This window comes from Melospiza georgiana, chromosome 8 (assembly GCF_028018845.1).
Source record: "Melospiza georgiana isolate bMelGeo1 chromosome 8, bMelGeo1.pri, whole genome shotgun sequence".
Taxonomy (NCBI): domain Eukaryota; kingdom Metazoa; phylum Chordata; class Aves; order Passeriformes; family Passerellidae; genus Melospiza; species Melospiza georgiana.
Window position 1 is genome coordinate 12,719,806 of NC_080437.1, and position 576,716 is coordinate 13,296,521.

Consider the following 576,716-nt stretch of genomic DNA (forward strand, 5'->3'; position numbering starts at 1 on the left):
AGCCTCCAAACACCCTGAGGAAGGGCAGGGACTACCAGCAGTAACAGCTGCATGAGCTGATGGTGCCACAGAGAGAAACCCAAACGCGCCCGATCTATCCCAGCATCAGTGATCCTACCCAAATGTGCCTGATGTATCCCAGCATCAGTGCTCCAAACCCAAAATGTGCCTGATGTATCCCAACACCAGTGTTCCAGCCCAAAATGTGCCTGATGTATCCCAACACCAGTGCTCCAAACCCAAAATGTGCCTGATGTATCCCAACACCAGGGTTCCAGCCCAAAATGCGCCTGATGTATCCCAGCATCAGTGTTCCAGCCCAAAATGTGCGCCTGATGTATCCCAGCATCAGTGATCCTACCCAAATGTGCCTGATGCATCTCAGCATCAGCCTTCCAAACCCATAATGTGCCTGATGTATCCCAGCCCCAGTGATCCTACCCAAACGTTCCTGGATGTATCCCGGAATCGACATTCCAAACCCAAACGTTCCTGATGTACCCAGCGCCGGGAGCGGGGCCGGCGGGGCCGCGAGGGGGAGCGGCAGCGCCGCGGTTCCGCAGCCCCGGGGAGCTCCGCATCGCTCAGCCCGCACCGCGATCCCCCCCGGAGCTGCAGCCCTGCCGGTCCCGCAATCCCTCCGGAGCTGCAGCCCTGCCGGTCCCGCGATCCCTCCGGAGCTGCAGCCCTGGGGCTGTCCCGCGATCCCTGCCGGAGCTGCAGCCCTGCCGGTCCCCAGGTTTGGGAGGCCGGGCCGTGCCGCTGCCCTGCGGTGCCAGGGCCGCTCCCGGCTGGAAGAGCCGCCGTGCTGACAGCGGGAGAATCCAGCGGGGCACACGGGGCTGGCAAGGGATTAATTATTTGTCTGTGTGCACCTGCTTCCCCTGCCATGAGTGGGTATATGTGTGTTATATTTAATGCCATTACTACCAGGTTTAGTGACAGTCAGAAAAACTGTGATTTTCCCTCGCTTGCTAATACTTTGATTTCTTGGCTCCAAATCACGCTGCGCTTTCTAGCCTCAACAATACAGACTAAAGGCATGAAACACCCACACTGCTGTCCTGCCCTCACCGGTGTTCCCTCAGACACAGTCATGCTGCTGCAAAGAAATCTATTCCAGACCCACTTGTGACAGCTGAGTGTCAGAGTTAAAGCACATTGCTGGGGACAGGGCAAAGCTTGTCTCCATTAGCACATCCCTGCTCTGGGGCTCCAGCACTGCTGCTTTGATTAAATGTACCCCTGGTACACTTCAAATAGATTTTCACACAGAACATTGTGGTCTCTCTGAAGGACTGTTTGACATCTGAGTTGCTCATCTGAATGTGGCACACATTCTGTCATTCCCATTTCATTTTGGAAACCAAATTTCACTGGGTTCCATACAAGTATTGCGCACTGTGAATTTTCAGCTCGAGCAGTGCAGAGTCATGAAACTGTAACTAAAGATGGTTTTCCTTATGGCAACAAAGTGTGAGGCTATCAGATGACTCAGAGCCTTTCCTTCTCTTATGCTGTCTTTATGTCATATTTAGTTGTTAATTAATTAGAAGATATGAATTGAAATGTCTTCCCTCTCTTAGCAATACTTCTGTATGAATTTTAAACATAATGCAGCACAGAGCTCCAAACTGTGCCTGACATACAGCTGAACAAGGGTTATGTTGTTACATTTAAGTCCTAATCCCTTTTCTTCTTAAGTACAGACAGATGTGTTTAATCTATTTAAATTTGCCTTAATTGTTTGAGTCTATAGAAAGCTGACTGTACTTTCTGCTTTAATTTGAGTGATTCCAAGAAATTAATATGCACTAAGCTGTTTCCCTAGATATTGCAGAGTTCTGTCAGCAGTTACAGTGACTAAGCAGACACAAAGTACATTCCCTGGTGATGTAAAGAGGCCCCCCGGTGTTTGCCACTGCCTGTTTTTACCTTGATATCCAGAGACAGATGAGGCTCTCTCATGGTTTTAGGATGCAAGCAGCCATCTAACTCCTCTATTCCCCCGTGCCACTTGTTCCCACAGACATCAGTCCCTTCCCAAGTGTGGGATTGATGCCAAGCTCCCTGTACCTGATTTTCAGCCTGGACACCACATGAGGAAAACTGGCTGCCCTTCCTTACACAGTTGCAGTGAATCAAGTAATGACATTTGTCATCTGTCACCTGGACATTTACCCCTTCACATGCAACACTAAGCTCAGTGAAAGAACTTTATTCTGTGTTAAAAATAAAGGCAATGAAAATAAATGAAAGAAAATGTTAAATTGCCTACAAGGTAGCCAGATGGGCAGCCTACTTTAATGTTCTTATTTGATCCTGCACAAAAGAGAATTTTTATTTATGTCCTCTTGCATTTCCTTTAAACTAGAACTTAAACAATTATTTTTGGCCCTATTCTGTATGACAAATAATTCCCAAGATAATTCTTTTTCCATCAAAGCATTAATTTTTCACTGTGACATTACCCAGATTAAAATTTAAACACCAAAGTCTGATATTGTTTCTGTTACCTAATTAAGTGTGAAATATTTTAAATGGAACATTAATGGAATAACATCCTTAAGTGTTTTCTGCAAATCTTCTGGGATTCAAACTCTTCACTACTAAAAACCTCTACTAAAACCTCTACTAAAAACCTCTCATATATTAAGAGCTCAAGACAAACCACTGTGAACTGACGTATCACTTCTGCCATATTTGCAAAAAAATTTCCTTATATTTATATGTTTTATTCAAGTAATATTGTTCCTGGAACTGTAGCCAGTTTTGGAAGTGGACACAAATTTTAAAGCCAAAGGCTACTGAATACATAAAAAGTTCTGAGTCCATAGCTCTGCTCCTCTCACCTCATGAAATCAACTTCTTTTGTTCTCCAGTGCCAGAGAACTGTCGTGTTGAAATAAACAGATGAGAAGATACTATTTTTCACTCTTGCTGGCTACTGCACTTGTATTCAGTATCCTGCATTTCAGTGCATTCTTTAGCCTGGAACCCAGTGAACATTTCCCAGCCTGATTGCCATGTCCTTACCTGCAGGACAATGTCAGACTCCTGGGAAATGGAACAGAATGCACAACTTCCTCCTCCATCCTTGGTCACTAGGATAAAAAGAACAGATTTGGGTCTTTCTTAGCAATCGATCATGTTTCCTGAACCTTTTTTTTACATTATTTTTATTGCCACAAGCATTTTCTCTCCGCTTTTGACTGTCTCCCTGGTTCAGGGAGTTCTGTTTTCAGGAGGAAAATGTAGAATTGAGGGAAGAGCGAAAATCTTAAGTTCTATATAAAATCCAGGTTTGATCCTATTTTCCTGATCTGTCAAACTGTCTCTTCTGTTTTGTCAGGCCTTCATGTGCATGATCCTGGTCTCAGTGCCATGAAATAAATCTTTAACAATGTAACTTAATGAAAATATCCAAGTATGTACAAAGGTGCAAATAAAGTCAGAATCTGCCCTGGAGCTCATACTTTACCAGGTGTTTGTATCTATCTCATTTGAGTTCCAGACTTGGGTTTTTTTTCCTTCCCTACAACACTCCAAATAGAAATTTTTGGAATAGAAACTTCTCCAGTTTCAATGAATGGGTTTTTTTAAGTGAGAAAAATCCATTTGGCTGTATTCCAACTTTATAAATAAAATCTTTACTGACTTTGATTTGTTTCTACGTATGTATTTCCTTTCACAGGTGTCACAGAGATTTTATTCATGAAATTTATCATGCAAAGAATATATGCTTAAACTCAAATATTGTGACACAATTAAAAATTTTTGTATGCAAAAAATAGCTTTGCTTACATGCACTTAGATAAGAATATATTTCAAATTGAGGAAAAAGAATAGCCATCTCAAGAAGTAAAAAAAGCAAAACCATATTTTCATTTTAAGATCCCTCCACCACACCCTATATTTGGGGATACATATGGAGATGGGGAAAAATTGTTGGTTTTTTCTCAGATGTTTTTTAAAGGAGTCTTTCTAGTATTGAGTGGTTTTTTAATTCATTTTATTTGGAATAGGACCAGGTCTAAATGGTGTTTTGCTTCATTGATGTCTGATGTGTATAAATATTCATGAGTCAACACCTGGGGTTGGCTATTTTCTAAAATTTCTATAACTGTTATTGCAGTTTTATCTGTGGACTGTGATGTCGCATTTGAATTCATGAGACCTATTATAAATTTTAAATATATATGAATGGAAATTAAAGTCTAATGAAGAACAAGAGTCCCACCTGCTACCTGCAATTTAGTTCTACCTGCATGGGAGGGAAATAGGAATCTAAGCAGTGAAGATGGAAACTTGATTGTTTATTAAAACTTCAGATTTGTTTTGATCATTCCTTCTAATCCCTGTTGATAAAAATCATGTTCCAAAATGGCTCCTTTCCAGGTTTCTGCAGAGATCTTGGAGCTTTAAGCCACTAAAAGTTTGGCAGAGCATCTAACTGCCATATTTTTGTTAAAGAGGAAAACTACTTAAATTCCCTGAGAGGAGTCTATTTTACAGGCAACTCTGCTCACATATCAGACTCTCTTTTAAGCTTTTTTATTTCTGAGATCTGCAAAACAAATTTTATTTACAGTTTTCAGCTTAGTTTTGTGTCATGAGAATTGCAAACTAATTTACTTGCACATTCATACCACCTAAAAGATGAAAGGTATTTGTCATGGTACCAAGCAATATATTTATTCTCACTTTTAAATACTTTTCAGAACGGCTTTTTCCACCAAATTCCACGAAGAATTATTTCTGAGCTCACACAGAGAGGAAGATTCAGCTCTCCAAAGTGACCACGGAGAGGCTGTGAGTATCAGGAGCTTTAGAACATGATGGTATCCTTGGTAGGATCCTGGTGTCCCCTGCCTAGGGATAAGAGCACATCACAAGATACTTTTATAGTGCATTTTTAATTGCTCTTTAAGATTTTGGTGAAGGGAGGGAAGTTCAACCCTGATTGCAGCAAGGCTGGTGTTTCACAGAGTGGCATCTGAAATCTGCTATCAGCTCTCTGCATGAGAACAAACTCAATGGGCTGGGACTGCAACAGTTCATAATCATCACCATGTTCCCTGCAAAGGCATGAAAACACAGGGCTGAAGTCTGGTCCTTGGCTATTATCAATGTTCTCACACAGCCATTTTCCATGTTTTTAACCAAAGGAGAAAGTACTTGAATTCATTCATTCTTTCTTTCTTTCTTTCTTTCTTGAAAACAAGCAGAAATCTGTAGTAAGACTATAGAGTACTACAGAAAAGCTGGGGTAACAGGGAGTCAGACACAGAAGATTTTTTTTTTTTTAATTCAGATTGAAAGCAGAATATGATAATGAGCCAAAACTGTTCAATTTTCCCTAGGTGCATCAATCTCCTTTACTAAAGACAGTTGTAAACTGTCAATATTGGCCCCTTGTTCCAGCCTCCATCATGCACCAGAATTAAAGAACTACAGTCTCCATATCACCAAAAAAAATCTGGAATCAGCTGGAGTATTTCCCTTGGCAGACACATTAAAGTGATTTCTCCCTGCAGCAGCAGGAAGGATGCACCTCTCCAGAGGTGGGAAGAAGAGGCAGCAGCAAAGCTGACTTGTTACAGCTCCTGCCACTTGCACAGAAGAAAAACTTTTGCTGTGCTAATAGAGATCTGAGTGTTTTACAAATGGCACAGCAGATGCTGTGCACTGATGAGAACAATACAGACAGTGATGCTGCAGAAACTCTTCAGGCAGAAACGTCATGTACTGAACATCTCACATGTGAATGGCCACAGCAATGATTTTGGGAAGGTTTGGCCGTGCCCTAAGCTAAGCTCCTGCTCTGTCTGAAATATTCCTTGGGGTTTTCATTTCCAGATGGAGAAACAATAGCTCTGAGTTCATCATGTCATGTTCAGGATGACATCTTCCTCAGTGAAACACCCCCTGTCACCAAAAGACAGTGCCAAGCATTGGGTGTGAGCCCAGTACATGAGGTGGAAATGGAAACCACAGCCTTCTGCTGCTGAGGCAGCAGCCAAGAGTTGACTCATCCCAAGACCTTCCCACAAATCCTTGTACACTGCTTTTTACATTAGAAAACTGATACTGATACAAATATGTGCTGCCAGGACGAGGGTGGCAAGATGGGAGTAAGGAGAACAACCACAGAAATAAGCATCCAGATAATTTTCTGCATTATGAGTGCTCTTTGAGCATTCCTGGAAGTTTACAAGACAATAACAAATCTTAATTAAAACTGAATTCAAAATAATATTTAGAACTAGAAGTAAAGATCAATACTACCTGAAAGATAAATCAGGACCCTTTGGCAAATGGGTTGCCAGAGGAATGACTGGCCAAGAATTCATTCAGAGCTAATCTGTGCTAGACATACCGTTTAGCTGCATTATCTGATACTACCTCTTCTTCTGATTCAAGGTCTGCCTCATTTGTCAGGTCCTGTCCTTTAATCTCCAAACACAATGGCAAAGTGATTGCCAGTGATTTTATGCTTTTCTGTGCCCAGGACAATGGGACTGTTCAGCTGTCTGAAAGAGCTAATACATACTTTATGATGAGAAAGGAACAGCCAGAGCCACCAAGGAAAGGTGGGATTCTTTTCATCATTCTATCTTCAGCAGCATCTTCAGCAGCAAACAGCATTTTTAATACCACAGCTTTAAAGTGCCTGTGGTTTTCTTGAAGTAGAAAAGCGTGGCACATTGAGACAAAAAGATTCTCGGACATTTAACCCAGGTAAAATATTCAAGATTCATTCTGAATTGTATTAGTCCACTGTGATTCAAAATGTTAAATGCTTCATCAAACACTATCAGACAGAATGATTTCAGTAGCCATCTGTGACAATCAAAGTGAAGTAATTGCACAGTGGGCTTCTATAACAGCATATAATCTCCTCAAGTTTTAGAGGGACCAGTTCAACACTTGTCTGGCCTTTTGCAGGCAGCCTCTGATATGTTGATGCCTTTCAGACTCATTAGAAACTATATCATAGACTTCAATTAAAGGAAATCCTTATTGCAACAAGCTTCGAAAAGAAAAGAGGATCTTTGCAGAAAAAGAAATTAACTTGGAAAAAATTAAAATGGAACCACTATTGTCAGGGAGCACTAAAGACTGAGGCACAAACCTCATCCACCATCCTTCCAAGAGATGGCTGCTGGTCAATCATGTCTGAGGGACAGCTTTAGTAAAAACTAAGTAAAATTTTTAGTCTCTGTCGTTTATTTTGATTTCAAAAGCTGTAGAATGTAAGGGGTGAAATACACTGCATTAAAGCCAAAAGAATACCTCCTGCTTATTTCTAAGTAAGCTTATAATTTCAACCAACCTTGCATTTTCATGGCAGGAAAGCAAATCCCTTCTGCTCTGGGAGGAGCTCACACAGTTTGCTGATGCTATTGAAGATCATGCTCAGAGGCTGCAACACTCCATGGACGTGGTCAGCATTTGACTCTGGTAGTGAATGGCCAGCACAGTCCTTGAACTGAAACCCTGCAAAAGGCAGAAATGAAATTACTGAGTGCCCCCTGCAAGGGCAGCAGGCCAGGCCAAGATCAGCATCCACAGAACATTGCTACACCTTCTGTGAGCACAGAAAATCATCACCTACCTGCAGGAGAAACTCTAAAAAAAAGAGTTAAACCACTGTAGGAAAAACTTAGAAAAATGTGTTAATGGCACAAAGACACGTAGCTATAGGCTCTATTTATAATTTATGGTTTACAGATTTATAGTGTGAAACTGCGGTATTATGCAGTATCATTTACAGTGTGAAACTGCTGTTCATACTGTCAAGTATGAAAAAAACCAAGTTTCTAGGTCTTTTTTTTTCCTATTAAACAATAAAGTTACATAAGTGTGAACAGCATCTTCTACAGTGAAACTAACATTTTCACTTTGAATATGGGAATATTTTAAAAGAGATAAATATACTCACTGTAGTTAATGAGCGGTTCAGTCATATTCTGCTCCTAAAATACCAGCTTGAACTCCAGCTCTACTGGGATCAAATCCCACTTAGGAAAAAATAAAATAGGGAGAAAAGTGAAGCAAAGAGCATCCAGATTTTAAAAAACCTTAAAAAATTGAGAGAATAAAGAGTGAAGAAAAAAAAAGAGGATGGAGATACAGCATTTTACTGGAAAATACAATGTTTTCTCAAGCTGAAATCTGTTAGAGCTGATGCAAAGTCTCTTTTGTTGTACACAGGATTTGCAGTGAGCCCTGTAAAAATGTAGAGTGAATTTAAATCCTAGTATTTTAGGATCCATCTTCCCCAGTATATGTCTGGAAAATGTGACTTTAAAATGTACTTTGCATTGGCAGGGGAACAAAAAAGTAAAAAAAGAGAAGAGAAAGAGGGAAGAAGAATAATCACGACAGAAAATAAGAAAAGAGAGTCAAGAGCTTCAGAGAGGTTTGCAAGTAATTCACAAAAACTCAGTTACCACAGTAGAAATTACATCTGAGCATCTCTAGAATGGTTTAAGAATTTCTAGGATCACAGTGTGATAGGTGTTCTTCCTTTTGTAGAACAGAGAAATCTGCAGTTAAAACACACAGTTCCAATCACAGTTATCTCAATGTTTGTGCCAAGGCAAAAGGAAGTCAACTGAGACTCCAATATGCTTGGCTTCAAAATTCTGGTAAATTACTTGAAGGTGCACTGGTCCTCCTGAGTGTCTGGACACAGCCCCAATTCACAAAAGAGAAAGTGACATTTAAAAAACGCTTACAATTAAAACTTACAATTAAAGAAATGTTTCATGTGATCACTTTTGTTGTGATCCTGCTGTTCCAATAGCACAACTGAGAGCCCACAGAAAGGCCTTCCATATTAACAACTATTATTTTCACTTGCAAATAGCATTGAAAGCACATGGATTTTAAACCATAAATCACTATAAATCAAATAACTCATGTTCAAAGAGGGCATCATTCACTTCTCTTTCAATGAACTGTTTTCCTGAGTATCTGCTTTTCCTGCTGTTCCTTCTACTGCTCTGTGATTGTAGGTATAGGTTTAATCAGACTTGATGCAATGCCAAATTTTAGGCAAACAGATCCAATGATGCTCGTTAAGAGAGTCTGGCCCTGTAAGTGCACAATGGGGGTGAACTCACATGGCTCACGTGGCTCAGATGATGGTGACATTTAGAATGGTGTCTAGAGGCTGTAAACACAGGGATAGATATTTTTCCTCATAAATAACAAAAGAAACAAAACTACTTGGAAGTCTAGAGTATCTGGAAGAAAGAGAGTAAATGATTCACGGGGAGACATCACATTTTCAAGATCATGCTGTGGACAAACTCACTTCCAACCACATTCACGGAAATGTTGTTCTTGGCTTAACCTTAATCTGCACAGTGTGTTCATCTTTCTGCTCAGCCTAACACCAGACTCACAGCCAAGACACACCAATTATCTCACACAGCAGATGCTGAGATCAGATTGTCTACAGTATTCTGAGGCTCAGATCACAAATACTGTCACCTCAGCGTGGCCCTGGATTTACAGATTCTAAGCATTTGAGCCAACACATCCAGTTTGGATAACTTGGAGCTCATGAAGAAAGGGGCCGGATCAAGGAGCTCTTAGCAAAGAGCAATTGCAGCTGGGGAAGAGGGGAGGGAGCCAGGCTCCTGCTTCCAGCAGCCCACCACACCCTGACCACAGACCCTTTGCTGGCTTTACTGGGTGCTAGTTCCTCAATTAGGGCTTCACGTTTCTCACATTAGAGCTGGGTGAGGAATGCAGTGCAGCCACATAGGAATTTTGACATCCCGACTTTGACTTTCTGAGCAGCTGCCTGTTTTCTGCTTAGTCATTCCCCACTGCCAACTCTTGGTCTGCTTGCACGGCCCATTCCCAAGGCAGGAATAAAATGAAGGGCGAGGCTCTCAGCTGTTGGTATCCTGGATCTCAAGATATCTGATATCTTCCTCCCCCAGGCAGACTTTCCATGGTCTGGCTAAGTCAAGTTTGTTTAAGCTTCAGAAGCAGGCTAAAAAGAGCAGGGAAAACTCTCTGTATCCCAGGTATAATGTGTTTTGCAGGCCATAAACAGTCTCTGCCTTCCTAAGCAACTCACAGAGCGGGTCTTTGTTTAGCCATCCCTGATGGGAAGGCACTCTGCACAAGCCCTTGCAAAATCACTCCCCTGGGTCCAAGCCCCAGCTGCAGGGTGGAGGAGGAGCTGCTGCTGCTGCAGGTGAGGCTCAGCATCTTCAGGTTGTGAAAGCAGCCAGGCCAGGGCCAGAAGCAGCAATGATCCTCCCCTGCCTACTCCAGTCTCCCAGTCACTAATGGCAGCACTGAATGGAACAGATTTTTTTTTATCCACTGAAAAATAAAACCACTGCACCTACCAATCCCTGTGTACTGCTTATGAGAGAATGATAAAATGCAGCTATGATCTGTGTTCTACAAATAAAGCTCCATGAGAACTATTTACTTCCCCCCCTTTCAAAATCTACCGAGCAATCGGCATTTCACACGTGTTTCCAACTATTGTGTTGATCAGCTAACACAAAGATCTGAAGGAGGAGATGGATTGGAACAATATAATAAACAGTTCACAGGAATGGATGCAAACATCAGCTTTGTAGCTCTCCTGTGAATTGAATGGATTCCTGTAAGCTTTTATTTAACAAACAAGTAGCATGAGTGGAGAGAAAAACTATACAGGCCTTAAATGATTTAACATACTTCTGAAATACCAACGCTACTCCAAATGCTTCTTTTTCCCAACTGTTTTTCCTTAGTGAGCAGATTTCGATCGGGTGGATTACCTGGTTTAGCTGTGATTATATTTCAAGCTGTTGTCAGCAGGAAAAGCAGAAAACGCCCAGGATGACATTGCTGCACCAAAGAGGTGCCGGGGCTGTAATGCCCTCCCATTGTAATGGCCCATTAGTGCTGAAACCTTACCCACTTCTGATGGCAATCAGCCTCTACCTGCTAATTACTGCACATATGGGTGTCATGCTGGCTTTTGCTACTTGATTTAGTTAGACCTATATGTAGGGCTATGGAAGGATCCTTAGAGGAACACAGCAAAGGAGTAAATAAGATAGTTTGTAAATATTATTGTTCTTTTCTATTATAGCTCATTGGCATAACACAATTCTTGTATGTGAGATACATATTGGAGGTGTAAAAATGGGAGAGGGACAAAATTAAAAGCCAAGAAAGGTTTAATGCATTAAAAAGGAGGAAAAAATAACAAGAGTGAGAAATAGCTTTAGTTTCATTGTATTATGTCAATTGTGCCAGCTTTCTTCCCCTCACAGGGCATCATTCATAGCTGGAAAAGTCTTTGGTGAGTAGTCCTATATTTACATCACAGAGAACCTGTAAGACACAGCACCCCTGCCTCAATTTCACACGTTTCCTGAATCATCAGATGAAAAGAACAAAACATTAAAAAAATGTGTGAATCCTACCACAATAAGAAAATATCACAGGACCTCTGGCACTAGAATTATTACAGCTGCAACACTTGCTGCTGTCTGTTTACATTGGCAACAAAAAAGGACAGTAAAAAGGAAGTTTTATGTGGTTTAGGTGCTGTTTAGATTTAGGCATGAAGGCTTTTCAGTTGTCATCTCTTTAGAAATGGCATGTCCTAGAGACTGACACATTTCACGGAATACAAGGCAGGCCAAGACTATTTATGCTTCCAAGGTGCCACAATAGCACACTGAAAGTAAAGCCATGCAGAAATGGTAATGTTAAATACAGCTTACTGCAAATGCAGGAAATATTTTTGGGTTTTATTATCATCTATACCTCTGAGGATTTCTACCAGAAACCTACTGCTAGGAAAAGAGAAAAAACTTGCTGATATATCACAGCATTAGAATTGTGTTAGTTTGTGAAATGTGTTTGGTAACCATGGGTACTAAACAATTTCATAAGGATTTCACATAATCTAGGAACTATAAATAGACTTGGAAACAAAGTAGGAGCTTAATGCAATATCCACAGGTTGGGAGGCAAAATGTTCTTTGTAACATAATTTATTTCTCTGTGCTCCAAGGAGCATTTTTAAGGCATTTCTGGCAATACCATAATTTCTTTTTTTGTGCATATCTTCTTTTCTAGCTTATCCTGCCCATCACTTGTGCCTTGATCAAGCTGAGCCTGGGTGATAATGAACCAGGGAGTAATAATAAAGCCCCACTCAATTTATTTAAATTTTAGAGGAAAGTGTGCAGAGTAATGTGTATCAGCCAATGCTAAGGAAATTTAACCAGGTGAAAGATCCATGGAATAGAGTATTTGTTCCATGTTATGAGGGTTTTTAACTCTTTGCACACTTACATAAAAAAGAACTGAATTTCTCATGAAGACAAACCAACAAACATAGTAGGCAGTTCACTACCCAAATTTTGGATGACTCAATATGAAGACAACTCAGTTAATCAAATAATTATCTAAAGCATTTTACTATTTATTATTTACTATTTACTATTACATTTATCTATCATTATCTAAAGCATTTTACAACAAAGCTAACAATAAATTAGTCTTAGTGTTTCAGCTCCTAAAGAGAGCTTAGAAATCCATGGTAATACAGAGAACACTGTTTAACAGAATAGTGGCTGCTATAATTAAAATCTCTATTAATATTTTAGCATTCTCCTTCATCACCTTCACCTCTCCTTTCAGTGTGTGTGCTTTAAGAAGAAAAAGAACTTTTAGATTTTTGGGGAGATTTTCCTAGTGCCAACAAAAAAAAGTAAAGCAGCACCTGGTTTCAGGGTTACTCTGACACCCCATAATGAAAGAGCTTCAGCCTCAAGTCAATCTGTTTCAGCTCTGTGAACATTTTTCATGAGCTGCTTACTCACATATTTATTCAGCTTTCCTTCACTGCAGTATAGCAAAAGCTGCACACATCTATATTTTCTGTGAATAAACTCCTATCCAATCACAGATGCCTCAGACTTAATTTTCATACAGGCTTCCAGCCCAGCCAAGCCAAGCTAATGGGGTCTGTGGCATGATGTTCAGACTCAGCTGAGAACCAAAGCACAAATGCAGGGGGACTTCAACCACAAGCCACAGCTCAAGTTCTCATAATTCATCAGCTGTTAATCAAATCACTCAGGGCTCCAGGGCTGTGGCCAGGCTGGGTGAAATAGCTGGCAGCAACACTTGCAGTGAAGACAAAGGCTGGGAACACACAGAGCCAAATCCAAGCAAATGCTCCAGCAGTTCTTCCCTGTCAAGCTAATTCATGTGTGCTCAGTTTTTAATGAGAAATTCTTGATGAATTTAACACAAATGGCTATTTTCTAAAGGCTAACTAGCACATGGATTTATACTTGTAAAGCTGGAGCTAATTATAGATTTTTTTCATGTTTTTTGGCTAAACTTGTTAAAGTGGAAAAATATGCACAATACAACATTAAGGCAAAGAAGTGTTTTTCTCATCCTAGCAAGAAGTTTCAGTTATTAGATTTCTTATATTAAAATAAAAGTCACCAGCAATATTTTTTAGCGCTGGCTGGACACCATCTTCTGTGTAGCATTTTAATTGTCTAAAGAGGATTTTCATTACTAACTTGTTAGTATATTAAAAGTTTATCTTTTTTGAGGGTTTACTTGGCCAGAGCCAGCCCAGTGGATGCCCCAGGGGTTCCAAGGTGCACACTGGGGCTCTCCAGCCTCGGCGTGTCAGCAGCCAGCCCAGCTGCAGGGACCCTGCCAACCTGCCCCAAGAAATCCACTCAGCCTCTGAGAGGGACAGTGGGACTTTGCCAGGAGAGACACAGAGTGAAACCTGAGCTCCAGGGACAGGCCAGGAGCACCAGGGCCATCCCACTCCAGAGGTGAGCAGGCCATTCCCCAGCTGCCTTAGTGCTTCCCCAGATGTGCCTGGCAATGCAATTTGGATCAGCAGCCAGAAATTACTTTTTCATGCAACAACATCTTTGTGACCATAAAGAAAACTCCTGAGAACCAAGGTGTTTAAGCAAAACTTAAAATGTCCTTATTTTATCCTAAAATTGTGCTTGGCTTTGTCTTTATTAGTAAGCATCCTCAGCAAGGATCAAGCTTGTTTTTCAAGGTATTATTATAGTCTAGTTCCAGGACTGAAGTCTATTGCATAGAGGGTTAAAAAGAATTTTTCATAAATTTTCTCTCCCTCCACCACTCTGATACTGCACACAGGAATTCTTGCAAAGGACAGGAGAGAGAGAAGAGTATTCTCTCATTGTGGATCTTGCCTTGACAGCCTCTTGGGTTTGACAGGCTATGCCACGACTCCACACCTCAGAAAACCATTCCTTATACATCAACAGAAGTGCAGATTTTAAGGCTGACTTCAAGATGTGAATTACTATGAAATCCAAACATTGTTTAGAAGGAAGTACATAAACAGCACAGCTTCCAGTACCATGAAAATCTGCATTTCACAGAGCTAAGGCAACAAACTACAAAATGGAAGGAAAGAGATTCTTCTCTCAGTTCTTCCTTGGGAAGCCATTTCATTTACATACAAGACACTGACTGTGGGGAAAGTTAGGATTCTCTATTAAAACTTGGGTTTCTATTAAAATTCAAAATCAGAGTTTTCTCTTGCCCATTATCATCCTTGGGGTCTGTTTTTTCTTTTCCAAAGGACAAGAAAAAATTTCACCACTGCTCTACTGAATTCCTGTTGCAAGGATGAATAACTCACAAGGCTGGATCTGCCTACTGTTACTGTGGTTACCAAAGTTTCCTTCCCACTGAATCTGGATATCAGTTCTGCTCCAGTTTGCATATTTCAAGCTTCTGCTACTGAGAAGTGTTTTTTTCTTTTCTCTCTGCTGTAATGCAAACAACAAAGTAGTGTTTACCTGTGAAGCAGTCTTTGGCTTCCATCCTGTGTGCAGTGTCCCAGGCTGGGCCCACTTCTCTGCAGTTATTAATTCTGGGTGTTTCCATTGATTCCATCTGACTCCAAACCCTACAGGAAAAAACCCAACATTTCTTGCAGTGGAAGGAAGGTAATTACACCAAGCAGAGGACATGGAACAATTTACAACCACACATTTCCAAGGATGTAAACTGTGTACCCTTGCAGGAATGCCATAGCAGAGAAGCCTGATATACTGAGCATGTACATATTAACTGTGCAAAACTTGTAGGGCTCGTGCTTTAAAGAAGCACCAGATATTGTAAGCACAGATGATAATTAACTCTGGAATGGGCACACTTTTTCTTCCACCTTCTAAAAATCTTTTTGGTGGACACCAATACCAGCAGAGGATGGCACTGCTCTTCTGCACTGTTTTGGTAACAAAACTGGACATTGTTCTATAGAATTCAAATTGGCAGCTTTACTCCAGGGTGAATGTGGGCTTGGACCAAGGTACAAAGAAGTTATGGATGCAAAACCATACCACAAGGTCATTCCTAGGTTCCATTTCTCCACAGATGATAGCAAAACCAGTACAGCAAGATTTTGATGATATCAAATAGCATCTTTGAGTCTGTATATGCTTTACAATTCCTGACTTTTGAAAAATGCACTGCCAGCCCCACTGGGAAGCACACACAAATTTTCATCTAATATAAAAGTGCAACAGCTTGAAGACATACAATGTTTGAACAGCAGTTCCTTGCCTGCATTTCCCCTTGTATTTTTTTCTCTGTAGGGCATATACACTATCTGAATCACTTTCTATGGTTCCTTTAAGATTAGCAACAATGGTCCAGAGCCTTTAAAGTGAAGCAAACTCTTGAATCTTGTCAGGGTTTAATCAAAAGTCATCTTACTTAATTTTAAAATACTGGTTTTTAATTTTCCTTTTAAATTTAAGGTTTTAAACCCACAGGATTTTGTTTAAATATTTTGAATATATTAATTCAAAGGGAAATTGGTTGACCTTGGGTTTTTTAATTTGGCAGAGATGAAATAATTTAACTGTCTTAGTGTAAAACCCATGTAGATTAACTTTGGTACCATATGCAGAGGTCAGCAAAATGCATTTCTGAATTTGGAACACAGATATGCAAGATATAAAGATATCCCCCCTGCCCACAAAAAACACAAACCCAAACAAAACTACCCCAAAAAGAAGCCCCCAAATAAGGAATATATTTTCACCACAAAATTAGAGGTTATTAAAACACAGAACAGAAGCAAGCCAAAGAATTGCTGAAGGCCTCGGTTTCCAGCACAGCTGCTACAATAGAGAATGAACCCAGCTGATAAACTCCCAGGAAACTTTAATGGATGAATTAGAGCCCTTAAGGTTGACACTGTGTATAAATTAATGATAAAATATAAATTAATGATGTATAGATTAATGATAAAATATAAATTAATGATATTTGACTATATATAAATTAATGGGGTCTATATATTGTGATGAAGGATTGGCCTCTGTTTGCCTTCTGTTGACTGACAGTGCTGAGTGTTTTCAGAAGCCTCTGAGAAACAGCACATCCATGTTTTTAGGAACACACCACAGGACATCCTGGAGCTTCAGGGTCCCTGCCAGGACATCAGAGGAAGACATTCTCAAGCAAAGGGGAATGTGAGACCCCTCAGTGACAGTGCTGCTGCCCATGTGCCCCCTGACAATCAGATCTATTTATTACATCATGGTGAAGGCTGGGGCTTCTGCAAAGCTTGGCCTGGTGGATTCCTGTGAGCCTGCCCTTTCACATGATGCACTGCCAGATTATTGGTATAAAGCTGGAACAACATTGTAATTTCCCTACTGAATAACTGATGCTCTGAATAGCAAAGTGATGGGCAAAAGACACAAGGACTGGTCCCAGGCAGTGAAAGCAGCTGAGTGGGGCAATCACAGAGAGCTACTGAATAGCAATGGTGCAACACAAAAGGATTTCTAAATTTTTGAGGCTTTCTACACTGCAAAGGCAATGAAACACAAGATGAAAGAGGTCTGGTTTGGAAAATTATGCTGCTGTCATTATGCTACAAGTCCACAAGATGCTCCTTCCACCTACTTCCCAGCCCTGTGGAATATATAAACCTCTATAAATGTTAAAAAATATGCAGAAGAATTAGCAAGGGTCAGTAGTTATACAAAGAACAGAAGAGACCAAGTCCAGCTTTCCCAAATTTTCCTAATTATGCCTGGATTAGATGTTCACTGTATTCAAAGAACAACGCTCTACTGAAAATTAATGATTTTTAATGTCATATCTGCCACTGTATGTTATTTCACTGTTGATAAACCAATGCATTTAAGGTGGCATTAGCAGAAGATTTATTTTTAATTTCTGTTTCAAAGAAAAATATGCAATTTTAATTCCATTTATTTTTGCAGTGCCTTTTTAGCTCAGCTCTGACAGAAAGGAAATCAGACATTTGGAAAAATGAGCTAGGTTGATTGAATATTGATAGGCCAATTTTTAATTTATCAAGGTTATCTAGAGGAGCTAACACGACGGTGCATACTAACAAGAAATATCAACACACTAAGTGGTGTGTACAGTGAAATATTTCTTTGGGGAAAGAGCTCTGGAAGGACTGGGATTATTAAAATTAGAACCATACAATGGGGATAAGAAGGGACTTCCTAGGAGGAAATTAAAAGCAGGTGACAAATGTGACAAAGAGGCTGAGATGAATAAATGGCAAATTTTGTATTTTGCACTGGCTGCAACACAAAACCCACACCAAATGAGTCTGGATAAGAGAGACATCCTCTGAGGTGACATCTTTGAGGTAAAATGGCACAAGTAATGCTAATGTTTAACTCCTCCAAAATTTCACAGCAAGTCAGGTAATGGTTACAGACCTTACAATACACAGCCCACACTGTCAAAAACCTGCTAGGCTTGGCAGCCCTCTATCAAAGGCAGTGCCCAAACAGCTGAGAAGAAGCAAGTGAGCATTAGTTTTTATTTGGGAGATGCAAAAATGAGCAAAATGTACTGCAACAAGAATAATGCCAGAGCAATATGTAAGATTTTGGAAAAAGTGCACTGATTCCTCTCTTGACTCATAGCAGCAATTTAATAAAATTACATTTTATAGCAGTACTGGGCCAATAGCAGATGTCTGCCCTTGTTCATTGGTGACAAACCATTAGAATCCTTCATTTCATAGATTTATCAATAATTTTAAAGCTGTGTGAGACTCCATTGAACATCAGTGTGGTCAGAAAATGCTAGAAATAAAGCTTTTTACAGGATTCCTCCCTCTCACGGAGCTAAAATTACTGAAGCCTTACTTAAGATCTGTGTGTTTTATCTTCTGCTCTGTCCCTGTGTCAGCAGCAGCAGAGGAGCTGTGGCACCTGACCCTGACCCAGCCAGGACAGGCCCAGCCCAGGTGTCTCCACCCTGGCTGCTGCAGCACCAGCGGGGAATTCTCACCACAGCTGCATCGAGAGCTGATTTCACAGATAGCTTCCCTTACTGCTGTCCTGCAGAAAAGAAGAGTCTCTGATGTAAATTGCCTTTGTTAATACTAATTTTTACATCTTTCCAGCCCTGCAAGACCTTAATTTCCACAACTTTTCATCTACAGCCATAAACACACATGGCAGTTGGATACAGATAGCATCCTCCAGGTATGAACCTTGCAATTTACTCTTTTCAAAAATTCCTATGAAACTCCCAGTTCCATAGTTTGCAGCAGATTAATGCTGTAGCTGATTTGTATTTCAGAGATAGGTGCAAAAAACATTCTTAGAATTTTCCCCCACATGGGAACACCATAAGGCAGGCTCCAGAGAATCTCTGGACCTCCCAATTCCAGTCATGTGCTGTTCATGTTTTCACTTTCCCATGTGCTCCTGTCAGAGCTACTCCCCAGCCTGATGTACATGCTTCATTCACTGTTTGTTTGATTCTTCACTGATCTAAAGCAATGTCTCCATCCCTGTTCACTTGGTTTATCTCTCGTTAGGGATATCCCATTCACCTTCCAGGAGCAAATTATTTTACACTTTGTCATTTGTTCTTGGCAAGTTTGGAATGGAATTCTTTCATCCACAACTGGTCACAATTCAGCACAAGTGATACTTATCTACGCGTACTCTGTCCTCCTTTTAGGAGGACTTATCACCACCATCATTTGTAGTAACTGCTCTTTAACTCCTCTCTCCCTTTCATTTAGGGAACCCTTCCAGTAGGAGGGCACCCAGCCACTATTTCCAAAACAAGTGACAATAGACTTACAAATCTGCTACTATTTTTAAAAACCTACCTTTATATTTGCATAAAGAAAAATTTCTTATTTTTTCTGAAAGCACTGATATTTCAGAGGGTTACAAAGAAACAATCTGGTATGTTTAGCCCAAAAAGCCTCAGTCCACCCCAAAACTCCAAACCAAATATTCGTAATCAAATTCTCACCTTTCAGCAAATAATTATCAAACAGGTTATTAATGTAGAGGGTCTAAAGCTACAAATTTGAGACAGATTATAATTTGTTGCATTCAATGCATTATGAATATACCTAAAGTAGAGATAAAGGAAAAAGAAACTATTGTAATTTAATAATAAAAAAGGCCAAAAAACTGTTAAATTTTTTTTTTAGATTCTGTAAACGATTTTATATTGCCATAATTTTGTGCTTGCATAGGATATATCTTTTTAACTTTTCAGCTGTGAGACTTCATTGGTATAAGATCGCATTGTCTCATACCTTTCAGAGGGAAAGCAGTGAGCATAATGAAGGTGGAACTGACAGAGGAATAATCTGCATTTGATCTCTTCTGAATGACCCATAGTTCGGCTGTGGTTCAATTCCTCCTATCTCTTAGGCCATATTAATTGGAAACAGAAATCTGAAATATTAAATTGATAACGGACGGCTTTTAATTTCCTTCAGACCTTATCATGCTGCATCAATGTGCACAGCTCTGAGGATCTGAGAATCTCTGTGAGAATTAATGATGCATCTCCATATCTGCATGATAAAGATGGACTGCTCTGACAACATTTACATCTGATACTATTAGAGCCTCTCCAATGATAGCCATTAACAAGTCCATTAATGAGAGCATATTTCCCTGAGGCCCTATGGCCATTCGACATTGTAATCTAAATCTATACTCTCCAGAAACTCCATTAGAAAGCAATGAAGTAAGTCCCTGAACTGTTCAAAGGTTATCAGCCACATTATCTCACTGAGCAAAAAACATGAGGGAGGCTTCTTTCAGTACTGGCAGTATAGAAGATTAAAATGTACAATGGTATTTTCTCTTAACAAGGAACTATATTACAAATACATTGGCTGAAAGCCATATTGCTGTGGCTTCAAGCAACTCATACTCAAACACTTAACTTTCAGAAGATTGTATTCAAGTGGAATAACACAGTCCAGAAATTCATCATACAGATAAATATAATAAACTAATAATGATGTTAAAACCCCAGTCCTGTTGGCTTGAAGTCTGTATGCCAATTTACACAGATTTGATTGAAATAAGAGTTACTGCAATATGCAATTCCTTATTTGCCAGTAGATAAAATTGTAGTTCAAGAAACAGAAGAATTACTTTCATTTCAAGATGATTCTATTATAAAAATACACTCATCAATCTGTTTTCTGAGAAACTGGTTTCACCTCAATCTTAACAGTGATAATCATTCACCATACAACAGGCATCTGAGGTGGCAGCTTCAGAACAGCAAGTATTGCTGACAAAAATAGACAGTTGTTCTCAAGTCCTAATTCTTACAACAAGAATTAAATGAGAGGCCATCACTGCTCCAATCTCTTCCTGATCTAATCTGGGAGTAAGGACAATTTCAGACTCCTGGACCATGTACTTGGTATCCTTCATCCATGTTAAATCAGAAGTTTGCTGGAATCAACAAAATAGGAAGTCCTAATATAAATGTGCTTTTGAGGAGGGATATTTTATTTCTTAAACTATGGGCAAAAGCCCATAGTTAACTATTCATTGTTATCATTTAAAGGTTCTTCATCAAGGCAAAATTTCCCAGAATGTCTGCGTTAAGTAAAGCAAAATAAATTATGCCCAAAATAAAAAGGAGAAATATTGATCAGTGTATTGAAGCCATGGGTAGACACTGATGAGAAACATCCCTATAGCTTTCAAGTTCATTACTAAACTGGCCTCATTTTACCACAAATCTTCCCTGGCCATGATGGATTTTGGTTTTGCAGAAAAGCCTGCATTTGTCTTAAGGCATTACAGAAGCTGAAAAACATCTCTCTGTAAATTACTTGATTATGTTGCAATGCAAATATAAATACCCCAAGAGTCATCATTGATCAGTCAATGTTTTTAGGATTATGGCCTTTTTGGTCCCTGCAATAAAAATCTATTGATATTTAGGAGCTATTTATGTTGTTCACTTTATGTACCATGAGAAAATCTGACAGGAGATTGTTAGCACAGGTATTGAACACTAATACCTCTTCATATTGGTGTCATACTCATAACAAGCTCTGTGCTTTCTTAGCAAATTGAGATGAGAAAGACAATTATGTAAAATTCTTTGATCTTTTTTTTCTATGTAGCCTCTGTTAGAAATAGAAGAGTGAACTAGGTGAACTTTCAGTTCAACACCATATAGGAATTTCTATCTCTATAAACAGTATTTAATTTAGAAGATCTTTAAAGAGTTTCTGCCTCCTCTTAAGTCTCTCTCAGATGACCTGGGAGATGACACACAATACCTGTGTCTCTACTTAGTTTCCTTAGCCATGTTAAAATTTCAAGACTTCTTAGAGGGGGAAAATATACTTTAAAAATACACTCATGAAATACTGCCCTAAGCTGGGAAAAAAAAAAACCCAACATTTTGTCAACAGTCATGTTTAGAGTATCTTAACTTCTGAGCTATTATTACTTTTTTAGAATTTAACATTTAGGAACAAAACTTGAAATTTCACATAATATGTTATAATTTACTCAGCAATCATCAAGGTCACTCTTGAGCAACTGCTCAAGAAATATTATATACAGAAAAGTAAAGCAAGTTCTGTGTTATAAAATACAATGAAGCATTTTAAAATCCAAATCCCTTCCCTCCCTCCAAAGGAACAAATTATTTTTTCCTGGAAACCAGCATGCTGCTAGATTCAGCCTCTGTCTGCCAAATCTGAGTCTGAGTGAATGTTTCACAGTGAAGACATAATACCTTGGAAAGGGAAAACACACATAACGAACCTGACAAGAACAGCAGTGCACACAGGGCTCAGCCATGGGAACAAGTGCTGTGCCAGAATTAATCCCATCCAGAAAAGTACAACTCCTTCATGTTCATCTCTAGTGCTTGCCAAGGGTGCTGACAACTTCTAACATGCAGCAGTATATTAAGAACTTTTCTGAAAACCTGCAAGAAGATAAAAGGATGGTGATAAATCTCCTCAGACTCAGCTCAAGCAATAAATGGCGATGAATTTTTGGGAACTCAGTGAAAACCCAGAATCAGCACACTAAGGTACTTGGTCCATGTTTGTGATGGTTCACATGAAAGCCTGAATTCCAGGTTCTCAGTGAAATGTATATTTCCTGCTATACTCAACCACCTGCAGAGTTCTGACAGTGCCAGCTCATCCTTCATTGCACTGCCTGAGCAAAACGTCAGGCAGAGCTCTGCACCAACACTCCTGCAAACCCAGCTGAATGCAAAGTCTTAACAAAAGCATTTAAAAAGACACAGCAAAAACAACCTATAAAAAATAAACCCCAACTTACTCCATTTTTACTATGCATAGCATATAATTTTTTCTCATAGACTGAGTGGTATTTACTTCTTTTGGAAAATCAACTTTTTTTTTTAGTGGCTTAGAGGAGCCTCTGCAAACTGCCTGAAGCAAGTTTTTCCTATGTATAAACATCAGTTTAGGATCTTGAAATCTAAAGAGATTTATTGAATAATCATTGCAAGATCATTTCTCTAGTATTTTACACGCACAAAGAATCACTGCCTTCCAGTTCTATTTCAAGACAGGCATTACCTATTGTCTGTTTTCAGGATCCATTACATTCTGCTCAGCAGTCTACTAATGCATGACTTGTACTACTGAACCTTGAGACTTGGCATCTCTTTAACAAGACAGTCCTTGGCAGGAACTTGGCTTTCATAGTAATAAAATAACACAGAGGTTTTTAATTACCTCAGGACACTTAACCTTCATTGATTGTTCCATGACTCCATCACGTCACTGGTTCTGGAAATCACTCATCACAGACAACCTCTCCAAACAGTCTGACTCTGCAAGACAGGAAAGGAGCCCTTTTTAGTGACTTAGCAGTAATAATGAGAATTATACAAGTGCTGAAATGAAAAAGAAGAAAGAAAATAACATATAATTTTGTAAGGGTTTGAAAAATAGGAGTGAACAGAGAAAGTTAAAACAGAAAGGCAAAACCAGGTAGAAAACAGCAGAATGGGAAGAAAGCTCAAGGGCAAATGTAGGAATAACTGTTCCTCTTGCTTCTCCATAAGCAGAACAGTAGCCTGCCAAATGTCTAAAAGCAGGTACATAGACAAGTGCTGTACAATATCCTGTTCTCCAGTCTTTGGGGTCACTTCAGCACTCAGGATCAGGCTTTTCCAGACTGTAAACTGGATATAGGAAACTAGTTTCCATAGACAATTGTTCCCTTAAGTATGCAGATTTTACCAGAAAGGAAAAAAAACCAAACCCAAAAGACTTAGATGCAAGTCTCTAGATTGGTCTTTCTGGAGCTTCACACACACTTTGTGCAAATCACTTGGGAATCTGTTTTGGCTAGAGGAGTTAGCTGCTTTTGGCAGCTCACAGTCTCAAAAAAGCTTTCAGTAACTTTTGTTGACTTCCTTGTATGTGGTTATAAATGAACCTTTTCTCCTCTTCCAAAGTCCCATCAGTATGGGGGGCACACAGAGCTTCAGACAGGATTATATTTATCAGGGCTGTGGCTGCAAATACTACATTTACAGTCTCAAATGTCATCTCAAAATCTAAACACCTGCAAGTCTCTGATATGGTTACATCAATTGCAATTCGTTCAGACAGTGATAAACTGTCAAATCTGTTTGGTTTGTGCCGTTTTCCCCTTATCTTCTGCTTTTTCAGAATCTGTGACAGCTTTATGGGAATGCATTATTCCTTGGGAAATGTAAGATCTGCACAGCCTTTTCAGTGAAAGACAGTATTCCTGAGTTCTGTAAGCAGTAAAAAGGAGCTGTAAATGGACTGAGCAATTTTGTTCCTGGTTTCAGTGTAAATAACAGGTAACAGGGGATGTGCAGAACTCGCTGCAGATCCCCTCGTGGTTTTACTTCTGGCACACACTTGCTGCTTTGTGCTGGGGAAATGAAAGTTGCATCATCTTGAGTGCCTGATGAAATCACTGGGCAAGAGTGATTTCCTCTTTCATGCTGGTTTATTGTGATATCTTCCATCTTAGTGGTGGTCTGAAGCCACAGTTTCTGATAACCCCCTGGCCACCAGGGTACAGATACACTTTTAAATCTCAGAGTTGCTGCTATGCTTAGGGAAGTATTCCAGTTAAAATATTTGCCTTCACAATTCTTTTCACAGTAATTGTCCAGGGAATTTCAGACACTGATAAGTGTGCATCTTTACAAGTGTGACAAAGAGAGATGTCAGACAGCAGAAACCCCTTCTCCAGATATTGAGGCATGAAAACTTGCAACAATCATGACTTCTGAACCAAGAACTAAGCTGAGGTTCAACTTTTGTCCAAAATTCAACCTTTGTGAAACTCTAGAACTAAATCAAGTACAACGCCGATGTCTCCTGAGATTATCCTGCAATTCTGAAATCTGTAATGCAAGAGAACTCCAGAAAGAGATTAGAGTACTAATCTGGATCTCAGAAATGCACTCCAAACACAAAGTAAATTATTTCCCTGCAGGCAGATGGCCAATTTTTCCATTCTCTTCCCATTTTTAATTATGCAACTGACGCAAGAACTGATTCTCAAACAGGACATAAATGTAGTCCCTACAGAAAAATTTATTTTCTAAAACCACTTCTACCTTTTTTTGATGGAATTGGATTTCAGAGGACTTCTAAATGAGAACTACTTTTTAAAATTAGTTAAAGGGGTTTTTTTATTCAACATATGTCTAGAATTACTTGAAAATTAATCTTTACCCTAGCAACCAATTGCATCCCAAAAATAACTTCCTAGAAAGGTAGCTTCTAATATTTCAGAAGAACAACTACAATGTGGCTTAATTGCAAGGGATAGTTTGATAGTATACAGAATATAATTACATGGTATTTCATATCTGAGTCATCCTAAGAATAGAAATGGAAGGAAGCAATAAAAATTACTCAATCACAAGCTTAAAATATTCTAGGCAATAAATTTAAACAGCCAACAACCCTCTTAACATATACATGGCATAGGCAACTCCCAGTAAGTTATGAAGCACCTGGCAAATACTGTTAATTCCCTTGCACCTAAGTTAATTGCAGATTCCAGCAAGCAATCAGATATGATTAAATTACATTTTTGGAAATTACCACATGGTTCAGAGGCTGAAGGAAGACAGCTTAAAATAGACCTTTGAAAGGTAGCACTAATTAGGCAAAATCTTAATTCTACTCCTCTCAGCTTCAAAATGCAGGGACAAATTCTCCTTTCAGAACACTGTGTGAAAAGCAGCTGTAATCACCAGACTGTGCAGGTATATTGAACACAGGATTTTAACCTCCCATGGAAAATTTTTTTTGACCTCATTTATTCTCCAGAAAGAAGTATTCCATAAACAAGAAATCAAGATTTTTTTTTTTTTACTGGGTTTTCCCAGTGCCTGAGTGCATCAATCCTAATTAATACAAAAAGCACTAACAGAGTTAGGGAATGCTGGAATATCCTGAAAGAAAGAGGTCTAAGAAATCAGCTAAGCAAGCAGCACTACTTGAGAAGAGATAACAAGAAGGGAGAGTAAGAAGATGAGAGGTCAGGAATCATTTGGGAAGCTGTATTCAATAACTCAAAATGCATGATGCTCTATATAACTCATATCATAAATTACCTCATCTCTCTCTCTGGCATCTCCTAACCCAGGCCCATTTTCCATTTTCATTGAAATAACCTGTTCCTCACTGAATTCCTTAACACCGATCTCATTCTCACATAGTCGTGGGGCTGGCATACTTTGAATTTTTCATTGTACCAAAACCTGCCTCCCTCGGTCACCTCAGACCTCCATTCTATTTCCATTTCTATTTCTAATCCCATTAGAGACTCCAGTAAACCATTAAGCTCAAAAAAGCTCAGTTTTCACCACTGGAACCCAACACACAGCAAAGCCTATCCTGAACTTGAAGGACTCTTCCTTCTCCTGCCATAAAAACCCTCAAGCTTCAGCACATGCAGCACCAGGAAACTGACTGGAAAATGTTCATAGAACAGAAAAACTGGTTTTTATGTCACTGAAAATTACAGAAGACAGCTTTGCAGACCCAAGCTAGACAGCATAACCATGCTATGAATAACAACATTATTGCTATTATTGCAATAATAACAATAATTGCTATTATTGCTATTAATAACAACAACCACATTTTATCCTGCTTGGTGCTCTAGGTCACTGCATCCTACCTACAGACTGATGGCATGCACCTGAGGCACAGAGAAATCTCAGTTCACACCCAGAGCCTATCTAATGCCATGGGGTCTTTCAGGCTTTTTAATTGCCAGGAAATTAAGTATATTTTAAGCCTTCAAAAAATGTACAAACCTTTGTCATGATTAGCAGTACTGTGTGCATGGTGAACATTGAAAAATCCAGGTGTGTTTGTATTTTTAATAATATACTGGTAATACTTTTCCCATATTTCTTCTTTAGTGGAATAAAAGAGCTTTACCACTCCAATGTTTTGAGTTCATAGTTTAACATAAAGAGCTGGGAAACATTAAAAGAAAACTGAAAATCTCTGGTTTGTGAGTTGTTCTAAGAGCTCAGGCACTTGGAACGCAGCAGCAACCAACTCATTTACTTCATATTGTATTTTCCCTCTTGCAGCGTATCATTTGTTCATCAAATTTGCATTACTGAGCCCCAGAGTGGAATATTTCAGATGAAGACAGAAAGGACAAAGTGTGGGTGGATAGACACCGAGTGCTTGTACATGCCAGACTGCCTGATCAGTAAAAAGGAATTACTCATAAATGGGACTTCTGAGACAAATATTAGGCACAGCTGTGCTTCCAAGTCCTGTAAAAAGGGAGACAGCTTCCACTCCATTCCAGGTAGAACTAACCTAAGTAGCACATGCATTTTTTTCTGATTTCCATGACTCATCCAGCACTAGTAGAGGGCCTGATCTTGCAAGATATATCTTTAGCAGCTGTGAACTTCATCCTGACAGGTCACGTGAAAAAGCACTGATACTCCTACATTAAGCAAGATCAGTTACTTAATGTAATTGATAAGCTGGAGGGGGATCTAGAGGAACTCCCACAGGTCCTTCATGAAAATTTATCTATCAGACCCAGAGAAGAATGGATGGTGTCCTTGACTTTGGGTAAATCAATTTCCTTTGGACACTCCTGAATCTTTTCAGTACAAAGAACTTGTAAGTCCCATGGGCAAAAAAGTATGTGTGAAGACCTTACTATTTGGGGTTTTTAATGGACTGATTATCATTAAATGCCAGTATTTAGAAGCCAGTTGCCAGGAAAGAAATATCTAGAATCCCACAGGAAAACATTTCACCCTACACCTGCCTTATCTGCTAGAGGTTTAAGTTCTGATTAGATCACATTTTGGTACTAATAAGGAGCTTCCCTACACAAATGTATGTATTAATACAAATATATATTGATAGTGTCAATATACATTGACATATGCTAGCTGCCCCTCTCTAAAGGATATATAAGGATATATATAAAGGACATACAGACACCAAGAAATGGTTACGCATGTGCAAATAAATAGAAGTAAATAGAGAGTCTCCTACAGTGACATCATCTCTCTTCCACTCTCTGAACCATTCTCACTTAACTCTGACTAAACACTGAGGAAGTATTTTGAGATTTGAGAGGTGTCTTGATCAAAACAGCAACAGCAGTAGATGTGCAGTGGCATGAACACCAACGAGAAATTATTTAACTTAAAATTATGTGTCCAAGTAAGGGAATTCTCTTTAATGAACAAACCAGACCAAACCAGCATAGTTACAACACTGTCTCCAATAAAGACATGCCATAAGACACACAACTGCAATAGCAGCTTTGCAGATTCCAGAGGTACACCAGAAACAGATTTTTAAAAACATACATACATGTATATATAAATTATTCATCTTGTCATTCTATACCATGGGCTTAGTATTTGCTCTGCTGCAACTTCCTACATTTTCCGTAACAATCTAATGTCACTTAGAGTAAAACTTTCCCAGGAACTGAGTTTTTGAGTGGTTAGTGCTTACTCTAGTTAAGCAAGAGTTTCTTCAAGGGACTAAAGAGACTCCTGGAAAGTTTTACAGCTGAACCATCAGTACAAATCCAGGTGACACTGACTAATGGAATTTGGTTACCAGGACATTAAGGAAGCTGTGAGTTGGATCAATCACACACACATACCCCCTGTAGACTGGAAGTATTTGTACCTGAAACCAGTGTGTTTGCATTGCCAGAAAGGCCAAAAATTGGATAGGAATGAGAAACACCTATTCTCATACTTGAGCCTTTCCTTCAACTTTATTTACAAAGAGCACAGGCACAACAAAGAGGAGAAACTTGAAAGGCTGGCTCCTATTTTAAACCAGGTTGTGCAACAAAGCCTGTAGAATTGCTATTCCAGTGACTTTCCTGAACACTGAATCCTTGCTTTGAAAGTTAAGATCATATCTGTAGCTTGTAGCTTTTTTTGCAATTTGTATTCAATAGAGCTACCAGAAACCACTCATTTGAACAATACCTGGTCTTAAAAAAGAGGATAATTCATTTTACACTGGGCTATTCTTCAACAATTTTTCAGTCAATCACAGGGTTAGTCCACTTTATTTATAGGACACTGTACATGAATGACAAATTAGGTTACACTAATTAGAAAAAAATCTATTTAGAAAAAAATCTATTTAAAATGTCTAAAACGAAAATGTGACAGAAAGTTGGACTTTAATCATACATGCATTATCTAGTCAAATAAACCTTGTCTCAACAATTATTTTATTTACATTGGCTTAATACCATTAATTATGGACAAAATAGCAAATATCACAAAACTGAAAGCAATCATTTGATTATAATCATGGCAAAGAGAGTTCTAAACTCTCCTTGCATGGTTTCATTTAGAAGCACTTTATCCCTATAGTACAGGGGAATATTATCAGTAGAGCTCTTTGCCTAGGTAAATACAATTAGTTTCCTTGAAGGTCACTCAGGAACACCCCTGAATGCAGGTACATAGGGTTACAGAAAGGCTTTTAAGTAAACTCTGGAGAGTTTTCTAAAGTTTTTTTAAAATTCACTTTAAAAAAACCCACTCCAAGCACACCCCCCTTAGAAAGCTGCAACCAGCAACTTCTTTATCTGAGCATGGCAAGAGACAAATAAAAGCATTAATCACTGTCAGACTGACTTATTTATGCAGTATCATACAAAAAAGTAATGAAAACCCTAATATACACAGGGTATATATTTCTGCTGCTTTCTGAATTCCTCCTTATTAGTACTAGCAAAGACCCGATAAAACCTGCTGTTTGAATTTATGCCATGGCATTGGGAACTTGGTTTAGATCTCTGTTTTCTTTCTAAAATATGTGCATTTTTGTCCCAGAGTCTTTCTATATGCTATCCAATTAATCAACAACAGAATCCAGCCACCAGAAACTGATGCTGAGAAAAAGAACTTCATATTTAGAATAGGCCTTTAAGTTAAAACATTTGCTAGCTAGAGAGTACAATGGCTTGACAACCCCCACCATCGTTGTCATTTATCAGAAAGGAAAAATTTGAGGTACACTATAGTATATTAATGGCAGCTGCACTGTGTATTAATTCACTTATAATGGGGTTCTTCAGAGATGAAAGCTAAATGCATAAATTAACATAAGAAAAAATTTATAGTGAACACTATCAAAAAGATATCTTGTGCTCTATTAAAAAGATGACACATATCCTCTAAATTTAATGTATTAATTTTAAATGCTGGTGATTGTATAAGACTTATTGCACAGCTCAACAGTTGGAACACACTGCTAACATGGGAAAATTCCATTAAGAAAGTAAATCAGAATCTTCAATAATAGATATGTATGATACCACTTTTTTCCATTCCTTTACTTTTACATTAGCATCTTCCCAATTGCTTCACCTCACAAGCCAGACACCAGGTCAGATATTGTACAAGTGACAGCAATCTAATTCCAAAAGTGTCTGCTATTCCCTTAAGATTTGTAATTTCTCTTTTGGTCTTCTGGGCAGATAATTAGAACAGCTTCATGCAAAAAAATTGGCAGTCACCATGCACAACCAAAGATAAATCACCTTTTTTATATGTTAACATGTTATAAAGCCATGACTAGTATGGAATTATACCAAAGCCACGGCGCAGAAACAGCAGGCTGGCTGAAATCTACCCAGTTCTTCAGCTGATTTTTTTATCCAAGAATACACTTTACATTTATAAGCTAGTCCTGAAGGGTTGGTTTACCCCCAAAATATTTATCTGGCCTGAAATTAAAGCTAAACAGAAGATTTCTTGCCATATCCCACCATCCAGAATTTGCTTCCTCCACTCGACACTCCTATTCCTTTCTTTAGAGGCTCAATGCTTGTTCTTAAGCAGCCTCACATGGAATGAGTTCCATAAAATAACACTGGTCTTGACTTTTCATTAACTTCGGTTCACAACCCCTGCTTTCTAGGACTGATAAATTAAATTTGTACTGCAGAGGTTGTTTCAGCCCAACCTCTGTATTAGCTCTATTTTTTTTTTCCACAATAAGTTTGTATTTTTTGTTCTACTTCTGGAAGAGCACATGTTTTTCTTAAAATAACTTGTTAAAAGTTATCAAACAAGAAATCATTTAAATTTGATGATTTCTGCTTTGCAAGCCAAACACAGAAAAGAACTAGCTGTTATAACTGGTTGTATCTAAATTGTTTAAAAAAATACTAAAATGGCGAAATCCTAATGAAAAATGCAACATATCAAGTGGAAAAGGAATGTGCCAAAGAAACACTTGCATTGACTTACTAATAACATGTAAAGATTTTTGTCTTTTCCCACTCCACACCTCTTCAAGCACATTGCTGTCCTTCCCAGCTTTGTTCTCTCCTTAAATGATTTCCTCCTTCATTGTGGCCATTATGGACTGCTAGAGGGGAGTTGTTTCATTTCTTCACTGAGATCAGCAGGCTACAGAGGAAGATGAAGAGGAGCCCTCTCTCCAAAACGGTAAGGAATAATTTCTCTCTGGCAGCAAGTCAAGGAAATGAAGCAGGCAGATTTAGGAGGTACTTCCAGCAAGGTCCCAGCTGCCAACATCAGACAATAAAGGTAGGACCACTGAGGGAGATGTGACCACCCCAAATTATGGGAGTGGAGAAGGAAGGGGCAAGAATGTCACAGGCAGTACAGAAAATGGTTTCCCAGGAAGAAGAAGAAACATTCATAACATGTTGACCTCTCCTTCTCAGCCCACGGAAGATGTTTGCCCAGTTAAATGCCAACAGCCCAGGACTCCCTTGCTTGGTGATTCAGTGAAGCACTGGTGTCAATAGCTGGATTCCAAGTGAGAGAGAAATGTGTGCTCCTTAACAAGCCTGACTTTTTACAGCTGACCGGCTGCAAGGTCCCAGAGTGCTGTGCCCATTAGGCTGCAGACAACACGTCCAAAACACCTCTGCTGCCAGCAGAGAGCTCACCAATTTCCATCCAGTAATTTCAAAAGCAAAACATTTATCCCTTGAAGCCAGCTGACAACACCTAATGCTTTGACCTCCAGAAAGCATGCAGCAAAAATTACCCCAAAAACATGGTATAACTAGAAAGATGTAGCTAGAAAACTGATGTCTCTACTGCAGGGACAGAATGACCCCTGTCCCTCATGAAGCTGCCTATGCTGTCCCTCTGCTCTTGGATGGCAAAGTGACAGCTACGTGTCTGCTTGTTCAAAATTGCAGTTCCTGTGGCAACCACTGCTCCCTGTTGTATCACAGAAAAATAAAAAAAAAATATGGTAAGTAGGAAAGGCAAGCAGTTAAAAAGGTCACAATGTTTTCAATAACACAGCTTCATACTGTAGCATAAATACATACACTAGAGTGTAAATAACACAATGAATAATGGAAGATTTACTGCAGGGCAGCAGCAAGGAAAAGGCTGTTGGACACTTAGGCATGACTAAGATACCTCATGGTTTATTCATGCTTTTTGCCCCAGTGTCAAATGGGCAGGTATCCACATCCCCAAATTTTTAACAACTGTTACTCAAATGCCTCCTCCTGGGCAGAATTAGGAGTACAGCCAGGAACTGGATGAGCAGGAGGGAAAAAGCTGCATTTCTGGTGCCAGAGGGGATGCACAGGAGCACAAGGGTGACCTGGGCACTCGGGCGAGCCAAGCAGGTGCTGCTCTGCTCTCCAGCTGCCAGCCACCCCCCAGGCCCTCTGCCTGGCACCCCCACAAACACCAGGGTCCCCTGCTCAGGAATAATGATCACTGGGCCATGGGGCCTGCCAGCATGCTGGAGCCCTTGTCCAGGGCAGCCATTCCCAGTGAGGGCAGCTGGGACTGCCGCAGGCTCCCAGCCTGGCTGAGTTGGCAGCCCTGGATCCCCTGCCTGCCTCCTTCACATAAAGGCTTTTGAGAAATACTGAATGTATTTCAGTACTTTCAGAAATACTGAATGTATTTTCTAGGAATGCCAAGAGAAGTTTGATGGACATCTACCATATTAGCCTTTTGTTGTATACATCAAGTGTGGGAAAAAGAAGGAAATACAAAGTTCCAAAGACTTTTTCTACACAAATCTCATTTTTTTTTATAACTTTAAATGAGTTTTAAATAAACCTGTTATCAACAGGCATATTATACCTGAATTAATGCAGAGCATTAGAATGAAATGCAAAATGTGTTTGGAAAGATTAAACAGGGCAGCACTATTGGCTGTCACTTGTTTCACTGAAGTACTGCACTCCTGCAATACCATCAAAGCTCATCTTCTCATTACCTTTTATTTGCTTTACTTCCCTATAATACATTTACATAAAGAATAAAATGTCATCACTTCACACATTGTGAAGGGGATCTGGATAACAAGGCAGGGAGAGTACCTTTGCACTTCATAAAGGAGAACTCAAAAAGATTTCTCTGAAGAGGGAAGTTAATTGTTGCATAAATTCATCAAATATAGTGAAAACAGTATCACACCTCATAGGAAAAAAAGCGGGCAGTTCTGGAACATTTGGTGGGCTCTGGGCCAGATTTTATCTTGTTCACTCTGATGAAATCCACAGCAAATCTATTCAACTAATTTTGTGTCACCTTACCCACAATCAAAATTTTGTTCAGATGTGCAAGTTCCCCATCAAAATATATTGATTTCTTTTCCCTGAGATGTGACATACCAAAGCTGACCCTAGATACAGCTGACAAGTCCAGTATAACGCTTAGGTATGTCACCAAACTGGCATCCAATTCAAATTCTTTCACAAATTAAGATGCTCTCTTTCTCTTCTAAAAAATTTACTGATATACCAGAATGATGTGGAATACACTAAGTACACAGAAATTGAAAACTTACTTATCAACAGTTTTAAATAGCACTGTAGAGCATCCCTCATATCTTCATTTGCAATTGTACAAGACTGAGAATTACAGTGCCAACACTATCAATTCAAGACTGGGTTTTCAAAGTGAACTGGCCAACCCTCAGGTACCAATCAGTATCTTGGTTTGACACTGCACATGAAATGCAGTGGTACAAATGGTTATAAGCTGGTTTATGGATCTGTAATTCAGTTATTCATTGAAAAAAAAAAAAGTATATCCACCTGAATTATTCAGCTTCCCTCCTGCAGGACAAGGATGTCCATTCTGGAAAGATGGGAAGCCAAATGCTTCTTTACAGTCTCAGCCACAAGGAAATAAACACTGGTAAGTTTTATTTCACAACAGCATAAATCCTTAAAAACTGCACTGCCTCCAGCTGTAGAAAAGCAACTTGATAACAGAATCGTTTTGGCTTTTTACAGAGCATCAACGACAGAGGTGTTCAAAGATTAAAAGGGTTGAATTTTGTCACTACTTAACTTGCACCATTTCTGTGCGCAGCACTGCCCTCTGCATCAGAAGGGATCTTGAGAAAAGCCTCCTTGCTTTGAAGAGTTGTGTGTAGTAGATGAATTACACACTAATTAACATGGTGACAGATGAGACACACGTGAGGTTTGTTTGGTTTTTTCCACTTGTTCTTAAAAGCCACAATTAGCCACATGTCAAAACAGAGCAGCACTAGACTGTGCACTGCAATCGATGCACAGATATCAGCTCTCACCTGTTTCTAGATCTGACATTTCAGGCATAGCTGTTTGGATTCCTTCTTTTTCCCCGAGGAGAGATCAAAATAGGAAACCATTTTCAGTTTGGATCAGTAGCTATTGACTTACAAAATCATATCCATACTTGCTATATATGATAGAAGATCATTTTCATTCATATGCTTTGAGGATGAAATATTCTTTTTCTACCTGTGAAACGAAGCATTTCCTGAGCTGAGCTGCACACAGGAAAAATATCCCAGAACCTGCAACTTTCCTCTTTTTTGCTTCTTCTTCCTTTGGATGGCCAAGCTGCCTTGTCAGACAATGAGCAATGGCTGTAATTCTGAAGAGAACAATTATTTTGAACCAAGTTCACAGAAGTCAGCAGCCTAGGCTGCCAATACAGAAAAATGAAGTGAATACTCTCATAAATGTGGTGGGCTTCAAAACTTTCCCCATTCACAAGATACAGTGTGGGCTGGCAAATATACATACACCTACTTCATATGTCAACTTTTGCGTTTTAATTGATTTGTGGCCACAAATCTGTAGACTCATTTGGTAAAAGAAATTAAAAACAAATGCTCATTTAGATAAAATTACGTTATGCAAACCCTAAGTACAATTTTGTTTCTATCATAGCATAGAGGTAAATATCAGAAGACTAAAGAACAGAACTGTCTTCTGGCCAATATACTTGTCTATGCCACCAAATTTAAGAGGAGGAGATGAGATTAAAACAGTTCTAACCTCGATTATCCAAACTGCAGGAAAAAGAGTTGGTATGACTGGTGTCTTAAGCACTTCATTAAAAATATCTTCCTGAACAAACACATTTGTAATTTTCAAGGCCACATTCTCAGAAGCTTTGCTCATTTTCTTCTGCTCTTCCTCCTTTAATTTCTGGCTAGCTACAAAATAGACATTTTGTACCTACCACAATGCCAAGGTTCAATTCACTAATGAGAACTCAGCTTTAATGCATTACCCTTTGTGCTCCATTGCTAAATCCCAGCTGGATGTTCATATTCATTATGAGACTGCAATTTCTGGATCTCTGCTGCCCTAACATGACAACTTCACTTTTAGCAATAAGCAAAGAGGTTGCAAATTCTCCCTATGAGCATCTGAGAGAGTAAGGCTGCAAAGGAATTGAAAATGCTTGTCATCCCTATGATCAAAAGCTCTGCATTCAATTCTTAAATATGTATTTCAAGAATGTACACAGGATTTCTCAGGGCTTTTATAATTAATGGAGCTATTCAGGTGAAGAACATTTCTATATACAACTCATTGTATGCAATACTTTGCACGAGTATTTTTTTCCAGTGAAATTTCTACCAAAGATGCTCTGAAAGTCCTGGTAAATCCTACAGATTTAAATCTTATAGATTTTCCATAAAGAGAGATGATATGCTACAGTTACCCTGGCTGATGGCTTTTAAGTTACTAATGTATCAAAGCTGAGTTTTGATTTCATTTTCAGGCCTCTCCAATTAGAAATAAATAAATTATAATCGGTAAATATTGAAATTTGGATGATTTGTTAGATTCTTGGGCTGAAAAACTGAGCTTAGAGCTCTGTGTCTAAATTATGTCAGTGCTATGCCCTTTCTTCTTGAGAAAGCTAAAGAAGACTAAAATTAATCATTATGTGAACAAACTTCTCAAATACCAAGTATTTGTAATCATCTTGTATAAACTGAAGTCTGTAAAGAATCTGCCTTAATTATGCATCCAGCAGTCACTGGTAAGTAGCTTTTAATCAGAGATCTGATTGCCATTTTTTTGTACCTGGTCCCTAATGAGATACCCTGTTATATGTCATTCCCCTACCCACTTAATACATCAAATTTACATTTTCATTTTGAGGATATAACACACTTTATACCAAGTATCTTTATGCCTCATTTTACAGAGAGAATCACAGACTGGATATGTTCCATGTGATGAAAAATTGTGACATTTGTGTTTCATTATAATATCCTTGCCAGAAAAGCAGATCTGGGAGCAGAAGTAGCCCAGCTATAAAAACACAGAGTAAATTCAGAGAGGGCAGCAGCAATTACTATGCATAACATAAGAGCCAGTATCTTGTCAGAGCCATGGATGTAGGTGATAAATTACATTAGCAAAGGGTTGAAAAATTGCCTTTTTAAAATACAGTAGTAGTTAAAAAGGGAACTGATCCTAACTAGATTAGATTCAAGCACAACACTCTTCCTCAAATTAATGATTATGGCACAACACAACATTATGCCGACCATGTGGACCTCACTAGAATTTAAAGTTTTCTATCTTCTTGCTCTTTAAAAATCAACAGCTACAAAATATATTTGATTTTCTCTGCCTAATATTTGCCTGGGTGACAAACTCTTCAGTATACTAGGGAGCTGAAAGGTTGCATCTGAGCTTGTTTCATCTTCCTCTTCCAAAACCTGCAGTTACAGAGCACCCCGTTTTTCTCCTTCTTTTCTCGTACATACTCAAGATGCCACTGGAGCCTGCTGGGTTTGATAGATTGGTTTCCCCTCTTGTCAGAGAACCACCTGCCCTTCTGTCCTGACTTTTTTGGGGTTTTTTTGCAGAACTGTGATTTGCACTTGGGCTGGTTACCAGCGTGATTCAGCAGAACGTTTCTGCAGCATGTCCCCAGGTCTGTTATATGAACTGATGTAATTTCCCATATATCCTCCTGGCAGCTCCAGGATGGGAAATGCTGCTCAGTCATCATTGCAGAGTCACGTCCAGAGACAGACAGGTCCAAGCCAGAGCCCCGAAGTGCCTGGTGGGAAACACGGCAGAGCTGCAGTGTGTGACCATTCTGAGCTCAAACACGACTTCAGCAAGTGCATCATTTTCTGACCAAGGAGATCTGCAACTGATTTCCAAAAAGCTGCTTGCAGCCTTTCAGGAATAGTTGTTCAGTACCACTATCACTCCATAAATAATAGGAAAATTATAACACTGATTTTTTAAAAATTATTTTTACCACTGCAGGCTTAGAGCAAAGCCTGAATTTTCTTGGCAAATATAGAGTATTAGCATTACAGGGAAACGTTACTGTTAAATGATCAAAGAGAAAAAATTCTCTCAAATTCTGCTAACTCATCAAATTCCATCCACTAGGTATCTAAACAAACAAAGGGCTAAACAATAGCATGTTCACGTGTCCACATGGCTGCAGAGCCTCCTTTCCTCCTCTGCCATCCACAGCTAACATAAATCTACCTGATGATGTGAAATTTCCTTATCATTTCATTCACTGAAAATAAGCAAATCAAAAAACAATTTCCTTTATGATGTGTGTGTGGGTAGGGAGGTTCCTTTTGACACTGAAATATAGTCTATTAGAATAAACTTCTAAACTACTGTATTTTTTTTTTCTGGTCTTTTGGAGTTCTGTTTCTGTATTCTGCACACTGACTCAACTTTCAACTCTCAAAGCCTTAGCAAAGCAGCTGAATATATAGACTATTAAAAGGACATTCCCCAGCTTAAAATACTTACACAGTGCAAAATGTCCTGAAAATATCAATGGTCATAACTTCTTTTCTTCTTAATTTTCATTAGGAAAGTCAACTGTTCCTAAAGAAAACTCTCCCAAGCACTGCTGTCTGAAATGAAGGGTGTAGAGCATTGTGACCCCAATACAGTGAACAAAGTTCACAGAGACAGTTGTGATAAATTATGTGGATTATAGCAGACATAGGAAGCAATGAATCATTCAGTATCTTGGATCTTAGTTTCACTGTAGTCCTCTTTGCTGCACACTTGTGAGATCCCAGTCCAGAGAATAATGTGGGCAGTCCTAATGCTCCACTAAAACCTTTTTTTCAGTAACCAACACTTCCTCTTCCTGCTGCTTACTCAATTAGACTGAAAAAACTGTATTAAAACAGAGAGCATTGACAATCTTGATAAGATGTGGTTTAGCTACAGCATGGTTAGAGCAGCAAAACCCAAACTATTTTAGAGCCACACTAAAACATGCAAAATAGTTTTAAAGAGAACAGTCTTAATTACCTACTAAACCAATGAAATCAGTGCTTAAACAGCACAGAGAGTAAACAAATCAGACTCCAATGTAAGATGAAGCATATTCCAACAAATCCATAGTGCAGAAAATAAATAAGGTCACATAAATCACTCTGACACCCCCTCCCTACCACATGGGGTAAAGGAGACCCAAAAAAAGAGTTGCAATAATTCTTTAAACTCTGGTCATCCTAAAAATATCAGGAAGCTGAGACAGAGCTTGGCAAAAAAGGGCATATTTGGTACTTGCAGGCCCCCATGAGTGCAGAGCAAGACAAGAGGGTTTGGGAAACAAAACAGCAGCTGCCAAGTCCCATGGTCCATGAGCTGATGGCCTACTTGTGCCTGGGGTGCACTGTTAGTTCAGCTTCTTCCCAAAGAAATACTGGGTTTGGGTTTGTGACTTCTCTGTGGCATGACTTAAAGTATGGGGAGAGGAAATTCACCATCAGATTCATCTCAATATTCATCTCAACTACTAATGCTGGCACAGCCATTGTGATATAAAGAGGAAAATCCTTGGCAGTTATGGTGGAATCAAACAACAGCAAATTCTCCTGCCACAGAGCTTCCTTCTCCCATTTCAGTTTGGCAATAAATGTGCCCAGATAAATTCTACCCAAAGATGTCATTTTCTCAAAGAACAGGAGACACCTGCCTGATTTCCTTTCACATGGGACAGCTATTTAGAACTGGCTAACAAGGAAGTGCAAAGAATTAAAATACAACAACTTATTATTAAAAGAAATTATTATAACTTATTATTACTAACATATAAAAACTATATAAGAACTACTAATAAAGCAACTATGCAAAAGAAATCCTAATAAAAATTGGAACAATAACAAGGAGGCCATGCACAAATATTATAGATATTTTGGCTGTGAACAAATATATGCAAAGAGAGGAAAAAGACAAATCTTCCAATGCAGATAACCTCAAATAACTTTGCATTTCCTTAATATTTTTGAGTTTGAGAGGGGGGTAAACTGAATGCCTCCAATTTTGTCATGAATATTTCACACGTTTCTAAGGCTAACAACACTTACATACATCAGAGGGGTGCTGTGAAACTTAATGTTTGCAAATCACTGAGAGACATGGATGAAAGGTGCTACAAAACAGCAATATCTGGTTGGTAAAACTTTCAAGCACAAATCTTCAGCTGGTGTTAATTGTCTGTTCCACTCTAAAGTCACTGAAGCTATCTAATTTATAAGCACCTACTTCCCAAATCAAATGAGCTTTGTAAGAGGACAAATACCATTCTGATTAGAAAGTTACCTGCCGAATAAAGGGCCAGTTTATCAATATTAATGTAGTACTGACTCTGAATTTTACAATACACTTTACTTCTGAGAAGTGACTTCCTTAAACTGCAGTCAAGGTCTTCATGTTTGCTTTTTTAACAAGTGCCTGACACCCTTAAAGACGCAATCCTGTGGGCACTGACAGGCTGGTTTGTTTTCCTGTATAGCAAGTACAGACAGAGTGATCAGTGCAGTGCAGGAGATGGAGCCCAGGTGTGGCAGGGGCACCCTGCAGTGGGACACGCACAAGGGGAGCAGGTGCCCCTGGTCAGCTGAGGTGACAGAACAAAGCTCTTCTCTGTTCTCTGTGGATGAGGGATTTCTGCTGCTCAGAACCACAAAAATCCCCCTCCAATGGCTCATGACTCACTCCTGCAGGTGCAAGCGGTTTCCAGGGTGACACAGGCTCAGGCTCAGAATCCTGTGTGATTTCTTACCACTTCTTGTGACAAGCTGCTGCACCAGAATCCAGGATTCCTTCTGTGAGAGCTCAAGCAATTAACCCAGGAGACATGCACTGAGAGAGCTTGGAATGGGAGTAAAGCATCAAAACCATGTTGGTTCCCTGCCTGTGTGTTTAATACCATCTGTCACTGTTGGCTATTATGGCTGCTTTCTGAGGCCAGAGTGCTTGCAAAAAGTTGCAATTTTCTGAACAACAGGGAGCACTTCTTGCTAAGCTAATATGAGGATTTCTGTAATGGCCAGCTTTGTAGCATCTCACGAGTACTTCTTGAAAACAGATTTCATGTTCAGCCTCCCTCTCTCACCTGCCCCTCCGCAAGCCAACAAAACCACAAGCTTTCTTTCAAGTAGTTACTTTTCAAGCTTAAAAATCAAATATAACCCAAAGTGCATTTAAGACTAAAATGCCAATCCTTGCACATTAAAAGATCAAAGAACAAATGTAAGAAACCAGGTGAACAAAGCAGACCAGCTTGCCATATTCATTCCTAAAGCTCTTTGAAGACCCTGTGCATCTCTCCTTGGGGACTGTATTTGAAATTCTGTCACAGATATTCTGTGATAGCTATCACTACACCTGTAACCCTAATTTTTTCCCAATTCCCTTAGAACTGCAGATTCAAAATATCATTAATACTGCTACTTAGACAAATTGTACCTGTAATTTTACTACATCTAAATGCTTCTAAACTGACAGAATTTAGCAACACTCATTCACTTCAAAAGATTAAAGTGATGGAAAAATAAATAATCACATTTATACACACCCTTCCTTAACAGATCCCCAAGCACTTAGGGAAAGTATGATTTAACCATTGTTCTTCTCTGCAGTCACATTATTCTTATTTTATCAAAAAGGAAAATGTGTAAGAAGAACAGGGCATTCCCTAAGGTCGCTCAATTGTCAGCTGCAGCACAGGGAGTTTAATCTGAATTTATATCTCAGTTCTAGTCAACAGTTCTGCTCCCTGAAATAACTAAACTCCCCAAGTTCCACAGCACTGTATGTTCCAACACCGCCTTGTACTCTTCACTTCTGTGCCATTTGGGAAAATACCATATATACATTTTGACTCATTGCAGCACTGTTCTCAACTTCAAAGAATTTTGAGCATAATTAAGAGGCTTTCTTATAATGGAGGTGATTGCAATAAAATTCAATGCAGCTATGAGCCACGGGACAGAATTCTGATACCATTCAGTGGAGATTCTGCAGGTTAAGAGACACACACAAAATCATCATCATAAATGCAACTCATTGGTTATTTGTCTCAAAAGACCATTATGCTAGGGACTGTCCTCGTGTGGAAGCCATGTTATCACCTGATTCCTTTTCTCTTAAGACACAAATGATAAAAACCTCACTCATTTCATGGATTATAAGATGCACAAGATGTAAAACACATAATCAATAATCCCACTTATCTCCAAAATAAATGCCTCCCCACTCTCTAATTTACTAGCAGGAAACATGCTGTAAAAGCCTAGGACAAAAAAAAAAAAAAAAAAAAAAAAAAAAAAAAAAAAAAAAGGCCAGGATAAGATAGCTGCATTTTAATTTAGACTTTGACAAGTCTTAGCACAGATTGCTTGAATAGATTCCTTCTGCTGAACAGGGACATATGCTGGCCAAGAGTCAGAGTGCCAAAATACCACCCTAAGAGGAGCAGACTTGGACATTCTTCTCTGCCTCATTCAAACCTGCAGTCTGTTTCTTTTCCTTGCAGTCTTAAGTTCCTGTTTGCAATCCTGGTTTCTTACAAGAAGTGAAAAATCAGAGCTGTTGTTGTGACACACTCGGCTGAGGGGAATGGGAAGGCTTCAGAAAACCCATTCTACTCTGCCATATGAAAGGTTTGGACACACCTAACGTCACAAGAAATATCCATTGGGAGAGGGGAATCCAATAAACCTTACTTAATGAATTCCAGATCAGCAAGGCTCCTTGAATTCGCCTTTCTTCACAAAAAGATGGAAGTCAAGACAGCAAGATGAACATGGGAGCACCTTTCAGGAAATCTGGGGGCAGATTTCCTAAAAAGCTTTTTTTTTTTTGAGCTTGGAACAAATCTTAGCCAAATTTTGAGCATCCTGGGGCCAGCCTGCAGCCTGGGATTGGAAATGCACAGTACTAAAGAATCAGGTAAACTTCTTCTAGTAAAGTTTTCTCTGAGGAAACAAAAGCATCATCAGAATGCATTTTTTTTCCTGTACAGCTCCCATACAGTTGATTCTTTTTATAAGAAGCCACAATAACAAGGTCAGAGCTTCGGGCAAACAGATGTCAACTTCTTTTGACTTATAAATTCCTTAGCATGTTCCAGGAATGCTGGACTCCTGCATGATAATCTTCCAACCTACAGACAGTCAGACTTACATTTTCCTTTTGGCTTCATTACCCTCTTAAAAATAGCCTGCAGATATGGAAGGAAGCTGCATGTTAAGATCAAAAATGCCACCAAGGAAATTTAACAAACTCTTGTCTCCTCAAGAGACAAGAGCAAAAGCAGCGCAAAACAAAAACGTGAAGGATTTGGTCTCAGAATTAAAAAGAAGACTCAGCTGTGGTACTTTCTAGTGTGATTCAACTGGGCAGAGATTTCATCTCTTGCACACAAAATTTTGCAAAACACTAACAAGTAAGGAACTTCATTAACCGGTGCCAATGTCCTAAACAGGGCAGCATTGATGAATCCTGTACACAACACAACACACATACAGGACATAAGCCATCCCCCCCACAGAACAGAAGTTAAATCCCTGATAACAAATGAGTTCAGATAACATCACTAATATGGCCTTGACTTTGCAAATCACATGGTGCACATACCTAATTTTAAATCCTGAGATTAAAAAATTAATTTAATATATTAAAACCAATGTGATCCTGACTTGCTGATGCACTTAGGGCTAGACTTAGGGCTTTATTGTGATTTACAGGGGCCTATTCAATTTTGTTTTTCATAAATACATTTAGTATCAATGTTAGGGAAAAAGCCCCAAAACCCACATCCAAAAACGAGAAGAAATTTGCGAAAGAAATCCAGTGAGATCTACCACATAGTTTGTAGACAAATGTACTAACAGAATACATTCTGCATTTCTTGTCAAAATATGAAGCCAAGTTTTTCCACAGTAAATATTTTATCTATAAACAAATAGTTTGACATGTTTTGGAAAGAAACTCAATTTTTTCAAGTTCTGGTTGGGTAAAAAAAAAAATTACTGTTGAAATTATGCAAGATTTGCTTCCAACATCTGCTATTACTGATAACTTTTGAAGGGCTTGTTTAACATCCTTGTTGCCAATGTAGCATGACCTCCTTGTTTGTTCTGTGTTCAGATGGCTGTTTACTGGAACCAAAAGCTGAAAGTTAGAACTGAATATTCTAAAAGCATCAAGGAAAACTGGGGTTCCTTCACAGATCCTGGAGCTTTATTTCTTTTCAAATGAAAAGGGAATAAAGACTGTCCTTTTTAAACAGCATGACCTCCCACTACTTTGACTTTACACATCTTGTTTTCTATATGATGGCAGTAGTGTGCCAGGCACTCTTTACACAAATGAGAAAAAAAGGATTTTTGTTATTCTGATTGCATCTTTCAGGTTTGGTTTTCCTTGTTGCTGTAGCAGTCATTTGAGTTATTTTTACAAGTGCAGGGACAAAGCAGGGGCTTTCCAGGTGTACTTTGAGCACTGTGGGGACACCAAGTTCTCCCGTTTATCCACCACAACACTGCAGTTCAGGCACTATCGACTCACACAGCCAAGTTCAATTGGATGCCCACCCTAAACTACATCTTCCCCTCCATTAATTCCTCATTTCCATCTCCTAATCAGCACTCTCTGAGTTTATATTTATACATTTGATTAACTGCTCCCAAAGGGATCACTATGGCATTTAGTCTTTTCCAGCCTCACTCTTCTGATTTGCCTACTGCTCTCTACTTTTTCTTTGCCTGCCTCAAAATTAAATATGCCTCCCATTATTTGTGTCACCAGTATATTTCAGCAGATTTCCCTGGAAAACTGCATGACACATGAATAAGAACCATCAAGTTGGAGCTAGAATTTTGCTCATCACAAACTTTCATATTTGAAGGTTTTTATTCAAGGTTTTCATTTTTGCTCTCAACCAAAGAGAATTCCTCTGTCAGAGGAAGACAGGCGTCAAAATTTGGCTAACTTCTTTTATGTGCAAAAAGATTTGCACAATCTCTTCCTTCTTCCCAGAGAAGAGGAAGCTTCTTTTTCCACTATGAAACCACAACTTATGAGAAATGATGCCCCATGAATAATACAGGACTATTAAAAACATCAAATGGCCACTTAGGAGGGCAGTATTTTTCCCAGAAGGATCATTTTCCATAAGAGAAAACTGTTTATTTCCTTGCTACTGAAAGTGCTGTTTCTGTATATATTGTCCTAAATTTTCAACAATTCAGGATATACTGCAAATGTAAATGAGCTTATGAAGGGATCTTTGGTTTGTCAGTGATATTTGCACCAATTAGACATTGCTTTTCATCTTTCAATAGCAAAGCTACCAGAATTTTCAATTAAAATTGATCCATCTCCTTCTGCCTACCTCCTGCTATTGCTTTTTTTCTCCTGCCTACAGACAGGAAATGGATACAGTTACAGTAAATCATAATATCTTGCCCCATTAGACAGATTACAGAGCATGCCAATTTAGTCAGTTTTACCACTCCCCTGTGGGTTACCCACTTCTATCATCCACAGCTAGCTGTACCTGAATTTTTCATGGCAGAAGTTTGAAATTCAGTAGCAAGCTGGATGGAACAGATCTGTTTCTGACAGCATGTACTCTTCCCAGAACCAAGATTAAAGATGTTTTGATGCCTAAAATGTGCCTTGGAATGTTCTCAACATAAAGATACCAGCTAAGAGAATATGCAAACTGTATAAAACCCTACTGCCTGGCTCTGCCTGGGAAGGAAAGCAGAATTTTGAGATTATTTGTCCATTTGATGTATAACCTCTCAAAGAAGGAGCAACAGTAATCACAGAGGTGAAGCACATCCTACCACCTTCCTCCCAGTGCTCCCCCTTCCTTCCTAAAGAGGACATGAACTTCCTCATCAAACCTTAATGGTGCAGAAATTTCCCCAACTCCAGCAGTCCAGAGCACTTTGGATTTATTGCGTTCAGGACTATAAACCCGTGTTTTACTGCTGAAATTAATTGCGCCTGACACTTCCATCACATTAACACACATTAGGCACCATGACCTTTGGATGATCAAGGAAGACCTAATTTAATAATTTAGAAACAGCATGATGTCTGAGCAGGCCCCAGAGGGGAAAGAAAAGTGCTATGAAAAATGATCCTATTTCACTAGTGTGGATATTTGCTTACTAAACCCCCCAGATGAACTTTGGCTGCTGCTTTACCATTTTCTCTATGGGTCACACACAGCACTCTACATTCTCACAGGGTTCCTTCTGATGCTGGTCACGTAATCCTCCATCCAATATCCTCTGAATTCTTAGAGGAACAATGCACTTTTGCCTGCAAGACTGCAAACTCACACCAGAAGTTTGTTAAACAGCAGCTGGAATAGCAAACAGGGTAACAACCGCAATTAAACACAGGCAGCTATAATTCACTGCAGGCTTACAATACAAATTTGGCATCTTTAAAGAAATAATATTGTCATAAACAGCTAAATCAAACATGGTCATATAGATGATTGTTATAGATGATTGATTCTAATCAGTGTGACTCAATCTTCATGTGGAGGCAGACATAATTCAGTATGAATAGACAAGTTGACAGAAAGCACGAAGGACTAGGAGATGAGCAGAAAAGACAGACAATGTGTCCAATCCCATTCAAAATCTTGAGGCCCCAGAAAAGCATTTCCCTACAGCAAATACTCATTTTCCACAGGGGACAGGGAGATAAAGGGTCAGAACCTAAAATGGAGTTTTACACACAACATTTGAAGCAAAATGCTCTGCAGTATTAGAGCTTGAGTGACCTGCAAAAACAGATTATCAGTGCCTTGCAAGGGAAACTGGAAATCTACCTGCCTTCATTCCTACCTTCCACATTTCCTTTTTAACAATTTCATTATTATTTCTTTGTTATACCGGCTTTTAAAAGTCTATATTCAAGTTTGATTTATTTTAAATGTAGTATGACAATTACAGTATGGAAAACTCTTAGCAGGTTTTTTACTGAAGATTTGACAAGCATCTAATAGAGTGCAGAATTTCATCTGTATGACCTAGGAAAAGAAAAACAGCCAAAAAATAATTTGCTGCAATAAAATGTAATACTTGAAAACATGTGTCAGATTTAACAGAAAATGAGGTCTTATTTATAAACCTGAGATCTGAGGCCACACAACTGTCATCAGATTGCATTTGCAAAATAGTTCTTCCTTGTTTCTTAATTCTGTTTAGCTTTTCTTTTTCATACCTGGGCAATACTTTTAAAAATCACAGCACAGATGTGAAGTGTCACTCGCACTCAGCTGTCACCCCTGGGGTCTGAGGGCTGCAGCCCTTCCTTACCTGTGGCCCCAGAGCGAAGAGCTGCCCTTGCCAAAGGGCAGCTGGGTCACTCTGCTCCTGCTCCTGCCCTGCCTGCTGAGACCCGAATTTCAAACAGTGCCAATTGGTGCCTCAGCTCCTCCTACCTCGAGCTGATTTTCACAGCTGCTAATTGCCAAGCAGACACCAAAGAGGAATCTTAGATCTGCAAGTGTGAGAGTAGTTCCCCTTTGTCTGAAATCAGTTCCTCAGTCTTTTGCTATGAGGATTTTAAATGTGAACTGAGTAAAGTCCTGAGCAAAATCATTTTCATGGTGTATAACAAAGAGCTGTTTTAGTGATTTATATGAAAGCTGGTACAGGGGACCAACATTACAAACACAGTCTATTTTCTCCCTTTGCAGTGAAGTCAACACCTGTGGGCTGCAATAAGGAAAACATGCTTCAAAAAAATCTGTCTATCTAAAAAGGTAAGATTGCACCTCTCAGCTGGCATAGTCTCTTATTTATCCACTTCATCTGGGTTGGGACAAGAGGATGAAAATGCACAAGCAGGTAAAACACAAGGCTAATTGAGCTTCTGACTACCTTCATGGAGTTAATGAACCACAAACATCTTGATAAATATATATAGCCTGCCAACAGTAACTTGTTGATAGAAGATATAATTTACCATATAAAACCAACAGCAAACACAGACAGATTAATTTTCTTTCTTTCTGAAAGAATAAAGTTTCATTCTCAGGTACTAACAGCCACGTATTTACTTTCTGCCACAGCTGCAACATCAAGGCTCCTCTAAGCAATTAGCAAAGTGACAAGAAAGCATTTATGTTCACTTTACAAGTAGTGGCTGGCATTTGTACTTATGTCATTTTCACACCTTTGAGCAGAGTATCCCAGTTTTCCAATTTTCCTGCCTCTCCATACTATTTACAATTGTGTCACACTTCTCCCTCTTCAATGCAAGCAAATTTGGTTTTGACACAGATTTGCAGCCCTCAGCATTTAGAATTCTTTCATGAACAATTTCTGTGGTGGTTAGACTCAAATTCCCCACAATTTCCTTGTAAACAAGTCATCTTTGCTCGTGGCGTTTACTAGAACGGAGCTGGTAAGAAATGCTCATTCCTAAGCAGCAGAGTGCAGCACTGTGAGGTGCCCCAGGACACTCTGCTGTCACCCTGAGCCCACCCAGGCCTGGAGAAGGCACAGGGCACCCACAGAGGGTTTATTTCTTACACATCATCATGGACATGCTCCTCCCATTTCCCTTCCCTAATTCTGCCTTTTCCCAACTGGGTAGGCACTACCTGACTATTTTTGCACATACTTTGTAGAAAGAAAACAACTCTAAATTAAGATTTCTATCCTGTGAAATTCTATTTTCTATCATGCTATGTCCACTACCCCCCTGTTGTGAGACCCTGCAATGCACAAAGGCTGCTGGGGAAGCAGCATGGATGTGAGCATCCCTCCTCTGCACAGCATTTCCCATTTCATAGTAACTACTCCTGTTCTGACACATCAGAGGACAAGGGAAAGAGCTGCTGCACTTAGAAAGTGAGTTCATTCTACAACTGCAGATGCTGCAGCAGTTGATTTTTGTACATCCACACCCTTGCATGGTGAAACATGATTGCTGTGGAATGATAAAAATACAGACAAAATAGCAATTTACCTCTGTCATAAAAGTTTAGTAAAGGATATTATTTAGAAACCCATTCTTTTGTCCTTCTTCCCCTGCTGTTCTGCTGGGAATTATTTCATCAATTAAAATGAACAGTTTTTCTGCCATATAAATTTCTACTTGGAATGCAAACATTTATCAAAGTGAAGCATAAGGTTCCTCTGTGATATAAACTTCTCCTGTAGGCATCTTTTGTGGTGCCTCTTCTCAGTTTTTTTCTTAGGGATACCTAACAGGAAAGGTGACAAAAGCCTTATTCTCATCTTTATTCATCCCACTAGAGGTTCTTCTACTAATTTTTGCATCTAAGAACTCATCTTTACTGATCAAAAATTCATAATTCAATCAGCTGTAGTGAATTATGAGCTGTATCCCAGCCCACCTTGTGATGAGTTTAAGAAGCACATTAACATGCTAAAACTGAAGTCAAAGGGGCTGCTCCCTTTCCAGATGATTAACCTGCTTGTTTTCAATGCAACAATACAACATTTACATCCTTTCAAAAACATGTAGCAAAATTCCAAAAGCATCTGGTGTGGTTTAACATGAAGCACTTGCTGTTATATCACTGGTGTTGATTAGTGAAAGCACAGCAGCTGTCCCAGTGTCTGCTCCACTGTTTGTTTCTCTTTTGGGTTTAGATCTTCCCAATGTGGGGCCTTTGCTTTATCAGAGGGGCAATGATAAGACAGGGTGCACAGTTTGAACCTGTGCAAAGTGCTCTTTGCTGCACAAGCACTCCCCTCCCCTGGATACCAGGTGATTAAAAAACAAGTTGCTAAAATTATGGGGCTTGCCAACACCAAAACAAAATTTTTTCACATATTTCAGTGAAAAGCTTGTTTGTCTTAGGCAGAAATTATCAATATATATGCATTACTGTTGGAGAAAAAAGAGAAAATAAATTATAGCCTAAAATTTCAAGACCTGCCTCTGTCTCTTGAACGGAAAATTTAATCTGTAATTTAGAAAAACCACTGAACAGAACAGAATCCTTCCTTGAAATTATTTTCATGTGCTCTGGTGCCTCACCTGCTTTTGATGTGATAACTCATCTGAGAAGTGCTGACTATCCATCTAGAAAGCAATGAAAGAAACTTTGATTCTGCATAAGTTATGGAGAACAATTTGGAGAGGAGAGCAAAACTGAGTGTGACATTTGGGACCATTTTGTATATTTGCAATAGCAGACAAAAATATCTCAAGGAAATTCTTCATATAAAATTGTGCAACATGAATTCTGAGTACATTCACCAAACACTAATTAACTGGGCTCTAAAAATGCTGATATCAAGCACTTGGGGGAGGAATCAGGGAGAGGGAGAAAAGAGTAGGGGAAACAGAAAGAAACTTTGGAAGCAAAACTGTTTCCATAAATTCATCATTTTAGACTATTCCTTAAGATTTAATACAGCTAAAAACAGACCAGAAAGCAATTCTGTCCTGCAGTACTACACAGCTCTTAGAACACAAAGGCATCCTGTCTTGAAAAGATGCCAGCATAAATCCCTGAAAAGCCACGTAAAACCAAATGTGAGCTGCACTGTGCCTTTCATCCATCCCTCTCATCAACACTTTTGTCTTCTAGGAGTACTGGCAAGGCAGTTTCTGCAGGGCATTGCACCTTGACTACATCAAATGTTTTCAGAAATTCCTTACCATTGGTAAATACAAATTTGAATTTATTTCACATTGCAATCTTGTGATACGGATAATAATGAGAGTTCTACACAGAGCATTAAGACTTGACTCTGGAGATTTGTAAACACAAAAATGCTGTTTCATTTTCCAATCTCACTCTTTCAGACTTTACTTTTCATAAGGCAAAAATTTATACACAGCGGTCTTGGAACAAAGAAATGTTGCAAATTTAAATTTCATTTATTGTAAAAATATAGAAAACCAGAAAAAGTGGCATTTATGCAGATATTTTCATTTTCCTCCCAACTCTGAAAAGCATCACCAGAACAGAAAAACATGATGCTTGTCCTTCTTGGGAAACAGGAATAAAGAAGGGTCAGTCATGAAACAAGAATAAGCCCTTATGGTTTCCCTGATTTCAGGATGCAGGAGCAGGGCTGTCAGGTGTCTCTACACAGGAGAGATTCCTCCCACCTTGGGACAAATTTCTTTATCAAATAAAACCTGAGGCTGAAGAAATGATCTTATCCGTAATAGAAATCCCATGGAGTTTCCTGCTCTGGATTCCTTGGTGTGTTACTTACACACAACATCAGTATGGAATCACTAAATTGTGAGGTTTTTACTGAGTGAACTGGAAAATCAGAAAGTTCAGCAGCTTGAGGCAGAGCCAAGGCTTGCCACCATTGGAAAAGGTTGCCTAAGAAACCATCATGATCAGTTTTATGGTCATGATGAAGCAGTTCCTGTGTCAAACAGTTTTGCATTGGAGGTTTCTGGGCCTCCCAGACTGTTTATATCAGATATGGTCACACAGAAAACACCTGAATTTCACTGAAGAGACAACACTCTGTGTAAGCATACAAATCACTTTGAAGACGAGAAAACCCCTTTCCAGAATGACTAAGCAATGCAGGTGCATGAAATATGTTGTCAAGGAATTACTGAATGCCACAAATCACCAGAGCTGCACTGTGTATACTGGAAGACAAAAAGAGTACATGATAAAATTTAGATTCCAGTGTGAAATTCTTGAATCTAAGTCAGATGTACACCTAGCTCCTCTCCCTTTCTTACCACCCTTACAGATCTCCTGCCTCGCTTTTTTTCTTTGATTATTTTAATATACTTGATTCAATTTGCAGAAGAACTCCAAAGACCCATTTTAAAAAATTACACTTCCTCCTTCAATGCTACTCGTTTTTTTGGTAGCTTTCCAAGATGTTGTTTCCAAGCATTCTAGTCTTGTATCGGGGAGAAATGAAAGGAAAACAAAACAGAGGAGGAAAGTTTTCTTTTAGATGTTTGGAGAGACAGACAAATGCAGGTGAAGACAAAGCAAGGCTGAAGAGGGAGAGGGAAGAGCAGGGAGAGGGAATTCTCTTCCTGGGAAATATCTGGGAGTGATGAAGAGGTGAGGGCCACACCAAAGCCTGCCCAGCATGAACAAGGAAATTTTTTCTCCAGTTAAGTATTTTAAGGTAATGCTTTGCTGCAGAAGTGCTCTTTTACAAACATACCCATGTAATCCTGTTTATCTTGTGTCCCCTCAGGAGCCTGAGGCTCACAATAATTTTTTGACAGTTTCTGAAGTTTCTCAAGTGGCTTTTATCACACAACACATGCCTGAACTATTGTCCCTTCAGACTGAAGAGCCCAACTGTTTTTGAGCTGGATCTGCTGCACTTCAGTCCCTGCACCCTGGACCAGCCCTAAGGAACCTCCCTGTGCAGAGATTTTGGAACTCATCAGGGCTCTCTGTCAACTCACACCGCTCTGCTCTCACAAGCTGCTTCCTTGGACTAAGCCATGGGCTGGAACTGTAACTATTTCCATTGAAACAGATCTGTCTAAAGTCCTGCAAATTAAAGGAAAGTTTGGAACTCATATCAAATCAACTTCATTGCCTTCCAAGCCCTTCAGCAACTGAAAGATAAGGAGCCAGAGAGTGACATCTGCATCCACCAGAAACACAGAAAGTACACCAAAATAAGAACTAGCTAGGAGACTTTCAGCTTTACCTCTTGCCTTTTGTTTTGGGGGGGAGGTGGGGGGAGAGGGTTGTTCGTTTCTTTTTAAATTTTAACAGAAACTGTCAATCTGTTGAAATCTTAAACTTCAAATAAATCATGAATTCAGAGAAAGTCTTTCACAGGAGAAATATCTCAGGACTCAGCTCCTGGGAGTTTGCACTGCAGTTGGCTGAACTGCTTTCACGTTCCAAGTATTTCTCAAGCTGGAACTCCTAGATTTCAGCAAGAAACTTACGGGCTTTATTCTGGGAAAATTTGATACTCTGAAGACATCTGGAAATACAAAATCTTCTCTGACTCAGAAATGTTGGTCCATTTATGATACCCCAGAATATTTTCTTCATGTGAGCTCTCATACCATTTGAAAAGTTTCATTTCTGCCACAGAATGTATTTGTTCAATAAAACTAATCAAAAGTCTAAAATGAAAAAAACCAAAGGCCTTAGCAATCTTAAAATCCATTATATGAATTTATACTGAATCAAACAAAGCATATAAGCTCTTCAAAATTTGGCTAGTTATTACTCTTATGGAAGACTTGCAAAACAAATGTGTAGGAACAATTCTAAAACGTTATTCCATGTTCTACCACCAAGAAAACAAGAACACCACAAGACTACAATCTTGAAAAGACTGAAAAGGCTGAAAAAGTTAATAAACACCCCATTTAGAAATGAGTACCTACCAAAGATACATAATTACATAATTAATCACATAATTACCATGTTTAAAAGGATGTGATTAACCTTGTTCAGTACTAAAAGCTTTGCAAAACCAGACTCCAAAGATGTTTCTGATCTGGGGAAGGTCAGCAGCGTTTATTAAGTCTGCTACAGTTTGTTATTGGCATAAAATGCATTGTTGGGCTTGAAGTTTTTTTAAGGGGAATTCAGCTCATGGCACAGAGTTCAGGCTTAAAGTATTACTAATAGTCATGGGAAGGTCTTTTATCAGATAAACAGCCATTGGAATTTTATTTTTTTGACTTTTTTTTTTTTTTTTTTGGCTGGAATACACACCCTCTGGTTTCCTTTGCTTTCCATTTCACATACGTGGCTTTGTTTGCTTTGGTGCTACAAATAATGTCAATTTCCCAGTTTGCTTGCTAATGTAGGCAGCAGCATCAGCAGCCCAAGTGACAGAGAAGACAGCTCACACATGATCTACCACACTCTCAAAACTATGCAAGGAAAAAACAACCAACAAGTTGTGTGGGACGACTTAACTTTGTTTTTAAGATACCCTGAACTGCTCCTGACACTTTAATGGAAAATTGTGGCAATCTGGTCTGACTATAATCTGCTGTTCAGCTTTTACCTGACAATCTGTGAACCGGGGGTGCGAGCATCATGCCCAGGAGAGGACCCTGCCCATCAGACCCACAGCAGAGGGCAGGTCCCTGTGTGCCCTTACAGAGCTGTCAGCCCTGCCTGTGAGCATCCATCCTGTGCTTCCCTAGGAGGATCAAGCTGACTTCTGGGCTCCTTTGGCAAGCCCTGAGAAAGACTTGCTGTGTTTTACAGAACCGCGTCTTTTCACGCGCTGCATTAAGAAAGAAAATCTAGAAAGTTTAGCTCTAACCACGGAGCTTTAAGGATGTTTAGAAGCTGCCAGTTCATTGCATCAACTCCCTGCCATGCCTGGAGCAGGGCAGAGCTCTCTCCTGCTCAGTGCCCCAGCAGCCTGTCCCACCACAGTGGGAGAAGGGAGCCTGATGCCCATGGGGCTGCAGGAGCAGCGTGAGCACACACCAGGCTGCACACACGAGTTTGTGCCCACGAGGAAAACATGAGCAAAAGCACACACAGCTGTGGCTTTTAAATCAGTTTATTTGCTATGAAGAAACCTGAAGGAACAAAGAACGGCAAGCTCTGTTTTTAAACAGGAAAAAAGAATGTCAAGACATAAATTAAAATCTGTATTACTGTCAATTACCCACCAAGAGAAAAATCCCTGAGGCTTCCCTTTGGTGTTAATGTAACTATTAAAATATTCATTGTTCTTTTCATATACAGCGTGTTTTCTTTTGTACTTTTCTTCAAGAGAGTCACTGAGATAATTACTTAATTACATAAGCAAGAACTTTAAATTCATAAGGGCTTTATTCTTGCAATGCTAATGCGAGAGATAATCTCTATTCTTTTGTCATAATATGTCAGTATTTACTTACAAGCAGTTATTTTTTAATCAATTAATTAATTGTATTTTAATCTGATACATCATTGGCTTACACTGGTTAATAAAATTCCCCATCACAGATCAACTAGTCACAGAGCTCAAATGAGGAATCACAGCAACAAAACTTAATCCATCTGTAAATTCAGCAAAGCTAGAAATGTTATTAATGTAATCATAAGCAAAAAGTAAAATATCTAGAAAGAACTGCATTATAGTCACTCACTTGAAGAAATTCCATTTATTCAAACAGACTCAAAAAAAAAGGGTTATAATCTTCCATGGGAAAAAAATTATATTTTCACCAGTAAAGCAGTTTGAAAAAAAAAATTAAATTTTAACATTGCTAAAATTTTGAACATTTAAAGGACTTCACCTAATACTTATTCATGTAAGACCAATCCAATTAAATTTTTAAATAAAATCCAATTGCTGCAATGTGATTGATTTGGGCTATGAAGTACTTCAAAAGATGCACAGCAGGATGGCAGAGAAAATGTGCACCATCTTTACTGCAACATTTAGCACAACGAAAACAAGTCTGCTTTCCCCTCCATATCTACCCCAAGTAATGGTTGTCTCAATCCAAACACCACAAACACCTCTGTCTCCCAGTGAGGTTCATCAGTATGCACCAGGTTATTACCCTATAAATCCAGCAAGCTCAGAATGCACCACCAAACTGCAGCACACTGCAAGCCCAGTAATTGAATGTCTCCTTAGAGGAGATTTGCTTTGTCCTAATATATCCTGGTAATGGGGCAGAGAAGTGTCCAATAAAGGCAGGTTAGAACAGAATTATCTCTGAATCCAGTAACAAGGTCCCTGGATTTTACATGCACGCTCCAGAAGCTTTAGTTCACTGACAGACAATGTGGCTGGATGGCGAAGATGGTACAATGACCAGCTGCAAATCATCTCACCTGAAAAGAGGGCTCTCTCCAGTTTGTGAGTAATCACCAACAACTTCTACAACCACACAGAGTGATGCTGGCTACCAGCACAGCCAGGTCACACCCGATGGGCCCTTCCATCTCACACCCCTCTGACAAGCTGTTCTGAGCATGAGTGTTGCTTCTTTATTGCAGTTTGATTGCTACAGCACCAAGCTCTTGTTCCTGCTCTTGAAATACTAACTGATGAGATGCAGACATTTGACTAACTTCAGTAGCGCTGTTAGATATCCTATATTTTATATATCTTGCTTGATTAAAGTTGTACAACCAAGATAAAAGTAGCTGCAAGGCAATGTCAGCTTCATTTAAAAGTGGGAGTGGTGATAAGGAAAAGCATGTCCCAAGGCAAAACTAGAGAAGGCCCAGAGCAAAGCTAACAGGTGCTAAGAAGGAATGACAAGAAAACCCTCAAGTTTCATAATTCTAGATTATTTTCAAGATGTCTAGTGATGCCCGAGATGTTTTTCATCATACTCTCTGATAAAAAATATCTTTTTTAAGGCTGAACATTCCCTTTATCCTGAGGTAAAGGAAACACTTGGAGAGAAGAAAGGGGGAAGGGGAAAAAAACAAACCCTGAAGTGTTGCAGCACTGGCAAACATTCCACTAACAAAAAAAAAAAAATACACACCTAATTTGTTGTCAACAACAAGAGCACTATCTTCCCAAACCTTTCTCTTTTTTTTTTTTTTTAGGGTGAGGTATTTATGAGGCAATAAGAAACCAGACAGGCATAGAATGACATAAGAGCATCTAGATAAATGGGGTAGGTTGAGAAGAGGAGATTTAGTGATGGAACTCATGGGCAGCAAAAGACTGCAAAAAAAAAAAAAAAAAAAAACAAACCCAAAAACCCAAAAAAAAAAAAAAAAAAAAAAAACAGAAGCAAACCAATCAGGGGGAAATATTTCTTTGAAATGTGTTGTGTAAAAACTACCCTTTTCACTTCTTCCACCCTTATTTCCAGAGGTGGCAGTGCACACAGCATTTCCCTGTGACACTACTGACCTGGCTGCAATGTCATGCAAGCAAATGCAAGGTCACCAAATTACTTCCCTGTACAGAGAAGAAGTGAAGAAAGATAAAATATAGATTTGGACAGGCTTAAAAAATTGGGAAGTGAGGATGAATGCATTAGGCAATAACAGAATATGTTCTCTGCTCCATTAAAGCACACCAATCCACAGATGATTATTTCAAGCTGAAATATTCAAATAGCAGTTGGAAGCCATGGTAATATCTTGATTTTAGTATCAGCTACTGATTAAATTTCAGGAATATTGCCCTATTTAGAAAGACTGCAAGATCTAACAATCAAAAGAGACAATGCTTCAATTCTTCTCACCCTAGCAGTCCAAGGGCAACTGATTTTATCACAGGAGAGAGGAATGTGACTATGTGCCCTGGGGGGATGGTCCAAGATAGAACAGAATATTTCTTTCAGAATCACATGAGCTAAAGAGGAACAGAAGATAGGATATTTTAGCTTAAACAGATAACTACAAATTAGTGAACTGAATTTAGTGTAGCTTAAAGTGCTGTTAGAGTTCCAAAGATAAAGCCACCATAGGCTGATGCAGCTTTGTACGTAGTCTGTATTTGTGATCTCCCCAGGAGAGAAGTCAGACACAAGCATACATATATGTTGATTTTTCTTATTTAAACACTGGCTCAATATTGGAGCAGAATGCCAAATTGGATTATAATTTCTTTCAGTATCAATAGCAGCTTCAGAAAACCAAATTATTGTTCTAACTCTCCAGCAGAGCTGCCCTTAGTGTGCTCCTTGCTGTTGCAATGGTATATTCTGCTGGCAGCAAGCTGCCACAGCATTACCAAGCATGTAATTTGGAGCCATTGCAGTTCATCAAGCATTGTATTGAAACATTATTAACACCTGAACAGGCAAATCATTATCACCAAGGCCTCTGTAGCTCACCCAGCTCAGGGTCTGCTTCTGCAGGGCTGGCAGGCATACATTTCATTTTAATGACCATTAGGGTAGATAATGATAATAGACTGAGGGGACAAGCACACCAGCTGAACTCACAGGGATTCAGGAGAATTCTCCTCTTTCCAAGATTCATCTTTTCTCTCACAATGCTTGTGCCTAAGGATAAGGAAAACATTCCACCTTTCATCAGGCCATAGAGAAAATCCTACTTTGAATACTGATGGTAAACCTTAAAAATGCTGTTCTCCTTTTAAGAGTAAGGCTTCTGCTGTGTGGACTATTTTAGAACACTGCACTCTTGAAAATAAGTTTGCTTCTTGTTGCAATATTCCATATTTAGTGAGCTACCAGGCCTCATCCTTTTATACCATAATGGCTTGTAACTGCTCAGGAGACATAAAGCAGTGAAAATCTGGTACATAAAGTGTTCTATTTGTATCTGATAGGATGTTATTTAATTACTAGAAATATAAGAGAATTATGATTAAATTAGAATATTCTTCAGGGTGGTAATATCATATCATAGGGGAGATCATGTTTTACATCACAGCAAATCAGGATGTATTCTGTCATTTTGAATTAAAATTGATAGTCTTTTTTATTAACTTCAATATCTCTCATACCTCCAAGAGTTATTGCTGGTTATCAATCTAGAAGTTTTATTAAAGGTGAAAGTGTGCAAATGTTATAAATCTGTTTTTTATTTCCAAAACATAATTAACTCGTTCACCTGCTAAAAAATTTATCAGGGAACTTCATGTAGAGAAAAGAGATTATACTGAGGAAAAACAGATTCTTCTTTTGTGTCATATCAATGTACAAAACAGTTTTGTTTCAATGCATTTCAGTCAGCAACAAACTCCTCTCTAAATTTTTATTAAGTTCCTTCCAATTTTTTTAGTATTTTAGGGATTGGCGGAGAGAGGAAGACCTCCACAGATGAGGCACAACTTCTTCCTTGCAAAATTGTGCAAAGAAAGGTAAACCACTATTATTCCATGTCTGACTTCCCTATTCCAATCCTTTTCTGTCTCCTAAGTGATCACAGTCCTGGTCTACTGATCAGGAAAGGGTTTATTGCACATTTGTTTGCTTTGGCCTACATCCTTGGGCACAATGTCTCCATTATCACATTAATGTATGTTGAGATTTCATTGCAGAAGAAATAATGCAAAAAACATAGAGCAATCTAGGTGGTTAATGACTGCTCCTTAATATGCAGGCTGTGTGTATTCAGTGACAAACACTGATAATTCACTTGGGAGAAACGTGACAAGATGTAGGGTGATTTAAGTCCAGTACAACAACACAAATTGTCCTTGCTGTTAATCATCCAGCATCTTAATGCCTTACCCACTTTCACACCGGTGTTTCAGTAGCTCAGGGAGGTTGGCTGCGGGCAGCCAACATTTGCAGTCAATCCCAATATATTCCCACTGCTACAAATCTGCCTGAACACCCTCAACAAGAGAGGTGCCTCCTTTTATTAAAATATTTCAGTGTTTCATTGATCTGATGTGTTAGATCCTGAAGAACAAAACCATGACAGACCAGAATATCACTAAAGCAAACTCCACAACAGCTTTTTCTGCTAGTGTTTCAAGGAAAATGCTCACAAAAAAACTAGCTTTCAACACCACTGACCAGCTTTCATTCTGAAGTGTTAACTGAACAGACTTTTTAAAAATGAACACAGATTATCGCTAATATCAAAAGACCCTCCACAGTATAATTACAACAGCTAGAGGTGTAAAACCAGCCTGTCTCTCTAAATTCAGACCAGACTTCCTCCCTTTTCACAGGAACTTCATTTAGTACAAAAAATAACCAGACACATCTATTTTGAAAAACCAGTTTGAGTCTCTGCAAGGAGCAAAGAAAATGCAGCGTTTTCTGAAAACTTAGTTTTTTAAAACATTCTTTTCTTTTCTATGGCACATGAGATGAAAGCAATCACATTCAAACACCTTTTAAATTCTTGCCCTAGAACCTACTCAGTACCATGAAAATTCTTCTGCAGCCACAATCCCAAATAAAATTCTGGTAGTACAAGGAGTGTTTAGGGGCTGCTGGAATTCTGTAGTGAGATGATGAAGGTACTGCCTTTGTCAGATTGCTCTGGTCAAGTTTGGCCAATTCCTACTGAAGGCCATTGCCTGTTGGCAGGACTTCCCTCAGCAATACACATGGGACTGCCCAAGATGGGCACAGCATCCTGCTGAAAGCTGCAAAGCCTAGTCCTGCTGGGTTGACATCTTCCATCTCAAAGCCTAGTCCTGCTGGGTTGACATCTTCCATCTCAAAACTTAGTCCTGCTGGGTTGACATCTTCCATCTCAAAGCCTAGTCCTGCTGGATTGAGGTCTTCCATCTCAAAGCTCAGCAATATAAACAAGACCATGTAGGAACACCTTGCAATTTAATATTGTTCTTGAATAAATACACATTATTTCATTTCTAGTACCACAAACCTTATATTTTTTATAAGGTAGAATGTTAAAAAAAGAGGCCTCTGTCCTGTCTGAGCAAAGAGGAATTACTCAAAGAGATTGGCATAGTATATTGATAGGATTATTTTCTCCTGAGACTTTTTTAATTCATCTGGCCTACAGCATAGTGCCTTCAAAGTTCTCTACTTCTTTTTAGAACATCATCCATTCTAAAGCATATTTGCCCTGTAACCTGATATGTGCCCTCAAGCTAAGGAGTCAGAAAGTATTTCATCTAAAAGATTCTTCTCAGCCATTTTTTCCTGCCAAATTGCACAATGTCTGGCTTTAGCATGACTCACATAGCCAGCACTCTGCAGTCTGGGTTGTGCTGTTGCTGCTAAGACAATTACAGAGCTGCAATATTTTGGCTGGGACCATGCTAAAGTCAGAAAAGCAAACTTCTCTAGTGTTACACACTAGGACACTCCAGCCAATGGCCCAAAGATTCCCATACCAAAAAGCAAAAACATATTTTTGTTGTTGTTGTTTTTCTAACAAAGTAGATGAGAAATGAAAGCAGTTTTGTGTTGAAGGATTATTGTCTTCAGTGTGAAAAGATATTGATTGACTGCATCTCTTTACTTTATGACTGCATAACCTTTACATCTCTCTTGCTCAGATTATTTGATTTGGGGCATTTCCTGCTCCAAGCATCACCTCTCAGTATTGCAAAACAATTTGCTTTTTCTCAGACTTCACTGTAGTATAGGAAATTGAACAGATCTGGGAGATTATGACATTAAAAATCTGAATAGAAAGATTTGTGTAATGTTAAGTACTGATTTAAATGGCATAATTTAAACAGCCTAGTCAAAAGGAAGCTAAAAGAGATCAATCACCAGCTGGATGGCAAAAATTTATTAATCAGCTACTGTTATGAAACTAAAGGTGGATCACAAAAGGCATTGGCACCTATGGTTGTTTTTGTGTTCCTCCCCCATCCCACAGTAGGAAAACAACTTATCCCACTAACATGAAATTAATTCCTCTGTTTCAATTGAGGCTTCGCTACATCTGTCCAAACGCTGGTTCTGCAGCACCTTTTGAATGGTTTTCAAATTCCCCACTGGTTTAACAGAATTCATTATCAGAAACCATAGAAACTCTTCTGATAACAGCTGTGCTGAGAAAAATGGGACAAGTTTTGAAGTTAGAGGGAAATGGTGGAAGAGGAACTGAAGGCGGCCATTGGTTTGGTCTTGTAACGTGTGGCCAACACATTTATGGAGCAATTAGCAGTAACCACTCATGGCAGCATGAGTGTGGGTTTTTGAGCTATGTGGAGAGTTAAAGGGTTTTTTTCCAAAACATTCCCTCATGTCCCCATGAAAGAAAATTTAATTCAATACTGAAGGACTAACAATATCACCTAGTTAGTTTTAAACCCTTCCACTTCCCTCAACTACTATCTTATGCATTTACAAGTAATAAAGAGATTAATAGCTTGCTAATTTGAAGAATTTAGGATGGAGAAGGTCTAATCTTTGTACATAGAAATAAGAGAAAGAGTTTGGACATGTGTCATCTGAGGACCAAAACATCTCTGAAAATTCTCAAGCTGAGGTACTGCTACCCTCAGATTCCACACATAAAACCAGGGAGACACAGCTGGCTTACATAAACATGATCAAGGCCATAACCATTAATAAATAAAAGACAACGTACAATCTAGCAATTTGATCTACCAAATGTGAAAGCTTAGACTTGCAGGTTCTGTTTGAAAAGTAGGGATATCTAAGAAATACTTCAGAGCTAAATTGCAAAGTCATTACTCACGAGAAAGGAAACAGATTCTCCTTTTCCATCCAGTGCCTAAAGCCAAGAAACCCCCCACACTCTAGGGCTTATCCTCAGCTGCAGAAAGTTAAAATAGCTAGGGGGGCACAGACACAGATTTAACATGATGTTAATTTTCCCCATTGAGAATTTTGAATTCTCAAAACTCATCCCTCTATACCCATTACTAAGAGGCTTCCCACCAGTGCTCTCTGGAGCATGCAGAGCAGGAAATATGTATCTAACATTTAATTCCTCAAGTTATTTCAGCCCATAGGTGGCTTCTGCAAAGAAAGCAGGAGTGTGCAGTGTTTCTAGAGTTTTAGTCACCCGAGAAAGCAAAACAGGTCTAAGTTAATGCCAATAGGACCCTGATGGGATAGAACATAAAGGATCCTTCCTTATAGATGATGTCCTGATAGAACATAAAGGATCCTTCCCTGACTGGGAAAGAAGAACATCTGCACAAAGAGTGTCTAAACCCATACAAACATGACTTAACTTTTTGAGAGACCAAAGCACTGAGCTCTGCAGACAGCAAAGTGAAGCTCCTGAGAGCCTCTCTTTTCTGAGAGAAAGCAGAAATTCATGCACATGGAAGTCTCCCCTGCCTCTGGACCCAATGACACCACTTCTAAATGAGCAACCACCCTTCCTCTTTTTAATTGCTGACATTTGTTAGCAAGGATATGAGAGATATATTTGACCACACGGTTTTAAATCACTACGATTTTTCATTTGAAAAATAGCACTGTAATGTTTCCCAAGAGCTGCAAAAAATAGAGCTCAAATTTTAAAGGAAAGCCGACTTCATGGATTTCTTCAGTATTTCCCTCACAAAACAATTAAAGCCAAGCAGAAAGTTGCTTGCGTCTTTAAGCAAACTGCTGCGGGGGAGGAAGGGAAGAGGAAATCATGTAAACACTCTTTAAATGTTAATTCCAGAGTTTAATTGTAGCTCACTGCAAGCCTATTAAACCCTGACTAAGTGCACCTGACAGACTGACAACAGCATAATGCTAATGCACGCCAGTGAAGAGCAGTAATTAGCTTCTTTAAAAGGGTGAGATTTGGGGGAAACTGCTCACAGAACAAAAGAAAACGGGGGGAGGGAGAAGGAAAGGAACCATAAGTTTTTTCCCTGTTATACCTTTCTACATCTTATATAAATCTCTGCAGAACTCAGGCAACTCTCAGAACTGCACTCATGAAATCGCAAAAAGACCTCCAAACTACTGGGCACAAGACAAGGGCTGCTTAGTTTTTATACCATGATTTTTTTCATGGACTGTGTGAACAAACTAAGTTAACAGTGAAAGTGATGTATAAAAAAGACACAGAAAGAGGGTGACTGGCCAGTCTGATATTCTGCCAACTTCAGAGCACTGGAAACTTACTTATAATCTACAGTGTAGTCTTTCTTTCTTGCTATCTGCCCTGCATAAATATCAACAGACAGAACTCCTTCAGCAGAATGATAGGGAAGCAGAACTGGTTCATGTCCATTAATTCATGTAAATTAATATCTCATAGCAGGTCATCTCCTTTCTCTGAGTAGTTACATTACATTTAATTGGACATCCAACTGAAGAGCCAGTAACTGTGCTTTACAGCACAAGCTGATTTGTTTAATTCTAACCAAAGATCAGATCCCTTCTCCAAGAAGAGGCTCCAGAGGATTAGAGTACCAAAAAATTCAGAGTTTATGTGTAGCTTTTTAAAACTGTACAGAAGTATCTCTTGTTACCTGTACATTGCATCCTGCCTACTGTAACAGTGAAAACATGGGAAATTCTAGAAGGAGTCTGAGCTAATATTGTTAAATCATACATTTTATTAAAACTTTTCACTCCATGTTGCTATTTCAAAATTTGAATGGAGAATTTCACATTATATGTATGTTTCTTTCAGACCGGCCATTACAGCCTCCTTCCTATTGGGTACACTCTCAGGATGTTTAACAATAATAAAAAATAATCCTATAAAAATCTTCACCACTTCCAAGATTCCAAATTCAAGTATTTTTGGTCCTGAGACTGTTTAAGGCTACAACAATTCTTTCTCAACGAAGTACATGAGTGGTCTAACAAAGGCATCATCCTATTTTGTCAAAAAGCTGTGACAGAAATCTGTGGCAGTGAAGAAACTCCAAAAAGTCAACAAGCTGAGACCAATGAGAATATAACTTATCTGCCATTTACAGCAAACATTTCCTTAAGACCCAGGAGCACATTTATGAAAAGGAGTTCCAATATCTTAAACCACAGCAGACTGATTTCCCACTGCAGGAACATTTTTGTGCATTTGCTGCCTTATTTAGCTACCTTAGTGGAATATACTTAAACCACATTTAAACTAAACAAATTAGACTTCAGGAACATTTCTACTTTTATTAATCTTGCTCTGAATTCTTTCACATATCAAACTGCCAAGGAAACTTCAGTATCTCAAGTTATGGCTCCTCTAGACCACGGTCTTTTCCCTGGCTCTGAGGTTCAGAAGCAGAATGAAAGCAATTAGCTTGCATTTCCTTGGAAGAGTATTTTGTGCACCTGGTGGGAGACCTGTCTCTTAAATGGCTGCCCCAGGAAAGGGGGCAAGGCCAAGAATTAAAGTGCCTCAGTAGCAATAACTGCACAAGCTGTTCCACTGGCCCTGTGCTCGCTCTTTGTTAGACAGCACCTTGCAAGAGAACAGAAGGCAGGAGAACCCTAGGAGATCAAAAATAGTAAGGAAATAAAGACCTAGATTGTGTTCTACAAGAGGGGATACTGAAAGCTCATGAACAGGGTTTTCTGGGTGTTTTTTCCAATATCCCACTCCACCTGTTTCAATTTTTTCAATTCACAGTAGGATACAAATTCCACATTGGAACACCAGTTTCTTAACTTGAGAATTCTTGTACAAGTGGATAATACATTTGTAGTTTTCTATGAGATGTACTGCACACTGAAAGGCACTGAGATTTTGTGGATCCATATGCCTCTTTCTCTGGTTGGTGGCAAAGCTCATCTGTAAGCAGGAATCAGAGGACTTATCCTGCCTTCAGCTATTGTAGGAAATTTCCTCTAAAATTGATCCTTGTACTGTTGGACTCATTTTGTACCTTTAATGATGCACTAAAAATTGGAAGCTTTTGTTCACAGCTGCCTCTGTCCCTGACTCTGGACCTCTTCCACCACCTCAGATACCTTGCAGGGGGCTGTGGTAATTCATTTGATCATGCCAACTTCCTCACTGTGCCACCATGTGTCCATGGCAGAGCAGCCACTTTGCAGGCTGAGATTTCTCTCTGGCAAACTGGCAGAAAGGGGAGACATTTGGCCTTAGGAAAATCTCAGCGTCGGGTGCTCTTTGGCATTGGTCACCTTCCAACTGAGAGGCTCCCTAGAAACAGGTAGAGAAATTTCAAGTGGGATGCCAAGGCTGCTATCCCACTTTGAAATTGCCCACTGCTCCTTTTGTCCCTTGGAATAATAATTTTTGTCTTTTTTCTCCCAGGAATGATTGCCACAATCCTCTCCAGATAGCAGCATTCAGTGCCCCATCCCAAGAGCCAGGAACCAGCTTCTATTTGTCACAGCTAGAGGGGTCTGAGCAGCAGGGGCACCCAATACATCCAAATAGGATCTCTGCAGTCAATTACAGATCACCACAGCAGACACAGCCATCCTGCCAGATTTGTGAGCAGAACTCCTGATCAAGTCAGCTGACTTTCACCCACCATGTGCTGTACTCTCACTCAAAGCACCAAGCTGAGAAGTCTCACAATCTCTCATTTTCTATTTTATTTTCCCATGACACCTGGGAGGACAGCCAGAGAAATCTAGCCAGATTACTAGAACTGTACAAGAATAGCACTGAGGAGTACTGCAGTTTTCCAAAACACGTCTAAGGACAGCATGTTACAGTTTTCGGAGCATGAAGTACTTAGGAAGCTTTGTCTTCTCTCTTCCTCATGAAGACTTCCCCCATTTACTTTTAAATAAGATCACCCCTTTAAAGAAGCTGTGACTTCTAGCCTTAGTCTTGTAATGAGAGAAATCTCTTGCCAGGTTTTCCTACATACACCACATAGTTATTCAACTTTGTGCTTTAGAGACCAAGGAAGAATACCATTAAGAAGAAAAAAAAGTACCAATCTGAAAATGAAGGCTATTATCTTTTTTAAGCATGAGATTTGATTTCTGATATCACAAAGTATGATATCCTCTGGGGACAACAGACAAGGTGGTTGATGAGAACATAGTAAGTTTGGGGAAAAACGTCTTCTAGAATTTTTTTAATGAGCTCTGCCTTTTTAAAAAGTACCTTTGTAATGCTCTGGTGCAATTTGCAGACAACAGTAAATCAGAAAGAGTTGTGAATATCAGTCAGAGCTGAGAAACGTTAGTGACAGAGCCAGAGGCACTAGTGGGCAGAAAATGACAGCACGAGTTTCAGTTTAGAAAAATGCACATAAAAAACACCTAGGGACATAAAATCAACGTTTGGCTGGCTATTCACTGAGTGGAAGAAATCTAGAAAAGACAACAAAAGAGAAGTGTGGATGATAGAAACTCCCACATTGCAGAAATACCAAGAAACAATGCAGAATGAGTGCACTAAAATCCACGAAGACAATGCATTGCAGAAATAATAATTGCCTGACCTTTGGCCCATTTTTGGCATGAACACACTACAAAGAATTAATTCAGTGCAGGAAATAATGTTAGCTGTAAGACTGACAAATTGCAGTGTGTTAAGAAAAGACCAGCAGAACAGATTAAAACATGGAAGTAATGATTTATGACAAAAAATTTATATAATTAAATATTTATCAACCTGGGTAGCTGAAAATGGAGACAGGATGGGAAGACATAACAGTCTGAAAGGGTATTAACAATGAAAAGAGAAGATGAATTACACACTCTCATGTCTGCAGTGTGCTGGCATGCAGGACTGGGTTCCAGCCTAAGTTTTAAATACTGAGCCCTGGGGCTGTTGCTTAGGGAGGTAAAGAATCCCTCATTCCTTGAACTCCCACCATTTTTTTCCCATCTCATTCCTCAAACATCATCTAACACACTGAGCCCTGTTCTAACTCATTTTACTCTCCCTCAACTCCTTTGCTCCCGAATTCCCACAGCTTGACACCACCTCCATGGTCTGGGATGGGGTGGCCACTCTAACTTTGTTCTGTGGGAACGGCAGAGCAAACTTCTGTGAGGAACTTCAGTCCTGTCCAGGTGGGATGAGTCTCTCCATGATCAAATGCAGGCAGGACACAAACATTGCCCTGTCTCCCAAGGATGACCCATGAGAGCAGAGGCTCTGATGGCACACCTGTAGATGAGAGAGGGCAGCTGTGCCCAGTGCCACGGGAAGCCCCTGTCACAGGATGACTTACAGCAGAATACTCAGTGCTGTGCTAACACAGCACAACTAAATACTTCTACTCCTCTGTTAAACCTTTAACCAACTGATAGAAAAACTAAGAAAGTTAACCAAGTTCAGCCTTCACCAGACATGTCATTAAATGCACCAAGGCTGCTTGGCTTGAATGTTTCTGATATTACACTCCAATATTTCAAATTTTCAATTATTCTCACACTTAGTACTTTTCTGTGATAATTCAGATGTACAACCTCAAGGTATGAGATATATGACACTAACTTTCTAGGCCTCAGCTGAGAATCCCCTGCATTTACACATATATGTCCTGGAGATGTCCTAAAAGAATTAGGTTTATTGAAGAATCTATCTGGAGCTGATAATATTTGCTCAAGATTTACAAAAATTTCTGGGAGACTTATACTCAATATCTGAGAAAAATGATGAGTGATGATGCTGTCTTCAGATGGAGAAGAGATTTCTTTTTCACATAAGAATTACAAAAATCCTTGCATTACTCCAAGAATTCTCATAATGTTCACAATTGCAAGTAACAAGTCCTCTAATGACAAATAAAAGTACTTGTGGTTATCTTGCTCACCATATATGGGATAAATAATGCCCCAGATTGTCATTTCCATTTTTTAAGGCTCCCCACAGACATATTCCTTGGCCATCTGTTCTCTGGACCTGCTGTAAATGGATATCTGCACCACGCCCAACCTGCTGAGACAGACAGCTACCCCTGGCTCCATGGCACTGCACTTGCCTCCCAAGGAGGGCATTTCTCAAGGAATTAATGACTGGGAACTGTCACAGACAGCCATACAATTATGAATAATACCACAAAAGCAAGCAGGAAATTAATATTTACTATTTCCCATCATACAAGGCCAGGAAAAATCAGTGTTATTGTGAGGCAGCTCACTAAGAAAAGCTAAAGAATGTACAAAACAAGAACATTTTGACGCTCCTTATTCAGCTAGCACCAAGACCCTAAATACACAACACATTGACCTAAAACAGAAGGAGAATAACTAATGGAAAACACATCCAACAACATCCACAAAAAATTATTCATGTGCAGCTTCTGATGTGAGATATCCCAAAAGTACTTCCCAGAAACAAGGAAAATATCCCAAAGACAGGTTTTATATATGTGTAATGTTTCTTACCTTCACAGGTTACTGGCATAAGATGGATGCTGAGCAAGGAGAACTTTTAATCAAACTCAGGATCCCAGCAATTATATTTTGTTTGTTTTCAAAATTATAAATTTCAAAGTGAAATACATTGACTATCACTCCATCACCTCTCAAAAAACCCCTCCTCTTTCCTAGGAGTTAAAGTGCTTTACTGGACAATTATGAAAGTATCAATCATTGAACAGAACCATTGTATTTAGCCTTTTGAACAATTTTTCTGATAGCATTTGACTGATTTCCTCCCTTTTTAAGCATAACACCAAGGAGCTCTTTCTTAGTCACACAGGCCACATGGATTGCAATGTCCACACCTGAATCCACAGCTGAATCCAATTCAGAACTACATTACTATTTCAGACCTTCTCTACCTCTTGTTGTTTCTTAGATTTTGAGAGTATCTCTTGATGCACCACTTCTCTCTTTTCTTTAGCATCTGAACCCTTTCCACATTTAAGAATTTGTCTTTTGTTTAAATTGAACACTTTGAAATTACCCATTTCCAAGTTCAATCATCTCCCTTACGCTTTCAGCCTAATGTTGCTTTGCTTTAAAGAAATTTGGCTACCAGACAAATCTGACTACTGAGGCCAAGAAGGGAAAAGAATATGAATTCAGCAGAAAATATCATCCTATAAATCTAGTTCTCACTTGATAGAAATCATCTAGAGAAAAAAAGCTGAAAACACCTTACTTTTTTCTAACAATACAAAGATTAATCCAAAGGATAATACCTACTGCCATTTATGAATTAGTATTATGTCAATTTACAGTCAGAAATTATTTTAGAAGAATACAATTTTTATTAATTATCTTTAAAAAATACTGTACATGTGCTAATTATTAATTACTGTGCATTACCAAGTTATATTAAAATGACAACACAATCTCTTTAAAACGAAGGTCAAATTCAGTTCCTTGCCTACTACTAAAATTATATTTTGCTTCACATACGGAGCTGTAAGAAAAAAATCTAAATTATATGTTCCCATTAGCTGCAGATGCTGATAGATTAGCACTATCAAAACAAGAAATAAAGATGTCAGTGTTGCTAGACAACCACTTCTCTTTTTAACCCTACCAGTGACGCAAGCTGTAACAGCAGAGAGAAAAATTTGCTGTCATGCTTTAGGAACCTCTGCAGTTGTATTTGTGATGAGACTATTTTTTCTATCATGTTTTAAATATAAAAACAAACATTCATGGTCAGCTTAAGTGACACCTCAGATTTGGCACTTACTGATGAAAATGCTATACGTAAGGTTTCTGTGCTATAACAATTTCATTATGGCATTAAATTGATGCAATACCAATTAAAAATTATGGGGCTTAAAATCAGTTTAAATCTATTTTTATTAAAACACATGTATGGGACTTGAAAACATGTATTCTGTACCTACCTGTATTATTACCTGTATTATTTCTGATTATCTAGCTGATAGTAAACTACTGATTTGGCTAGCAGCCTCTCTTAGCAGATAAGGAAGCATGATGAATTCATAGGCAAACAGAAATCCTGATGCTCTCCAAGGTCATTATATCTATTCAAATCCCCATTTATTGCAGATTCTCTTGCTGGTTGGAACAATCCAGTTAGAAGGAGGCCCAAAAGCAAAAGGATGATGGGATCAGTTTCAGAGGAGGTTCTGATGTCTCAGATGAGCAGCTGAAGAGCCCAGCACCCAGCCATGCCCAGGTTAGTCCTGCAGCATCAAGTTTGGCTTTTTCAGCTGCATTATGTCCCAATACAGAGGGACTCAGTAGCACCAAAAAGATGAAATAAGAAAACTCTTAAAGGGTTCTTCTTTTCCTCCAACCCAACCTGTTGAGTTTTTGACGGTTTCCAGGACAAGGTGAGATATGAGTGAATTTGACTATATTTTTAGAAGGCTAATTTATTATTTTATGATATTATATTATATTAAAGAATGTGAAATTAAAGCCACACTAAAAAAAAATATACAGACAAAAAACTGAACAAAAATGAAAATAAAAACTTGTGACTGACTCTTCAGAGTCCTACACAGCTGGACATGATTGGTCATTAAATTAAAACAATTCACATGTTAGATAAAACAATTTTTAGACTACATTCTAAAGCAACAAAACATGGAGAAGCTGAGGCTTTGGTGACAACCTTTGGTGGCAGTGCAGGCCACATTCTAGAATAACATGCAAAAGGGAAGATGAAAGACAGCGTTACATGGAGCCTATGAAAAGTTTTAGACTCTTGTGCTTGTGTTTTGTCTTGCACATATTTTTTTCCCCAGCCTCATTTTTGCGTTGAGATTGGATTAGTTTGGTGCAAGCCAAGCCATTCAAGCAAGATTTTATCATCTTGCTGCTCATCTATCTCATGAAAACACGGAATATTTACCTCTCCTGCTTCAGTATGTGAAATGACCTCAATAAACACTTTAGAAAAATAGATAAAAGTGCATTTTCATCTTGAAACTGGCCAAGAAAAATCAATTCTGCATAGATCAGGTTTATTAGACACAGGGAAACTGATAGCCTGTGGGTTTAATCTATGAAATTATACACACTCAAACATGCATCTCAGACAGTAAAGCAACTCAACCAGGGGTCACAGGGAGATTTGCAAGTGCAGATTTTAAAGTTCTGTGTTAGTATCTTTTTCCATAATATCAATGAAAAAAAAGTTTTCAAATTATAATCCAAAAATCTGTAAATTTTATTGCAGTTTCCAGCCCATATTCCAAAGCTGTGGAAGCTTTATCACAAGATGAGCTAGTTGGGTTTCAGCTTTCCCTTTGTGCAGAGCTACATGCTTGGTACTAATGAGTTCATAAAGATTCAAAAATTTCATCCAGCTGAGACAGGCATACTGCAAAGAGAGGTAAGCAGAATTTTGTAATAAAACAATTCATCTATTGAACTTCCATGGTTATTTTTCCTTGTGGAAACAGAAGTGAAGTTTTTATTTCTCAGCACATAATTCTGAGGTGTTTGTTCTACTCCCATATTCTGGTTCTGTGAGTCACCTGAAGCATTGCCAACATCTTTAATAAAAGCAGGTTGTCACCTGTCATGTTTAAACTGATGTAACAGTGAGAGCTACTAAGGGTCACTTATTGAACTGCATGACTGGGAAAATGAACATTAGAGCCTGTAGAAGGCTTAATCTCCTAAACATCAGATACAATTTTCTCACATATAAACTGCCCTTTCAGCTTGAAGAAAGGATTTAGGTGTTGATTACTTACCTCAATATTTTTCATAAATCACAAAAATCATTACTAAAACAAAATCCCAAATAACCCGATGATTTATTGCAGTATATATATGTATATATATGTATATATGTATATGTATGTATATATATATATATATATATATATATAAAACATCAAATGTGAAAAAAGCATATTTCCTCTAAGACTCTTTGACAGTTTTTAAAACCCATATTCGGATGTTTTATGCTGTTTTGCTGATGAGATGGAAGACATACATTGTTGTGAAAAAAAAAGGTAGCTGACCCTTAGATCTTTCAGAAAAATCTTTCTTTCATAAAACAGACTTTCAAACAAAATGAAATTGATAAATAAGGAAACCAAAACTACTGTTATTTGCTGATATTATTATTAGAAATGAATTGAGCATTCAGGTATTTGAAAAGAAGCAGACACCAAAAAAGAAATAATGTGATGGGGATTCTTGAAACCTCTGGTTCAAACAGGGAAAGAACATTGAAGCAGAAAAAAAATGACAAAAACCTCCCAGCCAAACTTGCTAATCAGTTAATTGAGAAATACTCACAGAGAAAACAAATTATTCCTTCTAATCAAACATCATTTGCAGAAGAAATGAAATCACATTTAACTGAAAAATGGCACAAAACCAGGTGAACAAAAAGATAAATTTGAGATAATTGAAAAGATAACTGCAAAGTCAGGGAACAGAACACAGATTTGAGGTCTAATCAGTTTCTTGGACATTTTGAAGCATGAAAGAGTTGGTTCAACAAATTAACATGGTAAGGTGGCGTACATGGAGACGAAGATTGGTAAATTTTATATCAATGTATTTTAAAGTTGCACATATTTTAAATTCACACAGGTCGTATTTGGAAAAATAGCAATATTTCTTGCACAGAAAAATATTACCATATTCCCTCCTTTTCTTTAGAAAGATTGTGTCTTTGAAGTCTCAAATGCTGATTTTGTAAAATAAATATTAATGACATGTTCTATTTACAAAACAAATTCTCTCCTAAGTAAACAGATTAAAACTTTCATTTTATGCTGAAGAAATATTAGCTAGTTGGGAAATAAAAATGATTAAAAAAACCCAAACCAACCAAACAAACAAAACCACAAAAGAAAAAGAAAGAACCCAACCAGCACCTCTAACCCAGTTTGTTTGAGCTTTTTGAGAAAGCTCTGAATCAAAGAACCTCTCCTGATTTATACTTTCTAACTTCAAAGCCTCTCCTAATACACACTATGTGACCAGAAATTGTGAAATAATTTTTAATGCAGATGGACTGAAACTGGAATTCAGTGAAACAAAGTATCAGTCAAAGAATAGCAATGAAAGGGAAAAGCAATAAATTTTCCAAAAGCCTACACTGAAAGAGGTTACCCATGCAAGATGTTTAATTAACTTCTTTTATTAAGTAAATTTACTTAATAAAGTAAACTGTTCAGAGCTCCTGCACGTCCTGTTCCCATGGGATGCTGGTTCCTGAGCACAGAGAGCACAAGCAGGACAGCAGCTTGTGGCTGGGGCTGTCTGTCTGTCCCTGGAGAGCAGCACAGCCAAAATTCACCAGGACTGCTGCAGCCCAGCCTTACAAACTGGGACATGTTCAGCAGCTCTGAGCACAGATATTTTTGGTGGCAAAATTGAAAGTAGTGCTAATAAAGGCTTCTTAGCAGCCATGTGATCTGTCTGTGGCTAATAAAAGATGGTTTGATTCAAGTGGCTCCCTGGGTGTAGCTCTTCCTATGCATCTGTTCTGCTGAGCATCTGCTGCCCCTCCCCTGCAAATAAAAGGCCTGCTGACAGCTGATCTTATCATCTTGGACAGAAAGATATCTTTTTAGCCATAAACCAGTCAAATTAATAACTATTATTTCTGAGTTACGTGCAAAACCAAAACTTTTACACATCCAGGTCACGGACCTGTGGCAGTGGCCACAGAGATGGTCAGAGGCTGGGGCCAGGCTGGGAGAGCTGGGGATGGTCAGCATGCAGAATAGGGGGCTCCAAGGACACCTCATTGCAGCCTTCCAGAACTGAGAGCAGCTTGCAACAAAAGAGGGAGAGGGGCCTTTTACACATGCAGAGGGTGATAGGACAAGGGGGAATGGTTTAAAACTAAAAGATGAGGGATTTAGAGCAGAAGTAAGGAAGAAATTATTTATTCATACGGTGATGAGGCCCCAGCTCTGGAAGGGCTCAAGAGCAGGTTGGATGGGGCTCTGGGAGGAACCTGACCTAGTGAAGGTGTCCCTGCCCATGCCTGGGGGGCTGTAAGTAGATTGTAACTTTAAAGTCCCTTCCAACCCAAAACATTCCGTGATTCCATTGTTCTCTGGTCTGGAAAGAGCTCTGGGCTGGCCAGACAGAAGGACTCCTCAAGCAGTTCCCAAAGCTGGATGGAAGTCCAGAGTTACTCAGTTTTAGCTATTGCTTCCCCCTGACTAGAATAATAAGAGGAAATGGGAAATATTTGCCTCCACTGCAAGCCTTGGATGTAAGAATAGCTTCACTTAACATTATTATTACTATGATTATTTTTCCACTACTTGGACTATTTTGGAAAGATAATACAATGTTGTTGTAGAAATAGCAGACAGATGTTTGGGTTAAACTTCTTAAACACTGAGGCTTATGTAAGTTATCAGCATTAATTTTACAGTTTATTCTTCTGATCTGTGTCTGCATGATCACCTCATTGTATGAAGGACAAGGACAAGACAGAATTTAAACTGCTGAATGCCATACCTGAGAAAAGTTAATAACTGCTTTGTTCAGTTTTAACAATCAATATCAATACCAATGAAAAGATGCATTTAAAAAATTTTATCAACAACATGCTAAGCATGATGGTTTAGATTTCAAGTTCTGCAGATATCAAAACTAGCACATGATATGACAAAACTCTTTAGATTTCTCCTTTTAGGGAAATTACCCAGATAATTTATTTTTAAACTTTAAAATCTTACCATCCTTACTAAAACACTGATTGCAACTTCTGCATTAAAAACGAATAGATGCAAACTTACTCAGCAGCCAGGGGAAAATATTTCTCTCTAGCACTCAAATATGCATGACAGAAATACAGTTGCACTTAAATATCTCTCACCATTCAATTAGGTAACTAAAAGAAACAGCCATGGCTTGTCTAACATATGTACAAGGCTGGTCTTGATGAGGGTGGAAAGACTCACACTACCATGTCTTCTGGGTAAAATTTGTGAAAATTAAAAATGGCATCCAAATGTCATAATCGGACAAGGCTAAGAACCAGCACACTCAGAACTGTCACCATCAATCCAGCTGTCACATTCTTTACATCTCTCTCCATTTCTGCCATTATATAGAATTATATTCCTGAACTACAAACCATTTCTGACCAGTGTATGCAACAACTGAGCATGAAACCTTTCAGCAAGATTTCCCAATTCACAGTAAAAATAGATGCATTGCACTTGGTTTAGAGTTAATCGCATGAACTATTATCAATTTTTGCTGTAACTCATATTTTTAATAGGGTCACTGACTATTATACTACATTTTAGAGGAAAAAATATTAGAAAGACAGAATAAAGCTTTCCTCCAAATTCCCCTTTATAAGACTCTTTTTCACCTTTACCAAACTCTAATCAGCTTGACTGTGATTTTCTTGACTGAGCACTTTTCTGAAAAGATTTGTGTGTGTTCATGTATGTTCATGTGCAAGGGGAAAAAAGAGAAAACACAGTTTTCCCTTTTAAAAAGTCATATTATAACTTTCACTCAAATGTAGTCTAGCAGACCCATCATGTGCATTGCAGACTAGTGGTTTTGCTTTGATTAATAACTCCATAAAAATTAACCTTCTATGAACCTTACAGCTTTTCAGTTAACAGAGCTCAGTTTAGGTTTGCAAGTGAACTTCCCTGAAGAAGTTTTTTTCCTATTTTTATTAGTCTCATATAGAATTTACTGCCATATAAATAAAACTTAGAAGAAAGTGAACTATTCTAATTAGAGATAATTAATTAATCTGTTCTTAAAAGAGATTTTAGGAGCATGTGCGAGGAAATTTTCTCCTTACATACAAGTTTATTCAAGCTTAGAAACAAATTGGTGAATTTGCAATGAATAAAATATGAAATCATTTTGACATAAATATCAATACAGAAAAATAAATTATTAAAAGATGACAAATATAATTTGATTTATAAAAACATTAAGAATGAGGGAGCATTTCTGCTCCTAAAACCACACTATGGATAAACCAGAGTCCATTTATACAATAGACCCTTAGGGAATGATTACATAGAGGTGCTTCTGGAGGAAAATTGAGGCAGTTTACATATCAGCAGGACAGAATATAAGCACCTAGATATCTCTGTATTATAACTAGAGGCACAAAAAGAACCAAGATTTGTGTTCTAGAAGAATAATTTTCCAGGTGGAAATGAAAAGAAAGAGAGCAGGAGGGGTAAAAACTAACAAAGACAGCCCAGATATTTCTTTATTTTGAAATTGACAAATGCCTTTCCTTTTTTGTTAGACTGGCTCTGGAGAAAAGCAGTCTTAGGCTGAAAAATATTATTAGATGGAGTAATAACAAGTTGGTTTGGAAAAAAAAAAAAGGAACAATGGTACATTTTGGATGCAAAAAAGTAGAGATAAACACCATATATTTTTAACATTGAAATAGGAAAGATAATAATTGTTGAAAGTCAAGCTAGAAGAAGTCTGGAAATTATACTGAAACAAATATCAGTAGTCACACATTTGGAAGATGACCAGGAAAAGTTAAATAAACCCTTTGCCTTTTTTCTATGCAAGACTGGTGAAACAGCAACTGAAGCATCTGTCTACTGACATGGAACCATCCACATGGAGGTGGAAGCAAAACTTAAAAAAGAAACATGAGGGTAACAGTCCTGGATAACCCCGGCCCAGATTGCAAAGGAACTAATCTGTGAAATTATAAATGCATAAACAAGGTTTGCAAACAACATTAACTAATCTGCTCTGCAGGTCTCTAGCAGGACTAGAGAAGAGAAAAAAATCACTCAACAAATTTAACAAACATGTTAAAAAACTGAGATTACGTAGTCTGGCTTCAATAATATGTAATCTTCAGGGGAAAGCAGATGAATTTAGGAGTAAATCTATAATTTTAAAGGGTGAATTATTTCAAAATAGTATTTTGCCCTATAACCAAAAGACCTTCTATCACTGTGACTTCAATACATCTAATCAGTAAGCTTGAAAAAAATTCACTCCTTTAATGAATGCATTAAAGCAATTCTAAGATACCCTGTACTCCAAGTAGATCTTTCTCAGTCCTGTACTTCCTGTTCAAAAATTAGATTTTAAGCAGGTAAAACCAGAATGATCTGGCACTTGAAATTTTCCCAGAAATTTTACTTGCATTGCAAAGGAGCCTGGTGCCATGGTGACTGGGCTGGGCTGTCACTGTGATGCCTCATGCATCCAACAGGAAGGCAGGGAATCTTTGGAAGGCTGAGCCACTGGGAGGGATGGAGGAAGGGGCAGAAAGAGAGAGTCAACAGAAAGCAAATGAAGGACAGACAAGAAAACCAATGTGAACTTTACCAGGATTTTAAAACAGAGTCACAGATAAGTTTCTTTATCATTACAAAGGGTGGGTTTGCTCAGAAATAACAGCAAGCTCTAAACCACTGCTGGTGTAAAAATAGAATATCTCTTTCAGCTGGTTGCCCTATTTCTGGACTTGGCTTTTTTAAACCAAACCCAGTTGTTCTGTATGGCTGTGACCTGGGAGGCCAGAGTTCAGTCAAAGCAGGCATCCCTGTGTGATTGCTCCAGCTCTCCTCAAGTCTCATGCAATTAAAAGCATCAATAGTGACAGACATTAATGACAAAAGTTAATGCAAGGGCTAATTGAGAGCATCTCTCTCACAGGCCATTTCCCAGCATTAATAGCACGGAAAGCAGCCATTAATATGTAATTAAATTTCCAGGATGCATGGGCTATCAAACCAGGTAGCTGGAACCCTTCTTCACACCTTTTAACCTCTCATTACCTCTGGAGCCCAAAATAGCCACTGTGCTTGGCAATTCTGTGCTAATACCTTCCCCTACAAAAGCAAACTGGCCGGCACCAAGGACCAATTGTGCAGCAACAAAAGCCTGCACAATTGAAGCAAGCTGCATTTTCTGAGCTAAACTTGTCAGGGAGATAGCAAACCACACATTACTAACTACCCTTTCAGGGCTAAAGGTATGTAAATGTTTTGCTAACAGCAGATACCAACCCCTCAGAATTTCTGGGCTCTGAACAACTAATTGTAATATACAACTATATTCCTCTAACAGAAATTAACTGATTTCATTAACAAAACAAAACACTGACATTTTAATTCCTTCTGAATCTGATCCCACACTGCATGAGTCAAAACTGATTCCAAGTGAAAACGGCTGCTGTGGGGTTGAGAGAGATGCTTCCACACTGTTTCAGGGAGAACACCAAGATTTTACCAAGATTTTGAGAGACAGGTCCTCATGTATATCACCATTACAATAGAAGGAAATCAGAGGTACATTTTCCCATTTCGGGCACACATTTTGAGCCACCTCAAGTTTCTGGAACAGTCAGCACTACCCAAATATCAGTCTGAGCATTCGTCAGTAGGAGTGCACTCGCCACAGGGCACTTCTAATGCTTTTGAATAAACAGCAGACAATCACTCATGCCAGCCTCTGATAAGAGCAAAGCCAAAGTGTACTGCTGAGAAAAGGCATCCAATTTATCCCTGAACCCACATAAATACTCCTTATTGACATATCTGTTCCCCTGACAGCAGACTCCTTGGGCTTTTGGGGTTATTTTAAACTCAAAATTTATTTGGGTTCTGTGGCAATCTGAAATGAAACCTTTTAGTATTCTGGAACAACAATTGACATGGCAGACTTCCCAACTCCCCTGAATCAGGGATGGACCCTTTGTCTTTCAATTTAAAGTGGAAATTTAAAGTCAGTTTCCAGGAAGGGTCTTAACTCCAAATACTGGCTGCATCTGAATCCATCATTGAGTTGAGGCAAATTCTCATTCATCTAGATGAAGTATTTCAACTATTTTCAAACTGGGCACATTTCTGGTGAGAAAGGGGGAAGAAGGAACTGCTAGCCTAGCATTTGAGTGGACTGTCAATTTTTCAGTTAAAAAAAATTGTTAAAGAATTGTCAGCCTTAGAGATTTGCATTTTTCTCAGTTCCAGGTAAATGTTGAGAGTTTTGGTTTTAGAACCTCATATTAATTAGTATTTTAAAAACACCAATGGCCAAAATCTTTTTTGTCCCAATATAATGGAGAAAGAAAAAAAAAAGTTAAGACTCAGGTCCTTAAAAACAACCAAACCAAAGGGATTTTTTCAGGAATGCTTCAGACACCAAAATACCATTTCACAATGGAAACTTCAACTGAACTAAGCTGCAGTATTAAAAACACTTAATAAAATCTGTTTTCAAGGGCTCAGCATCCTCATAAAATCAGGTAGTGCACATTATATGTCAAGGCCATTGCTTTAGAAACCTGAGATGATCTCCTGGCTGTGCAGGGAGATTGAGTCACTGGTACAGCAATGAAGAATGAAGTTCACTTGAACACTGTGTGGGAAGGAGCATCCCTCTGTTTTCTAAAGTCTCCTCTCATGTGAGACCGAGTGAGAGGCAAATGGTTTTGGAGATGGGCTGCCCAAGTCATAAACTGAGATGTGGGCAGACACAACAATTGCTTAAAAAGCTGCTGCAGGAACAGAAAAGAATTAATCAGCTCCCCTTACCCATGCTGAGGACAAACAGAGACAATCAATGTGTTTTGTCAGGACTATTTTGATGAGGTATTGTGTCAAAGAAACCAACTCCAAACTTCCTAGTAACAAAAGTACTAAACTACTGCAATAGGACGATAACAGCAACTCAGAAATCCATAGCACTGGAGCATTCAGAGAGTGCAGGCAAAACCAAACAACCAGAGGCTGAGCTGCATTGTGGAATAGGAATGAAATCAATCCAGTTCAGTTCCTTCATTCTGAACTGTGATTTTAAAAATCTTAATCTTTTCACAAAATGGAATTGGAAAAAAAAAATTACCATTTTCAGCTTTTCCACTAGCTTCAGCAACCATGAAACATTCTCCCCAGTTAATATTAAGGCTTATTTATCTACAGATCTACAGACAAAATGTCTTTTTTTTTTTTTAACATGGTCCTGTGTTCTTTCTCCATGTGGTTCTTCACATTTCAAAAGTAAACAGAAACACAAATATCTACACACAGCTGATGGCAGCTGTGTGCAGCCACCTTTTCAGCCAAAGTAATCATTCATACCATTTATTTAATTGGTTTTGAAAACATCATTTTTCATAATTACAGACATATGGACATAATAACTGCCAGTCAAAAAAACCCACTGGTATTACAGTAAGTTCAGATTCTTGAATATAAATACATTTCTAACATCAAATGCAATATTTTGGGCTGCAGACTGAAGAAAGAAACGATGCAACTTTTGCAGTGGTTTTGTATTCTGGAATTGTACATTTTAAGTCAATGATTTCTATACACAGCAGATCACCACTGCAGTGGGTTTGCCCTTAACAGTCAAGGTTAAAGTTACTCTCAAGCCTATTTTACTTTCCATAACTCAAATTTCATTACTTTAACCTCAAAATAATGCTTGAGAGAGAAGATATAGCAGGTCTGATGCTTGGAATTTGGAGTTTGCTTGGAATGCTTGGAATTACTGGAGTTTAAAATAACAAAATTTTCAGCACCAAATTGAAGTGCAAAAATTTGAGTTAAGTGTGGAGGCTTAACAGTGACTAAGCACAGAATCATATGTCTGTAAAAGAAAAAGGCAAAATAATAATGAAAAATGCTTTGTTCTCCCTTTATTTGTAACAAAATATAAGGAGGTATGAGGGGATGAAAGGCAGCAGGATATGGGAGGGTAAGAAATAAGTACATGGGTTACTTTGCTTCAGAAGAACTCAGGAAAATCACTGCTTTGCACAGACTTTGGTCATTTCTTGGAAGGTACCCAGCCGCTCAACAGATAAATCTGACCAGTCTAAAGCATGATTCTGCAATGATGTGATTTTCACAGAATCACAGAATTAGCTAGGTTGGAAAAGACCTTTGAGATCACCAAGTCCATTTTGTTGCATTCAATGATGAGTCAAGGAAAAGGACCAGCTCTGATCTCATTCCATTTGTATATTCTGTGACTATTTAGCATGTGGTGAAAAAAGAAAATCACAGTAACCATATTCTGAGTAGAAATACATTTTTTTTTCTGGATGCCCTCTTGTGTTCTTGTGCTTGTCTGGGCTGGTTTTGAATACTGCAGTGGCAGAGATGTCACAGCTCCCTCAGGCAGCCTGGGCTCTATGGCAGCTGCAGTTGCACTACAAGTTTTTGTATGCAACACTGCCAATTTCTGCCTCACAATTCAATTAGATTCTTGACCTGCTCCTTATCTCTGCAGCAGAGACTCCCAATTATCTTGGCAATAAGTAACCTAAGGACTACTCTGGCATATGCAAATCTTCACTATCTGATCTGAAGAAGTTGTCAATCAACTGCTCCAGAAAATAATGCTCCTGTCATCAGCTAGAGCTTCTAAATAAATAGACATCTGAGAGAGTTTTACTCGTGCAGCTTCTGTAATATGTAGCTTTACAAGTTTAATTGGAATTGGAATTTACTCCATATTTACTCTGATAAAAACAGTAATTGACAAAACAATAGCAGCAATCCTCCCAGCCAAACTGGGTCTATTCTTCCCTAACTTCTCATATTGGGTCAAATTTCAATGGAGAATGGAATTTGCAAAGAACTAATAAAGCATCCCCATTGGAATTTAAAGGACAAAGCTATAGAAAGATATAAGGGAGTCCTTACTATTTTTAATAAGTCATATAAGGGAGAAATATTTTTAAATTCTTTTCATGATCACTTTAATAATAATGTTAATGTCTTATTGATATGATCATGAGTGGGCGATTTGGTGACATTTCTATCAAGGTAGAAAGAACTGTACTAAAGAACGAGCCGCCAGGTCTGTGGTTCTCTGAATGTGCAAGAATGTCAGTCTCAGTCACTTTAGCTCTACTCACTCCTATCCTGCCATGCAGGACACCCAGCTTCAGCCACTGCCATCTGTCATCTCAGAGAAATGAGTTTTAAAATTTTGTTATATCCTCTGCCATTGATACCTGTCCCTGTCCTTTCTCTTTCCACTGAATATTCCCCGTCATGCAGGATATCAAGGGACAATTCCAGAAGCACAAAAAGTGGCTGAAGCACAGCCTTTGTTACAGCAGGTGTCCTCCACAGCACAAAATCTTTTTCTTCTCCTACCCAACCATTTTCCACTTGAAGTCTGTTGCACCTCGAATACACTTACAATTCTGGTTGGTTTCTAAGAGACCAGAATGAACCCTGGATAGACATCCTAAACACAGCTGATTATCCAGAATGATGCACTTCTCTATGGCCACTGCCCAGCAGTACCAAAGATTATTCCTCCTGATGAATTTAGGGCCACAGAGAGTTCAGATTAAATACTCTTGTGGATATACCTCATGCTGTTCATTCACAGGCTGAAGGAAAAGTCTCCTTATACTCTACAGCAGCACACGGCTCACAGGTATTTACTGTTCATGCCATTATGCAGAGTTATATGTGGAAATTAATGGGGTTAAAAGAAGGTTGCCACATTGGTTCAAATTTTCAGGAGAAAAGAAACCCAAAGTATGATTTTGCCTGCAATCAGTCTAAGGAAACATTTTCTAAGCTCTTGGATATGGGCTGTGGTTCTGCTTCATTATGAATTAGAGTCCAGTAAATCCCTAGTACCTTTAGCACAGTCAGAAGTACATATATAATTAAATAAAATGAAAAAAAAAAAATCTGAAGAACTCATATCTCACTCTCACAGGACCACCCTTATCCAATAAGATCAGAAAAAAAAAAACCCCAATCATTTTGTACTCTGCAGAGGGAAACACAGGCAGAACACCTAATGGATATTTAAGTGGTACAATCATTTGTATTATCCTTCATTCAATTTTCTAATCAAGAATGTATGCCTATGTCACCTCTTTCACCTTTTGCTGTAATTCTTTTCCTAGCTTTCTGGAGGAATTTTGTGCCAATTAGTCAGGATTAAAATCATCCACACACAGTCATATTGCAGGAATATAAAATAAGAAATGCCATGACCCTTTTTAGACCCAGATAAACTTGGCAAATATTCAGAGCATCTGAGCATATCTTGACGCAAAGGTAGTAGTACAAATGATTTAATAAAGGCCATTCAAAAGCCCATAAAAGCCTTCCAGATTTAGCAATCAGTTAGCCAACAGTGAGAGCCTAAACATTTCATCCACTTTTCTAGTGACACTAAAGTATCTACAGCCCTCACCAAGTTCTGTGAAGCTGTCCTCTATTAGCTTCCTAAGAAAATATGTGTATAAACAAACTTATGCATTCAAGGGCTGAGAGTGTAATGAAATTATTAAGCCATACTTTGGAGACTTATAGTGATTAGAAACTAGCTGTGTTTGCCCAGAGAAATCTTTGCCATTTAGTGCAAGTAACCCACTCCAACAGTTTCATTTTTCCTCCTGAAAATCATTTTGGGAATCCCCAGGAGGGGTTCTGTCTCTAGCACCAATCTCTGATCTGCAGAAACAGGTCATGAGATTATAAACCAGAGACTCAGAAATTATCCCAACCTTGTTGTGTTAGGAGTATCCAAGAAATGTTTCTCCCCCCAACAAAATTGTGGCTTCAAACACCCTTTCCTATTTTTTTCTCCCTCTGATGCCAGAATTACCGCCCTTGCCCTTGGTTTCCCACTCCCAGCTACACAGCCTATAAAATTGCTGCAAGGAGCCGAGTGCTGCTTTTCGCACAGCCACAGACAGAGCACATTCTGCACAGAGCATCCGCGCCGGCCTCCCGAGGAGACAGAGGACCATGTAATCGCCGAGATGCCCAGGAGCTCCTCCGAGCACGGACTACAGAGCAGACCCGAGCGGGGAGGAGGCTCTATAACCGGGGAGTGCATCGCAGATTGAGAAGTAACTTTGGGCAGCGCGTTGCGGGGCCGGGCAGCAGCAGGCGGGGAAGGGAGGGAGCCGCGGGCACACGGTACATTCCTGCCTGGCTGTGCTCCCTGCCGCTGGCTCCCCGTGCCGTGCCGTGCCGTGCCGTGCCGTGCCATGCCCGCAGGAGGATGGGGCGCGCTCGCCGCCCGGCCAGCCCGCGGCGGTCACACCGCGCAGCCAGCCCGCAGCCCGTGCGAGCAGCCAGCCCGCTCTGCCGCTTAGGATGACTCGCTGGAATCTGCCGCTAGTTCCTCTGTTGCTGATAGCGGACGGAGAACAACCAAAAAGCTACACTGGACTAGACCAAGGTAAGAGATTTAAGAGTGTTTTTTACCCCGCGGCCAGCCGAGGCTGTGTAGGAAAGCTGGCACACGGTGGGTGTCTGAACACCTGGCATTACATGCCATCAGTGTGTCTTTCTGGTGTTAACCCCGCGTGCACCACCCAGCCACCCCCGGGGGGATGGAGGCAGGTCAAAACACAGCCTAGCGCCTGCATTTTCCCCCCTTAATGCAACTTTTGCGGCTGCACTACCACCTGCTCCCGTGGATGCGAGAGGCTTCCCAATATTGCCGAATGATGAGGCTTTTGTGCTGTGCTGCTGGGAATGGAGCGTACCCGGCGTCTGTCATGGACTCCGGGCGGATTCATTCCCACAGCGGTTGTTTCATCACTTTAATGAGTTGAGATTCCACAGCCCACAGAAACGCTTCCCTGTCATTGCCCCTCTCTCCGAGGGCTTCTCAGACAGATGTGATCCATTTGGGGGCTTTTCAAAAGTAGTGCTCGCTGAAAGCACCAGGGCAAGTCTGCTGGAGCACAGGCAGTGCTGCACTACATATTCTGTCTGCATTCCTCTCTGCTGTGAATCAAAAATTCAGCCTTGCAGGAGGGTTTTTGCAAGGACAGTAAATGTCTCCGGCACAACAATTTAAAGTAAAGGGAGAAGCTGTTTCTCCCCGTTCTGAAATCCTGGCTAAATATTCTTCTTCCATTTTCTGAGGAGGTACAATATTTCTAGCAGAGTTATCTAAGCAGGTTTCTGCTGGGGCTGATTGACAGTTTTTAGTTGTGATTTTAATGGAAATCTTTCACTGAATGTCTACAGCTTCATTTCTGTCAATCCAATGCTTTTTAGCAAATGGCTTTCTTTGGAGGGTGACACCTTTAAAATTAGCCCAGGATCATATTTTTCTAGACTATAAACAAGAGTATCAGACCAGCCAGTGCACCTTGCAGAATCCCAGAATCTCACCTTTGGATTTTAATGGTACAACTGCAGTGGAAGACATTTGTTTTGCTTTACAGGTTTTCTGTACTGTGGAAAGAGTCACAATTGCAACTGAATTTATCTGTGTTTCCTATACATGATTATGGTGTCTCTCTGCAATATCCTACATGTCCTATTTGTTCAGACCTTCTGTGTACTGGCAATAGGTTTATCAGGAGTTGACTTTTAAACCCTTTTTTAAAAACTGCCCTGACATTACTGCCATGAAAAGGACTCTGTGCTCAGGGAAGATGATGCATCCCACGTTGATCCCACCCATGGAGGTGACCAAACAGGTACCAGCAATTAACCAAAAAAACACCACTCAGCATCCCAGCAGCCACCAAGACCCACAAGCCATTGACCCAGCATGAATATTTTTCGAATGAACTCAAACATGGCACCAATAAACACTCCCCTTAGCTACTACCCTCTCCATGCACTCCTTAAAATAGATTAGGAGAAAAAATGTTCTTGTTTCAGGGAATTTCCAGGAATCTAAAACAGAGCTTTGGGAAGAGGTAGGACATCAATATCTTGATGTGTCAGCATGGATTCTACATAATTTTCCATCAGAATATGGTACAATTTTCCACTTGTAAAAGTGGAAAGCATTTACCAACATTATGTTTTAAGATTATTTCTAGTCATTTAGAGAAGTGCAGAGACTTTGATACTTTTTTAAAAATTTACTTCTTTTTCCTAGCATTTCAATATGGTGCCTGACTGCAAGGGTATGAGATTATTTCTAGGGAAAGTAATTCTAAAGTACAATTGAGACAACAGATCATTGTGATTCCATTAAAAGTTGATAATATTAATGTAAGTTATTTTTAAATTAGCACGTATTTATTGTATTCCAGCTCTTAGCCACTTACTAGTGAAGCACATATCATAGTCTCTGGAGTCTGAGCAGCTATTTTTGAGCCTGTCTGGCTAATGTCTGGAATACAAAATTACCCTGTTCACAATTTGGCTTTTCTGTGTTATTTTCCTTTCTTCTGAGACATCAGTATATTATCAATTCTCATCTGGGTGGCTCCTTTCAGGTGGAATCTTAGTCCATTTAAATGCAGACAATTTACTGTGATAACAGTTTATTGTAACTTAGCAACAAGAGCTAAAAAAATCAAGTTACAGCTATAACACATGCAAGCCTTGTATTGTGCTGCCCTGTACTCAGCAAATTAAACCCTGGAGATAAATGACATTCTAGACCAGTCAGTTTAATATCATTAGCTGGGCTGGCCAGTTGCTCTAATTACAGAAGTCAAAGAGTGCAGGAAGCAGCTGCAAAGTCAGCACATGTGCAGGGAGCTGTTTGTAAAGCAGAAACACATGCTTTAGCTTGAGCCTTTTTGTTGCAAGATGAATTATTAAGGAAAGGTATGGCATTTAGTATCACTGACAGAAAAATGGTCTGGCTGGGGTCCAGGTGGCAAGACTGGTATGAGGGGCACGGGGTTATCACGGGTCTCTCTGTGAAGCTTCATTGCTGGCATAATATCTTCACCAAAATAAACAAACAAACACTTCAGTGCTATTCCTCTGTGATCAGACTCTTGGGTCATTCATTACTGGTGAGCTGGAAGGACAGCACTAGGAAAATCAGCACAATGTTGATAGGTGCTGTCCTACCTATTTGACTGAAAATAGAGAATCCACTGTCAGTCAAACAGGTTCAGGGAGCAATAAGATGCAGAACTGGTGCCCTGGAATTGGGTGAAAAGAAAAAACATCCCTAAGACAGACACCTGCTCAACTCTGGAGCTCTGCTTGAATCTAGAAGATTAAACCAGCCACAAGCAGCTGAAAGTAGAGTCAGGCAGCTGCTCTGATGGGTGGCCAGGGATCCCCTCGGCTCAGAGTTTTACATCCCTCTTGGCATTTTGCCTCCAGAAACCAAATTCAGGGGAGGCAGGAGTTTTTCTGTGGTTAGTTAGGTGGATTCAGGCTTGTAACTGATTTCATTTAGAAAAGAAAAACTTTCAGCCAAGTTCTTCCCCTCAAAAATCAGCTTGAATAGAAGGTTCTTCAGTTGTCTGATACTGCTGTATGTTTCATTTGAACATTAAGCTCCACCCAAAATGAAGAGCTCTAAACAAATCAACAAGATTTTACACATTAGGAACAAGCTCTTGATAACAACCTCTAGAAAGGTTTCAAACCCATCCCAATTACTTGATAAAGCATATTCTACACAGACATCTGCAAAAATGGATTAAGTTTCATCTCCTTTGAAACAACCATACTTAGCCACTTTCATAGCTCTCTATTAATGTCACTGGAGCTCCAGCATCTGTAGATCTATTCCCTGCACCCTGAATAGAGTTAAACCTATTAAATCCTCCCCACTGCACAGTACTTTGTTATAAGGTAAGGCAACTGCACCTACAAATGACATTTCAAAAGTTTTTTTGTTTTTCTTTTGGTTGGGTATTTTTGGTTTTTTCAAATTTTTTATTTGACTAGGTTGGAAGAGACCTTAAAGATCATCGAGTCCAACCCATGCCCTAATACCTCAACCAAACCATGGCACTGAGTGCCACATCCAGTCCTTTCTTAAACACATCCAGGGATGGTGACTCCACCACCATAATTAACCATGATTAAGATGGTATTTCAAGCCCTATTTTTAGAATAGGAAACACTTTGCACACTTGTTACATTGCTTTCCACAACCTTCTTGTAACATGCTCTCATCAGTTGAGATCAAATCTAATCTCAGTCTAAGACTAAGGATGTTTATAGGGGTTAAATTAAGGCATGTACCTGATGCAAAACAGGCATCCAACCCTCATGTTTAGGCATTACCTCCTGAGGAGAGCATTTTTCTTTAAGTAAAGAAGTCTTAGAATTATAAGATAATAGAATATTGTGAATTGGAAGGGACCCATCAGGATCATGGAGCCCAACCCCTGCGCAGCAGCATCCCCAGAGTCACACCCCATGTGCCTGAGAGTTGTGCAAACACCTCTTGGTCTCAGCCAGCCCTGGAGCTGTGCCCACTGCCCTGGGGAGCCTCTTCCAGTGCCCAGCCACCCTCTGGGTGAAATACTCTCTCCTGACATCTTTCAGACACTCTGTGAATTAGTGATGAATGTACTTGGTAGATAAGAACTATTGCTTTCTTTACCTTCAATTCTTGCATTTTCCAACAAACTTTACTGCACTCTTTTAGCATTTTCAGTCCAATAGAACTGGACCTTTGACCACCTACGCTGGTGAAGGGTGCATCCAACTAAAACATAAATGAGTAATGTAACAAATGTGTAGTGTTATCTCAGTATATATACATGGAAATAGTGTCAGAATCTAATATAGATACAATAAAAACAATATTGTGTTCATCACAAAGTAGCTTTTCCCATACTCAAGCTTTGTCAAATAATCTGGATTTTTGAAAACTGAAGTCTTTAAAATCTGTACCAACAGGAAAATAACTTTATTTTTCTCTTTCATTTCATTACCATGTGAAAAGTCTTTTCACTCGATATCAGCTGGCTTGTTTGTATTCCTTCGTAATTCAAATCTCAAAAATTATGAGGAAGCTAAGTATGCTGGACATAAATTCTCCAGGTTTTGAGGCAATCTCATTACTGAGTTGTTGGCTAGTTTAGGAATGTTGTGTTAAAGACAATCTGTGTGAATAACCTGACTGTCCAACGGGACACACCTCTGAGAGCAGGGCACACTCTAGAGCAGTTCTCCTGGATGACACTTCTGGAATGCATGTTAGACAATCTGAATTTTCAGTTATACTCAGCACAGTCTGTGTGGCTTTTCCTTCCTATTTCTCCTCATGACTTTCCCAACCTTTTCACGTTGATGGTGTGTATTTCAGAAAAGTGTTCTTATTCCTTGTGGCACCAGCAATGTTGGGTAACATTTAGTGAAACATGCATCATCCAAGTGATCTGTAGGTTATGCAGAGGACAATGGCAGGATCCACACAGTGAAGCAACCAGAGTAAAAGCCAAGTAAATTGTTCATTTATAAGGAACTTGAAGACTGGAGCCACATGACACTCAAAATCATGTAACAAATGATTTTTTGTGTTGCAAAGATACTGAAGGTTTATGGGACAAGACCAATGCATCAAGATGTACAAGAATCACAGAATTTCTAGGTTGGAAGAGACCTTTAAGATCATCGAGTCCAACCTAAGAGCACAAAGTGTGTGGTGGTGACAGAAAATGAGATACATAACTCTCTGTTAAAGACTTTTTTCCAACTTTTGCAATGAAAATACTCAATTTTTTCCTAAGTTTCAAACTTTACAGATTCTGTCATGAAACTCAAAACACTCAAAAATTCTAAGAAACTGTGTGCTGCATACACATACATACATGTGTGACACCATAAAGTTCCAGAAACTAAAGAAGCCAAAACCTACTGTCAAAACAGAAATACAGCCACAGCTTTACTAATCACTTTTGAGGCAAGGTTCTAGGAAAATAATAAATTTAAATAGGCATCCTCACATAAATAGAAAAGAACATGGAATCTTTGAGCTGAGTAGCCTTTCTTCAGTTCCCAAACACCTACAAACTCTGCCTTCCTCACAACTTTACAGTCACTACTGTGTCATGCCTAATACACTGAATATATAATAAACAAGAAAATATCCCATAAAAACTGCAGGACACAGTTCAGGTCATGAAACACACAGGTCCTGCCACGCCAGGACACATTCAGGGGACACTTGGGGACACCACTGGGGTGTGTGCCGCAGAACAATGCCCTGCCCTGCCAGGAGCCACCTGGAACTGTGCATATCCCATCTACTGCTCTTGGAGAGCAAAAAAGAACAGAACTGGGCCAGGACAGAGCTAAAATAGACAACCCCCGTGTTACCAGGAACTGCAGAAAGCACCTACCGTGTCACAGTTGTTAACTTCTTTATAGCTGGGGACTGATTTGAGAGGAAGGGACCAATACAGAAAGCCCTGCACTTCTAACAAAGCCAAATATTGCTACAGCTACTTTCTTCAGGAGGGAAGTGAAAGAAAGAGTTAATTAAGCTTGCTGTCTGTGGTGTGAAATATTAACCTGACATTGGTGTTTATCCCATGTGAAACAGCTTTAATGATTTTATTTAAGCCTTTACATTTCTCTCATTGTTTTGCTCACTGTCCTCTGTTGCCACTAGTATTATTACACTTTCAGTAGTAGTAATAAAACAATTACTGAGCCTCTCTGCTGTTTAATGGGTTTGAAACCTCAGGAGATGTAAATAACTAAGTTGGATTTTTGTGCTTGCAATGAAGTTTGGTATTTGATGGGGAGGAAAAAAAGAAAATAAAAACAAAACTAGCAGAAAGATCCATAAATATTAAAGTCAAATGGGACCATTGAATGAGTCTGGCTTCCAGCATACCACAGCAACCCTGTCATTTCATCCAATTTTACCTGTGTCAAACCTAGTATCTTACATACCTAAGTCCATTATTATAAAAATAGTTTCAGATCTCAAAAATGATAATACAAGCTGCAAGTACAGAACCTTACAGCTGCTGATCACAACAGAGTGGGACCATTCCTAGCTCTTCACACCAACTAACCTAAAGCCACTACCGTGCAGCACATTCATCCTGTCTGAACGTGGCAATTTAATCTTAAAATGCGTTTCTCAAAGAAATCTGAGAGAAACTTTAAAAAGAAAGGGAAACTGGTTAGAAGACCTGAGCTAGAATTCAACAAACATGACAGGTGCTTCTACCACTTGTTATTAAAAAAAACCCCAAAATTTATAATTTCAGAAGTCTCAGGAAAATTGCAGTCACATCACACTACTAATTTTGGGATTTTCCTGCCTGAATAATGTTCTTTTTCCTCAGCATTGTTTCTTGGATAACCTAATGGGGAAAGAGGCATAACTGCTTGGTTTAACATTAATCAAAAGAGTATTATGAGTGCTGCACCTCTAAAGGTAAATGTAAATGTTAACTCTGTGCAATCTCTCGAAAAGAGAATGTATAAAGTTATCTGGAGCCAAATACATACATAACATATAGGATTTAAAAAATTGAAGGATGGCTTTTACACAGTAGGAAAGAGCAGGACAAAGAGAGACAACCCTGTACAGCATTATAGTGGGATTTACAGAGGAAACTCCTCCGTTTCCTCAGCACTCACTACAGCTGCCTGAAAAATCTCTTTGCAGGATTGCTTCTGCTCATGAATAAAGTGAACACAGCTGGGGCAAGAAAGGGAGCAACAGGGCACACGTGGAAATGAGGGACAGAAGGGAGAGGGAAAAAGAAAAGAAACAGGTGTTTTCTCCATCATTACTCGCAGCACTTCTGACATTCATAGTGGATTTAGAGACAAATCAATAAAGGAATAAGGATTAAGATACAAATGAATGCAAAAGAAAACAAATACAAAATACTGAATTGTTAAGGTTGGAAAGACCTGCAAGATCATCAAGTGCAACCTTTGGCCAAACATGACCTTGTCAAATAAAAATGCCACTAAGTGCCACATTCGGTCATTTCTTGAACATTTCCAGGGATAGTGGCTCTACCACCCCCTGGGCAGCCCATTCCAGTGCCTGACCACCCTCTCAGTGAGTGAAGAAATTCTTCCTGATGTCCCACTTGCCCTGGTGTAGCTTGAGAACATTCCCCCTTCATCCTGTCCCTGGTTGTCTGGCAGAAGAGACTGGTCCCCTGGCCCCAGCCTCCTTCCAGGCAGTTGTGCAGAGTGATGAGATCTCTCCTTTTCTCCAGGCTAAACATGTGTCCTTAGATCTAATCCCTCTGCCAAGGCAAGTGCCCCTTCAGCTGCCAGTCCTGGTGCAATGGGAGCAGGGACAATGCCTGCTGGAGCTGAGCTGGGGCAGGGATGGGGGCTGATGCTGTGGGAGCCCAGATACCACAGCAAAACATGCTTGTCACTCTGGCTTTTGTTTATGGCACACTACAAAATCAATTCAACACCTTTCATCTCCTGTCAATCACATTCTGAAGCACTGCAGGACAAATGGATTTTCTCTGTGACAGTGGGATGGGGATCATGAATTCTGATCCTTCTGCTGGATAGCTCAGTACCCATAAATTGTCAGGACAGCAGAAAGCACACAGCATTTTGGTCTCCCCCTGCCAATGCACAAGGGTGTCCATCCAGAAGGAGCAGATTGCAGCTCTGCACTGCAGCAGCACAGAACTGGAGTCTGCTGAAGAAAGAAATACTGCAGAGAAGAAACGTGGGTGCCAGGATAGCACTAGTATAAAAGTGGAAAGCTGTAGAGCTAAGTGGGGATTTGATTTTCACCTGTTGTGACTCAGTGCCAGGCTAAATCATTACAACCTCTTTTCACTGAACATCTTAGATTGCCAGAGCCAAGCTTCCTATGCCAGTTAACCTGCTGGGGATGAGAACTTCTGTGATACTCGCTGAGCACTTCAAGTAAGGAAGACCAGAAGAAAAATCAACAGAAAAGCAACCCAATATGTATTCTTTAATCTATCATCAACATACAGTCACTAAATAACAACATTGTTTTTATGTTCAGAGCTGTACTGTTAATTCACAGTGATTAATATCCCATTTGTATCACTTCTTGATATGTTTTGACAGCCAGAAAAATCACCCTTCTGCCTGAACTTAGGAAACAATTTATTTTCTGAGGTGAAAATGTAAACACAAGGCACAGCAGAAATAGCCCAGTCATCCTTTGGTAAATATGAAAGTTATTGTTACATACACATACCCCTCATTAAGAAACCTACAATCATACATGTTTGTGAGTACTAAACTGCTTAGAAAGTACAGCCTAACATTACTAAAATGTTATTACTGTTATGGCAGCACAAGTGGGGCAGGCACAGAAGAATTAACTAAACTTTTTCAAATCACAGATGGTACAGGAATTGTCCCAGAAATAGGGTAGAAGCAGCAAAGAAATTAAGTTTAAGGTCCCCACCCTGGAATACAGACTGATGTCCTGTAAGTGGTACCTTCTGCAGTGAGTCTTGTGTAATTCTGTGTTAGTAAATCCTGTGCTTTCCTCACCCACCCCTCAGCTCTGCTCACTGCCCAGCTCTGACTCCAAAGTGCCAGCTCTCACCTCTGTGAGTACAAATAACCAAATGTCTCCAACAGGCCAGGCAGCAGCTGACTCCAGGCTTTTAAAGGTCAATAATTTCTTCTTAAAAATCAATATATTTGTAACTGGTGTAAAAGCCTGCAGCCTAAAAATGTGCTTAAATGGACAATCCAACAGGGCTTTTTTCCAAGCCACATGAATTTTAACAATGCTCACACTTGTCAGTTTCCAGATTGTCAGAAGGCTTTTTATAAGGGATGGGGAATTCTGAAGAATAATTCTGCTCCTTTCCAGGAAACCTCCACTTCATCATCCCCTATTCACAGTTTATCACAGACAATGGTTACTATTCAGCTGTGATGACTCAGGTACATTGGAACAGGAGAAGTGTGGAAGCAATAACCCAACAATGGCATTTTGCTGTGTCAAAGGGAAGGGGGCACAGTGTGTTTAGCTTCCCTGAAAGGAGCATTTTCCTTTAGCTCCCTCTGTTCTCCAGCCATCTCTGTAAGAGTCATCACTGCTTCAAAAAAAGGGAGGGATTGTCTGTAATCCAAGAGAAATGGTTCAAGCTAGCATCCCCCCCTCACTTGTATAAATGCTTGTGCAATAAATATCTAAGTGAGTGGAATCACTTGCTCTTCTAGAAACTATTTGTTTGGTAAGCTATGATACATTTAATTTATTATTTATAGACCTAAGCTTTCACATCATACTGAGCCATATCAAGCAGACGAATACTAGTGCTTGAAATATATTGAGAAATGTATTGGGTTGAAAAGAATTCAGATAATTTGATTTCCCTTTGTGCCCCATCTTTTACTGCGTCCACAAGCAGAAATAAATCAGAATACCTGCCACCTAAAGAAAGCCTTGAGAGAAAGGTTACAGCAGGGCAGAGCTCATGCAAGCAACAAGTGCCTACATGAAAATAGCTCTAAGTGTTACCTTGGTCAAGATTTTTAGACTCCAAGACAAGCCTCATAATTCCCTTGTAAGAGGGGCACAGAGAAAACAGGCTATGGAGTAACACAGGACCCACAGGAACTCAGTTTCCTAAAATTAGGTCAGCACTGGTCTAAAATTAGATTCAGTGTTCTGCTGACCGAACTGAAAAGAGGAGGAGTAATTTTTAATCACAAATTCTTGAGGGTAATGATCTATCTTGCTGGAAGTCACCAAGTACAGGCCACAAATTCACACAGTGGTGAGCTCCTTCCTCTTCCCAACACTGCTCCAACTCATTGGAAGCCTGAACACAACCAAAACTTATAAATTAACAACAAGGGACAAATTGTTTCAAGTCAAACATGCAGCCCTATTTAGACAAATGATTACACTCCATAGTTACAAGACATTCAGTATAAGACTTATTTATCTACTATAATTGATTCCTCAATTAAATTGTCTGATGAAATTGCTTTTGTTGGGGGGCAAGGGGGGCTGTGAAACTAAAAGGAGAAAAAAGAACAACATATGAAACCAAAGCATACTTCAATTCAAATCACCCAAACATTACAAATAAATTGGTGGAGATTTTAATTATAAAAAAGTATGAAGTAGCAACCTTGGAACACACACTGAACAATGATCTTGAACAATAACTGTCTAAAATTCATTCTAACCATCTCTTGTCTTACAGTGCAGCAAATCTGAGGTTTAGAAATTAAACTCTGGGGAGCAAATGCTGCATTCTAGTAATGAACAAACTGACCTTGTACTACAGAATCACCTGAGCAAAACACCTAGACTTGAGCAAGAAAGAAGGCAACACAAAAAACAATGGCCACTTCCACCTTACCAGTATTGCAGGACAATTTCAAAATATTTTATTATAAACTTCTTTGACCTACAGTAACAGTCTGATCTGCAGCAAATTGCATTCCTACCCACTCCACACTCAGTCCCACTGAGGTCACATCCCCTGTGGATCCCTCTGCAGAGGGATCAGCCTTGACTGACTCTGGGGGATCCTGCTGACAGCAGCCAGCAAATGCAGAACTCCAGAATGATGGCCAGAGCAGCACCCACTGCACTCAAAGTCCAGAAAAGCCATTTTGTGGGTTGCCATAATGTGTAAGGATATTGGAAACTGCCAAGGTTGTAAAGCAGACCTTGACAGCTCTGGGACAGAATTTCCCTGTGTACCTGGGGAATAGGCTAACTAGTGAAATGTAGGATTTTGTTGGTTTGCAGGCATAGTTACTCCAGAAGCTCAGCATGAAATAATCTAACCTGAAAGTATCAAAGAATTGTCCAATTCTTCCAGCATCACAGTATGGCAAAAGAAAGGCCTACTCAGTATAAAAGTCTAAAAATTTCCTTCTCTCAGACATCTAACATTGATACTAGTTCATGGTTAATAAATGACAGGTTAGGAAATAAGATCCTGGGCTACTGGCCTGGATCAGCCTGGAATGGAGATTCTTAATACTTTTGTAAGCACTGTTCAGCTGGAACTGTAAATTGCAAGGAGTGTGTCTCCCTCATTGTGCAGAGCTTGTACAGCACATCAGAAGAAGGTTAATGAATGCCAGGGTGAGAAGCACTAATGAAATAGCAAACAGTGCTTTGAAGAGATCTGGCTTTTGACGTACCTTCTTTTCATGTGATCACTGAGTGGGAGCTGAATTCCCAGCCAGGTCTCACTGAGGTGCAGAGTGATGGGGGAGCTCCTCTAGCCGGTGCTGCCATAGCTGTTGAGGCTTTACCATACGACTTCCAAATGAAAAATCACATTATTTCCCTTAGTGTTCTCCAGGGGCAGTATAATGGGTACTTGCAATGCTGATGCCTTTAAGCTTTCACAGCAAACTTCCCTGTGCAGCTTATCCCCTGCTGTGCTCCAAATAGCTTTGTGAAACCAGGAGCAAGCAGCTGCTCAGGGAAGGGACAGTCAGTGACAAGGGATGCCAACCAATCCGTGCAAGGAAGCACCGTGCCAGGAACAGCACAATGTGTGTGTGCTTTTATTGCAGGTGTGGCAGCCTCAGCGGGCAATGAAGTGCTGCAATGCATGCTGCTTTATCACAAACTGCTGGGGAGCTGAAGTGCCAGTTGAGCTTCTTTTCTAAAACTTCTTGGGAGAAGACCTTGGCAATCTGCATGGGGTATTTTGTGGCTGATTAATTTTATAGACAGTGCTAGGTAAGAACCCTCTAACTCACTGAATCCAATAGCAATTTTAATCAAACTCTAGTTGCTTGCTGATTTGGAGACATAGGGTGCCGCTTTATTGGCTCCTATAAACTGCTTGCTCTCCCTATACAGAAGTAGTTTAGAGAAACCTTCTGGCATACCTGCTTCTTTCCAGAGGAATGGACCCACACAAGGGCTTGACTGCAAACCCCAAGGTTTCATACAAAAAGCAATTTAAGTACAGAGCAGCTAATAGATTTATACTCCTTTTTTTTGGTAACTTTTAAACATGATAGCAACTACAAAAACAAATTTCAAATTTGAAAACAATTCGCAAAGTGAAACACAAAAAACCCAAGAATGACAGAAATATTACTTGTCATGTAAACTACTGACCAGATTTTGGAATGTTACAAACAATCGATCCCATAAGCAGACAGTTAATATTGCAAAATATGTGTGAACCTGTGCCTATCCCTTCAAGGAAATGCGGAACTGAATGAGGACTTGAGGGAATTCTGTTTCAGAATCATGATCAACAAATAATACTGTGTGGGCTCCTGGGTCTGCTCCCTTTCTATAATCTATGTTTTTCTATAAACTTATTGTGTAAATCAACAAAAGCAGCTTCTGAGCCCCTGTTCACAGTATGAGAGCAGCAACTACAGGAATCCAGTGAATCTCTGAAAGTCATTCTCCAGAAGGGAATTTCCTTTTGTTGTCTGATGCAGCATCTTTGTGCCCAGACTCATTTGAAGGTATCTATGCTTCAAATCTTACAAAAACTTTACAATCAACCAGTTTTAGATTCAGTATAATTTCCCCTATATGGTCTGCACAAGCCCATAATTTTTTCAAAATCAGGGTTTTTATGCTCTTGAGTTTGTAAGAGTTTTGGGCAGGTATCTTGGTGCTTTAGTGTTCGCTACTTTTTCCTACATGGCATATTATAGGTCAGAGACAAAGGATTAGCTTCTATTTCTATGAAGGTTTTTTTTTTTTTCCTTATTGGTTTTAAGTTGCATTGTCCACTGACACACACATTATGGAGGTGCTGAAGTAGGAAAAAAAACTGTTTCAAACCAGGACAATGGAGATTTTTGACAACACAATGCATAAATGAAAAGTTATTTCTATGACTATTTTTCTTATCACTGGGTACTCAAACAGCAGCCTTGAAATAAAACTTAAAAACTCAGAAAATCCTGCAAGCAGCAAAGGACTTTGTTAGTCAGCCGTTTAGAAAGAAATGGGAAAAAACCTTGTGATCACTAAAACTGTTAGATATAAGTCATTAACTACACTATACTACCTCTAAGAAAATTACAATTTTCTGAATTCCATGCCTTTCCCTAAACTAGAGCATACGATTCTATGCATATTGTAGAGATCATGGCATTGCTTTGGACACATTGGCTGATCTCCCCTTACAAGTCCCAGAGCAGAGGCAGCATGGAAATTCCCATGCAAATGCCCAGGTTGTGCCAGCCTGCAACATCCACCACAGATGTTTTTAGTAATTTGTACTACAATCCAGCAAAGGACTGCAGGCTCCGTGAGGCTCCAATCCAGCTCTCTCAGATGGATTCATACTGTCTTAGCTATATTTTAGTTTAAAAGCACAGGTACAAAATCAAGTCATCAGCTGAACGTGTATTTGCTGGCTCTATCCAAGGCCCTGTTCCACGTGCATTGCCTGTGATAAGCCAATTAGGCTCTTGTGAGACCCGATACCATCTGTTGGAGCCACTGGCAGCCCAGCAGGCAGGAGTGGCTCAGTCCCTCTGTGGGTTTCACTTTCTACCACTCAGAACTCCCAATTGCCCTCCCCAGCCCCAGAATGAAACAGAAAAGAGAAAAGCTTTAGTCTTTCTCTAGTGTGAAATGAGGAATAAGAGACAAAGCACTCATTTGCGTGTGTGTAAAGTCAGCTCTTGCATTTCCACGCTCACCACACTTCTGATTTTACCTCAAAGAGATGAAGGTTTCTGTTGCCACAGCAACCATGTTAACAAATAGCAGCATAGCTTTTACACAAATGATGTGATTGTCAGGAGTTGGAGATAGTCTAACAGGCTGTTTATTATATCCCCCAAAATACACATTTTTAGCTAAAACAAATACATCACTGTTTTTCCCCATATTGTATATTTCTCATTTCCCAACAGCAAAGGTTTTTGTTTGTATAGGATATACCTTCACCAAGAGCTTCTAAATTTGATACACCTTATCTTTTGTGCCTTAGGAAGGCATCACATGATTGCAGCATTCTTTAGAAGGCATAAACTGATTTGCATTAATGCTTCTCTCAGTGAGGTAACTGGGGGGCTATAAATACAGCTCCTGTCTTCTGATTACTTTGCAATTCTGCTGCTCTGAAGGGAAAAAATAAAAGCAGAGGAAGGGATAATCTTCACCATCAGATGGAAAGGAGGAGAGATTGTTCTGTACATCATCCAAAAATTAATGATGAATCTGTTGCTTGCTTTAAAAAGCAAAGATTTAGAAAAGCTAAATTCTGCAGTCTTCAACACATGAACATTTCCATTGCATGGGTTTAGAATAAATTAATAATATCCACTACGACAAATATTAACTTTGGCAGATTTTATTTCTAAAGGGAGCAAATTTTGGTTTTAGCTGATGTATAATAGGAATAACAGTTTGCACTTATTTGGTCTCTTCCATCTTCAAAGCACTTCAAATAGCAGATATCAAATATCAAGCATTAATTGGAAATATGGCTACATTTTAAGGATGAATAAATTAAGATTGCACCTCAAGGGAATGGGAAAACTCTGGAACATAAACTACAGACCATGGTAAACAAGAAGAGGTGATTAGCTGTTCTGAACACCTAAGCACTTGCTCAGCCTTTTATAAGCTGAAGAAGACAGAAAAAGTTCCCCAAACAATGTCATATTTAAAAATTTATGGATCTGTTTAAATACAACCACGGTGTATGTGTACAGACACTTACTTAAAAACCAGCCATAAAATTTAGCTGGCTGAAGTATCTTTTTTGAATTCACATCTCATCTCCTCAGCCAAAGCAATGACTTAGCTCCTGCATTAAATTTACTTTCACTTCACACAGCTATTATACCAGCTCAAAAAATGGCTTTCTTCCAAACTCTTGGCTAACACCATGTCAAAAACTGTTCAATAGAACTGCTCTCTCCTGACACCCAGCAGTGTTTTAGACTCTAGTTACACATTTCCACTTCACTGTCCATTCCCACCTGAGGGAGATACTACAGTCCCAAGATACAATTATACAGCAGATAGAACAGGTAAATTAAATTAACTCCTGGTTTTACTTATTTTGTATCAAACAAATACAGAGGGGAAGGGTCTACTCCTGTTACATATAATTTCTTTTCACCCCTACAATAAATCCTGCTTCTGTTGGGCATCTTTCATCCATATCTGGTTGTTTTGGTAAAACAAACTGTAGATAAACTTTTGTTAAACTGTTTAAGTTCATTCTCCTCTTTTTTACACACATGCTACAAATCCAAGATGAAATAGGTGTTGCTAGGAAGAAATATTTCTAAGAGTTTTCCATTCCCTCCTGTATTAGCCTCCCAAGTCTCTGTGAAGGGTCAGAAAGATCAGCTTCAACATTTTGAAAATTTTAGCAGCAAATGTTCCTTGCCAACAAATAGTAAAGGAGCCACCAGAGCAAATTTCCTTTTTTATACCTTTGCAAGCTGTATCACCTTGCTAGGATAAGCAGATGCTTATTTCACCTGCCCTTAGAGCTGACTGAGCTCTTTATGTGCTTTATGTGTCTCTGGTAGGCAGCACCTTGGAGAGCCTGCATGAGCCAATCACTCTCTGTGCTTATTTCCATTGGGATTTCTCTCCCACTATATTCTAACTATGCCTGAAACCTTTATAGAACAGCTTCCATTTTAAATAAGAGCTCACAATCCTAATATGCCATAGAGCAGATTCACTTCCCCTACACCAGGCACACAGAGCACTTTGACAGCTTTCAATTCTACCACAATGAGCATTTTGAGGATTTCTGTGAAAAAAGAAAAAATATGCCCACCTAACACTTCAGAGAGAATTTAGATAGATATATATTAGGCTATAACTGTAGAATATGGGGTGATATTCTGACTATAAGGACCAAAAACTACCAAGGGTGTAAAAACTGTCAAATGGATGTTAAATGTCCATCAGCTTAAACAGTATTGATTCTACATCTTATTAACAGTAGCTTTCACAGAGTAGCATTTTCCACCAGTTTTGCTATAAGGATTGGGGTTGTTTTATTTTCTTTGTTTAAAGAAATTGGAACTTCTCATTTAATTGAAAAAGGTTGAACTTCTGCTCAAGAATGAACATTTTGATTTATAATGAAACATGTTCCACAACAATTAATAGGTCAAGGTACATCAGTGGGACAGGCAAGTCTCTACTTCAAAACTCTAAAAAACATCTCTTGAAACCACACTGCCTCTTTTCAGGAAAGTTCCCTTCCTAATCTGACAAGTTAGAGAGGTTTTCTGGCAGTGCCTCTGTGCTGCAGGGTTCAGGTTTAACTGTGGTGTGCACTAGATGCAGCACTTTCCCTGGATTTCCTAGGAGTTCCAGATGGCACACAGGCTGGATTGGAGGAGAGCTGGGATAAGTCTGGAGTGATATGACTCAAGGTTTTCACCTCTATTTACTTTACACATATTGGAATTGCAAGGCAAGTGTCTGAAATAAAGCTTACGAGGGCAGGGGGACCAGATTTATTCAATATATGCAATAAAAAATGTTTTCTGCAGCTGCTTTTTCTACCATACATGACTGCTCACAGGCAGACAATCTCAAGCCAGAGTTGCAAGCAAGACCTAAATATACAGGTTTTTAAAGTTCAAGCAGAATATCATACATTGAGTAACTCAGAGACCTTGGCAGTGGAACATCTAAACTAAACCACAGGAGGACTAAAAGTGTGGCTTGACAAGAAGTGATTCTTTAGATGTACCATGCTCTTTCCACATTTCCATTACCACATAATGCAATGCTATGTAGAACACCCAAACCTAGCCTAAGCATGCCAGCTAATAAATTAACTGAAGTGCCCTAATTACTTGCCCATCCAAGTTCATGAATTCTTCTGAGAAGCATCTTGCAGAAATGTTAAATATAGGCATCTCTGCATGACACTAAATTATTTCACAAAGATTTAGAGCAGCAGGAAGTTTTGGCAGATTTCAGATTTTAAGAAAAATGAAGAAAAAATAAGCCCTTTGGCTTTTGCTAATAACTGCCTGCCCACTCAGATCACACTCTGTATGAGAAGTCAGTTAGTATTGGGTTTTTTATTTATTTGAGAAATGCTGTTATGGTAATTAAGTAAAAGTGCACATGTGGCCTGTTCAAGGAGTGTTTATTGTGCTTGAGAAAGAAGCCAGGCTAATACAGCCATGGAAATTGAACCACTCCATTAAAGCAGAGACAAGTACAGCATGGATAGCAGAAGTGCAAGCTGCCTCCACAGCTCTGACAGCCAAGCTACATCAATCACAGCCACGAGGGGGTGGATTTAAGCACAGCTCTGCACCTCTGCAGCCTTACAAAACCTGGCCTTACTGAGTGCTCCTCAGGGAGAGCCAGCTGCATGGTGAGAGCAGCTGCCCACCACCCATCAGGCACACCCATCAGTCTACTGAACATGAAGAGCCAAGCAGATGACAGATAGTAACACATTTTTGTCATAATAACCAGAGGAAAATAGATTCTTTATGCCACTACTAATCTTGTGAGCCCTTTTGTTGTGTTGTTTTAGCAGACACCCATAAGACACACCCATATTTTAGCTGGCACCCAGTTTCATACTTTGTTGATGATGTGCAGAAAGCAGAACTTTATTCAGCGATGGACAATTCTAACCTTTGCTGCTTTAGTTTTCTGCTGACAATCTTTAAAAGCCATTACCCCAGTTCAATACTGCTGCTGCCCAATTTTTGTTGTTCTCATTTCTGTGCCAAGGAAAAGGAATCACCATCAATGTTGCACGTCTTCCTGCTATCTCAACATGCACAGAATGCAAGACCTTTTGCAGAGGACAGCAATAAGATGACAACAGAGAGAAATTAGAAGATTCTTTGCCATTCTAGCTCATTTTTCGTACGACAGGTATTCCTGATTTTTGTAAACAGTGATATTAAGGCCCTTCCTGGAAGCCATGAAACAGAGCAGTCATTTTGGTGGATTCAGAAGTGGAAGTTGAAAGAAGACTCTCACCACCCCACTGGTCTCAATCTCTCTCATGCAGGCAGAATTCTGCTGGCAGGAACCTCCTGAAACACATTCTGGTGCTCACCAGCAAGCAGCAGCCTGGGAAGGGGGACTGGAGGGGCTTGGTGGGGAAAGGGACAGGAGCAACATGGAACAGCTGCAGGGCTTGCATCACTCTCAGCGCCTGGTTCAGGTCCCACCCTTGTGACCCTGGGCAAAATATGCCCAAGCTGGGCCTGACATACACTGAAATTCTGCTCTTTAGGCTAAAATCAGTCACTACTGATAAGTATAAGCATCAACGTGGCCAGACTGAACCACTGGTCAGAAGGGAAGACAGTGCAGATAGAAGGGCAACCTAGAAATTATTGCAAGACCTTTGTTCAGGCTGCAAAATTTTGGGAGTTTTGTAACATGTACAAAGTGCCAGCAACTCCAGAGAAGTTTATAAAGAGTAAGCATGAGGCAAGAAAGCTGATAGTTTAATTTAAGACTCCTGCTTACTAAAACTAACAAACAGTAGAGAAGTCATTGCTCAACAGAGGAGAAGGTGTAACAGCTGTAACCTAGCGGTAGGTCAGAAAGGCTCTGGTTGCTTGGTTTTGTTTTTTTTTAATCTGGAGGAGAAAAGAAACAGTATCAAGATAAACAATAATCCTTGAGGAGGTTATCAGGAAGGTGGAGCCAGGCTCTTTACTGTGGTACTGCATGTGACACAATGGGTATAGTTTGAAAAAACAAAAAAGAGTTTCACGCTGAGTATAAAGAACATTTTTTGTCATGAAGGTGGCCAAGCAGTGGAATAGGCTTTGCTATTGCCCTCCTTCAAGATCAGATCAAATAAAGCTCTGAACAACCTGTTTTTTTCTCAGAGCTGACCCTGAGCTGGGCTGGAGTTTGAACTAGAGACCTTGTGAGGTTCCTTCCAGTGAGATTTAGCCTGTGATCCTGGGATCTGCCAAAAATAACCCAGAGATAATTATAGAAAAGCAATCCATGCATAGGAAAGATCAATGAATAATTCAGCCAAGGGGAGAAGGCATGTATAAAAAGAGAGGAAAGCCTTACACATAACTCTTTCAGATGCATTTGGAGATATATTAACTCTGCTTTTGCAGTGTATAGAAGGTTCTATTTGGAGAAGACATGCTATCATACTAGTGAAGAAAACAAAATTAAAGTACTTTCTCATCAAAATTGTCCCACTACAATAACCTCCTTACAAAGTAGAGTGTTTATGATGAGTATTACTTTTACCAAGATCATTTATACTTCTTTCACTAGAGAGCATCATTTATTTATATTATTTCAGGGAAAATTTACTGAACCAAATGGACAGTAAAAGTCTTCACCCTATGTCAGCAAGGAGTAGAATCTAGGAAAACTCTTCTCATTTCCATTCCTTAAAAGTTTAGTAGCTATTCTCCCATCTTTACAATATTCACCATATTTCTTTTTCTCCTTTTATCTCTCTCAGTCAGTGGGTAAAAGGCAAATTGCACATTGTTGTCCTGTGATTCATCCTGAATGCAAAACCTCCCTTTTAGTATGACATGTGGTGTTAATCACCATTTTCCTGTCACTTGATGTCAGAGTTGGCAATTTTCTAGCATCTTCACTGGGCGGCCATGTGTACATCATTTCCCATTTCTTTGCTGCATCCAAGCTTGGGTACCAAATGCAATTAAGTCCATGTATTTCAAAAGGGTTTTTTTTTTCTATTTTACATATTCAGAACCTGCCTCATGTTTAGACAGTGTTAGATTAAACTACTCTCAATCCCAGTGGATATAAATCAACACATCATTTAATACACGAGGTTTTTGTTTGTTTTTCTTCATCCATGCCAGTGTACTCCTCTAAGCTATTTATCTGGATGAGAGGAAGGCCAAGTACATTTTTCCACCCCTGCCAGTAAACTGATTGCTCTTTGGCTCAAGCTGCTCAATATATTCCAGACTAGAGAAGGGAAGTTTCTTGTCCTCAGCAGCTTGGCAGTGCTCTGATATGTTAAACAGATGCTTGTGTTTTACACCCAATTCATAACAACTTATCACCAGTGGACTTAAAGATCTTATACATTAATTCTTCTTGACTCCCAGAGGTCAAGATGTGCATTAAAACACCTCATTTGTTTCTCTTCTTCGTTTGTGCTTTGTGTTAATTCTATTGGAAACCTTTGTTTAGCTCAATTTGCAGCATTAGGATTTGCATGTGATTCTTGGAGCAGGTCCTTCTGAATACCCAAGGTTTCTCAGACAATGCCACTGCCAAACTCCTTGTGTCAGTTCTCACCAGGAGGCAAACTCAAGGACAGCTGTGAAAACTGTACAGCAATATATAATGAAATTGTAAAGCAAATGCTCAGTCTCACAAAAGTGTTTAGTTCTTGGACAACTGTCTATGAAATGAGCAGTTCAACATTCCCTTTTGTAATTCTACAGCTAATACATGTCAGTCTCCCTGCAGCACCAAGGGTAAACAAAAAATCTGTTTTGAGTTCACAAATACTCTCTTAAAATAAACCCTAAATTCTAGAAGTGTGTGATGTCAGGAATTATCTTTTTGCATTCCATTCACTCATTCCCTAATAACACAACTTCTCAACCAACTCATTGCCCCCTCCACACCTATACCATGCATTTTAATCGATTTACATACCATTCACTCAAAATTAATAATAAGTAAAATGACTAGCACCCCATACTAGAACATTTCAACCTAGAAAGTGATGAATTTACACAACACAGAACAATATTAACATGGAAAAGGTTTGCATGAACACTAATGCACAACTACTGTAGTAAAGTATCCAGCATAACACACAACAGTAAGGATGTTTTCATTATCAGGGTTAGGTCACAATCCCAATTGTTACAAAGTTCCCTCATATAGAGAAGGTAACAAGGGAAATTTAAATTGTGGGTATTATTGATAATCAAGGAGCAGAGCAAAAAGATAATATGAAGGAGATTGAGGAGAAAAAGGAAGGCCCTAATAAAAGATGGTATAGCAAAGCCAGAAGAAACAGAACATAAACATTATTTGAATAGCATAAAAAAATGTATACTCGGTAGTGAATTTCACTAATTTCTGATAAAATAGCTCTAGATAAAAAATAAATACAATTCTGTAGAAAAAGAAATTAAACTTAGTGATAATGCTGTATAGTATTATCCCTAGTAATAAAAATTGTGATTTTAATAAGAACCAAATGAAAGAGTAGTCTCAGATAAATATGGATTTTTTCCCATGCTTTTTACTTGGCACATTTGTTACCCTCTCCGTCCTGGCCTTCGTGAACAAGTAGAAAAAACCATTTGTAAAGAGAGATGCAGAAACCCTGTTACTGCTACATAAACAATTTGGGTTTGAGGTCCCATCCACCATTTTTATAGTTCAGCTATGCACCACATAACAGCCTATCCTGTTCCTTTTGTGCTTACATTCAATCCAGAAGCCTTAACACCCATGCACACAAGATGTTCTAACACAAAATTTTCTAAGTGTTGATTTATTGAAGGTGAATTAGCCTTGTGACAAATACTGGTTTTTTGGACATGTAACTCTGCTATCCAGTAGGCCTTTTGAAAAGCCACTGCCAGCTTTTCATTACTGCTATTTTAATGTCTTTCCATAGAAGTATGATCTCCTAATTTATAGCTGTCCAATGAGTTCAGAAAATAAGTAAAAATCTTGTTCATACACATTGATCTCTACATTGCAGTGTAGACAGTGTGTTCCAACAAGATACACTGGACAAGGAATATATTCATTATGTTTTTTGGGGGGTTTCATTCATATGACACCTCTTTTAAAATGTATCTGCATACTGTTAATTGTACATTGAGAAAAACACATTGAAAACAGACGTTTACAGAGAAGTAGCAAACTAAATATTAAATCCAAAACCAAAGGTCCTACATCAGGTTTTGTATGCCAGTGGCTTCAAACCTTCCTTTTGCTGTTCCAAAAGTATTATTTATGATGTCAGAAAAGGCTGTGTGAATCCAGGACTCTAAAATTTGCATTAGCGCTTGAATTTTGTCCCAATTAAATTCAGCAAAGTGAATAATGCAATTCGTGCTACTCCAAAAATCTAAACTTATTCTATAGGATTTATACTTTTATTTAGTTCTCTAATTTACCTGCCTCTGCCTGCAACTAACACATACCTCACTTTTACTTATCTCACTTTCAACATAGCCAGGGAAAATTGCCTCAGCATTCAGAAGCAGAAAACCAATTCCTGTATTCCAGGAAACTGAAATTTGGAAAGATAATGAATCAGGGATGTCCTGGTTATCAAAATCCCTGAATAATTTCACAGCTGTAGGTCACAAATAGATCAGGCAGAGTGAGGTTGGACTGCAGTTTGATTACCTCTGGCTTTCCGCTTTGCCAGCTTTGTCTAAATTGGACACTTACCCAGGTGAAGCCACGCTTGTTTTTGAAGCAGTCCTTGGTGCCTCCCTGCTGCCTGACCTATGTCAAGCCCTGTAATTCCCCACCAATGCTTACATCACCTGGTACCCCACCAGAAACAGCAGTTTTGGGAATGCTGACCCACGAAGAACACCATATGGCTGCAACTGTCCCTGAGTGCCACGGTGTCTCACCCACCTCACACTGAGCCAGATGCCATGGTAATTAAAAGCTGGACACCAGCCAGAGGCTACTGTACACCACACTTCCAAAATTCTTCAATATGTAGAGATACAATAATTTTATCAATAATTAACTTCAGGAAAACAGATTTAATGAGAGTTACAGCAGCAGAAACAAATATAATCTAGGATGTGCATTTGCAGACAGAACTATGGCTCATCCCCACAGACACATTGTTGGTCTCATTCATGTTTAGATATTCTCTAACCAACTACAGTGCAGTGGACAGTCATGAAGGTGCATTTATTTTCACTCGTCTTTTACCAATTGAATTCCACCTTTTTTTGACAATAAGAAAGCTTAAAAATAATTTTCACCACCAGTATGAACATTCATGCTTAATTGCACAAACATTTGTGCTAAATAAACTTCAAAGGGCTATGTCCTTTACCAAAGAAATCTCATTAAAAATTTTAAATGCATATTCAAAGGAAAACCTTACCTGGTATTTCTCCCTTAGCTCAGGGAGCACAGAAGATACATTATCCACAACTTTCAGTCAAACTTTTTTATGACCATCAAATTAAATGAAAAATATTGTGATGTGGAAGATCCTGTACAGCAGCTCACAGACCTGACAAAAGTGCAATACACTAGCCAAACTTTCTTTTATATTCTTACAGAAGTCAAGACATATCTTCTTTACATGCTCTAGAGAAAATATCCTTATTGATTATCAGTTCATCTCCTTCAAGATTAAAATTACTCAACGTTTCTTCACTACAGAACTTTTTTATCTTCAACACCCTCAGCAGAGATCTTAAAAAACTGTGCTTACAAAGAGACAATATTTTTTTCTCTCTGAAGACAGAAAACCTACAGCAAATCTATAGAGTATGTTTGCATTTAACATCACCAGCTAACTGTGCCCATCCTTTGTCACACATCAACATTGGAGCCTGGCTTTTAGTGCCATTCTAGCTTATGTGCTTGGACACGGCCACAGCAAAAGAAACACGACCATAATCATTGGACTAGTTTTGATTTTACCGCTTATTTCACCTTTCTTCATTGCATGAACATTATAGCAAGAGGAACATTCATATGAAATTATCACCTAGATTATCTCAGTAAGTAATCAAACTTTGATCACTTTTACTGATTTCTATAGAAATATGAAGTGACGCTTCAAAACTTAAAGTTATTTGTTTAAGGAAACACAAGAGGAAAAGGGTAAGAAAGAAATGCATAGGACCTACAGGCAAGTATTTCTTGCAAGTTTTGGGAGGCCCACTTGCTCTAAGTACCTGGCATAATTGGGAGCAGATGAAATGGCTGTCCATAAGCCTTTGTCTTAACCTGATTTAATCAGTGTGCATTCCTCTGAGCTCACAGGCACTGTTTCATTCTTTGCAAAGTTTCTTTGTCTGTTCTGGGAATTTGGAGCCTGTCCAATCTGATTAGTTCATCAATAAAGGTATAGAGGACAAAAGTACTCTTCTACAAAAGAGTTTGCTATTCATTCAGCAGCTTCATTTATGTTACTATCCTGGACACCTTCATGCAGGTCTCCCTTAGGACTGATTTACTGTTTTTACTTCTGAGAACGTGAAAAAGAAATAAAATCAGGCATGCACCAGTAATATCAATTAGAAATAAACACAACGTGTCCCACTATGACCATCAGCTACTCAGGAAAGATATGGGCAGGGATAACTGAGTGTTGTACTGACAGTTTTCTAGAGAAGGGGAGATCCCACTGAAGTCACCCACTGGCCCTCTGGAACCATCACCCTGCCACTGCCCTTGCTCTGTGACTCAGGGCAAAGGCACAATCACAGAGGAGATGAGTGCACTGTGATATGAGCTGCTCAGACACTGTGGGAACAGAAATCAGGTAACTGTCCTAGGCAGACAATTGCCTGGACAGAAAATAATATCTTTCCTAATGCAAAGTAGCATCTATTAAAGGGAATATGAACTAAATATAAAAATAATATCCCTTTGGACTAAAAGACAAATGTAACAATTTAGTAAGGGGCCTAAGTCTGCCTAGAAAGAACAAAATGACAAAGCATCAGCTTTCCAATGTTAACACTGAAATTTGGCTATGCACAATTCACACCACAATCTAAAACTGCAGTCATAAAACAAAGACCAGCCTTTCAGCACTTTTTGGATCACAATTCACATGTGCAGATGAGGTCATGCCAGCCCTATGGTTCGTGGCAAGAGCATGACAGTAACCAAGACAACAGCACAAATGCTTCCTGCAAATTCCTCCTGTCAGAGTGTAGAGAACATGGTGACCAGAGTATTCTTTGCTCCAGATAAAGCCCAGTCATCTATCCTAACAAAAGTTCTCATTAAGACTGAAGCTTGTCTCAGCTAATCAATTAATTCTTGCTTTATGATGCCCAGTTTTAGACAGCTGGTGCATAGTTAGGGACTCAAACTGGGGAGCAAAGATTCCATAAGTTGTACCTCAACACTCAACAGAAGCAAAACTTAAATTCCTTGTGGGAAATTGCACAGGGTAGAAATCTTTCTGTGAGAATGGGATACAATACACAAGCATATTGCCCTACCACTGATATTCTTCTGCTGGATTACATTCTATTAACAGAGCACTAAGCACACATCTTTATTCCTCTTTACTTCTCTTAGATCTAATGCAATTAAATCCTCCAATTTGTGGATTAGCATTGCATTTAAAATTTGATGCCATCTTTAGGAAAGGATGAACAACACTTTCATATTAACCATTCTTGAACTCTAGCAACTCCAGCACAACCTGAATCCACTTCTGAACTTTGAAATAGTTTTCATTAAATTTCAGTGCACCTCTGCTCTTATTGCTTTCTAGGCAGTTGAATGCTTATTTGTACAAAACCTTCTGAGTTATGTTCATCATTATTTTCAGGTTCATGGCTGCTTTAGTTTCCCTGACAGCAACAGAATGAGCTCATTCTCACATTCATTTGTTTTCCCACCAATAAATTTCTCAGGTCACATAAGTTCATTTCAAAGAGCTGTCTTCTTTTGCTAAGTGCCATAACATGTCAGTCATCCAGATGTGTGATGGTCTTCAGCTCCCTAATTCCCCTTGGACTGTCTCAGGACCCACCTTCCTCTGGCACTCACCCACAGGCACAATCCAAAGTTTACTGATACCTTTTCTCTTTACAGCATCCTTTAAATGTGCTGTACTTTCTGACCTGCAGTTCTTGGTACAAAAAATTACATTCAAGAAAACACACTTCTGTCTATTCTGGTAACCAGCAATTATCGAATGCAAACTAATTCTTCCCTTTTGAAGACAGAGGTACTGTCCGGAGTCACAATAAAAACCATTTAAATAAAATTTAAAAAAATATTTTTGCTGTTATCTCTTGCTTAATAAACTCCAAAGTCATAACAACTTCTTTTAAGCAGAAGGGCTGCAAAGTCCAACCACCCCAAATTTCCCACATGTATGTGTACTAAAAAGACACTATAAATTTAGGACTCAATTCTTAGTAGGATTTCTGTATTTTATCAAGTCCCTGTGATAGTGCAGACAGAGTGAACAAAATGCCAAACTTCAATTTCTTCTTCCCTTTAGATAGATTAAATTTCTCTATCAACAGCTAATTATTTCATAGTACAAAATCTCACAACTGAATTTACAATTTTTTTTCTGATAATCCATATTTTCTTGTGGGCTAGGCTACATCTAAGCTACTTCAGTATTTTTTGGCCTATGTTTTTGAGAACTTTTCAAGCTTCCTCAAAAATGTCTATGTTCTCACAGTAGGTTTTATGGAGGAAATCTTATTAACATTTTATAATATGACGAAGAGAGAAATTTGAGGCTAACTAAGAGGCACAGGGAATCCTCTGGGGAATGTTATTGTTGCCATTAAAACTGCAGAGCCATGTTTTTCTGCTCTTTTATTTAAAGATCAAATAAACTTTTAAATAAAAAGAAGTTATGGGTATGGAGCATTGCAAGCCTGCCAGCTATTAGATAATTGTACCTTGGCACTTTCCACTCTAATGGTGGATTTGGAGAGATGTAACTCAGTTATGAACAATCACTGAAGTTGATTGGATATAAAGCAGAAATAGAGTGGAGTTGTTCCTATTTATCCAAGAAAGCTGTTGCTCATTTTAATGTTGCAGTTTCCCCTCATACTCTTCTGCTGCGTTTTGATTAAATAAAAAGGCCCAACAGGCAGACAAAATGAGGGAAGTTATTGCACTTATATAACCTGTTCTGGGAATTTAAAAAGAGAAAAATCATCTTAGCATGCTCCCAGCTTTCATAAGAAAATAATCTACAGTTCCTTTTGTAATGACAATTAGCAAATCAAATACTCATTGGTGGTGGGAAAGTGTTTACAACAGGTCAAATACATATCCTCTTTCATATTAATTTTAAAAAAATTATAAAATACTTAGAGAGAATTCAAAAACAGTTTACCAAAGTATACTTTGTTGCTACTTGTAACTATCAAATTTATCAGAGAATCTTGGGTTTAAGTGTGTGATTTTCAGCTTTTCCATAGATTTCATGCAGATTAAGAACCACACATGTCTACACGCTCAAGACTACAAAAATAGTCAAATGTCAGGAAGGATTTAAAGACATTTAACTTTTAGAAGTTAAATATATTGGGAATTCTCAAAGAAAACAAAATTTTCTAGTAGGCATGGAACATCTTAGACAATCAACTGTTTCCTCCTCTCTCTTTTCAACACACTCTTCCCTAATATATCCAAATATATCCATTTCTACCTTTTATCAGCTTAACAATCTTTTGCTGTTGATTAAGTCTGCATGCACATTCTTTCATTATGATCTTTTAAAAGTTCCAATGTTGTCAATCACTTAACTAAGCTAAATTAAAGTACATGGATAAAACAGCCTGTCTTCACTAATGCTTTTTAAGGATACTCAAACTATTAACAAATTTGCAAAAATTTTAAACTAACGAGGGCATTAGTAATTAATAGAATAATCTTTCTTTTCTTTCATTAAAGATGAAATAATTAGACACCTGTCAGACTGAATTTCCTTCTGTTTATTCCTTAAACTGGCTCTCCAGTTACTGCATAAAGGCTCCAGTAATAACACTTAAACTGTCACCCTTATTTTAGATTTCATAATGGAAAGTTCTAATTTTTAGATCCTGAAATGTAAAGATGCACCAAATATAAGATCTTTTCTATGCACAGGTTCAAAATGGGATTTATAAACACCTGTGTAAAAAGATGGAGTATATGGGCAATTATAAATAAAAATATTTTATACTTTTATATCTTACATGCACCTAGTCCTCACACTTGGCACCTGATGTACTAAGAAAAGTGAGCATTAATATTTTACCCCATAACACTGAACCATGTGGCACCAGCTGGATGCAGGCTTTCTCCAGGCCATGCACTGGCCATCACTGCCAGCAGTCATAACTACAGGTTACACAAATGGGTTTCTTGTCACTATAACTACTGTAAATTCACTATTTATCCTTTACCTGAAGCACTGAACGCATTCAGGGGGAGGGAAATGAGCAATCTCTGAAGGCAGCCAGCAGCCAGTGCAGCGTGTCACCCTCTTTTAATCCTCATTCCTCATCACGTGTGTACACCCAACCACAACTCCAGCTGTAAGGTACAGCTGGGACCTTTCAGAGGTCCCACACATTAACTGCTCAAGGCTTTCTGAAGACATCAATTGACACAATCTGAGCTAGATTTGTCAGTAATGTCACAGGATCTCAACGTGCCAAGGAGAAGTTCAGCGCCTCTCATTCCTCCTGGCAGTGGATTCTTCAGGCCATGCTGTTCCTTTTATTCCTCCCTTTGCAGACCCCACATTGTAGAGATGCCCATGTGCAAAAACCTCACAAGACCCTCCCACATGCTCCTTGCTATCCTCTACTTCTCAACAAAATAGAGAAACAGACATTTCACTGAGTGATGAATTCCCTCCTAAAGCAGTGGTAAAGGGGAGATAAAGATGGTTTCTAAATTATACCAGTGGTGCACAAAGAGTGACTCAGAATATTCTCTGCTTCTGAGACATCACATTCAGCAATACACCTATTGGAATGGTTTCAAAACCCCTTTGGCTTCTGCCTTATTTTCTCCCAGACAGCATAGGCATGTCAGGCATTTTGCAGTCTGGGACAGCTACAGTTCACTCCAGTGATCCCCTACCAGTGCACAGGTTAATTGCTGTGACAGAGATTTTGGCAACAGCAAGTAGAACTTTCAACAAGAATTTTCTAGTGAAATCATCTCATTTTACAACTGTCATGGTTTAACCCCAGCCAGCAGCCAAGCCCCACACAGAGATTCACTCATCCCCTCACCAGTGGGATCAGGGAGAGAATTGGAAAGGTAAAAGCCAGGATTGAGTTTAAGAGAGAAAACAAAATCTGCACACACAAGCAAAGAAAAACAAGGAATTGATTCACTGCTCCCCGGGGGTAGGCAGCTGTTCATCCACCTCCAGGAGGGCAGAGCCCAGGCACACAGGTGCTTGGAAAGACAAACACCAGCACTTGAAATGTTCCTTCCTTCCTCCTTCTTCTCCTCAGCTTTATCTACAGAGCATGAGGTCACAGGGACTGGAATGTCACTTTGGTCACTTTGGGTCATCTGTCCCAGCTGTGTCTCCTACCACCAACTTCCTCACAGTCTGTCAGTAGGAAAAGAAAGACCTTGGCTCTGTGCAAGCCCTGCTCAGAACAACAAAAACATCTCTCTGTTATCATCACTGTGCTCAGCACAAATGCAAAATACAGCCCCATGCCAGCCACTGTGAGGAAAATTAACTCTACCCCAGCCAAAACCAGAAGAAGAACATAGCCTGAAGTCCTCAAAAGCCCATGAACCCATAATAATTATTTATTCAATAATTTAGCAACCATTTTGCAGTTCTATGTCATTTTTCCCTCTGTAACAACGTTCTGAATCAATATGCCATTAGAGTGTCAAAAATAGTTTAAGGATCAATGAGCTATAAAACTCACATTGCTGCAAAATCTTTATGCTTCAGTCATCTGTAAAAGCTGGTCCTTTGCTTCACTTGTTTTATTTCTTTTCCTTCTACCTCAGGCCTTCCTCTGAAATGCCAGTCACTCATGGCCCACAACAGACAGGAGTCTCTATGACAGGTATAGGAGATGAACTTGATAACCATTTGCTCTTCTCTGCTTGCCAGTTATTTACACCCCCATCCTGATTCTTCCCCCAGTTTTTTTTAAAACACCAATAGTTAATACTTGAAAAATCACCTTGTTTCCAAGCCCAGGCCTTAACAACAGCCTGTACCTCAAAAAAGGAGGGGAAAGGGTCTTTAACACCAAGGGTTTTGTTATTTCAGGCAATTTTACCAGGGCTGACAGAACTACCTGTTCTCATTGCCACAGGCTCTGCCTTTCCAAAGAACACCGTGCACTGCTGCAGGAGATGAATAAGAGTTGTGGAGGAGAATATTGCCATGGAAATACTTACAAATGCATTCATTTCTGAGTCACACTACCACAGGGAGTTTCTGGCTTGCTGGGAATGACTCAAGTGTTTACTGCCCAGCTGCAAATTATATCCCAATTATGTCTGGATTCTGAAAGTATCCCCTTTTCTCATAATTTTCTCTCAAGCTGAGCTCTACAGCTCCTCAAGAAGTTCCTGTGTTTATTGGTTTTGCTTTTCTGTTCTCCTCTCCGAAGACATCCAATGGATGTCACAGCTCCCAAAGCAGATTGCTAGACTAAAAGCCTTTGCCCAAATATCTTTTGATGCTAAAAGGTATCTAAAAAAAGATAATTTTTTTCAGTAATGTTCCCTGTTCCTCAGCTCCAGCACAGACATTTATAATCAGACCTTCATGACAAACTATCATCTACTTTCAATATATTGTCCAGCTGCAGGGCAGCTTCACTTCCATCAACCCCCCAGTACAAATTCATCCTTTGTTAGGACATAAGTTACTAGGTGGTATTTGAGAGTTAGTTGTGTTTCTGTGCAGAAAGATTCTCCATAACTAATGCACACTTTTTGTATTTCCCCATCTAATATGCTGCCAATTTCTTGGTCTTTCTGAGTGGTTCAGGCTCAGTGGGCACTAAGTATTAAATTTTAGTCTCATCATATGGATCTTTGTTTTCAAGTCTGTGAAGTCTAGAATTTCTAATGGCTGCTCCATGTTCAAAATGTAATATTCATCAAAATACCTTTGAATACTTTAACCCCACCTACTAAGTGCTTTGACTAGCAAATGCAACAGAGGACAGTATCTTACTCTTTGCCTTTCCAAATATATCATCTTTATCTGCATAGTTTCATGAATTTTTTTTAAGTAAGGTGCAGATTCTTTTCACTTTGTAAGAGAGACAATTGGCAAATAACCTCTTATAAAATGAAGCAAGAATGACAATATAAAGGCAAATCATTTGCAGACAGTCATGTGCTGCCATATAGATTTACAACTTAACTGTGTTTGTCAAGAGATAATCAGAACTACATGATGAGTTGCCAAGCAGAGCCTTCTCAGTCTGTCCCTTGGTCAAGCTCTAATAAGTTACATAACTTACTGTAAGTTCTCTAAGCAACAAAAAAGTGTCAAGTCAAAGTACAGCCATCACCTTCCCAAGACTACTGTGGAAAGCCTGCCTCTCAATTTACCCCTGCACACTTCAACTCACATTCCCTGGATGCTCTCAAAGCAATTGTAATTGGAAGCACAAGTTGTCATTAGGAAAGGCAGAACTGCATGTTATTGATCCAGCCATGCCTTTGTCCCCTCCCTTCACTGCCAACCTGTCCCCTTCCCTCAGGATGCTCTTGGCGATAAAATACTTGTTCACTTAATTACTTTCATTAATGATGAACCTCAGGCTTCAAAACATGCAACAAAGACAAGACACTAATTAGGTATTGAATTGTCTTTATCAGATTAAGTTCAGTTAATCCATTATTGTTCCCATTTAATTATTTCATGGAGTGCATCTTTTCTTCTTAGAATTACTGAAAACAATCATCTTTTAGCCCCAGTATAGTCAGCTATTTTATTATGACATCCTTGGGAGATGTGTAGAAGATTTAAAACTGAAATATTTTCAAGCCAATTCAGAAGGGCAACAAGAAATGTCAAGAAATCTGAATCTCCTTCTGATAAAAGGGAAAAATCAAAGGCATAGGGAAAAATGCTATTTTTTTAAATTTAGTAATCTTTTATCTGTCTTATAAAATTATTTAGCACCTGCTGATTTTTTTTTCTAACCTCTGTAGCATCACATAAGCCTGTTGGTCTTAACCATAGGGCACAACTGTGACACCCTGATGGGCAGATTTCACTGCTAAGAAGCTGTTGTCTCCCTTCTTTCTCTTCTAGTGCAGAGTTGCAAAGTTATCTGTGGCACATCTCCTCCTCATAGCACCTTTAATACAGCCAAAATGCTGATCCTGTCAGAGCAAAGATACTCAGGGTCCAGAAAAACAAATCATTCTAAATAGCAGCATGGCCTTGTAACAATGGATGAAATGTCTTTCATGAGGAGTAAAAACATTTGCACTTAGTCCCTGAGCTCAGAAATATGTTTTCTCTAATAGTTACCTGCTCACAGAATTCCCACTGCTTCACAGATAATGCCTTCCCTTGAAGGGTAATTCACTGCAGAACTGCTCCCAGCAGAGAGCACAGGCCAGGCCAGCTTATCCATTTTTCAAACCTATATTGTCCTCCAGATGCACCCTTTAAGCCTTAAGATAACCTTGTGTCCTAAAGCATAAAATGCATACCCCTAAAGATGGTGACAAAATCAGCACCCTGGCAAGCCTAGAGCCCTCCCATTTAAACACTTGGAATTTAAATAAAATTGTGGAGATACTGAGGTCAGTAGCACCACAGGGTTCCCAGTGGAAAGCTGGACTGAGGTCTCTAGATCAGATCTAAGCAGTGTGTGGGGGAGCCTCCTGAACCATCTGGCTATTCCTTGAAGGAGAGTCAGTAAGGATGGGGTTTTGTTCCTACATCTGCTTGGTGCTCTCCTTCACTTGAGGTTTTTTGTCTAATAGCTGCAGAGGAGTTATGACCTGACTATGAGGAAGGAATTGGATTAATGGCTCTTCATCATACACAGATTTATGAATTAGCTGCAAGTCTACCACCTCTTTTACCACTATTTCCCATCAAATACACAGCATCAGCCCTTACAAAACACCAGTTTTATAAGACTACACAAGTGATATACAATTAATAATCTTGTGCTTATATTAAGGAATTGGAGTGGTTCATAATGCTACATAAATATATTACGTGTGATCAAAATCTTAAAAGGAAAAATGTAATCCCCCTTTAAAACCAACAGATCTATGTTTCTGATATAATAGTCTCTACAGGAGTAGGAAATAAGTCCATTCATATAAGAATAGGGTCCTCAATTACAATGGAAAGAGTTAATAAGGAAAAAACTTGTCATGTCTGACTACAAAAGACTTCATAATTAAAGATGAAAACACAAGGAAGGTATCAGTGAGGAAGATGCTAAAGTTCTTGGAATGACAGCAGTGTTTAAAATCACCATAATCTTTTTTCTCTGGTAAAAGAGCAGCCCAAGTAACTGAGAGTTCTGTCAGGAGAAGTGGCCCCCAGTCACAGCACTCGTGAGCAGCAGTGCTCTCTGTGAGTGCTCTCAGTTCAACCAACACCACCCAGAGAACACAAACCACTAGTAAAAACAGAACTAGTTTCACTTGAATCTCTTGATTTCCCTTAGATTAACAACAAATACATGACCAACTATCAGGCATCAGCTCATTCAGACCTTTATTTGCATGTCTCCACTTCATCCCACTGAATTACACAGATGGAAAACCCCCCAATGTGACAGAAGCAAAAAGACTTCCCTAGAGAAAAAAAAAAAAAGGTTAATCAGTTGAAATTGCAGCATGGTTCCTATCATAGACTCATTTAAATGGGGTATGTGCATTGCAGTGAAATGAGGCAGATAGAACTTCAATTCCTTACATTGTAATTTTCTTCTTATTAAATGTTTTAGCTGTTCCTGTCATGGAAATAGTTCTCTTTTCAGGGGCTGCCCTACTTAAGGCATAATATGTGTATGTGGCTCTCTTGAAAACCAATACCACTTCCTTTACCTAAATTTGTAGCTATAAACCAACACATCAAGCAATGGCTGATTTTTTTTATGAGTTATAGTCTTTTGGGATTTATTTGTACAATATCCTTTTACCTATCCTGTTTTATAGTCATATTGACAATAATTAATGCACCTTTTTGGCCTGACAATAGTGATTCATTAGCATTCATAAAATGCAGCAAAAAAAAATCACCTCTCATCCAGAAACATTTTAGAAAGCTTAATGGATATTCTAATGGAAACAAAAAGATAAGGTTTGTCAGTAAGTAACAGACATGTTAGAGGGTATGCCTTAAAAAGGCTGCCTACAATAGTCTGAATAAAGCTAAAGAGAGTTAAAAAACCAAACAAAACCAGCTCCATACAAAAAAAATCCCTCTCAGAATTTGCTCATAATACATATAGGCAGCAAATCCAAAACTGAAAAAAGGATACAAATTAATTTTGTGTCTCACGACCAAAGCTGCAGGGAACAGTTTACCAGAAATTCAAAGTCTGGTGAATAAGCCCCTAAAGGCTCACTTGGAAAAGCTTGAAAACTGACTGGCATTTTCCCATCAGGCATGGGATGAAAAGCAAACCTGAGAGCTGCCAATATTTATCTCTCTGCATTTGGAGACTGTGTATTTTATCTGTGGAGGAAACCACCTGGGGAGGGGAGAGGCAGAAAGGCTTTATGAAACCAGAACAAACACTTTACAGTTCCATGTTTTTTGCCCTCACAGAGACTTCCCTGCTGACATTAATTAAAATTGCTTTAAGGTTATGCACTTGAAAAGTTTGGGAATTATTTATTTTCTGAAATAGCTTATTAACCACATGACAGGTTTTGTTCTGCACAGTGCATTAAATGGACCAGCACCAGCTCCATCACCTTCAGAGCTGATCCTGCAAAGGAAAGGCTCCAACACACCAGCTGCAGCACATCCTGCTGGAAGCAGGTAAAACGACACTAGCACAGATATTTCCCAGGTTTCTTTGCCCCCATAGAGCAGCATCACAGGAATAGTACTTGCATAAATAACCATGGATCCCTCATTCACATTGAGTCAATCCTGCAGGCTGCTCTCCACTGGCCCTGCACCATCCAGGGCTCCTTTTCCAGAGTCTGTGCACAAAATATTTCTGTTTATACAACAGAATTGATACTGATTTAAAAGATGTTTACTCTCACCATAGATGGCAAACTTGGCTATCTGCCTACTTGCAGGGATTGCTGGTTAGAAAAGCTGGGTGGTTTTGGGTGTGTGCTAACAACCAACAGTCTAGATTGGTAGCTGGAGCATTTTGAACAGATCATGAGCCCAGGGATGTTTGAAATAAATATTTTTTAAAAAACCAACAAGAAACCAATGTGATGTTTCTCCAAGTTTGCCAAGACTGCAGAACTTGGAAGCAAATCTTGTGAGAAAACATTAATATTGCCACAGTATATCTAATTTTTGCTTAGTATAAAGAGATCCATGAAATAAATTCTTGCTCTTAAAAAGTGTCACCATCACACACCAGCACCACATGCAATATAATAATTAAGGTTCTCTGTATTACTGTCTAAAATATGCTTTAATCAAACCAACACAGGTGACAGACGAGCGTTACTCCGTCCTAATTTACAACACGTCATCTGAAAAGACAATTTTCTGCTTATTGTTAATTGTGTCTGAACAGAGCTCACCAGAGGCTGTCTCAAGACAGAGGCCTTGTTTGAAGGCAGATGTTTCCATTGCTAATTAATTAAATATCAACACACACACCTTGGAAGGGGCGTGACTGAACCCTCCAGCAGCTGGCTGCTGAAAGGCATGATGAGCTTTTGACAGGCCAAATCACAATCCATTGCAGCTCAAGGAGCTAAATCTCAATTTCCCAGATATTTTGCTTAGCAAAACTCCATTTTTCTTGATGTTTTTGTAAATAATTCCTAGATTTCTCAAATAAAAGGTATTAGCTATAAACTCTGTAATTTTAATTGCATTTTATCTGCAACTTTTCAGATACGCAAAAAGTATAACTAAAAGATACTGAAAGACGATGCTTTAAAGTCCTAACTGAGAGTACAACCCCAAGATTTAGTAGGAAGATTTTTAGGCTGAATAATGGGTAAGAGGAATTTGGAGTTGAGAGAGGAGAAGGAAAAAAACATCCACAATTTTCTTGACTTCTAGTGTTGTGTCAATGATTTGTGAATTAACTGCATAGCTTTACCTTTGGGATTTTTTATTTCAGCTAACAAGAAAAGAAACAAAAAACCTTAAAAAACTATTGTCACCCAAGAGAGTTACCAAATTATGTCACATTCTAAGTGGAAACCATCTTAGCCTGTAGAGATCAATTTTGGCTTTGAAAAATTTTACCATGAACTTTTCTACATTACTTCACCCTTCACAATGTAGTCACATTGACATGCCACAAGGTACTCAGGAATTAATTTCTGGATATTAACCTCTTCAGTGGGGAAAAAATTGTCAAAAAAGGGAAATTAATATCTTTTTTGATGGCATACATGCAACTTCAGTAGCAACAACTTGCTTCTATCTGCCAACACAGAGTGCAGAACTTAGCTGAAGTAATAAGCAACAGCCCACTAAGCTTCTCATTGAGATGAGTTCACTATTGTAATCCTAACACAAATGGGCTAAAAGCTGTAAATAGTGGGAGTACAACTACTTTGTGATATCTGAATACACTGTAAGGAAGTCTGGGTTTACTTGTTTCTGGGCATTTAATGGAGAATCTGCTTCAGAATTTGATGCAGAAGGAATCCATTCCAGAGAGAAGTCAACTAGTATACACTTATAAAAAGAATAGAAGAAAAGATGAAAACAAACGAATTTTAAAAAGGGGATTAAAAGAAATTCTAATATTTTGGTTTGTACAGATGAATACTGAGAAGATTAAAAAATCTATATTTTAAAAAGCCCTAAATTCAGAAATGTTCCCAAAGCACTTGTCTTTGACCAGCTGTTCTCCATGTTTCACAATAGCATGCTTTATAATTCACGTTGAAAGGGCATTTAATTATGAGAAGTGTTCTGTGGGTTTGCTACACAGTTGTCAGTGAAAAGAGCTGTTGAGTAAATTAAGCAATCTCCTGGTTGTAATCAATCATGAACATGGGTTACACAAACTGTCAGTCACAGAAAGCAATTATTGAGACCCCCACATGATTGAAGTTGATTAGACACAAATGTTTTCAGTGCATTCAATGGAAGTTTTGAACACTCAGCAACTCAAAGGGTCAAGCCTCAGCTTTATGTGGAACTGGCTTTTCCATGCACATCACACCAGCAGAAGAGCTGCACTGCAATTAGTGCAATCACTACAGACAAAAGGATATAACTAAGATTAAGCAACACACTGGTTTTGTATAATTTTTTTTTTGTCAGTAATCTGCACCTGTTTGTTTTATTGTAATTCCTTAAGAAGAGCTCTCGGTGGGAGTGGAAGAAAATATCTCTTTAGTGAAGGCCACAGTCAAACCTGACTCCGTTGTTCAGGACCCTTAGATAAGCTTATCTTCAGCACAGTCTGAAGGAAATGATAAGAAGGACCTTGCTCCTCTCTGTTCACATTCCTACTGTATCACTACTTGTTTTGTGGAAATTAGCTCCTGATTAGATGGCTGGAGAAACAATACCTAGCTATGGGATGTGATTTGCATTCACATTATCAGGATTTAACTTTTCCTCCATGTCTTTACAGGTAAAAAAACTCAGCAGTATGATAGTCTAATAAAATTCAACAAACCAATCCAATCAATTGTTTATAAACTGTTTATAAAAATTTCCCTTTTTTTCCTTCAAAGCCTTTCCCTATTCCCTCTTGGAGTAGATTACACTGGCATTTCTGGGGTATTTTTTCAAGTAGGAAAAACTTAGCCAGGCCTGATTTTTTTAAAATGCTAGTTGCAGTGTAAGACTCATAGAACTGATCTGTAATTGTAACAGCATGGTTTTGGAGCATGAAGTTACATCCTCAGTCTCTAACACATTTAACACAGCAACACATGCTTGCAAGACTTCTTCATCTAACCATAGGATTGGTTTCTCTGGGAAGACATATCTGGTACTGTATAAATTAAATTAAGAGGTGCATAAATACCTCTTTTTTAAGTATTGCTTTTGCCAAGGGACTTCTTTATTAATCCTTATTTTTTAAACAGCTGCTAGCAGTGGCAGTAGAGGAAAACCTCAGCATACTTGGTTCAAGAAATGGAGCTTTCAAACCTGCTGGTTTCTTAAACTGCAAAAGCTTATTGGAACAGAAAGAGCATCCTGACATAAGTAAAATAGGGAACACTAATCCAATAATTCTCTGCTTTGAAATACTAAACCAAAAGAAAACATCAAACCCACCCCTCACACAAAGACCCTGAATCTGTAATGGTAACCACAGCCCAGCACTGCCTTCTCTGGTTCTGAGGTTTATGTCCTGCTCCTCTCCAGCAGTAAAAAGTTAAGTCTTGTTAATGCAGAAAAAAATAACACTATCATTGATCAAACTGAGATGTGTTTCCTCCTGACCTGAAGTAGTGAAACTGATATTCTCACTACTTTTATTTTCAGTCTTAACCACACACTTGCTTGAACCCTTGATAGCTGCTCTGTTCCCTTCTCTTGCCCTTATCCCAGACACCTTTCTGCACAGCATACACAAAAAAACCCAACAAAAACAAAAACTTAAGGGAGGTAGTGTGAGTTATTCATCAATATTTCATACCTGTGGGTAATTAATTTCATGACTGTCTATAGTGACAACAAATCGCACTACTGCTTTGTATTAAATGTCAGTATTGGAAATGGTTTTATTTACAGGATACTGTAAAATGAGTTTATTGTTCCTTATGTTCCTGCAGCACATTTGAAAGTTAATTATAAGATGTAACTAAAGCTAGTGAAACAATAATTCGGTGCTGTTGAACAAGGACAGGCCATTTGAGAAAAGGCATTTTCCAGCAAACTGTGATCCATTAACATAATAGGAACCACAAAGCCAAGGCAGCATTTGTCACCACAGATAAATAATATATTTACTTTGGGAGATAATTCAGGTATGATGAAGACAAACCACAGTGAGTTTCTCAGCTAGGTTTAGGAAAGGTGTGAGATTTGTGAAATAATACACATTCACCTAATATTAGATTTAACATAAATCACACAAACACCAGAGAACCATTCCCTCCAATATTCCACCTGCAAAACTGCATCCTTATGTCCAAATTGTAATGATGCAAAATAGGCTGCCTCAGGATGAAAGTATAAAATATGAATGTGCTAAATGAAATATTCTAGGGGCCTGGCAGTCTTGAGATTGTAAGTATTTAACTGAGATTTAAGACATGGACTAAATTCCAAGCTTTTCTTGTCTCTCTTCCAATGCTACCTTTAGAAAGAATATAAATCTATTTTCTGATTAGATTATTGAAATTTTCTCTTGAAGGATTGTCTCTTCCTACCGTATTAAGTCTCCCAAGTCTAGAAGACAAAAACTGAAAACAAGACAACTCAAGACAGCAATGTAATTAATGTACATCCTCAATGTCTATCAGTCTTGGGGTATTTGCAGAGCATCTCACTACTTAGACAAAAGCTGGGAAAAAACTTTTCTAGTCAGGACAGGAGACAGATCCACCTCTAGGTGTTCAAGTGTCATGCACCAGGAGGGTTTTTTCAGTTCTTTTTGCTCCTGCTTTCAGAAAATAATAATTTCAAGGTACTCCGACCTGGAGTGGACTTTTCCCCCTGAAGACAGTCAGGTTGGTGGCAGCAGCCCAACAATTCCACAAGAGTGTTTGCAGAGCCTGAACTGGAAAAAGCATGCCAAAGGCTGAACAGATAAATCAGTCTCACTTCCCCCTTATTTAACTAAAATTATAAAAGCATTTGCATTCATAAATATGCTTGCATTCATGCTTACTTATGAGGGCATAGTTTAGAAGTTTGATCACCAAGGTCAGATTAACATGGTAGAATGTTATAGAAGATAGACAGAGCAAAACCACACTGCACTGTATCCAAAAAACACATTTAGCACTACTTCCAAAACAAAATCATGAGGTACATGAAGAAATGTGAAATCTGGTGTGTTTTCAGAAATGAAACTTCCAAAGGAAATTTTCTGACCTACTGTAAAACTTTAATATTGATTCAGGCTTCAAAACTGGAAAAACTGTGGAGTGTGGTTCCTTTTTGGGTGCCTCTTACCTCAAGACTGATGGCAAGAAGTGGGCCAAAAAAAGCTTCTGCCAGCACTTCTTGGGCATGCTGTGTGCATGAAACATTCACAGTGTCTTCTTTGCAAGATTAATGTGTCAGCAAAGGGCAGAGGCAGTTCATTTGCTAACCTCCTCGTGCCTGCAGTTCAAGAGCCTCAGCAATCCAGGTCATCCACCCTGCATGCTTGCCTTTCAGCAAGTGCTTACTCCTTTCACACTGCTGAGGGACTAATATACTATGGCTGTGGCAGTGGCATGACACAAGCCACTTAGCTTTATTCTTATCAGCTGCACATAATGGCATTTTCTTCACAGCTAGATGATTTCTCCCTTCTGACACTTTATAGGGGTTTATTTCATAGGGTATCATTTGTTGTTGTGCATCTGTCATGGGAAATGAGGTTCACTAAAAATAAATCTTTTCAGCATCCTTTTTAATACTGCTGGAGGAGCAAAGAGAGGGCAAACAAACTCCAAAAACTGACAGCTCAGAACTTTTAGCAAAATTAATTTATGGCAAGAAGTTGCTGTCTATACCAAAATCCACTTATTAAAATCACTGCGTACTACAGTGGTGCACATTGATTATCTGTTTTGAAAGAGCAGCATGCCTCAAACATCTTCTAGCCTTTATTCACTGCTCATTCTGACATGCAAGCACATGGTTTAGTAATAGGATTATATTTATATCAATCCTATTATATGATGGGATTACTGTTCCTGATCCCAGGAATGCTTTTCAGCCCTAACAGGAATTTTACATCATGCAGCTTTAAGGACCAGCAGTTTCTGTCAGTGAACATGTTAGTTTTGTAATATTTGCAGGTACAAGTCAGTAATGAATAAAGCAGCAGAGATGGATATAGCTTACACATACGATAATTGTTCTAATTTCATGAATTCTGCTAATATAATTTGTGTATTTTATACTGTTACTCTGTTCTAATTAGTCAATTCAGGAAATTAAAAGCAGCATTTGTTGGGCTATGTTTCAAGAATAACAGACAGGGCATTTGAGAGACAAAGCCTACAGTATCTTTCCCAAGACCCTTCAATTGTGATAAAGAAAAATTTGCCCCTTCTTCCTATATTTCAGTTTCCATCTTGCCAACTTAGAGTTTATACTGTCTCCACCTTGAAGGAGTTATCTTTTATCATCAAAATATGGTGCTTTTATGGCATTTAAACAGATTTATTTCTCAGAGCTATGTGTCAGTTCACGGAGTGAAGAGTGGTAAGAAAAGCCTTCACTATTTTAGACTGTACTTGAACAGATAATAAACATTCACTTTCATTAAATTTTAAAACCTCAGTGCTATCAGGACTGTGTTGTCAAGATAGAACAGGTATAACCTTCTTAATATCTTTCTGCTGCTTGGTCTGGCCCATCTCAAAGGCACCACTTCACTATAAGCATCCTATGAATCTTCCTGGAGAATTAATTTTTACAGTGCTAGGGTAGCATTCAGGCATCTGTTTGTCTTCCACTGACAAGGGTTAAGGGAACAGTTCAGCGTGCTTACCAGGGTGGCTTTGCTTTTACAAACTAGTATTTCACTGAATTTACAGTTAAGAGAATCTACTCTGATGGTAAGAACAGGAAAGGATGTAGGCTGGTGATAAATCTCAGTGTAAGCCCATTCTGAGTCAGTATCAAAAATAGCTCTGAATTGAGGACAAAACTCTCGTTATGTGTCATGAAAAGATCCACAATTAATTACAAGCACTCCTCTTGACATCATGCCTATCCTTCCCTCCATGGCTCAGAGAGGAAGGTGCTACAAACCCTTTTCTCTTTAACACCAACTCCACTCAGGCACTGAAAAACACCTAAAATACTCTGCCAGACTCAGTCCTAATATAAAGAGGCATCAAGCACAATCTTCTACCTCAAAACAAAAGGACTCCCTTGCAATCTGTAACATATTCAGTTGCACTTTGCAGGAATTTCAATCTCCAGTAAGAAGAAAACCTGAAGTGTTTCAAAGCAACGTCCATCAAGCAAGCTGAAAGATTTATGGACAATTATCTCTTTAAACACCAGAAATTCAATCTTGTGGTACCTGTGATTCAAATTTTGATGCATTTAGTCTTTGATTTGGAGTTCATGAGATTCTTTGCTTAGTAATGACTGAGAAAATTATAATACAAAAATAAGTGTTATACAACTGCCTTTCAGGTAGAAATTATGAAAATATTTTTAATGCTAGTCACTTGACATTCCTAGTTTTGCCCTTGTGTAGATGTGGAAAGGACACAAAAAGAAATTCAAAAAGCAGTGGATATTTTTCTTCATTTAGGTGAATTTTTTGTTTCTGTTTTTTTAAGAGATGAACAAGAGTTTGTTTTATTTTATATGCAGAGATAAATGGTTCATACATCAAAAGTGTGGAAGATCCTCACAAGAAGGGCTTGATCGAAAGTGTAGTGAAATACAAGGAAGATGAATCCAGAAAAGGATCATTTGCTTACGAAAGCACCTAATGAGAAAAAAAAATGGGACCACATTTTCCCTGAGAGCAGTGTTCTGGCACTCCAGTTCATTGAATTAATTTAGTCAACTTTTTCCTTAAATATTTAATCACAAAGTTCAGAATCCAGACTCTTTTAAATTCAGAATCATTTGTTTAAAAATAATCACACTGCTGATTAGATGTGGACAAAATTTGCAGTCACTGACAGATTTGCACATCTGATACTTAAAACATTTTGCTTAGGGGAGAAAACCAGCAAAAAATTGAAGAAGGAAGAGATCTAATTGCCTGCCCAGCAGTCTCAGCTTGTGTCTGCATCCAAGAAGCACAAACTGAGAGCTGGATGCACCATGTACATTGCAAGGTAGCAGCAACCATAACTTGAATTTAACAGCAGAGAATCAGGTCCACACATTTTGGGGGTAAAAGCTGCTGACAGCGCAGAGCAGCGAGCAGCCATGATGGCTTGTCAGATGTGACCCTGCTTGCTGTAACACACTCCCCACATCAGCACTTGTTATTAATCAAAGGTTATAGGAGGCTGCCTGCAACAGCACTCTGCAACCATGATTAATTAACCGGTGGTTCTAAAGGAAAAACAAGTCACTTTTTCAGAGCCAAGGATCTCTAGATTAAAAACTTGTAAGTACAAATGTAGGACTGCAGCATGTCAGCTTCTCAGCTGATTTTGTCCATCTTGAGTGGCAGAGGAGCATGTCAGGCAAATGAAATGTTCTCTCACTTCACATACAGAAGCATGGTAGAAAAGCAGCACTCCATGGTGCTGAATTACCTCTGAAGAGTCAAACAATCATAACGCCTGGCTTTCTGCAAAGCACACGCTCTCTAGTGAGGAGATAGAACCCAAACATTAGCTAGTAGCAAATGTCTGTAATTCAGACCAATCTGTTAACTCAATTGCTTATCCAAAAAAAAAAAATCTTACAATTCTCTCTTCCTGATATCTGCATGAAAGCCCAACAAGCATTTGACCTCAATATATTGCTGAATAGCCACACCCAACAGGAAAAAAAAATTATTAACTGGGATTTAAGTAACACACATACATATTCTAAAAGCCATTCTTTTAGATGAAGAAAAAAAAGTATGCCACAAACTTCCGACACTATTCCAGTTCCACGTGCCAATCACATTCATGTTGCCATTAGTGTGTGTTTGGGGGTCAAGATGGGGATGTTCAGGACTGGACAAAGTTGCAGGAGCAGAGTTTTTGGGGGATGGTTTTCACAGAGACTGCTAAGCATGGGCTCTTCCAAGCTCTGCCCAAGCAGCCAAAGGGGTTAGTATAGCTCCTAACAAATAATTCAAATAGAGATGCAACAATACATGCAAACCTGAACTCACTAACACCTATCATGGCATTGCCTGAAAAAAACCCAAATCCATATCCTGAAGTCCCACCTTCCATCCCATATGCCCCCAGCTGGTTGCCAGGCAACCAAAAAAATATCACTGTGCCTGTGAATTAGGCATGGGTGAAGAAAACACAAACGTGCAAATGAAATGTTTCCTTCCCTGAATGGCTCCCGGGAGTTGGGTGGTCCTGGGCAGGTGACAGCAGTGGCATGCAGCAGCCTGCAGCCCTGAGTGCCCACCAGTCCTGCTGCAAATCCTTCACAAGGAGCTCATGAGAAGACAACACGGATCAGGCAGCTCAGCTCAGCAATGAGACCCAGCTGCCACCATGATCAAGGGGTTGTGGCAGAGCTTTTCGGAGGAAAAGAGCAACCACAGGAAGCCAGATACAATCTGGCTGATTTCACTCCAGGAACCAGCACTTTCTTGCAATTTCTCTGCTCTGGAAAGGATAAATCCAGTGAAAATGAGTGCTGGTGAACTTGGAACACTAAGTCAGGATCTGTGTTATGCCCAGCACCTATTGTCAGATGGGTACCACACACATACCTGTGCACATCCCATATTTTCACCAAAGGAAATTCTCCGCTGTGGAAGAAACTCTGCCTGCCAATCCATGAAGTGATGACAGTTCAGAACTGAATTTCAGCATGCAGGTAGAAGAGATACCACAGCAGGAGCAAGTTGAAAATGTGGCTCCTGATAGAGACACATAGGGGAGAAAACAGCACTGAGAGCAGGATACCAGTTTGTCATCACTGTCATGACTGGGGGGACACAGACACAGAGAAAACTTCTTGTCTCTTCTGTAACAGGACAAGCTCTGTAGTCAAGTTATTCCAAGATGTCCATCACATAAATGTAACACCTTGGAATAGCAAGGTTTACCACAAAAGAGTAAAAATATTATTTGGAAGAGACTGCTGGTAGTCATGAAATCCAATATCCTGGTCACTTTGGGGCTGTAGATTATATCAGCCACAGCTCTGAGCCTTGCATGCTTCTAGGGATGAGAGCCCAGAGCCCCAGCAGGCAGTCTCTCCTTGTGCTGAACCATCCATCCAAGGAAGAAACACACCTCCTGTCAAAGCCCTGCTGGAAGGGGACTGCATGGCCCCATGCTGGGGTTGAACCAGACTGATAAAGATGACAGCCCTGGTGTCCTGTTGCCTGTCTCCAGAGACACTGATTTTCCCTTATTTGATATAATGCTGTTATTATATAATCATTTATAGCTAGTGAATCAAAAAGGTTGATTTACAAAAAATCTCTTACTTGACAGCAATACTCCTAGAAACTGACACTATTTGTTATGATTGAGGTACTTAAGAATATCACTGAAATTGGCTTAATTTCCAGTTAGACTGAAGAGAGCTTAATTTTCATCTTAGTCACCTTTTGCTACAAATATGTTGAGTCTGAAGATGAATTCTGATGATATAGAACTCAAATATGCATTTCTGTAAGTAAGATGAAAATGGATTTGCATTTTGAAACAAGCCAGGCAAAATTAGTTCTTTATAAATCATGCTTTTAGGCACATGAAAGTGAAAACCTGTGGGTTTAATCTGTGAAATTCTGCACACTTGCATCTCACATAGTAAAATAACCCTGCAGAGCAGCAATTTTGATTTGAAAATATTCATCCACTGTTCTTGACACATACGTGAAAAAGGGAGAGAGAGAGATTATGAAGTTACCACTCAATGGTCAGTGCTTCAAGGACAGCATTTGTTTCATTCCTGAGCATGAGAGAAACAGAATAAAGAAATAAATAATACATAGATTTCCCTGCATTGATCTCCATTGATCTTCACCTTCAGACTTCTGTTCTTTTCATCTGTGTGTGACTCCATTCAGTGAGGCATCAGCTCAATATTTTCATGGACTCATTCCCTGAGAGCTACAAAATTATTACAGTCCCTTATAAATCATCCACAAGCAGCACAGGGCTCAGGCAGTCTGTGAGGAATTGCATTCCTACCTTTCAAACCCAAAACTAGCAGACCTCTACAGATACCTTCAACTAAAAGTCAACTCCATGAAGATCTAACCAATCATCCATGTTTTCTTTATTATAACAATATTTAAGCTTCATATGTGTTAAATACATGTAGATCCCAGCAAATCCATGGGTTTGGGGCCTGCTTTTGAGGGGTTTGGAATTTTTTGCCCTTAAAAGAAATCATGGCAGTACAGGAGAATAAAGTGCAGATTTCCCCAGGAGGTTAGAATCTAGAATCACGTCATGAGTACAGAAGATTATGTGCAAAGATAATTACTTCCCACAGAAAAAAGCCCTTGCATTATTTCCTTAAAATATGGTGCGGTAAGCCCTTAACACCTATTAGATGCACTTCAGTTCTACCAGAAACCTAATACCTGCAACTGCTTTGCTTAACCACTAATTATCCTGACAAAAAGCACTGTTGCCCAGCCTTGCCACTCCATATTCCAGTGATTTGTCACACCAGATGCTAATATCCAACATATACTTCCCATATTGATGTCTCCCTGACACCTATAACAACTACAAGGAAAATGTCCTCTTTCCCAGATTTCCTGACTTGCCAACTCCTCTCTCTTCACAGACTTTCCACTGGGATTATTGAAAATACGTGGCATTACCACCAGGCTCAAATCCATTTCAAGGGATTGGTTTAACAAAGGCTGAGCTGTGTCCAAAGAACAGCAGTGAAGTGTGAAGGGTCTAGAGAACAAAACTTGTGAGGAGCAGCTGAAGGAAATGGGGGGTTTCGTCTGGAGGGAAGGAGGCTCAGGGAGATCTTCTGGCTCTCTGCAACTCCCTGCAATGCGGTGGTGGTGAGGGCAGGGGGTCATTGCTCTCTTCTCCCAAGAAAAAGCTACTGGACAGCAGCTGCATCAGAGGAGGTTTAGGCTGTATATTAGGGAAAGATTGGAAAGATTTATCCATAACTGGACCGGGCTGCCCAGGGAAGTGGTTGAGTCACCAAGTGTAGCTGTGGCCCTCAGGAACACAGTTTAGCGGGGACTTGGCTGTGCTGGGTTAGCAGCTGGCTCTGTGGTCTCAAAGGTCTTTTCCAAGCTAAAGAACTCTGTGACATCAACACCACATTCATCCTCAAATCAGAGGACACATTCCAGCTGAGGACATTGCCACCCCAAGCCCACTACCCTCCCAAGCAGACAGCAGCTTCTGCTTCCAGACCTGAATAAATGACTAAAATAAAAGGGCCTGTGGCTGTTGTACGCCTATGACATATAAGGAATATTTTTTAATTTCCTAATCATTTCCCAAACAATTTTCACTAAGAAATGCTTCTTCCACAACTGCAACATCTCTCAGCATGCACCACAAATAGCCTGTACTGGGTTTTGAGCCTCCCCCCTGGAGCAAGCCTGGAGTCAGTTTTCACCCTGTTCTGCAAGAATCCCCTCCTCAACTCTGTCATCAGTCTATTCTACTGCCAACAGCACCTTTAGTGTTTTCAAGGTAATCTACACAAGAGAAAAGTAATTTTCCATGCACACTGACTGACATTTAGCTCTCACCACACAGGCAAGAAAATCATCAAGGCAAAAAACATGTCTGATGTAGAACAGATAAAATAAAGCACGTCAAGAGAAGAATAAATTGTATGCCAAAATGTTGAGAGAGACAGACATGTTTTTTCTTTCTAAGACATCTGCAAAGGAAACCTGGTATCAGCTGAATCAAACTGCCTAGATTAGGACATAATAAGGAAATGAACTTATATATAGCAAAGAGCTCTCCATGTACCAGAATTGTCCATGTGCTAAACAAGCCTAGAAAGCCTCTTCTGCTTTTTTTGCTACCACACAGAGCTAGAAGTCTGAAAGGAATAATAGAAGAGAGCTCTCCTCCAGAGACTGCTTTGCAGATTTATTAGGTAAACAGTAAATGCAAATTAAAGAGGTGTGCCAGTTGGTAACATGACCAAGGGTTTATGTATAAGAAATAACTTCCAGAATGGCATTGTGCATTTCGGGACTGTGTTGATTGCTGTGACAGGAGAGTCAGAGCATAATACAAATAATACTGAGGAAAGTAATAAAAAATACTTTCCTCAGAAGTACAGAGGCATGTTTCAATACATCTTGACACTTTTTGTTTGTGTTCTTCCAGGAATTTGTTGGCAAATTCATAATTTAAAAAGTTACCATTTTACTTACAAGAAATAAAACTATTTTCCCCACATAACACATACAGCACAGAGAAAATAGGACAAGAAGAGCACCCACTTCCATAGGGAATTGCAAACCCATATCAGTAGTGACTGCATCGTACAATCAGATTGCCAAACGTGTCTGGGGAGTCACCAATTTGCAATGAATCACTTGAGAGCTGGTGAGAGTCAGGAGCCAGGGCCACTTCTCCTTGGCAAGTGTGAGACAGCCCCTCCTTCAAAGAGCAAGCAGTGGGTAGAGAAATAGTTTATGAGTCCAACAAAACCATTATGTGCTATAAATCTTAAAAATTAAAGCAAACATCTGTCTTCTTAAATGAGTCTACCTTGAAAAAAGTGAATCAAAACCAACCTAGAGTTTATAAGGCCCTTTAAAACCTACAGAGCAGTAACATTTTAAATCTTACTAATCTGGTATTTATACTGGTATAAATAGCTTCCACATCCCTGTTCATGCACAGGCATGATTCATTTCACTTCTTGTACTCCCCTTCCTTTTTCCTCTCCCTACAGGCATCTACTCGGAATATTTCTAAGTGTAAGTGTAAAGGAATGAGAAAAAAGGCTGAGAAAATTTAGAACTAAAGTATTAGTTATGCAACAGAAAATGCAACAAAAGGTGGAAAATCCCAGGATAAGAATAAAACCGTAGGCTTTGACCTAGGTTAGAATTCAATCCTGCAGCAATATTGCAAAGGCTGAGGACTATAAAAGTGTAATACTTTATTTGCAGCATTGGCAGGAGCTGCTTCCAATAGACAGGTTCTTCTCAATTTCTTAAAGCATGATTTCTGCAAAGCACTTGAACATACAATTAACATTAAGTGAATGCTCAAGTCTCGCTGATTTTAAAGCAGTTTAGACACTGAGTATTTGCAGAATCAGAGGTGTCAGAGCCTGACTGTCAGCTGCCTGCACTGTTTCAAGTGAGGTACTATATACTTCAGAGATCTGCATTTCAGAGAGAGAGAAAGAGAGAGAAAGAGAGAGGGACAGAAAAAGAGAGAGAGAAAGGGAGAGAAAGGGAGAGAAAGGGAGAGAAGGGGAGGGAGAAAGAACAATTAACTGGATTTCTACTAGTGTTACAACTGAAGAGATTTATTACAGGAGATAGACAATAAGGGACAAATAACACCCTTGCAAATTTGGTAGGGAAATCACTCCAGTCACAGAACTTAGAGAAAGGGTGAAAAAGAACCAGAATACACCGGGTAAATATTTTCCAAGTCTCTTACACCAGGACAAACTGTACCTGAAATAAACCTCTAAAAGTTGCCAATCTTGCCAAGCATTTGTTCCCGGGATCTCATTAGCTTTCCAGACACGCTGTCAGTCCCCTTGCTGAGAGCACTATCAGTGGAGGCTGCAATGCCAAGCCAAGGTTCTGGGTTAAGTGGCTGTTAAAGGGGAGTTATTAATAGAGCACTCATTCTGTATATTATCACTGCCATATCAATTACATCACTTGGATGTCACAAAAAGCAGGGCAAGCTGAGATATCCTAACCTGAACCAAGTCCAGATCTGCCCCTACTTTTATCACTTCAGAGAGATCCTGCTGAACACTGAGCTTCCCCAGCTGTGCCACACATTTGAAACATCTTTGCGGAGAGGATCAATTTACATCCGAAAAGCAAAAATGCGCTGCCTTTAATACTTGGGGTTTCTGCATGGCATTACAGCTGTCAGCATTACCGCAGCGCACAAAACGAGGAAAGGCATCCTCACTGCTGAAGAAATGCTGCATAGTTAATCCGCGATGAAGGGGAAGCCCCGGGCAGCCAGGGGAATGGCTGTGTCCTGGAAGAGCCCGAGGACAAAGGACAGTGTCCCCTTGCAAAGCCCGGGAGGAGGAAGGGGTGGTGGCGCAGCAGGGAGAGGGGACAGCTCTGGCTGCGGGCACTCGGGGATGGCGAATTTCCAACAGAGGCCGCTGCAGCCTGTGCCCAGCTGGGAAAGCGGAGAGGGACAGGCAGGACCGGGGGATGACTGCCTGGGGCTCAGCACAGTGCGCTCCCCGCCTTTTCTGGAGCAAGCACGCCTCGCTAGGCAGCGACTCCAAGAGGAAAGTCAAGTTTCCGAGTCTCTGCCTCAGTGCAGCTATTCCCTGCATGGCAACCTTGCACCGTCCTCTGCCATCTACATGTGGCAGTATTGACTAAATGCCCTGTGGGCTACAGTCATCCTCATTTTTTTCTTTTAGATATATTTGCTCCTTAACTTTCCAGCTTTACTGGTATGTAAAGCTCTTATATGTTCATCATCACCCAGAAAGGTAATTTTAAATCCTACTATATCAGTAGTCATTCCCAGGTGTGTAATCATGACTAAACGTGAACATTCAGAAACATTTTTGATGACTGCTGCAAAAAGTAAATCCACTACAAATGCAGCTAATATGTTCACAGCCAAATACACATCACTTAGAGAAAAACGAGACAATTTTGTAAAATGCAGATGAGTGAACAGCATAGCCACATATATTCACTCTTTTCAGTCACATCGAAGCTCATTTTGTCACAGCAAGTGGCACATCCTTCTCATTTAGTCAAAGCTATGGCTGTATTTTGTGATCTCATGCTTGTGTAGAGCAGAGTTCTGCTCTTTCCAGCATAGCAGAAACTTCTATGGGGCTGATACTGACTTAACTGAGCTGGTCCCCAATGGAAATGCAATAAAACTACATTTTACTCAAAATGCAGGAAAGGACTTCTACATAAGAGCCTTCTTAATCAGTGAAGGCATTCCCTAAATACAATGGGTGGAAATCCTTGCTTCCCTTGCTCCCCAGTATCTGAGCACAGATGTGGCTCTCGGCAGAGCGAGCGCGCCGAGGCCCCGTTTCCTCTGCGCGTGTTCCTTCCTCCAGAGGACAATGACAGCCATATCAGCAGGCCAGGTGACACTGGCAGGGCACGCAGAAAACCCATTCCCTCAAGCAGAGATGGGAAGGACATCCCAAAAGAGCCTGAGCCCCGCTGCAGCCAGGTTTCCACAGAGCTCGTCTGGGTGTGCGCCAGCACTGCCACAGGGGCTCGAGAAAAACACCTACACAGAGGGCTCTACACACATTTTACAGCAAACAACACTCATTTGAGAGAAAGCCAGTAAGGATGTGCTCTTTTCTGGGTTCCCTCCTACTGTTTCCACCATGCAAAGGAATTATTTTGGTGCACAATATTGCAGGTTATCTTGCGGCAGTGTTCTGGGGCTTGGGATGAGCTGGGGAATATCTTTTGATTAATATTACCCACCTCACTAAACACTCTAATTTCAAGAAAGAAATGAGATTAAAGTGCACTCTACACAGAAATTTTCTCCAAGATTTTTTGACTTTTTGTTCAACAATTTACACCTAATTAAAACTACTTTGAATGGTAATGGTGATACTAAATAATAGTGAGACTAAAGTGAATCAAAACAACACAGTCAGCATTCCAAAACTGCACCTTATATGCCCTTACAATAAAATTTCAAAACAGTCCAGGAGCATTAAAACGTTGTTAAATCCATCTTTTGCACTTGAAAATATGACTTGCTAATAACACTTGGTAAATGAGACATGGACACTGGATTGTGAATCTTATTAATCAGTGTGTGCAAACTCTAAATTATGAACCTGGAATCATCAATGGTGATTGAACATTTTTCCTTAACCTGATTGCAGAGAATTCATAGGGAGACCTATCCATAACTTTGGCACTCCCACTCTTGCCTTGTAGGACAAAGCTAGAAATGAAATTAGAGAAAGAATGGAATAAACTGGGAAAAGAGCAAACCTATTTGTCAAATCTTTGACACACACACAGAAAGTGCAATAGAAATAATTCTACACTTGTGAGTTTCATGAAACCATACATACTAAGATGTGTTTCTAAAGCTTCATTGATGGATCATTAATAGTTTAATTAATGGACAGTTAAATCATGCCCAGAAGGATTTCATCTGCTTGCCTGATCATAGCCTTTTTTTCACCTACTCACAGAAGGGTTTGTTATACCTGGGCCTGCAATCCCAAAAGACTGGGGTTGGTCTATGTCAACTATTTCAACTAAAAAAACATTTTAGAGAACAATTGGAGATGTTTAGAGTTGGATTGGGTAGCAATTTCTAACAGAGGTGATGGGGTAGAATCTGAAGAATAGCAGAGAGAGGCCAGGATCTGAAGGAGAATGCCTGAAGACACACCAGTTACCCCCTGGATTCTGTTCGTCTAATTTTTGTTATTCTAATTATTTTGTAACTAAAGGAAAAACTTTGAAATTATAAAAGAGAGAAACCCTGTCTTTCACCAATTTATCAATACATATTGAAAGCTTAGACTGTACTGTTATCTGGGTCATTTTGTTAGAAATACTTGGAAACACCCATTTTTTCCCCCTGATTGAGGTTAAAAAGGCAGATTTTTCAGGAAATTAAGTTACATGCTGACTGTTCTTGGCACCATAACTCTGTCAGTGTTTCCAAGGGGTTAAGTTTGAAGACGAGTGATTATGAAACTAAATGTATGTCTTGCACATGAAAACATTAATTATGATTTCTCAAATGAATACAGAAAAAGCCACACATCTTTTAAAGAACCATATGCTTCTGCTTTTAAAATGAAAACAAATTAAAATATCCACAGGAGCTTTTATAGTGATTAAAATCTGCCAACCAACAGAGCTAAGTAAGTTAATTAGCACCAAAGAAGCCTCAAGTGATCTGCAGTTTTAGTCACAATCCCTTTGTCTAAAATTTAAATGACTAAAGTTACTTTGTACATGGAAAAGATTTGTGTAGCATGGTGCAAAAGACAAAGAGCAAACTTGGAATGATTTTCACCTAATTTCTTTTCTACCATATTTTCTGTGCCTGTCTGGAGCACAGAGCTATCAGATAATAGCAGCCATTTTACAATCATCACTTTTCCAAATGCAAATGCCCACGAGGTTACTATTTAATCAAAATCAAAAGGAATGATCTGATAGACTTAAATTTCCAATCATAGACAAATTTTAAATGAACACAAAAAAGTGCCCTTTTTTATACCTTTTGGGCCTCAAACTGTTGGAAGCTCTTCACACAGTTTAAAACTATCTTTAAAAATAGTATTACAACTTTTTCCCCAAAACTTAGCAAGCTTTACTGAAAATAAATCCCTGACATTTGCCAGGTTCTCTCTGACAGTGACCAAGAGCAAATGCACAACACCCATTGCACCCAGTCATAATATCACCAACAAGGAAAATAATTTTTATTTTACTACTGCAAATAGGTCTGCAAAAATACTGAAAACAACTTTTTATGAATACTAGTAGAAATTTTAAATTAATCTCCATTGTATGTATGAGCATCTGTGTTTATTTTCCCTGAATAGTCTATTTACTGGCAGAATTTCTAGATGAATAAAGTTACTGGCAGCACAATTCACATAAACAGAATTCACTTCTTGTAAGCATTCAGACCAAACCAACTTGAGCAAGGAACTCCTCCAGCAAAGTAACAAAAATAAATGTAAAGGAATAAACCTTATTGGAAGTTAGTGAAACATCTCTTATGTGAAAACGGGATCTAGGACCATGGATCTGGGACAGAACATGCAGTCTATCCTTTATCAAATATTCACAATTGCTTGTTAATGATCTGATTAAATTATTCAATAAATTCTCTGTGAAATACATCTGGGAAAAATTCCATCCCTCAGTGATAGTTTGAAGACATGAAAAAACGAGAAGAAATTAGTAAAATAATCACTACTACATTACAAATAGAGAATTAATTTAGACAAGCACTTCAAAGGACCAGTGGGCACCAATAAAGAACATTAATGACAGTGGTGAAAATGCAGTTTCTGTGCATTCTACAGGTGCAGTGAACCAAATGGTTTCTCTGCACACAGACCTTGATTTCTTCATGCAATTCAGGAATAAAAGAAGTGTTTTCATGTACCCCTTCCTCCCCCCAAAGAAACAGGGGTGAAAGTGCCGCTGCAGCCAGAGCCCTCAGAGCTGTCCCTGAGCTGCAGCAGGCGGGGATGGAACCATCAGAGCTCCTGCCAGGCACACTCAAGGTGTCTCACTTAATGCCAGGTTCTGCAGGCTGATATTCTCCTCTCACACAAGAATCAAAATACTTGGGGAAACTGTCATGTAAAGTTTCAACAATTTTTTTGTCATTTTTCCTGCCTCCAAAATTCATCAACAACCTCCTTCAACACCCTGACACACACCCCCTTTTGCTTAACAGAATGGTATTTTACCATCACACCCCAATTGGTAGAACAAGCTGTTTTTTCACTCACATTACTATAACAACATGAGGGAAGAACATATTTCTAATTTTACCAGTATCATTAACTCCTTTTGCAGGGTTGCTTTTGCATTTATACAAGGTTCTCTTCTCCTTTATTGCAAGCCAAGTGTTATCTGAGCAGTGTAACACCTCATAGTTAGACGAAAGATCACAGATAAGAGGAAGATTCATGATTGTCAAACCCAGTCAGGACAATTTCAGTCTCACAATTATTTCATTAAATCTGTGGGGGAAAGGGACAAACTTACTGCTTGTCTAAGTCCTAGGCATTACTGATGGCACATTTGTTTTTAGCCAGAAAGCCTCAACAGCCCTTTGTGTGTGTGGCTTCATCTCCATTATATGTGATCTAAAGTTGGGGAGCTCTAAACCACTTCCACAATCCTTAGTGTGTTGCAAACTGGGTGAGTCTTGCACTCTTCATGGGCTACTATGAATATTCGCTGAAAAAAACTGAGGCATTTAGTTATGGAAGCACAGAGTATGGAAGAAAGGGTATAGAAAATGCAGAGTCGTCTTTTCCTAGAGCAAGCCCAAGATGTTGGCTCACACAGAGGCACCTCCCTGTGAGAATGTGCCAAATCCTGCAACCCCTGGGAATCAGGGATTTCAGTGTGGTTATCCACGAAAGGAAATGATAATGCATTTGGAAAACCTGACTGTAATGGGAGTTTCCTTCATCTCAGTGAGATTAGGGCAAAGTAAACAGTCTGCTACTGTACTAGAAGTCATTTGTGTGTTTGCAACTGACAGAATTCAAGTTGGTGCAATACATAAGAATCTCTGTTGATGGATGGTTGTCTCATTTAATTTTTTCCCCCCAGCATATAGTTTGTGCGCAGAAATTATTAATTTATTTTAAATTAGACCATCTGATACTTCTTGGAAAAGCAGACAAGTTTTGTGAAGCAATAACTTTAAGTACCAGCTGCGTTTAATTATACTTTTAGTTTTACTTGATTTTGTCAAACCGCTGATTTGATAAAGGCTAGGGAGAAACACAGGGATATAGCATTTGCAGCCTACTACATTTGTTGCTTTTTTGAACAGGGTACAGCAGGGCTGACAAAGCTTTCTCAGGCACAGCTAAACCTTGTAAAGACAAAGCTTCTAGTTTATGCATTACTAGGAAATTCAAAAGAAAATATTCATGGGAAATTATTTGATTACCATTTTAGAAAATACTGCTGTACTTTCAGGTCTCAAAATAACCCTTCACCTGTGAATCACACACATCTAAACTATTTTCCTGTATTGCCTTCAGCCATCAACATGAGCTAACCAGCAACAACATTGTTATTAGATTCCAAATTAACAGGCATTGATGGAATTTTTCTGCTAATAACTGAGACTTTTGCTGACATTGGATGCTATAGATAAAAGAAAGGGATCCTGATGCATCCTCTCCCATAATGAGTGTTACACTTTTTATAACTTTTCCTTCATAAATATGCATCACTTTTCTAATTAAGTAAAAGATCATACCTTTGTGCTGCAATATGTCTGTGCTGCAAAGGTTTAAATCTTAAGCAGACACAATCCTATGTACCAAACTCTAAATTTATTAGAAAATATAAAACAAGTTGCACATATATTTAGTTAACAATGGAGTAAGGTCCACCTGCAAGAATATGTAGTAATGAGAAGATTGAAAACTAAAGTTGCTATCAAGAGAGTAACATCATTAAAGTTTACTGAAATGAATAACTTTTTTTCTGAACTGTCACTGTAAATTATCAAAAAACTGTTGTCTACAAGTTTCATTCATGAACGCCACCAACTTTCACTACTTTATTCAGAAAAGAGCAATGTAATGTATTTGTTCAATTCCCTCCTATGTTCTGGTCCGAATTCAAGAACTGACCCCCAGTAAAGACCTATGCAATGAAAGCATAACTGTGATAGAATATTTGCTTCTCTAAGTAGCTTCTTTGGGTAGATATTTCTGGAATTTAGTAACAGAATCAAAATTGATTCTGGGCAAATGCAGAAGGCAAATTCTAATAAGGAAACTGAATATCTCTTCAAAAAACAAAAATCTCTTCTCTGAACACCTCTTCAATTTTACACAATCCTAATCATTCTCATGGACAAATAAGGCCTATGCCTCACCATTAACAGTCTACTGACTGATGTAAAGGTTCAGTTTTTGCTCAGTGGATGTAATCTCTGTTTAGAAGTGAATGCTTTAGCTAGGAAGTCAGAAATACAGCTGTGGAAATGGCATTTTGAGTGGCAGAGAAGAAAACAAAACAGCAGAATCAATCATGAATAGTAGCAGGGAGATCTGCACTATCCAGCCTGGGGCTTTCCATCATTAGCTTCTCACACTGGAGGGTGGCACATTTCAAACACAGCATGCATACAGAGTTAGAGAGACACCAGAGAAAGAGTCAGAAACTCTGGCATGAGCCTTGGTCTATACCTTGAAAGAAAGTACACACTGGAGGAAAGACAACATAATTTGAGACAACTCAGCATGCTCCAAAGTAATTGTTTTTTCAGTAATATATTTATGAAACAAAGATAACAGATTATGAGGAAAAGAATGGAGTAATTAAAAATAATGGACTGAAAATGTACATGGAGTGCACTAGAATTGAAAATGAACTTCCTTACTTTTCCTCAGTAGCAAAGCACCTAACCTGCTCCATTAACTGACACATCTAATGGTGTCACCATGTCACCAAAAACACATCCCAAAGTTATCATCACTTCAGCAGATCTAAGAACTCTAAACCAAGAACTTCAAAGTACTTCCCATGCTGCTTTGGATCTCGCTGTCATACAAAAGCATTGAAGCATGTTTGTATCTGGGAATTTGAATTTGTCTGTCTTCCCACCAACCAGAACCTATTAGGAGAGGTTCTGACCATGACTCATTTCTCAAATGTACATAATGGGTCAGTTTGAACTAAAAGCTGGGGCATCCTGTTCCTGATTACAAAAATAAAGGGGCCAATTTAAGTCTCTTTCTTTTCTTCCTTAAAGTGATTGCTGTGCAAGTGAAAGATGTCGAAATGACAGCTCCATAAGATAAACTTCACCATTAATCACAGGGTGGAAACAGTTCAGCACAAAAGTCAGCAGAGCAGGCCACAGAAGCAGCTGTGGCAGTTCATTTGCTCCTGTTCAGCCCCTGCATCTGAGCCAGCAGTGATTCCCCAAGCAATTGCTTTCCTTGCTTTGTCTTCTCAGCTGATGCTCCAGCTCATGCAAACAGTGCTGGGGTTTGGTTGCTGGTTGTTTTGCTTTGTCTCCCAAAGGTGGAAAGAAGTTTCACTGATGCAAATATATGGTATTCATAGTCCCAGAATGATAAGCCATTTCATGTAGCTTAATCAGATAACAACCCATAATATTTGCTTGATTTTGTGCTCAAATCCTTATTGCACACCTATTTTCAGCTCTTGAACTGATTTCAAGGCAGGGTTTCTAGGGTAGTGTGCCAAACCATCTTGCAGTCAGTAATAGATTCATAAACTAAACTTTAACAATGCTCATGTTATTCAAAATTGGTTGTGATGGAAAGAGGAGTTTGCTGAATTATTCACCTTTCATGGATTTCTCTGTAACAAATTAGCATTGAAATTTCAACCTACTTCTTAGCATCTCAAATGACAGAAGTTTGGAGAGCTACTGAAGGGTTCAGAGCTGAGAAAGAAGTCTTGTGATCTGATAACAGACAGGAAATCTACAACTAAATGGGATGCAAAACAGCAATAATTCTGCTGAAGAAAATATATGAAGCAAAATGTTAAATCACAATCCATAGCAAATTTGTCTAAATGATGAGCAGTTCCAGACCAATAGCCTTAGGCTTCCAAATTCTTTCTGCTCAAGAATTGAAAAGAGACAAACAAAAATGGAAAGAAAGAAAAGCTACAAAAATGGAAAAAATTATACAATTAAAAACATCTAAGTGTTAATTCTTTTTAATGCCTCCTAGGAACAGAATGACTAGAAAACTAGATAGATAATATTAATGAAGAGTGCTGATAGAGGAGCTATAAAAAAAGCTAGAGGAAAAGCAATAGAATTTCTTTGTCTGGACCCAATAGTTACCCTAAACAAAAAATCTTCTTTCCCTGAATTGGGAAATATTTGGAAATCTTTGGCCAGATCCACAGGTAACAGCAAAAGTATTAATTTCTTAATATTAGAATACAGAAACACAGAAATACAAGATATTGGATGATGTTATTTAGATTTCAAGAAAGACAGCACTTGTCTGTGTTTTAAGCCCAAATCAGAGGCAGATGGGACACAAGAGCTGGTTATTCATGATGTGGGAGCTGCCAAGGGCAGTGAGGGAGGCAGGCAGAGCTCAGCAGAGGGACCAGGGCAGCTCCTGACAGTGCAGAGAGCTGGAGCCTCACACACACAGGGTGAGCAGGGCTTGGAGGGAAGGGCATTCAGAATTGCAACCCAGCCTGCAGAAGGAGCAGAGGTTTGCAATATTCCCCAAGAACACAGCAGCAATAACAAAAACCTAGCTGGTCTGGAACTTCACTGGTTGCTCAAATGATGCCCTAACAACATTGTCTATTCATCTGCTTTCCCTCACCATCTAAAGGCACGTTGCTCACTTGAACACAGAAAGGGTGAGTTTTAGCCAGACTTTCTCTCTGTTACATATAAAGAGATCCCTGCCAGCATTAGCCCCAACCCCTCTTTCCTATTCTCGCATCGCTCTTACTAAATCATGCCATAGTGCCTTGTCTACTCACTTTTCATTTTTACCAAATAACAGCTGCATTTCAAGGGTGCTTCACAAATATATTCTTGGCCTGCAAAGCCCTTTGAACAAAATTCCCTGTATAGATGTACAATATGCCACAATTATTGTCAAGGCAACACAGGTTCAGAGAAACACAGCAGTTGCTAGGAAACACCACAGCAAAGAGAAATGGGAGTTGTTTACTGACACATGTTTGAAACATTAATTATTATTATTTGGGGGTTTGAATCTCAGACAATACCTATCTATTTCTAGTTAATCATTCTAATTTGAATTGTTACTGAAAGAATCCACATGTGTCTCATCCTTGCTGAATTCAATTCACCTAAACTCTAAGACCATAACCAGGCTAAAAATCCTGGAGTTGTGTAAAATCTGTTGATGGTTTTGAAACATTTTTTTAGGAGACAGGACTCTACCATGCTTGTCAGAGATCACTACCATCCCAGAAAACCAACTAAGCTGCAGGAATTTATTTCCATTTTTCATGGGCTCCAGCAGAATTTTTATCAAGCCATTGGAGACAGATGTCTAAAAACAACACAAAAAGCTTTTCATTTACTTTCAGGCAGGGGAATTATTTGCATAGTTGTTTGGACAAAGCACGTAGAGGAAAACAACATTCCTGAAACTTTTGCAAGCAATAAGCAGCACAAAAAATAAGCCCATACAGTATTATGTAACTAGTCAGGTTAACAAAAAAATCATGTCAGAACAAACACTCTCATTCTCTAGATTTATTGCAAAATGGAAAGAATTTCCTCAACATAACTGAGACAAACAGTAAATGAGATTTAAGTGACAACAACAGAAAAAAAAAAGAATGAAAACCAAAATTTTATAAGTGCAGTTATTCAGTCATTCATTATAGGCAACAACAGGAAAAAGCATGTTAGAAAACTTTGCTAAGGTTGCCAAGACAAACAATAGGAAGGTGGAACATTATACAAAACAAAACAAAATCCTACAGCCTTTCCATCTAATTTTTTTAATGCACATATACCATGATAGCATCTGCATGGGACAAAGACTGAGGAAACCCACTTTTCCAAGAGAGCATTCAACAACTTAAGATGTTGCATTTCTTTATTAATTTCATTCTCCAAAAAGATAACAATCCAAAATTTCACAGAATAGTCATGTTCACAAAGGAAAGCTATCCTAGACTTAAATGAATCAAAGAACCCAGAGAAAAAAAGTGCTTCAGTAACTAGAAATATTAATAATATACATGTGAAAGAAACAGAAGCTGTAAAAGCTGTTCAGCTATGAAAGTAACATTAAAATGAAAGTCTCAATTTATCAACACTTGACACTGCAAATGTAATATGTATAATGTAGCCTTCACACTTGGAACAAACAGAAAAAGCCCCAGAAATTTTAACATGTCACACTATACTGAAATCAGTGGCAGCTGCAGCGAACTAGTTTGTTAAAAATTTTGATAACTTACTTACATTGTAAAACTCCATAGAAACAAATCAATTTCAGCAACCTCTCATTCAATACAAAATAATAATATAAAACAAGAAAATCCACAGGAGGCATTTCAGTAAGATGAAATGTCTTTCTCCGAAGTTCATTTTTAGACTGCAATTTATATTGAAGAAAGCAAAGCAAACACTCAACTGTGAATAAACCTTTTTGATTTTGATTGAGAACAGAGCATTTTGTCAGACAAAGGCAGCTGTAGCTACTGTTATTCTTTCTAGGGGATAAAAATATCATTTAGCTGGACTCAGAGATGGCCCCAAATGGTTAGGGATAGGGTAGGCTCATTTGGAGTTTCACGAGCCAAACAAACATGTATTTTCCCCATTCCAGAGCCTCAGGGCTTCCCAGGCTCACTGAGCACAGGGTGTGAAGCCCAGGCACCTGCACTTCCACCTGGAAAATCCACCAGAATTTCTCCTAACCCCAGTACAGAGGCCTGCTGCAAAGTACACTGACACCACTCTAGGAACAGCCACTTGGATGTATTATCACAAGAAAATCCTGTATTTCTGCCACTGAATTTATTATCAGAAATAGCTGAAATTAAAACTAAACAATGTACAAATAAATCCATAACAATCATCCCAAGCTGAGAAATTGTCCATCAGTAAGTACACAAAGAACCAATTTTAAAACCCCTTCTTGCCAAGTTTTGAGTTTTTGATGTCATCATGAGTGGAATTACATTAAGAGAATTGTCAGGAGCCCAATTATTATTCCAATCCATGTGCATTTTCAACAGCAAATTAAAATGAAAAATACAAATTTTCCATCATCCATTTTTTATAGGCTTGATTCTTCCTCATTATTTTGTGATTATCTGTGTATAGAAATTATACACTGAAAATGTTGCCTTTAGTATGACTGATCATAAGAGTGGGTACAAATAATAGGACCCTAAATAGCAGTAGAAAGATTCATTACATCTGTTGGGGACAGATAAGCATTCATGAAGAGACTTGTAAAGTGCAGATGAGTTGCAAGGAGCATGATCTGTCAGTCACCCTGGTGGCTTGGGAGACAAGTCTGCTGAATCATCCAAATAACTAATTTTAAAAAGTTAGTGCTCTTAATTCAGCAGTGCTCTATTGGAGTTCACAGGGTAAAGCCAGGATAATTTTAATGCCCCACAAGGTTCTATAAAGGAAAAATAAAAAAAAAAAGATATCTATGAAATTTACTTCTCCCACTTATAGTCATTACCCAGACAATAAACTGGCACATCAGCTAAGAACAATTGTGTCCTACTGTGAACAAATTCAAATTTCCACACCAGAGCACAAGCCAAACTTAGAGAAAGAAATGAGTGATTTTGGTCTGCTCTTGAAAGCAAAAGTTGTCTGCTCAAGGCAGGACCATGGAGAGGCTTCTGGTCAAGAATGCAGCTGAAAGCAGAGTGTAAAGCTTAGGAAAGTGCCTGCCTTTTGGAACTCTTCCCCAAATAAATGTGCATACTTACTAAAAAATTTGAACACCTGAAAATTTTCATCATTACTTGCCTTCTTAGTAAAAGGATATAAAGCAAGGGGATTGCAGAGTTTAAAATGTGCCAAGGCAGTTACAGTTTTTAGGGATCAACTTTCTCCTTTTGCCTCAAAAGTGATTTGTAAGAATTCTAATAGCCTTGATTTGAGTCTTTAAAAAACTCCATCAGAATATGGTACATTTTCATCAGAGACTGAAAATAGGACATTGATGTAATTTATGAGTGTATGATGGGCAGTAGGTGGGAAATAAAACACCAATAGAAAACTAATAAAAATTAAATACAGAATGAATACAGAATAACTTAAATCATGAGCTATGCATTAGAGAAAATTGTGCTCCAGAAATTAAAGTCTCTAAAGACCTCTTACTGACACCTAACAATACAGAAGCAGAAATACTTTTTTCCCTTTTGTGTATTTATCTTTGTATCACGCAGCAAAAGCAAATATACCAAGATAGATGGTACAGCAGCTGTCAGTTTGGTGACAACTGCTTCAAAAATATGAATCCTTCAGTGTCCAGTATTTTCTCCCTAGCAACTTTCTTACAGTTATAATTTACTGATAGGAGCTATATGGAAGCAATACATTATCATGTCTCCATCAGTGGTGCAGCTTTCAAAATATTTCCTTCCTGAGATCATCTAGAGGATTTCAGCTTCCCCCAAACATTTCACAGCAGGCAGAGCAGTAAAATGTGTACTATATATCACCTGCAATTTGATCATTTGATCATCTGTGTCAGCCAGCATCAACTCACTCCAGTTGTCACTCCTGCAATGCAGCTCCTGCCTGCTGCAGCTGCCTGAGGTGGCCAGGATTGATGGAGATCCCCCAGGAATTCATTGCATAACGACTGCCCTGCAAGTCACAGAGCTGATAAGCAAGTCAATGAAACCCATGGCTGCTGACAGCTCACCTGTGGGCTCCCTGCAAGCTCAACATTCATTGCAAGCTTACCAGAGCTCAGCATTTCTCAAATCAGATAAAAATATCTTAACCAAATGTAACTATCTCAATAGGAAGGCTAGATCATAAATGCAATCTTCACCAACAGAATTATGTGCTTTGTATTTATGAATATTATTTGCGCTCTTAACTACTACAATTCTTGAACTGGAATCATCATTGGAATTGTGATGGATCACTTGAGTCAGAATTCTTATTTTGCCAGGAACTGCAGTCATTGCCATGCAGGCTTAAAGAAATTCTTTCCAACCACTCAGCTAATTCTTTGGTGCCAAATATGGTTTATACAGATGAACAATAGTGTGCAGATTTAAAGAAGTATTTCTTATCTTGGCTCTCACAAGGATTTATAGAGTTGCCCACCATTCAGATTATGCATTTGGTACTCCTATGGTAGTGCTCTGTTGAGACAGAAAGGCAAGCACAGAAAATCTGGCTACTTGAAACCAGACTAGAACTCTAGCAAAGCAAAAAAATAAAACAAGTGCATAGAAGGGAAGACTATATGGTTATCTGAGGTTCCTTTTATCATGAGTAGCCAATAATAATTTATTCCTTCTCCCCTCTAGCCCTCTGTACTTGCCCTGTGCATAGCATCATTATAGGAAATCTAACTGCAGATTTCTGAAAAAATCCAGATACTGAGTCCTACAGTCTCATACTGTATTGGGCTAATAGTGAATTCAAATCTCAAAATTAGAACAAAATTTCAGAGATTAGCTAAAATGGTTACACTGCCTGCATTATATTTCATGGCAGTCACCTCTCTTGGAGTGCTTTTCCTCCATCTCACTGTGGCACTAACTTAGGCTACTCGAGGCTAAATCTTGCTAACTCACAAAGGTAAAAAAGCCCAACAAACAAATGGTATCTGCAGAGGGATTTGCTGGACAGAAGCTGCAGGAAAAGAGGATTTGTTATTTCTAATTTGTAAATGTGCTAATTCTGAGAGCAAGTGACATTGAAGCATCAACCTCTTCCAGGTCTGACAAGTCCACAACAAAGAGCATTTACCACACTCTGTTCTGCTAGCAAGTGATTCTCACTCTTTTCTTCATTAAGGCTCTTCAAATAAAATAATCTCTGGCTTCTTAAACTCACATTAGCCAGGATGAACATAATGTCTGTCACCAATCTTGGCTTTCAGGCTTTATTAGTCACACATTTCATCTGCTGTCCAAGGCTTCAGCTAGTGACTTTGTTCTATTATTTTATGTGTCAGACATGATATGTAGCTATGAAGAATGATTACTGTACCTATTTTTCAGGAGGCTCTTTGTTTAATACACAACTAAATTCCCAGTTCAACATCTGAACAAGGTGTATGTTTGCAGGATGAACTAACAGCTCAGGAAGGAGCATTATGGATTGCTACACAAATAAATTCATGGTCCAAGTCATCTGTTTATCTATTCAAATTATTGAGGCATTTCAGGTCAATGCAGTATAGCCATGCCCTAAAACATTTTGAGAAGGCAAACAGGAGCTCATCTCGGCAAAATAACCAACTTCTCAGCAAAACCCTAACAAAGATTAAATATAAAATCTTTCTGAAGGAGACCAAGCTAAAGCTCTAAGATGCGCAAACACCACATACATGTGTCAAGTTCTGCTTCACATACACAGTGAGCAATTCCTTGTGCATTTGGTGTCTTGAGCTGCTGCTCAGGGGCAGGAAGGGCAGGAAATGTTTGCAGAGCAGCTGTGGGGGAACAATCAGAGGAAGAAGTGGCATGCGGGTGTCAGCCTTGCGGGACATCCCTGCTGTGTCACACCTTCCTTGGGGTCCAGAGGACATGGGAGGAGGCAGGGGAGGACTCTGAATGCAAGCACAGCTTGTGCATTCCTTCCAAGATCATTGTGCCTTACAGACTTGGGCAAATGAGCAGAGGGTCTCCACCCTGGCCTTTGCCAGGGCCCATTGTGAGCCGGCCTGTGAAAGGTTTCAGATGTGAACAGAGCAGTTTTGGCTCCTAGGGAGGGAGGAGGAAATGCAGCCAGTGGATTGAACCAGCTCGTTTGATGGCTTGGATTGGCCTAAGCCTTCTGGCAGCTCAGGGAAAAATGTTTCCTGCAGTGTGTACTGCTGTTGCCTCCAAATCTATTTATCCTCAGGGTCAGAAACACAAACATGCCCCTTTCCATGCAGATGAGCAGTACAGATACATGGGACAGTGTGAGCAATGCAAGTTTCAGATGACAAGAAGCTTTTCTGGCACAATAAGCAGAAATGGATCAGAAACTGCACAGCACTACGTTAACCACCAACAAGCACTTTCATCTGTGGCCTTCAGATCTATTTTTAGTGTTTTTATAGTATTTATAACCATCTTCATAGTATTTACCACCTTTATTGTATTTTTATCCATCATAATTCCTAGGTGACAGATGCTTAAACAATCTTAGAAAAGTTATCTGGTATTTTGCAGATAGCTGCCATGCCTTTAGCATTGCTCTCACACGCATTTTGGAGGCACCCATTAAATAAAAATTGGGGTGAAATGAAGCTAAGTAAGCTTTTTGATGATATCCTCACACATTTCTCTTTATGACAGCAATATTCAAGCAAAAATGCAGCTCTCCACTTATTTCAGCAGTTGATGATTTCTTACACCCTAAAATTGTTCTTGATAGAAATACAAATGATAGTGCAAAGACAGGAAATGTTTTAGACATAAGTGCAGACAGCCACAGAAATCACTGAAGAGTAAAAATTGATTCCATTTACTAAGAAAAAGCAAACACTTGGAAAAGATTAGACTGGGTTATTCCATTAGAAGGCTGATGAAGTTTAAAGCTCTGCAGTGGCATTCACATTAGGCCTATGAAGAGCTCGTTCTGACAGAAACATGCTGACTAAGAAAAATCCCCTTCTATATTTAAAAATTGTAGCAGATGGTGCTAGCAGTAGGATGCTGCATCAAGTTGCTGTGACTGTGGGCACTGTCATCTATCACTGAAAGTCTCAAACTGCCATCACTCAACTGCAGGTCTCAACCTGAACTCTGCAAAATGCTGCAAGTACTAACATGATTTATTTGGTACCAGCGCCCCTGGGTCAGGCTTCTCTGGAAAAGCTTCAAAACTTACATTCCTACGGCTTAGGAGGAATAGGGATGTTTTTAACATAGTCAGGATATTGGAGATCTGTACTCTCAATTCAAACAAGGTATTAAAATATCTTCAGTAAAAATGTTGCCCCCGTTCCAGCATAAAGCCCAGAGCTTTTGAAAACCTTGGTTTTTTGTACACAGAATAACACAGGGGTATTCAGGCCCACTGGGATGCCAGAAGGGGGTGAGCTGGAACCTGGCACAGAGGGGACAGCTCAGGTCAGTGAAAGATGGTGACTGAGAGGAGGCATCTCCAGCCTTCCTGGAAGACACCTGCCATGTGGGCTCAGGGACCCTTCCCTGAATGGGAGGCTGCCAAAAAACTCATCCTCCTCAAGCTGAAAAACGTGCTGCCCTCATCTCTCCTCCTCCTCCATGCAGAGGAGGCACAGGGGAGCAGCCGCCCTCTCCTCCCACTGCTGGAGCAGCCCTGCTCCATCCCCTGCCTGCATGGCCACGGAGCAGCCTCTGCTCTCCTGAGGGTCTCTGCATGCTCACAGCCAAAAATCAACCATCACCAACCCCTCCCTCACCAGTGGGGGCCCCACTGCCCCTGGCAGCGTGTGCAACCAGTGGAGCAGGACAGGCAGAGGCGCCGAGAAATCCCCTCGCAGCCCTCTGAAAAACCCACAGTGGTTTTTATGAGTTATTAAGCACACAGCCCTGCTGAGCGATGATTTTGGAATTATAAAGGTATTCTCTACAGGAATTTTTTATTCTTTTTCTCCCTTGCCATGGCAACCAGGGTATGGCAGTACTTCAGAGGAAGGCAGCGCCTCACAGTACACAATGTGTTTGCAGCTCTGCTTCTTTATACCGAACTGAGCATTTTTAAAGCTCTCTTGGAAAAATTGGTTGAATAAAACAAAAGCTACACAGCACAATATTTTCCTGCCTGCTTTAATAAAAGGATGTGGATATAATCTGCACTTCATAGAATTGGGAGTCCAGAATTCTAACCAATGGCAAGGGCTGCAAAAAGGGACCTGGTTTGTTTTTTCACAGTTAGAAGGCATATCTAAAAGAGTGGAAAAAAATACCAGAGGGAAAAAAAAAGGCAAAAGCAATTTGTCTTTTAAAGACTGATCTGTAAGGATTTGTGGAAACACATTGATTTTTTTTTTTCATTGTCAGTTCTCAAAATTCAGGATCCTGCTTGTGCATATCTTATATGCATGTCACTAGCTAATGTCTTTTGTCAGTTGTAAAAGACAGCAAAGAAATAGAGGGGAAAATTAACATAAATAAAATAATACATGTTTATAGAGGGAAGGAATTGATAGCTGAAGAACTCCTTTATCCCAAGACAGTAGCATTTATCCCCATCACAATGTAGCAGCATCTTTTCTCATTCCTAAAATAGTTAGAATTATTACTGTGCCACTAGGAATTTGATATGCCTATTGGGATCATGACACAATCAGTAGACCTGCAATAGTAATGATGAACTTCTTCAATTAAACAGCAATTCTTTAAAAGAGTTGTCAGAAATCAGACTGACTTCCATATAAAAACAGCTCTTCATTAGCAAGAACTGTCGTGCCTTCTTCTTGTTATCCTTGCTGAAGCAACCAGAATTGTTTCCCTAATACCTATTCCAACACAGATAAATTACTTGCCTTAGGTAACATCTGATGACAGCAATTTCAGCCAGTTAGCTAGAGCAACAAAATTATTTATGTATGCTGGCTTTTCTACCCATTTATTCTCATACAGTAGAGAACAGAAAACAGGAAGAATCAAACATCTTTCCCTGTTTTCTGAAGCCCAAAACCCACTGCAGCCAACAAACAAACTCCAACATGTCTTCAGCAAACTGGAGAATAAGACTGAGAACATCTCTGTTCTCATCCTTCTTTCAGTATTCTTAACATGAAAAAAAGTGAGACAAGTGAAACAAATGAAACTCTTAAGAACTGTCTGAAAACAGCTTTCAGGCTTTCTAAGCAGTTTGACAGAAAACTCAGGGAAATAATTTTCTTCTCAGATATTAATAAATGGAATTCCCAAGAATGAAAAATAATGAATGCTCCCACTAATGAACACTTCCCAAACACTTGTATTGATTCTGGTATCCATTTGCTGAAGAACCACAGCCATCTACTCTTACTCAAATTAAAAACCAGAAGGAAGAAAACAAATATCCCAACTGTACAAATCATTACAGAATTTTTAGCTACCATTAATTACTTATGATTTAGTTAGTGTGCAATATTCAAAAGTTATTATAATAATACTCTATTGGATAATAGATACACAATTGAAATCTGGTGGCAGGGGGCAAGTCCCACTCTTTTTCAAAGTATTGAAGATTTCTAGGACACTGACTTTATGAAATGAATTACTATGTTCCAAACTCATATTCTGCCCTTCTTGACCAAATGAGTTTTGGAAATTGTTCAAAGGCATCTCATAATTTTGTTATTGCCCATTGTAGAACAAATGCAATCTTGCAATCCAACCCCAGTATCTTATTTGGATATTCTAAAAAACATTTATTATTGCTCAAGTAAGTCCATTTACACTTTTTCCTTTTTCTTTTTCTTTAATATGCTTTATTAGTAGTTCATAATGCACAATGAGAAGGAGTCTCATTTCTCCTGAAGAACAGAATTTCCATGGCAATACACGTCACACACAGCAACAATCTCTTATCTTTTCCCAACACCTACGACTGCTGGAGCTTAGCTTAATGTTATATAATAAAACAGTACAAAGAACACAATCTCAGTGGAGCCTTTAGTGCTTCCCTCAGGTCTCTTAGATATTCTTGGTTTTATAAGAGCCTTTAGGTCATAATGTTCCTTAAGCAACTAGAAGCTCTAATTAGAAACAGGTGCATGCAGTTTTCGCTCACATTCCCCAAGACAAACTCACCTGGATAGACTCCTAATGAAGTAACAGAGTGGATGACAAGAGCTACAAGACCAGATGTTTGCTCTTGCTTCTTTTGCAAAAAATTCTGATGCAAAAATTTTACTGTTGTGAAACCTTTAAAATGACTGGATTTGATTTTTTGCTTTGCTTGAGGCAGTGGGGAGTTGTTGTCGATTTTCATTTTGGGCGAGTTTTTTTTTAAATTCACAGTGGTTGCAAAGTAAAGGCACATAGTAGGACACATAGTAGCACTATTTGCTGGTACCTTTATAAATGTTATTACATCAGTACATTTAATGTCAAGAAACTCATCCTGAATCTGACATAGCAAACAGACTTGCTGATCTGCCTCCAAAACATGCAACTGTCCAAGTCAATTAAACCTATTGCATCTGAGCATCCAAAGTTAACATTGAAATAATGATTCTGGTCAAACTCCACAGATGTGGAAGAGAAGATGGTGTAGATGGTTTGCATGTCAATGTTACTCTGAAAAAAATGAAGATAAATAGGAATGGAATATTTACATCATGATTAGTCTCTGTGTTAGTGAGGTGTGCTTAAAATTTTTACCAATGCAAACCTTTCAGCCTTAGTACCAGCGCAGCAGCCATAGCTGGCAATATCTGTTCTAATTCCCCTGCCCACAAGGCAAAATTACCAATTGCTAGGGGAGGGTTGAAGTTTGTTCATTGTGCTGTTGCTGTTAAACCCAGAGCCAGTTTTCACTGTACCAGAAAGACAGCATGACTGACATAAAAATGAAGATATTTTGACATGCAAACTGATTATTTTATTTCTAACCCTCACTGATAATTATCCAACTTTCAATCTGATCCAGCTAAGTGGGAACACAAAAGCCTATTATAAACTCAAGCATATGGCACTGATCAAAGGAATTCAACTTTCTTTTCCAGGCTAAAATTATTTTCTTTAGTGAAACCAAAAACCAGCATTGATCTGCTGCTTTCCTCTTCATGTTTCACTTCAGCAAGATAACAGGAACTCAACTGCATTGTCAACAATGGACATTATCTTCAAGAGGAGTGACTTCAGTCCTGCTACTCATTTAATAACAATGCCATTTCTTCAGTAGGAAGAAGGCTGGATGATTGCTTATGTGCAAGCAACAATTAAATCTGAGAAAAAGACAGCTTTCGTAATAATAATCTGGAAAGGCATTATATCATTCTCTGAAAAATGAGTAGTTAATGGATAGAGTGTGTCAAGAAAGGGTTGGCATTGACAAGACTAGAATTTAAATCGCATAAAGTGAAACTAAAATTCCAATTCACTCTAAACAACATCTCCTACAAAAGAAACATCTGGTGCAAAGGAAAATTCAGTGATCTGGCAGTACAGCACTGCATTAAATGTCAATACTGGTGTTGAAATGACCATGCTGCCTAATGCAAGAACATCATGTGTTGGGATCATTCTGCATGGCACCACACTGAAAAGGGGCTCAGCCTTGCTGCTGAATTGTCATTTCAAGCTTTGCAGTGGCATCCAGGAGCAGTCATGGCCCTAAGTGAAGCCTTGCTGAGAAAATACAGCAACTTTAGTGAGTGAGGAAGGGGAGGAGGGGATATGGGTTCAGTCTAAATCAGGCAGCAATAACCACTTTATGCACTACCATTCTGCACACACTGAGCAGCACCAGTAGAGAGATTTCAACTCCCTTGCATAAATACATGTCTATACATCAAATACTTCATGCTGCTGCCACATCAGTGACAACTGTTATCTTTTAATATATTCATAGATCTTCAGTCTTTTGATCTGGAAAATATTCTGACTGGCACACTACATAGAAAGAACTAGTAACTTTTCTCAGTCCTTTCTTCACTCTGGATTTAAGAGCATAACACATTATTTTCCTGTTTTTACTTAAAAGAAGCTTCTTTGCAGTGGTATTTGTCAACAGCCCAACACAACAGTAGTAGCCCATGAAGAAAGGTTCCAAGTGCTTTTTGCATTTGCTTCCTCTCGTATGTTTGCTTGGCCCCTCACAGAATGCAGAGCTAAGAGGAGAAATATGCATTGATGGCAGCACATTGCAGCTCCAAATAAAGACCCAACTATTACTTCTCTCCCCTCAAAAAAATTCAAATTGCCTTTTCAGAACATCACACAGGCAAACGTACCCCCCTTTACTCCTACACAGCTTCATCTGAAATAATTTCCTGCCATTGGTCAATAAAAACCTCCAATCCAGATATCAGAAACTAAAGGAAATAGAAAGGCTAAGCTCACAATCTTACTTACAAATTACAATGCTTTAGCATAACAGCAACCTACTCCTCAAGCTGTTCAGAGAGCTGTTTCCATAGCAGATTTTGTGCAGCATTTGGTTCAGTGTTAGAAGTCTCTATGTTAAATTGCTGGAAGAGGAACACTGCATCAGTAAGGACAGTTATAATGCGTTTCTATTTTTTTTGTGGACAATGCCAAACAAAATAAACCATTAAACAAACTGCAGCATTGGGGAAGATAAAGACATCACACAGACTGATGGTGCATGCCAAAAACTCTCCTCCCCTGAAAAATGTGAGGAATTTGCATTGATAGCTCCAAGAGTTTACATATGGTTCAGTGATATTTTTCATTCCATAGTGATCAAAAATTGTTGGGTGGAGGGGAAGAAGAAAGAAGGGAAAAGACAAATAGCTAAATATAAAAACTGAACTAATAAATATTGAAGAGGTAAATTTTTTTTGATAACTTATGCATGCAAACACATACAGGAATCAAAGAAAAAACAAAATATATACAAATAGTTTGAGTCTTCTATTCATGTACTGTGGGTCATGATTCCCAGATTGCTTATTTTTTTCCTCATTTAATTAGACTGAGGAATCTGAGCAAACTGCTACTGAGCAAAAATCCATATCTTCCTGCGTGAAAAGGGGATAAAATATAAAACCATAATTAAATGAGTATGCTAAAGAGGAGGTTATTAAGGCTGCAAAACTATTGCAGCAATAATTGCACACACAAGTAAAGCATTCCAAAGCTAGGGAAGGTCATGATTAGAGAGTCTAGATAATCTTGGCTTCACCCTCTGTAGTGTTTCGATCCAGCCTTAAAGTGACATAAACGACACCATGCTCACTATGTGTTCACAACAGGCCCTGCTCAGTTAGCCAGACAGCAACAAAAAATTTGGTTTGGTCTCTGTTTGGGGTAAACTACCATGGGCTGGCCAAAGACATGATGACAAGTCACATAATGACAAACCAAAAATTAGGACAGCTCTGGCTGCCAAAACTTCCCCTCACTGCCAAGCACTTCACCCAGAGTCCTCACATGGAGGAGGAGACGCTCTCTCCTCTTTGCAGCTCTCGAGCTTCTTACTCAGCACTGAACTTTGGAGGGCAGCTTTGAGATCCAGTGTAGAAAATCTCTTAAGCCCATTTCCACTAGACCAGCAGCAGTCACCTAAAACACCTTCCAATCAAAAAGCATGTTTCTAGCTGAAGCTGTCCTGCTCCAAAGCCAGGCAGCATCCTCCTGAACTTTTTACAGAGCCTTCGGAGAATCAGAGACATTGAAGCAAATCTGAACTTGCATGACACAAAAAGAGCCTCTGATTCTCTCAAAATCCTCCTGTCTCAGTCATTTTCTTCAAAGCTGCCTTTCTCTCACTGGGCTGGAGTCAAAAGGTTTCTCTTAATTTCCCCATAGGTTTTGACCAGCTTTTATTCTCTCCTATTCTGAAAGTTTTGGTGATATTCATCTATTTTCTACACTTCTTCTAATGCAGTGAGAATCAAGGGGGAAAGAAAAGACATTGGCCCATTCACTAAGCTTCTGAAGGCATTATTTAAAATTCCTTCTTTTGCCAAATATTTCAATCAAATGGTTTTGACTTTTTTTTTTTTTAATAGAAATAACTGTGACCAAATGGGGAAAAAAAAACTTAGAAGCACTCCTATATGAAAGAAACCGAATTTGAGCTGCATACAACTTCTTTAAAGATGAATATCCCAGCCTTTTGACAAAACTAAACTGTGTGGCCCCAAACATTTAAATATAACTGCTGAGAGATTAAGGAGAATGCAACAGATCACTCAGAAGGTAGGGTCAGTTTTAGGGAAGATACAGGGATTCCTACTCAGCACACTTTTTCCTAGTGTTTTGTTACAGAAACTGTTGAATTATTTTTATAAAAAGAAAAAGAACAAGAAATATCTTTACAAAAAAGAGAAACTTCGAATCCTTGAGAAACACAAAAGTCCCTCTTATAACATCTATCCTTGCTTTTCAATGACAACAAAAATGTGCCTTAGCTTCTCTAAGAGATTAAAAAAACTGCAAAAAGAAACTTGCTTATGTATTCATGTATTTTTAAAGGAAAAAAGGTCATATTTTCAAGTGAATAGTACAAAAAATAATTTTAAACAGGTTTTTATCCAAATCTGTATTTTTCATTGAGAAAATATTTAGTCTGATGCTTTTTTAATAATGAGTTAGGGCTGCCATATTTTTAACCAGATGACTAGTTCAAATAATTATGTTTTAGTGCTGCATTGTAACCAGCTCATTTAGCTGACATGGCTACTTGAATTAGGTAGCACTGGATTCTCTTTGTTTAGTACACATTATAGCAGCTTAATTTTGATGTATGTGTCCTGAACCCAGGAGAACAACATCAGCAAGCTCTTTTCCTAAACCAGGTTTCCTCAGATCTTGGAGAAACTCCTGCAAATGTAGACTTCTCTCTTAGGGATGACTGGCCACATTAAGAGGCATATTTCTCTGGGAGGCACTGACTATAAAGAGAATAAAACCAGACCAGCTGGCACAGCAAAAGTACCTGTAATGGGAGGGGGGAAACCAAGCACTTAAAATAAGCAGTTAAGACACAAACTCAGAGTCTGAGCCCTGAGACTGGAAGGATTCTTTGGAGGTTTCAGCCCCGGCCAACAATGCTTCTCTTGCTCTTGAAGGCAGCACCTTTTACATCTTTCCTTGTTACAGTCAGAGAATGTTTCTTTAGAAACATTCAGATATTGGGAGCTAAGGGAAGATATGTTTACATAGCTGAAGTTGTAGAAGGACAGGGATTTCTCTGGTGTAAAATGATCCAAGAGATTTTATTCCTTAGGCAGGAAATACCCTTACTCTAATCTAAGACAAATCATGGTTCTCTAATGGAGATGCTGAAGAGGACAAACCAAAAGAGTGTAACACAAAAGTCACTGAGGCTGATATACTAGGCCATGTAACTTTTGGGCAACATGGTATTTCAAGGAAAATAAAACAAGATTACATCCATTTTAGGACCAATTTTCATAGTGATTTAAGCAGCAAATTTAATGAAGTGGTTGGTTGCTAATGGAATACATTCACCTCAGCAGTAACTTATAAACATCCAAAAATTTTGAAAACCTATTAGCCCTTTTTCCCTGCAATTCCAATGAAGCAGAAGTTGCGTACACTAGAAATTAAGAAATTAAAGAGAACATAAAGAAGGACATCTGCTTGTACTTTTGCTACTAATAAGGCAATTTCCTAAAGAAAGCTAAAGGTCAGACATACTTGAGCAGCGACTGAGATACATACGAGGTACTTTGTTAAACAAATGTGGCTGAGCTTAAATGGATCAACTTTGTAAACCATGACAGAACTCAGTTCCAAGGTCAATACAATCCTTGCCTCCTCTGCCTAATCCCACAGTAAGGATGATGCTTTTGGAATCCTGGCCTTTCAAACATGGGCACACTTTACAGCACTGAGACTGTTGTTTTTATACTTGGCCTACAAGCAAGTGCTGTGCACATGGAAAAAGTCATTCCCCAGCCATAAGTGGCTCTTCACAGCAACCTGGCTGACCTCATATTCACTTGTATCTTTGCCTTGAACAGCAACAGAGAGAGCTGCATTTGTTTTACCACACAGCTTAAAAGTGACCACTTCAGCATTAGTTCTTAAAAGTGGTTTCTGATGGAAGACTAACATGTACCACTAGATGCATCTTCAAGGTCTGAATTTTCCCAAGGATAATTGGGGTGTGGAGAGCACCACAAAAGTAAAGCCACTGGATTAAAGGAGAGAATACTGCTTTTTTTTAATTGTGGAGGAGGAGAACTTGTCAGCCTACACTGCAGCACTGCTGAAAACACCAGAGTGCTGATATGAATCATAGAGGAGTCAATTATGTAACACTGCAGAAAAAATAAAAGTGATCCTGGTGGGTAATGACGGGAATACTACATGCAAGATTGGAGAGGCAATCAACCCTTCCCTGTCAATGCATTCAAAGGGGATACTGGGCTCAAGCTGCAGTTCTTCACAGCAGAAAGGACACAGACCACACACAGTGCCCAGCAGAGAGAAGCGCAAATGAAAATCTTTTTTTTTTTTTTGGGAAATGCACATAGATTACTTAAGTTAAAGAGCACCAAATTTTATTTTCCAATAAGGAAAATATTTCTATAAAAAGGACAACATGAGTTGTTCTGAATGGCCATGTGTACGTTGAGGGTTAGGAAGGGAGGGGGAAAGGAGGCTGTAAAGAAAGTATCTCTTTTTGCAGCAAGAATTAATATTATTATATTCTTAAAGTGTTGATCTGTTCTTGAACTGATGTAGCCTTGGTCTGACAAAACAATGCTAACTTTGCAGAATGCAGAGGTGGACTCACCAGTGGACATTAAAAAGCAGAAATGGGGAAGAGGCTTTTTACAGAAAACACACACTGGTTACATGACAGTGGTAGACAAATTTCTTAGAAAAGTTCATTCCTTATATTTGTTTAAAAAAACAAACAAAAAAACCTAAAAAAAACCAACAACAACAACAACAAAAAAAAAAAAGGCACCAGAAAATATTGCAGGCAAATTTGATGTTCCTCGGTACAGGGTGCCAAACTAATTAATATGTTGAGAAGAAAGAAGTCTTTTTTCCTATTATTCTATTATTAGATGTAGTGAGAAAAATCATTTTTGAGAATAAATTATAGGATTTGCAACACAGCTTTAACTGAGAGTATTAGGAAGAGAGTAATGAGGCTCAATTTCTAACAAAACTTGCTATAAAATAGACACCTTAATGGGGTTTTAGGTTGGTTTATATTCTTCAGAAGTATAATTTAAGTGTATTTCAGTGATAAAACATTAAAGCAGCAACTATAGTCAATACATGTGCCTTTTCATACTACCTAAACTTTACTCCTTACCTTGAACAAAAATTATCATCTAAAGATTTTAAACCAAAAGTAAGCAAATTTATTAGCTTAGTCTGGGCTTGAAGGAAAATATACGGTGCTTCCAAAATCCCAATAATTTCTTAGTACAGAAATATTGAAAGATGTCAAAGAGATGTCAATTAAGTTGTTTTCCAGCAGGTTTGTTTCCTCAGGACTGCCCTATGCTGTGCAGCATCTCAGAGCCATTGCAATCAAACTCCATTACAATTATTGCAGTAATGCATTGCCTGTAAGCCATGGCCTTGTCACCTCACCAAAGTGCTGGGCAGTGTCTCAGTGGTCCTTGATGGCTTCCTGCCTGACATCTTTAGGAGCTTGGACAACTCCTAAAGCAGAGCACTTGCTTGTGGCTACTAATGCACGTTCCTTGTTTCACTTTCTAAATGAGCTGGTTACACCTCTGGTACTGTACAATGTCTCTGCAGTGTGAATCTGCAAGTGGTGCCACCCCTCCTTTCCTGTGCAGGAACCCTAGGTGGCAAACTAGCCATCACTGCCTCTCATATCTTCCTGAGATGGTTCTTTATCATTCCAGGGAATGAATGGATGGCATCCCTTTTATTTATTGGCTTGACCCCATTGGCTTGACCACAGCATGCCAAAAACTCACTTCCTCTCAAACCACGACATTTTCCCTTTTATCTTGATGAAGCTTTGAGAGGAATAAGTATCCCAGGAATAATGCTACTGTTTGATTTACCTGAGAGTACCTATTATGTGCAGTCTTGAGTAACTTTCAGCAACTCATCACAGATGAATTGCTTAGCATTCTTCTGTGGGTGTTTGAAATAGTTTTCTAATACACTCTGACACAAAAAGTTATAACAACTGCACATAACACTGCCAGTTCTCTCACCATATCTTTTAGAACATGAAGTCTCAAGCACTGTGTGTTATTGTACATATTATACTCAGCAGCGGCTATTTTTAAACAGAGCACAGCAGAAAGTTTCTGTGAGCATGTTTTCAAGCTTTAATATAGTTACTTGGAGAAAGAGTATTAGATTTGATGCGTTTTTTACCTCTCCATGTTGGTTTTCTGTTCAAAAGACAGAACTACATGAGAGACAACAAGAGAAGCCTGAAATAGAGGCACAGGGGGGTTTTATGTGTATATTTAGCTGCTGTTTATGCTTTTGAGACTTATGATTTCCACACTATCTCTGATTGCCAATTACAGCTGTGTGTGCAATTTGCATAGCCCTTGCTATGCTTTATCACTGCCATATGGTTCTGAGGTCAATGAATCAATCCATAAGGTTTCCAGTCAAAGCATTGGTGTTGGGAATAACAGGGAAGATTCAGTTATAGATTTTTAAGAATCTCCCATATGGCATTAATTCACATAACCTTTATTTACCACAGAGTGCCCTGCATGTAGATGTGAAATGCTTTGTGGGGAAAAAGCATTTACTAGTCCACAGCAAATTTGTGTCATTAGAGAGGCATTTATAATGGGATTTGACTTAATGGAGATGGAGGCCTACAGACACCACGTTAATGCTTTACAGCAGTAAGCTTGTAGCAAGCTTTTAGCACAACATAATGATTCACCAGGCTAAAATTATACACTGAGCAGTGCTTGGTTGAACCAGCACATTATGTTTTCAGTACATACTCGCACAACTTGGCAAAACACAGCTCCTTCAAATTGCAAACATGATTTATAATAATTGGCACTATCTTCAAATTGTGCTCACACTAAAAGTTCTGGGAGAGAAAAGGGTTAAACTTTCCACACACCATCACTGGGCAACTAGTTTTATGACTCCCTTCACAGAGCTTAATATTAAACCCTTGATACTACTGTTTATGGGAAATTCATAATGAATAAAAGCAAAGTATAATGTTTTCAGCAAGAGACTGCTTACAGAACAGGTTCTTATCAGCCATGTACTAAATCCTTTTACATGACCTTGTGGAATGCCTTTGTGGAGCACTGAACACCAAAAATTATCATAAGATTTTTGGCAGAGTTTACTCTGCATTAGCTAGAAACTTTCATTAAATGCAGTACATACAATTATCAGAAGGGTACTATGATGTATAAGATGTTCTTACATTTTTCTTTTTCACCTCTGGGCTTTCCCAGAGCTGAAATGATCAGCTCTTTATATGCATTTCAAGGTGAATTGTAATATGTATGAGGAGCAAGAAAGTGGTGGCTACTGTGAAGAAGCTTTCTGCTTATCCAAATGACAGACATGTCACAGGCATTCTGAGGACAAGCTGCCCTTTACACACGCTGCCCTCCTGCTGATCTGAAAGGGTATCCTACTCTATGTACAAACACTCCTCCACCTCTCTGCTAAGACCATGAGCAAAAGTCTTCTCCTCCTGCTGCAATGGGGAGACCTCTCCACCTGCAGATGACTGAATCCAGAACTCTTCAACCCAGGCTGCTCAGACAGAAAAAAAACGTGTGACAGATCACAGTGTGCTCAACACAGGATGTAAAACCACATCTCTCACCAATTGTATGAGCGTAACTGGGAAAAACTAGCTACTAAATGAAACATTAGGAAAGAATTAGAAATACCAACATTCATTAACCACATTCCCACACTACAGACCTACTGCACCAAAAGTTACATCCAGATGAACACGTACAGGGATGGTACTGAAGGCAAGTTAGAGATTGGGATATATCAATAAATCCCAGCACTATTTTAATTACAGGCAGTGACAGGTGATGACCAAACAATAAAGTCTGAGAAAGAGCCTCAAATATGTTTGGTTATCAGGCACATATCAAACTGAAAATTTTTATGGAATTCCAAACATTTTGGCAGGTCTTACAGTATTAACTTTGTCAAAAAGCATTTTTATGCAAGATGCTTTGTTGCTAGCATGTTCATCGATAAAACTTCTAGAACACTCCTTTTCTCGCTGAAGACAAAAAAAAACTTTATCTAGAAACAAGAGACAACTGGAAGAGATTGCTTCTAGACTTCTGAAAATTTGTAAATAGGAAGAAAACCAGCAACAAAACCACAGCAGCTCTCTTGCAGCCTGCAGATGAGCTTCTGCTCACAAGCACTGTGCAGCTTTTCAGTACAACTTAATTGAGCACTCAAGCAGTGAATTAAAGTGACAACCAACCTCTGAATTTAAGTGACAAGAAAAAGGAAGATTTTTCCATTTTGGAAACCAAACCTCAGAAATTAATACCTGGGGGAGCCACTGAGGCTGCAGTTTCACAGCAACGCTTTCTGACTGCCATCCCCTCCAGACCAGCTTCTGCACCCACTCACTCCTGGCCACATATTTCAAGATTCCTTTCACATTGATTCCCTCATTGATCACACTTTTACAAAGCTATTGCAACATACAAAGGCAGTGGGAAGTTCATCAAACTCCCAAAAGCAAATAGTTCTCTGATGACAACATATGCTGAATGGATGGCAATAATGCCTAAAATTGCTCGTGCCCACCTCCCAGCAGCAGCAAGCAGAGGAAAGAGGCAGAAATTGCACTTACTGTTGGGAGCAGATCTAACTGAGCCTTCTTTGGTGTCAAGGCACATTCAGAGTGAAGGTTTGTCCTTTGGCACTGTCCAGAGTATGAACTGTAAGAAAAAGCCAATCTGTTTTTAGCAATTTTACCTCCTGAATCAGCAACCAAGAGGAAGTCAATGCACATTTAGCAACATCTACATTTGCTGTTTGCCACAAAATATCAAAACACACACTGTAACAATACATCTTAAAGAACCAAAGTATTCTCACACCAGAAAGAACTTTTTCTTTGTATGTTACTAGAAAAAAAGCATGTTTTTCTTAGCTTTACTACAGAAATACAGGTACTAACAGAGCAAACTGACTGAGTTTCTTCTCTATATGCCTAATGCAAGGAATGTCAGATTTGCTTTGGAAGACAGGGAAAGGACACTCAAGGACAACCACCATGCCAGAAGGAAACTCCATAGTTTTGGAAGAGGAGTTTATCAAGTCAACTAAGGACTCTTAAAAAATTAATTTTAAAAAGGCATTTTTTGAATGCAAATATGAGTAGCCCTGTTCTTTACTACTGTATCTCAAACTGTAGATGCAGAGTTTTTTCCCCCATACCATTTGAAGAATTCAATGATTCCTTGTGTTGCTATTTGTGGCAGAGAAGATTTCCAATATTCAGTTTCATGTCTATGTGACAGAAATCTTACAGAGACTGCTAACAGCACCGCAGTATGGCAGTACTCAAAAGGCAAATAAGATCAGCTTCAAAGGCACTCAACTTGCCTAGCTCAGAAACTTTTCATACTCCCTGGCCTGCAGCAGGGCTGAACTTCTTCCCACACATCATCTGTGACCAAATGGCAGGGCTGCAGCCTGTCCTCTCTCACACCAAAGGGGGAAAAGCAAAATTGCTGACTAGACCAAAGAAAATACTATTCTGCACATGTTAAAAACAAAATCAAAATAAGCAAAAAACCAAACAAATATATAGAAACCAAAAGGGCATAAAATCCAAATCCAGCCCAAGGAACTCAAAGACATCTTGATGAGCTAATCTGTTTTACCTTTAAAGGTCATCATTGCTACAGCATTGAGAAAGGTTTGCAGCTGATACAAAAACTGAAAGCTCAGTTTTCAAATAAACTTTTCTGAAACAAAATATAAAGGCAATTTCCAGCAAGAATAACATTTAAATGGATGGAGGCAAAAGGGGTGGCAAGCCTGTCTGAATGAAGAATGCTTCTTTTATAAAATTATTTAAAAATTAAAAAGAAATAAAGAGGAGACATTTAACTATGTAGTTACAGGAAATTTTATTACACAATGAAATACATCTAGGACTGAAGGTATGAAAAGGTATGTTCAGAATTGATTAGGTGTGAGCTAAAGCTCCAAAAGGTCACAGAATATGAATTTGCACTCTAAAAGGCAAAGCTTGTTTTTAATAGCAAGCAGAGAATTCCTCTCTTTACACACAATATTTTAAGCAGTAGCTCTGCAAGTTCAGCAAGTTTCTGTAGGCTACCCTACCTTGAGCATTTCTCAAAGGACCTTCCCAGAACCGAGAATAGCACACAGTGATATTTTTACTATCATTTCCAGAGCAGCATGAATAATAATATAAATTTTTCTCTTAACACTGCAAAATAAATTCATAGGCTAGTAAGCTTCCCTGTGATTCTCTGCTCTCCAGAAATTGGAGTAATGTTATAAAATCTCTGCTCACAAGTCATCACAGATGTTATTACTGGTTCTGTTTGTTAGCCTTGCACAGGTAAATGCTGATCAACAGAGCAAGGCACAGGAACAGCCCCATTTAATCTAGACTGAGAGCACTTAGATGATCTTTAGCCCATGAAATCTCCCAAAAGATCTGACTGATTTTCCCCTGATGTCAACAGAAATTGCCCTTCCAACTTCGAAAGGAGATCAAATGCAGGAAAAGCAATCCAAACCCAAGAGACAGAAGCTCAGAATAACTCCCTAACATTTCTGAGTTATATGCTTCCCTTTTATGCTTCGCTGTATGCAGCTCTGGAAACAAGAGGCCTGGTCCCTTGGCTGACAGAGAATCCCTAAAGATACAAGTTCTATATTATAACTTTTACTTCTCTTGATCTGGGTCAAGCTCTTTCATAGCAGGCTTGTGAGGTGCCAGGAAGAAAGCTGATAGCAACTGTCTAAAAAAGCAATTCTAAAACAGAGTTGGCATTAAATGACACAAATTAATGCTTTCTACAAGTGTAACCCAAACAATTTGCTTCTAGACAATGTCTTGATGTTTTTAGTAGCACTAAGGCAGTCAGAGGGTCAGTTATCCAAATCTGTAGTCCTTAAAAAAATGAACACTGGTATTTTTAAGGGTTAAAAAGTGCAGGTGAACATTACAAGAGGGAACAGGAGGACCTACCAGTTCATGAAACAGGATATGGTGGATGAGTGTAAAAAGACTGATAGGATTTTACTCTTTTAAGTGCTGTCAGTTGAATTTGTGATAACAGTCACAAGAGATGTAGCAGATTTCCTGGAAGCACATTCCTGCGACTCCTTGTATGTTTGTTGCTAAGCTTGGGAATAATCTCTCCAATGTGAATGAAACAACTACAAATGTTAAGTGGTTATGTGCATTCTTTATAAATAATGACTGGAGAAAGGAGACAGAACACAGAAATGTGGGCTTTGATGCAAAGGAGGCAAATATGGAAAAGGACTAAACCCCTGGATTATGACATTTTGAGTTACAGCCCTGTTTTACTTTACTTTTCATGGATATTTAGGCCTCAGAAACACAAATAGATTGGCATCAGTTTTTGTTGTTGGTTACTTGGACTTTTTGAGCAGTGTCTGTTCAGGTGAGCAATTGCAGACGTGCTTCTCCCAGGAGCTGGTGACCAGGCTGGAGGGTGTACTTGGGGCAGGGCAGCTCAGCATGCTGGGGCAAAACCAGCACAAGCTGCCCTGGAACCCAACTGCTTCATGCCCAGGATTTGTTGTTGCTGGAGTTTGTGTGCAAAAGTCACAGCAAATTTAGCGTAATAGCATTGTCCATGGTGTAAATCTGGAATTCAGTTAGCTGTAAACATTCGATGTTCAGCTAATGTTTGTTCAGCTAATTAATCCTCTAATAGCTGCAGTATTCAGATGAGAAGCTCATGGGAATAGAAATTTAATTGGTTTTCCAGTATTCCATTTGTGCCAATTCCATAAGACTGTTTTGCAACCAGCAAAGAGCATAGAAGGGGAGGATCCTAGATGGCTGGGAAAAGATGAGCAGAGCATTTGCCTTGGTAGAAGCAGGAGGGATTCACTGTATTACATCCAGGGATGCCAACTGCAATGCTCAGGAGGACACAGGAAGGAAAACTATTTATTTATAAACTCTTAGAGCACAATAGAGCAATGAGAAAGAGCCAATACAAGCTTGCTGAGGGCACATCATATCAAAACAGTCAAACTCCCTTCTTAGACAGCATAAGTGGCCTCACAATGAGGATACAGCAGTAGGAGTGACACATCTAAAGTGTCCTCAGCCATTAGGTTTGGTTTGTCACATTCTCCAATGGGCTCTGGGACAGCTTCCCCTGCAGGGAAACTGCATCAGCAGGACCACAATCAGCCAAAGAATCATAATGAGTGGGGTTATATAGTGTCTCCACTGCATTCTGCCCAGTCTATTCAGTAGTTTAACATCACCAAAAATTGCATAAATTACACATGAGAATTTTAAGAATATTACTAAAGCAGGAGGAGATGTACTTGGGAAGACAGCATTTAAATTCAAACTGGCAGCTCCTGGCAAACTAGAATTTGAAAACAACAGGACAAAGCTAAGGTAGACACGTGCAAGGTGAGCCCAGAGAACTGGTGACAAATCCACTCAACACAAAGAGAGGAGCTCAGTAAGCAGGAGGTGCAGCAGATCACAGCACAAGCCAACAATGTAACCCAGTGTGATTGCTAAAACAAGATTTTAAGAGATGAAAGGAGTTCTGTATGCTAGCAGTAGTGGTAACTAATCCACTCTTTTTAATGCTAGTGTCTCTCAGCTGGAATGCAGTACCCAAATTTGAGCTTCAAACTATAAAAACCCACAGAGCATCCAGAGAACAGCAAGAGAGATGAAAAATACCAGAAAACATCCCACAAAGAGATTGTATTGGTTTGCAACACTCACAAACAAATCTTTTATTGAAAGGTTTCAAGGGTCACTTCAAATCCATGTTCCATGAATGTTGTGTGCCTTATCTTGGGTGGATTTCAAGGGATACCTCAGGTCACTTCCAGGCCCTATTTCCATTATTCTTTTTCTGAAATATTTCCAACAAGCCAACCAAACTCCAGCACTGCTTTCTTTGTATAAAATAGATGTAAAAGAAGAAAGGCTTAGATTTGCAAAACTGAATTACATAATCTCTATAATTCAAAAGTAAAAAAATGAAAAACCTACTTACTCTACAACTAAATTAAAATTAAATTTGTTACAATCTTCTCAAGAGGAGCGTACGAAGTCAAAGAACTTAAAGCAACCACTCCTAATGTCCCTATATGCTACAGCAATCAGAGAAATTAAAGATGATGATGAAGGAATGCTACTTTTAATTCAGATTTAAAATCCAGTAACTAGAGAAAAACTCATTTTACACTTGCAGAAAAACATTAAATTAATAATAATACCTGCCTTCCAAATGAACCAAGATGCATAGTATCAAATAATTATAATGAAGGACTTAAGATGATTCAGAAAAAAAAAACATTTAAAAATATTTTGACACTCTGGCACTAACCTCAGCAGAAGGAATTGCATTAGGCTTGTTAAATGCCAGCTAAATCAGCTTTGCACAGGAGACCATGTGCTTACATTAACTATCTGTAAGAAACTGAAACTCACTTTCATAGTGCTATGATTAATTACGAATAAGCTCTACAATACAATTTTTAATGAAATCTCTTTTCAGTTCAGTGAAAGCTAGAGATGCTTGAAGTGTCTTTGCTTGTACATCATCTCCACTGTAAAACTGCATGAAAAAGAGTTTTCCCCCATGTATCCACAAAGGAGTGATGAAAGGTGAAAGAGAGACAATATTGCTCTGGGTTTCTTGGGAGGTTTTGTACCAAAAAATGAGCTGAGTGGATGCTGTGAGGGCTGCATGGTTTGCCTGGCTTTGCCATTAACTCAGAACAGCATCAGACAAAAATCACTGGACAGAGTACCCAATCCTTTCTTTGAAAAACAAAGTTAGTGGCGCTCCTTATCTTTTCTGAATCCTTGCTTATCTATGAAGGAAAAGTGCTATTTTTAAGTGTCTTATTTTAAACAATTCAACATCCCCTAGCCAACAAACTTAACTGCTCAAAAATAAGCAAATAAAGTCCAGTTCCCCCAGGAAAGATGAATTTAGCACTGTTTGTAGCACGCTTTAGAGTCCTGAGACAAAAGATGCCTCACAAATGGCAAGCGTTGATTTCAGGAACAAAACACTTGCACAAAGCCTTGGCTTTGGCACATCAGAGCAAAAGAGAACCCCTGCAAATGAAAGGTGACGTGTCCCTGGTGTGCCCCTGGTGTCCTTGGTGACATGACCAAGGGAGGGGTAAAAGCAGCCTAAATCTGTGTGAGCAGGGCCAAGGGTCTCTCAGCCAGTTGGGTGCTGGCAGCTGCCCCCTGCAATTGAGCAAAGCAGAGGCATTGGGAGGAGATGGCACCTGGGAGGAGATGGCACCTGGCCTGCACCATCTGTCCCTCTGTGCCCTCTGAGAGCTCACGGTGCAGTGCTCTCAGACTGGCCCTGCACCATCCTGTATGCCACTGAGCCCCATCTTCAGCCACTGTGGTCATTTTAACAGAATTAAGAATTGTTTCAGCTGAGAATCTCATATATTGTCACTATATTGGACCTCAAAGTTAAATAATAAAATGTGGCTAATGATGACTCTGCAGTTTCATGTTGAAATTTATCATTTAGATATGCTTAGGCCTGATACACTCCAGGAACTACAGCAGCAGCCGGAACTGCATTATACACTTTGTACACCAGCTCATGCATTAATAAATCAGTTGGACAATGTGTTTTTGGTGGACAGATCATTGCAACCATCAAAATCAGCTGATTAGCTTTAATTTCAGCTAAAGACTGAAACTGATTTTTTGAAGCATTGTGAGCAATTCCAACTCCAAATATTCTGTAATTCTATAAAGAACACACAGAGCTCTGCCATAAACCAACACATGGACTGATAAAAATAAATGCCTAAAATAATCTAATGGGAGAGAAATGATTTTTCTCACCTTTAGTGCTGATCAGTCCAGTATGTATTCACTCATGTCACACTTAAGCTCTCCTGAAGCCCAGATGAGTGTGTGACAGAGTGGATATTACGCTCTGCTAAACAAGCTCAGTGACACCTGCCAGGGTGCCTGGTCACCTCTGAACTTCACCCTGTCTGTCAGACTGAGGCTGATTCCCTTGAGATCAACTACATGACAGAAGGATGGAAGAGCAGGGAGGGCATGTCTGCATGGAGGCAGCACACAGGGCTGCAGAGAGCACACCGGCACCCAACCATGGCCTGGAGAGACTTTTCCTTGTGTTGCTGCTCTTGGGAAAACCATCCCTGGGTACCCACATACTCATGATGCTTGAATTGCACCTCCCATGTTACCAGAAACAGGGAAAAAGTGTCCAAAAAGGAAAGAAAAAGGCCAAAAAATCCACCCCAAAATCAAATTAAAAAACAATCCCACCAAGCATCCAAAAAACCCCAAGAAGATATCACCTTGCATAGTGGGAAAAGCTAAATGCAAAGAACTACAAGTAGGTGCTGGTGACAGATGCATAAAGTAATTGCTAAAACAGAGGAGGAACTTAGAAGCACTGGTCTTAATTTTCAGCACTTAATAGTGATTTTCTTTTATTTTTTTCCTGTGTCTCTGTGATGATGACTGTCTCATTTCTGGAATTACCAAAGGCATCTTTCGTGGTCGTGTTTTTCTTGTCAAAGCAAGAGTGCAGGGCTAATGAGCTTTTCTAAGAAACAGAAATATACACTGGCAGTTTTTCAAACTGTAAACTGGAATGAAGCATTTCTGTTGTGAGGAAATCTCAGCACCAAGTCAATCTATCCTGTCCCACTGGTTATGAGAAAAGGAGGGTAGAGAGATGCAGAGTTACTTGTTTTTTCTTTAGATAACTTTTCTAAATTATTTCATTCAATTTGTCAATAAAATCCCTGCGATGTTTATAGTGGTTTGTGACAGCATCCATTACACTGTAGACAAGATAGGAAAAAAAACCTTTCATGAAACTAATTTGAAAGCAAGGCATTGATTAAAACAAAAGAATGGGTAGGAATTGGTAACTTTTCAAAACCTTGAATGAGCAACACATTATCAATGAGGCCACAGCATGTGAGACAGCTCTCACAAGCTGCAGGCTATGATCAGCACAGCATTAGCTTCCACTAGTACTAGTACTTATCCCACTCTTTTAGCCGACCTGATCTGGGGGGTAAGATGGTGGAACACAGAATTTCCAACTCTCTCTAGTTTTTTGCTTTGTGTGATGTTTTGCTACCAAAATGATAGAGCACAGCCTCATATACTTATGGTCTGAAATAAATAAATAGACAAAAGCACCACAATGCAGTGTAGGAGACTAAAACAACCCAAAGAAGGAGACAGCAAAGAAAACTTCTTCCAGGAACAAACTGTAAGAGGTAGGGAATTCTTCTACCTAAATTACATTACAAAGAAATGCCAAAGCATACACACATACAATATACTCAAACAAATTCTCAATAAAGGAAGGATGTCCCAAAAAAATCAGCCCTTCAGTATTTTGATTCTACACACCTTGCTTTTTCTTATGCCACCTCATGCTGATTTATGAGAATGGTGCTCTCTCCTGTGCATGGCACACAGCCACAAGGTAAGAATCCACTGCCTGAGCTGAGGCTTTCTTTAGAGTGTGCAGAATGGAAACCAAGTTGTGGCACGTTTTTTTCCCCAGTCTCATTTGTCACAGCAACCTTTATATATTCTTTCAATTCAATGTTCCCTAGAGTAGCCCTTTGTATCTACCAGGAAAACAACGTGTCACTGAGACACCAACACTGTGATTCAGGCTAGAAGCAGAGGTCACTGCCTGCTGGCCCTCAGCCCAGATCCTCAAGAGCCCACTCTTATTTTGTAGCCTACATTACCATAACAGCAACATTTTATTACCAGGGGATTTCCAAATCTTAATGTATGTCCTGCTTTTTATGGCTTCATAATGTGTGCAAAATTCAAGCTTTTCTTCACTTCCTTTTCACTTCAAACCAATGAAACACATCCTGGCTGCAAGACCAGCACCTCTTCTTCCCAGAAATATTCTGGCACTCTCTTTGATATTGTCTTTTTTCTTGGAATAAGGCCTGCTTCTCAAACCTGTTCACATTCTTCCACACTATCACTTTCAAGCGCCTTTTATAACAATTTTCATATAGTGACTGTATAAACCATTTGGAGATCAAAGAGTTTTGAGTTATCTGTAAACAACAAAAATGCTGGAAATTGAAGTGGGAAATTTCTGGTGCTTTCCAACCTGGATTTTTTTCTTTAGTTCCTGGGTATTTCCTCTCAGAATTAAGGACAGTGGCTTTTTCCACAGCTTCTGCTTTGGTCACATGAGGTGGCAGCCCGAGGCATCACGCTCTTGGGAGGATCCTCATTCTATTCTGGGACACCAGAAAAGAAAAGGCTGCGGCCACAGAGAGCAGCTGAAAGCACCAACTCACACACTGAACTTTCACTGAACAGTGAAGTTATAGAGAATCACCTGAATATGAATGAAGCAAAAACATAGCCCCTAAAACATGATAAAATTACCAACTCTTCTCCTTGATATCCAACTTTTCAGTTTTTATTAGGAGACAAATAATGGTTGATCATTAATGCTAATACCAAGTCATTCACCAAATGACAATTTTTCTTAGAAGAAATTAATGTTCCTTTGTGATGTGACCACACGTATTTGTGTTAAAAATGATTATTAAAAGTAGATAAAGGGCCCAGGAATGGAGATAGGCCAAGGAAAACAGCTTAAAACTTGCAAACATTGAGCCCATGCCAAGTAATCTGCTTAACCAAGGGAAACCCCAGTAAATAGCCTGCTTCCTGAAAAGTGTACAGCAGTTGTACAGTCAGAAGTTCTCCTTCTGACTTGCAAATTGAAACACTTTTCAACAAAAAACAATGACAAAAAGAGGAGCAGACTTACTGCAAGTAATTTGAGCTTGTTATTCAGCATCACCAAGAGTTCTACATAATGAAACAGTAAGACATCGACTAGCCCTGCCAAATAGTTGCCAATTTCCAGTTTCTAATACTGAAATAAAAGTCCTCATGGTTGGAAGTGATTGGTCATGGATGGAGATGATTAAGCAATAGACAAATAAATTTCCCATCTTCCACTTCCACGCTTCAGAAAAATAAGAACCAAAGCCAGTACATACATGTATCTAACCAGGAACAAGGGAGGTAAAATACATCCCACAAAGGAATCTGCAGCAGAACCAGCAAACCGACATGGTCCCAGACTGTGTCTTCAGACACTCCCAAGATGAATATATTTTAATCAGATTTATATTTTAATCAGATAATGAAATATAGCCAAACTGTCAAGAGTTCATACATGCAATACTGTCCCATAACTATTATGGGTAGCAAAACATGGCATTTCTTAGTAAAGGACCAACATTGTGCCATGATCTGTTACACGTGAAGAACAGGGGATTTTAGTCTTTGCAGCCCTGCCCACATGGGCAAAAATCAGGTGACCAAAGCCTTTACTGCCACCCTGCAAGGTTTCCACAAATGGCCATACTTGGCTCTTGCCTGATGAGTCCTAGCAGAGACAGGATCATGTGGTCTAAGGTCTGCATCTTTATTTTATATGTAGTACTTCTGAGAAGCATTAAATCTGCGTCTTTATTTTTCTTGTACTGCTAAGAAGCATTAAAAAGTATAATGTAATAGAGACACTTAATATCATCTAGATCAGTATGACAAGAACAATAAATTGCAGAAAAAGCAGTGGAAATCACTTCATCCACAGTGCCTGCTTAACAACAAAAGAAAAGAGGTCACAGGGAAACCACTGTGGAAGAAAACATTTTACTTCTCTCTGTGGCTCTCCATGCTTTTAAAACAGAGAGTACACAATTGCATGGGTGCCACAAGGAGGAACAAGTGTTTGAAGTCTAAGAGCAGCTTTTTGCATGAAACCAGCTAGAGATAAAGCCTGAAGTTAAAACACAACATCCCAGGGTTGATTTCCAAAGCACCATCAATCTTTAGGTGTAATAAATTAACCACAGAAGTGAGTTTTGCCCAGTATGTTTTGTCCATTGTTAAAGGGTCCAAATGCTGCAGTTAGCTCCACAACCCCAGTCCCACTCTGTGGTGTGAAGCCCAGGGCTGATGCCCTGCACCACTTCCATAACTCAGTGAGTGACAGCATGGACCTGCAGGACTCAGAGCAGCACAGCCAGGGAAGGTGTCCTCTCACACACCTGGGAGCAATTCCCAATGTTCACCTCCTCTGCTTGACATTAACCTAGGGGCATAGTACCAGGGAGAGCCTAAGGGAAATTTATCTCCATTGCAAAGGAAAAAAAATAGGATTGTATCAGTCATAATCTACATGTTTTCCTGACACATTTCCACATTTGTCATGCTTCCGAAGTTCAACTGACAAACATAATCAAATCTGGCTTCCAATCTAATGTCATTGTCAGGAAAAAAAAAAAGAAAAGCTTTTTTTTTTCAAATAAGAACGATTATTTCAAGCAGTTTCTCTTTCTCATCAGCACTCTCTTAAACAAGTTGCATTGAGCAATCAAAGATAATCTTCAGAAAGCCACAAATCAGACAGCATGAAATTATATTCTGGGTTTTTTTCTAGAGTGCTTCCTCTTTCCTACTTAAAATAAAACTGAAAGGGAAGTCAGTTTTATTCACCCAAGAACTATTTCCTCAAAATTTTCACTACTTGCTAAATGATTTTAAACAAAAAAAAAAATTAAAAATTTCCACGTATTCAAAACCCACAGCTATTCTATTTAGCTTTTGTTTTAACCATTTAAAGTGTATATTAAAAATAAATTTTCAGCATGAAATAATGCTCAATTCTCATAACCCTTGCAAATCCCCTTCTAGAGTAATAGTATTAATAACCACCTTTCCAAGGGCAGATTACTGCCCATCTTGTATCAGACCATGCCACTTGGTACTTACTTTCTCATGACAAGCACCTGCTCTCTTTAGGTAAAAAAGTAATTAAAATCCTGTAAGATTTCCCTGTTGTAGGTCAGAACCAATGGCACTGACAAATGATAGCAACAAACCAATGCCAAGCAAGAGGAGACACCAAGATAACTTTTAGCATTATAATGAAGTGCAAGTCAAAATACAGCCACTATTCAGACACAAAAAAAAAAATAAATCCACATATTCATGTGTTGCAGCAGTCTTGCCAAAGCTTTGAGATAACACACAGCAAAACTAGACTGCAGTAGGAACATTCAGAAATTGACTTTGTTGGTAAACATTTGGAGACAACCTTTACACACCAAAAACTGAGGCAAAACAAGTGACTCCTTTCAAAGTCAGTGACTTCTTCCAATGGCGAAAGAAGCCTGCAAAAGTGTTCACAAGAACTGTTCACAGAATTAGAATTATGAATTACAATCTAATCCATCTTTTGTTCAACAGCACTCTTACAGCTTTTTAGGGAAGTGTAGTGCTTCTAATTCAAAGCCTGCAGCATAGGAGGGTTTTTACATTAGGAAAAAAAAAAAACACTTGAGCTCACCAATAAACAGCTCTCAAATAGTGAAAAAATAAATTTGGGGCATCATTAGTATTATCATAATATCTCAACAAGGTATATGCAGAAGAGACCTGAGTGTTATATCCTCTAATACCAAGTTCTGCAAAAATGTCCTCAAATTCTGTGGTTTCTACGGGATTTTAGTAGCTTTTTTCTCTTCCCCTCCACATCATTGTGTACAAGTACCTGGGTGAACGATGAAAAGACCCCCTGAGAACTTTTTTACTCCCGCTTTCGGGAGTTTCCCACTTGGCCAAAATTAGACACAGCATCATGTTTCCACCCTTGCTGCAGGTTCCCCTGCGCAGCACTCGGCGAGGGCAGGGGGTTTCCACTCTGTGCGTCAGTGCTGGCAGGAAGCTGCCCTCTTTACAAAAAAGGGGAAGATGCCTGTCTGTGCAGGGCTCTGAAGCCACAGCCTGCTTTAACCCTGCATGGGCACATCCACCTCCCCCCAGAGTCAGCTGTGATACAGCAAGGAGCTGAGCAAGGAGAGAGTGTAAGCACTGACTGCATCCAAACCTGTGTCTAACGCGACTGCAAGCACATCCTGCCAGTGCTGGAAGGCAAGAAAAACTTTATCTTAGAATGCTTTTAGCATTTAAAGCACATTTAAAGAACGCTCGCTACTTAAATGGAAAAAAGCCAGTCTTGACGTAGAAGCTACATAAACATAGTGGCCCCCTGGTAACCAGGTTTACTAAAAGCCAAAATTAATGACAACTCTCTGCTCCTGCTGCTTTGGGTTCTGATGGCATCTGCAGCAGAGCCTGGAAGGCCTGCCAGAAGGTTTCCTAACATTTATAGAGAAGCCATGTTCACCCTCAAAACTGTTGGAGAAGCTCTCCTGAATCTGGAACACGTGTAGGGTTTCAAAAGAACCACAAACAAACACAAAACCAGAAAAACCCCAACATTTTCACTTCAGTTTCAGTAGGAAGGGGAGCAGCATTTCTTCAATGATATTATCAACACGTAAAAATCTTGCATCTCATGAAAGTAACAGAAAAATACACCTCCAACTCAAAAATTCATTTTTGATATTTCTTGCTTACTTCCTATCCTTCCTTCTCTTTTGATAATAAAAATCTAATAGATATTTCAAAGCAAAACAAGATTTTGCTTTGCAAACTTTTATTTTTAATTAAAATTAACACTAAGTTCAATTAAGAATACAGGGATCCTATAAGCTATTAAAAAGATGGTTTAAGCTGAGAGTTTGATCAAGTACTAACTGAAAAAAAATTCATTGATAACACTGAAACACTCTGGATAATTCAGGCTTGAGGGTACAAGTATATGATGATTAGCCCTTAATTCCTTATGGTCATAAAGCCATAATCATGCTCATAACTGACACCTACCCTACTTGGTGTATTAGTATTTATACATTCAACCACATACTACATTTTTGGGCAAATAAGCATCATTTTTTAGTCTAATTTTCAAAGAAAGTGAGTTTTATGTGCTTATTCTGCTTGTCTGTCAGGTTCCCTCTATATTTAACTCCAGCAAGTAATTCAGATTTGTGAAAGGTAGAGGTCTCAGTGCTAAAGAAATATCTGCTCAGAGAACAGCTCGGGCTAGTGCCATGGCTGAAGTCAAAGAGCTCCACCTGTAGCAGCCCCACATGGCTGGTGCCAGACAGGATGCTCACAGTTCCGGTTTCATTTCACATTCAGAAAAAAAAGAAAACAAAAGCCTTGAAATGACAAACTGCTCCCAGATCAGCAGTATTATATCACAACATAAAGTTAAGCTTAGTAATGCAGCAACAGTGAATTTCCTATAGAAAGAAAAAGAAAAAAAGAAAAAAAAATGCAGGTCCTGCTTAAAATCTACAAGATGGTTTTCAAGTTTTTCTGTGGTGTATAATCTCTGTTTACAATAACTACAGTGTGTCTTTGAACAGCTCAAACCTGGATTCTCTTCAATCCATTCTACCTTAGGTGTCAACAGAATAGCTGCCAGTTTCTCCATATTCTTTATTTTTATGGCACATTCAAACATATATAGTTAGGGATTTATCCATCATCCTGATGAGGTATGACTGTGCTGTCATTTTTCTTTATGCTGTGATAGTATTTTCAAGAAGGAAAAAAAATCTCATTTTCTTCTTCTATGATCATAACTGCACTAAGGAATAAATTCTCAATTCCAGGTTTTTTGTGAGACAGTTTAATGACTAGTCAATTCAGCAACATAAATATTAGTATTTTTTTAATAACTTCTTAATGACTATTTTAAAAAATACTGTCGTTATTAAAAAATTGATGGAGAATTTTAGTTGGGCTGGCTTAACCCTTCAAACTCTTCCCATTGCCTTTCTCTTGGCACCTAGTATTTAAAATTCTGCCTTTTCCCTTTCTTTGTATGCCATAATTTGTCCTATTTCTTTCTTATGATACTCCCATCTCTGAAAATATGTGTGTCAAATTTTATTCTGATGCTAAAATGCATTTTCAGTGCAAATTAGCGGTGTGTTCTAATAGTAATCCATTGCACCCCTCATTTTAAGGGGAAGGAGGCAAGACACATGACAAAAATCATAGAGTGAAATAGCTGGAATTCCACCCACTGGGAAAGGCTGGATGGCAGAACCACTGTGCAAAGCTGCTGTAAAGAAATGCAAAGTAAGTATTATTTTACTTTATATGAGTCTTACATAAAAGATTTTTTTTTTAATTTGAAAGAACCGGTGTAGGATAATTTATAGTTAGAGATTTGTATTGTTCAGAAATCACATTGGGCAGTCTTAGACTTGAATAAAATTTCGTTCAGACATCAGAGAGCAGAAGAATGCCTCCTGGAACTATGCTAAGCCAAACTGTGCACTAGGAAATGCAGGCAAGCACACTGCAATAACAGCTCACTGTAAAATTCCATATTGTTGATATTTGCTGCCAAAACATGCTCCCCTGTCCTCCCATCCTTCCTTTCTGTGGCTTCAGGCAAATCTTGATTATGGGACTCATTCTGTGCCCCACAGTCATCCACTTCTCAGATCTCATCTAAACACACACCTGACTTGGTAAAGTCAAACCATTCTCATCCATCTAGTGCCCATTGCAGAACCCTCATCCTCTGCAAGCCTAAATTAAGTGTATTTTACTAACCTCTTCCAAAAGTATCCTACTAGCTTATAATCACATCCCTATCTTCTCACCTTCCCATTCTAAACTGTTACATCACATTTCCTGTAAATAAATGTCAGTTCCATTTCCATTAAGTTATGTCATTGTCTTTTGCCATCACCTCTGCTTTCTTCCTCATTCTTTATCAACTGTTCTACTTATTTCTACATCCTTATTAAAATTTCTATACCTTTACCCAAAACCAAACTCATCTCACCACTAACAAGAAGTCTTCAGTAACTACAAACTAAATTACCTACACAGGATATTGCTTTCACTATTTGCTGATTTGCCTCTGCTTGGAAGATTTTACACTGCAGGCATATATGGAATGGAGAGAATCTCTCATTTCTTATTATTACTGATTCAGGTCTCCAAACAGAACACATCTACAATTCTTGCTGTATGATTTAAGTGAGCTTCTGAAGAATTTCTAGTACGCATTGGACAATACTATGCAAAAATCAAGTACAAAGAATGGTCAAACAAAAATTTATATTAAAAAAAAAAAGTCAACAAGTTTAGTTCCAGAGTGTTAGTTCCCAGCTGTCAGATTTGCATTAGATGGAGATGTAAATACAAAATGAAATAGAATACATTGTAAACAGTTTCTAGGGAGCTCTGTAGGCATTTTATGCTCAAAAGAAAACCAAACCAAAACTGCTAAAAACCCCGAATCAACAGAAACCCCCGGAAAACAACAAATTAAGTCATACTACACCACAACAGGATTTTTTAAGTAATTTTAGCAGCAATGATATAGAAACCAGCCAGTTAGGAACGCCCAGAACCCGCTTCTTTTCCTTCCCAACACCAGCACACTGCTCTGAGCTACCCTGCCAATCCCCATGACCCCAAAGGCAGCGGGAGCGGCGGAGCAGCGCCGCTCTCGCCGGGCTCAGTGACGGGATGGAAGTCCCCGCTCGGTGCCCGGCACATGACACCACGTAACGGAGGCTGAGGCTCAGAATTTCCTCGGGGCAGCCCCTGCCGTGCGCTTTCGCTTTCTGCGGCTATAACGGTGCCGGGAGCCCGCAGTGCCCGCACACCGAGCCCGAGCGGCGCATCCCGGCTGCGGCACCGAGCACCGAGCGGGGACCGGCTCGGCTGGCAGCGAACAGTGCACAGAGCATGGTCCTGCAGAGCCAGGTGGGTGTGCACAGAGCATGGTCCTGCAGAGCCAGGTGGGTGTGCACAGAGCGTGGTCCTGCAGAGCCAGGTGGGTGTGCACAGAACATGGTCCTGCAGAGCCAGGTGAGTGTGCACAGAGCATGGTCCTGCAGGGCCAGGTGGGTGTGCACAGAGCATGGTCCTGCAGGGCCAGGTGGGTGTGCACAGCCTCAGGGCTCCCCTGCTCACTCCGCACCCTGCTGGAATTGTTTCCTGCAGCCCGGCACAGCTGCAGTGACAGGAAGGCTGCGCGGGTATGGCAGAGCTCAGCCGCCCAGCGCAGCACTGCCGTGCGGGACGCTGATTGAATGTCATGCTGCAAGTTTAAAATTGTGATGCTGGCTATAAATTCACTGCCATTCTGGGCATTAGGTCGTGATTAGATCACTTGTAACCAATTGATAACACCCAGGAGGAAGATTACGTGGTGGTCGCTTTATGCAGTGGAGGTGTTGAGACATGGAAAAAGAGGTTAATGTTTCATGTTACTGTGCTACGTGAAGTTTTTTCTTTTCTGGAGGGGAGTAAGAGAAGAGGCAGAAACATAGATTTAAATGAATATTACCCAGGTGAGATGGTTTTAGTATTGCCTAGGGAAGTTTAAAGTGATGCAGGACACTGCATAATACATACAGAATCAAAGTTTACTTGCAAGGATGTTTGAATTTATCTTTTGGAGTCAAACCATCCCAAACTCAAGTGATGCTTTCCAGAACATCAGTAATCAAGTTTCACATTTGCAGCAAAGACAGGTACTTTTTCCCAAAGATGTCTCTCACTCCCTCCTTTTGCAAGTTAAGCAGCAATGCTGAAATTTCAAGACTAACAGGATGTTTGCATTGCCAACTGGTCCTTCTGTTACCTTAGGCAACAGAATAAAAAATATTTTCTCCAAGATAAAAATAATAGGTTTTATTTTCAAAAAATTGCAAAGGGATGCTTTCATTTTAACTTCTGCTACATCAAAAATACTCTCATAGTACTTTACAGGCAAGTAAAGGTTTCTGCTGACACAAATAAGATCCAATTCTGGGCTAAGTTTCTCTGGTGCATTTAAGCTTTAAGTGGATTGGTAGGGACCTGATGCACATAAGACTTGAAATCCCTTGAGAAACGATTTTCAAATTAACTAATAAGATATTGCACTGCGTACAGCTTATTAGAAGGAAACACTGAGCAGCAACAGCACACAGCTTCTGTGCCTGGGATTTAAAAGCTGGATTTAGCTGTCATGTCCATAATTCTTAGAGCATTGGTTATGTAAAGGAGTAGGTGAGAGGAGGGTTTAGTTTCATATTAAGGAAAGTAAAAAGGCTCTACAGAATGTAATTGCAGGATTAGTAAAAAGCATAAGGCAGCTTTGCTCCACTACTTACATATCAAGGCAATTTAGGGAAATCCTCATATAGAAAACTTTAATAATTGAAAATGAGATTGAGAAACAACTTTGTTTTACATTAAAGGATAAAACATATGTTTTCATATTTAAAAAAATCATATGTATAGAGAAGAATTTGGTAACTTTTCACAGGAAGCTTTAAAGGTTAATTTCCCAATGAGACAAAATAATATTCAAGAACTTTTGTCCAACACTGATAGCTACTTTGGTAATATCTCTGCAGCTTTCCAGATATGCAAGAGATCTACATGTCACAGGATTTCTATGCATGAGAACATTTTGACAGTAATTGCCATTCATCTTGAGGGGGAAAGGTAAAGAGACAAAGCAAGTAAATGCCTCAAAAATAACTTTTTAGAAAGAGCATCACAGTATGGGGCCAACACTTAAGAACAGAGAACCTATAAAGGCAGGAGATGAGGGGAGTAGTTGAACCTAGCTGGGCAGAGAAAGAGGAATCATAAGAATTAAGGGTGGAAACTTGTCAGTTTTGGTAATATGTACAACCCTGATCACAGAAAATTAAGTTATCATAAAAACAATTTTTAGCACAGCTGCTGTTCCAAAACTAGAAGGACACTAAAATTTGAGATTGTGCCCCAGAATCATCAGTGAAGTCTACCAAGGTAGCACTATACATAGGGTGTAAGGAAGTGCTAAGGGAGGAAATCCCAGGAAAAAAGTAATCACTGACTTTAGCCTCATGCAAAAGTCACATACTGGGGGAAATATGATGCTATTGTATGTGACTGCAAAAAGGAGCAGTTAAAATAAAAGTAAAAAACATTACAAAGAACTGGAGTGAAAGTGCTTTGCTTGGACTACATATAGAGACATTGGCTACTGCTTTCTAATTTGTGATACCAGCTTCAGAGCATTCCCATTGAAACAGAACAAGTTACTGGTTTTTAACCCAGATAACACATTAGAGGAACAGAAAATATAAGAAATGCCTGAATGGTTCGCTTGAAAGTGAAGGTGATTAAAACAGCCATTTAATGCTTTAATTTGTAAGGATCTCTAGTTTCAACCTTTAGGTGCAATTGTCATGGACTTGGGCTGCCCTTTGTCACAGAGCCACCCTTGCAGCAGCCCTTGCACATCTCCTGTCCTGTCCTAAGGAGACGCAGAGATCAGCCTGGCTGTCACATCCCATCAGGGGCAGAGCTGATAAAACCTGCTGGGATTCCAAGGTGACATCGTTTCTTGCATTACCTTTGTCACAATATTGATTAGATTAGGTCTGCAGCCCATCTTTGGCCTGCTACTGACCCACCACATCTCCTGGGAAATTCTGCAGAGTGGGAAACAAAATTGAAAATGACTGGAACAATAGAGATGTTTGAGATGGTAATAGCCCATGGGACTCCCCCAGATGTGACAAGTGCTGATTTTTACTAACTATGCATCCTAATACATTAATCCCAAACTTGACAACTACGTATTACATCATCTCCTTCACAGTAGTCAGCCTTCAGGAGCTTAATAGCATAAAAATAACCCACCAAATATTTTCATTTCTTTCACTGGAGTAAATAACAACATGGTCAAAGTGCTGCCTGGCTAATTTTCCCTATCAAAATTTTAAAGAGTAAATGAAGAATAGGTTGGCTTGCTGTCTGTGCAGCAAACCTTGTATCAATTGTGTCCCATGCCATGTTTAGTTCAGATGTTTCACTCATGCAGGACAGCTGAAGATGCAGCTCAGAGAACAGCACAGCTGAGCCATATGGCACCCAAGTAATTGTAGCAGTTAATAGCTAAAGACCCCTACACCTGCTCTGATGTTTTCAACAGGCTTTACTTACTGGCATTAAATGCTTCTAATACAATACATGCTCTGTGTTGGTATAGGCTTGTATGTGACAGATTTGATAGTTTCAAAGGAAAAAAGGACTAGTCTCAACTGCCAAATATATTTTTAGATTGAGACAGAATAAAAGTTGGAGATTTATTTTTTTTTTAACCTTTTCTCAATGCTAGGTCAGTTTTTCCTCTTTCACATGTGGGCTGCTTTACAAATACCATCAGTAGGCACAGCTGAGCCACAAGGAGCCTAGCAATAGGTTCAGTAAATGTCACTCATTTTTACACTTTTACCTACACCTTTACCTCCCACGTGTAACACCCACTCCCTCTGACAGCACCAAACCTATGCTTTGAATTTGCCTTTCTTCTGCATGTTCCCTCCTTCTCCTTATCTTCACACAGCTTTGGGAAACAGGACAGCTCAGCAATTAGCATCCCATAAGTAAAATAAACATTCCTATTGGCAGTGGGAAAGCTGGAGCACATCTGTCTCACTCAGTAACACCCCTGGCAGAAAATCACACACTTGGTAACCTGGGAACCTCAGGGTCTCACAACACAAGGGCTTCCAAATTTGATTGTTGTATGCTTTGGAGGATAAAGCAAAACTAAGCAGAACAGGAACAGTGGATTTCATTCCACTTTCGCATGCCAGGACATTGCATCTGGATGCTTGTTTTATTTCCATGGGAGTAGAAAAAATATATCAAGAGGGGAAAAAAAAGACATCTAAGACTTTCTTCTATATAAAATGTTATTTCTTAAACATACATATGAAAATACATATTCTAGGTTGCTGCTATGATCCTTTTAACAACTTCTGAGATTCCTTTAAGTCCTAGAAACCCTCTCACCCTGCTCTTAAACTAATCATTCTTTTATTCACTCTTCAAAAAAAAGGAGCAGAGTTTCTCTTAATATATTGCCAGGTACTTTTATAATAGAATTTTTTTGTATATTACTGAAAGATTTGACAAGCAATTAAAATTGCATTGAAAAAGACTTCAAAAATTAAGAACATGCAGAGAAAGAGTAATACTTGATTATGGATTTATTTTAAATAAACTTGCTTTAAATACACTCCAGGATATTTAAATTGAATTAGATTCATCTATCTATACCCATAAATATTACTCCAAGCCCCAATAAATTCACACAATATATCTTCATCCTCTGCAAAAATCTAACCTGTAGGTTATTACTGTGCAGACTTCAATTAAAATGAAATAACAACTTTTACATCTAAAAACTATGGTTTGCACCTTGGGGATGTAAAAAAAGCAATATTCTGAGGATTGTCCAGGAATAGTTGATCAATGTTTTTATGTTTTAAGGGCTGAAAATTGTGGGAGGAGGTTTCAGCCAGAACTAGAAGGTTTTTTCTTTGGAAGGGTACAGTTCATTGCCCAAATAAAAATGTTCAGAAAATCCCTTCCTGCATTATTAAACAATATCCTCTAATTATGTTACACTTATGCCCTTGCTTAAACCATTAACCAAGTGGTACAACAGCTGTACTCTTCACACATTCCAAAATAATGAAACCCTGAGCACAAACCAAAAGGAAAAAGTAGTCCTTCCTCAAGACCATAATATATAATTATAAAGAAAAATAAATAGATATTTTTGTTGCAAACACATTTTGTTTACAAAACCCTACAACTATTTATTTTTGCCCACAATATATGTGACACAAATCTAAGAGGATATTTGCATTGAAACCTTTCATTCATATTAACATGGGAAGAACCTTTCCTTCCTCAAAGTAATACACAGTACAGGTGTGTGAGGAAAACAACTTTTCAGAAGATTTAAATAGCTTCAGCGTCAAACAGACCTTGCCCCACTTCTGTGTTCCTACTTCTTCACCCTCTTTTCTGCATTCCCTCCTTACATGCACTGCTTTCCCTGCTGCCCCAGCAGGTCCATGGTCCCTGCCCTGATCCCTTCCCCATGCTAATCCAATATGTGGCCCAGCTGCCTTTGCCAGCAGTAATTACATTCCTCTCCTGCCCTGTAAATTGCTGGCCTCTTCACTGCCACTGCTGGCTTTGATCACCAGGCAGAGGGTTTCATTTCCATTCCCCACCTCCCTTCGCTCCCCATCACCTTCTGCTCCAACCAGGAGATGCACTGCAGTCCTGCACACAAGCCTAAGCCCATCTCCAGCTCTGCCTCCTGGTACTTTGCAACCCAGAAAGAAACTTTAGCTGAAGGCTGAGAGTTCTTGTTCTGTGCAGATCACAGGCTGACAGAAATGGACTTGACACCACAGGTTTTGTTTGATGGTTTCTACTGTGCCTTCCCACCAGAGGAACAGAAAGCCAGGACACCCAAAGCTGGCTCTCAGCTGTGTGAGTGTGATAGTGTGCAAACTTCAGAGGGAAGAGGGTGAAGATGCAAAATTTTTGTCAGTCACTTGGACTGTGCACAGCTGGCTTGTGTCAGGGTGCTTTCCTCTCCCTGGTGACTGTTTTATCCAGAGTCTAAGGTATAAATGTGTCTCCTACCCACACCGCCCCTCACCTGCAGAGAAAGAGCTCCCAAGCCAAGCTTGAAAAGTATTTCAGAGCATGTCAGAAGAAGTGTACAGGAACTCACTTCTTTGAAACTGCTGACATTATGGAGGATGAAAGAAGCTTCAAATCTCCAGGGCTCCAGCCCTCCAGCCTTACAGGCACTGAGAAAAAAGAAATCCCTTAAAAAGAAAAGAAACAGAACGAGGGAAACTGCCTATCGATGTATTTATAAGTTAATATATTTAAATCTCTTGAGGAAGGAAATAGTTTGGGAAACTGACGTGAAAAATAGAAGACTGAAAATAAGTCTGATTTTTCTATGTTTTAATTTTATTTTTTTAATGAGAAACAGGTTTTGAAATAAATATAATCCACAAAAGCAATACGATTTATTCACCAAAAGTTAAGAAGTTAGGAAAACACCATCTAGAAATAGTCTGGCCAAAATTTAATTTTTTTTCAGGGACTGTACATATTTATCATCAGCAATAGGCAACCCATTACTGCTTTTGCCACCAACCAGTAACAGAAATGCATATTGCTTTTTTTTTTTATTATTCAATAATAGCCTTCCTTACAAGACAGAATAACTGAATCCTAAAACTGTGCTGTAAATCTCAGTAATCCAGGCAAGCCTTTTAGCCAAACTGGATGTTTGAAAGAAAACTAGAATAGCTCTACCACACTGAGGGCAGCTTTATTTCACCTGCTGGTGTCTGCAAACACAGAGCTGCACAGCATCTATCACTGGCTTTGATAAACACTGGAAATGAGAAGAATAATGCTGCACTAGCTGGAGTAGATGGGCAAGCCAAGCCAAGCAGAGCTGCAGGAAGCACACCAAGCTGGGCTGTGACCAGACCCAAGTCACCTCTGCAGGGTGCCCATGTCTATGGGCAGGGACTGGGGACAAATCAAAGCAATTTCCAGGTTTCTCTGCCTTGTGCCATGGGGCATCCATGCATATTTTAGGACTAAAACGAGACAACAGTACTGAATGCTTTCAAATTATAACCAGAATCTAGTTTAGATACATTGTTTTATATTATCTTCTGACCTTGCTTTTGCCACAGGAAAAAAAAGATCTGAAAACCATGTTTGCATACTTAAATGAGAAAAGGAACTGCTATGCCCTTATTTTTTTTATTTCTGAAGGTCTTAAGGGAGGAATGAGAACACGCAGTAAATAAATAGCTTAACAGACTGTAAACAACTAAAGCTTCACCTCTTGCAAAATTATAGTCCCTATGATTAGTGTTTCAGGAATTATGTTAAAGTTCAATAACTTTCCCTGTAGACTGGTGATACCCAGGAGAAAAGATTCTGTGCCTTGAATGACACCATGAAATTTGATTTGTGTATTCTAAAGAAAGAAATAACAACCTGTTAATTTAGACAGAATTCTTAACAAAAGCAGCATCTTCTTGTTTTGATCAAAACTTAAACAATAAAAATGAAGAAGTCAGGCTGTCTGACTGCATGAAAGAAAGGGAGAAACTGCATAAAATAGTCCTCTCTTGTAATTAATAAAAAAAATTGACAGGCATTACATCTGCTCTGCACCTTCCAGTATCATGACTCGGAACTGTACTGTAAAAGCTCTACAGATTGCTAACAGCTCCTTTCTTTAAGGGTTGTTTGTGCTAATAAAAGCTTATGAACTGAGTAAAGAAGAATTTAGGGCATCAGTCACCACTGGATTAAGATAACATCTCAGAAACTTTGGGGGTGTGGAGTTTGCCCTTACTCTCTGGTGCTTTCTCACCACTCACACCAATAGTCAGGTATGTGCTGGCTGACATTAATTTTTAGGGCACAGACTCCAGCAGACTGGCTGAAGGAGAGAGGAAGATCCATAAATTAAGGTTACCTGCAGCATGCCCACACACACAGGTGCAATCAGCACCAAAGCAGAGCTGCAGGCAGAGGTGCCCTTGCCCAGCTCTGCCCCTGGCAGGGTGAGCCTGGCTCTCCCCAAACGCTGCACTCTGCTCCCATGGCAGCAAGCTCCAATTTCACCACAGTTTTAGCAGCTCTGTTCTGCACCACAGTCACCGATTAATGCCATGACCCTTGACTCCTTAACCTCAGCAGTGACAAAACACAAGGCTCTGGGCTTACAGCCCCAAATTTTAAATTGGTTTAAGGATGGTCCTTCCTGTGGGGCAAGGGTGGGACTTGCAGAGATGTATTGTATGAATAAACAAAGAACAATTTTACCTCTCTTAGCCTTTTTTGAAATTTAGTAGCAATAGAAAAGTAAACAGGTAACTGCTCTAGCACAGCCTTAAATAATTCAAAGGATCACACTCTTTGCCTACCTGAAAAATTCAGAGCAGACCCTGTAACAGTAAAGTTTTCAATCAATTCTAAAATCATAAGAATACAGAAGATAGATGACACTAAAACTTAATTTATTTTCCATTTGGCAGAATTCAATAGAGCCTGAATGCTCCTCTCAGAAAACTGAAACAGGAGCACAAGTTTTAAATAAACTTCTTCTGGGCACATCTGCAGGGAACAGTTCATGATCAAGCAGCCCTTGAAATTTCTCATGCCATTTGCTGTTACTGCAATGCACAAGTTTTAATCATTGCAAGGAGCTTCAGCTGTGCCTAGGAGTTATATTTTTCCTAGTGATCCTAACTGGAAAAATCCTGAAAAAAGCAGGTCATGGCACCAGGGGGACTCAGACAATCCCTGTGCTTCCAGAGGGGTGAAGCCAAGCAATGCTGCAGAGTGGAAGTCAAATGTTCAGATGGCACTTGGCAAGGAAGAAACTAGAGAAAGGTGTGGGGCAGCCAGGCTGTGCTTGCAGCCCACAATTCACACAGTGCATGGCCCAGGACAGCTGATCCACCTCTGCCTTCCCCAGGCAGCACCAAGAGCTCAGGGACTGCAGCCAGGCCCCCTCTCTGCCCGGCCTGGGCACAGCAGGGCACTCCTGGAGCACAGGGACACATCAATCCCTTGGGACAGATCTGCTGGCACAGACAACCCGGAGTGGCCTCTTTCAAGTGCAAGGGAATACTGGCTACATTCCAAAGCTGTACTGGTACCAAGCAATGAGAGGAGGAATCTTATACTTTAAAACATTGATTTTTTTCATTTTACAAAGGGCAGAGAGTAGCAGGTAGGACTGAGGTTGCAGAGCCATCTGGGCAGCTCTGGGCTGTGGGGCTGGGCAGGGAGGCTGAGCTGCCCAGGCCACCCTGGGGCTGGGTCAAAGAGCACTCAGAGGGCACAGCCCAGCATGGCACGGCCCAGCATGGCACAGCCCAGCAGGCAGCAGCACCCTGCTCTGCCCTGAGAGGATGGCAAGGAGAGAAAGCCTGCTATTTAACGTAAAACCAAGCCTGGAGAGCAGCAGCACTCTCTGCCCCTCTACTGCTGCCCAGGAGCCTGCAGCAGGCACTGCCCCCCAGCAGCTGGAAGAGCAGGCACAGGCACAGCCACAAACCCTTGAGTTCATTCCCTGCTGGCACCAGGAGCAGCTGCTGTCTGCTCGTGTGCCAGTGGCTCAGTCACAGCAAGCTGGCACTGCTTGGCACAGTTCACAGCCACTTGCTGCAGTCATGGCCCTTGCATGCATGAGCAGCTCAACTCACTGCTGCAGCACTGCTGCTCCCCTCAGCCCTGGGTTCTGACCCAATTATTGCCAGTTTTCAGTTAAGTTACTTAAGGCATGAAAAAACCCCCAACAACCAAGTGGAAGGGGAGCAGAGGGAAACCTAGTTGGTTTTGTCCATAAACTTAGAGCTACATCTCTAACTCCAATCAAAATTTTTTTACATGATTGTCAGGCAGAGAAAGCTACTGCCAGCATTTGATGCCCTGGTTATGAACACTCACAATATCTGTTTAAATTAGCAAGCAATCAGCACCCACAGCAGTTAACATCCCATGGACAGTATTCCAGTTGTACATTCCCTCCTCATTCTTCTCTGTCATCTTTATCACACAGGGCTTGTTTTGACAATATAACTCATTTTTATTCAGGAATTCTATGTACTGTTTGCTCAGATTTTCAGATTCAGTCACTCTATCCTCAAGCTCTGTGTAACATCAACATAAAATAACAAACACAACTCAACAATCAAAACTGTTTTCTCTTTCTTAGAAGGAGAAGTCATACTGCATGGTTCCACCAAGGAGATTAACAGAAAAGTGTTCACTATCAGTTATGCATTAATAGAAAAATACAACTTTTGAAGTGGAATGAATCTAAAGACCAAAAGAAATCTGAATTTGGCTATTCAGTCTGAAGTTTGGGAATAACTGTTTCCAAATAAGAATGAGAACTGAAACTACCTCATGACAAAGGCACTATTAAAACCTAAACCAATGCTCAGTGACATTGTATCTATAAAACAATCATTTCTTAATCAACTCCCACATTCTTTTTCAATTCACCTTCCTACATACAATGCATCTTTCCCCACACTTTTAACAAGAAAAGTCACTTATATTTACCTGTGTGATCATAGAAGGGGTGCTACCAACACATTTTTTCCTCAGACCAAAGTATTGAGACAATCCACAGAACAGCAACTGGATACTTGCTCTGTGCCTCTCCCAGAAATCATGCATGATGGCTTTCCCCACTGCTTCATTCTCCTTTATTCCCTCATTGACAGTAACTATTCCTTTCACATTACAAACAGCATAGCTACAGACACAGCAAAAAAAACCTAATTAAATAATGACAAAGAATGCTTCCCTATTACTGAAAATATGCAAAATGAAATTACATAATTCTTGATGTGGTGCATATTTATGATACAGAATTAGTTTTAAAATGAGCTAATAAATAAGCTAAGAAAACATTCCCAAACCAAGCAGGTACCATGCTAGGTTTATGAGGTTTTCACCAAACCTGAGGTAATTTTCACGAGGTAAGGATGATTTCAGCAACTTAGGTGGTAACATAGTTTGGACCAAAAGAAAGGACAGCAGCTGTTTCAGTTGAGCTCTGCATTTGAGTTTCCAGGGTTTGTTATAAGCCCTATAAACTCAAGACAAAACTCAGCTGGTGTGAACTGAAACAAGATGTTTGAGTGAGAAAACTGCCAGTAACTGCCAGTGGAAACCACTGAGCCTGAGAATCAAAACCAGGGTTTGGGCCTGCACTGCACAGATGTCTGGCCAGCCTGATGCTCTTGCACATAACTCTAAACCCAGCTATATTTTTCACCAAAACTAATGGTTTAGGGTGCAGGGAAATAAATAAATTTTAAATGGCATCTCCTAACGAGCAAAGATCATGGAGCCAGCAAGAGCAGGGAAATTACCTTTGCATATTTAGTTTTCAAGAGCTGGAGGAGAGAATGAGAGAAATGGAACTGTGGTCACAGTGGGGAAGTTTTTGAGAAACACAAGCAGTGTGGCTCAGGCAGCCTGGGGGAGTGCTGGAAGATTTCAGAAGGTGCACAGATTCCTTTCCCATTAATGAAGGGGCCCTGACTCCAGCTCTGCTGAGCTGGCTCTGAGTGCAAGGCTATTCAGCTCCCTGCCTTGATTGAAAGCATGAGCCTGTTGCTTATGAGCTCTCAGAAGCTTTCCTTTTAATGGCAAGTGGGGGGAAGGGGCGAGAAGATGGCTGGAGGAGGGGAAGGAAAAGATGGGCAGCAAAAATCACTGGTGGCTGAGCATGGGACTTCAAGGGATTTGCAGGACAGGCTTTGGGCAAGGGTTAAAAGCTCAAAAGGTGAGTGATGCCTTTCCTGGGCTGATTTTTCTCTCATTATTCACCAACATGTTAAGAAGTAAAATGCATATTCAATCCACTCTTACCCTCTTATTTTCTCATAATCTTACAAAGTTATTTATTCTGCTAGCATGGGACTAAAATTAAATAATTTATGGTTTGCAATTATTTTTTCTGGTAGATATCAGCTGTATTTTAATAATGCTAAAAAAAAGCCCTAAATAAACCTAATCCTGACATCTTCCCTGCTGCAACAGGGAACATGCAGCCTGCTGTTCCAAATTGCAGACAGTCACGAGCTCTCGTCAGACTTTGTGTGGGCTTGAAATGTTCTTTTAGTCCCTTGCAGCTGAAAACTGAGCACAAATTATCACTGAAAGGATATGAAAAATTCTGCTGGGACATTTGCCATAGCTGCGCAGGAATGCTCCTCAAAGCAATCAGAAAAGGGAGCAGATTACTTAGCTCAGGTTTGAGGACTGTATTGACAGCTGTTTCTAAAAACTTTACTTTTTCATCTGGAGAAAAAGGCAAAAACTCCCTGATCAAACTGTATTTTGCTAGTTTTTATCTGTTGCCAATGAAGAGATATCAGCCACTTCTAGTCTGTAAATCTTTGCTTATCTTCTAAACTGAGCAGAGAGCTTGGCAGGAAACTGAATGGGCAACTTCAAGATAAATCCAAGTATTTCCTATGTGCATCAACCTGGGATGCAACTTCAGTGCTGTAACATTTGGAGTGCTGTGCTGGATTCAGTTCTTGAGCCCCTAGGTGTGTACACTATTAGTAGTCACTTTTACAGAGATAGCATATCCGCAGTTTTTTAAAAAAAATTAGCAAAATCTTTAAAATTTTGCTCTTGGTGAGGTAATTTTTATCTGCATTGAAAACACAAAATGTATGCAGAATCAGACTTTCAACCAAGTATATCAATATAATATAGAGGAAGAAAAAAATAAGGAAAAACAGTAATAATAAAAAGATAAGATTATTTTGCTCAGTAATGAAAATAGGGACTTGTGATCACAAACAGCACCAAAGGGAAAAGAGGGATTAAGTAACACTAAACATCAACCTTTACTTGGGGTCACTCAGATGAGTTCTGCTGCCTCTAACCAGTTTTGTGCTAATACTCAGATCTTGCAGCACTGGACATGATAACCTATGGGACCCCTTCCCTAGGATTATAAATTTATTATCATTTATTTTTGAAAGAAAACAGTGGAATATCCCAATATCACTAACCAAACAATATTTCCTCACTCTTTAAAGCACACACATGCATACACCACAAGAACAATGCTAACTTCTGAATTGATGCTCTTTGATGTGTGAACATACGAGACAATTGGAGACATTCCAATTATCTCCAGTTCAAAGTTAGGCCAAAATTAGAAGCAGTTATGAATAATGGATTAGGTTTTAGTAGAAATGGCAATGCTGCACAGAATAAAGATGAGAGTTTAGCTTAGCTGTGAATATGTGAACCAGGTGAGCCACACTGATTCCTTAAACAGACACCTTGGAATTGCACATCCTCAGAAGTTCAATTAACAAAATACATGTCAAAGCAGGGGTTTGTGACAGATTATAAACTGGTTTCAGATGCAATTCTGATGTGTTCAGGATAAAATTAGAAGCCAAAGTTCCTTATGAAATTGGGGTTTTTATGGAGTTTTTTTTTTTAAAGAAATAACCATGCCAAAATCTTGTCATTTACCATAGCACCCTAGGAGTTACTACCCAGGCAAAACACACATCTTGATCAGCCAACATGGAGATAAGCACAGCTCAGATCAAAGGGTGCCTAAGCAGGCTATTTCCATTCATTGGGAAATTTTCCTGACAATCTAGCATTTTAACTAAAGAATAATAATCTTCCAAGTAGTAATGCTTCTGTAGCTGGATAAGTTGTTTTTGCTTGGATGTCTATGCTACATTGGAGAAAAAGATATGGGGTGAGCATTCCATCGTTGCATTATATTCCTGTAATTCTACTTTATTTTGTGGATTCTGTGAATATTGGAGCTCAGCTGATCATCATGATCGTGCAGATTGTAGGAATGGGGAGATATATGTGGCTACTTCTTTGGCTTTGCACTCTTATCAGAGACCTGCTTTCCTTGACTTACTTTGCTGTCTCCAGAGCTGTGTCTAAGTGTGGGCAGTGCCAAGTCAGGCAGTGGTTGGCACTCAGGCTCAGTGCCTTGTTATTCACAGTTTTGACAAGGGTAGCAGACAGCAGGCCAGAGATGATCTTTTATGGTTTGTGCCCTGCTTTCTGTATGGTTATTTACAGATGGCCTCGTTGAAATCCTGTGTTAATCCTGCCTTCCTTCACCAACCTCAGTTTAAGTCTGCCAGTATTTTGCAAACTATAAAAATGAAGTGATTACATAAAACAGTCAATGCTCTCTAGATTTTTAGTAGCAGTAAAAATTTTAGCAACAAGGAAAAAAAAATATTTTGCTTAATAGACTCACTGAGAACTGCAAAATATAAAGCAGCCATTTCACCAAATTCATAGAACATCCATTACAAAAGTTAATGAATAGCTAATATGAATTATTATGTATCATGCAATGCTAACACCATTCAAGACTTTCATTTACTTTAGAAAATAACTACTAATAAAAAGCATATTCAATGCTTTTCATCTTTTGCTTTAAAATTACAATTCTGTTTCCAGAAGCAACTGCTCCACTTACACAAACCCTTCTTTACCTCAATAGACTTAGGTGTGAGTGGGAATATGTGTTTAACTTCATCTACCAAGGACATGCAGCAAAACTGTGCTCCACTTGCAACACAGGTGTTTAAATGCCAACACTTGAGGGCCTCTCCAGTCTCAAATTTCTGGAGCATCACTGAATTTTTATACCAAAGAAACAGCAGATCCGATGAGTAACATGGTAGAAGTTACAACGTGATACACTCCCTTTCCTGGACTGCACAAAGTATAATATGACAAGAAATTCCTCAGTCCGCTTATCAAAGGGATTTGATGCAGGCTGGTGGGTAATAATGGGAGAATTTTGTATATAATGTTTTATATTACGGTCCTAATTATTCTTAGAACAAGATTAAATGATAGAATATAGTATCAGGAAGAAAATGGTTGTGATATGTAAATTTCTAAAACATTTATGCTGTAAACAGACAAGAGAGCATTTTAGATCTCTCTAATTGAAATTGGGCTAGATTTTTATTAAATAATTTGCAAAGATAACTGTTTAAATAACTTATTGCATTTGCAATACTTCATGTAAAACAAGCTGCATTTTTTACTTTGGTATTATTAGGTCTGAACCAGCTGCCAGTGGGATGCCTTGTAAGTTTAGGATTTCTAGCTTGTCTTTGCCATGCATATATTCTGTGGGAGCCACAAGTGAGAAAATAGGAAATTATAAAATACTCATAGGGAACTAGTCTCCAACACAAGAAAAACAATGTGCTTTTCAGTGAACATTCCCAAATTAACAATCAGTACTGCAACACTGTTAAGGTATTATTCTTAAGCAGCTTCATTTGGGGGCAAGGCACTTTGAAGCTTTTTTCATGTATACAGATTTTAAAGGAGTGTAAGAGTACTACCTGGCCAAAATTCTCATATCATTAGGAAAGTTAAATGCATTATGAATAGACTGGCCAGGAAATCTGCCAAGACATGGAAAGCTTCTACTTTTAAACCACCAGCTCAAATACCAGTCAAACAATAGGTAATAATCAGTTCAGGACACACAGAAGCACCAGGGAGGGACAGGAGGGCAGAGAAATGAAATAAAATTTTTAAATTGTTTTCATTCTTGCTATCCAAAAAATTGAAATATTAGTTACATATTTTAGTTTTCATGCAATGTGTGTGTATATGAGCTTTACCATAACACTTTACAGTTTGTATGTAGAGTGCTGTCTGTTTCAAGACTTTACAGAGAGAAAACCAAATAACAGAGCTGATTATATTTTCCTGGGCAAGGGTAGTCCACACTTCTGAACACCACTTAGAGCTTTATTACAATTACTGCAGCCATGTCTTAGTGGCAGCTATTCATTCCATAAATCCAGCATATATCCCTACAGCTTCTCTTCTCAGCTATATCAACAACCTACATCTGTTTCTACCTTGTCTAGATATGAAGGAAAAAAATGTGGTTAGAAAAGTAGGAAAGGCAGGGAAAATAGCATCAAGCACCACAGCACTTTCCAATTCCTACAGATCACTGACTTCTGAGATCCAGTCTAAAAAAATGTTTTATTAACATGACCATGGATTTTAGGGAGCTTTGGCGTCCCTGAACAAATGAAAATAAAAAGTCAAAAAAAAAAAAAAAACACAAAAAAACCAAAAAAACACCAAAAAAAAAACCAAAACAAAAACTCAAAACACAGAAATCCACCCACAGCCAATCTTAGCACAAGTCTCTAAACCTGACCTGAGCCAGGCTGTGCCCACGGTGAGCACAGCTTTGCTGTGAGAGAACAGAGCCTAATGGGGAACACAAGTGAGCAGCAGAAGGAACAAGCTTCCCCAGGGGAAACAGGATCAGTTTTAAGTTTCCCACATGCTCGTGCCTAGGGAATCCCCTTTGAAGTCGCTGGCTGACATGACATCTGTTTCATGCCACAGCAGCAGCTGTGGGGTTGAAATCCAGACTCATCAAAACATGCGTGGCTCTTGAATCCACTGTGTTTGTTTTGCACCATCTGAGTCTTCCTCTGGTAAGAAGGCAGAAGAATGTCAATTGTAAAATTTAAGTAAAATAACAAAAATACCTCTATAAATGATTTTTAATTCTGGCACAACAAACTTGAAAAGGCAGACAAAAGGGTGAAAAATCCAATAATATCCTCCTGACAAAAAATATAAGTGCTCCCCCTGCCCCTAAAAAACATATACAACTAGAAATTATTGAAACTTGTTATCCTATGACTTAGCAAACTTTTAGGCGAGTGTCAAAGCAAACAGGTTCAGTGAGTACATTGTTTTTTCATCATCAGCTATTTGGTTTGTGGCTTGACTGGCACAGACCACAGGGAAAATAAAAGCTCCAGGAAGACAATAAATCTTTTCTTTGTAGTACATTTACATTTATGTCCTTATAAAGATACTTTCATAGAGGTTTGGGCCAAAGTAGCTCAGTCATGTGAATTCTTTGACTGATTCATGTCAAGATGCTTTTGCAAAACAGAAGATTAAGTAATTGATCACTTAATATCACTAGTACACAGATTTTTTTTTTTTTTTTTTTTTTTTTTACTTTCAACATTTATGTATCTACAGCAGGGAGTTTGTTCACCTGCAGAACAGTCCTCAGCCTAACCCAGTGCAAATTTGGCCCCATAGAGCCATACTACTTTAGAGCTTCAGGTTCAATAGTTTATGCTTGAATAGCCTGAGACTGTGTCCTAGGATATGTAAAAAAGGATAAACATACATATATATGGAACAATAACCCCTGTTCTGTAGTACTCAGCACCAATTGAATACACAGTTTGTGATGTGATAGTGTCAGTCCTTCCCAAACTATGCTAAAAATCACTGTAGGTGAGAGAAAAGTTCTTATAGATAAAACTAAGCTCGGGAGCTCATCCCTTTGTTCACTAGCTCTTGTTAGCCATCAGAATGCTTCCTTAGAAATTAATTTTGAGTACTTAATTTGATGGCAGCCTTTTGCTAAAATTATACCATATTTAACTTTTTTTGCAATACTTCTCCATGTATTTTCCTCAAGATATTGCCAAGACTACCACACCTTGATTCTATTCCAAATAAAGACATTAGAATTAAACCAACAGCAATTAAGAGCCCTGCAAAACGAGTAGACTTCAGACTACTGTAAAACTCCCCCAAAACTGCTGATGAACTTCTTGGCAGTGTCAGCAAAAGGAGTCCAAGCAATAGATGTTCATGGGAACTAAATTACTTGCAGTAATTCGGGTAAGACAAGATACATCACATGTTTAATAGAAATGCTTTTAAACTAATACAGCTGCAGGTGAGTTACTGCAAATGAGCTCATCAGCCCAGAACTTCTCTCCATCAGCTCAAAAATGAAATCTGTAGAACCAAAGAGAATGAAAATGGGGGTAGAAAAAATGGATCCCATAAGTGATTGTAATGAATCTTCCAAAATACCTGTGGGAATGCTAACAGTGTCACTGTCATAGTTTCTGCTAAAGCAAACAGAAGGTTGACTAATCAAACTGGCAATTCTGATCTGTTAATTGTGATGCCCTGAAGCTTATAACACTAAAAATAAACTCATTTTTTGTTGAGCTAGTTAAAAAGAAATAGCAACCCACGTGCATTCACAAAAATACCATATCAAGAAGATTGACATCAGCAGACATGCAGATTTTTCTTCCCCTGGGCACCAAACTGCTGATGTATGTACATGCTTCCTCCTTGGCATAATTCATTTTCCCTTTCTGCTCAGTGGCAGGGTCCTGGAATTGCTGGTGTCACAGCAAGCATGAATATGCAAGTAAAGGGCACACTAGCGAGGATAAGTCCAGAACTCCTACATCTTGAATTCAGCCTTTAGCCCGATTTAAAATAGAATATCAGTTGTTCTTAAATAGTCAACTTTAAAAGGCCTGAGATAAAATTAATATCAAGAGTGCCTATTACATTAACATGCTTCTGTAATTCCTTGCTGGAGTCAAAATCAGACTGAATCACAAACATTAAAAGCAGTTAAATAGGGGGATTTGTGCCTTTTCTGCCCTTAGAAAAAGTGAGAAGGCTCCATCAGCTCCTGAAAACACACAAATTGCCATTTATGTATAACAAGTTCTAGCAGCTCCATTAAGCAGAGCACGCCTAGCTTACATCTTTCTCTGACACCTTTTCCTTTAGTTCACTCTCTAAATCTCCTCTGCCTTTAAATGAGCTGAGGTCCCCTGACTTCTGTAAGGGATCTCTTGTTACATCCTTGATGCAAAGCAGAAGTATCAACCTTTTATATTTGTATTTTATTTAATCAAAGCTGATTGATCCAGTTTTTTCCTAACTGAATGTTCCTTAAATCTTAACCAGCAGGCAAGAAAATTTCTAAAAAATACAGATTTCTATGACTAGAGTATCTATGAAAAATAGGAATCAAACAGACTAGTGGAATTCCTTTGGCAGCAGTGCTAAAATAGCCATTAAAATCTAGTAGTTAATTAGCAGCCACACGCCAGTAACACAGGCAACTCATGTCAGGTTATGTTAAATCTGTTATTTTGGCAGAGGCACTAAAATGCCTGGGGATTAGCACCATGTCCTCTCTAAATCCTGGGAAAGACCTTTCCTTTCAGTCCAAGGGGGAGCTACAGGACCCAGCATCAGGGAAAAATCTGTTTCACCCTGCCCAGCAGAGAGTTATTCTTAGTGGTGTCACAGAGCTGCCCTTATGCCAGTGAAAACACAGTTTGCTCCACAGATACAGAACAGAATTTTCACAACCAGTTTCCCCTTTCAGACAGCACTAAAAACAGACATAGCAACAAACATCTTAAGTTGCTCCTATATTTTCATCTTGGTTTGCTCTGAAAATTGCTGGGCACTTAAGGGGTAGAGCTGGTCAGGACCCCTTCAGCAAAACGTTTTCAAAACAGAAAATGCCATTTTCAAACTACAATAGTCATTGGCTCAGACAAATGGGAAGATTCCTCATGCCCCAGGTCAGAGAGAGGGAGACAAAGGCATAGTCAGTAATAATCAAAGACTGCTGGCTAGCATGCTCAACCTTGCTTCAAGCTTATAAAGCTTTAGTCAGTTCAGAACCACAATTTGAAACTCTTTCCTCCCACTCCCATCTGTTGCCAAGTTATTAATGTGCCATCAAGTTATTCTGCAGCATGAATCTCTGAAATTTAGAAGTCTTCAAATTCATCTAAAAGTGGTTTGAGAACAGCTTTTAAATCTGAAAATTTGTGTGCAACAAGGAAACCTTGAACATTTGTGCAGTCCTATGAACAAGACCAGAACCCAAATGCTCCTTGAACAAAGCCACCTGAGGCTTTGAATCTCTTAACTTCATTCTACTCCTTTAGTCTTTTATGAAGTCTTACAAATGATCCCTACTAACATGACCCCATGTAAAAACCCTATCTAAGGCCACTGTTGTGGAGTTTAATGGCATTTCCTGGACAAATTCCTAATCTCAAGTCCAGATAAAAGGGCTCAGTCTACAGCCAAGGCCATAAATCCATAAAACCCATGAATGTAACACCCATTTTTAATAGAGCATTCCTTTTTGAATTCCAAATGACAGTATCAGGCTGTATATGCCTTAAAGCCTTCCACAGTGGCAAGAGCAGAATGCTGTGCTGTGACCTGCAAAGGCGGTGGGCATGCAGCAAGGTTCCTGCACTGCTCTGTGAGCACAGTGCACCAGTGGAAGAAGATGGAACATTGCCACACAGATGTAACACACACTGTCACCCTGCCTATACCCTGGCCACTTGCAAAAGCTCTGGAGAGCTCTGGGGAACAGCTCAGACTGTCCCTCCAAGTTAGAAACAAGGTTGGGCATAAACCCAGCAGTGCTTCAAAGACCTAAGCCATATGCTGTATTCATCCTACTGTGTGCACAAATGGGTGGGAATGGACAGATGAAAACTCGACCCTGTGTTGGTATTTAATCAACACTATGAACAATGCCATACACAATTAGGTTCATTTTCAATGCCAATTCCTGTGGCTTTGTTCCTCTTTGTTTCCTTCGATGCAGATGCTGGGGCTTTAAAGCATGTTGACAAACTCTGTTAAATGAAACCAAATGTTCATTATTAACAGACTTGTGTGGAAGGTGACCAAGGGAGGGACTCGAGTAGCTTGACAATAAAAGCTCCAAGGACAGCAGGAGAGTCCCTTTGTAATTGACTTTATAGCCTCAGATCTGCTTTAATGACATTTGTAATGACTGACTTAAGTACAATTACATTTAAAATATACACACAGGCACATTTGAACAAGTTGTTTCCAAAATATTGTTACCTAAGACGAGTAGAAAAAATTCAGATTTCTTCTTCCCCAACTCTCTTTATAATCTTCACTCTCAAATTGATCTCTCCTTCATTTTCACCCATTTTTCTTTGCTAAAATTCCTTGTTTTTACCAAGCTATTGACCAGCAATTTTCCACTGGAGATGAGATGTAACTGTATTGGGAAACTGTATCCCAACACAATAAGGCAAAAGCTTACAGCCCAAATATAAAAACATACAAAGAAAGTGCAACAGCATGAAAATACCTTATCAGCATCTCACAGATGAATACTGAGGGCACAGTGGGATTAAAAAAATTTGTCAGTCAAGTTTCCAGAGCACAAGCAGGAACAGAACCCAAACACTGCAAGTGTCAATCCAGGTCGTTAATCACAGGTAATGGAAGGTGTTAGGGTGATGCTGGCCAGAGGGAGAGAGGCTGAAGGAACCCTGAAGGTTGAGGCAGGCACGGCGTGGCTGCTGCTGACTCACTCTGCAGCAAGATGCTGCTCTGACCAGCCCAAGTGAACCACAGCAGTGTCACCTCCAAAGCAAGCCACAGAACCAGAACAGGCTCTGCTGCTGATTAAACTGCTCTGGGGTCCACCCACCAGCAACATGAGGCAATGCCTGATGGAAGCATCTTCAAAATGCAAGCAATTTGCTGAGGAACAGACCTTACATAACTACAAAAATAATTAGACCTCAGAGAGTTTCTGTATCAACAGATTTCAACACTCAGAATATAGATAGCTAAAGGTCATCATCCACACTTTACAGAAGGGAAATGAAATGAAATGATAACATGATTCATCTGCTACATGCTGTACAAGGCCTTCAGCTCCTCTGATTTGTAAAAACTACCTTTCCAACAAGACTGCACAACACAGTGTCCCCAAAACCAAGCATCATGTATCCTGGGAAAGGAAAAGATATTTTACTGAGCTTTTATCCTAACACACCCCCCAACATTTCTATAAACATACAAATGTGTATGTTTATACGTGTATGTTTAAATGTATATGTTTATATTTCTTGTTTATATGTGTATAAACAAGAAATATACATGCATATGCTCCTTTACATACACATTAAAAGTCTAAACAGACTGCTGGACTACTGAGTGGAGAAATATGGAACAAAAACACAGAATAGATACATGTCTCAGAGAAGAGAGAGCATGCCTAGCTAGCATAGTTTTCCATCCTTTTATCTTAATTCCTACATTTCTTAGTTCCACTGACAAGACAGATCTAATTTCTGATGTCACTAAAACCAACAAAACCCCAAACAAACAAAAAGATCACGGGTTGTTTTTACAACAGATTGAATCTGTGACTAGAGCTCAATTAACTAGGTATGTTTTGCTAAGATTAATGGACATATTCTTCTAAAAGTCTCAGCAAATGTTTGAGTAAGGTTAGAAAAACAGATTAGCACAGAAACAGAACGAAATCCAATGCCTGTTTTTCATGCATACTTATTTGCAGGCTTGCTGGTGTTGCTCCTAGCCATAAATACTAGATGAGGTATTGAAAGATATTCATAGCATTCAGAAAGAAATACTATCATGTTATACAGTGATAGCCTACAAGCTCTTACCTTCTGCTTTTGGTAACTTTTTATAAAGAGCTTCCAGATGTTTGAACAAGACTTAACAAGACTTGTCTCACCCTGCTGTGGGTCACCTTTACATTTCCCTGACCATTACGCAGTGTCAGCGCAGACACCACTCCCTGGATTCCAGCCCAGGACCAAGGCAGGCAGGGGCTGTAACTGAGCAGAGCCTCAGCACAAACAGGCATCAGGTCTGCTACAGCACCTGCACACTCTACAGGTTGTGGAGTACAGCTAAGGGCCAGGATTGAGCATAGCAGACTTGGCAGGGGGTGGGGGCAAAAACGTGACTTTTCTAGTAGTTGTTTAAAAGAAAAACTAATTTTAAATAAGGAAAATAATCTCTACAGCAGAACTGTTAGAATTTAGAAGCCAAAATGAATTTAGTAAGCAAGCAGTAAAGATGAGTAGCTACATATCCTTCTAAAATTAACGTGTGTTTGGGATGGATGACAGTGCTTGTCCTCAAATCATGAGCAATCCTGAATCTGTTCCTGACACTCCTGAGTACGTGCATGTGCCCAAATTCATTTGCCGTGCCCACCTACCTAGAGGGGCGCACCTACCTCCAAAAAGGCTTTTCCTACATTAATCACCATGGAAACTAGAGAAGCCTTCTGCTACATGTTCAAACACAGCAATCGAATAAATAATTTGAATAACAAAAATAAATCTAAATAGTGACTGGAGACAATGTAGCAACCACTAAACCATCCCAATTCAAGTAAAATGAAGAACAGGACAAGGAGGGGAAAAGGTTGTGTGGGAAAAGGCTGAAAAGATGGCAGCCCTCAGTTGCTCCTGGGTACAGGTGAGGGACTCCGTGGGGCAGATTGATGCTCCTCGGAGCCTTTCAATGGGAGATCAGACTCTAGACAGGACGGGGCTGGTCCCGCGCCAGCCCGACGGCTCGGGACAAGCGCAGGGCTATCAAACTGGCTCAGGCAGCTAGAACAGAAACAACTCTGACTAAGAGAGGAATAAAATCGGTTATCAGCGGGCAGGGCTGGGCGGCCGCGCTCCCTAGCAGCGCGTCCGGGCACACGCGGGAGCTGCGAGGGGAGCCGGACGGGCTGGCGGCTGGAGAACGCGTATTTGGGGGAAAAACATACAGAAAAGGGAAAAACCAAACCAGCCAAAAAAACAAACGCAGGGGGGAGAGGGAGCCGGTCCTCCCAGCCCAAAGCAGGCGGAAAGCCGGAGCGTTCCCAGCAGAGCGGCGCCCCCGCCCTCCCCGCGCGGCGCCGTTTGAACGGGCCCCGCCGCCGCTCAGCCAACGGGGCCCCGCCGCCGCCCTGACGTCAGGCGGGCGGGCGGAGCGGCGGCGGGCGGCCGGGGCTGTCAGAGCCCACAGCCCGGGCCCGGTGCCCGCCCGCCCGCCCGCCGGGAGCGCCGCGCCAGGAAGATGAGGGTAAGCGCCGCTGCCCGAGCCGGGGCCGGCCCGGCCGCCACCTGCGGGGCACGGAGCGCCGGGGCCGCCGGGAGGGAACCCCCGGGAGCGCGGAGGGCACGGGTGGGCTTGGCGCGGAGCTGCCCCTGCGGCGGAGCCAGCGCCCCGCCGGGTCCCGCCAGCCGGCGGCAGGGAGAGGGCACGGCCGGCGGCAGGGAGAGGGCACGGCCGGCGGCAGGTGCTACCGGGGCTCTGCCGCAGCGATCCCGCCCCAGGAGCGGGGCTGGGGCGCGGGCAGAGCGGAGAGCGCCTCAGGATCGCGGGGTGGCGGCGGCGGAGCGCGTCCGCTGTGCCCGGCTCTGCCCTGGCCGTGCCCGGCTCTGCCCTGGCCGTGCCCGCTGTTCCCGGCCGTGCCCGCTGCCCTGCCGCGGGAACAGCCCCGGGAGCGCGGTGGCAGCGCGGGACGCGGCACCAGCCCCAGGGCGGCGGGGAAGGGAGCGGTACAGGCTGCGCTCCAGAGGGGTCTTTAAAAACCGAACTGATGCAACAACGAGCGCCTTAAAGGAGTTAAAAGGCTTGATGGCAAAAGCGGGGTTCGTTTCCCGCTAAAGCATCGTTTCGGTGAGGATTTGTTTGGTGGTTAGGTTCGCTTAAAAGCCCTGTGCAACTTCAAGTTGTTGGCCAGAAGTGCTCATCACAGCCAGACCATCCTGAGCAGCAGCTTGGGGCTGTATTGCTATGGACCTTAAAAGGGAAAAAAGCAAATTACTGGCGAGTTACATAGTACAGATAGCAAAGCCGTTAGCTTCAGCCGTTTGTCGGTGTTATGGACTGCAAAGCTCAGGCCTAACAGATAAATCTGTAAAATACTGAGTAACCTCAATGTGCTTTTATGCAGAACGTGTCATTTTTCATTTCTTTTGATATGACATTAGATCCTGCCTTTTCTATTTGATTGGACTCTGTGTCCTGAACTTCTGAAACTGAGCTCCATTCCTCCTTGTGGTCTCCCTGGTTGCTATTAAACAGCTACTATATTTATCTTACAGGGAATTACACTTCCCTTATGTCTCTTATCACGTATGTACGCAATGGTTTCTTGGTAAAAGCCACGAAACGGTTCTACTTATCAGCGTCACGCAAGTAAATCTGTCACTTTGATAAACAAGTTCTGTTAATATTGGTATTTTTTTCCTCACAGTGCACCTAGCATTTATCACTGCCTAAGAGGAGAAAAATGTTCTGTATTCCAGTTGTAAACATGAATGATTGACTTTGGAGAGTTTGAGAGGAAAAATATGCCTTGCATTAAAAAATTGCTCAGGAGAAGACTTAAGTGCAGGAGATGAGCGCAGTTAGAAACAGCTGTCAGGTTAAAGGTGCCGATAATGGCCTAATCCTTTTCATCTACATAAGTGCTTTTCATCTATGTCAATATCTTGTCTCTTTCAGAGACAGTGAGACAGCAGCTCAAGAGTTAATGCTGCCTTCTTTGCACTTGATCTCCTAAACAGTCTTGACTATTTCAGCAGCCAGGGGGACCTGTTTTGATGCTGAATAGCATTTCCAACCTTTACATACAGCAGCAGGATGTTTTGTTTAGCCTTCTGCATAGATTTAAGCTGTAGCCAATTTAAAACAAACACGAAACCCCCTGGAGTTTACTCAAAGGCTGCGGTACAGTGATACAATTGCGGTCAAGGGAAGGGAGGTGCAAACCCTAAACCTTGGTGTGGTTTTTGTGTTGCGACAACAGGTTTGTATCCTAAGCAAAGATCTCCAAAGAGACTGTTTAAATTAGGCTTGTGTGACAGTATATGTCACAGTTCCACCCCGTTCCTGGTTTCATGTACATGTTTAAAAAAAAAACGGCAATTTTGATCAGACGGGATATCCCCTGCTGTTTCCAGACATATCTACATGCAGAAGATGCCCTGGTGCTGAGACCTGGATTACATCTAGCTACAGAAGTCGTGAAGGATTTATCATCACAAGTGAAGTGTTTTGGCCAAAGATCTGACTTCAAAATGAGTAAAAATGGGAACATTAAAGCTTAGTATTTGTTTGTTTGCTCAGTAAGGCACCACTTGAGTATCTTGGAAATTCAGAAAGCATTCTGTATTTTCATCTCTGTCTAGTTTTATGCATAAAAAACCAGGGGAAAACTAGGGAGAAGGAAGAAATCAAGTGCAGTGAGGAAAATTCTTATAACTCATGCATCTACAGCTTTAGAGACGTAATTTAAAGTGCATTTCAAACACCAAAGCCAGCTTGCAGACTGCTTGGATTCAGAACTCAGCTTGAGCGCTGAGGCTGCCTTCAGTCAAATCTGTAATTGTGTTTAATGTATGCCTCTGTAAAACCCACACATAAGACATCCTGCAAGAAAGCTTAACCCTCTCTCCCTTTCTCTGCCCTTCTGCAGGAAACTATGCCCCAGACGCCAATATTTTCCAGCATGCTTGGTTCCAGTTGTAGTGGGCAAGTGCAGCCAGACATGGGAGAGAGATGTGTGGACCCTGTTTACCAGGATGGGAACCTTGTTTCTGGATCACTGGAGGCCTTGATAGAGCGCCTGGTGCCCACCATGGACTATTACCCAGATGTAAGTAGCCACCAAAAGGGGATTTTTTTACTCCCATGCTTTACTACTCCCATACTGCATTAGTATCTGAATTGTTGCTCTCTCATAAAATTCTACCTCTGTCTGATTCAAGATTGAGATGTAGGCTAAAGATGCATTTATTTTACTGGCAATATTCATTAGTTAAAGATGTTGCTCAATAGGGATGTTCTGTTTCTAAATGAGAGCGCTTGTTAAAAGATAAAGCCATCTTGAACTCAAATGGGTGCCTTAAGAACCAATTAAAAGCAGCATTAGCCACCGAATTTTCATAGTTCTAAGCTGCTTTAGCTCTAATGCAGCCAAGATTAACTGCTAACCAGGTCCTACCTAGGGAAGCAGACCTGAAAACAGCTCTAGTATTTTTCCCTTTAATTTTCTATGCATATCCTAGTTAGGCCATCAGAAAAAAAATCACAACCTAAAATAGATTTTAATTAAAATACTCTCTTTCTAAAGACATTTTAATGGGACAGTGCTGTAATAATGTATGTTCTCAAGCCTGAAAATGATTTTGCAACTGGCTGAACATCCTCAGTGCAGTCCTCAAAGTGAATCTTACCTATATGTAACTCTAGGGTATGCAGTAAGAATTCGAACCAAGGATATTAAGATACCACTTTATCACTTAAAATTACTCTTTGTGCCCATTAATGAAAGATACTATTGGAACAAGTGGCCAAAGATCAGAGGGTCTATATAACTTCTATTCTATTTGAGCTCTGAAAAAGCAGCAGCTATTACAGAAATATCCCAGCACTTTGAAAACCAACAAGGGAGCAGGAAACTGCAGTCACTATTAACTTGTATGCCAAACTTAATGTTTATTGCAGTGGGCCATGCTATATCTTGTATGTTTCTCAATCTAATTTGTGTAGAATGTTTTATTGTGGTCTCATTTAAATCATAATAAAGTCCCTCCAAGGTCCCACAAATAACACCACACATCCTCACAATCATCATCATCCACAAAAAGGGACTCTCCATGCCAGAGTTCAGTGGGAATGTGCAGAATTGCCATCAATCATCAGTATAGGATTAAAAAAGCAAAACAAGCATGGTTTACTATTCCAGTTCGAAAGTAATCCTAAACCTTGTATTTAAATATGGCTAACATACAATTGTGCTGCCAGTACCAAATCCTTTCTAAGACTCAGAGGGATAACCATTGTTAGACATTAAATCTCCCTTCCACACCCCCAAATACATATTGTAGAGCAGATGCACAGAAGAAACTAGTGGGTAGAGCTGGTGTGGTGTTACAGTGGAATGAATAGCTTTAGGATAATCCAAGGAGCCTGTTCCTTCTCTTTCCTCTGATACATGAATCTTGTTACTTGCTACTTGTATTTCAGAAGTGTAGCAAAATTTTTCAAGTAGCTGCTAATGCACATCTCTCATTGTACCTTGCAACATAAAATCTATTTACAACACAGCTTTTCTGAAAATGGTTCCAGGAAGTGAGTAAAGGGTCTACAGCTTACTTTGTAATGCAGCTAGTTTCCGTGGTGCTTTCCCTTCGTGTCCCATGCAAGAGTGCATTACAAAGCAAGCAGCCATGGGCTCCACCCTGCAGGCTCACAGCTGAGCATCCAACAGAAGCACTCAGGGGTAACTCCAGGCAAAGAGAGATGGACAACAGCATCCAACCAAATTCATCTCCTCCATAGCACAACACATACCTTTAGTTAAACCAGATCACCCAGTTTAGGTGAAAGGATTAATTATAAAATGAGTAGACAAATAAGCTCTGAACAACATAAAGAAGAAGCTGTATATGAGTTATCTTCAAACTCAAGTTTTCTATTTCCCTTCAGTTACATGTTTATGCTTCATTTCATGCTCATTTGTGGTTTTAGGGGAGTTGCCACAGAGGGTTGGTGGTGGCCATTTAAGCTGATATCCTGTCAGAAGAGCAGCCAGTCCTGTATGTTCAAGAGAGAAGTATCAAAACCCCTTAGACTTAACTCTCTGGCTACTCATCCAAAGCAAGGCAGCAAAGTGTCACCCACAGAAGCCAGTGCAGTATTAGAGCAGGGGTTACCTTCTTTCAGAGTGACACAGTGCTAAGTTGCAGCACTCATCCAAGTTTTCTGATGACTGCATTTGAGCACAGTGCTCAGAAGGCGTTGCTGCCTGTGTGCACACTGATCACAGGAACCTTCTGGGCAGGGAAAAAGGGAGTGGGGACAGAGCAAACACACTGTGTCCTTCTGTGCTGGTTACAGAGGCAGAACAAAAATGTGCTTGCCATGTTGGCAGAGCACGAGACAGGCAAGGGAGGACAGGAAAGATAAGTGCCTGCATTAGTGTGCTGCTCTTCTGAGTCTTGTTTGTGTGCGGGGACTTGCTCTGCACACAGGGAAATGTATGCTCATGAGACAGAGGAGTTCAGGAGGTTAGGAATGGAATGTACCAGTCTGCAACCCTTGTGCCCAAGCAAGAAAATATTTGAAGAAAATATTTCACAAACACAAAGTTCCAGAATGAGCAGTGAGTGCACACAGAGAAATTTTATTTTTTTTCCCCGCCTCGAGAAGTCATCAGTGCATTCTTGGGTCAGAGAGTAACAATTCCTTCTTTAGTCTTGTGCACTCACACTCTTCTTTTTTTTAATATAATTCAGCTCATCTCTTAGCAACAACTTTAGGCACTAAAGGAATCTGGCTTCTTATTCTCTTGCAAAGCACAAGCCCCTTTTGTGTCTACTTACATTCTCCCAACTGCAAAAAGGATTTTTTTTTTTGCCTCCCCTCCCAAATACCTGTCACTTTTAGGATAAATGGAGCTTAACTTTCACTCTTATAGCTTATGGGAGCATTTTTTTATCATTCTGTATCAAACTAGCTAGCTTCAGAGCTAAATTTCCTTCTCCAAACCATCCCCTTCATGGCTAGAGGACTGCCTGAGAAGATGTAGGTTTTTACACTGTTATAACATTTAGCCTCTGTACATATGATATTACATATGAAATACTAATTAGTATGAAATCTTTACTATCCAAAACAACTATGTTCTAGCCCCTGAGACCTAGCACTAACCTGAAATGCATGGCTTAGTTTACTCTGAAATTTCTTTATTGGATAAGGAGTGGCTACTAGCAGAGAGACAAGGAAATGGAGGGGTCAGTATGCTCTCATTTTTCATTGGGTAGTCCTTGTCTGTGTCAGTAATAAAAGTATCAAAATCCCTCAATTTGATACCAGTATGGTGTAAACCAGCATATCTTGATTGACCACAATGGAACAATTTTGTTTTCCAAAGTAATGAACTTAGTTCCAGTTAAATGACTTTTAAAAATGGAATTAAAATAGAGTAGGTGGATTCCAGAAGGAATGATAACTTGTTTCTGAAATCTAAAAGTTTGATGTTGTCTGAAAAAGCATTGCATGGGTCCAGTAGAGCTATTACTGATTAGAGAGACACATCAGCAAGCCTAAAATGGAAAATGCGCACTGTCATGGCCTGTGTCTTTCTGCTTCTTGCCACTTCAAATCTTTTATGAACATCCTAGAAAACATTATCAAAGGAACCAAATAAAAGCACAGGTCATGTGCACACACTTTTCTTGCTGTGTGACAGCAGGAAAATGAAGCTGTGAGTGGCCCTTTCTCAGAGTCCCTCTGGATAAACTCTGTGCCACATCACACACACTTCCACCAAGGAGACCAACCCTAGAATTACTGTGAGAGAGAAGCAAAATTACATCTTTGCTTAAAACAATGTGTTCCAGCTTATCAGAGCAAAGGTCACTGCCAGGGCAGTGTGCCTCAAGTTGTGGTTCCCTGCTACTGACACACACACACATCTCTCAGCCAGGCCCTCTCAACTCCCCAAGCAAGAATGTGGGGAAGCGATCAGAATGTCACGTCCCTTTTTTTTTCCCCTCCCCACCCATCTCGTCTCTCAAATGCATAATACAGTAAAACCTGAGGGCTGCTTCAAGGCTTCAGTGCAAAACAAAAATTTCACACAACCCGGTGACAGCTGACTCACCCAACAGCTAAATTCCTGTTCCACATAGTCCAGACTCACAGTTTTAAGTTCAGGGACAACAATGAACACATGAGATAGATAGAAAGTGAAACAGAGGATAAGTAGGCATAGTTAAAGACACAAACACACACACACCCCAAATCTCACAATCCAACACAGTTCTTTCTGTTGTTTCCTTCTGAGTAGGGAACACATCAGTTTAGGAATCACTGCTGCTGTATCACATTGTACATTCTGTACTTTCATTACATTCCTTCAGAAGGACAGGACAGAGTTGTATGTTTAGATATGTGTTTAATACTATTATACTTTCCATTCACTCCCAGAACATTGTGACTTTTGGTTAGTGTTATTTATTTTGTGCTAAATTTGTATTATAGGGCATGCTGAGTACTAGAGAAGTGAAAACATTTTTCATTAATAGCACATTTTACTCTGATTAAAGAGACATACCACATAACCTCTTTGGGGTCATAAAGACACCATTCTTGTTTAATGATAAGCTCCTTCTAGCAACTGCAAGCAGCAGAATTTGGTAGCAGATAGTAGAGCTACCATATTTTAGACAACTGGCCCTAACATTTTAACTGTCTTAATTTACTTGCCCGGCCCAAGGTGGTACAAGCTCACAGTGACTATTAAATGTATTTGGCTGTGTCCTGCAAAATCACATTACTAAAACATGGAAAAAGTAACAGTGCACATTTCAAACATAACAAAGGTTAATTGAAATACAATGTCAAGGAGATCCCCTATAATTTCCCTACTTCGAATTTTACCAGAAAGCCTGAGGGGAAAAATGGAATTACTTATGAGGTGCTACTGTCATTAGTCAGGCAATTACAGCCCAATGCAGCAGCCCAGCTTCAAGCACTGGAAAAAGACTGGGACAAAAAATCATCCTCACTTCAATTAAATGATCCAGAATACGGTACAATGGATACTTGTCCAGAGTACCATACAGTGCATCACAGCTTTTAAATTAGAATGGAGAGCCTATTTCTAATGAGACATCCTCATTGCTGGTATTTATTAGCAGTGTTCATATTCAAAGACTCTGAAACAAGCCCCAGATAAATAAAGTCAAGTTAAAAACTAAATTATTGTCCTGTGGCCCCAAACTAAATGAAAACTTTTGTCAGTGATTGCGGGGAGAAAGGAATGAAAATCCCCAAACATGAAGAAATTACAGCTGTGGTTTGGAATATACATCATGTAGTTTTCTGCAGCTCAGTCAGAAACAATCAATCACTCTTAAAGAAACCAAGCAGCATTAAATGATGGTGTTTAAGAGTCATAACACCCTTCATTAGATGTATTTCATTTGTGGCTTTGGTAAGTGATGACTAATTAAGCACATTGAGTCTGGCATTTTAAAAGGAAACCATTTGATAATTGGAAAACCCCACAGTTAACAGCCTTGAAGCCTATAGCATTTCCTCTCAACAGAGCTAAAAAGGACCTGCATTTCTCTGGAGACAGGAAAAATTATAGAAATTTTAAATGAAGCAGTTACATTCATAGTTTACAGATTAGTTTTTTCAAGGAAAACACATTAGTTTTGCTAAAGCTTTTCAACTTGTTGTTTTTCTTTCTTTTTTTCTCCTTCCACAGAGAACTTACATCTTCACTTTCCTACTGAGCTCACGAGTCTTCATTCACCCACACGAGCTCCTGGCTAAAGTGGGGCAGATCTGCATTAAACAGAAGCAGCAGCTGGAAGTGGGGACTGAGGCAGAAAAGGTAAATGGACCATTGTGTCCCTCAGTTACTTGTGGTGCTGTCATTTATTTTCCACTCTCTCCTCATTGTAAAGCTGATAAAGAATAATACAAAATTGTAACTGGGATTTGTTGCTGGATGCACTTGTACTTGGGTCTTGTTCTTTGAGGTATCTTTATTTGCTGGCTACATTTGCTGGGGTTCTGTCCTGCCTCACCAGGCAGCTGCAGGTCAGGGGAGCAGTGTGTGTGTGTGCCATGAAAGCTGCATGTGTGCCATGTGTGCACTGTGTGTGTGCCATGAAAGCTGCATGTGTGCCATGTGTGCACTGTGTGTGTGCCATGTGTGCACTGTGTGTGTGCCCTGAAAGCTGCATGTGTGCCATGTGTGCACTGTGTGTGTGCCATGAAAGCTGCATGTGTGCCATGTGTGCACTGTGTGTGTGCCATGTGTGCACTGTGTGTGTGCCATGAAAGCTGCCCAGCAGCTGCTTTGCACTTTTGAGCTTTCACCAAGTAAGGAAAATCAGATTCCAGAAAATCCCTTTCTCCAGTCAGGCTCACCATCCTATTAGAGTTCACAATAACCTCTGCTGCAGGTTACTGTTGGGGTGTTTGGACTCAGTATAGCAGTAGATCAGAAAGTTACTTCTCACAAAAATTAGGAGATGCACTTATTTAAAATGGTGACCTGCACTGACATGTTTTATTACAATCACTTAAACCAAACTTACATCTGTCTAAGTGTCACCATTTGTAAAGTGTGTATTGAAAGACTTTTTCAATTATTTGAAAATGAAGTTCCAGAAAAGTCCAAACTGGGTAGCAAATAAGAGTGACAGAAACAGGAAGGTACCAACAAGACCTAAATTGTTCAGATCCTGGGCATGTTTTGGAATCTTGCTTCTCTGATGAGACATTGCATGTGCCCATTCCTAATCTCCAGCATTTTGGTAGCCCCATTTTGTTTTTCCTTGGTGTATCAGCACTTTGAGTGAGGAGCACAAAAGGCAACTCTGGTTTGTCAATAAAGAGTTTTTAATAGCAATACTGACCCAAGGGCTTTTTCTCCCATACTATTCCTGATGTGCATCCTCTTCTCTTATTAACGTCACAACATTGCTCCACAGGACAAACTAACTGTGTACAAAATTACTTTCATCCAGGTCAGTCCCCTGATCTGCTCTCCAAATATCTGCACAGCTCATCCTGTAGGTGCTGGGGAAACCAAGGGTCAGGGATGTCAGGTGCCAGAAGCACTGCATCCACTTTTGCACTCAGAGGTGATAATTGTCCCTAGCACCACTGCCAAACTTAATTTGTGACTGAGCAAACTCTGCTAAGTTGTGATGGTTCCTCAGCAACATGTAACTAAACAACAGAGATGGGGGCCTCTAAAAGGTGCCAGGACCATCTGAAATACAGAATGAGTCAATCTGAGTTGTAGACCTATGTAGGAAAAGACTGCAGTGAGTAGAAAGTGTCCAAATACATCTGTGAAATACTTGGATTTAAAATGAATGGGATGTAAATGAAACTTTTGTGAATAACAATGCTCTTCAGAGATTTTCAAATGAAAGCCATCTCTGGGGACTAAATCAGCTGGCTGTTTAGAGATACAATGCTAATTGTAAAGCAGTATTAGTGTGGCTTCTCAGCAGGCTTGTTAAAAAGTCCTGGATTCCTGATAGAAATGAAATAGCATCACATCCCAATGTCAGACAGAGCAGCTCATATTGCAAACCCCACACCCTTACACCTGCTGGCACCTTGGGCATGGGCTGCAGGACACCCAGCAAGCAGCAGGGTGACAATAAATCCCTTCTGGGAGGTGGCTTTCATTCACATGCTTTTCTGGCTGCCCTTTCTGTTATGCCCTTGATCCCTTCCTACCTCCTTAATATAAGCTGCAAATTTTTCCTGCCTTCTAAACACAAACTTCTTGGAAAAACCTGCATGAACTTCTGACATTCCTCTCAAATTACTGCTTTATTGCCCTCTACTGCCAGCACCTGTATGTTTTACAGAATAGTTTGGCCACAAGCACTTGCAAACATTTGTTTTTCTACATGGCAACAAATAAAATCTCATTTCACATACAGCATACAAACTCTTCACTTGAGATACTCTCAAGTAGTCACAGTCATAATCCATTAAGGTATCATCAGCTACCAGCACCTTCTAATTAAGTGGCTGCAAAGCAGGAAATAGCTGACAAAAAGCAGTTAAAGCATCTCTGGTCGAGTTTGCTTATGCAAATCTCTTAAGATAAGCTGTGCAACTTGCTGCCTGGATAGCATGTCAGCTGAAGAATTGGCAAGCAAGCAGGTTTTGAGGTTACACACCACAATCCTTATCATTCTCTTGGTTTTGACGTTTCTGGCTAGCCAAAGAGTTCTACAGAAATACAACCCAGAAAAAGTGGTTTGCAAAGAAAAACACTCTGGGGTGTCTTGGAGTCTGCTTAGAGTCCTTTTAACTACTCATAAAAAGCAAGAATTTCACAGTTTAAGACAACAATTATAACATAGAAGTCAGTAGTTAAGATTGACCATAAAGGAAAAAATTTAACTCTCCATAAGTGCATTAGAGATTGGAAGGTATCAAGCAAGATTATGAGGGAAAAATCACTTGTATAGTATTATTGAGTAGATAAAAACCCTGTTCTTACACCTGTGGTACAATTTTCCTGCAGCTTGAGTATTTTATATAGCTCAAGTTAAAGAAGTAAGAAATAAAAAGAGAACATAGAAGTTAGTTTCTATTAAGTTTGTTTCACCTGTCTCTATATATATATATATATATATATATATATATATAGCCTTCAAAAGGATATATATATAGAGACAGGCAAAAAAAATATATATACAAAACAAAAACATATATAAAACAAATTATATATATATAATCCCTTCAAAAGTTACTATTTCCTCTGGGGTTTTTGCCAGTAAGTCCTCCTTTTTAAAAATGGAAAAATATGTATAACCAGGTCATTCCCATTAAATCTTTCCTATTGCCCTCCTTCCTAATTGGGAGTTGTTTTTGAGTTCTGTCTTGTCTCAGGAACAGGGTCAATCCACAGAGCACTTGAATTAATAGAGTTATTTCTCTTCTCAAAGAAATGTGTGTGGGAGAAGTATTCCCATGGACTCCAGAGACCTCACAAGGGGAGGCTCTGGAGCAGGGCTGGAGAACAGCAGGTTGGTGGGTTTACTGCAGCCATGGCAGAGAGGGAACTGTGCTGCTGCTGCCCCCAGGTCTGTGAGGGTTCCACGTGGGCCATCACGTGCACTGAGCCCGTCCCGCTGCTTTGGCTCCACCAGAGTGCACGTGGAACAGAAATGCCCTGCTCTGCTGCACTGAGCCTCCCAGCACTGCTCCCAGAGAGCGTGCACCTTATTGTCATCAGTGTTAAAAGGCAGCTGATGAAACACTGAGCTTTTTTAAACCTGAAGAGTGTAGTTTGTCTTGCAACATGCCTGGCTTGCCATACAGAGAGGGCAAACCATAACGACTCAAAAATAGATACAAGAGATGTGAAGTCAGTGTTCATAAATCACTGTGTTATAAGCTGTACATGGAGTATAATTTGGGGTAATTTGGCTGAGTACTACAAGAACAGAGCTTCATTTTTCTCCTTCAAACCTTCTCCTTCTATATCAGTGCCTAAAAATACTGATGAAATACAGCCTGGTGTTATGCTGCACCTACTTCAAATCATGCCAGCTAATGCTACCTCTTCAGTGGGCTCCTGGCTTTAAGGAGCAATCTTGGACACAGCAGCATTAAAAAAGCATCAGCTATGACTGATGTCGGCTCTTCAGCTGCTGGGGTCAGTCTAGACAAGCTATAAATTCTTCATGAACTGAACGTTCATATGGAGATGCTTGCCATAGCCTAAGGTGAGATTTTTAAACCTTTCTGCCCTCACCACTCCTTTTTCAGTTCCAAAAATTAAAAAGAATGATTAATACTAAAAAGATGATTAATACTAAACAACAGTTCTGTAGCAGCTTTTGGTAAACAGAAGTGGAGTTGGCACATACCTGTTCACTTTAATTGAATGGAAGTGCACTCCCTGGCTAATTAATGGTCCATCACCACCTATAGATTATTCTTTTAATAATGTCAGGCTCCATGCCTTTCCTGGCAAATAAGTATAAATTGTCTTTTCCCCAAGGCAGATGACAGTGGGAGTTTGGAGTGCAAGCAGCTGTAATCTGGAACTCGGTCCCACACTGCTGAGAAATAGCTTGGAGCTGCACACAAGGGGCACTGACAGACACTGCTTTGCAGGAATGCAAAGACACTGCTGGCAAAAAGAATGGGGATGTTTTGGTTTTGCCCTCCCTGTGCAGCTATTCTGTGTTTATCTCATTAGCAGCATCAATTAAATGCTGTCAATAAAAAAAGGTAGGAAATGCATGCTAGCAATTTGGAGGTCTTAAAAAACCAAAACAACCCAAGAAAATTCCCTCTAGACTTACAAGGAGGCACTGGATAATTGTCAGATTGAGGATTCAAGGGTGCGTGGTTTAACTTAAAAGTTCTTTATCAATGATTCTTAATATCACTGACTATACAATGGTGAGATATCAAAAAAAAAGGCAAAACAAAACCAGCTTAATTTCATTGACCTGTGGTTTTGATTAGATAAACTGGGACAGGCCATGATGAGATGCTGTTTTGGCAGGAGCTGCTACCAGTATTGGGAGACATTCTCTGTTCCAGCAGTTTCCTGAGGTGGCAGTGCCATGCTGAGAGCCCTCCTGTCCCCAAAGGGCTGGGCTGGGCACAGGGAGCTGCTGCTCCAGGGACCTCTGCACTCACACAGCTGGGCAGGGAACACAAACAGAGCTTCCTCTTTTTCCTCACTGCATCACAAGCTGGGTAGGAGGATAAATACAGCCTAAATTAAGGCCTGATTCTTCTTGTTCCTTACAAGTGCTCTTAGCACTCACACTCCCAATTTTACAAGACTGTTCCCTTGGATGCGTTGATGCTGCTGTCCATTGATGCAATGGAGAGGGGAGTAACTGGCATCCAATTCAGGTCTAACTGATCCAAAACCTTAGAAGATTCACAGGTAACCAAAAAAGAAAAAAATACTCTCTGCCCTTTCTGTGGTTGATAGCTTTTTGAACAGAAGCCAATACCTTTTATTGTCAAAGTCTGTTTGGATTTACGCGTCACGGAGAGAACACACACGTCTTTCCTGTCATTCATTGATTTCATATACAGCCCAGCCTGGATGGTCTGATAAATTCTATAGAACTGAAATGTCTTTGTGAGTGTTTCTCATGAACGTGGTTGGTAGGGTACTGCGGTCTGTACACATTTGAGTTCAAACACTGCAGAACTGCTGCCTCAGACGGCAGAAATCAGCTTAAACTTGGACTTCAGCTAAACAAGTCACTTGAACTGCTCTGTCATCCTCCTGGTTTTATACAACTCACCTTGAAAATGTCTTCACAGTGTTTGGTAAGAGACATCACCAAGAGACATCGCCATGAAAGGAGGGTAAATGATACTATTTAGGAATCTAGTGCACAGTTAAATTTGTTCTTTTTTTTTGTCCCCATCACTTACTATTAATGCAAAGTATTTTCAAGGGTATCTCCAGATTTCTGTGAACCTTTATCAGCCAATTAATCTGCAGTCAAACAGGTCTGTGATCAGTAATCAACTCATTGTTTCTTTCTAGGCAAAACTAAAATCCTTCGCTGCCAAAATCATTCAGCTCCTGAAGGAATGGACTGAAACTTTCCCCTATGATTTCCAAGATGAAAAATCCATGAAAGAGCTGAAGGAGATTGCTCACAGGATCACACAATGTGATGAGGTAGGGGTGGGAAGGAAAGAAAAGTTAAGTGCCAAAGCAGTATTTGTCAACTGTTCCATGAACTGTGCCACGTTCTGTGCAATCCTGCAGGCAGCATTTCCTAAATGAGCCACAGCAGCCCTTGCTGAGTTGTCAGGGTAACCACAGGACATGGGCTGCCTGATGGACTTAATGGTGCATTAGCAGGAGTTGTCTGCATCTAATCACCACGTGTAAGGAGAAGAGAGAAAATAGTCCTGGAAATATGAAAAATGACCGTGGTGCAGGAGGAGAAAGGACAGGAACTAGAAAAGCTCAAGAGGATTTAATAATGAATTACAGAACATCCTTTGTACATTGTACATGGCATACTTTGTACATTACAATCCTTTGTACATTGTCCCTGCTCTGTATGTCTAAGTTCTGCAAGACACACCAGCTAGCTGTATCACATGTACTCTTGGCCAAGGTGAAGGTGTTTATTATTTAGCACCTCATTCACAGCTTCTAACAAAAAAACGTTTATTGCAATGTTTCAGGTGGCAGGCACAGTATTTCCACAAATAACTTATCTTTGAGCTCTGCCAGCTAGTACATCACCAGTCTAACAGCTCTGAAGAGCTTTCTTAGCCTGTGAAGAAAACTAGGCCTTGAAAAAACCTTCTAAAGCAAACAGATAAAGTGAATAGGAACAAAACAAGGGGTGCTAATCTTTTGGAGGGGGGCAAGGGGGCCAGGGGAGAGGGGGTTGTTGGGGTTTTTTTGGTCAGTTTTGGCTCTTTCCCATCATTCACAAGCCTACACTTTCTGTTCATTGAGAAATCACTGTTAACAGCAATAGACAGAAGGAAGAGTATAATAGTATAATCAAGACCTGCAAGAGAATTAGTTGTAAAATGCTTGTACAAATGTGAAGTCTTACTTCTGTAGAAGTAGAAGCTTCTTATTGTTTTTAAACCCACAACCTCAAGATACTTTTGAGAACAATTAGGAGGAACGAGGAAGACAGTTGTGTTATGTGCTTTTGTTGATTCAAGTAGAGAGAAAATGAAGAACAACAGGTCTGACAGCAGGGCATGAGTCAGGGCTAGGACAGCAGAGTGAGGTGAAGGAAGTACATCAGTTTTGTTGCATCAGCAGAGATGTTTGTGTGGGTGCAGGATGAGAATGTCAGTGCCTCAGGAGGAGGGGAAGAAGAAACAGGACTACAGCCTTCTCTTCTCCTTGCAGGCAAGGGCCAAGGGGTGGATGCTGGCACTGTGAAAGGGGACTTGGCAGAGGTTTATTTAGCATCTCTGTCCCAGTATTTGTCTGTTACTTTGAACTAGAAAAGAGTTGTGCCCTTTCTTTCTCCCTCTTCCTTCCCACTCCTATGTATGAATAATGGTCATTGGAGAAAAACCCATCTTTGTGGGATGGCTCCGTGCCGTGGTGTCTGAGGCATCTGATGGCATCCATTAATTAGAGCACCACCTCATTTACCCCCTTAACAAGGCTAATCAAAGTTCACCAATGGAGAGCTGTGCTTCATCTGACCCCTAGGAAATACTAATTTGACAAAAAGCAGCTCTCACTCTAAGTTCTTGTTAGCACACTGAATTATGCTTCAGCATGGAATTATGGTAAAGGTTGGGGGTTTGTTTTGTATTTTAAAACTTTTTCAAATCCCCTTAGGTCATTATTCTTCATACCTAAAGTTAGAAAGTCACCTGAGAACTCACACAAAGCAGTCAGGTGTTGTCCTGGTGATAGCAGCATTCCAAATAGCTAAAGCTACAGCCAGGATTCCACCCCAAAGTAAATAAAAAATAAAAATTAACTCAAACAGGTACAAGTCATTGTACAGTCATTGACTTATCTTCCAAAGTTGTAGGGAAAATTAGGGTAAAACTAGTATAATCACAAGGTACAAGGAAACTGCTAAAACTCCTAAGGACAACTGTCTATTCATTAGGATGCTAATGAATTCATAATAGCTTAAGTAAGCCACAGCTTTTCATGGCTGAGTTTCTTTCCTCACTTTTACATAACATCTGCAATACTCTCACCTATCCTCAAGTGTCATTTTCTGCCATCCTGTCAGCAGGTCTGCTTCCTCCCAGACACGTGGGCAAGCCAGGCACAGTGGCTGAAGGCAAACCATTCACAGTGGAAAGCTCAGCATAAGAGAGGAGAATTCTGCTTTGTTTTAGTCCCCTCCACCAGGCTCCCTTGGCATTTCTGAACACTTGTAGCACAGTATCAGAAATGACTCCAGACAGCTGCTGTTCAGCAGTAATCCAGCCTCAAGATGAGCTACACTGCCTTCAGCTTTTCATTTGATTTCACTTGGGAGTCAGATTATTGCCTTGTAAAGCAGCATTCTGACATCATTATTGCTTAATTATAACAGGCAATATACAAGTATTTGGTAGTCATCTCCCACATCTGCTGCATAATTTCAGCCATCACTGCACAGCAGTGGCTCCTTTGAATGGTCACAGATTCATTGCAGTTCTGTCTAGTGAGGGCTGGCACAAGTGAACCTTGTGGTTAACTTCAAGAAAAGTAATTTGCATGAAAGCAGGAGAATGATTCTGTGAGGAAAAGGACTGTCTGGTTGAATTAATTCTCCTAGCAGCAGAAGAAACCTGGGTCACTTAAAGCAGTAGCAGACAGGGTGGAGGAGTAGGAAAAGCAATCAACTTAGCTCTCTGGGGGTGATTGCAGAGAAATATCTGTAGGACACAATGGCAGAAAAAAAAATCACCTTAGTTGTCAAAACGCTGAGCAGATGGATTGTGTTCCTGTGGCTTTACCTTTCAATGAATCCTTACAAATCTTGTGTTTAAAATCTGTACATGATAAACAGGAAAGGCATCTTAGTTTTCTGAGAACATGATGTATATTGTGCTCTAACATAAATATTTGGATACTTAGCTGTTCAAAGCTAAGTTAGGATATTGTAGGGATATATTCCTGGACATTATGTGAATTCCCTGGATTCTGCTTGGGCTGGACAGACTGGATTCATCAGTGGCTGTGATCAGGATGAGAGCTTTTGGCCCTTGGTGCACAGGGGCTCCAGGGAGCCTTGTGCAAGCAGCTGCAGCACCTTTCCCATGCCCACTCCAGCTGCACACACGGATGCCTTTGAAATGGGGCACTCCCCAAAGGAGCAGACCTGCCAGCCCAGCCAAGCAGGGCTGGGAAGGCAGGCAGAGCAGTGTCATCATGGAGTTGTGTGGGTATTTAGGACAAGGTCATTTGTCACAGAACGATCAGCTCAGAAAAGATGAAAGAAAATGGATAATAGGCAGTTATTTTTCCCAGGCAGAAATTCTCTGGTGATCCGTGTCTGCAATAGCTAAAGGTTTTCAGCAGTTGTTGTTTCTCCCTTCTGCTTAGGAAAATGGAACAGTGAAAAAGATCATTAGCCAGATGACACAGAATCTCCTGATGGCCCTTTCTGCACGGAGCCAGTACCAGGAAATCAGAGAGAAATTCCGGCAGCCTGTCACTGACAAGGGCACCATCCTCAAAACCAAGCCCCAGTCAACCCAGAAGGACATCCTGAGTGTGTGCTGTGACCCTCTGATCCTGGCACAGCAGCTGACCTACATCGAGCTGGTGAGACTGCTGGGGTGGAGACTTGTGCCTGCTATTGTATAAATATTAACATTATTAACATACTCATCAATAGGAGTTTGGCTATGGCTTCCCTGAGAGCCTCCAGTGTTTTAATAAAAAAATACCAAGTCAGGTAATGAACAAGATCATTGAGATACACTGATAAAAGCACCTTGCTCTAGGAAGATCAAGTTACCTAAATGTTCTCCTAACTTTGATTTGTTTTCACAGAACTCTGTTTGTCTGTACAATGACAATCTCTCCTCTCTCCCAACACAGGAAAGGGTGAGCAACATTTACCCAGAGGATCTGATGCAGATTGTCAGCCACATGGACTCCCTGGATAATCACAAGGTACAGAAAGGTGTACAGATGGAAAAAGAAACATAGCTGAACCAGGGTAAAGAATAATAACTCCATAATTTGAGTACACCCTGTGCTACAAAGACTGACATTTCCTAAGCTTCCTTAAGCTCATGCCTTAAAACACATACAACAACATTTTGTCAAGACATGAAAAGGAAGTTTATCCTTGGGTAAACTTTGACTTTATAATGCTACAGGAGAGGTTTAACAGGTGACCTGTTCTCTTACAGTGCCGAAGTGACGTGACCAAAACCTATAATTTGGAGGCCTATGACAATTGGTTCAATTGTCTGAGCATGCTGGTGGCTACAGAGATTTGTCGGGTAGGTGTGCACAGAAAACAAGATAGCAATGGGTTCCTGCCTTAAGGACAAGAGGCAGGCAGTGGTCTAAATGAGATTTACACATTAGCAGTGCAATTAAAGATAATAGCATTATTCAAGCATTAAATTATTTGCATGCTCATATGATTAAGAGTTCAAGGCTATGTTTGACTTTGCATATATTCCTTAATTTTGTGCAGCTGCATTAGTCATGCAGTGAAAAGGAACTTGTGTGGACTGAGTTGGGAGCTCTTTAGGATTTATCCATTTTTAAATACAGCAAAAGATTCTTAAAAATATTCCTCTTTAAATGCAGATTTACCAATAAACAGCTGTCCTTTCACTGCATTTTGATAACATTAGCACTGTGATATATTAATTTTTAAATTTATATTCATTTATTTTATTCATACAGCATTCGTTGTAGAAAAATCAAGAATAAGCTTTCTTTAAAATCTTAAAAGAAAGTGTACTATTGCAAAGTTTAAAAAAAGTAAGAGAGGAGGAATAACCTTACTGGAGGTGAAGGTAACTTCTGTCATAAAACAGGCAAAGAAATGGAAGGTGTACTGCCCAGAAACTTTTTTTTTTTTTTTCCCCCATGTATGTTCTCTTTTTAGCTTCTTATTATGATTTTTTAGATTTCTATTAATTCAAGTTCTAGCAAACTGGAATTTTTTTCCCTATTCCTGCTTGGTCAGGCACCCTTCCATGGGAATCCCAATGCCTGCTGCATTTTCATGAAGTCAGTGCCCTGATCCTAATCTCTTGAGATTTCCTGCTCTCAGAAATGCATTGCAGAGCACACCAAGACACTTCCAGAGCTGGCTGGTAGGGCTCATACATTTAAGAAACCATCAAAGAAAGGTCTTAGCACACTGAGGGCTAAGCCAGACCTTTGACTACTGAACCATTTTCTTTTGATATTACAGAATACTTAGGTCAGAGATTCTGCAGTCACTGCTTAGGAGCCATTTTTATATAAGCCAGAGAGAACTTTTAGGTTTAAACACGGAAAATATTTTCATGAATGAATGCAATCCAGGCAATAATTCATTTTGTTTTGCAGCTTATAAAAGAATTTGCAGATGAGATGCTCAGCATGAGTTGCTTGATGCTGTGCACATTTGTGTGGGTGGGAATTTGTGTGTTTGCTCATCCTCACTGCCTGCTCTCAACAGGTCATTCAGCAGTACACGCAGCAGAACCAGAAAAGCAGGATGTGGCAGCTGCTTTCTCTCATATTTAGGTTCCATGCCCCTGACTTTAAGTCTGTCTGATGCTTCCCCCCATTTTTGAGAGGTTTAAATGTTTTGCATATATTCTGATAGCAGTGTCATGTTATCTTCCTTTTCCAGTAACAGGAAATGGCTGAAAGTGTCCAGCTTGTTTATGCAGAATTGCCCAAGACATGGACTTCTCTGTATAAACAAAGATGTGCACTCCCCCAGAACTACACAAGTAGTTGGTAGCCATCCCAAATATTTCTGTTGTTTTATTAAAAATTATTCTTAACAAAAAATCCTGAGGCCTATGTTAAGATTTAGCTAGACAAAGTTTTGAAATGTCTATTCACTGAACCTGCTCCAGTGCCTTTGGCTGGACATCCTATCCAAAACTCAGACCACCCCTTCCCTCTTGGGTGTCTCTCCAGGTTGTAAAGAAAAAGCAGCGCACAAGAATGGTGGAATTTTTCATTGATGTGGCAAGAGAATGCTTCAACATTGGAAACTTCAACTCCATGATGGCTATTATCTGTGAGTATCCTTAGCACAGGTGGCAAAAGGCATCTCCATTTCACAACCTGGCTGGCAGGACAGCTCACAACTGCCCTCAATTGGCCAAGCACATCAGCATGCACATTTCCCAGGGACAGAGTCTGCAGTGACAGATTCCTGTGTGGGTGGGAGAGCTTCAGCTGCAGCTTGTCAGCCTGAGACACCTCCCAGAATGTGGGCTGGTGATACATAAGCCCAGGTGTATTAGCCCAGTATTTTTTCAACTCAGTTGTTTCTATGTCTCCTCTCTCCCTGCATTCAGCTGGCATGAACCTGAGCCCTGTGGCACGGCTAAAGAAAACCTGGTCCAAGGTCAAAACAGCCAAATTTGATGTTTTAGAGGTATGTATAAAGTTTGGACTTCATATAGAAATCCACCAAATAGTTTCATCCAAACCTCTGCTAGCTACTGTGTCAGAGAGCAGGCACCTCTGTCAGTGGTCACCAGCACATAAACGTTGTGAGAGCATTTCCTCCACTTCAAACTCTCTACTGGTCTGCAGTGAAAAGCGGATGCCAGCTCTCTCTAGATTATTTCTTCCTAGAGTATTTTTGCCAATTTAATTTGGAGGCAGTCTCCACTCCAGCGCATGCTGCCCTTAAAACCAATGGGAGGACTCCACCTAGTGGAGACCTGCATGGAAACAGAACCTGATTGAAACCGCCATCAGAAACAGAGGTGACCGCGAAGGAGAAGTTTGGTTTTTCCCCCCAGAGAGTCATTTATGATTTCCTTTCGGTCTGCTTTGTTCATGGATTAGATGCAAAGCCAGTACAGAGCCCTCCTTCCCAGCAAGACAGAAGTTTTAAAAACCTGCACCCAGACCTGATCAGTATAAAGCTACCCTACCCTGAAAATTTAAATAGGGACCAAACGAAGTTACTAAGAATAAACTCTGATGGCTAGAGCAAAGCTTTTAATTCTTAGAAACGTGTATTACTTGTCTGCCTTTCCCCCTGTATAAAACCAGCACCACATGGACCCCTCCAGCAACTTCTGCAACTACCGCACGGCGCTGCAGGGCGCGGCGCAGCGCTCGCAGGGCGCCCACAGCAGCCGCGAGAAGATCGTCATCCCCGTCTTCAACCTCTTCATCAAGGACATCTACTTCCTGCACAAGATCCACACCAACCGCCTGCCCAACGGGCAGATCAACTTCAAGGTGGGCCCTGCTGCTGCCCAGAGCGCTGTGCCACCCCAGCCCGGGGCGCTGCGGCCTGGCCCCGGCGCTTCACCCGCCCCTCAGCGCCCGCGCGGGCCACACCGAGCAGCGTCATACCCAGGGCACTTGACTGGAATCAGATTCTGGGAAAGCCAGCCGCTGCTTTTCTGTGGCAGCAAGCCACCATATCTGATCAAATTGAACAGGTCACCTCAGGCCGAGTCATCAGCCTCAGCTGATTTCACCTCCTCAGTTTGGCTGGCTGCAATGGGGTTTATCAGGTCTGCAAGGGAGGCTCTGCAGCTTCTGGGTTCTCTCCCCAGTTAATAAACATGCGTGTCCAAGCGACCACAGTCTGTCAAAAAAACTTATAGACAACACTTTATTGTCATCATTAAGGCTGTGTAAGTGGAGGGAGTCACACAGAATATACAAGGCAAACCCTGAATAATTACAGATTTAGAAGGTACAGGGCAAACCCTGAGTAATTACAGATTTCTTAAAATCCTAGGAAGGAAAGGATATCTAAATGTTTCTGTATGTTGCTGTGATTTCCCAAATTTAGAGTGCTTTCTGAAAAGATCAGATATGTCACAATTCATTTAAACTGAAGTTTGGAAATGTAAAAAGTAAAGCAAATAAACTACTTACTGTCAAGTTGCAGTCACAGGAATTTAGACACTCCACACAGAAAATAGGCACTATTATATAGGAAGGAAAGGTTGATGATGAAAAAACCTGAAGGCAAAAGGTCAGATGGTGGGCTGAGATAACACTGTCCTAAACTTGAGGCTGGCAGCAGGTGAGGAGCCAGCAAGAGAGGGGGAAAGGAGGGGAGCCATAAGAAGATAGGACAGCAAGGAATCCCAGGATATGCAGAGTTGGAAGGGACCCACAGGGATCACCAAGCCCAACTCCCAGCCCTGCACAGCACCACCCCAGGAGCCACCATGTGCCTGACAGCATTGTCCAAATACTTCTAAATTCTGTCAGGCTGGTGCTGTGACCAATTCCATCTAAGTCTGAGTAAGGGGCAATAAGAAAAGCAGCATAAAGAACAAGACTGAGAGGCTCTGAAATAGAAATGAACTAATATTTCAAATAAAACAAGTACTACTTTAATAATACTCTTTTAATTACTTCATGCAGAAGTTCTGGGAAATTTCAAGACAGATTCATGATTTCCTGACATGGAAGCAGGTTGAGTGTCCTTTTGAAAAAGACAAGAAAATCCAGACCTATCTACTCACAGCACCTATTTATAGTGAAGAAGGTAAAATCCTTTGCTCAACATTATAGTGAGTCTTTCTATATGTTAAAATCCAAAATATGCAGATGAAAAATATATACATCTAAAACCATATTTTACTAGTAATTTTCAAAGTGTTATCAATTTCCTGTTACTTCTGATGAGAGCAAATTTCATAAGTTACATCTCCTATATTGTAACCCTTAGATTTTTTCCCTCAGGTAAAGAACTCATGTATCTGATGGTTCCAATTTTTTTTTTTTTACTAGCTCTGTTCATTGCATCCTTTGAAAGTGAAGGTCCAGAAAACCACATGGAAAAAGACAGCTGGAAAACACTCAGGTATGAAGCTTCCTCAGAACATAAGTCTTTCTGCGGACAGACAGGGCCATGCAACCATCAGCTTCTTCTGTCCTATTTGCATACCCAGCCTAAAACCATAATACTGTTCTTTTTCCTTCAAAATTTCAATCTGAAAAAAATTCAGTGGGGCTTGGATTTTGATACAGCTTTTGCAGCCAGATCTGTTGAGGCTGCAAGATCACTGCTGGGGTTGTGAAAAACAATATCCTTTATTTAGGCTATCAAATAGAGTAAAATAATCTGCATTTGTTGTAGTGTTCAGACATGATTTTCTCGGGGGAACAAATCTATAGAGACACTAACAAAGTGCTCTCATCACAGCTACGCTCTTACAAATCATATAAAAGGATGAAAATTTCTAGAAATATGGTAATTGTCAGCCTACCCTAAGGGATCAAGTCTCAAAGGCTCCTCATCCTCCTGAGAATGGGAAGCACCACTCCCCTGTACATGATGAGATCCATTAATTAGAATCTGTCAGGCTCATGGGCACTGCATTGTCCCAGGCAAGAGCCAGTTTCCCACTGATCCCAGCATTTCCTGGGGTGTCCCCATGCAATGCACCCCGCACTAAACCCAGCGCTGCCCAGCCTGCAGTGGTTTGGGGTGACACACACACAACATGTGCTACATGCCTGAGCTGATCCCAGGGGCCTGAGGTAACGTTATGCAAGTTACATTTTCACCTCATTTAATGTCAGCATCTCTGCTGAAATGCACAGATTCATTCCAGTTTCTAGCAGTTGAAAATCTATCCCTTGAAGAGAGGCTGTCAGCTAGTGATGCCAGATAGATCTATTGCCAAAAATGAAAACCTTTTTGTTGGGATAGAAAAGATAATTTTTTTATTGCTTCATCTTTTAGGACAACTCTTCTTAATAGAGCCTGAGAAATTTGGATCAGATTTGCAGACTTCAAAGCACATCTAATGGACATGTTTTTACAACCTGAATGAAAGACTTGGACTGAGCTAAGAAAGACCTCACTGGATGAGGTCTGTTTTGTACATACAGTAACTTTTATGAAATAAAATGTGGTAAATATTTCACATGTCAACCTTAAGGCACTTACTGAAGGGTTTTGGTTTTTTATTTTAAATATAAGGGCAGGGCCCTGTTCTCAGAGATGAAATGTATCATGGGAGATGGTATCTTATTCTATCAGCATCCAAATTTTTATTTTTTATTACTTCCACCAAAACAAATACAAATTAAAACACACATCCTAACTGAAGCCAGTGTTCAGGTTAAATACCCCATTGGACCAGTATCCTGCAGAACACTCAGTATGTCTCCCTAGCTTTGAAATGAGGGGTCTCCTTCAAATCAGCAGAATTGTTCACAAGTGTTTGTTCCTCTCCTCCATCAGCAAATAGTGCCTTACAAGGTACTGAGCTTGTGTAGTTGTACCTTCTGACGGGGCTGGAAGTAAGGGAAATAAAAATGTGGATGTCTCCAAACCAGCTACAATGTACTTTTTAAATAAAGTGGAGAATTATGGCACATGAAGTAGAGTATACCTGCCTGTAACACTGATGGTGCAGCAAACCTATTTTTGTTACGTGATGTAAAGAGGTGAGAGGGGGTAACTGCTGGGTCTGTGTGTTTGTGTGTGAGTATGTGTGTGTGCACTTGTGGGGATGCACACATGTCTAAGTGTTCATACTTCTGGGAACTATCCTTTACATTCTGCCTGTCAGAATAGTTTGTGTTTTCCTTTTGAAAAATCAGGGATTTTTTTTTTTTTGTTATGTTTGAAGAGAAGAATGTCTAACCTAGATTATAATCTCTGCAAAACAGGCCTAAAATGCTTTTCTAAAACGAGTCTTTGGAAAACAAAAACTCAGCATGGGCCAGGGAAGAAGGGGTAAAGTAAACTCAGATGTCCAATTTGAAGTTAAGGCTAAAGTTCCAAAAAAGCTTAAGAAGAGTTCATTGCTGTGAATTGGTCATTTAATTCCATTGGCTCCTTTGAAGAGTCCAGTCTGCACTTACAGACAATTAACACAAAGACACACTTGGAATGTAAGTTTTTCTAGCCTTTTGCAAGCCATGATTAACTGTCTGGGACAGCACCCACTGAAATCTAAAGGTAAGCACTCTAAGAAATTAGTCAAACCTTTGAACAGGTCAGTACCAAAATTAGAGGTGATCTGCAAACCCAGTCATGCTTGCCATTTCTAATTTCTCCTTTTAGTACTGAGTTTACACTGAAGAGCTTCTGTTAAGTTCAAGGTATTCATTTCCAGGGAGAAAAAAAAATAAGTTAGGACTTTTGTCAACTGATCTCTGAGTTAAGAAAGAAAAGCAAACAGGCTCAGATTAAAACCTATTTTGTCTAATGAACAAATTATTACCCACAAATGCCTACTTTTCTTTTCCAGTAATTTTCCCTCTGAGGGCTGAATGTAAGATAAGATAATAACTTGAGCCAGATTATTGGACTGGTTTGTATTTTCTTTTTTGTTCATTAAAAAAAAAAGCCCAACAAAAAGAGTCCCTCTGAGGCTGGCAGTGGTCACAGCCTCCCTGGCAGAGCCTTGCAGAGGATCTCTGCAAGGATTTATTAAAAATGGCCAGCCCTAGGTGGATGGTGTTGATCTTATTCTGCCTTCTGTTGAAGAAGGGGCAAGACTTGCTGGACTGAGGGTCTGGTTTATGGCAGCCCTGCAGACTCTCCCTGCCTGAGTGCCTACAGCCAATTGCAGTGCCACTGTTTGATGCAAGCACTTAGCAGAAATTTGCTTTATTGGCCCTGGAGCACGGTGAAAAATTAAAATGCTTTCCCTCTTTCACTTCCCCCTTGGCAAATACTTCAAATTACAGGAGTAAGTTGATGTAAGGAAGGGAGACAAATCAACATTTTGCCATTCCCATAGCATTGGCATCAAAGAGAAACAAAAGCAAGTTACACCACGAGGAAAGAAGAAGTAGAATACTAACAGTTAACAAGAACAGCCCAGGAAAGGGGAAGGGATAATTCTTATGACCTGCTGCTATTTTTCCTGTGCTGAAGTACTGGCCTTCAGCCCTGGATTCCAGAAAGAATATTTATACTGTATTATTACAGTGTTTTGCACTTTCAGAGATGTTCTAGCTAGTAACATTGTCAGACACTATACGAGGGATTGTATATCAGCTTTGTTTATGTAATTGAAGTTTAAAAGGGATGCTTAAAATTTAAGGAAAAAAAATATATATTTGAAATTCAATTTTAGAACACTTTCTGTAAATGTATGAAAGAGCTTTCACATGAATGTGCACTCTGCCGGTCAATCAGTCCAAGCATATACTTGAAATCCATGCAGTATCTACATTGGTTCCCTTTTATTTTCCTCCCCAAGTTTGATACATTCCTTAAATACTGTGTTTTGCTATTCTGAGCTGAAATGCTAAATATAAAGCTGTACCATAAAGCAGGATATTCTGTGTTTGACTGGATGTGCTTGCATTAATAAAAAAAGAAATTGCTTCAACCATGACTAACTTTTCCCATAGTTATTTTTCCCTTGCAAACGTATCAAACCAGAAGCTGAATGAGGTGTGGAAGGCAATGTGGTCACAGGGAACCAACTGGCCACCTTCTGACTTGAAAAGCTATGGTATGAAATACTTACATTTCTTTCAGCAAAGGCAAGAGCAACACTAAGCCAACAATATACTGCCACTTCATGTTCTTTCTGTAGTAGTATTTTATGGATTTGATAGGGTCTGTGCTACAGAATATTTTTGTTCTCTCAGTGGAAATGCTTAGCAGTTCCACTGTGTAAAACCCTATTGTGTCACAAGAGCTGAATTTCATTTCCCCCCCGTATTTACCCTTTGAGCAGCAGAGCACAGAACATTTGCTGGCTGCAGCAGGGTTTCCTGTGGCAAGCTGCTGTAGGCATTTCAACACCCCAGCACCTCTGCTTGCAACCACTGCCCTTCTTCATGCCCTGCTTGAAAAGGCCCCTTCCTTCTGCAAGGTGACACAGAGAACAGACAAGCACAGAGCTCTGGACAAAACCCAGCTTTGCTGCCCCAGTGCCACTCCTTTCACAGGGATATAAGCCTTGGGAAAAGAAAACAAAATCACATCTTGGGAAGGCAGGAGCTCTGGAAGCCCCATAAGCATTTCTGATCTGCTGGAAGCTCTCTGGGGAAATGGTTTTGGTAACCAGACACCCACACCACACTTGCAGAGCTGAACAGTGCTAGCACAGCTCATTAGAACAGATAATGATGTTTACCAGCAATAAGAGGATCGAGCAGATAAGAGTCTTCCTGATGGCCAGTTCACGCTCATAATTAATATGAATATTGCATCCTTGAAAACTCACTTCCAATTATGTCCCATCCAGTCATTAGGATAAATTAGCTACTTACACAGGCAGAAGAGTAAACAATAAAATTGCTTTCCAGGCCCTTCACTGCCATTAGAGCCCAGCACAGTGTGACGAGCAGGAGCTCAGTGCCAGAAAGGTATCATGAGTTACGTTAGCAGCAATTTGATTTATCAAGTTAATAATTCCCAAGAAACAGCTTTCTTTTAGCAAATAACTCAAGGGGCAAAATTCAGCTGAGCAGTTAGCTGCCAGCTGATATAGTACATCTTTGGGGGAGAAATCAGTAATTCTGCTGAGGATGTGCTGACAGATCTCCTCTCTTCAGCCTCCAATATGTGTAATTTTATCAGGACAGCCCCAGCTTCCCAGCTATCCAGAACATCCCACAAGCAGTGTGGGGAAGCACAGTTTTGACCTTGCTCTCTGCAGCAATTCAATAGGGCTGTGTGGACAGCAAGATACTTAAATAATTTAAAAATCAAACTGCAGAAAGAATTTATCTGCAGCTGTTAATGCATGTTATCAAGGAAGTTTCCAGAGCAGTAAGCTTGCAAATATTAGCAATGGCTTCTTTCATGCTTGTCCCTGGCAAGGCGGGGATAACTGGGAATGTTTTGAGGTTCCAGCACATTCCTATGGGCTCTGACAGAGGTTCCCTGACAGTGCAGAGGTTTGCTGTCCTTCACTGCTTCCCAAGATGGATCTTGGGCTTTGGAAGGGAGAGAAACTACATTTGGGGATTTAGTTCTGCAGTAACATGGAGGTACAGCAAAAATTATAAACATCTCTCTAACATGGTAATAATAAATAATGGAAGCATTTCTAGTGTTTCCAATGGTATAAGCAATTTTTCACGTCAGTGTTTTTATGCCTTCATGTCAGCCCATTCAGCTGTTGCACGGAAAATGGATGCAGGTAATTGCTGTAAGGTTACTTAAGGATATTGGTTTACTTCTGTAAAGAAATATCAGGAGCAATAAAGTTCTGGTAAGGCAGGGAGTGCTGGACATTCTGCGGCATATTCTGCCCTCTCCTTCACGATGAGGAAGATATTCAAACCACCAGGAAACGCAAGAGCCAGCAAATGCACTGTTTGTGATCTATTGGGATGCATACTTCACAGTGCTGGTTACTCAGGCTCCCAACAGCCAAGAATAAAAAGCACTGAAATGGAGAAGTCCTGTCAGAAACACTGTTTGTTACTTGAAACTATTAGTAGCACCTAGCAGGAAACCAAACCTCCCCAACAAACCAAAACTAAACACACTCAGACAAAAAAGCCAAACCCCAGGTCTGTGGGCACACAGAGGAGTCCTGTTCACAAACCTACTTCAGCACAAGGACTGGAGACCATTTTACAGGATTGGAAGGAAGCTGAAAGGCAACACAAATCAAAGCACCAGCTTCAAACAGCCTCACCTAATACAGGACAGAAAAGAAGAAACTTGAAATTTAGTGGAAATTTGCTTCTAATATGTTTAATCTTATCTAGCTGCTTTGGATTAAGCAGCCATCTTAAAAGTAATGTAATTCTGTTTGGGGGCAGAAGTCAAATGAGTTCCAGCAGCATCTCATTACAGGGAAAACTACTTAACATCTTTTAATCCCTGTCACATGAGCACACTATGGCCTCTTCTGATTCTGTGGCATATTAAATTAAATATAGCATCCTGCTATCCATCAGTGTCAACACTGTAGGTTTCCTTTAAAATGTTTACACAACATCTTTTACATTCAATTCAAAGAAGATACTGCTAACAACACTCCACCTCCACAAATATCTATCAAATCAAAGAACCAAGTACAACATATCCTCAGTAACAGCAACAGAGCACTGAGGAACTCAGCAAACACAGTTGTAAGCGAGGGAGTTGAGCGAAGTCTTGGATGTTTATGGCAATACCAGAATTCAATGAAACAGTGAATTATTCTTGTCTGGGCACATAATAGCTCACTGTTGATGACCTGATCTCAGTTTGGAAAAAAAAACCAAACCACTTCTAACACATTTCAAAATCCAAGCAAGCAATGAATAATTTTACAGATGCAAACAAATCCATTTTGTTTTTCTATGCACCTCTTACTTCACTTTACGGCTTAGAAATTTCGAGTGTCCAAGTATCCCAAAAAGAATTTCACAATAATCCAGCAGCCAAGAAAATCACTTTGACAAGATTTTTAAGAGCACACAAACACCACCCCCCCAACATCTGTCCCATGGATGCATTTAGAGGCCAGAGCACCATCCCAGCTGCTCCCCAGGAAAAGCTGCCAGTCACAACCTAGAGTAGCCAAAGCTGTCTCAGAGCTGCTCTCCAAAGCCTTCCTGAGCACCAAGCAATCTCAAAGGGTTTTGTTTTTGCTTCAGACTATCCCTTTAACACAATCATTTTCCCCATGGACTGTAATGAAGTCAGCAAGAAGCCACTTAAGCTGGCACAAGGCTGCAGGAAATGTGCAAAGAGCTCTCACAGGGCCAGAGCCACGCTGTGCCTGCTAGCTCGTGTTTCCACAGCTCTGCTCAGCTTCTCCTCCACATCCATCACACTGGGACAATCTCATTTTCCCCTTTTCCTCACAGGAGAAGCTTCCCTGTTGTTTCACAGCTGTGACTTTGCACCCTGGGCACATTTGCCACTGCCTTCAGTGGGAGCCAGGTCAGACAGCACATCCATGAAGGCTGTCCCATAGCCTCTGCCTTACATTTCGCTTCACAGATACAGCCCTTTTTAAAAACAGCACTTCTGCTCAAAGCCTGAGAACTCACAGGTGCTGGCAAAGAGCACATGCTCTCACCTGGATATGCAAACAGCAAAGCAACGATAAAGAAACCCCAAAAGAAACACCCTGCACAAACGAATGAGGAATGAGTTCATGTCCTCCTTCACCTCACCAGCAAGTCAAGTACAAATGCAAAGTATTCTACCTATGAAAAAAAATTCTAAAGCCTTTGCTAAATTAACTTATACCAGCAAAGAGTTTTTACACCATTGATAGAGAAGGCTGGGAGGACATAGGTCAAAACATTTCAGTGATGTGGTACATACAAGCCCTGTAGCTACAAGGCAACCTTGAAGCTGTAAGAACTTAAAATGCTCCAGAGAAACTCACCACATAACAAACACATTTAGAGCAGTTCAAATAAACCAGTTAAATCACCACAAACTCCAAGTTCAGGGGGACTTCTTTACCTTACCCTGGAAGTGACTAAGCTAGCCAAAACAAAGCTGTGTTTAAATAAAACCTAATGCAAACACTTAGACTTACATATAAAAGGGATTTATTTAACATTCTACCTGCAGGTCAGAAGTACTTTTGCTGCACAGCACTTCCATGCAGATCCCAGCTCCAACCCCTACTCTTTAGGCCAACCTCCACAGAAGCACAGAAGGCTTCCTAACAAAAAGGTATAAGCTGTTCCCTTTCTAAGGCAATCTCAAAAATAACAAATAATAATAATAATAAAATAATAAAAACCCTCACCCAAAGCCAAGAGAGAGCCAGATTTCTTGCAAAAGAAGGAGAAGAAGCCTTCCCTGGCAGCTGCAGGTCCCAAGTGAGGGCAGGCAGTGCTTGCCCAGGGCTAACTGAGCCCAGCTGCCGTGGTCATTGCCAGCACCTGGGCCAGGGCAGCCCCTCAGGCCCAACGAGGAACAGGTGAGCATCATTGGGGCATCAACGAGACACAGCTGAAGCTCGTTATCCTCATTTTCCTTCACAGCTGAGTCAAATTGGAATGATTTGTCTCCTTCAGATGTATTTGGGAGTCACAGTCAGCAAGAACACCTCAGGCAAATGAAGGCTACACTTACTTTTGATACACAGAAATCTTTTATCGTTACACGGATGCACCAATAAGTTACTAACTTATGCTGAAACACCATTTTAAAGGTTATTTGAAGCTTTATTCCTTTCATTCATGGATCTGACAAGGCAGAAATTTTGTTCTAGTTTATATTTTGGCACGAACTAAAACCATTTAAATGTCTGCATTCAGGTACAAGTGGTTAGGGCTCACCTACCACTTCTCTTTCCCTCCTGATGCCATTCTCTTCTTGAACACAGATTACAAGTAAGTTTTGATTTTCACAGGTGTGTGGATCTCAGAGTCCAAAGGCCCTTATGGAACTAAAAAACTCAGTATTTTCTTCTGGATTCAGGAGACCCAGAAGTATTTTCCTAAGTTTTTTCCAGTTTTCCATCTGTATTTACTGATTCTCTAAACCAGTATCTACTAGTCTAATTGAAGAACATATTTTTAAACAATTTCAAAAGCACAACCCACATTCATTCCTGCAAGGGTCTAAACTAAAAGTCCACCCTGAACTAATCTCATCTTGACTTCCTTTAATGAAGAACACTTCTCTCTAGGGAAGGCTACAGCTTACATATTCCTTGGAAAAGGTTACAATTTATGTGAACAGCATGCAACAGAATCAAAAATTACTTCATGATTCAGTGGAGCATGTTCCTACTTAAATAAGTGTTACTATATTTACTACTCTAGCACTAAAACACAGTGACTCCTCCAGGAAAACACTTGGACCACAGCTTAAAAAAAGTGTGTTATGTAAACAGCATCTGTCAAAACAGGAGGACGAGGCCCAGCACTTGGCCATGTAACCCAAGCCCCGACCCTGGGCACACCGATTGTGACTCCAAGGGCTGACACTGTCACTCTTCCCTGCAGTGCCCCAGCAGCACCCCAAGCTAAATAAACCCCCCACAATGTGGAATTTATTCTTCCTCTGCAGGCAGAGCACAGCTTGGGAAAGCCAAAAGCAGGTCTTGCTCCCAAGCAAGAGATTTTTGTTTGAAGCACAACTAACTTGCTCAGTTTCTTGGATGAAGTAAGGAAACACATCCAAGGAAGAGTTACCCATTTACATGGGAAAGAGCATCCCTGCCCTGGGTCACAGCTCCCAGCAGTAATTGGGACACTGCTGCTCACAAACACGTGCTTGCAGCACAGTGTGGCGGTGCCCAAAGGCAGTCACAGGCTGAACAAGCTCAGGTAACTGAACTCACTTTGTCTTTAATAAAAGCATATCCCTATTTCTGTCCTGCCCCATTGCAGAGGCAATGGTGTGCATTCAAACACGGGGTGCACAGAGCTGGTGTGTGCCACAGCAACACCTACACAGGTGGGTATTGCAGGGAGCTGAACTAAGACAAGACAAACCCTGGGCCTACAAGGGCTCCTGTAGGATCAGAAATCCTCAACTCATGAGCCATTTGGAACACTTGTGTATGTTGCCCAACCCACATAATAAACATTTCTAAGTGTTCTGACTTCCTTTTAACCCCGATGCATTTGCTTCTACATTTTGGGATATTGAATGGAAAAAAGTTTCCCAAGTGGTTCCTGGTGACTCCATTCATCTCCAGACCTCCCCCATCACCACCACACATGGGTTTTCATCACCCAGATGGGGACACTGACACCGATCTCCCTCGCTGTTGCTGATAAGCACAACCACGCAGTGGAAAACAGCAGAACCTGAGACACCTGGCTATCAGCACTCTGCCATGTTTCCAAAACATGAGAACTGGGACAAGTGCATCCTCCTGAGGCAGGATCTGAGAGGTGAGAGCTGAGGTGCAGCAACGCTGGGCCTTGCCCTAGCTCTGTGTCCACTCCAGGGCTGCCAAGCAGCGCTGGTGCCAGGGAGAGGCAATTTGGAATAGATTTTTCTTGTGCAGCCAGGACAGCAGCAGCTGCCCTGGAGTTTTAAAGGCTGGAGTCTCAGGAGAGTGCCCCACTTGTATCTTCACCCCAAGTCATAACACCAATGTATTTCCTCTTGTCCTCGCCAGTACCCTACAATTTTTGTTAGCAACAACCGAGGTATCCAAGTGAGGTAAATCTGGTGTAAATTTAAGTTGTCCAAGGAACAAACTCTGGTATCTGGTCTGGGTAGAACCTGAGATGCAAAACTGAGCTGGTTGAACTTCTCACAGAAAATATTATTTCAATCCAGTGTGTTGTGCTCTATACAATGTTATTGTAAAAACATATTTCAAAGAAACAGCTTAAAACAATTTCTAAAATGCAGAAATTCCATTTATTATACTGAGAATATAAATTGCAAGAAGTCCTGCAATGCATTCTCTTCACTCTAAGTACAATACAGTACACTGTTCTCCACAATAAGTTACATAAAGGCAAATTTTATATACATATAAAAAAGGATCAGTGCCCAGAACTATTTGCACAGCATATCTGCTATTCAGAAATCAATCATTAAATCTTCAGAATTCTTGAGCAAAATAAACCCATAAACAGATCTTAATTACCTGGTTTGAGAAAGGTTTGCAACTAGTATGAAAATTCAGCAGAAACCATGCAAATGGTTTAACCACTGAATTAGCATTCTCTGCATTCATTCTATAAACAAATGTATTAAAAAACGAGGCATGCCATATGGTATCATATAAGACAACATGGAGAAAAATGACCTGCCTGCATTTGTACTGTTTATGCATCCCAAAACACCCAAAAGGTAAGTACCAAAGTAGTAGTGCCATTGTACAAGGCACTAATGAGACCACAGCATAATTCTGTTTAAACATGCTCAAAAAAATTCAATAAACAAAAGAAAAACCAGAAAAAAAACAAAAACAAAAAAAAAAAAAAAAACTGACCCAGAGGAAAAAGAACCAAAACCCTAAAACATCTGCAAACTGAAAAAGTAAGGCTGCTAGGATGATCAGTATAATGAAGAGCATGGCATAAAGAAAGACTGTAATAGCACTTGCTTTTTCAGCCACTGAAACAACTATGAGTATAGGACACCTTACAAAAACATGTCAGACAAATGCCCAAAAGAGAAAGAATGCACAAGGAAAATATTGGCATAACAGCAAACAGGCCTCTAATAAATTAATATGGGAATGAAAAGGTGGTTCCTCAACTTAAAGGATGAGATACATAGGCAGGGCCTTGGAATAAGAAGGAGTGAAGGCCAAAAATATTTAAGCAAACAAGTTTAATCGCACAGCTCAGTTTATAGAAGGGATATGGCATCTACTGTGGGAAAAGAGCAGGCACAGAAACACCAAGCTGGAATGTTCCCAACTTCCATCACTGAAAGAAGAAGGTGGCGTTTCCTTCCCAGTGTGAACTTTCATTATATGCTCTAAAATTCCACTTAAAAGAATCTTCACTCCCACCCCCCAAATTATTCTCTATTCAACCATGTCAATGTCTGTTATACAGCAAATGAGGCACAAGCCCTTGCTGTGGAATCAGCACCCTGCACAGCATGTCCATGTACCTTTCATGGTGAGATTATTTTCCCCCACCTTTCTCTTGTTTCTACAATGGAGTCTAAGTACAGGATCCTTCTAAAGTCACAGTGCAGTGAGCCATACAGACTGAAAATACTCAAGACACGAAAGATTTTTTCATTTAATTCTCAAAAGAATGCAAACATAAGAACAGAGATGTACCACATGGAAAAGTGTTGAATTGTACATTCCAGAGATTTTTCTAGTCGACACCGAAGACACTTTCCTTGAACTACGCGGGCCCTCCAATTTAGCTGAGGTGCTTGAACTCACACATGTGGGTATCAGTCAAAGGATTACTGGGAAAACAAACACGAGAACCAAAAACCCTCTAAGCTGTTCTTCACTGAAAAAGAGAGGCACTGTGTTTGTGAGCTGCATTAAGGCTGTAGAGCGGTGCTGGTTGCGAGTGAAGTCCCCGGGCTCAGCCCCTCAGCCCGCGGCCTCGCTGTTAGTCCTGTAGGCCTGCTTGCGCAGGTGCGCCTCGATCTCCTCGCGGAACACCAGCATGCCCAGGTGCGAGTGCGACGCCTCGTTCATGGCCTTGGACTGGATGCACATGCGGTACTGCTCGGGGGTCAGCTCGTCGGCGCAGTGCTTCTCGTGCCACAGGTGGAACAGCCCGGGCACCGGCGTCCTGACCACCACCAGCTCCCCGTGCAGGTACTTCCTGTACAGGTGAACGTCCTCGCCGCCCCAGCCCTTCACCTCCAGGTCAAAGCCCCCTGCAGAGACAGCGGCACAGATCGTTACCCGGGCACACGGGCAAGGACAGCAACGCTTCGTGCCTAACCCGTTACCACATGACGTTCCAGAAATTCTGTAGCAATTGACTAAGCTTCCCATGCCATGGCATGCCAAACAGAGGGACAGGAGCTTCAAGGATAGCACATCCTTTGTGCTGGGAACTGCCCAGGACACAGATCTGCTGACTTCAGGAAGTCTCTTAGAGCAGTGTCTCCAAACTGCATTATGCATGACATCCCATGTGACAGCTGCAGAAAACTGTAGGCAAACCTCACTTGGTGTGCTTTTGAATTATTTTTAGGAAGCATAATGGATTTTAGCAGCTGGAAAAGGAAGCAGTCATGCCCATATGAGAAATCCTCTCTAACAATGCCAGCAATTACTCCACAGGTCACAATTTAAAAGGCTGGACTAAGGAACGGAACACGGTTCACCATTTTAAGTTCTCTTGTTTTTCCAGGACTACAGTGAAGAGCAACCCAGGCTCCTGTACAATTTCAAAACTCCAGAATTATGCAGTCCTCATTTAGCACTACCATACAGATGGCAGTGTGACTGCTCTTAGCAATCAGCCTGCATTCAAGGCACCAGACAGCACGCAGGGCTGTGTCATTGCATCTTCTGGCAGACTATGCTCAGCACTATCCTCCACATTTAAGCACACCAAGCTGTTCTCAGTTTTAAGAACATGCCACAAGGGGGGGCAAAGCACGTTGCTAAAGACTCCAACAACTGTATTCAACTTCTCTAGGTTATTTAAAAGAAAGGATTTGAATGCTTCTTGTCTATGTGAATGGCTTATTTGAGTGACATGTTTCTTAAACTTGATTCATTTGCTTCAGACAGAGACAAAGGACCAAAAAAAAAAACCCCACCACTATTTAAAAAAATTCTAGAATTAAATGTTTCTACTAAAACTACTGTGTCTTTTAATACACTCAACAGATGGGACATCAAAATCCAGAAAAGCTAATTTATCTCATTGGTCAAACTTGTCAAGCAAGTCTGACTGCTGGGCCTGGGGAAATAATACAAGAAATAAATGTATTACTTTCCTGTCATTAGTTAAGACCAGAGAATCACTTTTTAAACTCACAATTATTTTTCTTTAGTCTCATCTTACCAACAGTCAGAAAGTCTGTCCGATATTGACAAGTCATCCCAAAGCCAAAATCCCTCCAGAAACCAGAATCCTTCTTGTGCACCTGCAATTTTAAACCAGTACAATTTTGAAATGTACAATACAACCAAGGAGGTACACTGCACTTGGTTTTGCAGAAAGCTAAGCTCTTCCCATCATTTGTTCAGGGCAGGATAGAGCATAATAACACTTCTGGTATTTCTGTGTCATGCACTCCTGGGGCTTCCCAGTGACCTGCAGCTCACTTCATCCTCTGCCTTCCAATCCCATTCAACTTCACTGCAGTTTCCACAGCAGTTTCTGCTGCACCACCTCTATTTTCTATCCATCTGCCCAGACCAAGCAGTAAATGAGCCCATGGCTAAATCATCTGCTCCCAACACTCCATTTCCTACCCATTTTCTAAGGCCACATTTGTCTCTTGATCCGATATGACGTGAAAAGCAAGCTTTGTGATTTAAGTCAAAAACCATAATACTGTTAAGTTTAAAAGAGTGGACAGAAGAGCTGTCAGGCAGGAGATCACTCCTCTCTCAGCTGTGATTATCCAAGACTACATGTAAAACCTTCCCTCTGGCTTTCAGCAGGATCCTTGCAAACAGCGTAGGGAATGAGGGCTATTATGTTTTTATTTTAATACAGCTCTTCTTCATACTACTCTCTTCTTTTCCTCTTCTAAACCTGTCCATCTCAGAAGTCTAAGCTGCAAAACCCAATTTCATCCATGCAGTCTCTCAAAAGAGAGCCAGACTGGACACTTCATTCAGAGGTTTTTGCCTTTCACCAACGCTTTGTTTGCTGGAACATAAGATGAAAGTTGCAGCCATGCAATGCCACCATCCTCCTAAAAGACTGGCTTGTCAAGCCACAATAAGCAGCAGATCAGAACTACCAACTTCATTTGGTTAATTGCAATTACTTCTTTTAAACTAGGGGGAAGGTTTTTTCCCAGTGCTTTGTCCATAATGGAGAAAACTGTTTAGATATGCAGTGCCAAAGGTCACAAGATATCCCAAACAGACTATTAAGGTAGACTTACTTTTGTTTTAATACAAAGCACACCTAATTCTACCCAGAATAAAGCAAGCTGCTTACCAATTGCTGCTCCACAGGAGGTGGTATTTCTTGGTTGGCATAGACAATAGCAGGATTGTAAAGGCTGAATACCACAGGATAGAAAACCTTTTTCCCTGGAAGTCAAAAGATAATTGTTACTCACTGTGGGCATGCTTTCTGAAGGCAAAAAGAAACCAGAAACACTCTTTTTATGGAAGAGATTACCTATTAGGCCTCTAGTGGAAATAAATAAAAACAAGTTCTAGCTGCTAAGATTTCCCACCTAGGAAGCCTGTAACATCCAGTGGGGCAGAGCCCTTAGGATTAAAAAAAATACATATCTATGCATACTATACATATTACACTGGATTAACTTTTATATATAGTTATACATGCTTATATAAAATATTAGATATCTCAGTATCATTCCAGGTGACTGAAAAATTCCTGCAATAATGATATGCAGGAAAACTAATCAAATGCAAGTAACACTTTGCATTATTGAATTTTATGAATTTATCTCTGTCCACAAACATGTAAAAGCAGGTACTCCCAGGATATCCTGCAAGGGCATCAAGCATCATGAGAATCCTGACTATGCTGAAAACACCAGTTCTGTGTCTCTTGTAGAAGCCAGGTAAATATTTTTCCACTAATGTCTTGCATCACCAATGCTGCAAAAGTATTGACAACAACAGTCCACAAGAATATTCACTATCCTGACTTAGGCATGAACTCTGAAGGAGTGAGCAGCATTTTCAGATCTCATTTAAAACAAAGGTGACCAAGTGCCAGTATGAATTTCAACGAGTGTCTTGAACTCTTTCTCGTTAAAGCTCAAAAAATACTCCTCTCCAAAATTTTTCCCATTATTTATACAACTTGTTTCATGAAGAACAGAGACAGACAGAAATGAAAGAAAAATCAAGAAACAGAACCCAAATATCTGGCTTTGGAAGAATTTTCTTGCCTGCTTGTTAGGTGAAGAAAAAATATCTATTGATTCCAAATTAACATTTGGAGAAAATGGTTTCTGACTGCAACATATTTGAAACAAGAGTAAGCATGAAAAAAAGAACCCAAACAGTTTGACAGAAGGAGATCTTTGGTAGCATGCTTGTTAACTCAAGAAAGCTTTACCCTTCTTGGCAGAAGCTTGTAGAACAAGCAAGCATCACACAAAATTAGAAAAACAATCAATATTTCAGAGCTTGGGATGGAACAGTGGAACATGAGCTCAGGTTCCACACGGAGCACACTGCAGCTCTACTGAAAACCATTCCTTTGTGACATGTCTTGGCCACACACGTGTGAGAAGAGATAAACTAAACTTGGAGATTTCAGCATAACAAAAGTCATCTTCCACTGTAGAGTGTTACTCTGAGTTTTGTGATACAGATTTACATGCAGTCTAATTGTTACCGTAATTAAGTTGTCCAGCTTTCTTTCAGAAAACTAAATCTGAAGAAAACATGAAAACTGTATGTTGTACAAAAAAAGACATCTTCTTAAAACAAGCTACACTAAGGCAGAAGTTATTTCTCAGTGTGAATATTATTGCCTTTTGTGCAGAGTGTGATTAGTTTTCCAGGGTGTGAGGTACTGAATAAGCCCCACCATTCTAGCTGAGTTTTCCTTGTTTGCTACAATGCCCAGCACAGGTCAGCTGAAGTCAGGGTGACAAGGCTCTCTCCCAGCAACAACAGGGGAACGTACCGGGCTCAGCGTTCAAGCGGCAGCTGTTGAGGAACTCGGCTGTGAAATAAACATCAACATCACAGAAGAACATCAGCACCTCGCCCTTCTCCCAGGCTCTGGCACCCATGTCGAGTCCTCGGCCCCGGTTGAATTCCTCATTCAGAGAGACAAGCGTGTAATTGTTGAAGTCAGTTTCTCTACAAGAAAAACAGAGCCAAACCCAAAATCAATCTGTGGGGAGGGGCAGAGGGACCATTGATAGGTTTTTTAGCATTTTACAGGAATTTCATTCCAGAAATTTAAAAAGAAAAACAGTTATATGATCAGAATGAGAAAAAAAATGTTACACTTAGTTGTCTATTTTAATTTTAAGCCTTGTAAAATGACAGAGATCAGTCTTTGTAACTTCATGTTTAATCATTCAGACAGATTAAAAGGCCTTTTTTTAACTGACATGAATCAAAACACTCTATGAGTTACAATGGCATCTAAAATTTGTCCCCACAAACCTGACCAACAGAAATATCTGTCTTCACTAGCTCAGAGAAGAGGGCAAACAGGAAGCCAGAGTGCTGGCATGACCAGACTCATGGGGCAAAGGCCACCTGTGTGACAGTGCCACCACAACCCAGGCACTCTGCTTCTCCTCGCTGGTCACCACTAGCACACGTGCCTGTACTCCCAGCAGAAGAGGGAAGGAACGGCCAAAGGAGACTGGAAACACACTCAGAGAACATCTTCAAGCAAAGTTAAGTGTCTGCTTCAGAGGCACTTCAGAGGACAATGCTTGAAGAGAACAGAGTGAATATAGTCAACAGCAGCACCACTAAAAAGACACTGAATCTGGTAAATGGCCAGTGAGCCTGCAGCACTGAGTCACTGCTCTGAGGGACATCTCACAGGGAGCAGGGCAGGCAGCAGAGGCCTCAAAAATGGAGGGGTACAGCACACAGCGGGTGCTAGGGAGACTGCAGCAGCAAAGGCAGAAATTCTCTCCTCCCTTCCTACGAGATGCCCTTAAGTGTCAGGCCAGCTCTCCATCACACCTCCAAGCTGGTGACAAAGCAGCCTGTGCCTAGTCTGTGCCATGGGGAGCAGCATCCTGAGACAGGGACCACACCAGAGCTCAAGGAGGCTCCCAGCTCAGGGATGGGTGCAAGAGCTCAGGTGGTGAAGGAGCCCCTTGGCCATAGGGTGAAGGATGCTGACACCTGTCCCATCTCTCTGGAACAAAAACCATAAAAGACATGTTTGTGAATTTTACTGATGTAATGCTGAGAGAGCCATGATGAACCCTGCTTAAAGTTATTTTACAGCTGAGAGTAAGTACAGGCCTACTTTGACTACTACATTTCTCTTCCTTATAATTAAATAAAATTGTTTCTCCAGTGAGGTATTAAAATGTACATCCCAGTTCCAAAGAACTTCCACTCTAATCAATCTGTTAGCATGACTGAATATCCACTGCAAAACTCATCCTTGTTGTTTTTGGGACTGTCAGATAGAAGCCTCAAAGTCTTTTCTGGCTATAACTTGATTTTTAGTAGTCTTCAGGAAACTTTTGCAACCTAAGCTGTAAAATGGCAACCATAAATAGGGTATAGCAAATAAATAATGAATTTCCCAGTAACCTGTGTTAGAGTATTAGCTTTATTTGGTTTATTTCTTCATTCTTTTTTAAAAGCTGTTTAAAATGCCAGTTTTACTGACTGATGTTGGATTGACATACTTACCTAGCCACAGATTCTAGGATGCTTTTCACTTCTGATAGACCATCATGTCCAAAGTACACCACTGTGAGGTGAACACGCTTATCCTGATGAATGCACACATCCCTGTAAGCACAAAGATAAGCTGATATTACTAAATACCTGAAACACAACAAAAAACTTTAGGTAATTAAAAGCTACAGCATAAAAAAGAATTAGCAGATTGAAGTATTCTGGCCATCATCAAATGGCTTCAGAGAAAACAAGAAGAGATGCTTTCTCTTCTTTCCCCATCTTGCCCATTTACATCAGAAGGTTCCAATACTGTGTGTCACATTCCAATACCTTCTTTTATAAACAGGCACTCCCCAGCTGATGCAAATACACAAATTATGTTCAAAATCATCTGTGTCCAGGTTCACAATGACCCTGACTTTTGGTCATTTTGCTGCAATTAGAGAATCTCTTAAGCCCTTTTAGAAGGAATGTTTTCTCCATACAGTAGGTTCAATTAAAAACATCCCAAGGCAGTTGCACACAATGTTGGAATCATTAGCTCTGCTGCAACTCAACCACAACAGGAATTCACTTTGAAAACAAAACAAAACACTGAAAATCAGGAACATAGCTCACTATAAAATCTCATGCACCTACCTAAAGTTTTGCATAAATTGTGCAAATGCCTCAGTTCTTCCAGCAAGAGGAACAATAACGTTAATGATCGATCTAGAAATATCAACTGTTTCACTCTTCACTTTCATGAGGGGTCCAAAAGGTCGGAACAAGGTGACATGCCTGTACTCCATGCCATCCATCTTCTTATAAAACAGCTCATACTGTGTCCCCTTATCTCTCTCTGTACGATAGTAACCTGAAGAATAAGTCACACAAGTCATATCAAAGTCAAAGATCCCAGCAGTTTTATTTCAGACACACTGGTTCTCTTTACAACTAAAGAAGTGAGGGCAAAGCTTCTGGGTTTCTCCTAAAACAATATGAAATTTCCACAAGGGGTTATCCATCACAGTCACCTTTCTACCATTTCAGTCAGACCTGAGAAACAATCCCAAATTAACTCCAGCTTCCCCTACTTCTTAGAGACAGGTTTCATGGTCCTATGCCAATTCCTCTATTGGAGTTGGGTCTTCCCAACAAAAAGGGAATTCAGCTAATTACTAAGGAAAAGGATGGATGAAGTCTAATATTGCCTGTTCTTAAGCCCTTCAGTAAGCATCTAGCACTGAGCTAGCCCACAGTAAAATCTGAGATCATCTGGCCAGTAATCACCACAAGAAAAGCAAAATTTGTTCTGTGGGCAGAACAAATGACAGTAATTGCTTGACAAAGTCTGCAAAATCTGACATGTGGCATTTAAACAAAACAACTGTGTGATAACGCTGGAATGCTTTTAAATTGTTTTCACTGCTGACCAGTAATTAATGTTTTCTATCTGACAAATAAGTGGTACTTTACTAACCCATAGTCTTCTAAGGACATAGGTAGAAGTTTTTCTATGTGGCTGTCACACTTTAGGACCAAAGTGCTAGTCCCTCCAGAAACAGGACCATCTGTTGATATTTTACTCCAAATGGGTAGAAAAAAATCTGGCCCTTTCAGAACATGGGCCTTTAAGGGCCATCAAAGAAGGAAGTTAAACCAACAGACTCTAATTCTACACCACACAGGAAAGGACTGAGGCTCATCATTCCATATCTATGCTAACCTGAGAGTAAGAAATGATGACAGGAAAAATCCTCCAACAAAAATGCCATACGTTCATCCCATCTCTGCTTTCCTCTCACCAGCAAGAAAAAGATGTATTATCCAGAAGAATCACAAGCTACACCATGAACTGGCATAACATTCCAGTTAAGTTAGTGGCCACCCAGACCATAGAGAAAGTTACAAAGAGCTGCATGTTCCCAAGTGGGAGGGATGCACACCCCTGCCCTAACACGCTGCATTTCCTTGCACCTGGCTGCCTGAACTGCCCCTTCTCCAAGCCAGTCTCCTCAGCAGCTGAAATCCCTCCCAGGCTTCCACCCAGAAAGCAGCTGGTGGCAGGCCACAGAGCAGGCAAACCATACCAGTGACACAAAAGGTTCTCTTTTGTACCCAGCCTTGATAAGTGTCCTTTTTGTTGTCTTTTTTTGCAACTGAAATCAACACCAGACAAAGTATGCAAAGGAAGCAGCTCTCACCTTAGAGCACCTTGAGTTTGACTGTCTGAGGAACCAGAAAGAAGGGATGACAGAGCTTTGTGTCCCTCCCTCTGGCCAGGCAAGTATTCTCCATGTTCCCTTCTCTTTCAACACAAGAAGCAAAGGAATGTGCACACCACCTTGACCTAACTTCTTTCTTTATATCCCAGATTCCATTCACAAAGAAAAAATCCTTTCCCTAAATCTACCTCCGTGTTCCTCTGCTCCAGCCTCCATCCCCAAACCAAACCCAGTTTCATTCACTGATGTTCCCTCCTCCTGCCCAGCAGTCTCTCTTTTACAGCAAGCTCCTTACAGCCCTCCCATGCCCAGCTGTGTAATGCAGCCTGTCTTGTGGACAATGCACTTCCAGTCCAAAACACTGCAAGTCAGTGAAGACTGAAGCTCTCAGCTGAGAGCCTCTAACCCTTTGAACAAAGTTCTGCAATGCTCTCCTTTAAGAGACTGAAATCCACATTTTTGCTTTTGTCAGCACAGAGATGCATAATTATGCATCACATTTTAATGCTTATTTTCAAATCATTATTAATTACAAGCACTGAAAATGGTGTTTCAAACAATGAAAGCCCACAGTGCTGACTGCCAGAAGCAGCAGAAGATTTTAAATCCCTCTCAACCTTTTTCCATTCCAACTCATTGTGCTGCACACTCCAGCACTGTAGCTGAAAACAGCATCTTGGTTAATGGAGCAGCTGATGCACCACGGTGCTCATACACCACACTTTCATGTAATAGGCAGCAAATACTTTGGAACAGGACTCCTGGGGATATCAACCTTCAGTATTTTATATTTTACTATTTTCTCTGCTATTCAATAGCTGTTTACAGAAAAAAATACCATTTACAACATAAGTGAAGTTTTTTAAAAGCATACCAGCTGCCAATAGCTTACCTTAAATCAAACTATAAGCTTAGATGACAGTCTACAACAGAAGGCTGAAGTAGAGAGCAAAACTTTCTAGACTAATTAAAAAAAAAATTAAACTAAAGCAAAGCCCACTGCTATAACTTCATAAATACCTTAATATGCAAATTCAAATTGGAATAGAGTCTAGCCAACATTCAATTGTTGAAATACAAGATTCCAAACTTTTGAATCTCAACATGCTACCAGAGCTACATTTCTTTTAAATAGTATTTACTCCTGGAGTTATTCTCCTTGCTATGAGGTAGCTTCTGTTGCTAATCTACTAATTTGAATACTTTTATGGGACTAAAGCCTCTATGCACAGAAGCCAGATTTGAGAACAGCCAGAAAAAGAACCCATATCTGGTTTACTTCTAAGTGTATTCAAGTTTTTAACACTTGGAACTGACTCATTTAATAAAACCTGTTATCTCACCTTGCAACTAGCATACACTGGCTGCCATCCAAAAGAGAACTCCACAAGCAACGAGGTAAAAAACAGCAGAAATAATTTAACAGCTGCTATTCCTGGTCTATGAAGCTTTACTCCCTTTGCAGAAGTTCTGCTTCTCACCAAACAAATTAAACACAGGAATCCTGGGGATCAGTTACTATGAAAGCCAAAAAAGCTCTTCTTCTATTGCCTTGAACATTACTTGCTTTACAACTACCAGGCAGTGTTTGGTCTGTGGACTGCAGATGGATCTGGTTCTTTTGGTGTGTGTGAGAGCTCTCCACTGAAGCTGCCAGGACAGTGGCCACTTGCTGGTCCTGTGCAGCACACAGGCAGGGGCTGTTTGCACGACCAGCAGTCCACATCGTTATGGGGATGGCAAAAACTTGGAAGCCTGCAGCATGGGAATAAAGGATTTTTACATTCCAAGGATGGGTGGGGGTGGGAAGGCTTCTTTTTCAATGCTGACCTAAAGAAAGTTTCCTGATTTTGCCCAGTTTCAATTGGAAACACAGAAGCAAGAGAAATGGACCCAAACAGCACTGCTAGAGATTCAATAACAAGACCTTTATTAGCAATTAGCTAATTGCCAATTAGCTTCTGAAAACATGCTAGTGCTTCCATTTTCCAACAGTTAATTTTAAACATTTGTGCAATGGAAGAGCTTGTAATCTCTTGATTTAAAAAGCCAATTACACTGATAAATGTAAACCCAAATAAGCCAGTTACACTGATAGTGAAGTGTGTCCATGAAGGCTCCTCAATCACCCTTCAAGACTCAATGTCACATGCTTCTGGTGAAAGGGAACAGACAGAGGCAATACTATTATCTCCTTTGAATTACTCTCTATTTCTCAATATTATCAAATACTGACCTCAAAGAAATCTATTTTTAATGGAGGACTATCTTAGAACGTGCAGCTCAGCAATTAGGTCTATTGTTCATAATCCTAAATCCATTCACTTGTGAAAATATGTAAAATTGCATCTTTTATCCTCTCTAGGGATACTCTTCATCCAGGGGGAACAGGATACTCTTGTTTCTCATACACTTAGATCTATTGCAAACACTAAGAAAAAAACACACTTCAAAGGGTTTATCAAACAGTAACTGCACAACAAGACTTTTTTCATGTCAGATTTTTCTTCTGTTAATATTAGAATTCTGGAAATTTCATTATGGGTTGCTGCAAAGGAAAACAGGTACAGCAAACAGAGCTGAGGAATTTGCTGGTTTTCCCTTCATCAGCAGAGCAAGTCAACTGAGCTTTGTGAAAAACAATTTGAAGTTCTCAGAAAGTTATCTTTGTAGTTGTAATATACACTTTGAAATAATTTTTTTTTTTTGACTTAGTGTTATTGCTCAAAGCCTGCACATAACCATGGTGTGGCTGTGACAGATCTGCCATATCAGAATTCCAAAGCAGATCTGGATCACTGCTCTGTTTTGCAACACTAAAAAAGTAACCTGAGTTGAGGAAGCAGTTGTCCAGAGTGCTCCCTGCTGGGGACACAGCTTCCCTGCCCCGCCACAGAGCATCTCTGTGCAGAGCCCACAGGGGCTGAGCCTGCAGTCAGGCATGAACAGTTACTTCGAGGACACACTGCAAAAACACAGAGTGCAACAAGAAAGTTGGCATCCATCAGCATGCATGTGCAACTTTTTTGGCCTGCCCAGTGTTAAGAGTAATAAAAATCAGTAGATTCAGACTACCATAAGTATTATGGTAAGTGTACTTTTTCAGAAAAAAGTTTATTTAGGAAATTCTTATTTTTAAAACAGAAAGCAGATCAATTTAAAATTCAAGTTATTAGTATTACTTGTCTCAAGTTACTCCAGTATTGACTAAATCCTAAACACAGTAAGAAAAAAAATTCTTGATGTTTTTTCAAATGAAGACAATGATACTGAACTCACTGGGCATTGGAGGCAATTCTAGGAAAGACCTTCAGACATAATCAACAGACATTAAAAGACACCATTAAGTAAAATAATCTATAAGTAAAGATGTTCTAAACTTAATTAAACAGTCACCAAATTCCCTAAGGAGAGTGTGCCTGAAAGTCTGTATCACAAAAATTTACATGGTTCAAAGTTTAGTCTACTATTTCACAAGTCTAGGAAAAGAGCAGACATAATTCCCAGAACCAAATATTGACCTATATAAAAATAGCCTGCTGAGGTAACAAGCTAGAAGGCTTCAGAATAAAAATTTCTTGCAGTACAGTTTTGTGGATAAGTTTTTGTATATAGATATGTAGTAGTTTTGAGGAAAAAAATCCTGCAAGTTAGAATATAAAATCAACTTATCTATATTGAGCACCAAACATGATGGTTATGTATTAACTAATGCAGTACCATGTTTTCTCTTTTATCCCAGAAGCGAAAAAAAAAATAATCCACACACCAAGTTTCTCAGCCTCCAGGTTCAAATTGCACAATACTCTAGCTTTAGTCATAAACCACTTATTACAAAATAATTACCAACTGAAGAGGATGTAGAACTTAAATTACATGCCTCAACTGAAGCCAACTTTAAAAACTGTTTCTCTCAATGAGCAACAGTAATCCAGCAACAATGTGGATGTGCTCTTAAGACAGTTCCAGGACCTGTTCTGGCTTCAGCTGGTATCCCAAACCTGCTGGGCACTTTGATCCTACCAGCTTAGGGCAGCTTAAGGGACTAGTGTTTTATAAACAGAATGGCATCAGCTTTCCAACTGCACTTCCACCAAAAGGGGATGCACAGGCAGAGTGCTAGAGCCTGTTTACAGGGCTGCAGGGCAAGGGACCTGTGTGCACCAACACTGCCTGAGTCTGCTTCTAAACTCTGACTGCAGGAAAAACAGGGGTGGAGAAATATATGCTAACATTCAAAAGATGCCTTTTTTGATGGCTAAATTAGCCAGTAGTATTTGCACATAAAAAACCCACAGAATACCCACACAATCCACAACTTCTGTCTGAAGAAAGATACTAATAGATCTAGATAACACTATGGCTGGTTGCTAACACACCCATATGCAGCATTAAAGAATTGTCTTTCCCTATAGTTCCTGCAACCCTGTGTTTGAAGTTACTGTCTTTACAGCAAAAGGAAATGAGTTTGATTTCCAAAAACAAATTCTGGTGTGAACAGAGGCAGAGGTATGAAGTGTAATTCTAAGATTCTAAAACTACTTACTTTCTTGAATGTCTGTCATTAAAGGCAGTGCACTAAAAAATCAACAGCTATTTCAGTCATGGTAAAATAAAAATCCACTTGAGTACAAGCAATATCTAAAAGAGCAATGGAAAAGCAGCTGAATACTTAATGCAGAAATAAAGCCCAAGAATGATAACCCCTGGAAAAAATAATAGGGTTTTAAATGAGAACTGTACTAAGAGCCCAACACAGGCTGTGTTGCATTGACCCAGCTGAATGGATTCCATGGCCTGTACCACCTTCTGGGATGAAGAAGTGTACTTTGATCAAACTTTAAACACAATAGCTGTTAAAAACAGACTTTTTGCACTACAGACCAATTACATCATGTGAGACTGAAAGAACCCATTATTTCAAGGCCAATGGTACCTTTCTCCAGCATGTCAGCTTAATAATACAGATGTCAGTACTCACTTCAGAATCCCTTCTATAGTAATGGCCTTATAACATGGTCCACCTTTTGGTCTTTAATGGCAGCATGAACTGTATTTATTACTGTAACTATGAAGAAGAGGTACTAGGGCAGTTTTTGATAATACTTATTTCCATTGCAGAAGACCATACCCTGAAAGCCACCTGTTACGGGATTTGTCACTACTGCACCTTTTAAGGGCCTTACTAAGCATTCAAAGTTTAACTGCTACATAGGCCTTTATAATAATGTGTTCTGCAATTAAACTTACAGGCACTGAGACAAAACTGAAAACAAGAGAACAGCTCAAGGCTGCACAGCTCAGCAGACCCCATAACTGTGTACCATGAAAGGTCTATTCAGGACACCAAGTTCTTCAGCTGACAGGCCTGGAACCCAGCCTACCTCTCCCTCCAGTAGGACTGTGCCAGCTCTAAGGAACTCAAATGCCTGACTATTAACTAAAGTGGCACAGAGGTGAGTGAAGAAACACCATGTAGCTTCATACTGGATTGTTTAACTAGTCTGGAAGGAGAGAGATGAATCAATTTCTCCCTCCCAGTGCCATCAGTTTCACTGAAAGTCTTTCAGTTATTTAGTACCCTAAGCAGCTGTGTCACACTGACTTTGCCTACAATCAATTACGAATGCATATGTATTTTAAGCAGATACAGCTTCCCCAGTACATCTCTTGTGATGAGTTCTTCTGAAATGCATTTGTTACTCCATGAAAAACACAAGATAATGAAGCAGTAACATCCTCATCATCAGAAATAAAGGCTCTTATTGTGCAATTACTCTTCAAGACTCCATTCAAGTAAGTAAAACACCTAAAAGTACAAACCCCATTAAATGCCTGTTGTGACATTCTGCTAAGGGGCTGGGAAGCATGTAAACATACCTTCTATAAAATCATTTTCACTATACAGCTGCCTGTCTCCTACTCCATCATCTTCATCTTGTCCATCTTCTTCATCTGGATTATTGATAACTTCTAGGCCAGCCTCGATAACTTCCACCAACTCATCTCGTTTGTCCTTTCTCACAGGTTTCTCTTCTGGATGCCGAGTGAGCCCCATCTCCAACTGGAACACTTTCATGGATGTGAAGCTTTCAAAGGGAATGACTCCATACTCACTCGGCAGCTTGGCCCCCACGCTCACCTCAGCTTTGTCAATCTGGGAATGAAGAAACTCTAGGAGATCATTGGATGTTTGTTCCTTGGTGCCCTGGTAGTTCATGCCATTCACCTTAGGGCTCTTTTTTTCCTGCAGGGATTTCAGTTTGTCACTCATTTCCTGAAGCTCTTGCTTTAGCTGGGCAATCTGACGTTTCAGACTGGTAGCTCGGTTTTGATAATGCTCTTCTTGTTCCTGCAAGAGAGCTTGATAGTATTCTTTACCCATGGTTTCACCTACAACACCAGGCAGAGATCCATTGCCATCTGTTTGTGGAGCACACTCCAGCAAATACATGAGCAGGACTAAACTGAATAGTAAAGCAAGGCCCACCAATAGCCAACGAGTCCTGGCTTGAATTACTAAGCCTCTTCTGGGCATTCTCATATTATTTCTGCTTCCAATCTTAAAAGATTAATTATCTGCTCTTGCTTTCCAGGGGACATCACCCCAGACTTCAAATCTTAGAGAGAAATCACAACTGTAATAGCTACTACAAGTTCTGGTAACATAGCAGATGTGCAGTTTTCAAGCTTTGCCTTAATCAGGTGTCATTGCAGAGATGTAAAACTGAAGTTCCTGTGTCATCCATAACCATCAACTGTAAGCCTGGCTGACGCCATACAATTTGTTCAGGATTTCCTACCCCAAACAAAAAAAAACTGCAAAGGCAGAGGAAGATTGAAGACACCAGCAAGGAATCATATTTCCATTTCCTAATTCAGCCCTAGTTGAAGGGGCCTAGCTTATTTGAAGTTTTGTGAAGGAAATCTGCAAAAGTAATTTTGTAAGCTTTGAACAGACAGCAATTTCCCCCCCCCACTATGTGTGAGAGCAATCTACACTTTAGTAATAATAATTTTCATTGGCTAGTCTTGCTTTTCCTCTGGCACTTGAGTATTTTATTCCACTTCCCCTCCTTTCCTTGGAATCTGTGGTTTGAGTCAGCAAAACGAAGACAGAACCTAAAATTAAAAGAAAGGTGCATATTAGAACTACAAAGCAGACAGTCATTTGAGAAACACAAAGTTCTAACACATACATGCAAAAGACCGATGGTGCAAGGAGTGATAAAGGGAGAGCAAAAAAACATTTCTTGTTTTGCATTACCCATCAGCAACTCCCTCTGACACAGTGTCTGGAAAACAGTAATATGGACAGTCCAATAAAATGCATTTGTCACACAGCTAGCCAAAGCAGTAACGGTTCTTATAGTCTCACCACAGTTTATTTCACGTTTGCTTTAACTCCCCCATTCCTTCTTAGGCTTTTTGCTTTGTTTTACTCTGTGGGAGGAAAACGAGATAGCAACAAATCCCATGTCTTTCCTACTTCTCTAAACTACTTCAAAAAAAAATTTAAAAAAAAATCCCCATGAACTATTTTGAAGGAGCAGAAGCTTGCAATTTCATTTGCTTTTACTTTAAGTAAACACCTTTCAGGGTATAACTGTTCACTGATGAATAAATTATTAAAGATTTTAATATCAAAGTTTACTGAAACTGCATTTCAGATTAATTCAAAAGAAATTAAAATTCAACGCCAATCCCTGATTGATGAAAGGGATCCTGAGATTATCTATCTGCTAATATTTCCATCTTCTGACATGGCTGGGCTAGCATGAAGAGGCAGTGACCACTTCATGGGTCACACTCTTACATGACTGTCCAAACCAGCCTAGAGGGAAAGACCAGAGAAAGAGCCCACAGTTATGCAAGAGTGGGATACCAAAAGTCCTGCTCAGCACCGAGTCAGCTAAATGTTTTATGGGCCTCTTCAATGACAGCATAAAAGAGTAAGAAGTAAGCTCAATGCATGTTAGTCTACTTTCAACATTAATAAAATACTTTCATTTAAAATTTGCTTGTATAAAATAAATGAAGCTCATTAAAATTTATCCAGGGACCTATTAGCTCTACATCCATTTTGACTGTGTTATGCAATTATGGTTTGGGGGAAGTTCTGAGACTCCCAGTTTAGTTTCACTATCCTTAGGAGACTAGAAAAAAATGGCTCACTCCCATACTCCTTCTGCATGGGTTAGGCAGAGTTACCTGGCACTGCCAGCTGCCACCCAGCCCACCTTGTGCTGACCCTGAGAGCCACTCAGGTGCCACAATGCTCCCCGTGTGTTTACAGCAAACACCTGGCACTGTGTCGCCCTGATTGTGTCTTTGTGACACTTCTCCCTTCCCACTCAGCTTCCAGCACCAGGATCAGCACCCCTGATCACTGCTGCTATCATATTCAGCATCTTCACTTGCAAGAAAGCTCCAATTGCAAGGCCTGAAAGACCTGTAAGTGCCTTATTGATACCACCAGCAGCAATGCCTGCCACAGCCACACAAAGTTTGCAGGCTTATCATCCACACCAAGTCTGGCAAGAGCTGCACACCTTAACAGTTGTCCAGCTGAAGTCTATAGGACTGCTCAAAGCAGTTTTTAGTATTTGTAGTGCTAAAGTCCCTGTTAATAAATAATTTACACAGATTATGTAGAAATTCTTAATACAGCAGATTAAAGGCAATTACTCATCTGAAACTGAAGCTTCTGGAACTCATGGAAAGCTACTGGAGACTCAGGTACAAAATAAGCAACAGTTTTATCAACTGAATACTAGATAACATCCTTTCAAGTCCAGACAAGCCAGAATTTAGTCACTCCTCACTGCATAAACACAATATTATATAAATACAAGTTGAATGCCTATAAAGAGTGATCAATTCCAGATGTATCCTCAGACTACTGACCAGTGTCCAGATGTGATGAATCAAGGGAGACAGAAGAAAAATTCCACAGGATAAAACCACTTCACAGAAATGATACAGTATCATCCCAAGCTTTCTTTAGTACAAGATAACCATATGATGATTTATTACATTTCTTACTGAATTCTTGTTCTGTTAGACTGCAAGAGGTGAAGCCACAATTAATAGCATAAAGATAAAAGCATAAGTTTCTTTAAAACTCAGTAAATGCTAAACTGTACTAAAGCTACTCCATGCAGAAGCTGACATTTTCAATCAGTAAAGGCATGCAGAAAAATGACCAAACTATCTAACTTGCATAAAATATCAGTAAATCAAGCCCCAACTATACTAATTGTTGTTAACTGACAAATCAATACCTCTGAAGATGGAGCTCTAGTAGGCTTTTGTAGTCAATTATTGCTCCACCAATAAATTGCCCTGTGCTCGACTTTGATGAGTCACACAGTTTCTTTAGGTCTCATTCAGGTCTTAGAAGCAAGGGAGGGCACATCTCCTGATGGGGTGTCAAGAGGACACAATGTACCAGGAGATGAAGATTGCCCCAGAGAATAGCAGGAGGCAGTGAGAGAACTCTTGCTCTTGCCACCTTCCCCACTGTGGCCAAACATTCATCACTATGGAAAGCCTGGACTGGGGAAGCCAACACAACCTGCAGGGACTCCCTGCTGGACACTGCAGGTTCCTGGCCCTTCCAGGAGCCCTTCCCCTGCTCAGAGCACAGGGCTGACAGGGGCCCTGCCCTGCCCTGCCCCGAGGGGTGCCCAGGGAATATACGCAATAACCCACTCCTGCAGCAACCAGAACGGCACCACTTGCCCTTCTAGGCTCTAACTATCCCTTCATGAGCTGAAACCCTGTATCTATGGGCCAGTGACAATCCTGTTAACAAGACAGCCTTTTACAGAGACAGGCACTGCCTATTGCTGTTTGATCATTTTTTCACCATTAAGAACAGGTGTTTTTCCCACTAGAGCTTCACCGTGGCCTTTAAAGGCCAGGAATGTTTGTGCAATCAGTTATGTCAAACATTAAAATTTTAAATTGCACATGGAGAGCTGAATGGGTAAGTTAGTTTGCTAAAGCAGTGGGAACTGAGCCAATTGACATGTTTTTTTTTCTGCTGAGGGACGTTACCATAAAGGAGTAAGACACATTTTATCTTGAATACTTCACAGACTGAGTGAGAGCAGAAAGAATCTTCCTTCCTTCTTTTCCCATTGGAAAAGGAGAGCTTATGAGCACTCTATTTCACTATCCTCTCTTTTCAGAGAACAGGGGGGGAAAAAGCCCTTATTTTGCATATTTACAACCCAAATTTGATCTGAATTTGGTCTGGCACAGCCCTACTTTAGGAATTCCAGTAACTAGGCTGTAGAACATGATTACAAGAGAAAGCAGGCTGTGAAACCCCAGAACAAGCAAAAGCACATGGGATCCCAAAAATCACAACAGGGAAATTAATTGGGTTACATAGAACATTCTGAAGTTTATAAAAAAGGACAGTAAGATTACCTGGTAATTAGTAATCACACAGAAGTCCCTGGGATTTCAGAGCTTAAATATTAAGCTCCAAAACTTTAAATTGCACCTGCTATTATTGCATGCTGGTATTTAACTCCTAAAAGTTCTTCAGAACTAGTCAATTTGCAGTAGTCTGTATGATCTCCAAAGAATGAGACATCTGAGACTCACACAAGTCTTATAAAGATCTGCAGGTTTTCCAGAGGCACCTGGTTGTTAATACTTTCTGCATTTCCAGGGTCTTCTGTATATTCAACAATGGAAATGTTTCTGTTCCTTACAAAAAAGTTCATTGATTCTCTAAGCACAAGGGAACAGACCAGCATGCTAATTGAAAATACTTCACATTTTTAAAATTATATTAGCATTCTGGTTTTTTCCTTGTTGCAAAGGATGAGTACATCCTTCTGAAGTGGGGAAGCATCACACTTAAGGCAGTGACCTAATTCAGTATGCACCTGGCTTCATGCCAGACTGTGGGGACTTTCCTTGTGTGAGCATGTTTTACTTTAGACGTGTCCTTTTCATTCAGCATGCCCTAGATGGACACTGCTTAGCTGCTCATGAAATTCCAGCTGAGAGTTATTTTATTGTTCATAATTTCACCCAGATGCCACAGATATTCACTGTCTTAAGCCTCCTCCACACACATATTTCTCTTCTTGGCAAGTTACACAATGAAAACATAAGGTCCAATGTCATCCCTTGCACATTCCCTTTTATTCTGAAGAAGGGTGCCACTGAGAACAGGACAGCTTGGAACGTTAGAGGAGCACTGGGCACCCCTTTATCCTCTCACCTGCTGAAACCAAACACAAAGCAAGCTGGGCAGCTGCTGTTGCAGAAACCCCAGAGGGAAAAACCTCAAACCATACCTTAAGTACACATCCCTTCATCTCTGCTTAGAGAGTCTGCTGAGGTATATCCACAGAAAAGACACAAGAATTTTTCCAGGGTTTTAGTACACAGTTCTACTTGAGTTAGTACTTAAGTCAGACTTGTCAGCTATTAGGAAAAAGGAAGAGGGGAAAAAATTCTCAAGAATTAACTGCTGAAGTTCTCACTTTCCATGGAAAACTAATGAAGAATCTCACCCTCTTTACTGACCAAAAAACCCCATCTTTTTATTACAGTTCTGCCACCTGACATGCTTTCAGCTATGGCTCTGCCTCCCAAGCACACACAAACACATGCACTGCTGGATGGGAGAGAAGTTAAAAGGCACTATCAATTTATGGAAAGACAACCCACATTCAATAAAACCAATAGGAAAGTGAAAATAATCACAAAGTATTTTAGACCTTACCAGTTTCACACTGAATTCTGAACAGTCTGAAAGCTTTGCTTGTACACATTGCAACCACTGCCCAAGGTAAGCATATACAACAAAGCTTATTTTCAACTTCTTGAAAGTTTAGAATATGGCATACTATTCCAATTCATCCCAACACCCCCCTTTAGTTGATCAGCACTGAACTTGAGCTTTGCCTCAGTTTTGTTGCTCACCTTACCTGGTTGACACCAAAAGGAATTTTTCAAGCTACCTCTTGATTTTCATCAGTTTCCTTTCCTCTGCCAAAGCCAGAGTCCCATGGGGGAAACAGGGGGACAAAGATGACTGTGCACTGATCACTGAGCATCTCACTTCATTTTTAATAAAAGACGTGGGAAAAAAAATGAACAGTGGTGAACTGTCCACATTAAAATTCATCACATAAAGTGCTCAGCATATCTGCAATAGGTAACATCAGATATTTCTTTAATTTCTATATGGGAAGGGAAAAAAAATCATGCCTTTGGCAAGAGGACAATTCTAGAACTCACAGTATACCAGGAATAAGCAGTTCAGGCATGGGAACCATAGGAAAAAGTTACTTCAGTGAAGAGTGCAACAAACACAGGATTTATTACTCAAAAAATAATATTCTCCATGCAAATAGTTTCTACTACAAAAAGCAACATTGTTGTTTTGCCAGCAGAAACGCTGTGCTCCAAAATAAAATTAAGACCAAACCTCCACAAGTTTCCTCTGCAACATCAGAGGCTGCAGTATACAGGGAAGATATATCAGGTTTCTTATCTCCCTTGTTTCATGTGATAGGTCAACTCACTCTCAACACCAGGGAGAGATAAAATCAATAAAAAACCTGCCTTTTCCAAGGACCAGATCCTGCTTATTAATTACATCTTTTCAGGATAAGCAAGTGAATCAACAGACTTTGTACTGACTTGTAAAACACAGAAACATAGAAAAGAGTAGAGTTTCATTTTAATAGCAGTGCTCAATCATCTCAGAGATCAAGAACAATCAAGCAGGTCACGCTTTTTACAGCTTGCCCAAACTCTCTCTTGCAATTTCTGGCTCAGTTTCAAGTTCCCAGGAATGTGTTTTTACAACAGCAACAGCCCCTTGGGGGCTGCAGGAAGGACCCATCCTGCTCATGCACCACACACCCCTTCCCTGCCCCATGCACACGGGCAGAAAATAAACCAGCTTGCCCAGCTGACAGAATAGGAAATACTGTGCAGTTTATTGCCTCTGTTCTCAGAAAAAGCAAGCAGGAGGTGATATCCAACAACCTAGAAATGGTGGCATTTTTGCCATGACAATGCCTGGAAAAAGTAGTCACACTGTCATGCTCGAAGGAAATAATAACTGTACTGTAGTGGTTTAAATACAATTCTTTCATGACCTACTGTGAAATAACAAGGAAAAAGAGCAACCTTTTGCTGAAGCAGTTTTATCTCCTATAAATGAGAGAAGCAAGCATGTTATCTCTTGTCCTGGCATTTGTTGTTCCTAAACAAAACTAAACCCATTACATACTTAAGTGTACAAATGAAAGAACAGTATTATTCACATTATTTACTTTATAACTAATCCAAAGTAAGCAATGAGCTTATGAATAGAAGCCTTGCTTTGGCCTCAGTGAATCCAAAGCAAGTCCAGTTGTCTGGAAAATGCTGAATTAAAACTGAAACCCAACCAGCTACACCTTAACCACACTGGTCAGTTTTATTCCATTTCAGGAAACAAAAGTCAGCTCTCAGTCACCTTACTGTTTTTATGAAGAGACACATCTGTTTGGCAAGAAAAACTAGGTAAGATGTCCTAGGTAGGACCAGCTGCAGGAGTTTCATTTGCTTGTTTTAAAATTATTACTGAACAGCTGTCACAAAAAGCTCTTCTATCTTCAGCTTTCAAAAGACAGGAGCTTTTCTGTATGACACAACTTTTCCTATCACTTACATTATTTAGCTTGTGGGTTTCTGCACTGCTGTTGGTGCTATTCCTCTTTTTAAATTTGGCAAGAAAACCACAAACTCCAAGTTTGGTGAAGCATGTCTTCTTCCCCTTATTCTCAGGAAATTAAAGGAACAGCAGTTTTATATGATTACACTTACTGCACCTACTTTGCTGGTTGCTAGAGCTCAACCTAGAAATAAGAACAGAGGCACAAGAGCTACCTCAGCACAGTGATCAGGGAAGATCCTTCTCCTGGTATTCCCAACACCTTGAAGGTAATGTTGTTTTTCAAGAACCTGGCCTGCTTTTACAACAGGCTTTGTTAAACCCTTATTAAGGACACAGTCCCCACAAGGGGCTGCATAAATTATAACACAGCAGCATTTGGGTTCCTGGGCACAACACTGAGCAGCCACAGCCAGCAGCCATCCACTGGAAGGTGGCAGAGCCTCCCACCAGCCTGTGTAACACTGCACACCCAGTCAATGGAAAAAGCCTGTGGAGGACAGCTTAGGCAAAACTAAATCCCACTTACAGCAACTGCAGCTTATCTTCAAGGATGCACAACAGTCTCTGTTAGACCACATGCTGGGAGATGTTTATACCTCTTTCTGCAGGACAAAGCCACAGCTGCAGCAAGAGGCAGAAATTAAACTTAAGATTCCCAGCAGTCTTCAAAAAGGTAATGCTGTAGGTACGGCTTTTTTGCACAGAAAACAGCCTGCTTCAGAAGGACAGAAAACCAGTTACACTTAGAAACACAGCATCACCTTGAATCAAAGTGAATGAGGAAAGGTGAAATACTCTTTGTGCACCCTCAGTGTCTAAACAACTTAAAAAGCTAAATATTTCCCCCACACAAGATGAGCCTGCTCCCTCAAATGCAACAAGTACAAGGTGATTCCAGCTCACGTGCAGAGCATCTGCACAGCACACCTACACTTCCACTGATGCTATGTTCTATTTGTTAAAACCAATCATTGAGAATGGCTGCAGAGTTCCACTGTGGAATGGTAGCTGGCAAAACCAAAGAGATGAGAATAACATGGTTTTCCTGCAATTGCTTCACCTGAGTTCCACATCTAACTGCATTCCCAGAATCAAGCTGTCTTGTGTTTCCTCAGACCTCTGTCATCTACTTAGCTATATATGGAGATCAAGATAACATAGCTACTGTAACCCCGGCATAGTGAAAATATAAATGCCAACCTATGTAAACTCTGGAGCTGTTTTTAAAGGGTAATTGTCATTCAAGTTCATACATGGAGCCAGTGAAGACTTCTCACTGTGGGAGGTAAGAACAAAGGTCATACATGCAGTTTCCTCACACTGTAAAGCAAATCTCAAAATGCTGTAGAGCAAAACAGATCCTTTGAGGCACTCACAGGTGGCTCTCACACGGAGATTTTCTTTTTCTTAAGTAATCAAATGAAGGGGTGGAAAAGGACAGTCCATACCCAGAGTGTTCTTTCTAACAGTTGCACAGCATATTGGCCAGCATTTCAAAAAAAGTTAGACACTTAATAATGTGGAGAAGTTAAACTTTTTCCTTTTTTTGGAATTTTTTCCTATGGTAAGTGTGATACTGTTTTCAAGGATGTAATATTCCAGACTATGATGCAGCTATAGCAGTCAAAGTGGAAACAAAAAGAAATTAAATTCTCAAGTGCATCCAACTTTCTTAAAAATACTTTCAAACTTCTATTAATAGCCATCTTAAAACCAGAAATGTTTATAGGAAATTGATTTAAATTTAATAAAAACGTTTTGTTGGACAACTATGCACCACAGCAATATTCTCTGAAGTAATGCTTTATTGCCAAATTTTTTGAGGGTTACCTGGACCAGGGAATATTTGTACATGTCTCCTCAGTGCATGTTTGAAGATCCTGAAGTGACCATTGGAAGACATTTCTGTGCATTTTGTCCAAGGGGTAGTCTGGCCTGAGAGTTTTAAAACAAGGAAAACCAGCTTAAAATACTACTTGATCCAGAAATCCTGAGAAAATGGTGCTTTGAAAATTAAATACTCCCAAGTTTTTCTTAAATAAAACTGAACCAGATAGTTTAAATTCACATGTGGTTTTGAAAACTGTGCTCACTTTGCTATTCCTCAGTCCTCAATTGAAGATGGAAGGAGAAACACAAACCACAAATGTTTTTAGAAAGGCTAAAATTCAGTGTAATAGCTCAGGTTCTGCTTTCAGCACAACAAATCAGGCACGACTATGTCACCAGCCATGAAAGCTGGATGCCAAACAATTGAGAAACATCTGGTGCATTCCAGAAGCACAGCTAATGTCATCTGTAATTTTTCAGTATGACATTATACCTAAGCATTAACTTACTCTTAAAGGACTAGCAATACCAAGCCTGACCGGAAGCAGAAAAGCCAGCAGCTTGTCAGAACTGTATCTTGATATTTTCCTTGTATTGAGAGAGTTGCCAGTATGAACAACCAGAAACCTCAAACACTGAGCACTTGGGCACTATGCTGCTTCACCTCTCTTGCTCTGTTTTTCAAGTCCCCGAAGTCAGTCTGGACCACTTGAACTGCCTTTGCTCCCCTTTTCTTCAGGAAGAGATCCTCATGGTCTGAAGGGGAGAGAAGCCAAGAGTTTTTGCAAACCTCTGCTCAGTTTTTGCAGGCTCCTTGCACTCTTCTTTTGCTGTGTTCATATCTCACTACTTTTTTTTTTTTTTTTTCTAATTTGTTTTGCTTCTCAGCAGGGACACAGAGGTTGTTACCACAGACACTTGTCACAAGTGCCATATTTAACACATGGTTCTACTGGCAACAGCTTCTACTACACTATTTGAACACTTGTCCAGCGTTGATTTTTTTCCCCCTCCCTTCTTTGTCCCCTCACACAGTTGATTTAAATCCCTATCATTTCCACCTGCTCAGGACCTTAAACTAAAGAGGAATTCTGAAGAGTTAAATGCAAAAGAATTCAAAAACACTGGATTCTGTCCAAAACCTAATTTAAAAAATCCAACATAAAGAAACATGCATAGCAGCACTTCATAGCAGAAACTAATAGAGTGTTTTGGATGTTAACGTCCCAGTTTGCCAAACACTTGGGGGCACTGGGGCAAAGTTTGCCCTGCAGAGGCATCTTACTGGAGCAATGGTTTGACTGTGCTGGGAAGAAACCTGCCATGCCAGCCTCTGTCCAGCCAGCACTGACTGCAACCAATACTCATCCTGCTACCTCACAAATTGTATGTCTCTTCTTCAGAAGATAGAAGTCTTGTACAGACAGAAGACGTGCATCAGGAACTCACAGAGCGCATGGAAGATGGACTACACTACCATCACTCAGCAGCCTCAATTTTCACTCCACCAGAGCACAAGATGTGCAAGGCATCTGCTGCCCCTGGGGCAGTGAGCAGCATCAACAGTGCTGTCAAGTGCCATCCTTTCTGACACCACTGCCTGGGGAAGCCTTTAAGAGACAGCAGAAGTGCTACCACAAGCCATCTGAAAGCTGTCACCTAAAATACTCCTGCAGGACAGACTTTATTCCACAGAAACTTACAACTTAGCCTCAGGACTATGGGTTCACTCTGAACGGTGCTCAAGAGTAGCACTTGGTGTTTTCAGTGTGCTTCAAAACACAAGTTCATCATTTACATCATTTCCTCTGCTTTTATTCAGCTGTGCTCCCAACAGCTTCAATTGCTTCCTGTGCATGGCTGCTCAGCACCTGCCCCTGCAGCAGCAGCACAAACTCCACCCAGAACTCTCCAAGTATCATCTCTGCGGTTTCTACGGAGAGGATGCAAACACCACACACCAGCACTGGGGAAGCAGAAAATCTGCCTGGTTACTGATCTGGCTGCAACTGACCGTCACACACAACGCACTACAAACACAACAGCCACACACAGAATTAGCTCAGAACCTCTGCACAGCAGCACCTCAGCCACCAGCTTTAAATTTTCATGTCTTCCTGCAATTACACACCTGAAAGCCACAAACTGTCCTTCCACGTCCCTGGCAACTGGCATCGGAAAAACCATTAGGGCCCTTTTCTTTACACAATTACCTGGGGCTAGTCAATACTAAACTGCTGTAGGCTCATACACAACTTTTTGGAGAACTCAGGCGTCCTATAATTTTGGTCTTCTATGAAAGCATTCATATATTGTCCTGACAAAAAGCACAATTAACAGTGCAGACATACGAACCTCATTTTGTGCTTGATGTTCATTTATCAGAGTTAAATATAAGAAGTGTCTACATAAAAGAACCTCATCTGCTCAGTAATTTTACTTGGAAATACAATAACTGCAAGTACTGTATTTCTGAGCTACTTTTAACTCCTACCTGTTCTGCATTGTATTGTTTTTACTTTGAACACCTGAGAACCTGCCTGGAGCTACATTCAGCAAAGGGAGACGACTGCTGCCAGCCACAGCCATTAACAGTATGCAGGTAGGACCCATCTCCAGAGAATTTGTTAGCCATGAGAGAATTTTACTTTTCTCTACAACTAGCACACTGATTTCCTTGAACTGAAATTCCCTCCAGTATGCCAGAGAAGAGTAAAATCACTTTCCCTAGCTTTTGGGAGAACAAGTGCCAAAAGTGCCTGCCCACCAAACCCTCCCCCAGCACCAGCCCAGCCACCCCTACACTGCTGAGACAGCCACAGCACTTCCATCCTGCACTTCTTCTTTAGCTGCCAAGGGTGTACTTGTACTCAGACTGCCACAGGCCAACATTCTTACCCCTCCGTCTATTGAAGCCATGCACTGAGGGACATTTTAGGCCACTCCGAGCCATGGTAGAGAAGCTGATGGGAAGCCTCACTTTTGACAGCAGGATGCACATGGTGGCTGTTGGGTGCTGATCTGTGCTTTCTGGACAGCTGCCCTAAGTGACATCCCTACCAGAGAGCACAGTCCAAAAGAGAAGGATCCACTGCCAGGAGCTGCTTCACCAGTGAAACACCACCAGTTAGTGCAGGGAGCAGCAAAGGTAAGAACCAACCCAGACAGACCTGCCCTTCAGCACCCACCCACTCCACCAGTGAAAGGATTAAAGGGGGAAAGGCTGAAGTGACACAGAGGCAGCTCTGCCCCTGCTGCCTGCCCTCCTCAAACGCACCTCCCCAAGGAGACACGGGCACCCTCCAGTGCCGGGAGATGGGCTGCACACCAAAACCTTCCCAGGAACACAGCAAGGGCCACAGGAAGCAATCACAGCCAAGAGCACCGTGCTGGAAAGCACCTACACTGCAGGCAGCCTCAAATCAGTAAACAGGCCAATAAAAAGCACTACAGTCACTTTTTATTACAGCTGGATGTGACTGTCAGGAAATAGACTTAAAAGTACATACATGATTTCCTCACAGGATAGTTTCCTCATGTCATCTGATTTAGATTCTCTGAACTTCACCCTGAAACACCAACTCTTCTGATGCTCTTCCCAGAGCTCACATTTGCACTCACAGCTTGAAGTAACTTGCCAGTTTTATCAACTTGCTTTTGGAGGATTTGGTGAGTGAATGGAAAGAGCCTTTAAAACAAGTAAGGTAAAGCAGAGATTGTTTCAAGATATTATTCCCCCACACCCCATGCAGAAACCATCAGGAGCAAGCGGCCCCTGCCAGCCTGACCATAACCCAGAGGAGCAGCACAGACAGCCCAGTGCCAGCAGACAGACTGCAAGCCTCTCACAAGCATTGCACTGTCCAGGTTTGCACAGGCAGCACCTTCAAGGATAAGGGAAAAAAGCCATCTTCCTTCATCCTTCAAACTCCCATCTTTAGCGACTACACACAGCTTGCAATCATTACCTTGTTACTCCTCTTAAAAGATTTTCTCAGTTATCAGTGACCATCAGAATCACCCATTTAGACTTCACACACCATAAAGTATTAGATACCCAAACAACACTAAGCTGAATAACTTGTCAGTCTACATTTTTAAGTAAACATAAAATACTCGCAGCCTTACAATAAATTTTTTTAGAGGCCTGGATAAAAGCAGAAGCTAGCTGTACCCAAAATGGGCCTCTAAACCAGGGTCTAAAACAGTACCCTATTCAACTACTTTTGCACCAAAAGGCACTCATGACTGGAGGGCTGTAACTTGCAGAATTTTTCCTGCCCTCAAAAAAAAAAAAAAAAAATCTAAGAGCTTAATAGAAAAGAAATTAAAGATATTAAAGTAATTGCACACTTCCAGATTTTTTTTATGAGCTATAATATTAATGGATGTGCTGGTCTTTTCTAATCATCATTCAGAATGAAGCTGTTCTGGCAGACAGTAAGAAGTGCCCTTCCACAAATTTCTTCTTATAAGCTGTGGTTCCAACTCAGAAATAAAACTATACTCCCATTCCCTTCATAAAGCATTATATTTCTTTTATCAGCACCTTGTCAGTTCTGGTCTCATTTCCCCACTTCCAGCACTAAGCTTAAAACAGCATAATTAGATATATAGATAAAGCAGTTATTTGTGGTTTGGTCTTTTTTTTCTAAAAACAACATGCTCCTGAAAATATTTTCTTCCCAATGTGCCCTTTAACAATGATTTCTTTTTAAAGAAAGCCTTGCACTCTTGAAACCCCTGCCTATTTTCTATGTTATTTTTCCAGAAGTAAAATTATTATGGCCTTTTTCCATACTTTTATTCTGAAGGGCTCATCCCTTAGAGGGCAGATGAGCTAACAAAAAGCCAAGGACATAATCAGCTCCAGCACTTATCCAAAGCCTGACTTTCATCCCACCTCTGTGATCCTGTTTCCGCATTATTTAAGGAGAAAATACTGCAAGTCATGAAGCTTGCTTCATAATGACAGGCTGCATCAGAGACAAGAAAAATATTGTGCAATTTGTTTTCTGCAGTGAAAAAAACTGACCTCATATTTCTCATACCCGCCCTCCTGGGTGTTCAGTTTTATCTCTTTTTAAAGTTCAGGTGATTCTGATGGATTCTTTATAAAAAGAGGTCCACAGAACACTTCTGGCAAGCATGAAGTAGCAGACTGTGATGCAGGGGTTGAAATTCCCGTGCCAAATATGCTTGTGGGTTTTCTTGGTAAGAGACCACAGCTATTTAACCATGCCCCCAGATGATGTTTCTCACTGACTTGGGAAGACCCATATCCTGGGGATGGATCATAAAAGCAAAGAATTTACATTCAAGAGTAATTTGGTGCAACTTCTACCACAATGCAGCAGCTGTACCGACAGCTTTGGGGGTTTCTTTTTCTCCTTTATTCCTTCCTTCCTTAAGCCTGAGAAAAACGCTAAAACAAAGTCATGGGATCAAGAAGGAAAAGAACTATTCAGCATCAACTAATCTTAATCACACTGAAGTTCTCACATGTTTTCTCCAGCAACAGACAAGCTAAAGAATGTGTATTTGAGCAGTACAGTCCTGTACTTCAACAGCCACTGCTCCTCCCATGTTCAGCTGCTGATGGCTCAGGACAGAGGTGCTGTGGCAATGCTCAGTGCAGGCTCCTGATATTTCTGATAAGGACTCACTGGTAGAGTCTCCCACAAAAGCCTCAGGGTGTAACTGAGGCTCCTAGCTAACACCCCTCTGCAAAACACATCTACCTCCACTGACAGCCACTGGGAATATTCCCAAGCTGCTGTCTTTGGTGCGCCTTGGAGACTCTCTATCTAGCCAATAAATAAAGGGAAGCCAGAAGTCTCCCTCAAACACACTAAAGCAAGGTAGGAATTTGCAGCTGGTGCATGCTGGAAAAGAAGAAACTGTCCTGCGAGGCCTAGCATTACAGCCTCCAAGAAGAAGGGGGGGAAAAACAAGGTATTTTTACTGTATGACCTTAAACTGAGAGATAATGACTCAGTGTCGAAACAACCTCTCTTTTCTGCAGTTAAGTTACCAGTGCAAAGACAATAAAGTCAGTCCTTATCCATCATCTACAAGTTTAGCAGAAGAGATCAGCGTCTCAATTTCCACCTGACAGAGGGACTTGAAGAGAAGGAAAGCACAAATAAACAGCAAAACCACAGAATAAAGTAAACACTGATTACACTCCGCTGAAATTTAATGTACTACCAAATTTAAATTTCTACATACTTAGGTTTAAAAAAGGTCTTGCAAATTGCAACATCCCCCGTTACTGCTTTAGCATTTCTGAATTAACTGCCTGGTGACAATTACACAATTTATTTTTATGCTCAATACCAAACTCTCACAGTTTGCGCGAGCACAGAATTTACCGAGCAAGAACGTCTGACAACCCGGAGACGTAAACCACAGTTGAAACAACGCTCAACATTCCACCGAGGATAATTAAGCACCCTCATCACCATCTCCCCAAATCTGGGGGGTTGCTGGAAGGAACGGGGGTTTCTCGCGGCCGCAGCGAGCCCGAAGGCCGCCCGAGCACAGCCCCGGCACTGCCCCGGGCACAGCCCCGGGCACAGCCCCAGCACTGCCCGGCCGGGCGCTGCCCCGTGCCCGCTCCAGCGCTGCGCTGTGCCGGGGGGGCCGCCTGCTGCATCCCGCTGCCTGCGGCTGCACAAACGCGCTCCCAGCACGCCTACGGCCAGCCAACACAATGGAAACGCAGCCGTGAGGGACAGATTCGTTTTATTGTTGAGACAGCGCTACGGTACAACCGAGTGGCCCGATGTCCAGGCCGCCGCGCCAGGGCGGTCGGGGCAGCCCCGGCTGTGCAGACCCGCGGCCGCCCGGGGCGGTCGGTGGGGGCCGGCCGCAGCCCGCTCCGGGCCGGGACACGGGGCCGGGCCCGCCGTGGTGCCGCTGCCCGCGGCCGGCAGGGCTCCGGGGCGCTGCGCGGCACCTTCTGCAGGCAGCGGCGCAGGGCGGCGGGCGGGTGCGGGGCGCGGGGCCGGGGAGGAGCGGGGCGGCCGGAGGGCGGAGGGGCGCGGTGCCGCCGTACTCACCGCGCGGGCCGGCGCAGAGCCCGCCTGCACTTCCTGCGCGCTCGGAAATGAGCGGGCGGGACCCTCCGCCGCGCCGCTTAAAGGGGACGGGCCGGCCGCCCCCGACCGCCCCCGGGGCGGGACCGGGTCCCCCGCGCAGTCCCGTGGGGGAAGCGGGGCCGCCGCCGCCGCCGCTGCTCGGCAGCAGGGAGGGGCCGAGGCACCTCCCTCCGCTCCCGCACCCCGCCCTGCGGCGCCTTCGCTGTCCGCTGCCCTGAGGCGGGGGCGCGCCGCGCTCCGATGCGCCCCGGGAGCGGCGGGAAGGGCTCGTCTGAGGGCGAGAGCGGAGCGGATCAATGCACCCTCCGCGGCTGTGCCGGCCGCGCCCGCCGGCGGGCCCTCAGCGCCGCGGCCGCACCGAGCGCCACCGGAGGTTCCCGGGCCCTGCGCTGCCCGCTCGCAGCGCTGCCCGGCCGGGCAGTGACCCTGCCTGCCCTGGGAACAGCCCCGGCACTGCCCGGGCGCCGGCAGCACAGCTCCTCTGCCTGCCCTGCATGGGGCTCCGCGGCTCGCAGCGGCAGCACAGTGATGCTGATTCTCACACGTTAGCAAAGCCCTGAAATGTAGCCTTTATGGTGGAAACAAGAAGCAGAATTTCCCAATAATTGTTTTTTACTTATCCAAGTATTTATGTACAGTTCTATATTTCCAGAAGAACGTTTCACTACACTATTTTTTTTTAATTATTAGTTTTCTGCAGGGCTTGACCTGAAAGGAAGCCAGGCTTGGGAATGCGTGCAGCTTCCAGCCACATACATGAATGGTGGCTTGTAGCAGTTTAAAAGGGGAAAGCTCAGGAAGCTGGTAAGATAGGAATGTTCTTCCACAGCTGTGTAGCAAATGGTTTTGGTCCTGCTCATCAAAAGCAGTCAGAGAAAACCAGTAAAGGCTTATTAGGTACAGGCCTGCACCCCCTAATTTGAGATCACTGCTGGATTGCCTGGTCTGCTCACCTGCCTCAAGGCAGGTGCTGAGGGCGTCCCAGAACAGAGCCCCATGGTGTGAGCAGCAGAGGCTGCATCCTTTGTCACGCTACTGCTGAGATCTGTACCCCGTTTAGCACAGAGCAGCCCTTTGTCTTCAGGCAGGCATAAACCCATTTGTTCATAAATAGCTGCACCACACAGCGAGGGAGGGGCTGGGTGTCCAAAGATCAGATCTGTTCAGTCTAGGTTTCAAGCCCTCAGACAGCAAAGGTCTTTCCAGGGAATACCTTAAATGAACAAGGAGAAGACACTTGGCTGGTGTTACCATCCATCCAGACACTTTCCTAGCCATTAAATCTTGTCACAATGCTAGATCATCATTTTAGGTATCCCTCCAAGATATACTTAAAATGTATATTCATAGAAGAGAATTATCAGAGGATTTTAAATATTCACACATGCACTCCTCAAACTAGGTAAATGTGGGTTTATTACTCTTTGAAAACAGTTTGTAAATATGCTATTTTAAACCTGACCTCATGCAGAATTTCGGTGTTGCATGTTACAGATGACTGTTGAACATCCTGCTTGTTGTCTTTGTTGTGGATAATGAGTAGGAGTTTAGTAGACACCTTCACACTGGAGACTGCAGTGTTCTGTAGACATAATATTTGTGAGTACAAGAAGATAACGGAATGGAAATAACTGAAATTACTGATTTTGTTAACTAACCCTACATTGTAGATCTGAAAGAAACTCTGACAATGCTGCAGCACCCACTGGTTGGCCTGCAGAGAGCAACCAGATTGAATATTGTCCTTCATGTTTCCCAGGTACCACCTTGCTCCACAGGAGCTTGCTGCTGCTGTGTGGGCAGAGCTACAGAGGGCCTTCCATGGGGTTATACACAGAATACTTTTTCTCTCAGTGCCAGTTTCCTCTGCTTACCAGAATTTCTTCTCTACCAGAAAGATTGTTTTTTTCCCCAACTGAGAGAAGGAAAAAATAGATTTCTTAACCTCTCATAGGAACAACATGGGTATTCATAGTGATCTCTGTGTGAAAGGTCTGCCATGTCAGGAAAAATGATGGGTTTGCAGTTATGTATAGTTTTCTGATTATTCTATCAGAACAAGCTCTTCTAAGATTAGATATTCCTTCATAACTCAGACTTATATTTATGCGGACAGATGTTATAGTTCCTATTTGATGTTAATCTTACAGGTGTACAGAGGAATTCCCACGTTGTTTGTGAGTAAAGCAGAGAATAAAACATTTAGGAAATGTCTGTGTTTTAAGATACAATTAATTTCTGCCTCAGGATTTTTCTTAGGCAGTTGCAGATTTCCTAGCATCTGAGTGCAATAGTGTATATATTTATATATTTATATATTAATTTTTATATATATATATATTTATATTTATATATTTATGTGACTCAACTTTTAATATTCCTAAAATATTATGATAGGATAGTTATTTAGGAGACAGACTTTAAAAACGTTACCCTAAACTTTGCTAAACACTGTTTTTAAATTGGTACAGTTGGGGGAAAGGAAGTGGCTGGCTAGCAATAGCTTATTCAAAAAAGAAGCATTTTCCAGAACAGCATTAGCTCCAGCCTCTAGTGGTTTTGGTTTTCTTTTTCGTTCTTTTTTTTTTTTTTTTCAAGAATATGTGTGGGCTTGAGGGGAAGAAACAAAAGAAAAAGGGAGAGAAGAGCTGATCTGAGAACATGATACCAAAGTGAAGGAGTAATGTAAATGAGGCCAAAGGAGAAAAGAAAAAAAGCAATCCTTCAACAAAGGATAGTTTTGTTCTATTAACCTCTTGAGCCAAAATGAAACATGCATGTAGAATAAGAAAAATGGCCCATTATTTTGCCTGAAAATTCTGAGCTTTAATTGTCAAACAATAGCCATTAGTTTGCCTTGACACAAGGCTTTTTGTCAAATAGCACAGCTCAGCTTTACTGATGGCACAATTCCAACATGATCCCATGTGAAACCGCTTGCTTTTTCCTGAAGTGTTGCAAATTATTTATGACACATACTGAACAATGCAAGCAGAATCATGAAGAAATTTTAATAGCCCAAAATCAACCCTCCTACACTATTTTAATCATTGTGATTTACATCCCTCAAGATCCTCAATCTGAGCTTCCCACCAAGTTCCCCTGGGTAACCCTTTGTCACTTCTCCTGTTGCTCTGGGCAGTGAAACGGGGCCGTGCTCTGAGCAGCTTTAACTCACGCCTGCCTGGGGCCGTGCCAGGCTCCAGCTCAGGCTCTGCTGGCTCTGCTGCAGTGTCAGCACCAGCCCAGGGCCTGCTCTGCACCTCTGGAAGGACACGGTCCTGTTGTCATCGTGGGGCATCAAGGACACGTGTACAGGCACTTGGAATGCCAGGATGTTTTACCTTGCTGCTTTCAGAGACTGGAATAATCCCTTGACTTACCTGAGCTTTAGGAGAGACAGCTCACCTGTGAAATTAGTTTGTACCAACATACCATGCAAAAATCTTCCTCTATTTATTGTTACTGTGCCCTTTATTTTGCATTGAGCAACATTTCCTTTTTGTCAGTGCCTAGGCTTCTGGCCTCTACATCTCTGAGTGCTGAAGGACCGCATTTTTTCATGTAGTGTTTTGGGATCAAATAAATAGTAATTCTTTGGTATTATAATGTACTGAATTTTGGACTCAGAAGCATATAATTTATATAATGTTTGGTAAATGAACTGCTATGGATTGTTCATTTCCTGTTGTTTTGGGATCACAGTTGCTAAATTACTTCCTTTCAAAAATTCTCATTAGAAAACAGTATCAACTGACTTAAAATTTATATAGAGTCCTTTCATACATTAAAGCAGACCCAATAATTATGGTACTACTTCATGAAAATAGAAGATGTTCCTTATCATAAAAACATAATCAATACAATCACAGCTGTAAGTGAATGTAAATAAGATTTAGTTTTATCTGCTATCTAGAAAAGCTTTCTTCTGATAACAGAAGTGCTCACTGTAGTCCACTTGCTTTTTTCTTTGAATAGTGATTGTTTAGCATCTGGAAAAGTGTATGGAAGGATAAATCGGAATTTTTTGGATACAATCTCTTCAAATAACTTTTTCTCTTTGAAACCAACATATAGTTGCTGTTAGCAACAAATGTTTGCCAGGCTCTGTGACAGCAGCAAATGGGTTGTGGAAACATTCCTGTACCACCAGTACAGTGTTGCTCTGGCTGGTGCCATGGGGAAAAGGAATACAGAAGGGACAAGCAGGGAGCTGCATGAAATGCCTGGGCTCTGCTGCTGCTCCAGCTGAGAGCAGCAGGCCACGTTCTGCAGTGGTGGCTGAGCACTTTGCTGGCCCCATGGCCGTGTTTTTCCTGGCAGGAACAATGGGTTGTGTGCCCACGGTTCCACTGCTCGCTCACAGCTGCACCAGGGTCTCGCACCAGAGTCAGCAGTAACAACAAATATGGAAAGTGATCCATTAGGTACTGCTGGAATTCTATACCGGTTTATTTCTGACCATTCCAAAACACCTTTACTATATAGCTTCTGTCTAATGCTGTAGGCATTTTTCTTAAAAGAAAAGAAAATTTTGTCACGAATACATTGACTGCAAAGCAGTTCTGAAACAAAGTCCAAGCAACCATATTCTGTGCTTAGAATGGAAAACAAATAGGAGGGTTTTGAGTGGAAGATTTGGTGTTATGCAAACCATACTAAAAAATTACACATTCCTTTTTTTTTGTCCTTCAGTACTGCAGAACACGAACCTATAAATACCATAAAGTAACATATTTAAAATCAATTCTATTAAATTACTTTTTAAATTGTAGACTTGACTACCTAGGATGCAGCAAAAGAAGTTAGAACATTCTATATATGAGATTTAGGCCAGAAAATCTTTCATGAACACTCTTTGTCTGATGAGATAACAATATAAATTATCAAGGTCTTTGGCTGGTTATCTGGTTGGGGGATTTTTCAGTGCCTGAAGGCCACATGCACCAAAGCTCAAGTTATTCAGCTAAACATTTACAGTAAGTGCAATCTCTCTAGAGAGAAATATTTGGGCTTTCTTAATCTGGCGTTCATGTTTTACACAAAATACTCAGTCTATCAGTATTTAATATGTGCTACTGCATGGTCAGGTGCACCCACTGAGCCTACCCAACAGTCAATAAAACCACCACCACTTCCACACAAAATAAAAGCAAAACTGTAGAAAGGCACAGGACACAGATGATCATCCATGCTGATAGTTTAGTAAACAGTTAGTACAAAGTCAGTGTTCAATTCTTCATTCACTAGAGAGGACCAGAGACTAAGAAACTTCTATTGTTCATTGTCTGTACTGTGCTGCTCCATTGTTTGCAATATTTATCTACTCCAGTTTAGGGTTTGGGTCTTTTTGCTTCTGTTAAGCCTGCCCAAAAAAGATCTCCCTCCATTTGAGTAAGAACTCCAGCCAGTTCATAAAACAAATCATTTGTTTCTCTAACCATTCATTGTTGCATATACATCAGTAAAATGTTTTTAAGTGCAGCATTTTTCATATTTTTAAACTCCTCCCATAAAATGGCATGGAAGTAATAATAAATCACCTAACTACTTTGATTTTATTAGCAGTACTTTTCCAATGACTGAAAACTCTCACAGGGCTGTAACAGTGTTAACAAAGGGCAAAAGGAAGGTTCCCTTGTCAAGAGAGAACCCTCCTGGGTACCACAGAATATCAACAGACAACCAGAAAAAAATCCCATACCTCACTTGAGCAGTTGGAAATACTTTGTTTAGATTTTCATGGAAATTGGCATCTGTTCCTATGGTGCATAAAAGCAGTGGCTGATTTTGGAAAAGTGTTAAAGTATGCTGTAGAGACTTCACTGCTATCATTATAAAACCAATGGGTGAGGATGAACTGATTTGCAAAGTCAGGATCAAATGTCACTGCATTCCTAGCAGTCTCACAAGCTTCTCTTTAATTGCTGACTTGTAATGATTGTTTTATCTTTGTTAGGAAAAAGTTTTGCTAATGAGCATCTTACAATGACTCACATCTGTTGGTAAAATGAAATTCCAAATCAAATTAATTCAAAGCAAGATTTTACATTAGAAATGCAATTACAGGAGAGCTGAACATTTTGAAAATCACTTGAATTTGTTCCCACTCCTTCTCAAGAGCAAGGAAAATGTGTTCTTGCTTCTCCTTTCCTGTCCCTATTTTTAGAACTGGAATGAGAAAGACCTAATCTGGCAGCCTGCACCCCATTTAAATTATGGAATATCAAGTTCAGAAGTATTTATTAGATGGAATCAAATCGTTATAAATGACATTTCCATTTCAGCTTCATTCTCTTTTTAATTTAAGTGTAAAGAATGTCAGTTACCAGTTCTGGCACTATGCTAGACAAGCAAGGATTTGCACTATTTTAAAAAACAAATCATATTTATGACAGGATAAGCAGAGAGATAAAATGTTTTCTCAAACTGACTTTTTCTGCAACTCAAGCATCTTAGAAGCTGTTTGCAAGTTGTGTTTAAATTACTGATGTACACTCACAACATGAAGATGTTCATTATGAGTGCAGACAAATGCAAATAGTAAAATCTGGCCACATGTAGGAGGTGAAAAAACAGCTTAACTTGTAAATGCTAAAATGCTGCTGATAATTTTATGTATGTTTTCTGCTCCCCCTGAGCTATGCTTAAATCTTGTATGACAAGGTCTTCAGTGTAGACTTGATGCCTTTCATAGCAATAAAGGAATATGGGCTACTCATATCACTGGGTTTCAAGGTTTAATACCCTTGAATAGTGTTCTGCTATGTATTGCCTAGGAAACATAATTCTCATTTGAATCTAACAATTAGAAGCAATCTCCAGTTTAAGGTCTAGCATTTCACAGCATGTATTTCACATTTTCTAACATGAGGAAACCATAAAGGAGACTCAGAAAGCAAACAGAATTGATTGCATAAACATTATTTCTGTCAGTTGCAGAGTTGCCTCTGATGGTAACTTGTAACCTAACTTGATTGCTTGTTTTATCTTTGTGCATGTAAAAATGGGGATCAATATTCTGCAGTATAAATTAAAGTATTCTTTGTAGTATTTATACAAAAACTCACATAATCTGTTTTTCCTTGGTATTTAACAAACTGTCACAGTTCATTTTAACAAATGATCCTGGAAGAACAACACTGGTTTACACCTCCAATTGCAACGTTTTAAAATAAAAATCCTGACAGGCTGCATAAACTTTATGCCTTTCAGTTTGCTGGCTGGACCAGGCACTGTTCAGAAAGGCTCTGCACAGGAAAAACAGTGAAGTATGCATTGAAATGATTTCCTGACTTGATGCTAAAATCTCCCTCAATTATTTATACCCTGTACCAGAAAGAATAATTCTTCTCTTCTGCTGACACTCTTAACCACACAAAAACGATCTTGGAGAACAGTTAACCCTGTTTGTTTCTTGCTGGCTGGTTCTCAAAGCTCTGTACACATTTTAAAAAAATACTCCAGCTCTGGTATTGATCTCCTGGATCTTTTCATACACTTTTCCCATGCTTTACACTTTACAATGCTCTTCCATGCCTTTTGATCATCTGAAGATGAATCCTTACTAGCTTTCTCAAGGAATGAGATCAGCCCCCTCATCTGTCCCATCCGTCACCCCTTACTTGGGATTCCACCCTTTTGACATGTGCTTTTCCAACAGGCAAGAATTTATTCTGACTCTTCCTTTTTTGTGAAATACTTTTCAATAAAGGGATACTATTCTTGTTATTGGCAGCAGTTTGGCAAAAAGAAGTAGGATGAGTGTATCCTATTGGCTTATTGATTTGCACTGGGCTATAGCTTACACCACATTACATTCTCTGAAAAACTAAGTGGAGTTTTTGGGGTTTTTTTCCCCCAAAATAACTTTCAAATACACCTAAATACAGACAAGCAAGATTCTTTGCAAACCAAATGCTTAAAATACATACTCATTTGATTTAGTTTTATTAAAAATTTTAAAATACTTCCATCCTTAAGCACAGTAAATTCAGAAAGGAAATTGCATTGGCAGGAAGCTATGAAAATGGCACATGTTCCAAACAAAAATCAATGTTCACAATCAAACTCTTTCAATCGTGATCATGTCAGGAAGGAATGCCCTGAACAGCTGAAAAATTATATACGGACTTAAACAATAATTTATGTGACCTGCTGAGAGAAGAAAAATCAGACTAGGAACTGCAGTGATTGATTGATATCCAGATTGAGGCTGTTCATCAGAAATTGTTCAGGATTTCAAATCTGCAGTGCTCTTAAACTATTCTCACTATTTAGATTACTCTGTAATCCATATGAAAGTGCTTTCAGGTGAGATAAAGTTGCATTTTTATGAGTTGTACCTTTTTAACCCAAACAAGGAGTTAATTATTTCTGATGAGCTTAAGGGAAGGTGTACTCATCTATCCTCAGGCAGGCAAAATGCTTTTACTTAGCTTCAGAACATTATCTTTGATAATGGCTCAAAGAAAAAGGTTTCAGCAAGAAATTTGTTGGTTTATGATACATATAACCCTTTAAAAGACCAGGTAAAGCTAAAAATAACCATAAAAAGAGAGGAAATTTTGATTTTCTCAGAATGCATTAGAAGTACTTAATTTTTGTAACTGGAAGACACAGGCTGCTGTCCCAACGTTTAGAACTGGAAGTTTAGAAATGAGAAAATACAAACCAGAGCTTAAACTAATGACTCAGCTTTACTGGAGAACTTGATAAATACCAGAAAATATTTCATTCATTGTCTTTTCTAGGTATAAATGAAAATTTTATTTGTGCTTACCTGTTCTCTAGTGTTTAATATTTCATTCTACAGACTGCTTCCCAACAGGCAAGTTAAAATATTGTACCAGGGATGGGTACACCAAGGCTATTGCTACTTTGTCCACGTTTTGATAATACCCTTTGTACTTTTGCTAGTTGAATCTTGGGATATTGGATTTTAGACCAGCAAATGTATATTAATAATGTATTTATGAATGATCCCCCTAACTTCAGAGGGACTACTTAAATTTTATGAAGCTAGATAGAGAGGATGTGAACTTAGGTTTTCTTATTAACATTTTAAGTGCTTGCATAAATTTTTATGGAATGATTTGGTTCTTTTCAGGAAGTTTGCTTGGGCTGAAAAGATCAAATCATTCATCACATTATGGCCCATCTGCACTCTGTGCATGGGGACTATTGCCTGGTGCTTTTGAATATTATCTCCAGTATTTTGTTATACATTTACCACTGTAGCTACAGTGAGAAACAACGCTTTCAGGTAAGCTGAGTTTTGAAACAAAGTAGTTTAAAATTATAAACAATGTTTTTTGACTTTCAAAAGTTACAGAGTAGATGTATTCTTTTGGTATGTATTTTGAAGCTTGTATTGTTAATATAAGACTGATACTAAATCAATAAGGAATATAAGCTTGCTTTTACTGTTTTTGAGAATTGCTAAGGTCCAGTTGAGGGTATCATAGAGATTCAGGCATATTTTGTATGACAAGTTGCAGACAAAATCCCAATTAATTAAATATTATGTACCTCATATCCATGGGACAGTATTTTTGAGAACTTCTACTATATGAAACAGGCTAATTTCTGAAAAATTAAAATTTGCAACCTCACATACATTTTCTGAGTATCCTTCCTCTGGAAGTTTGTGGAAACCAATATTGCAATGATTTCCTTGTGCTGCTCTAAGGTCTGTACTGACATGCAAGATTCATGCTCTCCCCCATCTGTCACAACTCAAAGCACAGATCAGGTAAACCATGTCATTTCTGCAGATATTTAGAAAAGGTTGGCAGAAATTTTTAGAAAGTTATTGCCTCCAACCTGTGTATTTAGGTGAGTCATTTGTTCCCTCTGAATTCACTTTCCTCAGGGCAGCCAAGTGCATAAGTATTTCTGGCACCAATGGAAATAATCATCTGCTCTATCACTTTTTTCCCATGTGGGAAGTACATTTACTCTCCAAAGAGGAACTGAAACAAAATTGTCACCATTTTGACTAGTAGCAACACAGAATAAACAGGAAACACTTCAAGGGAAATATTTACAAAAATAGCATACACAGAAGACATAAGAAGCTTTTATACTATGAATAAGTACTTAAAAGCAATAATCTATTTCTTGCCAATTTCATGAACAGGAAAGGAGTCAAAATTAATTGGATTAGGAAATGGGTAATTTTTCATTAAACTGCACTTAATGCAGGTAATTGTGCATGGAAACTGTAATTATGGACCCTTTGTGTATTTTATATGCAGGACCTACGTCCAGTAGGATAGGTAGCAATAACTATTGGTAAAATTTTCACACAAATTGATGGTTGGAACAACACTGACTTATGCTGAAAGTCTAAAGTACACACTACTCCCTGCATCCACTGGTTATTTCAGCATCACTTACTGTCCCACTCACCTACTGTACGACAGTGCTGTCACACGACTGTTGGATTAGAAACTGGGTGTTTCACATCTCTCAGTTCCATACTGTTGCTGAAGATACTGGATAAAGTTACATTCTTCATTTAAGGAAGAAAAAAACCCAAACAAAACCAAAAATCTTGATGCCTTGGTTGCTCATGGCAAGTGAGGAATTCCCATTTACAGACATAAGATAGAGGAAAACAACTGGACAAACCATGAAGTTACCACAAGTGTAATTTTTGTCTCCTTTTTTGTAGATCTCTCAGTAGAAAAAACAGCCCATACAAAGAGATGAATTTTCAGTGCCCTTTGTTTTCCAAGTGTGCACTCTGACAGTCGTGTCATGCCAATGAGGATCACCGTGGTGTCACAGCACAGCCCCTCCTGCATTCAGAGCTGGGTTTTTGCTGGGCATGAGATTACTCAACATGGCAAATGTCTGTGCAAGGAAAAGCTGCTGTGCCTACTGCTTGTCTGAAACCAGGACAGGATCAAGAATGCAGGCCAACAGGGAAGCTCTTTCAATTCCAACACACAACCTCATATCCCGCTTTTTGCAAAATGAAAATCTGTGTTCAGGTTTTGGCAGTCTGACTCAAGACCATGTTTCTGAAATCACAGACTTTAATGGAAACATAAAGTTGATACACAAAACAACATCTGGAAACAGATCTGAAACATCTAAATTGGACTGTGACAGGAGCAAGCTTTGGTAGAATTGGATTATTTAGAATAACCATCACAACGCTAACAACGAGTCACTCAGGATTTACATCCCAACATTTGTAGCAAACAAAAGGTTACCCTTAACCATGGTAGATTACAAATAAAGACAAAAGTAGTGCTGATCATTTACTCTTCCACATAGAACATGACTCACAGTCTGATTGTTCTCCCAAATATCAAGTCACTTTTGTAAGGATAACATTTTTATATTCCACCTTAACAAATTCCAGTGACATTTGCCTTGAGTAGTTTCAACCACAGAGTTTTAGACCAATGTTTTCTGTGCAACTGTTTTTTATTTGTTACTTTCAATGTAACAGGTTTATTTGGAATTATGTTACGGCAGCGTCCTGTGCATGGCAGCATATGCAATTTGGAGCTGAGAGGAGGTCTCCAACCCACTTAACAAGACTGCAAAGAAAATCTCTGTACTTGAGTATCTGCAAAAGGTGTGCTGAGGCAGAGGACGTCCTGTGGCAGAGCTGCAGGAGGGGTTGAGAAGGCTACATAACTTCAGGCTGTGAAGGAGCGGGATGGCTGGTTCCAAGGGCAGCCTGCAGTAAATCCACAGCCAGAGGCAAAAACTCCCCACCATGCACACACAGAAGGGAGGAGGGGTGTCAGTAAGGCAAAAGAATGGAAACTTGAAATGACAAGGACCTGCTGGAGGAAGAGACCTCCCTGAAGCCCGAGGTGACCCCGCAGAACCACTTCAGCACTCGGCAGGCTGGAGAGGGAGGACCCATCACATCAGGGGTGAGGCTGGAGCTCAGCCAGCCTGCCCCATCTGTCCCTGTGCAACAACCAGCAAAGGTGACAGGTGACAGTAGCAGGGGACTCTCTGAGAGGCACGGAGGGAGCCACTCATCAACCTGACAGATTACCAGAGAGCTGCAGCAGGGATGTCACCTAAGCCCCATACAGTCTCCTGACCATTATCTACTGCTGCTGTTCCCTGTGTGCACCAGGGATACAGCCAGGAGTGCTCTGAGGAGGATCCAAGGACATGACAGATCCCTGGGAGTGGCACTGAGGGACTCAAGTGCTGGCAGCTTTTTCATCACTCCTCCCTGTCAAAGGGAAGGGCTTTGAAAGGGCCAGGTGAATCTGGCAAATCAGCAAATGGTGAGGGGTCTAGGTGCCATAGCCAGGGGTCTGGCTGCTCCTGGGGACTCATGCTGAAAGCCTGGACTGGTGGGGTCTGATGGGGGCCCACCTGGCAGGAACATGTCTGGTCACAGGCTTGCCAAGCTGGTGAAGAAGGCTTACACTGAAGTGGCTGAGAGAGGAAATCCTCAATCCATTCCACTCCCACTCATTCGATGCCAGCACCAGCAAGGGACACCCAGAGCTTGGAGAGGGATTGCAAATCAGCAAGAGAGAACCTGAAGTGCTGTGCAAGAGAATTCCAGCCATTCCTGCCAGTAAATCTGCTCCATCTGAGGCCCAACTTAAACACCTTTTTGCAAATGCACATAGCATGGGGGGATAAACAAGAGCAGCAGGAGACTGAGCACACCTGCAGGGCTGTGAGCTTACTGGCATCAGGTACGTGGTAGGATGGCTCCTGTGACTGGAGTGTTGGAGTGGAAGGATACAGGCCCTTTAGAAGGACAGGCAGGAAACAGGAGAAAGGAGTGCTGCCCTCTATGTCCATGACCACGTGGAGTGTTTGGAGGTATACTGGGGTTGGATGAGGAGTTTATGGGTGAGGATTAAAGGGAGGGCAAGGACAAGTGACATTATAGTGGGAGTCTAAGGCCAGCCAAGCAGGAGATGAGATCCAAGCAGATGAGACCCTCTACAGACAGAGAGGTGCTGCCTCATATTCACAGGCCCTGGTCCTCATGGGGGACTTCACCCACCCCAATATCCATTGGAGGGACAACACAGCAGGGCACGAGCAATCCAAGAGATTCATGGATAAGTTACTTCTCCAAGTGACTAAGGAGTAAACGAGGAGAGTTACTATGCTGGACCTTGTTCTTTCCAACAAGGAGAGGCTGGTGGGGAATGTGAATCTCAAGGGCAGCTTTGGCTGCAGCGACCATGAAATGGTGGACTTCAATATCCTGAGGCCAGCGAGGAGGCACACAGCAAGCTCACTAACCTGGACATCAGGAAGGCACACCTTGGCCTCTTCAGGGATCTTCTGGGTAGAGTACCATGGGATAAAGCCCTGAAAGGAAGAGTGACCCAAGAAAGGTGGTTAATGTTCAAGGATCACCTCTTGCAAGGTCAGGACCAATGCAACAAAGAGGAAGTCAGGCAGAAATGTCAGGAGACCTGCATGGATGAACAAGGAGCTCCCAGATAAACACAGAAAGGAAGCCTATGCTTCCCCCACAGAAAAAGGGTGAAAGCAAGGACAGGCAGCTTGAGAGGAATACAAAGAAATTGTCCAAGCAGCCAGGGATCAGGTTAGGAAGCTAAAGCCCCGACTGAATTCTATCTGGCCAAGGACATCAAGGGCAAGAAAAAAAATCTTCTGCAGGTACATTGGTGAAAATGTGAGCCCTCTCCATAAAGAAATGAGACTTGGTTACCTGGGACATGGAGAAGGCTGAGGTACTCAACATCATTGAATACATTTTTGCCTTGATCTTCACCAGCCAGTTCTTCAGCCACTGAGGCCCAAGTCTGCATGAGCCCCTTTGCAAGGTGGCAAAGGCAGGGACTGTGAGAATAAAGAAACTCCCACCACAGGGGAAGATCAGGTTCTGAACCAGCTCAGGAACCTGAGGGTCCACAAGTCCACAGAACCTGATGACAAAACATGGAAAATAGGGTGACATGGTATCACTAAGGGCAAACCCTACAAACATCCTTCTGTGACAGGATTACAGTGCTGGTCAGTAAGAGAAGAGGGGTTGATGCCATCTACCTGGACTTTGCAGAGCATTCGACACTGTCTTACATTACATCCTTGTCTTGAAACTGGAGAGGCATGGATTTGATGGAAGGACCATGTGGTGGATAAGGAATTGTCTGGATGGTCACACTCAGAGCTGCTGTCAACAGTTCAATGTCCAAGTGGAGACCAGTGCTGGGTTCCTCAGGGTTGGTACTGGGACTGGCACTGTTTGACACCTTTGTCGGCGACATCCACAGCAGGATCAAGGGCACCCTCAGCAAGTTTTTCAGTGACACCAGGCTGTGTGGTGCAGCTGACACCATGGAGAGAAGGGATGCCATCCACAGGGACCCTGAAAGGCTTGAGAGGTGGGCCCACACAAACCCCATCAAGTTCAACAAGCAAGACAAGGTCCTGCACCTGGGTCAGGTGAATCCCAACACAAAGACAGGATGGCTGGAGAATGGACTGAGAGAAGCCTGTGGGGAAAAGGACTTGGGGGTGTTGATTGATGAGATGCTCAATATGAACAGGGAATATATTTTTACAACCCAAGAAGCCCCCTGTATCCCAGGCTACACCAAAAGCAGTGTGGGCAGCAGGTCAAGGAGGGGTTTCTCCCCCTCTACTCTATTCTTGTAAAACCCAACCCAGAGTGCTGCATCAGCTCTGGCACCCCCAGCATAAGGACTTCATGGACCTGTTGGAATGGGTCCAGACAAGGGTCACAAAGACTGTCTAGAGGGCTGAGCACCTCTCCCATGAAGACAGGCTGAGAGAGTTTGGGCTGTTCAGCCTGGAGAAGAGAAGGCCCTGGGGAGACCTTAGAGCCACCTTTCAGTACCTAAAGTAGCTACAGGAAAGCTGGATTGGGAGTTTTTATTGGGGCATGTAATGTTAGGATAGGGAAATGGCTTTAAACTGAAAGAAGGCAGGTTTAGGTTAGATATTAAAAAGAAGTTATTTACTGTGAAGCTGGTGAGGTACTGGAACAGGTTGAAGAGAAGTTGCGGATGCCACATCCCTGGCAGTGTTCAAGTCAGGTTAGATGGGAATTTGAGCAACCCAGCTGAGTGGAAGGTGTCCCTCTCCACAACACAGGAGCGGGCAGCAGGGCAGGGAGTTGGAACTAGATGACCTCCAAGCTGCCTTCCAACACAAACCATTCTATGACGTCACTATTCTATTCTATTAATTCACTCTAAAAATCCTGTGTAGCCTATTTATAACTCATAAAGAAACTATGATTGTACAAGACTGTATGTTTTAACATTACTAATATGAAAAGTGATGGAAAGTAAATGTGTCAGACGAACATTCTTGATTGCCATCAGTCTATACAGCTTATCTTGTATCAAATTTATCTCCATTGTGCTAAAGGTAAGAGAAGTTAAGACTAATAAAACAAATTCTCTTCTCATTAAGACAAGACAATACATTTTACAAGACTTCAAATGTTGAATCTCAAGTCCTCTATTGAGTTACTAAATGTTTGCTTCCAAACCAAGATATTGGCTTTGTTAGTGCCAACATCATTCTAACATTCTAACATTTGATAGCAAGTTCAGTAATCTAGGAGCCTCTTTCCCTCCTCCCTTCTATATATTGTTTGTGCTTCCTGCTTAGATCAAGTGGTTGTATGCTAACAGCCACTATAAAAGTAGCAGTTCAAGTACGATTTGCCATCCCAGAATGCTGTAACACAGGATGGTTAGTCTAAAAACCACTGAGGATGAAGCAAGGCCATTTGCTCTAAGAAGTTGCCAAATGGAACCGTATGCAAACTGGCAACTTAGAAAGAAGTACCAGAACTACAACTCTTATCCAGCTTGATATGTTTTCTGAAAGGGGAGAGTGCCAATTATAGTCTTCAGCATAAATAACACACTTGAAAAACTATCAGTAAAGGGATTTGCCAATTTTAAAGTTCGTTGTTGATTGTACAAAGAACAAGTCAATGGACTTCCCACTCTTTGCCTCCTTGCTTTCCTCAGGAGTCCATTACCTTTCACAAAGAAAATTTTAGCTATCAAACTTGTCCATAAATTTTGCCGCTGAGTGTGAAACCATCCAGTTAGCATATACACTATCATTTGCATATCTTGAAAACACAGAGTTAGTGCCATCGAATCTTGTGAGTGGAACGGGGCTCTCCTCAGGCCAGTTCGGGTATGACATGCCTAAAAATGAAAACAGATAATTTTTTCTGCACTGAAGAACCATAACTTCATGTGCAGACAGTAAGGCCCTTGGCAAAACTCCCTTCAATACTTTAAGCCAGTCCACTGGATTTTGTCCCAAATCAATTCATATAAATGGTGTTTTGAAATCCCTGAAGCAGAAATTCAGATGCAGGCAAAAAACCTGGATAAATTAAAGTGCTTACTCAATAAAAAATTGTGTGCATGCATGCACATGTGCATAATAAAAAGTTAAGAATTGTTCTTCTCATAAGCCTCCAACTTTCCATAATTTTATAATTTAACAATCATGTAGCATTATATTGCTTTGCAAGAGAAAGTTCTTGCTGTACAGGAAATGCTCCAAGAATTAATAAACCTATTTGGGACAGGATCCAAAGTCCATTTCAATGATAGAATATTTCCATTTACTTAAATGGGTGCTTTTCCTTTGGCTTCAGTAAGGTTCTGGGGACATTTTCACACCCCCACCAGGGATACTCTGCTTAATTTCAGGAAATCCCAGGAGTGCAACTGAGTAAAGTCCAACACAGTGCTGAGCACTCCTGTCTTGATTCAGCATTTCAAGTTGTATTTCAGGTCTGTAATTATTTGCATTGAGTGCAGTAACTGTTTCTGTGTTCAGGCACAAGTGATAACCAAAATGGATGCAGAGTGCTTAGCACCATGTTGATTCAGCTGTGCAAGCACAGAACCATAGCAGGGTTGAGATTTTCAAAAACAGAAATCTGATTCTGTTGCTTATTAAGCATTCAGCATCTGCCACCAACCTTGTGGCAACTTTTTCTGCTGCTTCACTAAGTGCCCCAAAATCAACATGAGTTGAGAAAACCTAATGAAGAAAATAATAGCTAAGGTATAGATCAAAAATAGACCCAAAGCCACGTATTAATGGCAACTTTTAAACTAAAAGATCCAACTTATCAAAAGTCATACTGCTTGAAGAATGAAAAAACTATCTGATGTTAGTAAGTATCTAAAACCATGTAGAATATTTAATCAGAAGACAAAATATAGGAGTTTTGGCAAGAACCATTTTTACTGTCCATCTCACCATCACAATATGAAAGCATATGTTCTTTTTAAAAACACTTGCTACATCATTGAGTTGAGGTTTAGTACTAACATGTTCGTAACAAATCAAAGGACGTGAAAACAGCTGATATTTTCAAAATGCCCATTGTTAATTAAGTTTTCAAAGGATTTTACACATCAGTTTAGTCTGTATATAATATTTATATACAGTATTTCTACCTTCTGTATATAATAATCTGTTTTCATCCTATGATACATTACATATATTTCAGCTTATATATCCAAAATGCACTAATAGCAGCTGAAATTTAGACATCCTTCTGAATAAATGAAAAATGTTGCAGATGAGTCTTATCACTGAGTTATGGCAAAAAACAGTATTAAAAAAAAGTCTATTGCTTAAATTAGAGGTGCAGAATCTAACATATTTTAAATGTAGCCTCCCCCAACAGGATAGTTGAATTAGATACTCATTAGCATTTTATATTTCCCCTGAGAATACTTCCCTGATCTTTTTTTTTGCTTTTACTGTATGATATCTAGTAATTTTACTTATTTTCACATCCTTTTAAAATGTTTATTTTAGACACAGCTGCAAAATGACTAAAGGATGATCTTGATGCAAACTTTGACATTTACTAAAAGAAAAAACAAACAAACAAACAAAAAAACAACCCAAAAAAAAGCTTCCAAGCAATTTTTGATTGGCTTCATTCAGACAAGAAACACTGTAATGGGGTTACAGAGTCTGAGAACAGTGCAGAAGAAAAATCAACTTTTTTTGTGTGTGTTGCTAGAATCTAGTAAATGCATGTGAAATTCTACCATAGAGTTTGTTTTCAATCCATGTGGAAGGGAGGGTTCGAGGGAGGGGAGCATTATTACAGTCCACGAGAGGTGTCTCCTCTTCGGAGAGCCCGTCATCGTACAGCAGGGAGTCGGAGGGCGTGGAAGCCGCAAGGTCCAAGTAGTCCTGAGAAATGGACACAAGAAGCTGCATTAATGCACGTGGCAGTGCTGCTGTTTGGGTAACAAGCATAAATGTGCTTTCTTTACAGCAAGGAACTACAGACCCACTGCATTCACCTTTCTCTAGAACCTCTGGCACCTGAGCAGGCTCTGCTTTCCAGCAGCCACAGCAGCTCTGGAAGCTGATTTGCCTCAACACTGCACCTGCTACAGACATATGAATACTTCCCCTACTTAATTCTGCACATCAACAAAACACCCAGCAAACTGAAAATCTGTCCTAACTGCTTTGTTTGACCTTCAGCTGCTGGTATGCCTCATCCATATGTATGCCCAAAAAATATATATATATATATTTGCATATATACATATACATATATATATATATACGCATGCTTAAAGGACAAGGTACTCATATCTAATAATAATTTTACAAAAGCTATTGCATAACAATGCATAAAATAACTATGGTAAATATCGCCAAATAAAGCTTTGGTTGCTGTTCTAAAACTAAATATTTAGGTCACTGATAAGAATTCATTGGTTATTGTGTAGTTGAATTGCTTTGAAGCAAAAAAACAAAAAAAAAAAGAATGCTAAGCATTTTCAACTAATTTAAAATGCATGAAATACTACATTCTTCTAGTTCTGGCTCTCTAACATTATTTATTTAGGAGTAACTTTTCGCAATAGTTTTTAAATTATTACTATTGTTTAAAGAAAATAGGTTAAGGATAATCCATCCACATTTTGGGCTGAAGTCACCAAAGCTGTTAGAAGAGGTAGTACTGCTTTCAAAAAGCTGCATGCATGTGGAAGGAACTATATATATAAATGCTTCAAGACTTGATGAAAATAAGTTACTTTAAAATAAAATTAAAAAGTAATTATTTCTGTACATTCAAGCTCAGAAGACCACAAAAACTTTCAAAATCCATGCTTTCCACACTCACCCTACTCTTCACCATCATCTTCTCTAGTTCCTTGCTGATCTCAGTAAATGTTGGTCTTTTATCAGCTTCTTGCTTCCAGCAGCGCAGCATGAGGCTGTACCTGGGACCCGTCACAGGGTGGAAAAAACCCAAACTGTTAGAAATGGCTCATGCTTCTGCTCTAATGATTTACAGCACTGACCTTAACTGTGGCATGAAGGCCATCCCCAAGTACATCAATCTCTGCTGTGAGGACTGCTAAATGTTCCCTGGAATTAACAACTGACACTCACAACAATGGGCTTTTATTTTCAAGAGTCTCCAGGAGTTTAAATGATGATGCACTTGGCTGCCCTTGAAGGACTGTAGTCTCAGGTTTCACTTTCTCAAGGGACCACCTCAAATGTAGGGCAGCACGCCAGACTGCTACTTCACTTTGTATATGACACTGAAGAAATTTGTGAATCAAACTGAAAAACTCTGCTGTTATACCAAAAACCAGAATTTTGGTTTTCATTTGCTCGAATTCTTAAGTTTCTGTAACTTTTTGCAGAAACTAATGTTTGCCTAGCCTATTTGCAGAAACGAATGTTCTTTTGATGACTTCTATTATTGTTCTTTTGATTAAACCTATATTTATTCTCTCTTTAATTTCCTTCTATAGCATAGATTGTGGAAAGGAAAGGGAACAGAACTAAAGTGTTATAGTTGAGTGACTATCACACAGACAGGGGCAAGTTCTGGAGCGTGACTCTCCAACCTGTGCCATTCATGTCGTTTTTCTAGCTCAGCTGTTCTCAGGACTGAGGGATCTGTCCCCATAAGTGCTCTAATGGTGGAAACAGTGGGTTATGAGAACTACAGGAAGCTATTGAAAAGCACTGCATTTTATACCTTCATCCATGATCCCTCTCGTACTTGACTGCGTACGGGAGAGAATTCAATTTGAGAAAAGTGGTCCTTAAAGTGGGCTTTCGCAAGCTGTCAGAAAAAATTCTGAGTAAAACAGAATAAAATCTGAAAACTCAGAAAACCATGACTTAGTTTCAATTTAAAAAATCCCAGAAACTCAGATGTGGTCAGCTTGCCTAAACTAATAATTATCGATGACATAAAATGTTTGTGGAATGAATACTCCTCACTGAGATGAAACAAAGATTAGTATTATACATTTCTTAGATGATATTTGCCAATCGTTCTTGTAAACTGCTACCCTCCCCTAAATTTGGAAATACTTAATGGTTTTCTCTGTATGTCAAAAAACCTATTATTTATTTAAACCTTTTTTTCTCAGCCCAGATGTGGTCAAAGCATAATTCCAACTGAAAATCAGTCAAAGGAGTGGTCACAATGTTTAAAGCTTGGGAACTTTCAAAATACCACAGCCATGATCAAATTTGCAGGCTGAACATAAAATCACACCTCATCTCCAAATGCCATAGAAGATCACAGACAAAAGATACTTCACACTGACTGTGTTTTAATAAATCAGCTAACAAATTATGAAGTACTTCCCAAGCCTTGGGCTTATCAAATGACAGAAAATAAATTTTTATCTTCAAGAGTGTAGATTTCTGGGCCAAGGTACCATTTTTCCTCTGGAAACTTATAGACAATGACTGTGCATTGGAAATATCCATTTCAAATACACAGGAATATCCGTTTCAGTTGCAGAAGGTACTATGACATTTTCTTGAATATTTCAGCTACCACTGTGTTTTATGGAAGTTTCCTCCTTCCCCCACCCTCAGAAGTTTTAAATACACAAACTCTTTCAATTGTTTGGCAAGCATGTTATTCAATAGCCTACAAATGGTTTGGATATAGCTGTAGGCATTCTGTGAGCAATTTTTTCCCCTCACTTTACTGTCCATTAATTTCATGACATTCTTTAAAGCACAACATATTTTGACTATATTTCTAAAAAATACAGAATAGTATTTATGAGGTATTTATTTAAACCTTTTTCATCAAGTATATTTATTAATGTTTTCTGAATCTAATCAGATCAAGAGTTACTTACATTTCTTCACTGCAGTTTTCTGGTCTCTCCATTCTATAGCCAGTTTTTAGGAGGTTAAAGAGTCTTTCAGGAGCAATACCTGGGTAAGGATTGCCTCCTAAAGTAACAATCTCCCATAGCAGAACTCCAAATGACCATCTGAAAAAGACAAAATGAGCTTTTAAATAGAGTGGTATGTTTCAGGAGCTTAGTGTGCATTTACACAACAAATCTCCTTTTAGTATTTTCAGAACCCAACAAAATTCCAGACACCTCATGCCAGAGCAGTTGTTCAGATGCAAGCAGTGCATCTTGTTCCCATGTGCATTGAAAAGGTTAGCAACCAAGAGAGGAGAGAAAACAGACACCCCTCTTTTATCCATTGACAAAAGCTAATTATACCCTGGGAAGATCCGTCTTCTCTAGACAGCAGAAAGAGGAAGTCCTTCCTCTGGTGGCCCAGACCAAAGACTTGTTCCTCTGCTGCACAGGGCTCCTGCAGCAATCTAACCTCCCTAATTAGCTCTTGTATTCAGAAATAACTCTAAATTAAATTTACAGAGTTACCACAGGACTGGCTTGCTGTCTTGACTATGAGGCAACACAATGTGTTTATTTAAATCACAAGTAACACCTTTGATTTCAGCTGGTCTCTTGGGCCATTTCAGTGACTCGGGACTTAATTTTCTTCTTAGAGTTGATGAAAGAAGAGGAAAGAATTTCCTCTGGAAATACCAAATGCCTAAAATGAACTTTGACACAGAACAGAAGAAACAATTTTCTGAAATGAACAGAAGAAACAGTGAATTTTTACTGCTTTACTGCTGAGCTCAAACAAAAAGACCTTGCATAATGGGTGAGAAATATTTAGATAAATTAGTCCATTTCTGGAGAGCAAGCCAGGAGAAAAGAGGCAAAAATGTTTTTCTTTTCTAACTGAAAGGCTTTTTGAGACACAAAGAAGCTACAAATCACCCTGAAATCTGCTCAACTGACAACTGACAAAATCTGGATGTTTGAAAGGAAGGAAACCAGCCAACACTGGGGCTGCTCAATGGGATGCATCTGGAAGCAAAATTGCATACGATTTATTAAAATGCTGGCTTTGGGCAATTTCTCTGTAAACTCCATTTTTAAGAAAATTTCAGCAAGTGTTAGACACCTACTGCCAAACCAAACAGCCATGTCTAATTCCCTATGAAAATTCCATCTCAAAATGTTAGCCAAATACCTCACCTCCTGTCTGACTCCCTTCTACCTGCACTTCTCACATTTTAAAGAACAAAAGTAACCCCAAAGGTACAGCAATAAAACTTCCCAAATTGTCAGAGAAGTCAAAGTGACTCTCACATGGTCTCAAGTGATATGCTGCCATTCTTCTGCCTAATGCCATTCGCTGAATAAATTTTTAATCACTCTGCACATTCTTGAAAGCTTATGAATATTTATAGCATTTTCATATACTTTATTAATATTTCTCCTCATACCATTTTTGAAGCCAATTGTGCTCTGCCATCAGGTTACACTTCTGTCCATGATTAATTCAAATAAACTTTGGAGCATGGCAGGTTTTATTTCTAAAATCCACTTCTGCTTCGGAGGAATTTTACAGACTATGGAAGGAGGGATCATACAAACAATTTCTTAACTGAAGTTGTTCAGTAAGTGAACAAATTAGAATAAATGCTGTAGAATGCTGCAGTATTTTCAGACTGTTATACACATTAAGTACTACAGGAGGACAAATGAGGGATGAAGAATTTCCCACTGTATTATGTTTATTGCAGAATAAAAGCATTATCACAAAAATCCAGGAAAGAAAAGTACATGAAGAGGAAGATAGTAGGTTAGCTTTCCATTGATCTCATAGACCTCTGAAGCAAAAATAGGGTTTTTGTGAAGGCTGGCAAGTAGTCCTGTTATTAAACTCTGCTAACCACTAACTATACAGAACAGCTTGAGAAGAAAAAGGGTGGAAAACAGAAACAGAATATCAGGAAAAAAGGGAATATTGGAATGGTTGAGGGGTAATATGTTCACCTAAAATATAACTTCCCCACCACAAACAACAGAGAATATCCATAAGATAATACTTTCAGTGAGTGAAATTATCTGAAGTAACAACAAAGCAAAAGGAGTACTTCATTGATGAGTCTGCTGCTCTGAAATGCCACCGTGGAACCTGGTGCTGGAGAGGATTTGCTCTGCAGCTCTGTGGGTGTCAGTTCTGCTCTGCAGGAACCTGGCTAAGTTAGGAGCTGCTGTACAGCACTCCTGGATTATTGCATGTACAATGACACAGCCGAGGTGAGCAGAGGTGCATGGCACAATGCTGTGCTCCTGAGGCACCCCCAGGCAAGCTCTGCACGGAGATGCTCAGGCAGCCCTGGGAGGCAGGGCAGTGACACAGCACCAGCACATTGTGCTGCCCAGGGCTCTGAGCTGGCCTGTTTGATGCCAGCTGGGCAATCTCTGCATGGTGCTGGATCCCACTGACAGCAAACACGCTTCTGGGCTTCCTTAATAGCACCCACCAGGAAAAAGGAATGGGAGGAATGCTATTGGATCCAGATGATCAATCAGCAATCAAAAAAGAGGCAGTTACATGACAACACAATCTGTTCTGCCCCAAACCATAGTGACAAAACTGAAGAAATTAAAAATATGCTTAGAAGTTTTAAAAAGAATTTCAATGATTCCTTGGGAAAAGTAATTTTAGAGAAGCAAGTCAGCACAACGGGTACTCTGAGGAGGATAAGAGACCCAGAAAAACCTGTATGCTGACCTAAGTAAAAGTGACATTCTCCCAAGAATTATCCCTATTTTTTCTTTTTCTTACTCCAATGGATAAAAAGTAAAGGGAAATACTTTGGAAATTCATTTTGTAAGGAATTGCCAAGGCATGCAAAATATTTTATTTCACTAAAACTGCTCTGACCTGCAGAGAGAAGAGTAAAAGTGAATGGTAATAATTTTAGAAGTACAAATCCAAAGGTACATGTTCTGACATCCTGCTATTATCAAAGTGTTTTTCCCCTCAAAGTGCGACACGACCCAAACTGGTGTTTTACTCCATTTGAGTGTAACGGCAAACTTAGGAGGCATCAAGATGCTACCTAGCAGAAAATCAGGCCTATGTACTTCTGCTTTTACAGTCCTTCAGAGGTTTTTCTCCTAAATAAATAATCTTTAGCTTTAGAGTCTGCCTGGTGACTAGTCACAAGCATCGTTCACCCCAGAGAGAAAGAAATGAAAAGTATCTGATCCTGAATTGAAAATGTCTACAAACACTCTTCTGCCTGGCCCATGCTTATCAGACATGGGGATAATTTAGCTGTGGTTGCTTTGCCTCCTCTTCATCAGAGGTGGAGATTCCAGCATATCCATCTTCAGGTCTCTGTTTCCCTAATAATGAAAGTAAGCTTGTATCTTGGCACTGAAACTGGACAGAGTTGACTGGAGTTCTGTCATTCATTTCAACAGGAACAGAGCTCAGACATTAAATTCCGCTTCCTTTCTTCCACTCCATCCCTCACCTGCCACTCGGTGTTACAAATGATGAACAAAACAGAGAAGTTCAGGTATGACCATTACCTGTAGCAAACTCTACTTATTCGTGTCTATATTCAAAGTCAAACATGTCACATGAACAGATCAACCCCTGCTCATTTCAACAAGAATTATGTACATAAATATCTCTGATAATATTTTATTCAGATTTAATTCAACAGCAAAAATCTTGGGCATCACTGCCAGTTGATGATGCCATCCAGACTGTTTCATGTTTCTTTGCAAGAGTAATGGCTTTGGCTCCTACACACCTTGCAGTGCTCCCTCCCCCAGCTCCATCAACAAGCACACAAACCAGAAAGCATTCAAGAGTTTACACTTACACATCACTTTGTGTTGTGTAGATATGGTCAAACAGTGACTCTATGGCCATCCATTTCACAGGGATTCGACCCTAGGAGGTAAAAAAGCAGTAATGGTCAGAAAAATAAGTTTCCAAGTGAAAAAACAAGGTATTTATCCTCAAAATAGTAAAACAAGTCTGTCCATACTACAGCACTTGCCAGTGCACCTAATATTTGGCAATTTGTAAGAAAAACAGTGAGAATAATAATTTTAAGTGTCTTAAAAAACTAGTTCATGTCTTTTTACACACTTCAGCAATCTAATTACGTGCAATAAGCTGGTGTGGCCTTTTGCAGGTGGTCATCGTTTAAGTCAGATAAACTCAACTCTTCTCTTAACAAAGAGCTCTGAAAATGTGCAGATGCAAAAATGATGAGGAATGATGGTTAAAGAGGAAGAACTATCTCATTTACACCAGGGACGATGCATAAATAGAAGACCTGGACGTTACAGATACCTCTGGTTTCAGAACTGAACCTGGATAGTCATATTTGGTTACTAGTTTCTAAGTGGAATCTACAAGTTGCTATTTTTCAGTGGCAGAAATTCACTGAGAAAAATCTGAGTAATCCACCCCAAATATTCATGAAAATCTAGGTATGCAAAATTTCCAAGCTGTTTCATAACCTTCCCAGTATGATTAGCATTCATATGCCTTACTTCTCATTCTCATGAAATCCATATATATAGTATTTCAGGAGGATTTGAAACTTCCTCTTCCTTCAGACAGATGCTTGTTAGGATCTGAATAATACTACAGTGGTGAGTGTCTCAGAAGTAAAGAGCAAATATCCACTCAGTACCTCATGCCCCACCAAACAAAACTAAACTGCCAAACTGCCTTTATATATAGGTTTTACTCTTAAAATACAGAGCAACTGGTAGAACTCATTGTAAAAACACATCCATCAGAAGATAGCTAAATGAACATGCAATGCCCTTTTACATAAAATCATGACTTCTAGAAGTTGTTTTTTTTTCTTCACAAATCATTCTGACTTACACAACATTCACACAAACTGGCCCTTAAAAACAGAGAAAGCTAAACTAAAAATTCATGGTATTTATGGAAATCTTCTCATAAAATTTTAACATTTTCACATGCAAAAAAATCCTGCTGGCAGCTCCTTCATATTAAGCCATAGAGGGAACTGAACCACCACTGCTTATTTGACACAGTCAGTGGGAAGCTGTGCTCACGAATATCACAGTCTAGCCCAGGACTGACTTGTGGAAGTTGTGTGGAACTTGATATAAATTGTCTATATATTTTTCAGCTCTTCGGTATTTTTAGTTTATATTTTAAATTATAAATAGGAAGAGAGAAAGAAAAAAAATGGTGGTTTTTGTTTGTGTTCTCATGTAGTTTGATGAGGAACTGGATAAATAAGGAGTGGAATGAGAAGACTGGATAAATGAGGAGAAGAGGTAATAGTTACTTAAAGATGATACATATTTTACATATTTACATATATATATATATATATATATATATATATGTATGTATTTCTATCCCACTGGTTGAGCTCATGCTTTTGCTTCATTGTCATTTTTATTTCTTAAAATAATTATCTTACATTTATAAAAACAGCCATTCTCCTTTTCATCCATGCTCAAGTCCCACACAGTATAAATTAACTTCCTTGATCAGGCAATAATTTCCACTACTGCTTTTAACACACACTGTACCTTGCTCCTCTTTACATAGGAATCTTCTTCATACACATCACGAGAGAGGCCAAAATCAGAAATCTTCATTTTGCGCCCTTCTGCCACCAAGACGTTCCTGGCTGCTAAATCCCGATGCACAAGCTTTTGGAAAGAAACAACAGGAGAGTTTATGCTTGTTGTGGAGGAAGCAGCTGCTTGCTCCATGTCTGTCACAGGCTGAGATGAGCCCTGGCTGCCCTACCTTCATTTCTGCGAGGTACTGCATGCCTCGGGATATCTGCCATGCAAACGAGATCAGGTCTCCCATGGTCAAGGCCCTCTCATCAGGGTTATCCAAATAACTGGAATTCCTGTTGCCATCACTGCTCACGTAGCTCGGGCCAACTTTTCTACTTTCCCTGAGGAAACTGCGCAAGGAGCCGTATTTGGCGTATTCCACAATTAAATACAGCGGGCCTGAAATAAACACACACACAGGTCACTAAACAATTCACAGATAACCATTTTAGGGGTCTTTTTCAAACAAGTCTCTTCTAATCAGCACTTTGTTTTGGACTGTCAGAGGATCCAGACACCTCTGCCCTTTATGTAAAAAACACTGAGTCAGCCATGAAATAAGAATGTTTTTCCTTAGATCCTCAATGCAAAGAGAATGAGCTTCAGGCTAAATCAAAGCAGAATGCTGGCTCTTGCCTATAATCCCTTATCTAGATAATCTGAGACCAAAAAACCAGACAACCTTCAGACAAATTAGATCTGTGAAACAGCCTAACTTAGAAAACTTTAAAATTAAAATCATCCTCTTGAGCTTGTGATACTGAGCTCAAATAATCTGCTAATTCCAGCACTGCGTTTAAGGTGCCTTTTGATAGCATTTCGAAACATTTCACCATTACAATCCATTAATTTCTCCTCCCCATTACCCACATGAATAATACCTACTCAATAATACCTACCTAATGATAAATAGATTTCTGTGCTGTATCAAAGCCCTCCTACCTCATACACTAATGAATTAACTTGATATTTATTAAAAGCCTGTGACTCAGTAACATTTCACTTCCTCTGGGATGAAAAATCCATTGTACTGAAAAGAAAAAAAACTAACCAGCCCCACTGGCTCATTACCTTACTAAGACTCAGAGATGACTCACTCCTGAATTTGATTCTCTGTCTAACAAAAAAGTGACATTTGCAACAGAACTGGGTGGGCAAAGAAGGCAGGCCCTTGCCCAAGGTTCCAGAATCCATGCTGTGATTTTAGGCTGCACAACTGCAGATGCAAAAGGAAGAGAATGCTGCCATGCCTCTTAACTTAAAATGAGCAATTCCTACGCACAACGAAATTTGCTTCATTGGCAATTTATAATACATGTGTCTGCAGATTTTACCCCTTGTTGATGACTGTGGCTTTTAGAAACCATTTCATAATGGTTTCTAAAAGGGAGAGAACAGTTTTGAGACAGTGGCAGAAAACTGAAGATCAACCTAACTATCCAGCTATCCTCATCTATATATGGCTGTAGCTGTCTATTTACATTGTTTGGTATAAGCAACAACAACAATAATGAAAACTTAAACTTGAAATATAACTCATATTTGAGAACACTGATTATTAACATACCATAAAAATATGTATTGATTGGAAGAGAATTTGTAGGAGACTTGTTAATTTAAAATAACCCCAGAATCAAAATGTGCACTGAGGAAAACCCCAGGAAGAATGTTTAGTTACATTGAATTAGTATTTCCCTTTTCTTTCAAGTATTGTTTTTTAATATATCCCTCTTTTTTTCAGCCAACAGCAAATTTCAACAACTATCAAGTAGTTGTTGAAATCCAGCAACAAACTGCATTTCATTTCCTTTCTGGACGGTTTCATTTTAGTAACAAGCTTTTAGTATTTACCATCTTGACTGCAGGCTCCATAAAGTTTGATGACATGAGGATGGTTGACTTGTTTCAGAAGGTTGAACTCTGACAGGAGATCTCTCAGCTCACTCTGCGAAGCATTTTCTGCAGAAAGTGACCAAACACACAGTTTTGGTTAGGAAAGCATCACTCAGGAGTTCTCTGTGTACAGTCTGAAATATGAGATCTGCCATCTCTCCCAGAGTTAGCAGGACGTTGGAAAACTCCACACTTCCCCACAGGAGAGAAATTTCCCCATCTCTGGTGTCCTGCAGCCATTCACATCAGAACCAAGTGAATGTGACTGCTGCTGCTCTGGCTTGGTAGCAGCCTGCTCTAGGCATTGCTCTGCCCTGGTACTAATGACTGCAGAACAAGGAGGTCAGGCAAGAATCAGGAGCAGAGTCTGTAATGTCTTAAAGATGCCATGAAATTATTACAGACCTTTTCTGGTGTTATAAAGCAACTTCTTAGGGTGAATCAGTGCAATAAAAGCTTCAGAAGCATATGAAAGCCAAGCTCTCACACAGATCAAATAAAAATAGACTCACTCACTCACTCCTTCTCCTAAATACATTTTCCAACTGAGTTAAAATCCACTAATCTACTGGTTTACTCTTGTAGCATACACCCAGATTTAGAGTTCAGAAGCTAAATGTACAGGACAAACTGATTTTACCAGGGAACATGTATGCAGACTTCACTGATGTCAGTGAGAATCATGTGGCAAAACAGGCTTTCTCAGCCTTTCAAGTGCTTTGCCTGTTTGCAGAATTCTTCAGACTGACAAGCTTCCTCTTTGAAGGCACTGGGGCTTGAAGATCCCTGGTCATAAAGACACCATAGGTCAGAGATAAACTTTCCTCTTCCTCATCCTTAATCTCTCTGACACACACAACCAGCCTGGACAGTTCCTCAAGTGTCATTATTGGGCATTGACAAGGATGTGTTCATCCTGATTTAAGGATAATACAAACAAGTTTGGCTTCTGCTCTTTGGTACTGTACTGTGTGCTTTTTTCATAAAGGCTGTGAGCACCAAAGGATTTATTTGCCTATTCATGTGCGACCAGTTTGACCTCCCTATAAAAACAGTTATTCTGCTCTACTGTTATGTTTGTATCAGAACTACACATTTGTATCTGCCTTATATTATCTTGTAGTCAGAATCTGCACTCAGAGTAGAGAATCTTCTACTGCAGGGAGAACAGTATCAGCTGGTCTCTCACTACTGATAAAGACTACAAAAAGCACATTTATGTAAAACAAAAATCAAGAATGTCAACTTAATGCCTGTAAGAAAAGTCCTATTTTTGTAGTTCTGGAGCTGTGTGATGTGAACAAACCATGTACCATGCCTGTTTGTCTACCAAAAAAAAACCCTCAAATGGAGACATTTGCTCTAAAGCTTTAGGCCACTCATTTTAACAAACTGTTAATAATTTGTATTTGTGAATTGGTTGGTGTTTTCCCCTTTAATTTTATTGTAATGAGGGTATTCATATTAGGTAGGAGGTCAAATTTAATTAATATGAGAAAAGTGGTAATAATGAGCTGAAAAAAATTACCTATCTGTTCCTTTAAACCTCCATCCACAGCTCCAAGACTATTTTGGCTCAGCCCATTGCTCCCTTTCCCTCCACAGTACCTAACACCAAGTCGTCACAGTAGGGAGAGTCCTGCCCTGGTCTGTTCTTACCCAGACTGTGCCCATCCACCCAGCTCAGGCAGGAGAGCTCTTTCCTGCAATAAGAGGCAGTAACAATCTAGTGTGCCTAGCACTGCCCTTTAAAGATCACTCAGTGTATAACAGCCCCAAACACTTGGACAAATGACCTGTTCTGCATCTGGTACAGGGAAAGAATGGGTGGTGCTGGCCTGATCCAAAATAACTGCCCTTTGTCCTTCCTGGCAGCACTGCAAAGGCCACTGAAGCTAATGCACTGGTCCTTATGCTTCAATTGTCATGTGTGAATAGTAAAGCCAATAATAGCACATAAATATTTGCAGAATGACAAATGCTCTTCACAGTCAAGCTGGAAAATAAAATTTCAGGTGACTATCTGCAATTTAATTTACATTACAGAGGGATTCATTAGAGCCTGAAGTATTACTGTAAATGTCAGATCAATTTATTAAAATAAGGTGCTTAAAATAAAGGTCTACTCCTTCACATTGTCAATTGAGTCAATTCTGTCCTTCATAATAGACAGGGAAAACTGAATGTCAAACCATCTGCAAGTAAAAGCAACATTCTTACCACTATGTCTTAGAATCTGAACTGAGTCACATGTTGATGAAAATGTGCTAGAAAAAGCAGTGTCACTAAGTGCACAAATAAACATGAGATGAAATAGTGACTATTGTACTGACAACGTAATACAATGCATGTCATTACTTCAGTATTACAAGTAAGAGTTCAATAATCTTCACTTCTTAAAAATCCTAGTTCCTAAACTTCCTCCATGTGACCTACACCTCTTGCAATGAAGGCATTCACTGCATAATGCATTTACTTCTTAGTAAAGGGGTGGGATATGCACATCTTTCCTCTCAAGGAGGAGCAAATGTGCTTTGAATGTAACAGAAATGGAAATGAGAAGAATAACATTTTCCTGTAATGACATGATTTTACTCGCAAGCAGCACTGAATGGTTCAGTGCAAGGTCTCACATTAACATCTTAACATTATCTAGGCGTACTTTGTTCCCCCCAGGTTTAAAGTCTTAGGGTAAACTGAACACAGCAGGAGACAGCACTGGGTTATTCAAGCCATTTTGACAGAGCTCCTAGTGACTGAAAAGCAAATCAGAAAGCATAAAACTAGACAGAACTCTAAATCAGGAGAGGAAGTTAACAGGTCTGTTCTGTCTCTTCATAGGATTATCACATGATTTATTTAAAAAGCTTTGTCCATGGAAACTGGATAGAGGAAAAGACTCAGAAAGCTTTAACAAACCCTCACAATATTCCCATCAATGCCAAACAGAATTGAATACATTTGCTATGTTAAGACAGAGGCTCCTTGCAGATCATGATTTAGAATTTCTTACTTGGATCAATGTGATGCCAACTGCTAAAGTCACAGATCTGCAGATTGTGACTGTCAGAATGCATCAGAATGCTGGAAGAAAGAGAGGCTGTGGCACTGCTGGGTTTTTAGCTGACCTTTTGCTTTCACACAAGCCCCTCTTCAAATCTATGCAGAGGTTACCAGAAATAGTTTGCAAACTATTTCAAAAGCCCCAATGGCAGGTACCTTTCAGCATTTTCACTGCCACAGTGGTATAGCCAGCCCTTCCCTTAAGTCGGAATGCTGTCGCCTTGACGACCTTTCCAAATTCTCCTTCTCCAAGAGTCTTGCCCAGAACTAGGTTCTTCCGAGGGAACTCCCACTTTGGATCTTCCTGCAGGAGAGAAAAGAAACCCTGTGAGATGAAGCAAGGAAAGGAGATGATATTCCCAGGAATAGGTGCACTTGAGCGTGCAGTCTTTGGTTTCTCTTTTGATCAGAGAGTTCTTATAAAAGCTTCTGGGTATCAAGGTATTTTGCAAATCTATTTTCCCTTACCTGAAAACCTTCAAAACAGGCTGTACAGGTAGTCTACGGAGAATGGATTATATTTACAGGTCTGGAAAATTGGGTACAAATGAAAAATGAAGTGATACAGGATAAATCCTTGCCTTCAGAGTAACTTTGAACATGTGACTTTCATGGAGAAGTTCTACTCACAGAACAAGGCTTTCCCTTCCCTTAAGAAGTGATCAGAGACAACATTCATCTTCTTACAAAATTAGTGCCAATAAGCTCTGAGGTTGCAAAATTAGGACAGATGTACAAACCAGACAAGAAACTAAGGCAAACAGAGCACAAGGTCTGTGAAAACCTCACTACCTAACACTAAAATAGATCTGATGCTGCCATATAAAGCAGCAGTGTATCTCTACCATGCTGGCTCATGAAAACACCCCATCTCACAGAAATCCTGCATAGTGTGTGATTCAAAGCAGGAAAAAGTAGAGTAAAGGTATGATAGTGTGACTGGGCAAAAGTCCTTAAATGTGGGCAAAACTCCCACACCAACTGATATCTACAATGTGTACATCAGAAATCAGGAAGTCATCTCAGGAGGAATTTTTCTGTAATGTTAAAACTTAGCCTTGTTGTAGTACTTTGGCACATCATAGAGTGTTAGATGGTTAGTACTTAGGTGGACAGTGCCAAAAGTAAAACCACAGTACTGTCAGATTCAGTTACATCAGTGAAAATCATTGGCTTAAATTAACTTAAAATGTTACACTGTATTCAAGCACAATAAAAAAGGAAGAATGTACTGGTCTTATACAGCAAACTGAAATGTTTATCCAATCCCTCATGAAGTATCTTCATGCACATGATTTCCAGCGCTGCTATTTGAAGGTAATGGGTGATTCCATGAATGGACGGCATGCCTGTAACATCATCTGCATGCACAAACAAGGCTGACACCAAAACAGAGCGTGCCAAACGGCACTGTCAGGCTTACAGGTATTTTGAAGGCGTCCACAGCCACCTGGTTCTCCATGGAGTCCAGGGAGGGGCGGCGCACGTTGCTGGAGGAGTAGCTGATGGGGTAGGACTGCGCGGGGCGCCGGAACGTCATCTCGGCCGAGGCGATGGGCGCCTTCGGGGAGTTCTTGTGGTACCGGTGGATGCAGTAGAAGGAAACCAGCACCGAGAGGACAAAGCACAGCACCACTGCCCCTGTGATCACGGTCTTGCACACGTCGTCACACAGTTGCTCTGCAGACCAAAAAGAGCTTCTTAGAACTTTCCTTGGGACCTCTTACTTCTGCACAATAATTCAGTTTTAAAGATGCAAACTATTTCATGCTATGTTTATTATTAGGGAAAATAAAAATTATTTAAAATATCCATTATCTGTTTCAAACAACTGCACAGAAAGGTCAAGGAAAAAATAATGCACTCCTCCTCCTGACACCATGGGTGAGGGTTATCGCTGACATTTTGAAGCTGAGATTTTTCAGAAACTATCAGGAAGCTGGAATTACTTGAAAGTAATAGAAAACATTATTCCAATTCTCCTAGCTGCCTCTGCAAATATCAGGTAAGCCTCACTGAAATGCAAATGCTGCTGGAAATCAAAGGATGACCAACTTGTTTGTCAAGTAGCAATGAATAAAAATGAATCCTTAGTCATGGCTATAAATAACACATTCTGGAAATTTTCAGGCTCCATAGTGGATGCCAAGGTGCCAGTTCCTCACTAGTTTTCTATTAGCAGTCTCTGACCAAAGACATGGCTTATTAACATGGCCACAACTGTAGAGAGTTTTATATGTACACATGATTTATACAGAGAAAAAGATTACTACCAGAACAGCAGCTAGACTTACCTTTGATATCATCTTTCTCACAATAACAGTTCTGTCTTGGGAAGCAGTAACAAATCCCATGTCCTGCCTTAATTCCAAGATTTCCAATGCCTTTCCCATGACCACCAATAATGTTTCCACCTAATCAAATACAGACAACAGGCTAAGATTCTTACATGTCGGTAAAGGGAAAAGAAAAGCCTCAGTTTTCCATGGGTTTACCCCAGTATGAATCTGAAATTGAACCAGGGAGCACAGTGCAAGAGTAATGACAGGAACTCCTAAGGGAGATGGAAGACTAAATTATGAAATTTCTGAGATCCTGAAATGGGAGGACCTTGCACTGTTTAAACATTAGTCCTCATTAGCTGTTCTTGAGTTATCCTGCTTCTGATGCCGATTTTCCCACACCTTGGAAAAGTCAGTTCTAGGTATCATTGGTTCCACTGTCACATGGAGATAAACACTTAACCACCTCTGCAAAATGCCACAGGACAGTCTAGTCAAAGCACTAAAATAAATGCCTAGTGCAAGTGATAAAAAAAAAGACCTGCACAATCTAAAAATGCATTATTTAATATTAGTAAAAGAATTGCAGAAACTCGTACTCTTGATTTCAAGTAGTTCTTCATGCAGAGTAACAGCAACTGCATTTCCAAGTAAATAATTTTTTTTCTGTATATGTCATAAAAATTACTATTAGCAGGGACATTTTTATCTCTAAACTGCCTTTATCGCAAAGAGCATTTTACAGGCAGCTCAGGTGTTAATTTTGGAAGAGACTCTGCTGAGTCACCACCCTCTGAGCTGACACTTAAAACCACTGGTGTTCCCAAAAATTCCTCATTATCCTCCCTGCCTCTCCCCAGCCAACTTCCTCCATCATGAAGAAGTGATGAAATAAAGTTTCCATTTGCCACAGAAAATTGTACGCATTTATCTATACCTGCCTATGTTTGCAAACCTGGAAGCAGATGGAAGCAGGGAATGAGCCAGTCCTACCTCACCTGTTCTTGAGCAGTTGCTTACTACATGAAAGTCTCTTGCTAAGAATGCAATTAGGTTGCCTCTAAGTGATAGGCACAGCCACAGCACCAGCTGCTTCAGTTGAGTGCCCTTGAATGTAATATTCATAGTGTTACTGTGAGAAAGCAATTTTGGGACTCAAGGACATAGCCATCATAATGACAAATGAATTACAGAAATAAGTATTTTCACAACCTAAAGAATATCCTTGATCTTAACACGTCTTGGCCTATTTATTGTTTGCCATTTCCAAAGGAATGTCCCCTGCCAGTAAAAGCTGATAAAATGGTACTCCTGCAGCTCTGAGCTCCCAGAACAAACTCATTTTTTTGTCTGCAAGTATACTGCTTTTGGGCATCAGCCCAGGCTCTCAATTGTGTCAAGTCATGTACACAATTATTCAGCTTAGGCGTTAAAAGGGCTTGCATAACATCCTGAAAACTTGTCTTACTCGCCTGCTTATTATCCAGAAAGACAGTATTTCTTTTGAGCAAAACATTTGATGCATATGTTGTACTTATTTTAGTACTGCAGCCCCTGGCACAAATATTTCCACTTTCAAAATGACAAATTATTGCAACTATTACCAATTGGGAATTCTTTTCAGATGATTAGAGAAGTTACTTGCATTTCCTTCAAGCATTTCTCCCACTTAATGGATTGTTTTTATACACGCTGATAAAATAATTATCTATCTGATAACACTAATTTACAATACACAATCCATTCTTGCATGTAAGAAATACTAAGAAGCCTCTTTAGTAATTAATTTTATAGAGGAACATTAAGTTCCAGGCTTTAAGAAAATGCTAGTTCCTCTAAGACTCCATTTTAAAATCTCAACTTGAAGTATATGATGTCAGAGTCAGAAGCAGCATTCAAGAAACATGTGTCTTTATTCATGAATTAGACTGTCAGATAAAAAGATCCACTTAAAAATTATCATCTCTCAGAAGATGGAAATGGCTCAAGAGAATTACACTGTTTTTTCTACCCTGTGTATCTTCAGAATGAATTGTGAACTTCCAGGCATTCACGAGTGGAGTGTAGAAATTTATGGTCAAGTAAAAAGATCCAACACAAACGCATTTAAATTCCTCCTTCATAAATTCTGCTCATACGGGTATCTGTCTGGATCTTCAAATAGGTAAGGCATTGATTCATTCTGATGGCCCCCTGTCTAAAAAGGGCAGCTACATTTCCCCAGATGATCTTTTGTAAACACATTTATTGTAAATAGAACTTCGTTTCTTCTCACTTATTTACCCAGGAGCTCAAACAGGCTGGTTCCTGTCTTACTGTACCTGAGCTAGGAAGTGGGGCACTAATGTGCCTAGAACCTGAACCTCTTCAGCAAGTACCTCCATGGAAAATCACCACCTGTGAATGAACAGGCAGGAGAATGGGCATTGCTGAGAACACCTTACCCCTCCATCAGTCAGCCAGTGGGTGTCACCTGCCTGGCTCAAAAAAGGTCAAGATTCATCCCCATAACCTTAACTCAATTGTATGTTTCAAATTCAAGTGTGACAATGCAGAGATGCTGCGTTTGTAAAAGTATCTACACTTGAGAAAGTGACATTTGAGAAGTAATCAGAGGTTACAGAAAAGCCCATCCTAAAACATTCCCTACTTGTGCAGTCTTGGGGACACACAGCCGGGTCTTTGCCCTCCACCACATCACAGATGCCATCTGGACAAGTCTTGATGCTCGGGGTGCACGTGGAGTAGTTTGTGGTGATCCCTGTTAACAGAGAAACAGCTGCACTAAGACCACAAGGAAGGAAAGTTCACTGTATCTTCTCAGGGCACACTAACACTCCAAACCACAGGTTATGGTGCCTTTTAAAATGAACATCTATGACTACAAACACATGCTAAAGTAACAGGCAAGACAACAAATAAAGGCAAATGGAAGAAACCATTTTTTGCTATCTTTTCTGCTTTTGACAGTCCTCTGCTCATGTCACTTGCAGTTACTGTGAACATGCTTGAAAAAGAGCTGGCTGACCACTCTGAGAGTGAAGAGCAGCTTTTACATCTGAGGATTTCTCTACTCAGTTTCACCCACTTGAATAAGAGGGTTACAAGTGGTTGCAGAGAATGTATGACACTTATGCAGTTTGAAGGGATCAAGCACCGACACACAGTCATTGTTCTGCAAGAGTCGAGAGCTGTCACCAGTCAGATCCGTGCTCCAGAGCACAGAAAGAGACACTGCTTTGTGCTCACTGTCTGCTGGGTGCACCTGCTAGCACCTGCTCCACTCACACTGCTGCAGGCTCAGTTCACTTCCTGCTGGTTTATTTACCATGTTCAGCATCACCAGGGACAAGATAAAGAATGGCCTTTCCAACTTCACCTCATTTTCCTTTTTAGTGCATACTTCATATGGGTATTATGATTATTTTTTTTAGCCCCAGCTTCTATGTAGTTCACCATACCACGTTTTCCAGCCAGAATAAATCAGTTTGCATCTATGGAACTCAAAGGCACAATTACAACCAAGCAGAAGTTTGACTTCACATAATACAAATGTACCTTTCCCACTCCCCTGTCTCCACTGGCATCTTCCTGTTAGCACTCCCAGGCCACCACATTCTTCACATTCAGCACGGTGCTTACTTATAGCACAAGAGTCAGGACAGTCCTCTTCTTTTTTTAAAACTGTTGGGAAAAATTCAGGACAAGGGAAATGAGCACACAAGCAGGTCAGCTCAGAAGAGGAAGTCTGTTTTTAGGGATAGATAGGAAGGAAAGACAGATGAACAAAGCAGTGAAAGACTGAAAACTGACTGACCCAATTATCAGTAAACTTAGTGAACAATTCAAGAAAAGCCCAGGTGCTCCTTCTCTGTGAAATACAAGATGAACAGCAAGCTCATGAAGGCATGGTTATGTCTGCTTGACAGCACACTGTCACTGCCTAGAACTATAGATTTGTGCAAACATACTGATAAAAGAAGAATGGGGAGCACAAATACCTACAGCTTCATACAGAATGTTGAATTAGGGGGAAATACTTAGTTCTTGGGCTAACACAGTAGTAACCCAAAGAGCACCAGCTAGAAATATGTGTTTTCAGACAATATGAGGCTCGTACAAAAACAAAAATCCACTGCAGGCTTTTTGTTTCTTTTTCTTCAAACCATTTGCTCTTGACATAGGAGTTCTGAACTGATAAAATGTAACAGAGGTGTTGATTAGGTACAATTGTATGGTTTTGCATAAAATGCAATATAGTTTGCAGAGAAATGAGTTTGTTTCCAATGAAATCCTCCTCTGTGGGTGTTACAGGATGTTTTTAATTTCCTTCCCCGTAAGGGTCAGTCATCACACTGTCCTTAAGAACTTGAATTCAGTGTGACTGCTACATGAATACTAAGAAAACTATTAAAAAATTGTAGAGAAGGGAGGAGAAAAATCAGAGAACAAACATACTTAGGCCATATAGTTCTTTCTTCAAATAGATAGATACACACACATATACCTATAGACCTTTTTTCTTCTTCCACAGGAATATGTGAAATACAAAATAAAGGTCACACATAGACACACACATACACACTAAAGATTCTTCTTAATCAAAGGTCATTATGAATATTATGAATTGCATACAATATCTCACCTTTCTGCACATTAGTTCTTCAAACAAATAGTTACTACAGGAAGGCACAAATCAAAATTCAAAATCCAAACTCTGTGATCCATTATCTTGTAGCTCAGACTCATTTTCATTGTTAATGCCATCATTTTACAGGTCACCCTGCTAATGCACCACCTCACACCAGTAACACTTGCTAATAAATCAACAGCTCTGACAGGGGTACTTACGAGTCCCCTCCAGGACAACAGTGAGGAGGGTTTTGGTGTGTTTCCTGCTCTGCTTGTCAGTGGCTTGCACAGTGTACTGGATTTCCTTGCACTCAGGTCTGTGCAGCACTGAGGAATTGCTCACATACAGGCTCCCAAATTTGTCCTCTCGGCCTTGCAGAATGCTGACAAGATGGCAGCTCGAGTTGGGGGACAGCAACTTGTAGGTGATGTTTACACCACGGAACTTCATGCAGTTTTCAACGCAGATCTTTCCCACCTAAGCTCAAACACCAACAAAGAAATCACAGACAGGAACAAAACTCTTCACAAAAAATATTTATTCTCAAAAATATCTGAAATAAAATGGAGCATACTACACCTTGCCAAATTCAGTGTTTATTTGGGGTTTACAGATTTGTTATTTTCCTACAATTGCAGTATGTAAATGCTTTAAATGTGATTTATCCTCAGTAAAAACGAGACATAAAGCATTAACTGTTGTCTTCAGACTAGCAGTGAAAATGCAAAAAGCCTTGACACAGACTCAGTGGTATTTGGTGCCTACTGCTGATGGGCAGTAGTGTTCAGTGGGAACAAGACCCCGAGATTTGGGAAATTCTGAGTTCAATCTCTGTTCTGTCTCAGGCTGACCACTGAATAAACTTTGTCATCCTTGAGAAATCAAAGGGCTCAGCATGAACAAAGCTGAGACTCTCTTCAAGTAACACAGAAATTGCTATTACATAATTTTTATAGTATTAGAGTCAAAAAGTTTCTGGCCAGAAGAGCTCTCTGAAGGCCTTAAAAGGAATAAGAACCTCATTGTTTCCCATTTTCAATTCTAAAATATTTTAATCTAAAAATGAAAAGATGTTGGTTTGCCATATTTAAACTTCTGTGTGCCAGAGTATCTAGGCTAGAACACTCCTCGGTCTAAAACACATCATCTAAGAAGCACAGGAATGCAAAGCCCCATCTCCTGTCCAGCTCCTACAGGAACTGATCCAAAGCTCACTTTGGTTTTTCCATTTACAAGAGTGGGATTTCGATCAGGCCCAGAGGCATTGCCTTTCTTTGCAGGGAAAAACCACAATGTGAAGGGCGGGGTGTTATTGAAAGGAACTTGGTGATGGATTATTTTCAAATGCTGCAGTTAAGAAATGTTTTCAAGAAACACCACTGCTGGTAAAAGCGTATCTGTACATCTTGGTTCCAGCATTCTTACTAAAGAATGTTATAAAACAAAGATGTTTTTGTGTACTATGACCTCTTCCCATGAACCTGGACTATTTAAGGTCAGAGAAGAAGCCTTTGCAATTCTAGAGGCATACTTTGTTAATAGGATAATCCCACTTCATCTAACTTTTTGCCATTCACATCACTGATGGGTCATTTGGCACCATTCCTGTCAGGATTTTAGGTGGCAGGATAACACAGAAAGACTATTAAAGCCATCAAAAGCAAGGACATTTCTTTCTGGCTGTCTCCTCTGCCCAACATGCTGGGACTGGCAGGAAGAAGATGACAAGATTTCCACTGTTCATAAACTCTGTCTAGACACAAGGTCTAGACACGTCCCTTCCAGAAGCACGTCAGCGCCGCTTTGGTGCCGCACTGCAACTGGCAGGGCTCTGCTACTGCTCAGATGGTGCTCCTTGCAGGAGGAGAACACACTGATGATCCAGACATCAACCTTTGCACAGATCACACTGAACTGCCCTTTCTGCCCACTCTGTCACAACTGCTCTTTCCAGGCACCTTTTTCATTACAGTAATTTACTTCAGCGGGGTTGGAGAAGACCCTGTAAATTCAGATGACCCAATAAAATCTGAAGAGCAGATCAGCCAGTTTATTCCTTAGAATAGCACATTGGCCAGTTTTGCTTTCTCCATATAATTAGAGAAGAAGCTATAAAGGCCTCCCTCAAGAAATTTCTATGAGAAAAATGGACTCTCTCTTTTTGCCTAATTCCGCCGAGGAAAGCCCGACCTCGTAACTTCGCTCTGCTCCGCAAGTTCTGGAGCCAGCTCAGCTCTCAGGTGCAGCAGAGCACAACTCCAGAGGAAAAAAGTAAAAACAGCTACTTCCCCCTTCTCACAAAGGTGAAAAAACAAGTAATGAGGGTAAAGGGTAGTCAGGTTTAACATCAGCTTACAGGGGAGGAACCTACAAATTTGCAGGACTCTCAATGGTTAACATAAAAATACCATTATTAGAAAAAAGAACAGAAAAATCCATCTTTCAAGTTCCAATGTTTAATAAAGTCTGGATAATGATACTGTTCCTCTTCACTGAATTCCAGGAACATTTGGACATATATAACCTCTCTAAAATCTCAGCCAATGTTATTCATCATTTGTCTCAGTAAATGTCAATAGAGCTTTAAGTCCTTTGATAAGTTAAATGCCACTGGGCAAGCCTGCACTGTCAGGCCATGCTTCTGTTATTCAATTCATTTAGCTGCTCAAATAGACAAATGGCATCAGCCCAGCAGTTAATAATTTCTTCACGCTCCTGCATTTTCCTTAGGGCAGGAGACAGTTCAGCCTTCATATTGATTTGGCCCAGTACTTTCCCTGACTACTCTGGCACATCAAGGCTAATTATGCAGCCAACCTTAATAATGTGAAGTGCTGGGGACTAAGCTGCTTACACTGACTTGTGCTCCAAGCTGAGCACACTGTAAATTCAAATCCAGTTTCACAAGTAAGTGGATGACACTTTAACTAACTGAGAACACCACCTCCAGAGCCAGGATGAGTTTTGCACTTTGCTGCTCAAGAATCAGAACAAAATCTCTTTGTGAATTTGTGTTTAGGCAGCACAACAAAAAAGATCTCCTCCCAGAAACTTGGAGCTCTTGCCAGCAACAGTTTCCCCTGCTACTACTGCCACCCAGTGAAACTGCACAATTAGTGTGAAATGCCACTGTTTTCAAAGATCCTAAAATTCCTTTTCACATGTTTGACTCTCATGACAATATTCCACACCAGTAGCTTTAAAATTCAACTGGCTTTTTTTGGCTTTGCACCCTAAAACTAAAAACATCCACATACGCTCAGATTTTAAAACGGAAGTGATCAAGCAATCTAGGGTATGCACAGATAACCATGGTTGTCCAAATTAATCAGGAATTCATTCATTCACAATAATATTGTATGCATACACCTATATATAAAAATATGCATACAGAAAACAACCCAACCAATTCATTAATCTAAATTCATACACACCTAACAGGCAAGTGTCCACATCCGTTTCAATTGCAGTCATGTTGTGACACAAACACAAGAGCTCTAGATGCAAGAGTTAGACTTGCATGAGTATCTTACATACCTGTGCTATTATTCCTTTTAGGGGGAAACCCAGGTTTCACCCCATCCCCAGGCAACAGGCAAGGGTAAAGCTTTCACAGCCTGGTGCTACAGAAGTCTCAAACCTAACATCAGAAATAATTTGATCTGCACAAAAAGAACAGACTATCCTCTGAAGTTTCTAAACTGACTGCAAATTGAAAAACTGCAGCCACAAGGCATCATGAAATGTCATAATGGACTAGCTTTTGTAGTGGAGCACACTTGGTACCTTTTGCTTATTTAGGATATTCAGTGCAGACTATGGACAAAATGTCCCTTGTCAGAGTAAAGTCTGTTCTGTACTCTGAAGAGTTATCAAGCTGCAACACATTTCATCAGATTAGATATAATAACATGCAATATATCTAGCTTCTCTTTTACTTTCTTTTTAAAATTAGCCAGAGGCCTGAAGATTAATAAAACTTAATTCTTGCTTAAAATTCTTCTAATGAGTTGGTTTTCTCTGCAATTGGGATGACCATATTTTAATCTCAGTCCTCCTCTCTGTTACAATACTTACAAGGCATGCTTTCCAGCCCTTGCAGACACAAAAGGGTTCATCACTGATGTTTTTAATATTCACTTTCATAATATTAGCTGCATTGAACAATGTTTCATAGGAATCACATTGTAATTTTCACCTGACTAACATCAACCTGCTAGAAAGTGTCTCTGGAAAGCATTATTAATGGCAATGGGGGTGATTAAGCTAAAACAAGGGTTAAATCAGGAAACACATGAATTACTAACTAGCCATTACCTAAAGAGAAGCCATTAATATACTGAGACTCCAATAGCTAGACTAATTTCTTTTTTTTGCCCTTGACATTGTTGCAGTTATTTATGCCTAAGCCACTCATGGTCACAAGTCCTCCTGTCCACAACATCTTATATTTCTCTCCATCAGTACTTCCATGTGTGGAAGTTATTACATCCTCTGTTATTACATGGTAGGAGAGGTAGTGCCCAGCCTACCTGCTACTTTCTACATCCAGCAACAATCACAATGATAACACATTTTTCAGTGATTCTGCTTAAAACAGGTAAAACCAACGAGGGCTGTAACACATCTGGCCCCAGTGATCCAGCTCCTAAGCTCCATCAGAAAGGGGATGAATAATTAACATGGTTCTTACTTGTGCAAAACGTTCAGCATTTCTGTTCACTGTGAACTGGTAAGTTATGTTTGAAAACTGAATGCTGACAGGGAGGATGGAGACATTGAAATGGAGCATCACCGATCTTTCTGGGCCGTGGAATTCTGTGTCATTCACCAAAACATCCAGCTGGAAGGAACGATGCTCTGTGACTGGAATGCTTTTATTCAGTACCAGTTCTGTGAAGGAAAAGATTCATCTATTAGCAACCCACATTATCTGCAAATGCATCTTTTAATATTGCAAGCCCAACAAAAATAGATGCACCAAATTTAATTACACACATCCAAGTTTCCTAATAGGAAACAGAAGGCAACTTAAATATGAAATATGTTCTTAAGCTCTCTGTCATTTAAGATGTTTGGGAGGCCTTCTTCCCTTCTACCTACGAAGCCAAGAATCCTACAATCAAAACCTCTTGCTTATCAGTTTATACATCATCATCCCATACACTCCCTACTGCAGAGATGCACAAGCTCCATTTTTTCAGTACATATTTAAAACTCAATGTTTTATTTACATGAAATTTCTCAGCTTTCTTAGGCTCAATACTTACAAAACGCTCATAAAAATTCAAGAATTATTGGTCATCTACTAAAAAGAAACTTGTCCTTTATTTGAAGAAAGAGTCCTTACTGTACTCGTGCCGAGTTCCCCTCACTTGGCTGCCATTTGGGCTGAAGTGGATTTCATCAAAGATGTGCTCTACACGAAATGTTTCACTTATCCAGGGGTCCTCAGTAATGATGGTTCCTGTGTATTTCTTTCTGCTGCTTTGAAGGGGATAAATAGGTGTGGTGTCTGCATCATACACAGTCAGCGTGGAAAGAACAGTGCCCTGGTAGGAAACAATAAATGGCACTGCTGAAGGACCTGAAGCTTTCTTCTTCTGATAACTGGTTTGGAGATTGAAATACTGGTCAAATAACACCTCACAACTTTCACAGAAACCCAGGCAAATGTATTCGTAAGTGTCTTGTCAAGACTTGTTCTAGTCAGGAGATGGCAGCAAACTCCTAAAATCAGTCTTTATCCCTTCCAGACACAAATATGATCAAAATGTACTTTGAAGGGAAAATTGACTAGCAAGACATCTTGTTGTCAGGAAACAGAAGCTCTCTCATGAAACACACATCATTTATGTCCCCCCCCCACAAAAAGTCTTCTCTATACCATTAACTTAAAAAGGGTCATTGCTCCTCTGAAGAGCTCACATGTGTACTTCTCTACTGAAGCAAGGGCTGTGTGTGTACAGGGGCATCAAAGACACCAAGGGATTCAGACCTCTTGAAAGATCAGCTTGGCATAGAAAGGGAAAAATGGGAGAACACCATTAAAACAAGATCCTGGAGCTCGCCATTAACAGCCTGGAAACTTCACAGGTGCAGTGGTTTGTCTGTAGAAGTCAGCCACTACTTCTACAGCATCCTAATAAATGTTCTGAATATAGTCCTGATACATTACACAGATTTGCATGTATGGGACAGGCACGCACATAACACTTACTCTAACAACACAATTTTAATCCCCTGAGAGAAGCAACCCTGTAACAAATATAACAAATAGAGCAGAGCTGTATGGAGATACCCACAGTGATCCTGACCCCAGACTCAGCAAATGTCCATCCCAATCTTGGAAACTGCTCAAATTTCTTCACACTCTTTCATCACTAACCCAAACTCCTCTTCCTTCGGGATCTGAGTAAGACATAACTTGGAGCAAAGGAATCCTACAAACAGCATTTTACAATCACAGATCTGCAGAGCATGGTATGGTGAGGGGCTTGTTGCCAAGATCCAGTATCCAGGCAGAACATTATGCTTCCCAGGAGTCCTGCCTCCCACTGTTGTGCCCATACTTCAGGGACTAGGTAAAGGAGAACATGACCAACATTACCTCCTTCCTGTTGAACTCCACAACAGCATCTGCAGTGTCAGTGCCGTTGGGAAGGAAGGGAGGAGAGTCATCTTCATCTAACACGTTCACCAGGAACGGCACCTCCACCTGCATTTCCCTGAGCCCCTCTCTGACGGTGCACTTGGCAATGAACTCGTATCGCTCCCTCTCCTCCCGGTCCAGGCGCTGCGTCACCCGCACGCTGGTGGTGTTCTCGTTGTACCGAAAGGGAACTCCCTCCTCTGCAAAACACACACAGCCACAATCACTTACTGCACACGGCTCTGATGGCTTTGATACTTTGCTGCAGTTCACTAAAGTCATTTGGACAGCATGACTGCACAATAAAAGATTCAGAAGTGAAACAGAAGGAAGCTGTGTGGTTATATTAGAGTAGGGAGAAAGCACAGAATGTATGGGAAGATTCTACAGTTTAGAAGCAGCACAATTTAAAGCTCAGGATTATTCTCAGTCTACTTTTAGCAGATAAAAAGTTCTAAAATTGATCTTTTCTTTAGGGAAGGGGACAGTCCTCCTTCCCATTTCCTCTATGTATCTCAAAGGCAAAATCTTCAGGCTCAGTTTAGGTTTGTACAGGAACTTCCTTTATAGAATCAAATCTAGATGGTCTACTACAAAAGAGATCTTTTAACAGTGCAGCTGTTTGAATCTATTGCTAGTACGTGAGAGATCCAGTTTTACCTGCAAGCAATTTGTAGGAAATGCTGAGATTCTGACACCGATGATGAACTGAGGGTAACCGGAGCTGATGAAATGTACCAGGTGGTTTATTCTCCTCGATGTGAAAGGAGAGATCCATTTCTGTGAAGCAAAGCTGCCTTGCTGTCAGGGAACTGCAAGCTGGTGCAGTAGCATTGATCAAAGTGAGGAGAACTGTGGTGCGTGCAGCAGAGTCACATTCCTTCTCTTGGAAAGGGTGGGATGAAAGGAAGACATACAGCACCACCTTGGCCAATTGCATCCCATTTCCTACAGCTTCAGGAGGAAGAAATCACCTTAAGAATTATTTTACAGAAGACAAGCCAACATTTCTTTTCCCTATATGCTACCCTAGTCCATTATTGCATAAATCCTATTATGTGGCAAAGCAACTCTTCAATATGCCAGATGCTGGTGGGAAGACCTTATACCTTAATAATCCAAATAAGCCTAAAACTACAGGGCTTGGCACCAATTTTGCATTATAGAATCTCAAAACCAGTATCAGCATTCTGTCTGTAAGACACTGACATAAAAACACATCACTGGCAGTAATCAACTCTTTGATAAGACTGCTTTTTGAAGAGACTAGAGCAGAGCAGGGTGGAAACAGGAAAAATAATGCATGAGATGGCAACAGATAGGACAAATCCTTATCAGGACTAACACTTCAGTCACAGCATTCCAAAAGTATGGACCAAATTGTCTAGGTTCAGAGAACAGATTGCTTCATCGTTTTCAAATATGAAGAGGTGGAAAAAAGACAAAATCAAAGTTAAAACAAACCTGTGGCATCTGCTAATACATCCTCAAGCCTTGTTTTGATTCCCTTGACTACAGACAGCACAGTAATATCTCTGTAATAGATCTAACTCACTTGAAAAGAAGTTCTAGGTCACTTTGATCTGTATGAACAAAACAAGGCTCTCGGGTGTTAAGTAGCTGTTCCTCCTTTGTTCAGCACAAATATTTGATATACATGAATGCCAAGTACCAAAAATGGATGAAATATCAAACACTCAGCACTTCAAAAATAAAGCATTAAGTGTCTGAAGTTGAAAATTTCAACATCAAGGCACCTAAGTCTGAAGGTAGTGTTGATATATGGATCTTATAAACTGAAGACAGTTACTACAGACTCTCTTCAACAGTAAAATTTCTGCAACTGATCAAAGTGGTATGCCATTAACTCCTCATCCATTTCCTCCTCCACCATCTAATGATAACTAATTTCCTCATAGATCACAATCACCAAAACCAATTTAGTGCCAGAGCATAAAAGAAGAGAAAAAACATCTGAGATAATGAATTTTTTTAGTTCAACAGTAAGCTTCTCTAACAAAACCAAATATCAAGAGAGGGGAGAGGTACAATTAACCATTTCTTCTAAGAGCTCTTTGGTGTTACATGCAATCGTAATTTGTGAATCCAAGTCACCAGAATTCAAGGATCATTTAACGTAAGAATCTGAACCACTCTCACAGCATGTGTCTTGGAATCCCTAACACAATGGAACTGGTTTAACTTTCATCAGCAGATGAACAAATTGAAAATTTCAGTGTAAAGCTGTGACTATGCAGCTGTGAAATGCAGAAAAAATATTTCCAGTAATTCAAGTGTCCCACTGTCCTACTGGAGTTCCCAGTGTGAGCAACAGGATCTGTCCCAGGTCAGCATCTGCTATGGCATACTGCTGTGGATTTCACTGGGTCTGGTTCCTCATTTTAAAAGGTCAGATGTGTTTTTTTTCAAATTTGACGCTCATCTTTCAATGGAGAGATCTCATTGTCTGAATGTATTTTTCTTTAAGAACATGCACCTCAAGAAGAAAAGCTGGTTTTCTCATACTTACACAGCATGTTAAAGTCCTCTCTATCCAGGCTTTTGCTGAGGTAGAGAAGTCCCGTTTCTTCCCTGATTTGGAACCAATTATTTTCTTGTGGTCTTGTTCGAGGAGCTTTGTGGCACAGATGAAAGTGGGCCACTTCCTCACGCGAATGTCTCAGGGCATGGATGCGCAGCAGCGGCGTTCCCGCCGCCTGGTCAAGGTAGACATTCTCCAAGTAGTCCTTCCTGGGGAAGTAGAGACCCAAGGCCACTGCAAAGGAAGGCACACCAGAGAAGAGGCAGGCACAGTTAAATGATTGTGGCACTGTTGTTTTCTTAATAGATGTGTTTCCAAAGAAACAAAGGTTTCATTCTCTAAGAAGTAAAGGAGCATTAAAAAAAATGTGGAAAAAGGCAGATCCTCATCTGGTGTAAGTAAGTACAGTTTTACTTCACTGAGGCCAAGGACACAACCACCAAAAATATGGCCTATTGTTTATGTTCAATTACAAAATTAACGGCTTTTGAAAGCAAAACTCGTTTGCTGTAGACGAGGCTCAGTTTAAGATGAAGATTTAAGGAAGCTCTGCTTGCCAAATTTTATTTAAGTTCCAATCTGGTGCTCTTAGTTGTAATGGCATCAGCTCACAGATGATATTCAAAGAAGGGAAAAAAAAACCCCTTAGATGAAATCACACACTTTAAAAGCCTTTAAACATGTTCTCTGTTGACAGAAAACACAAAAATTTATCAATGGCTTTCACACTTTTCCTGAAGTTACACAAAACCCCTTTTTGGCTCCCCCCCTTTCTAAACAGGCCAGCATGATAGCTTTGGTACAGAAAATGGTTTAAAATAATACTGAAAATAGTTTAAAAAATACTGTAAGTGTTTTAAGTATTTTAAACATGACAGATGGGAAAGCTGAGAAGTGAGGGAGAAGGGAAATGCACGTTTCTTTTTTAGTACAATGACTGTGACTGACCTGGTCATTTCCCACCCTGGCACTGAAGGCACTGACATTTAGTGGGGAACAACTGCCCCTTGGTGCTGGTTTCTTCAGCTGATCTCACCTCACCAGGTCACTGTGCAATGGCCTCTCTACCTGTTTGCAGTGCTTCCCTTCCAATTTCCCTTCTTGCAGATGTGGTCACAGGGGAACGCCCGATTTGCAAGGAGGGGACAAAGTGATGCTCACAGACTGAAACACTGGAATTGTCACTCCTGGATTTCACATGCACTGACAGTCAGTGCTCGCTCTCATCCAGCCTGAATACTTGAATACTGCAGAATTATGTGTCACTTCATCCAACTGATAAGGAGTCAGGCATATAAAAAGCTCACACATCTGCTGAACAAATGTAAACAATAACAACCTCCATATGTTACTAATACAAAGCTCTCTCAGCTTAAATCAAGCCAGATACAACTGGAAATGATGGCAATGCAGAAGTAAAACTAGGAATATAAAATCATCTTCAAAATAGCTTCAGGCTGTAGCACATATTTATTCTGCATTAGTATTGGATCCATACACTGTTCTACTGAATGGAGTGCACCACAAACAAACTGTAAACAAGAGACCTCTAATTTCATTTAGAAATACCACAGAAACCATTGTACTTTGCAATGATTCAGACATCATCTGTATTCCTGGATGCAACTACATCCATCAGGTTTTCAGAGGCCCATTCTTTTTTTTCTACATATTTTGCAATATATGAATAAAAAGTTAAAGTAATATGGTAGGTGAATTCGTTCCAGAGGAATTAATTCAAAGAGAACCCCACCAGAGTATTTTTGACAGTGTTAGGAAAGCATTAACTCTTGTCATTTTCTGTCCAGAAAAAAAAATTATTACTTTTGATTCTGGCGCTATCACCCTCTCTTCTTTGTAAGTAAGATTCCTGAATATTTGTAATAAATTACAAATATTTTTTTCAGTCCCTATGTCTTTTTTGTAGTGCACGAAAACCTGGGGAATATTTGCTGCTAGAACTCCTAACAAATGGGTTCAGTAACAAGAGAAACAAGGTGATATACAAATACAAAGCCCAGTCCCAGTGCTAGTAAATAGACCCCCTTGAGGTATTTTTGTAAAAACTTGATTTTAAAACAACGGAATTTCTTCACAAAAAATTCAACACTGGAAATTCATGACTCAAGACTAAAAAGTTACTTTCAACTCACAAATGCATACAAATGAGGCTTACAGAACAGTGGCTGTTATTTCCAAGACTGGGGTGAACAGTCCTGTGTGCAGTACAAGAACCAGCACCACTGCAAAGACACGAAATCACCTCCAGCAGAAGGAGCTATACAGAGTATACATAAACAATATCAATGCGTATCATGGGAAGTGAAAAGGGAGAAAAATGGAGTATTTTGATTTGCAATTAATTGCTTCCTTATCTTAAACAAGTGTGATAATCTTTATATGCTTTGCTCTACAAATGAGGGCTCACACTGCACGCAGGTACAGTCATGTTCAACCAAGCACATAAATAATTATGACAGACATGGCCACTTGAATGCCTGAAACCTGGCACACAACTACATCTCAGCAGAGTCAGCATCCCCACTGCTCTGCATCTGAAAGAAAAGGCTAATATTGATGCTGCAGACTCTGAAGTTCTTTGGCATCAGTTCACAGGAGGGGTCTTCTCCATTGTCAGAAAGAAAGGGCAAAAATCCTGTAATATAAAAAATCTGATTTCTCTGTAAATAACAGAAATGCAAAATAATGCTTTGTATTTTGAAGAGAGGAAGATCCCTCCATAAAATAATTTAGCATTTACACATTAATTAGCTGGAAATGTATTTCACAAGTTTCAAAGCCACTTCAAGAAATTTGAAAAAGCTGCTGTAAGAGATTTAAATAGACACACGCTCTTTTTCTACTCAATTCAACCCTAAAACTGATCAAACTAAATTCTGCCAATTGAAAGTGTTAGTTTTTAGTACAAAGCAGACTTCCAAACTGAGGACAATATCCAAGGGTAGTTTTATGTGACGCCAGTGAATATGTCAAATTTTCATATTTTACTTAGAAAACAAGTACTTGAATTGAAGAGTCTTTACAATACTGCAAAACAAATAATTATACACATAAATATATTAATTTATATAAAAATTTAATTAAGCCATGCAGCAAGATTCACTCAGTGTTGTGAAATTACTGGGATTTTGTAAAGTGGTTTGTGTCACTCTGACTCAGCAATGAAAGAGATAAGAGATATGCAACAGACTGCCCAGGTCACAACCACTCTCTGCATATAAATCTTTGGAGGCTAATTTCAAAGGAGACCTTTGAAGTAGAAATGTAGCACCCACTTCTCAGAGGTGTGTTCATTCCTTTAAGCCCTAGTGAGTTAAAACCAGATTCAATAAACTTGCCATCTGGCAATATGGTGCAGGAGGAAGAGGTTCTAATCCTGGCCACAGTTCCTTGTGTCCTGAAAAAAAAAAAAAATCCACTTCCAAGGACTCGTGTAAGCTTCCTATGGAAGCCAGATGGAGTTTTTAATGAATCTGCCATTTAAATAAAGAGGAGTTGAGATGGTTACATTCAAAACTGATGGTTAAAGTGCTTTTGCTTAGGAATTAAAAGCAGAGAAAAATTTTGCGTTGCAATCTTGAAACGCACCACAAGAAGGTTGTAGCTATGTAGCATCACAGAATCATTAACATATTCTGGCATCTCTGAACATTTTTTTAGAGGACACTTCAGCTCTCCATACTACAATCAGCACAGGAAACATGGCAAGCTCTGATGGATGAGCAATATTATGGGATAATAACAGCATATCAGTAACACACAGAAGAGAAAAGTGATCACGTTTAAGCGGATGTAATGCTACTAACTAATAGCTCCTACAGGAAATAGATACAGTTATGACAGCAGTTTTCCAGTGCAGGGAGAGAAAGCAGGTAAAATGAGAGTAGAGAAATGAGATTATATGTACTTTGAAGCCTTCATGATTGCCTTTTGAAATAAGGCAATTTTTCATGAGGCTTTTTTCCAGTCATGAATGATTAGGTAAATAATGCCTTTTTTGATACAAATTGATTTTTTTCTGAACACAATTTGCTCTACAAAACTTAAGTTGTTTTTAATGTTTTTTCTGCTTGCCACTATTGTCTTGAGTAGCATGACAAGACATGGGGGGCAGCACTTGATGAAAACTATTAGAGTGACTACAGCAGCATTACATTCTTAATATCAACCTTGATGAAAGAAAACACAGTTTAACATTTGAGTCACAAAATGAAGGAGCAGGAAATTTTTATCCGATATAGAAGAGGACTTGACTGTAAGGCATTCTCCCAAACAATTCCTGTAACCATCTGTCAAGGTACAACTACAGACTTCAAACAAACAGTTTTGAACTAGCAGATGTCTTATGAAGTTCACAGTCAAGCTTCAAAGTTTGAAGGACCATTGCTTGTTTTAGGTTACACTAGGCATTTGAACAAAAAGTTTACTCTTGATTTTAAAAAAATCAAATGGTTGAAATATAACATTACCCACTGAAGCTATTTTAGGTTTCATTACTGATGTAATGAAAACTCACTCTCCAGCCTGAGTGTCTGTAACCTTCAAACTTCTTTTCACTACTTCCTGTTGGTACACTTTTGTCCAGTAAATGAAAATCTTCACAGATCTCAAGGTGCCTGCTGGATGAATACGCATTTATAAACAATACAACCAGTGTGGCTTTTTAAAAAGAAAAAAATAATCAGCAAAATGGAAATGGTGGTTGTTTTTCCTTCAGCAAGTAGTATACACCTATATAACCTACACCTGACAAAAGTTATGCAGAGCTTCTCAACTTTTTGGAGGAAAACAAAACAATTTATTTAAAACAGCACAGCCCCAGGCAATCAGAATCTTTAATCCGCAATTGACATGCATCTCCAAGAAGAGGGAGATGCTTTCAATGCAATGATAACCCTGCCAATGTAACATACAGGATTTAATGATATAACAGATGAACATGGGAGTCTGTTGTTAATAATCTTCCATTTGTTGCACAGCATCAGATTTCAACAGGCAATTATCTGTCAAGCTTAGTTTTGTGTTCCTGAAATAATTATCTTTACTTCTGACAAGTAGCCATTATGTTCCATTACTAATGTTAATATACCTAATGTTCGACTCATCAGAGAACAAGGCCAGTAATACACTTTACTATTTTAAATTAAAGGACTTGCCCACTTAATTCCCTTCTAGTCTCTACACAATTAGGAGATAAACTTGCCCTCATGAACCAAAAAGTCCGTGATTTAGGAAAAACACTGTCACCTGACAGAAAAGCAGTATGGAAACACTACTTTGGATTCAATGGTCACCTGTGCCAGCTGGGGACACAGCAGTGGTGGCACCGGAACCCTGAGCTGCCTTCAGTGCCCGCCCAGCCAGGCTCAGGGAGAGCCAGGCTCCCAGGCACCACGCAGGGCACACTGCCTCCTGCACAAGCACAAGTCACAAAACTTCTCCTGGTTTTATACAAAAAACTTCAGCCAAATTCTGCCACCAGCTGTTGAGGCTGCAGCGCTCCTGCCGGTCTGTAACTCCTGATGGGTTTCAGAGTCACTGCAGCAGTGCCAGAGAACAAGTGGCATCCTCCTAATTCACTAGAAAGCCACTTACACAGCTCAGCAGCATGATGTTATTTACTTTTAGATGTGTCATTTTTAAGCTGATCACTACAGAAATTGTAACAGATGTGGTATGAACCCAAGACCATAAGAAACTGTATTCAAGTGAAAATGAATTTTTTTCCTTTTTTTCACAAAGTTTCCCCTCTGGAGCCCAGGTTAGAGTGGATTGGGGAAAGATCACTGTAGGGATTCATACCAGAATTTTCTTACAGTGGTTGTAGTCAAACTTATGGAGCTGCATAATTGCTCAATGTCACCTGTTGTGTACATTTACATGTAGCACAATTGTTGGAGAACAACAAAATAAATTTCAATACCAGCAGCCTCAGTGAAATACACGTGCTTTACAGAACACAGTACCTCCAGGGAAAACAGGTCCATATGAAGTGATGGTAAGCAGAAACAGTCCTTAACTGGAATATACTCCAGACCTGTTCAACTGCTCTGCTTTAACTTAATTGCCTCTCCTGTGATTTTCCTCACCAGATTCCCACACTCATACAGAAAATTACCCTGAATTTTAGACTGAAAATACAGAAATTAATTAAAAATATTATATCAGATATTATATTAAATATAGTATTATAGAACATATATAAGATACAAATATATATTTAGATAAAGTATTAAATATTCTGGTAGTCAGCAAAACAAGAAAGATTTTCTGGTATAGGAAAATAAGACACATTGTGAAGCAAAAAGATGGATCTGACAAAAACAAAGTTTGTTTCCTACGTCAGGCATATTGAACAAAATATAAAAAATGTCAAGATCAAAGACAGAGCCTAAATTTTTCAAAAATAAATTAATTCGGATTTGTGACAATTGCCAAGATTCTCATTTGTGTCTCAATTCAACACTGGAAAATCCGTGCAGCTCAGGATCTACCAGAGAACAGGACAGTACCTCTACAGAAGCTTCACTTGTGAGTTCAGACTGAGGTCAAACCTGTGCCTACACTTTCCTTCCAGAGGCTGTACCTCTAAGTAAGTTTGAGAAAATTCCTCTTTAAGTGCCACAAAGTCTAGAAGCTTCCTTCCTCTTGCGTTCTTACAACTTGTTGTTTGTTTTGGGGTTTTTTATTACTTTAGCAAAGGACAAATTTTGATGCTTCATTGTTCTAAATACCAGTGTTAGTAGAACTTAAACTATCCATTGTAGAAATTAATATGCATGGAAAGTTTCTTGTGAGAGATTACAGGGGTTTCTGAAAACTCTTCAGATCCTGATTCTGCCACTTCTCCTTATTTGTGTGATTGAATATTTCTTTAAAATATGGCCTAATTGTTGGAGAGTACCTGGATGTAATTTTGCTCTGTAGGAGTACTGAGCTGAATTGTAAGACAAGGAAATAATTGTACTGCAGGACAAACTGTATTAATGAATACTTAATAGAATTAATTTACTCTGTGTATGATCTCATGTGCCTTCTAGAATGTATTTATGTATTATGTGTATGTAAACACTGCTATAATGAGAAGCTAGAGAAAGAAGAGCAGGGACATGTGTCTCACTGTTCTGTGCTAAAACTGACACACTACTTGCATCAAAACCATACAATCCTCAAATAATAATGGAGTGACATACAAGTGCTCTAAATCCTTGTTATACTTTAATTAGCTTTCACATGTCTTTACTCTAACAGTGCTGAGCTCACACAGAGGATAAACATTACAGCAGCAATTTGGAGAACAAAGTACTGACAACCAAATAGATTTGTTTCATAAAAACATAAATCACAGGACACTTATCTGCAGAAATTGTTCAGCATACTTGATAAGATGAGAAGATCCTTAAAGGCAAAGACAAGTTTAAATTAATTATCTTAGTTAAAAGGATATCAGCCTCAAAAAACATTTCCTACATTAAGATACAGATCAAGATCACTGTGCTGATTCCTTAATAAAGTACTACATTTTCACAATCCCAAGTCATGAAAAGGAATGCAAACCAATTGATTTAAAACCTGTTGATTTATGACAAAGATTTGTATATGCACAAACTCCTGCATTCCATTACTACTTAAGCTCAAATTTCCCCATTTCTCTTCCTCCAGCTGCACTTGGTTCTGCATCACCAAAATGAACACAAGTCTTCCTGTCAATTATAAACAGATGAAGTCAAACATAAGGGATCACTTTCTGACAGCTCAGTGCAGTTCACAAACACCTCCATCCACTTCCTCTGCCTAAGCCACCTTCAGAGAGGGAACATGCTCAGGTGAAATAAGTACCAATATTTCTCACAAATGGCTTCTTTTCCCTCAGCATCACTGCAACAATGAACAGAACCTCTGCCAAATGTAACAGGACCAATTTGGGATAATTGCACAATGTTTAATTGTTCTTGATCAACACCAGTGACCCTGCACCTGTATTGTGGCGAGAGGAGTCTGATTTTCAGAGAAAAGTTGCATGCAATAACTTCTCGTTTTCTAGAGTGTGGATGACTTTACAGCATCTGGGTCGAATTTTTACCTTGGATTCTCCACCATTGCACTGGAAACCTATTTTCTATATTTAGTGCAGATGTGTAAAAATTAGCCTGCTTGACCCCATGCAGTAAAATAGGAAATAGCTCAGCCTGAATTGCGTTTTATCCATAGCTAATATCTCTAGCTTCCCTTATTTTCTCCAATTCCTGCAGCTCATGAAAGAGACACAGAGCAGTATAATTACTGCCTTACAGCAGGAGGCAATCAATGAAAACTTTTGCTGCTGGTGGTTGAAAAGTTGCCAGAAAAATGGTAATGACATGAACGTCCACCCCTCACTGCAAAGTGCTCTGTTATTAAGAGCTGCTATTCTCTTTCCAAACACTCAAGGGAGCTATGAGCCTACAGTTCAAATTTTCAGTCCAGGAAGTGAAATCTCACTGTAACTGCAAGCTTATTTGTTTATTGATTTATTTAGTTTTGTCTTGAATTAACAGAACATTCAGGTTTAATCACTATATTTTAGGTTAAGATTACTATTTTTTATGTGAAATCAAATGCAGAACATAAGCTCTTATGCTGTTATTACTTTTTAATACTTTATTATCTTATTCTAATGCATATACATATAAGAACTAAAATACTGTTAAGAATTCACCTTCACTTGAATTTCTAATTCCTTCAGCCACTCTGGCAAATACATTTTCTCAAGTGCTCTTACAAGGAAGACTGCTTCTAAAATAGTTTCATAATAATCTATATTACACCTGCCATCATTGAATTAAAAAAAAAGAAGATGAAGAAGAAGAAGAAGAAGAAGATGATGATGATAAGAACCCCCACTAGCCCAACTATGTACATCCCTGTTTAATAAAAGAGAATTTTTCCTTTGGGGACTTTCAGTCATTACCACACAGTAGCTACTCATTATGCTGTTGTCTTAAAGCATAAATGTTGTCAGCAGAAGGGCAGAATTGTATTGACAAGGCTTGGAAAGGGGCCGACAGACCACTAATGATATGTGCTGGGCACTGCTGCCTGTTCCAGACAGTTCTTCTCTACTGCCTCTGAGACAGTCACGAACTACATGGCAGCGCTGACAAGGACAGGAATGAGCTAGAGAAGTCTAACAGAAACAACAGTAAAAGCTGCAGGAAAATCTGGAATAGCAGAGGCCTTTACAGGACTTTACAAGAGCCTTATTTTCCTTTAAGTGAATTTCTGGGTTCCAGCCCAGTCTCTTGCTAGAGGGCATGCCAAACCACCACAGGCTGCCAAGCGAGTGCATGCACAAAACAATCCTCATCTGATTATTAAAGACTGAATTTGTCAAATATATTTCATAACTACTTCAATGCCTTTTTTACTTTACAAACATTTTTAATGTAACAGCTAAAACTTTGCCCCATGTTTACACCCTCCACTGCCAACAGAAGAGAATTCTTTGTATCTCTGATTCATACAGTCACTTTTGATGAAGATTTTGCTAATGCTGCTAGGCTGCAGCTTCTCTGTCAGGTAACTTCTCACTGTCTTTAATTATTAGCTATTTCTTCTACATCAAGGTCTGCACCAAGTCCAGGCTTGCACTGATAAACACAGATAGTCCTTGATGCTGACATTTATTCTGAACTCACACTACCAGAGCAGTCATTGTGATTACACATTTTTGATGTACAAACAAACTGTAAGTGACAGACCCAGAGTCAAAGGAAGGGCTACCATCCTTCAGCTATTAGCTCCTGGGCAGCCCAACCCAAAAAGAATATTGAAATACAAAGTTTATACATTTTCATTTTTCACAGATGGTGAAACTGACGCTTTCTGCTCTGTTCATGAGCTGAAAACACCTCCAGTGGCTTCTCCTGTCACAAAGTAGTAATCAGGGCTTGGTACAGCACAGCATCTCCATGTACACTTTATCAAGGCCTTTTGATTTTACAACTCCTCTGCAAAGGTGCTTGTTGCACTATTTCATCAAGAGCTCATGTTTTAAATTTAAGTGTCAGTAAAAAACCTCATTTCCTCTGCTTCCCCTCTTTCCTGATCAAGGCAGCAATATTCACAGGCTAGTAGACTGTAACATATAATGAAAACACAAGTTCAGATTTCAACTGAATACCACAGAAATGCAAATTTAAAACTTGGGTGAGTCCATTAGGAAGTGCCTTTCTTTACTTCTGCCTTAAACACCCCACACACACACCAGAAACATTGTCATCAATGAACCAAGCTGGGTTTTAGTCATTGTATGTGACTCAAATGCGTTGACTTTTCTGTGAATGCTTCTCATGAAAGAGTTTCCCTGCATGAGGAATAAAAAGCTGCCTGGCTTGATGCTTTTTATCATAAAAACTTAACAAAGCTTAAGTTTACAGCATACACTTACCTATTCTCATTTTATCATTAATGACACTTGTGTTTCATGCCAAAAAGAGATGACAATATACAAATCTTTACAACTTCCAGATTTCTTTCAATGCCACAGCTACCATGAATATGCTCACAGAAAAGCTGACTCTTCCTTTCATAAATCTCCTCTGTCAACAGGTTCAGGACTCAAGGCTGAAGCTAAATGTTCCTAGAATTTGTGAAGTCAGTGTAACAAAAAGACAAGAAATGGAAAAAACAAAAAACAACCTGCTGGACTAAACTGGGCTTCTCATGCCACATGGGATTAAAAAGAGCTCGCTTAGGAAATTTCAGATTGAAGTTCAAGCTTGCTGGTGCAATTAGAAAAATTGAGAAAGAGAAGAAGGAAATGTAGCATGATCTCTATAATATAATTAAAAGTCCATAACAAAACATTATCTGTGTAAATCTTTATATTCAAAAACTCAGTTTCAGTTTCAGCATGGATCCACATTGCTTTTAGACTCTACCACTACAGATATGATGCAAAACGCACACCACAACCATGCCAGTTTACCTAGGAAATTTTGGGAATAGTTTCAGGCTACAGAATAAAAGGTTCAGGGTATAAATCAACCTTTGGGTCACAGAGGTCCCCTGATGAGCATTAAAGCCACCTCCCAGACGATTACCCAACCACAGGTGTATGTTTTTATATTTTTGGCGCACATTTCTTTTGCTGATGTGCTAATATTTTTCTGAGCACAGTAAAATCCACTGGGCAACTGTTCACTTTGCTAACCAGACTTCAGTGTGAGAAAAGTGAGGACAGACTTGCTTAAAAGTATTTTGTGGCTTTCGAATTGCTCTGCTCTGGAACGAACATTGACAAGTTCTGCTGGCCCTCCCTGGGAGTTCCCACACACCGGCTGGCAGAGATGAAAGCAGTCGAAGGAAAATAAATGTCATTCCTTTCCATATTTCTCTAATTTAAAGCAATTATCAATTTAATAAACACTGGTTTCAAGGAAAGAGAAGATTCTTGCTTTGGGCTTACATGAATCATTTTGAAGGCAATGCTGTTCCCAGTGACTATTCCCTAGTTCCTTTCCACTGAGCACAGGAAGAGGCAGTCCAGGGGCATCATGGAGCCTCCCACTCTGGAGAGATTCCAAACCCACCTGGACATGTCCCTGTGCCACCTGCTCCAGGTGACCCTGCCCTGGCAGGAGGGTGGGACTGGATGATGGCCAGAGGTCCCTTCCAGCCCTACCAGCTCTGTGATAGCACAGCTGGCACCACGGAGCCAAGCCTGCCCACACTCACAAGGAGCACCTGGACGTGCAGCGCTCCAGCTCTCCCCAGAGAGCTCACATCCAGAGCACACAAACCATGTGCTAAAACCTGGTTCATGCTCCTCAACAGCAGCTCATGCTACTGCCTAAGCAGTGCTGAGCCTGCACCAGGCTACAGGCTCAGAACAACTGACAGCTGCAAGCACATCTCACAAAAATACCTATTTTTAATACAATCACTGCCTCACCCAAACTTCCTGAGGTCAAGAACCCTCTAAGACTTCACCAGCTTTGACTACAAGGCAACATTCTGCAAATACTTGCTGACAGGATAAGAAGACAAATTTTATCATACCCACAGCAACAAAAATGTGTGAGAGTATGGGTTACACCTAAGGAGAGAAAGGTGCATGCTTGGGGACTACTGCATAAAAATGTTTAGTCAAAAAGAATGAGAAAGTGCTACATTTGAAGAACTTATGCTAAGGAAAACATATTTAAAAGACTCAGCTACAATTCCCTGGGTAATGATGAATGCTGTTTTAAGCTTCTTGTCTAGAATTCAGGTTCAAAATAGTATTCGGACAATTAACACTATTCTAAGAGTTTAATGTGGTTTTCTGTAGCTTTAATTCAGCAATATTTTGTTTTTAAGGTTGGGCAATATTCTCTTTCAAACCAAAATTAATGCAGCACATCAATGGTAATTTTTCAATGATCCCCATCCATTTGAATGAATGCTACTTTACCAAAAAGCCCAGTGGAGTCAGTCAGTCTATATATCATTAAGCCCACTATTATTTATTGGATGCCACAAAGACTTTGTGGACCTACTCAAAGCTTTCTGGCTGACCCAATTTTTGCTGAAATGCGACTTTTTACAAAGATCACATTGCTCTTACTCTGCAAACAGGAATGCCTAGCTGCAGATATATTATTTTGTTTTGTCTTTGCACATTTGATTGGCAAACCTCAGAAAGGATCTCACATGTTGCTGCAGTGAAGATCAACAATGTAATTTTAAAATTAGATTTATTCATTATGGGTTTAATCCACTTTTCTCTGAAAAAAGGCAGAGCAAATCCACTTATAGAGCTGTACGAGCAAAATATAACTCTCTTCTGGAGCAGGAGACAGGGAGTAGAGTTATACATCAGGCCTCTGGGCTTGTGAGGCTGAAGTCCAGAATAGACTGGGCAGCCCCCAAGGCTCTGTGTCCTGCATCCATTGTAAACTGGATTCACCTGCTCACCTGCAGACAGCATTTCCATTTCCCCAGCACTACCCTAATCATGGGAGGCTAGTTCATTTTTGAGACACCCTGGCCATCTCTCAAGCCTATACAGTTACCAGTACCTCTTCCACATCTAAAGGAAAATTTATAAGACCCAAAAAATGGTATTTGATTAGAAATAGTTGTCTTGTGCTATAGATTTCTTAAAAACAAGATACCACAGAGTCACAGAATGCTTGAGGTTGGCAGGGACCTGTGGTGATCATGTGGTCCAACTCTCCTACTCAAGCAACACCACCTAAACCCACCTATCCTATAACCCCTTTTTTATGCCAAGCCCAGAAGTATACCAGCCAAAAGACATTTTGATCACACTGAGACATTTGCAGTCACAATAGCACTTCATACACATCACCTTTGATTCAAGAAAATCAAGCAGTACACAAGTGGAAGTTGACTTTCCTAGAAATGTTTCCTTTTACAAAATAAGAGCCATCTGCCAAGGATTTAGCACAATGATAAAAGATTAAAAGCAGCTGCATTAAAAAGTTGCTATGGATTCGATATTTATAAAAGCAAACAAAATCAATATGCATAGAATCCGCACAATAAATATATATGCTAATAAAAACTGCACTGCCTAGACCATAATTATAATGGCAAAAGAAAAATTCAAATAGTTTCTTTAACCAGTAATCATGTTTTTTTCTGGAGCAGTTTGGATTAAATGTGTCTCTTCTTAAATACAGAGGACACCTTGTTTTCTAAAACAATTAATTTACCCTAGCAAGCTCATTCATAAATAAAGTTGTTAGCTAAGATTCAGCATATGTTCATTACAAAGTCCAATGTTTCAAATACAGAAACAATGCAAGAACAAGATTAATAATGCTCATGTTTCTCTTCTGATTTAAACAATTTACATATCAACACTTAAGTTTCATATTGGTTATGCACAAACTACACTATGTACTAGCATATGCTCATTTATAAACAAAATACAGATCTGTGAAAACCTAATGAAAGTAGTAATACAGACACACACACAAACTTGAAATCTTTTGGACAATCAAGAATTGTACAATATAAATGCTCATATGCTCTTCTTCTAGATAGGATATTGTGTACAAATTTTATATCTGAATACATTGCTACTTCCAGTAGACCTTACAGAATTGTACTGAGTTTTTCCAGTGTTAACTTATAGAAGCCTGTTTGTTCTCAGAGTTTCATAGCCCTCCTAACCTCCTGCACAGCTGTTTCCCAAGGTTTCCTTCAATCATCACACAATTGGTACCCACAGCCCTCCAGAGCTCAGGCAAACCAAAAGCCTTCTATTTATCAGCTTCTAGGCACAGACAGAGAAAAGTGAGTGAAACTGGATTGTCTCCTAAAATAATGCATGCCAATGAAGTTTCCAGTCCTGGAAATACAGTTCATGTGGCTGTATAAGCACACAAGTGGCTCCTGAAAAAAAGGTCTGCACTGAGCTCGTGCCTTGAGGCTCGGGGACCTCCATGCCACAACCTCTGATTTATTGGCAAGGCCAGCAGAAGCTGTTCTCACCCACATTTGGCCTCCTTCTCTCCAACCCCATTATCTCAGATGTGTCTCCCTCCCACTGTGGAACTGTGTGTGACTAAAGGAGCAAGCTGGGCTTAAACCAACTGTGCCCAGAAGGAAGGATGTACAGACAAGTCAGTCCGTGGGGCCTCACCTGTCCAAAAGCTCTCCAGAGCAAAGGAGATGAGTGGCTCCCATTCCTTGTCCCTTCCCCTCCGACAGAGGCTGTCAGCCAAAGCAAGCAAGGCTTAAATGTTCTTTAAAAGCTGCTGTTTACAATCCAGTCAATTACAATTATTCAAAATATCCTCATTTGAGGATGATAATGCTTCTAAGGGATTTTCCAGAATTTTTTCACTTGCCCTCAAGGTGCCACATGTTCCCCAGGACAGGAAGAGCTGGCAGCCAGGGGACACAGGGAGAACACTCTGAAGCACTGTCAACTGTGAGTTAAAGCTTTAGGCTTTCACTAGATCAGGCTCTGTGGGTAGTGCCTCACCAAGGCTGCAACCAAGAGACTCCATCTCACTGGCACAACAACTGACAGGATTTGTGAGATAGTGGCACCGAGTTATTTGTTTGGGAGACACGCGTGACTTGTCCATCTGCACGAAAAACGTATGCTAAGGTCTTTTAATGAGGACTACATGCAATGTCTGATAAGAGAACAGATTGCTGCATTACCTCTTCCACCATAATCCAGACAGATTGTCAAGCAGACTGGGTCAATCACCATGTGTTTTTATTTATTCTTTTTTTTTTTGCAATTCCTCGGAAAACTGACAAAAGAAACACAGCAAAACCCCAATGAAAGAGCTGATGGCTTTTGTATTTTGGCATTACTTTACTCTGCCTTTGGGATGATGAACTTTCTCACACATTTGATTGATGTAACTAGCTTAACTGATTAATCACTTTGCCTCCTAGCAGTTCCTTCCTGCTTATATCCAAGGAAACAGTCAATTAGGAGTATAATTAATTCTTCCTTTCATGATGGGGTAAATTTGGAAGGTTGTGACCACATGAATGCAGGCAGTGCAGCTGGTTAATCTGCAACTCTGAACCTCATGCTCCCGATGAACAAACTACAGCTCTTATACTTCAAACAATAGACAAAACACCCAAATCCTCTACAGTGCATTTGGATACCTACAAAATCACACATGGAGGAAACACATTTAACCAAACAGCTGCACTGAAAAAAATCTATGAATGTGCTTTTATGTCAAACACATAAAGAAAACCATCCAAAACAAAATACTGGAAGCTAGTAAACCAAGGTTAAGCACATTCAACAACTGGGTGGCCACAACTAGTAAAAGACATTTTTAGCACAAACAATAGAAACCATCATTTGGATATAATGGAAAAAGACTTCTCCACCATGTTTCAACAACTAAAGTAGTTGCTCATCAAAAATGAACTCCACCAGAGAGGACATCAGACCTTGAGAGGCAGAGACTGAATAAGGCAAAGTGCACCTACAGGCTGTTCAAATATCAGTCTACACAGCTACCTCACACCTTTCTCACCTTCAGGTAGCAGTTTCCAGCAAATGTCTAAGGATGAATTCCCAGAGCACTTCAGGAGTTGACTGCACTCTTACAAGTTTCATCTCTTTTGTCTACATTACATTTTAGTAACACTGACTCCAGGAAATACAGAGATTTCCTTCTCAAAGGTAGCATGAGTTTGGAGATTGTTAGATTATTTTTATGAAGTACTTTTTGAAAACATGTCTTAAGTATCTAAAAAATATTCTGGCTGGTCAGACCATATGAATTCTATAATAATTTAAATTATTTATTGTCTCATTATATTGAGCATAATTGGCTACATAAATCTGGCAAAAGCAAGATACAGAGGCAGATGAGCAAACTAGTAGGAATAAGCTTCTGAAATTACAAGTGAGCCAAAAAAGATGCCTTAATTAAATTTTTTTTGAATGAGCAAAGAGGTGATACCGAGTTTCATCTTCATAAATTTGCTCTGAGTTACAGATCTGGATCAGACTTTGGACTGAGAAGTTTGGTTTCCTGCCCAGATCAGCTGCAGAGTAATTTCATGAAATTAACACAATTCAACAGAGACATGAAAAAAACCCTTAACTTCTGTTTTGTTTCAGCCTTGAAAACTGCTGAATTCACATACAGTATAATTTGGGTTTTTACTTTGCTCCTCTGAACATTCCAAATGGAAATATCATTATTAACGTAATCCAAATCAGCTCCTACCTCCCCCCCTCCTTTTTTTTTTTAAGTCCTATCAAAAGGAAAAATTGCTCATGAACATGCTAAGTAATGTAGCAGTTCCCCACTGGCCATCATTATTTAGATGGAAACAGAAAATGGGTACTTAAAATAATAATAGTTGGTAATCTGATCACAGATTCCAGATGATTTCCAATCTTTAAGACATTAACCACATTACTACATTTTCTCTACTTATTCCTCCATGAATGGAATAAAACTGTGTCAGAAAGGAGCAGCTAAGTAAGACAAGGATTTTTACTTCTCTGCATGTATATAAACATGTGCACCCAGAAAAGCACTGGATATACCTTTAACTAAAACCCAAAATATTTATTTTCAACCAAATAATATTTGAAATAACCACTCTTTTAAAAGTCAAGCTAACATCATGCCAAATTTTTTTTTCAAATAACCAAACAGATGTCCCAATGAAATTTCCCATTATTCTTTCCAGGAGGAGAGCCTCCATGACTTTTCCAGTAACTTGAACAGAATTCACTCCAATTCTGTTTTCCTGGACAACATACTAGGAAAAAATGGGAAATTGGTGTTTTGAACTCTTCTTGTGAGGAAAATACCATTAAATCAATCTTCATTGATACTAAAACACCAGTTTGAGCAGGAAAGCGCTATATTCTGCACACTATTCTACTCAACTGGGTTTTTTTTTCCTTAAAACTCGTGGGTAATTGCAAAGAATACAGTGTGTCATCCAAAAGACACTGATTTATAGTTGGGTGGCCACATGCACAAATCATCAGTGAATATGCCTGCATAGTAAAGTGCCTCTGTTTAAGCAGTTTTATACACTACCTGTATAACTTCTCCCTGAATCTTCTGTCTGCATTTTTCTATATACTCTGAAAACATGGGAAGCATAGTGCTGAGCACCTCCCTTTTATTAAGAGTTTGCTCTCTGACTATTTGTAATAACTACAAATTTGCCTGTTTTCCATATAAAGACAACTACTGCGACTATTTAAATAACTAGAGGGAAAAACTTCAAAACAAGAGCAACCAACCAACCATGGAGCTGAAGTATTCAGACAATTTGTTGGTATTGGCTTGGTATTACTCACGAGAAAAAAAAAAAAAAAGAGGGCCGAAGTAAATGAGTATTTCATTAGAATTGTTGTCAGTACAATATGTGAGGTGCACTGGGGATGTCTGGGATCCATCTACACACCTTAGAAAACAACACTATCCTGCTAATACACAGCTGACACGGATGTAGACTGGGAGCCTTGCAATTGAGTTCTGATTTTATCAACTCTTAGAAATAAAAGAAGTCCACCTTCTGTCAGGAAACCATGCAAAATGAGAAACCTGCTGCACTGATCACTGTTCCAAGTCACTGATCTGACAGAGAAGGCTTCAATGGCTCAGGAAGAAAAGCCCAGACTGGGAGCTCTAGTAAGTGGTTGAAAAAGCAGCACTTAAGAGTGGCCTCCTGGATCACACCCCTGTCAGCTACATCGGTTCTGTGTACACTGTCAAGGGGTTGGAAAAAAGGCAAACCTGATCTTAAATGTCATTCCTTCCCCTGTAAGTACTCAGTGTGTTAGTTCTGCTCTCAAAGTAACATCCATTGAAAGATGATTAAGGTTACTGAAAAACTAAGGCTTTTGAGAAGTGTCTGATGGAGACTGCTGCTTTGAGGAGCAAAATATCCACAAAGAATCTCAATGTCCAAAGTCTCCCAGTCCACATCATCTCCTGCCCAAACCCCAACAGCACAAAATCATGGAATACTTTTTGTACTGACTGGGTAAGTACTTACTTGGGTTAAAATCACACTAACAGGGAGGAAAACAAAGAGAAGTAATGTTTGTTTACATACTCCTGGCTGTTTAATGGTAGAAACAAAATTTTTGAATCACCAGCATATTTCTTTCATCCTTTCCACAGACGTTATGCTCTTTTCATAGTTCCTGACTTATGACAAGATAAAGAAGTTCCAACACTAAGGTGAGAAATATTTACAGGCCCAAACGGAAAAGCACAAGACAGTCTGAGTGTGCAGGTCTACAACAGCTCTTAGCTATTCTAAGTTGCAAAAGATTCCCCCTTTGCAGCAAGTTTTCACAGAATAATGGACACAAATTTGCGGTGCAGTTTCTGTGTGGATAAGTACTGCCAAGCACTTAAAAACATAAATGTGAAATTGTATCTCCTCATTAGAGAATTCTTCCCCATCACTGTAGTACTAAGTGGTCTCACAATGTTTAATGTATTTCCACTTCTTTGAGTCGTCAAGAATCTTATGCCCGTTTTACACTTGGGGAACTGGGGCAGAAAGGTTAAGGATATATTTAAATGGCAAAACTATGTCCATCAGGTGAAATGTCTAACACAGATGTATCTTCAGTACAGACCTAATCCACCTACAATCTGCTTTTAAAGACACAATTTCCTTTGCAAAGAGAAGCTGGAAGTAGTAAGGGGGTTATGTCCAAATAGAAAGTTCCTCTCTAAGAGTGCTTTGCACTGACAGTTCTGATACACTGCATACCAAGGGACCCAGGGGACTTAACCAAAACCATGCACCCTCTTTGCCACATGCACCTCATTTAATTGAGGTCTAATAAATAATAGATTAAAGTCCGGCCCACAATATAATCTCTGATTCCTGTAAAATTGTAGAAAAAGGACCTTCAAAAAAGACCTTCATAAACAGCTTTAAATGAGCCAGAAGGTCTCTTTATGAAGGCAGCAACAAAGACTTAAAAATGTCAACAAAACATCTAAGTGTTAAAGCAGGACTTTGCTCAGATGGCATCTGCTGATGGCCAAGGCATGCCCTGCACCCAGCGCCGCAGGCACGTCCTGAGCAGCTGGAGATGTGAGCACCCAACACCCAGCAGCACATGGAGCTCACCCGGGCCTGAGGGTGCTGTGGGACCCCAGAGGCGCCTCTGGGCTGAGTGCCATGGGACCAGGGCTGCAGCAGGGGATACTAAAGGACAAGGACTGCAGGGAATACTGCCACAACTCCCTGAGAGAGCATCATTCATCGTCAGCTTAAATGTACGGGATTAAGGCAATGCAACAGTAGTGTTACAGAAATGGCTTTGATTTTGGCTCGTAGGTGTCCTTCAGTTCCAAGATTTTAACTAATTATTTTGAGGCTCATGCAAAAAACTAAGAAGGGCCTGATAGGAAATGATCACAAACATCAGCAGCTGCTATGCAGAGATGCTACTGATACAGAGACAGCTGGGTACACATTTCTGCGGTCATTTCCTTGATGAATAGAGAGTGCACTGTTGCACATAAAAATGGCATTGTCAGCCGCTCTCAAAACACTATAGGTTCAGTCCTGATCTGAACGACTAAGACTTGTCTTTAAGGGACAGAAAGACTCCAAAATCTGTCAGTCCATGTCCTGCTGGCATTCCAGGCCTAGGAAGACAATAGCTTTCACCAACAACTCTCAAACCTGCAAGGCAAGCATCTGATTCTGCAGAAGGTTACATCAGACATGTCCCTTAAGTGCACAGAGAACAGAGGCTTTAAAAAGGATACTCATTCAGCCAGCTAGGTTCATGCTCCAGCAGGAAAACATGTCACAAGGCCTCTGGGGAAAAAGAACTCAATGCTCCAGGCAGGCAAGCCAGGACAGTTGGCAAAACAATGCAGGAGAGAAGGAGGAAATCGCCTCTTCAAAGGCTAACAGGGGAAGGGGCAAACCATGGGCATGCTGAAGCCTGCTCCTAAATGTCATTATTCAAGGGGAAGTTAATGACTCTTCCCCTCACACACAGGATGTGCTCTTCCCCCATAAGCTATCATTCAAAGAATCAACTAGTACTAACTAAGCATGCTATTAGCTGTTGATATTTAATAATACCAGAACAGAAGCCACAGCTCTGGCCTTGCCAGGCCTCTTGATTAAGGGCAGCACCGTAACTAACAGTGCCTTTGGCACTTTGACAGGTTCAGGAGGTTAGTGCAAATTTCTGACAGGATTTGCACATCAGTGCTTCACTGAATCACTCACCGACCAACCTTTCTGGATTAAAAAAAAAAAAAAAAAAAAAAAAAAAAAAAAAAAAAGGAAAAAAGGGGAAAAAAACAGCAAAATTATGACATTTTTTCACAGGGTATTGTTCCAGATGTAGCAAAGGGAAGAGCAGCATCTGCAAAACCTGGACTGAATTTCTCCATTGTATCAGCAGAATGATTACTCAGTAAGTAATGCACTGCTGCCCCAGTAAACAAAACTGCCCAAGAATTACTGATATGCCAGTACCTCAGGGCTTGAAGAAGGAAATTCCCAGTAATACTGAGAGCTGATGAAGAAAAACTCTGAGGTGCTTCTATACTGAACCAAGCTAGATCAATAAATAGAAAAATCTCAGAGCAGGGACACAGCACTTTATTTCTGTAGAATCCACATTTGCACCCTGAACACTTGAATCAGTCATGGATATATTGGCCCTCAGAGGACAACTCAAAACACAAAAAACCCAAACAGCCAACCAAAAAAATTACACCAAAAACCCAAATACAAACAAGAAAGAGAAACAAAGAAACAGACAATAAAAAAGAAAATAAAACAAAAAAACCATAAACACACAAAAAAACCCCATGCTGCTATACCATTTCCATAAAAGCAACAATCCAAGCTAAACAAATTTTGGAAGATGATATTATCGGCATTAACCAGCTACAAAGCTTTATAAGGCTATAAAAATACAAGAGCCAATATACAAGGAAATGGATAAGCAAACGCAAAAACAAGACTGAAACCTTGGAAAATCATTTTCCAAGCTTGCTTCTCATTAAATGAATTGGGCCATGGAACAGTCCCCATTGCTCAGGCAGGCTGAAGTTGGACAGAACACTGGAAATGCATACTGCAGGGAAACTTGGAAGCCAGACACTTCCAAAGCCCTTTCCACCTTTAGCCTCTCTTATTCTACAACTAACAGGTCTGAACTGTTATAGAGTTTCCAGGTTTTCACTAAAACAAGGACGAGACATTTGTCATTGCAAAGCTGCCTGGAACAGGCAAGCCAGAGTGGCTCAAAGGAAGGAGATAAAACACAGAGATGTCAGAGCTCCCCCGCTGAGTGCTTTAGTCCAGTGCTCAGTTTAGCAACATGAAGATGTTTATGCTGCCTGCAAGAGGACTTCAAATGGCATGTCTACTGAAATTACTTTAGAGGAATATTTTACATGACATCATCCAACTACATTAAGTCAGTTCAATTACTGGTAATCAACTTAGAATATATCTGTGTAGTTATTTTTAGAGGTTTTACTGAGGTTTATTAGGAGAACATATTCTAGCACTCCCTTTATCAAGATGCCATAACGCTCAGCTATTTTGGAAAAGGACAATTTTATTTTTATGCCCTTTGTGTAACATTTGGGGTTTTGAAGAGTTTTATTCTTTCTTACACTCCCCAGAGTTAGTTACTTCTGAGGACAAATGTCCATTGATTAACAATGAAAAACACACAGGTTACAGAGAATTTAATTAAGGGATAGACTGCAGAGCACTGGGTCTAACTATCCAGGAATTTGCTTCTCCCTTCTCAATGAAGCTCCAGGAAAACACTCCGAGTCCTGACAGCCTCCAAAGAAGTTACGTTTCTCATTTTCAGAGTTCAGAATAACACAGAGCATGCAAAGGACAGCAGAGCTCCCAATAAACCCACTGGGGCAGCCAGTTTCACCCTTTGGATGCTGGATGCTGCTGGGATGTGCTTTCTCAGTGGCAGGGGGCTCTGCAGCCCTGCCCTTGCTGCAGGGGCAACGCTACAATTTCCTGCATAATAAAAAGAGTTTCAGCAGCACATGGGTAGGGCAGGCTCATCTGCGGTACCACCCCTACACAGGGAAACTTCTCACTCCTCTGAGAGCTGGGAAAGGGAGCAAATATACTTTAAAATATACTCTGCTTACATAGTTCACATGGATGTTGTCTTACCCCTCATGTCATATTAGATCAGGATGGAATCCATAAAAATAATATTAAGCTAACATGAGCAGGGTGAGGACAAGTTAAAAGACAAAGCAAGTTGAAAAAAGAGAAAAAATCTCCCTCCCACTCTATACTTCCACCCTTTCTTTTATTACTTGACCAGCATTTTTAAGGGGTCTGTTTTGTTTTCTATACACATGTAACTCCCATTACTGTCAGTAGAAATTATGTATGCACATCAGTAGCAAACCAGACTGCAGGATATTTAGCTCTCTAAGGTATCCATGTCCCTGTTACAGTCATGATTCAGGAAAAAAGCCAACAAACATACTTGGAATCCTGCCTTTAAACAAACACCATATTAGAACAGGAAAAAGTACTGCCTGATTCTTCCAAATGAAGGCAATACACATGAGAGAATCCTACTTAAACCAACAAAAGACTGGATTAACAGCAGTTATCCTTTTCCACCATTCCCTCAATGCTGCAGTGCCTCACATGATGAAATCGATCAGAAATACCTCTTCAAAGAAACAAAGATAGGATTCTTCACTAACCTTTATACTGAGATAGTTAAAAAATTACAGCAATACTTGAGAATTGCAAACAAGAAGACTAATATTTAGTTACTAGAACTAAGAGTACTTTTCCATTCACAGACCACAAAGAGCTTTTACAATATTGGATCTCCATCGCCATAAATCGGAGGAGGAAATAATGGGTAAAGTGGAAGAAATTTGGCCAAGAACTGAAATGAAAAGGAAACCATTTTTCCTAACTCCTCATCTGACATTTTGTCCCCTGCAGCCTGTCAAGCTCTTCTTGACAAGCCAGTGTGTTGCCCTCTCAGAAGCCAAAATCCCATGAGATCGTGGAGGCTATTCTTTTCCACATAAAGAATCCTTATATGCAGAAGCTCTGACAATAACCTGTTCATCCATTGCCATTTTTTGTCCCAAGTATGAACAAACGTCCCTTCAGGTATCCACACCAGTTTAGTTCCTCAGGCTTTTATATTCACCCCTCTTCAGTGTTCCTCTACTTATAAGGCTAGGAGTGAGAAACACACATTAGCAGCAGCACATTCATCACTGTGTGCCTTAAAATCAGAGGAAGGCACTTGAATTCCAGTAAGAGAATGTTTTTTCCTTCCACCACTAATCATCTCACTGCAATGTTTTCTCTAAACCACAGTTAATGTTTTCGTTAAGAAATTAAATCTAATCATCAATACAGGGATATGAACTACAGAGTCTCTGGGCACAGACACTTGTCCTGCCAGGCTACACGCCACGAGACTGTAAAAGCAATCATGCTTTTAAAAACTCTGTATTTCTTCAATGAATTCACTGCTCTCTCTGTGCCAAATGCAATTCTGACAGGGTCTCAAAACCAACACAAAAGGTGAAATGAAACTTAATGAGAGTTTTGCAGCTGAAGTCCACAAAGCTTGATCCTACCCAAAGTTATTTCACTTCTGTCACAGGAGGAAAACTCATAATGGACCTTAAGCTCCCTCTGAACACCTCTGTTTGAAAAAACAGACCCGTATTAGCAGTGTATTAGCAGCCAAAAATGCTAGTCTAGACATTACAGCCACAGCCTCCTTCTTTAATCCTCTCTGGCTCATACATATCTGCATGCACTAGGCTGTGATCACCCACATGGTTTTCTTGGCAATTTGGATCTCTCAAGGAACCTGGCCTGAATATTACTCTAGAAATACCCAGTGCAGTTTTACTTATAAAAGTGATTAATTGAAGACTCTGAGCTGTTACTACCTTGAATAGGAAATAAAATGTCACTCAGCAAGCCATAAATCATGAAAGCTGCCAATAAAAGCACCTGAACCATACAAGACAGAACCATGCAAGCCTACTATCTGTAAAAAAAAAGTGCATCCTCGCAACAAAATAATACCAATTGCTTGTTTTATTAAACAGTTATAAACTTTTCTGACAATAAGTGATTTTGTGCAAAATATCCTTCCCTGATTTATCATGGATAATAAGCTTGTGAATAGAAACATTCAGACATTTTTAATTTTATTATTTTTTTCTTAAGGGTGTGAGTCATAAGGATTGATCCAAGCCCTCTGAAGGCAGCAGTGCTTGTCAATGTTTGGACAAAATTTAAACTCTTTTTGGTGGATGCCTATCTTATCTACTACTAGGTCATTTATTTATTTACTTCCCCCCTCTTAATAATTTAATACACTGACAGCAAAGAATTGCTTAATTCTCCAGTAACATATTGACTTTGCAAGGGGTAAATGAAACTAATTAATTCATTTAGTAAAACTTACTTGCAATGGCAATACATCTATCATAACAAGATTATTTTATCGAGCACACTGTCTATTAGCTTGTAAAGAAATACTGTAAAATAAAAGCAGCTTGCTGGCACATTGTATTGTCTTCCATAAGGTGTTTGCTAAACAGTGCAGCTATATTGTGATAGTGGATTTCACTGTAAATCTGTTTCTCTCATCAGTGTTGTTTTCTCTCTTTTCCATCAATCTCTTTTGCATGTGGCAGCACAGGAAGAAAAAAGCACTTCAGTAAGACAACTCCTACTCTCCTTTACAATGACTGTGGAGGGATAACATTGAATATTTGTCTTCTTTATGTCTGACAGACCTTATATAGAAATATATAACGTATGTAGCATGTATAAGGTATACTGTATGTAGCATGCTAAAATGTGCATCAATTTCCCACATGCAAGCTACCATGCTTCCGTTTTTTCACAGTGGGAATGGTACACAACAATCACTAATAGAGCCTGCACTACATGGATCTTGCAGTTTTCTAATAAATCAAATGGCCTGGTGAAGAAAGGTATCTTAAGTTACATTGTTCTCAGGAAATTAAAAATGCTTCACAGTACATGACACCTATCAAGAGCTGTGAATAAGTATAATCACAGTCTAACAAAACCAATCTACTTCATAATTTTTTATAGTGCTTTTGACTGCCATACCTAAATGCTGCCTAAGTAAATTATTTCTATACTCAAGGATTAAGAGTGGCTGTTAACAGAAGAATCTGGTCTTTTTCCTCCATCTCCGAAGCTCCCCAGAGCACAGGGATGTCTTGAAATCTGTCTTGGACACAGTGTTTCCTAAGGTTTTTTAGAACATTTAAAAAGTGGGTTGCTCCTGTTTCCACCCAGTCTTTTTACTGTCCACATTTCCCCATGCAAACAGTCTAATCCAGAATTTTCATGCGTTTTGCTCAAGGTCTTACAAGATGCTTTGCTCCAGAAGAACACAGCAAATGAAAAGGTAATGCTCTTGACTTAGCAGGAATGTTTGCTTGATCCCACTCCTCCATCTGCAGAATACAATGTCATTTCTTTGAAGCAGCTAATAACGGGAACAACAATCTGTCTGTCAACCACAACAGCAAGATTTTACTTAGCAGAAGCAACCCCAGGTAATGAACAGGAAGCATGGAGGGAACTGCCATGTGAAGAGAGCCAGATAGATACAGTTTGTTTCAGAAAAAAAATAACTCTCTGAAATATCCTTCCATGGCTTGTTATTACATTAGACTTTTCTTGTTCCCTTGCTGCAGCTGTCTTCAACAAGAAAATTTTAAAAAAGCAAACACAGGTGTTTACCCAAGGATCAATTCACCTGCTGTTCCCCTGCTCCACCTGGCCCTGTCGCTCAGTACCTGCCCAGCCATACAGCTGGCATGACTCATCTCTGCACGAGAACCTTTCCACATGAGCTATTTTCAGAGCTCTGGTGCTGCAAAAGGAGAAGGAAGGATAAAGACCTTTCTTTAATACCACTTCATTTATCTACTTTACATCACGCTTTTACCTCTTTTGAAACACCAAAAGCACAGTGGCAGAAACCTCCAGGCTTCTGAATGCCAGGCTAATGTGCAATTCACCCCCCTGTAATGAAAGGCATCATAACTCATGGGCATCTGCATCATCCTCCCCCAGATAACAATTTACTGAAGCAGCGAAAAGCAAAGAGATTTCCAAGTTTGTTGTAAGATTTCAGATCTGTGTTTGAATGGAGTTGATGGATTTTCAGAAGCAGAGTGGAGTGCTCTGCTTTGAATTAGCCATTATCTTTTACATCCCTCCATGTTTCCTGTCATCACAAAAGAAGATGAGTTACCCTTTAACTTACTGCAGAATAATCTCTGACTACCAGCAAAGGGGTAGTTAATGCTACTGGCAAGGATGATTTAGGAGACAATTTCAAAGTTCAGCTAACTATAAAAACAGAAGTCATAGTAAAACAGCCTCATTCATTCTGCATACTGAGCGTGAGGGAAGCAGGGCGTAATACCACAAGCGCTGGGAGATGTGACAGTGTGATGCAAAACGGCAGTTTCTCACTTTCTCCCCTGACAAATGCATCCAGCTCTGCTGACAGGAATTGGTGCTCTTCAACCATTGCTAAAAAATAATATATTAAGTATGACATCAGTGCCCAGACCAGATCTGACAGGCCTAAGTGTATGAAGAGGAAATCCTTACCTTACAGATCCAGCAGAATAATCCTGACTTCACAACTTCCATATTTAAACAAACCAAGTAACCTAACAGCTGCAGACAGGATATATTCTGACAAAGGCTTGATTCTAAGCTTATTTTTTAAGCCTCCTATAATGAAAATGTCCATTGTTTCAGAAAGTTAGAAGTCCTTTTCTGTGCTTAAATAGCAGCAAATGTCCTCCAGCTACTTGACAGTCAGAAGCTTTTTTGCTTTTACTTTTTTCTTCAACTTGTTATTTTTACACATGCTCATATACATATAAATATATACGTATAATTGAGTTTTTCCACAAAAAATGAAAACCCTCTCAAAAAACAAAGAAAGGAAGTAGCAGTTGTGTATTCAAATTTATTTAACAATTTTTTTTTTATGGAAGATTGTCACAAGAGGAGTTCCCAGCATTTTGTATCACTGTATATCTCTCAATCCTCATCACCTTCTTATGACCAAATACATGTTTACCATCAAGGCTTTAATTGCAAGCACTACTGAAACAGATCTTTAATAAGGCATCTTAGATCTTTACCATGGGTGACAGTCCATCAGAAACCTACTGTTCAGAAACCAGTGATCAAAAGGTAGCACATTTTCCCATGGATATTCAGCTGCCAGAGGCACAATAGAGAGAGACTGACACTGAGACAAAGACCACCACCATATGTCAACCATGTACTGAAGGAAACCACAGTTTGAGAAGAAGCACTCCAGAAAGAGTAAACCCAAATAAACTCGTGTATATTTATCTGTGTACTTGATGGTAAGTAGCCTCTTAATTTCATAATGAGAAACACAGACTTCTGAAAATGCAAAGCGCCTTAAATGTACCTGATTCTCCACCAGCATTTGCAAAATAACAGGAACATCATTTAGGGAGATAAAAATCAGCAAAACAGTCCATGTGGCTTATTTAATTTCCAGGGTACTCATTTTATGTCACTCTGCAACTTCACACTTCATATATCACCATATCAACATCTTGTTATAAAAAAAGAGCCATGGATACTTAAAACAGTAAAATGCAAAATTTCTGCGTGACACTCCGTTGGTAGGACTGTTAGGTGATTTTTGACTAGGGCTTGAAGACCTTGTTAAATATTGACCTAACTCTGGGCAGAGATCACTATGCCCATCACAGGCCATTTGTTCCCACAACAATCCAAAATCGTTTACCCAGACAACTCTACAAAAACATCAGCAGTGAGAAAACTGCCAACGACCACACTTAAACAACTTTAAGATTTCAGTGTTAATGTCTCATTGAGATAAAGGGAACAATCCCTCACTCCTACAGTTTTTCTTCCGAAGTGATTTGCAAACTCTGCAATTGTCACTAAATGTGCTTTTCATGACTTGATGTTGGGAAAAGTCACCATGGCAAAAGGAATAGAAACTAAGTCCCACTGTGCTTTCCAGAAGCAAGTACAGTATCTTCAAATGAAAAAAACCAGCAAAAACTCTACTATTAATAATAGTGACAATTGCATTCTTGTTTTAACTATTTTACAGTCCCCGGCTTACCTGAAATCTAGGTGAGAAAACTATCTTCATTAAGTAATGCTAGAAAAAACTATGAACCCATTAAACATAGAAGCAAACCATTATCTGAAAATCTTGCCCATTCTGCTTTTGACAGTACTTTTACATCAACAGTTTCCTGTTTTTCCTAAGCTTCAGTCTGTTTTCATTCATCCAATAAAACTGGTATAGGGAACAGAAATGAAACAAGCATTTTAACACTCACTTTGCTGAAATTTCCCCAGGTAAACAAAACAGGTACAGAAGCTGGAATGTAGCAGCTGAAATAATTTCATTATGGTTTTTCATTATTTTAATTTCTTATCTCATTGAAAAATTTTTAAAGCTCATTCTTTCTAAATAGGGTTATATTTTGGAACTTGGGTCAATCCTAAATCCATGTGGATGTTTAACAAAAAAAGGTACAGGCAGGCCATTGCACAAAAGGCTTCAGTGTTGTTACCATTTTGGCAATATACTCCCTGATCCAGGGGTGCATCTACACCCATTATCTGGCAGTATCTAAGGGCACTCGTAATTAAAGCTGTTAGAAAGAGTTGTCTAGTGTGAAAAGGCAAAAATGAGGTTCTGCATTTCTCTGAATCACCTCTTCCATGATAATGCTCCTTCCTATCTTCTTAATGAAAGCAGAAAGAGCAAAGGCTTAATATTTTCATTCTATAGCGAGACAGATTGGACTCACAAGCTATTCAAAAGTTACACGTGGACAAAAATCCAAATAAAACATTCCTCCCAGACAAAATCACATGCCTAAACAATCACAGATGCTGTGATAGTGTCTGCTCTCTCTATCAGGACATTTGGAAAGGTAATCACGCACCCAGTGCAATTTCATCTGCAATGGCAGTTCCACACATTTGTAACTTGCTGTCCAAATGCCAGAAAAGGTGACAAGGCAACAATTCTGCTTCAAATCAAGACTAGCTAGGATTGAGTTTAGTTCTTGGAAAGAAGGAACAATAGTCTTTTTCTTCTTCATAGTGATTTCCTCTGTCTTTCTCGCATTCACAGCGGGATAATGTAATGCTGGCAATATACAGAGTAAACAAAAATCTTCTAAGAATGGGAAATAGGGTAACATCATAGGATTGCACTATATGCCCCTGGCATTTTGTAAAACACCTTATCACCAGCTCTTTCCAGTGGAAGAGACCAGGGTTGCTAACCAATAGTAGCTAAGTATCTCATGTCCCAAACCCCATTTTAAATTATGTATATTTAAACAAACATTTAAATTGAAAATGTGAAACTATAATGAATGCAGTGGAAGATGCTAACTATGAAACAGAAACAACAGTAGAAAAACACAAGCTGCAGTTCTTCAAAGTTCAAAATCTAACAAAGCCTTGCATTGATAAAAGGGAGAGCTCTCAGCAGCTGATGTCAAAGACAGATAAATGGTCCTGGCAATCGCAATTTAGGATTCAGGGTGGAAAATATTGAAAGTAGAGTTATAATCCCAGTGCTAATTTTTTTCATGGTCTCTCTGCAATCATTAAGTTCTTATTTAACAAGAATTGCCCACCAAATCATAAATCCAGTTTAACTCTTGAGAAAATGGATCCTCAAACCCTGTGTCTACTTCAACAAAATCATCACTCCAATGCATTTCCTTTTTTATCTGAAGAGAGCAGCACTCTTTACTCTTCTTGGTGACAAGGTTAGGCCATATGTATACAGACTTTTTCAAGGCCTTAATTGGAAATGCTCAGTGGCAGTGTGAGGTCCCCAGCTCACTGCCTGGGATTTGAGAATGCTGAGCATGGAATTAGAAATTGATTTTTGAGAAGACAAAGACCACCATATATCAAATACATCCCTGGGGATATTCTGAAAACCAGAAACTCCAGAGGCTCATCTTGACATCAAAGGCATCTAACTCCTGTCTATTCAGCTGTTAATGATTAACAATATAAGTATTTTGATATTAACTCTCAAGTTACATTAACTGCAGACTACGTTATCATGATCTCATAAGGAGCCCTGATTGACCAAACACCAGACAATAGCTTCAGCAGACATACAAAGGCTGCTCTTGTCCTGTTTTTAACACCCTGAGCACAAAACTGTAAGACGATGAAGTCCAAAGTTTCCAAGAGACATCATTTAACTCATCCAAGGTAGGATTGATGATAAATAACCAACATGAACACACTGCTGTCTCACCTGTTCTTAAGATATTCCCAATTAAAAGAAACCCCACAATGACTGCAGACAAAAATCCTTGTAGCTCCCTGCTACCAAAATGTTTCCCTAATACCCCTTGCTATGTCCCAAGTTCTAATTTCCACTATTACTCAATTTCCACCAGTACATCCACCTTTGTACTACTTCTGCTTAAACTGAAAAATCTGAACTCTGTGCTCAGTTGTCTTTGTAAATAAATATTGTCACTAATTTATATTTTTCTTCAAAACCAGCATTTCCTACGTTTCTTGTTGCTACCCTTTTCATTTCAAGAAGTATGAAAACCAAAATGCATCACTTAAAACTGGGTATTGCCAGGCATCACCAGGATATAAACTATTGTGTCAGGTATGACTCTATGTAGTAATTCTTACATTATCTTACATACCATTACCAAGGTTTACCAGGCAAAGGAGAAAAAAATCTTTTGTCATAAGGACTCTCTAGCAACAGAACATTTTATAAAATAAGTAAAAGTCTTTGCTACCAGTCTTATTGCACTGACAAATGTTACTACTATAATCAATCCAAACTGAGGTTTTGATGAGCAATCTAAATATTTAATTAATGTACATTTCCTTTATTGTCTCCTGGAAGTTGTATTTAGGACAAACATATTCTGAAATGCCAAAGCAGAGACTTGCACAGATTCATCCCCTTTGCTTTTTAATTGCCAGGTACTAAGCATGGCTCTGCCATGATGCCAAAATTGCCTGTGCAAAGATAGAGAACAAAATTTTTCAAATAAACTAAAAAAAATCACACCCAACTGCATGATGCCAGGAAAACAAGGATTTAAAAAATTATTGGAAAAAATACAAAAACACAACTAAAAATAGTCTACAACAGCTAGATTGAAAAAAAAAAGGTGGAGGGGCAGCATCAAAAAGATAAGTAAAACCTTGGGCTATTATTGCTTATTTTCTTTAGATATTTACTGCCCTAAAACCTTCGGTCCAACTTTAATTTCAAATTTTATTAGACTAGAATCTAAGAAAATAAATAGTTTAAATAAACCCTTTTTCCAACAACAGGCTCACTTCAATGCCTCAGTAGGAGAAAATTATTTTATAAATGTTTCTGGTTTTCACAGAGCTTATAAGGGTGATCTATCACAGTCTCTAAGGATGACCCTATTTGTTTTGAAATCTACAGAAACTAGGTTTTGAAGGTTTGGGTTTTGTCTCCTTTTTTTAATAATAAAAATCTACAAAATACATGTTATAAACTCTCTCACTAGCCAGAAAGTTCCCAGCAAAGCAATTTAAGACAGCTTTTCTAATCTTCACAAAGGCAAAAGTTTACCAAAGCAATAAAATGGTTTAAAATGCCTTCTCATCTAGTGTGTGTCAGCAATGCTGAATTGAAATGTGCAATAAAATTTATATTACAGCCATATTGTTTCCCCTTCATTACTTTAAAACATTTATGTATGTGTACGTTCAAACCCAAAATCTAAACACTCCCATTGCTTTTTTTGTCTCATAATAGCAATTGGGATGAGCCATTTTACACAATCATCATCCTCAGTCCTTTTTACTTCACTGGCATCCAAGAGCTCAGCTAGAGAAAGCTCTACCCAGAATTGCTGAAAAGCAGTAACAGACAATTGGGGATTTTTCATATTTGTTCCTGTATTTCTCTCCAAACACACACTGTGACTATCAAAATACAAATGGGGCACCCAATACATAACCCACAGTTCAAAGGTAGCAGAAGCAAGCCAAGGTAGCATCCAGAAAGCATTGCCAAAAATCTACAGCCCAGGGAAACGAGTCCTGCAGAAAGGCTTCAGGGCATCTCCCCTGGTCCAGCTGAGGAAAGTCAGACTATTAAGGCTACTCATTAAAGCACACACAGAATTTGGCTGATGCACCTCAGAGCCATCTCAATGGTTAGACAGCACACACCACAAAAGGGGAACTTGACATCCAATGGGAGCAAAGAGAAATCTGGCCACTGAATGTACTGCCAGAGTGTTTTAACTTTTGGAACTGTGCAATTCTTTATGGGGCTTTGATGCAGCAGTCCTACTCTAAAAACACTTTGCTGATGCAGGATAAACTAAGAATATGCCTGAGTACTTCAGAGATGTGAGAAGGATCCACTCAAGTGTTTTACAAAATACAACTCCTCACTGCAGGGGCAGAAGCAGCACTCTGTTTTGTTAAAAATCAGTGCTGGATACTTCCTCCAAAGGTCCTAGCTGAACTCCCCAGTCATCACAGTGCAAATTCACATGGCAGCCAATGCCCTCTACCCAAATCCACTCTCTTCCACTACTCCCGATTTTAATTTTTGCGGGTTTTTTCCCCTCTGAAAAACAAACTTCTTTTCCCATTAAAATAAAAACTTGAGGCCTTTTCTTGATGAGAATTCTTTGGATTCTTTCCTTTCCCCTCGCTGTTATTCAGATTTCATGAACAGCAAGCACACTTTTCACTTACAGTCTTGCACACCACAATCTGGCAATATAAATGCGTTCATATAATTTTCTAGTGTCTACTTTTATGCTGTGTACAAGAAAGCCTGATTGCTGCCCTAGAGTACATATACATTTCAAACCCTCTGGTATTCTGAGATGACTGACTGCCATAAATGTATGTATTAATCATGCTATACTGGCTATTCCCATCTAAATAGACCTAATTAATCTAACTTTTTTTAATCAGCTTTTAAAGTCATAAATTGTTATGGGCTAAATTTCAGTACACAATAGCTTTTCTTTGACTTTACGTTACATTTTCTTTGCATTAATGCAAATTATTACTCACCTTCTTGACCAAACAGCCAGAACACTGGTGGTCAGTACCTTCCTTCCAAATGCACAGCAGCAACAAGCAGAGCTACTTTTAACACATGAGGCAAGTTTTAAGCAGCACAGTGGCAGGGGTGGAAAGAGAACCTAGAGAATCAAATCCATTCTCAACATCTTGTGAACGACTGATATTTTATACATCCTTTTCGATGTCTACTTTTGAATGTCTGCTTTAAGATGATAAGGCACAGAAGGGCACCTCATCAACAAAGACAAACCATCTCCAGAAGCCAATCAGTGCAGAAGTATCACCTTTTAAGGGAGTCAAAGGAAGCTGCTCTACATCATCCAAAACATTTAGTTTGTTAGGGGCCAAACTGAAAGCTCTTTATGCAGGAACGGTAGAGAACGACCCAAACTTCTACTCCTCCCAAATCCAGAGAAAGCATTGCTTGTGGCTTTAAGCCACTGGGAGATTTAAGTCTCATCTCCAAGACACCCTGAGAATGGCACTGACAGGACCACAGGATGCCTGCTCTAATTCAGTGGCAAAACTAGCCTTTAAGGGGCTTTGGAGATAGATGAAATTCTGGTCTACTCACGTCAAAATGAGTCTTTCCATTTCACAAGTGAAAAGAACAGATAATGGAATTGTCCATATCAGAAAACTTGGTGCCTCTGAATTAGGAGAAAAAACTAGATTTAATTTTATTATCTGAGATTGAAATTTGTCTCACTTAGAAAAAAGCCATAATGGACCTTAAAAAAAAAAAAAAACACACAACCAAAACCCAACCACCCATTACAGCAACACAAGCAACTTTGTTATATCAGTTAAATATATTGTTTAATTAGTTTTCTAAATGCATACACTGAAAAGCCATTAGACAGCCATTAGGAGTAATACATCCATTTTCTTTTTACAATCACCTGATTTACAATCAGCCAAATTTCTAAACTAATTCAGTCAAACAACATTTCTGGCACAATTACCCCAGCAAAGTTTCCAATTCTCTTTTTTGACTGCAATCACTGTAATTTTCCCTTAGGCTCTAAAGCGCTGATGATCATCTTCGTTTCAGCAGATTTACAGAGCATCTCTTAGGTTAAAATGTTCCTAGCATGTTTATGGTCTCATTTCAAGATCCAGAAATCTGAAACTATTTAGTCATCTTTATGAAGTAATCTTAAAAAAAAAAAACAGTTTTGTGTTCTTCTTATGTGGGGAAAAAAAGAGACGGCTATAGACAAATTTCAAAAAATCCTAAGCTCCCAAAGGATCAAAATCCATCTGGTTTTTCACACCTCAGCTGATTTCCTATTTTGTTAAAAAAATTTTCTTAATAACTTTATTAATTAGCAACATATCTACATGAAAACTTGTTAAAGGGCTCATAATGACTTTGCCAAAACATTGCGGATTATCTCAGTATATTTCACGGATAAAAGAAAAACCACATTGTGAAAATAAAGCCTTTGAATAGATTTCATTCTGCAGCTTCTCCAACGCTATTTTTCAATGATGCATTATCACTCTAGAGATTCTGTAAGGTTTCCCATTGTGTTTTCCCTATGTTGCATCACCTCCAGTATCACCCAGTTTGGAACTGCATTAGTCAATCAACAAGGCACATGATATTCTAAGGATAAAGTAACTGGTGGTGGTACTTTACAGAAAACTAAGAGAGAGAGTGTGAGGCAACGAGCAAATGTGTAGCACAGCTGTCAATTGAATTTGAACCCTGATCTAACCAAACTAATATGCAAACCTCAAATCTGTCCTTCTCTCGCAGTAATTGCTGTATTTATCCTTGCAATGCTTCAGTTGCTTGCTTTCCAAAATATGAGACAGTTACAAAAAGAAAAATCATCTGGAAAATAAACAATTCCAAAGTTTCTTTAGAACATTTTGGTGAATTTTTAAGCTTTGCTTCTGCCAAACCAAACAAAAGTAGAAAGCAAGAGCTAAGAACAGACCACAGCACGAACATGCCTCAATCCTGGAAGAAGATGCCCTTAACATCCACCCTGCTCCCACAGGAACCACCACCTGTGTTCAAGTAAGTTTTGCACTGCTCCTGAAACAAATACCCACGCTCAATAAGCACTGTCAAGCAATTTTTACATTTCAAAACCAAGAGATAATTGCAGTCCATCACCAGCTGGCACCACTTCCAGCTCTGCCGGAAAGCTGAAGGATGCCAATGTCTGAACAAAGCAAACGCTCTCCTCACCGCAGACAGGCTCTAAGTGACCTTTACACAACAAGGCTCTCCAGAAAACACCAAGCTTCTTTAGTATGGATTCCTTCCAACCCATGGCCTATCTGTGTTTGCTAGGTTGCTTTATGGGAGAGACAGCAGCCTGGAGGAGTGGGACCATCAGTGCCAAGCCAAGCATGAAAGTACAGCAACAAGTGAACAAATCCTCTCCCTCCTGCCAGGGGCCAAACTGGGGAAAAGGGAAAAAATTAAAATTAACAAAATACATGGGTTTGCACCAGCCGGTCTGTCCTTTCAGTTAAAAAAACAAAAATGTAACAGACTGTGACATGACATAGAGATGGAAAACTGATGGTGGGCATGCTACTGAATATGTATCCTGCATTCAGGTGCTGAACCCACACTGCTGTTCAGACTGACTGCTGATGTTAATGCTATGAGAAATCTTGTCTGCTAATCAAAGACTAACAAATGAGCTTTAAGCATTAAAATGCTGGCTTTTTGTTACCTTCGAATTCATTTCCTTTATACTGTTTCTGTGATAGTAGCAAAATCCTTGAATGAAGCCAAGGACCAAGGCTGCAACTGACTGGCAGAAATAATCAAGTCAATAGCACATATTGCCCTGACACCTTGAGAAGGCAGCACATAACAATAAGAAGGGAACTAAATATAACACAAATATGGATCCAATTAGCATGAATTTAAAAAAAACCCCAATACAGTAAATTACTTTCCGTGAAAGGGAAAACGCTGCAGGAGGTGAACTTCACTGCAAAATTTCCTTTGTGAAGAAACTAGAAAGTGAAGGACCTGACAATGGGAGAAAAATGAGGGGAGACATCAAGCCTAGAGGGCCACAGAGAGCCCAGGCTCCTTCACGGGTAGGAGCACTGGGATGAATCCTCCTGAGTGCTGTGCGAGTGAAGCAGCACTTTCACAGTCCAATGCAGGCAGCTGCAGGTGACCAGAGACAGGACAAGTGCCACCTGGAGAAGAGCCAGAAGGTGAGATGATGAACCTCTGGGCAGAGAAAAACAACAAAGTAGGAAGGAACTTTGTGATTGTGATTAATACTCCTTATCCTATCAAAAAGAGCAGCAAGGTGTGAAATTACCATGTAACTCTGATCTTTCCTGATTAAGACATATAAGATCTAATGAAGTGCCTCTCATGGTCCTTCACAGATTCCCTTTACCCATAGTAGAGGTAATAATAAAACAGAATAATTTTTACTTTACAATGTAAAATCCTGATCATATATTATCTGACAGATAATTGTTTAAAAAAAAACAGGCACAAAAATTATGTCTGTCCTAGCCAGTTCCTGACACAAGTCAATGAATGGTCTGTGCTCCACCATTTGACCTCATCAGCACTGGTTTGATCTAAAAGCATGAGCACACAGGAAATCTTTACTTTGACAGAATCACATAGATATTCTTTTCCTAGAGAAAGCACCCATTTTCTATCATGAAATACAAATATTATGTGAAATAATCCACACTTGGGGGAGAAGAATGTCAGTATCCGCAGTTGGTTTCTGAAGTTGGTCTGCCCTGGATCTGGATGCATGACTTGAGTCTGGACTTGCACTAAATTGTAACCAGTCAAAACATGAGCAGCAATCCTAGCAGCAGGGAAATGCACTCTAAGAATCGATCCCAAACAGTCCATAAATGAATATCAAAACCAGTACATTCATCAGAAGTTTTATATCACAGTCAATAAACTAGAAAAAAAAGTTTGAATAATCTGCATTCAAGAGCACATAATTGAAGTAGGATCCCTATTACTTCCATGAGCAGGTTTCCCTTCCAATTTAAAAAAAAATTGCATAATGTAATGCTTACAAACGGTTTTTTATTCACGGAAAAGAAATTATCTCATCAAAAGTACTCCCTTTAATAACAAAAACAGCTTTCTAGACAAGACAATCCTACCAAGTCTTTGCCACAGGCACTCTTTCCTACAGTTAACTGCACAAGGTCCTCCTGTGATATCAATGAGCTTTCAGAATCAAAACTCCAGCACCAAACAGCCAGGCAGCATGATAGGCAAGTAAACACCCTGAAGTCCTACAACTGACAAGGTGTAAAACTTTTGAAAAAGACATGTGCACACTCCATAATAAACCCTGCATTTCTTTTGATTGGTAAAAGAGACAGAAGCCTTAATTTGGGAAGAAACATTCCTTTTATTTTTGCTGTTTCTAGGCTAGTGCACGTTGAGGACAGTGCCTGCAGGAGACCCACACATTGCCTGTGGTGCAAAAGCGCCAAGGCTGCGCCTTTCTGCTTCAGAGCAATTGGTCCAGTGTGCTTCCTGCAGCCCGCCAGTACAAAATAACCAAATCTAATCCCTTCCACTAACAGCACGCTCACCAGACTGACTACGCTAGCTCACTCAGTAAATGCCTTTGGGGTTGTAGTGAGCACATGTTTTATGAACTACGGCAGTTCTAAGCTTTCCAAAACCTTTAGATAAACCAAAGAGACACAGCAATTGAGTACAAGGGTATCCCTGCAGGTTAACTTCGGGTGGCAGCCCTCTATGATGAGGCCTGGCCCAGCTGAAAGAGATTCCTGCACAACACCTGGCAGGAGCATGCCAGCTACCACTGCAGAATCCCTGGCTCTCCCCCAGGATGGAGCCCACTGAAGTTTCACTGTGCTCCCCACCAGGGGAATGCACCATCACTCCTAAGAGAGCTGTGTTCCTAAACTGCAACTCTGTGCAGGCAGGGGCTTTGCTAGTACCTCCAAGACATAACACTTCATCCTACCCCTGCTGTAAAATCAGCTCTTATTGCATAAAAGCTAATTAGTGTCACACACCACAACAATGTGAAGCAGTGTTTCTCTATCAACAAACACCCATAGAACATTGCTAATACACTGGACTTCTTGAAATAACTATGAAAACAATTACCCTAAAGTGTGGGCATAAATGTACACAACTTTTCTTCCCCACAGTTTTAGCAGAAACTAACAGGAACCAAATATTAAGCCTCGGTAGTCAAAGCTGAGGGCATAAGCAAAATATTTGCAACTTTAAGTATAAGCAAGCAGTATACAAAAAAAATACCTACTTGGCAGCCTACTCTACCCAAATAAATTAGCTCCTGTAATATTCCTCCAAATATATTTTTGGCAGATCTCAAAGTTAACAATTTAGGGCTACATTTAATAAAAAAGAAAGTCTTTGAAACTATTTCCAACTGCTGAGGTCTGATACTTAGAAAGGTTTAGATATCTGTCTTCAGTAGAGAGAACCCCTTTCCCATCTGAGAGTTTCAGAATGAAATTAATGTAAAGTTGTACAACTAAAAGTAAAATCAAATGATGGTCCAACTGAAAGGGAAATAGTGCAGGGGGGAAAAAAAGCCATTTGAGAGAGCAGCTCCGGAGTTCCTAACACAGTTCAGGATGTGCAATAACCTGGGGTATCACAGCATGAATCAAAGAAAGCTCATCTGTCCAGCTTAAACAGAAATCACGGGAAGTCATCTTCAAGCAAATGCATGTGAATCATTTTGGCTAATGAAAACATACCCCTCAAGCTGAAGAACTTACGTAAATTACATTTCTCCTAATTCTGCCAAAAACATTAAAGAAAATGGATTTGCCGAAGATAAAAGCAAAGTAGGCATGATAGATCATCCATTAGCAATACAAGTACGGCTAATTCTTCCTGACAGTGAAATGTCTTGGGATACAACCCACTTTATTTTTTTTTACTAGATGTGTGTTTAGATGCAGTATATCCTACACATTTTATCTCCTTATATCCTAAACTTCACTACTAGTGCAATTTTACAAAGATCAGGCCCTAACAACAACGTATTAAGAAAAGAAAAAACGTGAACAACTGGAAGCATTTTAGCATAGCAAAAAAAATTTAAAAATTAAATAGGAGCTGTGTAATCTCTGCAAGTACAGCAAGTAGTTTAAAATGGTGCAAATTAATGCAGTTAATCTGAATTAATAATAACAAGGAAAACATCACACACTTATGAGGAATCACAAGGGCAGAATTAATATTGCACTCTACTCACTGTTAGACCAACCAGTGAACTAGTTTGGGCTTTACTTTTTTTCATTAAAAAAGTACAGTGCATTTTTAATGTGCAAGGTTGTACTGCATTCTCTAGCATACAACTTTGATTTATTCATGTAAACGTCAGAAATCCATCAGCAAACAAAGCCATATGGAAGAAAAAGAGATATAATGGATTTTCTGTTTGCTTTAGAAACTTGACATCTGTGGATAGCATCATCTAAGTTACAATCCAATCACTATTCATATTGTGGTCATTTTCATTTACCAATCCAAAACGCATTTTGTCTGATGATACAAAAAGCTCTGGGAGAGAACACAGAAGAAATCGTGTTTTAAAAACTTAAAATGGGAATATAGTTTAATATTTTCCCTTTCACATCATAAATTCAGAGAAAAGCAAACTCACATCTGTTCCAACTTAGCTTTAAAAAAAAGAAGAAAACGTATCAGGATCATTTATATCTTGTCTGTATTTGCGGCAAGATTTTGGGAGCCGGCCCGAGCCGCCGGTGGCACCTAAGCCCCGCAAAGTTCCCGGGGGGCCGGGCTCGGCGGTACTTACCCCCGCAGAGCAGGAGGAACCCGGCTGGCCGCGCCGCCGAGCGCATCTTCCCCGCGCCGCCGCTGCGGCCCCGCCTCGGCGCTCCGGGCAGCACCGGCCGGGCTGCCGGACGCTCCGCGGGCTCTCAGTCGGGCCGGCCCATGGCCCGGGCCGGCGGCAGCGGGCCGCGATGGGACGCGCGGAGCCGGGCAGAGCCGGGCAGGGACGGGACGGCCCGCGCCGGGATGCTCCTCCGCCGGTCCTTCCCTCGGTGCTCCTGGGTGCGGTGCCGCCCCGCCGCCACCGGCCGGGAAGAAAGCGGCTCCTTCCCTCAGCGGCGCCGCTCCTCTCGGGCTCTGCGGGGAGAAGCGAAGTCACGAGCGAAGCCCCCGCTCCGCCGCCGAGCCCCCCGCGCTCCCCGGGCGGCGGCACCGCCCGGCTCCGGCCAGCCCCCGGCCCCTCCTGCCCGGGCCGCCCCGCCCCGCCCGCGGAGCCTCCGCCGAGGGGCGCAGCGCCGGCCCCGCCCCGCGCATCCCCCGGGCAAGGTGCGGGGCCGGGCGGAGGCCCCGCGGGGTCCCGGAGCACCGGCCGCGTCCCCCGGCCCCGCGGGCAGCAGCGGGGCGCGGGCAGGAGGAGCGGGAGGCGGCGGCTCGGGGGGAGGAAGGCAGGCGAGCCGCGCAAACACACCAGGTGCGAGACAAAGCGGGGACAGGCGCTGCGGCACCAGGATGTACCCGAGTGGCCGTCTTCCCTGTCAGCCGAAACACATTAAACGTGTTGAATAATTAATCCTTAGGAGAGCAGACAATTTTTGCTTGATGGTAGGAGGATGCTGTAGAAGATGTGCGCTACCTGGCAGGCAACCAAAGTAACCCGGAACGCACGCGTCCCGCTGAGCGGCGAAACGCCACTTTTAAACCGCAAGCGGGAGGGGGGTGGGAAATCTAACAGAGCCAAAGCTGAAATACGCTTTAACAGGTCGGGCTCGCCGAGAAAAGCGCTCCGAAAAAGCCGCCGCTCACAAACACCGCCCAGAGCCCCCGCTGCGCCGCTGCCGGCGCTGCCTCCGCCCGGCGGCCCCGCCGCAGCGCCCGGCCCGCCCGCGCCCTGCCCCGGCTGCCGCAGCCGCGCCGGAGCCGCGGGCAGCCCCGGGATGGCGCGGGCACAGCCCCGGCACCCGCGGGCACCGCGCCCGCGCAGGCTCTGGAGGGGCCACAGCGACTGCCAGCTGATACAAACCCTGCCCCTCTCCCAGCCCCGCTCCTGTCAGGGCATCTCCAACCTGCCGAGGAGATGTTCTCTACTCCTCTCCCGAAAGCTGATGCTGCTTCCACACAGCCGCGCTGCTCCACAGATCTGGTCGTCAGGAGTCAGACACAGATCAACAGCTACAGCGTTCGGCTTCCCCAGCCTTCACACTCTGAAACGCCCAAGCAAGGTCAAGTAGACACACAGAGTAGATTGATACTCAGTGCCGTTGCACCTAGCAAGAATTGCTGCAGGTTACTTAAATAGAAATCAAATAAGAAATTCTCTCTCTAGATTAGTAAGGACTGTGCTTACAATACCTAGCATTTTAGGAGGCAAAGTATCAGAAATTACCCTAGAGGAATGGTAAAAGAACTAACCTATTGTAACTTTTCTGTTAGATCTTAGTCAAGTTAGATCTTCTTCTATGGTCTTCATAAGGCTTGGGAAAACAATAAGCCAAGTTGAAGCAACTAGAAGGGTAATAATGCATTTGAGATGAACAATAATGACCACCATTAATTAATTGCTTTTGAAGCTGCCTGTCAGATAGTATAAATTAAACTTTTGAGTACTTACGTGTCAAGTGTGTGTGGGGCTTTTGCAAGTTCCTGAAATAGAGAACTGAGAAGGTTACTTGGGAAGTCTCTGTGAACCAAAGGAAAGTCTATAGCAAAGAAAGCAACACATGAAACATTAACATTAAATCAATGCTTTGTGGAGAAATGTCTTACGTTAAGCTAAGCTTTATCTTAAATCATATTTAAAAGCTCGTGCAGTATACAAATCAATATTGATGCCATCTAAAATACACCACTATCATCTGCACTGATAAATGCCAGTTTTCATCCAGGACAAAGTGACTTCTTGGAAGAATTTCAAGGACTTACAATCTCTTCTGGCATCTCAGCAACTGAAGCCAAAGCTGTACTCTTCTGCCAGCTTCAGGCTCTGCTCCAGCACACTAAAACTGGTTTTAGATGCCATCATGTTCGTCATGCAAGGAACAGAAGTAAGGTCACCAGAATAATTTTTTCATTTGATTTCCAGGCTTTTTAGCTAAGCAGTTTTATGTGTTTTCAGAGGACTGTAGCTGACACACAACACACCTGGAAAGAACTGGACAACTCGGATGAAACAGGACCAAACACAGGTGTCTTCTGTGTTCCAGCTACTGTGGTCATGTCTCTCATGTTAATGTAGCCACCGTTCTTCCTGAAGCTGTTGGCCTTTATGCTCAGCAGTGGTATATTGAGGAAACATAGTGGTATATCCAGGAAACATAGCCTACCACAGAGAAGACAAAAATAACATAACTGCAGCATCTCTCATACCCTGCAAAAGCCTATCAAAATGGAGGCATTTTAAATTTTCCACTTGAAATTCAAACTTCAGGAGAAAAAAACTTAAACCCTTTCTGCCCAGCCTGGTTTCCATATCCTTGAAGAGTCCCAACACAGGCTGTGAACCATCTGCCCTTGAGTTTACATGAGCCATACAAGCCTATAGCAACCATCTCCTTCCAACAGCTAACTTCTGCTCCACTGTGCATAAAATACACTTTCACGTCATTCACTTGGTTTCTTTGTCTGAAGGCCTTTTGAAAACTGAATGAAAATCACTGCTTGTAAATGGGGAATAAAAAAATCGAGGTGTCCCTAATTTCCCAGAAAAGCTCAAGCTCTGCAGTGACATCTCCCATCACTCTCCCAGCAGAAATACTTTGGATGTAAATCAACACTTTCCTGCAGGCTAGTGCAATTGTGAAACTGTGGCTCATACTCCTTCTCTTCCCCACTCCCCCCCCCACTTTGACTCATTTATTTGGCACAGCAGGCTGAGCTATTAAATTATTGTAGGTTTTTCTTTTATAAAGGCACCCTGAGATGTCTCGATACAATAATGCTTCCTGAAACTGATGCTGATTGATAACTGTTTCTTGGTTTCATCACAAGTCTTAGATCACGTTCATTTAGCATCAGGGCAGGACACTTGAGGACTGTTCTACCTTTCCATGTTTTCCAAACACTCAGGCATGAACACTGAAATATTTTCAGGTAAAAATCATCCTAGAATATTGTATTTAAAATCCAATTCTTGATCAGTTCAGGACTTCAATACTTTTTTCCCCCATGCTAGGAGGTTGGCTACTGTAAAAACTCAGTCTGAGGTGCTGCTATTGATCATGTAGAAAAAAATAGTATTTTAAAACTACAAAAACAGGTTATTAACACTCAATGCTATTTTCTGATCAAACTGTCAGGTCTTTCAAACAGTTACAACTACGGTGGCACTGAACAGATATTCTTCCTGAGGCAGATCTAATAGTAAAAGGACAGATTAAACTTTGATCCCGACAGTGACAAAGAATTTATCTGCATGTCATACTTAATTCAAGTTCTTATATACACGTTTTTCCACAATCCCTGGGCTTTATTTTCCTGTCCTTCTGTCAATTTCTACATTTTCTATTTGTTAGATATTGGTAACATATAAACTGCACAGTATCCACATTATCTATTTAATTTTTTGTTCTCTTAAGAGCATTGAAAGAGCTAAAAGCAGTGTGTTTTCCCAAAATACTCATCCAAAAGTGGTATGAATTGGCCAGAAACACTGACTACCATGAAGAAGCAGCAAACCTGTGCTAGGAGATGTCTCCAGCTTGTCACCCAGAGATGGGAACCAAGAAGCTATTTCTTTCAAGTCAGGAGAAAGACATTATTCTTGTGGAGAAAGTGCTACAGACTGTCCTGATAACAAGAAGTTGAAGCAAGAGCTTTGGCTTGTCCAATAAATAGATTTCAAGGCAAAACCAGGATTCTTGTGAAAACAGTGATAAGGGACTGGCATAAGTGAAGATGCTGTATGAGGGAAAGCAGAAGAGACTATGAGCCTGGGCCAGGACCAGGAGGAATCAATGTCCTTTGGAGACCTGACAAAACCATCCCTCCTGGGAGCTGGCTGCACCAGGAAAGCCCTCATCCGACCTTGCTGCTGCTTGGTAATAAAATTCTAAGTTCCTCCAACAACAGTAGTTTGTGTCACTGTAAATGTAACACAAAGCCTTTTTGAAAATACATTAATCCACAAAAAATGCCTGATTCCTGGCCATCAGATTGTTTGACTGAAAGCCTCAACTCAACTATCAAAATGATCATGAAATCATAAATCACCATGTCTAGTGCCATCAGAAGTCAGTACCAAAATAGGTCTCTAACCATTTATCTGAAATTTTCAAACGCTTGCCTTTGCTGCTGCAGGTTTCCATGAAGCACAGGAGAACTATGCTGGAGCATTTCCATGCAGAGAGGAAATAAATTCCCCCAATATTTGCAAACAGGTGCTTTTTTGTTTTAATTCTATTCAGAATCTCATGTCATCTTGCATGTATCTTGTTACAGAAGCCTTCTAAAACTGACAGGAAATAAAAGCTCGGTTTTCATGTCATTGTTCTAAGGATTGTCCTGGAGGTGCCATGGATGCAGCTGTTATGTCAGAAAGGCATCTGGAGTGAAGGTCACTGAGATACATTACTGAAAGTACAACAGTGTGTAAGTTCCAAACTGAGTGAAATCCCAAGTTCTGATTTCTGTACTGTTGTGGAGCAGCAGGATTACAGGAGTGTGAGTGCATGAGGATGTGAACCTCTGGCTGTGATGATGAGCACGGCCTGGTGTGAGAGAGCCTGCAGCCCTGGTGTGCCTTAGCCGGGCATCCAGCAGAGCTGTGCCGGCAGCTGCCGCTCCGCCGCCGCAGGAATAGCCCCAGCTAGCAGCAGGGACAGCAGCAGGCCTGATGACTCATGCTTATCTCATCTGCAGAGACAATCCTTTTTGCCTGGAACCATGCTATAACATACACCCAACAGTTGTAACCCACAGGCACCTTGGCATTGAGGCTCAACATTTATCCCATTACTCAAGAGGCATTAATTTCCCCGAGATATGAACAGATATTGGCACAATGAATCTCTTCACATCAGTATGAGCAGTCAAGTTCTGAACTTTGAAGGCTGGATTTTTCTAGCTTTTAAACAAACATTTGGGATCTGCCTGGAAATGTTATGATCACACATAAGGATGTTCACACAGGCCCCATCAGAATCTGAATGGTAGGGGGTAGATACTTTTCCAACAAAAGTTTGAGAAATACATTGAAACTGGCAGCTGATAAATTAAAACCAGCTAACAAAATAGAAAACATCCTTTGTTGACTCTTCTCCAGGTCCATTTCCAGCAGATAATATACTACTGTGATCATAACAATAAAATATTATTTTCATCCTGGTTTCTTAGAATTTGGTGTCAAATATAACAGCCCACATGAGAGATGTGTAACCTCAATTCCCTACTTGTTCATGAAGTTCATGAAGTTCCAGCCTGGGTTATGACCAAGGCAAGCTTCCTGCTCCCTGCCAGCTGCAGTACCCCTACAGTGACCTGGGGGAGGTGAATGTGCTGGAGAGTGCTTCTGTCCAAGGCACAGTCAGATTTACCCACTACAACTATTTCTGAAGTTTGCAGGTGACCTTAAAAAACACTGCATTACCAACTTAATTAAAAATAGTAACAGCCAGATAAAGCTGTGAGACATCCTAAATGACCAGTAAATATTTGTGAAGCTGAGCTTTCGCTTTAGTTTTTCATTCCTTATTACTCTTGGCTGCAGAGAACTTGAAAACATAACCACACTATACCCTAGAAGTTTCAAACCTGAAAAGCAAATGTAGTTTGCAAATGTAGAAAAGACATTTAAAATATCATAATTTTAGAAATAACTAATTAGGTAGAGAAACTAACTCAAAATATATAAATATTTTGGTTTCAGTATGAAAAGCAGTTAAATCGGACTGAAGAAAGTAGGTCTTTTTTGAGCAATATCAAATCTCTTATGCTTGTTCAACAACTAAGCTCCAAAATGTTGTCAGGTCTAACTTTGTCTCAGTACTACTTAGAAAAGGCACAGCCAGTTTTGCATGAGGGAGCCAAGAGACTCCCCAGCAGTGCTGCTCTTCCTGCCACCCACAGCAAGGTTCAGTACATGCCATGGTGACAATGAGAGGGCCTCATTTCTTTCAAACTTTCATAGGTTCAGAATAGAGGCACCGTAACTCATGTTACTGGTGGGTTAGCCCCAGTGCCATCAGGGGAAATGGTGACCTGAGAGTTTTCAGTCTCCAAAATCATCAGGTCAAATGCTGTCGGGGAAGAACTGACAAAATCATGACCATTATTCTGTTTCAAGCACGAAGGCACACCAAAGTTAATGAAGAGAAGATCACAATCAATGGAATAACAATTAATTTTGTCATTATAGGAATTAGTATAAAAATATCAGAATCAGGACTTACAAGGGACTTCACCTCGAAGTTAACCTGTATTGGGTTAAATGATCTACATAATCTGATTTACTTTCAGCACCATATGTTACTAAATCGTAATCACTAGAAACTAGGAAATATGATCCTAGGGTAATTCCAGAGATCTGGATTCCCACTGTACTGTAACTTTAAATATATGGTATCATGGCCATAAAGAGAGCACTCAGATAGGTCACACACCTTCATTTGCACCATGGTTTATAGAGGCACGTTTGCCCCCGTGTTCCATTGATCTAACAGGATGTGTTTTTCTATTACACATGCACACGGTCTCTACATTTAAAGAGCATTACATTAAAAATGAAATCAAGAGCTTGCCTGTGAGGAAATGTTCAGACTGAGATTGCCCCATGCATTTTTTATTTGCTCACTGATATGCCTTACAAGTCTCATTCAGGAACAGCTACAAATATGTCAGAACTAGTGCTGGAACTTGTAAATTCCTAGGATTCAACCCAAAAATATAACCTCAAAATAACATGCCTGAGACTAATGAAGAATTCTTATTTTTCCTGTGCATTGGGTAAGCCCGGAGTCCAGTAAATGCAAGAATATACAATTACATGTACAAACACTCTGAACAAAGGGGGTGAATACAGATTGAAAAGGTAAAACTTATTTATGTTTTGAGTGCCTAATACTATGATACTGTTCTTTAATGTAGGCTTTTCCAGTATGTAATTTCCTAAAGGGTTTTAAAATTAAAATTTTAGGATTATACCACATGGAGCCACACTGAGTGCTGCATAAGTTACAACAAGATTTTAAATGGCTGAAAACAACTATTTAAAAGGAAAAGAATCTTTTGTACTCATTACAGTTGGTAACTATGACCAAGATGCCAAGTATATTAGTGCACCCTCGTTTTCCTAAAAAAGCAACAAACAGAAGACAAGTCCCAAAACAAGAATAACACACAGCAAAAACAATGCCATAACTTATATCTTTAACTTTAGAATTTGATCATAATTTGAACTTTAAAAGGACTAGAAATTTCTCCAAATCATCATGGCAATTAAAAAGCAAAATGAGGGGTGCTAAGTCTTGGCCAGCCCAGTAGGGACTCACCCTGTAGCACGAGGTCCCTGACCCTCCAACATCCTGCATGGCCCTGAGGCTCCGTACAGTGGAGAACACGTTGGTCAAACGGACCACTCTGGAGATTTAGCACAAAGTCTTCAGAAAGTGCTGAGGGTGCAAGTTCTTTTAGTTAGAGGCTTAATGCACAGGCAGATGTGGATTGATTTTTCAAGGAAATGGCAACAAACCTCTCTTCCCTGAGGTCCCTGCTCAAAATGCCAGGTCATGACAGCTTTCCATAGTATACACTGACACCATTTCTTTTCTACAAGATACACTTACCTATATGTAAGTGCAAAATCTTGCAAAGGGTTTATTTAAGGAGAGGAGACAGGGTCTCTGCCCAGTTACCCATTACATAGCACAAGGCTCTGACTTGCACTTTCCCTAGTAAAAACAGCAACAACAGTTCGAGATAACAGTAAACAGAACTCTTACCAGTGTAAAATATATGTTTAAAAGGTTAAAAAAGTAACAGAGTTTTTGGATTTGTTTTTTTGTTTTAGTGTTGCAATCAAATCACCAAAGACAATTTCATAGTTATTTTTCTCATTTTCAGATAGAAGGAATGATCTATTTCTGTTTTAGTGAAATTATGCCTACCTTTACACACATACATAGAAATAATATAAACCCTTAGAAGCTCATTCTACTATTCCTTTGTGCCTTGACTTGCATGAACTTAAAGAGCAGGAATCAGAGCCCAGGGGAGAGAGACAAGAGAAACTTTAAGTACCTAAAGCAGCTAAGCAAAAGTAGGTTACCATCATATTTTTAATTTATGCGTATTACGAGATGAGCTGACAGTCATGTGTGTCTCCTATTATCAACAGTTAGGCAGTTTCTTTTCTAAGTCATCTTGGGCAGTTCAGCTACTCAGAGTCTGTTTCTATTTGTTTGGGCTGTGGTGCACCCTGTATTTTAGCTCAGAGATATTTGTCTTTCTTGGAGTTTCTCTGGAGCTGCATATATGATGGAAACAGTTATTGTTTCTAACCACTGCAACTCAGAGCAATTCAACACAGCTGTTTCAGTTTTGTTAGCACATACAGCAGCATTTAACCAAAACTAAGAGCTCAGTGAGTACAAGCAAGGCCACACAAAGTGGTGTTTGATGCAGGGCAATAGTTGTGGAGCAGGGTCACCACTCAATAATTGGAAGAGAAAACTTGGAAATATTTGCCTTTGTCCCTTAGATTTTGACAAACAAAATTCATGAGATGCAACTTGAAATGGCTTTTTTTTCCATTACACTTTCTACACTGGTCAGTTAACACCTGGGGGAAACTAGTTTGAACTGATCCAGGTAAACAGAACTCAGGTAAATCAGTGCTGTATCAACCTGCAATCATCAATTTTACAGCTCCAATATTTCTAAGTTAAACCAGACCTTTTCAGGCCTCCTATATCACAGTTCATGTAAACTAGGCACAGCTGGTCTCTCCACCATAAATCAACCATTGAAGGAGTAACAAAATATATACAACTAAGGCACAGACAGGACAAAAGATTGTGATTGAAAGAGAAACCATTCAGTGAACCTAGGAAGTCAATTTAGAGAGTCTTGACATATTTCATCAACATGTACTGAGGAAGTGCTCCCGTGGGGAAGGTGGTTTTGTCTTAAGTTTTTTATACTGATTCCGCAGCAAATGCTTTGCATAAGGCATCTCTGGATGAAAGGGATGTCTGGTAAATTAAAAAGCAGCAATGCCTCTAACCAACAATCATGGAGACTTTAAGAAGTAAGGTCCTAGAGCAGAATTGTAGGGGTATGGACATACAAAGTGTTGGCGTGTGCAGTCAGTGCAGTCCTCAGTCCTTCAGGTTGGGTCTCCTGAAGGTGCCCCCACAATTTGTGGGAGTATCACAGAAGCAGCCTAAAGTGATAAAGGATAATGTATAATACAGTTTGTTCCCCCTATGTAATAGTAACTATTTACACATTATTGTGTAGGGAATTTATCTTTACTGACCACAATCCCAGCTCTGTTGGGATGTGTTGTAGAGGTGGTGTTGTGTGCACTATTTTCAGACGCTGCTGTATATCTACATGGAAAAGATGCTTAATGTCAAATCAAATTAAACAAAAACTTGCCTGTTTGAAACAAAGCATGCATAGCTTTCTATGCCACTGGCCAGGAAACAAGAGAAAAGCACAGGTCAAAAGTACTTGAGACTGGCTCAATAGAGTCTTCCAAGAAGCTAAGCGGGTACTGCCTTTGGTGAATCTGCTTTATTTTGCATGCCTAACACAATAATTCTTAACAAGATTCCACAGATTAGAGGACATGAAATTAAGCAATCTACATTGAAGTACAATGTCAGACATTAAGCTGACAGTCCTCAATACCCACTGCCTAAAGTGCTAGTGGGAAACAGTGTCAGAATAGTAAGACATTCACAAGAAAGGGCCATGGATTAGGTCCTTTGAACCTTGTTAACTATATTAAGGAAACACTGGTTGTCACCTGCTGACATCTTGTTCTGTAGAAGACTGGAAACAAGAATGCCTGCTCTGTCAGAACTGATTTCCAAGTCACTGGGAACTTGAAGTTTAAATAGAGACAGAATGACAGGAGGCGCTAGCACAAACCAACTGAACCACATTATCAGAGCATGAAGTTAAGAGTAATAGCTTCTTCTAAGCTATTAAACAAAGAACCTCAAATCACAACCCAGAAGTAACCTTAAAGCACCTACTGCCTTCAACATATTCCATTTTGGATGTCAAAGATTTAACCTTACCTAAGTGTCCCACAGATCCCAAATTTGTGGCTGTTAGCATAGGAGTCTTGCTCTACACTATTAGTCAAACTATTTTTGCTGGATGTTTTCAGACAAAGTTAATTTGCTCTGTGCACTCATTGTGAATCTAATCCAGTCTTTTTAAATACATCCTGAAATGCCATTGTACCTGTGTAAGCAATACACCTATCCTCTTCAAACTTCCTGTCATTACCCATGAGAGAGAACTCCTGAAAATAGTTTTCCCTCCAGAAAATGCTTGAAATAAGACTGTAAAGAAGTTTTTATTGATTATTGCCATAAGAAACCTGCAGTGACTTCATAAAGATGACTCAGAACTTAAGCAGGGTGACTTAATGTCACTACACAATCCTACATGAGTTGGAATTCAAAACATCTCCACTATGAGATCACACTAAAGATTTGTCCTCTGAATTTTTTTCTGTTTGTACTTTCAACTTCCTCCCTGAACTTTGAGGTTCACATTCTTCTTGTCTACATCTTGTACCTCTCTGTGTAATTTCTCTGTCTGCGTGTGAATCTTTTGCAACCAAGTGTTCAAGTGCTTCCCTGAAGACTGTGTAATACAGACATAAAAGCACAAGGGCTTGCATGAGGCACAGAGAAGGGACCTGGACTAAGGACATGCATCACTGCATGGGAGCAGTGATTGCTCCTCAGGACACACTCAGGGCAGGACAAGCTCAGTCCTTGTCAGTGTCCTGTCCAACAGCCACCTTTCCAGCACAAATGCTGAGTGAAATGTCAGGATTGACTTTAGATGTCTTACTTGCATAGGGCTCACCAGGATCTGCTTCCTGAGGAAATTAGGGTCCCCAGCCCACATTATTTCTAGCCTTTGGTACTGGTTGCTACAGACTGGCTACAAGTGACAGAGCAGAGTGGCAGACAGAGTGGCCCAGAGTTGCTGTTGATAGAGCCCACAGCAGTGGCCTTATTGCTCTAAGCTGGGCAATGAACCTGGGAAAGTTGCTTCACTCCCATCCATGACCCAGTACAAATCAGCAAGCAGCTCACATATGGCTCAGCCTGCAATCTCCTTAGTCAGCATCTAAAGCCAGTCCCAGGTGTCAGAGCTTGCAACGTTTGGGACAGGACTCTTGACCGAGTTTAGAGGTAAAGACAACAGAGTAAATGTTTTCCCCAAATAGAAAGTGCCTCCTGTTCAACGTTTTTCCCCTTGCATAGTGTATGCTGACTCCACAGCTAGTAGGAGAGGCTTTCATGAGCTGTACTGAGCTCCAGTGATTTTGTCACCAGCCAGTTTAGCTCAGAGCCAATTGAGGCAGCTGCTCAGTGTCTCCAGTGTGTGAGTGGACATGCTGTGAAGCACAGGGTCTGGCAGAGACAGTTCTCCCTTTTGCACATCACCTGCTTCACTGTTTTTGCATAAGGGTGATCTAAAGCTTAGCAAAGACTCGGAGCTGGAAATATTGCACACGTATTAGAATTACTCCTTTGCAGAAAGCAATTCATTAGCTACTGGCTCAAGAAACTTTGGCTAACAATAGACATTTAAACCATCAGGTAACAAAAAGCAGAGCTATGATATCTTAGCAGGCATGGAGTATTTCTTATTTGCATAGCTGCTGCAGCAAAAGCGCTTCAACTACTTTCTATCTCGATGCCAGAAAAAAAGTTCACTGCAAGTATTAGAAGAACATAGTTTGCTTTTGTTGCTCCAGTGCAAAATAAGCTTGTAATTTATATTTCTGTAATAGAAATACAGAGTTGTTCATGGCAATAACTCATGTCTGTTTCTCTTAGTGTTGCATGAACATTAACCACATGCTCTCCATTATCATTATTATTATTCATCTCAAAAGGGAGTCATTGAAAAACACATTTGCAATTAGAGACCCCAGAGGTGGTCTGTGATACAAAGTGAGCTGTCCAGAGTCACTAACTGGGAACAGGGTTCAGAGTCAGTACATACACACCAAGGCCACAGTACTTGACAGGCAGGAGGAGACAAAGGAAAGTTTTACCTGTCTGCTGGAAGGTGGCAGGGAGCCCCAGGTCAGCTTAGCTGTGTACATTGCTCATTCCCTGCAACGCACAGTCACCACTAAACACCCACTGCATGACCTGGGTCACAATCAGTTAACAGGCTGCTACATCTTCAGTCAGTTTGATGTTTTCTCATTAAACCTCTATTCTCTGAAAATCATAAATGTGTAATTCACTCTGATCCTGCAGGTGTTAGTCAGATTTCTGGGCCTGCAGATGAACCCACAATAGTCATTGGAGAACTGCAGTCACATTACTCTGTTGGTGCTCTGGTCACTAGTCTAATAATTTTTTTTTCTCGAGACAAGCAAGCAGGAACATTTTCTCAATCAAGGGAAACAGCCAACATGGTCAATGACAGACACTGAAACATAAAGTTATTAAATACTAGAACAATATAAAGCCACTGAGATGAAGAAAAATAAAACTAGATCCTGGTCCATGCGCCAGGAGAAATTCCTTTGCTTAGACTCTTATGCAAGGCTCACACTTTCCAGCCTAGCATTCCAAAGTCCTACAACCCAACATGTACTATACAGCTCAGTCCATTTTCCCTGCAAGTCTTGGTCAGCTTAGTCAGGATGCTCTTCCAGTGTTTCCAGACATTGTACAAGCTCATTCCTGTGACACATATAGTGTATTTACCACTCCAGAGATATTGTAACTATAGCTATAATGACATATACATGTATGGATTAGGATCTCGTGAGCTAAGTCAATGCCACCACTTGTTTACTGTGATGGGATCTGCTAACCGCAGCAAAGCTTGCCTCAGGCTTATGATGAACAAATTTATATGCACATAACTACCCATGATAATAGTTTGCTTTTTCAAGAGTTCAAGTAGCATTTGGTTGATGCTCTCAGGCACATGGGGTGACTCTTAGGGATGGTCCTGTGTAGGGCCAAGATTGGGTTCCTTCCAATTAAGAACAGTCTCTGATTCTATGATGTATTGGAGTTGAGGTTAAGAAAACTAAATAAGTTAGTTAAGAAAACTAAATAAGCATTAGATTTATTGTTTAGTAAATATACGAGTGTTTACAAATTATGCAATCAACATTATCACAAAGCATATGAGAAGTGTTAAAATATTTATAATATTAAACCAAATCCCTTTCATCATTTAAAAAGGTTGCTTTTCGGCAAGTGGCAGTAGACTTCAAAAAAATGTGGAGACCCTCACAACTATTTCACAGAGCCTTCAAATATTTTTTATCAGACTAGCACTGATCAGTAGTACCTTTAATATCTTTTTTCCAGACAGATGTCAGTATTCCTTTGCCTCTGCACACTTTTACTCCTCCACTCCCTCAGAAGTGACAAAAACCTTCTGCACTTTGATAATATTTATTTCAAATGAAAAATCACTTTGTAATAAAGCAAGTGTAAGCCAGATCAGGAAAAAAAAAACAATTAATCAGGGAGGGTTTTTATTAGTCAATTATGTGACTAATTAAAACCATTAATTGATAAGCACAACACAGCAACAAAGTTAGCTTACTCCTAACCCAGCAAAATGGTCTGCCTGCTGCACATGCAGATAGTATGGGATGACCTGCTTACAGATAAGTCAGCAACTGCTGACCAATCTATTTTTACTTAGTGGTAGTATTTCCCCAGCTCAGCAGTTCTGACAGATCACAGCTTTGAGTCTGAGACATTTGTGAACCATCTCTTTGTTAGTCACAAATAGCAAAGTGCACATCGATAAATCACACCCTTTGTCTCTTTCTCTTCCCTCCCCCCACACAGTTGATGCTTTTTCTTGTGAAACCAGCTCAGGCTGAACACTATTAACCTGGAAGAAATTCTAAAGAACAGATCCTATATAATAGAAATTGACCTCAAATAATTAACATTTTTGAAGTGGTTTTTACCTGAATTTTGTCCAAGGTACATAAATCATCATTCAACTTTCCTCTTCCTGGCAGTGCACTTAGACATAGCCAGCCTTAAGATGATGACATCACCATCCCGTGATCCTTCATTATAAGTAATTAAAGCAGTAATGTGGCTTCTCTCTTGTACCAGTCATCAAGCAGACTCACTCATATGAAATCTCAGGCATAGTGCACCTGAGGTGAAACAAAAGAGCACAGGACTCAATGTTTTTGGTGAACTGCTGGTACCTTTGTGTGAATTTATTGCTGCTGAGAGAGCAGTGCATGTTAACATGCAGGGAGGCTAAATTCTGCTATTAATCCATAAGACAGGCACTGCAGAGGTAATAACAGGTTTCCTATTCATGTACAGTATCGAGGCCATAACAAGGAAGGAAGGAAGGACTTAGTTTAGTCTGTGCCTCTTCAGATTTTGGCCTTTCTCATAAACACACTGGCAAAGCTATCAACATTAATGTCTGGATAATATGTTCAATGACAGTGACAGCACCCAACAGGAACTCTGTTAGACACTCAAACACCTTTCTGCAAAGACTAATGATGATGAAAACTTTCTTATGCTTTTGTCCAAACTCAGCAAGCTGAATCAGCTACCCAACAGCAGCTTACCCATCTAACCATGTAGGCATTAAAGGGTTTTAAGCTATTGGTGCATGAATTACAGACTGTTATTTTAACTCATTACAAAGTTTCAAAGTACGCATTGCTATTTTCTACATGGCAAAAAATAAAGCATTTGTCTTCCATGGGCAATTACAACACAATGTATCACATTATATGTTAATTCACATAACACTTGGTGATGTCTTCTATGTCTTTTTCTTTAATATATTCTGCAAAATGTGGTCCAGTTTAGGAGACTACTTGCAAAGCCCCATTCCAGACTTAGTTGCTTCCATGTAAAAAGCAGCTGATAGTCTCCATTACAACTGTTCTATCTCTTTTTTCTGTCCCATTCTGGACTCCACTGTCCTGGCATAATCAACACTATTTATGCTGCTGAGCTTAGTTAGGAGCCTATCATGCAAAGAACAAAACTTTTTTGCAAGTATACCAACCTACACTGATCGTGCAATAAGCATGATAGATATGCAACAAAAGAAGGCATTTAGGAAAGGAGAAGAGCATTTACAAAGAATTCTTCTTCATCTAGTTTTGCTTGTGACAAATTCTGGATTACAATTATATATTTTTATTACTTCTACAGTTTACTAGATGGAATTATGCTCATTGTTCGAGAAATATTGGAAGACGGCTATTCAGAACCTGATAGTTTAGAATAACACTGCCACTTCTTTGGCTGTGGTGGTTCAAAGTACCTGCATACTCGCCCCTCACCTGCTTTTGTCCTTCAAGCCAGTTTTCTGCCTCCACCCATCCTGAATCCACACGATGGCACTACACCACACCTGTGTCAAAAAACACAAAAAAACCCAGAGCTTAGAGCTGAACATATGTAAGAGGAGAAGCCTTGCAAAAACAAGATGTCAGTTAGACTTAACCTTGCATTACTAAGCATAAATCTTCTTTTTAACCTTATCTCCAGCTGAAAAATACAAATAGAGGCAAATCTGAGAGCACACGGAGGATCTAGAAGATGTGGTGATGGCTATGCAGGTATGATCAACTTTGACATCCATAGAATGATAGAGTCTAGGAAACCCTGTTCCATTTCATCTGGAAACAATGAAAAGAAAGAAAAAAAACAAGGCAGAAACCATTTCATACAGTAAAAAATGATGAAGTGCATACTGACTTCCTCATCAGTCTTTTTAGATAGGTGATGCATGATTCCTTCCACACTCATTCTTCTACAAAGGTTACACAATTGATCCCCAGTTCCAGAGAAAGATCAGATATGACTGTCATTCCTAATATTTGTCTTACCAGTTCTTGAAAAAAATAAAAATTACAAGGTTTGGCTAGGCTTTCTGCTCCAATGCTTCACCTCCTCCATATTAAAGAGTGGATGTTTTTCCTTACCCTAAATGTAAATGTCCCTCGCTGCAATTTAATCCATCTTGCTTCACCAACTCTATTTCCACCTATCTGCAGTGTACAAAGTCCATAGCTTTCCTGTCTTTCAACCTACTTTCCAGTGATTAGGACATATGTCAGTATAGTAACCTTATTTTGCAGGTAAGCAAGCCCAAAGAAAATTTAGTACTGTACTTAAAAAATAGTGAGAGAAGTGTTATAAGAAAAGCAAGCAAACAAACTGGCTTGTCAGGTAGTTTTCATATGATTCAAAAAATAACCTTCACAAAAAACCAACACACATAAACTTCCCCCAGCCCCTTAGTGTCATGGGTATTAGACTAACTGGAAAGATAATTAGTTATCTCTTATATAGAATTCAGGATACAATAGTGGCATCTTTTAAGACCACTCACCATTCAGTCTTATCATCCAGTATTCAGAAAAAATTAATTTCATGGATAACTGTATTTCACCACTACCTGCAAGAAAAGGTTGGCTGAAGTGCATTTTATATTTCTGACCAGAAGTATAAATGATTGGCCGTTTTCTTTATGCAAAAAATTATCATCTTTTCTCTCCTGTCATTATCATCTCTCAATCCTATACTGAGGGTTGCTTAGTTAGTTAATTCTTCTATTTATTTAATCTGTTTACCAAGAAAATTTTTTCATTACAAAATAAGCACTGCAGGCCTAAAGGGTGATCATCTCTTTAAGATTAATGTGTAATGTATATTGAGTTTTGTTATGAAATTTATAGCTAATATTTCTGAAATACACATTTTCTAAGTAGAATTCTAACCCATTTTCTCTCTGTGCGAAGAACATTAATAAAAAAAGGGTTTCTATTTCTTTGTTTGAATGAACACTCAGTTACAATTCTGGTTTATTTGTTCAGACTGCTGACATTTTCATGGTCTTTTATTAAAGACCTGATTAACCTGCAGAAAGAGCACGGTGTTTGTACAGAGCTTATGTTCCCTAAGCCCACTTCACACCCACATATCGCCTTCTGTTCGGGGAGCCCTGGTAATGTCAGCAGCCCCTATCATATGTCAGCACCTTCAGAGGACTGACCCCTCTGTCAACACAGTGGGATTTGCAAAGCCAGCAGCCAGAACATGGGCAACACCAGAGTGTTCACCTGAGCCTTGGGCCAGCAGCAGTGCTGCTCCTGCACCCTGGGAATGGAGAAATACCTGGCCATGCTGCTCTCCTAACACCTTTACCCACATTGCTGTCCACTGGCATCCACTTCCCATAACAATCAACTTCCTCACAGCAGGTCTACTTCTTCTAGGGAAAAAGCATGGGCTTAAAATAACTGAGGCCCTCTGCATGTGACTCTCTCACATATGCTGAGGATATTATTCTTCACAAACTGATTACTGCTTCCCTGGTTTGTGAGTCATGGAAAGGTAAAGCACTGACTGCATGGGGAAAATGAATATGACTAATAAAATTTACCTATGTAAATTTTAAATTAGGCAATCTGAAGGTCTTGAATCAAATAATAAAAAGTCTCAGTGATATCTAAGATATTTAATGAAACCAAATTCTTTACAGCCTCACTATGTTTCCCTGTTACATGTCACTTGGGTTATGATGTTCATAAACACCCAAATACCAAACAGGTCGAGATTCTAAATTTGAAGGGAATTTATTAACATTACACAGTATCATGAGGTCCACCCTAGAGAAGCAAAATAGGAAACAGGTTACAAAACGCAAGATATGACCCTAGCAAAGTCATTATCAACTAATTTAAGATATGACCTTGTGACACTAAGGGATGTAAAGTAATTGTCAGAGGATGTGACAGGTAGAAAGGATCCAGAGCCATGTAATTACTGAGTCAAATATAATTGCAAACCTGAACTGATCAAGATTTTGCTGAGCAACATCTTTTCAATTTATTATCTGTTTTGCACAGGCTGAACCACTACAAATATCTTACAATTTTTAAAAGTTCTCATAGTCAGGAGTTTAATTTTTCTGGACTGGCTGCATACTGTCTGCTTTTCCTTACTGTATGGTGCTTATATTATTTTCCAACTTCCTATATTTTCTGAAAAAATAAAGCAGACTATATTCTCAACACCGAAGAAAAATCTGCAGATGCATAAAATATATACCTAGGTTTATGTGTCTCTGTGCCTCTTTTCTTAGTGCTTCCATGGACACACAATATTTAATACTCAGTAACTCAGCCAGGTACACAATGAAGCCATGGACTTGCATACCTTGTGCAAGACTTTGCTGTGTTAGGAATCTCTACTGAATGCAATAAAATCTCTACGAAAATCTCTCTTATGCAAAGGGAATATAAACAAGAAATTCTGCTTGTATATCCATGGCTAGCCTTTCAGGTACACTGCAAATTCATGCTCCACTAAACTGGTTCTTTGACTCAGACAAATTGACATCATGCCCCTCCTCCTGCCAGAGAGCTATAGGTTCCACTAAAGGGCCTGCCAAATCTGTGCAGAAAAGGCTCCACATGACACAAATATATGACTTGGAGGGTAATATTTTCATGCATTTTCTGTCTCTCCATTTCCTCTTTCAGGTCCTTGCCTTGTATTTCCTCTGTGCCTGTGAGTGCTTCAGCTCAGCCTGCTTCCTGAGCATTAGCAGTCCCGGGAGCCCAGAGACAGCATTTTCCAACAGCAAGGTACATATTGACAATGTGAACCTCCAGAGTGTTCCCAGTGTGAAGATCATACACACAGAAAATATCAGGGTATAAGGAGAAGGTTTGTCTTTCAGGATCAGCAGGATAGCAAGCTGTGATACCATGCAGTTGTTTACAGACTAGTGAATGTTGGGGTTGTAAAAGTTTTCAGCTTACAGTGAATACATACTCATAAATACATCTCAAAAGCTGGTTCCCAAAACTTCAAAAGTACACAGAACAAAAAAAGTTACTGAAAATTACATACCATTTTTTTAAAGTTTAACTTAGAAAATGCTAAATGTAAGGTAAATCAGATATTCAACCAGAGCTAAATTCGATCTTGGCCAAAAGGGCATTTGCCTGTGTTCAGTTTTGAGTAACATCTATATCAGATTGGCACTCATAGCCCAAACATTGACCTTTTTAAAATTCATTTTTAACATTTGGTTTTATATAAGCAGGAGAAAACTTTGGTTCATATGCTGCCTTTAAAGGAGTGCATTTGTACTACAGAAGGGAGGAAGATGGGAGGAAGCACCTCACAAGACCATAGTAGTTATTCGAAAGAAAACAGCATCTAGGTTATTCAAAATGTATAAAAGTCTCTCTAGGATATCAAAAGTAAGTTCTGTTCACAGAGAATTAACCTTAGAGAAACAACTGGATGAAAACTAGGACATCATGGTATCTTGCCTAAATGTGGAATTTGGGATAAAAATGTCATTTATAATACAGTTATTTACTGAAATGTTTCTATTTTTATTACAGAAAGAACATGTGTTCCTAGTCCTGGCTGGCAACTGAAAAGTATAGAAATAGCAGAGTAGCCATCCCTGATGTCTAGAAAAGGGCAGAATATTTTGTGGCATGTTGAAAATGCTATACTTGCCCAGCTGGTTTTAAACGATACCAGCTACAAAGTCCTCTGGACTTTAATCATTCCAGCAAAGGAGAGAGGGTTGGAAGAGCTTAATACCTAACTCTTAATCTGGTTGCTCTCTGTTCTAAGGATGCAGGGAAATGCCTGTTTCAATCTAATAACTTTTTCTTTTCAGAATTCTGCCTCTCAGAGCAACAGAACAACAGCATCGTTCGGTCAGTCACACAATGAAACTTTAAGAAATGCAATAACAGATCTTGGAGGGTAAATATTAAAGCTACCATCCTCCCTGTTCAGCCAGAGCTGCAGTCAAATACGTGAGTTCTGCTGACAGTGCCTTCATGCTGGCTCTAAGTGACAGCAAGCAAAGTAAAGGAAGAAATATCTGTAGGCTTGTCATGTACTAATATCCTTTTGATAATGCAGACTGTTAATCCTAACCCAGGTAAAGAGAAGAAAAGAAATTGGGTTCTTATCTTAAAGAGTCCACATTGGCCAGATGAACACTTCAAGGTCATTCAGTATCGCTATGAACAAAACAAATGTATCGGCTCTATTGTGGTGCTAAAATCCCATCTGACTGACAACGTTTTCACCAAACATAACCAATTTATTTTTGTTTAAAGCTTTAATTAAGTATCATAGATTGAAGTGAAGTAATTAATAACTTTAAAATGCACTGACCCACAGAGAGCAAATACCTCAATCAGGTGAAGCCTGGGGAAAGGAAATGCATGAACTAAAATAAAACAATTCTGTCCCTTCAGTCTCTCCTAGTAAATCAAAGAAAGGAATTTTTATATTAATTGGCAATGAGTCTATGTCTAGTCTGACTGCTGACACAGTTGGTCATAATAATAAAAAACATGTCTGTGGGATGTGAAAATGCAGTTTGAATGTTAGTAATGTCTTCATTTTCTGTTCTGATTGATTAGTTTGAATAAAATTTAAGCAGCAATGTTCCTCCCCCAATTTCTTATCTTGGGAAAAATCACAAAAATCAAGTAACATGAGTTAGTAACGCATATAAGTGACTGCTTCTATAGGGAGTTCCATTTCAGAGACAGTTCTCAAAAAACATAATGATGATGAGGTGAGAAATCATTGCAGAACAAGTTTCAAATTCTGAATATTTTCCCATCCATCTCTGCTTACATTTATCACAGGTAGAATTTGCTTAGCAAACGCAGTATGGAAAACAGTACTGAGAACAATGCGGATGGTAAAATTAAAATTACTTGTCCTATGTCGTACAAAATTTAAGTACTGAGACTACATTTAAAAAGAATATTGTTACTCTTTTCCCAAAACCAACCCTCAAAACAATAAGCATAAAGTTAAATGTCTCCAAAATCTGACTCAGCTTGCTGATACATAAAAAAGCCAATGCTGGTGAACCAAGCCTGTGCATTGGGTTTGCATTCATCATAACTCTTTGGTATCATATCTTTTAAATATGTTTAGCATATTTACATGCCCATTTTCCAAACTGCTGAGGAGATATTATATTATGAAGCATTATTTGTAGTCTTCTGACACTGGAACCCCCAATTTCAATGTTTTTGTCATATGTTAATTGTGAATGCTCCTCATGAAGTTCAGGCAATTAAACTTTTGCTTTATTAAAGGTCTCATTGGTCATTTTTTTTCTTACTAATACAGAATAAAAAGAACTTAAAATCATCCATAATTCATTAATAATTCCAGTTACATTACCTGAGTCATTGTTCCCACATAACAAATATCTTCAAACACTGAAGCTCAAGAGGCAAAATAAATCATTGGCTATTTGCTGTTTATTCTCCTCCATATGAAGTAGTAGTTTTTCAAAATATAACTGCATCTGAGATAGATGTACCCAGTAGGTTTGGAAAGAGGAACTGAACATGTAAACTTTGGAAACTTCATTCCCTAGTCAAAAGATAAATAGACACCCCAATATGACAACATTCAGATCTTAAAACTATGAAAATCAACCACTTTTTCTTGGGATTAAATAATACTGCATATGCAAACCTAATAGATGAAAAATCTGGAAGAAAAAGTCTTTAGAAGTGGAAACATTAAAGGATGGCATGCAGCAACATGCAGAAAAAGCCCTATTTCCCATACAGGAGAAGCGGAATAAAGAGGAAAGCAACCCTTGTTGCAAAAGATTTAAAAGCTCACAGTTTATTTACATTTTCCTTTGCTGAAGTCAGTCCTGGAAATCAGATTCAGATATTTTGCCCACCCCTTCTCTTGGGGCTGAGCATCAACAGCACACTGCTGTGTACTCAGAATGTTGAATTATGACCTACTGCAGAAACACTACATTTGGCATCACAGCTTCATAAACTGCAAATTGACATCCATGAAGTAGAGCTTTTCCAAATGTGTCCAGAGATTGAGAATTAAGCAAAAAAGATGATCAGAAATGATCCCTCATTTCCCTTGGAAATATACACCCTATTTTCTGAGTGGTTCATGTTAGTAAGCACTTAAGATGCATCAGAAAAAAGTCTTTTCACTTATTTGGATGATGAACAGGGCCTCATTCACACAGCAGTGACTTTTCAGTAAGACAGACTGTTTTGGGAACAAGCTTGCAGTCCTCCCTGCTGAGCAGCTCCTGCACAATTCCTCTACTTCAGCAGCTGAGTAATGATTTAGTTCCAATGTCCTCCCCGAGATAAATGGACGACTGGCCTCTCTGCCAGTTCTTCAAATCAACATCACATAGCATTACTCTCAGAAGGACAGAGAAGAAACAAATCACTGTAGTCACAGAGGGCAGAGATGTGACAAATAAAAAATCTCCATCAGACAGAGTGGAGAATGTTCTAAGTCACATTTAGATTTACACCTCCCACTACAGGAGAGAAAAGCGCAGGAAACAATCAAAGTGCACAGTAGCAATATCTTGGTTCATTGTCATTGAAAAGACCTGCAAAATGCCTGGGAGTGGATTTTTGAGCAGATGTACCACACCATTGCTGCAGTTGGGCAAGTAGAGTTGTGTGGCTTTCCCACTGGCTAAGAAATTTTCCTTGGAGCTGAATGCTTCACCCTTAGGGAAAAATTACACAGTCAGCTTCAACTTGTGCCAGTAACAAAGGTCAGTGAGGCAAAACCAAAACTCACAGGCAGCTAGCTGAAAAAACTACGTTGAGGCAAGAGAAGGTAGATATTTTTCATGCTAACAGAGACACCGTGAGCAAAAATATTCATACAATTTTACTAGAAGCAGAAATACTAAAATATTTTCAAATTCTCTTAAATGATATAATTCAGGTCCCCAAAAGAAAGTGATATAAAGGGCACCAAACATCGCAGAAAGCATCTTGCCTGTTTTAGTGCATATCTCAACCATACCAGCTCTTTCAGCTCTTGGTAAGTCCATTATTTTAAAAACACTTACAGTAAAAGAAATATAACAGTAAAGATTTCAGTGCATTAAAGTTTGGATAGACTTTTAAGTATCCAGGAAAGACAGAACGGCAACAAGAACAGTTTGATTCTTCCTGTCATGTAGGATTAATGTGTTTGACTCTGAGGTATCACAGTATTGGAAAGACAGAGCTGAAATTGTAGCTGGCCATTTTGTAATACCATCACGTTAGTTTAAAGGTCTTATGATAAATTTTTCTGAACAACAAATTTAAAAAAAACAAAACTAAACAGAAACAACAAACCACCCCAACAAATAAACAAAAACTAACCTAAAACCTCCAGCATTTTGAATTGGGGCGTACCTTACCTTCTGGACACAGAAGAATTTTTGAGTGACATTTGGGAGACATCAGGCCAGAAATACTGTAATCTTTAGTGCCTCTAAGGTGATGATGCAATAAATGACCTGCAAGGATTGAAAAAGATACCAAGTTGAGTTCCTGGATCTGGTCTCAGGCATCTTACATCACCATAGCCTTTTTTTTTCCTTTGTACACTGAAGGCTGCTTGCTAAAAGTTTTGGGGTTTTTTCTGGGTCAAGATCAATGTATGAAATCATGCAATCTTGAGAAAGTTACAATTATCTAAAAATGAGATATTAAAACAGATCTGAACATTTAAATGAGAGTAGCTGAAATCGCTTATGTTGCAATGAAGTGTCAATTTTCGTTAAGTTTTTAATTAAAATGACATTCACTTCCACTTTTTCCCACTACTGTGATATTCATGATTATAAAGTGTAGAAATAGGTAAATAGCAAAAACATTTACCAGTTCCATTTTCATAAAAGTGAACATATTTACTCTTTCCACTTTTAATTCATCTAGTTAACAGTCAGAAGGTTCTGCTGGGATGCACTTCTCTAGGAATCAAAACAAGGTGCATACTCTTCAGATCACTGTTTCCCGTACTTATACTGTTTGGTTTTTAACCCTAATTATAATATTTTCCCATAGATTTTCTAGCTATGCATTTTAAAACTAAATATTGACATTACCAGAATGTCCAGGACTTCCTTAATTGAAAATTAATTCTTTATATTATTAACCAGAGGTTGATTTGTCATCTGATTTTGCCAGTGGACTTGTGGAGTAACAAAACAAGGGCAGGGAAAAACAATTGCACACCCAATTGCCACCCAACAACAGACATGCACTCCAAGTTACAGAGAAGGAGGCAACAGCTATGAGGACTCTCAGAGCTTTCTGAAGTCAATTTCTAGCTACTAGTTCAGAGACCAGTGATTATTTTAACAATTTGTTTGACCAACTCAAACCAGCCATCACCAGGATTGTATTAATCCTCTATGTACATACTAAAAGACAGGGAAAACTCAGTAAGAAAACTATGAGATGCTCCTCAGAAATAAGAAACCAGGAGTCTACAAAGCATTAATTATACCTTCCAGACACAGGTGTGAGGACAAATGATCACTTGAAGTTCTCCAAAGGGTTGCCCAAGAACTTCCTAGAAGCCAGCCTTCCCAAAAAACCTAGAAATTTGACAGAAGTATTTTTCTTTTACATCTGTAATTACTACTTCAGCTCACTTAGTGCTTGGAAAGTCTGAAGGCTAGATCATTGTCACCACTGCATTTTAGAAAGCCGAATTAATAGCCAGGTATGTGTTGCCATCTTATTGCAGGGTTCTATAGTGTTGTCTCCTTATCACAAAAGTTTCATACCTGCTTGGTGTTTCTCGTGGGCACCTCCTCAGAGCACTGACTCTTTGTTCTTCACAAAGCAGCCACTGACTCCAGCTCCCCTCTCACCCAGCCACCCCACTCTTTTATAGCATCTTCTTCTCACTGGTTACAGCTGTGGCCTGCTAAAGTCAGGCCTGCTCCTAATCTTTGCTAATTGGCCCAGCTGCAGCTCCTTAGGGGTGAGATTACTGTCCACACTATCTTTATTTTCTTATATTCTATACCCCTACAGATATGCAATGAATTACTTTTTGAGGCATAAGGAGTAGGTACTTAAAACTCTTCACTCACCACATCCTTTCCTTAGTGTAACCAATAACTTAGTCATGCCTTCACCACTCATAAGTGTAATGCAGTCATCCAGGACACATGCCAATATAATCCTTGTGGCATACACTTAAGAAGCTATGATTCACAAAATACTTCAAATCTTTTATACTGAAATATTTACAATGTGTGAATTTTTTTTTCTTTTGTATACAGACATTTAAATTCTATACAATTAAAAAAATCCCAATTCTCTTAATACACCTTGTGGAAATGAAGCCTTTCTACACATGTCAGTTATGTAGTGGTGGAAGGCTCCATTTCACACAAATAGGCCACATCAGTTCCAGGCCTTTTTTCTGAAGCAGTTATTGCTAAGAATTGGTTTGCAAAGTATTTGAACACAGTAAATTACTCAAGCAGGCTCTTGTCAACATGCATTAACACCATTTACAGCTCTGTTTATAAGAGGCATTTCCCCACTCTCCCTCCACAGCATTTGTATTGAAGTTCATTGTTCTACAAGTTGTATTGATGTTGCTGTGCAAAGATCAGACTTAGCAAAGCTGCTTATCTGCATACTGCAATACTCTAAGTAGCTGCCTATTGATTTTTCCTCCTCCTTTAAAACCATCATGCCTTCTTCCAATATTTTACTTAAATACCTAGTGTAAAGGACTGGAAAATAGCACATAGATATTTCAAAGAAACTCATCAAGTCTTAAGAATAGTTAATTCTCAATCAAGAGACATATATTTCCTTGTGCTTCATGAAAAGTATAAAAGAAATATCTTAAAATAAATTCCCTTTATTCACTAAAGAAATAAAAATTCAGAAGGACACTCTGAATTAATATATCAAGTTATAATCAATAACACATTAAAATACTTGATTTTTTTTTCACATGTTAGGAACTTCTAGAACTATAGTAGCCTTAGGAAAATTTCTGGGCATAAGCATTTTAAAAGGCACATATTAGAGCCATTCAATTATGAAGACAGACAGCAGTATTTTTAGCAAGACCTTTCTAGGAAGTCATTTAAGATATATTACACATAGGTGCCCAGAGTCCTGTCATATATCTTGAGCATGGACAATATGTCTGCAAGAATGCTGCAGTTTCATGACAATTTCTCAAATTCTATTCATGGCTTTAATAATTTCCCCATTTTTAAACGATATCAGCTATTTTGGCCTTCACAGTCCTGTCATTTTCTTAAAAAGTTAATTTTAAAAAATGGCAGCATAGCTCTTAACAGAGAGAAGTCTTTAGAATTATTCTTTCTTTAATGCTCCTCTCAATACTGATCAAAAAGCCATGAATGCTTCGACAGAGGAGCTCCAGCCTTGATGGCTTCTGCTAATTCTGTAGGAGGCAGTTCTCAACACATGACATTAACCTGCTGTCTTCTTTGGCTTCACAGACAGATGCTCATGGTTTGATAGCTTATGGTGCATTTATTGCCTTCTCGTGGGCCTTTATACAGTATAGGATCTGTGCTGTGTTTGGCTAACTTTCTGCAAGTTTTTAGTCTAGTTGCCAAAATCCTAATCTTGAGTACCACTAAATGTCTTGTTCTGCCCAAAAAAGAAGACCAGTGGTGAATATTACTAGCATTTTGTTCCATTATCAGTAGACAAAATTAATATCTTCCTTCTGGTGATATCACAACTCAGTTCTGATTGGTCTTTTAGCCAGTTACTCATGCATGCTTCTGTAAAAGAACTGTTCAAATTGTTTGTAATGAAACCCAAACCTGCTGACAGGTTAATTATGAAACCTCCATTTGGACCCTTTAAATTTTTCTCTGTGATCCTAGGCTGAGTGACTGTAAGCAGATTTACGATTACAGGTTGAAATTATGCTGAACGCAGAGGTTTCATATAATTTCATGCGAAACCAAGCAAATCTTAGCAATTTGGGATGAATTTTATTATGTACTCTTCCAAAGGCTCAAATATGAAAGTCAAAGAAAAGCCAGTAAGGGTAAAAAGAGACAAGAGATCACATAAATCTCCGGAGACATAGTGATGGTGTTTTTGACAAACAAGTAGAAAGATCCACAAAACTGTAATATTTAAGAGTTTCCAACATTATGTAGTTCACAATTTTCACAGCATTTACTCTTGATTTTGGTTAGAGGGTGTTTTTGCTCATGATCTGTTCATCTGTTTCAAATGACCAAAACACTCACTGCATTCTTCTTGTTTTTGATGTGATGCCTGGAGTCCTTTTGCTTAGGTGCAGCATGCTTACAGCCTAGGCAGGCACACAAAAGGATTTTACCATTTCACATGGCTACAGACCACGAAAGGTGTACTTTTCTCAGGAAAGATGATGGTCCCTTCACCACTGATATATAACCAGCTAGGGAATTAAAAAGCCTGACAAGGGGAGATGAGATTTTTGAAGGCAGAACAAAACTGTGATCACATAGTGCAGAGGCTAACGCTGAATAGAAAGGATATAGGGCATAAAATGCAGGAGGAGTCAGAAGATAGCCATAAAGAGCATGAGAGACAGGAAAAGGCTAGGAGTGGAAAAAGGAGTCTACCTGGGTGGCGAGGATGCTTAAAAATGGTGTCTGGAAAGAGAAAAGTGCTGCTAGAAAAGGTACACTAGAGAGCTCAAACAGGGATCTTAACTTCTCTTCAGAGGAGTCTGGTAAGAAGTTGCACAGTAAGCACACATTGTGTCATTTACTTCATCTTGGAAGTTATTACTGTGACCAAGGTCTTAATCTGCTACCTAATGAGATGCTAACCCTCATCAATGAGCAGTGATTTCAAATATTTTCTGCTTCTCACTAATATTCACTGCACTGATTCTAGAAATTTTTCTTAGCTATGATCTAGTGTTCTGCTGGGATAGCAGAAGATTATCCCAGCAGACTAATATTCTTTTCTGAAGTGGGAGCAATTTATTACTTCTTTCCAATCCAATAGCAATTAATGGACTCAATAAAGAAAACTCTCAACAAGTTTTTTCTCTATAAGCTTCTCTAGTGGTTTAGGGTAAAAAAATTCAATCTGTAAATGTGTCTAACAGAGAACATTTTGATTTGTTCACAAAATGTCTCAACATTATTTTGCCTCATGTAATAAAGATAAATAAAATGTTTCTTTGCTACTTCTCTCTTCTGCTGGCTAGGGCCAATATTCTATTTCCCATCATTCACCAGATCATGTCCAGTTTGATGAAGACATCTCACACGACTACTACTGGGAAAAGAACATTAATAATAAAGTAATAACACAATGCTTGTTACTGACCAAGGGATAGCATTGAGACTATTTTTAAATGTGGATTTGTTAGATTTGTGATGGATTAACTTGCTGTCTGTGAACTGCTTGATCTCCCAGGTTCAGACATGTTTCTCTAATTAAAAAGTGGATATGAAAGTCAAACATTCTGCATTTGACAAAAGGGGATGATTTTTTGTTAGCTTCTTATTAATGTTGAGAGAAACCATATGGAGATCAGACTTCTGATTGAGAAGCATTTCATTTTCACTTCCTAGACAAACCACAGCTCAGTCTGGAAGTGGTGCAGGTGGTGATAGTTTTCAAGCTGAACATTAACAGGACGAAGAAAAGGAAAAAGTTTTTTTGTCAGAAAAACTGACAAAAATTTTAGACACAGCCCTGGCGGAATCTGCCAAACATGATACACTCATAAAAATCAACACCTCATTCAAAAATAATAGATAAAATTTCTGGCTAAACATTGTATTTTCTAGTATATTTCCCATAACTACCAACTCACATGATCCTGCTTCAGATTTGAAAGCACCTAGTAGAGATGTCTTCTACAAGGAAGAATCCTTAATTTCACATGTATTCAGCTAGGACAGCCGAAATAATCCCCTCAGTGAGAGGAACCAGGACATGGGTCCATGACAAGCAATATCCACTGTAGAAATCACAGAAAAGAAAGAGAGCAGTGGAGGGAGGCAGCAGCATCCCTGCCAAGCAGTTTGTATTGATTGGAGAACCAAAAGGTGAATTGCTCAATAAGAACAGCAGTTAATCTGTGCAGTAGTGACAGAGAACCAACTCTGATATTACACGTGGGTCTGTTGCAACATAAGAATTACACAAACTCTAGGTGGGGGAAGGGGGAAGTAGAATTTTATTTACTCAGATTAACTATACTGACAGAGAAAGCAAAGGTGATTTGATTGTGACACAAACACCCACTTTTAGCTGTAGACACAATGTAAAAAATAATTAGAAATGGGTATTATTACAAAAATAGATCTTCTGTGTAATTTATTTGTAGCTCATGATTCTGTACTACTGAACATGCTGTGCTGTTTTCTCCCTCTCATCTCCACCTTTTGATTAATAAGCTCCCAAAAACTCTGAGCCGTTATCACAATGACATTCTCAATTCTAATTACTCTGATCATTTCTGAAATTAAGATATAGTTCCTACACTGTTTTGACTCATTTTTTTTCAAACTACCACATGATGACTCCTTTTTATGATTATCTAATACCAGAAACTATTGGGGTGTTCCTCAATTTTATTTGCTGAATGCTGCTTAAAGTTCTTGGGTCACAATCCTAATTCTAGCATTGTGGAAACAAGCCTAGTTTCTGTAATAATCATTTTCCCTTTGTACTGATTTAAACCAATATTGTGAAATCAGAACAGCCAACAGAACTTCGAAGCTTTTCAGATGAAGCACATGCATTTTAACTGAGCTTTTGTTTTACAGTTTTGCTACTAACAAAAAAAAATTTATTTCTGCGGTCTCATTCCATGGAAATAATCTATGTTCCTAGCAAATATTCATTTATAGGAAAATCAATCAGCAAAATACAGTGCAAAAGGTTGAATATTTTTCAGGACTATGAAAAACAAAGCAAGACAAATGAAAATGAAACACAGAAGATAATTCCATAGTCTCTGGCTTCATAAAGCACGTGTACAAAAAAGATGCCCAGACTACTTCTCCGTATACATTGTAATAAATATCCAGTCCCTTTTTGATTGTTTTTACTCTCTCTTCCACCAACAATAATTGATTTTTTTTCTTATATATGAGAATAATTGAATTTTTATGGCTCATAACTGCAGCATGATCAATACTACAAAATAAGTGCTAGAAATGTAGATATTTTGCATTGACTCAGTTAAACAATTCTTGGTATTTTTCTGGGGTTTTACTCAGCATAGCCCTTGCCCTCATTCAAAGTGAGCACTGGAGAAACAGTAAGACAAAAAATTTTGAAACAGTGACTTCCTCTGGTTTCTCAGACTTGTCCACCCACCCAAGAAGAGTAATTAAACACCAGTTTCTCACTCTCCTGCACACACACACAGAGATATAAATGTATACCAGAGTATATTTAATAAGGAATACCTCTGTTCTATTATCTCACCTTTTTGATACAAAGTTTTTCAGCACAGAGATCATGATTTCCAGAGTCTGCATACAGCTGTTGCTAAAACCTGTGCCCTGATTTCCCCATATCTGCATTATGTAGTAGCATTCTATAAATGCACTAGAATTATTGAAACCATCACAGGAAAGAGTCCCTTATTTTGCAACCAGCATGCCACCAAATCACAACTGTGGATTTATAATGCTACTGATTTTATCTATTAGCACCTACAGATTTCACTATTCCACAGAAACAAAGTAGAGTGCAGGCTAAGCCATTTCAAGATTATATCCAAGAAGGGCATTAAAGAAGCATATCTCGAAATTTTTAAGACCTCAAGGATCCACCTGGCCCCAGGTGCCTCTGTTCTTCTACATGAAACATTGTGCACATTCAGGAGTCACTGAGGATACAACAGGGTGATATTTTTTGGTGGAGAGACTACATGGATGTTTTAACTCTAACATCACAGCACAAGATTCAAGTTGCCATTACTGCCCCATGGCAGCACTGTTAGTTAAGCAGCTTTAGGTCCAACCAGATATTTTGAACTCTCCCTTGGCTGCAGCTTGAAAAGCACAAGGGAGGACACAGTGAGGCAGAGGATACTCAAAATAAATCTTGGCTGCTGTGGTAGCTGAGGAAAGAGTTACACCACTTTACCACATACCCTTTGTACAATGTTAAATCTAAATTAATTAAATAAATCAGTTGATGAAATCACCCTATAAATGTGACAGCACATCATAATTCAATGCAGCTGCAAGATCAGGGAGCAGATGGAAGACGTTGGATTTTTCTTTGAGCTGAAGTGCCATATAGCTGTCCCATTCTATTTCTTTAAAGATTACTACGAGTACATGTGTACAAAGGGCCTGATTCTGCAGCTGCTTCTTGCACAGTGCTTCACTGTCAGGAAACTTTCCACAGAAACAAAGCAGCTGCAGAACTATACCTTTCATATTTTGTTCAGTAATAGGAGAATCCTGGCCTGTGTTATACTGGTGAAAATGAGGACAAAAGTTTGCTTAAAGTTTAATTGTAGTTCATTAAGTAGTGAAATGATCCTCCCTGTTGTCCTCTCATTATACGCTCTACATTAAACAGAGTTCTTTTAACAAGGGTAATTGTTTCCTCTGAAGTTCAAGCTTCAGTACTAACAAGCAATCTGGATTTTTCTCATGACAAGCAGTGCCTCAAACAGAAAACAACTTGCTTTTGGCTGGCTAGAGCTTTACAGTCTTAATTCACCTTTAGACCTTTCAAAGGGATCAAGGAGGAAGGGAAAATATGAAATAAAAATATTTTCAAATAGCCAATATGTCCCAAATGAAAACACAAGTGACTTAGAAATTGCTTTAGGAACAATTTCTAGCTGTAAGGTGGAGCTCCCAGAGCAGGCTGACCACCTCAGCCATGGGCCCATGCAAGTGGATTTAGTGCCTGGGGAGCTGCCTGCTGCAAACTGCCAGATTTTTGCCCTTGATTCTCTGTGTCTGACACAGTGACATGGGAGAACAGGAGGGTGCTATGCAGCTCTTGGTCTTTATTTTCATCTTCAGGCTCTCAGGTTAAAAAGAAACAGTGCAGAGTGATGGACTTGCCTCATCAAATGAAACAAGCAAGAGTGTCATTCCCTGTCCTGGCAAGGCTGAAGAATCAAATAGGAATCCCTTGCAGTGGCTTACAGTCTCACCCAAAAGCATACGAAACGCAGTAAAAATCTTTCCATATTGCTGGATTTGAGTTTATGTTGTTTTGTTGGTTTTTAAAAATTCTCTCTCAAAATTGTATGAGGCTTTCATGAATAGCAAAGGTAATCTTGAAAACATGAATCAGATGGGAGAGGAAGACAAGGGAATCTGAAAAATGCCTATGTACTGTGCTCCAAAAATGGGAATGATTCCTGTGAAGTACAAGCTAAGACCACTAGAAGATTGGGATTAATGTCCCCTTCTCACTCAAAGCTGGCCCTTGAAATAAGGATTAATAGTGGTTAATATATTAAACATTCTCATGAGCATCTGCCCAAACAGTAACTACCAAAGGCAGAGAAAACTCCCCCTGTTTAACTGAGAGCCCTGTTTGCTGGTGCTGATGGGCATGGGCACAGCTTAGGCAGCAGGGAAAGAGATACCTGGGTGCTTCTTTCCCCACTGAGGTGCTGGGCACAGGGACTACAGAGTGCTTCCCAGTTTCCCAGCCTGCAGCCACAGTGTTCAGAAGCCTGCAAAGAGAGGTAATGCATCTGTCCTGAGGTGAACACCTATGATCAGGATCAGGCTGAATATTAAAGCGTTTCCAGAAGCCAGTCTAATAGAACAAGGCCAGTACAGAACTGAACAAGTTACATGATGGTACTCTACCTTCACATTTCCTCTTCTATCATACTCTTAAAGATTATATTGAAAGTTTCAGGGCTCTGTAGACCATTATGCCATTTGGATCACCATCCTCTCTTCCTACTCAGTTATTAAGCATATTTGAAAGCTTAAACTTAGAAAATCAATCCTTAAACACTTAAAGATCAAGAATGACTTTTAATGAAGACTATGACTACCACTCCAGAACTACAAACCGCAGATCCAGAACTTTTTCTTTAGTATCAGTTTTCAAATCTCAGACATATTAGGTAATTACTGTTTATATTAGAAGCTAAAGAGTTATTCTGTTTGTCTTAGTTGCGGTAATCAACAGCTTGTTTGACAAAACCATAGTACATTGAAGAGAAAATGAAACTGCTTAACAAGAGCATCTTTTTTTTTCATGGCTAGATAAAATGTGTCGATGGTAATGTCTATGAGAGAACTCTAAACTCCATGAGTTCCAGAAAAAAACAATGAAAATTTTCCTTCCTAGAATTTTTTTATTTTCTTTTCTATGAAGGGTTGAGACTAATGCCAGTTTTTGTTTGCAGCAATAACCTGAGAACAAGAAGTGGTTGGTACTGAAATAGTTAATTCTGGCCTGTCAAAATGATGCCTTTTCATTTTTGATAATAGTCACAAAGGTTTCAAAATCCAGCCTTTGGTTGAGGTACAACAGAGAGAAAGAATGGAAATGCTGTAATTAGATAATGAACAGAAGCAATTACTTCCAACTGTTCATTTCAGCCCCAAACTGTGCACAATTCCAGAGCTGTTCTCCTACTCTGGTGTAGAAAAGCCTTATAATAGGCTTCCTTCATTATTCAAAATATTGATTTTAGGTTTTTAGGTACCTAATCCAACAGTTTCAAACTAAGCAAAGAACTCTCCACCTGATTTGTGAACTATCTTAGAATGATGAATAGCTAGAAATCTCTCTCTTGGCCCGTTCATATAAACTCCAAGCTTTACACAATTCAGTTTGAACTCCTTCTCCCCTATCACTGCTAGAAAGGCTATCCTATTAACATTACACACATCTACTCATCATTGTGACACAAAAACAACATGATCATATTTACAAGCAAGAGTCACAGCTGTGGGTGTCCCTTACAAAATGAAATTAGTTTTGATTTTGTGTCATGCCGATGTTCATTAATGACACGGACTCTAAGAGGGCAAGATCAGACAGAATGATGAATCATTGTAACAACAATAAATTAATATCTTAGCCAGGGTCCACATACCTCTCTCTTCTATCTGACATATATTAGATGTTCTTCCTGTAAGGCTGTTGGAATTTGACACTCTGTCCTTCAAAGAACAAAGTTATGGATTATAAGGATGAAACAATAAACATATATATATATATATATATATATATATATAAAAGCATCAAAAAAGGCTCAACAGGCCCTGTTGACCACCTGAATAAAAGTGCAATGCCAATGGATAGGATAATATGAAAACCCAGCAAAAACTGCATGTGGCCCTGTGCATCACTATTTGTGTTTGAACTCATGCTAGAAATAATCTTACTATCAGAACTCAGCTAGCTCTGAGAAAGTCTTTAGCTGAATTTGTGAATCAAGTTTGAAATGTTTTATTTTGGAAAAATTACTTCAATATTTTCTGAGAAGCTTAAAATTGAAAATAATGGAGTCTAATTTATAAAGTATTTGAGGACAGGAGTAGTTTTGCTCTGCATCTGCAAAATGTCTGATATGTTATTGGAAAAGGGATAAATAATAAAAATGAGTATTACCACTTAATTTCTCAAGCAAAACTGAACATCTTAAAATCCAGGCAAATCTACTTATTTATATGAGGCTAATAACAAAAATGATGTAATTTATGAAGAACATAATTTGCTACAAGAAACAGCAATAGTGGAAACACTGAGATAGTATTAAAATTAATATTTATAGATGTACTAAAGGCTATGGGGTAGAGATGTGCACAAATAAGCTTCAGCTTGGCTGAATATATTAAAAAAGTTAGAAGATAAAATTTAAATAAAATTACAAGGAACTCCATGTGTGTCTTGTTGATTTTCTATCTAGATTATAATTGCAGTAAATATCTTTATGCTTAGAAGTACAGCTTTTTTCCCTCCATGTGCTAAGGAGTATGAGTACTGTTGGTACACAATGAAGGAAATGTCAAAACTTTTCTTGCCAAAGGTTCTTTCTCCTATTATTTATCCTAGATTTAATATATATTAGAAGATTCCTATTTGAATGAATAATTGCATTTAGAGGCTATCTCATTGACATTTTTCTTCTATTTTTTTAATAAATTTACTAACTTTAATTAAACAGTAATATTTCTCTTCAGAGCAAACTTAAGACACATTGGATTTGTCTAATTCTTGTGAAACTGGTTTTAATGTGCTTTGGATAAGCAATAAAGTGGGACATTAGGTCATAACTTACTATATTTTTCTAGTTAATTAGTTTGCTACCAAGAATACAGAATATTTACAGGACTACCAGTTAAAAAACATTTGCCCTCAGTGACCAAAAGTAGGGAAACTTATAAGAGATGGTAGAAAAATCTATATACACTTATGATCTGATTCAGTTTTTAATTCTTACAAAAATAGCAGCACAGTTCATTAGTTTCATTTTACATTGGCCAACTCTTTAAGCTACTAGGTAACTTAGAACTCTATTTTTTTTCTCATCTCAGAGACAAATGGAAGGTCTTTAACTGCACTTTGTTCTCAAATCTGTGCAAAAGTTAATGGGCCCTACAGGAATGATCTGCTTGCTCTTTAGTGAGGGTCATGGAAAATCTTCCATTTTAAAACTTCTGTGCAATTGCCATTACTGACACTAAACACGTAGTAAAGGTGAAGGGGTTTTTTCCTTAAGAGAGAGATGCTACTAAATAGTAATTTGTGAAACATTGCTTCAAATTTATTTTATACCCATCATAAAGAAATACTTCTCAAATTGTGTATAGTTTTAAAACGAAAATTACAGGTAGGGTTCATCACCTTGATTTTAAGCTGAGAAAGAATAAAATTTTGTACACTGAAGGGCTTTGGCAGAAGACTGGCACAGAGCACAGAAGATAATCTCCTAAACTTGAAGAGGTTTGCAACCATGAAAATGCAGTCAATGTCCAAACAGCATTCACGTCTCTTCCTTCACAGGTAGAGATGGCAATATTCAATTTTCTGAATAGCTAATGTTCTTGTCATACCTAGTATGACAAAAAGCTTCAAGAAAGAAGTAATTGTACTGCTCAGTAGGAATGAATGGACTAATCAAGGGGGTGGCTGTGCTGAAAGGCGCTGTCCCAGCCTAGCCACCTTATTTCCTATATTCTTTTGGCAAATGAGACAGAAAAATCCATTCACAGAATGAGAAACTACTTCAAGCAGGCATGCTGCAGATTCCAACAAACTTTTCACAGCTAGTAGGAAAACTCTTTTAGGAATTACAGAACAGCAATAACCCTTCAAAAAGAGATGAAACTGACAAAAGAGGAAGATATGATAGCCTTTAGGGTGGTTTCACATACATGTTGATCAGAAATAATTTCACTGAAGCCAAGAGATACTTGCAAGCGTAGGTAAGAAAATAAGTAGAAAGAGATTAGACTTCTAAGGATGCAGTTACACATTCATTTTGGTGACATTGCAAGTTTGGTCTCAGCACTCCTTCTTGTACTTTCAGGTCTTTAGTTCTACCATCCAGAAATATAATGCAAAATGCTTCTTAGTGCTGGCCTCTCATGAAAACCACTCACTTTAACAACTATGTCTGTATAAGTGCTCACACAAAGCTATGTGATATGAAAGAGAAGCTGGTCCATTAAAATGATTTTGAAAGAAAATCCTACAATCATTACCAGTAGAAAATAATTTTTAAAAACCAAAACAACCAACAAAAAAAACCCCAACAAAACAAACAACCCCCAAACAACAACCACCAACCGAAACTCCTCTCAAAACAGTCTTCAGAAAAAAGAAACAAAGACTCTTTTCTACCCAGCAACAGTTAAGGTTACTGGTTCTTTAAGATAATCTAAAAATATATGGCTAGCTGCTTCTGACAGGCTACATTTCCAATTTCACACATTATATGGGCTTGTGGATCAATGGCTCAGAAATTTCCTTGTTCACTGCAGTCAATTGTGCCCTGTGGCCTTGTTATGCTATGGCTGGGCAGGCACCCAATTCCCAGCTTGCCACCTCCCTGACAGATGTTATTTCCAGGGATGTTGATAGCTTCTAAAGAAAATGTCAAAGTAAAAGCACTCGGTAGTGGTCATCCTGCCCAAGAGAAGTTTGAAGGAAACAGAAACTGAAGTGATCTAGCAGTGACCCCACAACCAAGAAAGCCCATGAGAGCAGGGAGAAGCTTTCCTGGCAGCCAGGGTGGGTGAGACACATCCTAGAGTGCCCTGTCCTGCAGGGTGCTCCTCAGCAGCAGCTGCTCACTCCCCTTTGGAGCCATGGATCACTCCCCAGGCCAAGGACTGCTTTAAAGGGAGAGGACCTCCAGGCAAAATTCCAGCTTCCTTCTTGCTCCAGATTGCTGTGCCAAGGAAGGAACCTCCTTCAGCCTGGGGCCCTCAAAGCACATGAGGCTCTCAGGTAAAAGATGAGTACTTATGGCGTGTATGACAGAATCTTGGAAGGCTGAGCCATTCACAGGTACTTCAGAACCTTATACCACTGTGCTCATTAATCACTGATGAATGGAAGCAATAAGGATACCATTTTCTGAAAAAAAAACCCAAACGAATTCATATAAAGAACCAAACACAATCTTAAACAGTAACTTGAACTGTACCCATGGGCCAAACAGGTTGAGGATTTTAATTCTCTATTGTTAAATTCACCAAGAATTAGACTTTGACTTTAAAGTAACAAAGATTTTATGGCAAATGATTGGTATTCAACTGATTTTTCAAAATTGATATTGATTAATTGGGTGCCCTTTCACTAAATTACCTGAAAGGCATTGTCATCTTCCTCATAAATCATCTCAAGTACAGGAGGAAAAGCTTCTTAAAAGTTTGTCTTCTCTCTGATACCAGTGAAGGAAGGAAAGTCAATTTTTCAACAAGGAGGTAGTGCAGAATCTCTAGCATGGCAATGAAAGCATACAGTCATAGTGGATCACATACTGAGGAGGAGCCACATGTTGTAATTTTAAATCCAGGATCAGAAGCCCACACTCTGAGACAATTTTCGTCCCACTGTAAACCTCACTGCATTAATCAAACTGTTGCTGGCAAGTCACTTCAAACACAGTATAAAAATGCAGCAGAGAAGACCTGAGTGGTGGCAGCAGAGACAATACAACAGCTGGTTTTGGAGACACAGCCAGAGTTACAGGCTCTTCAAAACTTCTTTCAGGTCCTCTCCAGCTCTTTATAAAGGCCCACCAGGCATGTGTGCCAGTTAGGTCGGGTATTTTTTCTGCTGAGGTGACTCCTACGTTTTCCAGCTTGCCAAGATGCAGTGAAATTGATTTTAGTTTCCTGCTTAATGGCTGTGATGGAAGTGGCACCTGCACACTGAGCAGCAGAGCTCCCCCAGCACTGACCTTTGGCCACAGCACTCGCTGCTCCAAATGGATCTTGGCAACCTACTACTTTGTGGAACAGATTATTACATGATTACTATGGAAATACAGGACACTAGCAGAATATTAGCAAAATAAAATATAAGCCAATAAATACAGCAGTTGCTTGTTGAAATATAATTTCCAGTCAGGGAAATATATGGCAGTGCAAACAAAACCAGTTTCTATTCCCTTTTAAATATTTAGTCTTTGAATCTTCTGGAAAGTTACATTAGTGCTTTTGGATTTAGGTTTTTTGGTACTTTTTTTCCCTAGAATATTGCCAGCTCCTTTCCCCCCCTGCACCACTCCAAGCTCAAAGCTCTTATTTCTCCCTGACAGACTACTAGCTGAAATCAAACAATCAGTGTTGATTAAGTTTATAAAAATGGAGTTCCTCATCTTCTAATCAATATTTTTGTTGAATTGCAACACTATAAATTTTCTTGGCCAATTACTTTAGCCCCCTTCCCATAAGAAGTAACCCTTCCCAACTAGTAGTTAGGGATGTAACCTATTCATACATTAAAATGATCTATTACCCACATCCCCAGGGTGCTGTTTTCTGTAATAGATGTTTAAGTACCATACCTTATATGCACACACACACACATATGGATAGATAAATCACTGGTATCTTTTTGAGGTTCTTCCCATGGAAACTGCAGGTACCCCTTAATCCCTCCCAAAATATTGACCTTTAATTAACCCGAGCCACAAATAAACATGCAAATCTGTATTTAAATAGCTTCTGAAATAAAGATGCACCTAAAATCACCCCAGCATCTGAAAGCCTGGAAGGAAAAAATGCAGAAGCAAACGAATAGGAAAATCATCATATACTGAACATCCGTTCTCTGATTAATATTCATTTTTATCTCTACTATTTTCTAGTATTTTATTCTGTTTACAACACAAAATGAAATTTTATAAAACTTTACTTTGCCATGATTTTTTATTCAGCTGTGATATGAATGGGAATGCTGCACAAGTCACTGTGTGGCTATTTCCCAGAAAGATGCATAGCATGAAATACTAAAATTGTAATGACTCTCTCTACATGTCCCTTTACCACATAACTCCAGTCCATATCCATATCACCAGCCTTCCTTACAAATGCAGGATTTCAGTTGTGCTCAGAGGAGCATGTCTGTGCGCTGTGAGGTGCAAGACAGCAAATGACATATCTAGTCTTGAATACTGTGACAAGTACATCAACAGGCCACCAGTTTCACCACATGGTTAACTGGACAAAGATTGATTCACCATATGTCTTTTGTCCTATGCCAAACCTATACTTCAAAGGTCCTTACATTGCTGTCTTCATTGCCACATCTGCCCGGTGCCATGACCTCTTTGTAAGTACATCAGTCAGGAAAAGTTCTATTAACTCTTCTTCTGAATGTGCTTTAAGATCTGTATACCAAAAATTATTTTTTTTAAAAATCAAGTATTTTTCTTGCACAGCTTCAATACTCACAAAAAAAAAAAAAAAAAAATTGCTCAGTGAGCAAATAAAATAACTGGTTTTTGTGTTGACTCTATTTGATTCAGTCACCCGGACAATATATTCTAAGGAACCCCCTGATGGAGAGACAAGAGTTAGAGGGATCAGCTATTGCAGAAAACATCAACAACTTCAGTAGCAAAATACTTCTTTTGACCTGCAAGTGAAGTGCTACTCTCCTAGGCTATCACTACAGAGAAGACATTGGTTTTACACGTATCAGAAGCCTCATAGGTTTCCTCTGTCACAGAAGTCACCTCACATATCCCATCAGCAGAGTAAAGGGAGAAATGAGAGGGAAGGAGTCCATATGGATGCAACAACTGAAATTGGACTAAAAGGCTACAGTTGGAGCATTCATGTTATATTCTTTAAGTAATCAGTATACTCTATCCATCCTCATAGAGCCCTCCTCTCTCCCCACCACCCCACAATATTTTGGAAGGATTTTGATCAGTTTTGGTGTGTATACAATATGTCAGCAACAGATCAGTTAAATATACCAGATAGTATAAGGAATATGTTTGGAATATGCAAAATAGATGTTTAAACAGCTTAGACAAAATGATTAATCAAATTTTACAGGGAAAATGTTTCACTAAGCACTCGATTATTCTGGTTTTAGAGTATTAAGATTAATTCACACACAAGTAACTATAATTTTCTAAATTACAGAGCACAATCAGATGAGAAAGTGCTGTTATTTCATGTCTATGGATGAAGAAAGTACTCTAAAATACATACAACACTAAAAGTCTTATGACAGGAATCAATCCTTAACAAACACCTGTAACATCTGTGATAGCAGAGTAACTGTTGGCACTGGTGAAGTTCTTATTGCAAGGAATGTTTTATACCATGGAGGAAAGCATTCTTAAGAACTTTATAAATCCTTTAAAACATCCCACAAAAGGAGGTGGTGCGAGGCACAGGAACAGGTGCTTTAAATATATTTCCAAATATTTTCCTTTTTGAGACCTGCCTAATTTAGGCTGTGGGTGTGTTAGATTGTACATTAACCTAAGAAGAAAGAGAAAGGAGAAACTTTGTGAAGAAGGAATTAAATGTGCCTTGAAACTTGTGGACCTCACTGTTCAGACTGACTTCCATACACTGGCAACAGGATTAGGCTTCTCCCAGTAATCTCTTCATTGGCCACCAGAGAAAGACTTCTGATTTTTATATACAAACACTCACATGCATAAACAAGCGTGCAAACACCCATCCACACACACGTGTTTATGAAAAACATAATAAAGGTAAGACTTGCCTTGCTGCCTTAAACTAGCACAGACACACAGATACTGAATACTTCCAAGGCATGAATGCTTCAACTAGAACCACATTATCATTCTGGAAAGTACATCTTATGGAAACTGCTATTGCATGATTTACTAGTGTCTAAATCCCTGCAGGGAAGCAAAACAATTATTCTCAACAGTTACTGTATTTGTATTAATGGGAAGGAAGAAGAGGACAATCCACGGAGCCTTCTAATGGGCAGCCATAATAAAAAATACCCCAGCAAATTAAATAAGTGCATTTTTGTTGTTCTCTCAAAAGCTGTAAAATTCCTGCTCTGGACACTGCAAGATACGAAAGCAAGACTAACTCCACTTTTGCTTTTAGCACTGCATTCACAAAGCAGCAGTACCAAACCAAGGGGAATCAGAGCACTGAGGCACACACTGCTGGGTAGCTGAAGGAGCAGAGCAGATACTTGCAGGGTGAAAAAAAACTACCAAGGAGTGGTATTTGTGTCATTTGTATCCATAAATGGTGAGTTTACAAGCCAAAAGGAGCCTGTGAAAGCCATGGCCCAGAGCACTGGTCCTCAGTGTCTCTGGGTTGTGACTGGAAAATTCAATGACAGTTTCAGAGTTATTTAAAGCATATAGTCCATACAAATAAAAGACAAATAGCATTTCAGCATAGCAGGTGGTCCACTCTCAACTCTGATGTATAGCTGCTTCAATACAGCAGCTCATTGTTTATTTGTAAAGAAATACCTTAAATTAATAAAGAGAGAATGAAAATAATGGATAAAGATATGCATATAAATTTAGCCTACATGAAGCTAAGTTGCTACAATTTAAAACCACATTTGATGTAATTTAATTAGAAATATTGATTGAAATGAAACCAGCTCACTGGAAGGATGATGATAATAGGCTAATAATAACAATTGATTTGGTTTGATAAATGAACCAAAAAGCGAGCTGAAGGTACTTAGATTTTGACCTATTTAAGGCCCACATTCCCTTTTCTTCTCTTCTTTACTGAATTTCTGAGATTTGTTCAATATATTATTAGAATAATACATCTGAAAAACATATAATTCACAGAAATATTTGACAACTGCTGCTTCTGATGGCCCATTTTGAAATGCAGAGCTGTTGTGTCCCCCCCTCACTCCACTCCAGCTTGACTGAATTACATGTAGTGTGTGAGCAGCAGCAATAGTAATTAAAAATAATGAGGCCTGCTAGGTCTCCTAATTCTATTATCTTTATAGCATCAGGCTTCAAGCAACTCACCAGCAAAACAGCCCAGATGAGAAATCTCTTCTGAAGGTTCAGTGGTTGTTTACAATGCAACAGGATAACCTTCTCAGCCTGGAAATAAATAAATAAATAAAATCAGAAGTCTAAACCAGACATTAATGGACATGATTCAAGAAAAAGTAAGAGTTAGCTAATTGATAATGGGCATACAAGTATGCTTTTTGTTTCTTCACACAAGAAAACCTGAGGTAACTGAATAAAGTGCAGTTTATTTTCTTATTTCTTTGCAGAAACTCTTATTTGTTCATGGAAAAAAATGAAGAGCAGAATCTTGCATATGCTGACTTTCTGTGTGCCCTATTAATTCCGTGTAAAACCCACAAAAGCTACTTTCAGCTTCAGTGGAACTGACAACATTATTCTAACTCAAAGGGTGCTAAAAAGTAGAACTTAAACATAGGTCTAAACTAGGACTGTAACACAGTAGGTCCTTTGTCTCTCCAAAACTATTAAACACAGAATTCAATTTTATTGCTGTTACACTCCCATACTGTCTCTGAGCAGTAGATGTTTTTGCAGCTCACCAACACTTAATTCCTTACACGACAAATGAGGCAGCAGAATTTTGTTCCTGGGTTTAACATTTGCAAAACAACTTTCAGAACATCATTAAATACTGTGCAGTCTTCCTGTTTCTGCAGGCAAACAAAATCAGTAGCCTCCTGGAAAACTGGGATTAGGTACCCTCCAACTCGAGAGGCTCATTCAGCAGCTCATTTGTGCTCACTCCATCACCAGCTCTCCAGTCACATCTTTCTCCACTGAGACTGGGGGCACATTCACAGAGTTAGAGGTGAAATACTCACTTGTGTGTGCACACAGGGGGCTGAAGAGCTTAAAGTGTCAATATTTTTTGTATACTGTATTTCTTGACCTCACTACAAACATCCTCAAATCTCCTTCGAATCACAAAGGTGACCAATGTCACTAAGACACTCAAAAGGAGCTCTTTAAGTCGATGATCACAGTGAGTCACAGTTTAAGCCCATGGAAACCACTCATTATTTCCCTAAATGTTGCCCAAACACTTGATTCTGTTGCAGCACAGCTCAGAAGACAATCCAAACTGGCAGGCACTGCTGCAGCAAATATTACTTGCAGACTTAGGGTGAATAATAAGATTTAAATTAAAAACATTGAAGAAACAGAACCTGTATTTTGCGTAAAAATCTAAGAAGTCTAAATTTTTTTAAACTTGTTTCAAATGGAATCAAGACTAGAAATACAAATAGATAATTTCTCTCACATATATTTGCATGTTTTGGAACATTATATCAAATAATGCCATTGATACTAGATACCATTTATTTCTGGAATTTAAATGGCAAAATCAAACTCCAAAATGTACTGCAAAACAGATGGCATTTTAAAACAATTTTGGGACACCACTCTTACTTATTCAGAATATTTCAACCAGGTTGCAGTCTTTCCACAAATTACTGTAAAAAAATTTAGGATTTAGGTTTTTTAAAAGTTGTATTTCTTAACAAGAAGGAGTTTGTAGGTTTACTCTTTTTATTGTATTTTCTCCTTCTAAGGATTTTTTATGATAATAGCAGAGTATACATAACAATTCTGAAAATCATGCTCTTACTTCAACAGCCAAAAATACAGAGAACTTATTTTTCAGGGGCATATTTGTACTCCTGGATCAAGAAGATATGCAGCTAAATTGAGTATGAGGTTGCTTAATTAAGGGATTAGTACAATTAAATGACTGCAACCCCTCTCTATGTCAATACAATAAAAAGGTAAAAGAAACCAAAAATTAGATCAAAATGTAAAGCTTTGCATGAGAAATTAAGAAAAAAAAAAGAGAACCTCACACTTTACTGTTCAATATCCAGCTTTTCTCACATTTCTTTTTTTGTATTTCCCACAAGAAGACAAATATCCAAATAATAATGCAAATCATGTTTATTTCAATAAACAGTGGCCTTTGCATTACTTGTTTTCCATAATTTGCTAATAATCTTTCAATATGTATACCTTATAATTCCAGTATTTCTATGAGATCAGCAAATTCTATACCCCACCTATTTGGCACGTATAATATATGCACAATCTCTTCAGAAAATATGCCTGTTTACCTCAGCTGTGTTGCCTTCCACCTGTGGACTCCTCATGAAAAGGTAACAGCAAGAGCAAAGGTCAGAGACCCACAAAAGAAACTGAGAAAACTTTCTTACATATTTCTATTAAATGGATAAACAAAACTGTAAAATTCAGCACAAACGGAAGCAAAAAGGAGTACGGACTATCTGAGATTGGTAATTAATCCTCCGGGATCCGTGCATCCCTTGCTAGAAACAGTTTGAGCTGAAGGGGACCTGCAGGAGATGCTCTCAAATGACTTTGGCATCCAGCAAACGCGGTATCAAGAGACATCCAACTACCCAGACTCCTGACCCCCTTCTTTAAAAAGTGCAAAACCGTGTTTTCCTGGGGCCTCGGCAGAAATCCACCACCCCTTCTATCTTATATCCCCAGTTATCAAATGCGGATGTTATTTCAGGACATATTCACACAAAACCTTCCCATGGTTCTCCACATATCTTTATATAAACATGGACCTCATTTCCATCTGTTGGGGAAAAACCCAGGCTGGCCCTGGTTGTCACGTGCAAAAGAGCAAAGACAACTCAGAACTATGTGTTTCAAGTATCTTAGCAGAGTAGGCCAAGTTCAAACACAGAATTAATAACTAAAAAATAAATATCAAAGCATTGGACATGCAGGCAGAATCTTCAATGATTTTGGTAGCAGTTTTAAAGAGAGTGTAAGTTGAGACTTGCTATGCATTTGGCTGAGCAGTGGTTGTTGTTTACCCTCTCATTTTTTATCCTCAATACCCTCTTTCAGCTGTCTCATATATCATGCTCATAATTGCTGTGGATTGGAGAACATCGTTCTGTGGCCTGAGTGGAAATGGAAAGCTGAGGAGGAAAGTCACAGATAATTACACTGGTTAGCATTAGTCAGAGTCCAGGGCAGTGCTGGCAGAGAAACGCAAGGAAATATGAAATTGTTTTTCTGCTGAATGCTGGAGAGTTCTGTATGGAATCACAGGGAAGGCACTCAGGGAAAAATATATTAAAAAACAATCAGTTTGTTCCAAATAGAGGCAGCCCATCCCTGCTTCCTTTCTGGGATTCACAACAGAGCACTGGAACTCATAAAGGAAAAATTCAGTAACTTCAGATATAACCACTGAACAAACACATAAACAGCCTCAGTGGAATTAAAAAAATAACAACAACAAAAAAAAAAAAAAACAGCAGGGGGGAAGCAACAGACCCATCTGAATCTGTGGATTTAAGCATCAGAGGAAATCAAATCTCACTAGTGCAAGAAAAGAGCATAAAGGAAACATATGACTCCAGTGAAACAGATCATATCCACTCTCATTGGGGACTTCCATAGCAATCACCTGCATCATTATTTTTAATTAAATGCACATTAACACAAAGATAATAAAAGGCTTTTGTGAGATCCAAGCAAAATGACAGAGTACTCAACATGGTTAGTATTTAAGGAAAGTGTAAAAGTAATCATTAGGATTATAAAGTTATCTTAATCAAACACCATTATAAGCTGCCATGCAGAACGTGGCCTTAGCACCTGTTTCCAGTTTGCTCCTACCTTGGGCTGACACTGATGACCACACCACCATTACATGGCTGGATCAGGAGCCTGATTGAACCACAAACTGGCCAGGTAAGATGGATTAGTTCTTAGGCTGGATGAGGTCCCTCGTTCTACGTTCAGGACGTGATGACCCAGACACTTACCCAGAGCACAGGAGGAGCAGGGTGAGCAGCTGGCAGTGACAGAGACTGTGCATGGAGCGTGGGGCTACCCCAGATGGAGCTGGCTGTGTAAGCTCAGCCTGGGCACCTGGCCTTCCCCAAGGTGCAGCCAGACAAGCAGCTCTCTGAAACAGGTCCTGGCAAACAGAACATGCTCCAACATGCATGCATCAACTGGATATCCTAAAGCACTTCTCAAACCCACAGGGACAACTACTTGTGCCTCTATTAGCACAAAAGGCAAAACCAGTCTTTTCAAATTTGTGATAGAATTATAGACAGAGGAAATGGTGAGGCATTTCTCAATTATGCCTTGATAGAAGTTCATTCCCTCCACACATTATCTGCTTACTTTCCAGATGGAAATAGATTAAATTAATTGGGTTAAGCGTGTTTTGCTAATGGTGCTACAGAAAGGGTATCCATAGACCTACAGTGAGCAGGTACAACAGCAATGCAAGTGAACCACCTTGGCAAAGAACTACAGGAAGGCCCATTTTTATAGATACTGATTACTTACAGCTCCTCATGTAAAGAACAGAAAGGAAATATTTTTCTAAATGGCAACAGCTCCTCATAATCTCCTGTTTTACGCTATAGCCAAACTTTTTCCACTATTATCAGCCTCACAAAGTCACAATTTGTCTCTTTGATATGGAGAGTCTCAGCTTTGTAAACAGACTGCTATTATAATTGTTTTCTGGCTCTTATTAGTGGAAATTTTAATTTGCTGAGATTACATATGCCAGAAATGGTCATTCTTGTAAAATTGTATAGATAGTGCCCAAATCCTCTACTAACAGACAGCTCAGAAATATGTGCAGTTATGGGAGCCATACTAAAGACAAAGATAGAAAAGCCAAATTTCAGTTTAGTCTCCAGCATTGCCCAAAAAATTCTTAGCAAGGATCCTTTCAAGTGGGTCATCAGGAGGCACTAATAAAGCAGAAAATAAATCAAAATGTCATTGACAAGTGTTTCCTATTGGCTCTAAGTCTAGGAGCAGGATTTCTCTGAACATGTGCCTAAAATGTTTTCCTTTGATGCTGAGAAGATTGGATTTGGCTTCTTTACATCTGATGGGTGTATCTGCATGCCTTGGAGATTGAGGTCTGTTTAACAGAATTAAACCTTATTTGTTTAATCTAAATGACTATCTTGTTGAAATAGCACTGCCACTGAGAAAAGCAGAAGCTGAAGCTGGCCTTTCTAAACTCAAGGCAAAGTTTGCTATGACATGTAATAATAACTACTTGGTCTTGTCTTTGTATCCTGGTGTCCAAAATCTATACTATTTGCAAAAATAAAAATAGTATCACAAATGTTCTTGCTATATTACTTGATAAAAATTACCTGCTATATCTCAAACTGAACACTTTAATCTGTCTTCAGCATAAACATGGAAATCATAAAACCTCTACTCATATCCTTTGCCTTAGCACACTTTTCAAATCTTGCAGAATCTTACAAGATTCCAAATCTGAACAAGTAGACCAAGACACTGCCATTAATTTACAGTGCACTACTGGAGGATGGGAGATGAAAGCACTGCTGAAGGTGACCTGTACAAATGACAGCAAAATTCCACTGATCACCCTGGTGAGTCTGCACTGCTGAGAGCACCATTGTGGCTCTGGCTTGGTGTGACTGGGTCCTGACCATGCCACTCATTTCCTCCTCCCTCCCTCCTGCTTTTCCCATTTGCTGCTACTGGCACACACACATAACCATGCCAAGAACCTGATTCAGCTGAAAATGTTGCTGGGGAGGAAGAGAAGCAGGGACAATGCGAGTCAACAGGAGCTGCCTGCAATTAGATTGGCTTAAACTAATCTTGAAACAACACCCTCAGAACCCAAAGAGGCTATTCCTCTTGGTATCTATCAAGATGTGCAGAGAGTCAGCTACCTCATTTAATTGCATAGGCATAGCTAAAAGCTATGAATGAGAAAGGAAGGAGATAGCCTTGTCTGAAACTTTATAATGCAACCTGGTGCGCTGTAGACATAATAAAATTATTTGCTAAGCCAGTCCACACATTAGAAGACCAGCTGCCTAGTGTCTAACTATGAAATTACTCTGCAAATGAAAAGCAGGAATAAAGAATAGCCAAATGGAAAAATACTTCCTGACCCAGCCAAAGAAAACAATTTACAACAGTTTCCCAGCACAGAGAAAGTAAAAAGGAGGAGAGCACTAGGATCTAGAAACTGAACTTCAGGGTAGTCAGCAAATTATGAGCTATTTGAATGGGTGTTTCAAAGACCCACCCCAAGTTATCTGGGGGAAATAGAGCTGGACCTGTTACATAGTTTAAAGACAGAGGATATTCAGTTCCTAAAGTGTGACACGTAAGAACAGCAATTGATGTGGTATCAATATTGATATGAAAGTGAAGTCATCTGCCTTTACATATCACTTTTCATTCAGTGATCCTCAAGTTCTTTACATATTGTGTATAACTGTTGCAAACTAAGGTGATTTCTCCAAAGAAAGTAAAAGGACTGTAAAAGGACTATTCCATAATATTAGTCCATTCCTAAATGGAATTTAGAGCACTTTATAATCATGTAAATAGCCACAGATTTGCCCCACTGAGTATCAAAGACCCGAAGGCAAAATTCTGTTTGCCTTCCCTCATGTTTTTCACCATAGGAGTTACATTCTCAGCAAGTTTCAATTACCTTAACTCCAATTTACTTAATGGATCTATATCCATTTATTCCCACAAATAATGTGCTTTGAGTATTATCATATACCATTTAGCTGTAACTAAAGGAATTCAATTCTAAGTATTACATTCCTTTTTTTTCCTCAAAAAAAACCCCCAGCTTTATTATACTTTTGCCCAAAAGAGCTGTGGGACTATGGTAAGTAAAAAGAAGTGCCCGCCTTCTTAATCTTGTCATCACACAGCTAATTAAAAACATATATCCTTTTTGGAGGCCTGGGCCCTTCAAAAACACAAGTTTTGGCAGCCTTGTCCTGGTTGCTAGTATATGTTTTTTCATGCTATGCAGTCTTGGATTGAAAGGTTCTGCACACAAGAGCACCAAGAGACATATTTTCTGCAGATACACAGAGAGAGTTGAGAGTGTAATTTGCACTGTACTGCTTGCACTGTGCTCCTAACAAGAAAAATGCTGTTAATATAAAAATTTAATACCTAGCTACTGTCAGGTTTTCCTTTTTTTTTTTTCCAAAATTCTAAGGATTTAATAGAAGCTTCCTTCTTTTGGGTGCACCCTAAATATAAACAGATTGACATAAACAGATTAGGGACCACAGATGTTTGGTGACCCACTGGCTCTCTTGGACACTGCAACTGAAATAAGCATTACTGAGCATCGTCCCAGAGTCACTGAGAGAAATCAAGAAAAACTCCAATATTTTATGACCACAGCAGAGTTCAGAATGGAAGACAATTCCCCCAGAGTTCTATTCTATGCCTCAAACTTTGGAGAGAGCTGTGCATTTTTAAGAAGAGATGTGGAGTTTCGAAGGAACTGCCACACTGGAATTGACGATGGCTTCTTCAGTTACTCGATTTGTCAGGCTTCTTCATTGCTTAAGTTTCACCAGATATGTACAGCTCAAGCCTTGGCTTTTAATGTGAACACTGAAAACTTTATACCTTAAAAGCAAGGTGATTTCAGTCACTTGGTAGGTGGTAATCTTTCCTCTGGTACAATTCATGAACAATTTCATTCACAGGAATAAAAAGAGAAGCCTTTACTACATTTTAAATGTGATAAAGAAAAATAGAAAAATACAAGCACACTGAAGTATTAAACTCATTCTTACTTGTGCTTTTTTTGGTTGGAATTACAGCATTAGCCCTCTTATCTACACAAATTATAGGATTGTACAATTTGCCTGTGACAGTTACATGCCACCTATCATTTCACAACATAAACCAATTCTGCAGGTTATTTGGATTTTCCATGTAACAAAAAATTTATTGGTCAGAGCACTCTCAGTACTGAAATAGTTGGTATTATCAAGGACTCTGACAGTATATAAGAAGGTACAGTAGACAGAACAGAATTCTGAGAAGCAATAAAAGAGCTATTTAGAAGGCAGTGATAAAAATTTCCTTATATTTGCTAATACAGGCAGGTGATATCCATTTCCCATGGCATATAGTGTTTCTTTTCCCTCTTTCACTTACAAGCAGGGAAAACATAGACCAAAAAAAAGCCGTATTAAAAAAAAAGTGCAGCTGTGCACAAGAAAAAATATATTCTTACACATTTATATGTATAAATAGAGACATTCACCTTTTGACTACTTGAGACACCATCCTGAACATGTGGTAACCACATCTACTGTGAAGCAGGAAACAGAGAGAAAATCTTTTCCTAAAAAGTGAAATGGAATGAAAGTGAGCTCTCTAAGCTCAGTCGCACGTTGCATCATCCAAAACTGAGTCAATTTACTTCTACTTTTAACAAATTTAATCAACACCCTGTCATCAACTGACTTTTTATGAAGACTTCAGAGATTTAATGAGCTCAACTTGAAGCTGTCATTGGACAATATGGACATGGGAATTAGTCAAGATTTCTGCAAAACAAAAATTACAGAAAATGGTGTGTGGCAAAAAATGAACTCAAATTTATCTTAAAATATTATTATCTCAGAATATAAATTAATAAAGAAAGCATTAAAATTTTCCAGTACTACTGAAAATCCACCAAGTACAAATATTAATGTAAATAATTTATATAAGTTTTAAAAGAAAATAAAATCTATATTTATTTATTCCTTAATTTCTGATAATATTCTCTAAAATTCTAGAAAACGCAAACTTGAAGACAAAAAAGGACATTTTATGCAACAAGATCAGAGGAGAGGTGGAGGGAATTTCACAAACAAATTTATAGCTGTCTCCTTAGGAACACATTTAAACACACCAGACTTCACTTGTTAATGCACTCAAAAATTAAGCTTTTCTGAAATGCTTCCAACTACATCAAATTTTTTGCAATGTTGATTCAAAAGAATAAAGAATTCTTGTTATTTTTATTCAGAGAAAAGACAGAATATCACATTTGAAAAGATTCTATTCTTAACAAATGAAATAACTGAAAAATGCACCAATTGGATATTCCATTAGGAAATTTTTACTGGGATAGAAATTATTATGGACCTCCAACAAGAGGAGAATTAATCTCATAAATTCTATAGACATTTAAAGAAAATAACTTGCAAAACTGAAGCATATTGAAATGAGGATGACTGATGCAGAATGTAATATCTAATTTCCATGTTAAAAAACATGACCATTTTAAGAGATGCCTGTTTGAGTTACCAAGAATCTGGGAACCCAATCACAAAACCAGCCCTGCTATAAACTGGGGAAACTCTAAGCAGAGGAAGAGTCACCCAGCCAGTGTGTTTAGTGTAAACAGAAGAGGATGGAAACAGAAGGACCAATATAGAACTTTAAAGCATTTCAGTACTCTCAGGCTTTATAGAAGAGATGATTACAGTAATCTTTGGTTGTTTTGGGAACATGACTGAATGAAATGTTGTGGTACTCAGCTAATTTTTACTCATCTGAGCTGCCAACTGCCTGTATGGTAGTCATTCAGTATTAATGTAGTTTTGGCCCAGGGCTTTCATTTCTGAATTTCTGTTTGGATAGTCTCAGATGTGGTGAGAACGTCAGTATGCTAAAGTTTCTGTTGAAAGGCTTTTTATACACATATATGGGAGCTTGAGTATTTGTGACTTCAAGCAGAGTATAATTCAGTGCCACACTGACAGATAAAATGCATAATTTGAAAAGTTCAGATTTTTTTTTCCTTCTTATCTGTTAGCAATGAAAAACATTAATAACAGGATTCAAATTTCTGGAAAAACTTACGTTAGAGCCAGCGAGGCAGAACTACAGCATCACTCACCTCTGTGCAGCATGCAGTGCCCTGGCTCGTGTCATTCTGACACTTGGAGCACGTGCACCACTTTGTCACTCTGTACCTCACTCTGTACTGGGCTCCCCTGAAAGCCAAACTCCAAATCACCAGGCAGCAGGAGCCTTTTGGCACTCTGTGAAACTGCAGCAGGAATCAATACAGCTGTTAGGCACTGTTTAATAGGCTTCTTAGTACAAGTGTGCTGAATGACAGTTTCCAGCCTGCTTTCACCTCCTCTCCCCATCTCCTAGAAAAAGGCACCAGAAGAAAAAGAGGAAAACAGTGAGGTTCAGCACATGGTAGCTGATATTCCACCACTGACACTAAACTGGCACTTCAAAATGGCACCTGTTTTTTACCTGCAAAGTCCCTACAAAACTGCCAAGGCATGAAATTAATGCCAATCTGAAAAGCAAAATTTCCCCCTTCTTTCTCTAATTCTAAACAACTGCTAAACCAAGCTGTGTGTGGAGTTATTAGATCAAAAGTGTGCAAATTGCATTTGTGTGTTAAGGAGTTTGCACTGTCACAGTCAGAATATGGGCATGAAAACACAAGATTTGGGCAAACACCTGAAAGTCTCCTTCAATAATAACCAAAGGCTTTTTATCCAGCTATGTAACATCCCCACACATACACCTACAAGACCAGCTGTTTAGAAAGGTTATTTTTTAACAAAAATGATAATTTTATTGAATGTATTCTAAGCTCTGCAATATCTTTGAGAGATTGATTACAGATTAATTCTCCTGACCCTTTTAAAGCACACATTCCCAAACACTGCCAACAAACATTCTGATAATTTGATTCAGGAGGGCAAAACCTCTATATACCAAAACTGATCCTCCCAAGAAAATGAAAGCAAGCAGCAGCTTAGTTTTGTACTGTTTAAAACATTCTCCTGCGGGCTCTTTTCTGCAGATATTAGGTAACAGATTTTCCATTTACAGCTCATGATAACTTTTTGTCTCATTGACATTATAAAGGGAAAATCACTACAAAATCAAGTCCACAGCAATGGGCAGCAAGAGGAGATTGGTTTAATCCTCTCTAGGTTTGGTTTTCCATTGCTCTACAGTTTCTATGCACCCTCCACGTAACCCTGAAGGAAAATACTCAATTTCTAGTGAGGGCATTCGCTGTTTTCCATCTTCAAGGTGAATGTGTTGGTTGAAAAGCAATTGGGAGGATTTAAAGACTTGCTCTAAACTGCAGAACAGGTGAAGGACTAGTGGCCAGAAGCTGATTAAAACTCAGCAAGCTGGGCAGGAGCAGGCTCAGCTCAGAAATCTGAGAAGTAACTTAAATGACAGGGACATGGCTCCTGCTTCTGAGTCTTTAGAAGATTTGTGCTTTTCCAGGGAGGTTGTTTCACAGTGCCCCAAACACAGGGTAGGTTTTGTAGGTTTTTCAATTTTATCTTTTCAAATGTTGTGTGCTTGCAGTGTAAATGACTGATATTTCTTCCTTGCACCAGTAAAAAGAGAACATGCATTGTTTTCACTAAAATAGTGATCGGACACAAAAAGACCACAGAGAGAAAAAATGTGAACAAATATGTACCATGTACAGACTCAAAGTTCATGATGACTCAAAGACTTCAGACCACTGAGGTTTTAACAGAGGACCTAATACCTTCCTAAAACTCTGAGAAGAGACCTTATAAATATATCTGGTAAGATGGAATGGAAACCAGAGCCAGCCACAATGACTAGCAAGCAAGTTGAAAACCAGTCCAAAATAAAATAACTACACAGTGAAATTACTTTAGGAGAAAGCTTAATAGATTTATTATTTAGTCACTCACCATGAGGCTGAGCACTGTCCAAGGAAAACAAGGCAGAGGCATAAACTCCTGCTTCAATTTAAGTGGAAATTCCAACCACCCCTCTGGCTAATGCTTTACACATATGTTGATGTCAATAACAAATTTCAAAACAAATCATCTATTGGGTACAAAAATGCTATGAAGACAGTAGACAATCAGCTGTTCTTCCTACTGGAGCAGCAAAATCAGTAACAGTGACTGAACTAATCTAAAATCTCACTCAACTATAGTCCTCATATACATAACCAAATACATTGGGGGTTTTCTTAATCAACTGTGACTAAACAAGGTAATATTAAAATATATTGGAACAGGGAATCCTTTCTCAAAACTAGAGCCACAAAATAATTTGAAGTCACATTAGTATTAGTTTGTAAAATGTAATTAAATTAAAATTCAGTGTTATACAATTAAAACTTTAAACCAATTGGCCAAATCATTAGCAAGGAGTAAGTTAAATCAAAACAAGTGTTGCAGAAACAGTTCAGAATTATAAAGATACATGAATAATTTAAATATTTACACAATCAAAGAGGAAGATACTTGAATAAACAAACATGATTAGGAACAAAAAGCTGAAATAAACATTTCTTTAAAAAGTGAAACAGCAACACTGCAGGCTTTTATACTCTGAAGGAAGGAAAACAGTTTTCCTATTCACAGATTTTAGAAGTTATTTTGCTTTCTCAAATGAAAGAGATTGGGAAAAGAAGAGACAGCACTTTGGAGCTAATTCATCTCCTTGGTAGAGCTATACTGAAAGTTCTGAAATATTTTCATTGAAAACAAAGTAAAAAACACCCTTCCACCGGATTTCAAAGTATGAACTATTCAGAGTGTGGGCAAACACCTCTGCATAACTTAAAACTGCATTGTCCTAAAAAGTGTTGGCTGCACGAGTATAATGTTTAATAAAAGCAGTAGAAGAAACAGATTTCTCAATAAATTCTTTTAAAATTCTTTTTAAAATTCTCAAAAAAATTACGGCATATCTCTGTCCTAACAATGCCATAGTGTGCAGCTTAGTCTGATCAGACTCTGTTTTTCCAAATGGAGCAGATACACATGAATCAATCATGTCCACTCCAAAACAGGAGCATTCTTCCTTATGTCCTCCACTAAAATTAGTGCTGTACTCCTAATGGCTATGAACAATGCTGACAAGCACCTGCAGCGGGGTGTAAAGTCAGTTTTAAATGTCTGTCTCTGGTCCCTTATCAGTGAGCTGCTGAGGGCAAATGGTGCTTAATGTTCATCTCCCAAGGACAGCTCAGCCTGAGCAGTACAGAGCCACTGCTAAACTGGTTCTCATTAAACCATCATGCTTCAGTCTCAGCTTACAAAACAGCAATATTCTTCCATAGAGGGAGGAGAAAAACAAACATATTGACAACACTGGCAGGTCCTTCAACACTTATCAATGAGAGAAAACACTAATTTACAATAAATTCTAAAGAATTAATGCACTTGGCTGAAGATACAGCACCAAAGAAGAAAAAGAGTTGTAAAGAGTAGAAAGCTGCCACTAGAAAAAGCTCTGAATAACCTTGCTTTAAAGCTGATTTGTCCAAATAATCTTAAACTGAGCTTTCCCTTGCTGGTTAGTGTAAATGTCTAAAGCACTGGGAAGTAGCATGAAGCCATAAATAAGTAAGTGATATTTAACCAATAAGACTTGTCACACAAATAATTTCTGGACCATTAATGAATGTCTCAGGTGTATTGTAAAGCATGGGGCCAAAGGTCTGGATTGTCTTATCTTTCTCATAAAACAGCAATAATGAAAAATGTGGGAGGAGGACGTCAGGGAAGAGTCAGACTCCTGTGTTCCCAGATGGATGCCATAGTTAAAATACATCTCACAGCCAAGATGAGAGCTCTATTTTTGGTCAAAGACGAATTCATTTCTACTATAGGAAAAGTGACTCTATTTTGGTTTAAATATAAATAAATATAAAGATTTACCTTTCACCAATCACTAAATTAACTTATACACTCTGGCACAGGAATTTGAAAGCTTTGCACTCTCAACGAATCAGGGAGCAATCTAAACTATTTGGAGAGACATCTGTGGGAATTAGGAATTGACAATCTTTTAAAATCTGTGCTGAGTTTCGTGGCATAACAAGGAGCAGGAAGATGCTCCTTGTTATATCAAGATAGTTCCCTAGTAGCAGAACTTTCTGGAGCCCCATGAAGCATTTTGAATAACTATATAGTCAGTACCTGCGTCTTTTTGTCAATAGTCATCTTGTCATCAGGTTTTGTGAGCTGCTCCTTTTTGTTCTTGTATTTCCCAAGAAATTTGTCCCCTCTGCACGCTCACTACCTGCAGGGACAACATTCACACCTCCCCCTTGGCGTTAAAGCACAAAGGCAGGGTGTTTGCATCAGGTCATAACAGCAGTTTGCAGCTTCCACATTACAATCAAAACCTAAAAGAGACCTTAAAACTCTCTTCCAGATTCCAAAACCTCAGTCAGATTGACTCTTATTTCAGTGGTGCAAATTAACAGTAAGTGCAGGGAGAAAAAAAAATTGTCCTTTCATTCGAGCAACATAATAGTTTTCCCATTTCAATGTCCATATTACAAAGTAACTATTTACCATTCTACTATGGAAAAAGATTAGATATAGCACACAATCAGAATTATCAATTTGCCTTAAAAAAAAAATAATTACAGCTTATACTAAATTTTTTTCACTAAAAAAGTAGAAACCGTTACATGCTCAGTCCTCAGAGCATTCAAATTCCTGAGATGCTCTGTTAGGCAAAACACTACCATGTACATTTTATACAGAAGGTAATTTACTTTGACAGCAATAATGTTTAATTTCTGCTAAGTGACTTGTTTCTCCTAATTGTGTAGCAGTAAAAAGTTGTGAGAAAACCCTTAAAGTAAAAAATATTCTTATGTGTTTTTCTTTTTCAGGTGCAACAAACTACCCAAAGGATTTTATCAGACACTTTAATCTCAGTATTGATTAGGGGATGAAGGAATTTGTTGAACTTGTTGTTTTTTAACTGATTTTCTACAACATGGAGATTATGACTTCCCATTTGTTGGCTGTCACAGATACTGATCAACAAAGGAATACTTAGATATAATGAACCAAGCAACCTCCACAGGCACAGGGAAACGGCTGCAAAGTTACCCTCAGTCCTCAGACAATTGTCAGGGTAACCTGTAAGCATTATTAAATAGCTGACTGAAAGAAGAGGTGAACAATCCTTATGCTGCTCTCTTTGTAGGTAACAAGCCTTGTATTATCAAACATACATGTTCCAGAACAGCAGAAAACAAAAAAAGCCACATCTAATGAAGAACTGTGTTCTTGCAGTTCCACGTTTCCTTCAGCTTCCCACTGCAGCAATGGTTTGCTACTAACCACTAACTCAAGTTCACATAAAATACTGCTGGAGTAACTTGGGGAGTATCACACTAGTAAAGCAGCTTGGAAAAATGTTACAATCAGAGGTTTCTCCATCTACTAAACCAATATTTCATATTTCTAAACATTTTCTAGTCTTTAAAGCAACAAACTAGTTAAAAGCGCAGTGCTGAAACGAGGCTGGAGTGAAAACTTTCCCAGCAGATGAGCCAGCAGTGGCGTGCAGGGATTTGTAGCACACCATGATGTCACAGCCAGCGGCTGTACAGAAGGGAGCTCTGCTGAAAGGCCACTGACAACACACGAGATACACTGGGGAGAAGCTTTTTTCTGACTTGCTTGCTAATCCTCCTCCTCCTCCTCACAGCTGACAGCCCTGACGCCTCAGACAAGGCTGAACATTAACTGTCCTTATAAAACGAACGAACAAGAGTCTCATAAAGTTGAATAGGCTTTGAGCTTATGAGTTCTGCTGGCTGGCAACTCATCTTTGAGTAAGGGTCTCAAGAACATTTTTAAAACAGCTTTTCTAAGACTTTGTGTCCTTTTCCTGAATTTTTCAGCAGAGGTTACAGGTCTTTTGTTTCCCATTCTCATGAAACAAGTCATCTGCTAAACAGCTTAGCTCTTAAAATGCCTGAAAGCAAAATGAACACACATTTTTCTTCTAAAAGCTACAAGTAATTTTAGGATTATTTTAATTAGGGTTGAATTTTCCTGTTTTGTTAAATAAAAAAATATTTCCAAACAGTGTTCACAGACTGAAAGTAACTACATCATTGCCAGAGCCTTTTAAAATAAAAAAAGCAGAAACAGCAGAAGTCTGAGTAGACAAGTGACCTCATAAGAAGGGTTGCTGGGGAGTATTCTGCCACAGAACAACAGCTATACACGTTTTTTAAGAAATGTGTTTTTACAAATGGCCTGGAAGTTGTCCTGGTTGTACCAGAGGGCAGAGGAAAGAGGTTGCTGGCTAATCAAGCATGGAATTATGAAAGGTGAAAATGAAAGAGGCATATCAGGTTAATAATGAACTGTGCAATACCTGTATAGACACACCATTTCTCTGACATTTTTCTCACTGTTTTAAATGTCTGAACCTAGTGGGTTCCTATATTTTCCCTTGAGATTCAGTTCCACTGTCTAATAAAACTTCCTGTCAGGAAATTTTTCATGATGTTCAGCCTAAATTCCTCTTTTCTCAACAGCAATACATTATTCCATGTTATAAGCCCTTCTTCTGCAAGAAGATAAATTATTCTTAATTTTTAATGTTTATCCTTCACAAAAAGTTATTAACCATTATGTTCTTAACTCTCTGTCAGTCAGCCAAGCTTTAAATATACAGATCCCATAAATCTGACATAATGCTAGATTTTTTTTTCTCTGCTGTCCCTGAAATTACATTGCATTATTTAATGCTGAGAGTCCCATACAAGGGGGAAGGTAAGCAGGTGGCTTGCAGACTATTTTTACCCCAAATACTATTATTTGTTCCTCAAGCAAAAATTGGTCTTTGGCTAGAAAAAAAAAGAAAAAAAATCCACAGCTGCTCTATCAGGATTCTGGTTTCTCAATTTTGCTTTAAATCGAAGAAATACTCAACTTCCTCCTATTTTATTGCAATAATTAAATTACTATGGGCCTTCCAGTGGATGACATAAATAGAAATTGCCTGCTGGCATTTCAGTCTTGAGTCCTTCTGAGCTTTCCAGGTGTTGCTGACATAACTGGAATACAAATACCTGCAGCATGCTGCATGTGTGTACACTTTATAAGTACTCAAAACAACTATTATTACTGTATTAAGTGTATATGCAAGTCTTGGCAGGGGCTAAAAATCCAACACACAAACACAGGCATAATGGAAAATCCTTCAGAACTGCTCCACCACTGCAAGTGAAGTCCTCATGAGACTAGATTTCTGTATTTTGGTATGTTCTTCCCCAATATTCATTCAACTCACATTCTATCACAGTATTTAAGTGCCTAATTCCTGATATAATTTGGACCCAGGTTGAGATAGATCATTTTGAAGCAGCAAACAAAAATGTGTTTAATTTGAGAAGCAATTTTTCTTCACCAGTTTCATTAATATCTTTTAAAGAGACCAATAGATACCTTGCTTTTTTACATTTTTCTCCTCATCTATCTGCTGAGAGTCAAGACAAAGTATGAGGGGGAAAAACACAGCAAAAATTGAATGCATTTATTATTGCTCAGTAATAGCCACACAAAAGACCAATAGACAAAAATTTGGAATAAGTTTAACCCAGCTGGAAAGGGAGAGGATCTTTGCTTTACAGGCCAGGTCCATTACACGCTGGCTGTCAGGTTTTGTTTTTTTTGTTTTAATGCTGCAAACAGGATACTTGACCGTCAGTATTTTTCAGTATGACTCTATGACTATTTTCCAAATCTTTCCCTTATTTCCCAGTAGACTTCCAGTATTACATAGCAATTTCATATTGAATATAGGAGCATGGAAGTAATGAAAGCAAAAGCATCACCGTGATTACCTATAAAAGGGTTATGAATGGGAACAACAATGAGAAACATAATGGATTCCTTCACCTGCAATGAAAACTAACTTGACTCTACCTAAAACACTTTCAGAGTCAAAAGGCTCTGCAGTTCTAGCCAGTTTTCACAATAAGGAAGAAAAAAAAAGCACATTGCTTGCATTAAGTCAAAACAATAAAGAATTTGCATTTGAAACCTGAAACAACGGCAAAAGACTTTTAGGAAATAAGACCAAACTAAGTTAGGAAATATTTAGTTTGGTCACCTTTACAAATGAAATCTGTATACAGACTTAAAATGAGGATGATTAAATGGAAGATTATTTAAGGTCTCTTTCTGACACCACCATTGCCTCAGTATATACTTTCCTTTTTCTTCACTCTTCCATCTCATAGAGATTTCACTACTTTTAGTACTTTAGAATGTGTTTGTGTCCCACTAATTTACATTTAGCTAACATTAACTTTCTTGCTAGTTAGAAGCATTTATGCTTCTAGAGAGGATACAGTAAGCATATGCAAGCATCTGATCAGTTTCCAATTCTTTTACCTTCTGTACTTCATGAAAACACATTTAAATATCAACTTACCTTCAGCACTTCCTGCACTCTCTGCACACACATATATCAACTTTTTACAATTAATAAGCTCTGGTTTAAAGCCATGAATTCCATTCAAAGGAAAAATTATTACAGCAGTAGCTAGAGCCAATTTGGATCAGGCTTAGGCAAATTTAGAATAGACTAGTTTTAATGATAAGTGAAAATGCCTCAGTCTGAATACATATTATCTAGTGATGTCCACATATGTGGTGGAGAAATTAATACAATAATATAAATGTATTTAAAATTTCAGTTCAATCTTTAACTGAATATGGGAGAAATATGTTATATTTAATGGACAGGATTGCTTGTGCATGATGAAATAATGAAAACCAGCAGTGGAACACCAAGGTCATGTTTACCATATTTGTTCAACAGATGTGTAGAGCCCCATTTCTTGTCCTGTCTCTGGGAGAGCTCAGCCCTAGGCTGATGCTGGCCATGCTATAGCTGCACCCTCAGAAGCAAGGCAAGCTGCCAGCCAGCAAGAGCCCACAGACTTGCAGGACAGACACAGACCAAATTTCTCCCTCTCGGGATAAGCAAGCTCATTGCTGTTGTTGGCTATTAATGTACCAGTGACTACCAGCCCCCATTTTAAACAGGAACACACTCACACGAATCATCTCAGACAAATGTCTGAAGAGCAAAGCAGGGGCCAGAAAAATAATTCTAACACTTAACTCTAAAACCAACAGTAATTAAGACCTAACTCTGGGGTTTCTTGCCTTTTTTTGACACAGTCTATTGACCAATAGTCATCTTCATGGCTCACTGAAAGAACTCGGTAGGCTGATGAGTAAAGCTGGAGGACCATTCTTTTCTTCCAGTCTTGCAGCACTGAAAGTACCATTGTACACAGTTAAAAGTTACACACTTATTTTTGCTTTGGAGAACACAATACAAAGGCCTGCTCCAAGCACCATTGTATTTTTGGATTTGTATTCAGTGGACATTATGCTAGTTTGGAATCAGGCTTTACCTCTGTAAATATCACTGCTGAAGAAGTAATGCATGTCAAGTGGCCTGCAATCCTTGAACAAAGCAGACCTTGCTCTCCCCATCATCATAATTCACCAGACATGGCAGAATGAAAGGCTGAAAGGATCAAAGAGCAGAGCACCAGCAGTATCTACTAATAATTGACAGTGTAAGCAACACCACTAATCAAGGCCAAAATACGGGACATCATAAAGGACAGACATTCAGGTTCTCTGGCTTAGCTGACATCATTTAAACTGGGACCAGTTGAGTAAAATGAAAGAGGGTACTTTAAATACAAGGGAAGTTTTAAGTAAAATAAGCAAAAGCAGAATTGCACCTGATAAAATTAAAATTCAAACTAAACATGAATTGATTACAGCTAACATCAGTCTCTACTGAATTTTTCTGATCTTTCTTGCATAGCAGATAACTGTTACATATACACAGAAATATATCGTTTGAGCAAATTAATATTGCCATCTCAATCTTACATTTTAGATTTTTGTATTCCTTTATGTTTCCTTTAAGTACAACATGACAAACTAGCAGCTCTCATCTCTCAAAAAAAGCTAGGAAGAAGATTAAAGAAATCCACTGATACTGTCATAAATTGTCAAAAGAAAATGATTGAGAGAAAAAGTTCCAGCTGCTGTCCTAACCAGTACTGACTTTCATAACCTCCTTTTCTAGAACTTTTGTTTGTCAATACAACCATTTCTATAAAAGCAAAATCTCACTACATTTTACCTTCTAATTACTTTGTACCCTAAGACAAAAATTCATTTACATTCATTGTAGTCAACATTCATTGCCTGTAATGCTAAACAAAGAAAATAGCTGAGTGACCAGAACTGTCTGATAATAAATAGTAAAAGTTAGGCAACTATGACAAATTGTGTTTTCTTTTTCCATGAAACAAGCAAGCCATTTAGATATAGTAACATTTTGAACTTGACCCACAAAGTTTAGCTCTAGTGCAGAAGTGATTTAGTTTCACCAGCTCATTCAAGCACTGACTGTTCCACCTGAAGTGCCAAGGTTTCCCAGAAATGAGTGCTAGGCTGGCTGGTTACACAGCCCGAACCTTGTGCTTCTTGCCTACCAGCTAATACATAGAGGTGAGCAAACACCTGCACACTGAGTAAAGCCTTTAACCATCATCAAAATACCCACATTTAGCAGTAAACCCTCTGAATAATACAGTTCTTTTTCCATGACTACAGCCAGTGTCCCCAAAGTCAGTTCTCACAACTGCAAAGCTCTTGCAGATACAAATTATTTTTACTAGATCAAGTAGAGTGGGTAAGTTTGCTGTTCTGAAAAGCACCTCAAAGGAATTTCAGCTGAATGAACTAAACAAAGATTCCAATGGTCTCAGTTTCAACAATATTCAAGTATTTAACTATTTTGAACAAATAAAATATAATTAGAGCTGCAAATATGAAGACTTTAGACTACTATTTTTCACAGCCAGGGACAATGGGCAGAGAATAATCTGTAATTTTCATGGTCAACCTGAAGACTTTGTAGGAAGCCATGTTTACAGTTTCAAACTTAGCTGGGACCAATAATTGTTTATAATTATTCCATGCAAGATAGTGGAAGATACTCTGATAGAAAAAACCCATCCCATGCAAAACAGAAGATAATGAAAAATATTTAGACAAAAGTCAAGCTGCCTGTTTCAAATGAACCTGGCAGAAATGGTTTGACCTGATAGCAATAGGAAGTATAAACCCTCAAGGACTGTCTTACAATTAAATATTTAGAATGATAAATGAATTATCATAATAAACACTTAGCATTCAGGTAGAAAATGACTAAGAAAATCACTTTTGCCCATTTGTGGTTTTTTAAAAGAAGTTCAGCTTCTCTTTCACTGTAAGGCAAAACTCATTCTTTATATGATTCATTATCCATTGACAAAGAGGCTGATTGCATCAGGAATAAATGTGACCCATTTCCTTCAGAATCCCTTCAACACCTTTGCTTCTTTGTTCAGAATACAACAAAATAGCTTTCCAAACAGAAAAATGTAAGCAGTACTGTTACAATTTTACTAATTAGGGATCTATTTCAAAGGAAAGGATTGTCACAAAAGTACACATTTCTCTGAGTAAACATCGCAGCATTAATAACACAAATATTTTTGTGTTTCTACTTCTTCAATTGGATCTGTGAAATCAATTTAATCCCTTTCCTTATAATTCTAAGGCTATCCAAGTCATTGACATATAATCAGTGCTAATTGTAGCAGTTAACATTATATCCTCTAATTACTTTCCTGACAGGACTTAGCCAAGTGAATTCCTAGTGTTCTGTTTTCTCTGCCAGACTGTAGTTTAAATTAAAATACTACTTCACTTTGCATTATTATATCTAAAGTTTAATGTAATTTAGGGAAAACTATGTTCTACATGACAGCAGCTTTGGATCAAATGAAATAGAAGGAAGTGTACCTCCTCTATGCAGTTTTGTGGTCCTTGTACTATTTCTTTTGCAAAATAAGAGAAGTTAATATTTTCATATTTTATTACTGTTCTCTTCATGACAGTGTGCCTGGCACATCTGGTAAATGACCTTAAAAAGTTTTACTAAAATAACTAGTTCTTTTTTAAAAACTAGAGGTATCCTGTAATGCTCACACTCAGATAATCCATTCTACAACCAACTGCTGCAAGGCAGTGGTTGATGCTGTCACCTGCAACCTGCTGCTCCTCCTGCACAGTTCATGTTCTTTCCATCATCCCTTCACATCCTGGGTAACTTCTGTGCACATCAAACTAAATTCATTTCACTTGCCAAGTTCCAGTCCTTAACATATTTTGTTACATCATCATATTGATATTTCAGCGGGAAATAATTAAATAGAATAAGCAGCTTTGTTTGCCAGTCATGTTACTGTTTAATAGTAATACATTGCTATTTCGTGCAATACCCAGCCTCATGATAAAAGAATCAGAAAAAATTCTTTGTTTTGTTATGTTTGATCTTCTACTCCAACTGAATTTAATTTAAAAGTATAATAAGCCAACAGAAAATATTTTTCCCTAATTGAGATGTACCATCTGCTCCAGTAATCAGCAAAACACATCTCAACTCATTTGGATGTTTGATGCACTGCTTTTGTACAACTGACAACAGGAAATATGAACATGATTAGAATACAAAGTAATGTTTTGTCCTAGCAATACTTGTTTTACACACGCACTCACTGGAGCTACTTCTGTGAAAACTAGTTAGTCCTCCTATTCTTCTATCCTAAATAAATTTTGTAAGTATTTCATTCTCACGGAGTCTAAAATAGTAATTTTATCTGCTAGCCACTGGCAAAAAAATTAATTTAAATGCATTTTTTACTTGGAAACATCTGAAAACACTTATTTTTTACACATAATTGGCACACAGATTATCTCTGCTGATGACTTACAGAAAACTGCATTCTAAACTACCCCTCTGTACTTTGAAACTTCTTCCAATTTTTATAAACTCAAATCCTACGATTCAGTAAAATATTTAAAATTTGGAAGTGAATTTGGTAATGTGAAATGGGATTCACTCCATGTAGTAAACCAAATGTGATTCCAAGGTGTGGGTTTGAGGCCTGTCCTATTTTAGCATACATTATCCTGTCAATATTGAGAGTATACTGGTCCATGTGAGCACAGGACTTGTTCCAGAAAGATGTCTGCACCCCGGTAAGTGTGTTAGTTGTAAGAGGACTGAGTCTACAGAACAACCTGCATTTAAAATAGACAGGGGCTTCTCTACCAGAGAAACATTTTAGAACTTAAGGCAAACCAACTGAAAGAATAACATTTATGAAGTAACTGTACCCAAATAAATCTTCCTTTGTAGAAGGATTAACCTGCTGTGAATCAATGACATTTTGTCTTAATCCCTTTGTGCACCTCTTACAAGAAAAGGATTCTGTCTTGTAGGACAAGGATAAGACACAGATACTTAAATGCCATACAAAGAGAGTTTTCCCTTTGATGTCGTGTGAGCTACACGTGGAACTCCCTCTTAATTCAGGACCACCATCAATCAGGACAATCAATAGGGATTTTCTGCTTTAGAAGACAGCTATAAAGTTTAAGGCTGCTTTCTCTGGGAAACACACATTTTAGCTCAATTGAGTCAATTATTTGAACTAGTTTGAGCATAAAGCTCTTATTTTGAATGTAGTTTCACATCACGTGAGACTGTTCCATATCTACATTGACATTTTCTCAGTCACTAAGTCTGGGCAAAGGAAGAGTCAGAAGAGAAAGAGAGAGGCACAATAAGAATGTCTCATGCATGAGCTCCAGCTTTAAAATTCTCTGTGCAAGCATGGAATCCTAAATATACAACACACAATAATCCCAGTTCTACATTTGTGCAGGTTGTATGAGTCTAAATAATGGATGTGATTTAAACCCTGCAAAAACATCACACCTTCCATAATTTTCCTATTAATCTTTACATATAAGTAACTAAAAAGCAGGCTACAAATCTGCTGTACTCACAATATGTTGAGTTCTCAGCTGTCTCCCCTGACAATGTGTGAATACAGGCCATGCAAAAGTCATTGTCACCCACAGGGAGGTGAATGCTAGCCTTCTTTTCAGCATTTCAGGGTCCTACCTTGGGACCTATTAGCAAAAAGGCAGACTGCTTTATTATTTGAAAAGCTGTTCACTATGATTTATGGCCTTGTATTAGCCTCCTCATCTTGAGATATTAGACAATCATACTTTGTCATGGACAATCTGAGGTGGGGAAAACACAGAGCATTCATCTTCTCTTGCCATCCAGGACACTTCTTTTCATCTATTGTTTTTTCCTCTGGCATATCATTTCCTTGTAATCAATTTAAATTGAAAACTTTAATGACCTTCCCTGAGCATTACACGGTCTTTTCACCTACTCTGAGGGTTTTTCTGCAAAGAAATTAAAACCCCAAAGCCTTTTAAACTTTACAGTATTTTCCCTACCAAAAAAAGCAAAAGCACACAAGTCTCATTTGTGATTATGAAAGGATTTTAGAAAATTACCAATTCAGCAGACCCAAAATACCCAGTATAAATAATTGCACATTTTAAACTGGTGGTTTAACCCCAGTTGGCAAATAAACACCACATAGCCACTCACTCACTCCCCATTTCTCAGCCAGGGAAATGGGGAGTAGAATAGGAAAAAGGTAAAACTCTTGAGCTAAGAATTGTTGAAAAATTGAAATCAAGTAAAATGCTATAACAATAATAGTAATTAAGAGGAGAAACAGAGTGAAATAAACCCCAGCAAAGACAAGTTATGTACAATACAACTGGTGTTGTACATACCAGCTGACTGATGCCCAGTCCTTCCTCAAGTACTGACTGGCACTTTCAGGCCAACTCCCCCAGTTTGCATACTGGCCATGACACTCTGTGGTGTGGAAAATCCCTTTGAACTTCTCAGGACAGCTGTTCTGGCTTTCCTCCCTCCCACCTTCCTGTGCACCTCCTCACTGGCGTAGCAGAGGAAACAAGTCCCTGACATACACACTGCTAAGTCACTACTAAAACAATGTATTGTCATTATTATTCTCATAGTTCATTCAAAACGCAGCACTGTACCAGCTACAAGGATGAAAATTATTCCTACCTCTGCCAACACCAGGACTGTATCCACCCCTTGTTCCATGCCACTTATGCCATGTCTAGGTCCCACATTTTCCACCACACTCCAGTTAGCTACGATTGTGCTTCTTGGTCCTTTGAAATACACACACACGTACACATAGAGGTGTCATTCCCTGAGGATATGCACCATTCCTGTGAGGGGCATTGAGTGAATTCATTCCATGACTTTGGGCTCCACCTGTCATAATTGCTGTTCATGGCAAAAAAATTGGTGTGGTTTTGGGTTGCTGCATCATGAAGCCAGTTCTGGTCCCATCATTTGGGTTGTCCCATTCATTTCTCATTAATCTGGATGATTTTTGCTATAGTATCCTTGACATAGCCTATAGTCACCATAGAAGCGATTATATACAGTGTTACATAGCAATTAACACCATACAATTTATTTCATTAGCTAGCCTCATCTAAAATCCAATCCCCCTGAGGTACCCATCAGTCTTCCCCATCTTCACCTAAGCTAGCAAGCAACTACATGCAAAATAGGTGCAGAATGAAAAGAGATACTGACATCTGGAACCACTGTGCCACAAAGCAACTGCACGCCTTAGGCACAGTCTGCTGCAGGTCATTTGAAATGACAAACCAAAAGGTCACAGAGGATATCATAACTGATCTTTGCCATTGCCTTTCTGAAGGATGTATCACCTGAGGACACACACAAAACTGTTCAACAGCATTAGTGGAGTCACAGCAATGCAAACTCAATGAAAAAGTGATGTTGTATGAAGACATTATAGGTGTTTTTATGAAATCTAAACCTTGGAAACAAAAGAGTTTGGCTTTCCTCTGTAGGGGGTAGGTGGACATGGCTTAATCTTTTGTCTTTTCACCCTTAAAGTAAAGGCCTTTTACTGGGAGCCCCAGTGTATTCCTTCATACTAGGAGGAGAATAGGAGGGAAAAAAGCTGGTATTTATGGATTAACAAATAAACAGACAAAAAAACCCCACCCTACCTCACTACCATAAAAGGCCAAGGACTTGTTTTTTGTCCTCCCATTCACAAACAAGAAAAACAAAACAGAGCAAAACCTATGTGTTAGAGACACACAATCAAATGTTTTGTGATGAAAATCTTCCCCCACAGCAGTAGCAAAGTTGTGCTGGTCTGCTTGCCTTGAGCAAGAGCATCAGACTGAACTGACACTCCATTGCCACGTGAGTGTCCTAATACTAGGCCATCAACAATTCCAAAGTGCCCTCATTTCTTTTCATCAACAATTTCTCTGTTGATACTTCAGAAACCTCTCCAACAGTATCTGAAGGAAAGCATCCATTTTTCCAAACAGTTTACATTTCAAGCACTCTGCACCACACTAACTGTGCACAGGATCACGTCTTTAATGCTTTAATCTAAAATGCCTGAGCTGAAATCAGAGCAGAAGGAAATAATTCTGAGCACTCAAGTGTCCTACGAGTTCAAGTACCACTGACTCAGACAACATGGGCATTGAGAACCTAAAGTCTGAGTGAAATATCAGTAGTATTTCAATCTCAAAGTACCACTGATACTTTTGAAATGATCCTTCTGGTTTTTCACCTTTACTTTTGCCAGTTACACCAAACAGCATAGAATCATGTAGCACATCTTCAAGTTGTGTTAAGCAGCATCACAGGAAGCTGTCAAATTTACTCCAAAGACCAAAAGTGCTATGCCAAAAGAGCATGAAAATTTAACTGGCTGATTGATAAGGCTTCTATTTGCATTATTATTTTGGGTTCTGACATAAACGTAACAAATGCTTTGGTGAAATAATTAAACCAGAAAAAATTGTCAACAATTCCATGAGTACATTACTTTTGGAAACAAGGCTACAACTCCTAATCTCTGTAGTCATTTTGAGACTGCCATTTCTCATCAGCCAAAAGGTGCCATGTAAATTGTGCCATTATAGATATCCTTCCATCATCATACATTTTTCTGCAGGCAGAGACAGATAAAAAGATGACTTTTGAGATATGTTCTTCTGCTCACAGTAAATCATGCCCACTGAAGTCTCAGATACAGAAATAGCCTCTCTCTTGTCCTGTCTGTTAACCGTTTGAAAATGTCTTTACATCAAAAAGCTTTGAGATGGCTGTCTTGCTGAAATCACATGTTAGAGCTGGGCAGTTTGGGAGAAGGAAGTGTGGATAATTCGTTTACACAAAACGGTCCCAGGCTGACAAACATGGTAGTGAATCCAAGTTCACACAAATTTAGAAGTCTCTATTTTCTGGTTGAAAAACCTTTAAAAACCACAACCTGTAAAACTTAAATAAACTTCAAACATATTTGATGATTCATTTTGCTTCAGTGAACTTGAAAAACTGAGTTGTGGGGTATCTTTGAGGTTTAAGAATAAAGTACTTGTGTCCTGGCTCAAGTGAAATAGTTCATCAAGCAAAGACTGAACAAAACAAAAATAGGAAAATAAAAGCTATTTGCTCTGGTTTTATGTTAGTGACATACCAGCACTATTCAGCTGCCAGCTGGAAGAATATCAGGCAGCCACCCTGCCTGAGGAAGAGCAATGGTCAGGAGGAACGATGTGCTGGACTGGAACCCAGTGGCTACCAATTAGAAAAAAAACACAACACACATTATCAGAAAAGTACAGCTGAAGAGGTCCATCTGGGCACTTTATAACCCCTTCACATACACATCAATATTTAAAACATTGTCTTCTTTCATGCGAATCAGCAGGAAAATCTGTTTTAGCTACAGACAGTCTGAGAAAGCAGCAATTAAAATCTGTTATCCACATCCTCTCACTTTCACTTCAGGGATTTCTCTTCCTCCCACTCTGCACAAAACTAACAGCAATGCAAGGTTTTGCCTTTGTGATTGAACACTGCAGGGAGCAAAGAGCAGACTGTCAGTTGTCAGTATTATCACAGAATCACAGAATGGTTGGGTTGGAAAAAACCTCTGGAGGTCATGTGGTCCAAGGCCTCTCTAAAGCAGGATCAGCTAGAGCAGGTGGCACAGGATCACATCCAGAGAGATTTTTAACATCTCCAGAGAAGGACACTTCAGAACCTCTCTGGGCAGCCTGTTCCCAGTCACTCCCAAAGTAAAGGCGCTCCTTACATTCAGATAGAATTTCCTGTGTTTCAGTTTGTGCCCATTGCACTTTGTCAAGTTGGTGGCCTCCACTGACAAGGGTCTGTCCTCATCCTCCTCCTGATGATCACTCTTAAGATAGTGAGATATAATGGCTGCAGTTCAGTCAGGGTTACAGGTATGGATTGAGGATATAGTCAAACAATTCCGTGTTAGGACAGTTTCAAGGTCACATACACACAGGCACACTGCACTCAGAGTTGTGGAGATAAACAGAAGCTCAATCCTCTCTCATTGCCACCTTGGTGCCTGAGGCTGCCAAAGAAATTAAGGGCACATAGTATTGACAATTCACTAAGCAATGTGTGTAGAGGCTCCAATGACACAGCTCAGAGGATGAGCAGCAAGAGGAGGAGCCCAGTGCAGTGAGGCAGTAGCAGTACAAACCATCACAAAGCACATGGAGAGACTGCTGATGACCACACAGCTAACCTTGAATTTACAGCTGAAGCCAAAGGACAGCTGGTTTAAATCATGTCTGTATGTGGGTGCAGCACCCAGGCTAAGATCCCACTGCCCCAGCCCAGAGAGCTGTTGACACAGTGCTGTACCTAACAAAATATATAAGTGTGCTCCAGAGAGACCACAGCCACTTTAGCAAAGAGCTGCTCTAGCATAACGTGGGAACGAGTTTGTGCCTTATCAAGTAGTCAAGAGATGAATACATGCCCACATAAAATACTGCCCTGCTTAATGTCCCTGCACTCTGCAGAGCTGGCTGATAACCCCTCAGAAATATTCTGTTAAAAAAAAAAAAAACAAACCACTGCTGAGCTCGTTGAATGTCTCCAATTTGACAAACTTTTAAAAAATCAATAACAAATTTCTGAAGAATTTTAGCCAGCACTGGCAAGCTTTTTCATCTGAATACTTTCCTACCAATACAATAAGCATGGTTCTGAAGAAAAAAAATACAGGTTATTGATCCAAGTGCTTTGAGACATAACTGATTATTAACAGGAGGCAGTAAGAAATATTACCCTTTGGTTCAGTGCAGCGTAATTAAGGATATTAATCAAGTCCAGGTTTTCTTGTACAGATTCTTGCCTTTACTACGAATAGTAGCCTGGGATTCAAAAGGGTAATGAATACCATAGCTAGCATAGGAATAACTAGCTAGTATATATAAAAATACAGCCATCAATTATCAAATACTGGTAGGGTCAGGCATTTCATTTTCTTAAAAAAATCCTATTTATCTTTTGAAGGTAAATCGTAGGCAATGGAAATGACAATGGTAAAAAGCAAAGGATGTTGGTAGCTAACAGCATGTCTACAGATAAACACAAATGGCTAGAAAGTTTTTGACACATTTCACATCTAAACAGTAAACCAGTGTCACACAGAAATCAGAGACAAAAGGACACCTCCTATCCCAAAACATTGTCTCCTTAGAAAACGAAGCAAATGCTGGAAACCAGATGGCACTTCTCAGAGGAAAAGAAAGAAAATAGAATGAAAAAAAAAATCCCAGGGGGTGGTAGGGAATTAAAGCAGCTCATAGACTCTGGAAGAAGATCTCCAGCAAAGCAAAAAGGATAAAGCTAGATTTTTTTTTGGCCCAACTTTGTTCCTGTGTTCCCAAAATTTCACAGAAAGTGCATCATGGAGAAAGGCTTTCTTAGCAACTCTCCTCAAATGCCTGGAAATTTTTCAAACCTCAATACATCCTGGTGCTTATCACCTCCCTACCTGCAAATACATGCCATTTCATAAATCTTTATTGCATAAGAGCTGCCATCATTTTCAAACTAGCTTCTCAGTGCATACAGGGTTACATATGTGAATCTAAGGATTAATCACAGGCTTCATACCCTTAAGTGTTGGGCTTCATCCAGGCTGTGTTGTCCACTTTGAAAGTATTCCCATCAGTACATTACTGCCATTTATTCCTAACACACTCTTACACTTTTGTTGTGCAAGCATAAAGGGGACAAAGACGGATGAGGATCATCTTTCAGAGCATTCTGCTTTAGAGTTTCACCTCACACTGAAGAATCTGTGTGCACAAAGCACAGAGTACTAATGTTAAGGTTATCTGACTAGTCAAGAAATATTACCTATAACAAAGAATCCAGATATCCCCTATTATTTTATTTGCAGCTTTTTCTTCAAGTATTCATGCATATTCTTATGCAGAAAATCCCCTGCAGATTTTACCTGGAACATTAAATGAGGTTTCTTTGTGAAAAGACATACCAGAGTTTTGGGACAAAAGAAACTAAAATGCCATCATCACTTGCACATAATTTTGTTGTTCCTGTATAGATACCAGATATTTCAGACACAATTGATAAGCAATTATGAAATAGGAAATATGTGCAGGCAGCTCCACTTTCTCTCCGTGTGGTCTGTGAACAGCTGCCATCTGATCTCCACCATCCATTTCCCAGGACCTCTCAGGCAGTGTCCTGCAGGCCAGGGGAGCAGGTGACCTGCTGGCAGCACCATTTGGATTCCTCTTGCACGTGGCCCTTGTGCAAATCTCTGCAGCAGAGCATCCAAGGCAGATGGATGATATGCTGCCAGCTGTAGTCTCAGCTATGTGTAGGTTTTATCTTATCTTGCCCAGTCAAAGATAAATGGAGAAATGCTCCTTCAGCCACGTGACCTCAGTATAGTCTAATTTTAAATGGAACAGAACAACAGCAGCAAAAAAAAAAAAAACAAACAAAACAAAATAACAAAACATCAGAGGGAAAAACACCCTTAGTGTTATCTTCCCTGCAGATCATTCAGATGACAGCTTAAATTTCCTACTCTCATCCGATGAAGGAGAGGGAAGAAACTTCTTCAGAAAATGCCTCCAGTTCAAAGATCTTTACTCCACACTTTCTCTGTTAATAGCTAACTTCAGAAAAAAATTCACAATACTATTTCCACTTGGCTGAGTTTTGGGCTCCCTGTTAGTCTACTGATAAATAAGAAACATTTAATTTAGTCATGTGCTGATATTCTGTATGATATCAGATCACTTTCTTGTACAAGATGAAGCTGGATTCTTCTGTGGACTTCTTTTAACTGGAACTATGCAGAAACAACAGTTATAGATACATCAAGAGTATAGAGCTCATACATTACAGATGTATCTGGATTTAGCACACAACATATTCTGAAAAGCTGTAAAATACCTTCTTGTAGGTCTGTCCTTTACATATATAATGAAAACAGAATCATTCTACATATTTGTTTCTTCCCCTAAAGAAGAAAGCACATCTGAGAAGTAACATGAGCATTGAAAACAACACTATCAACAAGCATGGCTCAAGGCATTGATTCTGTAATATACATATTCTTCAAAATAAGGAAATGAGTAATCCAGATAAATCACAGTGTAAGATGACTAACTCCTATTAGGTTATGAAATTTCTGTTACAATGTGTTGGGGTGTCATAACTTCAGTACTTATTTTGGGAACTTGATAGTCAACAATGTCCCTGTTGGGAAAATGCTCAGGAGCAAAGGTCTAAAACTGAAACAGGTTTTTTCTCATTTATCAAGCTTCTGTTTAACCAAATTCAGGAACCTGGGAAGAATATAAGGGTCTAATGCCATCCCAGCACCATATCATTTAATACAATATTTGGCATGCTTTCTTTTTCACTAGCAGAGTTTCACTATGTCTCCTTAACACAATTTATTTTCAGAGGTCTGACTTTCCTTTAAACCAATATTTGAACAGTGGCTCTTTGGCACTTAACTGGTAGAATAATGCTTCTCTAGCTAACATAGCACCATTCACCAGGGGTTCAGAATGTCATTGTGCCAAAGTATCCTAAATGAGTAATTTCACCCTGATTTTCCCCAGTGGCAGCTAATGCCTGTGTGTCAGGTACTGGCCAGCTGGCAGCTGACTTTTCTAGAACCTGCTAATAGTGCAGATGACCATAGAAACAGAATTAGTGGGAAATGGAGCCCATCTGAATCTGTAGGGCATGAACCTCTACTTAGCCAAGTATCATATAGAAAACTCTACAAGAGAGGAAATTAGTATTGCAAGTCTACAGAGGCCATACACCCCGATTCACTATCACACCAAGCAATTGCACCCATGGAAGTCCTGAATCCCAGGAAAAATGTTCAACATCCTTAACTTGCCAAGGCAAGTTGGTGTTCTAAACGACATTAATAGGATGGGAATATTAGGAGCAAGCACTTGAACTGTGCTCAAAATTGATAATCATGCCAGACAACGAGTTGATTTTCTTTAGCAGCATCTAGTTATGCAACTTCCCAAATTGATGTCTGATCAGCTACAACTTACTACAACCTACTCATTTGTGTATAGCTGATACAAGGCTGTTTGGCTTCTGTTTATGACAGAAGCTCTGTGGTTTACATCTTACCCTAGTTATGGTCTTTCATTTCCTTTTTATAAAAGCTGCTTTGTTTTGTCTGAACTACAGAAACTGAGCAAAACAGCAAACAAAAGAAATGATTCAGTGAATCACTAACATTAGCAAGACTATATATATTGGTTTTCCAAAACCATTTCAATGCCCGAAGCCTTTGCCATGGGAGACCAGAAATAATACAATGTAACTGTTGTTTTTCAAAATCTCCCGATCTGATTATTGGCACTAAAATATCACCATATTTTACTAAACTGAATTAGTGAGCTATTCTTGCTGGGAGCAGCAAAGTGCTAATTGTTTGTTTTTACAACATTTACCACACTAAATGCCTGGGCTTTCACAGACCTATAATCTGCTGGTAAATCCTACCCACTGTCCACTGGAGCACATTCACAAAGGAAAAGTGCTGATTATGAATTTGCCTAAAACAATACATAGCAAAATGCCAGGTTTTAATAAAATATGTGTGCGATTAAACTTTCCCATTCCTTTAAAATATATCAGCACTGGAGGCACTCTAGTAAGTAGCAATATCTCAGCCACAACGTAAAGAAAAATAGTTTTAAGTTACTGCAAAAACAAAAACCAAAGCCACAGTTTACTGCAATGCAAAGGGACAGAGTCCCTTGGTAAGCCTGGCTACTAGATCAAAACCCTACAGTTCTAGACTCTAGAATGGTAAAACTCCTGTGCACAAAGAAACCTTATAGCAAAATTGATTTGACTTAAAGGAATATATGCAAAATCACAGTCCTGATACACAAGGAAAAATACTGCCTAGACCTACATGTTTAATGTAGGTTTTCACTGTACCAGCTGAGTAATCTTGGATTTCTCAGTAAAACTTCCTTTCCTCTCATGGCAGGCCTCACCAAAGAACAAAGAAAAAATGAAATGAATACTTTAACAAAAAACGTCATTTTTCCAGGTTCATGGAAAAAAAATTCATCATAAATCTTTCCTAAATCCTTTTGAATGCAAACCCACATTTTACTTAGTTTTAGTTTTGCCATTATAGATCAATATACAAAGTTGAACTTGATTGTGCTGAGCCATGCCCACAGCATAAAGCAGCCTAAGAACTAACTAGAGATAGACAGGAATGTACTTTTATACTAACAATTATCTTTGAGATGTTAGTTTTACCTCTTTACATCACAGTGAAATCAAGATCATTTGAATTTTCAGAAAAGAATGTGAGACTGACTCCAGCCCCCCAGTAAAGGTCAAGGCAATTACATAAAATGAACTTTACAAAGTCAATACTAATCCAACAAAAATAGTCTGTTAAATACTCCCAGCAAACTTAATTCCCATCTCCTTTGAACAGCACAAGATTTAAATAGGACAAGCAGCATAAAAACTTTTATTCATTCCTGCACCAACATTGCTCTTTACCATTTCAGCTCATTTCTACTCTTATTCCACTTACTGATGAGCAACATCATTTGTAAGACATGATGAAGCAAGTAAGTTATACTGAATCCCACTCTCCTTTCCAAAACTTCAAGTTGAGTAAAACAAACATGAACCAGTTAAGATAAAATAAAAATTATTTTAAAATAAAATCCCGCATACTGCACTGGGTGCATTACTATTTGCCTTTGTTAAAAACTGTCAGTAGTTACTCACTTATTCTTATTTGAAATGCTTACAGCAAATAAAACTATAGCTGTTTAATGGCTGACAACTAGTTTTGCTGCTTCTTTGTGTTTACTTTTACTGGTAGTAGTACAGCTTTGCACCATTGTTTTTACCTCAGCTTGTAGAAAAATGTCTCATTTATAGCTTTATATATTGGCATAAATCATTCCATCCCTGGAGAGAGATGAAGGAACAAAGAATATGAAAGGGAAACTTAAAGGAAGAGAACATGGCATATTATGCAGGGTTTATGGTCTATATCTGGCACTGCCAGCCAGGCATCCAGGCAGAGCATGGAGGTGGTGAGGAGTACAGTGCTTCAGAAGAAGCACTAACAGAAACATGATAAAAGGTTCTCTACCTCCCTCTTATCACCTGAAAAAAAAAAAAAAAAAGGGAAAGACAAAAGAAAAAAACAGCTTGGAAACCACATCACTGAAGCAGTGAATACACAGTAATGCATTGTGTATAAAGGACTCATCTGGGGCTTCCTACATGGAATTCACTTTACAATCCTTGCAGATGCACAGAGTGGGTCAGCCTGCCTCCAGATCTTTGTCTCACAGATGTTGTGATGGATATGGCAGGCAAATATGATCCAGCTCTCAAACCTTATGCCACTCTGAAGTCTGGACCGGATGGACATCCAGTTCCTCCTCATTCAGCCAAAAAGCACATTCCCCTGCCATGCCACAGTCACTGAGGAGATAAGTGTTTCCTGGCAAGCAGTCAGGTCACCTGTAAATGCCTTTGAGTCAGAGCAGCTCAGGCAGATAGGAATGCCAGGCAGAAATGATGGCATGGAGCTTCACAGGCTCGGTGCCAAATGTAAATAGGCCTGTAGAATAGCCTTGACCAGGCTGGAAATGTTCCCCAGACCACCCTGCATTAAAGGCAGAGGTACAGCAGCCTGATCTGTGCCCAGAAGCACTACAGCACAGAAACCATTGATCTTGCTCAAGAGCTGCTTGCAGCCTGCAGACAGGCAGGGAACACGACGGTGACACAGCCCCTGTAGCACCAGCACAGCAAGGGAAGCCTCTGTGCATGCTGCCCCCACGACCTCATGTCTGTTCATAGCTCTGATGAAGGGGGCTCCAGGCATTTCTGGGGGACCCTTCCAACCCCTCCTCCATTACCTCTTTGCCATCCTGAACACAGCACACAGATGCAGCATTCTCCCATCTACAGCAAGGCCTGGTGTCACAAGTCATTCTCAAGTTCCAGGACCTCCTGCAGAAGCTGGGGAGGCAACCAAGCAGGAACTAAGGGTACAACCACCAGCAACATCTGTCAGGCTGGTGCTATGGGCAACTGCTGGATGAACTCAGTGATGGAGTGCACACTACACAGGAGATTCTCAGCACTTGTATGTGAAACATATCTGTCACCAATGCAATATTAATTGCAGGTGAGGATGCATGCAGTCACCCCAGGACAGATGGAGTTTCAGAAACAAACAGGAGCAGACTTGGATCTTCCTTTCTAGCTCACCTTACTCCCCAGGGACTTTGGAGGCAAACGTACCCATAGATTCCCTCAGAATCTAGCAATTCATATAGAAAATAAGCAGGAAAATAAACCTAAGGCAATCTGAAATATCAGGCAATATACCTTAAAGCTATGTTAGCATCGAGCTAAGCCAGTTGAAAAAAAAAAAAAAAGGGAGCTGATCACATAACACCTTGGAGGAAAACTGATCCAGCAGATAATATAGATACATGTAATTTCTGCATAACTGCTAAGGAAACTAGAGCCAGAAGACTGTTAGCACCTTCCTTTGACATTGTCACTTAAAGGGCACTACAAAACCCAAGAGAATGTCCTCCTAACTTTGTGGCATAACATCCTATGGAAATTGCCCTAGAATTTACTAGCTAAAATTCAGGCAGTTCAATGAGCACGAGTGTTTGCCACAAACGTGCTTGGCCATCCACCCACATTAACTTATACAACTGCCATAAGCAGCTCCAACTTCATCAGCTAGGAGTAAAGACAGAAGCTTTCAATATATATGCTACAGGGCATATGCTGATCATGGGCTGGTGTCAAGAAGGAACATACCCTCCTTGCACACTATTATACAATTACAGGTAAACGTATTATGGGGATTTATATCTTCATTTGAAGCATCTGGTATAAATCAACATTGCAGGCAGGATACAAGATTAGAAGGGTCATTGGGTCTTTCCTGATACAGCAAATAATTTGCTCTGTATCAAGCAAAGCATTTTTTTTTCCTTCCCTAATTCCAGTAACTCCATTCAACAGCTTCAATTTCCCTTGAATTGCTTTCTTGCAGCCTCCTCGGTGTGTCAATCACAAAGCACAAGCTAATCATCCAAAAATGTCTTTTCCACTTCCCCAAACGTCTACTAGATAGGATTCAGGCACAGAGATTAAAAAGCTAAACTCAGCAACTTGTTCTGACTCTCTCCATTGCATTCCAGTCACCAAGGGGGCAATTTTTTTGCTTCAAATATAAAAAAACATTCATAATGGAGTTTATTTAGACCTTCTTGCTTTAAGTAAGCAAGTTTTTAATCTATCACATACATTCCTGTAATGTAGGTTTGATGTTAATGGGTTGTAAAGTGGGTAATAATTTTCTAACTGACCTCTTCAATCAGATTAGATCATATTATTGACCATGCTGTTTGTTTTATAACCACAATCATATTGTGGAAGAACATCTCTTGCAAGTAGCACATTTGTAAGTGCCCATTAAGGCTAAAGATGACAGGTCTGCAGATTTGGCACTTTTTAAACATTTCTTTTTACCTTGTTGGCAGTATTCCCATCAGGATCCTAAAGCTATCCATTTGTATGTTTCTGGGTTCCTGTCTGGGGGTTCTGCTTTGTTTTGAAAAATTCTGCATAAGAGCCAAAATCAAAAAATATGTAAATACTGTAACTTTTAGAAAAGAACACCCAAATCCACCAGACATTACTCTTTTTTGTGTGTGTGTGTTTGTTTGGTTTTTTTGTTTTTTTTTTTTTTTTTTTTTTTTTTTGTTTTTTTTTGTTGTTGTTGGTTTTTTTTGTTTTGTTTTCGAGTGGCTATCTTGGCCAATGCAACAGTCCTTCTTAAGAGTAAACTCTGGAAGTTTTTCAAGAGTGACCCAACAGGAATTTTTCAAACATTTCTAAGAAAATTACCATTAATGAGTTCTTTTCAACACTTATGCATTCAATAGATGCATTTAGCAAAGGTTTTTGAGCTCCTTATCCCTCCTAAACAGCAATGATAGCTCATGGTCAGGCACTGGACTGGGACTGAGACTGACACAGTAAGTCCTCAAGCCCTCAGGGCCAATGTCAGCCCAAAAATGTTTGAAACCAAGTTTCTCAGACAATGGTTTTACTTTCTTTTACCACAGTTCTACATGCCTTCTGCGGGACTACTGAAACTTATTGTCATGACTTGTAAGCAGACAAGTAGTCTGAGAAAAAAATACAAATCTCAAAAAGAGCAGTGGAGAAATGCAAGCAAACAAAACACACTGGGAGCTGCCTTTGCTGCTAGAGGAAACAGAACGTTAATTTTTTTGTCATTGAGCCCTGCAGTGTGGCTTTGGCAAAAACACTCTTCTCCTAATGTGCCAATTGTTCTTGTCTAAAATGAAGATAATATTTTCCCTCATTACACTCACTTGTTAATTTGTTCATCCAGTTTTAAGGTTTTCCAAGGCAAGATTTATATTCATATGCTGTTCAACATAATAGGATCCCAATATTGACTTTGGATATTAAAAATCTTTCCATAAAGATTTCAGTTTCATGATATGAGGATTCCAAGTAAAACAGCTGAAGTATTTATGACAGGCAAGCAAGGGAAAAAAATCCTGTCTTCCATTTATTGCACTTGACTGAGTCTCCAAATTGTGTTTCAGAGTTGCAATTGAAATGATAAGCACAGAAAAGTAAAGGCAAACGCCAGAAGGAACATGAGTGCTGTCAGCTACACATTATTCTTTTCTAGTTGTTATTTCTAGTAGTGAACTAAGCTGTTTTCCTCCAGTTCTATGAATATAAATATCCAGATATTTGCTCTCTGCCTAAAATGTAGAGATTTTCAATGTAGGTTCGCTATGAAGCAGCACTAACTGATGCTGAGTTGTTAGCTTTTTATTACATTTTCTTTCCATATGATATAAAGATTTCTCCCAGTCCAGTTGAAGTAACTTCTCCAAAATTGCCAACACAAAATGATATCCCAACTGTTGTTAAATCTGCTGCCAAATCCCTACTGAACTTAAATGCAGAGTAATTTCAGTAATCTTTTACCCTGCAGTAACTTGTTCATTAGACTAAATTTTTATGCACCTAAATTACCCAATAAAATTTGGATTTGTGGAAAGTATTTCTTCACTATGTACACAGAGATTATTCAGTCTTTAGCCAGGAAAACATCAATTAAGTGTTAAACTGAAGAACTGGAATTCAGCCCGACTGCTCATTGTTGTTGGCTTGTTTCAATTACAATGCAACAGAGTTTCTGGAAATGCAAACATGGTAAAAAATCCAGATAGAAGTAAGTTCTAAAAATGTGAATTTGTGGCCCATCTCAGCTGACATGGCAGAGTAAGCTGTCATTCATATCCATAGAATCATGGAATGATTTAGGCTGGAAAAGCCCCTTTTTGCTACAGTGAGGGTGTTGAAACACTGGTAGAGGTTGCCCAGAGAGGCAGTAGAGGCCTCATCCTTGGAAACATTCCAAGTCAGGTTGGGTAAGACACTGAGCAACCTGACCTAGTTATGTCCCTGCTTACTGCAAGAGGGTTGGGCAAACTATTCTATGATCACTGAGTCCAAGCACCAACCTAACACTGAAGTCTGAGGCTAAACCATATCCCCAAGCACCTTGCCTACAGGTCTTTTAAATTTCTCTAGGGATGGTGACTCAACCACTTTCCCTGGGCAGCCAGTTCCAGTGCTTGACAAACCTTTCAGCGAAGAAATTTTGCCTACTAGGTAATCTAAACCTCTTATGGAGCAATCTGGGGCCTGTTCCTCTTGTGCTATCACTTACTCCCTGCAAGAAGAGACCAACACACAGTTCCATCAGCAGACTTTGGAGGAGCAGTACATAGCCCTGTGCTGCTCTCAAGTCCAGACCCATTGCTCTAGGGTGACAAAACTGTGCTGCTTTATGGGTTACCCAGAGTCCACATAACAATTCATCTCTGTTAACTCTTCCCCTATATGCCCCTCAGATATTAGCCTAAGGCTAGATTTAAACAAATCAAACCCAAAGAATGCTATTTTTCCCCACCAAAACTTGGTGAAGTTCCCCTTGAGAGCACCTCATGCCCACACAGTGCTAGACTACAGGTGGCTAAAAAATTACTAATGTCTGTACTGCAGAGCTGCTTTTAAAGGCTCTAAAGTTCAGTTAAAAAACAAGCACATATTAACTACAAATGTAGGAGACAGGAAGAAACTTCCACTTGAATTTCACATGCAGTGATGGGAAGATAAAGGAACATAAATCCCTACATTCAACTATCACACACTGCTGAAACCCTCCTGTGTTACCTTCTGTAAAGCTGCTTCAGTTTGTTCAGACACAAAAAAAGATTCTGTCAAAATATATTTGACTTTTCAAAGAAATTGCTTAAACTAACTTTTGACTTGAATTTTTAATTTAAGCAAGAGATATGCTTTTCAAAACTACTTATTTTTAAAAACTTCGTTAAACATTCAGCTTCCCTGTCTTTTCCTTCTTTTCCCTTGCCCCTGAATGTAGTAGTTGTGTGACCATTGGAGCCTCTTTCCTCTTTCTCTTTTCCAAAATTTTCTAATGAAAAAATAGCCAGATCAGGTATTTCAAAACTTATAAAGCAGCTGAGACTGCTCCCTTTTACCAGTCCAAATCCACTTATGAAAGCAGCAGGATTAACCTACAAATGTATGTGGTTTTCCAAGATTAAAATATATATGTAATTACATTGTATATGATTAAGATGGTGGTTCATAATCGGAATAAATTGATTTGCGAGTCAGTACAGCAAGAAGCAATTATTGTACTTGGCATCTGACGTACTCATTTAACAGACAGCTCTATACCAGGAACCAGAGTTATATGTTGCTGAGACTTTTGGTGATGGTAACTTGATCTTAAAAGCCTCTCTTTAGCTCTCACATGTCAATACGCTCTTTTGAAAAGATCAGCAAAACTGGGTAGTTACAAGCCTTGCTCAAACATAAAGGCAGTTTTCATACACAACACACCAAGACTATAAAAGTAAAGAATGAACTCCAGCTAAATAAAGTAATGGTCCTCCAGTGGAAAGACAAAACACAATTAGAATTCACATACTTATTTCAAGATCAATATTCTTCTACTGATTTGCTGAGGAGGCTTTTATGAAATTTAAGCATAGTTCACTTTTAAATACTCTTACCGCCAACGGCTATGGGGGGCTGTATTAATTCCTTTCCTTTTATAAATCAATAATTAGATTGCCAATTTGCTTAAAGTGCTTTTGAAAAAAAGGAAGGAATATGGAAGCTATATTTTACCATTCTATATCACATGTTGAAAGGCTCAGTAACTCATACTATCACACTTAATGAATATTATGACACTCAGCAACAACATGGAATGGAATCAAAACCAAGTATGAAACTTTTTCTATGCAAGATTCAAAAAATACCTAAATAAATAAATGTTCATCATGACAGCATGCAGACACAAACAATTCTTGGCCTAAGTCCATCTTCCCAGTGTCATCTGTGCACTGTAAGGGTGGAGATTCAAGCCTAGAGACTGAAGCAAAAAGATATTTGGAATATCTTTTGATGAGGACAGCTGCTTGAGTTTTGAAGCAATCCCAGTACAAGTTTTGTTAGCTAGAGTTAAGAAAGGAACCAGGAGAGAAGAAACTACCCATAGAGACGGAAAGTTGTGTTTGTACATGAAAGTACTCAGTAATCCTGCCCTATTCACCAGGCAGGACTCCAAAATGAGGGATGCTACAGGATCAGCAGGAGTGAATTTCCTTGCAGAGAAGGGTTGTGCCTTGGAGAAAGAATACAAACAGTGGAAGCTGTCTGTACTTGTGGATGGTAATCAGGACACACTCAGGCTCATTTGAATAGATGCAAGCTGTGTAGAGAAAACTAAAACCCTCCAGAAAAATTGGAGGAGGCCTGCAGAATATTTGCCTGGATTAAGCTTCCTGGAGCAGGCTGAGTCCTTAGGAAACCCCTATCGAAAATTAACAGTTTACCTTATAACTATCCTTAAAGAAAATAATTAGGAAACATCACATCCATTCCTACTTTTCATATGTTGTTATATTTCCATAGCACCTTAAGAAAAACTTTTTTCTACTCTTTTACTGCAACATTACAGACTTTGTCAGAATTTACTAATGTCTTGAATACACCTTCCTAAGAAGGTGTATTCAAGATCCTACTTGAACTTAAAATAGACACATCTTTACTTTTTAAAGCAAACCAGGAAAAGGCCCTTCCTTTAACCTCAGAGAAGGTCCTGAGCATTTAAAAAAATTCTCAGGCAAACTCAAAGCTGTTTCCCTGATCTTCCATTCTTCCCAACATGTGTGGCTTTATCTTCAATATATACAGGATACTGATAAGATAGCCCTTTGTGTGTGTGATGGTATAAGACTGAAATAAACACTCATGGAATAAGACTGAAAATAAAAATATCAATTTGTATGCAAAAAAAACCTCAACAAAAACCCTCAAAGGAACATTGCAAGTTAGTGTTTTGTGTCAAAGCTAAGGTTGCCAACCAATACAAAAGTTCTAAAATAAGGATATTCTCTTAACAAATACAGTGAAGATGAACATTGAAGCTTGTCTGCGAATTATTAATTTTGCTCTCCACATTCATTCTGAAAAAGAACACCGGAATGAACGACAAAGGAGTCATTGGTTGAAGGGTGACAGGAGGAAGGATGAAAAGCCTGTATTTGGTTAATAGTTACATCATTAGCACATACAATATCTGAATTCCATGTGAACTAATACATATTTAACATAAAAAATAATAGTGCTTTACTAATAATTCAACACAATAATAGCAGAAGGTAATGTCTAGACAGTCAAGCCAATGGTATTTTTCACCCTTTCATTAATGATCAAAAAGGTAATTATAATTCGGCATAAACTTCACACTTAATGTTCCTGGTGGGTCCCTATACAATGTTCTGCATCCCACATGGGGAAGCATCCATTTCTTCTGAAACATCCTGGCACAGCAGACACTGCCCTGAGGCAGGAGCCTGTTGTCCTGTGCCAGTGGGCCCCATTCCATTCTCATAACTCTGAATTGGCCCAAAGAAGCACGAGTCAATCATAGATGGTCAGGGTCTTTATGATACACCACTGTGTGCTCAGGCTCTTGTCCTCCACTCCACTATTCCCAAAAAAGTTTGAAACCATTAAGAAAATGTTATTACTTTGCTTCAACTTGTACTCATGGAGATTTATCCTTCTAGGAGGGTTTAAGTGCTCCCAAATCACCTTAGCTGCTGGGCTGCAGCAAAGCCTGATACTGGAGTGTCTCTAACATCACACAAGAATGTATGAATGGCAGGTCCTGGGCTCTGGGTCCCTGCAGCTCCCTTGCATTCCAGCAGCAATATGTCAAACCTTTGCTGGCAGAGAGCAGCAGAAACAAAAACCCAGTTAGTAATAAGCAGCATTCTGAAAGGAGAGATAACAATAATCAGGGAAATTGATAATTTTGCAGGTTTTGTTCAGGAAGAAGGCACCATCCACAGTTTAGTTTTAATCTGCTTTAGAGAAAAAAATATATTGCTTTTGGCATCAGATAAATACAAAAGGGAGACTGAGGAGATTAATTAGTCTTAGTTTACTGAGTGCCCTTCACTATTATTGTTGAAAAAAATGCACTTAGGCAGCTAATAAGAAAAGTATTTTAACTCTAATGGACATAAACATTGTATTAGGTTTTGGCATTAGAAAATGGAAACAGAGTTGTCTTAAGGCTGGCTGACATATTAAATACTATCTTCTTTTCTTCCACGTTAGAATGTTAATTGAACAACAGAAGACATCAATATACCAGTGAAGTTCTCCTCAAGTATTAGCAACTTTCCCTGGTGACCTGACAATACTGGATAGGTGAACAGCTGTGCAGGAGTGCAACCATTATGAATTCTATTCCATTTAATAGCAGATGCAGGAAATGGAAGGTTATATTACAGATCAATACACAGGCTAAGGGAATCTGACAACCTTTGGTTAGAATCAGAAGAATAAATGGCATTAATTAATTCACAGAGTTGTTGAAAAAAAATACTATTTTTCTGTAACTGAGAAAGAAGAGAAATGGTCTGCTGTGAAATATAGTATTGATTAATGTGAAAAGCAGCCTGTTATAAGTATCCTGCCACTGCAGAACTTGTAAACTCTGTTTAGGTTGCCTCTTGCAGAAATCTTAACTATTTTTTGATCTAAATAAAATATTTAGATCAAAATATACTAGCTGTACCGAATATACTTTCCAGTTTAATAATAATGACACTATAATGACACTTAACTTTAAAAATTATATTTCATATATAATTCTCATATATTTATAACCCACCAACTCTGAAACTCTGATCTTGAATGCCAACAGCATGTGAGAAACTACAGCTACAAACTCCATTTATAACTGGAGGGTTTTAAGCTTATAACATAAGAAGAATTGTAAAACAGAAGTGTGACATGCTAAAACATCCCTCAGAGAGCTTTAGCCTCTAGATGCATTCAAAGGATAGAAATAACCTTTTACATATATAACAGGGGTTAACACACATCAACTCCAGGGTGCTGCAGAAAGGATGCTGAAAACAGGCTCACATTCACAGCATTTATTAGAGGGTCCATCACTAATGGCATATATTGAGTCTAAAAGTGGAAGTTATCCCCAAGACGCAGTAAAAGAATTCTTGTAGAAGCTGCTGTGGATTTCAAACACCTCCATGCAGTTTTAGCAATTATTAGAAATTAGCTCCAGTTATCTTTTTGAACTACAAATTCTACTACTTTGGGTCAATAGCTCATTTTCTGAAGATCTTTCTGAGAACTTTTAGTAGAGAAATTCTCTCCTAGCCATGTAACATAATGGTTATAGATTTGTTCTTCAAACTCAATAGTAATACAGCAACAGCTACAAATTCAAAGGGGCTGCCAGGAAAAATATGTTCATCCAAAATAATCATCAGTGGCACCTAAACACTTCTGCCCTGTCCTCAACAACCTGCAAGTTCTCACCCTTTCTGGGGTGCATTAGGAAGAGCATTGCCAGGAGCTCAAGAGAGCTGATCCTGTCCCTCTCCTCAGCCATGTGGGGCCTCACCCAGAGTGCTGTGTCCAGTTCTGGGCTTCTCAGTGTGAGAGAGACATGGAGCCTCTGAAGTGGGTCCAGTGGAGGACAATGAGGAAGTGAAGGGATTGAAGCATCTCTCTAGAAAGGAAGGGCTGACGGAGCTGGGCTTGTTCAGCCTCGAGAAGAGACAACCAAGGGAGGACCTTAACAATGTCTATGAGCATCTAAAGGGGGGTTGCCAAGAGGATGGGCCAGGCTTTACTCACTGGTGCCAAGCCAGGAGGCAGCGGGAGAAAACTGATACACAGCAAGTTCTGCCTCAACACGTGGGAGAGCTCTGCTGAGTGAGTGATGACACTGGAACAGGTTGGCCAGGAGGTGTTGTAGAGTCTCCCCCACTGGGCATCTAAGGAAGCTGCCCAGGCACAATCCTGACCACTGTGCTCTTGTACTAGATGACCTCCAGGGGGCCCCTTCCAAGTTTAGCATTCTGTGATCATTTCATATTCACCCTTCACATGATTAATTCTCCAGGAGGTCAGAAATCCCGAGCACAGCAAACTCTCCTGACTAATCGGGACATTGTGCAACTATTCCCAGGAGTTGACAAATCAAGAATGCATCTGTTTGAAGCACCCACCTTCTTGAGTAGTATTACAGCCTTCAGCAGAGATTTCTGTTACAGAAATCTGGAAAGTGACAGGAGCATACAATTCAGCAAAGTTATCTTCCTCACGTTAGAGCTATGGAATCATTTTGGTTTGGGTTTTCACAAGCCCTTGAATCAGTCTGCTTATGCTCAGTTTGTGACTGTATTAGCATTAGGTATCTTTTGCAATTAAGACAATACCATGACTGAGTGATTGAATCACTTAAAGTGAATCCATAAAGCAAGTACACACATTAAATACAATTCTCACAGTTTGTGTTTCTATGATGGCACACATCACAGTGATAACCATGTGCTATGGTGAAAGTCATGTAATTAATGTATTTTCCATCCTCTTTTGTTTACTCTGCCTGCTTTCTGCCCTCTAAAGTATTTCCCATATAACTCAACTATTTTATACCCTTAAACAGTTTTAGATAGCTGCAAACTTTAAAAAACAATCCTAGTCCCAAAACTGTATTCCTTCAACCTACTCTGAAAAGTGATTTCCTTACAAATACTCCCTAAGACCTCAAATGTATGAACTTAAGTCATGCAGAAGTGGCATTGTTTTGCCACCCTACAGGTTAGTCTGTATCATATCTTAAGATACAAAAACATAAGATTTGCACTTTCTTAAAGAGAAAAGTCAATTTCTCAAACTTCTGCTTTTAACCAGGGAAATCCTCAGAATAAAAAGCTCAATGAACCATGACACTTTTGGTATTTATAAGCTATAATTTGTTCCTACATGGTTCTCTGCAAGCTTTAAATTAGGATAATGAACAAATGATGTAAATGCCAGTTTCAGCTAGTAATTTCTTCAAATGTTTCTTCCCCCTGAAATACAGATGATACAGTGCACTCTAGCATTCTGCTGAAGAGTTTGACGTGATATTGACACCTATAACTCCTTTGTTGTAACTCATTTGTGCCCCGAGAGACCCCAGAGCAATGCAATATGTGTAAAATCTTCAGGGCCATGCCCCTGTCATTAAAATTAAAAGTAATCTATTCATCTATTTTTAATATTACTGAATAGAAAATTTTAAAGCTATAATAATATGAATGTGATTATTATATAAGCTACTAAACTATTAGTTTAATTATTAGAACAAAAAAAAAAAAAAAAACAGTAGAAAAAGATAGGTCTAGGCTGCAGGGATTTTTGTGGGAATTAATAGGCCCAAGTTCGAATATCCAAAGTCTGATGAGTTTCTTGTGCAAAGGTAGATTAAGTCTTGCAGAACAGAAGATTAAAAAGGAGAGGAGTCTCTCTCCCTCTCATTTAGGCTGCTGAGGCACACAGAGCTGGCCTTAAACAAGTCGTTCTAGGAAACACCACTTCCTTCTCCTCAACACTTTCTGTCCATTTCTCCATCACAAAGGAAAAAATGTAGTACTGGCAACATATACAATAACACTAAATAAACTTCCAAGTTAGAGCTTCCAGAGGTCTCCAAATTTTTCTCATCACTGGTGTTCCCCAACACCTCCTGACAGAAACTCGGCTTCTTTCTTTTGAAAAATGATGAAATCAAACCATGCTATTACATCTTGCACACCAATGAAGGGGATTTTTCTAAGCGCCGTGTTCTACACTCAAAGGGGAAAAAGGGCCACTCTGATGGTTTAATCCACTCTTTTACCAAGGTGAAGAAAAGACAACTGTGGGTGAAGCAAAGCAGCCAAATGCTAGTGTTTTGCTTTGCCAAAATACATATACTGTAGAGCCACTATTCATGAAGGCACAGCACAGAAAACTTTATACAGGAATCAATGTCTAACTTTTCTTTAACTCAGCTTTAACTCAGTTTAACAGGAAATGAGAGTGTTTCTACCGGCCAAACTGTAATTAATTTAGATTTTTATGTGGCTACCACCTAACTCTGGTTTTATAGGCACTGTCACACCCATATGTACTTTTTAAAATGTAATATTAAGGTATGTAATTGCAACTAAATGCCCTTGACACCTGAATGAAGTTCATACCAGTCATTTTCACTACATACAGTTTCAGAGTGATCTTCATGTGCTGAGTAGGACTGCTCAACAATGGCTATCATAATTCTCATTACTTACAAATGAGTTTATGTTTCTAACTGTTCAAAACTAATGTTTCAGATATATTGCTATCATTTCACTATAAGTGGTAAATAACATCCATTGTAACAATAAAGGTATATAAGCACACAATTTGATTTCAATAGGTATGTTACAATTTTCAATAACCAAAGATAAAACCCTACTTTTAGTACACAGATGATGCACAGTTTTATTGATTTCAAGTGAAATTGTTCTTGTAGTTCTACTAGCTGCATTCTAATTTTTTGTACTTTTCTTTCCCTATTCTAATTTTGAGAGTTTCCTCCCTTTCAAAATCAACCTGTGATCTTGAATGAACAAACTGTATATATACACACATTGTGTTTCTTTTTCAAAACCATGTAACATTTTCATTTAGAAGCCCATTTGCCAATTCTGTCTCAGATTGTCCTTCTCTATCAAATTCACAAGGGACATGTTGTTACATGCGCAAGAAACATAAGAATAAATATTTGCACCAATTGTTAACCTTGTACCCTAACCTTCATGTATAGAAGTGTGATTTTTCTATATTGCAATTAGCAAGTATTTTTCAAGCATTTGGGGACTTCTACTAACAAAAGTCAATTTGAAAAGAAATAAGATATTTTACTTGTATAAAATAACAAATATCAGAGGAGGCTATCATCAGTAGAAAAGTGACTAGAAATGCATATTGTGAAGTAGAGACATGTAAAGCAGATGGCACCTACTTCCCCAGTGAGGCAAACCAGAGAGAGCAGCACATGTAGGAGGAGGACTGAGCACCTCAGCCAGTGCCAGGAGCCCAGTTACACTGGCACAGCAGCCACACTTGGCCATCCTTCTTTAGAGGTTTCTGGGCTGCAGGCCTGGGGAATCCAGCACAAGGAGTTTCTGCTGCACCTCAGTAATGTCAGCACCACTTTGTGTATGGCCACGCTCTGAGCTCACCCCAAAGAGCTGCAGCTGAGAGCAAGCACAGCCAGACACCTCACACCACCCTCCTTTGCTCATCTACAGTGCAGCTTCCCCGGGCTCTGGGGGGAGCAAACATGCCTGCCCTGGTCCTGGGGTTGTATAACCTCTGCTCATCAGCACAGCTGTCTGCCCAGCAAGTTTACAGCAAAATGAGAAGTAAGGATAAATTCAGCCTTCATTCCTCCCACATCTTACCCATACATGGCTGCTTTTTATCTATTTCTGTAATTGCATGCGCACACAACATTTGCCTTTGAGTCCCTTCCCACCTCTTCCTGTTCTATGCTTATATAGATAATGAGGCATTTTGGAACTGACTCATCTTGAGAGACTACTTCTTATGATATGGGATTTTTCCTTGCATTCCCTATTTCTTGATTTAGGCAGATCACCTTCTCCCTTTCCTATTTTCAACTTCCCTTTCCACTCTCTTAACAGGTGCTGCGGTAGGACATGGAGAAGTGGAGACTGCATTCCAAAATTTATATTTTGAGAGTGTTGTTTTTATTTCCCATGCCCCTAATGGGGTTTTGTTAGTCTAGACTGTTGTCATCTTACTGCAGGGGTTCCATACTTTTATATCTATATCACAAAAGTTCCATACCTTCTTGGTGTTCCTCGTGGCCATCTCCTCAGAGCACTGACTCTTTCCTCTTCACAAAGCAGCCACTGACTCCTCTCACCCAGCCACCCCACTCTTTTATAGCATCTTCTTCTCATTGTTTTCAGCTGTGGCCTGTTAAAGTCAGGCCTGCTCCTGATCTTTGATAATTGGCCCAGCTGCAACTCCTTAGGGGTAAGATTACTTTCTACACTATCTTTATTTTCTTATATTCTATCCCCCTACACTAGATTGCCTTAGTTTCCTAAATACTAACATAAACAAGTTTTCCTTGGAAGTGTATTTCATATATATACATGTTTACATACACATAATATACACATACATACATACATATATATATATATGGATCGAAGGTAAAAAAGCAAAGAGGGGAAAAAACCCAACATGGTGCAGAATTTATTAAAATCTCCACCATCAGAAGGCCATCTCATCATTTTCTGGTGAAGTGGCCTTTCACAAGTAAAGCAAATTCGACTGTTTTGGTCTGACAGCCAAATACCATGAAGTTCAATAATTTCAAGTGCTTTCAGAGTTCTAGCCTTAGGGCCTGAACTTAAATATTTTAGTAAGGCCAATTGTACAACCATTGTTTTAGTTTCTTCTCTTTTAAAATGTTTACCAAGCTGTAAAAACTCTTGTTGATAATTTCATATGCAGTTTGTCAATGCTTAAGTAATTAGTGGTCTTATGGCACAAGAAAGCTTTCAGTAAAATACTGAATTAATTCAGTTTTTTGCAAAGTCTAGTCTTGTCTCATGGAAAACAGAGGCATGGTTTCGGATAGGAAAGCAATTTAATTATTAACACCTCAGGCTCTAAATTTTCCAGATATATTTGGTTGAAGAATTAGGTAATTCTAGAATAAAATTTCTTTCCAGTAATATTTTTTAAAACAAACATACACAAAAAGCATTTCTCATTTGTTTCAGTCTGTGTGATAAAAAGTCATAAAAGCTATAAAGTCATAAATTGCATAAATTTTCAAATTAATTTGCCCAATTACATCTACTAATGAAGGAATGAAGAAAAAGCAAACAGGCTATGCAATTAAGTTCTGTGATATTCCAGGCACCTCTTTCCTGCACCTAAGTACTGCTTATTCTGCCACTTCCCTGTTCTCCCAATCTTGGCCTTCAGAGTACACTGCACACATATGGAAAAGACAGGAAAAGTAAACATGATGCTGCAGGAGAAAGGCCTCAAGTCACTAAATCCTTGTTCTGATTTGTGATTGCACAGGCTTAAATCTATGCTCCTGAAGTGTGCATTTTGCACTCTCATATTGAATGGTGACATTCTCTTTAATTTTATCTTTAAGAGCCTAAATATTAGACATGGATCAGGTCAGGAGGAAAGTACACAAAGCACACCCTTTCTTTCTTCTCAGTAAGAATAGTAATTTCCTTGAACTCTAGTTTTGACTATTTTCCAATAGAGAAATATCATATTACATGTTTTTTTGGTTTTTATCACTGGGGGAAAACAGCATATTAGAAAGTACAGACTCTGAACATTATTTAAAAGACCCCATCAAACTCCACATGGTCAGCAGTGACAAACTGCTGGTCAAGGACATCTATTAAGCTGTATTCAGAACACCTATGGCTATTTCAGAAAATTTCCCCCAGGAAAAAAGTGAGGGTTTGTGTTTTTTGTCTAAAAATGTGATTCAGGATACTTTATAATGTATGATCTAATTCTTAACTCTTTACTGATTCAATATAGATTGGTGATAAGATTCCATCAAACACATTATTCTAAATCCCAGTAGAATAGCCATTGCCATTTCCAGATTATATCACAAATTATTATACATACAGTGCTGCATTAAAGAACTTAAGTATGACATCATGAGATTTTAGAGTCCAAACTGGAAGGCTTAGAAGCATGAAACAGTACCAAAAAATAAAATGTGAAAAATGAAGTATGGAAGAGACGCTTTTGGATATATTTTACTAATTTCACATTTTCATCTTTCAGCATCATGACACCCCAGCAATTTAAAAAAGCTTTAGACCCTCCACTTGCTGTCTATATGCACCCAGTTACAATCATGTCCATTAGTTGCCTTAGCAACAGAGGCAGAGGTTAAGTCATTTTCTAGAAGAGGCCCAGCGCAAATTATGGCATTATACCAACTTATTGCCAATCGTTTTAATTAAAACATTTCGCTTTCAACTCAGCTAACAGCAGAGATCAGTAAACAGGGCAGATCAAATTACTGATATTTAAACTGTCCTGCCTTTGGAAAGGCCCACTGCAGCTTAATTACAGTTGGGTAGGACTGATGGAGAAAGAGCAAAGAACCAAGATAATTCCAGAGAGGCTTAGCATATGAAAAACACAATATCACAATTCTAAACATGTGCAACACCAAATAGAACAAAGAATTTCCCGGCACTCAGCACCGTGCTGTGGACACATCCATGATACTGGCAGCAAGAATATCTTTTCCATAACGTTCCTCTGCCACTTTTCCATTTCCTTTGAGTTGAAGGCGCAGAAGATGCTTGCCCATTTTGCCCTTGTGATGGTGAAAATTAGATTTTAATTTCCACAAAACGTGCCAGAGCTCAGAAGAACCAGCACATCCAGGCTCACACATGTGGGCACTAGGGGAAATGCCTTGAAGCCACAGAAGGCAAGAGAGGATCTTGCACAGGTAACAAATTTTAAAGGGAACACAGTGCTTGCAGTATAAGTCAAGCAACAGGGAAACAGCGAGTCTCAGCACAGGTAGAAAGCAGAAAAGGAGCAGGTCCAGGAGCAGTCACTGTGGGATAGCCAGAGTACCACAACACCTGACAGGCAACACAGGAGGAACCACTGCCCACTGTGTTCAGTGCAGCCAGGACAGTGCTCACCTCAAGTGTTCATGTTGAGTTTCTCATCCAGCAACACCCACAAGTCCTCCTCAGGGCTGCTCTTCATATTTCTGGTTTAAAATCATGTGAAGGCAGTAATGGAAATACCCAAAAATTTCTGCATCTTGAGTCAGCATCTTGGCTCTTATTACAATATTACTTTTAAACATTTGTACTCTTGTTTTGTTGATATAAACTCTGTTGCAATACTAAACTAGATTCTAGCTGTTCCTTCTCCTATGGAAAACTGGCCCAAACCAATTCAAATACTGTTAAAATACAGGAAAGAGCATTTTCCTTGTGGCAGCAAGTGAATTGTGAAAGAAATTATGCAGCCAATTCACATTCTCCTAGTTCCTAAGTAGACCAATCATTCTTTCCAACCAAATATCTTCGGGGTCTATATTTTTACCATTAAAATACATGTATAAATCCTACTGCTAATTTATTGCAAACTAAAACAGCTTGGTTTTTTTTTCTTTGCTTTGAGTGAATTCTGAATATATAATAATAATAGTAACTCATTCATGTGCTAGTAGATTTCCAAAATGCACTAGAATATACCTTAAGCTGCCCTTTTATTATACATCCCCACTGTGATGAAGAAGTGCATTCAAAAGAAGAGGGTTAAATTGAAGTAAGAAGAAAATATCCATTAAGAAAAAGCCATTATTCTTCAGCTAATTGCAGGAGCTAATCAGAATAATTAACCTAAGAGGAATCATAAAAAGACACCTACTCTCTAAAACATACAAATGTATGTAAAAAATATAGAGGTCATCTACAGATGACCTTCTAAATTACAAGATAACTACTGTAGCACCTTCATGCAAACAGAAGACTGGTAATTTGTAAAGAGCAAATAGGCAGAAAGGACATGAAAGCTTCATAAATCTACGTTTTGAAGGTGCTGGAGGCCATGAAACATTTTAATACTTTCTTTGCTCTTTCTCTGCTAATCACCTATTTAGTTCCATACACAGCAAGATCAGTTTGTATGATTATTTTGAAATTCTGAGAAGTTTGCCACATATTTATGAGAAATAGAAATACATGGCACATATGTAGAGTTTTGTCACCAATTTCAGAGATTATGAGCTGAGCAGAGCCCAGTGATAACAACATAAAAACAAGACTTTATCTTTAAAGAATATAGCATTTGATATGATAAATCAGAAATCTTTTTCCTAGCCCCAAAAAAATTTATAATACAGGCCCCTTGCAAGCTTCTACCTAGCACTGCAAGTGCTTTAAAGTCTTAGGTTCTGAAGTCATGTTAAAAGAACTCTTGTAAGAATAGGGCTTTTTTCTCAAAAAGGCTATTTTTAATCTTCCTGTCTTCAGAAAACTGTAAATATAGCTCTAATCCTTTAACTCAAAAGCCTAATGTAAAAACAACACTTCTATTTTGGGTTTGATTGTTATTCTTATTTTTTTTTCTCCAGATTGATAAATTGATATTAGAATTTGGAAAGGCTGATATAACAAAACCACAGGACTGTCAAATACTTTTATATGCTGAATTCATTAGTAATACTTAGCTTAATGAGAAATTTTGACTTGCACCAAATATTGATATGATGAAACTATTTAACTCTGTCACTTTCTCTTAATAGTAACAAATATAACAGTGAAATGTTGGGGGTGTGTACTTTATAATGATTTATGGGTTTTTTGGGGGGCAAGGGAACATAGGGGTGTTGATGTTTCTTCATTCCCATTAAATGAAGAAACTCTTTATAAGAATAAAGTATCCACTTTTCCCCAGCTCTGCAACAGGCCAGCAAATAAAACTTTCCTGATACCATACCCACTTGAATTCAAGGAAAATTTTTAAATAGTTTGCTAATTTGGAGCCTTACATAAAACAATATAATCTTTTCCAATCAAGGAATACTTCAGAAAGAGTAGATTTCATACCCATCCAGTCCAAAGTTTCTGAACAGTTCCTCTTCTATTCCAAACGCATTATAATATTTTGATGAGTTAAATACTACTTTGTTGAGTCTTTTAAGCCACTGATTTGATTGATTACAAGGTTTGAAGAAATTACAGCAAAACTATTATGTGTAAAGCCTGATAAGGAACAGTTCAAATTGAATTTCATCACAATAAAGATGCTCTTAAGCCTACTGCATGCTGTACCAAACTACATTTGATATTTGAACTCAGAACAAATCTGTATTACCAACGAATTCTAGTTTTAACTGACTCATAATTTTAGCTTAGTTTCTTTTTAGAAATAAATGCAAACATTTGTGAATTCTATCACTTTAAGGACTCCAGAAAATACACAGGAACAAAAAAAAATATTGATAACATTTATCAATATTGATTAAAAAATATTGATAAAGTTTATATACTTTCAAACCAACACTTAAATGTGTCTCTAAATTTTACTTATGTTTTAGTAGCTAGAAAAAAAAGCCCCACAGTTTCTTGGAAAAGCTTCTTTTACTAATGATTTTAATTATTTACGAAAGTTAAATGGATTGATGCTTAATCTCTTGAAGCAAGGCAAAGCCTTTAATAGGGAAAAATTGCAAAAATCTACCCAAATCAACCTCTACCCACACTCCTACCACTGGTACTCTTTAGGGCAGCAAGAGGCATCCTGCAAATTAATCTTCCCCCAGCTTCCTCACCACTAGGCACTGACATATGCAGGGATTTTCTATGCTGATAACAAATACACACACAGACATAGCCACACTCCAGCATTGCTTCTTTACATCAGGAATTTGGGTGTAACAGATAAGAAACCTTGGGTTTGGGGCAGCTTTCCACTGGAGGAGGAGCAGATAGAATCTAGTATAGTACTGCAAGACAATTTACACAAACAAGAGTGCAAATCTTTAAAATAATATTGTAACAAGAGCCAAGATGCTGACTCAGAGATGCAGAAATTTTAGGGTATTTCCATTACTGCCTTCATATGATTTTAAACCAGAAATATGAAGAGTAACCCTGAGGAGAAGGACTTGTGGGTGTTGTTGGATGAGAAACTCAACATGAACACTTGAGAGGAGCACTTGCATCCTAGGCTGTATTGAAAGCAGCGTGGCCCACAGGGTGAGGAAGGGGATTCTGCCCCTCTGCTCCACCCTGGTGGGACCCCCCAGCCACCTCTGGGGGTCTCAGCATGGGGACATGGAGCTGGCAGAGGGAGCCCAGAGGAGGCCACCAAGATGATCTAAGGATCTCGCCTATTGGGACAGACTGGGAAAGGCCATCCAGCCTGGAGAACAGAAGGCTCTGGGAGACCTTAGAGAACCTTTCAGTATTTAATGGGGCTACAAGAAAGGTGAGAGGGAGTTTTACAAGGGCATGTAGTGACAGGACAAGGGGGAATGGATTCAAACTGAAAGAGGGCAGGTTTGGATTAGGTATTAGAAAGGAATTCTGTGCTGTGGTGGTGGTGAGGCATTTGAACAGTTTTCCCGGAGAAGCTGTGGATGCACCATCCTTCAACACTTGTTTAAGGCCAGGCTGGATGGGACTTTGAGCAACCTGATCCAGCAGAAAGGTCCTTGCAGGGGGATGGGAACTGCATGATCATTAATGTCCCTTCCAACCCAGACTGTTCTAGCTTCTATGATTTAGTGTCTTTCTAGAAAACAGAAGCTTTCAAAACTGACTCGTGCAGATTTTCTTCAGTCCCAAAACACTTAGTTCCCATAAATTATGCTGGATTTCCACTTCAGCCACCAAACCTTCTATCACCTCCACTCTGAAATCTATCATCTGTTCTCTGAAATCTATGTTTAACATCACCTTTCTTTCAGCAATGTGATAGGTTCAAAGGTTGGTGGTCTCCTTTTCATCACAGTTATCAGTGTCTCGGTCAAAATACATAACCTATAAGCAATTCCCTTGAATTTGAAGCGATGATTTTGGACTTTTATATGCCGATATTTTACAATTTTCATTTAGATTGGGAAATAAGTAAATTTAATCGTGTGTTCTGGGATTGTTTTGGTTTGCATTTGCTTATAACTTTTCCTCATGTAAAGCCCCTAACCCAATGTAACACAGGCTGACAACACATGATATTTCATTCACATTTCATTTGGGGTATAATATTTTACATAGAGTAAGAACATCAAGGCCTACAATACATTGCAGCTCAGGAGTGGTGCATTCATCAGAACAAAGGAGTTCTGAAAATCCTAAAATCCTGAATCAACCTATTAGAGAAATCAAAACCAAAACCAACCAACTAAACAAAAAGTACATAAAAATGGTCAAACACTAACTATTAAGGCAATTCAGTCTCCTAAGACAGTATTATATGTGCATAAAACAAAGGGCAAGAAAGAAACTCTGGTAGAGTAAACATATATGTTACTATGAGCAATCACACTTTTGAGGTAACAGTCTTTACATTGAGACAATTTTTTCAGTTATGTTGACAACAGGTACCTCATGCTGGCCTCAAACAACTATAAGATTATTTTTTCGCTTATTTAGAAGACTGAAAAATAATCCGTTAACACAAATTCTAGGTGGATTAAGAATATTCTTGTGTTTTGCAAGTTTTCAGTGGGATAGGAAAGAAATGCAAAGCAAATGGGTCTCCTACTCTTTGGGAAGACCTTACTAGAGAAGTACACTACTCCACCTCTCTCCCTCTCACTGACTCATTATATTCATGTGGATATAAATGAGAATAACCTCAGGCCTAAGACATACAGCATGCAACACCATCCAAACATTACATGGGCAAGCAACCTGAGATGTAAATCCACCTTGCTACCCTTAGAAAGCCAGAGAATGGATGTGAGCTCTATTTCAGTAACTGTGGATGAACCAAGATTGACTGGGCTTTACTGCATTTGATTTCTACCCCAAGGAAATGAAGACGTCGGCTGCTAATACCAACCTGCCAACAGAGACCTTAGTGAATTATACAAGAAACCATCCACAGACCACTCAGACTCAAAGGGTAAGTCCTCTCACACCTGGATTAGGTGCAAGCACTGCAAGAATGAGCCATTCTCTCATTTGCAGTTTCTGCCCTGAATACCTGCACACTTCTCTTGCTTACTTCTCCTTACTGCCCCTTTGGGAGCAATGCCTGTTAATTGAAATGCCCCCCCTTTCTCACAGTCAGCAGTGGCTTTGATTACTGTATTCCAATAAATAATACGGCTGTATTAATTCAGACAGAGCAATTAACACACAGGCCAGACATTTTTACTGCGCCACTTTTACTGTATACTACCAATTAGGTGTTGCTATCTGAAATACTATCCCCTATTGAAAGCCAAATAAATTCAGCTGCAGATTGATGCTTCCAACAATTGTGTCCCCCATTAACCAGCATCTGACAGCACCTTTCAAACCATACACATTGATCCTCCCTGCCCTCAACTTGCATCTGGATGCACACTCAATCCTTTCTGCCTTTTATTTTTAAGGAGCAAAAATTCATGCTGATACTTTGAATCAGATATTTTTAAAGTTGCATTGGAAAATTAGATCCATGTTCCACTTTCTGTATTTAGACTCACCATAAGTATCACTCATACAGAAAGAAAATAAAATTTACTCTCTAGAAAAAATTATATTCTAGCAAATCAATGATCAGATTTGGAAATGTAGGGAAGAAAAGGAGGTATTTGTAAAACACCACAGTATTTGCATAAAAACATCTCGTCTTCCATCAAGAATGTTTCATGATTTCCCAGAAATTTAGTTTTCAAGGCACACAAAGAAAGTTGATAAGTTGATACACTGATGGTGAATGGATCACAGGATAGGTTTTGTTCACCGCAAGAGGTTTTCTGAATCAGAGCTAAGGCTAAGTTTAAAAACTATGTATCATTTTTATGGATAAATCAAGAGTAATTACATTCTTTTTTAGTTGTTTTTAATTATGTGAGCTTTATTATTTCAGTATTTTTGTACATGTTAAGAAGCTAAAAAATTTCTTTGTATAAAAAGGCTTTACAGTTTCTTGCTTGGACAATTTCTGGTCTTTTTCAAAAAGCCAGTGCTATTAGCCTAATTTAGATATCAAGGTGTCACAAGAGCATTTGGAACACAGAAACTGAAACCAAATTTGCATTTAAGGACATTTCATGCTTACCAGTCTTACATTCTCTTTAAGTTACAACTCTAAAACTTAAATAAGAGCGATAATTCTCTGTTTTGCCATCTCATCATTTTCATTTGAATCCTGGTCTAAATGTCTTCAGGAACAATTATTTTTCTTTTCATTATAATGAAGCATTAATATAATAATATTAATATAATTAAGCATTATACAGTATAAAAGCAACACAGAAACCAGAACCACTTCATTGTATGATTTCTCCAGAAATAGGTTTCCCATCCTACATTTGAATAAAATCCAATTTGCAAAAAACGATGGCTAGAAAGCATGAAACACCAATTATGGCATAAGATATTTGATCCTGACTGCTCTCTACATGGTATGATTGTGCACTACAGGCCCTCTTGCTGATAAAAAACATCTGACTTCTATTTCATTACAGTTCTAGAGAGTGATAAACACTTAACAGAATGAAAAATACAACTGTGAAGTTACTGGGTGCACTGCCCTATCCCCTGAACGTCTCTAATTCCTTAAAGCTTTCTTCAACTCCTCAGTGCATGGGCAGGTGTCAGCTTTCTCCCCCAGAGCCTCTGAGCTCTCTCCCACAGATGCAGCTGTGAAATGAACCACAGCCAGTAGCTTTGTAGCTTTACAGGTTTCCTTAAGGAGCCCATAGGCACTAAGGGCCATCGGTAACATGGAAGGAATCACTTCAGGTGAATAAAATCTGCTTCCTGGAAGCTTCACAGCAGCCAGCAAAGGCAGTCAGTATGTACAGACCCACTGCTATATTTGGGATCTCCTGTGAACTCCTCAATCAGGCATAAGTTAATGTAGGTGTGCATTGCAATTCCTTGAGAAATGAGTGCAACCTGCTTGCACAAGTCAATTGGTCTTTATCTTCTTCCTGTCACCTGGCTTGTTAATTAGTTTAGATATAAACCTCCCATTGTTCATATGCAAACTAATATTGATTTGAGATATAAGAATATGTAGTAAGCTTGGTGTTGTTTTAAAAGCAGGTGGAGCTGCTGACAAAGTGAATGCTGACAGCTCCAGGCACAAAGCTCAGGAGCAGGAGTTCCTGAGCTGAAGCCGGCAGGAGCGTCTCACATTGCTACCAAGCAACACAATTCATTGGGAAGTAAGTTAGAGGGAATTCTTAATAAGTGGTTTAGGATGATTCTGAGGTTTTCAAAACCTGTGTCTGGCCTACATAAAGATACCTTCCCTTACAGCCTAGATACAAAGAAATCAGGGCAAAAGATGAGGGATGGAAAGCTCCAAAACCATTTTCCTCCCTTCAAGGAGTCCCCTGATAACAGTATATCAGTGCTGCCCTCTGTACAGCATAGCCAGCTTGGCGTGTGAAGAAAGGAAAACATGGTAGGTCTCCAGTGCTCACTCACATAAAATACCCACTAGTCTTAAAACTATGGATGATTGCAGACTTAAATGATACCAGAAAAACCTGATGAGAAGCATGAGATATTATAGTAAGGTTTATTTCACATGGCATAGTCATCATTACCTTCAACTCCTCTAAAATAAACAAGAGAAATAGATAACTAAAGGACAAAGGGTTCTGGATAGAAGCTCTACTGTAGCTAAAAGGTAAATAAATCCCAGTGAGCAAGCAGCAGCCACTGCTACTGTTGAAGAAGTAGTCTGCCTTCCATAGAAAGGTAAATGACTCAGAACTGCATGACTCAGTTCAATGATACACAAAATGCAGGGAAGTCATCTCAAAGTTCTTGAGTTTACTCAGCAAATATTAAAAAGACTTTTCAGTTATATTTGACAAACTAAACTTTATTCTGACTCAGTTGCACTTCCGTAGGTAGTACTAGAGCTGGTCATTATTTGGAAAAGCTGTGAGGTTTCTCTTGTCATGCCTCTGTCTCTCCCACTGTTTCTCTAATCAGTTTGGAGAACATCCATAATGGCAGAGCCAGTGCTCCATCACAATAAGATTTCCTTATTTTCCATCTCTCCAAATATAGATTAAAAGTATTAGTTGTAGCCTTTCTGCACCTCTGAGGGTTGCTCTCACGATCATTTTTAGCATAAGGACTTCAAATTCCATCTTTCTCAATAGATTTCTTACAGCACTGCTCTTCTCTGAGCTTCCCATCAGGCCATCTTTCCATGAAACTGTGGGCCATATGAAGATAGATCCCTATTGACGCCTCACCAGTGCCAGGCAGGGCAATGCTATTTCATGTCATGCAGATTCTCTGTCTGTTTATAAACCCCTGTTCAGTATTCACAACAGCATGAAATTGCTGACTCAAATTAAATTTTTGATCGACTAAAACCCTAAACCCTTTTATGCAGAAACTGTTGGCTAGCCTGTTTACATCTGTTCTTTAAAAATTATTCAACATGGCTGTTAGCAATCTTTTTTGTCAGAGCAATTCTGACAAAGTAAATATGCCTACTGCAAGCATATTAACCAGAATAATCTGAATTTCATAACTTACATGGGCCACAACTAAAACTTTGGCATTTTCAAGAACAGTGTCGCTGTTTCTTAAACAGTGGCACAACAAATACAGACTCTTGTCATGTGCAAGAGAGTACAAGGGACCTGTACAGTATGTTCAGTACCTTCTTAATATGGTGGAGCCTTCAGCAGGAAAGAGGTCAGTCAAAGGCAGCAGGGCCCTATGTCTAGAACTGCTACAACTCACTGGGTTTGTCTCTTCACTGGCAGTGAGATTTTTATTTACCTGCAGCTCAGTATTAAAAAAAAATCTTTCAAATCTGTGAAAGTTTTGCAATTTAGTGATAATTTCATAGCACACCTCGAATGTAGGATGCTAAAAAAATTTACTATGGCTGATTTACACATTGACTCAAATTTTCAGGACCAAACTTCAATCTCTGCTAGTTCAGTTCTACTGCAATAGTTTATAATGTGTAACTTCATTCTGTTAAGTAAGATTCAAACCCATTCAGAATATCAAAAGGAAAAGCATTGTATTGTGCTAAGTTGAACCTGGCAGCTCCAGCCATTCCTGACCAAGTTAAAAATTTACAGAGCAAGATAGTACACAGCACAGGGAGGGGAAGATACCGGAACAACAAAAGGTGGAATCGCAAAAACCCCAAACCCTAAGTGCTAGTGACTACTTTTTTACTTAGTGCTGATCCAGAAAAAGGAACATGAAATCACATGAGATTTTAACTGTTGTTTCCTCCCATAAAAGAGTTGGCATCCTCAAACCAAAGCTTCTATTACCCTTGTCAGTATAGCAATGTCATGGAATAAAGCACTTCACAATCAGCCTTGCCATTCTCTGCATTACAAATACAAGAAACCCACACCATAAAATACGGTTTAAAATATGCAATAAATTGCACCCAAGAGCCGTTTCTGGTACGTAATCCATCTTGACAAGCTTTTGGCTGACTTTGCTGGCCTATTAACCCTGCCCATAGGCAAAGCATGTCTCTTTGCCACAGCAAATCTTTTCTAGACACCCCTGTCACAGTGCAGCTCCATTTGAAACAGCTGAAAAGGTCAACCACTGTCTCTCCACTTTTGGACCAAATTCAAGTCAATTCACATCTAGGCAACCAAAGTGCTGGGATTTGCTACAGGATCTCTGCATAGGCACTTTGTTCTTTTGGCCATTCCTTTCCCCCATGGCTCCATCCACCAATTTCTTAAAGCATCTTTGGCTTATTCACACATACAGTCACCAAATTTTTAATGACAGATTTCATTCCTGCATTTTATAAATCTCGGCACGTCTTGCAGATAGCAACCAAGTACAAATTCAGAGATTAGTCTCTTTTTATTCATCTTTTACCCAGACACAAAATACAGAACCATGTACAACCTCTGGACTCCTATTGTCTCAGTCTGGACTGTTATGGCTGTTGCAGTCACTGGAGTAATTTCCAGACATAAGAGCAGTAGATTGATGCCTGCTGAAGTGAAAGTCAGAGGAGATCCACTGTTCAAAGAAACTCTCCTTCAAATAACTCTACTGGCTGCCCCTCACAGCTGAGATAATGCCTCTCACATGTTCTTGCTGGGTTCCTAAAAGCCAGAGCAGCCACCAGTTATTTACTGCTGCTTCCAATTGCTTGACACTAAGAAGAAGAGAGCAAAACCCACTACTGCTTAGGCTACAAGAGCCATCCAGTAGTACAGCACTCATTATGTATTTGTAAATAGGTAACGAGTAAAAAAAGAGCTGAAAGACAAAATTGTCTTGAATGTCCAATTTAGAACTAACTAGAAGAGCAAGATGAAGAGCAAAGGAAATTGTAAAAACAGCATATATTTGCCAAGGTATCTAATAGACTATTTTAGTTAATCTTATTTCCATGTCAAGTCTTACAGGTTGGTGAGCTTTCAAATCAGATTGCCATTAAAGGACCTGCTTTGCCATGGAAGAAGCAGCAAAATTACCTCTGATTTAAAAGCAGGCATAAACCATTGAAGGATAAATGAACCTTTGATCAATATAACACATAGTATGGGAAAGAGGTGATTTTTTTTTCCTCTTCATAATCAGTCATTGCTTTCTCTTTTTTTTTCTCTGCCATGAAAATTATAAAATCCAAGATATATCTTTTTTCAAACACTGAGAAAAAAGTTACTTTAGAGATCTTTAGTTGTACATATTGAATTTCCAAAAAAAAAGAATTTTGAAGCAACCAAATGAAAAGAGGTGAAAACCTCCAACTCTATTTGAGTAGAAAAAAAAACTTACTTTCTAGTGTGTAAGCCAGTAAAATAAACTTCCTAGTCTTTAAAAGATAATAGTAGTACTTCCAAAGTTACAAAGTGACTTGAGTGACTTGACTGTCAAGTAAAGTACTTTACAGTCTGAGAGCCCTGACAAGATAGCAGGGGCTAGGACTATAAAATTTGCCTCAGAAAAGTTAAAGTATGTCTTACTTCTAATTCTGTTACTTTTCCTCCCCAAGCCCAATCCCTAAAACTGAATCACCCTTTTCTGCTTAGCTTTGACCCAAAGCTCAGACATGTCAATGGAAAAGTACTTGGCTTGTTCATTTTTCATAGATAATTTTCTCTCTTTGATCACAAGTCATGTACAAACTGCAATATCAACAGAGAAGTCACTTTCTGATGAACACAGTGCTCTCTTACTCCAAATGCATTGAAATAAATTTCATTTGGAAAAAAAAAAAAATCGTTCATTCCCTGAGATTATTATTCAATCAGCACAGTTTGCACTGCAGAAGTCTCCAAGAAGATGGCTCGTGTTGCAGAGTAATGTCAAGCCCCCCCATCTCCCAGGTACATGCCAATAACTTGATGCAAGCAAGCCACACAACTGCCTGCTGTCAGCAGGGGAAACAAGGTGCAATAGCTTGCTTGCAAGCAGTGATAGCAGAAGCAATCAGTATTATCCATGAACATAAACCAGCCAAAGGCAGCATTCCCCGTTCAAATCTGTGAGGTAAATTTTACTCTTAAAGATTATTACCTTGCCCCTGAAAAGGCAACACACAAAGGAAGGTAAGGAAGAAACATGTATGTAAGAGTGAAGATCTTTTCTTTGTGCAGATTCTGTTTCTGGAATCTGAGAGGAAAAAAGACCTACACACACTTCACTTGTTTTCTCTTTTCATATTCCCTAAAAATTATTTCTAAATAATTTCTGTTTTCCCTCTCCAACATTCTTGAAGGAACAATCAGATAAGTAGATTTTAACATGAACAGAATGGGCCCCAGGGCTGCTCCCAGTGCTATTGCTGTACAACAGAGAATGACACCTATGAATAAAAGTTACTGCTATCTTGCAATTTCCTGCTGCCACAAAATAATGAAGCTACCCTTAAAACGAGGGTTCTGCTCTAGTGGATATATTCCTTTCTATCTGCAGCACACACAATGAATAATAAGGTATAATAACACATACACACACGACACTAAACCTTTGGCCAACATGGAGAATTTGAACAGGCAACCTCCAGACTTACACATCTGTCCTGTTTCAGCCTGAGTTTAGAGCCAAGCAGCTGAAAGTTAGCATATTCTCTGGAGATTTACACAAAGTAGACTTAGCAACCATTCACTGGGATCACACAAAAATTACCTTTTACTACCAAAAATATGTTTATTTGATCTAGAGCCTTGTTTCCTACCTGAAAATAAATTAAAACACAGATGTGTTGTTTTATCACAGATGCGATAGGCTTACAGTCAGCACCAGGGCAGGTCCAAAGTCTAGAGAATAGGCTTACTATTGAATGGTTCTTTCAGATTGCTCTTATCTTTCTAAGATTTGACACTTCTGATGTATCCTCTGGGGTTTTTGGAAACCTAAAGTCCTGGGTTTGGCTGGGATAGAGTTAATTTTCTTCCTAGTAGCTGGGTACAGAGCAGTGGTTAGTTTCACACTGATGTTTGGCTGTTGCTGAGCAGTGCTGACCCTAAGTCAAGGACTTTGCAGTTTCCCATGCTCTGCCAGCGAGCAGGTGCACAATTATTAAACTGTTCTTATCTCATCCCAGGAGTTTGCTCACTCTTTTACCCTTCTGATTCTATCCCTCGCCCCACCAAGGGAGAGTGAGTGAGCAGATGGATGGTGTTAACTTGCTGGCTGGGGTTAAAACACACCAGGAAGAAGACTTAGGTTAGAATCTAAGTTAACAGCAAAAATATTATGAGAAATTCTATCTTTACTTAAAAAATCCCACATTGTAAAGGGAAAACAAATATAATTGTGTATTATCAACTGTAGGCACTATACAGTTACTTTATATACCGAATTAAACATATTAAACGAAACACAACACACACAAAAAAAAAAAAAAACCACCAGAAAACAACAACAACAAAACCCCCATGCAAAGCAGTTGTCTGTAATGATGTAGGTGAGGTTCCAGACAGGTGCTGGCTGACAGTGGGTTTCCAAAGAGTTAACATATTGCAGCCAGAGCCCTCTCTGCCAGTGACTGCTTTTCTGTTTAGTTCTATAAATGAAATTTATTAAAACCATTACATGCACAGTGATGCCACAATATCCAGAGCAAAGTTACTAAATCTAAAAGAGCTTTTATTTAATCAGGAGATAGCTAACAGATGTAATGACTGGGAGATGAGGCAGAACCTGGTTTTACATTCAGACCCTGACAACATGGTTTTATAGCTTTCAATAGTGTAGATGCCTTATTTCTCTAAAGCTATTACTTTAAATAAAACATTATCATTTCTAAAAATGTCCCATTTATTACACTCAAACCTTTCGGCTCATGTGTCCAATTGGAACCAAATATTTTCTTGTCTTCCAAAAACCTACTCTGGTCATTTTTTTAAACAAGCAGCTCTATCTCCCCATCCATCTTGTCTGCACAAAGAAGGGATAACCTGCAGCTGAATTACAGAAAGCCTATTCTCCCACTGGGATCTGAGATAAGATAGACTGCATTAACCCTAAGATTCATTTCCCAGCCAGGAATTCTCCCTAACTCTTTTAAGAAGATCACAGGAAACAGGCTGGGTAATGGTAAGAGGTCTATTGAGTGCACTTTCATCACCAGCTTTCATGAAGAGAGAGATGGTAATAAGGTCACAGAAACCTGAAATGCTGTGGGTGGCTAGAAGACACTTCTCCAACTACACCAGCATTTCCCTGTTGATCCACAATACAGTACAGGCCATGACTATCAAGACATCCAAGATGCTTTCTACACACAAGTGAGTTTCAGATCAAAGTTCTAACAGGTTCATCCAGTTTGCTGATCCTGCCCATACAGTTCACTCTCTAAAAGAACTCATCAAAAAGTTGTTATCTACATAACATCCTTTTTCAACTAATTGCCATTTTGAAGACAGTTACTTGAAAAACTTTCAACTTTTTATACAAGCATGGACATTCTTATCTGTCATCTGGTACAGAGCCATCCTCCAAGCTACAAAAACCAACAAAATATTTTGCACCATACTGTCCAAAATGCTTTCCACACATTAAAAAATCCTCACACAAGTCTCAACTTGGAACAAAGGGATTTTAAAAACTACTTTACCTCCATGAATTCTACAGAGAACGATCAGTACACAGCAGTTTAATGCAAAAATCCACAGCTTAGAAATTTGTCCTGCCCTGCCCTTTTGCTCCCTGCACCCATATACCCTACAGGAGAACACAAGCCACAAACACTTATTCCACTGCAGCCCATAAGCCAAGTATATCTGTATATCCAATTGATTGACTCAGCCCCGTGCAATACACTCCACATTTCACATTGCAATGAGAACATCAAGCTGCAAAGCCATCAAACTTCTCACTTCTGCTTCCTTGATCCAGCAGCTCGGTGAAATCTCAGACCAGATGGAAAGCATTGCTTTGAGAAAAGGTCTCCATTTTGAAAGTGAATTATTAAAGGTGAAGTAATTTCCTCATTACTGTCTGTGTTGTAGTCATAATTAGCCACCATCTTCTGAAAGTGAAGACAGTTTTTTGACAGACATTTGGGAAAATCCAGTGTATTGAACTGGCTCATTTATTTCTCCAAGTCTAGATGCTAAAATACACAAGGAAGCAGGGCTTCCAACAAATAATGAGAGCTTTAATCTTGCATTTTTCAAAAATTAAGTAGCTATTGAAAATATAGTTTATATTAGAAAACATCACCTCATTTTGATACAGCACAAATTTCAGAAAAGGAATTTAAAACTTACTTTGTTAATACTGCTTGCACCTAGTTTTTATAACCAGTTACATGACAGGGCTGAGACATTCCTTCTCTCAACATCTCCAGCTGGATTGGACAGAATGATGGAGCCAAAATTTTACCCTGCTAACTCAACCAATGGCACACTATAGTCACATGTTCATCTTCCTGCAACATAAACCAGACATTTAAGTTGTGCTCTCGTTAGATAATCCACTAGGCTTGCTCATCTGTTTGAGTATACAACAAAGTAGTTTAAATTATCTCAAGCTTGAAGCTAATGATTTTGATTATCACAGTCCTTACATCTGCTCTGCAGCTGTCTTTTCTACAAAATCGATAGCACAACTGATTTAGTGCCCTCTAGGACAGCCTCAGAAAATTCTTCTACAGTTAATGTAGATGCAATTTTTCTTTGCTCTGCTCCTGGCTGTGAACACGAGAAAGGTGCAATGTCAGGGCGAATGCTGTGATTCTCAGTCGGGCTGACCCCCACAAAGGCGCGAGGAGCCAGAGCAGCCCCGCTGAGCTGTGGTGGCGCAGGGAGCCCACTCTGGGCAGGGCAGGGCAGGGCAGCCTCTCCCGGGCTGCAGAGGGAGGGACCGGCAGCAAAGCTGGGGCAAACACTGCTCCCCCACTGCTGGCAAGCGTTCACTGTGCTAATAAATAGCAATTATGAAGAGTCTTGTCTCCAAAATTCTATCTTCTGTTCCCTCTTAAGCCATCACATAAGGGACGTGTTTTAGTTTAATAAATGCAGGAAAACAAGAGTATCAAAGTGTGTGCTCTAGTTTTGTTCCTATCTTGATAATGAAAAAAAAAAATTCCAGGAATTAGCTGTGCTGCAATTTGTATATGTCTTTAAGTTCATGTGATCCTCCTCTTATTTACTTCCCTGTCCACTTCAATAAGTGGAATATATAATCAGTCACAACTTAAAACAAATAGTAATCAGCTTTACATCACCCCAGTAAGACTCATTTGTTTGGTGAAAATGAGGTTATAAAAATCCAACTTTGCCTACAGTTAATACTATCAAAGAATTAGAACTAATGTTGCATTCCTGTATTAATGGTTTTATTTTAATAATATTTTTAATAAATATGCAACAGAAACAGTCACCAAGAGCAAGATTAGAGCATCATACTCTCCCTCCCCTCTCTCAGGAATTGTAGTTTGAAAGCAGTTCAAAATATTATGTGGTCTAGCTTTGGCAGGCAGATCCTGATAAAACATATCATGTTCTTGCCATGCAATCTGACGCACTGCACTTGGCACTGTCTGCCTGGCAATGGACAAGAAATAAATTAGCACAGAGGCTCAATGACCCCAATCTCACTCAAGAAATTTAGTTCCTTCATATGTGGGTTGAGGTTATTGGCAGAAATATTAGCACTCAAAATCTGCATTCAACCAACTACGTATATTATTTATGTGTGTTCTAGATATTACAGAAGAAAACATCCTCTCCCATTCAAATCAGTTACCACTTCCTAATTCCACATTTATAACAAGATACTTTAATAACCCATTCTTTCATAATACTATAAAAAACCTCCAAACCACATCCCACCTCAAAAAAACCCAGCCAAACAGAATCAAACTCCCAAATTGTCTACTGTTTATTGTGGAAAACACCTTTCCACAACACATCATCTTTATTCCTCCATTTTCAAAGTTATCACATCATAAATCTTCACTTCCCAACTGGTTATTTCAAGATTACAGGTGTACTCACCCCCACTTTTTTTCTTTTTTCAACTAAACAAATGCCATTTAAAAAACAGACATAATTTTTGCACTCTACTTTGTACCATCATTTCCAATCTCTGTGTTAAGCACCAAACAAGTCAGGCAGCTGGCTGGGCTATGGACTAGCAGAGTCCTGCATGTGGAGGTCACAAGAGACAGTATGGCTTTGTAGGCCTGATCTGCAGGTGCATGGTAGGTTCAGTGCCTTCTGAAGGCAGGATTGCAGATAGGCACTGAGTATTCCAGTGCTGCAGTACATTTTACATACCCTAATTTTGCTCACAGAGTTGTAAACTTGGGCAAAGATGCTTTTACAATCGTTTTGCCATTAGCATCCGTGTATCAACGTTTGCCATGCTTCATTTAAAGGATTAAAAAAAACCCCAAACACAAACTGTTGACATTTAGCTAGTTATTGACAAGTCTGACACCTGCTCTCACAGCTAATTCCACACGGCCACCTTTGCATAGGAGATTCTTTAAAAGTACCATCAGAAGGGGGGAAGGGGAGGGAAGCTTATCTTCTCTGCTACAGGCAGTCCTTTTGTTGTCAAGATTTTGACACAGATAAGGACTTCACTAGCTCTACTGGGAATTAAACCAATTGACTCTAATAGGCTTTAATGTATAATGATTAGCTCATTTATAAAAGATTCTACCCAATCCTCAATTATTCAGATATGGGTCAAGATCAAGGGAGCACATCAAAACAAATCCTGCACCTGCAGAAGAATTCAGCTGTTAGTTAAATGAGAAACAGATCGATCTAACCTCATAGGAAGATGTAGGGAAAACTGTTAGAATTCAGGACAGCTGGGACATCACCACTCCATGTCACACTGTTTAAAGCAGTATCAACTACTCAAAGTGCACGCTGCTTTTTCTTTGCCAGGCTGCACTAAAGAGAATCACGGATCATGGTCCATGGTTCACAATTTGTCACAGGTGGGTGCCACTTTACTCTCAAGAAAACATTAATATAAGCAGTTGAGCTATAGATTGATAAATGCATCTTGAGCAGAAAAAGCTGAAAGAAAATTAACCATATCATATGCATCCCATGACATGCCATTAGGTTGAAATTCACCAGCTAGATTAAGCTCCAGATTCAGCCTGCAAGAAAACTGACTGTTGAACTGTACTGGCTTTGTATTAGTCTTTCATTCATGGTTGATAGAGGTAAAGTAATACATTTTAAATGAAGACTATAAATCTTGAATACAAGAAATTGAAACAGAAAGGATGTCAATTTAAAATACTGAAGACCTGATCTTGTTTGGTTCCTTGATAACTAAAGACATTAACTCTGGGATGTAACTTCACCATCCGGAGAGTCTGCACTTCCTTCCCTTCAGCTATTTGTTTTCATACAGAAAGGACCAAGTTAAGGACTCATTTTTCTCATAAGAGAAATCTACACAATCTACAACCTGAACGTTCCTGTCTTTCCGTTACAAAAAAAGAAAAATATTTCCATTGATTCTGGTGTTGTTGCCCAATACTCTTAAAAGATCTTAACAGAATGTGAAACAAGCTGTTAAAATGTGTATATAAAGCTATATATATATTAGTTATTACTCTTCTGCAAGTCACAAGTCATCTTCTGGGCATCTGACTTGCTTCTGGCTGCACCAACACTGGAAAACACTGAGCTTCAATAGAAGCATCAGTGTGTTTGCTAAATGTTAAAAATTGACATCATTATTAATCTCAAAGGGCATTGTCATGTTTTCTAGCATCTCTACAGCAAGGCTAGGGCAGAAAAGTGATAAAAATATTGAATAGTGAGCATAAGAAGCAGTCATGCAGTTTAAGGTGCCCATGTAGTTTTTGGAGTTTCTAGAGATTGATGAACATGTACTGATGTGATAGAAGCTCAGCTCCTGGCTCAGGTGGGTGACTAAAATCTGCCATCCCACACATGCTCACTCTCTAAAGTCGGCTGACATTCAGCAAGCACATATCCTTGTGGGATTTCTGAGAACCACAGAGGTGTGAAGCCAAACGGAATTTCACAGGAAATTGTGCTTTTTTCCCCCCTAGTCCTGTTTCATAGCAATGAGCAGCTTTTCAAGCAGTATTTTCCACACTCAGTTTCTCAGTTGAGTAAATGTTTACTCAGATGTTATTTTCAACAGGGATGCTACTTTAACTGTGATATATCTCAGATTTAATACTTCAGTGGTGACAGGACCAGCCGTGTGCATCCTGAAGTGAAACAGAATGCTGTATGCATCTCTGAAAATGCAATTAAGCCTCAGTGAGGCACTAGGCTTTCCTAAATCATGTTTTTCTCCTTCATGTTCTACAAAAGAAGATCATTGTTCCTATCGAGAGCAGACTTGCATCTCTATCGACCCAACAGGCCTGCACAAGAAACCTAAATTGCCTCATAACCAGCTCATGACCTCAGTGCCTTTTAATTATGTGGGTTTCCCTGTGGCCTTTAGTTAACATAGACATGTGGGGCAGGAAAGGGGGAGTTTACGCCCCACACAGAAGAAATACAGACTGTGTATTCAAATGTACAGATCTTGCGGCTTACTTCTGAAATGGGTACCCCACATAAATTCAATAGAGCTTATTTTCAAGCTGCAGTGCTCTGGTTGCCAACCAGGAGCAGCCTAATTGCACCACCCCTGCTGTGGCTGCAGGATCCTGCACACACACCCAAGCACACTGAGCCTAGGTGCACCACACAGCAGCAGCAGCAGGGGAAGAAACACCTGGGAGGAGAATATGTGGGCAAGCAGTTCACCCAGCCCATGCTGAGCACTTGGGTGCTGCAGCACAGCCAGGATGCACGGTCAAATCCCACCTCGGTCTTCAGGAGGCCATTTACATTCTCTCCAACAACACCAAGAGAAGCTGTTGGCACTTCTTTTCATCCTCAGATTCAGGCTGAACTAGTTTATACAGGAGAGTGAATGAGTGGATAGATAAGCCCAAACAAAGTACTGTATTCAAATGAGAATACTCACTAGCCACAGAAGGTTTTCTGCTGAATGAGGGTTGTCCATGGCAAGTTTCACCTCTTTCCTTTCATTATTAAGGCATCCTACCAGGTATTTATTTTTGCTGTTTAAAAATCTTGTTTTTATCCCTTTATATCTCCAAAGCAACATAGACCTCAAATTAACATAACACCGCAAATTAACAGCTTCACTTTCACAGCATTCCTGAAACAATATTTCCATTTACTGACCATTCTAGCCCAGATTAATTGATAAATCTTTCATTCCTCTTGGCATCTTGAAGCAGAAACTTAAGAATCTAGGGGAGTTTTGCTTTTAAATTTGCCTTATCATAATTCAAGAATAGGCTTGAAGAATTAAATAAGTCTACCAATGTCTACAAGTAACTGCCTTAAAATTGAATTAACGTCAGAATTTCTCCTGTACAGCTCCTGTTTACCTTTTTACAGTGGCTGAAATGTTGCTCTGACACTTCCTGTTAGTTTGCTGGCTGCCCTGTGCATCTGCATTTAACAGATATTTTGTTTGGGGAAAAATATTAGTAAATATCTTTCGTGATCTAAGAGGTCAAATATTGCCTCCCCTCCCATTAGGTTCTAAAGAAGGGTGTCTGTTATAGCCAATAAAATCACTGACACACTGTAACTCCTGTTTTTCTTGCTTCCTTGCCCTGTGTACCACACTACTCTCGAGAGTGACTTTGGTTCCCCTGCTGTTTCCTGACAGGAGGATGTTCTGTCAACCACGGACAGACAGCCCCCTCTGCCAGCAAGTGGTAGGAACTCTTCCTATAGCTGAAAAAAAATTTTGCAAAACCCACACCTACTTTTCAAAATTATTTTTGAAATAAACATCAGTTCTTTCAATCTCCTGTAGACATCCTTCATGCCCCAAAAAATTCTAAAACATATTGATTGCCTCCATTTCCCAAGCTGTGGCAACAACTCTTCTGAAAACACACTTAGAGGATTTCAGCTGTTTGTGTGAGGCAAGGTGGCTGTCACAGAGTACCCAGTGGTGAAAGGATGCTTATAACATTCTCTGGTCCCAAATGCAGGCATAATACTTAAACAAAGCTGTAGACACACCAGTAATGAAAATCTGGTGGACGACTTACTCTTGGCTCACAGGAATGTTGAATACAGAATATCCATTACTTTCCTGACAATGTGGATTATTTATAGGCAAGTCTGATAGCACCACCTATTATTAAGGTTGCTCAATACTTCCTATTCTGTGACCCCCTGGTTTCAGTCTTTTTATGCCTTTGCCACCTGGGATGAATTTTGCATACTGATGCCTGTCTTCAACAACCCTTGTTGAAAGTTCAACCCTTTCAGGAGCAGGATGATTAAAAACCACAATGGTTTTCTTCATGTTTTACAGGAATCTGGGAACATCACTGAATTTTTTCATTATCTCTTTATTCTGCAAGAACTTGAATTTTGACAGAACAGAACATATTTTTTGTTTGCATGTTAGAAAATCTCCCAAATATAGCAAATTTACGAGCACGTGAAGGTGGGGAAAAAAGACACCAACAAACAAAAAAAACATGGTTTTCATATGAACTGAAAAAGGAATACCAAAATAAACCAAACCACTGAAGACCCATTACCAGTGAACAGTTGCTATTTTTATATGAATCATTCCTTCCTAATAATACATGTTGTAGCCCAAGGCTATGGAGAAGGGGGGAAGGCTTTGTTTTCCCTCCTGGAATGGCTGTTCTTTGGTGTCCAAAGGAAACAAGTTAATATAGCACTGGCCTTGAGGACATTACTAATGCTGTGCCACTGTTTTCAGTGGTGATGTCAATTTATCTACTGACAGAGAAAAGCCTCTCTGTTATCTGCTGCTTGTACCCTGAGCACTTCTGGGCTTTGGGTCAATTAACACATTCTTCCAGGCTGAAACAACTGTACAATTGTTGGTTTCAACTGCAATAAGGAAAAAAGTGCCAAGAGCAACCTGAGACATGTTTCTGATCTTACACTGAAGAGGGCTACGCTAAAAATGTTCCAGATTTGATGTATAAAAGATGTACATGCTTAGAATCTACTGATGACAAGCAGGTCTCATTCAGCTGAGGTTGCTTGTCAGGGATATGCAGAAACATAATAATTCCTGGCATAAACACAGTAGGGTACAAAACAACTAACACATCCAATCCATCCAGGGAAGCAAAAGGGAATGAGCTGGGATTCCCTACACAGTGTTTTGATAATGTCAATCAAAGTTCCAGTGCAGGTGCAGCTCAGCTGCCTTTGACACCTGGGAGGAAGAAGTGATCTGTACATGTGCATTCTCCATAGGAAATGCTAAGGGTCAAACACACAGCTCTCTAACATTGACTTCAAATGGCAAAAGCCATCTGCAAGGATAACCCCAGCAAAGAAAAACACTTAAACAGTTTTCTTTTTAGTTGCTATCTGTTGCTGTGTTTCCAAGAGTCAAGCAAATATACTCGACCAGAGGAATTATACAGAAAACTACAACAGCCCAAATCACACCAAACATCTGGATAGCTTAGTCAGTACATGCCTTTACAGGCATGAGCAGCATGGAATAAAACCAGGATGCAAAAGCAGAACAAGTGGTTTCTATATCAAATCAGGCTGACAGAATTCTACAGAGTAAAAGACCAGCCTGCTGTCCCCATTGAGAAGAGTAATCAGAACTTTTGCAATGCCCTTACTGGCCTACTGCCTATGCTGGAGTCATCCAGCTGTCAGAGCATCATGTTGCTCCTGCTACAGCCCTTCATGGCCTGCCAACTCGTGAATTACTGGAAAATTACTTGGCAAAATGACATGGGGATAAAAGAGAGAATCCCAGAACCTTCTCCATCACAGATGAGAAGGAATATTCCATTGCTATCTGTGTTCTCTGCTAAAGAAATTAAATTAACTGACATTACCTCATTTGCGTATCAGTTTTTAATAGCTCTTCTGCTAGATGAAAAAAGGAAATTGCTGAAACTGCCACAAGTGAGCTAAAGAAACTTGTAGTTTGCACTAAATGCATGCACTACTATGCTACACTTTATTGCTGCTTCTGTTTTCCTACATCTAGTTTCATTCCAAGTGGAAACTCAGTTTTCAGAATTTCCCAAGGATTTGGGAAAGCAGCAGAGGTTAAAGCAGGGAATGGAACACATGCCTCAGGCAATCCAGCCTGAGCTTAGCTGTTGTAAAAAAATCTCCACAGCCAAGTTAGGTTATTGAACTCAAATGGCCCAAAGAGAGATTTGTTGGGTTTGGTTTAAGGCTGTGCACCAATATTGAACTTCAGTGGGAAATGAACAATTAAATGGTGTTTCTCTTAAGAAAGCACAACTGTAAGAAGATTCTACCAAGCCTAGGATTTCAGTCAAATTGTCCTCTTTTTAGATGGTACTTGCAACTTCTTTCATCAGTGTTGCTGTTTTTAAAGCATTTCTACTCCATTTTTGTCATTATTTCCACTGCATTGCTGTGGAACATTTAAGAATGTTTTAGCATCTGAAATGACTTCTTATGTCATCTTTAGAGTTTTCTTGTGTAGTAAAAACAAACACAGGAGCCCTGATAATAGTTTAACCTTCTAAATGGGTACACATGAGGCAGTCACACATATTAAGGCTTCTATACCTTAGCTGGTTTCTTACCAGATCCTGAACAGCAACAAAAAGAGCACATTCATTTTACTATTCTTCAGAAATATTTCTGTGTTTTTAACAGTTTTCCCCAGAAAGCCCTCTGAAGTTGCTGTCCTTTTGTGATGTGCTAGACAGATATGAGATGAGAGACAGGTTCTACCAGAAAACTTACAATCAAAACACCAGGAATGACACAGAGAAGCAGGAGTGGAAGAGAAGCATGGCAGTATGAAAAATAAAGCCATGGAAGTCAGATGAAAGGACCCTTGGTCAATCATTTTTCACATGAGCCATTTTTGGGGAAAATATTAAACACACTATTTCAATAAAAGTATCTCCAAGTCTCTTAAGTAGACATGTATCATAAATACATTCAGCATTATACCAGCACTGCACAGCTGGTGTGAAGAAGTATTCCAGGAAGAGAAATAGGATATGGTAAAAAAGTTATGCTGATCTGAGGAACTCTGAGTTCCTCCCTTATGCACACATTCTATTGCATCTTGACCTTCCATACATACGTGGAGTCATTGTAACTTCAAAGCATTTTATCGAGCTGGCAACACACACAAAAAGTTTAACAAAAAAACCAAACAAACAAACCCAAACAAAATAAATTTAAAAAAACCCAGCCAGAATATCTGGATAGTCTTATGACAGACCATATCCATCTAGTACAGAAAACACAAAGTTCATTCCCTAGATAAAAATATATAAACAGGACAAAAATCAAAACATATAAACATGACAAAAATCAATGAAGTCATAAGCAGACTTTTCTTCCAAGTCCTGGCAGCCCAGAGAAGTTTTTCACAAGTTCTGTGTGACACTTCTAAGCCTATTTTCATTAATATGCCTAGGCAAAGGGTAGGAATTCAGCCAGGATCTCTGAAGTGCATGGAAAAATAGAAAGGTAGCTATGAAAGCCCACAGAGAGTGTGAAGAAGAATCCAAGAGAAGGAGAGCTTCAGAATTAGCATACCTCGAAAAGTAACTTCTGTCAGATACAATGTGCCTTTTTGTCTTTTATATACATAGGAAGTTTACATATTAATGTTTGCATGATGGTAAATCGGAGGACTGCTTCATTAGATTTGAAGGAGCACTTCTCCTCAGGCCAGGCCTCTGGTTTGACTCAGATTAAATTACAAAGCTAAACAGAACAGGAAGGATCTGTGCTCCTAATTCTGCTTGATAGATCACTTTGTCATTTTCAGATGCCAGATTGAAGATAGCTGCCTCTCCCTTGGCAGAGAACAGCGCTTTTAAGCTCCAGGCTATCAGGGAGAGCAAGTGCCCACAGTACGTGCACAGACTGACAGTTGCATTAAGATGTTTCCTGCTGCTTCTTTAAAAACTTATGGCAACCTGCTCATTATGAGCCTTCTGTACTTGCAGAGAGTTAAATTGGGTGAGATGAAGTGGAAGTCACAGCTGAAGGTGCTCTGGGCTGTAACACAGCAGAGGAACCACACACCTCTGCAGATGTGCTGACTGGGGAATCGTCCTATGAGAATTGGAGCCAGGTTTAGTGGAGATTATGCAGAATGACTGGGAAACCTCTTCAGGAAATTAGTTTTTTCCCATTCTTTCTGAATCTGAGGGGACCCAAAGGCACTTCATTATCATAACTGTTTCATGTTTAGCTATGGTTGTTGAAAGCACTTCTCTTAATTTGCTGTACAACTCTCAAATTGCTGATTAGGGAAAAAAAATAGACAAAATATGAAGGCAGATCTGAGAACATGTGGAGCCCATTAATGGAACAAATTCATGGCTTGTTTTCACTTATCCCTATTTAGTATTTGTAGGGGGCTTTTGCTTTCTGAAATTTATCAGGTGCAAGCTGAAAGGATGTAAGCCAGACTGTAGTCAATGTACATGTGTTTACACACAAACCTATCAGCTGAAGTAATGCAATACCATCCCAACATGGAACTACTGAACCTCAGACAAACAGCTAAAAGCCTGCAAATCCACCCCCCTACATCCTGTTTTCCAGTATTCTAAGGCACAAAAAAAAAAAAAAAAAAAAAAAAAAAAAAAAAAGGAATTAAAATAAGAAAATAAGAAAGGCAGAAGGTTTCAGGAGTATTCAGGCAGTGGGTAACAGGCTGCTATTCTGCTGTAACTGCTTGAGCAATGAGCAGTGCACAGGCCCCTGGGGCTCACTGGCAATGAAGCCTCAAATATTTCTGATACACTGCTACAATAGCATGTTGTTCTTGCACAGGGACCTTTCCCATAAGATGGATACACAGAAGAGGAAATAGTAAACTGCACAGGCCCTCTAGAGGTAAGGCCAGTATTACTTGCTTTTGACAAGTTTTGTATAACCTAAAAATACTTAAATAATCATACCTAATCCTCACTGAGGAATTTTCAAGCATCTCAAAACACTTCAGTAATGAAGTCTGGCATTTCTGTAAAGAGGGAGAAGCAGTTTTCCCAGGCTAAAGTTGAGAATCTAGTCATGACCACCTCCCATCCTTGCTCAAATTTCTAGTATCTATCCTTGATAAATCTTATTGAAAGCAAATTTATCACTATGTCTTACTAAAATCTTGATTTTTTTGAAATATATTTTTAATTCCTTAAGATAATTATCATACAGCGCTGATTATCTAGGACAATAAGACCCATATAAAAATAAGCTGCTCATATGCAGGAAGCTACATGTACAAGAACTAGCACTAAAACTCATGCAGCTGCTGAAGAAAGCTCCTTCCCTTTTTCCAGTCACTGTTAACTAGGAATCAGACCAGGAATTTGGGAGGCAGAAGGAAGACAAAATTAAAATCTTGCTGATTTGAAATACATAATTGTCTCCTGAAATTCCACAGAAACAGCTGGAACATGCAACTGCTCCAGTTTAAAACTGGAGAGGAGATTCTACCCCTAGCAGTGGATAGACGTGAATGGATAAGCATGAAGCAGAGTGCATGAACTAGACAAAAAGCAAAATAGATCAAATCTACTTTCTTCTACTCCCGCTTTTTCTGAACTCTCACCATTGTAATAGGAGCTCAGACAGCAGCTCATGGCCTGGTGGAGCCACAAGAGGCTCAGCTGACAGAGCTCACACGATGGGCAGGCTCTGAGAAATAACCATGGAGGCACAGGAGAGCAACACTGGCTGGGTGACCTCCAAAGGAAGAAAAAGATGGCCTTGTGCTCTGCAGAGTAATTTTACTTAATGATTTCTTAGACTTTGGACCCTTTGAGGAAGAGGCTGTTTGGGATTTTATGGCAAAGTGTAAAGGAGAATATTGATGAAAATTCAACCTTTCCTTACTTTAAATCATTCAGTCATTTCAAATGAGGTTAGTTGTCTAAGCTAGAAAAACTGATTTAGATGAAAAAATGTGTCCTTCCCTAATCCATCTGTGGTGATTTCGACTCTTTTAAAATACACAATTTCATCATCAAAAAAAAAAAAACAAAGCACCTCTGTGAGGTCAGTCAGCATCTTCTACAGGATCCAGAGCTTGTGGTAAAGCATCTGAGATAAAACTCATCAAAAGAAGTCCCCAAGTTTCAGCCTCACACTTAGCTAGACCTCTTTAAACCCCACAGAGCAGATAAGTTTGGTTTGGGGATTTTTCTTTCTTAGCTTCTTTTGGTTTTTTTAGCTTATCTGGATGGGTTTTGTAATATAGATGAATATGTGGCCACATACAGATGTTGTTTCCAGCACAAAGGAGGGAATATCTGCCCAGATGCAGGGGAATAGATACAAGCAAAGAATTACTAGTTCTCAGAAAAGCAATATCTGTTTACATATTCCCAAGATTTGTTTTTACTCAAAATGCATATGGGAAATTTTTAGACCTGTATTTTACTGAGAGACTCTGGCAATTCACAGAAACAGAAAGCAAAAGGCAGTATCATTTCACAGACCAAGGCTAGTCTGAGCATCTAATGGACAAGTGTATGACAGTGGTCCTGACAGAAGACCGGTAAGGAGTCTAAACAGCTTACACAACATGGTAAAAGACAGCAATTGTGTTTATTTTTCTAGTCCCCACATTTATTCAGATCACATTATCCAAGAGGAAGAGGAATCCTACATCTGTCATTAGAAATGCTATTCAATTATATTCAACTAAAATATAGCAATTTAAAACAACAGAGCTAAATTAGCAAATTAACAAAGCAAATTAACAACAGTGCAGTTGCTGGAGGGCCAAGGAATGGAACAACCACAAGTACAACAGTAATCACTTAATATATCATGAGAAAGTAGGAATTCTTGGGCTATAATATTCTCAATCATTTCCTCAGCTGTTCTGCAAAGAGATGCAGGTACTTTAGTGGAAAAGTACACATCTTTATTATAAGTTTTCCTTAATATGCTAGTGCACTGGGACTTGGCATGTCTGCCTTTCTCATCTAATTAAAAAAGAGAGGAGATGATTCATTGATAATGGAAATTATTCCTAAAGTAAATTGCAGCCTCTGCTGTGCTTTGGTATTTGCAAGCAGTAACAGGAAACTGTTGCATTTCTGCCATGAAAGAAGATAATACTGATGCTCATCTCAGATTTGTGCACAGCACATCAGAGTCAGAGAGGGCATCCGTGACACATGCACTGGCACACACTGCACTCACAGGTCATTACTGCTCTGCTGAAGCTGGTCACAGCACTGTGCTGTGCCAAAAAGGCTAGGCAGCACAAGGTCCCACAGGAAGAAAGTTACCACTGGTAAAGGAAGAAAGCTTGGATGGTCACAAAGGTTGTCTTCACCTTTATTTTTCTCTATTTTGGTTTCCAGGTCAATCCCTGGAACAAACTCTAGGGTTTGTCTATTGTTTACATTACTAGTGTTAAAAACTTCAAGAGAGGAATTATAAAACCAGTTCACTCTATTAAATGGAAGACATTAATTTGACTAAGTGTAAGTGAAACAGCACTTGGCAGCAGGAGGAAGACAACTCCTGCACTGTCAGATGCCACAAGAGAATCCTCTGCCAAAACTCCAAAAAGATATTATGTTAAAAGCACTACATCACCAGGAGCTCACACTGGCAAACCATCACTCCCCCTTGAACCATCTCTGTCCCAAGGACACCTCTGCCCATGAAAGCTGCAGCTCTGTGTGTGATAACCCCTTCACACACATCACATATGAAGCAGTAAACACAGTTCAGACTGGGACATGGCATACCCTGAACTTCTAGATTGTGCTTTTGCTGAATGAGCTTCATTTAAAAACACACAAAACTACAGGTTTGCACTCAGTGCAACCCCAAATCATACACAGCTTACTCGTTTATTTGTACTGAAGCTGGATCAATATAAACACACCGGACTTGTTGAGATAAAGTCCGAACCAACATCTAAGGTTTATGAGTGATTTTTTTTTTATGTTTCTTAAATAGAAGAATGACTCATAATTCTTGACCAGTCCACATCTAGATTTTAATTTCATGCATCTTTTAGAGTTCCAAAACAAAGCTAATGGATGCTGTTGTGACTCATATTAGCAATCACATCACATTGAAAAAATTCCATTCAGGATGGAGGGCTTGAGCTACAGGGCAGACTGCATCCCCTGGAAACTCAATTCCTTCTCTGGATGAATGTCATCATTTTATTTCAGTTTTATATCATTATATCGACCTGATCAACTGAAGCTCATTTTAAACCAGATCAAAACTGCAATCCATTCTCTTTATAAAACTGTGAGAATGAACATTATGAATGAAAGTCAGACTGCATCACTTTAAATATCACCCAAACACACAAATCCTGTTGTTCTCATTACCTCTTTCTCCTTTTCTTTCCAAGCATAGGTTCATGAAACATGATTTATCACAAGAAGCTTGGCATACCCAAAGTTGCCCCAAATGAGCAAATGCAGTAATTCTTATCCTGAATATAATGTATTTTTACATTAGCAGGCATGCACACCAGCTGCTGAACAGTGTAAGAGACACACCAGGCTTACCCAAAACAAAAGGCTAATCATCCCAATCAGCCTGAGCACCTGGGATTCTTTTGTCTTGTCTTTAGCATTGATTTAGTGAAAATAAGGTCCCAATTTAAATACCTGTTATAAAAATACATATAATTACATATATATTCATTTGTATAAAAACATACAGCTTTTTCTGTTTTGCTTGAAATTATTTGTGATGCCTATAAAATGCAAGCAATGAGATAGAAAAGGTTTCCTGTATGACCATGCTAGCACCATGAGGAGAGAAAAAAAAAACTGATGTCATAGAAGTCAGCCCTTTGAAATCACTGAATCACAAGGCTGGAAGAGACCTTTAAGATCACTGAGTCCAACTCGTGCCCCAACACCTCAACTCAATCATGGCACCCACTGCCACATCCAGTCTGTCTTTAAACACATCCACGGATGGTGACTCCACCACCTCCCTGGGCAGACTTTATCACTCTTTCAGTAAAAATCCTTTTCCTAATATCCAACCTTCATTTCCCTTGGCACTGCTTAAGTCTTTGTCCTCTGGTTCTGTCAGCTGCTGCCTGGAGAAGGAGAGGACATAGTCTTAAGCTTAAATGTGGTCAGAGAAGAATTTCCTGCCTAGTGGAGTTCTGAGTGTCTCTGTGGATGGAGGCTCCACCACCTCTCTGGACCCTGGCTACCATTTTTTCCTTGATATCTCACAGGATTTCCCCTCATTGCCATTATGTCTGTTGTCCCTCACCTAGTTCCATCTTCACTGATCCTCCCACTGAGTGGATCCAGCCCTGGGCTGGGATAATGCCACACAGCCAGGCTGCCCACACCACCTGCATGGTTTAATGCATCCTACAGCAATGCAGCTATGAAACAGCTCATGAGTCAGATACTCTTCTGCCTCTGCACATTTTTTTTTATAAACTGGCCTCACTGTCAGCACCCAACCTGGTTTATAGATATTTGAATATATTAACCTTGTAGGAGTAAGAAGAATTTATCTGGCACATGCCCAGAAGTTCAAGCATATATCAACATCTGAGTCTGAACCACTTGTCTGTATTGACACTTTTAATAAGATTTAAACTATAAAATTGGACTTCTTCCTAAGTAACCCAAAAGCAATTTTTTTCTAATATCAACTCTAGAACAAAGAGGCTATGATATAAATTGGCAGAAGTATGCTAAAAATTAGACCAAATATTTTCAAACCTTTGAGAAAACATTGTATTTAAAAACTCAATTTCAAAAATTATTTAATAAAATCTCTATTTATTTATCATTCTTTCTCAGGTCAGAGGGTCAGCTCTGACACTGTCCCTGAACTGCCTTTCCTATTTCTACCTCAAATTTCATTTTATCACAAGAGGCTAGATTCAGACCAGGTGTTACCAAGCAAAAAAAAAAAAAAAAAAAATCAACCGAGTCCTTCAGTGAAGAAGTTACGCCTGTTTCCTGGAGGGCTGAATTGAGCTTCACAGGCTCTCACTGGCAAAAAGCTGATGGTGCCGTCTGCCCATTGCAGCCAGACAGAACCATCCCACTGAGGAGACACCGAGGGACATCACTTTTCCCACAGTGGGAGCAATCTCCCTGAATCTCCACATGGTCGGCAGCGTGCCATTAAAGCCACTTAGGATAACAAGCCGTGTATAAACAGATTATCCAACAGACAAGTTTGGTCAATATTGCTTCATCTTCTACAGTGCAACATTCAAATGCTGGTTTAGTGTGGCAGAAAGAAAACTACAGTCTAAAAAAATCTAAAATCTTTGCATAAATAATGTTTATTACACAAAATAATATTCCAATAATTACCTCAGCTTTTTGCATCTGTGACAGTATTTTATAGGTCTGCTATTTGACAGTGAGGGAAGTACTAAGTACATGAAAACATCAACATAACCTATGTGAGAATTTTGTACAACAGGAATTCCTATAATTTTTTTCCAGGAGAAAGAAGGAAGCTCCAGATTTCCATATGCTCCCATTGAACTGAGCTAACCCTTACAACACGGCTTGCTGAAGACAAACTCAGTTCCTCAACATCTGTACTGCAGCTTTCATGAACACAATTTCTGACCTCAGTTGTACTGTACTATTGATCAACGTCTGCATGTCCTGCAGCTCACCCACTTCCTTCCTCTTTTCCTGAGGCAGTGCCTCTCTCCTGGCTGGCTGTGGGGCTCCCCTTGGCCCCATCACTGCCCCCACCCCAGCACCAATGCCCTCCCTGGGGTTCCCAACACAGAGCTCTGGGCTGCAAAGCTAACAAAATAAACCTCTGTGAAAGCAAACAACTAAAGAGGCAGCAAACTGCTGACTGTTGGCAGAAAAATTGGCTCGGAAGTAGAAGGGTTGGATTTTTCCTTTTGCACCAGGAAAAATGTAGGCAAATCACTGCCTTCATGCTCTAAGTCAATCATGCCCAGCTCCACAAAAATGGGTTAAAGCATACTCATATTATTGACACCTCTGAGAAGAAATCCATCTGTAGCTGGTAAAAAGCTCTCAAACTGAGTGGCACCCTGTGTTCAATGAGCAACATACCTGAAATAAAGCCTTCAAATTCTGAAAGTCATAAATTTTTTTTTTAAAAAGCTAAAAACATAATCCCAGAATTTAAATTACGAGCTACATTTAATTATATTTAGAATTATGATCTCTTTAAATAGATTAGTTCAAATACTAATGCCTTAAGTATAGATTGTAACATTCATTGTAGGCTGTAAAATCATATAGTTGAAAGTTTTTTTGAAGAAAAAAAACTCAAATAAATGCAGAGTAATTTTTCACCAGAAGGAAAAAAACAATTTTGATCAGCATCTTTCAAATTTGCAACTACTCTAGAAAATATTTTTATTCAAAAAGAGGCGAAAAAAGGAGATGTCATCAAAGTTTTGCTTCAATATTTTCAAAGTAAAAAAACTGACACATTGTTTCAAGGCCAAATTTACTTCAGTTTTAACACCTGAAAATTAATGCAAAATATTCTGTTTTGATTAATTATTTGAAATAAACATCCTATTGATGTCATGGCATTTTATATCCTTTCATGTCAATGTAATAGAACAGTTCACTGGCAAGGAGGGAAGTTCCCAAATTACTATTTTCTGAATATAAGGAGGGTTTATTTGCTGCATATTTTACCAGTCATTTTTCTTTATCCTTCCTCCCTCCCCTGCCAGTCAGCTTCCTAGTACCTAGATGGTTTCTCACACCACCAAAAGTATAGAGCACACTTAATTTTAGGTGTTAATCCTAGTAGAATCTGGGTAGTGAAGCATAACAAAACTAAGAGAGCCAGAGGAAGCATAAAGCACTCTCAAATGCACTCAGTAACTTCACTGCTCTGCACAATGACAGCAAGGCCCAGGTCTGTCAGCTCTCATCCAGATGATGTTCTCAAATCAAGGGCAATTTTTTTTCTTTAATTTCAACAAGAACAAGCCTAGAGCTGAACAAAATTAGAAATTATGGACTTCATGGAGATAAAATTAGCTAGCAGCTGTTATGTGGAAAACTGGAAGATTATCGCAGTGGTACCTACTGGCCTTAAAACACTTGCATTTATTAAAACATTATCAAGAGATAAGAATTGCAGTCAAACTCCTGGAAATTAAATTTAGGCACAGCAAACATATAATTCTTAGACAGCCTAAATGGCCAAAGCTTCACAGAAGCTGAAGAAAGCACACTCACATACACAGCCAGCATATACACTTTTCCTACGGCAATGCTATATGAAAGATATAATTGTATAATAATGTAGACATGTAAATATATTTTATATATATAATGCTATATAATGCATTTTGAATGTTTTCCATTTTAATAAAAAGGTAGAGTACAAGGTACTGTGTTCTATAAATATCTTTAAAGAACTAAGTTTAGCCTTGTTTTATTTGTCAGTACAAAGAAGAAATGTGGTAGAAAAAAAGAAATATTTAAATTTTTAAAGGAAATTAGACCAGAGTTCCTTCATGTCCTACAAACAAAAATATGGGACAAAGAGAGACCTTTAACTACTCTCATTTCTCCAAATAGCTAATAATGAGTCCTCAGACAAATTATTTGTGTGTTCCACTGCTCAAAGTAGAAAATGCTATTTTGCCATTCAGACCACTCTGGGAGATGCACTCGTGGCAGACATTTTCAACCACTGCTGCTGAGCTCACTAAACCTGACGGTGCTGTGTTCACAGGATAGAAATCATGGAACAAAATGTCTTTCTTTTGACAGTCTGCATGAACTATAAATCCTTTCTAGAATCTCTTTCAGGGTCTCTCTCTATGACAAAATCTGTTCAAATGCCAGGGTAAGGCCTGCAGGACCATCCAGGGCTTCTGAGCAGCTAACTGGAACTACTAAGATAAGGTGTGGTTACATTAATCTTCTTTATTTCAAATAATAAATGCGAGTTCCTGTCAGACTGACAGGACATGGGTGTTGCAAGTCCTATGAGCCGAACACAGCTCTTTGACAAAAAATTTTAGGAGATAAAGCCAAGCATGTGCAAAGTCAACATAACAGCTAACCCCTAATCAAAACTTTACCAGAACCATCACAGGGAAAAGTATCCAAAGCCTGTTTAATTCAAACAGTAATCTTTCCTAGGACTAGTCCAGGCCCTTACTATCTTACATAATTTTTCTGTTACCTGCCTTTATTCTCTTCCTTTCTGTCCCCAAGGGCAGAAGCCATGTGGCACCATTGTCATTGCCACATCATTATCTGTTGCAGCAGAAATACAGCAATAAGCAAACAAACAAACAAACCTTTTTTTTTTTTCTGACACCACCTCTACAGGGGAATGCAAAACAAGAAAAACCCAGAAGAGCCCCAAAGCAATTTAGTGCATGAATATGACTGATATCAGTTACCACGCTGGAAATGTTGTGGGAGTTTTCCTGGCCTGTTTGTAGATGTGTGTGCTTGTTTTTACAAGGTTCCTCCACCAAGAACAAAACACCAGCAAGCCTTGTGTCTCCTGCAGAGTTGATTATATTAGATCATTTTATCTTATTGACAGAGGGGAGAGACAGGCTGGGTGTGATGAATGGCTATTGTTATACCCTACCTGACCACCCTGGCGCCCACCCAGGCACGCAGCCTGATGGCAATCAGGTAGCCTGACTCATGTGATATTTGACAAAGGATAGGTCAAGATCCTCCCCATCTGTTATCAGGAAAAGCCTTCTGTCTACTTGCAGCAGCACTGCAGTGTTACTTTTACTACTGAAAAAATGTGTAGAAGTAAGAAGGGCAGTTTCCAACTTCCCCTACTATTGTATTTACACTATTAAAAAGCAAAATGAAGCACTTGGATTGGAATAAATGGCATCTCTCTTCTGTCAGCACAGCCTAGCAAACACATATGTTTAAAGCAGACCATGCTCTGGAGCACCCCCGACACAGGGAAATGTGAGCATGTACAGTCAGCCACCCTGATCCCTGCTCAGCTGACTAAATTACAAGCTGCTAGAAAACTGGGGTAGAACTGACTCACAGGGAACGTTTGAGAAGATACCACAGACATTAATACAAATACAAGTGTTTGGATGTCTGAGGTATGCAGCTGCAGCTTGAAAACTCAGAAATGGGAGCACTTCTGTTGAGAGAAAAGAAATTCCAGTAACTGCACATAGGGAATTACTAATACATTAAAGTAAAAACCTTCTTCTATCTCTAATGACATGAAATAAAATACAGAATGATGAGCTCTAAGTGCATCTGTAAGACCAAGCAACATTGTAATTTTGTGCCATCTAACCTGAATATCCAGAGACATCTAAGATTTTCTACTGCAACTATAACCCTGCGCCTTTGTGGAAGAACTATTGTAGTACTGGACTAGATGGTGCATTTCCATTCAGTCACATAACCTGTGATGTAAACTAATTATAAAAAGAACACCTTCCACATTCAGGGGTAGAGTCACGTCCAGTTCATGGGTCTTACTGCAGTACATTGATCCTACTCAGTATGGGAACTGAATGCTTCTAGGCAACTTTTCTTGCCTTCACCATAAAATTAGAAAAACTTTTTGCTACTCTTTCTGTATAGGGTTCAGCATTTGTCAGTTTGCCAATATTAACAGCAAGCAACTTACTACAATAATTAATATCCCTTAATAATTTATTACTAAGGATGGAAATTATTTCTTTTTTCTGTAGAGAGTTACTCTTAAAATATTAGGCAGGCACATACATTCCTACTCTTAGAGTTGGCCTTGTTGCTAGGCAGCAAACAAGAACATCACGCACTTTGGAAGATCTCACCAAATAAATTATCATCTTTTTTTCTTTGTTTTGACCTAAGCCTAATACTGAGATTTTTCTGTTCCACAGTTTGGTGGGTGCTTTGGAATTAGTTCATTTATGACTTGAGGCTCTTACTTTCTTTCATTCAAGAAAGTCATATGCAACTACTTCCTGTCTCTGCAGGCTGAGGACAAAGATGATCAGCTGTGGAGAATACTGCTAGTTAGCTCAGTCAAAAAGCAATGCCTGTTCATCAACATACTCAAACACACTGTCACTGGACAACTTTTAGCAAAGCTAAAATCCCCCATGACATATGGTAGCCTGCAGGCTGAAGGGCACAGGACCTGAGCACAAAGCTTGTTTCTCACAGAATCCCTAGACAGCCAAGACTCTGATTTTCAACCCTTCCTTGCATAGCAAACTGATTAATTTAGCAAAAGTTGGGGTGGAAGACTGAAGCTTATTTCCATCTATAATTGCACAGATGCTTTGAGAAGTTATATATTGAAATTATATCACCCTATATGATGTAGGTGCTTATGGATGTTTCAGCAGCACCCTGGGTACTATATCACAGCAGCAGTCCAGGGTGACAAGTGCCGTAAATCATCTCTAGCCTGGAACTATAACACATTACAGCCACAGAGCTCTTCAACATGGCTTTATTGCCCTTTAGAAATTATTAGACAGTTAAGAGACAAATACTTCTGGCAAAATCCTTAGTGATAGGCAGCATGGCAATGAATTTCCTTGTCATTTGCTATGGATTGTCATGCAGCTTGGCTCTATGAGAGTAGCAGATTTAAATGAAGACCTCCAATAAATGCAGTGCCTTTAAATAGGGCTTGCTTTCTTCCATTTCTGTAGTTGAAGTTGAAACAACTCCCTGTCCTAAACCAACAAAAACAGCAACATACTACTGAACTTGCCCTTTTCCATGGAATGCAATGTGTGTCTTGGTGCCACCACTGGCTACTGGCCCTGTTCAAACACAGCTTTGGAACATTGGTGCACCAGTTTGCATTTGTGCTGAGTGCACTACAGGCCCTTCAGCTCGAAGCAGGAATGCTCTACACTCACTTTGCACTTTGTAGGTGAATGCAAACACGCAGAGCCTGAGGCAATGGAGCAGTGCAAACTCACATAGCTGGTAAACATCCAAGATCTAAGAAACTTAGGGAGGCATGATGATGAACTCCTTGAAAATGGGTAAAACAACTCTCGTCAATCCAAATTACTTCATATAAAAGAGATTTTTTGTCATGCAATTAAAATTCATACACGATCCATAAAATCTGTTTTTAATGACCATAATGCCACAAAAAGGCAATAAAGACTCATTACACAAACCTTTCTCCTAATATTTTCTACTACAAAGAAAACCTAAGGTCCCGGTTACATATTTTATACATCATATATCTCACTTTACAAGCATCCTCACAATGCAGTAAAACTGCACTCAGTACAGCAATTCCTGCAGTTAGGGACAGAAAACCACCATTTTTTCTAATAATGAACTGAGGTAACAAGATTTCCCATTCATGATTATGTAGAAAATTGGTAATTACAACAAAGCAGTGAACCAAACATTAGTCCCCTAATGCATGAATTTTTATCATCAAAATCTGTATCAGTCTAGAAGATCACTTTTCTTCCCTCCTGGAAAATTACTGTTGATGGCTTATTCCTACAATTGAGCTGCATTCACCTAAAAGTAAAGGGGAAAAATGAAGCATTCATATTTATCTTTGTTCAAAATCATGTCTCTTGCAATGTCGGTCTTAATCCAGAATTCAGAAAATGCTGAAGTCGAATACCGAGCTGCACAAGTGGGTTTACATATCAAGTTTAAGATGATTTCTTGGAACATTTCCTGCCAGATTAAAAGGTTTCTAATCATAGTCTCAACTAAGACTCCCACATCCTCTGCTTCTGGAGTGCTTTTGGCTTTGCATGGATAGTCTGGGTCCCAAGGGAGAGCCACAGCTAACGATTCCATCACACACCCCCAAACGCCTCACAAACATCGCAGCACGATGCAGCCAAACAGGGCTGTCACACGGCCCATGTGACACACAGATGGACACAGGCACAGCCAGTGACAGCCCAGGCAAATGCACAACCCCTTTTTGCTTAACTACTAAATGTATGTTCAAATACATCACTCATTGCACATAAATATTTATACTCTGCTTTTGAAGTGGCATGTGATAATCTTGCTGCAAAATACTAATTTATGCATATTCTATCCATATTGAGCAGATCAAAACTTGTGTCTTGTCACTACAAATGCATATTTACAATGAGCTTTGAAAATATTTTTATCTAAATTATCACACCTCTGAAATCCCTCATTAAGAAAAATTACTTCAAAATCTGCAGGTGAAAAATGATCATTTATGGTCCTGTCTCACACCAAAAAGTTTTAAGCTTGTGACACTCACAGGCTCAAAAACCTTCTGTTTCAGCAGATTAAAGAACTATTCAAGTTCCTAAGATAACTTTTATGTGTTCATAAAAAAATAGTAAAATAAATTAGAAATGAAAAAGTAAATCCATCACTGACAGGAAATAAGTGTACATGGAAACGTTTAGATCTTTAAAAATTAGTCTGTGTGCCATTTCCATTCCACGGGGGATAAGAAACTGCTTTGTCCCTTCAGCTGACATGTGACTTACTAATGCTTAAACTGCATGCTTCCTACTTCATCTAGAAAATGAAATTTGTGAGATATTTGATAACACAAGGCAGAGAAAAACAAAAATATACTACTTGTATCTTCCTTTCTGGATATATTGCACTTAGGGAAAAAAATTATTACAAGCCTAAAATCCACACGGTAATCAAATACTGCCTTTGAGGAATTTACAGGAAGAGATATGCTTTTGAAACAATCATATGTACAAAGAGTTAGCAGACATGATGGTATAATATTTTGCCTCATCATTTTTCATCTATTTGTTTAAGAACCCAAATTTCTATAGGGAAAAGACAAAACCAAAACAAACATACTTAAAATTACACATTTTGATTCAATTTAACTAAAAGGCAAAAGAAAACAGGAAAAAAATCAGTGATAGAAAGACTTCTGTAGGACAAGATTGTTTGATTCAGCCTGTCCACACTGCATAGCATCTGATGACAGGCTCTTTAACAGAGCTATAAAACATGCTAACAGTGCTATTAAGATTACTTCTACCATCTCCCAGCACAGGCACAAACACTCTTGGCACAGTCACATTTTGTACCCGCCTATGCCAAATTTCAAAGAAGCCGCAAGTAAGACACAAGAAGTAGAGAAATAGACTCTTGTTTGCAGCCCAGAAAAATCCAGGTGGAACCTCTTCCATTAAGGAAAGACAGCACCAAGTAAGGTCATAAGGCACAAAGAGATGTCAGGCTCTAAAGAAACAGTGCCCCTCCAAGAATGTGAGGTAGGTACCCAAAGAATGGGTAGAGTATGGCTAGAGCTAGAGGACAATTCCTCAAAAAGCATTCTGAAGATAACTGGGGAGCCACAGGATAACTGGCAGTGTGTAGTTACCAGTGGCCAAAAAGCAAGGAGGAAATACATGGCTAAATGCTACCCAAGCAAGAGTGGTTGATTTTTGACTGTGAACCTCAGAGGCAAGCAGAGGACACTGCTTAAACCAGAAAAGCCTCGAGGAGGGAACTCAGACCAACAAGAGCCTCCCCAGAAAACAGCAGGCAAAATGTACCATTGGCGTAGGCCCAGCTGCCAGAACTGAGAGGACACCAGCTCTTTTCCATTTCCAGGTACCCTGCTGATTTCTACTTTAACTTCCAGAAGTGACATAACATAGACTGATAGCTCAGTAAAAACCCTTCTTCTGCACCCAGAGATAATCAAGAAATAAAGTAAGCAATATCACAAATAAGAAAATAGGACTAGAATATCAAGTTTGGGAGAATGGGAAATTATTATTGTTGTTATTATGGTCTCCTAATGCTAAGTACTTACTCTGCTTCAACAGATTTCTGGCATGCCTTAGTCAAAGCAACAGCAAGTATTCATCTATGCATTTCATAGCATTTGTGCAGGAGCAAAAAAATTCAACCACCAATTCAACAGTATAACAAGAAATATTTCTCTGAGAATGCCAAACAAATTCAGAAACCCCACCAATAAAAAACATGAGCTGCCAAAAAATTGAAAGGAATTGAAAGGAAAGTTGACCTTCAAGATCTTCTAGAATTTATTTTAGTATTTGAAGAGTGTCTTTTTAACAATTTACTATTTACCATAGACTGAACAAATACAATTTTTCAGTTTACATCATGCCTCAGACGTAAGGAAAAAGTAATTCTAGAGCATAATTGTAGCTTAAGTGAAATTAGTTTTTCAATCACTTAAAATTCACTTCAATCACTTAAAATTAACAATGTAAGCTTATTAGGCTTCAATAAATGAAGATATCTGAAAATTTTACTGGTTCAAAAGAAAACAAACCAAAAAAATTAAAACAAAACAAACAAAACCAACAAAAACCACCAAAAAAATCCAAAGGAATATTAAATTCACAGCATTTATCTCATTTTTTCCAATCCTTATTTTGCACAGTTGGTGTAGAATTTAAAGGGATTAAAATGCATTCCTAATATTCTCCTTTGAATAATTTCTATTGCCAAAATTTTATATGTTCCATTCCTAATCCTTTGTGATTCTATTCTGTCCCAGCAGAGTGCAGATGTTTTACTGAGATCTGCTGCAAACAGATCTCACAAAATAGGACTATATACATAATATGTAACTCAATGTAACAAGAAAATGCAGAAAACATATTATAAGACCTATTGCAGATAATATCCAAGCCCAGCTTTAACCTTTTAAATTAAAATTGTACAACTACTATGTACTTTTATGGGAAGTACACTTTAACTTTGAAATAAGTACCTTAAACTTGTCCACCTGTCCTCTTTGACTCACTCTCTGCAAAGTAGTTCCTGATATAAATGAAAACATGCTTTTGCTACATGACTTCCAGGAGATTCTCTAGATCAATTAGCATTTGTATTATCATTTCAGGAAGTGATATATAGCCCTGGCCACTTTTTGAGCTATCTCTTGGAAAGCCTCTTATCCCTCTGTCAACTCACATTTGTCTGCTCATGAAGTTACTGGAAAGAATGACTCAACATTAATTTCAATTACAGCAGAGTGAAAGTCCATTCATAAATATTGCCACTGACAGGCTTCATTTGGCTTCTGGAGGCTGACCTTGATTAACCAGTACACACTCCATATGCCAAAGAATCAAGAACTTGCAACATTGCTTTAACTCAAATACACAGTATTTCAGGGGAAAAAGAAAAAATAAGTTCACATTAAAAAACAAGTTTTTAGTACATTAAAGCAATTTCCAGCAATTGCACCATCTTTGTAATAACCTTTACTGTAATCACCTAAGGAGTACTGAAGATGCATTAAAGGCAAGATTTCATTCATTCTGAGGCACATCTAATTGCATCTTAAAGGACCAGTATCAGGGTTCTTTTCCTTTGTGAATGCCTGCAGAAATGTATTGGATCAGGTTTCAAGTATTTATAAGTTATTCATAATATAAACATAGTTTGATGGAAGTTTAGTTATTCTACCTGGTTGAAAGCATACAGTGCACCAGTCCTCGAAATATAAAAGAATTCTGAGAAGCACATATGCATACAGCACATGCTATATAGACAGAAGTTTGCCAGAAAATGAACAAATACTCTTTCTGTGCAAGATACAGGACAGCAGATGGTGAGGTTAGCTTTTCTGTAGCATTAGCATCTCTTCCCTGATTGTCAGAGTGCCTCAGGGTCCTTCGAGCATTTAACAACCCAGTAAGATAAGGTGAGGAACAAACACAAGGAGAGACTAAAGTCCAAACCTGAAAGTATCTAGGAGCATAAGGATTATTGATTACTGAAGTCATGGGGGTTCAGGTTTTTTGTTCTTTTGAGAATCAGGCCTAAATGATTATCCAAAGTGGCATGGAAAGTTTGAGGGAATGAACTTCCACCTCTATCATCTGTGCCAGCCTGCACAATCACACCTTAGATTCTTGGTTTATTTTGTCTTCATGTTGTGAAGTGCTGCAGCTGCCAGAAAATAAGGCCATATGCACCTCTTCCCAACAACAACAAAAAAAAATTGTGAAGACAGCTTTGGTGCAACTGTCAACTACAAAATTCACTTGACTCTATCCTAATGTACAGGACAGGGTAAATACTGTTCAGATGATCTAAAAAAGGCAGCTAAAAGTAAAAAGCCACCAACTTTCAAGAGGCTTCCACTTTTTAAACACAAATATGACCTCGGATATCATGCTGTCTTCATGGTTTGGCTTTTCAAGTTTATGCATGTCACAGGTAGTTATCTGAATTGGATTATGTATTGTAAACCCATCTGGTGTAGCCAGATTATAAGAAAGGGCTTTTAATGCCAACCATGAAACAATCTCCTCTGCAGCCATAGTGATACTGTACCACACTTACTTTCTGCCCAAAATGCTCACAGATACCTTGCAGTCGTTGAGTCCATTTCAAAATAATATATTGGTTAATTTAATTAAAACTTCAATGCAAGATGATCTCAGGAGACTATATGAAATCACAAAAAATTGGATACAAGGACAATATGCTGCTGAGCTAATTGCAAATATATCTAAAAAGCCCTTTATCCTAATTTAGTGATAAAATCTATTTCCCAAGCTTCTTTCAGTCAGGTGATATTTTCTGCTGAGATATCCTCTGAGTAAAGCCAATATTCACTAAAAGCAATTACCGGTGCTGCCAGAACAAGTATTGAGGAGCAGTGGGAGAGCCTGCCCAGTCTGGTTCAGGATCTCTTTCAGCCTTGGCACTGGGTGTTTGTTCTGAAGGAGGTTACACCCCACTGCTGCCAATGGGCTAAAACCCAGTGCACATTTTGCCTCCAGTAGCAGAGAGCAGCTGTCTACCAGAAACATTTAAGAAAACTGCTGATTACAATACTTAAATGGCAAATTAAGCCATAAGGTTGAATACAATGCTCCACAAAACAATGGATTTGGCAGCACGGGCCCTGCATCCCCCCCTGGAGCAGTTTCCACGGCTCTGCTGGAGCGTTGCTCCTCTGAGAGCTCCCACACCTGCCCCTCGCGCCCTCATGGCCCGGCTGTGCTGACACATCCATCCTTCCCACACACCCTGGCGTGCCACGAGGGCCAGCGGTTCCCCGGGACCAGAAACACAACACTGAGCCTGCCATGACAGGGCCCTCACCATGCTCCACATTGCCACCTCTCTGCCAGGGCTGCCATGCCAATCTCCCAACACCGGCACCGTGGCTCGGCTGTGAAAGCGCTGGCAGAGGCCCAGGGTCCGGCCGGGATCAGCCTCCCCTCACGCGGGCTGTGACAGGAAACGCCTCAGGAGGCGATGGCTGCCACGGGCCATGGCATTTCCCGCCCTTTGCCGCTCCCGTGGTTGCTTCGTTTGGCTGGGCCAAGGGATGAGAACACGGGAGGTGCCCCACCGTAAGGAGCCAGTGAGTTTTCCTGCGTACCTCATACCCACCATTCTCCATCACACAGTCTCCTCCACCACCTTCTCCCAGTCTGAAACTTGGCACTGCTACTCTGCAAATAAACTCACTTTCTTACAGACTAGAACTTAGCCAACTGAACTGCGATTTCCATTTCTAAACAACATCTTAATGGCCTTGTGGAAAGCACCTTTCACTTAAGGCCGTTTGTGATCCAGCTGCCACAGGATGCCATTTGTTCTCCAGCATTCCTCATGCTCCTAAGATGCCTGCTTTATCAAGGCAGCACCCACTCCCTTTAAGGCATTTAGTTCATCTGCCCTTATAACATTCATGAGCAATAAGGTACCACTTATCTTTCTGTAAATACCGATTCTATTATTTTTGAACTCCTAACACAATTCCTTGCTGATTTCCCACACTTCTACCATGATCTTATCCTGCATCTTTTTAGATCCATTCTGTATTCTGCTTTTTGTAGGAAGCTGAGCTACTAACACCCTTGACAAACCTCTCTTTCCAATTTTCACGCTCTTTGACTCTAATTGGCTTTCTACCAGCCAGCAGCCATAGCACAAGAGCAGACTTTTTACCATGAAGTATCTCAATTGACTTTAGGTAATTCAACCAGACAATATAAATGCCTCTTTGAACAATTTAGCAGCTACCATGTAAATATCTTAATTAGTGAATCAACAGAGGATTTCCCTTCACTTTAAGGACTGCATTGGAAGGTGAATATCTTTGGCAACGTGTTTTAAAAACACTGGTTACTGAGTCACAGGGTTGTCTTCCCAAGCAAAATGCAGTGATGCAAATGATACTATTGTTTTGCTATACCCTTGATGAAAAAAACATCAAACAATTGAATATTCTAATTTTCCTCTCCTCTTTCCTTAGAATATTGCATGTCACCTCTAGAAAAAACCAGATCCCATCACACACTGGCCTCAAGAAAAGCACACTAATTCAGGCTTTGACTTAAGTTTCCAACTGGTAAAAACCAGAAACTCTATTAACACTTCAGAGTCTTGCTGAAGCTTACCAGCATTCAGTCTTAGTCAGGAATTTGTCCAAAAGAAAAACTCCCAGCATCTAACAGAAGAGACATTTCACAGATGTTCGTCAATTGATTAACTATGCAGTTGCAACGTAATAACCCCATACGTGTGATTGGGGAGTTGTAACTTGCAGCTCTTCAGCTGTTTGACACCATTTATTGATTAGAAAAACAGATTGCCATTCTCAGAATTGTAACATAATATTTTAATTACTGCCATATATAACATCTGACTTTCAGCCCATTAGGATAAAATTATCCACATAGTGACTAAGTCCTCCTCTCACCCACAGTTCCCAAAAGCTGATTTATCAGTGATGCCTATTCAAGCAAGATTCTGCAGCCTTTTCCCCTACCAAATAAGTTTAATCTCTTTTTATCTCATTTTGCAATAGGAAGACTCAATCAAAGATGTTTATTAGAAGGAAAGTTGGATGCTTTTTATTTCACAGTCCTTGTAGAAAGTTACACAAAATTGAATAAAAGACCTATAACACAAATATTTCAGAGGCAATAACCTCTGCATCACTAAATTGTCCCTTTATGTTATTTACAAGAATCTGGCATTGGTGTTCATCCTACAGTGTCTGATCCCCTTTGCTACAGAAAAGTAGAAATGATTAATTTTCCAGTACAGTACAACAGTTACTAGCAATTCCATGCACAAAAGACTCTGCAAGAGACAGGGGTTTTAGTTTGCTTTATCAACACTTTATTGACTTTTTTTTCCTCCTCCTCCCCTAGGATTGTTTAATGATCTGTGTGGGGAGAACTGATAAGTGAAATTTTAACACTGAGAACAATGGACCTAATACCTCTCTAAGGAAGCTCTCCATGTCTTAAAGTGACACTTGTGCAGAATCCAATAACCCAGAACAATCCCAACAAGAGTATTAGTCATTAGATTGTGTTATAAAAGCAATATTATAAACACCCTTACACAATACCTATATCTTTCCACAGAAAATACACACGCAAAGGAAATAGGTATTATTTTGACATTAAACTCATATCTTGCATTTAAGTTTATTTTCTGTGGCTAATCCTTCTGTCTGGCAATCAAGTCCAGATACATAAAAGACAGCTTCTTTTTCTTCACTGGGATGGCACATAGCAAGTTGAGCTATCAGAAACTAAGGTTTTCAAGCAACAAATACCTAAAGAACTTTAATTCCTGTCATTCAGAAGGAGCAAAGATTAAGGGAAAAGAGTAAGAAGGCATCAGCGTGAGACAGCGGTTTCTAGGAATATAATCTACTTTCAGCATGTGTTTAGCACCCTGTGAAAAATAAAAGTGTGTACTGTAACTGTGCAATTCACATCACAGAGGACACTTAAAATAACCAGGTCTTAAGAGAGAACATTGTCCAATGCCATATTGTAGCAGTAGTCAAGCAGAAACCTATCTCAAATTTAACCTCTAAAACATAGGGTGAACTATCACCATTTAATTCCTCAAAGGAGATGCTGGCATATGCACAACCTGTGTGAGGGGTTTCAAGGCAGCACAGGTGTACAAGTGTTGCAATTCCATATGCTGTGTGTGAATGAGACACTTGAACAGTAAAGCTGATTTAAGCACTAGAATTGGAAGAGAATCTCAATTATTTCACATGTGCTAATTCCAAGTCATCCTCATTTTGAGTGTATTATGGAAGTCCATTCTCCTATAGGAAAAGGATTGTTTACACTGATACTGCTATGAGAATAATCTCACGTGGCACATTTCTCTGAATGTGCTCTGTCACCCATTTATCCATTTGTCCTTTAGATAATCCAACACACCAATTTCCCCCAGCTCTTTGCTTGTTTAATTCTCTGCTTGTTAACTAAGCAGCCAGTGGGTGTTATCTTAAAGCAGCATAAAGGAGCTTGCAGCTTTTGTTTTTAACCAGTAACGTTCTTCTGTACACTTCTACTACCCCATTATCATCTCACTACTTGTAATCCCACAACAGCCATAATCACAAAATATCAGAATCTGGAAACTCAAGAGAAGTCAAGGAAACCAAGAAATACGCACAGTTTGTGTCAGTTTACACTCTTGATAGCAAGGGAGATGAGCACAGTAGTTTTAGAACCAGGTACCAGAATTTGTAAAATCTCCTATCTGTCCCTCGTCAAGGTAAAATAAAAACCCCAAACTTAACAGAAACATACTATTTTTACTAATCTTGGTTTCCTGCTGTAATTCTGCATCAGAAAGCTAAAACTTTCCAGATTTGTGCTAAGTGTTTTGGCTTACAATTTATAAAACATAAAATTGCCTCCCTGAGCACTCCTACCAAGCAGAAAGAATACCCTCAAAACCAGATTTATCTTTAGTGGCACTCCTCATAAAAAAAAAGGATGGGGGGAGTTATTTTGTTTTCTTGAAGAGTATAATGAATTTTATGGGTAAAGGATTCTCTGTTACAAGCTCTTGGATTGAAGTGTATGTCCCATGGGTATATAGAAATCAGAAAGTGGGCAATGCTCAATGACCATGGGATGAGAACAGAGTTTAAGAAGCATACAAAGGCTGTTATATAACCTATTAATTCAATGACTTTACAGCATTTTCTGCTCTGTTGGGTACAAATGAAAGGAAAAATTACCTATTCCAAGCCTATAAGGCTCACAATCCCTAAAAAGGGCTGGCAGAATCTATTCTGGGAGATAGTGTTCATGTAACCAAGGGGGACATTTACTTCTCTGCTGAAAATTCCAGCTGGAATTGAAATGGAGAAATAATTCTGTTCTTTCTGGAACCCAACTCTGCTCTACAATGATGAATTTTCAGCCACTCTCCATGTAATTTTCACTCCATAGAAATGAAATTCACCACCAAAAAATTCTGCTTTTGTCACTGAGATTGATTTCAGACTGGACTCTGCTTTAGCAAAGGCAGAACCTTACAAGTCTTTGGACTTAGTATCTGTCTTCATAGAAAGCAGATGAGAAGTAACATCAGGGATAATTTTATTCCACAGTAAGAGAAGGAGCTTAGAAATGACAAAATGAATACAAAATGGAACCAAAGTAAATGCTCTGACCTACAGTGCTGTGCTTGGTTGATCACTAAATCTTTTCTTACTAGTATAAGGAAACACAAATACCACTCAAAAAATTTTCCTGGCTTTGGCTGGGATAGTTTTAATTTTCTTCCCAGTAGCTGGTAAAGTGCTTTGTATGCCCTTTTCACAGAGACAACAATCCAGAACCTAGCAAATGTGCCAAAGTCTTTTTTCTTTTTTTAAAATCAGACAAGAGCAAAAAAGCCTTGTTTATTGAAATGTTCATCCCTGCAACACTTCTACAAGGCCAAGGTGATACCTGCAGTATACAAGTCTCACCATCACTCATATACGACTTAAAACCTTTACAGTTCACAGCAACATGGGAGCAAGTCTGCCACATTTCACATATATTTGGCTTACATATATTTGCACCTGCTAGGTAAGGCAATAAAATGTTTCCTACATCCCAAACAGGAGTTCACAAATCACATCATGTGAACGAGCAGAGTGCTCCCCTGGGTGACTGAGCATTCCAGGTATGACAGGAACTGTTTCTGCAACAAGCTCCACAGCAGCTCTCAAACAAAGCACTGTCAGGAACCACTGCCTAAAGTTACCCTGCAGCCTTCTCCACTCTCAGAAAGATTACACACACACATTCAGTTTAAACATTCTCAGGATCAAGAAAGAAAATTATTAACCACAAGAAATCAAACCAAAACCTAAGCAGGCCCCAAAATGCTCATGTTTACATGTGTTACTCTGTACCTGACAACTTGATTCCTACAATCAGTACATGAAAAGAGAGAGAACAGTGTCTGGAAATTCAGAGCAATGTGCCTTACAAATGCTTTCTACATTACATTTGTGTTAATGCTTTGAAAACTTAATTCAGCCATGCCATTAACAATTTAAGATAATTTTAGTTGCTTTTATGTCAACCTCCACAATTAGTCTGATCAGGTAGCATGAGGGCATACTTGTTACAGAAGAACACTCCTTCATTTCAAGAAGTAATTGCCAACACATTCCCCTACTCCATAAATAAAGCTTTTCTTTTTTTCCAGGCTCAATCCCTGCAGTGAAATGGCACACAGATGACAGCACTCAATTAAGTTCAGAATTAATGTAGCATGAAAGCACATTTTTACTGAGAAGGCCAAGTGAAATTGAACAGGAGGACTGCGGGTATTTTCACCATATTTTACTGCAAATGATCACTCATTTTTCCTGCCATGGAACAGGTTAGTAGGGCAATAGTCAATAAAGGGAACCTTTGGAAAGCAAGGGGTTGCATTGAACTCTTGAACATATTAATTCAGATCTAATTCTTAACATTCACCAATAACTGAGTTGATGTACACACCTGTGTTGTCAAATAAAGTACTTCTGAGAGGAAATGTGATTTTTTTAACCACCTTCATGGGTTAGTGGATAACTCTCCAAACTATTTGTGAATAGTTTCCATATATTAAGTTATTAAAATTAAGCTATTTCATTGCATGATGAGCTCTCTGGTAATTTATGTACATGTGTACATACTTATGCATATATTTAGAATATATGCATATTTATGACATACTTTTTGTCGATCAGCTAACTGATGTGGCTTCAGACACTGACCTTGTGAAAGAACTAAATTATAAATTGTGTTGGCTGAAAGTTATTATTCCTGTCTCAAGAAAACTGATGGGGATGGGAAGGGGAGCAAATGTGCCCATGATCAAAACAGTAGAGTTAAATTTTGGGAAATTGAAAACAAAAATGTAAACAAGGACTTAAAACTGCTCTGGATAAGTTTAACTCAATCTATTTAAACATATCTATCTTATGTTTTTGAAATAATTCAATATGGACCACTGAATACATGAATATAAAACTAGACACATTTAAAATGAAATGAATACAGGAAAAATATTTCAGCCAGAAATGTTTTGAAAAATACGGTGTCCAAAACAATCCTTTTTTTCTGTCAAGTTTCAGATCTAACTATTCCCATTCCTCCCCCAAAAACACTTCATTCTTTTACTTTCAGTCAGCAAGAGTATCTAGCAATCACCTGTCAAATCTGCAATCAGACCAGTCTCGACAGTCAGACTCGTCTACATACAGGTAGGTAGTAAATAGAATATTTAGAATTTCAATATGAATTACACACAATTCCTCTTGGTTTAAATGTACCTAGGAAAATTGCAGAATGTGCTGATTAGCATATTAGTGTCTCCAAAACCTGTGAAAATACTTCTCTCCCCCCACACTGTGTTCTGCCACAATCAGTGCACTAAACATGATTTTAAAGTACAGATCTTTCTCAGATTTCTCAACTTCTCAAGGAAAAGGCCAAAATCTTTGAGGGATGCTTTTAAAGTTCAGTGTTCTCCACCTTGTTTTCCTTAGCACCCACTCTTTTTCTTCAACTGCAGGGTTGTTTGGTATCTGATAACAATTCTGTCATCTTCCTGAAGGCATTTATAGGACCTTTGAATTTCAAGTGGTACCGGGAACCTCTCTTGCTGAAATCATGGCACTATCACTTGTTTTTGTCCCCAGGGGTAAAAGGAAAAGCAGTCATACCAAAAGGGAATATAATATTTAAGAGCGCTATTGATACACGAGCTTATTTATCTTCACTAAAATTTCAGAGGCAAGATAATTTGAAGCACAGTGTGGTGAATCAGAGACTGACAGGTTAAAATAATTGAAAGGGAGCTGGAGTTTTTTTGTTAATTGCCTGCTGCAGGAGAATCCTGTGCTATGGTATGCATTGAATCAGCAAGCAGAGACCCAATATTTACTATCAATCAGCATTACAAGCATTTAATGAAAAGTTTCATAATTCAAAGGTTGAGTGAGCTGAGACAGATCATTTCCATTAACCAACTCCTCTCCACAACCTACAGCTCCATTATGAACCAGCAGTCTCCAATTATTTGAAAGCTCAGTTTCCTCATATTAAAAATAGTTTCTGCAGCACATTAAAAAACAGCAAAAAGCTAACTTTCTTGCATCTTCAGTAAAGTAGAAGTGAATTGGGACAAAAGGAGTTCCTTTGCTCTTTTGTTGTGTTTATGTTTTAACAGGGGTGACTTGGAAAAGAGCTGAGAAAGGCACAAGGAAAAGAGTGGCATAAAGCACTTAAACCTGTCAAGCTAGATGTGATTGACAATAAAGTTTTAATTAATCCAAGTAAAACTCCTGAACACAGGACCTATATTTCTATAAAAACCATTTCATTGGCAGAAGAATTTACCTCTGGATTGTGTACCTGGCAAAGGGAGTAACAACAGGTCCCTTAATCATTATATACCTGTTGACATCTTATCACAGGGGTTCCATACTGTTGTCTCCTCATCACAAAAGTTCCATACCTTCTGGGTGTTTTCTTGTGGGCATCTCCTCAGAGCACTGACTCTTCTTCACAAAGCAGCCACTGACTCCAGCTCCCCTCTCACCCAGCCACCCCACTCTTTTATAGCATCTTCTTCTCAGGCCTGCTTCTAATCTTTGATAATTGGCCCAGCTGCAAACTCCTTAGGGGTAAGATTACTTTCTACACTATCTTTATTTTCTTACATTCTACCCCCCCACAAATACCTTCTTGCTTTCTAAGATAGGAATATGTGAAGTTGTCAAACGGAAAATGAATGTGACTCATGCAACTGAATTTACCCCTTACTAGAAGCCCTTTAAACTTAACTGAGGGCATGCAGGAAAATGGAAAACCTTCAAAGCAATCTAATGTACAACACAGTTGTATCAGGCACCTACTAACTTCTGCTTTCAAAGCAGACTGCTGGTGTCAGAGTCTGCATTCAGCTAGATGTGTCTGGAAGCCATCCATATCCACATGTGACAGACAACACACAGCATGTACATCCACATTCATGGCACACATCTCTTCTCCAGAAACTTACATCCTCTTACTCATATCCTCCATTTATTCGTTGATATATTAAATAAGAAAAGGGTCCTTGAGAATAAAGTGAGGACTGCTGGAAGGCAAGAACATAATCCAGAAGGGGAAGTAACTGTATAGGTACCTAGAGAAAGCCAAAACTCAAGCAGCAGCTCATGTCCACAAACAACATGAATTGTGTATCAGTTTCCTGTCTGCATTACAAATTACATGTTTGCCGAAGCTATCTATACCACAAAAGTTTTTGAATTATTGTCATCATATATTTTCCTCACTCTTTTTGGCAAGACAGAAGATTTGAAGGACTCACACAGACATTAGTCAAAAGATTGATACTGTCTGTTCTTGGCTAGATTTTATGCAATGACATTAGAAAGAATTTTTAGAAACATGTCTGGCATCAAGGTGAATAATCAAGTGGTTTAAATGATATTCTATACTTAATAATAAAATTTTATTAATACATGTATTTGAAACAAAACTAATACAAGTCCATATAGAATGTATTAGCAAAAATTCTATAACCTAATTATCATGCAGATTTGTAGGAACATCACTGTCATCCCTAAAATTATGTCAATGAAGTGAACAAACTATGAAAAGATGAATTGTGGTCAGTCTTGGCCAGATATTTATTTTGCTTCATTTATTACTGAAGAAAATTCACAGTCATGTTTATAGTTGTTTTAGAAGGAAGTAAAGAGAGAGAATGATTTTTCAAAATACTAATGCTTAGGCTGTATCTTCATTTTCATTAAGTGTGTCATTGAAGGGAATGAAAAGCAAGATAAATGTACTAGTCCAGGAGAATCAAAGTGAAGGAACAGGACAATTCTATTCACTAGTCCAGCAAGTCTAGAGGAAGAGAAAATTAGTTAATTAATATTTCAGGTTATTTTAATGTTATTAGTAATGCAGAAGAACAGCTAAAAATTTTTATAAAGTTTACTGCTATATTTATCTTCATAAATATTGGATATCTGTCTAAAATATCCCCAAACCCACAAAGAATCATTTGAAATTATTGATTTTGGTAGTAGCATCAAATACCTAATAAAAGTTAATGTTCTGAAAAAATGGAGGGTGGCAGGGAAAGAGAAGAAAATATACCAGACACCTGCAAGTGCCTGGGTTCTTGCAACTCTTCAGCAATCAATTTTATTTCTATCTCAGCCTATTTCTGTCTGTGGGGATCCTGAGCATGCTAGTGGGGCACACCAACTAACTCCAGCCCTTAGTTTTACTTGTCAAGAAAACTATTCTGGTTAAAATAGCATTATTTCACACACAGACCATGAGACCCGCTTAACCATCTAAAGCTTGACCTGATGTAGCAGAATCTTTTCAACCAGAACAATGATGTCTCTATCTCAAAGATAGTCAGGATGCTACAAAACCCAAACACTGGGTTTTACTTCATTGCTCCTTTCCATCCTTGGAGATCAGGATGACCAACCAGAAGGTCTGACACAGCCCTTCTGGGTGATGGCTTCCCCTCTAACAGCCTCTACAGCGCATTTTCTACTGCACTTTCAGAGTGCAGTAAATGAACTTGGTCTCAGGACAGTTATCCACATTTTCTGTAAAAAGGGTCTTTTCAAAACTAACTGCCAGCAGGCAGCTGCAAGGACAAAATTGGTCTGTCCGAGGCTCCTTCCAGCTCTCTTGTGAAAAATGTGAAATACTATAATTCCTCCCTGTATATTTCTGGCTATTATTTTTTATTGGACTCATTATAGCTGTGTCCCAAGAAAAATAGGGCTCATCAGGTAACAGAAACCAGGCAAAAGCAATAATAATTTCTAGGAACCCTGGACATTAATCTTACTCAAGGTTTCATACTGGACTGCTCCTTCTGCTTTAAGAAAAGCAAAGCATTGTGAACACAAATATATTCACACACAAGCTGTGACTTTCCAAAGCGGACAATTAATATTGGAAGATGAAGGGGAGTGGCAAGCGCAAACTAATTGAAAATAACGATTCCAAAATGGTGGTACCTTTAAAATATTTTTGTTTAAAATCCTTACATGTGCATGGGGAAGGTGGGAGAGGCTTCATGATAATTCTGCCTCAGCTGGTAGCGGGTTTTGTGTTAAGTGCAGACAGTTATTGCAACTCTTAGAAACGAAGCAAAACCAAAGGTTTCTACAATTTCCTCAACTTTGCTTTGTAACAGAGCACATCTACTTCGGGTCAGGCATCAGCCACTGTGTTCCCAAGTACTACATGTTCTCAGCTTTTAAATGTGGCACTTTCTTATGGTTTTAATAAAAAAAGGTCTTCAGCAGCCATGAATCCCTAAAGATTGTTTTTTAAAAAGTGCATTTTTCTACACTAGGCAAGAAGGTTTCACAATTTATCCATCTTTATCGCCATATGGTCAACTTTTTCAATGCATTCTAATTAGGATTACATCCTAATTAGATCTATATCTTTAGCAATGACTATTGTGCTGTGGGTCTGCTCACCAAGACAGCTCTCCCTAGTTTGTTTTCAGAGGAAGCTCTAAATGCTGAAGCTGAGAAATATGTATTTCATCAGCTGAATATTTTTCAGCATTTTTCTGGTCAATTGCCTGAAGAGAAACCAGATGCAAATCAGGGTAAGATGAAACTTCTCTTTCTGAGGTCTTAACACATTGTAGGGTGTGATTAGAAGTAGTGCAGTAGACTACAAGTTGTTTCTAGAGATTTCTTTTCTAAAAGCACTGTCCTTTGACAACACATGGAAATAATGAGTTTTCACAGAAGAAGTTTTCCAGACGTGTCTCTAAGGCACTATACCTTCCTGCTGGCTCATTGCTTCAAGTTTTGAATTCATCCATTTGGCTGGTGGATGGAAATAAAAAAATCAGGAGTAAAGAGAAAAAGCAAGGAAGAACAGACATGTAGGAAAATGACTTAATTCTACTCTTCACCCCTGCCTAGCTGCAGCTACAACATTTGTGAGACTGGAGCTAGCAAACCCAAGGAGAAAGACAAGCTGCAGCACTGCTAAACAAGGAAATTCAGATGATAGTTGCTGGGCAAAGTGCTCAGACAAGGTTTCTAGGACAAATGCAGTGCCCCTACAACAACCCAGCAATTTCCATCTAGTTCTGGAGCATCAGCAATATATGACAGAGCACATCAACAAAACCTAAGTGCAGGTAGTGTGTCCTCAGCTTCTTACAGAGAGCTTCCAATTCTGGAGTAAGCCCACAGCTGCCCTGAGATCCAGCATTCACTCCTGGTCATGAGCACAAGGAAGTCAGCAACAGTGGAAATAAAGCAATTAGATGTGGAAAGAGGCTCGTGCTGCCTTTACAGAGCACCCTGAGCAGACTTCATGAGTGATACTAGCCTGGCACTTCCCTTGCCAGTGCCTGGTTTTCTTACATGAAATATATGGATAATAAGTAAAAATATACTTTTTTTTTTTATAACACAGTATTTGTAAACCTACTAAACTTATTGACATTACTGTTGGATTTTATGTGCAAACACACTCAAAATTGTGTTATAAATTATGGAAGGTTGAATTTTTGGTGGATTATTTTGTTGGCTTGTCATGGCTGGAATTTTTTTTCAAATTTACAATGTTTCTTTTGCTTTCTACCCCCACATCTTTGTCTAAAGTTCTTAAGTGCCATAAAAAGTATTTACATGCCTTTAAATGAACTATACATTTCACACTGCAGTATTTAATCCTCCATGATATTGAGAAAATGCACTCTGTTCTTTGAAGGTAGCAGAACATCTCACATGTTATTACTAGAAAAGGTCATGAAAAGATCAATACATACCTTGTGCTTACATATCTTACTAGAGAAAATTGTCCTTTACAAGCAATATTAAAAAACCTCCCCTAGAAAGAAGCAGAATCATAAGGAATAAAAGTGGTAATTAACAGAAGGCAGATGGAATGCCTTGAACTTTCAAGGTTTGATCCTGTGCAGCCTAAGAGGAGATAACAGCCAGAATAGATGCTTAACACCAAGCACAGATGTAAGCAGAGCTGACTAAGAACAGTGGGGGGAGGGAGTTGATCTGCATGGTTACTGAGGAGAGGATGAGAATATAAGCAGTAAATTAAGCAAAATCAATTCTTCCCAACACCCCACCCATGTATTTTTTTCTAATTATGGTGTAATTCCCTGTTCCTTCTAAGCACTAACAGCATCTCAGAGCCAGTGAAGATTTTACTCATTTACAAAGGAGCCAGACAACAAATAGAATTTAAAGTTGTGGTGTAAGTCACCAGTTGGCCCAAAGTTTATTTTAATGATTTGTTGGTACTGATGTTGTTCTACAACTTCATTCTTGGTTTGGGGTAGGTGAGCATAACAGAATCAACATTTCTCTGTTTATCCAAGACATTGCAAAGATTTGCCATTATAGATAGCATTTTAAATCCATTCCTTTCTGTCATTTAAAATTCATCAGCCAAAATGTTCATGCTTATCACAGCTTCCTTCCTGCATGGCTTTAACCACTGTGAAATCTGCATCATTGCTGTCCTCTTCATGTACAGAAAAGGGAGGTACAAAACAAATCAAGTCTGAGATCCAAGAGGGATTTTTGTTTTGAAAGTTGGAGTTACTACAATGTAGCAATCTGTGCCAAAATTTTAATCACAGGCTCATGATTATTTTAATCATAGGCTTTGCTTACTGCCTGAACTCCTCCAAAAAGTTGGTTTTCAACATCCCAAAATGTCCATCTGCCAAGGGCTTGGCTTCTACACTGCACACCAGGTAGGTGAGGAAGTCACCAAAGAAGCCAGAAATTTGCATTTGTATCTTGTTAAAACACATAAGGCAAAGTAATCCTAGATATTTTAACTGAGGGCGTGGCCTAGCACACATTCTCACAGTACACCGAATAAGTTTAACTTCATACTATAAGTAGGGTTTATCATCAACTTCAACACCAGTGATATTGCCCAATTCACCCATTTTTAGGATATCCTAGCAATGAGAACACTCACCCAAAGAAGATAAAAACCCTTGTTCTGAATATATTCAGAAGTGGCTTTATAAGACTCACTGTAAGACTTCACTAGAAGAACTCTGATTTCCTCCTACAGCTCACGAAATGCCCTGCACTCCTTTTCCATTCACTGTATTTGAATCCTGAGGGTCCCTTTTGAATCCTCAGAGAACAGACCAACTTCAGCAGGAGAGACTGATAATACCTCTACATCGAACAGCCTCCAGTCACACACAGCACAGCTCCAGTGAGGATGGGGGCACAGCCCTTGCCAGACAGAGGCAAGGAGGACAACACTACCAACCTGCATACTGTGCACATCACTAGTGTGCACATCAATCCTGTTTCACATAAGAGAACTGTTAAATAGCTTAGTATTTTGCTATAGTGGTGTGAGGCTTTGTAAGGGCTCCTTGGGTGGTTGGCTGGTTGTGTTTTGGGGGGTGGTTGTTTAGTTGGGGTTTTTTTGTTGTTGTTCTTTTTTCATTAATATGATTTAAATCACAGCAAGATTCCTAGTTTTAAAAAAATCCACATTTTGGGCACCTTCTGGGATAGAAATAAGTTTTCGTGTGTAGGTGTGCAGCTCCTTTGGCTTAGTAACTCCCTTTGTAGACTAACTCAGTAGGCAACCATCTCCATCTGTTGAATTTTGTGTCTTGCTGAGAAACCAAGGTCTCTTCTGGAATTTTGCATGGAAAGTTTTGACTCTCAGTTTTCCTGGTAGGAAAAGAAGGGCCAAAACAATGTGCTGTTTAATCCTTGTCTCTTACTTGTACTCAGTAACCTGTTTATCTCCTCTTACAAAGACACTGGGACTGAGACCTGCATGCATGCCCACATCCAAGACAGGGACAGCTTTCAAAGCTAGATATTCAAGGTTGTATACTGACTTTCAGGCATCTCCTCAGAGCACTGCTGTTGTGCCCCTTCCCTGGCAGGTCCTGATGCATTTTGTCCCAGGTAAGTCTATCTACCTTATCATATGCCAAGCAAGAGTCCTTTACCAGACTCAGGATCAGTTCACTGTACTCAGCTGTCACAGTTTTACTTCAGTCCCTCATCCAGATACTTCAGCAAATAAATGGTGTTAAAACAGCTGCCTCCACCTGGAAGCAGGTTCTGTGTCTGGTTGCAGATGTGCAATATTGCAGGAGGTAGAGCCCAAACACAAGCTTGTGAAGGTGGCAAACACCACCGATCCCAGAGCTCTGTGCATTTCAGGAATAAAAGGAATTTTATCTCTAATTGTTTTCAAAGGAAGGTCACTTCCCATGCATTGTCTACAATAGATTGTTTTGCCTTTTCCTTTTTATAGCTCACAACATCTAGCTAACTAATAACAGGGTATGTTCCACAGGGGGTCATTCATATCCTATTACCACCAAGTGACCAATTGTCAGTTTGTAGCCCTGTTTACTTAAGCTGTTGCCTAGAAACTACTGTGCTTTTTCCATTTGAAGCTCAACTTTATTGCAACACAGACAAACAATGAGATACAACCATGTGGGCAAATAAGTAGCAGTCTGCTTTCAGTAGTTTACACCTATTGTTTTACTTCCCATAAGCGGTGATTTTTGTTAGTGAAATGATTTTGGCCCAAGACATCCTGTAGTGTGGCTAAAATCAATCTATTTTTTTCAGTTCTCTCTTGGAAAACAATATATAACTTCTTTCTTCTTTTCTCTTGGAACCCACAGTCCTGAGGTTTATTATTACAGGCTTGAGGTTTTCTTGTTCAAGTCTAAACATAGAGACACTTGGCCCAAGATTGCATTTAAGATTAGGAACCTCTGTCTGTGAGAAGAGATACAGAGTCAGTTCTTATTCTTTGTTGTTCCTTGACTCTGGAAGGAGTATAAGCACCCCAAAATACATATTACATTTCAGCTTTTTTCCAATACTTATCTACATACATCCAGTCAAAAAATAAAGCCTATAGTATTACTAAATAGGTGTATTGTAACTACAAACTTCACCTCATGGTTATCAAAAGCAAACAGCCAGTACAGACTGATGGGAAAAGAAAGAGAGCAACTACTCCTGATGGGAGAACAGTCCCTTCATTCACATCAGTGATTTGGAGGAAGCCAAGGGAATATAAATGAAGCAAAATATTGATTTTTAACTTCCATTATTTCTTAGTCTTGGTAGCAACTCAATGTACCTTAGACATGGATTTTCTCAGGCACAAACAATTGCCCTTTTTGTGTTCCTCACCTCAGCACATCAGACACTGAAAGCAATAGGGAATCAATAACAGCTGCACATAAACACATGCCTGGGCTGGAGCTTCCTTCTGATCCAAGTGTCAGGCTGAGACCCTCAACTGTGCAGAGAGCTGTAACTCCCCAGCACTTTGAAGTGCAATCTTCCTACCAGAGATTAATGACAGAGGTTGCAATGACCATGCCCCAGGCTTGGTTTTCTGCAACTAGTCTAGGTAGTCTCCATTTTATTACGTATAGATATGGACAGATAAATCTGGGCAAAATACTTTTCTCCTAAACCTGATTAAATAGATTTTATTACATTTCCTTCATCTTTTCTGGGTTATAAACCTCAGTCTGGACTTTTATGCAATTTCAGGCTACTAGGAAAGACAATTCAGCAGATTCAGTTGGAGGTGAACTTTCCTTGCATCTGCATTAGACCTCTCCAGCCACTCAGTAACTTTTTCATTTGCTTCAGTTATGTAGCCACTCTTGAAATAACACATGGATTTGCCATAGAAATTCAGTTGCTCACACTACGTTCGAAAGTGAGCACAATCATTGACCTTGAAATACGTCAGCAATAATTCCAGCTGATTCTCTAAGAAGTGAAATAAATATTCTACCAAGATATGATCATTATAACAACCCACATACCTAAGCCTATGTTTTAGTTTAGAACTACATTGCCTGACAAAGCTGTTTAGGGTCTATATAGAACACTTGTGCCTATAATGAGTCCATATATGTTAGCAGACTCTATACAGATTCCTTAAACTATGTGAGAGAGTGAGTTTCAGTGTGCAAATTAGATTGTCTTGTCTGGTGCAAGTTTATGCTGTTAAACAAGCACATCCAGTCAATATTTAATTTAGAGCAGACAATGAAGGGCAGACTGATCATTTCAACAATGGTTGTAGGCAAATTATGTACAAAATAGCACAGCATGAAGAGAGTGAAAAAAAATACAAATATCATCTCTTTTAAAACAGATAGTTTCATCTCTTGCTTGTCTGACCGAACAACCGAACAAAAAAACTTTTAAATCAACGCATGCAGAGAAAATGACCAAAGTGTGAATAAGCACTACCTCCAGTGCTTGCTAAAATCTTTGCAGCCATGCTAAACTTACATTACATACAACTTCAAGTGTGGAGATCTCAAAGTATCTATGAAAATATCATCTCAGTTATTTTAGTTAAGGTATGCATAAGGTATAGAATATATTTTGAGCTTGTTTGGGTTTTTTGTTCTCAAAAATAAGCTCCAGTTCTCTATGCACCTTTAAAAAATTGAGCAATTCACACTGAATGTTCCCAGTATTCCATATGGATTAGAAAGCAAGGCTGAGAATAAGCCCAAGAGTAACATGAATGAGGCACTTTGCAGGAAAGTGCAACAAATACATTAGCAAATATTTCAGTGGTTATTTCACTAATGGTCATGAAAGCATGGCAAAATGGCTTTTGAAATAGTCTACTGACATTCCTTGAAAACACAGGCCTGACAAAAGTAGTCTTGTTTTTCAAAGGTTTGCCCATGAACATTTCTTTCTTCCCCTCATTTATCCCTCTTGTTGTCTACCCATCACTTTTCCCCCAGAAGAGTCCCCTTGATATCTATTCATGTACTTGCTTTCCCAGAACACTCACACACACCCTCTCCCTCCATTTGTTCTGAGATACAAAGAATAGCTTGCACATTGCCCAGACTAACCAGTTATAGCTAATAAGTTTTGACTTGTATAAAAGACTTCAAGTTCTATGAAGTAGCAGAGTATGCAGGCCATGTCAAGGTTAAAATATTTTAATTTGGCCCACCAAAGAGATACAAAACAGCAAAAAATCCAGATAGTTCAACTTCTGAGATATCGTCATTCTCCCATTGTCTTGCATTACACATTTTGCAACCCAAAATTTGTCAGCTTTAGCATGCTCCCTCCACCCCCAGCACAAGACAACTTTACTTAAGAATCCAATTTGTCTGCCATTCATCAATGCCCTCCACGTGAACCTCATGGCATCACAGAAACATTTCTATCCCCTGCATTCACAGCGCCGGAGTCTCTTGAGACAACAAACTGTCAAATTAGTGCCAACTCATGACAGCTTTATGATATGTAATCTTGTTCACCAGCAAATGGTCTGAGACCCCCTGCTTGCTACTGCTGTCATACAAGAAAAGCTTTTTTTGTGTGTCTCTGATATATTTATATTTTGAACGCAGATCCCAGCTGGGAAAGTAGTGGTTTTGCCTCACAAAAATCTTTCATACACACACTTAACTGCTCTCTCCATGTGTTACTTAAAAAGCAGCTTTTGCTTGAAAGGTTATGTTAGGGAATAGGAAATTAATTAAAAATTAGTTTAAAATGTACTTTGTCCCGCTGATTCAATATACTTATGTAGCAAGTAAAAAATCCTTACTCCTTCAACATTCAATCACAATTGACACACTGAAAAAAATATATTGTCAGGGTTGTGTGGGCTGTAAAGTCCATGTATCAAAACCGAGGTGCAGATAAATCAAGTTTATTCAAACATATGCACAAAGAGGAAAGTTCACTAGGAAACATGTCTGAAGGTTTGAAGATGATAAACAGTGGACAACAGAACAGTGTGGAGAAGTTAGGAAAGTAGCACACATCCGTCTTGGAGTTCTTTGAGACAGGAAGTTAGTCTTTCCTTTACATACTTTTTAATAACCTTATTCTAGTCATTACAATATAAAATAACACCAGTAGACTAGCTTACTTTTTAAAGGTATCCTGAAGTAGTTAGCTTTTACATCCCTCTTTGTACAAGTGACAGTGGTTGCCTGCATTTATTTCTTAATTGGTAACAGAATTAACCACAAGAAGTAGTCAAAAGGAAAAATTAGTGTGTGAGAAATGCTTAAAAGCAAGAATGCTATTTTCAATTAGCTTCATTTATAATTCAAAAGATATAAAGGGTGCAATTCTGCAAAGTTCCCATATGAAGGACCATAGCAAAGTCAGTGGAAACACAAAGATTTACAGGAACAAGCCCTATAAACTGGATAAAAACAAAAACAATAACAAAACAAACAAAATAAAAAAAAGGGGGACACACACAAATGGGACACATCAGTGATTACTTTCCCTTGAAAAAATTATCCCTAGAGTCTTCAAGGGACTTGAAAGCCTCAAAGTATAACAGAATTGTGCTAGAAAATAGGATTGGTCTAGAGAACAGCAGAAAACATTAGTGGTTTTGCTTAAGAAGATCTATTCATAGGGGCAGTGTGCATTTCTAGGCTTGAGCTGACCAGTGCTAACTAACAGAGGACTCAGACATAGCTTCACATGGAGTCTAGCAAGTGGCACACCCAGATTACTCACATAAGAAACAAACAATTAATGGATAAATTTTCCTCACCATCCAATCAATGCAGCCATGTTAGGACTTTCAAGGCTACAAGGCCATGTAAAACTCACCATTCTCAGCCTTGATCAAACCCTAACTCAGGTCCTTGGGCACCAGGGTAACCCAAGCATTGCATCTCCTCACAAGGCAGCCAATAGCTAGGACACATTCCTGCCACTCAGCCCTTCACCCTCCACACCCCAGAGAAAAAAGCCCAGTCCCTCCTCACCTCATGAATGAGGATTCTGAAGCTTAAGATCAAAACTCATTGCATATATTCATCTGCTATTTTATAATTGAAGCTAAGATACCTATTTCTTTGAGGGGTGGGGGTAACATATTTTATATGGCAGATATTAATGATCAGCAATTACAGAAGAGAAGAATCTGCAGCTCATCCCATTTCAAATTTAGTTTATTAAAAAATGTTGCTTGTTCCTGTACTCTGGCCAACTAGTACTATGTCACATAGTCTGACAGTTTGGTATCAACAGAAAATGACAGCACAAGTAAGCAAGTTTTAATCCTATATCAAGCCATCCAGATTAACCAATTCAAAAGTACAAAGCCCAAAGTTCTTCCATTCTTGCTCTTTCAGGAAGTATTTCAGAAATACTCACATGAATGACAAAATTTTGCAAAATAATTTCTCCACTGGAGTTTCAGCTGGCAGAACTATTGCAAGGTACTAGTTGGAAAGACAGAACCTCAGAGGGTGTTTATGATACTTTAGTCCTTTAGGTATTTTCTCTCTTCAGATAAGAAATTATAGATCATGAAGAAAAGAACATTATATTGCCTGTGTAATTGTCCATAGTAATATGACTTAAAATCATTTTAATTAATTTAGTTAAGTAAAATCTCAAATCCATTTGGGTTCATCTAGCCAGGGACATCCATGGAATAGGAGTTTGCAAAGTTGTAAGAATCACAAGCACTATGCCTTGAACCAGGGCAATGCAGTCAGTGGCTCTGCATGTACATCTGCCTGCCTAGGAGCAGCCAAGAAATGCTGCTTTCCTGTCACACATCAACAATCCATCTTTCCCATTTACCTGCCATCTAATCAGAAACAGAGAAGTGACCTTTCCACTTGCAAGTTAACGAGTTAGAATTGCTGCTCACTTCACAGGAGGACAGCCAGAAACACAAGCAAATCCACAATCTACAAATGCATTTCAGTGATGCCAGGCATAAAGTCAAGCAGAAAGATGGGTATTTTAGTCCTTTTTTTTTTTTTCAGAGAAGTCATATGCTATAAATGACATAAATCTCTGTCTCTCCTTCCTCAGTATTAATACAGAGAAAGGCACCTTTCCTCCTTGGTGCTTGCTTTCAGTCTGAACAGAGGAAGGGGAGTGGCCAAGCTTCTTGACACTAAAAAATGAAAGCCAATCTCTAGAGTTCCTGTTGAGATGTATCCTTTCATCCTCACTGTGTGTCCAAAGCAGCTAAAAGGGCTAGAGGTATTGCAGTGTATTCAATATATAGTGTAGCTTGTATTATAAATAATAAATATACTCAAGTACATCTATAAAATATGCTTATTCATTGTGGTCTGTGATCCTTCCATGAACGCTGCTGCTACAAACTTGAATAAAGGAGCACCTGAGGACAGGCTGTAGCAATGAATATCTCTATAGTATAGCTGAGATTGAACCTTTCTGTGGAGAATCTCAAGCTGATGAAGTTCCATGATTACAAGTTGGTAAAGCTGTATTTGTAGCCAAGGGATAACTGCACAGACCTCAGTATGAAATGTACTCAAACTTTCATGTTTACAACAGTTATAAACAGTCACATTCACAACTGTCACTGTTAACTGACAAATTCTAAGGAATGGATCATTATTGCAGATTTTGAAGAAAAGTACTGTAGAAACCCTTCAAACCCCAGTCTGCTACAGACATGCAATAATCACAATATGGTGTGCTCGTGCTTTGGAGCCATCTGAGAATGACTTCTGAGAACAATCTGTATTTATCACAATTGCCAGACTCAATTATATTTTGAGTGTAAATGCTCTGGATCTTGAGGACAGGTATAGTGCTTTCATGGAGAAATCAGTTCTGCAGGAAAATCAGATCAATAAATCTCTCCAAAAGTGCACAGTTTCTTGCTAATTTTCCAATGCTGACTACTCAGTAGAGGAGCATTAGCCAGCCTGCCTTTCCTTGATCAAGCAAGTCATTCACTGCCCCCACAGAAGGGATCTGCTGTGCCATACAAGACACACTGTCCTCCAGGGGATCAGAAAGAGCCAGCGCTTCACCACTTAGGACTGCATTTGCATTCAGGCTTCTCATAAAGCAAGAACTGAAAATATTACTTCTAAATAAAGAAGAGCAGGACTCTAATTCATACATTCATACTTAGTTTCATGGAAGGGCATTAAAACTGATTCTCACCACTGTGCTAAAGCTTCACATTTGTTTTCAAAAAGTACTGTTCAGTATTAAAAACAGATGCTCTGTCCAACTAATCCTTCACATATCCTGTCATTTGTTTTGGCTTTCAAGCTTGCTGTTCTTAATGGGCTCTTTTTCCAAATAATGCATGTCGTGGTAGATGCTGTATCACTGCAACAGACGGATGTGTGTCTCTTCCTCCCCCCACACACTCATTTTCTATGTGCCTTTCCAACCTACTACCACAGTGTTAAAAACAGTATCCATACACAAGGATCATCTTATTTGAACTGCAATGGACTGTACCCATAAGTGAATTGTGAGTTAAAAGTGAGCATCATTTCATAGATAAGATATTAGAACAAGACACACAAGACACACTGCATTTGATTGCAGGCTCAGCCAGGAGTCCCTACAGCCTTAGCTAATATCCATAATCTTTAAGATAGACTTTTCTGATCTGTAAAATGAGAATAGTTACATTGTCCATATTTTTTTATTATTATTTTCGAGCAATTTTGAGGCTTACTGCTCTGTACTTGCTGATGTTCAATATTTAACATCTCAGAATACTGATAGGGATCTCTGAACACTTCAAGGAAGAATAGGAAGAAAAGCAGAAACTAATCCTCATAAGTCAAGTTTTTTCTTTTTTCATGCACATATATTTATAGAAAAACTGACTGTTTTCATTCTTTCTTTGTCAGAAACAGGATACAAACTGTTTGACACAATTAGATAGGAAGAATCAAAGCCCATCTGACAGCTCCCTTCATGAAAAGATTAGAGCCATGGCTGTAGGCAGGATCATCTCTCTTTCTCCTTTTCACTGACAAAATCTCGGATAAACTGCTATATAAACCTCATTCTCTCTCTCTCTCTGAGCAATTACTGCTTGATTTTATATAGCTCTATATATACCTGTAGGTATCTATACAGATATATACAAATCACACTCCACAAAACATGGCACCAACGCTTGGCAGACTGCACAAAGATGACTTTTGTAAAATCAAAATACCATTCTGTTTTGTCAGACACATTGTAAAGGAAAAGTAATGAAACAGTATTGAGCTAATATAGAAATAAAAACTTTATATATATAAAGTTCTGATATATACACACACACACTCCCACACAGAGAATGTATAGATATATAGAGAGAAAAATGTCTGTTTCAAAGCCCAGAACAGGATTTCCCATTCACTAGGTAATTTAATCATTGCTGTCTTAAAATAAGTTGGTTAAAGTACCAATAAGATGCACAAGGAAGAAAATCTGTCCATCATGAGAAGTTATAGTTGGTACAGCATTATAAATTATCTACATGCACATCCTTTCCCTCAGTGATTCCTTTGAGTAGCACTGTTCCAGGAAGATGACATAGAATCTTCATGCTATATTGCAATCATCAATCAACTGATGGGTTTTAGTGTGTATACATACATTTATCCATACATGTGCTCCACAGAAATTACTCTGGCACCATTCTTGTATGATCCCTGTCCAGCATGTGCATCAAAGCATGTGCTCAATTTAAATTCTGTGGTTGAAGTTAAACATGGGTTTGTGTCCTTCATCTATGCAGTTTAAATATCACAGGGAAATAAGAATTTGGCTTGATCCTGATTTGGGCTGGACTTCTACAGGTTCTGACTACAGCCCATCACATACTGTGATTTCTTTCACCTCCTTAAAAACTGGGTTTGAGATTTGAAGATACAATTTCGAAAAAAAATAAGAATTGAAAACCCCACATGTCACTAGCAAGAGCAAAGGGGACATGAATACACATAAAAGGCTTGAGTGTCACTGGCACTGTATGCCATCTTCCATGCATTGTACAGCCTCCAAGTTAAAGGCACCTGAAAAAGGCCAGGATTAAGTTTTTGATAGTTACCTTTAGTCTTATACATCACTAACCATTGACATTTTACATTGTATAATGAGGAATGCCTTAAAGAGAGGCAGCAGAAAAACACACGTACACATTGCCCCAACTCAATCCAATTTCTAGGGCACCCAGACTCCTGAATTTCTGATCAACTTCCCCATTTTGGTGCCCTCTGAGGTAGGTGAGACAAAGGTTAAGAGACAGAGCACACTAATGAAGAGACAACTGTGACTGCCAACTTTGCTGTTCCTGCAAACACTGGCACTGCTCCTGGAGCAGAGGGAATAGCAGTCTGTTATGGGATACTGCTGTGTCCCATAGCTCAAACATCTGCAGACTTGAGGGGATTTACTCATTTCCCCTCTTCTTTCTCCCACCTTCTTGGGCACTTGCACTTGCAGTGCCTTGTGGACTCTATACCACAACACTGACTTAAATCTCACAGCACAGAGACACACTTGGATTTTATTTAGCTCATAACACTAAGCTTCTGAAACACCTTTTCAAAGCATTGTATTGAGAACTCTTGGGGGGAAAAAATGAAATATTTTTTGATCTCAAGGAGAAAGGAAAAGCATCCACATAATATTTTATGTGACTTGTTTTCAGTATTGAAATTAAAGCTTTGGAGAAGGCTGCAGAATATAAAAATCCAAGTCTCAAGATTCAAGCTGAATATATCTAACACTGATTTTCATTGAAAGTTTTGCTATATGTAACTGAGTACACTAAGACAGTCTTTTCTATATTTGCATAACTAATATATTACACTGGAAATACATTTATTTTTAAGCTTTAAAAATACTGTTTTAAAAACATAGGTAGGATTTCATCCAGAAACATACAGGATTTATCTTTTGTGGATAATAACGTATGCTGAAACAACTTCTCAACTCTCTCCAGAATTATTTCTTGAAAAATTGGAAGCATGGAAGTAAATTCATATAATGAAACTCTAAATTAAATAGTTCCAAACTAGTGTATTATCTGAAAAGAGATATAAGGATAATCTAGCTTGTTACCAAATGGCATCTAGCTCATGTTCTGAGCACCCTTATTGTAGTGAGCTATGTTTGCTCTCTTCTGAGAGTACATACACCTCCCTTTTCTTAGCCATTAGGACTAAAATTAGTATTTAAGAGTTGGAACAACTCAGCATATGAAAAGGTTAATGCTCATATGCAATAACTGAAGTAGATCAAGAATGGCTATCTACCTAAAAATATACATTGAGCCACATATGATATGCTCATGGTTAATGAAGAAAACACAGGATGAAGTTCTGTATCAGGGACCATAATGGTCCCTGCTGTCCTCAAAATCTATTCCTTAAAAATAAACAACAAAACCACCACCCCAGAAAAACAAGATACACACAAACAAAAATATCATCAAAACTACACACACACCCCACACCTGACTTATTTTCCCGTTCTGTAGTTCCATGGAAGAGTTGGTTGCATTAGGAAAGGGATGTGAATATCATCTTTGTTACCATAAAATGAGTTTTCATCTTGGGGAACTTGTAAAGCACATTATCTACAGCATTCAGACATTAAAACTGTCTAGCACACATGCCCTGACTGTATTAGATGTGCTTTCCAAGCTTAGATAGAGGAGTCTAGTCCCCTCCTTGTTTCTCAGGTCAGAAAGGGCTAACAGTACTTCAAAAGACAGCACATACTCTCAGCTGGATAAGTTTTTCACTGTGGGGGGAATTACAGTCCCAAAGGAAGCTCCTTTCTTCTGTTAAAAGGAGAAACTTCAGCTGTTGAGGGAGGCAGAGCTGTGGGAGAAGGTTTTTATTGAACTCAAGTAGAAATTGTGTGAATTAACAGCTGCGTCACTGGATCAGGAGTCAGGAGATCTGTGCTCTATTCCTGGCTTTGTGACCTCAGGCAGATCAGTTTTACTTAATAATTACTGCACTACAAGTAATTGGCAGCAAAAAAAATCACGTAATGCAATACTCATACAGTATTGTTAGCCATTTTATGTTGCTTTCAGTTTAGGAGAAAATGAGGCAGGAGGTGTCTCAGCCCTTCTGAAGAGAAAAAGTCCAAATGCAGGACCTGGTTTGCTGAGTGCCATATACTTGTACAGTGGGGAGCACAGACTGAATGCAGACAACAAGTGAGAAAGACATCCAAGAAGTATCATTGCCCAAAACCTGCTGGCCAAGCACAGAGTAACATCCAGGCAGTAATCACCATCGCCTCCAACTTAATCTTTTCAAAAAAGTCATCAGTACTACAGAAAACATGGAAGACTTACATTTTAAAAACAAACCAAAAAAAAAAAAACCAACCTAGAAATCATCAAGCATTTTAACACACAAGCCCAATAAAGCTACAGGATTGTCTGTGACTTTGCTGGTCACAATGTCAAGCATATTTAAGGAAACCAGTGAAATGGAACAAATTATACGACAGGTCACATCTCAGCTTCTGAAAGCAGCATGGATGGCTTAAAGTTTGGAAGGGTGGGAGGATTATTCCTCTAAACACTCTTTTATTACAAGACTATAAATCACTTAGCTATGTATTATAAAACAAGGGCTATATCCCAAAGCCTAATACAATTTAGCAAGGCATTATGCATCCTTTTCCCTTCTGGTTTTGCAGAGTCTTTCCCCATTTGATATTAACCCAGACAACCTGTCTCTTCACATTAGCTTCAAGCTGCCTCTAAACTTTCAGTGCACCCTGAGTATGAGATTTCTGCTCTCAATCTGCACCTTAACCAGTAAAATTTCTAGTTATACTGTCAATATTTTCCCTTGGTCAGGTCAATATTTGATCTCTTGGCTTTTTCCATAAATGAAATTAATACTGCAGCAAGAAAAAAGCCCTCTGAGTTTTATCAGTTTTGAAACATAAGCTCAAAAAGGAAACCTCAGGTGTCTTTTGAAAATGGAAGGAAAATATCTCAGCTATGAACTTTAGACAATGACTGTAGTTTTTTATTATCTATCTGTACTTACAAATTAAAAAAACTATCTATTATTCTTCAGAAAGCCTCCCTAAGTATTAGGATACATTAATCTAATTTGCTGCAAATTAAAAAATTTGTGCTACATGTTTGTGTGTTCCTTCCCCTTTTCTATATAAATTTGTGTGGCTGTAGAGCTCAATAACCCAAAAGTTTGTTACAGCATAAATTCTTCATCAGAACTACCCCAAGATAGCATTCCCTGGTGTAGCTGCTCTCCAGCTGCATTAACAGGTGCTTACTGCAGTGTCCATGTACAGTATTCATTTTGCCACAGTGAAAATAAAAATGTACAACAAAAAGCCCACAGGATCTTTCACCTCTCTTTGCTATGCAGAAAAAGGTGAAATGCCCTGCTGTGGGGTAAGAGAGCAGCACAGTTCAGTCTCAGACCAGGAATGGCCTCAGACATGATGGGCTGTGACTTGGCAAGCACAGCTCCAAGCTGGGTGTCTCAGCACTGCCACAGCCACTGTCATCACAACGGCCCCTGGCTGGGTCATAATTAACATTGACTCCTTGATTCACAGAAGGCTGGTCCATCTCTATCTTTATTAAGAAACACATTGCTCTTATAGACAGTTGTGATGCAGGATGACCTAATTGGTCCTTTAATTAAAACCATCACCATCAGCTAAAACAAATCTCCATAACACATGTTCACAATACCAGGTGCAGTAAGTTATGATAAGAATTGTTTCTCATTCTTTTCTCTGATCTTCCCACAGCCTTTCCCCAGCACGATGCCTGGGAAAGTTGTCTGTTGCTCTCTGTGGCCAGAGTTGCTGCCACAGCACACAAACTCAGAACAGCTTGGCTCTGTGCATCCCAGGATCAAAGGCAAAAGCCTCACAGATTGAAGCCCTCTTCCCTAAAAACACATCATCAGCTTCAACACCTATAAAATATTAGCTTAAATCCAGCAGCACAAGGAGAATACCTGTGTAAAAGGCTTTTCAGCTCCAGTCCAGTAAAATCAGATTGCTCAGCTAAATTAAAAGTACCATTCAGGAACAATTACACTTATATTCAAACTACGAATTTGAAATCCCCTATTTGGTTGCTAGTATAAGCACATCTTTTTTTTATTCCTTTTGTAGTATTTATCACAAACACACAACTATACCCCATACAAAATTATCAAAAAATTGTGAGAACCAAGAGTATGTTTAGAAGAGATACATTTTATTTCTGCAATCAAGAAGCATTACAATGGAGTTCCTAAAGACTGAAATATTTCAATTATTATTTGGTGGGAAGGAATGTAAAGTGTTTTGTACTTTTCCTATATTTCCTGCCTATATTTGCATGAACTTTGTTGAAAGAAACTAGTCTTTTTTAATAAGTTAGAAGGGCTAAACTCCTACGCCAATATGAAAAGAAACACATTAAGAAAATGCTAGAACTGACAGATCACATGTGCTTTCTACTACCTAGTACATAACACCAGCAAGTTTCAGAAAATGGAAATTCTCCAATCCCATATTGCTCCAGTAATACCTGCAAGAATTATATAAACCTCTACCACCCTTCCAGTAACATGGTAAAATGAGCCATAACCAGTAAAACACAGCAGCCTGGTACAGGGACAGCAAACATCACCAGGTGGATGCCAGGCACAGCCAGGAGAGCCCCACACCAAAGGGTTTGCCTGTGGCATAAGCCAGGCTCAGCTGCCTCTGACCATTCTCCACACCCACCATATGTCATTTCATACCATGAGATTCCTTCCCAGAGCACAGAACAAAATGTTTATCCCTGTTGGCCCCTTTTGCACTTATAAATCCCACAGACCAGGGACACACTTTGGCAGGAAGATACTCTGAGCTTATTATTGCTGCTCTTTGTTTTGTGTACTTGTGAAACATGAAACCAATGTTCAGTTATACATCATGGAATAAAAACACCTGGCTCGAGTGCCTCCTCAAATATTATTCAAAATGTAAAATACTAGTATAGAACCTCTGCAAATAGTATTTCTAGATCTACTGCCCAGTGCCCAGCAGGCAACAAGACACTTTCCACAGAAAGAAGCCAGCCTGACTTCTCTTGTTCCTTTGGGGAAGTCTGGATCACAGGACAAGCAACAGCAGCCACAGAAGGACCCATAACAGTCTGTCTGTTGCGGGCAAGAGCTGCAGTCCTGCTGAGGACTGAGCAGCACAAGCCAACCTCTCTGGGCAGCACCCTGTGTACAGCAGCAGCCAAGGAGCCTCTGGGCATCCGGGGCTGCCAGCAGCTCCTGCTGAGGATGGGCAGCCTGGGCTGTGCCTCCTCGGGCACCAGAGAAGAAAAGTTCCCATAATACCAGGATATGGGGAAGAAATAGTCTGCCTAAGTGTGTGCAAACCCAATTTCCTTCCTGATGTCCTGTCCTTCCCTCCTTTCAATGAGGCACTTCTTTATTATGTTACTTGGCAAAGAGCAGTTTGCTCAGCACAAGGGCAATTAGTTTAAGTTTTTCTGAGTAGAAGCTTAAACTACTATTTGTAAGTGACCTCCAAAAGGTCCTTGTTGCTGCCAACAGCACCTGACAGCAAGTTAGAGGTTCAGTGCAGTAATAAGCAAACCAATGCTGCTTGCTTACTCGCTGTATACACATATAGTAACCAGACAGTAACTGCTCCCAGTTGCAGGATAGCAGGGGAAAACCTTGGATTTTCAGCTGCTGATTTAAGAAAAAAAGAATTTTAACGTATCAGCAAAATTCCCCCCCTTTCTTAACCCAGAAGGGAGAAAAGGGGCACATTTCCTTTGTCATAGCACTCCTCCTCTCTGTCCTCAGACCAAGAAAGCAGTCTGGGATTACAGTGAGACTAGCAATTACTGTACTGCTCTGAAAAATACAGGCCCTTTGCCTCTAGGGGCCCTGTTCTTGCACTTCTAACAGAAGACTTCCTACAAGAGAAGTTCTGAAATCTTTCTTTCCATTAATGAAATACTGCTAAGAGTAAACACTTTTCAACAGAAATTATCTGTTATCACCAGCATGAGTGAGTATCATAAAAAAAGGCCCACTATTGTATTCTGTAACAAGCCATGGATTTTAGCTCTATCACATGTATTTGTGCTAACTTGTAATGGAGATAACTTAGGAAGACAGAGAGAGAGAGAGGATTTAAAACAATTTGCACAAAAATCTAGCAAAGTGACAATCTGTAATAACCCAGCTGTAATCCAGCTCTCAAGATTTTTCGAGGCAATGTGTAAAACCAGTTGAGGTTTTCAGTCTATTACACAGAAAAAGACTCCCCGGGCAAGTCCTGATGCTTAACCCAAGCTTTGCTTAAAAGCCAGAGAACAGAACAGGACAACACTGAAGATGGGAACACATGGAAGCAAACTGCTTCCATGCAGCTGCGTGGGGGGAAAAAGCCACAACAGAGACAATGAAGGGTATTGAGCTTAAAAAAAATGGTTTATAACAGTCATCAGCTTAAAAAAAAACATTTTTGCAAACCTTTGCTGTGCCATCTAAACACAAATAATTCCTTAAACAGAGACAGCACATAGCATGATGGGGCTCAGCAAAGTGAATCTACTCAGCCAAAACCAACCACTAAAGTCAGAGCTACTTCTTCAAGTATTTGACAAAACCACCTCTCTTCTGCTCACCTGGGCAGCTGGCTCACTCTGGAGTCCCTGACTTGGCTCTGCTGTGCCACTGGTTAACCCCTTAGGGGCTGAGTCTCCAGCCAGCCATCGCCCTGCAAACGCCATTTCCCGAGGGGCAGCGAATGAGCGCACGCTGGCCTGTTTCCGCCTCAGAGTCACTGCACTCCAGGGAGAATAAATCTTAATATCCGAGGGAAAGCAACCAATGTAAACTTATTACAAACACATCATTTATTAACTTCATTTTAAAAGTTAGTTAAAGTATCAGAATTTTTTCTTCATTAAGTTTTGCTTTCTTTTTTTACCCCCATTATTTGACTGACAGGAAGCCAGAGAAGACAGTTAAAGTTAGTTTTAAAAGTATCTACTTCTTCCTGTCTTAAAAGCAAAGTATTCCCTGGATATTGAAAAAAGAATTAACAGTACTATCTTATACCAAGACAGAAGAGTTATATTTGCCTGCTATTTATTAGTAACAACAGTCACTCCAAATATTCATGGACTTGGAATTGCAATATGGGTACTGATGGAAGAACAAAAATCAGCCATGTCTTTATATTTTACATACCACATCAGGCATCATTCCTGCCCCAACACTCAGGCAAGAAGTAACAGCCACCCATACTGTAGCTCAGGCATCACCAGAGTTTTAGTGGGGGAAAAGGGACCTCAACCAGATGAAAAGGGAGCAGAAAGCCCCAGATATTTGAGGTCTGTCTGTCTGCCCTCACAGCTCCGAGACTGCCAAGTCACCTCCCCACGTTTCACATCTCTGAGAATACTTATTGCTCCTGGCCCCATTATTCTAGCAAGCAACAAGCATCCTTTTGCCATCCATTTACCTAGGACAAATGCAGCAAATTCTGCACCAGAAGTTGCTTCAGAGGTGCATCATATGCTGTAAATGTCAGAGATGAGTATTTCTTTTTTGTCTGTTTTACAAATATCTTACACTGTATTATACCAAAACAAGAGGCTTGGAGAGGGATGTGCATCCTTCTGTTTGTACAATTTATTTTATTCAGTGCTCAGCATTTTCTACAGCTGCAGCACCATATTCTGCAGGAAGAAATGCAATAAATGTATTCTTAACCTCCAAGGAAGCTGAGGTTAAAGAGCCCTCTACTGAAAGTTGTGTTTTCTCACAAGTTTGCTACACTTCACAACTTCTTTTTCTCCTCCACATGGCTGAGAACAGTTGCACTGATCACTCACGCAGTAACAGCATAACCTTCCTCCACAGCCAATACTTTCAAACAGTCAAATCCTGGAGATATCCACCGTGTTTATTAAAAATGCTTTCTCATTCCACTGATAGCAACAGTGCTCACTAAGCCTGAACTTCTAATTGCCCAATATAACCAGAGAACATTCTGCAAGGCCTACATTTAGCTAACTAAAGTTTACAAATTTGTATGTACACAGGTGTTCTGCAGGCAATGAAGAAGAATGTGCAATTCTTCCTCCCAAAAGAGTACAGCATAACTTGTTAATCACTTTATTTGGGGGGGAAAAAAAGCTATGCTGTATATAGAAGAGTCAAATTTTACAGAATATCAATAAATTTCTTTTCAGTACAAAACTCAGTCTAAAAAGAGAAAAATACAAGGGATTGTAAATAAATTACAGCAAACTTTGCACTATGGCAACTGGAGGATAAAACGCACAGTTATCTGACACAGAGAAGGTTAAAAGGACAAAAGAATGAATTTGGTGGACATGAAAAATTGAAGGAAAGACAAATTCGGAACTGATGTCAGGCCACCCATTTTAAGTGCGGAACTGAATGCCAGACATTAACACAGAGCCGGGGTCATCCGGAGAACCATCAAAGGGCACTTGGGGGACACTGGGGTGCAGCAACTTGCTACAGAAAATCTTACTGGCCTTTACTTGCTTGTGCTACAGCTGTGTTATAAGTAATAGTTGACACCAACTGGGGTGCTCCTTCAAGACAAAGGAAAAAAAACACAGAAAGAAAGAAAATAGTCATACCACTGAGGTTGTCAATCATAAGCAAAAGAAAACTACAGCCATTCAAAATAAACTGCCCCTTCGGAGCTGAGGTCACCTTGTCAATATCAATCTTCTCATTTTGATGCATATTAAGAGCTATTGGAGTGTCCCCTTTCATCCTATGACTGTGAATTGACCTTACTGACACTACTGAATACAATATGGTCATTTAGGGATGCGGTAATTATTGGTAACTGCACTAACAAAGTTAGTAGCACACAAGGCATCATTGCTCTGGCTTGTATTGCCACCTGGCCTTTATTTTAAGAGATTTATTCTCATTTCATATGCCTTGATACAAACTGCATACACATCAGTCCCCTATTTACAGTTATTTTCCATGGGATTCCCATGACAGTTTCCACTAAAAAAGAGTATTTTTCACCTGAAAAAAGCCAAAACAAAGCTGTTGCTTAAAAAGTCTGAATTAAGCTTATAAAAAGTCATACCACACAAACAGTCCTACAATGTTGTCATAGGACCATCCTGTATTCCCTATCTTCTGTCAAAATACAACACAGCTGGGTCAAGAGTGGGACCTCCTGACAGGTGTTGCCGCCTGTCACTGCAGAGGTGACACAACACACACCACCACCAACACATCTGATACACACCAGCCCACCAGAAGCAAACTGCACCTCCCTCTTGCCAGGATTATACTCCACTACCAAAATGAACCAAAAAGTAAAACTGTCTCCAGGACTTGAGCCGGGAAGAGCAGGTGCCCGAGACCTGTATCCACACTCCTTTCAGCACAATTCCTGAGCAGCTGCAGCCTTGTGAGCCCGAGAGGTGGCCGTGCTGGGGCAGCAGTGGCCAGCCCAGGCACACACCACACACACCAGCTGCCAGAGATAAGCCACAGTGCTTCCCCAGGCAGCAGCTTCCTTCGCTCTGAAATTGCCTTTCCTGATTTACTGACGAAGATTTATAATGCGATCACCACAGAGATGACTTTTTGTTAAAAGGAAAGAGAAATAATCAATAGTAGCTTGGGCTGGAAAGGGACCTTGGAATTGATTTGGAGATGACATGATGGGCTTGGGCCCAAAGCAGAGATCCTGGCCAAGCACAGTCTAATGCTTTTAGAGTTCATTTAAAGATGACCCAAAATTAAATTTTCAATTGTAGGGGTCTAATTCACTCCAGATTGTTTAGAAACACTGCTAAAAAGAAAGAAAAATCCCAATACAAATACCCTTCAAAGGTTTTGGAGTTCAACTTCTTAAATTTTTAAGCAGACCTTGTATTTTATCCTGTATTTGTTCACTTTTGTTGCTATAGGTTGTCACATTCTGCTAACCCGGAAGACCAATCAGAGGCAAGTTTCTCAGACAGCTTGCAAACACGACTGTTTTCTTCACACTGTTTCAATTCAGTGCTACTTCTGCCATAGACAGACCCACATTTTTAAAGCTATTTATTTTCCCCTGAAATACATACAAAAATGCAGTAGCAAGAAGGCACAATACTCCACCTATTTAGCACTTGAAAATATTTCACCTCATTTTGCCATATCACAAGCAAGACTTGAGAAGTTACCTGGCTTTAGAGATTGCCACACATTCATCCCTCTAGACTGCAGTAGTCCCATCACATCAGATTCATCTGCAGTGCAGTCTTACCTGCCAACTGTGCCAGCAGCATTTGCTTCACAACTGAGAGAAAAGTGAGAATAAACCTCATGGTGATGACCCGGCAAAAGGTCACTGAATCTCACTCTGCTGTGAAATGCCACTGAAGACATCCAGAAAAAGATCCAGAGCACCAGAAATGCAGCAGTGACAGAAAACCTGTCATCTGTTACTCAGAGTATTTCAGTAGCTCCAGCAGCCTGAGCAGTACCTTTGCAAAGTTCTCTATGCCAAAGCCCCAGTGTTTTCCTCTAAAGAAAGCATCACTCTGCAGAGACGAGGGAGATGGTAGAAAGAAGAGGGGAATTGGAGGTGAAAAGCACTTCTCTCAAGTGAGTCATACTCACTTTGACTGTTTCTTCAGCTGTGTCTTGACAAACAATTAATGGTAGATTTTCACACTAGCACTCATTTGGCAGAAGATATTTAAGTCAATACAAAACACAGATCGGATTTCAAATTAGCAAGATCACCAATGAATTATATGACGAGAACGATAGCAAGCCTGTGCTGGCACCAGGCTGCAGCCTGCCACCTGGTATTCCAGATTGCACTGATCCCAGCCTGTGCTGGTCCCCACCACCTGGTGCATTGCAAAATGCCTCTTCTGCAGTACTGCATGGCTTTCTGAGCAGCCCTCTTGGAAGGAGGGCCCTTCTGTTTCCAAGGTCACCCACACTTCCAAGAAACAGCCTTGCAGGAAGGCTGCTCAGCTCCATCAGACCTTTATGAGCATCTCAGCACCATAAGAATCACAAACCACTTCAGCCTGCTGACTGACCAGTGATCTTATCACTGCACTCCTCCTCATGACCAGGACTACTTTCTCATGCCCATTTTGCTCATTGAAGGCAGCCGTACTCCTCCTTGACACAATCCATACTGAGCATCCCCACTCCAAAAGGGCACGTATGCTTCTGCCCAAATCAGCTTCCCCTTGCTGCCAGAACTTCGTGGACCAGCTGTTTTTCTCTCCCTTTGAGCCAGTTTGATAACAGCTCATACCCATGTCCTGGTCACAGCTGGGGCCAGACCATGAAGTGAAGCATGCCCAGGTGTGCCCAGAGCACCCCTCAGAAAGCCCTGCTGTTTCTGGGTAGAGGGCATCTTGTGCTGTATCATCTAGCCAGGGAGAAGAACTTCCTAAATGTAAGCAGACAAATTCCCTATTCTATAAACCATAAGGAGAAAAGAGCTGTTGCTATATTTAGCAACAAATAATTTTGTAAGTCCAAACAATAGTGAAATAATCAACTGTAGAGCTGGAGAGGTCACATCAATCTACAATGATGAGCAGAGAGGAGTCATGCCAGGGTCCAGAGCAGATTCCACACTGAAACTTCACTTCTGGCAGGAGTAAGTCACCACTACTGCTGCACACAGCCAGCTCTGCATTGCTATTTATCTTCCTTAAAACCAACAGCAAAAAACTCCAGGGGTGAGGCCTGAAGAAAAATTGGCAGAGACTGCAAGCCTTGGCCAGAGCCCCTCTAGGAGTGCTGACAAGGACACAGCATTCAGATCCTGGTGCTCTGTCCCCTGCCACCCCCAGGGACACAGCATCTGGAGCCCATACCAGAACACAATGTTCAGAAAGTAGCACAATCAAAAAAAACATCAGCTCAGCCAGCCCATTACACTACATGCGGCAAGCAACAGATAGAAAATTCAGAAAAACAACAGCATATTTGGCTTAGAAAGACATTTTCTTACCTTAGTCAGGGGCTTCTAAGGAGATTTCCAGTAATGCCAAGGAATCAGTAGTGCAGCACAGCCTTCCTTTTTACCTGGTTCCACCACCTTCTTCCAAGTGCAGCAGCCTTCACAACCTTTACATGGACCAACTTCAGCCACCTGGCACTGAAGATTTGATGCTGAAACACCTGCAAAGCAAGGTGTAGCAGATCAGTGATCACTCACCTTCATCAGAAAAGCCTGTGTCTAATCTGCTGCATCACAGAATCCTAGCAAATTTTCTGGGATCTAGCTAGCAGACCAGTGGGAAGGGGAGCTAAGAGATTGCTGGGACACACAGAGCCTGCCTGAGGAGGTGCAGTGCTGGGGCTACACCTGAGTCCAGGGCAAAACAAGTACAGCAGAGCTAGGGATGGACTTCACAGAATATTCTGAGTTGGGAGGGACCCTCAAGGACCACCAAGTCCAGCTCTCTTAGGTAAATGGCCCACACAGGGATAGCACCCATGACCTTGGCACTGTCAGCATCATGTTCTGATCATTGAGCCAATAAAAGATTGATGAAGAACCAGTTGCACATCAGGGGGAAGGAAAAGATACATGACCTGGAATAAAACCAAATGCCAAAATGAAGTTAAATCATTATTATTTTTTTTAATAAAGGATAAAGATATATGAAACTACTGCTTTGTGACTCACAGCTACCATACTCTAAATCCAGCAGCAGAAACACTAAAGGACATCTGCCATGACTTTGCTCTGTTTTCCACCTTGGCAAAAGCAGATAATTTATGATCTCTCTGCTATCACAGTAGCTTAGAGGCTTCTTACACTTACATGAGCAAAAGCTGCTGAGACTATTAGAGTGGATGTAGACTAAAAATGGAAAATATTTCTACTATGTAACTCTCCATATTAGCTATAGCTGGAAGGAAAATAGGAAGCTCAGCAGATTAACTGCTTTACTCATTATGGCAAATTATCCATTCCAAAAGGCAACTAGTGGCATGAAAACAATATGTGTATGTTAGAGGGCATTAGCAGAGGGGTAAGATTTCCCCACCATTAACAGTGCTAGGGTATGTTTTTATCTTTACAACAAATTAGCCATACATTACAAAAGCTTCTCAATAGCTCTTTCAGTAGAAATTAAACCTTGAGTTCACAAATATTGACATCTCTGTCTTTTCATGGTAGTATACCTTAAAGGAGATAAATTAATATTTTTCTGCAGTGATTAGGAAAGAAAACGCACTGATTCCAACCGTGCAAAAGTAGCCTTAAAGGCAAAAGTCCACTTATCCTTTCCTCCCCTAACATATGCTAATTTGTTCCAGTGAGGACATTAACATTTAAGAGCAGGCAGGCCTGCTTCACCTGCTCCAGTGTAGCAGAGGCTGCTCTGGAGTGACAGCTGAAAGCCCCGTGGCACAGGGGGACACACCATGGGCACACGCCAGCCCCCAGCACGGGTGCAGGCCCAGGGCCTCTCCTGTCAGCAAGGGGAGAGAGCAAGGAGGACTCAGACAATGTCTTACAGGCTGGAATGCAGTAAGGCATTGTGAAAGTCAAAGAGAAATCTCTTCCAGGCTGGAGGAGCAAAAGGCTGGCTTGGGTTCTGCTTTATACCATTAGGCACAGTTGAATAAAAGGCACATTTCCCTACTGAGCCCTTCTACCCCAACAACAGGATGAATTCTGTCCAATATACATTCATTCTTCATTTCTTGAGAAGATGAAAGTGGCATCTTTTAGTTTTCCAGAAGTGAAAGGCTGGATCTCTATCTTTCCTGCTTGCAAGCCTCAGGGACTAACAGGCATCACTCCATCTGGGAGACAAAAATCTGCCCTTCCAGCTGAGACCACAGCCCAAGAGTATTGATCAAACATCCACCTCCCTTCCACATAATAGAATTTCCCAGTGAGCTAATTGTTTTTTTCTTCTTTCATCTCCATAAATGAGGTCAATGGCAAGGGCAAAGAAGAGAGAATTAGCTCTAAGTGTTCTTGGCTTCAAAGCAAGAGGAGACAGAGCTTCCAGATTTTGGAGAGTGCTCTACAGGATTTATAAAGTACCATGGGACCTTACAAATATCTGAATTTAGAATTGCTTCAGCTTAGCACAAGGCTTGCTGCACTGCCCAAAGATTTGTGCTTTTCTATACCTGCTGCTACAGTTTGGCAATGCCACTTGTAGGTCACTGATGGCTTTCATGCTGTACCTCCAACAGCATGAAGTGAGTAACCAGCTCCCATCTACAGCTCCTAAAGCGTTTTACAAAAATGTATAAAGCTTCCCAGCAGATGCAGGAGCAGGCACGTAGCACAGTGCATCTCTGTGCCTTGTCCTCATTCTCTCCTGCTGCAGTGGCAGAGCTGAGCAGCACCTCCCATCCTGCAGCCCCGTGCTGCGAGTGCAGGTGAGGAGGCAAAGCAGAGTCTGACAATGCAGCTTCAGACACACACCCACATCATGCTTACAGAAAGGAATACTCAACACCAGCAAAGGTACATTGGCTCTGGCCATCAGCCCTACTCTCTTTTTCTTCCCCCAAAACATGGGCATTCCCTTGTGCAGTATAAAAAGCCCTACAGAACTCATTAGTATTAATTCAGGCAGAATTAATAACAAGAATCAGGAATGATGGTCAGGGACAGGCAGCTGCAGACTACTGCTGCTATGGGTAGCGAAGCAATTAATTTGCTGCTGAACTCTTCACAAAGTGTTTTTCGGTATTTTGGGCACAGTTAGAATGTAAAAGTTACATTGACAGTAGGAATGGCAAGTTCTCCACCAGAAAGATTAAAAACAAAAAAGAAAAAAAAAAACTCAATCCACCTCCACAGGTCTATGCTGTACTTTTTCATGTCTGAGTCCCAGCACTATCAGAATAACAGCCTGAATGCTGGTTTTGTGTGGTGAAGCTTCTGGCACACTCAGGGCTATTGCAGCATCTGCTTTACAACCCTCAGGTCACCACTGAGTCACAACTGTCCAAGCACAAGACAAAAGGGCCCAGCCAGAGCAGGGGGACAGGACAGCTATGGCCTCACCAGCCCTTGCTCCTGGCAGTCACTCCTCTTGCAGCGCAGGTGGTGATGCCTGAAGTTTTAGCTTTCCTATTTTCCAGATTCTATACTGCGTTAGTGTGTAACTCTGAACTTCATATAGAGTGTTAGCAAGTTCTCCTGACAGTTTAGCTACACGAAACAATCCTTCTCCAGCCTGGGAACCAATGACACCATTGCAGCTTCAGGTCCCAGAAATAGAAACAACAGCGAATTGAAGAGAGCAATCTAGAGGATGGGATTTCATAACCTGAAGCTGTAATTGTGCAATTAACCCCAATATGTAAATGGAAAAAAACTTACAAAAGTGTGAAAACATTCACACATGGATGTGTGACCCATCATCCGTCTTGGGTGTAGCCTCAACCAGACTCTTGTACTGTCCAAGGTGTCTCCTTTGAAGGCTTTTTAATAAATCCCACCTTTATTCCTTTAACAATGTCCAGCTCCCAGCACTGCCTCTGTTCCAGGCACCTCTCGAGGGATCAGTGCAAGAAGGGCTCTCATCTGCTGGGCTGCCAACCAAAGAGCTCCCAAACAGGTGGGAACAGTTTTATGCTCTCCCAATCAAGGCAAGGCACACCTCAGTGGTGAAATTCCCAGGTGTTTGCTGTTCCCTCATTAACACAGGTGCTGAAACTGTAGAAAACAGTTTTGAATTTTGGAAAGATACCTTTAAACCAAGTTCTGAGTTTTGTGGGATTTGCAGAGACCACCTCTCAAGAGGCAGAACAAACCTAGCAGATGTTACTGGTCTCAAAGCAGACAAGGTGCTCTGTCCTGAGGGATCAGCCCTCACTAACCAAAAGCAAGGTCAACAATAGCACCATGTCCAACATTTGTAAATGGAACTCTGCAAAGCAAACATTTTATTGGAACATTCCTGACACATTTACATATGCTTTCCCCACACTTTTGCCAGAAAGGACACCTTATAGAATAGAAAACCTGCCAAAAACAAATGCAGTTCAACTCTGGGAATAATTTTTGAAAGTCTGTTCCTTCCTGGATGGGAGCAAAGGTTATTATGTGTCTAGAATAGATCCAGTCCAGACAGATGGAACATCATGGGGGGAGGAGGACTGAACTCATGGTCTGTTTGTTTCCTGAAGAGCCTTTTGTAATGAACTCTGTAAAAAGACTTTTTGTAAATTCAAGTGAACTAAATTGCTTTATACAGCACTGGAATAAACAACTTATTGACAATTAGATTTTTTTTAATTGCTTAAGAAATGAATCTTGGAAACAGAAGAACAAGGAGGAAAAACTGGATAAAATAATTTAAAAATGCACACCTGTCAGTAGGCTGGAAATTAAACCTCTTCCAAAAAAGAGTTACTCATTTAAATCATATGAGCAATCCCATCAAAAGTCAGGAGATTATTATTTTCAGGAATAAAGATCTCTATCGTTCTTTTCAAGCTCTGACCAGCCTCAGATCACAGAACCATCCATCAAGATCCTCAATAATCCATCCTGTTCCCTGTGTTGTTACTGTCTGTAATGAACAATGTGCCCTAGAAACTACCACATGATCTGAAACCCCCTGAATCTTTAACAGGATGCAGTCTTGTAAGATTTGCAGCCTCTCCTGATAATTTTTGAAAGGGCAAAAGCACTGCAAACACATGCTGAAAATTTGAGCATAAAAGAGAAATCTTAGTGGTGTTTTTCTTCAGCATCAGATACATATTACTGAAAAAAACCAAGAAACACAAAAAAGCAGAACCAAAACAAGGAATTTATGATCTTAAGCTAAAACTGAGAAAGAGACCTGAGACAATCTTAGCAGGCCTCATGAGACTGAAATGATTTTCAGCCACACCTAATGTTATTTTAACTTATCTGCTTGTACCATTTGACCCTGTTTGGTCCAGCTCTTGTTCTTACTCAGGTACTGAAGTGCCAGCTTTGGTGCAAATCTCAGAGGGAAGAAATGAGCACACTTCAGTTCAGTCCCAGCTATGATATCTCCCTTCCCAGCTTCATCTCCAGCACAGTGCTTTCACTCCTTTCCCCATTCCTACAGAAGGGGCAATGCAGAGTAAAAGGCTCCTGATCATTCTTCATCTCTTTACCACAACGTGGTCGTGGGGACTTCTTTCTCCAGGTCCTACTGACTGCTCCTCCCATGGGAAAACAAGACAAATATTGGTTCAAGCAATTGAAAGTAAAAACCTACTGCAAATATACAATTTGTGTTTGAGTGAACTTTTGAGTAAGTCTTTACCTAGTTTTGCTCACATTCAGGCTATGGTCTTCTAGAACTAAAAAAAAAACCTTGAGAATTCCTTCACAGATATTATCCACTGATAATTTAAAATGAGGCTTAAATGGCAACCTGTTTATACCACAAAAAGTGAAATTAGTAAATGGATGATACTGTAAAAATCCAACTAGCTTTTAATATTGAATTTCTATGGATCATAGGTTTGTTTCATAGCTCTCTGAAACCTGCCCTTAAGAGTAATTTAAGAATAATTACAATAGCATTTTTCAAACATGTTTCAATCGTGACTGCCAGTGCAAGGGGGGCTACAGCAGAAAAGGTAGGAAAGGCAAAAACTGGCTCAAGACTTTTCCCCCTCTTCTGCCTCCCCACGAGATTTTGCCAAAGCAGATGACACACCAAACTGTGCTACATGGCAAACTGGAGCAGAGAATTCACCCGAGTCAAAAGTCCGTCCCCTGTTTTCTTTCTTCAGACACCACTGATGAAGGAGATTGGCAACATTCACTCAGGATCACTATCCAAATGCCCACATCCTTAGGCCATAATCTGAAACCCTGATTTTTTCGCTCAGGAAAGCTGGCATTTAGCAACAGAAATTCAAAGCCAAAGAGCCAGTTGCTCCAGACTGCATCATCACAGACAACCCATCTCAGGTTCACTGCTAAGTTATTTTGGTGCCAAATAAGTTTTCAACACAACAGTCTTCCAGCACAGGAATTTAAGAACCTCCAAAAGAGGGAAATATAACCCAGAAGGAAAATTTAAAATTAAAAAAAGTGAAGACAAAACAAATTCAACTGTACCCAGCAACATCTTGGGAAAAGAAATGAATGAAGGAAAAAGTTGTGGATAGCTCTGTATCTGATTTTATACAGTCTGCATAGAAATGCTTTATCATCACCTACAATATAAGCAACCCAACATTTTTAGTACTGTATAGAAGCATGTATATTTTTTGTACTGAAGAGAGTTAATTTTCATCTATTTCCTCTATTTCCTCCATTCAGGCAACTACTTAATACATTGATCTTTGTTGCATTTCCATTTTCTCCACCAATACACTTCTTAAAATTGGAATGAGCTGCTCTATTAAGCTTCTTAATAGATTCTATGTTCTCAAAACCCAATAACTTCAGGACAATACATTAAAATAGACAAAAAATTAAGCTTGCTGTTTGCAAATGTGAGACCCCATCAACAGTGACCTTTAAAGTTACTGCAAGGACACTGTTTAGAATTGGCTGCAGAGAAGCCAGTATCTGATACATGTAATTGCATTAGTTTGTGCCAATGCTAAGCACCCTGAGACTCCTCTGATGGCCAGGAACAAATCACAGTTCTGATGTGAAGCAGCATTGTACACATGTGCAGATGTCAATGAATTCACTTAGAGCTGTGGGTGCACAGTGGCTGTGGAATAAACAGGACCTCTGCATCACCCAGCACAGACATTGCCTGGTTTGAGTGATGCCGTCTGGGCTTAGCTTTGTATATGCAGTGTTGAGCATTACACACAGCACAGAAGTATTTTGACAGTCTAACATATTTATTTTAATTATATCAATTTGCTCCAATAGCCGTGTCACAATATCACATTAACTTAGTTTGGAATACCATGTGAGCAGAGTTTTTATTTGCAAACCATTACAAAGATGTAATTCCATTTAAAAATAGCAAGCGGTATAAAATAATTCTCTCAAAGCTGGTTAGTCCTGGTATGATTTCTGCCTCTGCCAATAGCTAATAGCTACCTTCACATGCATTTTAGATCACTTCTTAATTAAGTCAGAGGGGTTTTCTACCACAGCCGAAGAACAGGGTGACCTGATAATGTGGAGGGTGAGCACCTGCAATACACAGAGCAGCTGGAGCCAGGGGAGAGGCATGCCTGACAGACACATCGCAAACTGCTGGAGTGGGTGTTTGCCACAACCCAGCCTCTAGGACAGGGCAGGAGATCACATTTGCTCCAGCAGGTGTATCACCAATTCCAGCCTGAGACCAGACTGAAACAACACTAAGAGTTAGGAGGAATGAGCCTGGTAAAGTGAATCTGGGTAGATAGACCAAAAGGGAAGATTGTCTTCATCTAGCTCTGTGCTTCCTGGGAAATGTTTTATTTAAAAGTGAGTCCCCAGCTGCCCTTCACCTGGCATTAGCCTTTGCTAACCACTTCCACAAACAGCTCCATGGGTAACATCAGCAACACAGCCGCCCTCCTGGCTGCCAGTTGACCCCTCACACCTCTATTTATATTTGATTCCAATGCCTGTTTCCTTGCAATTTCAGTTTCTTTCGAGTTACACATGTCCGCAGCCTGGCAGGGTGAACTGTTGCAATCCCCCTGCTCACAGGCAATTAGTGAGTGTACACTTCCATGTGAAATACTTTGGCATAGAGTTCATTTTGTATTACCCTGCCTGCATGACCTGTACGGCACCTTCTACCAGCACGTTGCTTTTTTTAGCACGGAAATCGTCGTACAAACGACTTTGCTTTTGTTACAGTTTTTCACATTTGCCTCAGGCTTAATCACGAGCACAACTGCTAATTATTTGCACCTCCCACAGCGCGGACTGGGTTTATCCAAGATAAGAACAGTTCAGCCCCTCCTTCGCCACCTGCCAGCCCAGGCCTGCTGCCAGCAATTCCTCTGATAACCCCGCCTGTGGCAGCAGCTGAGGACGAGCAGTAAATATTGTTTATTTTCCTAGGGCACTTTTACTTGGAGGCTGTGGCGAGGGATGTGGGGCTGGGGGGGGGGGGCACAACTGAAACAATCCAGGCCAAAAGCGCTGTGAGGGACTGCTGTTACCACTAAAACCTAGATTTATTTCATGTTTGGGGACAAAACCCAAGTACCTTTGTTAGCTGGCATGTGGTGGTTCTCCTCAAAAGCAATATTAACATGTCTCCAGCCAGGCAGGGGCTGTAGCTCTTTTCAGGCTGGCAGAAATGCCAGCCTCAGCGGGCAGGGCTCCCTGGAGCCTTCCCGCAGGGCTGGAAATCCGGGAGCAGGAGCAGCCGGCAGGGCAGGCCCTGACCCGTACTCTGTGCCACCGCCATTCTCTCGGCAGGGCTGGAAATCCGGGAGCAGGAGCAGCCGGCAGGGTAGGCCCTGACCCGGCCCCCAGTGCCTTTCTCTCAGCAGGGCTGGAAATCGGGAGCGGCAGCAGCGGCAGGGCAGGCCCTGACCCGGACCCGGTGCCACCGCCATTCTCTCGGCAGGGCTCACTACGCACACCAGCTCCCACCCACTGCCTACTAAACTTGTGTTCATTTCAAACACGTCTGGTCAATTTCCAGCGTTTCCTCTCCCATTGAAGAAAGCTACCTAAAGGAAACAAGTATCATAATCCAAAACAAGTATCTTTACTGTCTTCCCAGGTGGAACATCTTCACGCTCCTTTGGTTTGCCGAGTGCTTCTCTCCACAATGAAGACTGAAGCCCTGTTCAGGCCATCTTTTATCTCTGGCCATTTTTATCTCTGGCAGAGCTATTATGGATAAACCAGATCTAAGTTATTTTTCATTACGTGCAAATGGCAAATGTGAAAACCTAAAAGTCTAATGTTGCAGTGCTGCCTTCCCAGGCAACTGCTTGTCGCATGTGAACACGTGGAAGATGCAAACAGCGCCTAAGATGGAAGTTCACTCACAACAGCATAAAACCAGGGATGACAGAAACACTTCCTTGATGGCTTAATTAGACCTAGCCTAGCACAGCTGGACAGAAGCAGAAAAAACCCTGCAGAAACAAAGTCATGGCCAGCCATCCTGTACTACTCCATGGGGCAAAATGCCAACAATTTCCTTGTAAATCTCTGAAGGCAGCAGTTGTCTATTCAGCAGAGACTCTTCAATTATTCAAACAATAAACCATGTTTTCATATTCACGTAACCTCATCTGAATCTCACAAGGGACAAAAAAAATTACTGACAAATTAATTTGAGTCAGGTGTCAGCCTAGTAGCATATAGACAAAGATGAATGCATTAGAATTTCAATATCAGTAAACAGAACATTATGAGATTAATTAAGAAAATCCCAAAATACTAAATGTTTTAAAAAAAATCTACAGACCCATTCAACCAAATGCTTTTGTGTGAGGCAGCCTGGTCCCACATGGCATCTCACATCTGAGATAGCAAATATTACTACAGTGTAATAATAATGAATTTCAGCTTGATGACAAAGAGTAAACTTTTTCAGGAAGGAGACCAAGAAATTACTGATATTATCTGCCCCACTGCCTGCTTGAGGATAAAGTATTAAAAATGGGTATATCATAGTAACTACTTTTTTATGCCATATATGGCATAAAAAATAAATTTTGCTGCTCTTCCAACAAAATGATTGTTCAAAGTCTTCTGTCATACAGAGAAAGACTTCAGCTGTCAGTTAATTTAACAGGACTGAAACCATCTACCACTTCTTCTCTCCATTCATCTTAAGCCTAACAATGTACAATGGAACCAAGCTGGCTGGACACAGGAAGATTTTCCCAAAGGAAGCAAGTTACCCTGTCAGTGCCAACCCCACAGAAAATCACAGAGTAGCTACACACATTGGGGAAGGTCTGATAGTGTTTGCCCACAAAGCTGCAGTCAGTGAAGGACCTACTGGCAGCCTCAGGGTGCCAAAACTGGCCAAGGAACACAAGATCTAGATGCAACACTGTTTTGAAGATCTGCTTAATAACCTAGTGAGAAGTGGAAAAAACTGAGATGCTTTCATGCTGGAGGAAATGATCTAAGCACAGGAGTGAGCTACTCTGATCAAAGATAAAGAATTTCCCAAGCTCCTACCCAGTAACTGTTGATCTTCACACCTTTTAATAAAATATTTGCCAAGGGCAAAACTTAGGTAATAGCTCAAAGTAAGGGACATATTTGGAGACATTCAGGAGAGTTTTCTTCCATGGAAGTCCACTAAGGCAACACACAAAGAAACAATATTCTGTAATTGATTAAAATATTTTATTGGCTAGAAAATGCAGAAATATGCAGTATGCATAGAAATATACTGAAATACAAAGTCTTCCAGAATATTCCTGTATAAAAACCGCAATTCATACTTCTACATCTTATTTATATACAATACCAAATGTATTCAAGAGTGTGAGTAAGGTCATATTTGCATTTCTTTCTTCTCTTGAAAGCACATTTGGTGTAGCCCAAGGCCTTTTTGTTTCTTCAAGAGAAAATTGCACAGCTACCCTATTTCCTCATTTGGCCTGAAACCTGATGATATTTTACATATTCTTCTCTCCCTTACTAGATCCTTTCAAGCTTGACTTCTGCTTCTTTTTCTCCCTTTGTCCCAGTATGCGATAGACTTTTTTCTTAGCCTCCTTTTGCCTCTTGAATTTCTGTTCATCCTCCTTCTGCTTAACTTTGAGATATTCTTTAAGCTGTTCCCGATGCTTTACTTTGGCTTTCTTTATCTTGTAATTATTCACTGTACTCAAAGCACTGAGTAGAGCTGATATCTAGAATAGAAAATACACAATCAATATACATGCAGCTCAGTTTTGGTGAGCAAGAAGCAGTGTAACCTCAGCAGACACACAATGAATCAGAGATTCAAGGCAAGTTCCTAATTATCTCTGCACCTGTTACCCAATTTCTAAAATGGTTTAATTATTTATTCTGTTAGGAAATTAATCAAAGCTTTAATTTTTGTGAACTCCAATTTTGGTTAGACAGCTTTTAAAAGGCTGTGCCTAATTGCTACTATAGAACACTTAAACTGCAGTTTGGATCTTCTTGCCTCTGCAAGCACTCTAATTCTCAATTTTGGAAGCAGAGTATTTGCTTCAAATCCTGTCTGTGTTAATAATGCATGGCAATGACAAGTCAAATAAAAAACTGCAGCTGCCAATTTAAGTCACCCATAATATGAGAGCACTAAATCCAAGTGAAACACCTTGCAAGTGCTGTGACAAGGACAAAAGTCGTATTTAGGCTTCAGGTGACCTACTAGTCTAAAAAATAGACACCATCCACTCAGTGACAGTTCCATCCACATACTGAGTGCCAAACAGGAACAAAACAAATTGCAAGTGATCATTTTTCACCAGGAACATATATATCTTTAGCATTAGCAGTAGATTCAAATGCCAAAACAATAGTTAGAAAAGCTTTACACAACACATTTACCCTTCAGGAGTCCTTGTTTCAGAGTAAGTGATAATTACCTTCTTTTCATGAGGCTCCCTGATAACAGCTGGTCTCCACTGGTCTTTTGGAGTCTTGCCTTTCTTCTCAAGATTCTTAGGCTTGTTCTTAAAAGGCAGTGCCTTCTGCAGTGCTTTAGGGATGTGGAGCTTATTGAAGTGCCTCTTCTCCCTCACAATAGGCTAACAGAATGAATACAGAACACACATATAATACTCATGATCTTAAAAAGCTTTTAATTATTTTTGCATCTTTTAGTGGGGAAAATACCCAACAAAACACCACAAACCAAAACAGAAATACACACCCCAAAAAAACCCCAAACCAAACAAAGCATAAAAAACACGAACCAAAAGTAAAATAACAACATCCTCTGACATCCTTGGACTGAACTGTAAATGATATGTTCACCCCAAATACTACAGCAGAAGTCTCAGTAAGCTTCTGGAGAAGACTTCTACTCTGCAGATTACTTTATAAACTTTAAGTGACCCAAACAATCTACTCTCAACTGTTTTATTTCCATCTCATGCCAGGACTGTGCCTTGTAGATACAAATTTAAAGTCCCACATGCATGTGTATGAACATGTATTTATACTGCTCTCAGTCTGCACAGGTCTGAGACACACTGCAAATTTGACTGGTTTTAAAAAACAAAACAAAACAGAAAATTACCTTATAGAGAGAATCCTTGTTTTGTTTCAGTTTGATGCCTCGCTCATACCTCAGCTGGCCTGTTGTTTTCATTCCACTCCAACTATCTTTCTCACCTGCTGGCTTCAGCAGGGATGTTACAGGGTTATAAAACATTGGGATAGAAACAGGATACCAAGTCCTCACAAAAACAATATCTGAAAGAAAAGGGAACGTTACTTGGCTCTAAAAATATGAAATGTAAAGGGTTCATCACATCCACACTCTAAAAGCAAAGATGGCCTGAACAGAACAGATGCTGCACCACATGCTAGCAGTGTGTTTGGTATATAGACCAAATGTCCTCAACTTGTGGTAAAAGCAATGCAAAACCCCATAAAGGCATGAACAGCACACATTTCTCAAGAGTAGGCAGCTGAATACCATCCTGTTCATCATTCATATTCAAGAACAAGCAACAGAATTCATATATGTAATGTGCCTATATAATTACTGACAACACCAATTTTCTTTTCCTTTGCCTATTTTTATAAAAGAACTAACTTGCTTTTATTTTGCACTATCTGTGATTTTGGTGTGTTTAGGAAAACAGGTCATATAACCCCAAGTAAGTATAAACTCATATTCTCAATATGACACTCAGCAAACACAGGAGATCCTCTGCACAATTTCCCCAAAAGGTTACAGAAAAAAAGTTCTCAGAAAAGTGTCCTTTTAAGCACTTGTACCACTAAATTCAATTCATCATGTTCAAGGAAAAAGGCTGTGTAAAACACTAAAACCGTGCTCTGTAAATCATTAAAACACTTGAAGGTGCTTGCCTTCAACTCAAGCCTTTTCATCTGCATACTATATGACTTCTGAGTAGAAGTGAAAGAAATCCAACAAAAAGTACACTTCTTTTGAATTTCACTCCACATCTCACAAGGTATTTCTTACTCCATGAATTCACATCTCAATTATCAAATCCCAGAATTCTGAGACACAGCTTTACAATCTGTGAAGAAGGATGAAAGCTGTGTGATACCTTACAATGTGCAATGTGCAACTTACCACTCATCAGCAGCTTGTCTTCAAATGTTGCTCTGAAAGCACCCACAGGAGCTCTGAGGGCCTTTTTGATCTGGCCTCGGATGCCACTCACACTGCGGATCGCTGCACCTTCAAACTTGGCCACTTCCAACTGGGAGTTAAACATGCCCTGAAAATGTGAATTACCACTGTCATTCAAGATGCCAAGTCTCTCTCTGTGACCTGTGTAGGCCACAAAACCAGAATTCCCACAAGCATATCTTATAAAGAAACAGGAGAAGCATAGCATTGTCTTTAGCCTAAGAGTGCTGATCATACCAAAAACCCAGAGCTGACTTTAGGTGAGCTACTGAAAGTAATCTACCTAGTCATACATCACAGGCAAGGCTGCTAAGCATTAAATATATGTATTTAAAATTTCAAACCAGAACATATCTACAGAAGCTTTACAGTTCTCCTTTAAAGTAATTTGCTAGAACACAGGATACCTTAAAAACAACCAAGCTGCATTAAGTTGCTAGTTCTGAGATTCTAATACAATACAGTTCTTGAAGGTTTGTGCTTCTTTCATATATCATAAGAAAAGCAAGAAAAAAGTATCTCTATGCCTAGTGCAAACACTTGAGTGCTTCACTGCTAAGATCACTGCTTAGCTGCTTGCTGCCTCAAATGCACAACAACCTAAGCTCTCCCTGAGCTGAAAGCTCAGCTAAGCACAGTGGGAAGGTCAGTGAACATTCACTTCTGCAGCACTCCCTACCCCCGACATTTTTGTAACTGTAACTGAGAAGCCTTAAGCACTGCTAGAAGTCTCCTTTGACTCCAGAGCTGAAATTTAGTGGGATCAGACTGATAAGTGAGATAAGACCAGGCACAGGTTTACATCCTCCAAAGCTGTCATTGCTAATCAGTGGGTTTTTAGGAAGGAAGCAGAGGGTGGGAAGGAAAAAAAAATCACACTGAATGTGAATCAGGAGACTGTTCCAGAATTTTTGTCTGGTTAACAATTATTCATATTCTTTGTAGTAACCAGTTCCTTTAGAGATCACTTGGAAGGGAGCTCCAAAAAGCACAGGCAGCTCCTGAGATCCAGAACAGCATTCAACAATAACTGAGAACTTCTGCCTCAGGAAAGACAATCCCAGGGTGCATTCCTTCCTAACATCAGTACCTGTGGTTTTGCAGTATACATACCTATGAACTTACCTTAATAAAACAAGTGTTCTTGAAAATTTTGAATGGAAAACCAGTTAGCTTTAATTTCTTCACAATAGTGATGGATTTATCTAAATCAAGCACAACTCCTGTGGCAGCAATCCGGAAGTCAGGCTGAAACATCAGACATGAAAGACACTGCTGAATGTGTATTCCTCAAACGGTGAAGACACCATTTAGAATCACAGAATCATAAAATAGTTTGACTGCAAGTCATCTAGATGACTTCTAAAGGTCATTTAGTCCCACTCCCCTGAAGTGAGCACAGACCAATACATGAGGCTGCTCAGAGCCCCAGCCAGTCTGACTCTGAATATTTCCAGGGACGGGGCATCCACAATCTCTCTCATCAACCTGTTCATGTTTTACCACCCTTGTTGTAAAAACCTTCCTCCTAATATCTAGCCTAAATCAACTCTTTTAATTTAAAATTATTTCCCCTGATCCTATCACAGCAGGCCCTGCTAAGTTTATCCCCACAGTATTTTTAAGCCCCCCTTATATACTGAAAGGCTGCAATGAGGTCTCCCCAGAGTTTTCTCTTCTCCATGATAAACCCCAACTCTCTCACAGCCATTCTTCCTGGAAGAGGTGCTCCATCCCTCCAGTCATCTTTGTGACTGCTCTCTGGACCTGCTCCAGCAGGTCCCTGTCTTTGCTGTGCTGAGGGCCCCAAGGCTGGCCGTGGTACTCCAGCTGGGGTCTCACCAGAGCAGAGCAGAGGGGCAGAATCCCCTCCCTTGCTCTGCTGCTGGCACTGCTCTTGCTGCAGCCCAGGCTGTGATTTTCTCTCTGGGCTGCAAGTTCACACGACCACAGCTCAGCCTCTCATCCACCAGAACCCCCAAGTCCTTCCCAGCAGGGGCTGCTCTCAATCCCTTCACTGCACAATCTGCCCTGACATTGGGGCTGCCCCACATCTGGTGCAGGACCTTGCACTTGGCCTCACTGAACCTTATGGGCTTCCCCCTGGACTGTACTCCATTCCTCAGGCATGCCTACCACAGCACAAACTGCCTGTGTCACTGATGGTCAGTGCTCATCAAACAGTGCTGGTCCCAGCACAGACTGCTGAGGGACACCACTTGTCAGCACTGCACACCAGGACACTGCACTGTTGACCACCACCCTCCAGATGTGGCCATTCAACCAACTCCTCCTCCAGCAAACAGTCCACCCACTGAATGAATATCTTTCCAACTTTGAGAGAAGGATGTTGTGGGGCACCTGCACTCCACATTTCACTTCTAAGATTCAGAATTTCTAACCTTTACAGAAGTAATGCAGCATGAAAAATGCAGATTGACTAGTACAGACTAGTTGAGGTGCTGCTGACATAACATTCCTACCATTCACTAATGAGATTTCCAGAACTGCCATTCTAATTACCTTGGAAACAATCTAAAAGTCCTTGTGATCTACCTCACTGTGTTCTCTTATGGAACAGAATTTCACTCAGACAGAAAGTCTCAAAGGAGAAGTGCTTAGTGCACTGCTCTAAGACATGTGAGGGACACATGATGAAAACAGACTTTTAAAACATGTAAAAAGACAACTGTGCAATAGTACTTGAAGGCATATTTTAGGAAGGAGATAATAATCACCACTGATTACTGACAAGCTCTTTACAATGCCATGCAAACATGACAATTGGTAAAAAAAGCTTTGCCAATTGGGAATTGCTTGGTTTTGAAGGGACCTCAAAGATCATCTCATTCCAGCACCTCTGCCATGGGCACCTTCCACTAGACCAGGCTGCTCATGGCCCCATGCAACCTGGCCTTGAATCCACAGCTTCTCTGGGCAATCTGTGCCAGAGCCTCATCACCTTCACAATAAACAATTTCTTCCTGAAATTTGCTAAAGAAACAAACAAACAAAAATATCCTCTCCATACTGTTCCCTACATCAACATAATACCCCTTTCAAAAGCTTGAGTCCTGCTACTTTAATAGTTCCTACACTGTTTTATCATAATGTAAACCTTCTTCCCAAAACATATATATTTTCCACAAATATCTATAGAAAGTGTTAATAAACATTCTGTGGTAACAAACCTACCGTTGTGCCACTGACAGACTGCACTGCCAAAAATCCTGTCCCCTGAGGAGTGATGGGCCCTAAAAGAAAATTAAATTTAAAAATTTCTGAGAAGTTTTACTATGCAATATCTAATCCCTATTTAAATTCCAAAAGCTTAAAAATACATGAAAAATATACTCAATGAAGAAAACCAAAGTTTAAAGCACTCAAACTATTGCTGACATTTAAAGCCCCATAAAGGAATGGTTAACAAGAAGTTACTCATGCAAGGGCTGGGCCCATAATGTGTGCAAAGTCTATCTGCACACAAATCAGGCTCTTCTTCAATATGCTACAACTTAGCAGAATGCTCAGAATTTGATTAAAAGCCAAGCAATTCACAAATCACTTAAATAATCCACAAATATTAGAGAACTGCCAATTTTCCCACACTACTTTATGTTATTTTTTGTTCCATGGGGTAAAAGCTGTACTTTTCATTGCAAAAGCTGCATTTCCTGGTACATCCTGCAAAGCCAGAGAGCTGCACACTGCCAAAGGGAGCTGGGACACACTGCAGCAGGCTCACCCCAGAAGGCTGCCCCACAGCGCATGTGCAGGTACAGTGAGAGCTGCACACTGCTGAGGTGAGGCAGGACACCCTGCAGCAGGCTCACCCCAGAAGGCTGCCCCACAGTGCATGTGCAGTGAGAGCTGTACACTGCTGAGGTGAGGCAGGACACACTGCAGCAGGCTCACCCCAGAAGGCTGCCCCACAGTGCATGTGCTGTGGGGTGTACTTGAGCAGGCGGTGCCGCCCGTTGTGGTCCTCGATGTAGAACATGGGGATGGTCTGGAAGCGCCTCCAGCCCAGCGACAGGATCAGGGGATCGCGCGTCTTCAGGATCTTCTTGTACCACCGGTGCTTCTTCAGGCGCAGCTGGTTGGAACAGAAGGTGAACCATGCTACTACAGGATGGCAACAGTGATTCTGTTTTCCAGGAATGATTGAAAGCAACTTCTATCTACACCAGAATTTTTATCTTTGGTTTATCTTCAGAAGATCAATCAGTATTTCACTCACTCTGAAGCCATGTGTGTACCCACACAAGCAAGTATTATATTAAAAATACATTTATATATGTGCTAGTAGCTTTTATGTAGTCACTTGTATATAGATCATGAAGGTCAGAGAACAATTAATGTTTGCAATTTAGCAATCACAGTATCAGGCCTTAGTCCTGAGACACCTCTGCAGCTGAACATTAAACAGCAGTAACCTTTTCCAGTTATCCAATTAAGCCTGTAAAGATCCAGAATCCGCTACTGTAGAATTACACTTTGTGTCTAAAGCAAATCCCCTATTCAGGAGACAAGGATGGAAGTTCCTGTCTGTGTTTACTGTATTTCAAGTACACAGAAAGCAGTAACTCCAGACACCTTGAAGCACACCTGCACTGAGATAAAATGCACTCAGCCCTTTGGCTACGTACCTGTACATAGCCGACATTTCCCTCGCTGTTGCCCAGACCACCCAGGATGATGGGATAATGAGGATCAAAGTTCAGGACAAATTCACAGGGCACATTCTCAATCTCTATTCGAACATACATGCCAGGCCTGAATCCCTCATACTGCACTCTGGTCTCATCATCCTGATCTTCAAATTCCGCTCGGTTCAGCTATGTGACAAAGACATAATTCACAAAATTCAAGTACTGTTCAAGAAGGGATGGTTCTATTTAAAACATTCTAACATTTATAGAAATCTTTTTGGGAAAGATCTGATAGGTTTTGTGACTTCGGGGGAAGATCTCTACCACCACAAAGCCCTTCCAATTTGAGATCCCAAGTGGCCCTGTTAGTCTACTTGAAAGACAGTACCCAGTATTCAGACACTGATTCTTTTACTGCAATGTCCTTCCTTACCCTTTAAGTGCTCTCAGTGCATCAGCATATCAGAGCTCAGATTTGCCTCTGTGACAGAGGCTAATACAAGCAGGTAAGAATTGATTTAAAAACTATTTAGGGCAAAATTTTGTCAAAAGACAAGACAGTGAAGTTATTAACATTATTAAAGTTATTAATGTAAGGCAGTGTTCTCCAAGTCAGTCAAAGAAGGAAGCTACTTTTAAGCTTACAAGTTCTCATGTAGAAAAAAACAAAGGCCTGGAACAAAACCAACACCTCACATTCCGGATACAGTTACACTGAAGACTTCTACCACATGTACAGAGCAACAGTCATTAATTATTTTTTCCTCAAAATAACTTCACAGTTGGATGAAAAAGACTGTCACAGAGAATTTACTTATCCATTAAAAACAGTGCAAAAAATCATACTAAAAATAATACCAGGAAAATATCTAGCAGAAATTAATATGAGAATTTTCATCTTCCTACACATAAAAGGATGCCTTTTTTATTTAAAAACTTTTTAAGTAGTTGAAGTTTAGATGATACATCCTGGCTTATTCAGTGATTTAAAGTATGGTTAAATATTGCACTCAGTTTAAATTAAGCTTTCACTTGTTTGGCTTATTTACTTGCTTTCCTTTCCAGATAACAGAATCAAAAAGTTCAAGAATAAAAAAATCACAAGCATGTATTTCTTTCTGAAATACCTCCTGAGCATCTCCTGTGTCTCCAGGAAAAAATCTTTGGGAGACAAACTCTGTGGAGCATTTTGGAAGACATATAGCCAGATAAATTGTCAAATTAGCAGACAGTACCTGTGCTTGTTTATGCATTTCTTCTTTAAGATCATCAAAGTATGTGGCATCCCCTTCATCATATTCTGCATCAAACATTTCTTTAAGTTTTCTTTTCTTGTCCATGCGCTCCTTTTTCTTTTCCTCCTCCTCAGGCTCTGGTTTGGACATTTTGTCATCTTCCTCCTCCTCTTCTTCACTTCCAGACTAATCAACAAAAAGTTGTCAAACACATAAAATGCTTCACTGAAAACAACCCATTCTGATCAACAGTTTGATAGATATTATTAAACAATACTTTTATAGATATGATTAAACAATACTTTCTTATAGTGTCAATTATTAGACATTTGAAAAACATTTCCATTTTAGACAGAAATTAGTAAGCTATTCATACAAGGAGACAACTTCAGCAAGGACCAAAAGATCTCATTATCTAATCCTATTCCTTTTCACTGACAAAACTTTTTTGACTGAAGATCATTTTATCATAAGGGAACAGACCCTAGAACTGACCTACCTGTTATTCTAGAGCTAATATAAGCATGTGTAATAGAGGAGGGAAAAAAAGTAATTGTTGATAGCACTGAGCTATCAACTGCTGGAAAGCTGGAAGCACTCTAGAGAGCAGGGAGAAGGAAGTTTGTTCACAGACCATTTCAAAACTGCCAAAATGATGCCATTACCCTCAATTTTATAACAAATGCAAAGCCATCAAGTTGCTCAGTCCAAAAAGAAATTGATTTTTCAGTTTGTACTGTCACAGACAACTACAGTTCTGTTATTGGAAGATATCCAAGCCACAGCATAAAATTGCTTCCACCAGCCTCCTTTATGCAGATAAGAGGAATGAACTAGGAAACTGTGTCAAGTTTCCACTATTTGTTGTGTTTAAACAGTGTGCTATAATCTTCTGCATCAGATGAGATGACATAGTACAAACAGTTATGATTACATTTGGTTTTAAAATACTTCTGTCCTGCCTCCAGATCCTGCAGCTCTTGATTAAGCCTGACACCTACTGTTAAATAAGTGAGGTGACTTCTACATAATTAACTACAAACAAAAATTCAGGCTCAGGCTAAAAATATGCCACTCTAGATAAAGTCAGCAATAAACATAAATTTTCTTTCATGCTCCCACTGATTTCCTTCCTATTGATTCTATGAACACCAAATTTATTACATAGGATGCCTATCACTTGATAAGAAACACATACTTATCTTGCTAAAGAACATAAAAATGCTAAAGAACATAAAAATGCCGATCAGACCTGCTCTCCTCCAGCAGCAGCTTTTCCTTTGTGCACGACCCCAGTTTCCAGATCTTCAAAATCTCCATACAGCTCTTCTGCAACAGTGAGCACCCAAGACATGTGAGCATTAGTTAACCATCCTGCTGTATTGCTGCACACCATCTCCCATGTGCTCAGTGCTATGCATTTCTCAGTGCTGCCGTGCAGATTAATTTCAGTCCAAATACTTTTGATTCCCGTCAAGTTTTATACATTTGCTTTGTCCTCTTTACAGCTTCAGCTGAAAATTCCCAGCTAAACTCAACGTGGCTCCTCCTTTACCCTTTCAACACCCTTATGATTTAAAAAATGCAAATAAAGTTTAGATCACCCCAAAGGACTCCCAATACATTAGTTTGCACTCTGACACAAGACACCAGCAGAGCAATTGAGCTCCTATGTTTAAGTAAAAAAAAATTAAATATAGCTGATCGTCTTTGGGTTAAAAACATGAGCTTATAGAAGCCTGTTAAAGCACAATCATAATGCATGTAAGATATAGCCAGATTATTAAACTTTTTAAGTATTTCCTAATTAAAAAAAAAAAAAAAAAAACAAACAAAAAACCCAAAAACACCACCTCCAAAACATCTGAAGATAGATCTCACTTTTCAGTCAAACCTGAAAGGCAAGTTTGTCTTCCTAATAAAGAATAGTTTCTGTTTATTTCCACCATGACTATCCAAAAGAATAAACCATATATGATGAACAGATGAACTCAGACACATAATTCAAAGCTAGCATGACCAAGTCTTGAGACTAAGGACTCCATTTTGTAATTTAAGTTACATACTCTATTTTTCAGACAGTAAATTTCCAGAATGTGGTATGTGCCTACTGCTTCTACAGAGACTGACAGCAATGTGTAATTATATTAGCATCTATATAATAATTTATATATAGTTTGACAAAAAAAAACCCTGCAAGTATAGCACTTAGGTACAATATTCTGTATACATAACTAAAAAGTCATACTTTTCTTAAAAATCCTATAGAGGAATCATTTTTAAAAGTGTTACACATACCATCTTCCTCCAACAGCTTTGCTGCATCTTTATCATCCTCCCACTTTCCAGTAACAAAGCAGTCTCGAATACTGCTCATAACCTGCAAAATAAATTGCACAGCTGCATTGCCTTGCACAGCTCAGCTTATCATCAACAGAAATATTCTCCAAGACATTCCCCACTCCCCCATCAGAGACAATTCTCACATGCAGCTACACATCAAGACACCCTTACCAAAACTACACAATGCCTCCCCAAAAGCAGCATTGTGAACCCAGTTTAATTCTTGCCAAAAAGTCCTTACATTACCAAAATCTCTACCCTACATTGTATTTTCAATTGGGTCTCCCCTGCTTTTTTTTTTTTTTTTTTGGTAAATAAAGAACAAACTATTATCCACCAAATACTCAAATGATACAAGCATTAAATTCATTTACTCTAACTTGCCACTCTTCTAAAAACAAACCTTGGAATCTGTTACTTATACTGACAGCAAGTGGCAGAATCTAAGACACTGTGGGCATAGCTCCCACAGCTCTGTTTCAATAACAACTCAGCCACACTTTATGAGACACAGCCAGGACAGAACCAGCAGGATATGCAGAAGCAATCATCCAATGGCATTACCTCTTCTAAATCCCAATCTTGTGGCTTTTCTACCAGGAATTTGGAGCAGTCAAGAGCATTGGCCTTCTGTTTGGATGCTTTGTCTGGACGGCTGACACGAAACAAACCTCCAAGTTCATCATCTGCATCCTCACTCTCCTGGTCCTCATCCTCCACAGCTAAACCAAACACAGAAGCTGTGATGATTTCCCCCACAGTACATGCATGAAATTTGTTAGCCACCTCTTTCCTATGTTTCCTAACAGCTGCAGTAGTTTAAAGAAATAAAAGAGCCAAACTGGAACAGTTTTGAATGTAAAAGCCTGAAGAAAAAGGTACACTGATCCAGTTGTTTCCATAGCTGGAATTATATAAAAAAACATTGTCCAGTAAGTAAACAGAGGATGCTTGTTCAATATCACAAATCAGAACAATAGCAAAATGATCTGTGACCAGGAAGGAACAGGAATTAAACTTGCATGTAAATCAACAATAACGGGCTGGAGAATCGGTCAGAAAGCCTTCCCACACCTGCACTCTGGAAGGTTTACAAAGGCCAAATTCTCATCATGTTCTTCAAATGTTCTGCACAATGAGATTGGCACTCTCAGACAACAACTGTACAAGTTGTGAATTAAAACAGGACAAGTTACATAAACAGCAATTTTCTCTTCCTTTAAGCCAGCTATTTTTCCCCTTGACAAACACCTGATACTAAGTCATGTATAAGAGATTCTTCCACAGTCACTGTGAGACAGAAATTCCTGAAACCAGCCAACATCCCTTCAGGAAACACAATTACCACAATGGGTTTGCATAATATCTACCAGATCATTACACAAATTACCAAACCTTAGAGGTTTGGAAAAAATAACTGTGTAAGAAAACATGAGTAACAACTGAGCAGTCTGGAAAATGAACTCAAAATGCTTTTAACGGGAAAAGTTAAAAACTGTCTTCTCATTACAATTATTAGTGAAAATGAGCATCAGCAATTAGAAAGTCGATTAACTCTCCTCAAGCCTCCCACCAAAAGACCATGCTCAAATATTCAGACTTGAAAACTTGGTAACAGTTAAAAGCCAGCATATATTGAGTCAAGTTTCCAAGCAGATCTGTACCTGTTCCATATACAAGTTTGCGAAGATTGGGAGTTGAACGCTGCTGTCTCAGAAAGGCCTCAGCTGCCTTCTGTGTGAGGTCCTCTTTCCATTTAAGTGCACCTGAAAGGGAAAAAAATGCAAAAAAGAACAAGAATCAGCAACTACAAAAATAATTTAAATAAGGACATGACTTAAGAATGTTCAAAGGATAGCCTTTGAACATCTCCAAAGATGGAGATTCCTGTTCCAGTGCACAGTGAGCAGTTAGTGCATTTTAGTAACATTCCCCCAAACATGTTTTAGTCTTTCTAGATGTAATAGAGCATCATAATTTGTTTTATATAAATAGCTATAAAGATTAAAGAGAATTATATGCAAAATCTATGAAGTTTTGTTTATAAAATTAATCACTTCTATGGTAGAGGAAGGAAACCTGACACTGCATATCACAATGTAAATGAAAGGCTTAATAGCAAGTATTTCAAGCTTTCCTAACTTGAAGTTTTGCTACTTAAGAATTATATATAAATACATATTTATATATATATATGACAGGCAAAATTATGGAGTATTTACTAATTATATTCTTTAAAAATTAATACAATTAAAGTGGACAGTAAAAATTAAACAGTTATAGTCTACCTGTTGTGTCAGCAGAAAGATCTATTTTTTCTTCATACTCCTCTTCCTCTCTCAGCAGGTTCTCCACATCATCATCCTCAGTATCTACAGTTTTAACTTTAGTGTGTCTAACACTATCAGCTTTCTTTGCTTTACTGTCCTGAAATCCATTCCTATTTGACTCTTCACCTTCTAATTCCTCATGTGATTCTCCTTCACCATCACCCTCTTCAAGGGAAGAGTTCTCATCCTCAGATTCTGATGCCTCTTCTGCAGTGCAGTTTCCTGAATCTGTAGTGAGCACTCCTTTTCTTTTGGGGCTGTGCTCTGAGATTTGTGGTTTTGTTTCTGTATGTTCACTATCCATATCACACTGCTTAGATTCAGCTCTCTTATTTGCAGCCTCAAGTTCACTACCTGAGCTTTCATCTTCACAAGTCCTTTGTATGTCCCCCTCCTCCTCTTCCTCCTCCTCATCTTCCTCCATCTCACTGTCTTCAGGGGCAGTTTCTCCTTCTTCTTCAGAGCTCAGCTCCAGATCATCATCACTGTCAGCAAATGCTGGTAGCTCATTCACAACTTCTTCCTGAGGCACCTCTGTTTTCAGACGCTTGGCTCTCCTAACAGCCGTCCCTTCCCGCAAGAGTACTCTCTCACTTTCTTCCTCAGCATCATTTTCATCATCACCATCACTTCCATCTTCAGACACTGCTTCTTCCTCATCATCTTCTTCTTCTTCTTGGTCATCTTCCTCATCACTTGCTGCATCATCATTTTCCTTCTCGTCATCTTCAAATACGGCTTTCCGACGAACTCTTCCAGTCTTCAAATCCACCTGCCTCTCTTCTTTTGGCATCACAAACCTATTCTCCCAAAGACCACATTTGGGGTAAGATGGTAAAGTACAAGAAAATTTTAATGAAAGAATGAAGCTTCATGTTAATATTGTTAAAGAGTTCTACAAATTTTCTTTCAAAGAAAGTGAAGTTACATAGACCATTAGAAAGGCACTGGCATCCTGTAATGTGTCTTTATTCAAGAATATTGAACGTTATAGCCAAAACTAATTCCAATAAATTTCTTCCTTTTCCATGGAATTAATTAAAACAGAAATGTTACTTGTATCAGCAAGAAATTCCTGGAAGGCAGGTTGCAAACATTCTAGTACCAATTACTTTTATCCCAAAATACACTGTGGCATATGAGTAATCTCAGAAGAGGAAGAAACAGACATTTTACAGGCTGTGCTCTATTCAGAATTCTTCCTAAATTAGAGCCATGAATCTCCATTCATGCTCAAACACTGCTCAACATTCAAAACTTACTCTTGTCCTACATCTTCTGAACCCAAGGGTGTAGAGTCCATGAAGAGAGAGACCTTGCTTGATGCCATCTTAACATCAATGGCTGAGTGTGTGGAGATGAGGCTCTGAACAAGTTCCTGATTTGGCCTCACTTCCTCCTGGAAAGACAAGACTTCTTACTTTTCAATGAAGTTGAATAAATAATTGTCTAGTGACACCTATCAGTCTAAACCAGCAGAAATATACCTATGCAAGAAAAAATTGCAGAGCATTTTAAAGAAACATTTTCTCAGAATAGAATTGCAAGGCCTCCCTTCCCCTCTTCACATTTCAAGAATATTTATAATATCAACCCAAGAAAATTTGAAGAGGGACTCCTTCACAATATGCAACCACTACAGTAAATACCAGCAAACACATTATCACAGACCCAAAGGTATTTAACATTTAGCACAATATAGGGAAAAAAAACTGAATTCATTTTGTTTGTAGGTAAATCCTTTTTTTTCTCCCTTTGACTAGTCAAATCCTTAAAGTTTTCTCCCAACAATCACCATGCCCTGCAAATAATAGTAATAGTCCTGCACCAGATTTCATAAATCTTAGGTCAATATTTAGAAAGTTATTACACAAACTTTAGGTATTTATTATTAACTGATCTTCCAATGTTTACAATACAAGAAATAGAAATATCCCTTCTCTGAAATCCCTGAAGGAGAAAAGAACTAATTACCCACTATGGACAGATAAGGATTGTTTCAAAGAAGCTTATTTATAAACATTTATTTTGGCTTTAAGGATAAAAACTATGTTTTCCAAGAGAATTCAAACCACCACCAGCATTCTTTTACCTCTTCTTTTTCATGAGCATGGCTTCCACCAAGGTCAATGTAAACAGCATCTTTGTCATACACAATACCCCCAACTCCTGAGAGAGGGGCATAGACAAGCTTCTCTTTCTCATTCAAGGAACGTTTCTTCTGCTGCTCAGGGAGAGCACAGGGGTCTGGCAGGAAACTCACATCACTCACTGTGAAGTCTCCAACACCTGAGGGGACACACAATGATTCATCAACAGGAATCTCTGTACCAAACATCCAATTCCTCTGCCTTACCACTGAACTCAGAGAAGTATACAGAAATTCACCAGAATCCTGCAAAGCTTTGTTTGTTTCTTTGGTTGTTTTCAAAAACAGCAGCTCCCTTTTCTGAGTAGGTCTGTAAATTTATTATCACAGTATTTCTAAATTTAAACTATTTAATAATTCATTTAAAATATTAAATCAATTCTGACCATAATAAACATAATCTACTAATTCACATAATTTAAATTAACTTGTCATTATTAGGGCTGATATGTTTTACATTTTAAGCACTTTCTAAAAGTGATACACTTATAAAAAATTTTAAGTACTGTGAATAAGGTATTTATCAATGCAACAAAACTGCAAAACTATTTACAAGATTTATTTTCACAAAAATGTGCACTATGAAAACAATTTCAAAAACATAACAGAAAGGTGGAAAATCTGTTGTATAACATACTCTGAAGATACAAATATTTGCAGCTATGCTGTTTTTCGCATATCAGTACAAAAAGAATTCTAAGACTGATAAATTACCTGGCATGTGAATTTGACTTTTGTTTTTTAGGTGTGCTCCTCTCAGGTATCCATACAGTGATATCTTCCTGTCACATTTGGGATTGATTCGAACATCCTCTGGGTTTGTCAGCTCTTCCATTCTACTCAACATTTAAAATAACAGTTACAATACCCAGAGTCTCAATGATAACTTTTGAGAGAAGGTAATTTAAGAAAAGAGAACATCACTGCTGCCACTGCATGATCTGCAGACTCTAATAATCAAAACTGAATTATCATGTGAAAGAAAAAAATCATGGAAAAACTGATCTCCTAAGAACATTTTAGAATTCTTTTCTAAAAGCTGTAAAATTATGCTCAACAAATTTCCAGAAGGTTTACTGACACTTCACCGAGCAGGTACTGCTTTCTTAGCACATTTTAACTACTCTTTATCGGCTCTGTACACACAACTCCCCTCTAATCAATCTCACCGATAGAGGGCAAACAGCTGAATGTCACATTCCCTGCGGCCACACAACACCTTCCTTTCCCTAGGAATGCTGGTGAGCAGCACAAAAGCTCCCACAGAAGAGTGGCTGCTTGCAGGCAGAGGAGGGGAAACTCCTCTCTACACTGCACAGGGGAGGCAGCACACAGAGCCCGGGAGGAGAACGGGAGCAAAACCCGGCTGCAGATCACCTTAAAGCTGACCCAACAATCATCAAACTGCAACACTTACAGCAACCTAAAACAATGTTAATGAAATACTACAGAACATGGGGTTTGCATTTTCCCTCTCTTTGCTTTACCTATTTTGCAGGACTTTGCACAGTGCTTATCTACTCGCTAACAAATTTTCCTGAAGAATTAAAGCTAAAGAAGAGGCTCATTCAAGGCACCTTGGATTATTGTGGGAAATTAGTCATAACTGTAAGCATTCTGGCAATAAAATATGAAAGGTGAGGTAATTTCTCAGGCAGGCACAGCTGCCATCAAGATTACTTTCATGTTCCAAAGAGACTGTGAATCAAATGCTGTACTGGGAGACAGAGCAGAAGGGATATTCCAGGGAACTCAGAGGACTAATTCACCAGTTGCTATTTAATCACTAGAATGCTGTTTCTTTTCCACAGAAATTCAGTATACTCATCAACAAGCAGGATTATTTTAATTATCCTGTGTTTCAAAAGTATTTACAATATACCAGAGACGTGTACATCACCTGATACAAGTGAAAACTGAACTGAACTGCAGAGGCACCTTCCCTTCCCAAAGCCACCCAGGGAACACCCAACACCCATTCACACACAGAGCTGAGGGCCAGCAGCACAGCTTTTTCAAACAACAAGGTGCTATCTAGGCTGAGAATAAAGAACAGAGACAAAACCACACACCTGTCTGCAAGAACATATGGGTGAGACGTTTGCCAAGTGAGAGGCCGGAATTTCATAACCGAGATAAAACGCCCCAAATTGTGAATTTCCTGCTTTTGATATTCTCCATGAACCATCCCAGACAAATAAAACAACTTGGCACCCTAAACACATTAAAAAGACATAAAAACATAAAAAAATCTATGTAATACCCATAAAGCTAACAAGAAAAATACACAGTTAATGCAATCGTAATTTGTAAGTCTTAATTGAAAATTATATTACAACTGGTTCTGAAAGATCAAACTAACCAGGTTACTTCAACATGAAAATTGTCCCCTAAATCTCACTGGAAAACTAGTCACATCCTCAAGACCTCATAGAGACCTACAAGCAGATCCTCCTTGCACAGCACCTGCATAACAGACCTAGTAGTAAATTAAGCAGCTTATCACACCAGGAGAGAGAATAATCACACAGGTATTTCAGCAAACAAAAGAAAGATTAAACAATCTGATAGAGTATCAACATTGTTCACGTACCTATTTAAAAGATGTAAGAATATAATAAACACTTAAGTATTGACCTACTTTTAATTTAGCTTCCATAAAGCAAAATACATGAAAAAATTAATGTTAAATGTCATACCGGATACACTTCAGTCCAGAATCTGTGCTTTAACTTCTTTTTAGTCTTCTTTAATTGTTTGTTGTTCTTGAATGTGTCCAAGTGGGTTAGAACTCCCATAATTTTGGGAAAGCCATGTACCTGGCAAATGTTGAGGAATTCAAATGTCTCCATCTCAAATCCAAAGCTGGCATCAATGAGCATGAGAACCTGTAAACACAATATTCACATTTCACTACAGCAATACCCCAGTGCCCACATGAGGTTATTTCAAAGACCACACCTTTAAACTCTTAAGCTTCTCAGGAACTAAAGTTCTAAAATGCACTGACACAGCAGCCAACAATCACATGAAAATGGAAGCAAAGTTAGTTTAGGGTTTTAACAATAAAAAACTCAAAGCATACAGGAATTGATGCCAGATCTTCAAGCACTGATGTAATCTCAGCCCCCTAACAACAAATCCAAACAGATTCTCAGCACCACCATGTGCACACAGAATCTGAATCATCCACCAGCAGAAGTATTTGTACTGTTTGGTACATGTCCCATACTCAGTAGAAAACATAAAAGTAGAAGAATATCTAGGTAAGTGTGCACACGTATTTAGATATTTACATAGTTAATACTTAGACAAGGATCCCAATACCTAATCAGCTGTGAATCCACATGTAAAGTAAAATTCTAAACAAAGGGATCATGCACTGGATCCCCAATATCAGTTGGTGGAATCTCTTAATCCAAAAGTTGCAAGTAAATTACAACAGTGACCACACTCTACTGAAATCAGCTGTATTACTGCAAAACAGATGGAGACCTCAGGGTGCAGAAAAAAACCCAACTAGTAAACTAAGAAATATTTCTACTTTGAACATTAGTTTAAAACTTCTTGACTAAAACTCATTTTCAGATTTTATATGGTTTAACCAAATCCCCTAATGAGAAGTCACTGTGTCACCTTGGCTCACTGTAACACCTTCCACTAGAAGTTTACCAGTTGCATTGGCAATGAAGCTCAGCAGCATTTCTCTTCTTTCATATCCTCCCCACCATCCCACAAACACACACACTTTTACTTTCCCCCACCCTCAGGATGAGCAAAGTGCTGGGGTTGTTCCAGAACATAAGGTGTGTCAAAGAGATCAGGTCCTGTTCTCTTTCAAACCAAGGACAGTTTTGCCTTTGATAGCAAAAAATGTGTAGACAAACCAGACACTGGTGCAGTCCAATCAAAAGTAGCAATTTCAATATAAATTATAGTAGGAGTCACATTCCATGGTTAACTTACCAAATCAGCAACTTTAGCCAGGTCAATCATTGTGTTAATGTCACAGCCACATTCAATAATGGTCAGCCGGCGCTTTTTACCTGGAAACAGAATTAAGCATCAAAAACTGCAACAGAGGGAGAAAAACAATTTGTACAGTTCTATTTTCAGGTCACATTCCTGGAGTTCCTCCACGGTATCTGGGACTCAGATTCTGGTCTAGCATGTAAATCATCCAACATTAATCACGGCAGAAGTGTCTGTTTTTTCCTGTTTACAACTGTACTAAAATATAACTTTTTAATTTAAAATTGTCCTATCTTCTTTTACTGTACATATGCCAGACCACACATCCAAATGATATCTTCAAAATGACCAAAATCATGAGAACATGAGCACACCCCAGCTGTCAAAGCAAGACAAGTAAGGAGCACTAAAGAAGCATTTCCATTTCTCCACTCTTTGTTCTCACCTGAAACAATTGTAACAGGACCCCGGATTTCAACCAGCTTTTGCCTGGTGAAGTTTTTAATGAGACACTTGATCACAGTGCTCTTCCCAACCTTGGGAGGGCCAACCACAACCACCACCACGGGAGGTGGCTCCAAAGGAGTCCGGTCAACCACGGGAATGTGATGCTTTTTAGTCTTCAGATCCTGAGTTCTGAGGAGAAATTTGTAATAAATAAACACAGGAACACCATGGATAGCAGCATTTAATACTTCAAAGTCTTCAGTATTTGCAAAGGCTTGAGCACAAATGGAGCACAAGCAGAGACACCAGGCACTCCCACTGAGCCTAAGGAGCTGTATTGCTTTTCTGTGGATTAACAGAGTGTACAGTGCAACAGAGATGCACGAAGCACCCCACTCCTGACACACACAAACCACACACACAGCGTGACTGGGTCAATGATGAACGCCAGGCAGGCACACCAGTGAAAATCACAGTCTGTGTATGGCTACACAAAGTAACAAAGAAAGCCCAGGAACTCCCACCCCTCCAGCCGCCTCCGAGGCTCTGGAGCAGCTCCCACCCTCACCGATGGAAAGTCCTGGCCATCCGCACGGCGGACTGCACCGTGAAGGCTTTGGGGTTTCTCTTCCGCGCATTCTCCTCATCGCCTATTCCCAGCTCATTGAGATAACGCTTCCTTTTCTTCTCCGCCTTCGGCCCGCTTTGCTTCGCACGATGCTTCTTCTTCTCTTTTTCCTCCATTTTACTGGTTCAGCACTTGCATACAGCCAGCAGGATCCCGAGTTCCTCCGTGTGACGGCGGGCACAGCTGGCACAGGGAGAGAGCACAGTTGGCACAGGGCACGGGTACACAGCACTCCAGCTGGAGAGCACCGAGCGAGCCCCACCGCAGCCCGCTCCCGGGGCCATGCCGGTGCAGGGCAGCCCCCGCGCCCCGCACTCCCGGCCCGGGGCCCCGGGCAGGCCGGCAGCGCCCCGGCAGTGCGGCCGAGGGCGGGGAGCCGCCGGGCACACCGGGGCCCTCAGCTGGCCAAGGGCTCCGGCCGCGGGGCCGCTCCCCACGAGCAGCCACCACTCACCGGGGCCGTGCGGGCCGTGGGCCCGCTCCGACGCTGTCCTACCCGCTCCGACGCTGTCCTGGCCGGTCCAACACTGTTCACCCGGCCTGCGTGGTCCACCCAGGTCGGGTGCTGTTCCCCCGGCCCCGCGCTGTCCCCTCTGTTCGGGTGCTGTCCCCCGGCCCTGCGTTGTCCCCCCGGTTCGGGCGCTGTCCCCCGGCCCGGTCCCGCCGCCCGGCCCACGTGGGCCCGCACCGACCGCTCCGCTGCGGAGCTGCCCTCCCGGGAACAGCGGCTGCGCGCGGAGTTCCGGGCACGGCAGCGGAGCGCTATTGCCGGCGCACACGGTGTCCCACAGCGGCAACGTGGCGGCGGAGCCGCGCAGCCCTCACCGGGAACCGGGACGGGAACCGGGAGTCGGCCCCTGTGCGCCTGTTCGGGAATAAATGACTCCCCTGCAAGCTCTGTGAAACCTGCGATAGCTGCCCGGTGGGGCCGGCCCCACAGCACCCGGAGCGCAGGAGGCGTGCGGACCATCGGGTGCCCGCGGGCTCGGGGTAGCCCCGTACGAACTGACAGATGCGGCCCCAACAATTACTGCGAGAAAGATAAAAAATCAATCCCTGCCAAGGACTATGGGAGAACGAACAAGTGAAAGCCTATGGAGAGCTTTTCCGTGCAGTGAATTCTGACGGAATTCATCAAAGAATGGCAGGAACAATGGGGATTTCAGCCCTGAGCCCGGAGTGATGAGGCCACCCCGTGCCCGAGCCCCGCCTGGGCACTGAGGCCCGCGCTCCTGAAGCCTCCGGGAGCGGGGACTCCCCCACCTCCCCGGGCAGCCCATTCCAGTGTCTAATCGCCTTTTCTGTGAAGAAATGTTTCCCGATTTGCAACCCAAGCCTCCCCTGGTGCAGCTTAACACGGTGTCCTCTCCTCCTGTGGCTTACACAGCTCAGGTGGGGGCGTTTTGCAGGTACCAAGCCCTGAAGGCACAGGGACATGACCGGGCACGCAGAGGGCAGGGTGCCCGGGTGAGAAGTGAGCCATTGTTCTATCTCCGCCTGTGCCCCGCCTGCTGGCCCGTGCCCGTGAGGAGCGCTGTGGGTGCGCACCCTGCACAATGGAGAGCTCTCTTGCCAGGGGTGATTCTCCTTGCGGCAGAGCCAGCGAGGGGCAGGGCTGCTAACGAGGTGTCGGGGGTCAGCGGCTCCCTCCGTGCTGCTGCCGGCCCCGTCGTGCCTCCCAGGCAGGTGCCTTCCCCTTCCCGCTGCACTTGCGGGGCCGTGGCGGTCACGCTGTCACACGGGAGGAGGCGGCTGGGAAGAAAGGAATGTGATTGCAGGTTCCCGCATCAGGAGCTCGGGACACCCCTGAATTAGCCCAGCCTGACTAACAGTGACATTGGTGAATTTGGGTCCTCGCTATCTCTTTGACAAGCTAGGTAGAAAATACTTTTTTCAATATTTAGCGTGTAAAATCCTCCCTTCTTCTGTAAACAGGAGTATTTTACAGGCAGTAGAAGAGTAGTTCAGCTGCTGAACACATTTGGTTCCTGCCCCAGCATCACCTGATCATGACAGCAGAGATGCTGGCCAGTCCAGGGGAGGCTACTATACCATTGCTGTGGAAGTACCTCCTACGTGTTGAATAAGCATTCTCATCAAGAAGGTATTATAAGGGAGAGGGTATATGTAAATAAATAAGTCTTAATACTTTTTTTTTTTTTCAAAAATTTACTAAAAGAGTCATAGATACAATCATGAATACAATCATCTCTTTGTCCTTCATTCTCAAATACAACTTGTGTTCAAAGTGCCTTGCAGCTATTGTCTGAAGCCATACAGCTGTTCTGTAATACATGAGCTTGTTCCAATCCTTTAGGTCAAGGCAGAAAAGTTATAGCCAGATAAAAATTACTGACAAAAGTGTGGACTGATTTTCCAGACTTCTGTGTATACACCTCCAGAGACAAGTTTGTTCAGGGACATCAATTTTATTAATAAAATAATGGTCTGTGATTAAGTTTTATTGTTACTCTTGTTCAATAAACAAAATAATTGAGTTAATAACAAATGTATTACATTCTAAGCATACTTTAAAATATTCCAGAGCCACATTTTAAACCCAAAAATAGATCTGCATGTAGAGTTTTCAGCATCCTAGGCCTAATACTGCTTTAACACACACCCATGGCAGTTCTCCAGAGTACACGTGAAGAACCTTTCCATGAATACTGTGGTCTTCTGGACAACCATGGATCTTGAGAATTCTAAAAATAGGCTCCATGTACAAATGCAAAGATGAAACACATTCTTCTCTCCTCTGAGTGCAATTCTACAAATTCATGAAGGTAAAAAACCCTTAATTTGGCAACTAGACAATCACAATAAAAAAAAAAAAAAAAAAAAAAACAAAACAAAATCCAACAATTTGCAAACAAATTACACAAAAGAAAATCACAAAAATATTGCCTTTTGAAAGACTGTGGTCATTTTTAAATGAAAACACTATAAATTAAGTACCCAGGAAAAGACCATTAGTGTTCTTTCTGAGGAACACACCTAAAATGCAAACACACCCAGTGAGATGTCCCCTGCCACCACCAAGGCTACTTTTCACATGCTTGTACCCCTCTTGTGTCAATGCTTTCTCAACTAAAAGCTATAAATAAGTCTGTTATCTAAGATTCCTTAAGTTAAAATAAGTGAATTATGACCAGAAAAGAAACAAAACTCAGCAAGGCCACAGAAACACCACTATAGTGCTAAACCTCCTGGCAGAACAAATCCAGCAGAGCCTGAGCACAGAGAGCTCTTCAGTGCTGACACAGCTGTGAAGGTCAGTCTGTGCAGGCAGGTTAGTGTCAGGCTGCCCATAACAAACACGTGCAGGAGCACTGCAGGGCTGGTGGCAGATGGCCTGGGCTGGGGAGGCACCTCAGGCAGCCCTTGCTAACATGGCTGAGCTTTCTGTACCTCCCATACAGGGTACAAAACTCAGAGCAAGCACTCTGCACACCTAGGCCTGCAAAACCTCGGGCCACTTCAGACAACACTGGCAACTGAGAAAAAAAATCACATTCATTTTCCATCAGGCAAGTGGACCCACTGCCAGTTTCATGTCTGACCCAAATGACAGACTGAATTCTGGCCACCAAAAGCAGAAAAGTAACTTCTTGTCTGACCTTGCTCTGCATTTTGCTCATTCTCAAGCAGCCAATCTAACCCAATTCCCAAAATTTCATTTCTCATGCCCAGCCAATGAGAGTCATAGTCATTTACTGTCTCCAGCAGCTGCTGCTCATACAGTGGGGCTCGAGTGCCAAGTGCCCTTTGATACCCCCCTTCATGCTTTGGAACTACCAAAGGAGGGCTAGCATTGCTAGCTGCAGCCAGAGGTGAACTGTGCCTCATCTGCTCGGGCTCGAGCTTGGGTTCCCCCCCATCAAAACTGAAAGTGGAGCCATTCTCAAAGGGAGAAGTGCTTGACTTGGCATACAAACAGTTCTCAACACCCAGGCCCTGGTTAGCACTGAAGTAGTTTAAGACAGGCTTTCTGTACATGTTCTCTTTAGGTACTGGGTATTGGTGGTCTGTACAAGGCTGGAAAACATCTGCATCTGAGTAGTAGCCTTCAGGGAAGGATTTCTTCAGGTGCGGATACTCCTGTGCCTGCTGCACAGGGAGCGAGAACGGGGCGGCGCTCCCCACGCTCCCCGCGCCTAGCGGGACCCCTCTTCCCGAACAGTCCAAGCCGAAGTCAGCCGGGGTCTGACCCAGCGCTCCAAAACTGTTATCCAAGCTCCTGAAATGCATGTCGAGCCTTGAGTACAGCTGCCCCGAGTAGAACGGCGACTGCCCTCCGAAGCTCTGGCTCCCTCCAGGCAGGCCCGGCTGCGGGCAGAGGCGGCTCCGCTCCGTGCCCGGGCCCTGCTGCGCCCGGGGCCGCTCCTGCCCGGCGCACCGGGGCGGCTTCGGCTTGCCCGGCCTGGCGTAGGCGGCGGCCTCGCTCTTCTTGTGGTTGAGCTGCCGGGCTCTCCGGTTCTGGAACCACACCTGCGGGACCGGCAGACACTGAGCACCCGGGCCGCCGGGGAAGCCGCTCCGCCACCCGCCCGTCCTCCCTGCCCGGAGCGCCCCTCTCACCTGGATGCGGGACTCGGGGATGTCGGTGAGGCTGGAGAGCTGCTCCCGCAGAGCGATGCCGGGGTACGGCTCCTTCTCGAAGGCGCGGACCAGCAGCTCCAGCTGCGCCTTGCTGAAGGTGGTTCGCTTGCGCCGGCCGCCCTCCCGCCCCGAGCTGGGGCCGCCGGGCCGCGCCCGGGGCTCGCCTGCGGGGAGAGAACGGGAGCGGCGGTCAGCGGGGCCGGGCAGCGTCCTCCGGCCCCAACGCCGCCACCACCAATACAGCCAACACCACCAACAACACTGCCACCACCAATACAGCCACCATCGACACCGCCGCCACCACCAATACAGCCACCACCGACACCGCCGCCACCACCAATACAGCCAACACCGACACCGCCACCACCACCACCGCCACCACCGCCACCACCAATGCCGCCACCACCAATGCCCGTCCGGCGCGGCTCACCGGTGGCTCCGGGGCTGGGGGCCAGGCTGGCGCTGGCGGGGGCCAGGCTGGCGGAGGGGAGGCTGGCCGGGGGCAGGCTGCCGAGCTCCATGCGGGCCGAGGTCTGCGGGCGGTGTAACGGCGCGGGCAGCTCCGTGCCTTAAGAGCCCTCCACCCCGGCCTTTAGCGACCCCCACCCATCGGCCCGGCCCCTCTGCGGCTCTGAGGGTGACTCAGAGCCGTCTCCAACACCTCCATTGTCATCCCATCACCAAAATACACATAATGAGGGCTCGCCCCATCCAAAGGAGCCAAAGTGTCTCCCAGCGAAGTCCCCGCTGCTGCCACCAACCCATCCACCTTTCTTTAATTCAAATGGAGAGCAAATAATTTAATGAAGAAATCTTCTGCCTTTGGTTCATCCCTCTGAGGGTGCTCCCCTTCTCTGCACTGCAGGCCTGGAGCTCAGCTGGAAACCCGGTGCTCCCCCAGTGCAAGGAGGCCTCCATAGCACCCTTCTCCTACAGCCAAGCCATCCCGGCGCTTCCTGCACCCAGGCGACAAGTCCTTGTCTTCCCCATTTGGTTACCCTGCTCCTATTCTTATCCATGGGACATTTCTCATCAGCTTTACTGCAGGAAATAAAATGCCGGTGGCTTTACTAGACATTGCATCAACCAACACCCTATGTTCACAGCCAAGGACAAAGCCTCCCCCAGCACACTCAGGTCACCCGGGTCAGATGGAGCAGTCTCCCTCCCGAGTGCACGCTGAACAGCTCAGCAAAGGTTTTCGCTTCCTGGGGCAGCTTTCTTTCCCTCCAGACAGCTCTGCTCATCCAAGTCAGGTACAGAACAAGCAAGGTCTGTGCTATCAGCCCAAGGTGAAATCATGAACAGCATATTAATTCAAAAGAGTGGCCAGAAATATAATTTAAGAGAGCCAAGAGTGACATAAGGGACTTACAAGGAGCAACAGTTGCAACTGAAAAGGATTAGATGTTAGACGAGAAGCAAATCAATTAGTCAGTGTAATAATTTGTCAAATGAGGCCACTAATGGCTGTCACTGAAGGTGTTCAAGAATAGCAGCATCATTACATCATTTGTTTTTCATCTCAACTTGTCCCCGTTCATTTTTCAAACTTGGGACCTGCTCCAGCTTGCTGTGAATCTGAAGGGTACAGGGACAAAGTGAGTGTGAGCTGGCACACACTGTTTGCATTCTGTAGGGACCAGTGCACCCATCATCCATGCTGCCACTTCTGGGTTGAGCTGCACAAGGGTTTTACCATTACACACACCATCACAGTGCTTCACAACAAAAATGAATGTCCTTGCACACAGGGATGGCAGTCAGCTCCTGTGAGTCTGGTACTCCAGAGACCAGATTCCTTTAGCAGCTTGGTCCATAAGGCTCAGAAACCACTATGCCTAAATGACATCTTCAAGCAGAAGGGCATGTGTATCTGAGTGCTCAGATACAATAAGCAGACTTATAAATCTTGGGGGTGTAGTTTTATTGACAGTGTTCACTACAGCAAATTCAGCTTCAGCTATGAATTCTTGTTCTAGGCATGCAGATTCACCTCTAGCTGCCATGAAGTCCTCACAGGGCTTTGCACCCAGTCGAGCACAAACCATCTCCAGTGCACTCTGGGCTAGCCAGCTGCTCCTTCAAAAAAAGCTGATCACTTTTTTTTTTTTTTTTTTTTGGTGAACTTAATACAAGCATCAGCATGGGACAGGCATGTACAGAGGCAAAGGCAAAGAGATAATCAGGGAGCCTCAATTTGAAGTGGCTCAATAAACTGTGGAATTGCACATGACATTTCTATCTCTGCGATTCCAACAACGGTCCATGGGATAGATACTACACTGGATCAAGGATACCAAGGAAGTTTGCAGGGTACCAAGAGAGATTACTCATTCAGTCTGGACAGAGGGAATGCTGGAACAAATGCTCAAAATTTTCTTTCTGGATTTCCAGTTTTTATGGCAGAAAAGATCATCTCATGGCACGAAGTACAACACAAAGCTGCCCCTGTAGGCAGCCTGCAATATTGAGCTCAAAAGAACAGGGAAACCACCTCCTCCAACACCCACATGCACACCTTGTAGACAGAGCCAGTGCAGAAGAGATAAGAAGGAGCCAGCAGAGGCTTGCACAGACTTGCAGTGCTTGCTAACAGTGCCTGTCCATCAGTACGAGCTCGGCTCAAATAGAACAGCTTTTGTTAACATCCCCTAGCATAGAGAGAGCAGTTCACACTTCCCGGAGTTATTGTTTGAGGAACTCTGCCAGGCAGCCTCTTTACACCCTTCATTTCCAGAGATTTTCTTTGCAATGCTAATCGACAGAGATTGCGAGTTTTGTTTTTAAGTCAGATTCCAGGAAAGAAGATGACAATCGTTGCCTCCCCCTCCTTTTCCTCCTGTTCTGCTAAGGCATATGGACTTGGCCTAGCATAAGAGCTAATTTCTGCCACAGCTGCCGAGGAAAAATAGTATTCTGACCCCTACTTTTGATTCATTTCACAAATAGAGAAATGGGAGAAGTGTGGGAAAAGAAGCAGGAAAACCCAAAGCAGCATGCTTAAAAAAAAACAGCATCTCTTTGCTTCATAGATTGTCTTCAGACTTCCACAAAAATCCACGGAATTTTGCTACAGATTTTTTGCTAGTAGGGTCCAAATGTGGAAACCCATTCTGCCAGGGTTCCTTTATGCCCTTTGTGGTACAAGTGCATCTACAGAGGAATCCAAATCACGGGTGGGATATGCTGAGAATAGAACAGAAATGAAGGATACGTAAGTAAAGTATATTTAGGAGCAACAACATCATTATTAGACAAGGACTAGCCTCAGTGCTCTTTAAAATGGCTCTCGAAAAAAAGGTTTGCACCAATGCTATGCAGGCCACGGGACGCAGCTCTGTTCTCTCCCTCCTGAGCAGCCCTCATGTCAGAGCTGCCAGGCAAAGTCGTGCCAGCGTGAATGGTGTGCTGAATCACCCAGTGCAGCACGGCCCTGCCACCAGGCGCCTGCCTGGGGAGTCCTGGGACAAACACCCTTCAGAAATCCCTACATCAAACATTTTCCAGGGCAGTACAAAGCTATTGATGTTTGAGCAGAACTTTCAGCCCGGAGGAGTCAAGATCAATTTCACTAGTTGGTCTTCGGACATTAACACCTCATAAAAAGGATGCCCATGCCGTGCTTATCTGGAATGTGTCTTTAATTATCTTCTGGTATACACCTTTTGCAGCCCATTACTTACCAGTCAACACTGCTTTAATTATGGGCTTGGCAGTAACAGGCAGCTCTTACATCGTTGAAATAAAAATGCCAGAAAGCAACCCGGGAGAAATGCAAAGAGATTTCATGTTCAAACGGAAAACGGTGGAATTCAGCAAAGGGACATGGATTCTCTTTCACAAAAATTTCATACCACGAGCAGAACTCTCATGGCCAGGGGCACCCAGGAACCCTCCAGAGAACATGAGCAGATAAGTGCTGGTTGTGCTGTCCCTGTTCCTCAGGGAAAGGAGCACTTCCAGCAGCCCCACTTGCTTTGAAAAGTAGTTCAGTGTCCAGACATGTCCAGTTCCATGGGGTGCCAGCAGGATAAGCAGGATGGAGGCACATTTTGCACCTTGAGCAAAAAGAAGACAAAATTTATGACAATCCTTGCTTTTCAAGAGTATTCATTCCCCTGTCCAGAACTGGCTGTTGAGGGAGCTGCCACCAACACTGAGCTTTCCCTAACAGTAAACACCTTTGTTAATCCAAGGCATTGCTCTAGATTTTTCTCCTACCAGAAATAAATGTTGCTTCTAATGCTTGAAAGTGGAGGCAAAAAATATTGCTGAAAACACCATGCACTTTTGGGACATACCAGTCTTGCTCTAGTTCACACTAAAATCTATATATTTCAAGATGAAAAAGGCATTAGGCCCATTTCAGCTAACTTGGAACAATATTACACTTCAATATTTCTTATATTTAAATAAATAAAATAAATAATTTAAATAGTTTATGTGACTGATTGTAATGCTCTGAAATCCAGGGTAATTATAAAAAAAGACTGGATGTCTGTCTCACCTGATATTTAACTCTTCACCAATGATGGAAACTGGATACCTGCCACAGGAAGGTAGGAATCTATAACCAGCTCAATAAATTACATACTGGTACTTGAAAATTATGATGAAGACCTCAGTCATTTTCAGCCCAGAGTTTCTATTTTGTGAACTTACTCTGTGATTGTCTGGATGTATGTAAAATTTTAGCTTCCAGAGCATCCTTTCACTAGGACTTGTCACATGAAACAGCATTTAGTCTTCCGTGTTCTGAACATGTAACTTGCTAAAATCATTTGGTGCTTGCTGCTGCCCACCCAAGAATGTGGAGTGACCTTCACTGACTCCAGCAGTTCACACTGACCATTTTTTCATAAAACCCCTTCTCTCTCTACCTCCAGCCACCTCATTTCCAGACTGAAGAATCCCATCTTATTCATGCTAGCTGCTCCATGCCTTCCTCATTCACACTGTCTTTTCCAGAGCTTTTTCTGGCTATCCTGTATCCTTTGTGAAGAAAGAAGATAGAGTGACTTTCAGAATTTAAGATGTAGAGGAATAATAGGGTTTTAACTATTATGAAGGTAATGTGCAGGTTTTTTTTCCCAATGCTTTCCTAACAGCTAACATTTGCTTTCTCTTTTTGACCCTCACTGAGCTTGCATTGTCATGGAATTATCTATCCAGCTCCAAAATCTCATTTCTGTGTTGTAATGGTAATCTGCTGTGAAACCTGCAAAGTTCCTTACTTGTACTGGATGCTGCCTACTGGTGAGTTTTTGAGTCCTGTGGCAATCTAGAAAGAAATTGTCAACCCTGTCAAAGAGAAAGCCGCCTTAAATTTTAAAGGAAGTAAAACACTAGATAATACCAAAGGTAAAGTATTTGTAAAAATTGTGCATTTTATGAAGTGGTAGCCCAGCAGTAGCCAACACTGTTCATTTTTTCTGGGCAGTAGGAAAAAAGTTTTAGAAGATGGATGTAGGATAGCTAGGAAAATGGTGATCAGTGCTCCCATGCAATAGAATGTCTCCTCCTCTGGTGGAGGAAAAATCTGTGTTCTGTGGGATAGGCCTGCCTCCCACAGCCACACATAACAACACTGATCTGCAGTTTGGACAGGCTGAGCCTGAGTCTGTCAAGGGTTAGGATGACCACAGGGAAGGACAAATCAGCAGAGCAGAGTCTGCACCAGTGCAGGAATGGGCTGGAGTAGGATTTCCCTGTTCAATAAGCCTAATGAATAGGTTATCAGTATGCTTGACCCCATTGAACACACAGTAGAAAAGCCACACAGCCATGCAGTAGGAAACCTGTGGTCAGTAAAATCCTGCCACAGGAAATATTAAAAAACTGTGGATAAAATATCCTCCAGAAATCCAGCCTGGGCCTCCAGAGGTTACTGAGCACCATTCAGTCTGGGAGCCCTCACTTGCTGCAGCACCACTGAGATAAAGATGATTCCTTTAAATGTCATGGTATTTCATGCCCAGTACAGTCAGGCTCACAGACTACATTATTTTATGGTAATCCTTTTCCCTGTGCTCTGTGCCATGTCCTTCCCCGTCTCCTTTCCTTTGTGACAAACCGTCTGTCATCGTCCTCACCCTGCTGTTTATGTAACTGCAGATCTCTCCTGTGACTGATCAGCTCCAGAAGCACTGCTGGACTCTCAGACATGACAGGATCAGACCTCTGAGCTGCAGATGTCTTAGGAAAAGGACTATCTTTTTCTTGTGCTGACAGAATCCAAGCACACCGCATGATAGTATAGAAATACAACAGATCTCAACATGGCAGTCTGCTGAACTTGATTATGATAACTAGTCACCTAAGGACGAGTGAATTTGGCCTTCAGGCTAGTCTGCTGGGACTGGAGACAAGTTGTCTGGAGTCTCCTCCTCCCTGTTTAAAGAACTATTGCTCTAACCTCCCTTGTCAATCCTACTCCTCCTCATCTCCCAAATAACATCCCCACCCATGTGGCTGTAGTGAAACATGCTTCCCACCTATCTCACCATCTGCTAGTGAGTGACCCCATTTTTTGCTAGATCTGTGCTGGCTTTTTTCTACTGCATTTAGTTTTCCCATCACAAGATTCCTATTCCAGACACATAGGAAAAAATATTCAGGACTATAAAACTGTGTCAATTGATATGATTTGTTCATTAACTGAGGAGCACAAAAAAGATCCATTAGTTGGTCCCAATGGACCCTCAAGAACAGTAAACTAAATGGAAGCCTTTGCTTTTTCTCAACATTGCACTCTGTGTTTACTGCCATTCCCCTTGGCAACACAAGGCAGCATCTTTCCCAGTAGGAAGCAGTAAAAAAGAGTTAGGAATTCCTTCAGAGAGACAGAAGAAATAGTGTCAGATTCCAAACACTATGTATTAAAATACACATGCACTGTCACGAAGTGGTTAAAGGCCACAACAAGGCATCAAAATGCTGAGGGTTTGCTGGATATTTAGTCCTTCATTCTGTTATAGCAGTGTATGTGCTGTAGGATGCTGGTGTGCAGAGTCAGGGCACTGGACCTGTATGAAATATGGTTTTGATTAGTCCAAGCTGCTCAGGGTTTTCCAACATGACCAATATGAATAAGGCTGTCTGTCACAATTTATCCTTGCAAAGTACATTCAGTTTTATTATTAAATACCCTCCTCAAATGACATAAAATCTTTCTTTGGTCCCATAGCTTCAAAAAAAAAAAATCTTGTAAAATGCTTGTAGTCCATTCATATCCAATTTTTAAAATTCCATCAGATCCATTTAGCATAAATCCAACATTTATAAACTGGGATTTCAAATGGACTTGTTACTTGTTAATACTTCATTTTTAAAAGCTACCTCATAATAAAAAAAGACATCAGAGATGTCCACAAAATATTTTCAGTAGGACTCAAGTTACTGACTACCAGCAGATATGGGTGAAAACAAGTAGAGGACTGTAAACTGCACAACTGTGGTCAAAACTGAAGCTCTCTGTACAACCTGGACTTCAAACTGGTGAGCCTTGGATGTCTCTTGACAAAGGCTTATTAAGGCAATGTTGGTTGAAGCACATCATGATAAAGATGGCTGTTTCACCTTCCTCTTCCTCTTTAATAAGAGAAAAAAACCCACAGTGATATTGCTAGGATGAGCATATGGAACTCTGACATAAATTCACCTCTAAAATGCACAAACTGAATTTGTGGTAAAATCAGTGAGAATTTCATATGTTTATACTTTATAGGTGTTACATAGTTCTAATCTTTGCAAAGAATAAAGGATTTAGCTGGGTCCTTTATAGCTGACAAACTCCAAGACTTGAATTATGCTCATAATTGTGTTTAAAATATGACAGAAGAGAAGCAGTTTTATCAAACATCCAAGAAATCCAATGACAAATGAGAAGGATACAACAGACATATGCAAAGGTTACCTCACTCCAAGTTGCAAAGGCTATTCACCACAGTGTCAAACAGAATTACTATAGCACATTGTTTCCTATTCTGCACATCTCATTACGCTCAACATTTCCTGTAAGTACAGGAATCTGCTGAAAATCTTGTCCATTAACCCCAAAATTTAATGCTTGTCAAATTGCAACGCAAAGTATTTTAAAAGATCACATACTTTTCCTTAGCTACTCTAATCTTAGAACTAAAAGGTTAAGGTGATACAATTCTGAGTCCCCACTAAAAATTAGAAATGACAGGTTAACTAGCTACATTAGGAACCAGACATTGCTTGCAGTGGTTTCATTATAGCATTGTGCCATTTAGCTCTGATTTAAAACAAAGTCCTGTTGATAATTCTATTTCCTTTTCCCTGAATGGATCCCATCTCTTTTATACCAGCTTGAAATCCAGTTTAAAATAGGCGGCTCCAGTTTATTTCCAAGTAACTTCCTGAGAAAAGCCCAGTCCCTAAATCCTGACTTATAAAGAAAGTTGCTGTTTAAACAACTCTAGCATGATGACTCATGCCATAAAATTTGTTTTGAATTGGACTAATCCTCCCTCCTCCCTCTCCTGCTTTTTTTCTTTTTAAGGAATTTTAAAAGACAGGGAAGAGCTAACGTGTCTCTATCTATTCTCTGGCATCCACGGAGAACACCAAACAAAAGAGGCCGACTACCTGGCAAATACCCTTTGTACTTCCCGATGGAAGTGAGATAGCCAATATCTCTAAGTTAGAGATAGTAAATGTTTCTAAACTGAAGAGGCAACAGTTTCCAAAGTAGAAATCTCAGAAGTTATGGTAAAATAGTTTTATTTTCTGTAAACTCAGCAAAGTGAATTTGTTGTGCATTTTTTCAATAATTCACATACCAGTGTTTGGGATTTGTTGTTTCCAGTTTAGATTATACCTGTCAATAAATGCAGTTCACTGACAAATAACATTCCCAATGTTGAAGCCACAAAGATAACTAATCTGTTAAAAATATGAAGGCAGAATTGCAAACCTTTGCAAAATATGATAGAGCAAGCTTTTCAGATACTCTGGGAAATTACTCCCTCAAAATTAGTCATCAGATGTATCTAACAAGACCTAAGAAACACAAGAAAGATTAATCACTGAAAGCTGTGGACTTTCTGTTTTATGACACCTTGAAAGAAAGACAAAATGCCCCTTGAAATGTGTCCTGTAAGTGCAAGTCACTGACCTCTATTCAGAGAAACAAGCTAATATTTAATGGCGTGTGCTGGCCAGACTAGATGATGCTACAGGTCTTCTGCCTTGAAATGATTACAACTGGAGCTATATTCAGCTGCTTACATACTCTAAAGATTCATCTCTTTGTCAAGAGAAACAGTCTGTTTTAAAAAGTCAGGTCAAAGACACTGCCCTGGATCAGAAATGGAATCTCTGAATGTCCAGCGCCCAAGAAAGGCCTGAGCAGGGAATTCATGAGCTATTTCACATTCAGGTCCAAGGCTGCCGAGATGCCAGGGCTGGTAGAGCTGCCCATGACAGTCAACAGGGCGGGCAGCGAGTGGGGGCTGCTGCCCCACGTGAAGAGTATCACTTAATAAAAATATAGATCAATTATTTTTGGCAACAGAGAAACAAAAGTAAGCCAGCTCCCTGTCCTCTGCCCACGGTGCGGGCGGTCCTCACTGGAGAGTGGCAGTACGGGTGACAGGACACCGTCTGCGGCCCCACCTGGCCACCCAGGCCGGTCTAACGAGGGTTAGACCATGCAGCAAGCCCGTGCCTTGGCTGTGCATCCACTGCCCTCTGCAGCCACCGCCGCGCAGCACCCCTGCAGCGAGAGCAGCCCTGCAGTGAGTGCATCCCTGCAGCGAGAGCAGCCCTGCAGCGAGAGCACCCCTGCAGCGAGAGCAGCCCTGCAGTGAGAGCAGCATTGCAGCCAGAGCAGCCCTGCAGCGAGTGCATCCCTGCAGCGAGCGCAGCCCTGCAGCGAGAGCAGCCCTGCAGCGAGAGCATCCCTGCAGCGAGTGCATCCCTGCAGCGAGAGCAGCCCTGCAGCGAGTGCATCCCTGCAGCGAGTGCATCCCTGCAGCGAGCGCAGCCCTGCAGCGAGAGCAGCCCTGCAGCGAGAGCAGCCCTGCAGCGAGAGCAGCCCTGCAGCGAGAGCAGCCCTGCAGCGAGTGCATCCCTGCAGCGAGCGCAGCCCTGCAGCGGGAGCAGCCCTGCAGTGAGAGCAGCTCTGCAGCGAGCGCAGCCCTGCAGCGAGAGCAGCCCTGCAGTGAGAGCAGCCCTGCAGCGAGAGCAGCCCTGCAGCGAGAGCAGCCCTGCAGTGAGAGCAGCCCTGCAGTGAGAGCAGCCCTGCAGCGAGCGCAGCCCTGCAGCGAGCGCAGCCCTGCAGTGAGAGCAGCCCTGCAGCGAGAGCAGCCCTGCAGCGAGAGCAGCCCTGCAGTGAGCGCAGCCCTGCAGCGAGCGCAGCCCTGCAGCGAGCGCAGCCCTGCAGTGAGAGCAGCCCTGCAGCGAGAGCAGCCCTGCAGCGAGAGCAGCCCTGCAGTGAGCGCAGCCCTGCAGCCCCGGCCGCCTTTTGGCCGCATTCCCAAGCAGGGACCGTGCTGGGACCGCGGGGATGGTCCGGTCCTGGGCCGGGCACGGTAGGTTCTCCTGGGCCGGGCACGGTGGGTTCTCCTGGGCCGGGCCATTCCCACGCTCTCCTGCCGCACAGCTCGGTCCGGATCAGGAGCTCAGCTCCACCTTTGGAGAAGCAATTGTGTAGAAAGTTCTAAAGAGGAAGAAATTAACGAATGGGTTACTAAAAACAAACCAAAGCAAAGCAAACCAAACAAACCCGGGAGAAAAAAAAAACCACAAAAAGTTTAATTTCAGAAATTTCTCCCAGATACTAAGATGTACATGGGGTCACACGCTCTTCTCTCCTGCATCAGCAAAGCAACACAGGGAAATTTATGAATCAGGTTTAAGTTCACATAGCCAACCTCACTGGGTTTTGTAGATGGGATTCCCAGCAACAATTTTAGCACAGAAGGATTTTTTACCAAATTATCTTGTAATCTCCAAACACCCCAGAAAAAGGAGGAAAAAAAGAAAAAGTGGGGGGAAAAGCACAGGTATGTCATTAACACATAATTAACAGAGCAGTGTGTTTAGCCTTCTTGCAAAGAGAAACAAGAGCACAGCCAACATTTGACATTGTCTCTACACTGTCAGTCATGCCAAGCAAACAAGTAGCAGAGCTCAAAGGAAAGCAGAAACCCGCCCAACCCACCCGCAACGTTTCTACCCCTGAGCACCTTTCCCAAGGCCCTGCTGACTCATCACCGAGACCACATTCCCAAAAGGGCACAGGATAGAAAATGCTGGATTTAATAGGCTTCGAATCGCCAGTTTTCAAAAGGGAAGGCACTCTGTAATGTTCTAGATAAAGACTGAAGTGCCCAGTGGTGGGAAGGTCAGTAGCTGTTTATTTTCCCCAGGAGCGAGCGCCAGGGCAGTGTGCGCTCCGGGTGTGCCCGGACAGTCCGGGGGCACCGGGGACGGCCGGGAGCCGCCTCCGCCCCGCGGCCACGAGAGGGCGCTGCGGGCCCTGCGGCGCGGGCCGGGCCGGGCCGGGGCTGCCCGGGAGCCGGGCGGGCATGGCGGGCCCATCTGCTGCGATTGATCCCCACTGCCTGCATTTCCTCACCCCTAGGCAAACCCTGCAGGAAAGCAGCAACGAGTCAAGCTGAAAAGCTCACTACAACTTCTGTGCTGTTCCACGCTGTGTTCGGTACAGAATCGCAGAATCGATTAGGTTGGAAAAGACCTCTGAGACCATCAAGTCCAATCTGTGACTGAACACCACTTTTTCAACTAGACCATAGCACGGAGTGCCATGTTCAGTCTTTTCTTAAACA

At 39.8% G+C, this 576,716-nt stretch overlaps 4 protein-coding genes across 7 annotated transcripts; 1 reads left to right on the top strand and 3 right to left on the bottom strand.

The window, feature by feature from the left end:
- Positions 1-83,535: 83,535 nt before the first annotated feature.
- RASGEF1A (RasGEF domain family member 1A) lies at positions 83,536-228,390 on the top strand. Of its 3 annotated transcripts, XM_058028920.1 has the most exons (14): positions 83,536-83,729; positions 178,175-178,289; positions 205,804-205,983; positions 211,612-211,740; positions 217,423-217,560; positions 220,927-221,148; positions 221,428-221,502; positions 221,745-221,837; positions 223,492-223,594; positions 223,878-223,957; positions 224,587-224,778; positions 225,928-226,051; positions 226,297-226,369; positions 227,255-228,390. In XM_058028920.1, exons 2-14 carry the CDS (start codon positions 178,248-178,250, stop codon positions 227,277-227,279), a joined length of 1,476 nt encoding a protein of 491 aa, XP_057884903.1. In that variant the 5' UTR covers positions 83,536-83,729; positions 178,175-178,247; the 3' UTR covers positions 227,280-228,390. The 3 variants fall into 3 exon arrangements, with proteins under 3 accessions (XP_057884903.1, XP_057884905.1, XP_057884904.1); XM_058028922.1 differs by lacking the exon at positions 178,175-178,289; XM_058028921.1 differs by lacking the exons at positions 83,536-83,729; positions 178,175-178,289 and adding an exon at positions 203,320-203,399.
- An 8,396-nt stretch (positions 228,391-236,786) lies between these two features.
- On the bottom strand, positions 236,787-269,265 carry CSGALNACT2 (chondroitin sulfate N-acetylgalactosaminyltransferase 2). Its single transcript, XM_058029569.1, has 8 exons — positions 269,180-269,265; positions 252,461-253,702; positions 245,013-245,229; positions 244,383-244,484; positions 242,668-242,846; positions 240,991-241,085; positions 239,878-239,959; positions 236,787-238,732 (listed from the first exon to the last, which is right to left on the bottom strand). Exons 2-8 carry the CDS (start codon positions 253,122-253,124, stop codon positions 238,440-238,442), a joined length of 1,632 nt encoding a protein of 543 aa, XP_057885552.1. The 5' UTR covers positions 253,125-253,702; positions 269,180-269,265; the 3' UTR covers positions 236,787-238,439.
- A 10,984-nt stretch (positions 269,266-280,249) lies between these two features.
- On the bottom strand, positions 280,250-332,176 carry RET (ret proto-oncogene). The gene is made up of 20 exons (XM_058029353.1): positions 332,071-332,176; positions 317,055-317,300; positions 315,185-315,478; positions 314,483-314,724; positions 313,223-313,424; positions 312,566-312,765; positions 308,091-308,349; positions 306,798-306,923; positions 305,890-306,000; positions 303,252-303,371; positions 302,381-302,637; positions 301,114-301,261; positions 297,853-297,960; positions 296,186-296,400; positions 295,963-296,085; positions 294,252-294,322; positions 290,380-290,517; positions 288,378-288,477; positions 287,281-287,428; positions 280,250-285,399 (listed from the first exon to the last, which is right to left on the bottom strand). Exons 1-20 carry the CDS (start codon positions 332,174-332,176, stop codon positions 285,242-285,244), a joined length of 3,372 nt encoding a protein of 1,123 aa, XP_057885336.1. The 3' UTR covers positions 280,250-285,241.
- A 207,373-nt stretch (positions 332,177-539,549) lies between these two features.
- Positions 539,550-560,873, bottom strand: BMS1 (BMS1 ribosome biogenesis factor). Of its 2 annotated transcripts, none has more exons than XM_058029533.1 (23): positions 560,789-560,873; positions 560,233-560,475; positions 559,663-559,853; positions 559,212-559,291; positions 557,945-558,133; positions 557,318-557,460; positions 555,960-556,081; positions 555,189-555,385; positions 554,359-554,495; positions 553,055-553,896; positions 552,431-552,532; positions 551,331-551,488; positions 550,722-550,803; positions 549,676-549,752; positions 548,424-548,609; positions 547,186-547,374; positions 546,452-546,632; positions 545,732-545,790; positions 543,662-543,784; positions 542,477-542,624; positions 541,445-541,620; positions 540,789-540,950; positions 539,550-540,080 (listed from the first exon to the last, which is right to left on the bottom strand). In XM_058029533.1, the coding sequence occupies exons 2-23, from the start codon at positions 560,406-560,408 to the stop codon at positions 539,844-539,846; spliced, it is 3,957 nt and encodes a 1,318-aa protein (XP_057885516.1). In that variant the 5' UTR covers positions 560,409-560,475; positions 560,789-560,873; the 3' UTR covers positions 539,550-539,843. The 2 variants fall into 2 exon arrangements, with proteins under 2 accessions (XP_057885516.1, XP_057885517.1); XM_058029534.1 differs by having other exon boundaries at positions 560,747-560,839.
- Between the last annotated feature and the right edge of the window lie 15,843 nt (positions 560,874-576,716).

What these genes read in the sequence shown, in the direction of transcription:
- RASGEF1A (XM_058028920.1), top strand. Translation starts at nt 178,248, where the DNA reads ATGGCAGAACCACTGTGCAAAGCTGCTGTAAAGAAATGCAAA. An exon ending in TGGGGACTGAGGCAGAAAAG is followed by an intron (nt 211,741 to 217,422) that starts GTAAATGGACCA and finishes GTTTCTTTCTAG; the next exon opens with GCAAAACTAAAATCCTTCGC. An exon ending in CTCCATGATGGCTATTATCT is followed by an intron (nt 223,595 to 223,877) that starts GTGAGTATCCTT and finishes CCCTGCATTCAG; the next exon opens with CTGGCATGAACCTGAGCCCT.
- CSGALNACT2 (XM_058029569.1), bottom strand. Translation starts at nt 253,124, where the DNA reads ATGAGAATGCCCAGAAGAGGCTTAGTAATTCAAGCCAGGACTCGTTGG. An exon ending in ATCCTAGAATCTGTGGCTAG is followed by an intron (nt 242,847 to 244,382) that starts GTAAGTATGTCA and finishes TTTTTCTTGTAG; the next exon opens with AGAAACTGACTTCAACAATT. An exon ending in GACAGACTTTCTGACTGTTG is followed by an intron (nt 238,733 to 239,877) that starts GTAAGATGAGAC and finishes CTGTCTCTGCAG; the next exon opens with GGGGCTTTGACCTGGAGGTG.
- RET (XM_058029353.1), bottom strand. Translation starts at nt 332,176, where the DNA reads ATGGACAAGTCACGCGTGTCTCCCAAACAAATAACTCGGTGCCACTAT. An exon ending in AGAGGACTTTAACATGCTGT is followed by an intron (nt 315,479 to 317,054) that starts GTAAGTATGAGA and finishes TTCCTCCTGAAG; the next exon opens with CTGTAGGAAATGGGATGCAA. An exon ending in TTCCTACAAATTGCTTGCAG is followed by an intron (nt 314,725 to 315,184) that starts GTAAAACTGGAT and finishes TGTGTTTTGCAG; the next exon opens with AGGAGGGAGTTCCCTTTCGG.
- BMS1 (XM_058029533.1), bottom strand. Translation starts at nt 560,408, where the DNA reads ATGGAGGAAAAAGAGAAGAAGAAGCATCGTGCGAAGCAAAGCGGGCCG. An exon ending in TGGCTAAAGTTGCTGATTTG is followed by an intron (nt 558,134 to 559,211) that starts GTAAGTTAACCA and finishes TTGTGTTTACAG; the next exon opens with GTTCTCATGCTCATTGATGC. An exon ending in TCTTTCTGCTGACACAACAG is followed by an intron (nt 552,533 to 553,054) that starts GTAGACTATAAC and finishes TTTCCCTTTCAG; the next exon opens with GTGCACTTAAATGGAAAGAG.